Source organism: Salmo salar, chromosome ssa01 (assembly GCF_905237065.1).
Source record: "Salmo salar chromosome ssa01, Ssal_v3.1, whole genome shotgun sequence".
Classification (NCBI taxonomy): Eukaryota; Metazoa; Chordata; class Actinopteri; order Salmoniformes; family Salmonidae; genus Salmo; species Salmo salar.
The window spans coordinates 73,908,244-74,484,959 of NC_059442.1; the positions used below are offsets into that span (position 1 = coordinate 73,908,244).

At 42.8% G+C, this 576,716-nt stretch overlaps 12 protein-coding genes, 1 long non-coding RNA gene and 1 pseudogene across 17 annotated transcripts; 6 read left to right on the forward strand and 8 right to left on the reverse strand.

Annotated features, from left to right (window-relative positions):
* Positions 1–2,667: 2,667 nt before the first annotated feature.
* On the forward strand, positions 2,668–10,321 carry LOC106608511 (protein Wnt-8b). Its single transcript, XM_014206458.2, has 7 exons — positions 2,668–2,921; positions 3,576–3,609; positions 4,898–5,036; positions 5,849–5,974; positions 6,262–6,404; positions 8,798–8,938; positions 9,030–10,321. Exons 1-7 carry the CDS (start codon positions 2,848–2,850, stop codon positions 9,456–9,458), a joined length of 1,086 nt encoding a protein of 361 aa, XP_014061933.1. The 5' UTR covers positions 2,668–2,847; the 3' UTR covers positions 9,459–10,321.
* A 16,021-nt stretch (positions 10,322–26,342) lies between these two features.
* On the forward strand, positions 26,343–67,948 carry LOC106608512 (hypoxia-inducible factor 1-alpha inhibitor). 2 transcript variants are annotated; one of them, XM_045722093.1, is made up of 9 exons: positions 26,343–26,693; positions 38,089–38,339; positions 47,885–48,033; positions 48,783–48,928; positions 49,201–49,307; positions 56,228–56,291; positions 57,594–57,704; positions 58,344–58,402; positions 66,799–67,948. In XM_045722093.1, the coding sequence occupies exons 1-8, from the start codon at positions 26,520–26,522 to the stop codon at positions 58,398–58,400; spliced, it is 1,059 nt and encodes a 352-aa protein (XP_045578049.1). In that variant the 5' UTR covers positions 26,343–26,519; the 3' UTR covers positions 58,401–58,402; positions 66,799–67,948. The 2 variants fall into 2 exon arrangements, with proteins under 2 accessions (XP_045578049.1, XP_014061934.2); XM_014206459.2 differs by lacking the exon at positions 66,799–67,948 and having other exon boundaries at positions 58,344–60,306.
* LOC106608514 (1-phosphatidylinositol 4,5-bisphosphate phosphodiesterase epsilon-1) lies at positions 67,921–110,387 on the reverse strand. Of its 3 annotated transcripts, none has more exons than XM_014206466.2 (33): positions 110,160–110,387; positions 108,111–109,542; positions 94,161–94,455; positions 93,493–93,812; positions 87,914–88,059; positions 87,572–87,827; positions 85,921–86,141; positions 84,857–85,583; positions 84,484–84,666; positions 84,091–84,344; positions 83,544–83,666; positions 83,156–83,292; positions 82,597–82,835; positions 82,379–82,440; positions 82,075–82,240; positions 81,674–81,781; positions 81,067–81,183; positions 80,140–80,298; positions 79,839–79,974; positions 79,642–79,683; positions 79,150–79,274; positions 78,804–78,921; positions 78,449–78,607; positions 77,922–78,221; positions 77,400–77,563; positions 74,221–74,482; positions 71,217–71,335; positions 70,903–71,031; positions 70,463–70,696; positions 69,769–69,924; positions 69,347–69,571; positions 68,859–69,094; positions 67,921–68,570 (listed from the first exon to the last, which is right to left on the reverse strand). In XM_014206466.2, exons 2-32 carry the CDS (start codon positions 109,302–109,304, stop codon positions 68,900–68,902), a joined length of 7,071 nt encoding a protein of 2,356 aa, XP_014061941.1. In that variant the 5' UTR covers positions 109,305–109,542; positions 110,160–110,387; the 3' UTR covers positions 67,921–68,570; positions 68,859–68,899. The 3 variants fall into 3 exon arrangements, with proteins under 3 accessions (XP_014061941.1, XP_014061948.1, XP_045578043.1); XM_014206473.2 differs by having other exon boundaries at positions 108,111–109,511; positions 110,160–110,370; XM_045722087.1 differs by lacking the exon at positions 79,642–79,683 and having other exon boundaries at positions 108,111–109,511; positions 110,160–110,370.
* LOC123743781 (uncharacterized) lies at positions 71,344–74,208 on the reverse strand. The gene is made up of 3 exons (XR_006770659.1): positions 72,709–74,208; positions 72,240–72,460; positions 71,344–72,102 (listed from the first exon to the last, which is right to left on the reverse strand). It is a non-coding gene; the product is annotated as an uncharacterized lncRNA (long non-coding RNA).
* An 8,695-nt stretch (positions 110,388–119,082) lies between the features above and the next one.
* LOC106608536 (ribosomal protein 63, mitochondrial) lies at positions 119,083–119,549 on the forward strand. The gene has a single exon (XM_014206496.2). It carries the CDS (start codon positions 119,083–119,085, stop codon positions 119,392–119,394), a length of 312 nt encoding a protein of 103 aa, XP_014061971.1. The 3' UTR covers positions 119,395–119,549.
* A 258-nt stretch (positions 119,550–119,807) lies between these two features.
* LOC106608528 (potassium voltage-gated channel subfamily H member 1) lies at positions 119,808–198,127 on the forward strand. The gene is made up of 14 exons (XM_014206488.2): positions 119,808–120,140; positions 123,527–123,650; positions 132,156–132,262; positions 132,689–132,817; positions 133,123–133,241; positions 133,693–133,860; positions 134,715–134,939; positions 145,001–145,158; positions 146,255–146,526; positions 157,557–157,756; positions 159,096–159,348; positions 167,797–167,993; positions 194,961–195,371; positions 195,476–198,127. The coding sequence occupies exons 1-14, from the start codon at positions 120,068–120,070 to the stop codon at positions 195,923–195,925; spliced, it is 2,886 nt and encodes a 961-aa protein (XP_014061963.1). The 5' UTR covers positions 119,808–120,067; the 3' UTR covers positions 195,926–198,127.
* Positions 198,128–204,821: 6,694 nt separating this feature from the next.
* hhat (hedgehog acyltransferase) lies at positions 204,822–317,890 on the reverse strand. Its single transcript, XM_045722118.1, has 12 exons — positions 317,785–317,890; positions 316,628–316,756; positions 315,612–315,679; positions 315,314–315,427; positions 314,991–315,185; positions 301,411–301,626; positions 299,122–299,296; positions 283,789–283,939; positions 258,320–258,355; positions 239,181–239,382; positions 234,699–234,843; positions 204,822–206,743 (listed from the first exon to the last, which is right to left on the reverse strand). Exons 2-12 carry the CDS (start codon positions 316,743–316,745, stop codon positions 206,658–206,660), a joined length of 1,506 nt encoding a protein of 501 aa, XP_045578074.1. The 5' UTR covers positions 316,746–316,756; positions 317,785–317,890; the 3' UTR covers positions 204,822–206,657.
* A 3,367-nt stretch (positions 317,891–321,257) lies between these two features.
* Positions 321,258–350,280, forward strand: LOC106608565 (cysteine-rich protein 2). The gene is made up of 7 exons (XM_014206549.2): positions 321,258–321,390; positions 322,865–322,959; positions 339,166–339,223; positions 342,433–342,558; positions 347,654–347,728; positions 348,061–348,155; positions 349,648–350,280. Exons 1-7 carry the CDS (start codon positions 321,348–321,350, stop codon positions 349,783–349,785), a joined length of 630 nt encoding a protein of 209 aa, XP_014062024.1. The 5' UTR covers positions 321,258–321,347; the 3' UTR covers positions 349,786–350,280.
* On the reverse strand, positions 349,942–361,224 carry LOC106608559 (solute carrier family 22 member 7). Its single transcript, XM_014206528.2, has 10 exons — positions 360,692–361,224; positions 360,278–360,381; positions 355,637–355,791; positions 355,260–355,428; positions 355,027–355,150; positions 352,122–352,231; positions 351,633–351,847; positions 351,133–351,241; positions 350,833–351,045; positions 349,942–350,526 (listed from the first exon to the last, which is right to left on the reverse strand). The coding sequence occupies exons 1-10, from the start codon at positions 361,067–361,069 to the stop codon at positions 350,445–350,447; spliced, it is 1,659 nt and encodes a 552-aa protein (XP_014062003.1). The 5' UTR covers positions 361,070–361,224; the 3' UTR covers positions 349,942–350,444.
* A 356-nt stretch (positions 361,225–361,580) lies between these two features.
* LOC106608550 (solute carrier family 22 member 7) lies at positions 361,581–378,009 on the reverse strand. Its single transcript, XM_014206518.2, has 10 exons — positions 377,523–378,009; positions 377,297–377,400; positions 366,734–366,888; positions 365,946–366,114; positions 365,538–365,661; positions 365,133–365,242; positions 364,188–364,402; positions 363,860–363,968; positions 363,334–363,540; positions 361,581–362,195 (listed from the first exon to the last, which is right to left on the reverse strand). Exons 1-10 carry the CDS (start codon positions 377,931–377,933, stop codon positions 362,111–362,113), a joined length of 1,689 nt encoding a protein of 562 aa, XP_014061993.1. The 5' UTR covers positions 377,934–378,009; the 3' UTR covers positions 361,581–362,110.
* Positions 378,010–396,850: 18,841 nt separating this feature from the next.
* Positions 396,851–409,343, forward strand: vdac2 (voltage-dependent anion channel 2). Its single transcript, XM_014206563.2, has 9 exons — positions 396,851–397,035; positions 398,694–398,765; positions 399,180–399,229; positions 399,483–399,635; positions 399,848–399,900; positions 400,985–401,212; positions 401,621–401,771; positions 402,079–402,136; positions 408,309–409,343. The coding sequence occupies exons 2-9, from the start codon at positions 398,699–398,701 to the stop codon at positions 408,398–408,400; spliced, it is 852 nt and encodes a 283-aa protein (XP_014062038.1). The 5' UTR covers positions 396,851–397,035; positions 398,694–398,698; the 3' UTR covers positions 408,401–409,343.
* A 1,747-nt stretch (positions 409,344–411,090) lies between these two features.
* LOC106608577 (neurofilament heavy polypeptide) lies at positions 411,091–417,253 on the reverse strand. Its single transcript, XM_014206577.2, has 3 exons — positions 416,052–417,253; positions 415,792–415,916; positions 411,091–415,083 (listed from the first exon to the last, which is right to left on the reverse strand). Exons 1-3 carry the CDS (start codon positions 417,081–417,083, stop codon positions 411,459–411,461), a joined length of 4,782 nt encoding a protein of 1,593 aa, XP_014062052.2. The 5' UTR covers positions 417,084–417,253; the 3' UTR covers positions 411,091–411,458.
* A 656-nt stretch (positions 417,254–417,909) lies between these two features.
* Positions 417,910–426,966, reverse strand: ifit8 (interferon-induced protein with tetratricopeptide repeats 8). 2 transcript variants are annotated; one of them, XM_014206592.2, is made up of 6 exons: positions 426,930–426,966; positions 426,560–426,670; positions 425,428–425,925; positions 424,919–425,222; positions 423,936–424,163; positions 417,910–419,115 (listed from the first exon to the last, which is right to left on the reverse strand). In XM_014206592.2, exons 2-6 carry the CDS (start codon positions 426,562–426,564, stop codon positions 418,729–418,731), a joined length of 1,422 nt encoding a protein of 473 aa, XP_014062067.1. In that variant the 5' UTR covers positions 426,565–426,670; positions 426,930–426,966; the 3' UTR covers positions 417,910–418,728. The 2 variants fall into 2 exon arrangements, with proteins under 2 accessions (XP_014062067.1, XP_045578126.1); XM_045722170.1 differs by lacking the exon at positions 423,936–424,163 and having other exon boundaries at positions 426,930–426,945.
* Positions 426,967–437,779: 10,813 nt separating this feature from the next.
* Positions 437,780–489,455, reverse strand: LOC106605742 (catechol O-methyltransferase domain-containing protein 1-like; annotated as a pseudogene).
* Positions 489,456–576,716: the final 87,261 nt, after the last annotated feature.

Consider the following 576,716-nt stretch of genomic DNA (forward strand, 5'->3'; position numbering starts at 1 on the left):
ATATACAGTGAGTGCAATTTAGGTCAAATAAGGGAATTAAGGCAATAAATAGGCCATGGTGGCAAAGTAATACAGTATGGCAATTAGACACTGGAATGGTAGATGTGCAAAAGATGAAAGTGCAAGTAGAGATACTGGGGTGCAAAAGAAGCAGAATAAATAAATACAGTATGGGGATGAGGTAGATAAATGGGCTGTATACAGATGGGCTCATCACACATTGGAAAGCAATTGGGGTGTGATATGAGGTCATAGTCACAATGAAATCAACTGCTTTAGAGTTTGTTTTAAATCTTATATGCTACATGACCGTGAAATACTGCATTCAAATAGAATAGGCATCATACATTTAATCATTTCACATAATGCTTATTTTCTGAAATAAAATTAGGGTACCTTACTTTAGATTGTAACATTATCACATCTCAAGATGTTCCGTTTGATGCGTGGGTCTGGCTCATGGACTAGGCTTACATAGGCCACACACAGATAATCAGTCAGCAAAATGACGTTCAACTGAAAAGGCACTTGCTCAACTATTTGAAGACGGCCCAGGCGCTTGTAGCTGCACCGCCTGTATAGGCCTAAAACAATCGTGCATTTTATGTTTTAAGTGTTGGCCAATAGACTAGTCCTATAGGCTTACATTTAAATATAACTTTTTTGATTTGATTTAAATAATAGAAAATAAATACATTAAAAATAAATAAATAAACTCAAATAGCCTGTAGTAATCATAACCAAAGCCTATGAAACAATTAAATGATTATGATGGCCTATACGAATAAATTACTCAACTGAACAGAAAAATATATATCCGCATATAGGCCTAAATTTAGTAAAATATGCCTACCTAAATAAATCCGAAATTTGATATTTTTGTTGATTGATCAGTGAACCCGCTTAAAAACTTAATCCAAAAACATCCCACGAATGAACTTTTCCAAATCACTTTCCCCTAATCCTAATTTGCATATAAGAAAATGCGCGGACGTCAAAGGAGCAGGGATCTGTATGGTTTTAAAGGGTCAGACGAGGGGTTAGTTGGTGACAATAACCCCACATGAGAAGTTAGATAGCGACCGTCTGGATTAGTGATGCAAATGACAATTTTATCAATGGCTAGAGTCCTTAATCTTTGGATCCTCTCACCTTTTTTATTTTCTGGTATCTCAAAATGTAATCGCATTCAATGGAAAAGCGCTTGGTTTTGTTAGGTAAAACGTGTATCCGATTCTCACAAGCTAGAGCAGCACTTCGGTGAAATGTTAACTTGAAATTGGCATGAAGTTTTCACGTCATATTAGGCCTATATATTACAACAGTAGACGATTCAATGACATTTTCAAAGGCCTGAATTAAGTTACCGATTAATTCGCTGACTTCAGTAGGCTACAATGCAACTGTTGGCATTCTTATGTAGGGCTAATGTCATCAATAATGCACAACGGCTTTAATTTGCAACTTCATTCTGCAAACGTTTAGGCTACATGATGAGAGTGCAGTTACTAGATTTTGCTCTAAACCTATTCTTATCTGTTGATCAATGCATCAAAGGTTTCAAAAATCTAAATGTATTAACATGTCTTTACACTACCTTAATATTTCTTGAAATTCTATAAATGTTCACTGGGCAAAAAAATATATAAAAAAATAAACAATTGCGTTTTAGGTAAGCTATAGTCATTCATGCACATAAATTCAAACTTTTACCTCGATTTGTATTAGTCAAATTAATGGCATCTTTTCAAAAACTCATTTTCGAATAAAATGTCTTCATTGTTAAAGGGATGTTTTTTAACAGGCCTAACCACTCCCAAAACAATCAACGTTAATACTTTCGATACCTAATTAATATGGATCTTATAGAGATGGAAATGTTAGTGAATTTGTTGTTTGGAAATGTGTTAGTAAATTGATTAGGTTAGCCTATTCGTATATTGAGCAGTGTTTAGCCTATCTGATGTTGTTTTGAAACAATTTTCCTCACTCGTAGGTCTATTTTTAATACTGTTCTCTCTTGTAAATTTAGTTTAGGTTAAGCCATTTAAAATTCGTTGTAGTAGGTTAATATTTTCTTTTAAATCAGAAGTTGGAAATTATCTTTGGGGAAACTGTGAGCATCTGGAAAATGTCAAATGATATACATACTTAAACACTGATTTTCAAACATTTGGATGTTAATTAGTCATAGCCTATGCGTCTTTTTAGAGGGACGAACGTTGATTAAATCGGACGTGGTATTTGTAAAACCAGGCTAACTTCCTAAAACACACCTCTCAAGAAATCCCACAGTATCCAAATAACATCTCGTGTTTGTTCTAAGAAGATAATACCAGTAGTGTTAGCCTATCAGTTACCGGCCGCTGTATCAAACTCTTTCAAGATGGTGAGTAAATTAACTTTTCAGGGTGCAAACTCCACCAGATGAGTCGATTTCAGCCGGTTTAATATTAATTCACTTGATCCTGAATCGTTCAGAAGGCCGCGGGCATGGAGAGAGAGTTCGGGCTGACTCTTCCCTGGTTGCTATTTGTCTGCGCGAGGCCCAGGGTGCCCTTTTGATCATTTCAATCTCTCCTCGGTGCGCTCCTTCTGATTGGTCGAGGGAGTAAGACGGGGAAAATCTTTAATTAAGTAGATAATCTCTTGTTGGGATGAGAGTGGGTCCATTTCAGAGCCCCCCTCTAGTGAGTCCCACATGAGTATCTTAGCATATACAGCCAGTGTGGATTGGGGTTGTGTATGTATGTAGGGTAGTAGCTCTCACTATATCATCTATCCTTATTTAGAGAGCTGCTGAATGTGCATGCCATCCCTCTATCCTCTCTCATCTCTTCTGTCAGGATGTTCATGCATTTGGAGGTCTGTTACTATATCTTCATTTTGATGACTCACATGACAAGGTCCTGCTTCAGCTGGTGAGTTTCAACTATTTTGGACTCTTTGTTATTGCCTCATCCATCCAAAGCAATGGATGTCATAGGAAGGTTGTTAATTAAGTATTGTACATAGGCTTATTGGAATAGAGAAATAATTCAATGATTTTGATGGTGAAAGCTTTTTCTATTTACTAATCAAATAAAAAAGTTAGTTTAAGTTTTTTACCTTTGAAAATGTTTTACCAATTAGGCTTTTTGATTTTCCTTTATGAGAATGTACGGATGGAAAAGTATTAAATCATGATAATTCAATATTCTCCTGTAATTCTTGTAATATTTATTACTCATTAATCTACTTTCATCTCAGTCTATTTTACTGAGGATTTTTTTTTTTTAGGTCTTTTGGATATAACCTACCCAGAAATGTCACTTTAGCACCATGGTTATTGACCAGCAGGCCAGGGTTTAACTCATTTGGGAGACAAGGATTTAGAGGAATGATATGGTTTAGAACCATTTTATTATATGTCTTAGTACTGCGTTATTTAAGATAGATAATGATGCTTTAGCACCATATTATTAAATGCTATTAAAGATACCTAATGAGAGATGTTAAGTGAGGGAGCTGTGGAATTCCTGCCCTTGCTGAAGGACACTTAATTCCCAGAGTTAATAAGCTGTCTCCTCTTCCAGGTCAGTGAATAATTTCCTGATGACTGGACCTAAGGTAAGCCAACATTCTTTTGATCTTCTGCCCAGATCCCCTTTTCCCTTCCCTCCTTCCCTCCCTAAAAAGAGAGCAAAAACCACCCTGTGAGGATCTCTTACAAAACCTCACTCCGAAGACATTATTGCGTTATGTTACTCTCTTTCTCCCTCTCTGTTTCTATCTATAGACAGCATCTCATTTTCTCCACAATGAGAGTTTATGGTTCATATACATATGCATTTTCATCATTTATTTGTTGTAAGAACAGCAAGAGTATAACTTAGCAGTGTTATGCTGGCCTTTTGGGTTCACTCCATATTTGTATCTAATGCACTTGACCCTACTGAGACTAAGAAGCTTTGAATGTCCATGGGTTGAGATAGTAGAGGTGGAGAGTTATTGGGTTCAGTGTGTATAGAGGCAGTGGCAGGATAGGACCTGGAAAGGGTTTTGGTCAATTGAATTTCTTTTTCAGTCAATTTAGGAAGTTAACTGAAATTCCAATTCCAATTTTACCCATGAGAGGCAACGGAGGCAGTAGAGGCACAAGAGGTCCCAGGATTGAGTGTGTATCGCACAGGAGACTGTTGGTGAAGGGATGAGAGCTCATAATAATGTCTGGAATGGAGTGACTGGAATGGTATACCGTTCCATTCATTTTCTTCCAGCCATTACTATAAGCCCTCCTCCCCAATTAAGGTGCCACCAGCCACCTGTGGTATAGAGACAATGGAGGCAGTAGAGGTCCCTCGGTTGATTGAGCTAGACTAGAGGCAGGAAAGGCAGTAGAGATCTCTCTGTGTTGAGTGGGAATAAACTAGAGGCAGTAGAGGCAGGAAAGGCAGTGCTGGCATGTGCTGTGCTGTGGTGGGTGGTCATCATTATCCCACCAGACCTCAGTGAGAAGCAGAGAGGTGGTGGCTCAGTCTCTCAACAGGCCACTTGAGACATATCATTCACACAGTCTCAACAAGGACCAGAGAGCTGGGCGAACAAGCCAAGTGGACATGGTGAACATGTAAAGAATAGGGCTTGGGATTCTTAACTCACTCAGGGGTTGTGAATCATGTTCAAAAAGTTGAATTAATATTGTATTAAGACTTTTTTGGTCCATTTCTGTTGCTAACCGAAGCTAATGTTTATTAGTATTGTTACAACAAAAACTCAGATAATACACTAGGAATTTTGGGGTTATAGAACTAAATGTCTCTAGAATTTGTTGCTTTTCATGATTGAACCTATTCAGTTTTTAGTATATTGTACCATCACATATGCCATGATGATATACTCCTCTGTGTTCCTCCAGGCTTACCTGATTTACTCCAGCAGCGTAGCGGCCGGGGCGCAGAGCGGCATCGAGGAGTGCAAGTACCAGTTTGCCTGGGACCGATGGAACTGCCCTGAGAGAGCCCTGCAGCTGTCCACACACAGAAGCCTCCGCAGCGGTAAGAGCCAATGATCCAGGCTCCATTGGAATTCTGACTTCCACTTTGGAATTTCGATTAGAAATGCTGCCCAAATGACTCCCTCTTTTTCTGCCTAAATGACACTATTCTCCATATAGTGCACTATTGTTGACCAGACCAAATCTAGGGCACTATATGGTCAAAAGTAGTGCACTATATGCTGACTAGGGAATAATTTGATTTGCCCTTTATTAACAGACCAGCTTTAAGTCACAGATAGGCCCATCCAGATCAAGGAGGAAGGACTCTTTCTAGAAAGTGAGATGGCGTTTGTTTGTTTGTTTAGTCAGGAGATTCATCTGTCAAAAGGATCGTTACAGCAACCCCACGGCCGCTACGGTTCCCTCACCCAATACAACAGCAACCCCACGGTCACACTGGCCAAAACAAACACTACTAATCCAATTCACAACATCCTACTGAGCCTCCCATCGACGGGACCCTGCTCAGGGGCCTTGTGAAAACATGGCACCCCAATGGCAATTAGAGGCAATGTGTTAATTACCAGGAGAGATAGGAGATAAAGGATACTGTGGAGTGAGAGGCGTTGAAATAGAAGCCCCACTCTAAAGATAAGGGTTAGGGTCACAGGCTAGAGGAGAGGAATGACCTATTCAGAGGAAGGCATTCCTGAGTACAGAAGGCATTCCTGAGTACAGAAGGCAATCCTGAGTGCATTTTAAAATGTCTCTCTCACCCAAAGCAAACAGAGCGACAGCGATTGTCCTTGACATCAGTTCAGTAATCATTGCTACTATAATATAATAATATATCATCTGCTTTTTCCACAGCGAACAGGGAGACAGCGTTTGTCCATGCCATCAGTTCAGCAGGAGTCATGTACACTCTGACGAGGAACTGCAGTCTGGGGGACTTTGACAACTGTGGCTGTGATGACACCAGGAATGGACAGCGGGGTAAGAGAAGATAAATAAAATCCACGCACAGATCATTGCAAGACATGCATAGATGAAACAGCTGATGTACATACTGTGTTGTAGTTATGTGATGGGATTCAGTTGTAGGCAAAACAACATTTAAATTGTTTTTTCAAGTACTTTGGAAATAATTCCCTTCCACGTATTTCCGTCACAAATGGTGAGCCACCCTCTCGTACAGACAAACTCCTGCTTGTGTCCCCAGTGGGTAGGAGGGTGGGGGGATGGCTGCTGCAGTGACCTGATGGTTGTGGTTGTGTCCCCAGGGGGAACAGGCTGGCAGTGGGGGGGCTGCAGTGACAACGTGGGGTTCGGTGAGGCCATCTCCAAGCAGTTTGTTGACGCGCTGGAGACGGGCCAGGACGCACGGGCCGCCATGAACCTCCACAACAACGAGGCTGGACGCAAGGTACAGTATTTACTTTACTTTGTACTTTTACTCTTACCATTATTCACTATATTCTCTATGTTCCCTGACCTAGACACATACAGTAAGGCATCCATAAAAACAGTACCCATACGTCCCCTAAAACATCTGTGAGTAAGGACACACAAGGAAATACTGTACTCCTCAGCTTTCCAGATTGATAGTTGCTGTGTGGCGACCATTCAGGTGCAAATCGGCAGGCGAGTGCTAGGCAACACATTGGTGCTGCAAGGGGTGAGCTATCCCTCGGCACCATACAGAACTTTGATGATATAGTGAAATATTATCATAATTCCAGATAGATATAGAGCTTGGCTTTCAGGGTGTTCTGAACTCCAGATCATGTTGAGATTAAATCAGTGAGATTGCCATAGGGGGAGCTCTTGTAGTTCAAGCTGGAGGGCCAGATGGCCTGTCTGATATTTGCGTTTCCCACTCGGCCCCCCAACCGACCGACTGCTCAATGTAAAGTACCTTTTGAATAATTTTTTTATTTCTCAACCTGCCCAGTGAGAATTACAGCTTACAGCAAGCGTACCACCCAAGCGTCCCCTTTCACGTCCCCATAAGTGAGGTGCCACTCGTCCTCCAATAACCACAGTGTGTTCGCTGTACCAGAAGGGCCTATTTACCAGTTACTGAATGTCCTTTATTATGACAAGACTTGAGTTGCAAGATCTCAGGATCACTGGTGCTACTTCTTAATTAGAGTATCCCATGGTTCCACACACTGCAGACGGGGGCCAGTATTATGCCTGCCTGCTCTCTTTAAATACGTTTTTAGTTTCATTCTTGCAATAAGCATCCAACATTTATTCTGTTGGTCTTTGTGTGGCCCCTGAGGAGTCCATAGTCAGGGATGAAGGACCACAGGCGAGAGAATGGAGTGGTCTTTGTTTACCCCGCCTAGGAGCCCTCCTGTTGGGCCCTCGCTGCCCCTCCGAACCCCATGGCACCTGGAGCATCATTGTAACAAAAAAAATACCAGAGAAAAAAAGAAAAACTCACCCCTTCTTCATTTTGACACTCAATAGACTCCCCATAGGCTCTTCATTGGTTCTTCTCATGGCAGAAAACATGTTGACAATGGCCTTGCTAAATAAATACTCCTCTCACTCCAGGTGGGACACAGTCAGTGTCTCGATGTGAAACTTTGATTTGGCCCTCACCTCGCGAGAAAGCTCTTCCCCTCCCCGTAAAGAAACGTTCCTTTTGAACCGACATCTGTTAACATATGTGTCGGGGTGAAGTCAGGAAATATTGAGGGGGATCACAAAAGCTGACAAAAACTTGAGCATGAACCTTGAACCTATCCTTTCTCCCCTCAGTGAATTCATCCTCTTTTTGTCAAGTGGGAAGGCTTGAGCGTACAATGGGTTCATTTGACAACACATCAATCAAGAGCCAATGGTCTTCACATTACACAACTGATTCTTTGAAACAAAACCATGCTCAGCCACACACGCATACAAAACTGATTTCCTGAGACCAAATCAATGAACTTCTCATCTGCATGTTGTTGCTTTAAAGCGCAACTGAAGGCAATAAACAACTTCTCTGATAGAAAACGATATTAGTCAGAAGCAAAGTTTTGTAAATGAGTTCGTCATGACTCACTTGAGGGTTGGGCTTTCATTTCACAATGCTTACTTTCCCACTAACAAGGGATACGCAGCTGCAGTGATTGCACTCTATCCAATCCTACCGCAGAACACAGATACAGTGAGACAGACATGTTCACATAAGACAACAGGTTGCACATTTTTTTTACTTGAGAAATACTGCACCAAATACCTTAGCTAGATGTAAAATTGTGCAAGTTATCTTAGATTCATTCGGACTATTTTGAGAAAGTAATACTGACTTTGTTCCTATGGCGTCTCATGGGCAACAAAACATCAGTAACTGGCACATAGAACCACACCCCCAAGACTGAAATGTTGTTTCTTACAGTGATGAGCAACATAAAACATGCTGAATCAGTGTGTTCAGTTGTGCTTTAAAAATAAGTCTCTTTAATGATTTATTTTTCTATACTCCTGTTTCAGCTGGTATTTGCCTAGTGCTTACATTTATTGTATTTAACCTTTATTTAACTAGGCAAGTCAGTTAAAAACAAATTATATATAATAATGATATGGCAACAATAGGTTATTTCTGGAGTTTACAGAGTATTTAGTTTATGTAATGTTCAGGTTATTATAATTACCATTTTCCAGGTGAATCAGACTGTAGAATCAAGCTTAACCAAAGTCTCCTCTCCTCTCCTCTCCTCTCCTCTCCTCTCCTCTCCTCTCCTCTCCTCTCCTCTCCTCTCCTCTCCTCTCCTCTCCTCTCCTCTCCTCTCCTCTCCTCTCCTCTCCTCTCCCTCCCAGGCGGTGAAAGGAACCATGCAGAAGACATGTAAGTGCCATGGTGTCTCCGGGTCCTGCACCACACAGACCTGCTGGTTACAACTACCAGAGTTCCGGGAGGTGGGAAACTACTTGAAGGACAAGTACCACCGAGCCCTGAAGGTATATATTCTTTATTGTTTATATTAAACAATATTGTTTATAGGCACTTTAAAGGCACTTCACATAAAGTTCATTCATTTATTAATTCAAGGTGGACCTGCTCCGGGGGGCCGGGAACAGTGCAGCCAGTCGAGGGGCCATCGCAGAGACTTTCAGCTCCTTCTCTCGTAAAGAACTGGTCCACCTAGAGGACTCCCCAGATTACTGCTTGGAGAACCGTACTCTGGGTCTGCCTGGCACGGAGGGCAGAGAATGCCTGAAGAAGGGCAAGAACCTAAACAAGTGGGAGAAGCGGAGCTGCAAGAGGCTGTGTGGGGAGTGCGGTTTAGCCGTGGAGGAGAGGAAGGCGGAGTTGGTGTCGAGTTGCAATTGTAAGTTCCACTGGTGCTGTGCGGTGAAGTGTGAGCAGTGCCGTAAGACGGTGACCAAGTACTTCTGTGTGAAGAAGGGGGGGCAGAGGGGGAAGAACGAGAGTGCTGGGAGCCGTAAGAAGAACCTGAGGCTCAGGAAGAAGCACTGAGCTGCATCCATCTTCCTCACCATCATCATCACTGCCATACGTCTTGTCTTCTCACAAGCTGATTTTCACAGACCCTCTCAAACGATTTTACAACAAGCTTTCTGCTTGTATTCAAAAGACTTAATTGGAAAATAATTTATTGAATAAGTCAAGTATTGTTGTTATCCCAATCAAATGTTTAATAGTGGGGTAGAAAATGTGTGTAAAAAAAAAAAAACATGTTGATAAAACTACATGATAGAGAAAAAATAGAGGGAAACTATTAGTTGTGTAGAACTGATGGTATAAATGGTATACATATATTTAAAAGTATTTTTAAAACTTTTTTTCCGCAATTATATATATTATTATAAGTCATTGGGCATTTAAAGCATGTTACATACATGTTACGTACTCAATAATCTCCTTCATACCTGATATCTTGAACAACTCTTCCTTAACGGTCCGTCCACAGCATACCTCAACATCTTATTTATTGTCATAAGTACCACCAATGAGCTACGCCATTTCCCATTGGTCAGTTTATCAAACATTCCTTCCTGTCATGATGACCAAGCTCTGTGACAGTGCCTGAGATCAAAGCATCCCAGTAGTTTGTTCAAGCATGTATCACAACAGATATTCAGATTATAGGTTTGAAAAACAAGAAGAGACTTCGGGGTGCATTCCTCTCGTCCAATCCCTTGCCCTGCCCTCCCCAGCCCAGCCTTACCTTGAGGATGTATTTAATTGTAAATAAAATGAAGCACTTTGTTCGGTATATTGTTTATTTATTGCACAGTTTTTTTCCTTAGTTTTTGATTTATTCATAGTTGCTTTCATGGCTGTTATTATTTTCTATAAAATGTTTGTAATTAAAGAAGTATAATCTACAACTCCTCTATTATATGAATTTATTGAGCATGCCAACCACCCGTTTCACATTTCACATCCATTCATTTCAGAAGTGTTGAATTCATTTCAGAAGTGTTAAAATGGAATGCATGATTCTTTCCTATATTCCCGCTGTGTGACATATAAAACACCAATGTGCAGCAGCGGTACAACACAACCTGAGGCTCTTTTTATTGTTCACTTGGGGATCCGATAACCCTCGGGCCAAAGTAACAACAAGAGAAAACTTTTCATTATACTCTTCCTTCCTTCACGCCTTTCGCCTTGACAAATACCTCCCCTTTCTTTCTGCCCCTCGTCCGTCTAATCCTCTAAGAGCCTCTCCTAACGCCCTGGAACTCAGAACTTTCTTTACAGTTTAATACTAGTTTAATTAACTTTGTCCAGACAGAGTGCATGGTGGGGGGGAAACACGAAGAAGCAAAACAAGTCGCCCTTAAAAATCTTTAAAAATCAACCACCCCGCCTCTAATTTTGTATGCTAATCTCCTTTTTCACACTGCCCCTCCTTAGGAGTGAGTGGTGAGTTGGGACAAAAACTGTTGGGAAAACTTGGTGGTGTTGCCTTCCTTCGCTGGGGGCTCGCCAGTGGCTTCCTGCTGGCTGTTTCATTCCTGGGCCCCCTCGGCCTCCTCGGCTCACCTATTTGGATCCTTTCTCTCCTCTAGGGCCTTCCTTTGCTCGATTTAACAATGAGCGTCGAGCTAATCAGCCCTCTCGGAAATGCGCCACTGCCGAGCTGCTTAATCCCCTCTCCTCCTCCACCGACTCAATGGACCTCCGCCTTCAAAAGGGCTTTGGGAAAAGGCTTTGCACAGATTCACACTGTTCCCTCAATACAAGTTAGTTCAAGTATTGTGCCCACAACAAGTGGGTATGATAAACAAATGCTTGCCAGGGTGGATACCCACCCACCACCCCACCTGTGGTAGACTAAAGAGGGTGCCAGGGCCGGGGGCAGACAGTAGCGCATGGCAGGCAGACCCAGGGGCCTCCAGGGGCCCGACGGGGCCCTCCAGATGAGATGAGACCTGAAAGAGGAGATTAAAAGCCCTTATTGAGAGTAGAGGCAGTTCATTTCTGTACCCTCGTCTTTCTAGCCAATAAAGTGTCAAGGAAACACATTGTTGACATCTTATTTATGAAATAATGATCAGAAACTCAGCCTGTTGGCTGGATCAAACTAGGGGGTGACATGCTCAGCAGAGCAACTCTCTAATCTCTAAGGCATATAACGAGAATGTTTGTGCAAGTCTCCCATCAAATCAAATTGTATTTGTCACATACACATATTTAGCAGATGTTGTTGCGAGTGTAGAGAAATGCGTGTCCATTGACATCAATACATGATTTAAGGGAATGGCTCAGTTACACTCGCTGATCTGAAGTTAAGATTTGGCCCTCAGAGTCACCATCATTTTCATGGAGGTACAGTACAAGGTCTGAATTGTGTTCATTAGGGCACTCAGTGGAAAATGTTGTAAATGGGTTGTGTTGTTAGGGTATGCAGCGGACAATGTTTTCAAACATTTTGCAACCGAAAATGAAAATGATCCTTTCTTATTGGAAAAAAACAGGTAGTCCCTCTTTGTTTCAGTCTGCTTTCTTCCGTTTGGTGCTGACACAGCACACTGCCTGTAGAAGTGGAACTGTGGGAGGAATGAAAACCCCACACAGCAGCCGACCCAACCAAACACGTTTAGCAGTTTAACACCCCAACTGTCAGGTACACCTGTGACACCATCTACACAACATGTGTCAAACTCATTCCATTGAGGACTGAGTGTCTGCCGGTTTTCACTCCTCCCTTGTGCTTGATTGATCAATTAAGGTCACTGATTAGTTAGGAACTCCCCTCATGTGGTTGTCGAAGTCTTAATTGGACACAAGTAAATAAAAAACAGCAGACACTCGGCCCTCCATGGAATGAGTTTGACACCACTGTTCTACACCGTTCAGTCAGAAGCGATTACGCTCGGGAGGAAGAGATGAAAGAGGAGTGATTTAAAACAGTGGACTAATCCTGTTCTTCAAACAGGCTTGATCTGTTCAAAGATAATTCCATGCTTAATAAATCTGAACCTGGGGAGCCTTTAGTTTAGATCCTCTTGGTCTTCAGGTTCACACACACACACACACACACACACACACACATGCACACACACACACACGCACGCGCACACACACACACGCACAATACGCACGCTCACACGCAAGCACACACACAGACACACATGCACACACGCGCACACACACACACACGCACACGCACAGACACAATACGCACGCTCACACGCAAGCACACACACATGCACACATGCACACACGTACGTAGGCGCACACACACATGACTCTGGTGTACTTCTGGACTAGGACCACCTCAGAGACGTAAAGCCTACAGCTGTAAAGTAGCACTGCACTGGCTGACCCTCTCAACCTTGCCTCACGCTGTACCTAATCATGTGCAGTGTTAGAACATGAGTCTGCTTCTGTGGATGTCTATGGAAGAAATACTGTTCATACTGTATTACAGTTTTTAACAATCACTTTGGCACTAATTTCAGAACCTTGTGGTAATTTTTCAAAACTCTAGACACAAAACTCAAAACGGTCATCACTTGTAACAAAGGCTGTCCAATGTTCAAAACATTGAATTGTGCATTCATATCTTTAAAGAAACCTTGCACTTGCAGAATCATTGGTTCAAAGAACTAATTTATCATGAAATACCATAGGAACGTTCATTTAGATCACCCACGCACAAGATACCGATAGTTTCACTGTGTAGTTGTTTGTACAATCATTAAATATTGTAGTACAAAATATGTGGTAAATGTTTCATTATGCTACTACACGTAAATACGTCACTGTAAAAGGACTAGTAGAGAGAATACTACAGACACAGTGGAATCATTGAACAAAATATGAAATGTATTGATGAAATACAATAAAATCACAATATAGGTTTCTTTGAATCAAAGCAAAAATAATTAGTTACAAAAAAGAAAAAAAGAGTTAAAGGTGAACTGCAGTGTTCCTCACCTGGCTTACTGTTAAAATTAAAGCAAAAGATTGATTACTGTACTTCTACTGTACTTCCATCAACCCTGTCTTGTGGATTTGGCCACAGGTTCTCATCCACATCACAATTGATGTTTTAATTAGCCAAACATCTTGGGAAGAATCTTCGGGCATGGCGAATCCAGGCCTGACACTGGTCTGCCGTGATGTCATTGCATGCATCATCTATGGCCTGGAGAAGGGTGGCTTGTTCGTGAGGCCGCCTATCATATACCTTCCACCTCCATTTGGAGAAAAATGCCTCAATCGGGTTAAGGAAAGGAGAGTATGGGGGTAAGTACAGGGTGGTAAATTGTGGATGGGCCTGAAACCATGCTTGCACCATTTGAGCATGGTGGAACCTGACATTATCCCACACAATGACATAGGTCATGCCATCAACTCCACAGACCTGATTTAGCTCAAGGAAGGTTACATTCGAACAGCGGTTCATGTGGCTGCCTGCAACTCAATATATAGAGTATAGAGAGTAGAGAGCTTTAGATGTTGTTCGACCAAACATTACAATGGGCAAGATGCGTAATCTAAGCAACTTTGACCGTGGTATGATTGTTGATGCCACACATGGTGATTCCAGCATCTCAGAAACAGCTGCCTCCTGGGATTATTCCTCACTACAGTCTCTAGAGTTTACAGAGAATGGTGCGATAAACAAAACACATTCAGTGTGCGGCAGTTCTGTGGGCAAAACACCTTGTTAATGAGAGAGGTTAGAGGAGAATGTCCAGACTCATTCAAGCTAACAGAAAGGCCACAAATGCTCAAATAACAGCTGTTTAAAACAGTGGTGTGCAGAAGGGCATTTCTTAACGTACAACACCAGGAATAATTCAGGCTGTTGTGGAGGCAAAAGGGGGTCCTACCCAGTACTAGATATGTGTACCTAATAAAGTGTACAGTAATGTCAAATCTGAAAACATGGTCTGGAAAAGTGGTACATGGGACCATAGAAACAGTGTCTGATAAAGAATGATGATGAAATATTACATCCATAGATAATGTAGTCCAACTGGTTCATGTTCCACGGTAAATGGTGTCAATGGATCTCGTTATCCTGAAACTTTCATGATCTAAACATGGAATATTGTTTGTCAGTTTCCATAAAACTATGCATTAAGAGTAATGCAACAGTTACTTATCATTTTGATCAGTTGTATCAGTTGATAGTTAGATCATTGTAATGAAATGAATAGACAGTCATCTCAGATGTAATGTGTGAATTGCATTTTGAAATGGTAATACTTTGATGTTAAGTTGTGTCATTTTGAACAGGTGATTTTAGTTCAATGAACAAATGATCTTAGCTTTATGTGTATTGTATCCAAGTAATTGGAAAAAGTGTTAGAGTTTGGCAAAATTTGCATTTTGATCATTGGTTGTGAGTTTTGTGTCTAGAGTTTTGAAAAATGAGTGCCAATTAGTGCCAAAGTGATTGTAAAAAACTGTAAGAAATGAAGGAACTTCACGTGAAGCAATACATTATACATAAAAATGCTCAGGGAAACATTCTATTGTGTGGTGTAACTTAAGTTGGGATATCATACGGCCATGGTTGACTCTCTCACACACAGCTGTGTCTTATTATACTTGTGAGGACTTTTTGGGGACCAACAATTGATTCCCATCCAAAACCCTATTTTCCCTAACCCTTCTGGTACTCACAAGTATAGTACAACATGTACACACACACACACACACACACACACACACACACACACACACACACACACACACACACACACACACACACACACACACACACACACACACACACACACACACACACACACCAACATCTATGTTTCAAATGCAGAATGCAGTGTGAAACATGGTTCACACACACAACAGATCTCCCACTGGAAAGTGACGCGACCTCTAACCTTGGGGCCTGAACTTCCGTCTCCTCTCTGTCCAATGCTTCGAGGGTCAGGGTGGGGGGGCTGGTCCTGCCAGGTCCAGTTTGCTCTGGGGTATGAGTCCGAGGTGGCGGAGAGGTAGAGGTGACACTGCCAAGGAAGAGGGAGCGATTAAAGATCCACTCTCTCTCTGCCCGGAGGGTCAATCTATTCTGTAGTTCTGGTGTCACTGGAAGCAGAGGGACAGATAGAGAACAGAGACAGAGATGTCATGGGATCAGCAAACTGTCTTCCATGATGGTTTCAAATATTCCATGACAATAGCATTTTAATTGGGATTCATTCTAAAATGTATCTGTCTTGGAACTTTTGCTGGAAATCTGATTCCAACGTAACAGCAAACATTCGACAGTTTTGTTTAGTCAAACTATACCTAAAAAGATGAGTTAACAATCATTCAGTTTTACACTAAACGTTCCTTTAACATTGATCTGTAATCTCTTACGGCCGTTGTATCAGTCTCAATCGGACGAAGAATAACACACAGATAACAGGACAAGAATGACTCTAATTCACTCAAGTGATGATACAAGCATGGAAAATAGGAAAATTACATTTAATGCCTCCTGGAATCCCTAACTAATAGGATTGTAGGCTTAGTGGAGCTGGACACACAACACCTAGAGGGGCCAGGGTCACTATGGATGTGTGTGAGAGAGAGAGAGCAAAGACAAACAGAGGAGAAGAGGCCAGGAGACAAGAGAGAGACCATCGAGGGATCCCATGAGAACAATGGTTTAATAACTATTATTGCTGCTACATTTTTCAGTTTCTGTTCTACTATTGTTGAGTTGAATATACAGTAAATTAGCCTTGTAATAAACAGTATTGAAATAAAAGCGATCTCGTAATACATATAGTGCTCACCCCCCCACACCCCACACACACAGTAATGTTGCTGCTCCAGAGTGCATATCTATTCTAAATCAACTGATTTGCCCATCAGTTATCTACTGTCTGTCCGGCCGGGGAGTAGAGCGGAGCAGAATGCTGTGGGGTATCAGCAGGATAGAGATGTGAGCCCCTGTCTCAACACAGCAGGGATGCCAGTCAATCCATTTACTGTGGAGATCTGTGGGGAGAATAGGAAGAGAATATGCATCAGAGGGATCAGCTTAGCTCCCTGCTCGGAGCAGGAAACACTGAGCATGGGAACACACCAGGAGGCCGTCATCAGTCCCGGGGCTTGAATGATGCTGATAGACGGACAATGAAGGAGAAGGAAAAGGAGAGGGGAGGAGAGGAGAGGAGAGGAGAGAAAATGAGAGGAGAGGAGAAGAGAGGAGAGGGGATTATATAACCGAAAGTTTTACAGTATAAATGTTATAAATGTTATTTATGGCAAAATAATTATTAAACTCCCCAATCCCTAACTATAACAGAGTGGGCCTTTAAAGTGGTTGGTACAAACGGTACAGAAACTGGCCAAAGTCACAGAGTAAAGAAACATAGCCTTGATCAGCTGGTCAGAATACTGCACAAAGTCAATGGTGTTCAAAATAAGCACAATGCCATCTTCAAAGTGTGAGTTTACCAAGGGGTCAATGAAGTAAGGGGGTACTGTAACCAATGTTGAAATATTGACAGAGCATTTCTAAAGTATGTGTCTACCTCTTTTGCCTAACACACACATGCTGGTGCGCATGTGCACGCACACATGCACAGACAGATGAACACCGACACACACACATACACGCAGAGACGACACACAGACACACAGGTTTGGGTACTAACATATTACATGTAACAAGGATTACGTAATAAAATTACAAAAATGAAGTAGGCCTAACTGTAATCAAACAAGATTACTATTGAAAAATGTGTAATCAGATTAAAGTTACATTCAACATCTGATTACATATTGGATTACTCTTATATCAAGATGTGTGCTACAAGTGTTTGCCTTCAACACACAAAAATAGCATATTTTTTTAACATAGTTGATCTGTCCAACCTTGCACACACACATACACAGAGAGATGGGCATGGATACATAATTGATCTTATTTCTACATAATTTCATGGGTGTCTCTCATTTCAAGATTTCAAGCGAATGTAATTCACAATTTGTTGTATCCACTGTGACTGTCTGTCAGAAACCTGAGAAATATATTTTTTTCTGTGAATGGCCCTAGCCCTCCGAACCAACAGGTCCCAGACGTGCTCAATGGGATTGAGATCCGGGCTCTTCGCTGGCCATGGCAGAACACTGACATTCTTGTCTTGCAGGAAATCACGCACAGAATGAGCAGTATGGCTGGTGGCATTGTCATGCTGGAGGGTCATGTCAGGATGAGCCTGCAGGAAGGGTACCACATGAAGGAGGAGGATGTCTTCCCTGTAATGCACAGCGTTGAGATTGCCTGCAATCACAACAAACTCAGTTCGATGATGCTGTGACACACCGCCCCAGACCATGACGGACCCTCCACCTCCAAATCGATCTCGCTCCAGAGTACAGGCGTCGGTGTAACGCTCATTCCTTCGACGATAAATGCGAAACCGACCATCACCCCTGGTGAGAGAAAACCACGACTTGTCAGTGAAGAGCACTTTTTGCCAGTCCTGTCTGGTCCAGCGGGTTTGTGCCCATAGGCAACGTTGTTGCCGGTGATGTCTTGTGAGGACCTGCCTTACAACAGGCCTACAAGCCCTCAGTACAGCCTCTCTCAGCCTATTTACGGACAGTATGAGCACTGATGGAGGGATTGTGCGTTCCTGGTGTAACTCGGGCAGTTGTTGTTGCCATCCTGTACCTGTCCTGCAGGTGTGATGTTCGGATATAACGATCCTGTGCAGGTGTTGTTACATGTGGTCTGCCACTGCGAGGACGATCAGCTGTACGTCCTGTCTCCCTGTAGCGCTGTCTTAGGCGTCTCACAGTATGGACATTGCAATTTATTGCCAAACTGCCACATCTGCCGTCCTCATGCCTCCTTGCAGCATGCCTAAGGCACGTTCACCCAGATTAGCAGGGACCCTGGGCATCTTTCTTTTGGTGTTTTTCAGAGTCAGTACAAAGGCCTCTTTAGTGTCCTAAGTTTTCATAACTGTGACCTTAATTGCCTACCGTCTGTAAGCTGTTAGTGTCTTAACGACCGTTTCACAGGTGCATGTTCATTAATTGTTTATGGTTCATTGAACAAGCATGAGAAACAGTGTTTAAACCCTTTACAATGAAGATCTGTGAAGTTATTTGGATTTTTACGAATTATCTTTGAAAGACAGGGTCCTGAAAAAGGGACGTTACTTTTTTGCTGAGTTTAGTACTCTGACGCCATCTGATGGATGTGTGCAAAGTTGCTCAATAGCAGTTCGTCATTTAGTACGCTAGATGTCGCGGTCCTCACATTCCAGGTACTACACTTAGCTTTGTATTTCCCGTTGGGTTTTATGCAGCAACACTAGCTGGATCCTATCGACATTAAGACTTCCGGTTTTGGGATTTTGCATTCAAAATAAAAGTCCCTGTTAACCACTGTATTTATACGAAATCCAATCTTTTTTGCATCTTTGCATAGTGCATAATGCATAAAATTATGTAAAACCAAAAATATGTATAACTACATGGGGGAAAAAATCTAAACTAAAGAGAATCACTACTTTACATAAGATACATAACATTATAAGGTTGAGCACATTGATAAATGTTTGGAGCTTAAGTAGATAAATGTCAAGATCATAATAATAGCCTACTGGTAAAAGATATTCAGATGTTATGTTTAAGTAAAGTCTTACTGTATTTTTGTTGTATTGCAAAGAATTGCACGTTACAGGAAAAACTATTGACTGTGGGTCCATTAAACCAGGATCCAGTCTACTCATTAGAGTCCCTAAAATATGAATAAGAGGAGTTTAAAAGCTAGGTCATAGGAAGTGTTGCTGGACTTTTACTGTGGTCAAACAGTTTAAAGTGGGGTGCCTGGACTAGAGGTCGACCGATTATGATTTTTTTTCAACGCCGATACCGATTATTGGAGGGCCAAAACCCCGCTGCCGATTAATCGGCCGATTTTTTTGCCTGTATTTATTTATTTGTAATAATGACAATTACAACAATACTGAATGAACACTTATTTTAACTTAATATAATACATCAATAAAATCAATTTAGCCTCAAATAAATAATGAAACATGTTCAATTTGGTTTAAATAATGCAAAACAAAGTGTTGGAGAAGAAAGTAAAAGTGCAATATGTGCCATGTAAGAAAGCTAACGTTTAAGTACCAAAAAAATAAAAATAAAAATAAAAAAATACTATAAAAAATAAAACAATGCATGAAATGAAATGTATGCACTGGATAAGAGCGTCTGCTAAATGACTAAAATGTAAATGTAAGTTCCTTGTAACAGTATAGCTTCCGTCCCTCTCCTCGCCCCTACCTGGGCTCGAACCAGGAACACATCAACAACAGCCACCCTCGAAGCAGCGTTACCCATGCAGAGCAGGGGGAACAACTACTCCAAGTCTCAGAGCGAGTGACGTTTGAAACGCTATTAGCGGGTGGGTATAATTTGTGGAACGTTCCAACAGGAATCTGTTCCAAAAAACCTAAAGTAAAAGGTTGCCAACCAACAACGCATACAAAGTAGCAACGCATACAAACCAAGCTAACTAGCTGCCGAATAGGCATCAACTCACCACGTAGCTTATTCTTAATGTTTGTCTATAGGCAACCAGAGTGAGAACAGACATTTTTCGGAATAAACGTGATGAGTGAAAAACGCAATGAAATAGACCACTCCCTACCCGGTATCTTATTCTGCCGCTATACAACTTTGTATGCGTTGTTTTTTGGCAACCTTGTTATTTACGAAGTTTTTGGAATAGATTCTTGTTGGAACGTTCCACAAATTATACCCACCCGGGTTGAAGTCATAAACAGCGCAATGCTTGAAGCACAGCGAAGGGCTGCTGGCAAAACGCACGACAGTGCTGTTTGAATGAATGCTTACGAGCCTGCTGCTGCCAACCACCGCTCAGTCAGACTGCTCTGTCAAATCATAGACTTAATTATAATATAATAAACACACAGAAATACGAGCCTTAGGTCATTAATATGGTTGAATCCGGAAACTATTATCTCGAAAACAAACGTTTTTTCTTTCAGTGAAATACGGAACCGTTCCGTATTTTATCAAACGGGTGGCATCCCCAAGTCTAAATATTGCTGTTACATTGCACAACCTTCAATGTTATGTCATAATTACGTAGAATTCTGGCAAATTATTTTGCAACGAGCCAGGCGGCCCAAACTGTTGCATATACCCTGACTCTGCGTGCAATGAACGCTAGAGATGTGACACAATTTCATGTTAGCAGGCAATATTAACTAAATATGCAGGTTTAAAAATATATACTTGTGTATTGATTTTAAAGAAAGGCATTGATGTTTATGGTTAGGTACATTGGTGCAACGACAGTGCTTTTTTCGCAAATGCGCTTGTTAAATCAACACCCGTTTGTCGAAGTAGGCTGTGATTCAGTGAGAAATTAACAGGCACCGCATCGATTATATGCAACGCAGGACACGTTAGATAAACTAGTAATATCATCAACCATGTGTAGTTAAGTAGTGATTATGTTAAGATTGATAGTTTTTTATAAGATAAGTTTAATGCTAGCTAGCAACTTACCTTGGCTTCTTGCTGCCCTCGCGTAACAGGTAGTCAGCCTGCCATGCAGGCTCCTCGTGGAGTGCAATGTAAAGCAGGTGGTTAGAGAGTTGGACTAGTAACCGAAGGTTGCAAAATCCCCCCTGAACAAGGCAGTTAACCCCCGTTCCTAGGCCGTCATTGAAAATAAGAATGTGTTGTTAATCTGACTTGCCTAGTTAAATAAAGTTGTAAAAAGTATTCAAAATAAAAATAAATCTGCAAATCGGTGGCCAAAAATACAGATTACCGATTGTTATGAAAACTTGAAATCGGCCCTAATTAATCGGCCATTCCGATTAATCGGTCGACCTCTAGCCTGGACACTCCATGGTATATAAATAGCACTGTAAAGGAAAAACCAGGGTCCAGTCTGCTCACTTGAGTCCTTAGAATACAAAACCAGTGAGTTTGAACAAAAAGCTAAGTCATAGGAAGCTTTATGCTGACATTTGAACAATGAGACACATATCAGCGCCGTGGACAGCTACACTTTTAGAATGTTATGTTGTCACTGTCAGCCTATCTCCAAATATGTGGCAAATATATGGCCCAAAAGCATATTCATGTGATTTCATAGTTTTGTCATTTTAAGACCACAAACGGGTAAAGAGAAAACCTTTCTACCTGTCTCAAATAAACTGGGGTGGAAAATACTCAGCTGGTGTTCTACTAACCCCAATATGTTCTGTTTTTTCAGGATTCTACTAGCCCCAATATGTTTTGTTTTTCAGGGTTCTACTAACCCCAATATGTTATGTTTTCAGGGTTCTACTAACCTCAATATGTTACGTTTTTCAGGGTTCTACAAGCCCCAATATGTTTCGTTTTTTAGGGTTCTACTAACCCCAATATGTTATGTTTTTCAGGGTTCTACTAACCTCAATATGTTATGTTTTTCAGGGTTCTACAAGCCCCAATATGTTTCGTTTTTCAGGGTTCTACTAACCCCAATATGTTATGTTTTTCAGGGTTCTACTAACCTCAATATGTTACGTTTTTCAGGGTTCTACTAACCCCAATATGTCACGTTTTTCAGGGTTCTACTAACCCCAATATGTTACGTTTTTCAGGGTTCTACTAACCCCAATATGTCACGTTTTTCAGGGTTCTACTAACCCCAATATGTTACGTTTTTCAGGGGGGCTGTGTCAAACAGCCTCCTGGTTATTACTCTGTCTTTCTTGTAATGCCCACATTTAATTCTGCATGTTATATTAATTCCAATAAATTAATTGGCTGTTTTTGTGTGGAATATCAGTTGAAGAAGCAAATCAAGTTAACACTTTTTTTGTTGTTGCTTACCGTAGTGTGAAATAAAACTCCATTTCATACACTCTTGCTAATGGAGGTGCCAAATACCAATAAGGGGGTTACCTAGGCAGTTGTACAACTGAATGCATCTTCCACATTTAAAACCTCTCTTGGGTAGGTGGGACGTGACCGTTCCACCGGCGGGACACACTATTCAACAGCCAGTGAAATAGCAGGGCGCCAAATTCAAACGACAAAAATCTTATAATTCAAATTTCTCAAACATACAACTATTATATCCCATTTTAAAGATAAGATTCTCATTAATCCAACCACATTGTCCGATTTCAAAAAGGCTTTACGGCGAAAGCATAGCATTAGATTATGTTAGCACATCACCTTGACAAGAAAAACCACACAGCCATTTTCCAAGCAAGGAGAGGCATCACAAAAAAACAGAAATACAGCTAAAATTAATCACTAACCTTTGATGATCTTCATCAGATGGCACTCATAGGACTTCATGTTACACAATACATGTATGTTTTGCTCGATAAAGTTCATATTTATATCCAAAAACCCCATTTTACATTGACGCGTAATGTTCAGAAAATGTATTGCCTCCAAAATTTCCGGTGAATAAGCACATCAATTTACAAAAATACTCATCATAAACGTTGATAAACTTTACAACAGTTATTGAAAGAATTATAGATACACTTCTCCTTAATGCAACCGCTGTGTCAGATTTCAAAATAGCTTTATGGCGAAAGCACATTTTTCAAAATTCTGAGTACAGAGCTTAGCCATCAAAGCAAGCTATACAGTTACCCGCCAAGTTCTGGAGTCCAAAAAAGTCTGAAATAGTATTATAAATCTTCACTTACCTTTGCTGATCTTCGTCGGAATGCACTCCCAGGACTCCCACTTCCACAAGAAATGTTCGTTTTGTTCGATAAACTCCATATTTATGTCCAAATACCTCCGTTTTGTTCGCGCGTTCAGTCGAGTTATCCAAATGCGCCATGCTCGCGCATTTTGTTGAGACGAAAAGTCCAAAAGTTATACTACAAAAGTCCAAAAAGTTATACTATGTCAAACGATGTATAGCATCAATCTTTAGGATGTTTTTATCATACATCTTCGATAATATTCCAACCGGACAAATCCTTTGTCTTCAGAAAGGAAAATGAAATCACCTCCCGCCGACGGCCAAGTGCATGACTGATCTAATGGCACTCAGCCAGACACCTGGTTGAGATGACTGTCATTCCCTTCCAGGTCACAGTAGAAGCCTGTAACAAGGTTCTAAAGACTGTTGACATCTAGTGGAAGCCTTAGGAACTGCAAAATGACCCCTAAGTCACTGTAGTTTGAATAGGGAATCAATTAAAAAAACTACAAGCCTCAGATTTTCAACTTCCTGGTTGGATTTTTCTCAGGGTTTTGCCTGCCATATGAGTTCTGTTATACTCACAGACATCATTCAAACAGTTTTTGAAACTTCAGAGTGTTTTCTATCCAAATCTACTAATAATATGCATATCCTACCTTCTGAGTCTGAGTAGCAGGCAGTTTAATTTGGGCACGCCTTTCATCCGGACGTCAAAATACTGCCCCCTACCCTAGAGAAGTTAACCCAACCCCTCTAAATCAGTGATGTGCAGGGGGCTGCCTGAAATAACATCCATGTCATCAGCACCTGGGGAACAGTGGGTTAACTGCCTTACTCAGGGGTAGAACAACATATTCTTACCTTGTCAGCTGGGGGAGCCAAGAGTTCGTATAAGGAACTGTCAGTGGTGCAGCTCAATCAAATCTCAGACACCAAAGATATTGGGAATGAATACTACCACTGAGACAGAACATTGTGGTAGAGGTTTATCAGATGAGGAAATTGTAAGCTCTATGACAACTGACTCAGATGAGCACATGTAACTGGAGAGGTTGATGTCAAAATAAGCAAGGAAATGGGTTTTGTCAGATGAGGCATATTTTGGAGGGTTCAGGCATACCACTCCAAATAATGGTGTGTTTACATTGGCTCGTGATTAATGGGAGAGGGTCCATTCTGAGAGAAGTGGTAGGCATTTCAATAAGTTCTCATGGGTAGGCCTATTTGCAGGAAAGATGAACGAGTCCAATCCTTACTGTGTAGTACATTTTCAAAATCATAAGGATACAAAAAAAACATATATTAAAATAAGTGGATACTTGGCCATTGTTCATGTGAGATGACAGGAACGAACTACAAAAATCTCTGAAACTGGAAACACATCTCCCTCACTAGCTTTAAGCACCAGCTGTCACGCCCTGACCTGAGAGAGCCTTTTCTATGTCTCTATTTAGGTTGGTCAGGGTGTGATTTGGGTGGGCATTCTATGTCCTTTTTTCTATGCTTTGTATTTCTTTGTTTTGGCCTGGTATGGCTCTCAATCAGGGACAGCTGTACATCGTTGTCGCTGATTGGGAGTCATACTTAGGCAGCCTGTTTTCCTTTGGGGTTGGTGGGTAGTTAATTTCTGTTTAGTGTTTTGCACCTGACAGAACTGTTTGGCTGTCTGTTTTTTGTTTAAAGTGGTCTATCTTTAATAAATTCATGATGAGCACTAACCACGTTGCGCCTTGGTCTACTCTCTTCAATGACGGCCGTTACACCAGCTGTCAGAGCAGCTCACAGATCACTGCACCTGTACATAGCCCATCTATAATTTAGCCTAAACAACTACCTCTTCCCCTACTGTCTTTATTTATTTATTTTGCTCCTTTGCACCCCATTATTTCTATTTCTACCTTGCACTTTCTTCCACTACAAATCTACCATTCCAGTGTTTTACTTGCTATATTGTATTTACTTTGTCACCATGGCCTTTTTTGCCTTTACCTCCCTTATCTCATCTCAATTGCTCACATTGTATATAGACTCATTTTTCTACTATATTATTGACTGTATGTTTGTTTTACTCCATGTATAACTCCGTGTTGTTGTACATGTCGAACTGCTTTGCTTTATCTTGGCCAGGTCGCAATTGTAAATGAGAACTTGTTCTCAACTTGCCTACCTGGTTAAATAAAGGTGAAAAAGATAAAATTAGTTATTGTTCTGGACACTACAAATGCACTAGATTTCCAGGTCTCATATATCATACATTCAGATGAAGATGGTATAAAGGCCATTTTGAGCTCAGAGGAAGCAACTTGCATTGTCATAACATAATACTAGTGTGTGTGTGGTCCAAGTCCAATGTAGCTCAGTTGGTAGAGCATGGCACTTGCAACGCCAGGGTCCTGGGTTTGATTCCCATGGGGGACCAGTACAAATCCTTTTTTGACCACATAGGGCTAATAAAATACGTCAAATTGTAGGCTAACCGAGTCTCTCTCTCTCTCTCTCTCTCTCTCTCTCTGAGGTGACTTAAAAAAGAGTAAAGTTAAGGCCTCAACATCTTGCTGAATTTATCTGAACTAACATCTATCTGAATTTCTGTTGATGTCCATTTTGAAAGTGCTGACCGAGTAGGCCTACCTCATCACAACACGTTTGCTTGCACTTGCTTATACTTAGAGCTAAGTGTTAATGATATAAGAATAAACATTATGAATTTACTGAACATCAACGTAATGATGTTTGTGAATGGTTCAAAACTCAAAACTAATTTTGCAGTTTGTTATTATTGAAGGAGAATGCGGTTCTTATCAACTTTTCACAAATCCACAAGGAGTCAGTAGTAACCACATTTGTTTAAGCTAGTCATCAATATCAGCTGTGGTTTTTAAAAAGGCAGTAAATGAGGACATAATGAACTGTTTCGCTGATAGACAAGGCTCCACTGATAGCCAGGTGTAGCGATGGTAAGGATTCACTCCATGGTGCTGAAAGGATAGCTCTGCTGTTGGGACAGTTTTATGTAGGCCCTATTAGTCACTGTTATAGTGCAATCAATGTATTGTTTAGTATTGTGTTGTGGTATGGATCAAAACAATTTGGTGGGGGGGTCTGCCCCACCATGATTTACATGCTAATTACGTGGGGGACTTTTATTTTTAAATTTGTGAAATTCCGTGAACCGGAAGTACTTTTTTAGTGTTGCTGACGATACTTGTAGACTCGGCGTTTCTTGCATCAGAAACGAAACAGACTATTTTTGCATGGTAATGTTGTGAGCAAACAGGTAGTATACTGCATAGTTCTCGTATATCGAGTTAAGAGAACATATTTTGATAGTGGGCGAGGGGCAATCTTGGGTTCGGTGCACAGGCATGGCAACAGTCGAGAATGATCCGACGGCGAGCGAAGGCGGTGCCGCAGCATTCTCGGTGGTCCACAGTCCTATCTGGAGCGAATATCAACTTCGAAAGTATCCTTTCCAGACCAGACCGATACCCAGACTCTCTCACACGGATCCTAGAGCGGAGATGCTCATAAACAACGAGGTAAAGTGACAAGTCATGACAATTCATATGCACTGTCAGTTTCCTGTTCGAGTCTGACAGCTAACTCGAACTGGAACCTAAGTTAGTGTTCAGTGAGACAAAACGGTTAGCTAGTCAATACCTCCAACTTGTATCCTGTATGTTGTGGTAAGGTACCCAAATGACCTCCCAACTGAATCAGCTGGGCAAGCTAGCCCAACTAATTAACGTTAACTAGCTAAGCATATTTTAGCGATCCTCGCCAAATGAGGCATGTTACAATTCTCTATTATGGGTTATTGGCGCAGGGTGTCAGCCTTTCACACTGGAGACCTGAGTTTGCTTCCCACGCCCTCCGTTAGCTACACTGGTGTCCGAAGTGGGATGGTACCGTGAGGCCATCGGAATGCATGGGTGGACGTGTGAAGGGGCTTAAAAGAAAGTCGAAGCATGGAAAAGTTCCTTACCGTTTGGAGGGGCAGTGTAGCCAGCCTCACTATATGATCCACGTTACAATTCCACCAAGTTGGTTAATCCTATTGGCGCTATACCTTTCACGCCGGAGACCCGGGTTTGCTTCCAGATCCCTCCGTTTGCTACAATATGTTGACAGTCGCAGCACTTTTTTTTTTCTCTATTAACCCAGGTTTGTCCTGCATGGATTAAATACCATGCAAGAGAGACCCCACCTGGTCTGGGTAATAGTGGACAAGTCCAGTGTTTTTCAAACTTGGCCCTGGGGTCCTACACAGAATGTGCAGTTCCTGTACCGATTTATTAACAGGGCTTGATGATCAGTTGATTAGGTGAAACGTGTTTTTGATGCTGGACTGGAACACAAGCTTGGCTTTAGGCTACACCCTGTGGGTCCCCAGAACCAAGACCAGAGAACACTGGACTTTACATGGAAGTCTGCATAGCAATGACACTCTGAAGTGCAGATAATCAGTTTGACCTACCATAGCCTAGTTTATTTTCATAGGTAGCATATGAAGCAGACTTTTTCTCCTGTCCTTTACAGTTTTTCAACCAGGTAATCTGGACTATGACCTGTTCAATAATAAAACAGATCATACCTCCACCTGAATGCATCTCACCAAAAGTCAGTCTGCATTTCCTAGAGCTGATATGTCGTGGGTTCCCATGAAATTATATTGGCTAGTTGATTTATAATGTGGCCTACATTACAGAGAGATGCAACAGTTATTTTTCAATTAAAATGTATGCCAAACAAAAACAATTTACACTGAAAATGTTACAAAAACTCATTTACTGGACGAACTGTGCAGACGCAAAGTTTGAGTAACAGAATTTCGGTAAAATCTCCCTCAGGTAAATATCTGCTCCAAATTAAGATTCAAAGATGTTTGCAGAAAGAATGGGGGGTCAGCTATGTTTTGACACCTTGAGTTTGAAAAAATGTATTTTGGTCATTGAACTACAGTAAGTGAAGTGGATTTGCTCCCGTTAACAGCATTTCATCATGGGTCCCTGATCTGTACTACACAGAAATGCATCATTCTGGATATGAATCAGGGTAATGCATAATTATGGATATGAATCAGGGTTTCCGTTATGAAAATGTGGCGCCGGGCAATGTGATCGGTAAGATTTTAATTGACCGGCCATTTGAGAAATTTACCGGACGCACATGCATTGGGTGCATAACCAATTAGGGCGTCTACCCACGGTGATCAGAATGACAGAAATCACATTTAGATTATGGTAATGCCTCTTAACAGAACATGCAACTCATGTAATGAAGCAGCCAATAAAACATAATTTTCAAACATTTGTCAAAATGCAATTACAGCACACCTGATGGCAGTTCCATATGTGACAGAGATGAACATTTCTGTTTGAAACTTAGAAAGAGGGGGAATCTAAAGATGCAACAACTGGATCGGTTGCTAATATGACTAGGATTGTTCCCATGGCTTCTGCACAACAAAATAAAGTTTATATAGAATCCAAAAGAACAGGAGAGAAATGGCATATTATATAATTACTCCTGTCTATACAGAAGTAATTAAATCATTCAAAATACTTTGCCAAAAATCATCACAGCTACAGAGGATTTGAGAATAATTAGCTTGTTATTTTTTGTTGTTGCTATGGATTGTTTAAAATCGCAAGCTTGTAGACCTATGCCAATTTGGGAAGCATGCAATTTGCGCAGCGCGCATTGCAATTGGCCTAGCTGGATATTGAGCTGTCAGAGAAAAGCATCTAAAATATGTGTGAAGTGTCTTGAGTATAATTTTAAAATGTTGAGACAAGAAGAGTAGTGTGTGGCGACGGTATAGGCAAGTCTCTCTCCAGAATGGCTCAGCTGTCTTCCGCCAAATCTTGCACATTCATTGTTTCATTTTCATTACATTAAACAGTTCCTCTGGCTGCCACTAGTCTTGATCAACTACAAATGTCCCTTGTTTCATCAACATTTTTGAAGTCATTCCATCAAAATGATTTTGAGGTTAAGTTTATACATTTTTTGGTAATTTAGAAAAAATTGTAGATACAATCCAATGAAGTTAGATCCATATTTATTTATTTTTTGATATACATTTAGGGAAGGCTTAAGATAAATCATCCACTTGTTTAGATGTAAATTTAAAAAAAATGTTTTGTTAAATAAATACAAATATTTAAACAGGTAGGCCAGTTGATAACAAGTTCTCATTTACAACTGTGAACTGGCCAAGATAAAGCAAAGCAGTGCGACACAAACAACACAGTTACACATGGGATAAACAAACGTACAGTCAATAATACAATAGAAAAATCTATATACAGTGTGTGCAAATGTAGTAAGATTAGGGAGGTAAGGCAATAAATAGGCCATAGTGGCAAAATAATTACAATTTAGCATTAATACTGGAGTGATAGATGTGCAGAAGATGAATGTGCAAGTAGAGATACTGGGGTGCAAATGAGCAAAAAAAATAATAATATGGGGATGAGGTAGTTGGGTGGGCTATTTACAGATGGGCTGTGTACAGGTGCAATGATCGGTAAGCTGCTCTGACAGCTGATGCTTAATGTTAGTGAGGGAGATATAAGACTCCAGTTTCAGTGATTTAATTTTTTTTTTTTAAAGAATTGCAATTCGTTCCAGTCATTGGCAGCAGAGAACTGGAAGGAAAGGTGGCCAAAGCAGGAGTTGGCTTTGGGGATGACCAGTGCAATATACCTGCTGGAGCGCGTGCTACGTGTGGGTGCTGCTATGGTGACCAGTGAGCTGAGATAATGCAGGGCTTTACCTAGCAAAGCCTTATAGATGACCTGGAGCCAGTGGGTTTGGCGATGAATATGAAGCGAGGGCCAGTCAACGAGAGCATACAGGTCGCAGTGGTGGGTAGTATATGGGGCTTTGGTGACAAAACGGAAATCACTGTGACAGACTACATCCAATTTGCTGAGGGGTAGGTGTCCAGATTTTGCAGCTCTTTCAGAACATCAGCTATCTGGATTTGGGTGAAGGAGAAATGGGGGAGGCTTGGGCCAGTTGCTGTGGGGGGTGCAGCGCTGTTGACCAGGGTAGGGGTAGCCAGGTGGAAAGCATGGCCAGTCGTAGAAAAATTCTTATTGAAATTCTTGATTATCGTAGATTTATCAGTGGTGACAGTGTTTCCTAGCCTCAGTGCAATGGGCAGCCGGGAGGAGGTGCTCTTATTCTCCATGGACTTTACAGTGTCCCAGAACGTTTTTGGAGTTTGTGCTACAGGATGCAAATTTATGTTAGGAAAGCAAAGGCTAGCTTTTTCAAACTGCCCGTGTATATTGTTTCCTAACTTCCCTGAAAAGTTGCATATCGCGGGGGCTATTCGATGCTAATGCAGTACGCCACAGGATGTTTTTGTGCTGGTCAAGGGCAGTCAAGTCTGGAGTGAACCAAGGGCTATATCTGTTCTTAGTTCTACATTTTTTGAATGGGGCATGATCATTTAATATTTAACATTTTAGTCATTTAGCAGACGCTCTTATCCAGAGCGACTTACAGTAGTGAATGCACACATTTCATTAAAAAAAATTCCGTACTGGTCCCCCGTGGGAATATGGTGAGGACAACACTTTTAAAGAATAACCGTGCATCCTCTACTGATGGAATGAGGTCAGTATCCTTCCAGGATACCCGGGCCAGGTCTATTAGAAAGGCCTGCTCACTGAAGTGTTTTAGGGAGCGTTTGACAGTCGTCGTTTGACGCGGACCCATTAGACGCAGGCAATGAGGCAGTGATCACTGAGATCCTGGTTGAAGACAGCAGAGGTGTATTTAGAGGGCAGGTTGGTCAGGATGATATCTGTGAGGGTGCCGTGTTTACGGATTTAGGGTTGTACCTGGTAGGTTCCTTGATAATTTGTGTGAGATTGATGACATCTAGCTTAGATTGTAGAATGGCATGGGTGTTAAGCATATCCCAGTTTAGGTCACCTAACAGTACAAACTTTGAAGATAAATGGGGGGCAATTAATTCACATATGGTGTCCAGGGCACAGCTGGGGGCTGAGGGGGGTCTATAACAAGCAGCAACAGTGAGACTTATTTCTGGAAAGGTGGATTTTTAAAAGTAGAAGCTCGAACTGTTTGGGCACAGACCTGGATAGCCTGCTGAGTTCTGTCATGCTATCTCTGCAGTTGATTGCAACTCCACCCCCTTTGGCAGTTCTATCTTGGCCGGAAAATGTTGTAGTTGGGGATGGAAATTTCAGAATTTTTGGTGGCCTTCCTAAGTCAGGATTCAGACACGGCTAGGACATCCGGGTTGGCGGAGTGTGCTAAAGCAGTGAATAAAACAATCTTAGGGAGCAGGCTTCTGATAACATTAGAGGTCGACCGATTATGATTTTTTAACGGCGATACCGATTATTGGAGGACCAAAAAAAGCTGATACCGATTAATCGGACAATTTTTTTTTACATTTTTTTATACACTGCTCAAAAAAATAAAGGAAACACTTAAACAACACATCCTAGATCTGAATGAAAGAAATAATCTTATTAAATACTTTTTTCTTTACATAGTTGAATGTGCTGACAACAAAATCACACAAAAATAATCAATGGAAATCCAATTTATCAACCCATGGAGGTCTGGATTTGGAGTCACACTCAAAATTAAAGTGGAAAACCACACTACAGGCTGATCCAACTTTGATGTAATGTCCTTAAAACAAGTCAAAATGAGGCTCAGTAGTGTGTGTGGCCTCCACGTGCCTGTATGACCTCCCTACAACGCCTGGGCATGCTCCTGATGAGGTGGCGGATGGTCTCCTGAGGGATCTCCTCCCAGACCTGGACTAAAGCATCTGCCAACTCCTGGACAGTCTGTGGTGCAACGTGGCGTTGGTGGATGGAGAGAGACATGATGTCCCAGATGTGCTCAATTGGATTCAGGTCTGGGGAACGGGCGGGCCAGTCCATAGCATCAATGCCTTCCTCTTGCAGGAACTGCTGACACACTCCAGCCACATGAGGTCTAGCATTGTCTTGCATTAGGAGGAATCCAGGGCCAACCGCACCAGCATATGGTCTCACAAGGGGTCTGAGGATCTCATCTCGGTACCTAATGGCAGTCAGGCTACTTCTGGCGAGCACATGGAGGGCTGTGCGGCCCCCCAAAGAAATGCCACCCCACACCATGACTGACCCACCACCAAACCGGTCATGCTGGAGGATGTTGCAGGCAGCAGAACGTTCTCCACTGCGTCTCCAGACTCTGTCACGTCTGTCACATGTGCTCAGTGTGAACCTGCTTTCATCTTTGAAGAGCACAGTGCGCCAGTGGTGAATTTGCCAATCTTGGTGTTCTCTGGCAAATGCCAAACGTCCTGCACGGTGTTGGTCTGTAAGCACAACCCCCACCTGTGGACGTCGGGCCCTCATACCACCCTTATGGAGTCTGTTTCTGACCGTTTGAGCAGACACATGCAAATTTGTGGCCTGCTGGAGGTCATTTTGCAGGGCTCTGGCAGTGCTCCTCCTTGCACAAAGGTGGAGGTAGCGGTCCTACTGCTGGGTTGTTGCCCTCCTACGGCCTCCTCCATGTCTCCTGATGTACTGGCCTGTCTCCTGGTAGCGCCTCCATGCTCTGGACACTACGCTGACAGACACAGCAAACCTTCTTGCCACAGCTCGCATTGATGTGCCATCCTGGATGAGCTGCACTACCTGAGCCACTTGTGTGGGTTGTAGACTCCGTCTCATGCTACCACTAGAGTGAAAGCACCGCCAGCATTCAAAAGTGACCAAAACATCAGCCAGGAAGCATAGGAACTGAGAAGTGGTCTGTGGTCTCCACCTGCAGAACCACTCCTTTATTGGGGGTGTCTTGCTTATTGCCTATAATTTCCACCTGTTGTCTATTCCATTTGCACAACAGCATGTGAAATTTATTGTCAATCAGTGTTGCTTCCTAAGTGGACAGTTTGATTTCACAGAAGTGTGATTGACTTGGAGTTACATTGTGTTGTTTAAGTGTTCCCTTTATTTTTTTGAGCAGTATATATTTGTAATAATGACTATTACAACAATACTGAACACTTATTTTAAGTTATTATAATACATAAATAAAATCTATTTAGTCTCAAATAAATAATGAAACATGTTCAATTTGGTTTAAATAATGCAAAAACAAAGTGTTGGAGAAGAAAGTAAAAGTGCAAAATGTGCCATGTAAAAGAAGCTAATGTTTAAGTTCCTTGCTCAGAACATGAGAAGATATGAAAGCTGGTGGTTTGTTTTAACATAAATCTTCAATATTCCCAGTTAAGAAGTTTTAGGTTGTAGTTATAATAGGACTATTTCTCTCTACACGATTTGTATTTCATATACCTTTGACTATTGGATGTTCTTATAGGCACTTTAGTATTGCCAGTGTAACAGTATAGCTTCCGTCCCTCTCCTTGCCCCTACCTGCGCTCGAACCAGGAACACATCGACAACAGCCACCCTCGAAGCATCTTTACCCATCGCTCCACAAAAGGCTTGTAGAGCAAGGGGAACAACTACTTCAAGGTCTCAGAGCGAGTTACGTCACTGATTGAAATGCTATTAGCGCGCACCCGCTAACTAGCTAGCCATTTCACATCAGTTACACCAGCCTAATCTCGGGAGTTGATAGGCTTGAAGTCATAAATGGCTCAATGCTTGAAGCACAGGGAAGAGCTGCTGGCAAACGCACAAAAGTGCTGTTTGAATGAATGCTTACGAACCTGCTGCTGCCTACCACCGCTCAGTCAGACTGCTATATCAAATCATAGACTTAATTATAACATAATAACGCACAGAAATACGAGCCTTATGTCATTAATATGGTCAAATCCGGAAACTATAATTTCGAAAACAAATCGTTTATTCTTTCAGTGAAATACGGAACCATTCTGTATTTTATCTAACGGGTGGCATCCATAAGTCTAAATATTCCTGTTACATTGCACAACCTTCAATGTTATGTCATAATTACGTTAAATTCTGGCAAATTAGTTCGCAACGAGCCAGGCTGCCCAAGCTGTTGCATATACCCTGACTCTGCGTGCAATGAACGCAAGAGAAGTGACACAATTTCCCTAGTTAATATTGCCTGCTAACCTGGATTTCTTTTAACTAAATATTCAGGTTTAAAAAAATATACTTCTGTGTATTGATTTTAAGAAAGGCATTGATGTTTATGGTTAGGTACATTCGTGCAACGATTGTGCTTTTTTCGCAAATGCGCTTTTGTTAAGTCATCCCCCGTTTGGTGAAGTTGGTCTTCACACAGTTCGCAACGAGCCAGGCAGCCCAAACTGCTGCATATAGCCTGACTCTGTTGCACAGAACGCAAGAGAAGTGACACATTTTCCCTAGTTAAAAGAAATGCATGTTAGCAGGCAATATTAACTAAATATGCAGGTTTAAAAATATATACTTGTGTGTTGATGTTTATTGTTATGTACACATTGGTGCAACGACAGTGCTTTTTTTCGCGAATGCGCTTGTTAAATAACCGTTTGGCGAAGGAGGCTATGACTCAATGATAAATTAACAGGCACCGCATCGATTATATGCAACGCAGGACAAGCTAGATAAACTAGTAATATCATCAACCATGTGTAGTTAACTAGTGATTAAGTTAAGATTGATAGTTTTTTTTATAAGATACGTTTAATTCTAGCTAGCACCTTACCTTGGCTCCTTGCTGCACTCGCATAATAGGTAGTCAGCCTGCCACGCAGTCTCCTCGGAGTGCAATGTAATCGGCCATGATCGGTGCCCAAAAATGCCGATTACCGATTATGAAAACTTGAAATCGGCCCAAATTAATCAGCCATTCCGATTAATCGGTCGCCCTCTAGTCTGTGCGCTGTGTAGTACCTTCCACGAGAAGTTTTGCTCTACAAAAACGCACATAAGCATTCTACTGTACTGAACTATACTCAAGTTATTTTTTACTGTAAACTACTGTGCTTTGCTGTGCTATACTGTGCTTTCCAAACAGCATCTATGTTTCACTGTACTGTACTATAATCTCCTTTCTTTACTGAAATGTACTGTACTGATTGATCTATACTCCTTTCTTTACTATACTGAACTATACTCTACCTTTCTTTACCGTAATGTACTGTACTGATCTATACTCTACCTTTCTTTACTGCACTGTAATATACTGTACTGAACTGTACTCTACTTTTACTGTGCTGAACTATACTCTACTTTTCTTTGCTGTACTCTACTGTAAGGTACTGTATTTCTGATACCTTTTTCTGGGGAATGTGTTCATTTTTTTCAACTTTTTTTTTGTTATCCAGATACAAACTTATACGAACAACAACGTACAAATGCACACAAACCACGACCACATCTCATCTGCCCAGACCCGCATGCTCTCACCCCCATCCCAAGTGCCTGCATTATTGTTTGCCACTTAAACAAATTGGTACAATTAAGGCTTTCTCGGTAGCCCATACTATTTCAATATTTAAATAATCAATTATTCCATTTTTCTATTGTGTTAATGATGGGGGATTGATTTGATTTCCAAGTTTTTAGTATGTTTTTTCAAGATGAGTGAGAAGAGAATCATCCAGCCCATTGGGTATCTCACTACACCCCCATATGCCATGTGTTGAAATATGCAGACAGACGGATTAAAAGTACGTTCACGTTGTAATATTTCTTACAGCCAACTTTCTAGCTCCGCACACAACTTCCGGACTTCATAACATTCCCAGAAAGCATGGATTATTGAGTCATTATTAGTTTTATACTTAAGACATGACTCTGGCGTTGTGCTGTAGAATTTGTTAAATTTCTCTTGTATAATACATTCTATACATTAGTTTGTACTGGATGAAGCATACATTTTTATTAACTAATTTATTTATGCTCCAACTGGTAGATGTTTTGTAAACCACCTTTTCTAAGATCTCTTTTTTGCTTTGATTTCTTTTGACAAGAAATCAAAGCCTTTGCTTGTTCCTAATTTGCAGGATGGAAAATGGTTAAAAAATGTAGACTCTTGGTTTTCATTTGTCACCCAACTTGATATGCTGCTATGACCATCAAATGTTGATGATCATGGGTCCTTTTACATGGAAATGACCCCCTGTAATAACACTGGAATGCTTGTGCCACTATAGTAAATCATTATAGCAGACATCTTGACTATTACTTTGTAACTGTTCACAACAGTGGACTGTGGTGAACATCAGTTATGTCCCATATGCAGGGCTTGGTGCACAACACTATTGTGCATGGGACATCTAGGCCTAACTGTGTTGTGTACTGTGAGATTAATCTGCAAAGTAACGTTGTCTGCATGCAAATCACTGTCTTATTCCTTGGTCTTTATTCAGCTATTTTTATTAGAATCATGCTGACATGAGCAGTGTGAGGCCAGTTGCCTCTGTGATCCAAATATAGCTTTTTGAGAGGAAAGTGGGAAAGTACGAAAAGGATGGTGGTCCCACTTATGACCTGTGGTGAACTCAGATGACGGAGGAGGAGGGATTGAGTCTTGACCAGAAACGGAGCAATGATGGCTAGGAGGTGAATGACTTGTCGGGTCTGATAGCTTGTAAAGCACAATGTCCAAACTTCAAACGCCATGATGTCATGTCACAACAATATTGGAAAAGGCAACTGTTTTCGTCAGCTGTATGATTCAGATTTGGGCTATTGTGTCATGGCACAAATCTGGGGAAGGGTACCAAAAAAAGTCTTCAGCATTGAAAGTCCCCAAGAACACAGTGGCCTCCATCATTCTTAAATGGAAGAAGTTTGGAACCACCAAGACTCTTCATAGAGCTGGCCCAACTGAGCAATCGGGGAGAAGGGCCTTGGTCAGGGAGGTGACCAAGAACCCGATGGTCATTCTGACAGAGCTCCAGATTTCCTCTGTGGAGATGGGAGAACCTTCCAGAAGGACAACCATCTCTATAGCACTCCACCAATCAGACCTTTATGGTAGAGTGGCCAGACGGAAGCCACTCCTCAGTAAAAGGCACATGACCGCCTGCTTGGAGTTTGGCAAAAGGCACCTAAAGGACTCTGACCATGAGAAACAAGATTATCTGGTCTGATTAAAGCAACGTTATGTGGGAGGGACTGGGAGACTAGTCAGGATTGAGGCAAAGATGAATGGAGCAAAGTACAGAGAGATCCTTGATGAAAACCTGCTCAGGACCTCAGACTGGGGCGAAGGTTCACCTTCCAACAGGACAACGACCCTAAGCACACAGCCAAGACAACGCAGGAGTGGCTTTGAGACAAGTCTCTGAATGTCTTTGAGTGGCCCAGCCAGAGCCCGGACTTAAACCCGATTGAACATCTCTGGAGACACCTGAAAATAGCTGTGCAGCGATGCTCCCCATCCATCCTGACAGAGTTTGAGAGGATCTGCAGAGAAGAATGGAAGAAACTCCCCAAATACAGGTGTGCCAAGCTTGTAGCGTCATATCCAAGAAGACTTGAGCCTGTAATCGCTGCCAAAGGTGCTTCAACAAAGTACTGAGTAAAGGGTCTGAATACTTACATAAATGTCATATTTCAGTTTTTTTTTATTTATACATTTGAAAAAAAAAAAACCTGTTTTTGCTTTAGCATTATGGGGTATTATATGTAGATTAAAAATAAATTTAAAAAAAGCTGAAACTTAACAGAATTTGTAAAAAGTCAAGGTCTGAATACTTTTCAAATGCACTGTAGGTCTATTAGTAATACATGTATGTGTTCACAAATTATGCAAAAAAGGTTTAATACATTTTATTGAATTAAATACAATTTTTGCTTGCTTCAGTCCTATATTATAAGTAATGGGTAGATCAGAGTACATGCAGTCTTTGCGTGTATGTTGTTTTTGTTAATGTGATAGCTTAATTCCATCCATTTCTGTTATTCTAATTTTATCTAACATGTCCTACTTTTTTGTTTCCAGGAACCATTGGTTTTAACAGACACCAATCTAGTGTATCCAGCTCTGAAGTGGGACATCCCGTACCTGCAGGAGAACATTGGGAGCGGGGACTTCTCTGTGTACATCGCGGAAAACCACAAATTCCTCTACTATGACGAGAAGAAAATGGCCAACTTTGAGAATTTTTCACCCAAGTCTCGACGGATAGACATGAAATTCTCTGATTTTGTGGAAAAAATGGAGAAAACGCAGAAAGAGGGAGGAGACGAGAGGTAATGTTTTTGTCTAAATAGGTAGGTATATGTCCTGCTGCATTTGAGCTAGGTCCTTAGGGACAGTTGATTAGAAAGATTCTACATTTTCTCAATGCTGAATAAAAAAATTATTAAACGCTATCCAGTCTAGGTGTTTACATTGCTGGTGTGCTGGCAAGTGCTCAGCAGTGGAAAGTAAAGTGTGAATCCAGTGAAATCTAATGCAGGAACTGAAACGGATAGCTGTGGAAAATGACTTAGGCATTTTACGTCGTCACCTTGGGAACACTTTGTACCACTCTCACCTGACTGAGTTACTTGGCCTGGGACACACGCACTCACTCATCACTTACTGCACTGAGCACCTCCCTTAGAACTAATGATTGCTGCTTGTGTCCACGTTCTGTAGATTTATTCAGTCAAATTAAGTTTGCTGTCACATTTAAGTTTGTACTGTTGTGGTGGGTTTTGTGCAAAGATTCCTTGCAACATTTGTTGCATGGCAATACTGTTTTTTGATTCTGATTTAAATCATTCTTTGTGGTTTTGAAAGGAATGCTTTCTCCTGAGCTGAGAGAAAGGTTTATATTGGCAAAACAAGCTTTCATTTCCTCATGCATGTAATCTTCATGAGTACACTTGACTCCTGATGCAAACTCCTGTGGAAGTGCTTTTCAGTTCAACTGTCCCTATTCAATTACATTCCTCTTAATTTCTCTGGATATCGGTGTGTTTACAGCAGCACAAATATTTAAATGTTTTAAATTAAGGCATATTTTTTGGGGGCAACAATTTTCCATCCTTAACTTAGGAATAAGCAAAAGCTTTGATTTCTGGTCCAACAGATGGAAAAGGGGTCTTAGAAAACATCTACAAGAAAGTCTTAAATGTATTAGAAATACAAAAAACACAATATTGTTGAAGTTGAGACACTTGCCTACTAATATAAACTTCTATATTTAATTTTGCAAAAAATGATTTGCCTTGTGTAAGTTAAGGGCTAGGCGTCCCGCCAGCGGGAAACCTGCCGACAATTTCTGGTGAAATTGGAGGGTGCGCAATTCAAATAAATAATCATAAATATTATGGATATTAAACATTTAGGTACATACAAGTGTCTTATATCGGTTAAAAGCTTAAAGTCTTGTTCATCTAACTGCATTGTCCGATTTACAATAGGCTTTACAGCGAAAGCATGCCATGCGATTGTTTGAGGACGGAGCTCCACATCAAAATCATTTTCAACCAGCACAGGCTTCATAAAATCACAAATAGCGATTTAAATACTCACTTACTTTTTGAAAATCTTCCTCTGATTTGCAATCCAAAGGGTCCCAGCTACAACATGCATGGTCGTTTTGTTAGGTAAAATCCTTCTTTATATCCCAAAAACTCAGTTTAGCCATCGATTTTGAGTAATCCACTTGTTCAACCTGCAGAAAAAGGAATCCAAAAAGCTACCGCTAAACTTTAAAACAAGTCAAAATATGTGTCAATTTAATCCTCAGGTACCCTAAAATGTAATTAAACTATAATATTTCATACGGAAAGAAGTATGTTCAATAAAAAAGAAAAATTTGCAGGTGCGCCTCCTCTTCGTTTCCAATTCTTGACTCCCAGTACTAAAACTAAAAATTCTTCCTCGTTTGGGAAGAAACAAACAAGAAACCTTGGAATAGACTGTTGACATCTAGTGGAAGCCATAGGAATTGCAATCTGGGAGATGGATTTGGATATTACCTTGTATGTTCCATTGGAATAGCATGGGCTTTCAAAAAAAAAATTCTGGTTGGTTTTTCTTTGGATTGTCCCCAACCATATCAATTGTTATAGTCTCAGACATTATTTTAACATTTCTACAAACTTTGAAGTGTTTTCTATCCAATGGTACCAATTATATGCATATCCTGGCTTCTGGGCCTGAGTGACAGGCAGTTTACTTTGGGCACGTCAGTCAGACAGGAAGTGGAGAAAAATAGACCCTAGCCTGAAGTTTTAATCCAAAAAAATATTGCCTAGTGTCTAGTCATTCTCTTACAAAAACCCACGTCTTTAAGATAGTTTCAAATTTCTCTCCCTCATGAGGGAGGATAAAAAAAAAAGTTCACAGAAGTAACAAGTAAAGGTCGACCTACCTATTAGTTGGTGTTTTTTAAATTTTTTATAAATAACAATTTTGTTTATGATTTATTAAGTGATTAAAACGTGTCATTCTGTTACAAAATCCGGTAACAGAATGACCGGAAAATCTGTAAATAAATGATTGCAATAGAATTGGCTAAAATGGGAAATGACAGTCACAAACCACGTTGGGCCACCTGCTGCTGTCCTCCCTTCCACTGACATGCTGTTACAGTGCCTTCAGAAAGCATTCACACCCCTTGACTTTGTGAAAAAATTTTGTTACAGACTGAATTTAAAATGGGTTCAATCAATATTTTGTCACTAGCCCATAATGTCAAAGTGGAATTATGTTTTTAAACATTTATTTTTACTAATTAATTAAATGAAAAGCGTGTATGTCTTGAGTATTCAACTCCTTTTTGTTATGGCAAGCCTAAATAAATTGAGGAATTAACATTTGCTTAAAAAGTCGCATAATAAGTTGCATGGACTTTGTGCGCAATAATAGTGTTTAACATGATTTTTGAATGACTACCTCATCTCTGTAACCCACACATACAGATAATTGTAAGGTCCCTCTGTCGAGCAGTGAATTTCAAACCCAGATTCAATCACAAAGACCAGGGAGGTTTTCCAATGCCTCGCGAAAAAGGGAATCTATTGGTAGCTGGTTAAATGAAAACAAAAAAAACATTGAATATCCCTTTGAGCATGGTGAAGTTATTAATTCTTCTAGACTTTTCCTAGAAGTCTAAAACTTTTATGGAGAAATGGGCTAGGGACAAAAATGTTGTAACAACCTTGATAAAATAATTTTATGGCAGTCTTATGCTTTTAAAGACAATTATCAGGAAATCGCTCTATGTATTGTGATAAGTGACATTTACAGTACCATTAAACTCAACACAACACAACCCAATACAATTACAAAACTCTTTGGGACCTTTACCATTAAAGGCTATTAGAGACCATAACATTTAAACCATTAGAACTGCTGTAGCATAATGGTTTGCTTGTTCACCAGGAATGGTCTAACAGTAACTAATCCAGACATTTTCTGAAGGGAATAAACCACACACAAAGGGTCTGTTTCCTGGACACAGATTAAGTTTAAAAGAAGGACAAACTGATTTGCTTTCATGGAGGACTGGCTTGAGTTGTTAGGATGACCACAATTTATTTATCATGACTCAAATCTATTGGTTTTCTACCCAAAGATGCAAAGGAAAGGTTGTGATCTAGGCCTATTTAATAAACACAAGACCAGAAAAATGGATGAAAGTGTGGCGGTATAGCAGAAACGGCGCCATCTAGTAGGGATTGAATTAGCTTTCAGAAATCTGCATTTACAAAACGCAGACCATTAAAAATAATAATAATAATAATAGCATTTTAAACCATTTCACCTAAGTTTTATATTGAAAGTCAAGTGTTTTCTTTGCTTCAGTAGAGATGAGGGGCGTGCAACTATAGTTTTTCTTCACACACAATTCATTAGTGCAACACATTTGGCAGACATGTTTTTCATCAGATGTTAGCAGACAGAAGTGCAATGCTATTTGGCTAGCAGCCACACAAGTAAATTAGCTTACAATGAAAAAGCAAGGTATTTTTTGCAAAAACGATGCATGGCCATCATATTTATCATAGAAAGAATGTAGCCAGCTACATTTCCTAATGTTTTGTTTGAAGTTAATCTTGCATTTTAACTTTCAACTGGAGAAAAACTACACCGGAAAAATACTGGAGGAAAGTAGCCTATACATTAGTCAGTGCGCTGTCTGGTGGTGAGCCAATGAAGAGAGCAAATATATTTCATCCGAGTGCAACTGAAGCACAAAATTACACAAAATTACCTAATTTAATGCAAACCCTGACTGAAGCCAGGCAGAAATGACCATAAATAGCATTTTAGATCTGCAAGATATATTTTCGTTTTTCTTTCCTTTGTGTGAAAAACAGAATCCTGCGTTAACATGACCTCTGTCTAGTGGTCAAAACCTGGAACTTTCACACTACGTTATGGTAAATAATGCAAGCAACTAATTTCTCTGAACAGGAGAAGAAAAAAAATATCACCAGAGTCACAGGGAATACGTTACATAGTATAGAGAAGCAATACCCCAAGCCACATCTTCATACTACTTGTCAAACATAGATAACTAATAGTGTATTCTGGTGGGATTGTTATGGGGGGCTCTGTGGGTGGCTTTTGAATTTGTTTGGGGATTCCTCATGTCTTTTAATATTAATAAGCTTTAATATTGCAGATTGTGGCTTCCATCAATGTAATTGTCTGCATCACTTCCAATCTCCCATATTTTTTTTCTGTGAAAAAGTATTTGCCCCCTTCCTGATTTCTTATTTTTTTGCACATTTGTCACACTTAAATGTTTTCAGATCATCAAACACATTTGAATATTACACAAAGATAACCCAAGTAAACACAAAATGCAGTTTAAGTGATCATTGTATTTATTAAGGGAAAAAAGCTATCCAAACCTTCATGGCCCTATGTGCCAAAGTAATTGCCCCCCTTGTTAAATCATGAATTTACTGTGGTTAATCACATTTTTTGGAAAGCTAAGTTCAATTTCACTAGCCACACCCAGGCCTGATTACTGCCAGACCTGATGAATCAAGAAATCACTTAAATAGAACCTGTCTGACAAAGTGAAGTAGGCCAAAAGATCTCAAAAAGCAAGACTTCATGCCCTGATCCAAAGAAATTCAGGAACAGATGAGAAACAAAGTAATTGACATCTATCAGTCTGGAAAGGGTCACAAAGCCATTTCTAAAGCTTTGGGACTCCAGCGAACCATGGTGAGAGCCATTATCCACAAATGGAGAAAATTTGGAACAGTGGTGAACTTTCCCAGGAGTGGCCGGCCTACCAAAATTACCCCAAGAGTGCAGCGACGACTCATCCAAGAGGTCACAAAAGAACCCACAACAACATCTAAAGAACTGCAGGACACACTTGCTGCAGTTAAGGTCAGTGTTCTTGACTCAACCATAAGAAAGAGACTGGGCAAAAATGGCATCCATGGCAGAGTTCCAAGGCGAAAACCACTGCTGACCAAAAATAACATAAAGGCTTGTCTCACTTTTGGCAAAAAACATCTTGATGATCCCCAAGACTTTTGGGAAAATATTCTGTGGACTGACGAGACAAAAGTTGAACTTTTTGGAAGGTGTGCGTCCCGTTACATCTGGCGTAAAAGTAACACAGCATTTCAGAAAAAGAACATCATACCAACAGTCAAATGTGGTAGTGTGATGGTCTGGGGTTGCTTTGCTGCTTCAGGACCTGGACGACTTGCTGTGATTGATGGAACCATGAATTCTGCTCTCTACCAAAAAATCCTGAAGGAGAATGTCCGGCCATCAGTTCGTGACCTCAAGCTGAAGCGCACTTGGGTTCTGCAGCAGGACAATGATCCAAAATACACCAGCAAGTCCATCTCTGAATGGCTTAAAAAAATAATAATTAAGGTTTTGGAGTGGCCTAGTCAAAGTCCAGACTTGAATCTGATTGATATGCTGTGGCGTGACCTTAAAACGTTGGTTCATGCGTGATAACCCTCCAATGTGGCTGAATTAAAACTATTCAGCAAAGAAGAGTGGGCCAAAATTCCTCCACAGCGATGTGAAAGACTCATTGCCAGTTATCGCAAACCCTTGATTGCAGTTGTTGCTGCTGAGGGTGGCACAACCAGTTATTAGGTTTAGAGGGCAATTACATGTAGGTTCAGATAGCTTTTTTCCCTTAATAAAAAAAAAAAAGATCACTTAATCCAAGTAAACACAATGCAGTTATCTTTGTGTAATATAAAAAATTGTTTGATCTGAAACATTTAAGTGTGACGTGCAAAAAAAAAAAAAGAAATCAGGAAGGGGGAAAATACTTTTTCACAGCACTGTGTATGTATGTATGTATGTATGTATGTGTGTGTGTGTGTGTGTGTGTGTGTGTATATATACACTGCTCAAAAAAATAAAGGGAACACTTAAACAACACAATGTAACTCCAAGTCAATCACACTTCTGTGAAATCAAACTGTCCACTTAGGAAGCAACACTGATTGACAATAAATTTCACATGCTGTTGTGCAAATGGAATAGACAACAGGTGGAAATTTTAGGCATTTAGCAAGACACCCCCAATAAAGGAGTGGTTCTGCAGGTGGTGACCACAGACCACTTCTCAGTTCCTATGCTTCCTGGCTGATGTTTTGGTCACTCTTGAATGCTGGCGGTGCTTTCACTCTAGCGGTAGCATGAGACGGAGTCTGCAACCCACACAAGTGGCTCAGGTAGTGCAGCTCATCCAGGATGGCACATCAATGCGAGGTGTGGCAAGAAGGTTTGCTGTGTCTGTCAGCGTAGTGTCCAGAGCATGGAGACGCCGTGGAGAACGTTCTGCTGCCTGCAACATCCTCCAGCATGACCGGTTTGGCGGTGGGTCAGTCATGGTGTGGGGTGGCATTTCTTTGGGGGGCCGCACAGCCTTCCATGTGCTCGCCAGAGGTAGCCTGACTGCCATTAGGTACCGAGATGAGATCCTCAGACCCCTTGTGAGACCATATGCTGTTGCGGTTGGCCCTGGGTTCCTCCTAATGCAAGACAATGCTAGACCTCATGTGGCTGGAGTGTGTCAGCAGTTCCTGCAAGAGGAAGGCATTGATGCTATGGACTGGCCTTCCCGTTCCCCAGACCTGAATCCAATTGAGCACATCTGGGACATCATGTCTCGCTCCATCCACCAATGCCACGTTGCACCACAGACTATATAGGAGTTGGCGGATGCTTTAGTCCAGGTCTGGGAGGAGATCCCTCAGGAGACCATCTGCCACCTCATCAGGAGCATGCCCAGGCGTTGTAGGGAGGTCATACAGGCACGTGGAGGCCACACACACTACTGAGCCTCATTTTGACTTGACTTGTTTTAAGGACATTACATCAAAGTTGGATCAGCCTGTAGTGTGATTTTTCCACTTTAATTTTGAGTGTGACTCCAAATCCAGACCTCCATGGGATGATAAATTGGATTTCCATTGATTATTTTTGTGTGATTTTGTTGTCAGCACATTCAACTATGTAAAGAAAAAAGTATTTCATTCATTCAGATCTAGGATGTGTTATTTTAGTGTTCCCTTTATTTTTTTGAGCAGTGTACATTTGTAGAATCCGGAGTCGTTTTGCGTATCAGTTCATAAACCATGTGTCATGGAATCGGTACGTTAAAAATCTTTTCCCAACTATTTTTGCAATCTATATGGCACAGCTGTCCATTTTTGGTCCTTAAATGAAACTGGTATACTTTTTTATTTATCACAATTTTCTTTAACCAATTATGGTCTTTAATGCAGGGCCGACAGACAAGTTCCTTTTTCAACCTTCCACTTTCCTCTTCCATTTTTGCGGTAATGCTGCAATTAGTTGGTTGTAATTTTGGGTAGAACAGACATTTCCATATGTTTTTGTTAGCTGCATGTGTGACAACTCCACCAGTCCTATTTATGATATAATTTACAAAGATTATACCTTTTTTTTAAATGTATTTTTTTAATCAATTAGTATATTTGAGTTTAACCACCATAGTTGTTGTATTATTTGTTCTGTCTTTTCTGGTGGATTAAATTGAAATTGCAACCAACTTTCTATGGCTTGTTTTAAAAATAGCGATATTTGGGAGATTTCCTTTTCAAATAACTGAAAAGTGTGAGGTTGTAATCTGAATAAAGGCCATTCTCGAACATGGGGTGAGACCTGCTTACTAATTTGCTAGAGAACCAGTTCGGATTTAAGTATAACTTTTGTATGACTGAAGCCTTTAGTGAGAGGTCTAATGCTTTAATATTGAATAATTTCTGCCCTCCGAATTCATATTCATTATATAAATAGGCCTGTTTTTGTCTGGCTTGCCGTTCCAAATAAATATAATATTTTTTTCTCATATAATTTAAACTGTTCGCTAGGTGTAGGCAAGACCATAAGTAAATAGGTAAACTGGGATATGACTAAAGAGTTAATCAGGGTAATTTTTCCACAAATAGATAAGATCTTGCTACCATGGAAAGGTAAATACTTATCTAGTTTTGCTAACTTTCTATAAAAATGTATTGTAGTGAGATCATTTATTTATTTTGAGGATATGTATACCCAGTATATCCACATCACTGTCAGACCATTTTATTGGTAAACTACACTGCAATGTAAAAGTTGTATTTTTTTTGTGATCCAATATGTAATCTAGTACATTTTATCATAATTTGGTTGTAATCCAGAGAGGTTAGAAAAATTATCTAGATCCTCAGAGGCTGTGGAGGGATCCAAGTTGTTGATTTTAAAAGAAAACATGAATCATCAGCGTACAATGACACTGTTGTTTTTAAACTATGGATTTCTAATCCCGTGATATTATTGTTGGATCTGATTTTATTAGCTAATATTTTGATGGCCATAATAAATTGATATGCCCATAGTGGACAACCTTGTTTTAACGCTCTTGACACTTTTTAAAACTTTCTAAGAAGAAGCCATTATTTACTATTTTACACCTAGGGTTACTATACATGATTTTAACCCATTTTTATAAGAGATTCTCCAAAATTGAAATGTTCCAGGCATTTATATATAAACTCCAGTTGTACTTTATCAAACGCCTTTTCAAAGTCAGCTATGAATAGCTGACAATGGTGTTCTATTGTTTCCAGTACTTATATTATCTCCTATGTATCGTCCATGTAAAAAACCTGTCTGATTTATAATAAATAACGTCTGACAATACCATTTTAATTCTATGCGCTATACATTTTGCTAGAATTTTTTGCATCACAACACTGAAGTGTAAGGGGCCTCCTCATGTCTTACTCATTGGTAGGAAGAAGTTTGGTCCAAATCAAGCGATTTAGTGCTTTTGAAGGTTGGTTCAACGATAAATAAATTGGTTTCGATAATTATTTTAGACATTAAATGCGCTGTGGGTTGAATGCTGTAACAACACAGAATAAAGCAATTAAAAGTCCCATGATGGTAGTGACTGCCTATTACTGCTTATCACTTATTAACCATCATTTAGTAACATTACTTTACTTTCATAAAATATTTCAGTTGTGTATATTACATTTGTTTTGCACAGTTTGGGCTTGATCTGATTTTATCTCTAGATAAACTGCCCCTCGAGCTCACAGAAAAAAAACTGAACGAAATGTAATTCAAATAATTGAACTGACGTTGGTCAATTAGTTGCATGAAGGACAGTCTTATCCTATCTTTGTGTATCTATCCACACTCTGCTCCAAAACTAGCTCCAGGGGCACTGTACTGCAGCTCTCTCAGTGGCTGTGCTCTTTCGAAAATATGTGCAAAGCAGAAGATCCATTTCTGTCTCCGCAGATGGGCTTATTCTATTTTATTCTACTCATCCTCCCAGGGTGTATCTGCAGCAGACCCTGAACGACACCGTGGGCAGGAAGATCGTAGTGGACTTCTTGGGTTTCAACTGGAACTGGATCAACAAGCAGCAGAGCAAAAGGAACTGGGGCCAGCTCACCTCCAACCTGCTCCTCATAGGCATGGAGGGTAAGGAAGGGACGCAGGTTGACGTTTATTGGGATAAATCTTAAACTAAAATGACCATTATCATCTTCATTTAAGGTTAGGGTTGGGTATAAGGTTAGCATTGTGGTTCGGGTTATGTTTCAAATCCGATTTTATAACTTTTTGGCTGTGCCAGCTAGTGACCACCCTGTAGAGCTGCCTCCAGTACATGAGTCATCCCACTAAATGCCAACCTGTGGAGGGGACTGAGGAAGTGCTTCTAGGATAAGGGGCTATTAGAGACCCTGGCTAGCTGCGTCCCATAGATACAGGGGATAGCTGGATCACCAAGCAGCAGAGCAAGAAGAACTGGGGCCACCTCACCTCCAGCCTGCTGCTCATAGGCGTGGAGGGTAAGAGCCCTATAGCAGAGACCTATAGCAGAGACCTAACGGGCATACAGGCATTGCGGGTATGGACCTGTGCGTATAGAGGGTGAGGGAATGGAGGGTAAGGAAGGGACTCTGGGGCTTCGAGGCATGGGCACGATGACTAGCGGGTGATTTCCCTAGTCATGTCAGACAAGGAAATTATATACATAATATCTACCATGTGGGTGCCACATATTGCTGATGGAAAGGGTGAACTACTGTCTCAATATACAGTAAAAGGCCTTGTGGAAATGTCGTGATGAAAGAAATCCACTCACCGTAAATCAGCTGAAATTAGTTTAAGAGTATTGCACTTGCATAGACGGACAGATAATCTTGTGATCTGCTCAATGTTTGCAGGCAATGTAACGCCAGCCCATTACGACGAGCAGCAGAACTTCTTTGCACAAATCAAAGGTTACAAAAGGTGTATCCTCTTCCCTCCGGACCAGTTTGAGTGTCTCTACCCCTTCCCTGTTCACCACCCCTGTGACAGACAGAGCCAGGTAACCCCTACTTTTTGATAAAATGTATTTGACAATTTAAAAACATAATCAACCGCATGTGGACACAATGCATTAAAAAAATGATTGAGGATAATACAAAGTTGAACTTATTTCCATTGTAGTCCCAATTGAAACCGGTAAGCAGGTTTGTGGAATATGCCACACACAACACCGTGTTTTATTTGATATGCATGGAGTTTCTGTTTCTCAACTGTTTCTGTTTTGTTTTTAATTAATCCAACTAACAGCAATTTTGCTTTTGCCATTTTTAGGTTGACTTTGAGAACCCTGACTATGAGAGGTTTCCCAACTTCAAGAATGTAGTGGGCTATGAGACTGTGGTGGGCCCCGGAGATGTTCTTTACATCCCCATGTACTGGTAAGAGCTGTTTAATAACCACCTAGGGTCGATGTCCACGCCCCCCACAGAAATCAAATGGCATAATAAAAAAATCCACATCAAAATCCGTCTAAGCTAGAGATGGGTTGCGTCTCAATCTACCACATCTGCCAATGTCGGCCTTCCATATCTGCAGTGGAAGGTGGCCGAGCTACAGCAGTGTTTGTCAGACCAGGAGACATCCCGAAAATCTGTCTAATCACGAAAACGTCAATAGCGTCCCAGCGGTTTGGCCTAAAAAAGAATATTATGGAAAGGTGAGACTCTCACGAACACTTCTGTTTGTAGTGTCCTAACAGTTTGGGGTACACACGAATGTGACCCCTCTATGGACATCCACAAGCCTCACAAAACTCGTCTGTAGGTAGCCCAGTACCAGTTAAAAAAATGAATGGAAGTATACACGGAGTGTACAAAACATTAAGGACACCTGCTCTTTCCAATACATAGACTGACCAGGTGAATCCAGGTGAAAGCTATGATCCGTTATAAATGTCACTTGTTAAATCCACTTCAATCAATGTAGATGAAGGGGAGGAGACAGGTTAAAGAAGGATGTTCAAGCCTTGGGACAATTGAGACATGGATTGTGTATGAGTGACATTCAGAGGGTGAAGGGGCAAGACAAAAGATGTAAGTGCCTTTGAACTGGGTATGGAAGTAGGTGCCAGGTGCACCAGTTTGTGTCACGAACTGCAGTGCTGCCGGATTTTTCATTCTCAACAGTTTGGCGTGTGTATAAAGAATGGTCCACCACCCACAGGACATCCATCCAACTTGACTGTACTGTGGGATGCATTGGAGTCAACATGGGCCAGCATCCCTGTGGAACGCTTTCGACACCTTGTAGAGTCCATGCCTGACCGAATTGAAGCTATTCTGAGTGCAAAAGGGGCGGTAGCAACTCAATATTAGCCTGTTGGGGGTAGGGGGCAGTATTGACACGGCCGGATAAAAAAACGTACCCGATTTAATCTGGTTACTACTCCTGCCCAGTAACTAGAATATGCATATAATTATTGGCTTTGGATAGAAAACACCCTAAAGTTTCTAAAACTGTTTGAATGGTGTCTGTGAGTATAACAGAACTCATATGGCAGGCAAAAACCTGAGAAGATTCCTTACAGGAAGTGCCCTCTCTGACAAGATCTTGTTCTTCTTGTCTCTGTTTATTGAAGACTGAGGATCTTTGCTGTAACGTGACACTTCCTACGGCTCCCATAGGCTCTCAGAGCCCGGGAAAAAGCTGAATGATATCGAGGCAGCCCCAGGCTGAAACACATTTGCGCGTTTGGCAAGTGGCCGATCAGAGGACAATGGACTTAGGCGCGTGCACGAGTCGACCCCATGCTTTATTTTCTTTCGTCTTTTTACCTAAACGCAGATTCCCGGTCGGAATATTATCGCTTTTTTACGAGAAAAATGGCATAAAAATTGATTTTAAACAGCGGTTGACATGCTTCGAAGTACGGTAATGGAATATTTAGAATTGTTTTGTCACGAAATGCGTCGTGCTCGTCACCCTTCTTTACCCTTTCGGATAGTGACTTGAACGCACAAACAAAACGCCGCTGTTTGGATATAACTATGGATTATTTTGGACCAAACCAACATTTGTTATTGAAGTATAAGTCCTGGGAGTGCATTCTGACGAAGAACAGCAAAGGTAATAACATTTTTCTTATAGTAAATCTGACTTTGGTGAGTGCTAAACTTGCTGGGTGTCTAAATAGCCCGGCATCACAGGGCTAGCTATCTACTTAGTATATTGCAAAATGTGCTTTCACCGAAAAGCTATTTTAAAATCGGACATATCGAGTGCATAGAGGAGTTCTGTATCTATAATTCTTAAAATAATTGTTATGCTTTTTGTGAACGTTTATCGTGAGTAATTTAGTAAATTTTTAGTAAATTCACCAGAAGTTTGCGGCGGGTATGCTAGTTCTGAACTTCACATGCTAATGTAAAAAGCTGGTTTTTGATATAAATATGAACTTGATTGAACAAAACATGCATGTATTGTATAACATAATGTCCTAGGTGTGTCATCTGATGAAGATCATCAAAGGTTAGTGCTGCATTTAGCTGTCTTCTGGGTTTTTGTGACATTATATGCTAGCTTGAAAAATGGGTGTCTGATTATTTCTGTCTGGGTACTCTGCTGACATTAATCTAATGTTTTGCTTTCGTTGTAAAGCCTTTTTTGAAATCGGACAGTGTGGTTAGATTAACGAGAGTCTTGTCTTTAAAATGGTGTAAAATAGTCATATGTTTGAGAAATTGAAGTAATAGCATTTCTAAGGTATTTGAATAACGCGCCACAGGATTCCACTGGCTGTTACGTAGGTGGGACGATTTCGTCCCGCCGACCCTAGAGAGGTTAGGAATGTGTCCTTAATGTTTTCTACACTCAGTGTATATGGAGGTAGTTTTAGAGCCCCAAAAATGTTAGATATGGGGGATAATAGCTGCACAGCTATTTTCAGGTCTCTCCAGAGATGTTCAAGTCCAGGCTCTGGCTGGGCCACTCAAGCACATTGAGAAACTTGTCCCGAAGCCACTTCTGCATTGTCTTGGCTGTGTGCTTTGGGTCGTTGTACTGTTGGAAGGTGAGCATTCTGGAGCAGGTTTTTATCAAGGATCTCTCTGTACTTTGCTCTGTTCGTCTTTCCTTCGCCCTGACTAGTCTCCCAGTCCCTGCCGCTAAAAAAACATCCCCACAGCATGCTGCCACCACCATGCTTCACCGTAGATTTGGTGCCCGGTTTCTTCCAGACGTGACGCTTGGCATTCAGGCCAAAGAGTTCAATCTTGGTTTCATCAGACCAGAGAATCTTGTTTCTCAAGGTCTGAAAGTCCTTCAGATGCCTTTTGGCATACTCCAAGCGGGCTGTCATGTGCCTTTTACTGAGGAGTGGATCCATCTGGCCACTTTACTATAAAGGCCTGATTGGTAGAGTGCTGCAGAGGTGGTCGTCCTTCTGGAAGGTTCTCCCATCTCCACAGAGGAACTCCGGAGCTTTGTCAGATTGATCAGTTTAACCGGTTGGCCATCTCTAGGAAGAGTCTCGGTGACTCCAAACTTCTTCCATTTAAGAATGGAGGCCACTGTCAGGGATGCAAACTAGTCACCTTTCTGCGAAATTCGCCGTTTTGTGTCCAAGATAGGTGACTTATGTGATTTGTGTAGATCCGATGATTAAAGTTTTGGAGGGATGGGGCTTTGGATCAGACCACTGGCTGTAAGTGAACGAGTGATGCGCGTTTGGAGCAATACTGGCTGTATCCAAGGCTCAGCCAATCGTTCACATAACAACAGAATGCAGTACGTGACTGAAGAGAGAAGAGACAACCAATTTGCTAGTTACAACATCAGCACATGCTCTGGAAAGACAGCGGAGAGTAGAAAGGCAGTTTGCCATTTACAGCAGCGCGACCCTGAACGATAATGAAGAGGTAGGTGAGAAGCCTGACCATGGAGACGGGTGAAAAGGTGATGAAGCGTACTTCATGAGCTGTAACTGAAAAACAACTGGCATTTGGAAAGTTTGAGGTGAGGGAGAAAGTGTGGTGGAACAAGTATTGTTAGCATTGTTAAGTAACGTTATCTTGCTAGCTGGATCGAATTCTCCGTTAGCTAGCCTTAATTTAACTGATCAAATAATTGAGTTTATGGTGTGAAAATTAGCTGGCTAATAAAGTCAGACAGCTAACTTTTTAGCTAGTTAACGTTACAACATCAGATGAGCTAACATTTGTAACCTAACCAATTCACTATGGTAATAACTGGTATAACGTTACGACTCCATGCCATTCCTCAAGTTATAGTGCGTTAGTTGCTTACTGGACGCTGGCAGTCTGTGAAATGTTGACTAGTTAACTAGCTACTATCTGTGAACTAATGTTTTCCATCTACAATATGTGGTTAACAACAACTCAGTTACACATGGGATAAACAAACGTACAGCCAATAACACAATAGAAAAATCTATGTACAGTGTGTGCAAATGTAGAATATTAGGGAGGTAAGGCAAAACTAGGCCATAGAGGCGAAATAATTACAATTTAGCATTAACACTGGAGTGATAGATGTGCAAATGATGATGTGCAAGTAGAGATACTGGGGTGCAAAAAGATAAATAACAATATGGGGATGAGGTAGTTGGGTGTGCTATTTACAGATTGGCTGTGTACAGGTACAGTGATCGGTATGCTGCTCTGACAGCTGATGCTTAAAGTTAGTTAGGGAGATATAAGACTCCAGCATCAGTGATTTTTTTTTTTGCAATTCGTTCCACACATTGGCAGCAGAGAACTGGAAGGAAGGCGGCCAAAGGAAGTGTTGGCTTTGGGGATGACCAGTGAAATATACCTGCTGGAGTGTGCTATAGATGACCTGGAGCCAGTGGGTTAGGCGGCGACTATGTAGCGAGGGCCAGCCAACGAGAGCATACAGGTTGCAGTGGTGGGTAGTATATGGGGCTTTGGTGACAAAACGGATGGCACTGTGATAGACTATATCCAGTTTGCTGAGTAGAGTGTTGGAGGCTATTTTGTAAATGACATCGCCGAAGTCAAGTATCGGTAGGATAGTCAGTTTTACGAGGGCATGTTTGGCAGCATGAGTGAAGGAGGCTTTGTTGCGAAGTAGGAAGCCGATTCTAGATTTAATTTTGGATTGGAGATGCTTAATGTGAGTCTGGAAGGAGAGTTTACAGTCTAACCAGACACCTAGGTATTTGTAGTTGTCCACATATTCTAGGTCAGAACCGTCCAGAGTAGTGATGCCAGTCAGGCGGGTGCGGGCAGCGATTGGTTGAAGAGCATGCATTTAGTTTTACTAGCATTTAAAAGCAGTTGGTGGCCACGGAAGGATTGTTGTATGACATTGAAGCTCGTTTGGAGGTTTGTTAACACATTGTCCAAAGAAGGGCCAGGTGTATACAGAATGGTGTCGTCTGCGTAGAGGTGGATCAGAGAATCACCAGCAGCAAGAGCGAAATCATTGACATATACAGAGAAAAGAGTCGGCCCGAGAATTGACCCCTGTGCCACCCCCATAGACTGCCAGAGGTCCGGACAACAGGCCTTCCGATTTGACACACTGAACTCTATCTGAGAAGTAGTTGGTGAACCAGGCGAGGCAGTCATTTGTGAAAACAAGGCTATTGAGTCTGCCGATAAGAATGCTGTGATTGACAGAGTCGAAAGCCTTGGCCAGGTCGATGAAGACGGCTGCACAGTACTGTCTTTTATCGCTGGCGGTTATGATATCGTTTAGGACCTTGTATGGCTGAGGTGTACCCATGACCAGCTTGGAAACCAGATTGCATAGTGAAGGCACGGTGGGATTCAAAATGGTCGGTGATCTGTTCTGATATTGCTTTTGTTGTGTTGAACTTGACAGTACCACATCTGAATAAGTGGGGGATTATTTAATTTTTTACTTGGTGAATGTTATTTTTGCACACATGGAGCCTTGTGCACTTGATCAATGTATACTATTGTGGCCACTATAATAGAGCAAAAATATGTTTGTTTCATTCTATTTCTACTTTAAGATGTTTTTTCCCCAAGTGAAATATTTAGATGTGTGTGGTCACAAGCATTCTATTATAAAGGCTGTCATGGCTAACTGCAATATTAGTGTATTGTTTTTTTTTTCAAGACTTGAGTGTCATTTGCAGTAAAGTCTAGGTAAGTAATAACATCGGATTGCTTTCCTTGTATTTTTTTGTGGTGAGTTAAGTTCACATTAACTACTTCATTTTACACACACAGACTGAGCATGTAGATCATATTCTTTGTTGTTTAATTAGTTAAAACCTGCCTTTCCCCCTAGCAGGGATTTTTTTATTGTTTCTGTTCGGTGTCACCTTTTTGGGCCCTCACCAGTTTGCATCCCTGCACTGTGTTCTTGAGGACCTTCAATGCTGCAGAAATGTTTTGGTACCCTTCCCCATATCTGTTCCTCTACACAATCCTGTTTTGGAGTTCTACAGACATTTCCTTTGACCTCATGGCTTGGTTTTTGCTCTGACATGCACTGTCAACTTTGGGACCTTATATAGACAGGTGTGTACCTTTTTCCAAATCATGTCCAATCAATTGAATTTACCACAGGTGGACTCCAATCAGGTTGTAGAAACATTTTTAGGATCAGTGCAAACAAGATGCACCTGAGCTCAATTTTGAGTCTCATAGCAAAGGGTCTGAATACCTATGTAAATAAGGTATTTGTAATTTTTTTTATACATTTGCAAAAAATGTCTAAAAAAAACAATTTTCTCTGTCATTATGGGGTATTGTGTGTAGACTGATCAGGATTGTTTTTGTTGTTGTCCATTTTAGAATAAGGATGTAACGTAACAATGTGGAAAAGGGGAAGGGGTCTGAATACTTTCCAAATGCATTGTAGGACAGACACTTTAAATCAAACTGTCTTTTAATGTATTTTTTGACTGTTTTTCCATGAATTAATCTGTTATTCAATGTGTTTCTATGGGCTAGTTCTATGGGCTAGTAGCAGTATGGCCAAATTCAATGTTTCATCAAATCATTTTTCAATATTTATTTTTAACACCTAAAGGGGTACTACAATTCCAAATCAATTTGCTAAATGATCTTTGGTATGACCATCTTAAAACAATTATTTATGTTAGCTTAGCAGAACCCCCCCCATATCACAATGTGAGGGTATGTACAGTGTATCTGTAACTAAGCCCTGTATTTGTAAGAGTTGTTATGTAGTGTGTCTGAGGCTGTTTTCTCACTAAGGATGCTGTTGTTGAAATACCAACACTGTGGCATTGTGGAACCTGACTTGATAGTTTGACCTGTTGGTGACATTGTAAATGATTTGCTAATCCTGCTCTGTTTTCTTTTCACGGCTAACTCAGGTGGCACCACATTGAGTCCCTGCTGAGTGGTGGCGTGACCATCACTGTCAACTTCTGGTACAAGGTACAGTACATGACCAAAAGTATGTGTACACCTCCTCGTTGAACATCTCATTCCAAAATCAAAGTTGATCTCCCCTTTTGCTGCTATAACAGCCTCCACTCTTCTGGGAAGGCATTCCACTAGATGTTGGAACATTGCTGTGGGGACTTGCTTCCATTCAGCCACAAGAGCATTAGTGAGGTCGGGCACTGAATTTGGGCGATTAGGTCTGGCTCGCAGTCGTCGTTCCAATTCATCCCAAAGGTGTTCGATGGGGTTGAGGACAGTTCTCTATACAGGCCAGTCAAGTTCTTCCGCACTAGTCTCAACAAACCATTTCTGTATGGACCTCGCTTTGTGCATGGGGGCATTATCATGCTGAAACAGATAAGGATCTTCCCCAAACTGTTGCCCCAAAGTTGGAAGCGTAGAATCGTCTAGAATGTCATTGTATGCTGTAGCGTTAATATTTCCCTTCACTGGGCCTAAGGGGCCTAGGCCGAACCATGAAAAACAGCACCAGACCATTATTCCTCCTCCACCAAACTTTACAGTTGGCACTATGCATTGGGGCAGGTAGCGTTCTCCTGGCGTCCACAAAAACCCAGATTTGTCTCTCAGACTGCCAGATGGTGAAGCGTAATTCATCACTCCAGTTCTTGTGCTGATGTTACATCCAGAGGCCGTTTGGAACTCGGTAGTGAGTGTTGCAACCGAGGACAGACAATTTTTATGCGCTACGTGCCTCAGCACTTGGCGGTCCCATTCTGTGAGCTTGTGTAGCCTATCACGTTTCCACTTCACAATAACAGCACTTCCAGTTGACCGGGGAAGCTCTAGCAGCACAGAAATTTGACGAACTGACTTGTTGGAAAGGTGGCATCCTATGACGGTGCCACGTTGAAAGTCACTGAGCTCTTCAGTAAAGCCATTCTACTGCCAATGTTTGTCTATGGAGATTGCATGGCGGTGTGCTCGATTTTATACACATGACAGCAGCGGGTGTGGCTGTCCACGTACTTTTGTATATATTGTGTATGAACTCACTGAAATATGTCACCATGTCTCATATCACCGACAGTATCACCTTTATTACATTCATGTCAACAAATGTTGTGGCACCCCGAAGGAGGCAGCATTACAGTCAAAATATTGGTAGAATTAATCATTTTCCATTGAGGGATATATTTTGTCACTCAGCAGGATGCACTGTCTTCACTAGTCATGTTAAATCAACTTGGATCACCTCTATACGTCCTTACTCATAGAAATAGAATTTGAGCTCATGTTCTGTCCTTACTATATGATCTGTCTTTCCCCCAGGGTGCGCCAACGCCCAAGAGGATAGAAAACCCATTGAGGGCCCATCAGAAGGTGGCGATCATGAGAAACATAGAGAAGATGCTGGGGGAGGCACTGGGAGACCCACACGAGGTACTGGAACTGGACAGACGTGTGGAATATTATGATAGTATTTATGGGAGATCTAGCCTGGTATCTGTATGTGCTGCTGAAGCCAACATCTGACTGTTGTTGTTATATCTGGCATGACAGCCATAGTTGGGTAAACCTAAGAACAAACATATCTGGACCAGGCTACCGAAGATCCCATCGACCCAATGATTTCAGAACTAGAACATGACTACATCAGAGTCATTCTGAGTCACACCATTTCTAGAACATCAAATGAGATTTCACAGCTCTGAGCTACCAAGGTTCTCACTGCTTCCAGAACTAGAACATGACATCAAATGAATGACATTCCATCTGGCTGCTCTGTATTTAGTTGGTCCTGTAGGAATAGTGCAGAAGGAGGACCGGGGGGGGGTGTACGGTACAGAGTGAATGGGGGGGGGATGTGGTACGGTACAGAGTGAATGGAGGAGGGGGGGGGGTGTGGTACAGTACAGAGTGAATGGGGGGAGGGGTGCAGTACGAAGAGGACAGGACACACAATGAAACAATGCTATAGCTACAGTATACAGTATCTTACCTAATAGTAGGCCCTTATGTTTCCAACAACTGACTTTTTTTAATGCAAATGTTTTAATTTATGTGTTTTCTGTACTGTAGGTTGGTCCTTTACTGAATATGATGATCCAGGGCCGATATGACCAGGGATTCAGCTAGAGGTACTGCCGCAGAACTGTTGCCAAACTGCTGCTTGTGTGTGCGTTCAGTACACACACCTGATTTGTGTGTATGTAGGCGAGCTTGTGTGTACGTATACGTGTGTGCGCATTCGGACTGTTAAGCTAGCAGTGCACGGCAACACTGAGTCACCTTGAGAGGCGTGGCTTTCTGCTCTGCTTTGATTGACTGGGAACCATAGTCATCGCAACTTCCGCCACCAGTGGGAAGACAATAGTGGACGGACAGACTAGCCATGGACACCCACATGCAGTATGCTGTCAGTGATACTCAGTTGATGAACTGTGTAAACTACATAATGTAGAGTTGTGGTATTTGTGTGTGAGCTGTGTAGGTATCAAAGAATAACCCCCAAATACCCTCAAGGTGGAAGTTGCCCCTAATTAATCGCTGATGCAGGGTAAGATAATAGACATTTTATCATCGCACCCAATAGGATTGGGGTTGGGATAATTTGATCCTAGATCAATAGTTAATAGGGCAATAGATCAATAATCAGATAGTTGGAGGCAATTTCTACCTTGAGCACTTGAACCACTAAAGGGTGTGTAACCAACCAGAAACTCCCATCCTCTATTCAACCCCACCCCCTGTCATTACAGTTTGTAACCATAGCTACACAACTGTAGCTTGATTTATTAAATACGAATAGCTCCCCTCCGATATAACATACACTCACCGGACAGTTTATTAGGCACAATCTGAATTCTGGGCATTCTACAAGGTGTCGGAAACGTTCCACTGGGATGTTGGTCCCTGCTGACGCAATGGCATCACATAGTTGCTGTAGATTGGACGACGGTACATTGATGCTGTGAAACAGCAGCCCGTTCCATCTCATCCCATAGATGCTCTATAGAGTTGAGGTCTGTGCAGGTACCTCAAATAAACTGAACTCATTGTCATGTTCCAGGTGATGTTTTTCCACTCCTCAACTGTCCAGTGTTGGTTATCATGTGTCCGCTGGAGCCGCTTCTTCTTGTTTTTAGCTGATAGGAGTGGAACCTGGTCTGGTTGTCTGCTGCAATAGCCTATCCGTGACAAGGATCGAGTTGTGCGTTCCAAGATGCACTGCACCATTATTTGTCTGTCTGTGGCCCGCCTGTTAGCTTGCACGAATCTTGCCATTTCCTTCGACCTCTCAACGAGCTGTTTTCACTCACAGGACTGCTGCTGACTGGATGTTTTTTTGTTTGTTGCACCATTCTTGGTCAATTCTAGACACTGTTGTATGTGAAAAGCCCAGGAGGGCGGCCTTTCTGAGATGCTGAAACCGGCGCGCCTGGCACCAACAATCATGCCATGCTGAAAGTCACTGAGGTCACTTGTTTTGCCCATTCTAACATTCAATCAAACAGTAACTGAATACCTCGATGTCTGCCTGCTTTATAAAGCAAGCCATGGCCACGTGACTCACTGTCTGTAGGAGCGATCCATATTTGTGAACGGGGTGGTGTACCTAATAAACTGTCCGGTGAGTGTATCAACTGAATACATTTCTAGTACCTAAAGTAGGCCTATTTATTTTGTGACAAACTTCTAAATTAATTTGCTGCACGTTCACCCTGAAAGGGATGAGTCATATTTTGGTTATTCTGTTGATTTAATTGTTGACTGTTAGTCAGTAAGCTGACTTGTTTCTGTATGGTATTATAGTTTTTGGGAGCGATCAGCAAAAAACAAGTTATACTGTGTTTTATAAACACTGAAAGAGCTCTTGATTGTGTGATTGCCTGTACTTGATTTATTTAATTTAAATGATTGCTGAACATTTCTATGTTATAAGTGTGTGTTGTATGATGGTTTGTGTACGTTTAGGCATAACTGATTTTCTGTTGGTGTGTTTTGAAATGTTTGTTACAATACATGGTACATTTTAAGTCAAGATTGAGGATGGGCTAAAGTATTTTAACTTACCGTAATTTCCGGACTATTAAGCGCACCTGAATATAAACCGCACCCACTGAATTTAAAAATATATATTATTTTGAACATAAATAAGCTGCACATGTCTATAAGCCACAGGTGCCTACCGGTATATTGAAACAAATGAACTTTACACAGGCTTTAACGAAACACGGCTTGTAATAAAAAATTAGCAGTAAGCTTTAGTTGTCTTTTTGCACTGAGTCAATTCCTCACACTGCTGTTTCCAGCGTCTTATCATCGACTCATTAAGACCAAGCTCCCGTGCAGCAGCTCCATTTCCTTTTCCAACAGCCAGATCAATCGCCTTCAACTTGAATGCTGCATCATATGCATTTCTCCGTGTCTTTGCCATGATGAGGGTGACAAAATGACTACCGTAATCAGAATGATGAAGTTTGAGAGCGCTCGATTTAATCTAAACCGTAAACAAAAAAGTTGTTTGACCTTAACCCGTTCGGCAATTTCATTGGTCTAATGAAAGCTTCATGCCGCCAAAAAACTGAGCACGTCACAGAATGTTTTTTTTATTTTTTTTTATTTGAAAGCGGGAAAAAATCCATATATTAGCCGCGTCATTGTTTAAGCCGTGAGGTTCAAAGCCTGGGAAAAAAGTTGCGGCTTATAGTCCGGAATTTACGGTATTCAATTGCAATTGCAAAGTAAAATAAGAATGTAACAAGTGTGTGTGCATGCAACTGCACTCAGTGTGTGTCAGAGTTGAATGATGGTTGTTATTGTGCCATGGTCAAGTGTTTCCAGTGAACACTTCAACAGGTGCAGTTTAGAGCACAGGACTGATTTTTAAAACACATATTGGTGTTATCCCAAATCGTACTCTTTCCCCTGTGGGCCCTGGTCAAAAGAGGTGTACTTTAAAGGGAATAGTGTGCCATTTGGGACTTAGTCCTAGTGCTGTGTGCCAAACCAGGTGTGTCCTTCAGGGTTGGGGCTGTTTTCATTTCAATTCAGGACGTTAACAATTCTAATTTAAATTTTCCTCAATGATTTTCTATGAGGAAAATTTAGAGTTGGAATTTGAATTTTAGTTTGCTTCCTTCAAATTGACCCAACCCTGGTGTCATAGAACCGTTAAGGTGGTTTCAAGTTAATGGGAGTAAATAAGTAAATTACAAGTAAACGATGTTCAAAAAGGTGTATGTGTGGGTAGGGCTTTGGCAGTCATGACATTTTTTTTCAGCTGGTTATTGTCATGCAAAAGAATGTTAATTAACATTAACACTTTTAGCATCTCCGGGCCTCCATGCATACAAGCCGTTGATGCGCGCCTTTGGAACATCTACATGAAAAAAATTATAATGAATCAATTTAATATACACCATCACAATAAAGCCATTGTTTATTTTAGTCAGTTCTAAAGAAATGTATTTCCGAAGAACAGAATATGAGTTGGCCTACAGTATGTTATCTGGAAATGCTCCATGCCATAGGCTTGTTCATTTAGCTGAAAAGATATGCTTATAAGTGCCGTGCCATTATTTTATATAATTTTATAGTAAGAAGAATATAATTGATCTTAGCTGAATACAATAGAAAGGATATTTTTCCCATTCCGGAGCGAGTGCACATATGAAGTGGCTATGTTTAGTGTAAAAGTGATCATTTGAAACTTGTGCTATATGCTAGATTTAGAGTTATTTGCCAACTTTAGTTGTGAATGATGCAAACCGTATGAATTAAAACATATATGGCCTGCGTGATGCGACTATAGGCTATTGATGATTTGAGAGTCGCAAAAAAAGGTTTGCACGCTGTTCCTTGCCTCAGGCTGCACAGCTGTTCTTTCATCAAGTGATCATATTTTCACCCATCAGACTATTCTCAGTTTAATCTTTACTAATATGTAAAATGAGTTTAGATTTAGAATGGCCCATTGTCACATGGGCAGGGGGCAAAAGACACCATCTGTATGCAGTGGCGGTTCTAGACCATTTCAACTGGAAGGGGGACAAGCTGGGGCCAGTTGTACTGTTAGAGGGGCCAGTTACATTAGACGTTATTGTTGTCATATCGTTTTCTTCACTGTATTGCAGGCATTAGCAGGCAAAAGACCATGTTCATAATCATCATCGTTGCCACTGTCTAATAACGGATGTAAAAAAAGAACGATAGCAAAAATTTGTTATGTCAAAATTATTTCATACTCCACATTTAGGGGGGCCACAAGGGGGTCCAAAATTGTCACAGGGGCACTGCCCCCCCCTCCCCCCACAGAACCGCTAGTGTCTGTATGCACTCGAATGGAGGCCGGGCGCATTCTCGCCGGTCTGTTTTTCAATGATGCCTGGTATTCTACTTCGGTTTTATAGCAGAGCTTCGCTTAATATGAGCCGCTCCATGCATCAACCACAGTTTGTATTCCACCCAAAATGGCACTTTTTCAGGACCCTGTCTTTGAAAGATAATTCGTAAAAATCCAAATAACTTCACAGATCTTTATTGTAAAGGGTTTAAACACTGTTTCCCATGCTTGTTCAATGATCCATAAACAATTAATGAACATGCACCTGTGGAACCGGTCGTTAAGACACTAACAGCTTACAGACGGTAGGCAATTAAGGTCACTAAAGAGGCCTTTCTACTGACTGAAAAACACCAAAAGAAAGATGCCCAGGGTCCCTGCTCATCTGCGTGAACGTGCCTTAGGCATGCTGTAAGGAGGCATGAGGACTGCAGATGTGGCCAGGGCAATAAATTGCAATGTCCGTACTGTGAGACGCCTAAGACAGCGCTGCAAGGAGACAGGACGGACAGCTGATCGTCCTCGCAGTGGCAGACCACGTGTAACAACACCTGCACAGAATCGGTACATCCGAACATCACACCTGCGGGACAGGTACAGGATGGCAACAACAAATGCCCGCGTTACACCAGGAACGCCCAATCCCTCCATAAGTGCTCAGACTGTCCGCAATAGGCTGACAGAGGCCGGACTGAGGGCTTGTAGGCCTGTTGTAAGGCAGGTCACCAGCAACAACGTCGCCTATGGGCACAAACCCACCGTCGCTGGACCAGACAGGACTGGCAAAAAGTGCTCTTCATTGACGAGTTGTGGTTTTCTCTCAGCAGGGGTGATGGTTGGATTTGCGTTTATCGTAGAAGGAATAAGCGTTACACAGAGGCCTGTACTCTGGAGCGGGATCTAGGTGGAGGGTCACAGCATCATCGGACTGTGGTTGCAATGACAACAAGCTATCTCAACGCTGTGCGTTACAGGGAAGACATCCTCCTCCCTCATGTGATACCCTTCCTGCAGGCTCATCCTGACATGATCCTCCAGCATGACAATGCCACCAGCCATACTGCTCGTTCTGTGCGTGATTTCCTGCAAGACAGGAATGTCAGTGTTCTGCCATGGCCAGCGAAGAGCCCGGATCTCAATCCCATTGAGCACGTCTGGGACCTGTTGGATCGAAGAGTGAGGGCTTGGGCCATTCCCCCACAGAAATGTCTGAACTTGCAGGTGCCTTTTTGGAAGAGTGGGTTAACATCTCACAGCAAGAACTGGCAAATCTGGTGCAGTCCATGAGGAGGAGATGCACTGCAGTACTTAATGCAGCTGGTGGCCACACCAGATACTGACTGTTACTTTTGATTTTGACCCCCCCTTTGTTCACGGACATATTATTCCATTTCTGTTAGTCACATGTCTGTGGAACTTGTTCAGTTTATGTCTCAGTTGTTGAATCTTGTTATGTTCATACAAATAGTTACACATGTTAAGTTTGCTGAAAATAAACGCAGTTGACAGTGAGAGGACATTTCTTTTTTTGCTGCGTTTAGATCCACGGTAATTGTTGGAATGGAATGAAATTCTGCAGATAACTTGCTTAAATGTTTAAAGTCTTAGCAAAACAGACTTGGTGTTTAAACACACTAATGCACAGTTTTGTAATAGCCTACATCCGTGTCTGACTAATCAGACTCATCTTCAGAAACACAGTTCTGGCACACATACATTGCCTGGCCTGAAGTGCAAGCATCATGGGCCCATTTGTTGCATCTCACACACTTCGCCCAAGTCTCCTTTGGAAGGCTGTTTGAAAATGGCTCCACACAGACGAGGCAGAAGCACTCATCTGATGATGACTCTTCTACGATATTTCTTTTTTTAGCTGCCTTGTTCTTTGCAGATCCAGATTTTGAACTGGGCAGGTCTGTGTCTGAGCTCGTGCTAGGCTGGAATGGTGCTGGGGCCTGGCAGGTTGGTGCTGGGGCCTGGCAGGGCTGGAATAGTGCTGGAGCCTGACAGGTTGGTGCTGGGGCCTGGCAGGGCTGTAATGTTGCTGGGGCCTGGCAGGGTTGGTGCTGGGGCCTGGTAGGGCTGTAATGTTGATGGGGCCTGGCAGGGTTGGTGCTGGGGCCTGGCAGGGTTGGTGCTGGGGCCTGGTAGGGCTGTAACGTTGCTGGGGCCTGGCAGGGTTGGTGCTGGGGCCTGGTAGGGTTGGGTTCTGAATGGGGTGGTCTGTAACGTAGGATGCCGCAAACTCGTTCTCCAGAAATACATCCCTGTTGTAAGGTTGCACCCCAGCCAGCCTGAATGTTCAAGGGGGTTGCAACCAGAGGATAGACGATTGTAACAGTCCCAGGAATGTCATAAATTGACGTTGCCTTCCCAGGATTGTTCCTCATCCAGGCATCACACGTGGTGTTGATGTGCCTCTTTAGTTGCCTGTAGATAGATCTGTCTAAGGGTTGAAGCCGATGAGAGCAATGGGGTGGGAATGACAGCATATTTATGCCATTTTCTTTGGCATAATTGAGTCCATCAATGGACAGATGAGACTCCTGGTTGTCCAAAAGGAGTAAACAGGGCTTTTCCTTTGAGCACTTCGTATGCTCGACGAAATGTTTCAGGAAGTCAACGAAGTGCACATCTTTCATCCACCCAGAGGGATTTGCCCCTCCTTTGCTGCCAGGTGGCCCGTTTAGTTGACACAGGGAATATAAAATATGTAGGTATACTTTTCCCTGTGGCTGAGACAGCACAGGCCAGTGTGACAAGGGTTCCCCTTTCAGCGGAGGTCAGTGACCCTACTTGTTTGAATCCACGTCTGCCCACCACTTTGTCACGTTTATGTACAGTGGTCACCCCAGTTTCATCGACATTCCATATGTCTCTTGGTCCAAATTGTTATTTCTGTAGCACTTCTGCTACATTGTCTCAAAGCATTAACATTTTCTCTGTTGAAGCTACTTGCCCTGGCAAGGCTAGTTACCTCTGGCTTTCTTAGCGACAGCGTTGGGTGCCGCTTTAAGAAGGCTGTAAACCACTCCGAGCTGGCTTTTTTCTTTTCTGCCCACATTGGCGCGAACTTCAGCTGGTGTGCCACAGCAAACAGGTAGGCAAGTCTTCTGACCTCACTTGGCGACAGACCAAAATAAATGTCAGCTGACCTAGTACTATACTGAACAAGCTGCAGCTCCAAATCAGGTGAAAAAACCTGCCGTGGCTTTGTATATGCCACTGTTGTTGGCATGGCTGTCTGACTGACTTTCAACTTCTTCTCCGGTAAACTTTTACAATACCGAGTCAGAATACGGTAATTTATGGCAAAATCCTTCGCTGTAATCCTGATTGATTTGTTCTGTAACTTCACCTGCCTCACTGCCTTTAACATTATGCCAGGTGGTGTGCTGCCATTCTGTCTTTCTTTTATAATTTCTAACCTTCCTTCCTTCCTTCCTTCAAAAACACATTTCCTCATTGCAATTACATATTCAGTACAGGCTTATCACGCCCACCTTCCCATCTACTATCCTTGTTGCCACAATGCAATTCATAACACTGCTTCATACAGTGTCATACATTTAGAGTTGTGTGTGTGTGTGTGGATATACTGTCTCATACAGTAGGCATGTAGTGTGTCAGTAGACACACACACGCCAGAGCCTGTCTTGTGTAGTCCAGGGATATGTCTGCTGCTCTATAATAATCAATTTGCAGTAACATTTAAGACTTATCAGAGCTGATTACACAATATCAATGTTTTTTGAGCATGTTCTCTGTGTTTATGTATACTGGGGCAAGTTGTCACATGTGAAGACTTTCCTTAAGGTCATTGAGACAACTTGCCCCAAACTGACATGTGTGCTAATGTTGCTAAATCTCAAGTTTAGCTCAACATAGGACTGCAGCTAAAGTATCAAAAGACACGTTATTGTCTCCTCTACTCAGTGCAAAATTATAATTTTGAACATTCATACCTAAAAGTTTTATTGCATAAAATGTAAAGTGCCAATTTTTAAGGGGAAAAATAAGGAACTTATCCCCTCAGATTAGTGACCTTGACCACATGTGAACAGGAAGTTGACCATAGAACATGTAGTCAAACAAAGTAGCTATTTGAGATAGCGCCTCTAGTGTTGGCGGTATGAACAGTTTGACAACTTACCCATGTGACAACTTTCCTCGCTCTCCCCTACTAAGCTAATCAGAATCAAATACAAATTCACTATAATTGTAGGTTACCAGGAAGCTGCCCAGCACAATCAATGAACCAACAGCATCGCCTAGGGCTATACGTTCTCTCCCAGACTCGTGGATAGACATTTTGGAGTGTAGCTTTCAACTTGCTGTTGAACTTCTTTCTTCAAATTGATCGAGTACAGTGAGGTGAGTTTTAAAAGCATGACACTGTTTTGATGATGTGTTTGATGTGATTTTTCATTTGCATTGATATCAGAGTGGTTAGAAGGACAATAGAGCCCTGAGTACCAGGCTGTTAGGACCTGATGGTAGTTAGTGAGTTGGGTACTACCAAAGCATGTCCAGAGTGCATAATATGAGAATACCGTTACTCAATGGTCATGTGGAATTTTACTGCGGTCTTGACTGCTGGTGTGGCGTTAATACGTCACTGCAACAGCCCTATAGTATGGAGGCCCTTCTGTGATTGGTAATGTGGTGATTTTAAACTGCATCATATTAGTTAATTAACAGTAATTTACTAATAGTCTGGTTAAACCAGACTGACCATGGCTGTGCTCAACGGTGAACACAGCATTCACTAGGCTAATGTACTAATGCTGCGTGTTAAAATCCTACATCTTCAGTGACTGACTACAAGTGTTCTAGGGGTGTTCTAGCCATGTGTATTGTTATCTCCCCAACAGGCCGTATTGTACTCCTCTGGCAATCTAAAAACAAATATGGAATGTGCCAAGCGGAATGTTCATGTCTTGTTGTTTATATTTAGGCTAATATTCTAAGAGTGTGTAGCAAGGGAATTTGTGCTTGATTGTTTATAGTATCAATGTTGTTCATGAACAAGACAAGTTCAATGAAATGGTCTGTTAAGTAATTTTACAGTTAAGTCCCAGAGGTTAAATTGCCCTCACTGTGTCTTTGTTTCTCCTACCTGTACTTTGTGTGCCTAGCTCTGTTATGGCATGGCTCAAGAAACTGCAAGAACAATGGATATCTTTTTTTTTTTCTGTGTCTTTTCTAAAAACAGTTTCAAAAACCGAAATGTTGTTTTCTTGTATGATTTGAGTGTCTGCTGTATTGTGCACTGATTTCTAAATGACTGGAGTTCTATTGTTGTGCAAGTAGCTTTGAAATAAAATGTTCAACTTTATTGATCAAGCCCTTGTATCAGTCATCACAGCGATTTGGTGTCAAATTCAAGTCTGTCATTGCAGAGATTCATTCTGAGGAAATGGACCAAAGGATACAGCTAAAGCATTGGGAAAATGTTATATAGTAATACAATACAAATATCACAGTATTTTAAACCAACAGTAATGTAAAGTAGTGAAAGGATGAACAAAACCCATAGGCTTTAATGTATAAATTAGGTTTGAGGGATGACCGGTGAAATCGGCTCTGTCTGATGATTGATTCTTCAACCATTTCAAACTTGACAGGTTGATTGTTTCTGTATCCATAGGAAAGCACAATATCACCATCTGCTGGTCTGTATCTGTCCTACAGTCGGTGTGTTTGTCTCTTATGTCCGACTGGATTCAAACCTGGGTCTTTGCGTGCCAGAAGATTGTGTTAGGCGTTTAGTTTGGGGAACTAATGCAAGTCTTCAATAAATTCACATTCTGATAATATGCCATTTCCAGCTCCAGGTAGATTAAGATAAGGTTTATTGGATTGTGGACTGCCCCGATTGACAAAAGATACCCAGGAGTTGCACGGCTCCAATTCCACATCTGCCCTGTCATGCCAGCTTAGAAATTGTATTACACTGCCTGAAGGGAGATAAAGACACAGATTACAAGCATACAGTACATGTACAAATACTCTCCATTCAAAAATAGAGATTATAAGGGATTATATTTCACTGAGTTCTCAGATGCAAAATTGAATGTTTCCATCCCCCAAATTTCTAACAATAGCGAGGTAACTATAAGTAAGGCTTAATGGAGGTAGGCTTGGATTTGCTTGTCCAGAAATTACAGAGAGGGTTAGACATGGAGATCCTATAATTCACCATGAATCAAAGCAGGATCTCTATGATGCTAGAGTTCTCATAATACCTTGTGTGTAGTAGAACAGGTGTAGAGGAGAACCACTAACGTCACTCTCTGGTCTCACTCAGATGAAGACAGCACGCTGCCCTCTCATCCTTGCTGTGCACCACCTCAGAGCATGCATGAGCCCCGATCCATACGGCCCGGCTCCGGCCTGTCAGTCGTTTCAACTCGCTCGCCAACGATATTCCTTTTCGCCGATCCTCGCGAACTGGTCTGACACAGTCTTCACGCTGAGCTGTCTGAGGTTATTAAAATTATGACTAGTTACTCCGGAGAAATAATCCCAGTATCGGTCATTACGAAATAGTGGGATTTGTTAGATTGAGACATTTGCAAACTGTTCTTTTGGTTGGACTGGTTTTGCCATCCTAAACATATTTACAGTTACTGACAAAGGAAAAACACATGGCCCATGCAGGAAATCTAAAACATTTGGCAATCTACAACAACTGAAGCATCACACATACACACACAATCACTTATATCCTTACCTCCTTTCCCTGAGCCTGCTCCCGGAGTCTGAGAATGAATTTCCCCTGACCCCTCCACCTCCCCTGGGCCTGGAATACACACTCCTGGTCCAGGAGGGTCCTCTGGGTGGGTTTGGCAGGGAGCCTGCGACCCAGGGGCTCCTTGACCACCTCCTCTATCAGAATGTAGTCGTTGGCGTTGCCCGCAGACAGCAGGACGCTGGACTGTGTGGCTTTGCTCAGTGTCTGCGAGTGAAATGGAGATCAGGTAAAGGCATGATCTATCATTTCAACATCCTGCAACTCTGTTAAGCTAAGGGATGTAGTTATGGAAAGGTAACCACACCCAAATTCATAGACTGATGCAAGTACTGACAGTCTATTTGATTCTCTAATCACACAGAACATCTTAAACATTAAAAGTGTGCCTGACTCTCATATACCTGTTGGATGAGGTCATTGGCTGTGATGTGTCGGGGAGCTCTGAGGGTCATCTGTGATTGGTCAGGAGACACTCCATGTACTTCCACCAGGAAGGAATCATCCTCCAGTCCACAGCTTACCTCCATCTCTATATCTGTCTTCCCTTCATTCACAGGCTGAAACAAAGGTGAATAGTAAACTTATGGTTAAAGGTAGTGTTTTTTTTATAGACCTCAATAATAGTATAATTAATAATGACAAAGAATGGCATAACTGGTGAATTCCACACAGACATCGAAAGGAACAGGGTCAGCTGCAGTTCAGCAGCCCCAGAGCAGTTTTGCGGGTTGAACAGGTTGAGTAGAGAAAATACCAAAATTATTAGAATTCCAGACTCTGAAGCAACAAAATGGGAAAACTGTGCAATGACTTTCTTACCTACTGAAAGTCATACATGGGGCGGCAGCGTAGCCTAGTGGTTAGAGCGTTGGACTAGTAACCGAAATGTTGCAAGATTGAATCCCCGAGCTGACGAGGTACAAAATCTGTCGTTCTGCCCCTGAACAAGGCAGTTAACCCACTGTTCCTAGGCCGTCATTGAAAATAAGAATTTGTTCTTAACTGACTTGCCTAGTTAAATAAAGGTAAAATAAAATATATTTGATCATAAGAGAACGGAACAGTGATTTTGAGTAGGTTGGAATGCACCCAGACCTTTTCTCTCGTTTTGAGGCACACTCTGCCCAGGTAGCCTTCATCAGGGTTCCAGCTCTGAATGACCCTGAGTATCTCCTCCTCAGGCCTGATGGGCCTCTGCAGGAGAGGCTTTCGAGCCTCTCCCCTCTCACCCCTACTCTCCCCCCTCTCCCGGGGGAATGCCACCCTCTCTTCCATCAGGAAGCAAGAAGAGAGGGAGAAGCGAGTGGAGGAGGAGAGGGATGGATGGATCTAGGTGGGAGAGAGATGAAGCATTATATTGTTTCAGTCACTTTGCTGAAATGAATCTCAAAGATCCAGATCATCTTTACCTCGCCCCCCTCAAAAATACATTCCCATAAGAGTTTCAGATACAATGGAGTTGCCCAAATGTGTAGAATGTGGAGGTACAGCAGGTACAGTATATGGTGAAGTGAGAAGATGCAATGCTCACTCACATTGTGTAGGAGCTGTCTGGCAGTGGTCCTCTCACTCACACCCACCACTATGAAAGGCTCAGGCCCAGGGACTCCATGTACGGTGACCTTGTACTGCACAGAAGCCCTTCGCTCCTCTGTACTGAAAAGCTGGGACACACACACACACAGCATGAGTTTAGGGGTAATGCAGGGCCGAATCAAAATCCTGCAGACTGACCGAGTTGCTGTCCAGGACATTAGTAGGAAAGAATCTGCACTACACATTCACTCACTAGACACAGTCCCTACACACTTCACTCAATATTACTGTACACTACACACTATACACTCACCCGTGATGCAGGCTGTGAACCTGCTGCTCCACTGTCTTCAGTTCTATGGCTGTAGATGAACAGACTAGAGACTGGCAGGGCCTCGTTGTGCTGATTCCTCAGCTGCACATGTCTGTATCCTGCCACACACACACGTTTTGGAAATAATTGCCACTGTTAGTATTGGGAATATAATGCTCTCATTTGACAGCATTGTAGCTTTTTCTCCCTTCAAGTTTTCTTACCCTGCTCTCTCTTTTAAAACAAACTTTATATGGGCATAGCATTTCTACAGTTCTGTGTGAATTCAATTAGCTAATCACATTTTAAAAGTTTTATTTTCTTTTTTTCTGTAAAGTATAGGAATTATTTCAACACAGACCGTTTGATTGGATAGCGGGAAAAATATTTAGAGAATCCGTTAGCTGAGCCAAAGCTGCCAAGCATAGGCTTGATGTGACAGAGAGACTTCATGTCTGGTCTCAGAGTAATGTGGGAACCAATGGGACAGGACTGGAGTACCAAATGTTCCTGAATGGAAAAGCACAACAGTCTCCAAATGCGTTTTGTGCATCCCTCAAAAACGAATGAAACAAGCCGATGATTTACAATTAAATGTTTATTTACAAAAAGCCTGGTTTAACAAAAAAGTAATGCATCGAAAATAGTCAATAACAAAAAAGAAGGGCCTGCATTAAAAACACAATTAGACGAAGGGGCAAGAACATTTAGGCCACAATTTGGTAATGAGTAGTAGTCCCAAGGAGTCGCAAGGTGTCAATGAAGTTCCAGATCGTGGGTTGTCTGGTCTTCTCAAAAAAGAACCCAAGTGACCGATACCAGGTCTTCACTACGCTGTTGGTCTTCCAGATGTCTTGTAGGACAACATCGTGGTAGTTACACATTTCTAGAATAAAAATATATCAACTTGTTAGACATTTTATTATTTGTCCCATTGTCATCAATGCTATGGCCTAATAATTAATAACACAACAAATATCTTCTTGGCCTAATATACCTAGGCTACTGTTTGTAACGTCATACCCGTGTTATATTCCGGGGCTTTCTCTCCAGTGCCAATCCACGTCTTCTCAAAGTTCTCCAGAAAGGTGGACAGCTCCGGACCCAGTTTCCTTCAGCTCCTTGAAACACTTCACCACGTCAGCCGGCAGAACAAATGCGAGTGTGTAGAACATCTTGATGTGGTGGGTCGCTGGCTCTTCAGCACTTGGAACGCACAAGTATTTGTTGCAACAACAAGTTTGCTAAAAAATATAAATATAATATTAGATGGCATGTTCAATTCAAGGTGTTTTGCCCTATTTTGTAATAGGACACTTTATTAGACTAAAGCAATCATTTAAATTTAGTCCTAGTTTTATTTCATGTGTAGGCCTATGGCAGCACAAATCTGAATATAGACCTACAACAATAATAAAACACATTTAAACAGGCCTACAATATAATATAAAAAAACATTTATAATTAGGCTATATAAATTGTTGGTACATACCTCAGACTTATCCGTCATAACAATATAGGCTGCTGCATAAACCACTGACTCCATCATGCAGGTGGGGTGCATCCTTTCTGTGCATCCTTTGAATGGTGTGTACCTCCTGGCACAAAGATGGGATCTTCTTGAATGATCCATCTGCAAACAAATGCTTGCATGCCCGACCGAATTCTAAGTTGGGTTTGTTGTGAAGATAAGAAATCTGTCCTGGTCCACTGTCGTGCTGGAAGAAATGGTGTTCATGGCCTTGTTCACGCGTGGTGCTATGATAGATCTCAGGTAGGATTGACCAGGTTGGAGAGGGTTGCAGGTAGGTCGGAATCGGAGAGGGTTGCCGGTTCAGACGGCGTCGGGTCTCCCCCATCAGTGACTCCCGCCTCAAGGATGACAGGGTCGGGAAGAGTTCTAGGTTCAGCCACGTCTTTACCTGCTGCCATGCCATGGCTCTCAGGGATGGTTTCAGCCAGTACCGGCGGCGCCTGCTTCTTCTTTTGCCGGTGATTCTGTAGGTCTACACACTTTTTTACGTTGTGTACAGGGTTGTTTCTGACAGTCTCGGACAACTGATGACTCCAAAACGCTTTCCTCGGTCTCCAGATTCCTCTTCTTCAGATTATTCAACTCCCATTTACTGTCATGTTCCACACCTGTTGACCTGTCACCATTCTATCCGGGTCGTAGTTGGATATATTGGTCCCCCAGTCAGTGAAGACCATGGGACCTCGGAACTTGTGAGAATTATTTGATGCACATGCAGTATGAATTGTTTTTTGTAGGCTTTTGTTCCATTTTGTAGATGTAGGCATCATGTTCGATCCTGCTTCCCGGTATTGAGAGGGTCACTGCTTCAAGTGAATTGAAATTGAAAGCTCTACTTGTTTTGGGTGCCGGTACGGATGGATAGCTCAGAGTCTGCTCTTTTTCTATCGATTGGTTGAATGACAGTTGAGTAGTAGTAGTAGTAGCTTGGAAGGATAGCTGTTGAGGAAAGGAGTGGCCTATTTGTACAAAAAAAATATAACGTTTATATATATATTTTTTTTTACCAACTAGGTTATTTGCAAGTCTATTGTTGGACTATCAAGGTCCCTCCAAAACGATGTGTTAATAGCTCTGACAGTTCTTGCAGTTTCTGTGTCCTTGCACAAACAAAAAGGATAATTTCAAACAGAATAGTTTGTGCATGAATTAGGCTTATTATAGCAGCATATAGGCCGACATTTGCATTCAACAGTAAGGCCATAAGCCTAAAGTTTGGAATGTCTGGAGTTTTAATCATGACTGCATTTTTCTACGCTAATTTGGTAATTAGTCTTTTTTTCATCTGAAAGGACTGTAGCTGTACCAGGCTTGGGTCTTCTAGTCTTTTAATAAAAAACACAATCTTTGTGTGTGTGCCTGTGCTTAAAATGAGGTTAGTCCATGGAAGATAAGTCAGAGATAAAATTCTGTAGCATGTGTGTGTCTCTGTGTGTGTTTTTTCAGTGTCTGTGTGTGTGCCTACTGTACCTGTCCTGAGTGCTCTGAGTGGTATGATCCTATGAGCCGTGGTCTGGGAGCTGTTATGTTCCACCACAGTAAACCGTAGGAAGGCCAGGTCAGCCATGAGTATGGGGAAGTGGAAGCTCTGGTTCCATATGGGGTTCAGGGGGTTACGGTGGATGGGTTTGGTGCGGAAGTGGCACCCGTCTGCCTGCATGCCCATGATGTCTACCTCGATGTAGGGATTGCCTGCTGTGGTCCCTGGGCATACATTCTGACCAGAGATGATCTGGAAGGAATGGAAAGAGAGAGAGAGAAGGAGGGAGGGAGAGAGAGAGAAGGAGGGAGGGAGAGAGAGAGAAGGAGGGAGGGAGAGAGAGAGAAGGAGGGAGGGAGGGAGAGAGAGAGAAGGAGGGAGGGAGAGAGAGAAGGAGGGAGGGTGAGAGAGAGAAGGAGGGAGGGCGAGAGAGAGAAGGAGGGAGGGCGAGAGGAGAGAGAGAGAAGGAGGGAGGGAGAGAGGAGAGAGAGAGGAGGGAGGGCGAGAGGAGAGAGAGAGAAGGAGGGAGGGCGAGAGGCGAGAGAGAGATGGAGACCGAGAGAAAGACGTCAATAAAAAAACGTTGCATTAGATTAACTGAACAAAAAAGGAAACCAGTTGACACTGCTGCTTTTGTGGATCACTAGCTACTTGTTGTATACTACTGTTATCATGTGATTGTACACTGAGTGGACAAAATATTATGAACACCTGCTCTTTCCATGACATGGACCAGGTGAAAGCTATGATCCCTTATTGAAGTCACCTGTTAAATGCATTTCATTCAGTGTAGATGAAGGGGTGGCGATAGGTTAAAGAAGGATTTTTAAGCCTTGAGACAATTGAGACATGGATTGTGTATGTGTATGTGCCATTAAGAGCGTGAATGGGCAAAACAAAAGATTGATGTGCTTTAGAACGGCTTATGGTAGTAGATGCCAGACGCAGCGGTTTGAGTGTGTCAAGAACTGCAAAGCTGCTGGGTTTTTCACACTCAACAGTTTCCCATGTGTATCAAGAATGGTCCACCACCCAAAGGACATCCAGCCAACTTGACACAACTGTGGGAAGCACTGGAGTCAACGTGGGCCAGCATTCCTGTGAAAAGTTTTCGACACCTTGTAGAGTCCATGCCCCGAAAAATTGTGGCGGTTTTGACGGCAAAAGGGCTTGCAACTTAATATTAGGAAGGTGTTCCTCAGTATATGTACAGTGCATTCAGAAAGTATTCAGACCCCTTGACTTTTTCCACATTTTGTTGCATTACAGCCTTCTTCTAAAATGTATTAAATCGTATTTTTCCCCCTCTTCAATCTACACACAATAACCCATAACGACTAAGGAATAACTGAAATATCACATTTACATAAGTATTCAGACCCTTTACTCAGTACTTTGTTGAAGCACCTTTTACAGCCTCGAGTCTTCTTGGGTATGACACTACAAGCTTGGCACACCTGTATTTGGGGAGTTTCTCCCATTCTTCTCTGCAGATCCTCTCAAGCTCTGTCAGGTTGGATGGGGAGTGTTGCTGCACAGCTATTTTCAGGTTTCAAGTCCGGGCTCTGTCTGGGCAACTCAAGGATATTCAGAGACGTGTCCCGAAGCCACTCCTGCGTTGTGTTGGCTGTGTGCTTAGGGTCGTTGTCCTGTTGGAAGGTGAACCTTCACCCCAGTCTGAGGCCCTGAATGCTCTGGAGTAGGTTTTCATCAAGGATCTCTCTGTACTTTTCTCTGTTCATCTTTCCCTCGATCCTGACTAGTCTCCCAGTCCCTGCTGCTGAAAAACATCCCCACAGCCTGATGCTGCCACCACCATGCTTCACCGTAGGGATGGTGCCAGGTTTCCTCCAGACGTGACGCTTGGAATTCAGGCCAAAGAGTTCAATCTTGGTTTCATCAGACCAGAGAATCTTGTTTCTCATGGTCTGAGAGTCTTAAGGTGCCTTTTGGCAAACTCCAAGTTGTCATGTGCCTTTTACTGAGGAGTGGCTTCCATCTGGCCACTCTACCTTAAAGGCCTGATTGGTGGAGTGCTGCAGAGATGGTTGTCCTTCTGGATGGTTCTCCCATCTCCACAGAGGAACTCTGGAGCTCTGTCAGAGTGACCATCAGGTTCTTGGTGTCACGTCCTGACCATGGTAAGCTGTTATTTTCAATGGTAGAGTAGGTCAGGGCGTGACAGGGGGGTTTATTCTATGTGTTCTATTTCTATGTTCTTAGGTTCTAGTTTTTGTATTTCTATGTTGGTTTGTTTGGGATGATCTCCAATTAGAGGCAGCTGGTACTCGTTGTCTCTAATTGGAGATCATACTTAAGTATGGGTTTTTCTTCCTGGGTTTTGTGGGTGATTATTTTTGAGTAGTGTTTGTTTCTCCTCTGCGTCACGGTTTGTTGTTTTGTCTATTCAGTTATTTGATGTATTGCATAGTTCACAGAGTAAATCAAATGTGGAACTACACACACGCTGCACCTTGGTCCTCTCCTTTTGACATCCGTGACACTTGGTCACCTCCCTGACCAAGGCTCTTCTCCCCCGATTGCTCAGTTTGGCCGGGCAGCCAGCTCTAGGAATAGTTTTAGTGCTTCCAAACTTCTTCCATTTAAGAATGATGGAGGCCACTGTCTTCTTGGGAACCTTCAATGCTGCAGAAATGTTTTTGTACCCTTCCCCAGATCTGTGTCTCGACACAATCCTGTCTCGGAGCTTTACGGACAATTCCTTTGACCTCATGGCTTGGTTTTTGCTCTGACAAGCATTGTCAACTGTGGACCTTATATAGACAGGTGTATGCCTTTCCAAATCATGTCCAATCAATTGAATTTGACACAGGTGGACTCCAATCAAGTTGTAAAAACATCTCAAGGATGATCAATGGAAACAGGATGCACCTGAGCTCAATTTCAAGTCTCATAGCAAAGGGTCTGAATACTTATGTAAATAAGGAATTTCTGTTTTTTATTTTTAATACATTTGCAAAAATGTCTAAAAACCTGTTTTCGCTTTTTCATTATGGGGTATTGTGTGTAGATTGATAAGAGGGGGAAAAAACAATTCAGTCAATTTTAGAATAAGGCTGTAACGTAAACAAAATGTGGAAAAAGTCAAGGGGTCTGAACACTTTCTGAATGCACTTTATACATCCAACTATTACTGCTATTTACTCACAGTGAGAGAGAACAAGGCGGGGCTCATTCCCTCTGGGTCTCTATCCAGGGGGCAGAAGTTTCTGTAGAGTGGGCAGCTGGCGTCCCACAGGACCGGGGGCTTCAGTACGTACCCACAACCCCCGTTAGGCTCAAACATGGCCGCGTTCAGCTGCAGGGGCAGGTCTGTCAGAGAAGGAGAGAGAGAGAGAGAGAGAGAGAGAGAAATATGGTCACTTTCAGAAAGACTCAAAAAGAGGTTTGTGCTCCAACAACTAGAATTTCAGACAGCCAATGCCATTTTCAAGAAGGATGTTGTCGACTTGTGCTCCATTCAATTGACTTCCCTGATTCAACTTCTGAAATAATGAATTTGCCAAACCCCTTGTCCCTTTGTACTTTCAACTGAATGCAGACAGCGCCAACTCATTCTGCCAGTAGGTCTAACATGGTTTGCTTGAATGAAGCTAGCCAAATGAATTTCCCACTTTAGGCATAATAAAGCAAACATGACTTAGTTGACGACTCCTAGCGTCTAGCTCACCATCGGTCTGGTAGTTGAGAGCGACCAGCTGTATTCCATGCAGCCAGAAGAATAGGGGACTGGGGTTGGTGGAGTCGATACGTGTGGCTGCTGGGTAGGTCCGCAGGAGCTGGGCGCTGGTGTGTTGGATCAGCTTCCGGGAGTAGCGGCGACACAGGCGCTTGGCAGCGTTCTCATTGACTGAGGAGACGTGATAGCATTTTGGGGTGCGGATGAGGGAGCTGAGGGAGGCATTACAGGTGTACGGAGGGGAGGTGGGTGATTCTTCCCAGTTGGGGCGGGGGCCCTCTGATGCTGCTCCTTCAGATTTAGGGGAAAGGGTTATGAGAGATGTGTGTTAGAGGTATGTGTTTGTGTGTGTGTGAGACACACTGACCGCAAAGGGTTTAACTTTCAAGTATATCCAAAAGATGTCTAGTCTGTCTAGGAAGTAGTAGCAGACCCTTAGAATTGAGTTAGAACTCTGTGAGTATTGGGTCCATCTGGGTCACAGATAGATAGTCACAGGGCAGAGAAGAGTAGCCTACCTCGCCCTGGGGTGCGCATCACTGTCGATGGGTCCCCTGGAAAACCTTTCCCTGGGGGATTCCCAAAGATGGACCTCCTGCCCTTTCCTCTAGAAGAAATAACTTCTTTTCTCTCTTTTCTCTCCCTGGGAGTCTCAGATGGAGTAGGAGTGGATAGACCTGGGACACACACACAGAAGTCATCCAAATGTGAAAATAGTGAATACCTTTGCAAAGGGGTCTCACAAGTGAGACAAATGCTTCAGAGATATTATATAGGCCTATACCTACAATTATATCAAAAGACTGGAAACAAACCTATTTACAAAGAATTGTATAGTTTGTTTACAGAAGAGGATGTAATGTAAGGAAGTACCTGGGAATTTGACAGCTTGACAGTAGATCACCAGATCTGAGAGCTCCTGGGCTATCTGACGTCCTTCCTTCTTGCTTCGAGGCAGCTTGAATTCTTCCTCCAACTCCTTGCCAAATACCTGTGCGTATGTGTGTGTGTGTGTATAAAAATACAAAAGAGACAGAACTATTGCAGACAAATACCAATAATATACATCCATGTCAAATATGTATTTTTAATGTTTAACCCCATGTCTCATGCTGTGATTAATCAAACATTAAGGTACAAACTGGTTAATTAGCTTTTTTGTCTCTGTATTTACTGGATCCAACCAAATGTGACGAATGGAGATGGAGGACAAACTCACCTTTCCTTTGTTGTGAGTAGCACCCTCACATTTCTTCATCTTCTTGGGGACTTCGTCACTGTGTTCAGTCTGTAACTTCTCCCCTGATGAAGACTTTCCCTCCGGTCTATCCTCCAAGATATTATCTGTATCAGTGTAGACATTCCCAGCCAAATACATTATTATTGCAGTCTAAACAAAAACACGCACTCATTCAGTATAATCTAATTTGATGTTTTCGGTGACAAAGAACTATGTAACATTCAAACATTTGGCCAAAAACTATTGGCTTTCAAGCCATCTCTTGTCTTTGACCCAGTTGGTAATCAGATTGACTGTCAGTGGATACTCATTCAGTAGATAAGAATCTTTTGAATATCGCAACCCCCTTGTGCAACGGACACAGTCACAGCCAGTGGACTAGAGCACTGCACAAATCTATTCAACAACAGGACAACAAGCATGCGGTGGGTTTAGCTAATCTTAAGTGATTAATTTGATTACTTATATTACCTTCTGGGACATAAGAAGCAGGAGATAAAGTGGGGACGTCAGCTGCAGAGGAAGAGTGAGTAGGGGGTCACAGGATGAGTAGAAGAATTGGGATAATTAAAAGTATGCTGTCTGAGGGTATTATGAGGGTGTTACGACCCAAATGGCTTGACTATAAACTGGCAGACACTGGGATGCTATTGATGGTGTGATCATACCATCAGATAGTGATTCGTACTCATAGTCGTATTCATCCTCATACTCTTCTTCCTCTTCTTCCTCATTGTTGATGGTTGGGAAGGGAGGAGGCATCACACTACTGGCCTGAGCATGCATCTGTGCCAACTGGTGAGCCTGTATCAGGAAGAGTTATTTAGGACAATCTTAGTTCATTCTAATTACGTATCAGTGTACCATCATTTTAGGTACATACAGTCCAGCACATGATATAAAGGACTGGATCAGTAACTGTTAATTAAGACAACTTTTGTTTAGTGTGTTCATTATCAGTGGCCTTGCTTTCTGTTTGAGGATGTCCACCGGCGTCTGGTGAGCTTTCAGCTTCTTGTTCTTGAGGAGGATTTTCCCCCTCAGTTGCCATGGTGATGGCAACAGCGGGTCGTCCGAGAAATCACTCCCAAACAGGAACTTTGTCACCAGCTTATCCCCAAACACAGTCTGTTGAAGGACAAAACACAAACACACCATCAGAGTTCTAATCTGTTTTTCTAAGGGAGACGGATTATGATTGACTTATTAAAGGCAATGTATATGTTCCGGTTCACTAACTCTATACCTAACCTAAACTCTTACCCTAACCCCACCCCCACCCCACCCCTCTAACCATAACCCCACCCCTCTAACCCTAACCCCACCCCCTCTAACCATAACCCCACCCCATCTAACCCTAACCCCACCCCCTCTTAACATAACCCCACCCCCTCTAACCATAACCCCACCCCCTCTAACCATAACCCCACCCCTCTAACCATAACCCCACCCCTCTAACCCCACCCCTCTAACCCTAACCCCACCCCTCTAACCCTAACCCCATCCCCTCTAACCCCACCCCCTCTAACCTAACCCCACCCCTCTAACCATAACCCCACCCCCTCTAACCCTAACCCCACCCCCTCTAACCCCACCCCTCTAACCCTAACCCCACCCCCTCTAACCCTAACCCCACCCCTCTAACCCTAACCCCATCCCCTCTAACCCCACCCCTCTAACCCCACCCCCTCTAACCATAACCCCACCCCCTCTAACCCTAACCCCACCCCCTCTAACCCTAACCCCACCCCCTCTTACCCTAACCCCACATTTTGTTGTTGATCTGCCACCTGAATATCCACTTTCTTGAGTAAAACACCAACAAGCTTGAGTTCCCATTTAACATCTCAACATTTCAACAATGAACTGGACAGGATAGTAAGTAGGCCTACTCACCTTGAAGATGTTGGCCATCTTTCGTTGCTGCGGCAGGGAGCAGTGATTCTCTATGGACAGCATCACAGGCAGGTCAGAGGTCACGAAGGCTGATCGGTTCACTGCTTCCACCACATCCTGCAGGAATGGGAGGAGGAACTGGATTACATGTGCGGCAGGTAGCCTAGCGGTTAGAGAGGCGAGCCAACAACTGGTGGGTTGCCAGTCTGAATCCCGGTTTGACAGGAAAAATCTGGCGGGAAGTGAGCTGGCAACCCGAAATGTTGCTGCTATCAAATCCTAGATGCTGTTGTGCCCTTGAGCAAGGCACTTAACCCCCCCACAACAACAGCCTCCCGGGTGCCCAGTGTGGCACCCTGCACCTCTCCAAAACTGGTCTATGTATGTGTGTGTCTTTCGGAGGGGTTGGGTTATAAGCGAAAGTCAAATTTCGGTTGGACCTTGTGTGCAATTGACCAATAAAGTGATCTTATCTTTTTTTAGTTCAACTCAGCTCAAACCTGCTCAAACCAACTCAACTCTGTTTAATTCAACCCAACTGAATTCAACCCAGATCAACTCAACTTACCCAACCCAATTCAACTCAGCTCAATTCAACTCAACACACCTTGAAGGGTATGCGGGTAGTGAGGGTGTGTCCATGATAGATGATTGGCATGCCATCGTCTCCATCCCAACAGTCCAGTTCAACACTCCTGCATCCCTGCAGGAGCACCTGAGACAACAAGAAACCAAACAAACAATAATGTAGCGACCTTAGCACCACACCTGGAGACCTCTATGGCTTGGATCAAGAAGGTATGGATCTCTTGATGTAATTGGATTAGACGCAAGGACTCAGGTTCAAGCCCTGATAGGGCTTCCCTCCAAATCTGCTACAGGAAAGGCTTTTCACTGACAGTTTATTAGCACAACAGCTGTATTGCTGTAAACTCAATCGGTTTGAGTAAATAACATTACATGGAGTATTATCCCCATCATGGTAATACCGAGTGTTCTGATTCTCACCTGGCTGTACAGCTCCACAGATGACTCTCCCTTGAGTTGGTGGGCAGTCAGGTAGGTGTTGTGTGATGTAGCGATGTAGTAGTAAGACAGAGGGTACTGGAGCTCTAACACATTCAGCTGAGACTCCTCCAGTTTGGAAGCAGAGTTGTCCTTGTCCATCAGATACCTTATAGCAGGGGAAAGCAAAGTTTATTTCTGAATTGTGGTTCTTTTTGGCTCAGTTTGTAAGAGCATGGTGCTAGTAATGTCAGGGTCATGGGTTCAATTCCCGCAGGGATCACAAACGTACACTAAAAATACTGACCGTGCAAATCCCTCAAAGGACATCCAACCAATCTGACGCAAACTGGCAGACGGTTCAAATTTCTGAAATACACAACACATGTCTCTTACACTAATTCAGTGGAAGATTGTCTGACAAAAGACAAAGTAGAAAGTATACACACACACACACACACACACACCCATGCACAGACACCGACAATGACACACACACACACACACACACACACACACACACACCTGGATGATTCTTAGGACTTCATCATGCGAGTGGTTCTCTCCCTGACAGTTGACCAGGAAGTCATTGAGGTGCATGATGGTCATGCCCAGAGCTCCCAGCGAGACACTCTCCACGCCAGTACTGTTGGTCACGATGCTGGCTGCAGCTATGGCGTCTGAAATATGCTTCTGATTGTCTGACATGTGTCGCTTGATCCGGATGGAAAGGCCAAGATCCAGGCTGTTACGTGTCAGAAGGTCTAGTATGGGGGAAAATTCAAATAAATATTTATAGACTTGACTTCAAAGCAAATATGAGTAGCTGAGTATATGTTAGGGCACTTAAGAGCTTTTCACACTGCACATTTTCTGAGCTTCCTGTGAGTTTCTAGTTTGAAGACTTATTTCTAGCCTGCTGTTATTTCTAGCCCGATTCCAGATCTGTTGTTGCTTTTCTCACCAACGCCAGTGGTCCGTAGCAAGCCAAGCATTACTATACAACACATACAGATCTGGGACCAGGCTACATTACTCCTATAGAATCTAAATGGAATTGACGCCAACTGGGCAGGTAACTCACCCAGGTCTGGCTGCAGTTCTGTGACTGTGTCGTCGATGCTGAGGTGAGTGTAGAGAGGAGCAGGCTCAGAGGCAGACTGACCACAGGGCACAGCATGGGCATCAAACACATCTTTCAGGTCCTTACGACTCCGGATACTACACACCAACATGGGAACAAAATATGTAGGCCCCAATTCACTCAATTGTAGGTCATGCTAGTGAGCAAATCAAACACACTACTGAAAGCCCTATCTGGAAAGCCACAGTCTGCCATTGATTAAATACTGGCTATATTTTACACTGGCAAGTACACTGGGAAAATCATAAGGAATGTACCTTTTATCAACAGTTAATTTATTACACAATTTACAGCATAGATCGATACATGTTGAGTTAGAGCAGATTACCTGAAGGACTTAAAGAGCTCAATAAACTCAGTAAAGCTCATGGTGCCATCTGATACCATGAGGTTCTGGAAGCTCTTTGATTGGCTCTTACCCCGGCTAGGTAGTGTCTGATTAGACCTATTACTGAACCGAGAAGCCAATAAAAATACACATTAAAAGAGATGTTATGTGTACCGAATTCCAGCACAAACATCATCTCACACACAAATGACTGAAACATTAAGCATATACACACTCACACACTTAAGCAATAAGGCATGAGGGGGTGTGATATATGGCCAATATATCACGCCTAAGGGCTGTTCTTTTCCACGGCGCAACGTGGAGTGCCTGGATACAGCCCTTAGCCGTGGTATATTGGCCATATACCACAAACCCCAGAGGTGCCTTATTGCTATTATAAACTGGTTACAAACATAATTAGAGCAGTAAAAATAAATGCTTTGTCATACCCGTGGTATATACCACGGCTGTCAGCCAATCAGCATTCAGGGCTCGAACCACCCAGTTTATAATGAAGAATATACCCCACTTTGTAGCATATTACCCCGGTTGAGCCTTCTGATTGGAGGCTGAGGATGAGGAGGAGATGGAGGAGGAAGATGTGCTAATGACCATGGATCTACTGCTGGAGGGGGAGAGAGGCCCTGGAAAACCATAGGAGCTGTTGTCATCTTGGTCCTGGTCTTGGTCTTGGTCCATGTTGTCTGTTGGGTCCGGTGCACTCCGCACTAAGATATCCCAACCACTCTTCACCTTATGTGACACCATCTCATCATCTGTGGCATCCCCACTGTCCCCCTATCACCACACGCACAAACACATACACACACAAACAATTTAGTTATTTTATTGAAACTGACTCAACATGCTCTTCCAACCCAGCACCAGGAATTTGTGCAGGAGTTCTCTAATCTCTACGGAAAATATGTTTTCTCACCCTAGTCACAGCCTTCTTTTTCTTTTTATTAGAGCTACCAGTCTTCTGATTGGAGGTCACAGTGAGATGGCTGCTCTTCTGAGATCCAAACTTCTCCATGCTACCAGCACCCACACTCCATCTCCTGCCTCCAAACAGCTCGATGGCCTGGGCTAGTGTCGGACCCTCGTACCTGCCATCCTCCTAGAAGACAGAGGAACACTGTTGAAGTGCCCGAGTCCAGGACTCACTCGTGTCACGATTTTCATGACTGGTGACACCATTAGTGTCACCTGTAGTGACTCTGACTCAGACTGGAACACTATGGAATTGGGACTTAACTCTGACCTGAGGTTTAGTAACTTGACTCCATCACTACATCACAGTCCCTCACCTGATAGAGGTTGATGTACTTCCTACGGAGCCACTGCAGCCTTTGATCAGGGAACCTCCTCATCCTCCTGTGAGCAGCTAACAGGGCCTGCAGCCCAGAATACACCATCCTAGCTGTGTTTCTGGGGGCCACAAAGTGTAATAACCTGTTGTCTGTTGTATGGAGCCCATAGAGCAGAGTCACCCCACACTCCTCCAGGCTCAACCCACATGAGAGCTTGTTCTGCAGGCATACCGCCTGAATGTCAGCCCCTGGATGGCCCATGAAGACAGCTTTAGCCACGGAGAGATCCAGGAATCCATCCGCCAGGCCTTTCAGTATGGACTGCCCGCAGTACTGAGGCCTGCAGTGGGGGAGGGTCTGACCACCAGCCCCTGACCCGGTGGGGCTCCGAAGCTTGGATGAGTCAGGGACAGGGCTAGAACCAGGGAGGCCCCCACCACCACTATGGAGCTTGGCCCAGGTGAGGACACAATTGTCAGGTTGGAGTCTGAGCAGGCAGTGGGCGGTGAGGTGGGAGTCCTGATCGTAATGGATCACAGTAGCACCCTGCTGGAGGAAGTGCTGCACGTGGGGGTGGAGGGTAAGGATGTACCAGGGGATGAGCTCCGTACCATGGGCAAAGGCCTTCTGAGTCCTCTCACCACTACCCTGGAGGTCTGGGTCTTTGCCCTGTGATAGGTCAGATGGGTCACCCGCAGAGTCGGAGAGATCGCCCACGGTGAACCTGACCAATTGCGGAGAAGATGGTTTTCAGGAGAGGAAAATGACCCCCAAAAACATTCAAATTAATGCAGATTATATACAATTAGACACCAACACAAATATTTCTAAAGAAGCAAAATGCAAAACAAATGATAATGCATTGACAATTATATTTAACACAATTAAATATTGAAATGAGGAGCCAACTTCACCTAGCTTGTATCAGATAGCAGATTAACATATCGTATGGGGTTGTGGTACCAGTGTTTCCAAATTTTATTGACACTCTCTAGCACAATCACAGCCAAAATCCAGCACAATCCACTAAAAAGTTAGGTGCTTCCATTGTGAACGCTTACTGGTTGCGGTAGCCGTCAATGAAGGAGTTTTTACGTGAACCAGGGATGCTCCCATCACCAGCCCCTCCGGACTCCTCCCCATCCTCAGACTCCATACTGCGGTTGCAGCTACGGATGGTCTGTAGGATGTTATTGACGGTTCCTTCCTTCTCTGGTTGGTTGAGCCCATCTGGCCCCGCCCGTTGCAGGAAGTTGTCCTGTCCGTTGTAGTCAGAGAGAAACTATGGAAAGAAGACATGGTGGTGTTTAAGATGGGAACAGTTACTAAAGTATATTCATGATGAGTCGGGTTGTGTGGAGATTCACTTTTGGCCTAAAGGGATGGACTTTGATAAGAAAAAGGTCTAATGCACTTGATACTTGGATAGAACTCACTAAGGACTTAATTGGTCCACACACACGCAAACAGTTGTGAAGAAGGCATGACAGCGCCTCTTCCCCTCAGGAGGTTGAAAAGATTTGGCATGGGCCCTCAAATGCTCAAAAAGTTCTACAGCTGCACCATCGAGAGTATCTTGACTGGCTGCATCACTGCTTGGTATGGAAACTGCACAGCCCTTGATTACATGGTGCTACAGCGAGTGGTGTGGACAGCCCAGTACATCTCTGGGGCCCAGCTCCCTGGACCTCTATATCAGACGGTTTGAAAGGAAATTGTTAAAGACTCCAGCCACCAAAGCCATAGACCGTTCTCTCTGCTTCTGCACGGCAAGCGGTACCGGAGCAACAAGTCTGACATCAACTGTCTCCTGAACAGCTTCTATTCCCAAGCCATAACACTGCTAAATAGCTAACAAAATGGCTACACAGACTAGCTGCATTGAGCCTTCCATTTTGTTTTTATTTTCCCACTGACTATGCACACTCGCACACTCACTCTATCCACCCTCTACACACTCACTCACACATACACATACTGACACTCCAACACACATACACCACACACACACATTTCATTTGCTCACACACACATGACAAGCACACACGTTCATACTGACTCCACAGACAAGCGCACACACTCACATACAACCATCACACACTCACATACAACCATCACACACTCACATACAACCATCACACACTCACATACAACCATCACACACTCACATACAACCATCACACACTCACATACAACCATCACACACTCACATACAACCATCACACACGCTGCTGCTACTCTGTTTATAATATATCGTGATGCCTAGTCACCTTAGCGCTACACATATCTACCCTATACCACTCCAGTATCCCTGCACATTGTAAATATGGTATTGGGACTGAGCCTATATATAGCTTCTTACTTTCTCATGCTCTTCTTATTTCTATTTCTTGTGTTTCTGTTCTATTTTACTTTTTTTGATAGAACGAAAAATATTGATTACTGCATTGTTGGGGAAGAGTTTGCAAGAAAGGCATTTCACTATACTTGGGCATGTGACAATACAATTTGAAACGTTAAACTTGTTATTTAAATGTCTTGTAAGGAATATCACAGAAGGAAGTATGGGAAACAACAGGTGGAAACAGGTGCAGTGATGTCAATGCTCTAACTTGATCCTAGATATGTTTTTACTGTCTTGACAACTCCTATGGCCATTGTCACACCCCCCAAACAGATCTGAGACCAGGCAAAAAATGTATCATTCCTCACCTCCACAGAGTCCTGTGAGCTGAGGCGTGGTCTGAGGCTGATCAGGCTAGCTGCTCCATCCAGGGCCTCCCCTAGCTCTCTCAGAAAGACCCCACAGAAGGGCACTACCCTGCAGCCCGGGATGTGGAGGGCACGCGAAACCACCTTCCTGTACTCTGCAGACGTCTCGTGGTGCGCCATGGCATCCTTCAGGGCACGCATGGTCTCGATGTTTGACTGATCCATGAACTGCCACATCTTAAGCACCTTGCGAGACCTGAAGGGTAGGATGGGGAGATGCTGAGTGTGAATAGAGAGATGCTGAGTGTTCCCTTGAATAATTGGTTCTATCCTTGTTTCTACCTGAGTCCAGCCAGGAACTCCATGACGGTGTTATAGTTTCCCATGTTCCAACAGCACCTGGCCACATGGACCAGACATGAGAACACCTCTCTCTTCTCCTCCATAGAACCGGCTGTCATAATCATCCACGTCACCCAGGAGCTCACCTGGAAAATACAGTAACTGTAAGTGTAACAAACTGGGTGCGAATCCTGGGTTACCTTTGTGTAACAGGACTGCGTTAGCCTATTGAGCTAAAGCCAAGGCATTAGCTCTGGAAGCCAACACAAGTCTTCAGGGGCCTCATTTAAAACCGTTGCATAAATTTCACACTCAAGTCTGTGCACATACTATACATACAGTTGAAGTGGGAAGTTTACATACACTTAGATTGGAGTCATTAAAACTTGTTTTTCAACCACTCCACAAATGTCTTCTTAACAAACTATAGTTTTGGCAAGTCGGTCAGGACATCTACTTTGTGTATGACACAAGTAATTTTTCCAACAATTGTTTACAGACAGATTATTTCACTTATAATTCACTGTATCACAATTCCAGTGGGTCAGAAGTTTACATACATTAAATTGACTGTGCCTTAAAACAGCTTGGAAAATTCCAGAAAATGATGTCATGGCTTTAGAAGCTTCTGATAGGCTAATTGACATAATTTGAGTCAATTGGAGGTGTACCTGTGGATGTATTTCAAGGCCTACCTTCAAACTCAGTGCCTCTTTGCTTGACATCATGGGAAAATCAAAAGAAATCAGCCAAGACCTAAGAAAAAAATTGTAGACCTCCACAAGTCTGGTTCATCCTTGGGAGCAATTTCCAAATGCCTGAAGGTACCATGTTCAACTGTACAAACAATAGTATGCAAGTATAAACACCATGGGACCATGCAACCGTCATACCGCTCAGGAAGGAGACGCGTTCTGTCTACTAGAGATGAACGTACTTTGGTGCGAAAAGTGCAAATCAATCCCAGAACAACAGCAAAGGACCTTGTGGAGATGCTGGAGGAAACGGGTACAAAAGTATCTATATCCACAGTAAAGCGAGTCCTATATCGACATAACCTGAAAGGCCGCTCAGCAAGGAAGAAGCCACTGCTCCAAAACCATCATAAAAAGCCAGACTACGGTTTGCAACTGCACATGGGGACAAAGATCATACTTTTTGGAGAAATGTCCTCAGGTCTGATGGAACAAAAATAGAACTGTTTGGCCATAATGATCATTGTTATGTTTGGAGGAAAAAGGGGGAAGCTTGCAAGCTGAAGAACACCATCCCAACCGTGAAGCACGGGGGTGGCAGCATCATGTTGTGGGGGTGCTTTGCTGCAGGAGGGACTGGTGCATTTCACAAAATAAATGACATCATGAGGGAGGAAAATTATGTGGATGTATTGAAGCAACATCTCAAGACATCAGTCAGGAAGTTACAGCTTGGTCGCAAATGGGTCTTCCAAATGGACAATGACCCCAAGCATACTTCCAAAGTTGTGGCAAAATGGCTTAAGGACAACAAAGTCAAGGTATTGGAGTGGCCATCACAAAGCCCTGACCTCAATCCAATAGAAAATGTGTGGGCAGAACTGAAAAAGCATATGTGAGCAAGGAGGCCTACAAACCTGACTCAGTTACACCAGCTCTGTCAGGAGGAATGGGCCAAAATTCACCCAACTTATTGTGGGAAGCTTGTGGAAGGCTACCTGAAACGTTTGACCCAAGTTAAACAATTTAAAGGCAATGCTACCAAATACCAATTGAGTGTATGTAAACTTCTGACCCACTGGGAATGTGATGAAAGAAATAAAAGCTGAAATTAATCATTGTCTCTACTATTATTCTGACATGTCCCATTCTTAAAATAAGGTGGTGATCCTAACTGACCTAAAACAGGGAATTTTTACCAGGATTAAATGTCAGGAATTGTGAAAAACTGAGTTTAAACGTATTTGGCTAAGGTGTATGTAAACTTCTGACTTCAACTGTACATAAGCCTACTTCAATGTAAAATATCAGCTACTAATTTCAACTGTATACCGGTATTATAAACAGCACTGCCTATGATATTGCAAAACTTGAAATACATATAGACTATCTATTTACTAGGCTATTAGGTCCAAGTAGTGTCGATCATTGTCACGGATGGGCTATTGCACCAGATGACAACACCAGGTTCCACTACTATCAGCTAAAACCAGAAGAAGTGGCTCCAGTGGGCACGCGATCACCAACACTGGCCAATTAAGGAGTGGGAAAACATTGCCTGGTCCGACAAATCCCGGTTCCTGTTGAGTCATGCTGATGGCAGAGTCAGGATTTGACATAAGCAGCATGAGTACATGGACCCATCCTGCCTGCTGTAAACGGTACAGGCTGGTAGTGATGTACCGCCGTCCAATATGCAGAAACTGCGTGATACCATTGCGTCAGCATGGACCAACATCCCTGTGGAATATTTCCGACTTGTGGAATCCATGCCCTGAAGAATTCAGGCTGTTCTGGAGGCAAAGCGCTGTCCGACCCGGTACTAGATGGGTGTACCTACTGGCCGGTGAGTGTGTTCTGCAATGATTATGAAAATAAAATAAGTAGGAAAAGATTCTTATGTCTAATTATAAGTTTTATTTTATACCCCTTCTTTCTCCCCAAATTTAATTTTGTCTCATCGCTGCAACTCCCCAACGGGCTCGGGAGTCATGTCATGCATCCCCCGAAGCACGACCCGCCAAACCACGCTTCTTAACACTCGCCCGCTTAACCCAGAAGCCAGCTGCACCAATGTGTTGGAGGAAATACCATTCAACTGAAATCCGAGGTCAGCCTGCAGGCACCCGGCCCACCACAAGGAGTTGCTAGAGCACGATGAGCCAAGTAAAGCCCCCCCCAGCCAAACCCTCCCCTAACCTGGACAACACTGGGCCAAGTGCCTTAAACCACTGCCCCCTAATTATAAGATTTCTATGTCTAATTATTTTAGATTCTAAAAATAAAACAGATTTTCGCTCTTCTCAATAATGGTTGCATTGTTAATATGTTTTCCTGTTTTTAGTTTTTTATGAATAAGCTTTTCATCCTATTCTCCATTTCCACAAATATTACTTACCAGCTTGCAATACAATATTTCAACATCTAACAGATGTGAGCACATCTGTATGCATGGTCTAAAGTTTGCGAGGAGGTGAGCACATTCTCACTTCAAGTTAAATTTGTACAAATGCCCACTTTTGCGTGAAAACTTGCTCATGCACATTTTAGGGGACATTTTGTACGTGTGCACGGTTTATAAATGAGGCTCCTGGTCTCAGGCACAGTTACTCTGGAGGTGGTCCAACGATGCCCCATGCTGAGACACATAGCAGGTTAGTTCCTAGCTAGCACATTTGGTTCCTTTGAAGTTGTGGGAACGTACGTTTTTGGTTTCCCATTGGTTCTGGGAATGAAGCTATAAGTTTCCTGACCTGTAAAATGTAGCCATTTTTTTTTTACATTCTTAAAATGGAAGTAAAAATGTAGTTTGTTCTGGGAACGTCAGTGTTTAAGGTGAAGGGAGGTTCTGAGAACATTTTACTATGGTTCCCTGAAATTCTTCCTGGGAGGTTTTATTAATATTCTGAGAACGGTTTATGATTTTTTTTTTTTAACATGTTCTGCTATAAATTACACTGCTAGCTTAGGTTAATGGTTTTGAACTCCAAGCACAGATATTTTTTTTTTACGTTTTATTTAACCTTTATTTAACTAGGCAAGTCAGTTAATAACAAATTATTGTTTACAATGATGGCCTACCAAAAGGCAAAAGGCCTCCTGCGGGGACGGGGGCTGGGATTAAAAATAAAATAAATAAAATAAAAATATAGGACAAAGCACACATCACGACAAGAGAGACAACACAGCATTACATAAAGAGAGACCTAAGACGATAACATAGCATGGCAGCAACACATGACAACATGGTAGGAACACAACATGGCAACATTATTGGGCACAGACAACAGCACAAAGGGCAAGAAAGTAGAGACAACAATACATCACACACAATAATACATCATGACACATGGATATTAATTTGCTTAGGCCAACAAACCTGAACACACTTAGCAAGATAGAGGATAGAGAGAGTGTATATGGTGAGAACGGAATGTATATGTTTGTAAATAATATTCTTAGAAAGTTCTTTGAACATTTATTGTGTTTTTTATTGAATTTATTGAATAAGTTGTCCTCGATAGGCCTGAGCTCTAACGCCTGTGTCACGGATCCCTCTGGAACTTTCATTGTGCACACCTGGCCCATATTCCCACTGATTGTATTTGTATATATGTGCCCTTTGTTCACCATGGTGCTGTCGATTATTGTTACAATGTCCGTTGGTGCGTGTGAGTACTTGTGCTGTGTGTTTTGGGCTTTCTTGCCCTTGTGGATTGTGCAGATGATTACGGGTCTCGTCCCGTGTGTTAAACATTGTGCGCGTGTGTTATTTATTCGAGGTACTCCTCGATCTTTTGTTTGGGTTACAACCCTGTGTTTTGTTACGTGTTTGTTTAGTCTTCGTCCCCGTGCTTTTACATGGCACGCCGTAATTTGGGTGAAATAAAAAAAACTATTACACATTCCTGTGCCTGTCTCCTGATTCTTCATACCAACGTGACAGCCTGTTCATGGTTTCACGATTATCTTAGTGACAGAACTCAGGCCATCGTGATTGATAGGGTTACGTCTGAATTTCTTGAATTACCACAGGGGTCATACCACATCGGTCAATTTTGGGACCTGTTCTCTTCACTACTTATATAAAATCCAATGGTCAATCTGTAAAAAAGTAAACTCCATCTATTTACGGATTATATTATTATGTATGTTATTGCCCCGACTGTTGATCTGGCAGTGTCAAAACTACAGTCAGATTTTATAGCTATGCAGAAATCCCTTGATAATTAAAAACTTGTGCTTAATTCAGGCAAAACTAAATACATGTAATGTTTACACTCTCGTAACAATGTTTCAGATGAACTACAAGTTCACTCATTAGATGGTTCTCCAATCAAACATGTTCCTGCATATAAATACTTAGGCATTTGGATTGATATGGATTTGACGTTTAAAAACATATAAATGAGCTGGTTAAGAAGCTTAGGTTTAAAGTTGGCTTTTTCTACAGAAACAGATCGTGCCTTTCTCTAAGCAGTGGGAAGCAGATTATTCAGTCAACCTTTTTATCTGTTCTTGATTATAGTTATATCATTTATCAATGTGGCGCTGCTACTACTCTTAAACCTTTGTATGTAATCTACCATAATGCCCTTGGTTTTGTTACAGATGACAGTTTTGATACTCATCACTGCATCCTGTATCAGAAGGTCGGCTGGACTTCGCTAAAGACCATAGACTTCTACATTACTCGCTTTTTTTGCCCTTCTTCATAAACTTCCGTGTTATCTAACTTTGCTGATGGAGTATAGACACCTGAGTTGCCTAACCCATTCACAGGATTGGTTAACTCTTGAGGTTCCTACAGTAGGGTCTCCAGCGAGCTAGGTAAATATGCTTTAAGTTTTAATGCACCGTGTTGCTGAGTTATGTCTCTCTCACCTCATTGAATCTTGTGACCAGGTCCTCTACAGCATTGTGGGGCCGTCTGCAGCCAGCCATAAGATGGGGTTGTACAGGTTGGTGTGCCTGCCCCTGGGGCTGTGGCTGATCAGGGCCCCCCAGGTCGAGGGTGAGGAAACAGAGGTAGTCCAGGGGTAAGATCCGGCTGTATAGATGCAACTCCTGCTCCATGAGGACGTAGGCCATCTCCTCCGGGAAACTGACCAGGGGACAGAGGTCAGACAGCTCCTTGTTGACCTCCGTCAGCGGAGCTGCCGGCACCACACTGGACCCCGCCATGGGGGAGTGCAGCTGGCGCTCTGAGGGGGAGGGAGGAAATAGGAAATAGGGAGGGAGAAGGGTGAAGGAGGAAGGAGGAGGGAGGGGAGGGTGAGTCAAGAGGGAGTTAAGACAGGAGGAACATACTGTAGATTGTTTCTGAATTCCAATGTGTCCCCTAGCCCCTACTCATAGACACTTCCTGTAGAACTGAATGGATCAGATAAGTGTAAGCAAAATGGCTAAAGCTCTATCCTACTCTCTGATAAGTCAGGTAGTATTTTATCCACATTTGATTAATATACATGTCATTTAATTTATTATGTAAGCTGACTTGATTCAATGCTTTATCAACTTGAATTTCATAAGATTCATATTGGTTATGGGACCTTTCAGGACAGCCCAGCCCAATGGACTTGTGGTGATACAGGGAGGAGAGTCGTTGTCTCCCCTGTTGCCGATGGACAGAACCACTTCCAGGAGGGTCCCTGAAATGTAGGCAGAAACGTCAGTCCTCTGTAGGGTTGCTCGGTAGCTACACGCCCCTCCCCCTCCTGGCCATGGCAATGTGGCCCTCCTATGACACAGATCCCTCCTCTCGGCAGACGTCAGCAGCTTCCTGGAAGAAAGGAGTAGCTCTCCGGATATGGCCACCCTTACTTCAGCACTCAGAGCATGGCATGCCTGGGAAGACAGAGGAAGATAGTCGTGTTCAGCAAGGCAAAACGTTTTGCTACTGAAAACAATTATCTTTGTTGTCATTGGACAAGTTCAGATAGTAGTCCCTAAATGTTAAAAACTTTTCTCCCTACTGAACACAACCCAGGCATGTCAACACCTAATTACACCCATAAAAGACATGCAGTAGCCTTTCTCATAAAATGTGCTATTATAACACTGTGTGTGTGCGCCAATTCCCCCTCAGGAGACTGAAAAAATGTGGAATGGGTCCTCAGATCCTCAAAACGTTCTACAGCTGCACCATCGAGAGCATCCTGACTGGCTGCATCATCACCTGGTATGGCAACTGCTCAGCATCCGACCCCAAGGCGCTACAGAGGGTAGTGCGTACGGCCCAGTTCATCACTGCGGCCAAACTTCCTGCCATCCTGGACCTCTATACCAGGCGGTGTCAGATGAAGGCCCTAAAAATGGTCAAAGTCGCCAGCCACCCTAGTCATAGAATGTTCTCTCTGCGACTGCACTGCAAGCGATACCTGAGTGCCAAATCTAGGTCCAAAAGGCTACTTAACAGCTTCTAACCCCAAACCACAAAACTGCTGAACAGTTAATAAAATGGCTACCCGGACTATTTGCATTGGACCCCCCTTTTTTTACTCTGCTGCTACTTGCTGTTTATTATCTATGCATAGTCACCCCTACCAACATATACATATTAAATTATTTGTACTCCATTTTAGCCTGACAAAAATCTATATGAAGTGTCTGTCTGCTTCTGAAATGCAACTTGGCAGTTAGTCTAATATCAATACACTGTTGTTTGTCTAATGCATTTGTTTGAGCATTAAAATAGTGTGAAAATGAGGGTTGTGATATTAACAACGATTCTCAGTCAACAAAGTAGTCCCATTATGAGGAAGAGGTTCTTCTGTTGCTAGGTGACACATCTAAAGACAGTGCACCAAAAGCCCCATAACAATTGTGTCACAAACACCTTTAAACCCCCACCCCCCTCTCTGGACCTACAGTACTAAGCTCTTTAGCTACATGGGAAAACCTGATGGATGTGAACCAACCTAATCAAGCAACAGGAATTTTGGTCAGACCACATGGAGAGACAGTAGTAGAAATGTATTGCTTTCGTTTCTGATCTGTGTATCTGACATGTAAGTATTTCAATTCTCACATTGTAGCATTGTTGCATGTTAGCTGTAGGCAGATGGTGGAAATAGTACCCAATTGTCATACTTCAGTAAAAGTAAAGATACCTTAATAGAAAATGACTCAAGTATACGTGAATACTATTTTAGTAATAGTCTAAAATTCATTAAAAAAAAAAATATGCTTAAGTATCAAAAGTAAAAGTATAAATAATTTCAAATTTCTTACATTAAGCATCGTTACATTAAACCAACCAGACGGCACAATTTTTATATTTATTTACGGATAGCTAGGGGCACACTCCAACACTCAGACATAATTTACTAAAGAAGCATTTGTATTTAGTGAGTCTGCCAGAGGCAATAGGGATGACCAGGGATGTTCTCTTGATAAATGTTCGAATTGGACCATTTTCCAGTCCTGCTAAGCATTCAAAATGTAACAAGTACTTTTGGGTGTCAGGGAAAATTTATGGAGTAAAAAGTACATTATTTCTTTAGGAATGTAGTGAAGAAAACGTTGTCAAAAATGTAAATAGTAAAGTAAAGTACAGATTAAGTAGTACTTTAAAGTATTTTTACTTAAGTACTTTACACCACTGGCTGTAGGTAAACCCTCTGATCCTGTAAAAATAATACATAAAGTAAAAAATGAAGTAAGCTTTATGAGACATCTTTTTGAGTGCGGACCCACACCTTTTTGCTTATCTAAACCCTCTGAACCCAGGGAGATGGTTGTTAGCCAGTATGTGGAAAGATGAGATTGAAGGTCAGGAGCAGCACCCTTGGAGGGTGCCCACCACCATAGCCCCTCCCCAACTGTGTATTTTACCCAGTGTTGGGAGAGAGAGAGGAGACAGGAAGTAACCCCCTACCACCACCATCACCACCCCTCCTGAGGACCTCTAGCCCCAAACCTCCACCAACCCTCCGTAGGACTCAGGACATCCAGCCCACACCCCACCACCACCCCTCTCCTGTCCCCTTTGGTTGTTAGTCAGTATGGGGAGAGAGGAGAGAGAGAAGTCAGGGAAGCGGATCCAGCTGGCAGAGCCTAACAGACATTGTGCTTTAGCTAAACCAAATATTTACTCCCTGGAGTCGAATATTCAGAAATTATATTCACATCATCCTCACAGCACTTTATCCTCCTTCGGTTCCTTTAAAGGGTATGGAACTCATAGTCATAAATTATGTTATTCTCTCCAACACATGAATGAACGCACTAATAAACAGACGCATGCATGCACCAGACACACACACACGCGCACACACACACACACACACACACACACACACACACACACACACACACACACACACACACACACACACACACGTTCATTCTTATAGAATGTCTTCCATACTTCTATATCTATGTGCAGATATCATACACAACAGGTTGTCTTCTTGCTTAGAGACATAAAAGCCTTGAGACATGGCTACGTAACCCGACGGTTGCCCCAATCATATTGTATGATGACAGTGTTTCCCCTAGGATTTCTTTCAGCAGTGGTGACAAGGGTGGGGTGCATTGCTACTAGCATTAGCGCAATGACATGCTAGCTCCTCCAATAGACGTCCAGTCTTTGAGCAAACGACTATTCATTTAAAAGCGCGTATCGACAGCAATATACACTGCTCAAAAAAATAAAGGGAACACTTAAACAACACAATGTAACTCCAAGTCAATCACACCTCTGTGCAATCAAACTGTCCACTTAGGAAGCAACACTGATTGACAATAAATTTCACATGCTGTTGTGCAAATGGAATAGACAACAGGTGGAAATCATAGGCAATAAGCAAGACACCCCCAATAAAGGAGTGTTTCTGCAGGTGGAGACCACAGACCACTTCTCAGTTCCTATGCTTCCTGGCTGATGTTTTGGTCACTTTTGAATGCTGGCGGTGCTTTCACTCTAGTGGTAGCATGAGACGGAGTCTACAACCCACACAAGTGACTCAGGTAGTGCAGCTCATCCAGGATGGCACATCAATGCGAGCTGTGGCAAGAAGGTTTGCTGTGTCTGTCAGCATAGTGTCCAGAGCATGGAGGCGCTACCAGGAGACAGGCCAGTACATCAGGAGACGTGGAGGAGGCCGTAGGAGGGCAACAACCCAGCAGCAGGACCGCTACCTCCGCATTTCTGCAAGGAGGAGCAGGCGGAGCACTGCCAGAGCCCTGCAAAATGACCTCCAGCAGGCCACAAATGTGCATGTGTCTGCTCAAACGGTCAGAAACAGACTCCATGAGGGTGGTATGAGGGCCTGACGTCCACAGGTGGGGGTTGTGCTTACAGCCCACCACCGTGCAGGACGTTTGGCATTTGCCAGAGAACACCAAGATTGGCAAATTCGAGAGCGCTGTGCTCTTCACAGATAAAAGCAGGTTCACACTGAGCACATGTGACAGACGTGACAGAGTCTGGAGACGCAGTGGAGAACGTTCTGCTGCCTGCAACATCCTCCAGCATGACCGGTTTGGCGGTGGGTCAGTCATGGTGTGGGGTGGCATTTCTTTGGGGGGCCGCACAGCCCTCCATGTGCTTGCCAGAGGTAGCCTGACTGCCATTAGGTACCGAGATGAGGTCCTCAGACCCCTTGTGAGACCATATGCTGGTGCGGTTGGCCCTGGGTTCCTCCTAATGCAAGACAATGCTAGACCTCATGTGGCTGGAGTGTGTTTCGGCAGTTCCTGCAAGAGGAAGGCATTGATGCTATGGACTGGCCCGCCTGTTCTGGCGGATGCTTTAGTCCAGGTCTAGGAGGAGATCCCTCAGGAGACCATCCGCCACCTCATCAGGAGCATGCCCAGGCGTTGTAGGGAGGTCATACAGGCACGTGGAGGCCACACACACTACTGCGCCTCATTTTGACTTGTTTTAAGGACATTACATCAAAGTTGGATCAGCCTGTAGTGTGGTTTTCCACTTTAATTTTGAGTGTGACTCCAAATCCAGACCTCCATGGGTTGATAAATTGGATTTCCATTGATTCTTTTTGTGTGATTTTGTTGTCAGCACATTCAACTATGTAAAGAAAAAAGTATTTAATAAGATTATTTCTTTCATTCAGATCTAGAAATTGTTGTTTAAGTGTTCCCTTTATTTTTTTGAGCAGTGTATATATTTTTTTAAATTACATGATATTTTTTGCAGCGGTGGCAACAATTTAGCAGCAGTCTACCTTTTACAAAGTTAGCATATATTTGCTAGCCTCGTCCCAGACTCCCAGTTGTGTCTGTGCTGTCTTGCCAATGACCAATGACCATAGGAGTTGGCAAGACAGCACAAACAGATCTGAGACCATGCTGTGCATCATTTAGTTTAGCATACCGAATGTATCATCTGAATGCTCAAGTGACTTACTCTTTCCTCCAGCACTCTCTATGGCATGCATCTCAGGTCTGGAGAGCGTCAGGACTGAGTAAATATTTTGTTTTCCAGGACGTGTACGTCCCCTTGCCCGGACTGGCCCGGACTGGCCTCCATCCTTATCAAGGATCAATCAGCCATGTTTAGACAGTCTGATACCTGCACAGCTCCACAGGCTCCACGGCCACATGCTTTATCAAACTCTGGGTCATGTTCATTAGGCACCAAACGTAAGAAAACGGACTTAAACAGGGAGGGACTATACCTGAGGGGTATACTACAAAGTGGGATCAATAACTTAGCCAACACATTTGCATAAATATTCTGAAATAACCATTCTTTTTTTTTTAAAGATAAGCTTGAAATGGCCATGGTCTAATAGACTCGACAACCAAAAACACATATCTAAGTTTAGCTTTGAACCAGAAAATCAATTGTTATTTCTGGTTGTTTATCAGCTCCCTGGATTTGTCTAATAAGAACAGCTTATTTTTGTTTTCCGTAAGACATTTTTTTCCGAAAAACATTTTGCCATAATGAATATGACCCAGCATGAGCTGGGCTGGACCAGAGGCCTCCACAGACATTGGGAGAATGGCCGTCAATGGACCTCATTTGTCAAATGGTTGTATGGTCAAATCTCGTCATTCTCACTCAAAGCTCAGGATTTTGGTCGATTTCAACATGATCATAGGGTGCATCACAGTTGTCTATAGTGGTGTCCTCTCCTCATCCACTCTCCCTTCATTATGTACTGATCACGAGGAAGGTGAGAGCTGTCTGTTAGAAGAAGCCTTAGTATTTGCATATACCAGTCCATTTCTTTCATATCAGAGCAGGTGAAGAAAGCCTTGGTTATTGAGATGCACAGTGTTGTTATATTTGGTTTTGTCAATTTTGTAAAGTTTCAATATTTAAAAGAAGAAAGTGAGTTGTAGTCCTACTTTCCATTCAGCTTGTTGCTAGTACTTGTACAATGATTTGTAGGTCTAAACCAATAACATTCTCTCTCAAATAGTAATAACTGTTTATTACCATCGGTCTTTAAACTACTGATAAACTCTTTACAACCCCTTTACAAATGTTACATTAATGTTAAGTGTTAGTCAAATACCGTTCATATATTAAAAGTTAAACTCATGTAGTCAGTTTATACATTTCTGTCTGTTTAAATTAAACAGAACACATGCTGTATGTTTAGTCTAGAGGGATGAGAGAGAACACCCTACTACATTTGACAAATGCTTCATGGAGACCACCATCATCCCAGTCCCCAAGAAAGACAAGGTGACATGCCCAAATGACAATCGCCCCGTCGCACTCACCCTGGTCATAATGAAGTGCTTCAAGATGCGGGTCATGGCCCACATCAAGGCCAGCATGCCAGGCACACTGGACCCAATCAAATTTGCCTACCACTCCATGGATGATGCCATTTCCTTCATTATTCACACAGCCTTAATGCACCTGGACAAGAGGAACATCTATGTGAGAATGCTGTTCATTGACTACAGTTAAGCATTCAACACTATTGTTCCCTCCAAGCTCGACAACAAGTTCAGAGCCCTGGGTCTGGACACCACCCTCTGCAACTGGATCCTGTACTTCCTGACAGGCAGACCACAGGCTGTCAGGACTAGCAACAACACCTCCTCCACAATGACTCTTAACACAGAGGGCCCCCAGGGGTGTCCCTTTGCTAAGTGGCTTTGCATGACACTAACTCCATCATCAAGTTTGCTGACGACACCACGGTTGTAGGCCTGATAAGAAAACAATGCCAAGTCAACCTATAGGGAGGAGGTATGTGAACTGGCATTGTGGTGCCAGGACAACAACCTCTCCCTTAACATCAGCAAAACAAAGGAGTTGATTGTTGACTTGAGGAAGCAGCAGGGAACATGCCCTGATCCACGTCAATGGGACTGCAGTAGAGAGAGCAGTTTTAAGTTCCTTAGCGTTCACATCACCCAGGACTTGATTTGGACCAACAACACCACCACCACTCTTATCAACAGGGCACAACAGCATCTTTACTTCCAGCTGAAGAATTACTGCATGCCACCCTGGATCCTCTCCGAATACTACCGCTCCACCATCGAGAGCATCCTGACCGTAACCGCAAGGCCCTTCAGCGGGTGCCCCCACCCATCCAGGACATTTACTCAAAACGGTGCCTGAAGAAGGCCTGCAGCATCCTCAAGGACACCACACACCCCAGCCATGAGCTGTTCAAAGACTCCAGCCACCCTAGTCATAGACTGTTCTCTCTGCTACCACATTGCAAACGGTACCGGCTTCTACCCCCAAGCCATAAGACTCCCGAATACCTAATCAAATGGCTACCCAGACTATTTGCAATCCTCCCCCCCTCTTCTTCTCTTTTACACCGCTGCTACTCTCTGTTGTTATCACTTTAATAACTCTACCTACATGTACATATTACCTCAACCAACCGGTGCCCCCGGACATTGACTCTGTATTAGTCACATACCTGTTGTATTCGGCGCATGTGATTTTGATTTGATTCACTACCTTGCCATTGGGCAGACGGTATCAGAACATTAGGTCTGATACCAACAGGCTCAGAGAATGTTTCTATCTACAAGCCATCAGACTGCTGAACACTTGAACTGGACTGACCACCTGCTCTGACTCTCTGCACCTCAGCACACATGCACTCACTCACTCACGCACACACCCACACAGATCTATATTCATCAACACACTCATCCCCCCCCCCACACACACACACACACACACACACCTTCCCCAAAACACATGTAAATATTTGACTATAAATTGTGCCTTCCTGTATTATACTGATGCTAAAATGTTTATTTTATTCTATTGAGCCATTAACTTTATGTTCGTAATCTTATCTTTTATTATTCCTTATTGTTGTTGCATTGTCCAGAAGGAACCTGCAAGTGAGCATTTCGTTGGACAGTGTATACCATGTGTATCCTGTACATACAACTAATACAACTTGAAACTTCAGCCATCCATAGAGCCTTCAATAGACTATAATACTGCAGCTCTTGTCACAAGGATGCATGTAGTGTATGTTTTCTATTGAAACCCTGTGAAATGACAGTTGAGAAGAACATGTATGGAACCCTTGCAGCGCTGTCATGAGCAACTGTCATAAGCAACACTATGCCTATGTCTGGTAGGGTTTTACAAAACAGTTGATCAGTATCAAGGTTCTCGGATTACGTTCCAGTCGTCTGAAGACCGACAAATTGGACCCACATTTACCATCAGAAAGACAATCATACTCTAATTCGAGCGATCCCCACTGATATGAATAGCAAAGATTATAGTATGCATGGTTTGGTAGAAATGTTAGTCAAGTACTAGTGCTTTCTTTGAATTAACCATTTGAAAGAAAGAGAAAATATATTCTGACTTACATTAGAAGATCATGCCTAATGTGATACAGCCTCCAAAATTGGTGAAAGTCAGTAAATCCACAATAGTCGTGTCATGTCTGTATGTTCCAGTTTGTAGTGGAAGAGAGGAGGGAGATATGTTTGAGACAGAAGAGAGAGAGCATGTCTGAAACCTGAGAGAGAGAGGGAGAGGGAGAGAGAGAGAGAGAGAGAGAGAGAGAGAGAGAGAGAGAGAGAGAGAGAGAGAGAGAGAGAGAGAGAGAGAGAGAGAGAGAGAGAGAGAGAGAGAGAGAGAGAGAGAGAGAGAGAGAGAGAGAGAGAGTGTGCGTGTGTGTGTTTTGGGACAGCTCCCCTTATATGGTTAGGGAGACTGGGCATTAGTAAGAGGTATTAGGAAAATAACATTACCTTTATATATAAAACACACATCACCGTCTCTCATCTCCTACTGTAAACCTCTACAGTGACTACATAGCCAGTATTAGCCACTGTGATGTAATTCACCAATGACTCTACTGTGGGTTCATTCAATAGCTCTCTCTCTCTCTCTCTCTCTCTCTCTCATAATGGCAAAATGGTAAGCGTTGCAGATAGATATGAAATATGAAGCATAGACTTATTACAGTTCTCAGTTCTGCATTAAAAACAGTCAGGTCTTTTCAAAACAATGTTTCTTTTTCTTGCAATGATTTGGTGTCAGAACTCCCTGATGACAGGAGTTGATACAAGATGCCTTGGGCTTCAACTAAAATATACAGGGAGAAAATTATCACAGCTCATCAGATCTGGGAAGAAAATAGTTGTCTTTTTTTGTTTATTTGAAAATGCTAACTTTTCAATACTCAAGGTAGTCAAATATAGTTTATATAGAGTTTCAACTAAAAGGCAACTATTTTCTTTGATATTCCAATAAAGGTCTCAGAAAATGTTGAATACCTCTCAGAAAACCGAATAATATTTGAAGGTATTTGAATATATGCAAGTTGTTTGAAAACAAAAACAAAAATGTATTTGATAGCTGACAAATATTTGATGAAGAACCAAAAACTACAACACTTAGTTTGATTAGTTTAAATATATGATCATAAGCACATGGTTTGGAGGGCTCTTAGATATTAATCTTAATATAGCCTATTTTCTAGAATGAAATACATAAGGGATGGAATCCCCTCAACATTATAGTAGACCACTTCTGTAGCATCAAAATTACTAACAAATATATTTTCACAATGAGTAAGACATAAGGTAATACAGTAACACTAAACATCAAGTTTTTATACATGTGTATGTAGTAATTTTGTAATTATTACAATAGCAGCATTGTTGTTACATAGGACTTTGGAAATTGCTTTATAATTGCATAAATAATGAAATTATTACATAAGTGGAATAAAGCACAGTCACTTCCTCTTGTGTACAGTAGTTACAAAACCTCTCAGCTCATTTTTATGCAATAAAATGCAATTACCAAAGTATTATGTAACAACATGCTAATAAAATGTTGCTCCAAAAGTAATTACAGCTTTATTACACAGGCACAAGAACAGTTTAATGTTAAGTGATATTGAGAATGCTAACAGTAACAACATGTCCCCTCCCACATTTTGAAATTACATTTTTGTCCCCCCCCAGTTTTATCAGTGGAATGTGATACACAACGAGGCAACTGTGTGCAGTAGGACCATGCGGACACCTCCGAGAAGTCGGGTAGACTGGTTGGAATGTTTATCCTACAGGATTAAATATATATATATATATATATATATATATATATATATATATATATATATATACTGCTCAGAAAAATAAAGGGAGCACTAAAATAACACATCCTAGATCTGAATGAAAGAAATAATCTTATGAAATACTTTTTTCTTTACATAGTTGAATGTGCTGACAACAAAATCACACAAAAAGAATCAATGGAAATCCAATTTATCAACCCATGGAGGTCTGGATTTGGAGTCACACTCAAAATTAAAGTGGAAAACCACACTACAGGCTGATCCAACTTTGATGTAATGTCCTTAAAACAAGTCAAAATGAGGCGCAGTAGTGTGTGTGGCCTCCACGTGCCTGTATGACCTCCCTACAACGCCTGGGCATGCTCCTGATGAGGTGGCGGATGGTCTCCTGAGGGATCTCCTCCCAGACCTGGACTAAAGCATCCGCCAACTCCTGGACAGTCTGTGGTGCAACGTGGCGTTGGTGGATGGAGCGAGACATGATGTCCCAGATGTGCTCAATTGGATTCAGGTCTGGGGAACGGGCGGGCCAGTCCATAGCATCAATGCCTTCCTCTTGCAGGAACTGCTGACACACTCCAGCCACATGAGGTCTAGCATTGTCTTGCATTAGGAGGAACCCAGGGCCAACCGCACCAGCATATGGTCTCACAAGGGGTCTGAGGATCTTATCTCGGTACCTAATGGCAGTCAGGCTACCTCTGGCGAGCACATGGAGGGCTGTGCGGCCCCCCAAAGAAATGCCACCCCACACCATGACTGACCCACCGCCAAACCGGTCATGCTGGAGGATGTTGCAGGCAGCAGAACGTTCTCCACGGCGTCTCCAGACTGTCACATGTGCTCAGTGTGAATCTGCTTTCATCTGTGAAGGGCACAGGGCGCCAGTGGCGAATTTGCCAATCTTGGTGTTCTCTGGCAAATGCCAAACGTCCTGCACGGTGTTGGGCTGTAAGCACAACCCCCACCTGTGGACGTCGGGCCCTCATACCACCCTCATGGAGTCTGTTTCTGACCGTTTGAGCAGACACATGCACATTTGTGGCCTGCTGGAGGTCATTTTGCAGGGCCCTGGCAGTGCTCCTCCTGCTCCTCCTTGCACAAAGGTGGAGGTAGCGGTCCTGCTGCTGGGTTGTTGCCCTCCTACGGCCTCCTCCACGTCTCCTGATGTACTGGCCTGTCTCCTGGTAGCGCCTCCATGCTCTGGACACTACGCTGACAGACACAGCAAACCTTCTTGCCACAGCTCGCATTGATGTGCCATCCTGGATGAGCTGCACTACCTGAGCCACTTGTGTGGGTTGTAGACTCCGTCTCATGCTACCACTAGAGTGAAAGCACCGCCAGCATTCAAAAGTGACCAAAACATCAGCCAGGAAGCATAGGAACTGAGAAGTGGTCTGTGGTCACCACCTGCAGAACCACTCCTTTATTGGGGGTGTCTTGCTAATTGCCTATAATTTCCACCTGTTGTCTATTCCATTTGCACAACAGCATGTGAAATATATTGTCAATCAGTGTTGCTTCCTAAGTGTACAGTTTGATTGCACAGAAGTGTGATTGACTTGGAGTTACATTGTGTTGTTTAAGTGTTCCCTTTATTTTTTTGAGCAGTATATATATATATACTGCTCAAAAAAATTAAGGGAACACTATAGTTATCCCAGGTCTGCACTCATAGACATATGCCTACATCTTTCATATCATATTGAAAATACATTTGATCCCAATGTAAATACATTTGATCCCAATGTATTTCAGAACCAAGACAGAAATGTTTTTTGCCACACAGCCATCCTACGAAAGGCTGCAGTTTGGGTGATGGGTGAAAATCTCTTTACTATATAAACAAAGCCATATTTTAACGCATTGGTCGGCAGTGAGTGCACTCAAGACACACACAGGACATGCACACATGCACACACAGTTACCAATCACAATTGTCTATTCAATTGCCTAGCTGTTATTTTCAATGGCAATGTTTTCTTTCACAGAATTTCCCCTAAAAATTCTCTGAATTGTCCTTAACCCTGACCCACAGTTAAAAGTTGTATGTAACAAGTGTTGTGTATTCTATGAGTTCAGCCAACCCTAAAATGACCTATTTTAACCTTGATCACCTGATTACTGACACAGATTCTTGCATTATTTTGTACAGAAACGACTTAACCAGGATCATGAAGTCTTATTTTCTGCTGAGACCATGGTGGTTCAGTACAAATCAGTAGAGGCTGGTGGGAGGAGCTTTAGGAAGGCAGGGTCATTGTAATGGATGGAATGGAATGAATGGAACCGTACCAAACACATCAAACATATGGAAACCACACGCTTGACTCCGTTCCATTCATTCCATTCCAGCCATTATAATGAGCCTGTCCTCCTATAGCTCCCCCCACCAGCCTCCTCTGGTACAAATACCTCTTGTACAACAAGAGTTGGAGTTAATTCAATTTCCATGGCTGCCAGTTAAATCAAAATTCAAAAGGCACTCACACATCTGAGCTATCTTTGTTGCAGGTTCATGGTAACAATTGAATAAGAAGAAACCAGTTAAATCAGCCATATCATTTATTTTCAAAGAAGTGCAATTCATTTACTGGAATTAGATTAAAATGTTATGGCCCAAATTCAACTAATAAAGTATTGAAGTTGAATCAGGAGTGTTATTGCTTTGACTGGAGCAAACAGCAGTGTTTTCCAGATTGGACACTTCTCTGTTCCAAGGATTCAAGTGAGCAGTGCCAATATGTAGTTTACCACTAGGTGGCAGTCTAATCCACTGTATTGTTACCGGCAGGGTAGAGTCTATTGCCACTGCAGAATTGGTACTGAATGAGGTCTGCAGTTAGTTTCTATCCCAGATTGACACTTTAAAGCACCATAATCACTCTGAGTTTATGCCACTCGCCCCCTCTTTATGAATGTACTCATAAACTATTTATTGTGTGGGACCACTGAACACACATCCTGTTTTATTAACTTTACATACACACAAAATGATTGAGGGTAAAAACAAAATATAGCCCGAAGGCTTATTTCCATTATGGTAAAATATATTTATTCTAAGTCAACACAAACATCACCATCACCGGTTGTCTCTAATCATCCTAATCTCAGAGGTTGTTCTTTCCATACAGGCTAGGAATATTTTGACCTGCTCTGGGTCTATTCGCCAAACCATTAACAAATTATGGACCAATAAGTAGGCTAAGTATGTAAGTTATTCCTTTCATTTCCCCTGAAGCTTGTTGTTTTTGACTCGGCAACACCTTAAAAACAAACTCTGGAGTGTGTGTGCTTTGTTTTCCACTGACTGTATTTGTTTCTCATGGTTGAGACTGTAACCATCTGCCAAGTGATTGTGATGTAATGGTGTAGCCTAACTTTTCCATTGGGTGTGTACCCACTGGAGCAGAGAAGCAATCCCAGACCCTCTTTCTACATCTCAAATGGCACCCTATTCCCTATATAGTGCACTACCTTTGACCATAAGGCTTTGTTGAAAAGTAGTGCACTTTATGGAATAAGGTGCTATTTGAGACGCACCTTCTATAATACAGGCCTCTAGTGTTCTACTTAACTTTTAACCACCCCTCCCCTCTGCTCTCCTACCCGGCTACTCCAACCCCCATTTCCCCTGCAGCTCCGTGAGTTTTGTCTCACACTGCACTGTGTGTAGTAACTATTACATACTGCAGCAGGGGATTTCACACACATTTTTCCTTTTTGTGCCCCGCCGTGTGTGTGTGTGTGTGTGTGTGTGTGTGTGTGTGTGTGTGTGTGTGTGTGTGTGTGTGTGTGTGTGTGTGTGTGTGTGTGTGTGTGTGTGTGTGTGTGTGTGTGTGTGTGTGTGTGTGTGTGTGTGTGTGTGAGTGAGTGAGTCCAGTGCAGTCTAGGGCTTTTCCAGAGTAGATTTTAAACTAAAAGTGACACAGTTTTGCTCAATGGAACCACGAAAGCTAACTGTGTGTATGTTCTTACCTCAAAAAACATGTCAACTTTTTTTCCAAGGTGAGGTTTACATGCTTGCAGATGTAGACTCTGAGAGGTTGAACTGTGTCCACTGTATCCACTCAAGCGACTGTATTCACTAGGCCCAGAGAAACGGTCCCTTCTGCAGACAGCGTCCCACGCCTCCTCACTGATCCTCCACGAGGGTAATGTCCTGATGATTGCCCTAGTCCCTGTACACACAGACTTCTTCACCCTCTGGTTATCCCTCAAGAACCTACGGACCAGGACCGTCGAACGCTCCCTCTTATTATACACAAAGCTATCCTCAGTCTCGCAGTCAAATCCTAACCCATTGTCTGAGGTCATCTTCAAAGCTGTGGGGCTTTTGGAAGGGCTGGTGGGAAGGAGTGCCAGTGTAGAGCACCTTTGCATTTTGGCTTTGCCCCCTGGGCTGATGTGCCCATCTCTGAGTCCGTGGGCACAGCTGGTGTCAGCGACTGTTGATGATGTCATCTCCTCTACGAGACAGAAGGCGAAGCTGCCCGTAGTGACTCTTATGGGGGAAGATGGGACTGAGGATACTGAGCCTGACACTTTGCCCCCTACAGCCTCCTTGCCTCTATCATCTAATGAGGTACCAGAGTAGAGCAAGCCCTGAAAGCAGTTCTTGCCCCCACCTGGTAGTGTCCTTGCATTACACAGAGGAGACAACTGCTGCGACTCTAACTCCTTGACACTCCTACGTACATCTGTACCATGATGTACTACAGTACCCACAATGCTCTGTGTAACATATCCTGTTTTATCCACTGTGTACGTCTGAGGTGAGATCCCTGCTCTCTGGACTGGAGTGTTACTGTCAGAGTCATTGCAGGCGTCTGAGATCGGTTTACTTTGGCTGCAGCACAGTACACAAGGCCCAAGGCCCTTCCTGCGGCTTACGCCACAGCAGCAGCCTGAAGGTTTACTGGCAGGCCGCACAGTCACACACACTCTTTGCTTCGATCCAGCATCCAGAGACTCCACTGAACGGCAGCCATTGCTGGAGTGTTTATCCGGTTGGAATGGCGCTGGCGGTGCATCTGTGTCATCAGAGTGTAGTTGAACTTTAACTCTCCGCTGGGTTTCATGTGGGCTCCTGGGCCTCACAATCCCATGATCTATCTTTTCGGCACGCGTCTCTGTCCCGTCTGTGTTGCTGGTAGAGAATTCCTCCAACATAATGCCGGCCTGCCTGCCTTTCTGTGTCTTCCTCCTTGTTGGTATTCAGAGACGTCAGAGCGAGAGGTGGGTGCAGGTGGAGTCCACAACAGCTGTGAACACCAGGAGAGTCAACGCTGCGTGTTGTCCGGGAGATGCGTCCCTCTGTGCACACTCAGAAATGGACTTTGCTGCCGTGCCGACCAGGATGACACATCCCTCGTCAATCTGCAGGGGACAGCAGGAGAACCCAAGTTAGCTGAAAAATAGAACACACAAAAACTGTTTTGTGCTGAAGACTATCCCAAGCCAACAAATTAGATTGTGTCCTAATGATATCTATTGAACTCGGAATACAAACAAAATCACAACAAGATCATTATTATTAGCTGTAGTGAGAGGGTTGAAGTTGCAGTGCCAAGTTGTCACCGGATACTGGACAATGCACCATAACCTGTGAAAGGGAAGTGACTATGATGTGATGATTAAAGGCAGATGAACCATACAATCAGTCTTCCCCTCACTTTCCCTGCCTATGGCCAAACACTTTCCCTGCTTATGGCCAAACACTTTCCCTGCTTATGGCCAAACAATGTAAGAAAACATTAAGACCGGATTATGTGGTAACTGTAATAGAGCTCTGTGCAGTGACCTACATGCATTAAAGCTCCTAAAGTGGTGAATGAAAAATAGTTAAGAAAGTATTGTACCCCATTCTCTTCTGCTACAGTATAACAATGTAAAACCCTGCATTATCAAGGGTCTACTCGCCGACATATCACATGAAAACCTTATTAGAATAATCGAAAGTCAAACGACTGAAACTTCTCAACCTTTTCAGCCTGTGATCTTGTTGAAAGGTTAGGTTTTCCTTACCTTTGTGTGAAAGGTTGGTGTTTCTCTCTCCAGATTCATTTCCAGCAGACCAGATGTGTCCCTGTTCCCTCTCTATCCACAGTAGGCTATAAGAAAAGAGGGGGATTGGGAGGAGAGGAAAAGAGTGATCAGGGGAGAGGGAGAGGGAGAGAGGAAAAGAGAGGGATCTGGGAAGAGGGGAAAAGGGGGGAGCCACAGAAACAGGGATCTCACCGGGAAGGGCTCCCTTTACAGAACTTGGCAGGACAACAAGCTGAAGCTTTTTTCAGTTTTTCCCCTTTTTTTACTCACAGCTCACTGGATTATTTTGCAATCACACTGGACAGAACCTAATGCTAATACCTTCACAGCTTTTAAAGTGGCAGTCGCTTAAATAGCCTTGCTTTTTTACGGCCATTTATTCAATCAGAAATGTGTACCATCACCCTCACGTCAATATGAGTTTACAATCAATCATATGAGTTGCCCATTCAGAAATGAAACAAATAGATGTTTCAAGTTTTAATGTCACGTGCACAAGTACAGTGAAATGCCTGTCTTGCTAGAGCCAAACCCAACAATGCAGTAATCAATAAAGCATTACACAGTAGAACAAAAACAAAATAAATAAATAAGAAGAACACGAGAAAGTAAGTAAGCTATATATAGGGTCAGTTCCATATTTACAATGTGCAGGGATACTGGAGTGATAGAGGTAGATTTGTATAGGGGTAAGGTGACTAGGCATCAGAATATATGATACACAGAGTAGCAGCAGAGTAAATTATGATTGTGTGTGTGTGTGTGTGTGTGTGTGTGTGTGTGTGTGTGTGTGTGTGTGTGTGTGTGTGTGTGTGTGTGTGTGTGTGTGTGTGTGTGTGTGTGTGTGTGTGTGTGTGTGTGTGTGTGTATTTATTAGTCACTATTAATGTGTGTGCATGTTATGTGTGTGTTGGAGTGTTCTTATCTGCTTATGCATTCTCATTTCAACACCAAATCCACCACTGGTGTGTATGGCCAAAGAGCTCTATTTTCATGTCATCCAACAAATGTAAGTGCCTGGAGTTTGCTAAACGGCATTCGAACTTGGATTAGAACTGGTGCTTTGGTCAGATGACATGAAAATAGAGCTCTTTGGCCATGCACACCAGTGGTGGGTTTGGTGTTGAAATGAGAGTGCATGAGCAGAAAAGAACCCCATAACTACTGTAAAATATGGTGATGAATCTTTGATGTTATGGCGCTATTTTGATTCCATTGGTCCTGGAGCCCTTGTCAAGATCAACGGCATCATGAACTTTACCCAGTGCCATGATATTTTAGTCAAAAACTTGGTTGCTTCTGTCAGGAAGCTAAAACTTGGCCGCAAATAGAACTTTAGCACACATCAAAATCCACAAAGAATGGTTCATTGCCACAAGATCAACATTTTGCAATGGCCATATCAGTCTCCGGACTTAAAACCCATTGAAAACCTCTGGTTTGAATTGAAGAGGACAGTCCATAAGCGCACATGAAGGATATCAAGGATCTGGAAGAATTCTGTAAGGAGGAATGGTCTAATATCCCTCTCAATGTGTTCTCCAACTCAAATCTCTTTCTCTGAGCAAAGTTATTAGTATAAAAGAAATATAACCTCCCAGTTTTTTGGCCTACAATATAGCTCAGTATTTTTATGATTTATTTTAAACTGTCATTTTTGCCCATAATTTCAGACCCCACTGTAGTTATTACATATCTGGCGTAAAAACTGCAGCAGATTTTAAAACCCATTAAATAAAAGTACCTAAACTTTGTATACAAAAGTATACACCCCTTCAAATTAGTGGATTATGCTATTTCAGCCACACCCATAGCAGACAGGTGTATAAAATTGAGCACATAAACATGCAATCTCCATAGACAAACATTGTCAATAGAATGGCCTTACTGAAGTGCTCAGTGACTTTCAATGTGCCACCATCATAGGATGCCACCATTCCAACGAGTCAGTTCGTGAGATTTCTGCCCTGCTAGAGCTGCCCTGGTCAACAGTGCTGTTATTGTGAAGTGGAAACGTCTAGAATCAACAACGGCTCAGCCACGAAGTGGTAGGCCACACAAGCTCGCTGAAGCGTGTAGAGCGTAAAAATTGTCTGTCCTCGGTTGCAACACTCACTACTGAGTTCCAAACTGCCTCTGGAAGCAACGTCAGCACACAAACTGTTCATCGGGAGCTTCATTAAATGGGTTTCCATTACCGAGCAGCCGCACACAAGCCTAATATCGCCATACATAATGCCAAGCGTCAGCTTGCCGCCATTGGACTCTAGAACCATGGAAACGCGTTCTCTGAAGTGATGAATCACACTTCCTCATCTGGCAGTCCGACGGATGAATCTGGGTTTGGCGGATGCCAGGTGAATGCTACCTGCCCCAATGCACAGTACCAACTGTAAAGTTTGGTGGAGGAGGAATAATGGTCTGGGGCTGTTTTTCATGGTTCGGGCATGGCCCCTTAGTTCCAGTGAAGGGCAATCTTAACTCTACAGCATACAATGACATTCTAGATGATTCTGTGCTTCAGACTTTCCTGTTTCAGCATGACAATGCACAAAGCGAGGTCCATACAGAAATGGTTTGTTGAAATCGGTGTGGAAGAACTTGACTAGCCTGCACAGAGACATGACCTCAACCCCAGCAAACACCATTGGGATGAATTGGAACACAGACTGCGAGCCAGGCCTAATCACTCAACATCAGTGCCCGGCCTCACTAATGCTCTTGTGGCTGAATGGAAGCAAGTCCCCGCAACAATGTTACAACATCTAGTGGAAAGCCTTCCCAGAAGAGTGGAGCAGCAAAGGGGGGACCAACTCCATGGTAATGCTCATGATGTTGGAATGAGATGTTCGATGAGTAGGTGTCCACATACTTTTGGTCATGTAATGTATTTCATTTTGAAGCACATTACTTATCTCTGTATGAAATTCATTGGTATAAATGTCTTAACTTATCAAACCAAAAAAAGCATGAAACCAGAGAAGTCTGAAACCTTTTCCGTCACTTTGATGAAACAACTGGATTATTGTTTTCTTGCAGCAAACTCTGTGTAATGGCATCTCCAGCTGAGATAGAATAGTCATTACATGTCAAATGGTTGATTCCTCTTGCTTACTGTAGAATTCGGAGAAGAAGGAAATGTCTTGATGTTCTATGGACCTTCAGTTATCCGATTGAGAATTATTAGTTGCAGGCAGGGAGAGGCCGCGAGGAGGCAGCAGTTGCTCCGCGTCACACGTTTCGGGGCTCAGCCTGCATCGTGCTTTGCTCCCCGCTCAAATGAATGATCAGTGTAGAGGTGGATACGTGTAGAGGTGAATGAGAAAGAATATTCCTGGTGTTTTTGACGCCCGCCATTTGGTGAGATGCAGACTGGTGAAAATGGTGAGACTGAGGATACCCTGTTTGTCTTGTTGAGCTTTGATATGGAGTTTCTACCTGATAAGGTCATGCTAGGGTACAGTCTATTATCTATTTGGTGAGGGTGTTTGTTCTGAAACCGCTACAGTGCTTTAGGTGCCAAGGATTCGGACATGTGGCAGCAGTATTTAGAAGGGAGATCCCACGATGTGGAAAGTGTGCATGAGGGCCTAATCAGAGGGAGTGTGAAGTTTGGTTTGAGAAAGCACTGTGTGTAAACTGTGGGGGCACCCATGCAGCTGGGTATCTGAAGTGTCCTGTACGAGAGAGACAAGTTGTGATTGCCAGAGGTCGAGTAGGGAAGATTTCATATGCTGAGGCAGTAAGGAGAGTAGAGGATAGCCCAAGGGTGAGGGATTTGACTGGGAGCCCCCCAGTGAGTAGGCCCAAAGAGAGAGATCCAGAGAGGGTGAGTTTTAGTAGTATATAGGTGCAGGGTTGGTATATAGGTGCAGGGTTAGATGATTGTGTAATAAACATTTGACACCTTCCCCCTTTTTTGTGACCAAAATGTGCAATCCGCACTCTGACCGGCGAAAGGCAGCAATATGCAACACAGCGTCTAGTATGCCATAAATTCACACGAAGAAGAAGCAGAAGAAGAAGAAGCAGAAGAAAAAGGAAATAAATGTCTTAATGGGTACAGGGCGAGGGATCCTGAGAGCATCCCTGTGAGGAGGACAAGACCAATACAGAGTGATAGAAATAACATGTGCTTCAGTAAGGTTGGTTTCTTAGCGTTCATATCCATGGTTATCAACTGTACTGCAGAAATGGAACGTGTCACAGAAAATAGAGGTTGTGGTGGCAGCTGCAGAGAAGTACTTGGGTGTACGAGATTTTACTACAGAAGAGTTACGAGGTGTGTTGAACAACAGTGTCCCATCCTCCAAGGATGTCTGCCTGGTGTAGGATCAGAAAAGGCCAAGTAGCGGAATAGTGTATGTAGGGTTAGTTGGTAGGGCAATTTTCTTGCCTTTTCCCCGTTGTTATCCCTTCCCTTTTTGTGTCACAAAGTGTAATTTATTCACAGTCCAGAATGGTAGGTGGAAACCAGGTAAGGCTGCTGAGGGGAGGACAGTTCATAATAATGTCTGGAACGGAGCGAATGGAATGGCATCAAACACATGGAACCATGTGTTTGATGTATTTGATACCATTCCACCGATTCCGCTCCAGCCATTACCCCGAACCTGTCCTCCACAATTAAGGTGCCACCAACCTCCTGCGGTTGAATCACAGGGCTGGATAAAAGAAATAGCTAAATGAATATGGAGGCCGTTCTACATCCTGAGGGGTTCGTGCTGATTGTACGGATATTGTGACAGCCGGTTAAATGGGGTCCCTTGAGAAGACAAGAACAAGATGTATGTCAGGAGAAGTGCAGTATTATCATAAGGAGATGTATACTTGGAATACGGAGTAGGAATGGAGGGAAAAGAGAGGCAGAGGAGGTCTAAGAGAGAGAGGGAGGAAGAGGGTGAGATTGAGATGGTTTGTTAAAGAAGAATGGTAGAAAGTGTAAGCAGAGTGAGCTGAGGACAGGAGGAGAAATGGAAGTGAATGAGGGCTTAGTGTCGGAGGTGGTAGGTGTGGTGAAGTTCTCGGAGCCCGAGGCTTGCACCGAGGGTCAGGATAAAGATGAGTCTTTGACAGTAGGAGTAAAGTATTTGGAAGAAGTGGACCCTTGCCTTTTGGCTGATCCATTTGTGGTTTCAGGGTGGGTGAAAACAGAGTTGGGTGCTGTGGAATCGGTGTGGATAAGCAGAAGTGGTCTTGTGATAATTGTTTGTGTTTCTGCTGGTCAGAGGGAGCAGGCGCTCCGCGTTAAACGAATGGGGGCAAGAGATGTGAATTGTTTGCTCTCAAGAAAAGGGTGCCATTGAAAGGAGTGATTACTGGGGTAGCGGTAAATGTGAAAGTTGACCAACTGAAGGGAAGATTCCTGGTGTTTGTGATGCTCGTTGTTTGGTGCGACGCAGACAGGGTCAAGATTTTGTGCCGAATACATTACGTTGTTACAGGTGTCAAGCTTCTGGGCATGTGGCAGCAGTGTGTAGGAGGGAGGTTCCTAGGTGTGAGAAGTGTGCAGAAGGGCATGAGACAAAGGAATGTGTAGTATTGGGAAAGTAGTGATATTTGTTAATTGTAGGGGTACCCATGTGGCTGGAAATCAGAAATGTCCAGTGTGAGAGAGGCAGATTGAGGTTTCCAGGGTTAGAGTAGTGAAGAAGTTGTCATATGCTGAGTCAATGAAGAAAGTAGAGGAAGATGGGTCAAGGGGAGGGATCCTGAGAGGAGTGGTGTGAGTAGTAGATTTGTACCAATACAGAGGGATAGGCCAACAAGTGATATACAGTACCAGTCAAAAGTTTGGACACACCTACTCATTCAAGGGCTTTTCTTTATTTTTACTATTTTCTACATTATAGAATAATATCATCAAAACTATGACATAACATGTATGGAATCATGTTGTAACCAAAAAAGTGTTAAACAAATCAAAATATATTTTACATTTTAAATTTTTCAAAGTAGCGACCCTTTGCCTTGATGACAGCTTTACATACTCTTGGCATTCTCTCAACCAGCTTCACCTGGAATGCTTTTCAACAGTCTTGAAGGAGTTCACACAGTCTCCTCTGAACAGTTGATGTTGAGATGTGTCTGTTATTTGAACTCTGTGAAGCATTTATTTGGGCTGCAATTTCTGAGGCTGGTAACTAATGAACTTATCCTCTGCAGCAAAGGTACCTCTGGGTCTTCCTTTCCTATGGCGGTCCTCATGAGAGCCAGTTTCATCATAGTGCTTGATAGTTTTTGCGACTGCACTTGAAGAAACTTTGAAAGTTCTTGAACTGTTCCGTATTGACTGACGTTCATGTCTTAAAGTAATGATGGACTGTCATTTCTCTTTGCTCATTTGAGCTGTTCTTGCCATAATATGGACTTTGTCTTTTACCAAATAGGGCTATCTTCCGTATACCACCCCTAACTTGTCACAACACAACTGATTGTCTCAAAAGCATTAAGAAGGAAATTCCACAAATTAACTTTTAACAAGGCACACCTATTAACTGAAATGCATTCCAGGTGACAACCTCATGAATCTGCTGGTCATCTATGAACGTTTGAACATCTTGAAGAAAAATCTGGCCTTAAATGGCCATGCACTCTTATAATCTCCACCCAGCACAGCCAGAAGAGGACTGGCCACCCCTCAGAGCCTGGTTCCTCTCTAGGTTTCTTTCTAGGTTCCTGCCTTTCTAGGGAGTTTTTCCTAGCCACCATGCTTCTACATCTGCATTGCTGCCTGTTTGGGGTTTTAGGCTAGGTTTCTGTATTGCACTTTGTGACATTTGCTGATGTAAAAAGAGCTTTATAAATACATTTCATTGATTGATTGATTGGTTGAGAGAATACCAAGAGTGTGCAAAATTGTCATCAAGGCAACGGGTGGCTACTTTTAAGAATCTCAAATATAAAATATATTTGTTTAACACTTTTTTGGTTACTACATGATTCCAAATGTTTTATTTCATAGTTTTGATGTCTTCACTACTATTCCACAATGTAGAAAATAGTAAACATTAAGAAAGCCCCTTGAATGAGTAGGTGTGTCCAAACTTTTGCCTGGTACTGTATGTTTCAGTAAGATTGGATTTTTTGCATTTATAGCAATGGTTATCAACTGTACTGCAGGGATGGATCGTAAATCGCAGAAAATTGAGGTTGTGGTGGCAGCTGCAGAGAGGTATTTGGGTGTGAGAGACTTGACGTCAGAATAGTTACAGGGTGTGTTAAGTGGTGGTGTCCCATCCTTTCAGGCTGTTGCCCTGAAGTAGGACTAAATAGATTGAAATAGAGGAGTTGTGATTTTATCATTTTTTTATAATTTTTTTTAAATGTATTATTATATTTTTTTGAATTGTATAATTATTTATTTATTTTATTTAGTGAGACGCTCTGGATAAGAGCGTCTGCTAAATGACTTAAATGTAAATGTAAATGTAGTTTAAATGGTAGGGTATTTTTAATTTTTTTCAAGTAACGTATAATGGAGTTATACTTCAGTCTAGTAGGTGGCGGTAATGCAACATTTATTGGATGCCAACCACCGTTAAACATCATCAAGGAAGAAGATAGAACCCGTGACCGGCCTCACACTCCAGTACTCTAGGTGGCGGTGTACGCTCCTTTCAGTTGTGTGCGATCCGCCGATACAAATTTAAAGAAGAAGAAGATGTCTTTGCGACTCACATGCAAGAATTAGCTAGGTACAAGAAAATAACATCAATAAAGCTGGATTTGGACAACAAGTTATCTCGTAACTGACAGGTAATCCAAATGAGATGGAGCGAGGACCAATTTTCCAGTCAATTCATGCATAACGCGTTTGTAACGTTAGCTAGCTACCAAATAGCTAGTAGTATATACTACAGCAGTAGCTACTACTACTAGCTACTTCTCCAAAGAGTTAAACTATGTGCTAGTAGCAGTGGCTCTGGCTAGTACTAACATGTATCCACCATGCCCACTTTGATAAACATAGGTAGTTAACGTTACATACGTTTGTAGTTTTAATGATTTAATAGGCCTACATTATTGGTGTTGCTCATGTTATATTCCCGCCCTGATGACTTGGATTAGTCTGAAAATGGAATAGACAATATGTCCATGAAATGTGGTGTTTTCCAGAATTTTCGTTCATACTCCTTTTGAGGGACAACTTCTGTGCATGATCCTCTAACGTTAGATGAAATGTCTTTTGACATTTTGTTTGACATTTTGTATTTTTATTAGTTATATACCTAGCTATCTATATTCCATGGTCTTTGAATGCCATGAATATACCCATATCTCTCAATAATAATGTTATTACATAAAAAATGTTTCATTACATAAAAAATATATATATATATATATATATATATATATATATATATATATATATACCTCCAGCAGGGATTTTAGTTTAATGCAATGATGAAATGACCTCCATTGTTATGTTTTACCACTAACACCAAAGATTGTCTATTATATTGACAATGGAATTGGCAGAAGATACATGACGTTAAGCATGTTTATGCTGAGCTGCACTAGGGTCACGCGAGATATGGGTCGGAAATTGTACCTCAATGCAGGGATGAGATATGCCACTCGAACTACTCCAAATTGTACCAAATTGTACCTTTATCCACTTCATTGAGACAATTGACGTAGCACATTAGCAACTACATTGTTTTGTTGACCAAATTTGACACTCATTATCCTCCAAACAAAAATTCTTCACTTCGTGGGCTTATTTTTTATGGACAGATTTTTTGGGGGGGCAGTAAAACCTCTTGCTTTGCCTCTTCCTCTCTGATAACACCAATGTTCCTCTCCTGTTCGATGGAGCCAATACCCTAACGGTTTTTCTTTCTGTCATGTTGAAACCTATAAATCCAGGACTTGCTGAGAAGGAGCCACATCCTTCACCATGTTCCTCACCGTGGCCCTGCTGAGGAAAGGCATCTCTGGCAAGCAGTGGATCGGGAAGTACCGCAGGCCGCGTGCCATCACCTGGCAGATGAAACGCAACATGCTGGTGCACCTGGAGCGCGAGGCGGAGAACGAGTACTGGATCTCCCGACCGTACATGACCACAGAGCAGGAGAGAGGACACGCCGCTGAGCGCCGAGCACAGAACTGGCTCACAATTAAGGAGACCAAGTTTCAAAAGTTTCCAGAACATAAGTATGTTGCAGATCATCTAAGTCACCTCAACACGACCAGGACATGGTCAAGTTAATGAGGAGGGAGTATTGACTTTGTGTGGGGCGATGGAGAGGGGGCATGCATGTTGACTGCCATTTGACTCCTGTGTGTCTTAATGTATGTAATGTATATGAACTATGGAGTGTTGGTAATTATATCTTTATAAAGCAAGCTCATATTTGAAAACAACCAGTGATTTGCTTTATAATACATGTCAAACGGTATTGTGCATACATTAGTGAGTTTCATAGACTCTAACCCCTCTGGGACCCCCAGATGTAGGCCCGGACCTCTGCCTCTCAAACACATGTCCGCCCTCCTGAAGCGTCTCATTGCCGAGTTGTCCCACCGCAAAGCTATACCGTATATCACCGGCAGATGGCGCTAGAAGTTTGAATGAGTATCCATCAGTTTTGGGGTACCACCAGTCAGGCGCGCTCTAGCAAGCGCAGAGGAGAGTTCCCCAGATGCGAGTCGCGACGAGCTGTAAGCGCTTCATTCGACTTCGCACACACTTGCTCATCGGGTTGCGCAGCCATCGACTGCGAGAAGTCTTTGTAGCAGCTAGACGATCCCTTTACCTAAATCTCACTTTCTCAGTACAGATAAAGGGGACCATGAAGACAGCCATCTGGAGTTATCGTTTTGCGGATAGTACCAGCCCCACCGATCGCTCCCACACACGGACGACTGAATGACGAGCGAGGATGGCCGGAGGAAGGAGAGGACTTGTAGCCCCTCAAAACACTTTTTTAGAAAATATTGTCAGACGATCTAACGGTAAGGATCTTGCTCACATGAGATGCGCTATGCCTATGATAATTCACTTGAAGATTGAGTAGCCCACCAAAAAAAAAATATGTTAGGGTGTTAAATAATCGATGAAGCCTACCCTTTGGCATGTTAAAACGCATAATGGCGAGGGTCGAGAAACTGGGAGATCTTTCTCCATTAACATCGTCTTGACTTCAGAATATTCATAAAGCAGAATAAAACAATTTCCATCTCCTTCGAATCATTTGTTGCCTATTTTCAAACGTCAATGTTTAGTAAAGTTTGTATGGTATTCTGAACTTATTAATTGAACGACATGGATGGGTTACCACTAGGCTATTTGTCTGGCACATCTCTCTTGTTTACAGTCAGGCTTGGGCACATCCCATTCACAGAAAGACGCATCCTATTTTATCGCATGTGCACATGGAATCAGCAGTGGCACACAATTTGGGAAATTATGCAGTTTAAAAATAGCCTCGGCTGTTTCTCGCTAGTCGCCCCATAATGAAGTAAAGCTAAAATACCTCGAATACATTTTATTTCATATACTTCATAAATTAGAATAATGGATTACTACATTGCACTTTAAAGTTGTTTGGCCTGTCGGTTCATTGTGATTTTGCAAAGTTACACAAAACTACTTTTAGTTAAAAAGCTCAAAGAACGTGTGTAAGGCAATATGTCCAGGTGAAATGTTGGTTGTGAAATAGTATTAAAAAATCACTAAAATAAAACATAACAGTTTGTATGAAATACGTTTGTCATTGTCACTTTTAACATTTTTTCTTTTTAACTTTTCAGTATGGACATTATCACATAGACAGACAGGTATAAACAACCCATGTTTTGGAGTGCTGCTCATGTTTTTTCCCCTAATCTCACTCTCTATTAACTTTTTGTACTATGTTTGTTGTTCTGTACCAATTGCTGTTAATTTACAAAGTAAATTAATTCAAGTCTATGACATAAGTCTAAAATCCTGGCCTGGGGGTAGATGCCTATAACCCCCCCCCCCACCTGTTCTCTTTTCATTTAAAATCATTAACTTCTATTAATTTGGGTTGACAGACACTACCCAGCTAACGTTTAGGAAAATGTTCTGTGTTAGCTGGGTAGTAACTGTTTGTTACTGGTAATTCAATTCCTAGGACACTTGTTCTTCGTTGGGGAATAGACGAATGATGCTTAGCTACCCATCAGTAATGGCATCCTACTGTTGTTTTGAAAACCATTGTAAAATAACAAATGTTGGCATGGAACGTTCTACTTCATAGTACTGTGTTTGTGTCAGTAATGTTACTGGTTGTCTTCATTTAGCTTGGTGAATGTAGTTTGGTAGGATAGTGTGTGTAGTTAGTATTTCTTATTGTTGGGTAGCACATGTAGTTTGTGTTTTGTTCCCATTCCATGTTGATGACGAGTGACATTTTCACACCACAGATGGAACATACTTTATTATTTAGTATGCTACTGCTAATGCCAGGTTGACTTTATGTACTGGCAGATTCAATCATGCTTTTCTTCTGACAACAATGTGATCAACATATTGTGTGTGCAAAAGTGGGGGCTGGAACCAACCACTAGTGGGAGGAACCAATTTATAAAAAATAAATTAAATCTATATTCTGTGTGTGAGAGAGACAGTCAGTCCCCTAATGTCATAGCCAACAGGCCAGAAGCCTCCAGAGAGTTAGAGACGAGGAAACAGAATTGAAGCATGTAGCATGTCTTTTAAATATTTTATGGTATGAAATATTTATGTCAGTGTAACTCTTGAGGCTCCACATAAACAGCTACAATATTCTTCTCCTATTCCCACTTTCCCTGGATTCTAAGTGTGTGTGTGTCTGTGTGTGTGTCTGTGTGAGAGATAGTGTGTGTGTGTGTTACTTCAGAGGATTGGAGTGAAGCTAAGAGTGCAGTGGTGTGAATGTGTAGCTTGGACTTTGATGTTTTTCTTTCTTTGTGTGCTGAAGTCAGCAATAGGTTAAATCAGGATTTTGTCCCTAAGATTTGGGAGTTTTCTATAATCCTTTGTCATAAATATCCTTGGAATTTCCACTGTATCTTCTCTTCCATAAACAATTGTTGGAACACTGCAATTAAACCACATGTCTGTGGAGTGTAGCCATTTCATTTAAGTTGACTCATTATTTATTTAATACAGTCTATGATTGAACCTATAGGTTCTTTCCTCGCTCCGTAGCCGCCTGACTTCTATGTCAATCATTTGTGAACGGATCAAAAACCAATTTGATCCTCATCACATTGAGTCATGTATTGTTGTATTTTGACAGAGCTTGCTTTTCCTCCCTTCCCAAAAGCAATAATTCATACAAATGTGATATAATACATGTGCTATGTAGCTGCATAGAAACACTATCGTCAGCATAGCAGCGCGCTGTAGTAAGCTTCAGTGAGTCTGTGGCTGGGACAGACAGATGTTTCTATGCCGTTCTGTATACGAACTAATAGCTGTAGTCCTATATCTGAAGGGGTATTACATTACATAAGGGAAAGAAACAACAATCAATTATATTTTATAATCAGCTGGTAGTATTTGTCAACCTTTAATGTCTACGTTTAGGTTCTTACAGACGGTTAAAGGAATGTTCGCTGTGAGAAATCATCAATTGTAGATGTATAACCAGGAATACGTGAAGTGAGATTTTGACAGTGCTAAAAATGATATCACTTTAAATACTCAGCATGATAGTTATCTATTTAAAACCAAATCAACACTGTTTGATTTAAACCCTGCGTGGATTATCTCTACTTTCTCATAGGTACAATGAGTGGTTTTGAAATAAATGCTATTGTCCCCAGTGTTGGGAGTGACACATCTCTTTTAACACAAGCTTCACATTTTGGTGCTGTCAAAATAAAGCCAGAGGTGTCATGCAATGCTTACGTAGGCATTATGTCCAGCTTACGTAGGCATTATGACTTATGTATACCCCTTCAAGCCTAACTGACACTAACCCTCCCCACATGCAGTGCTTACTTACTCAGCATTAATGGTAAGGATGGTCTGAGACTGAGTACAGTACCCATATGTGAAGGATTATTCTGCTGCTCTGTTTTCACACTGTACTGCAGTGGCTTCCATCGTGCGATATGACTGTGCTGTCGCCTGTCGATGTCGACCCTGGGTTGGTGTCAACACCATTTCACTTCAGTTTTTTTATTTAATTCATGTATTTGGTTTTCTTTCCAAATTGTTTATTTAAATTTTAATTCAGTTCCTTATCATGACGGTACTGAAATGCAATTTATCCCAATCCTGCTCCACTGTTCTCCCTACCCCGCGTAATGTGTTGTAGATAACTGTGACCAATCACCAACGAGTGAGCCTTACCTCCTTCTCTGTTCCCCATCATCTTTGACAGATACCAATTTTGTCCTTGGGAATGCTCAGATCGTGGACTGGCCCATCGTCTACAGCAACGATGGCTTCTGCAAGCTGTCGGGGTACCACAGGGCGGAAGTCATGCAGAAGAGCAGCACATGCAGGTACAGTACACTGCCTTCCATCTCTTTTTATTGAACAGCAACAATGAACACTGAGGTGTTATTGTGGTTCTTGGTCGTCTTCTTCAGCTCATTTTACTCCATAGTTCCTATTAACATACTTATTTCAGATACTGTAGATGAAAAGAAAAATGGAGGAAAACAAAAGAATCACCTTTCCCTGCCAACCAAAGGCCATACTTTACAGCTAATCCCACTGTGTTTATCCCAGCCAGCAAACAAGAAGAAATAAACCCCTAGTATCAAACAGACTGAAACCACTCTTCAGACTCTCCAAAAGTCACTTTGTTCAATGTTGGCGAGCTCTGCGTGCTCAGCTGGATTAGTTGTTGTCGTGTGAAAGATTCTGGGTGTTTTCGAGCTCTTTTTACACATTTGATCATCGCTGGGAGGTAGTTATTGTTTTCCTTTCCACATTTAAGGTACCATGCTCCCTTCTTTAAGTTCAAACTAAAGTTCTGAGAACATTAAGCACATCTTGCATACAAAAACAACTGATAACTTGCCACCAATACCCTTTTCACACTATTGACCCAAGCCGGACCAAACCAAGGTGTACTGGGCTGGCCTAGTTACAGAGTTTGTAAGTAGTTGCTGGAACTGCATTGGAAAGGACAACGCAAAAATAAATCATCTGAGTCAGCACAGTGTGGTCTGGGTCGGCCCTATAGTGTGAATCAGACACAACAATTCTGGAACCTTACGGTAACCACTTTTTGTTTACTGTCTGGCTATTCCAGCTGGGAACCTCAGTCTGAAGCTAAATCTGTCCATGCTGGCGCGTGATGTGTCGACATGTTCCTGTCAGAATGAAGCCAACAGTCTTAAGGAGATGTCGCATCCTAGCAGCTATTGTCCAATAAGAAACGCTTTTGTTCATTTTCTGTTGCATAAACGTTATGCTACTGTGTGCCCTAATGAAGACAACCCAGTCTGCAGGCGCATGGTGTGTCGAGATATGTTCCTGTCAGGAGTGATGTCAGATGAAGCCAATGGTCTTTGGGAGCCGGTGCGCCTTGATCCTTGCCGAGCAGGCCCCAAAATGCAGTCTCATTAGAATTACCCTGTGGTTCAAAGCTAACAACTCCACAGAGCTATTTTTGAAATGTCTGCAATGGCTGCAATCAGTGGTGTGAGACCAGAGTGTGTTAAACCAGAGGGTGTGTGTGTGCTACGTGCTTACTGTATCTTGAAGATGGATATTTTGACTATCAGATAATTAAAATGGATCTTTGTGCAAACAAAATCAAATCAAATTGTATTTGTCACATTCGCTGAATACAACACGTGTAGTACATTTACATTTAAGTCATTTAGCAGACACTCTTATCCAGAGCGACTTACAAAATGGTGCATTCACCTTATGATATCCAGTGGAACAACCACTTTACAATAGTGCATCTAAATCTTTTAAGGGGGTTAGAAGGATTACTTTATCCTATCCTAGGTATTCCTTAAAGAGGTGGGGTTTCAGGTGTCTCCGGAAGGTGGTGATTGACTCCGCTGTCCTGGCGTCGTGAGGGAGCTTGTTCCACCATTGGGGTGCCAGAGCAGCGAACAGTTTTGACTGGGCTGAGCGGGAACTGTGCTTCCTCAGAGGTAGGGGGGCCAGCAGGCCAGTGGTGGATGAACGCAGTGCCCTTGTTTGGGTGTAGGGCCTGATCAGAGCCTGAAGGTATGGAGGTGCCGTTCCCTTCACAGCTCCGTAGGCAATCACCATGGTCTTGTAGCGGATGCGAGCTTCAACTGGAAGCCAGTGGAGAGAGCGGAGGAGCGGGGTGACGTGAGAGAACTTGGGAAGGTTGAACACCTGACGGGCTGCGGCGTTCTGGATGAGTTGTAGGGGTTTAATGGCACAGGCAGGGAGCCCAGCCAACAGCGAGTTGCAGTAATCCAGACGGGAGATGACAAGTGCCTGGATTAGGACCTGCGCCGCTTCCTGTGTGAGGCAGGGTCGTACTCTGCGAATGTTGTAGAGCATGAACCTACAGGATCGGGTCACCGCCTTGATGTTAGTGGAGAACGACAGGGTGTTGTCCAGGATCACGCCAAGGTTCTTAGCACTCTGGGAGGAGGACACAAGGGAGTTGTCAACCGTGATGGCGAGATCATGGAACGGGCAGTCCTTCCCCGGGAGGAAGAGCAGCTCCGTCTTGCCGAGGTTCAGCTTGAGCTGGTGATCCGTCATCCACACTGATATGTCTGACAGACATGCAGAGATGCGATTCGCCGCCTTGTTATCAGAAGGGGGAAAGGAGAAGATTAATTGTGTGTCGTCTGCATAGCAATGATAGGAGAGACCATGTGAGGATATGACAGAGCCAAGTGACTTGGTGTATAGCGAGAATAGGAGAGGGCCTAGAACAGAGCCCTGGGGGACACCAGTGGTGAGAGCGCATGGTGCGGAGACAGATTCTCGCCACGCCACCTGGTAGGAGCGACCTGTCAGGTAGGACGCAATCCAAGCGTGGGCCGCGCCGGAGATGCCCAACTCGGAGAGGGTGGAGAGGAGGATCTGATAGACCTTACCATGAAATGCTTACTAACAAGCCCTTAACCAACAATGCAGTTTTAAGAAAAATATTTACTAAATAAAATAAAATAAAAAATAAAAGAGCAACAATAAAAGAACAATAACGAGGTTATATACAGGAGGTACCGGTACCGAGTCAGTGTGTACAGGTTAGTCAAGTTAAATAAAGGTTAAATAAAATAAAAACAGGTTACTCAAGGTAATTGAGGTGATATGTACATGTATGTATGTGTAAAATGACTATACATAGACAATAAACAGTGAGTAGCAGCAGCGTAAATGGCTTGGGGATAGAAGCTGTTAAGAAGCCTTTTGGACCTAGACTTGGCGCTCCGGTACCGCTTGCCGTGCGGTAGCAGAGAGAACAGTCTATGACTAGGGTGGCTGGAGTCTTTGGCAATTTTTAGGGCTTTCCTCTGACACCGCCTGGTATAGAGTTCATTGATGGCATAAAGCTTGGCCCTACTGATGAACTGGGCCGTACACTCCTGAGGGGGAATAGGCGTTGTCGTGGCCTCTTCACGACTGTCTTGGTGTGTTTGGACCATGATAGTTTGTTGGTGATGTGGACAACAAGGAAATTGAAGCTCTCAACCTGCTCCTCTACAGACCTGTCGGGGGGGTGTGCTCGGCCCTCCTTTTCCTGTAGTCCACGATCATCTCCTTTGTCTTGATCACATTGAAGGAGAGGTTGTTATCCTGGCACCACACTGTCAGGTCTCTGACCTCCTCCCTATAGGCTGTCTCATCGTTGTCGGTGATCAGGCCGACCACAGTTGTGTCGTCTGCAAACTTAATGATGGTGTTGGAGTCAAGCTTGGCCACACAGTCGTGGGTGAACAGGGAGTACAGGAGGAGACTAAGCACTCACCCCTGAGGGGCCCCTGTGTTGAGGATCATCGTGGCAGATGTGTTGTTGCCTACCCTTTCCACCTGGGGGCGGCCCGTCAGGAAGTCCAGGATCCAGTTGCAGAGGGAGTTGTTTAGTTCCAGGGTCCTTAGCTTAGTGATGAGCTTTGAGGGCACTATGGTGTTGAATGTTGAGCTGTAGTCAATGACCAGCATTCTCACATAGGTGTTCCTTTTGTCCAGGTGGGAAATTGCAGTGTTGAGTGCAATAGAGAGTGTGTCATCTGTGGATCTGTTAGAGCAGTATGCAAATTGGAGTGGGTCTAGGGTTTCTGGAATGATGTTGTTGATGTGAGCCATGACCAGCCTTCCAAAGCACTTCATGGCTACAGATGTGAGTGCTACGGGTCAGTAGTCATTTAGGTAGGTTACCTTGGTGTTCTTGGGCACAGGGACTATGGTAGTCTGCTTGAAACATGTACAGTACCAGTCAAAAGTTTGGACACACCTACTCATTCCAGGGTTTTTCTTTATTTGTACTATTTTCTACATTGTAGAATAATAGTGAAGACGTCAACACTATGAAGTATACACACTCTTGGCATTCTCTCAACCAGCTTCATGAGGTAGTCACCTGGAATGCGTTGTGACAAGGTAAGCATTTGAAGCAATCCGTTGTGTTGTGACAAGGTAAGGGTGGTATACAGAAGATAGCCCATATGGTAAAATACCAAGTCCATATTATGGCAAGAACAGCTCAAATAAGCAAAGAGAAACGACAGTCCATCATTACTTTAAGATATTTATTATTTATTTATTTATTTATTTTTATTTCACCTTTATTTAACCAGGTAGGCAAGTTGAGAACAAGTTCTCATTTACAATTGCGACCTGGCCAAGATAAAGCAAGCTTTTTGACACATACAGCAACACAGAGTTACACATGGAGTAAAACAAACATACAGTCAATAATATAGTAGAAAAATAAGTCTATATACAAAGCGAGCAAATGAGGTGAGATAAGGGAGGTAAAGGCAAAAAAGGCCATGGTGGCGAAGTAAATACAATATAGCAAGTAAAACACTGGAATGGTAGATTTGCAGTGGAAGAAAGTGCAAAGTAGAAATAGAAATAATGGGGTGCAAAGGAGCAAAATAAATAAATAAATAAATACAGTAGGGGAAGAGGTAGTTGTTTAGACTAAATTATAGATGGGCTATGTACAGGTGCAGTGATCTGTGAGCTGCTCTGACAGCTGGGGCTTAAAGCTAGTGAGGGAGATAAGTGTTTCCAGTTTTAGAGATTTTTGTAGTTCGTTCCAGTCATTGGCAACAGAGAACTGGAAGGAGAGGCGGCCGAAGGAGGAATTGGCTTTGGGGGTGACCAGAGAGATATACCTGCTGGAGCGCGTGCTACAGGTGGGTGCTGCTATGGTGACCAGCGAGCTGAGATAAGGGGGAACTTTACCTAGCAGGGTCTTGTAGATGACCTGGACGGATGGCACTGTGATAGACTGCATCCAATTTATTGAGTAGGGTATTGGAGGCTATTTTGTAAATGACATCGCCGAAGTCGAGGATCGGTAGGATGGTCAGTTTTACGAGGGTATGTTTGGCAGCATGAGTGAAAGATGCTTTGTTGCGAAATAGGAAGCCAATTCTAGATTTAACTTTGGATTGGAGATGTTTGATGTGAGTCTGGAAGGAGAGTTTACAGTCTAACCAGACCCCAAGGTATTTGTAGTTGTCCACATATTCTAAGTCAGAACCATCCAGAGTAGTGATGCTGGACGGGCGGGCAGGTGCAGGCAGCGATCGGTTGAAGAGCATGCATTTGGTTTTACTTGTATTTAAGAGCAGTTGGAGGCCACGGAAGGATAGTTGTATGGCATTGAAGCTCGTCTGGAGGGTAGTTAACACAGTGTCCAAAGAAGGGCCAGAAGTATACAGAATGGTGTCGTCTGCGTCGAGGTGGATCAGAGACTCACCAGCAGCAAGAGCGACATCATTGATGTATACAGAGAAAAGAGTCGGCCCAAGAATTTAACCCTGTGGCACCCCCATAGAGACTGCCAGAGGCCCGGACCACAGGCCCTCCGATTTGACACACTGAACTCTATCAGAGAAGTAGTTGGTGAACCAGGCAAGGCAATCATTTGAGAAATCAAGGCTGTTTAGTCTGCCGATGAGGATGTGGTGATTGACAGAGTCGAAAGCCTTGGCCAGGTCAATGAATACGGCTGCACAGTATTGTTTCTTATCGATGGCGGTTAAGATATCATTTAGGACCTTGAGCGTGGCTGAGGTGCACCCATGACCAGCTCTGAAACCAGATTGCATAGCGGAGAAGGTGCGGTGGGATTCAAAATGGTCGGTAATCTGTTTGTTGACTTGGCTTTCGAAGACTTTAGAGAGGCAGGGTAGGATAGATATAGGTCTGTAGCAGTTTGGGTCAAGAGTGTCCCCCCCTTTGAAGAGGGGGATGACCGCAGCTGCTTTCCAATCTTTGGGAATCTCAGACGACACGAAAGAGAGGTTGAACAGGCTAGTAATAGGGGTTGCAACAATTTCGGCAGATAATTTTAGAAAGAAAGGGTCCAGATTGTCTAGCCCGGCTGATTTGTAGGGGTCCAGATTTTGCAGTTCTTTCAGAACATCAGCTGACTGGATTTGGGAGAAGGAGAAATGTGGAAGGCTTGGGTGAGTTGCTGTGGGGGGTGCAGTGCTGTTGACCGGGGTAGGGGTAGCCAGGTGGAAAGCATGGCCAGCCGTAGAAAAATGCTTATTGAAATTCTAAATTATAGTGGAATTAGGATGTTTTTGTGTTGGTTAAGGGCAGTCAGGTCTGGAGAGAACCAAGGTTCCTAGTTCTAAATTTCTTGAATGGGGCATGCTTATTTAAGATGGTGAGGAAGGCATTTAAAAAAAATAACCAGGCATCCTCTACTGAAGGGATGAGGTCAATATCCTTCCAGGATACCCGGGCCAGGTCGATTAGAAAGGCCTGCTCGCTGAAGTGTTTCAGGGAGCGTTTGACAGTGATGAGGGGAGGTCGTTTGACCGCTGACCCATTACGGATGCAGGCAATGAGGCAGTGATCGCTGAGATCTTGGTTGAAAACAGCAGAGGTGTATTTAGAGGGCAAGTTGGTTAGGATGATATCTATGAGGGTGCCCGTGTTTACGGTTTTGGGGTGGTACCTGGTAGGTTCATTGATAATTTGTGTGAGATTGAGGGCATCAAGCTTAGATTGTAGGATGGCTGGGGTGTTAAGCATGTCCCAGTTTAGGTCACCTAGCAGCACGAGCTCTGAAGATAGATGGGGGGCAATCAGGTCACATATGGTGTCCAGAGCACAGCTAGGGGCAGAGGGTGGTCTATAGCAGGCGGCAATGGTGAGAGACTTGTTTTTAGAGAGGGGGATTTTTAAAGAAGAAGTTCAAATTGTTTGGGTACAGACCTGGATAGTAGGACAGAACTCTGCAGGCTATCTCTGCAGTAGATTGCAACACCGCCCCCTTTGGCCGTTCTATCTTGTCTGAAAATGTTGTAGTTAGGGATGGAGATTTCAGAATTTTTGGTGGTCTTTCTAACCCAGGATTCAGACACGGCTAGGACATCCGGGTTGGCAGAGTGTGCTAAAGCAGTGAATAAAACAAACTTAGGGAGGAGGCTTCTAATGTTAACATGCATGAAACCAAGGCTATTACGGTTACGGGAGTCATCAAAAGAGAGCGCCTGGGGAATAGGAGTGGAGCTAGGCACTGCAGGGCCTGGATTCACCTCTACATATGAATGTCAGTCAATCTGGAAAATTTCAAGAACTTTGAAAGTTTCTTCAAGTGCAGTCGCAAAAACCATCAAGCGCTATGATGAAACTGGCTCTCATGAGGACCGCCACAGGAAAGGAAGACCCAGAGTTACCTCTGTTGCTGAGGATACGTTCATTAGAGATAACTGCACCTCAGATTACAGCCCAAATAAATGTTTCACAGAGTTCAAGTAATGGACACATGTCAACATCAACTGTTCAGAGGAGACTGCGTGAATCAGGTCTTCATTGCTGCAAGAAACCACTACTAAAGGACACCAATAAGGAGAAGAGACTTGCTTGGGCCAAGAAACACGAGCAATGAACATTAGACCGGTGGAAATCTGTCCTTTGGTCTGATGAGTCCAAATTTGAGATTTTTGGTTCCAGCCGCCGTGTCTTTGTGAGACGCAGAGTAGGTGAACGGATGATCTCCACATGTGTGGTTCCCACCGTGAAGCATGGAGGAGGACATGTGATGGTGTGGGGGTGCTTTGCTGGTGACAATGTCTGTGATTTATTTCGAATTCAGGGCACACTTAACCAGCATGGCTACCACAGCATTCTGCAGCGATACGCCATCCCATCTGGTTTGCGTTTAGTGAGACTATCATTTGTTTTTCAACAGGACAGTGACCCATAACACACCTCCAGGCTGTGTAAGGGCTATTTGACCAAGGAGAGTGATGTAGTGCTGCATCAGATGACCTGGCCTCCACAGTCACCCGACCTCAACCCAATTGAGATGGTTTGGGATGAGTTGGACCACAGAGTGAAGGAAAAGCAGCCAACAAGTGCTCAGCATATGTGGGAACTCCTTCAAGACTGTTGGGAAAGCATTCCTCATGAAGCTGGTTGAGAGAATTCCATGAGTGTGCAAAGTTGTCATCAAAGGAAGGAGTGGCTACTTTGAAGAATCTAAAATATTTTTTAATTTGATTAACACTTTTTTGGTTACTACATGATTACCTATGTGTGATTTCATAGTTTTGATATCTTCACTATTATTCTACAAAATAGTAAAAATAAATAAAAACCCTTGAATGAGTAGGTGTATCCAAACTTTTGACTGGTACTGTAAGTGAAACAGATAAAGATTGCGCAAACAATGCAGTAATCTGAAATCATAAAAAACATTGATAAACACTTCACACACACACTGCTGTCCTCAATAAGGCATTTCAAGAGACTAATTTTACTTCGTTGCAGCACTCTAACATGTCTACGCTCTTGTTTTTGAGTGCTTCTGGGTGACATTAAAAATGAATACTGTTGTTTTCCATTTGTGTTTCTAGCTTCATGTACGGGGAGCTCACAGACAAGGATACTAGCGAGAAAGTACGGCTAACGTTTGAAAACTACGAGATGAACTCATTTGAAATACTAATGTATAAAAAAAACAGTAAGTACCAAGTTAACATAAAAAACAGCCTTTTGTCACGCTAATGTATTCTGCCATTTTTTATGAATATGTACAATGCTGTTCCATCGCCAATTGGAACAGTACTAACCCTGTAGATCATGGGCCGTAGCCATAAAGCGTCTCATAGTAGGAGTGCTGATCTAGGATCAGTGTTGCCTTATAGGTCATAATGAATCAGTGGAGACCTGATCCTAGTTTAGCACTCCTACTCTGACATGCTTAATGAATACGGGCCCAGTCATAACTCCCCGTCCAGCCAGCAGGGAACTGGGTCTTTGAGTCCAGTTTTAACCATGTGCTTTTTTAATAAATACGTTTCTGTTGACGGCTGTATTCCCCATTTGACCGTTTGTATCAAAGACTATTATAGATAAAGCTATAATAATGTGTGTTCTCTCATCTCAGGAACGCCGGTATGGTTCTTTGTCAAGATAGCCCCTATACGAAACGAACAGGAAAAAGTGGTGCTGTTTCTGTGCACCTTCAGTGACATCACAGCCTTTAAACAACCAATAGAAGATGAAACTTCAAAAGGTGAGTGACAGAGTTTGTAAGTGGCAACAAAGGATGTGGTCACATTTACTTGGATAGTCCCCTACAGATGAGACGATGTGCAAGTCCTAACTACTTTGTACAATAAAGTATTATAATAACGTGATGTATTTAGTCTAAAGCCCTCATCAGGGTGCTGCTTTTAATCTAAACATGTCATTATTAATAATAACACTCTGGTTAGTTAATATGTTCAATCTTGGTCTTCCTTTAGTACATCCGTATCCGTACATTATTTTCACACAGACTACCAATCCCAAAACCCTTTTTTTGCCTCGCGCTCTCAGGTTGGGGGAAGTTTGCCCGGCTAACTCGTGCTCTGACCAGCAGTAGAGGGGTGTTACAGCAGCTACAGCCTACTGTACACAAGGGAGAGAACGTTCACAAGCACTCACGCCTAGCTGAGGTACGCTAATATTTATGTCTATTGTACCTATTTATAACTACACTGATAAAGCTAGGGTGTGTGTGTGTGTGTGTGGGTGTGTGTGTGTGTGTGTGTGTGTGACACCATTGTCATTCCATTTGGTTATGGTGGAGGCATGTGCCCCAGTGCTGTGAATCTATTTGTCTCTGTCCTTATTTGTGATTATAGAGATGCACGAAATGATAACACACACACACCCATGTACAAACACACAGATGCACACACACACCATATATGGATGTAGCAATATCTAAGCAACCTTTAAGATACTGTGTGCCTTGCATCTTCGCTCATCTCAATATCTGCAGTGCTGCTGGTGGCAATGTCATTTCACTGTGTGTACCTTTCAGTGAACTGTAACCTCTTGGTTTACCCCAAACCCTTCTTTGATTTTATTCCATCAAACTCATCAAAGATATACAATCTGCAGGTCCTCCAGCTGGGCTCAGACATCCTCCCCCAGTACAAGCAGGAGACGCCCAAGACGCCGCCCCACATCATCCTCCACTACTGCGCCTTCAAGACCACCTGGGACTGGGTCATCCTCATCCTCACCTTCTACACGGCCATTATGGTTCCTTACAACGTCTCCTTCAAGGTCTGAACCATATAATGACATATACTTTATCCCTGACCAAGATGGCTGCCATTATCAGCAAATTCTGTCTAGAGCTATGCAGGTGTGTGACATTAATCACTCTATTTTGTATTATATATCTCGGTCCCACTTTAAACAAAGTACAACTTGTAAAGGCTTTATTTAGCATACATAAATTATTCATAGTCACTACGTAAAGGCTTCACAAATCATCTATAAGCATATGTCATGACTCTATAAATGGTGTATAAACATACAAAGTGTGTTATGTCACATTTGATTATTCACCCTTCAGTGGGAATGGTTATGTCACCCTTTTATACACAGTTTTTCAAGTATGACATACTCTTATAGATGATTTGTGAAGCATTTATGTAGTGATTATGAAGGTTTTATGTATTCTTTATAAAGCCTTTATAAGTTGTACTTTGTTTAAAGTAGGACCTATATCTCTATGGTCTAACAAAGATTCTCTAATCAACTATAATAAAGATCCTCTCCTGTCCTCAAGGATGCATAAAAAATAAATGTACGCTAATAATCTTGGGGAGGTAATATAGATTCTCTACTCTAAAGCAAATTGCCAATCGGGAATATCACAGATTCTCTACTATACTGCGCTACAAAGATTCTCTCCTCTACTATAACACAGATCCTCTACTATACTGCTCTACAAAGATTCTCTCCTCTACTATAACACAGATGCTCTACTATACTGCTCTACAAAGATTCTCTCCTCTACTATAACACAGATGCTTTGCTATACTGCTCTACTAAGATTCTCTCCTTTTCTATAACACAGATTCTCTCCTCTACTATAACAAAGATTCTCTACTCTACCTCTGTACTATCAGACCAAGCAGAACAACGTGACGTGGCTGGTGGTGGACAGCATCGTAGACGTAATCTTTCTGGTGGACATCGTGCTCAACTTCCACACTACCTTTGTGGGCCCGGCTGGAGAGGTCATCTCTGACCCCAAGCTCATCAGGATGAACTACCTGAAGACCTGGTTCGTCATCGACCTGCTCTCCTGCCTGCCTTACGACGTCATCAACGCCTTCGAGAATGTGGACGAGGTCAGTACTGTGTGTGTGTGTGTGTGTGTGTGTGTGTGTGTGTGTGTGTGTGTGTGTGTGTGTGTGTGTGTGTGTGTGTGTGTGTGTGTGTGTGTGTGTGTGTGTGTGTGTGTGTGTGTGTGTGTGTGTGTGCGTGTGTGTGGTGGGTGTTCTTCATCAACCTGCTCTCCTGCCTGGCCTATGACCTCGTTAGCGCCTTTGAGAATGTGGACGAAGTCAATCGGGTCTGACAATATATTGGTAATTTAGCTTTTACAGCTTTAATAGTTGAGTTAGAGTTTTTGATATGTAGAAATTTGCAACTTAAAGCTGAATTGCAGTACGGTCTCGGGTTCTGTGTAGAATTTCTCCTGTTCCGGAGGATGCTTGAACAGCGACACATACTAAACATTCAGTGTGACCCCAGTGGGGATCTAACCCACAACCCTGGTGTTGCCACTACCAGCCCATTGATCTAACCCACAACCCTGGTGTTACCACTACCAGCCCATTGATCTAACCCACAACCCTGGTGTTACCACTACCAGCTCATTGATCTAACCCACAACCCTGGTGTTACCACTACCAGCCCATTGATCTAACCCACAACCCTGGTGTTGCCACTACCAGCCCATTGATCTAACCCACAACCCTGGTGTTGCCACTACCAGCCCATTGATCTAACCCACAACCCTGGTGTTGCCACTACCAGCCCCATGATCTAACCCACAACCCTGGTGTTACCACTACCAGCCCATTGATCTAACCCACAACCCTGGTGTTGCCACTACCAGCCCCATGATCTAACCCACAACCCTGGTGTTGCCACTACCAGTCCCATGTTCTACATTAGTAGTCTCTAGATGTCTAAACCCAGTGAGCTATATTGATTCGCTGCCATTGAGCTTTTCCTTTTCTGTCTGACTTTATAATTTATGTTTGGCTAATGACAGCAGCTAATGTCCTTACCCGCCCTTCTGAAACACCCAACACAGCCTTTTCTCAGTCTCTCCCACAGAACCAATGAGCCCAGCCTGTTATATTAGCTTATATTACTGGACGTCAGGCTGTGTGTGTGTGTCTATAGACGAGTTCAGCCTGTTAACCAGCGTATGTTACTGGACGTCAGGCTCCATTTGAAGGGTCACAAACCTGGCAGCGTTCATCTGTCTTATGGCAGCCGTATAGAGTTATTATGGTGGTCGTTGGTTTTGATTTGTGATTCCGTCTTCAGTGTGCGTGTGTGTGAGTGACTTTGTTTTCAGGTGTGTGTGTGTGTGTGTGTGTGTGTGTGTGTGTGTGTGTGTGTGTGTGTGTGTGTGTGTGGCTGTGTTTTCACACAGTACTAAAGGCCTCTCTGGGTTTTGCGGTTCTCTGAGTGCCTCTTCTCCACATTTACGACCAGAAGCTGCTCACCAAGAGATAGTAAGGGAATTCAAGGAAAAGGAAGATTCTCTTTGAACGGAAAGAAAATATTCTCCAAAGAGCAGCATATTTGTGCCGTCCCTCCTACCTTCCACACACATTCATTAAATGATGGAATTAAACCCGTTTATCCATGAGTGTTAAAGCGTTGAGGCTCAGGCACACATTAATGTATGACTCAGACTGCTGCAGCAATAGGAAATATAGAATTGCTGTCATTTTCACTATGTGAAGTGCCTTACAAAGGGGTCAGTCTCCTTACCAGAGAATTCAGTAGTGTGTCAGTAGTCACACAACCCCATGGTGATGAGGTGTAAATACACTACATTATCAAAAGTATGTGGACACCTGCTTGTCGAACATCTCATTCCAAAATCATATGCATTATTATGGATTTGGTCCCCCTTTTTGCTCGATTTTATACACCTGTCAGCAACGGCTGTGGCTGAAGAGCCGAATCCACTCATTTGAAGGGGTGTCCACATACTTTTGTATATACTGTATAGTGTAGATTTGGAAAGACTTGTTTCAGATCTGGAAGTCTCAGGTAAACATGTCTCAGAGATAAACAGAGTTGGGTTCCATTTCAATTCAGTCAATTCATGAAGTAAAATTAAATTGCTTTATAATGAGGAAAATGGGAATTGGACTTTAATTTTTTATATGAATTGAAGTAGAATTGATACCAACCGTGTAGATACATACTTGAAGATATATTTTAAGTCCCAGAGTGTATTGGGTGTGAGTTCCAGATATTTATGAGTTCATAGTCTCATACAGCCAGAACTAAAGCCTTGCATAATTATGTCAGATGCTCGATTCATTTCTGGGGGGAGACGTGTTAGAAAAGATACTAGAACGAGAAGCGAAAGCAGGGAAGTAACAAAATTCCTCATTAGTCGTCATATCCCACACAGTCTGTTGACAGACGCTACGATACCAGTTAATGTTACATGCATCTGTCCACGAGAGATTCATGACCTGCTGCTGTTGTGTTGAGGTTTGACCTGGCTGCCCGCAGACGTTAACTTTCTATAGCTTTCTATGCCATCTCTTCACAATGTCTCTGTCTGTGGCCTTTGAAGAAAGTCTTGGATTTGAGTTTCCCGACTTCCTGTTGAATGTGTTTTGACCTGGCTGCCTGCAGAGAGAGGCTTTCACACAGCTCTCTCTGGGTGCTCAAGTGTGGTGTGGGTAACCTCACTGTCTTTCGCCCAGCGCGCTCTATCTCTGTCGGTCTGTCACTCTCTTCTCGTCTCTTAGTGAGCTGGCTGACTTTCATTTTTCTTTTCAATGGAAGTGTTAGAGAACAGCGGGGTAATTAGTCCCATTTCCCCCACCAGAACCTCCAGTGCTACCTTGTGAAGAAGTTCTCATTAAATGGATCTGGGAGAAAATAATCCAGACTGATTCACATTTCACTAGTGGAGTGAAACAGAGCTTAATTCAGTCTGGATTTTCAGGCTAGGAGTCTGCAGTCCAATGCTAATCCACTGGAAGAGTCGGTCACTGCTTCTAATGCTTTCATGTGTTTTACATGTGAAGGCTACCCCTAGCAGTCAGTACAGCATATGGTTTGGAGACTGACGTCTCACTGATGTGCAGTGAAATGGATTGCTCGTTTCCTAACGGGCAAGGTGAAAGCAGGAGACTAAACAAAGCAATACATTTTCTTTCTCTTTCCTCCTGTTTCTATCGTTTTTCTCTCTTCTAAAATTAGCTTTTTGACATCTGCTGTAATTTTGTATCAGGGGATATGGGATTTCTTCTGTCATGATGTAAATGAGCTCTCTGGTGGAGGGGATAGAGGCTAGCCTTGCATCTGCCGCAATAGAACTAGAATTAACGTAGCCTTCGAAGTGTAGCTGTAGTGTTAGCAGTGCAGCTAGCCAGGCGTGCAGCTACAGTACTGGATTAAATGAGCTTCAGTGTAGTGGTTAGCATTAGCAGTACAGCTGTACAGGTGTGCAGGTATCGGACTGGATTAAATGAGATATTAGCATAACACAGCTAGGCAGGCATTACAAGACTGGCTCAATGAGCTCTGTGTAGACATTAGCCAGTGAAGCCATAAGCATTAGACAGGAAGAAGATGTATGGCCATTGGCTAACTAATGTGTGATTGTCTGTTTGGCTATGCAGATGAAAATGTACATAGGCCTACACATAAACAAATACTACATCTCGGATATGTGTGTGTTGTCTAATCTTACGTAGTTGGACAAATATTGGTCAAATGGAGCTCCCACCGAACAGGAAGCTGCACCCTCACCCCTAGGTAATTTAAGATGCTATAGATCGCTCTATAATCAATACACTCCATTTACCTTTCCCCAAATCAAGCCAAATAGGCACCTCGGAAGTTTCTCACAGAGAATCAATCAATCCCACAGACAATTATGGTTGAAACAGTGCCATTTCTCTCTAATGCCATGTCTCTCTAATGCCATGTCTCTCTAATGAGTCACTGAGTCCAAGGTGCTAAAGGAGCTCCTTAAACTTGACCCCCAAAAAACATCTGGGTCAGATAGTTTAGACCCTTTCTTCTTTAACTTCTCTGGGAAATGTGGGACGCTAGCGTCCCACCTTGACCACAGCCAGTGAAATTGCAGGGCACCAAATTCAAAACAACAGAAATCTCATAATTAAAATTCCTCAAACATACAAGTATTATACACCATTTTAAAGATAAACTTCTTGTTAATCCAGCCACAGTGTCTGATTTCCAAAAGGCTTTATGGCGAAAGCATACCATACGATTATGTTAGGTCAGCGCCTAGTCACAAAAAAACATACAGCCATTTTCCAGCCAAAGAGAGGAGTCACAAAAAGCAGAAATAGAGATAAAATGAATAACTAACCTTTGATGATCTTCATCAGATGGCACTCATAGGACTTCATGTTACACAACACATGTATGTTTTGTTCGATAAAGTTCATATTTATATCCAAAAATCTCAGTTTACATTGGCGCATTATGTTCAGTAATGTTTTGCCTACAAAACATCTGGTGATTTTGCAGAGAGCCACATCAATTTACAGAAATACTCATCATAAACTTTGATGTAAGATACAAGTGTTATGCATAGGATTATAGATAAACTTATCCTTAATGCAACCGCTGTGTCAGATTTCAAAAAAGCTTTACGGTGAAAGCACACCGTGCGATAATCTCAGTACAGTGCTCAGCCACCAAAACAAGCCATACAGATACCCGCCATGTTGTGGAGTCAACAAAAGTCAGAAATAGTGTTATAAATATTCACTTACCTTTGATGATCTTCATCGGAATTCACTCCCAGGAATCCCAGTTCCACAATAAATGTTAGTTTTGTTCGATAAAGTTCATCTTTATGTCCAAATACCTCCTTTTTGTTCGCACATTTAGTCCAGTAATCGAAATGCACAAAGCGCGCTCACAAAGTCCAGACGAAAAGTCAAAAAAGTTCCATTATAGTTCATAGAAACATGTCAAACAATGTATATAATCAATCTTTAGGATGTTTTTATCATAAATCTTCAATAATATTCCAACCAGACAATTCCTTTGTCATTAGAAAGGAAAGGGAACGGAGCTCATGCTCACGGCCGCATGCGATCAACAACTCAAGGCTTTCAACCAGACCCCTGGTTCAAACAGCTCTTATTCGCTCCCCTTTCACAGTAGAAGCCTGAAACAACGTTCTAAAGACAGTTGACATCTAGTGGAAGCCTTAGGAAGTGCAATCTGACCCCATTTACACTGATAGGAAATCACTTGAAAAACTACAAACCTCAGATTTCCCACTTCCTGGTTGGATTTTTCTCAGGTTTTGCCTGCCATATGAGTTCTGTTATACTCACAGACATTATTTTAACAGTTTTGGAAACTTTAGAGTGTTTTCTATCCAAATCTACTAATGCATATTCTAGCTTCTGGGCCTGAGTAGCAGGCAGTTTACTCTGGGAACCTTATTCATCCAAGCTACTCAATACTGCCCCCCGTTCCCAAAGAAGTTAATGTTGCTGCCCCTATAATCGCCAAGCCCATCTCTGACCTTTTTAACCTGTCTCTCCTCTCTGGGGAGGGTCCCATTGCTTGGAAGGGACCCACGGTTAGTCCTTTATTTAAAGGGGAGCATTTAGCTGATCCTAAATGTTATAGGACTATTTCTATTTTGCCCTGTTTAACAAAAGTGTTGGAAAAACTTGTCCAATAATCAACTGACTGGCTTTCTTGATGTCTATAGTATTCTCTCTGGTATGCAATCTGGTTTCTGCTCAGGTTATGGATATGTCACTGCAACCTTAAAGGTTCTCAATGATATCACCATTGCCCTTGATTCTAAGCAATGTTGTGCTGCTATTTTTATTGACTTGGCCAAAGCTTTTGCTACAGTAGACCACTCCATTCTTGTGGGCCGGCTAAGGAGTATTGGTGTCTCTGAGGGGTCTTTGGCCTGGTTTGCTAACTACCTCTCTCAAAGAGTGCAGTGTATAAGTCAGAACATCCGCTGTCTCAGCCACTGCCCGTCACCAAGGGAGTACCCCAAGGCTCGATCCTAGGCCCCACGCTCTTCTCAATTTACATCAACAACATAGCTCAGGCAGTATGAAGCTCTCTTATCCATTTATATGCAGATGATACAGTCTTATACTCAACTGGCCCCTCCCCGGATTTTGTGTTAAACGCTCTACAACAAAGCTTTCTTAGTGTCCAACAAGCTTTCTCTGCCCTTAATCTTGTTCCGAATACCTCCAAAACAAAGGTCATGTGGTTTGGTAAGAAGAATGCCCCTCTCCCCACAGGTGTGACTACTACCTCTGAGGGTTTAGAGCTTGAGGTAGTCACCTGATACAAGTACTTGGGAGTATGGCTAGACGGTACACTGTCCTTCTCTCAGCACATATCAAAGCTGCAGGCTAAAGTTAAATCTAGACTTGTTTTCCTCTATCGTTATCACTCCTCTTTCACCCCAGCTGACAAACTAACCCTGATTCAGTTGACCATCCTACACATGCTAGATTATGGAGATTGGCAGGTAAGGGTGCTCTCGAGCACCTAGATGTTCTTTACCGTTCGGCCATTAGATTTGCACCAATGCTCTTTATAAAACACATCACTGCACTCTTCTGTAAACTGGTCATCTCTGTATACACGTCGCATGACCCACTGGTTGTTGTTTATTTATAAAACCCTCTTAGGCCTCACTCCCTCCTATCTGAGATGTAAACTGCAGCCCTCATCCTCCACATACAACACTGTTCTGCCAGTCACATTCTGTTAAAGGTCCCCAAAGCACACACATCCCTGGGTCGCTCGTCTTTTCAGTTCGCTGCAGCTCGAGACAGGAACGAGCTGCAACAAACACTCAAACTGGACAGTTTTATCTCAATCTCTTCATTCGAAGACTCAATCTTGGACACTCTTACTGATAGTTGTGGCTGCTTTGTGTGATGTATTGTTGTCTCTACCTTCTTGCCCTTTGTGCTGTTGTTTGTGCCCAACAATGTTTGTACCCTGTTTTGTGCTGCTACCATGTTGTGCTGCTGCCATGTTGTGTTGCTACCATGTTGTTTTTGTCATGTTGTGTTGCTACCATGCTGTGTTGTCATGTGCTGCTGCCATGCTATGTTGTCTTAGGTATCTCTTTAAGTAGTGTTTTGTTGTCTCTCTTGTCGTGATGTGTGTTTTGTCCTATATTTTTATTTAATTTATTTGTATTTTTAATCCCAGCCCCCGTCCCTGCGGGAGGTCTTTTGGCTTTTGGTAGGCCGTCATTGTAAAGAAGAATTTGGTCTTAACTGACTTGCCTAGTTAAATAAAGGTTAAATAAAAAAAATAAATAATGGATAGTCGAATAAAAGACATGCGCTGGCACACACACAGAGAAAATTATTTTATGTAGAGGTGCTGACTAACGGCGAATAAACTATAAGCTATTAAAATAGAGTCGCACACTCTATATATAAACTCCCCGTAATTTATTGGGTAAATTACCTCTTTTTTTATGTAGCTTATCTCTAATGGATAGTAACATCGAATGAAACACATCAGACTTTGAAATTGATTAAATATTCTTATTCTGAGACGCTTAGTGAATACGGCCCTAACGGATTTGGATATGTGAAAGCACGGGTTGTAATAGAGGGTAAAGGCACTTAAATGCTATTTAAGCACCATTTTATTTGGTGAATTATAACGTTTAGTGCATCTCTGGGTCACTGTACCATGGAGGGGTCAAGGGTCATTAAACGGATTGAGATGGATAACGTTACAATTCTAGTCCTATAGATTACTCAGGTCACCTTCATTATTAGCATGCACTGCACAATGTGCACACCCTTCACACACACGTGCATGCACATGAACACTATAGGCCCTATAGGGCTAGAGCTTGTTGCTGCTGTTAGCTGTCATTTAGGCAAACCAAACTGGAGAGTTTAGTGTCCTGATGTGTCGCTCAAACGCATCCATTTAGTGAGTTGTTAGTTGATGAAGGCCGTGGCTGTGTCAGTGGTGTAAAGTGCTGCAGTGGTACTTAACAAGCTGATCCTAAGAAAGCTGTGAGCGGCACCAAGTCTGTTGTATCTGCAGGTACAGCACTTTGTCAGCCTCTAGTCTTTCAGCTTCTCAGCGCTTGGTTAATGCTGACAGCTGACAGACACCAGGACATTTTCTGTTAGCCTGACTAGGTTCTGTCCAGCCAGCTGCTATGGACAGTGAAAACAACATTTTCGTTTCTGTATGACTGGGAATTCATGTCATTTATTTGAAATTGATCATCAAGCCATGTTTGTACTTTTGGTTGTACATTTGCTTATGAACGATTTGTGAAGAATCTGTATAGGCTTGGTAAAGGATTTGTGAAGCATCTGTATAGGCTTGATAAAATATATGTGAAGTTTTCATTAAGCCATACGAGTTATTATAACATTATAAAGTACTCTGCATTATACCGGCAGGCAATAAGTATAGTGTTACTAAGTTATGTTTCCTCTGAAGTGGGGACAGCTACTTGTAGTTATCCTGATATGCATTCAGTAAGGTAAATAGTAGCAGAAGTTAGCTAACACATTTCCTTTGTTTTGTGTTAGCCGTGAACATTTGCTAACGCTAGCTAACAGTCTGAGGTAGTGTGCGACGAATGGAAATGTCTGTTTCAGGTCTAAACTGTCAGTACAAATATTCAAGTGGCCATGTAGGCTTTTTCTACATGTAGTAGGAATAGCAAAGGTTTTTTCAGTTTATAGCTAAAACGCCACAGTAATAATTACAAAAAGGAGGTACGTATTTGCCGCTTCACTGTAACATTTTGGAATGTTCATTCAAATCTTTCAACTGAAATTGTTACTAAGCAACATGTTTGCCGCAAACAATGGTCTAACTGATACACTGATCCAGTGTGGCCCACATGTACTGAATCTGCAACGCTCTGAACATTCCACCATGCTTAATAAACCCCAGTAGTCATTCAAAAAAGTCTGTGAGGAGATTTGGTTTGGTGTCTTTTAACTGTTGTCTTTTTTTTCCCATCACATTATCCTTTTCACATGAATATGATTTACCTATTAATTTGCATGAATGTTTGAAGTCATCATGGTTTTATCTTCTTATATGTCTACTTTTCTTCTGCTTGATCATGCTCACGTCTTTCTTTATTTTCTTCCTCATCCCCCTGTTTTGTTCTGTTTGCATGGTCCCTCCCCCTCCTCTGCCTGTGTTTATTTGTGGAACGTGAAGAACTGGAACCGTCGAGCTGTCACTCAAGTAGGCCTTTCGTTATAAAACCCACTTTGATTGAGTTGGTTTGGGTCAAAATATGATTATAATGATATGATAAAACATTATTTACACATTTGCAATTGATAGTCTACAGTATGTGCTGTATCATCCAGGATAAGTTCAAACTTACACACACACACACACACACACACACACACACGCTCCACTCAAATTGATTTGCATACATTTACATAAACAATATGGTCTTTCATATAAATACATGTTGTGTGATGTATCACCCTGTTTTTGCAAATGCAGGTTTTTTTCTGTACTCTGTTCATGATTCAGATAGAAATCACAGATGGTGAGTTGAATGGAATACATGTTGATTTCTGTCACATCTCTAACGTGTTACATCATATTTTCTTGTGTTGAGTATATGACTCCAAATGAAGTTTTTCTTTCCTTCAAATTTACCCCTGAAACTTGGCAATGGTGTTTTGATTGAATTAATGAATAAAGACCTTAGCTAGTTGTCTTACAGTAAATTAATGCTACAAGTTCAGTGTTATATCGACTGGGTGCAAGTCTATGGCTTGTATCACAGCTGCTTGAGTACACCCTCATTTTATAGTCATAACATCCTATCAATATTATTAACGTCTAGGAAAGACTTCTTGATGCCAGCACACACATTCAATATCCAAGGACTCCCTGGGAAACAGGGACAAATGTTAGAGTGGACTATCCTGTTTAAAAGAATAGTACATGCATACCGACACATACATTTTGTCAACATGCTGAGGTATATTGTTTCAGTCTCACGAGAATGCAGTTCTATGTTTGTTCATACTTTGAGTAATGGCTCTTAAGCTACAGGTCCACCCTTCAGTTTCCATAGAACGTAAACATTGTCAACCTCTCTCTCTCTCTCTCTCTCTCTCTCTCTCAGGGGATCAGCAGTCTGTTCAGTTCTCTAAAGGTTGTCCGGTTGCTGCGCTTGGGCAGAGTAGCCCGTAAACTGGACCACTACATTGAGTATGGAGCCGCCGTCCTCGTCCTGTTGGTGTGTGTCTTCGGCCTGGCTGCCCACTGGTTGGCCTGCATCTGGTACTGTTCTGTTAAGACTGATTTACTGTATATTAAAGGCAGACTCAGTGAAATGACGTTGACACGAGCAGCACCGCAGCTATTGCGATAGCACAGCTCTCACACAGTCACACAAAGTATCTGCGCATGTGCAGGGGTTTACCTCACGCTGCTACAACGTGGTAGGTACGGGACCAAAATAGCAGAGAAGTTTAGCCTTGTGCTTCAACACTCTTAGTTGTTGCGGAAATTGACTAACTATGCTGTTAACTTTATGCATCTTCGTCATATCGCTGAATCTACCTTTAATGTGTTATGACAGTACTTCCCAACTCTCTTATCCGGGAACTGGCACACCTGATTTAACTAGTCAAGAGCTTGACGATTAGACAACAAAGATGTTAACCGTCTGCTGGTCCCCGAGGAGAGAGTTGGCAAAACCTGTTATAGGAGTTAATAATGTGATATGAAGTCATTATGTTGGTAACATGCAAATAAACTGTTATCCTATTATTAATATGTTATCACAGTGGCCAAAACAATCTGGCTACTGTATTTGTTAATTGCATATTCCTTCAGTGTTTCTCAATCCGTTCCTCTCTGATCCCCAACTGTGGCATGCTTTTTTTCTACTACACCTGATTTAATTCATCAACAAGATTAGTTGTGGATTAGTTTACAACTTGCTAGTGGTGGATTACAACAAAAATGCTAAGTGAAATGACTGGGGAGTTACTGAGTAACGGATTGAGAAACACTGCCTTTAAAAACGGTCATGCTCTGTAGTGCTGACAGTGTCATGAAGGAGAAGTATGTTTCTGTTTCTCACCTGCATTGTCATTCATTGTTTTGTAACTTTTGTCTTACTCCCTTAAGCAAAGTCAACAAACCTCTAACCTGTGTTGTAGAGGCAACCCTAACGCTGTACTTTCCCTTACCCCTAAACCTAAACCTGAACATGAACTCTTTCTCATCTCAACCTAACAGGTACAGCACCTACCTGGTTTTGGTTCTTGTCGAACTGGGCTTTAACAATAAAGGATGCAATTTTGTAGCAGACCTCCATTTTCCTACCAAGTGTTGCTGAATATCTTTTAATCTTGACTAACTATAACAGGTACAGCATCGGTGACTATGAGGTGATAGACGAGGAGACGGGCATCCTGCGGACAGACAGCTGGCTGTACATGCTGGGGGAGACAGCGGGCTCGCCATACCGCTTCAACGCCAGCGGCACAGGGAAGTGGGAGGGCGGCCCCAACAAAGACTCGGTCTACATCACATCTCTATACTTCACCATGACCTCTCTGACCAGTATAGGGTTCGGAAACATTGCCCCCACCACCGACGGAGAGAAGATCTTCGCTGTCGCCATGATGATGATTGGATGTAAGTATATGGGACTCCATGTTTTTCTGTCATGATCTAAGGTGGTGTTTCCCAATCCTCTCCTGGAGTACCCCCAGCCAGTCCACATTTGATGCATTCCAGAACTAGCACAGTTGATCTAGGTAATGAGGGGTTTGATGATTAGGTGTGAAACAGCTGTGCTAGTTCTGGAATACATTGAACTGCATTGTTGGTTAAGGGCTTGTAAATAAGCATTTCACGGTAAGGTTGTATTCCTGTTGTATTCAGCGCATGTGACAAATAAAATGTTATTTGATAAAATATGTGGACTGGCTGTGGGTACTCGAGGAGGGGTTTAGGAAACACTGATTTAAGTGCCCTCTGTGGCCTTATTGGCATTTTCCCCATGGGGTAGCATTATGAATTAATTAATTAATTAGCCCCTCTCATGTCTCATGATGGAATGTTGTTGTTAGAATTGAATTCATTGGTTATAGATAAGTGAAACACTGGAGTAGCGCTGCTTTGGTAATATGAATTGATTAGACCATCCCATCAGCTCATAGCCCCTTAAACTGTCTGCATCGATGACCCTGCACTCTATCCAGACAGGAAACAGGGAGCACATCAAACCCTCTATCGTCTTCAAAACCATGCTCTAACAATTTCACGTCATTATATTTGCATCACAAAGGCATGAGCATTTGAAGAGTTTCATTCCAAAGTGCTATATATCCATTTTCAGACATTTTGGTAAATTTTTATATATTTTTTTTATAACTTTTGAAAGAGATGGGTGTGTTTTTTCCCATCTAATCATGGCATGAGCTTCTTGAACGATATACATGTATTTGTTTGAAATCTATCACTTGATGGTTTCATTTCAGAGAGAAAAATAATCATGTTTTGTTGCAAAACGCTATGTATCCGCCTCACTCTCAGAGAATGAAGTTGTACTATAGGTTTTACACAGCAAAATGTTACATAACTACATTTTTAATAAAGAACTGTACAAATGATACATTTGTGACATCAATATTTAAAAATCATTTTTTTAAAGAATCAATACAGTAATATGAAATCTGTATGTAAAATATTTGCATTTGAAATTTTTGTCATTTAACAGATGATCTTATCTAGAGTGACTTACAGTTAGTTCATTCATCTTCAGATAGCTAGGTGAGAAAACAACATATCACATTCAAATATACAGGATAAGAACATTCCATTCCAGCTAAACAATGGATATAGCGTTTTGCAACGAAACCCATTTTAATACACAAAAATCTAAAATCTATGAATAAAAAAATCTGAGAATAGCAATATTTTTCCACAAACATGAAGGTACCCATTCCCCAATCATTTTGGATGAAAAAACACAAATGTGAAAAATTGATGGATATAGTGTTTTGGAACGAAACTCTTCAATTTGTATAGAGCAAGTAATGTGTCTGCCACTCATGAGCTGTTTGAAAGGTTAATTCAGGGTTGATGAGATTCAAGTTGTCTTTCATCTGTCTCATCCTTACTGTATCTCTCAATCTCTTCTACAAAATGGCTGTTGTTACAATAACTCACATAATCATGAATATCATGTCTGTCAAAGTGGTTATGGCAAAATGTAGGGAATGATCGTACCTCATCCATCCTTTTGTATTCCATCCATCCATTTAATTTCATCCATCCTATTCAAGTAAAGTTACATCTAAAGACAGCCAGAGACACACGCAGACAGAAGCATGCAATATAGAGCAGACACGTTATTTTTTACCATAAGGCTCATTGGCTCTCAGTTGTGGTAGTAGCAGTGGGGGAGTAGCAGCAGCAGGAGAAAATGGGGCAATATACTAGGCAGTCAGTGGTGGTTGGTGCCTTTCAAGATTAGGGAGGGCAAATGTTTTTTATGAGCATGGCCTTATTTCTATTACAGCATATTGGATGACTGTCATTCATATTCCATTCACCCAGCTCAAACTAACATCGATAGGTGTAGTCTACTACATGATACTCAAATTTGCCCTATACCCATCATGAGGTTGCCACAACCTAGCCTAGGAATTAAAGTTTATAATGTACACTACCATTAAAAGTTTGGGGTCACTTAGAAATATCCTTGTTTTTGAGAGAAAAGCAAATTTTTTTGTCCATTAAAATAACATAAAATTGAACAGAACTACAGTGTAGACATTGTTAATGTTGTAAATGACTATTGTAGCTGGAAACGGCTGATTTTTTTAAATGGAATATCTACATTGGCGTACAGAGGCCCATTATCAGCAACCATCACTCCTGTGTTCCAATGGCACGTTGTGTTGGCTAATCCAAGTTTATAATTTTAAAAGGCTAATTGATCATTAGAAAATTATTTTGCAATTATGTTAGCACAACTGAAAACTTGTGCTGATTATAGAAGCAATAAAACTGGCCTTCTTTAAACTAGTTGAGTATCTGGAGCATCAGCACGTGTGGGTTCGATTATAGGCTCAAAATGTCCAGAAACAAAGACCTTTCTTCTGAAACTCGTCAGTCTATTCTTGTTCTGAGAAATGAAGGCTCTTCCATGCGAGAAATTGCCAAGAAATAGTACCCACAAATAGTACACCTCTAATTACCAGCACACACAGTTCATTTTCATAGCAGCCACAAACAGCATCATCACTTTGTTCGTTCTATAAATTTCCTTCACTCTATGCGCTCTCCTCCTCTCACCATTTCCCTTCACTTGTGGACTTCAGTGCACAACACAACAGCTGTCTGTGTCCAGGCACAAAAACCTCTCTAAGCCAAACCTTCATATCATAACCATTAACCCCTACACAGCCTACATCATTGTCACCATATTAAAGTTATAGTCAACAAACTAGAACTAACGCGTTAGTAACCCACAATCAAATCCATGTGTACAATCACACAGTACAGTGTACAGCAAGCAGTTTAGCAGTTACACCGGTGGCAATAAATTAATAAAGCCAAAAGCTTGACTTGGAAGAGTTACAGTGTTAGATAGCCTTAGCCAGATAGCTAACATAAATAGCATTCCTCTCTGTTTGAGCCTCCTAGGTTTTGTAATGAAGTCAATGTACCTAGAGGAGGATGGAAAATAGCTGTCCTCTGGCTACACCATGGTGCTACCCTAGAGGGTGCTGTTGAGGCTACTGTAGACCTTAATTGAAAAACGGTGTTTTAATCAGTTATTTGGTGACATATTTAGTATAGTTTTATCTAAAAAGGATAACTTACAAAAAAAGATATATATATATATATATATATATATATATATATATATATATATATATTAATGAAATTCACTGAGTAGGATGTTCCTCTTCTGATAATATCCACTATATGCATTGCAGGATCAATTGAACCGAGCACTCCCTTACAATCACTCACTGTCTCAGCTGGTCAGACCATATAACCTACGTAGTGCACTACTTTTGACCAGAGCCCTATGGAACGTTGTCAAAAGTAGTGCACTACATAGGGAACAGGGTGCCATTTGGGATGTGGATCCTGTTTCACTCACTACTTTACAACACCTACAGAACAGCGGGTTCAGATGCACTTGCTGCACCTCCTGCATCCGTTTCCAGTGAGAGGTACAACGGTTGTAGACATGAAATGATTGATACACACTCCAAGATTTAGGGTTGTGTATTGCAGGGGTACTCCGATACTATTTAGAATGGCAGCTCACACAAATTTCCTAGGTGGCAAAGGTCCGGATGAATATTATAATTTATTTGCGTAATAACAAATCTCTACCTCGGAACCCATGTGACTTCAAACTGTTCACACCCCTCTTGTTGCCAGAGAGATAAAAAAAATAAAGCTTTTTTTAAAGCTAATTTCTTGCAATTCTACTCATTTTGCCATGGGAAGGAGAGAAAATGTTGCAGTTTTAAAACATATTTCCTGCAATTCTACACATTTTGCCATGTCTTATGTGTGTTGATATGATACCAGGAGTCGAGGCCCCTGGGCATGCAATCTGACCATGATAACTACAAGATTTACACAAATAGAATTCTATTCTATAGGTTTTGATCTGAATCGAAAGAAGCTGAGAAAAGTAACAGAAGATACAAGTGGAATGACTACTGTATGATTCCATCCAGTTTAAACCGTGACTGACTATTCCATTATTCTCACAATTCTATTTTTACCATCTGCGGTGGATTGGTGTTGGCAGCAGCCGAAGATCAGATCAGTGACAAGAGGATTATACAGCTGTCTTGTCACCATGGCAACAGTTGGCCTGGGACCTTTTTGGGTTTGTGACAACTGTCTGTAAACTGTCTTCAAAGGAAGACAGCTGTTGGTGGATTCCATTTAAATCACTCTCACCGATAGAGCTGTGGTGCTACACCAAGATCTGATGGGTAGGTGGAGAGATTCGGGTGAAAGAGGGATATGCGGTACTAACATATATACTGAGTATACCAAATACTAGATACCCCCACCCCCCCTTAACCGGTCTTGTCACCTTCATCTACACTGATTGAAGTGGATTTAACAAGTGACATAAATAAGGGCTCATAGCTTTCACCTGGATTCACCTGGTCAGTCTATGTCATGGAAAGAGCACGTGTTCATAATGTTTTGTGTTTTGTGCGCTCAGTGTATACTGTACCTCAGAATATTAGGACTATAGGATGCCTAGGAAAAGGATGTTTGGTAACTCTTTACTCTAGGTGTCCTGTCTTTGTTATGTGTTATGTAGCTGTTATAAAGGCTTTATAAATGCATTCATAAGGACACCTACAGTAAAGTGTTACCGGATGTTTAATGCATAGTACGGGTACAGTATATTCTGTAGGCTATATTTAATGTTTACCGTATACTGTATGTTAATTTTTTGTGGCTGGTTGCAGTTTCTGAGTATGAACATTTGCATAATTGTCACATCATATGAAATATTGATTTGCTGATGCATACATATCCCCAGAGGGACAATGACATAGCTGTTGACGAGCCAGCAGCATTGCATTGACAACATACACACACTTATCCAGCAGTACTAATTCGTTTCTCACTGCCTTTGATCCCATGCCATACATGCTCAAGGTGTTACCTTCCATCAGTCCAAGCTCCAGTTGTTACCTTTTAATATAGTCCAAGCTCCAGTTGTTACCGTTTAATATAGTCCAAGCTCCAGTTGTTACCTTTTAATATAGTCCAAGCTCCAGTTGTTACCTTTAATATAGTCCAAGCTCCAGTTGTTACCTTTTAATATAGTCCAAGCTCCAGTTGTTACCGTTTAATATAGTCCAAGCTCCAGTTGTTACCGTTTAATATAGTCCAAGCTCCAGTTGTTACCTTTTAATATAGTCCAAGCTCCAGTTGTTACCTTTTAATATAGTCCAAGCTCCAGTTGTTACCGTTTAATATAGTCCAAGCTCCAGTTGTTACCTTTTAATATAGTCCTAGCTCCAGGTGTTACCTTTAATATAGTCCAAGCTCCAGTTGTTACCTTTTAATATAGTCCAAGCTCCAGTTGTTACCTTTTAATATAGTCCAAGCTCCAGTTGTTACCTTTTAATATAGTCCAAGCTCCAGGTGTTACCTTTAATATAGTCCAAGCTCCAGGTGTTACCTTTAATATAGTCCAAGCTCCAGTTGTTACCTTTAATATAGTCCAAGCTCCAGGTGTTACCTTTAATATAGTCCAAGCTCCAGGTGTTACCTTTAATATAGTCCAAGCTCCAGGTGTTACCTTTAATATAGTCCAAGCTCCAGGTGTTACCTTTAATATAGTCCAAGCTCCAGGTGTTACCTTTAATATAGTCCAAGCTCCAGGTGTTACCTTTAATATAGTCCAAGCTCCAGGTGTTACCTTTTAATATAGTCCAAGCTCCAGGTGTTACCTTTAATATAGTCCAAGCTCCAGGTGTTACCTTTAATATAGGCCAAGCTCCAGTTGTTACCTTTAATATAGTCCAAGCTCCAGGTGTTACCTTTAATATAGTCCAAGCTCCAGGTGTTACCTTTAATATAGCCCAAGCTCCAGTTGTTACCTTTAATATAGCCCAAGCTCCAGGTGTTACCTTTAATATAGCCCAAGCTCCAGTTGTTACCTTTAATATAGTCCAAGCTCCAGGTGTTACCTTTAATATAGTCCAAGGTCCAGGTGTTACCTTTAATATAGCCCAAGCTCCAGTTGTTACCTTTTAATATAGTCCAAGCTCCAGGTGTTACCTTTAATATAGTCCAAGCTCCAGGTGTTACCTTCAATCAGTCCAAGCTCCAGGTGTTACCTTTAATATAGTCCAAGCTCCAGGTGTTACCTTTAATATAGTCCAAGCTCCAGGTGTTACCTTTAATATAGTCCAAGCTCCAGGTGTTACCTTTAATATAGTCCAAGCTCCAGGTGTTTCCTTTAATATAGTCCAAGCTCCAGGTGTTTCCTTTAATATAGTCCAAGCTCCAGGTGTTACCTTTAATATAGTCCAAGCTCCAGGTGTTACCTTTAATATAGTCCAAGCTCCAGGTGTTACATTTAATATAGTCCAAGCTCCAGGTGTTACCTTTAATATAGTCCAAGCTCCAGGTGTTACCTTTAATATAGTCCAAGCTCCAGGTGTTACCTTTAATATAGTCCAAGCTCCAGGTGTTACCTTTAATATAGTCCAAGCTCCAGGTGTTACCTTCAATCAGTCCAAGCTCCAGGTGTTACCTTTAATATAGTCCAAGCTCCAGGTGTTACCTTTAATATAGTCCAAGCTCCAGGTGTTACCTTTAATATAGGCCAAGCTCCAGGTGTTACCTTTCATCCAGGCCAAGCTCCAGGTGTTACCTTCCATCCAGGCCAAGCTCCAGGTGTTACCTTCCATCCAGGCCAAGCTCCAGGTGTTACCTTCCATCCAGTCCAAGCACCCCTAGTAACATGGCTTACTCTGCATTTACGTTTTTCATTTAGCAGACAATTATCCAGAGCAACTTATGCAGGCTTTATGATTATGAAACTAAATGTGGATATTGACTGGATATTATAGAGTCTAACCCAGTGGGTAGAGTCTAAAACTGGTTGCAGTTACAGTATATCAGGCTAATGTCTTTGGTCAGGTTGTGTATTGAGAGGGATTTTGATATTGTAATTGTTAGGATAGAGAGCTCTAGTCTACAGTAGAGAGGATATATAGAAAGCTCTAGTCTACAGTAGAGAGGATAGAGAGAGCTCTAGTCTACAGTAGAGAGGATAGAGAGAGCTCTAGTCTACAGTAGAGAGGATATATAGAGAGCTCTAGTCTACAGTAGAGAGGATAGAGAGAGCTCTAGTCTACAGTAGAGAGGATATATAGAGAGCTCTAGTCTACAGTAGAGAGGATAGAGAGAGCTCTAGTCTACAGTAGAGAGGATATATAGAGAGCTCTAGTCTACAGTAGAGAGGATAGAGAGAGAGCTCTAGTCTACAGTAGAGAGGATATATAGAGAGCTCTAGTCTACAGTAGAGAGGATAGAGAGCTCTAGTCTACAGTAGAGAGGATATATAGAGAGCTCTAGTCTACAGTAAAGAGGATAGAGAGAGCTCTAGTCTACAGTAGAGAGGATAGAGAGAGCTCTAGTCTACAGTAGAGAGGATAGAGAGAGCTCTAGTCTACAGTAGAGAGGATAGAGAGAGCTCTAGTCTACAGTAGAGAGGATAGAGAGAGCTCTAGTCTACAGTAGAGAGGATAGAGAGAGCTCTAGTCTACAGTAGAGAGGATAGAGAGAGCTCTAGTCTACAGTAGAGAGGATAGAGAGAGCTTTAGTCTACAGTAGAGAGGATAGAGAGAGCTCTAGTCTACAGTAGAGAGGATAGAGAGAGAGCTCTAGTCTACAGTAGAGAGGATAGAGAGAGAGCTCTAGTCTACAGTAGAGAGGATAGAGAGAGAGCTCTAGTCTACAGTAGAGAGGATAGAGAGAGCTCTAGTCTACAGTAGAGAGGATAGAGAGAGCTCTAGTCTACAGTAGAGAGGATAGAGAGAGAGCTCTAGTCTACAGTAGAGAGGATAGAGAGAGCTCTAGTCTACAGTAGAGAGGATAGAGAGAGAGCTCTAGTCTACAGTAGAGAGGATAGAGAGAGAGCTCTAGTCTACAGTAGAGAGGATAGAGAGAGCTCTAGTCTACAGTAGAGAGGATAGAGAGAGCTCTAGTCTACAGTAGAGAGGATATATAGAGAGCTCTAGTCTACAGTAGAGAGGATAGAGAGAGCTCTAGTCTACAGTAGAGAGGATATATAGAGAGCTCTAGTCTACAGTAGAGAGGATAGAGAGAGCTCTAGTCTACAGTAGAGAGGAGTACTGGAGTCAGATGGACTTTGTAGTATCTGATCTTCATCTTCAAACGCAGCAGTGACAACGTGATGATATAATATTCTGTCACATATGCGCATTGTAGACAGCACACAGCATGCAGGAAAAATGTAACCTTTATTTATGCAGAGAAGTCCCATTCAGCCCTGCTTCAAATCTGCTGTCAGAATTACTCTTTTGTAGCAAACGGAAAGAGAGAAAGGATTTTGCAGGTTGCTGTAGGGCTCTTTCGATAAGAACAGCTCCAAACTTAGTTTTGTATGACAATAAGGGATATCGCACCAATGTGAGACAATTTTGTATTTTCATAATGAATGGTAGGGACACCATTTTACAATAACAGTTTTGTTTTGGAAAGCTACAAAAAATGAAGTGTGAGTGTTAGTTCACGAAGGAAGGGGGTGGAGGGGATTATTTCAAGTACTCTTTGAAGCGGTAGGGTTTCAGATGTTTTGGGAAGATGGGCAGGGGCTCTGCTCTCCTAGCTTCTGGGGGAAGCTGGCTCCACCATTGGGGTGCCAGGGCAGAGAATAACTTGGACTGGGATGAGCGGGAGCTGCCTTCCCGTAGGGTGAGAGGGCCAAGAGACCAGAAGTGGCAGAACGGAGTGTTAGGGTTGGAATGTAGGGTTTGAGCCTGAGATGCCCAGCCCTGAGAGGGTGAAGGTGGATCTGATGGTTCACGGTGTCGAAGCCAGCAGATAGATCTAGGAGGATGAGAACAGAGGATAGAGATTTAGCGGCTTAGACTAACAGTGAAATGCTTGTTTACAGCTTTTCCCAACAATGCAGAGAGAAAAATAGTAGGAATAAATCTACAATGAGTAACTATAACCTGGCTATATACATGGGGTACCAGTACCGTGTCAATGTGCAGGGTTATGAGGTAATTGAGGTAGATAAAATGCATTCGTAAAGTATTCTGACCCCTTCACTTTTTCCACATTTTGTTACATCACAGCCTTATTCTAAACTGTATTAAATAGTTTTTTTTCTTCATCAATCTACACACAATACCCCAAAATGACAAAGCAAATGTATTAAAAATAAAAAACAGAAAAATTACATTTACATAAGTAATCAGACCCTTTACTCAGAGCTTTGTTGAAGCACCTTTGGCAGCTATTACAGACTCGGGTCTTCTTGGGTATGACGATACAAGCTTGGCACACCTGTATTTGCGGAGTTTCTCCCATTCTCTGCAGATCCTCTCAAGCTCTGTCAGGTTGGATGGGGAGCGTTGCTTCACAGCTATGTTCAGGTCTCTCCAGAGATGTTCGATCAGGTTCAAGTCCGGGCTCTGGCTGGGCTACTCCAGGACATTCAGAGACTTGTCCTGATGCCACTCCTGCTTGGCTGTGTGTTTAGGGTTGTTGTCCTGTTGGAAGGTGAACCTCCCCCCCAGTCTTGCTTCCTCAGCACTGTGGAGCAGGTTTTCATCAAAGATCTCTCTTTACTTTGCTCCGTTCACCTTTCCATCGATCCTGACTAGTCTCCCAGTCCCTGCAGCTGAAAACTATCCCCACAGCTTGATGCTGCCACCACCATGCTTCACCGTAGGGATGGTGCCAGGTTTCCTACAGACATGATGCTTGGCATTCAGGTCGAAGAGTTCGATCTTGGTTTCATCAGACCAGAGTATCTTGTTTCTCATGGTCTGAGAGTCCTTTAGGTGTCTTTTAGCAAAAAAAGGGAATTATGTTTTGTATGGCCCCAAAAAGCACATCTATCTTGTTCCGTGTGCATAATGGGCACTGTGTTTCATGAGTCATGGCTGGAAGGCTGTGCTTTAGCGGAGACCTGTATTCATGTAGAATCTCTGATTCCAGAAATGTGATTGGAAACCTATACTTCAAGGTTTCTCAAACTTCGGTCCTTAGATTGGCGCTAGTACCTCATAGTTAGCTGATTTAGTTTAAAAGTAAAAGCTCCTCAAAGAAGGTACTTGGCTGTTCCTGGTACACAAAAGGTTAAAAAAATTCAAGCTTGACCTACTGAGTAGTTTATCTAAGTAATGACCTAAAGGCTTATCACGCAACATAGACAATGTGTGTGATGCTGATGGACAGGCACTGTCAGAAGAGCTCTGTGTCTCTGTCACCTCCTCTTCAGCCCGGTTTCCTCTAAACACGCACACGCAAGCACACACAACCAGAGAGGCTGTCTTTTTTGCTTTCTGTGGCACATACACACTTCCTCACACACTGCTTGTTTGTCACTTTGGTTCTTGAATCTTCTTTTCTATGTTTGTCCTCAAAGATTAAGGATACATCTTTCTGAACCTTAGTGGATATTTGACGCATTCTTATTGTTATATTACAAATAGGAGCAGCTTTTACCGATCAACAAGCTTTGATGACTTGACTTACTGTATGTATTTCAAGTACTGACACATTTCAACACATTGATGTTGTAATAGTGGATCAATTCCTGAAGTCTCCCGTCTGTTAACTTGTGTTCCTAAATGCATATTATCCTTCTCTGCGAAACTAACTTTCTCGGATTCTTCCATAGCCGCGTGAAGTAGTTTTTTTCGCCATTGCGATATATCCGCTAATACAGGACTATTAAAGGCCCAGTGCTGACCTAGTTAAATAAAATAACATAACAAAAGGCTCAGTGCACTACTTTTTCAATTATTTTAAAATTAAATTTTTCAGGGGCCGCTGCAGCACCCTCACCACCTCTACTTCCCGTGGTTATGGACTCTTCTCTAAATGTTCTAAACATCCGCCCCCTTGTCTTTCCTTCTCTTCTCTTTTCTTTCTTTTCCCAGCCCTGCTTTACGCCACCATCTTCGGTAACGTCACCACCATCTTCCAGCAGATGTACGCCAACACCAACCGCTACCACGAGATGCTGAACAGCGTCCGTGACTTCCTCAAACTCTACCAGGTGCCCAAGGGGCTGAGCGAGAGGGTCATGGATTACATCGCCTCCACCTGGTCCATGTCCCGGGGCATAGATACTGAAAAGGTATCTCAAACTGTAAGCCAGACATTCATTACCTTGACATTCATTACCCCCCCCCTGTGTTGGTTTGTTTGTTTGTTTTTCCTGCATGGTAGCTTCCTCAGCAAGCTGGCCCATTTGTGTTGTGGTGGTGCTCGTGTCTCTGTGTTTTGTGGTGCTGGACCAGTCCACTTGGGGTGGGATGTGGGGTAGGGGAGGGTGTTGAGTTAATGGATAATGCTCTGTAGCACTGCTATATTAACAGATTATCATATATTTACATCATTTAGCAGACACTCTTATCCAGAGTCATGACAGCTGGTGTTAGTTTAGGACAACTGACTTTATCCTGTTTGCTAATCAGACAAACGTTGTCTGATTACCAAACTGCTTCAGCTAAGTAATGTTGTAATATGAGATAATCAGATTAGTTAATTTGATGTGACATGGTTTGAAACCAATTTTAAGCATAGCATATAGAAAAACCAGTGAAGAAATTAAATGTAAGAAATGTGTCCAATAAGTAAAACATCTTGTAAATACTGTACAGCAGTTTGTCTTTTGGGGCTGCCTCAACACTGATAGCTGGGGTAAGTAGGTGTAGTTCAGTACTGATTTTGGCCCATTCCAATGCTGTATGCGTGTCAGCAGAAAGCAACACTATGCAAGTTTCCAGGCACATTTCTCTCACAGCGCAGAGAGAATGGATGAGGGAAGGAGGGTAAAATCCTTTAAGGATTCTCTGCTATCGCAGACTGACTCACCTTCGCCTCTCAGGAGTGTAACTGTGGCTGCTATAACGACAAGAGCATCCCAGCCAGGCCTGTAGAGGGAGGCTGGTTTGATCGGCAGCTTTGGGGGATTCTTTGTATGATCTGCTCTCACATACTCAACTAACTGTAACCAATACCACTAACCTTAAGACACCATTGTGGTTGCGCTATACTCTTATACTTCCTGGTTTTTAAAACAGAAAAATCTGATTTACAGAACAGGATTATAACATTGATTTACTGTTGTATTTTCTATGCTCTCTAAGTGCTCCTCTAACTTGTTCTTTTACCCAATGAGCACCATAACTGGATGATGATGATCATATTATTATAAATAACAGCCTGTTTTTGGTTGGTTGCCATGATGCGACACCCTTTAGAATATTTCAAGATAAAGATGGAAGGGAAAGTCACAAGAGAGAAGAGGATTTTAAAGTAATGTATCAACATGCTATCATGGCTGCCAGTCAGAAATTTCTGGTTCACCAAAGGCAATGAGTGTGGAAGGTGGCACAATTTGGTTATTTAACTCAACCCTCTCGCTCTCTCCCGCTCTCTTTCCCTCTCTCCTTCTCCTCTCCCCCTCCCAGGTATTGCAGATATGTCCTAAGGACATGAGGGCAGATATCTGCGTCCACCTGAACAGGAAAGTCTTCAAAGAACACCCTGCATTCAGGTTGGCCAGTGACGGGTGCCTGCGTGCCCTGGCCATGGAGTTCCAGACTATCCACTGTGCCCCTGGTGACCTCATCTACCATGCCGGAGAGAGCGTGGACAGCCTCTGTTTCGTGGTGTCAGGATCCCTGGAGGTCATCCAAGATGACGAGGTGGTGGCCATCTTAGGTGAGTACTTGTTCATTGTAAAGTATGATGAAGTAGGCTTACATGGTAGCCATTTTGGGTGAGTTGGCTGTCCATTGCACAGTATGAGGTGGTGGCCATTTTGGGCGAGTTGCTGTTGAGCCGGTGCACATTGGTACCGTGGTGGTCATTTTTGCTTGGATTTCTCTAGTTGGCTTTAGCTCAGGACAGGACTGCTCGCTATTAAAATTAGATTTTTTTGGAGGGGATAACTAGCTTGCAAATCTTTTGACAAGTGGATGGAAACCGCTACTCAAATTGCAATGGGAAAAAGCGATATATTGAGCAGAAATAGCCTCAATATTAGATCTGAGAGACTCATCAGTGCCTCCATTGACACCAGCACTTCCATCTCAAAGCAAACAGGTCTATGTAGATTAGAAAATTGCTAACTTGGCGATAATAATACGCTGGAGGTACCTACCAAAATGCTTGTTTTTGACATTACCGTAACGTTGCTTTGAGGCAAGTGGAAAATGGAGCCCCAGGACTTTTCTCATCAGAGATAAGGTCTTGACGGGAGGTCACTATGGGACAGAGACTAGGGATTCCTCTGAGAATATCATCAGTGTGTACATATCTACCTCAATTACCTCGTACCCCTGCACATCAACACGGTACTGGTACCCCGTGTATATAGCCAGGTTATAGTTACTCATTGTAGATTTATTCCTTGTGTTATTATATTTCTATTATTTATATTTTTTCCCTATCTGCATTGTTGGGAAGGGCCTGTAAGTAAACATTTCACTGTTAGTCTACACCTGTTGTTTATGAAGCATGTGACAAATAACATGTTATTTTATTTCACCCCAACAACAGTCCCTGTTGAGACATTAACAAGGTGTTAATGTGGGATTGGAGGGTGAAGGCTACACAGCTAAATGTTGAGTGTCTGTAGATCACGCCTTGTTATACAGTATGTCTGAGTAATGCATTCTTTGTCCTTTCTCGCATCCTGGTTTTGGTTGGCCTCAACGGTGTGTGTGTGTATATGCAGACTGTTGTATGTATCCAACCCTGTTTACATGGCCCTGAAATATCAGAAATTCGTTATTGCTACATAGACAAACATTGACGGTGCTGGGCAAATAGCAAACATTGCCGTGAAAATATACAAACAACATAATTTTAAAAACTGAACAGTAAAAATGCAACACATCAAAACATCAATACACACAAGATGGATGTTCCTCCCTGGGCCTGCTGGGTAACATACAGTGAGGGGAAAAAAGTATTTGATCCCCTGCTGATTTTTTACGTTTGCCCACCGACAAAGAAATGATCAGTCTATCATTTTAATGGTAGGTTTATTTGAACAGTGAGAGACAGAATAACAACAAAAAAATCCAGAAAAACGCATGTCAAAAATGTTATAAAATGATTTGCATTTTAATGAGGGAAATAAGTATTTGACCCCCCCTCAATCAGAAAGATTTCTGGCTCCCAGGTGTCTTTTATACAGGTAACGAGCTGAGATTAGGAGCACACTCTTAAAGGGAGTGCTCCTAATCTCAGTTTGTTACCTGTATAAAAGACACCTGTCCACAGAAGCAATCAATCAATCAGATTCCAAACTCTCCACCATGGCCAAGACCAAAGAGCTCTCCAAGGATGTCAGGGACAAGATTGTAGACCTACACAAGGCTGGAATGGGCTACAAGACCATCACCAAGCAGCTTGGTGAGAAGGTGACAACAGTTGGTGCGATTATTCGCAAATGGAAGAAACACAAAAGAACTGTCAATCTCCCTCGGCCTGGGGCTCCATGCAAGATCTCACCTCGTGGAGTTGCAATGATCATGAGAACGGTGAGGAATCAGCCCAGAACTACACGGGAGGATCTTGTCAATGATCTCAAGGCAGCTGGGACCATAGTCACGAAGAAAACAATTGGTAACACACTACGCCGTGAAGGACTGAAATCCTGCAGCGCCCACAAGGTCCCCCTGCTCAAGAAAGCACATATACATGCCCGTCTGAAGTTTGCCAATGAACATCTGAATGATTCAGAGGACAACTAGGTGAAAGTGTTGTGGTCAGATGAGACCAAAATGGAGCTCTTTGGCATCAACTCAACTCGCCGTGTTTGGAGGAGGAGGAATGCTGCCTATGACCCCAAGAACACCATCCCCACCGTCAAACATGGAGGTGGAAACATTATGCTTTGGGGGTGGTTTTCTGCTAAGGGGACAGGACAACTTCACCGCATGAAAGGGACGATGGACGGGGCCATGTACCGTCAAATCTTGGGTGAGAACCTCCTCCCCTCAGCCAGGGCATTGAAAATGGTTCGTGGATGGGTATTCCAGCATGACAATGACCCAAAACACACAGCCAAGGCAACAAAGGAGTGGCTCAAGAAGAAGCACATTAAGGTCCTGGAGTGGCCTAGCCAGTCTCCAGACCTTAATCCCATAGAAAATCTGTGGAGGGAGCTGAAGGTTTGAGTTGCCAAACGTCAGCCTCGAAACCTTAATGACTTGGAGAAGATCTGCAAAGAGGAGTGGGACAAAATCCCTCCTGAGATGTGTGCAAACCTGGTGGCCAACTACAAGAAACGTCTGACCTCTGATTGCCAACAAGGGTTTTGTCACCAAATACTAAGTCATGTTTTGTAGAGGGGTCAAATACTTATTTCCCTCATTAAAATGCAAATCATTTTATAAAATTTTTTACATGTGTTTTTCTGGATTTCTTTGTTATTATTCTGTCTCTCACTGTTCAAATAAACCTGCCATTAAAATTATAAGACTGATCATTTCTTTGTCAGTGGGCAAATGTACAAAATCAGCTGGGGATCAAATACTTTTTTCCCCTCACTGTAGCTGTGGTTGTTTTCTCTCAGTTGTTGACCTGTAATTGGTGGGTTGGCTCGTTGGGAGGATTGATATCATGTTATGTTGTTATACTTGTCCTGGCTAGTTCATGGCAATGGAACCCTGGGTGATGAACTAGCTACCGCTGTCAATCACTTTCTCACTAATCTAATGGTAGCTGCTATAGCCTACAGTATCACTGCTGCACCAGCACCGTGATCGTTCTTCTTTCTCTCTTGGTTTTTCACGAACTGCAGGACATGAAAGCGTTTGTTTAAGAGTTTCCAAGATTTAACCAAATCTGAAGAACAGCATTCTAACTGTAGCTGTCTTGCTGTGCCTTTTTTTCCTCTCTGTCACTGCCTTGGTTTCTTTCAGGCTGTAAGACATGAAAGCCTTGTTTTTTTATCAATCCAATCTGATTATGCTGACAAACTCATCAAAACTATCCGTTGTATCACAACCGATGTGTCAAACGTGTTTTACAATTTGAGTGTAAATTAGGCCATTGTTTAGTTGATTTACATAGTTAGGAGTGACTACCACCGACCCAGAAACTACCACTATAAGTAAGTGTGTAAATAGCCTTGAGTTGTGTTAGCTGGAAGGGCTCATAGGAGCTGGAGCCTATCTTCTGTTTCTGTAGTTTGAGGCAGCTTGATGTACAAGTACACCCCCTGGACAGGATACAAGTCTATCCCAGGGCTTTACCCCCAATCTATCTCCTTAAACTGAGTGCCAAGCAGTGATGCATTGGGTCCCATTTTTATAGTCTTTGGTATGACTCGGATGAGGATCAAACTCCCAACCTTCTAATCTCGGGGAATGAAGACGGGCCCACACCCACCCACTTACGCGCTGTAATTCAATGTTGGCTGTGTATTTGATGGGTGTTGGCAGCTTTTCAACAACGTACCGTAATGCTGAGGCACATGTCAGTTTCAATTAGGAAGAGACTGATATAAACCGCTCGCTTTTCTGGATGTAAACACAGTGTGTGTGTGTGAGCATGCGTCTGGGTGTGCATGCCTGCATGTGTGTGTGTGTGCTGGTGTTAGATGAAAGGTAGGCTCAGCTAAATTACTTTGCCACGAGCAGCACCGCAGATGAGCGAGATGCACGACTTTGCTCTCACACAGACACCACAGTCTCTGCGCATGTGCACGGGTTTGCTTTACGCTGTAAGTGCATGGTAGGTACGGGACCAAAACAGCTGAGAAGTTTAGCCTCGCACTTCAACGCTCTTAGTTGTTGTGGAAATTAACCCACTATGCTGTTTACTTTGTGCACCTACGTTAAATTGCTGAGCTTACCATCTAAAGGAGTAGATAAACTGAAATATAGCAGGTTGGTATTCTGTGTTAAGCTGTGTTGTTCTGTTATGTTGTGCTGTACTATACTGTGTTGCACTATACTGTGCTGTTCTATACTGTGCTGTACTGTTCTATTCTATACTGTGCTGTGCTGTTCTATTCTATTCTATACTGTGCTGTACTGTTCTATGCTGTGCTGTACTGTGTTATGTTGTTTTGTTCTGTGCTACATTCTTACTTTGTGCTGTGATGAGTGCTAGTCAGAGCTTCTCTGGGGAGAGGTGTAGGTAGAATAGGAAATTATCCTGACTTTGATGTTTCTCCAGCAAGCTACAAATAACTCCCTCACCGTAGATCCTCAGCCTATGCCATTAGGATTTGTTTTTCCTTGAGCTAAATTCGGTGTCTTTCTACGAAAGTAAATTCAATTCTTTGGGATTTCTTTCCAGTATGGTGATTAGCAAAGTGACTGATGGGAGTGATTTCCTGTTTATGATGTTTAATGTTTGGATTCCTTTTTTTATTTGATTGGTAGATTCAAATAAAGTATTTAAAATGTATGTGTTTGTGTGTGGGGGTTGGTTCTTCTATCCTTGTGCAAACCTAAAATCCCACAAAGTCTGCACAAGAATAGTAAAACGAAGATTCTTCCTCGTGGGGACATTTCCCACGTCCCAATGAGGACAAAGGCTATTTTAAGCTTAGGGGTTAGGTTTAGGGTTACAATTAGGGTAAGGGGTTAGTGGTTTGGGTTAAGGTTAGGTTTTGGGTTAGGAGTTAGGGTTAACACTAACCCTATTTTCCCTAACCCTAAAATTAAATTCTGAATGGAAATTAATTGTATTGTCCCCATGAGGATAAAAGAACAAAACGTGTGTGCGTGCCAGACCTGGGTTCAAATACAAGTGTATTTGTTATTTAAATATTTTTTCTTTGTATTTGAGGCTTTTCAAATACACAGCCCAAAACACGTACTTTTATTTGAGTATTTAAATGGTTATTTGTAAAACCCAAATAGTCAACCAAATTGTGGGTTAAATTCATGGGAGTGTATTTGAGTCAATGTATTTAAGTACTTTCCGAGTGCATTTCAAAATACATTCCAATATTCAACTACTAGTTTTTTTTCCAAATAAAGGTTATCTGAATACTTCTTTTAAAATGTATTGAAAAGTAATTGAAATTCCTGAAATAGCATTTGATCCCAGTTCTGGTGTTTGTGTGTGCACATGCATTTGTAAATGAATGCATGTCTTGTGCAATTGCATGAGTTCTAAGTAGGAATAAAACATTAGGTAATATAAAAGGTTATCTTATCTTTTGCAGTCACCGCGACAAACATTGTCCCATTCACTCTCAATCATTCAACAAAGATATGAAAGTTAATATTATACAGTTGACGTCGGAAGTTTACATGCAGTGTTTCTCAGTTTTTCACAATTCCTGACATTTAATCCTAGTAAAAGTTCCCTGTCGTACGTCAACTAAGTTCACCACTTTATTTTAAGAATGTGAAATGTCAGAAAAATAGTAGAGAGAATTATTCATTTCAGCTTTTATTTCTTTCATCACATTCCCAGTGGGTCAGAAGTTTACATACACTCAATTAGTATTTGGTAGCATTGCCTTTAAATTGTTTAACTTGGGTTAAACGTTTCAGGTAGCCTTCCACAAGCTTCCCACAGTAAGTTGGCTGAATTTTGGCCCATTCCTTCTGACAGAGCTGGTGTAACTGAGTCAGGTTTGTAGGCCTCCTTGCTCACACACACTTTTTCAGTTCTGCCCACAAATATTCTATGGGATTGAGGTCAGGGCTTTGTGATGGCCTCTCCAATACCTTGACTTTGTTGTCCTTAAGCCATTTTGCCACAACTTTGGAAGTATGCTTGGGGTCATTGTCCACTTGGAAGACCCATTTGTGACCAAGCTGTAACTTCCTGACTGATGTCTTGAGATGTTGCTTCAATATATCCACATCATTTTCCTTCCATACGATGCCATCTATTTTGTGAAGTGCACCAGTCCCTCCTGCAGCAAAGCACCCCCACAACATGATGCTGCCACCCCCGTGCTTCACGTTTGGGATGATGTTCGTTGGCTTGCAAGCCTCTCCCTTTTTCCTCCAAACATAATGATGGTCATTATGGCCAAACAGTTCTATTTTTGTTTCATCAGACCTGAGGACATTTCTCCAAAAAGTATGATCTTTGTCCCCATGTGCAGTTGCAAACCATAGTCTGTTTTTTTTATGGCGGTTTTGGAGCAGTGTCTTCTTCCTTGCTAAGCGGCCTTTCAGGTTATGTCGATATAGGACTCGTTTTACTGTGGATATAGATACTTTTGTACCCGTTTCCTCCAGCATCTTCACAAGGTTCCTTTGCTGTTGTTCTGGGATTGATTTGCACTTTTCGATCTCTAGGAGACAGAACGCGTCTCCTTTCGGTATGACTACGGTATGGCTGCGTGGTCCCATGGTGTTTATACTTGCGTACTATTGTTTGTACAGATGAATGTGGTACCTTCAGGTCTCAATTTTTTTTTCTGAGGTCTTGGCTGATTTCTTTTGATTTTCCCATGATGTCAAGCAAACAGGCACTGAGTTTGAAGGTAGGCCTTGAAATACATCCACAGGTACACCTCCAATTGACTCAAATTATGTCAATTAGCCTATCAGAAGCTTCTAAAGCCATGACATAATTTTGGGGAATTTTCCAAGCTGTTTAAAGGCCCAGTCAACTTAGTGTATGTAAACTTCTGACCCACTGGAATTGTGATACAGTGAGTTATAAGTGAAATAATCTGTCTGTAAACAATTGTTGGAAAAATTACTTGTTATGCACAAACCGACTTGCCAAAACTATAGTTTGTTAACAAGAAATTTGTGGAGTGGTTGAAAAACAAGTTTTAATGACTCCAACCTAAGTTTATGTAAACTTCCGACTTCAACTGTAGTTAATTTAAAATGGTCAGTACTTGGACAGCTTTACATTTAGGTATTGTGTCGTGAATGTCTGCGCTTTTTTTATATGCTCATCCATTTAAGTTCAATTTCATAGAATCACAAATAGGATCCTCTCAGAAACCAGACGCAGTGATCAGAACAAATGTACATAGTGTCTCTGTCAGTGGCGATTGATGCCATTTAAGAGGGAGGACAAAAAAATATATACGCACTAAAGTGTTGGTTCCATGTTTCATGAGCTGAAATAAAAGATCCCAGAAATGTTCCATACTCACAAAAAACTATCAACTTTTGTGCACAAATTTTTTACATCCCTGTTCGTGAGCATTTCTCCTTTGCCAAGATAATCCATCCACCTTACAGGTATGGCATATCAAGAAGCTGATTAAACAGCATGATCATTACACAGGTGCACCTTGTCCTGGGGACAATAAAAAGCCCCTCTAAAATGTGCAGTTTTTTCACACAACACAATGCCACAGCTGTAGCTTATGCTTTCAGTACTAGATTCATTCTTTGATCCTTTGATTGGGTGGACATGTCAGTTCATGCTGCAAAAGCTCTGGGAGGATGTCATCTGGAAGTTGTCATAATTACTGTGTAAGTCTATGGAAGGGGGTGAGAACCATGCGCCTCCTAGGTTTTGTGTTGAAGTCAATGTACCCAGAGTAGGATGGAAACTAGCTGTTCTCCGGCTACACCATGTAGATCATTGCAAAACAGTGTGTTTTAATCAATTATTTGGTGACGTGAACATATTTTGTATAGTTTCCTCCTCCGAGGAGCCTCCACTGGTCTGGTTATGGTTTGTCATTGTTAATTCACTCTCATCAACAAGTTTTGGGTTTTGGCCAGGAAGGTTATTGGGTTCAAACAGGCTTTTGTTGGTGTGATTGACAGGTCTGAACCAGGGTTTCCTGCGTGCCATGTGACTTTGTTTTTCTGCTGACTCAAAGTCTAGGCATTAGCTAAGGGCGCAAACATCAAATCAAATGTATTTATATAGCCCTTCTTACATCAGCTGATATCTCAAAGTGCTGTACAGAAACCCAGCCTAAAACCCCAAACAGCAAGCAATGCAGGTGTAGAAGAAGCACGGTGGCTAGGAAAAACTCCCAAACGCAAGTCTTCACATCTCAGGCAAAGTCACACTGGGATAAACTAATCATTGTTAGGTTTCCATTATAAAGAGTCCATCTTAGCTGCTTTTCTCTCTCTGGAGGTAAAAAATATTTCTGAAATATTTAAAATAATAATTCAGAAGTAAATCTCAGATGGAAAATCTCTTAGATCTAAGAAGTAATATCTTAAATCGGTGCTCTCTCTCTCTTTGCAGGTAAGGGGGACGTGTTTGGGGATGTGTTCTGGAAGGAGGTGACCCTGACCCAGGCTTGTGCCAACGTGCGTGCCCTGACCTACTGTGATCTCCATGTCATCAAACGGGACGCCCTGCAGAAGGTTCTGGAGTTCTACACGGCCTTCTCTAACCACTTTTCACGGAACCTGCTGCTCACTTACAACCTGCGGAAGAGGGTCAGTGTAATCTTTGAGCACCCACTTTTCTTTTAGCCTCGTAGAACCAGCCTGATATTTATTTTCACCAGTCTGTTTCGTCTAAGTGATAAGGCTGGTTCACAAGACCACCCTTCTTCCTCCCTACCGATCAAACTCTTTCTTTTCTCATTTCTGTTCTTGCCCTTTTATCTTCCTTGTCTCCTCTGCTTATCTTTCATGTATAAATCTTTCTCTTACCCTCTTATCCCTTTTTTCTGTTCTCCCTTCTCATCTTCCGCCCAGAGCATCTTTGATCAGGATTTAAATCAGATCAGTGGTAACCCGCTGTGTTACCATCATTGGTGTTACTACTTCTTCTGGTGGCACAATGTCAAAATGGTAAAAATAATTTTAAATCATTAAATTGCCATATTGGTTGATTTAGAATGCAATGACGTACATGAATACATTGAAATAAAAAATATATTTGAGAAAAGTTTGTTTTTTCCAAAATGCCACCACAATTCAAAAATGACCCAGCTGCAACCAAACATGTAACATGTTTAATTTAATCAAGGACAAGTTTGTAAGCTACAGTCACAATGCAAACACGTAATACTGAAATGCATGCGGGTGTTGTACATATAATGTATAATATATACAGTATAATGTACTGAAATAACAGGATAAGGGATTTTTTTTTTTTTTTTTTTACAAAGGCAGGGAGCAAGTCAATGTAGACATACCCATAGGAAAGGCTGTACAGACTATCAAGTATTAATAACAATAGTTATGATCAATTTAAGCAATAAAACAGGGTAGGCCACGTGTTATGACATTTTTATCATTGCTGTGACGTGGTCATAGCCATGAGGTGAAGTAACGATGTGTGCTGAGAGTCGGGAAGCAAGTTCAGGGAGTGAGTGTTTTAATAAATAAATGAAACATAATACAAAAACACTCACTCCCTGAACTTGCTTCCCGACTCTCAACGTACATCGTTACAGAATGACACCTCACCAAAGGGAAGCATCAGGGAGTGTTTTTTTGTTGTTTTTGTTTTGGAGGCGATGTCGGGTCCGGGTGTCAGAATCGGAGCTACCTGGGAGACCTTAGCCGGTTCGATGGGTTCCCCTGCCTCAGCTGGCTCGACGGGCTCCCATGCCTCAGCGGGCTCGACGGGCTCCCATGCCTCAGCGGGCTCGACGGGCTCCCATGCCTCAGCGGGCTCGACGGGCTCCCATGCCTCAGCGGGCTCGACGGGCTCCCATGCCTCATCGGGCTCGACGGGCTCCCATGCCTCAGCGGGCTCGACGGGCTCCCATGCCGCAGCGGGCTCGACGGGCTCCCATGCGTCAGTGGGCTCGACGGGCTCCCATGCCTCAGCTGGGTGAACGGGTTCCCGTGCCTCAACCGAGGCAACCGGGGAGGTCTCAGCCGGGTCATCAGGCTCTCACGCCTCAGCCGGTTCATCAGGTTTCTGAGCCTCCCTGTGGTTGGTGTCCTGCGGCTGGAGCCGAACGCGCCAGGGAGGGGGTACTGTCACGTATGCTCTCTCTCCGGTGCTCTAGGTCGTCATGCTCCTGCGCCTCAGCCGGATTGACCAGTCCGCTCCTGATCCCCAGGATGGTCATCTTGGTTGGCGTCCTGCGGCTGGAGCCGAACGCGCCAGGGAGGGGGTACTGTCACGTATGCTTTCTCTCTGGCGCTATAGGTCGTCATGCTCCCATGCCTCAGCTGGATCGACAGGTTCCCGCGCCTTAGCAGAGGTGTCCGCTCCTGATCCCCGGGATCGTCATTTTGTTTGGCGTCCTGCGGCTGTAGCCGCGCGTCGGGGAAGGAGTACTGTTATGTGTGCTCCCTCTCCGGCCTCTAGGTCACCAGGCTGCTCGTTATGGCGCACACCTGTCACCATTGGTACGTGCACCAGCGCATTATGACACCCACCTGGACTCCATCACCTCCTTGAGATATATATATATATAATATATATATCACTCCCTTTGGTTCCTTCCCCAGGCGTCATTGTTTTTGTTTCAGTTTCCTGTCTGTGCGTTGTTCGTGTTTCTTGTTTTGTTCATTTGTTTATTAAATTATTCACTCCCTGAACTTACTTCCCGACTCCCAGCGCACACGTTACAGGCGCAGACCACCACAGGCATAATAAAAATGTCATAACACATGGACTTGAGTGTATTATTGCTTTTATACAACTGGTTACCAGCATTAAAAATCACGATTCTTTCCCAAACCATACATTTTTCAATAAAATGTGATGCTACATTCAGTAAGACTGGTTGTCAAGTGCAATTTTAGGTGTTCTTTGGTTGTTAGTTCTATTCGTATTGACTGTCATGTAAAGCAAAACTACCCAAGCGCTGGTTGATAGTTCCAGAACTTTGCAGTTTTCTATGGCAAAAATGGTTGCTATGGAGGCTCTTCCCCCCCCCCCCCCCCCCGTTAGCGAACCAACTACACAGCTAACACTTCCGAGGAAAGCTGGTAAGTCAGCAAACTAGCTGCATTTCATTTGACCTGTTTTTCTATTGACATTTTTGTAAATATCAATAAACATTATGCTGATTCATGATTTCAACTGGCTGAGAAAAGCTGTGTGTCTCGCCCCCGACTTCCGACACGTTCATTACTATGGGACACATGGAGATTGAATTTCAATATTGCAAATGTCGGAGAAAATGTCTAGATGCTTTTTACAGAATGGCTTGGCAGTGGATCTGTAAAAGTAGTATTAGTAGTGCGACGCGGTCTAAGGCACTGCGTCTCAGTGCTAGAGGCGTCACTACAGGCCCTGGTTCGATTCCAGGCTGTATCACAACCGGCCTTGATTGGGAGTCCCGTAGGGCGGCGCACAATTGGCCTAGCGCCGTTCGGGCTGGGGTAGGCCGTCATTGTAAATGAGATTTGTTCTTAACTGACTTGCCTAGTTAAATAAAGGTCAAATTAATATATTTAAAAAGAAAACTTGATGTAAACAATTGCACTTTTATGAATGTACTGGCCATGTGTATGTTGTCTAGTATATCATGGACAGGATAGGCTCTAACAATGGGAATTCCAAACCATTGTATAAATAGCGTTTTTTTCCCCCTCTTCTCCCATATGTTCGAAACACATTACATTGTGTGCCATCTACTACCACACCACATCAGTTGGGTCAACAACACATACACTACCGGTCAAAAGATTTAGAACACCTACTCAGTCAGGGGTTTTTCTTTATTTGTAATGATTTCTACATTGTAGAATAATAGTAAATACATCAAAACTATGAAATAAAACATGGAATCATGTAGTAATCAAAATATTTTATATTTGAGATTCTTCAAATAGCCACCCTTTGCCTTGATGACAGCTTTGCACACTCGTGGCATTCTCTCACCCAGCTTCACCTGGAATGCTTTCTCAACATTCCTGAATGAGTTTCCACATATGCTGAGCACTTGTTGGCTACTTTTCCTTCACTCTGCGGTCCGACTCATCCCAAACCATCTCAATTTGGTTGAGGTTGGGGGATTGTGGAGGCCAGGTCATCTGATGCAGTACTCCATCCCTCTCCTTCTTGGTAAAATAGCCCTTGCACAGCCTGGAGGTGTGTTGGGTCATTGTTCTGTTGAAAAACAAATGATAGTCCCAGTAAGCCCAAACCAGATGGGATGCGTATCGCAGCAGAATGCTGTGGTAGCCATGCTGGTTAAGTGTGCCTTGAATTCTAAATAATTGACAAGACAGTGTCACCAGCAAAGCACCCCCACACCATAACACCTCCTCCATGCTTTATGGTGGGAAATACACATGCGGAGATCATCCGTTCACCCACACCGCGTCTCACAAAGACACAGTTGTTGGAACCAAAAAGCTCCAATTTTGTGTTAATGCCAGTGTAGTGAAGTGCTTTTGGTTCGGACAGTGCAGTAATATCTAACAAGTAATCTAACAGTTCCCCAACAACTACCTAATACACACACACACATCTAAAAGGGGTGAATGAGAATATGTACATATAAATATATGGATGAGCGATGGCCGAGCGGCATAGGCAAGGTGCAATAGATGGTATAAAATGCAGTATATACATATGATATGAGTAATGTAAGATATGTAAACATTATTAAAAAGTGGCATTATTTAAAGTGACTAGTGATCCATTTGTTAAAGTGGCCAGTGATTGGGTCTCCATGTAGGCAGCAGCCTCTCTGAGTCAGTGATTGCTGTTTAGCAGTCTGATGGCCTTGACATAGAAGCTGTTCTTCAGTCTCTGTACTGGCTCGCCTTCTGGATGGTAGCGGTGTGAACAGGTAGTGGCTCGGGTGGTTGTTGTCTTTGAACTTTTTTGCCTTCATGTGACATCGGGTGCTATAGGTGTCTTGGAGGGAAGGTAGTTTACCCCCGGTGATGTGTTGTGCAGACCGCACTACCCTCTGGAGTGCCTTGTGGTTGTGGGCGAAGCAGTTGCCGTACCAGGCTCTGATACAGCCCGACAGGATGCTCTCGATTGTGGATCTGTAAAAGTTCAGCCTCCTGAGGTTGAAGAGGCGCTGTTGTGCCGCCTTCGCCACACTGTCTGTGTGGGTGGACCATTTCAGTTTGTCGTTGATGTGTACGCCGAGGAACTTTCCACTTTCTCCACTACTGTCCCTTCGGTGTGGATAGGGGGGTGCTTCCTGAAGTCCACGACCATCTCCTTTGTTTTGTTGACGTTGAGTGAGAGGTTGTTTTCCTGGCACCACACTCCGAGAGCCCTCACCTCTTCCCTGTAGGCTGTCTCGTCGTTGTTGGTAATCAAGCCCACTACTGTTGTGTCGTCTGCAAACTTGATGATGGAGTTGGAGGCGTGTATGGCAACGCAGTCATGGGTGAACAGGGAGTACAGGAGGGGGCTGAGCACGCACCCTTGTGGTGCCCCAGTGTTGAGGGTCAGCGAGGTGGAGATGTTCCTTCCTACCTTCACCACCTGGGGGCTGCCCGTCAAAGTCCAGGACCCAATTGCACAGGACGGGGTTGAGGCCCCAGGGCCTCCAGCTTGATGATGAGCTTGGAGGGTACTATGGTGTTGAATGCTGAGCTGTAGTCAATGAACAGCATTCTTACATAGGTATTCCTCTTGCCCAGATGGGATAGGGCAGTGTGGAGTGTGATGGTGATTGTATCGTCTGTGGACCTGTTAGGACGGTATGCAAACTGAAGTGGGTCTAGGGTGGCCGGTAAGGTGGAGGTGATATGATGCTTGAATAGTCTCTCAAAGTACTTCATGATGACAGAAGTGAGTGCTACGGGGCTGTAGTCATTTAGTTCAGTTATCTTTTCCTTCTTGGGTACAGGAACAATGGTGGCCATCTTGAAGCATGTGGGGACAGCAGACTGGGATAGGGAGTGATTGAATATGTCCGTAAACACACCAGCCAGCTGGTCTGTGCATGTTGAGGGGGGGGGTGGTATGTTCCGTTCAGCCTCAGAGAATAACATCATAGCGCTTGATGGTTTTTGCGACTGCAAAGGTCTTGAAATGTTCCATATTGACTTACCTTCATGTCTTAACCTGTTGAGGACAGACGTTCCGCTAGCGGAACCCCTAGCTAACAGCCAATGGCATCGCACGGCGCGAAATACAAAACCAACTAAAATACCACAATTCAATTTTCTCAAAACAATCAACTATTTTACACCATTTTAAAGATAAGACTCTCGTTAATCTAACCACATTGTCCGATTTCAAAAAGGCTTTACAGCGAAAGCTAAACATTAGATTATGTTAGGAGAGTACATAGACACAAATAATCACACAGCCATTTTCCAAGCAAGCATATATGTCACATAAACCCAAACCACAGCTAAATGCAGCACTAACCTTTGATGATCTTCATCAGATGACACTCCTAGGACATTATGTTATACAATACATGCATGTTTTGTTCAATCAAGTTCATATTTATATCAAAAAACTGCTTTTTACATTAGTATGTGATGTTCAGAACTAGCATACCCACCGAAAACTTCCGGTGAATTTACTAAATTACTCATGATAAACGTTGACAAAATGCATTACAATTATTTTAAGAATTATAGATACAGAACTCCTTTATGCAATCGCTATGTCCGATTTTAAAATAGCTTTTCGGCGAAAGCACATTTTGCAATATTCTGAGTACATAGCTCGGCCATCACGGCTAGCTATTTTGACATCCGCCAACTTCGGGGTCACCTCAACTCAGAATTACTATTAGAAAGATTGGATTACCTTTGCTGTTCTTCATCAGAATGCACTCCCAGGACTTCTACTTCAACAACAAATGTTGTTTTGGTTACAAATAATCCATAGTTATATCCAAATACCTCCATTTTGTTTGTGCGTTCAGGTCACTATCCGAAGGGTAACGCGCATTTCGTGACAAAAAAATTCAAAATATTCCATTACTGTACTTAGAAGCATGTCATACGCTGTTTAAAATCAATTTTTATGCTATTTTTCTCGTAAAATAGCGATAATATTCCAACCAGGCAACGTTGTATTCATCTCCAGTCTCACTGTCCCCAGGCTGACCACTTACAAACTCTGCTCCTATACTTTGCCCAGAGACCGCAGACACCCCATTCCACTTTCTGGCAGCTTTAGAGAGCCAATGGAAGCCTTAGAAAGTGTCACGTTATAGCACAGATGCTGTAATTTTTGATAGAGATGTGACAGAAGGACAACAAATTGTCAGACAGGGCACTTCCTGCATGGAATCTTCTCAGGTTTTGGCCTGCCGTATCAGTTCTGTTATACTCAGACACCATTCAAACAGTTTTAGAAACTTTAGCGTGTTTTCTATCCAAATCTACTAATTATATGCATATTCTAGTTTCTGGGCAGGAGTAGTAACCAGATTAAATCGGGTACGTTTTTTTATCCGGCCGTGAAAATACTGCCCCCCCTTGGTTTAAATAATGCAAAAACAAAGTGTTGGAGAAGAAAGTAAAAGTGCAATATGTGCCATGTAAAAAAGCTAACGTTTAAGTTCCTTTCTCAGAACATGAGAACATATGAAAGCTGGTGGTTCCTTTTAACATGAGTCTTCAATATTCCCAGGTAAGAAGTTTTAGGTTGTAGTTATTATAGGACTATTTCTCTCTACACGATTTGTATTTCATATACCTTTGACTATTGGATGTTCTTATAGGCACTTTAGTATTGCCAGTGTAACAGTATAGCTTCCGTCCCTCTCCTCGCTCCTACCTGGGCTCGAAGCAGGAACACATCGACAACAGCCACCCTCGAAGCAGCGTTACCCACGTAGAGCAAGGGGGAAAACTACTCCCAAGTCTCAGAGCGAGTGACGTTTGAAACGCTATTAGCGCGCACCCGGCTAACTAGCTAGCCATTTCACATTGGTTACACCAGCCTAATCTTGGGAGTTGACAGGCTTGAAGTCATAAACAGCCGAATGCATTGCGAAGGACTGCTGGCAAAACGCACGAAAGTGCTGTTTGAATGAATGCTTACGGGCCTGCTGCTGCCTACCATCGCTCAGTCAGACTGCTCTATCAAATCATAGACTTAATTATAACATAACACACAGAAATACGAGCCTTTGGTCATTAATATGGTCGAATCCGGAAACTATCATCTCGAAAACAAAACATTTTCCTGTCAGTGAAATAAGGAACCGTTCTGTATTTTATCTAACCGGTGGCATCCCTAAGTCTAAATATTCCTGTTACATTGCACAACCTTCAATGTTATGTCATAATTACGTAAAATTCTGCCAAATTAGTTCACAACGAGCCAGGCGGCCCCCAAACTGTTGCATATACCCTGACTCTGCGTGCAATTTGTAAGTCGCTCTGGATAAGAGCGTCTGCTAAATGACTTAAATGTAAATGCAAAATGACACAATTTCACCTGGTTAATATTGCCTGCTAACCTGGATTTCTTTTAGCTAAATATTCAGGTTTAAAAATATATACTTCTGTGTATTGATTTTAAGAAAGGCATTGATGTTTATGGTTAGGTACAGTCGTGCAACGATTGTGCTTTTTTCGCAAATGCGCTTTTGTTAAATCATCCCCCGTTTGGCGAAGTCGGCTGTCGTTGTTAGGAAGAAATAGTCTTCACAGTTCGCAATGAGCCAGGCGGCCCAAACTGCTGCATATACCCTGACTCTGTTTGCAAGAGAAGTGACACATTTTCCCTAGTTAAAAGAAATTCATGTTAGCAGGCAATATTAACTAAATATGCAGGTTTAAAAATACATACTTGTGTATTGATTTTAAGAAAGGCATTGACAGGCTAAGCAGGACAGGCTAGATAAACTAGTAATATCATCAACCATGTGTAGTTAACTAGTGATTATGATTGATTGAACTGTTTTTTATAAAATAAGTTTAATACTAGCTAGCAACTTACCTTGGCTTCTTACTGCATTCGTGTAACAGGCAGGCTCCTCGTGGAGTGCAATGTAAAGCAGGTGGTTAGAGCGTTGGACTAGTTAACCGTAAGGTTGCAAGATTGAATCCCCGAGCTGACAAGGTAAAAATCTGTCGTTCTGCCCCTGAACAAGGCAGTTAACCCACCGTTCCTAGGCCGACACTGAAAATAAGAATGTGTTCTTAACTGACTTGCCTAGTTAAATAAAGGTCTAAAAAAAATAATTATATATAAAAAAATAAAAAATAATGGCAATCGCCGTCCAAAAATACCGATTTGCGATTTATGAAAACTTGAAATCCGCCCTAATTAATCGGCCATTCCGATTAATCGGTCGACCTCTAGCAAGAACAGCTCAAATAAGCAAAGTGAAATAACAGTCCATCATTATTTTAAGACATGAAGGTCAGTTAATGCAGAACATTTCAAGAAATGTCAAAGTTTCTTCAAGTGCAGCTGCAAAAACCATCAAGCGCTATGATGAAACTGGCTCTCATGAGGAGCACCACAGGAAAGGAAGACCCAGAGTTACTTCTGCTGCAGAGGATAAGTTCATTAGAGTTACCAGCCTCAGAAATTGCAGCCCAAATAAATGCTTCACAGAGTTCAAGTAACAGACATCTCAACATCAACTGTTCAGAGGAGACTGTGTGAATCAGGTCTTCATGGTCGAATTGCTGCAAAGAAACCACCACAAAAGGATACCAATAATAAGAAGAGACTTGCTTGGGCCAAGAAACACGAGCAATGGACATTAGACCGGTGGAAATCTGTCCTTTGGTCTGATGAGTCCAAATTTGAGATTTTTGGTTCCAACCACCGTGTCTTTGTGAGCATGGAGGAGGAGGGGTGATTTTGTGGGGGTGCTTTGCTGGTGACACTGTCGGTGACTTATTTAGAATTCAAGGCAAACTTAACCAGCATGGCTACCACAGCATTCTGCAGCGATACGCCATCCCATCTGGTTGGCGCTTAGTGGGACTATCATTTGTTTTTCAACAGGACAATGACCCAACACACCTCCGGCTATTTAAGGGCTATTTTACCAAGAAGGAGAGTGATGGTGTGCTGCATCAGATGACTTGGCCTCCACAATCACCTGACCTCAACCCAATTGAGATGGTTTGGGATGAGTTGGACCGCAGAGTGAAGGAAAAGCAGCCAACAAGTGCTCAGTATTTGTGGGAACTGTTGGAAAAGCATTCCAGGTGAAGCTGGTTGAGTTAATGCCAATTTTGTGCAAAGCAAAGGGTGGCTACTTTGAATAATCTAAAATGTATTTGTTTAACACTTTTTGGTTATTAAATGTTTCCATATGTGTTATTTAATAGTTTTGATGTCTTCACTATTATTCTACAATGTAGAAAATAGTAAAAATAAAAACCCTTGAATGAGTAGGTTTGTCCAAACTTTTGACTGGTACTATATACATTTACAAAAGAATATATGGGGGATTGGAAATGATGCAAACAATTACATTGATGGAAGCTACAATCTATCTGCAATATTAAAGCTGAACTACATGTGCCAAGTTTACGCAATAGTAGACTTCTGGTCTCCAGAAGTATAGTTAAACACACACACACACACACACACACACACACACACACACACACACACACACACACACACACACACACACACACACACACACACACACACACACACACACACACATAGTAGACTTCTGGTCTCCAGAAGTATAGTTAAACATGTCCACACACACACAATAGTAAAATAACAACGTTTTGAACAATTGGGGACATTTTGTTAGTCCCCACAAGGTCAAATGCTATCTCTAGGGGGTTTATGGTTAAGGTTTGAATTAGTGTTAAGTTTAGGGGCTAGGGTTAGTTTTTGGGTTAAGGTTAGGTTTTTGGGTTAGGATTAGGTTTAGGGGTTAGAGAAAAAAGGATTTTGAATGGGACTGAACTGTGTCCCCACAAGCTTAGTTATAGAAGACTGTGTGTGTGTGGGCTTATAACTCCTATCCTGACAGCTAAACTGCATGCAGATTTGGCATTTCAATATATTGTTATCCGGTATAGTAGACTTTTGGGAATGTATGTGATCTGCAAATACTTCAAAACAAAGCAGTAAACTGGATGATTTAAGAGGAGGAAATTTGCATCAGTAGGCTTAGTCTGATGTTTTTGGAAATGTATTGAAATGTGGACCATTAAGGTAGCTAGCTTTAGTTTGGTTCCCTGGTGGTGCTCTTTGCTGCTATACACACACAACTCAACAGTCTTGCTATAAATTCAAAAGCCAGTGTGTAGCCACTACAGAAAATGGATAGCATAGCCTATAAATTAGTCAGATCAAAAGCATTTAAAAAAAGGAAAAGAATAAAGTTAAAGATTTAAAGATAGTCATTTGTAAATGTAATGATTTGAGTGCAGACAGACATTTAGTAGATCAGTTGTCTCCAAAGAAGTAAAACAATTGTTTTGTTCTCTCTCTATGGTTGTCTTTATTTCAATATATGAATACTATTATTCTGGGGGCTGAAGCTCAATGTTGAATTAAAATCTCCCTATTACTTTAATTGTTTTATTTAACTAGGTAAGACCCATTTGAGGTTAAAAACCTATTTTGCCAGGGTGACCTGGCAAGAAGGCAAAACAGGGAAATAGCAAGGTGTACAAAAAAAAAAAAAAGGCACACACACACAAGACAGTGTCACAAGTTACAGATACATTTGAAGATTAAAAACAACTGCAGCTATCAAAAACAGTGTTGTCGATCAGTCTTAAAAACAGGCAAGGACACTAACTCTCCTAACTGTAATATCTTTTGAGCTTGATCCAGGATGAAGGGGCATTATGGGAGAAAGATTGTTTCCCCATCTCAGTTCTAGTTTTAGGAATGGACAAGGAGAGCAGAGACTGTGAACGAAGATTATGTTGACTGATCTGGTCAGTAAAGAACAGAGTTACCCTATCAATGTTTATACACAAAAGTTTACCAGTGCACTAGCCTCCTGGTGTAGACTGCGGTCCATTGCCCCATGGCATACAAATCACAGTGATGGGTTCGTGATCTAGCATTTGTGATAAATCTTAAAGCACCGTGATACTGTGTCCAGAGTTTAAATTACTTGCTGAGGTCTGCATATAGACAATATTACCATAATCCAGCACCGATAAAATAAGTGCCTTGAACAAGATCCTTTCTGACTGACATTGAAAAGCAAGATTTATTATCATATCTAAGACAGTATGACACCAATTGCAAATCAACTTGGAAGTACACAGCACACTCCCCGCCTCTCATCATGAGCCGCCCGGCCATTACCGAGAACCAAAAACCAGGTTTTTAACATGGTCGTTAGCAATTTAGTTTTCAGAGTATTTTCTGCGCCGACCTAGCTGAAATTCTAGATGTTTCGGAGGACGCATGTCTCGACCTTTGCTTCTCCCGAGCCCGTTGGGGAGTTGCAGCGATGAGACAAGATCGTAAGTAGCAATTAGATGTCACGAAACTGGGGAGAAAAATGGGTTAAAATTCACATGTAAAAAAAGTGACCATTGAACTTAACAATTTTAGGATTGACAGTTTTTATGAAATGTATAATTTATAGCTCTCCTGTGCTCTTTTCTATCCATTAAGAACCTATGATGTGCTACCTTTTTGGAGCATTTCGGACAATGCTTACATCTTTTCAGCCGAATCTCAGAGTTCTAAAACTGGACCAAAGTACTTGGGTTGCGCAGCAACAGCGCTAGTAGCTAGCTAACATGGCTAACAGCGCTAGTAGCTAGGTTTTTCACATGGCTGAAATCATCTAAACGGTTGGCCTTGACACTTGTGTGTAATCAGAGCACAAACAAATAAGCGCAAATAAGATAGCGAAAATCCTTGGCTGCTATATTGCCAGTTAGTTAGCCAACTAACATTCGCCAGTAACGCTAGCTAGTTAGCTACAAGCCAACAAGGCTGTAACATTAGCTTTATGGACAGATCGTGCACCAGTACAGCACACTGTTGACAATATATCCCATATTCTTCCTCAAAGCACAGCTGGCTAGCTAGCTAAGTAAAGTTCATAGTCAACACCAAAGTTTGGGAAACTTCCACACTGCTAATGTATAATACATGCAATGGGCATTGCTCAACTTTAGCTAATGTTAATTCATACATTAATCAGTCATGCTTGCTTGGCAAGGTAGCAAGCTAACGTTACAGCCCTTACCTTATGCATTGATTCAGTAGGTTCCCCCTGTCAATGCGATTTTCTTCTTGTCATTTTAATCCACATTTCTACTGACTGATTAACACAGTGTGAAGTTACTTTTCAATGTAAACCCGAAAACCTGAAGTCGCCATCCAAGTAAAATGTAGCCGTGGGATGCGGGTGCACCCAGGTTAAATAACACTAACATTACTTGCTTGCGTGACCTTTGCACAATCAAAAGACAATGCCATGCTTGCTAACTTGGTTAGCTATGATATATATATATATTTTTTACTCAGCAATAGAAATAAACGTTCAATCAGTACTGAGTGAATGAACAACAAAAACATAGTGCAACAAAAACTTCCTGTCATCACCAGACTGTCCATTTAAATAGTCTCGAGATATGCGTACATGACAGGGTTCGTAGCGTAACGGTTAATGTAACTGATCATTTTGTTTTATGTATAGTTTTGAGTCCCCCCCTCCCCTCCCAATCGTGACATACACACTGGCATGCTCACGCAGGCATGGTGTGTGCTTATTTTCAATTATTTGGTGGCTCTTGAAAGAGCGTCGTTGAGTGGCAATAAGGAGTGTGGTGTGTGTACTACTGCATGCTTCTTGCTACTATGGAGGAGAGAACAGTGGAGACTGGAGAGACCAAATCTCAATGAATACGTTGTTGCCCACATCCGCCAGATGTACCCAACCCCTACGCTACATCCCAGGGACACACTGCTTAAAGGCAGGGTGGCGGATTGTGTTCCCTGAAATGTATACACAAGCTGATTGACGGAGCTCCGGGCCCCCTCTATGCACGTGTTTATCTTCTGGTCCCACTGGAACATCCAGCTCCTCCGCTGCGCGATATCAGAGAAGACCACTGTTGTCCCAGGAAACATTTGGATGACCACCTCTAAATCCTCGCATCTGACGCACCAGTGCCGTCCCCTTGGCGTATCCCAAGTTGTATTCACCGAGGTGGATGACTAGGATGTCAGGGGGAGAAGTAGCACAGGCCCTCTGCTGGTTTAAAACTCCGAGCCACCAAATGTGACCGACAGTAATGTATGTAAATAGTTAATGGGTAGGCTACATGTTGATTATTTGTGTATTTTCCAGGAGGTTGCTCAATTGTCTTGTTAAAAGAGATCAGGGAAATGTGTTCTAGTTTACTCCATATTGGCTTAAATAGGTTTCTGGATGTTCACTTCCCTGTGGAAAATCAGCTGATGATATAAAGAAAATACTAATAACTATATTATTTCTGTTGCCATTTGTCATTATTGAGTAGTTTTACTTTATTTGTATTGCTGTGTTAGGCTGTATTAAAGTTGGCACAGTTGGTGTAATTGGTGAGTCAAAAACCCTATTGCAGCTGAAATAGACATTATTTAACATTAATCTTTAAGCAAAAGGGAAGCCATTTATATCAGGGAATAATCAAAAACCATAGAAAATAAAAACAAAAAACTACATTTTATGTGAGATATAGGCATTGGTCTGAAGCCAGAAAGAAAGGAAATTTACAGGAGCAGCACCACTACCTACTCCACCCATGCTCTAGCAAGGTTTTCCAGCACACAGCTTTGACCTACTAAAGTAGCTATGTTGGTTTATTGTACTTAAAATGTGTAGGCAGGTTGCTTAGGATTCAAACCTTCTCAAACAGCCTAATTCATACTCTTCAGAGGGATAATGGACTTTAGAGTGTCCTGCTATTAAAATAATGTATATACAGTGCGTTCAGAAAGTATTCAGACCCCTTCCCTTTTTCCACATTTTGTTTGCCGTTAGACTTATTCTAAAATTTATTAAATTACTTTTTTCCTCACAAAGCGAAAACCGTTTTTTAGAAATTTTTGCAAATTTATTACAAATAAAAAAACACACCTTATTTACATAAGTATACAGATCCTTTGCTATGAGACTCGAAATTGAGCTCAGGTGCATCCTGTTTCCATTGATCATCCTTGAGATGTTTCTACAACTTGATTGGATTCCACCTGTGGTAAATTAAATTGATTGGACATGATTTGGAAAGGCACACACCTGTCTATATAAGCTACCACAGTTGACTGTGCATGTCAGAGCAAAAACCAAGCCATGAGGTTGAAGGAATTGTCCGTAGACCTCTGAGAAAGGATTGTGTCGAGGCATAGATCTTGGAAAGGGTACCAAAAAAATTCTGCAGCATTGAAGGTCCCCAAGAACACAGTGGCCTCCATCATTCTTAAATTGAAGAAGTTTAGAAGAACCAAGACTCTTCCTAGAGCTGGCCACCCGGCCAAACTGAGCATTCGGGGTAGAAGGGCCTTGGTCAGGGAGGTGACCAAGAACCCAATGGTCACTCTGACAGAGCTCCAGAGTTCCTCTGTGGAGATGGGAGAACCTTCCAGAAGGACAACCATCTCTGCAGCACAACACCAATCAGGCCTCTATGGTAGAGTGGCCAGATGGAAGCCACAGCCCGCTTGGAGTTTGCCAAAAGGCACCTAAAGGACTCAGACCATGAGATTCTCTGGTCTGATGAAACCAAGATTTAACTCTTTGGCCTGAATGCCAAGTGTCACGTCTGGAGGAAACCAGTCACCATCCCTACGGTGAAGCATTGTGGTGGCAGCATCATGCTGTGGGGATGTTTTTTAGCAGCAGGGACTGGGAGACTAATCAGGATAGAGGCAAAGATGAACGGAGCAAAGTACAGAGAGATCCTTGATGAAAACCTGCCCCAGGGAGAGACTACCCAAATACAGGTGTGCAAAGCTTGTAGTCTTACCCAAGAAGACACAAGGCTGTAATCACTGCCAAAGGTGCTTCAACAAAGTACTGTGTATTTCAAACACAGATTTAATCACGAAGACCAGCGAGGTTTTCCAATGCCTCGCAAAGAAGGGCACCTATTGGTAGATGGGTTTTAAATAAATAAAAGCATACATTGAACAGCCCTTTGAGCATGGTAAAGTTCTTATTTCAATATCAATACACCCAGTCACTACAAAGATAGTCACCCTTCCTAACTCACTTGCTAGCCCTTACACAGCCTGGAGGTGTGTTTTTGGTCATTGTCCTGTTGAAAAACAAATGATAGTCCCACTAAGCCCACTTTAGTAGTAGTTTCTTTGCAGCAATTCGACCATGAAGGCCTGATTCACGCAGTCTCCTCTGAACAGTTGATGTTGAGATGCGTCTGTTACCTGAACTCTGTGAAGCATTTATTTGGGCTGCAATTTCTGAGGCTGGTAAATCTGATGAACTTATCCTCTGCAGCAGAGGTAACTCTGTGTCTTCCTTTCCTGTGGCGGTCCTCATGAGACCCAGTTTCATCATTGTGCTTGATGGGTTTTGCTACTGCGCTTGAAGAAACTTTAAAAGTTCTTAATGTTTCGCATTGACTGACCTTCATGTCTTTAAGTAATGGACTGTTGTTTGTCTTTGCTTATTTGAGCTGTTCATCCCATAATATGGACTTAGCCCTATTTGGTAAAAGACCATCTTCTGTATACCACCCCTACCTTGTCACAACACAACTGATTGGCTCAAACGCATTAAGAAGGAAAGACATTCCACAAATTAACAAGGCACACCTGTTAATTGAAATGCAGTCCAGGTGACTACCTCATGAAGCTGGTTGAGAGAATGCCAAGAGTGTGCAAATCTGTCATCAATGCAAAGGGTGGCTACTTTTTTGATTACTACATGATTCCATATGTGTTATTTCATAGTTTTGATGTCTTCACTAATAGAACAGGAGAGGGGAAAAGGGGAAAACTGTATTAGTTGCTGTAGATGGGAGAGAAGGGGAATGATTTGACTTGAGAGAAGATGTTGAGTCAGAGTTGTAGTGAAAGTCTCCCTCTCCCCGCAGCAGTGTGTTTAATGGCTGGTCACTGGGCAGATTTATAGACCTTAAATAAACTGGGGATTTATTAAGATAGACCTCCTCCCTCCCAACAACATCAATCTCGACTAGGAGCTAGGCCTGTACAGACGTATCAGAAACATGTCTCTTTCTACCAGACCATTTTCTGTCCATGGGCGTGGCACGGACAGATAAGCATTGACAGAATGATGCATGCTGAGTAATGTGAGGTAGAGAGGATATCACGCCTACATTTAATATACTCTCACCAGCTAGTTAATTAGGTACACCCATCTACTATAATACCGTGTCGGACCCCTCTTTGATTCCAGAACAGTCTGCATTCTTCGGGGCGTGGATTCTACAAGTCAGAAACATTCCACTGGGATGTTGGTCCATGCTGACGCAATGGCACCACCATCCAGCCTGTACCGTTGACACCAGGTAGGATGGGTCCAAGGACTCATGCTGCTTACGCCATATCGTGACTCTGCCATCGGCATGACACAACAGGAACTCCTCAATTGTCCAGTGTTGGTGATCGTGTGCCCACTGGAGACACTTCTTCTTAGCTGGTAGGAGTGGAACCCGGTGTGGTTGTCTGCTGCGATAAGTTGTGCGTTCCGAGATGCCGTTCTGTACACCACTGTTGTACTGCACCGTTATTTACATTTTAGTCATTTAGCAGACGCTCTTATTCAGAGCTACTTACAGTAGTGAGAGCATACATTTCCATACTGGACCCCTTGGGAATCGAACCCACAACCCTGGCATTGCAAGTGCCATGCACTACCAACTGAGCCACACGGGACTGTCTGTTTGTGGCCTGCCTGTTAGCTTGCACAATTCTTGTCATTCTCTTTCGACCTCTCTCATCAACGAGTTGTTTTCATCCACAGGACTGCCGCTGATTGGATGTTTTTTGTTTGTCGCTCCATTCTGGGGAAACCCTAGACACTGTCGTGCGTGAAAAGCTCAGGAGGGTGGCCGTTTCTATAATACTGGATCTGGCGTGTCTGGCACCGACGATCATGCCACGCTCCAAGTTAGGTCACTTGTTCTGCCCATTCTAACGTTCAACCAAACAGTAACTGGATGCCTTTCTGCCTGCTTTATATAGCAAGCCATGGTCATGTGACTCACTGTCTGAAGGAGCAATCCATTTTCGTCAACTGGGTGATGTACATAATAAACTGTCCGGTATAATAATACACTAATAATATAGTAGTATGTATATCCATGGGATATCACTTTAATAAAGTAGAATTTCTGACTTTTTTAGAGTACGAAAAAGTTATATCTTAGATTGCTCCACTAGAATTTGGCAAGGATCAGCAAAGGAATAATGTTTTTCCAGGGCTGTGCAATCTAATGGAAAGACCAATACCATTGAAAGTGTCACGAAAAGAGCCGTGTTGAATAGACCAAACTGCAGCGGGAATATGGATACTCATATTTTAATTTTTAAAAAAGGAGTAAAGCATCCACTGGGGAGAAAAAAACAATACACACGACAGGAACAGGCATACAAAAACGCAGTGCAAGAACAATCCCCCCCAAATGACAAACACACCCTAATATATGGGACTCTCAATCAAAGGCAAATAGACCACACCTGCCTTCAATTGAGAGTCCCCACCCTAATTAACTAAACATAGAACCAGACTACCTAGACTAAACATAGAATACATGAATCTCAAACAGTGCCCAAAAAACCCTGGAATACTTAAATCAAATGCCCTTACTACAAAAACACCACCCGAACCACATAAACCAAATACCCTCTGCCACGTCCTGACCAAACTACAATGACAATTAACCCTTATACTGGCCAGGACGTGACAGAAAGACTATAGTTGTGACAATTATAATTCCATGAGCCACACCAGTGTTTCTTATGCAACCCAGGTTTGTGGGCCGACCATGAAATCCAAGAAGGGTGATTCATTTCAATTAAAGTGGATGATGATGAATCATCTGTCATTATGTTATGTAACAGTGCATCCACAGTGTTTATGGATGTGTGTGTGACCTGTATGAGCGATGATGTTGATGAGCATATATTGCATGCTCAGAGTTGTCCTCTAGCATAAGGATATTCATCACCAGCCTGTTGTGTGTTCTTTACTGGAGAGACAACCACCAGCAGCATCCAACTCCTCATAGAGATGTATCTTATTATGATTCATAACTGTTGTTATAAGTCCAAATTAATTGGAAGACGGTAACTTCCGATATGCACACACATTTCAGTGGGTTTTTTTATTTAGATTTTTTACAATGTATCAGGACATTATCTCTGTGATCATTACAACCTGGCCACGAACTGAAATGCCATCACCAGAGCTGATGTGATTCCTTACTCTACATGTCAGAGAGCCATGTTTGTTGTGTGTAGCATATTTTTATCTGAACGTTCCAAAATGTTGTGTCCTGCTGAACGCGCCTCAGCTTTGCCTGCTGGGTGGGGTCTGATAAAATCAGTGTGCGAAACAAGAACATGCATAATAGGATAACATTGACCCCCATTATATATTCAGTTGAAATCACTTAAATGTCAGACTTTTAGACTTCTATTTATAATGATAAAGATAATGTTATTGATGAATTCCAAATCGCAGATCGGAAGGCTTTTAGGCTGACAAATAAAACACACTTTAACAATCAGAGAGAGAATCTTTTGCGTTTTACATAATATTACAAAGTACATTACAGTTAGTTCCGTGAGAGGATTTTGCATTTCCACATATTATAATTTAAGAGAGGGTTTTTGCTCAGAGATCAATAATACATGTTTTTTATAGTGCTTTTATCAGACCCAAAGTGACAAGCAAGAATGCATTTAAAGGAGAGAAAATAGAAATCTTTCTGGGATTCAGGAACTTGGAATATAAATATTATTTGATGCTTTTGATTAAGAATCAAAGTCCCTTAATGGGACGAAATCCTTACTGCACATTTCAAATGTTTCTCCTCCAACACTAGAGATGAGAAACACAATATCTATATAGAAAGAGATATGCTAGGCTGTCACGTAGAGTAGGCCAGAAGGCTCAACTGGAAAACCTAACCTCTATCAAAATAAAAAGATGGCGGAGCCGAAAAAGTTATTCTGTGCAAGGGTGTTTATTTACGTAGTGATTCCAGAACAAAAACAACAGTACTGCCATCAAACATATACCTTATGGGACAGCTAAAAACAATGCTGCCCCATCCACAGCTCAATCCAAAATGCCTCTCCATGAACTGAAAGAGAGGCTCCTTTTGTAGGGGTAGCCCCTCCCCTCAGAACAATTAACACTAATTAATTAAGCAATTACCTATTCAAACCTACATTTTCAAATTTAACTAAACATACTAAAGTATATACATTGCAACACGTTTTTTATGAAACAATATAACATTTACAAAATTACATCATTACTGACAGTGTCTTTCAATATGCCCATTTACATTAATTAGCCATTCGGGACAGGCACTACAAAGTCAACCCAATTCCCTTAGCTCGCGTCCTTATCCAGCATACCCGTAAACTACAGAGATGGAGAGAGGAACAGAACAAACAAACAACGCGCTCATCCATAACATCTAAGTATAATAAATATTGCTTATATTAAATATGAACACTTGTCTGTTTATTTCTTTATACCATAACTGGTTACTGACGTAAGTGTGAAATGTATGTACTAAGATAGAGAAGTTAACTTGTCTGTCGACCCACATTGTTAACTTATCTGATAATGGAGCAGGGAGGAGTGATGAATGTTTGCGTGCGTTAAAGTACCAAATTCTGCCCGCGGCGGACTTCTACATCACATAGGCCTTATATTTTTCATTTAGGTTTGCTCATGCCTGAGTGAGTAGAAGATTTGTTTGTTTCAAGAACCACTCAGTCATCCTGACCTGGTAAAACAATTCAACTAAGATGGAAATTCAAATAATAGAAATCTATGATTTCTCAATGACATTCAAGTTGGCCAAGGAACAGGAAAGCAATAATGTTTTGCACAAAAAAAAGACAACATTCTGAGAAATGTATTAAATTCTAGAGAGCTGGGAAGGAGCTGCAGGAGGTAAACAACCAGGCTGGCAGAATGAGGAGATATGAGTTTAATAAGACAAATCCAGTGTGTGTGCTTGTGTGTGCATGTGAGGCTGTGGAGGAGAGCATCAATAAAGCTTCAATGCAAGAAGCAATTACAATCAGCAGCAGTGTTTGGGTAAAAGCGAACCGAAGCAAAATGCCCAATTCTGAGGAGACCGAGGAGGATGACAATTTGTGACCATCAATCTTGGTCCACCGTCACAGTTATAGGGAAAATGAATGAACCGAAGTAATGAAAATTACATCCTTCCACAATTAGGTTGGTGGATAAAATTTATGGTTGCAATATTGTCACCTAGCTATCTTCCCCAGGGGAAAAACTGGTTGCTATTATGCCATTGCAACCCGATTTCAACCTATAAATGGGTTGCCATGATATACAACCAGATTTAAACTAATTCTGGTAACTGGTTGTAATGATGTCATTTCAAATGAAAAAGAAAGTCTCACACTCATCTCTCCTTGTTGTGGATGTCATTCAACAAGCTTTGCCCGCTGGGTTCCTTCTTTTATTTAACCCTAGTTTGGACTTCTGCTCTTGTGAATGGCAGATCTCTGTTCAGCTCTGCCTTGGGGGAAATCAAAGGACCACATTTTAAATTACATAGACAACATGTCAGTTTAAAGACAGCTTTATGACGAAGGGTTGGTGTGGAATGTCACAGCAGCAGAGTAGCTTAACCAGTAGGGAAGAGTATTAACTTCTGTGTGAGTGGATACATGAGCAATATCAGGCCTGTGATTGCATCCCAAATGGCACACTATTCCCTATATAGTGCACTGCATTTGACCAGGACCCACAGATCTATAGAGTATATGGTGCCATTTGGGACACGACCTGTGTAAGATACAGAGGACATTTGAGAGGATCAGTTTGAGGAAGGTGTGGCGCAGAATCACTAATCTTGATCATATAATGAGTAGTTGTTTGTGATGCAACATGATTTGTAGATCAGTAAATCTGCACAGTCTAACTGCAGGGTAGTCGATTGCAAAGACTCACACACTCTGCCACTGCCTTCTCTTGCCCTTGCCTGTACATCTTCAGGCCAGGATGACCCGACTCATGCTAATGCTAGTGCTTATCCCATGCTGGTCCAGGCAGGAACACTCAACATCTTCACTCTCGCCTCAGCGTCTTTGAACCCGGGCTTGGAGCACTAGCATATGCAGCGGGTAGGGTTTTTAGCGAGAGGAGTGGGCATTCAGATCTCAGGGTGGATGGTATTCGGGATATACAGTATGAGGGGTAGGGGGTGTTAGATTGAGTTGAGAGGGGCTTAGTGGTTTATTCTGTGTGTGTGTGTGTGCGTGCGCACGCGCTCCCACAGAGCTTCAGATGGTGTTTGTCAGGCAGTGATATATGGGCAGTGGGCGTGCTGGGTGGGAGGTGGTTGATAGGTACTGTGGTCTGGGTAGGGGGTGGTGGGTGGTAGAGGGGTATTGTGGTGTTTCACCCTGCTCTCTCTATACTGCTGTCAGCATGAATGAGAGAGAGCCAAAGGCCATGCTAGACAACAAAGCCACACAAACTGTACACAGGCAGAGAGAGAGAGAGAGAGAGAGAGAGAGAGTCCACTCCCAATGGCTCTGTTAGGCCAAATGAGGGAGGAGAGAGAAAGGAACTCCATTGTTGGGATCAAGCTCAGCTATCACACTGACGTTGTCATACAAAATACTCTATGTCTCATTTGGTTTTAGTCCAACAGATTGATATGGTGTAAGTTAAACCTCCCAGCGAATGCAGTCCTCATTTGTATCTCCCGTTGCTTTGTAACAGCATTCAGGGCAAAGACATGGAGACATTACTAGTGTCACACATCAAAGCATATAATATGGCTAATGAGCCTCTGAAGACATCATGAATACTCGACAGCATCAAACTACTCTGTGGTATGTTATGTATGAGTGGACCCATCTGTGGATGGCAAGTTTTAGAAGATGGAATACACTGTTGTCATTGCCATGGATACAAGGAAGTCGTGTGTCGTCCATGCCCATTAATCTATCAAAGAGAATCAAAATTATACTGCTTGATTTGCCTTTAGGGTTCTTCTACACATTCGAATGAGTTGGGTTTGGGTGCAGTATTACTAGTGTGGCTGCATTTTATATTATGATATACATAAACTGTACTTAAATGACCATGGCAGTTGTTTTGTCTAAGTTTTTCAGAGATCACTGAGCACACTGGATTTGGTCGGTGTTAGCTTGAGTGACTTATGAGGCAGGAGAAGGCTTTGTTAGCATAGCGTTCCCATGAGAAAGTAAGGCTTGAGCCAGAGGCGAGTTATGAACTTTCAGACAGCGTCATAGGAGTTCCTTCTTAGCCTGGCATATACTGACTGAGCAAGCATCTGTTCAAAAACACACAAGCACACACACTAACACAAACAGACCCCCTCTCTCAAACACCCACACACGCAAGCACACAGACACTTCTGCTGCTATGGTTTTAGCACACCCTCACTTGCAGACCTGGTTCTGACAACCTCTGGGAATATAGCAGGAGGTGATGTGTGTGTGTTACTCTGTCTGTGTACAGTGCAAGCTAAAGATAAAAGTGCAACACTAACTCCTTAATACCTCAGGCCACAATGTTTCATTGTCCACAACACTGTTGTCCTGACTCTTCTGCACACAGCAAGGCATGTCTTGACTTTTCTGTACACAGCCTTGCACCGGTTCCTCCCTTGAGGTGATATGAAATAATAAAGCAAACCAACAAAGCAGAAAGCAACAACAAAGAGTTAGATGCAATATGTTTTCTTGCATACTGTACGTCCAGTGTTGTTGTCTATATTTGTATCTAATTAATAAATCAGGTCGTGAGTGTGTGCGTGTGTGTGTGTGTGTGTGTGTGTGTGTGTGTGTGTGTGTGTGTGTGTGTGTGTGTGTGTGTGTGTGTGTGTAAATGTACTTCTTTGAGTAAGAACGAGGCCTGGGCAATACTTTCCATGTATCTTGCTCAACGTTTAAGGACTTCGGGGCCCAGCGGGGCATCAGCTAGCAGGGTCAATTAGAGCTGCCAAAGCATGGTACACGCTGAGGCAGGTCGTGTTGATGGGAGTCAGACTGGGATATGTACAGGTCGCAGTTGCCAGGGCAAGCTTCGCTAGGCTTGTGCTGCTTTCGCTCTCCCTTGGTCGGTACACTTGATGACATCGTTTTGACCGGATGGATGAAAGTGGATGGAATTACCGGGGGGAAGGCTAGCTAGCTAGCTACTCCATGCACTGCTAACTTGAAGGAGTAGTCAGGCGAGACACATGGCAATGATAGCTGGTAGCCAGGTATGCAGAAACAGAAAGCTTTATTTACCAGGGGACTGGGAAATAAAGGCAGTCTCTATTTTCAGGATAGTGAAAGTAGTGCAAACAGGGATGCTAGCTAATTAGCTGGCTATCACCACCTGAGTGACGATAACTAGCTAGCCAAGTGCTTGTTAATACCAAGTGCTGACTCGTGTGTAAACAAAGCAACTCGAGGTGAAAAGCACTGCTAGGTGTATCTTTTACATGGGAATGTAAAGGATGATGCTTCAATGGTGGGGTAACAGACTTGAAGAAACAGCACGAGTTTGCCAAGCAAACCAAATGGGGCTTAGCTCAGAGGTTGCTCGCGAAAAACCATGTGTGCCACTGATAAACAACTAGCTAAGATACTCAACCGTTCAGCTAGTTGACTTTAAATGGTAGGGACCGACGGAGAGGTAGTGACTACGATTAGAATTAGCTAAAACTAGTGGTAACCTGCTCTTAGCTTGATGCTAAAGCAGTGGAGCTAGCAAGCCAACAGCACTAAGTGCGTGCAGGGTACGCTACAGGTACTGTAGCTAGCTGATGACAAACAGGGTTGCTAACTGAGGTAACTTCACTCTGTAAAATAAAGCCAAAGTTAGCAGAATTAGGAGAAATACAGGTGTGCCAAACTTGTAGCGGTCTTACCCAAGAAGACTCAAGGCTGTAATCGCTGCCAAAGGTGCTTCAACAAGGTACTGAGTAAAGGGTCTGAATAATTAAGTAAATATGATTATTTTATTTAAAAAAAAAAAATTTACCCCCTTTTTCGTGGTATCCAATTGGTAGTTACAGTCTTGTCTCATCTCTACAACTCCCATACGGACTCGAGAGAGGCGAAGGTCGAGAGCCGCGCGTCCTCCGAAACACAACCCAGCCAAGCCGCACTGCTTCTTGACACAATGCCCACTTAAACCAGAGGCCAGCCGCAACGTGTCGGAGGAAACACAGTAGACCTGGCGACCGTGTCAGGGTGCACTGCACCCGGCCCGCCATAGGAATCGTTAGTGCGCAATGGGACAAGGACATCCCTGCCGGCCAAACCCTCCCCTAACCCAGACAATTGTGCGCTGCCCCATGGGTCTCCCGGCTGCGACAGAGTCTGGACTTGAACCCAGAATATCTAGTGGCACAGCTAGCACTGCGATTTTGTTTTTTTAATAAATTGTTTTTATTTAACTAGGCAAGTCAGTTAAAAACAAATTCTTATTTACAATGATGGGGAACAGTGGGTTAACTGCCTTGTTCAGGGGCAGATTTTTACCTTGTCAGCTCGGGGATTCGATCCAGAAACCTTTCGGTGGCCCAACGCTCTAACCACTAGGCTACCTGCCGCCCCAAAGCAATGCAGTGCCTTAGACCACTCTGCCACTCGGGAGGCGTAAATGTGATATTTCATAAATGTTATTACTTTTTAAAAAATGTCTAAAGACCTGTTTTTGCTTTGTCATTATGGGGTATTGTGTGTAGATTGATGAGAAAATATTTTATCAATTTTAAACTAAGGCTGTAACAAAATGTGGAAAAAGTCAAGGGGTCTGAATACTTTCCCGAATATACTGTATATGCCATTTCATCTCTCTCTCCTTCCCTCGTTCACACACACACACACACACACACACACACACACACACACAAAACAATCAGCCTGCTCCCTCTTCACTCCATCCATAGTTTCCCTAATACAAAGCTATGTGTACTCTTACTCTTCTCAGGCACAGTTATAACCCTCATACTTGATACTCAATCTGAGCCAAGCGTGCCGTGCAGCTGGGCAGGGTATGACAGGGGTCAGAACATTAATAGAATATCGGTCAGGGTGACTAGGATTTGAAGTGGTGGGAGGACAATTTGTCTGCGTCCCATATGTGATCATATTTCCTATTTAGTGCACTATTTTGGAACATGGCCCATAGGACTCTGGTCAAAACTAGTGCACTATGTAGGGAATGGGGTGCTAAATGGGACTTAGCTTACATCACCAGTAATGTGACTACTATGTCATGAAGATTTGGTTGAATTATCCTATCTGTAAATACACCAGTGATCTTGATGAAACAGTTCCTCATCTCTCAAGAGACTATGTCACACCTCGGAAACAAATTCAATTAAGCCTTTACTGTGGTAATCTTATGCCGCTTGAAATGTGTCGTGCAATCATGGTTTAAATCAGTGGTGTGATACCGACCTGCGAGGGGGGTCCAATCCGGCCTGCGAATGGCTTGAGTAAAACATTATTTGTATTTATTTATGGGGGAGCTTTCTTGACTGTGTCCAGCTTGTTAATAATCACTGAAATGAAAACTAGACAGTCAAGGAGCATAGAACATTCCAGAAACAATTATTTGCTAATTTTGAGGGTGAGGAAATATAAGACATTTTCAGTGCTGCTCTCCGGACTTAGAGTGAAGACCGAATGCGGCTCCCAGGGAAAAATGTGTTTGATACCCCTGGTTTAAATAACACAATCTGTGGGACAACATTTTCTTTGTGAGGTACTCTATCAACATAAATACACCTAAATATTTCTCTCTCATCAAAATGTCACCCAGAATAAGCTAAAATGTCTGCTTTGTGTTTTGGTTAATGGTCTACTAAAGAATGAATGAGTTTCAGTAGAGAAAAATTCACTGGCGCTAGAAACGAGAGAAGCCATTTATATTTCATGATTTCCTTTGAGGGACTCAGCAAAAGGCATTATTTGCTGTGTTTTCTGTAAAATGGGTTTAAATTAGTGATGAGGGGGGTGTGCAGCACTGTACCTCCACTTTCATGCCTTAAGCGCCATTGCTGTATGCTTACCTACTTTAGGTACTTACCTGCGTGATAGTCGTACCTGTCAGAGAGGCTCATCGAACAAAGCTGAATTTGGTGCAGAACGTAGTTCACTATACACACATTTACATGGTTTTTCACTTACCTAGACAGACTGTTTTAAAGTGCATATTCAGGTTATTTGGTTCATTTCAGCAACCTCTGGTTAGGTTAGACGACCCAGCCAACTCACAGCATAGGCTACATAACACAGGATTGAGTTCATGGTATCAGAGTTCTGTCCTCAGGCAAGTTATCGTAGAGTACGTGCAAACAAAAACAAGTTTAATTTAACTAATCAAGAGTCTTGTCTCTCTACAGATTGTGTTCAGAAAAATCAGCGATGTGAAACGGGAGGAAGAGGAGCGCCTGAGACGAAAGAATGAAGCACCCCTCAATCTCCCGCCGGACCACCCCGTGCGTCGGCTCTTCCAGCGGTTCCGTCAGCAGAAGGAGGCCCGTATACATCAGGAGCGGGCCAACCCATCCGATGACATGGAGAGAGGTCAAACCGTGAATGTCGAGCCCACTCCCATCCATGAAATCATCGCCACCACCAGCATTGTCACTGTTACCGAAAGCCCAGCCACACCCATTTTGGCCTCCACAATCTCCAGCCCGTCAGACAAAGCCAAGCTCCAGGCCCCGTCTCTCCGAGTGTTCGAGCCGGCCAAGGTCAAAGGCTGGGGACGCTTCAAGGACTCCATGACCAAGGAGTCCAACTGGAACAAGGTATGAAACCTAAAATATTTAGGCCAGGATTCACAGTTTGTCGAGAACGTGCCTCGGTTGAATCCAGCCATCTTCATTAATACATTCTGTTCTTAATTTCCAAGGTGTCCAAAGCAGAGTCCATGGAGACGCTACCTGAGCGGACTAAGGCAGGGGCAGCCCACGAGTCCCAGACCTCGCTGAAGAAAACCGACTCGTGGGACAGCGGCATCACCAAGAGCGATCTGCGTCTAGACAACGTGGGGGACAGCTCCCGCACCACAGGCACCACGCCACAGGACCGCAGCCCTGTTGCACCCCCTGAAGTGGCCAAGCAGCACGCATTCTACCCCATCCCAGAGCAGACTCTCCAGGCTTCTGTTCTAGAGCTCAAGCTGGAGCTCAAAGAGGACTTGAAGGCCTTAAACACCCGTATGGCTGGCCTGGAGGCCCAGCTAGCAGAGGCTCTGAAGCTCCTCAAGGTCCAAAGGAGAGCTCCCAGCTCCCCGAAGCCTCTTTTTGAGATCTCTAGACCCACCACACCAGACTCGGACAAGGAGGACATATTTTCGTAGAAGCAAAAAGGGACTGACGTTGAGCGTGTGAAGACAGGCAACAGATTCAGAAAATCTTTATTGTCCCAATGCTGGGCAATTTGGTCACAGGGCCACAGATTCTGGGAGTTGTTGGTGTATCTCAGCTGAGGCCATTTATTGGCCCTCACCTTGCCAATGCCTGTGAAAGCAGCAGATGATGGAGCTACGATGCTGTTAATTTAAAGAGGATCTGGTGGTTTTACCCGTGGGCTATGGAACCTTGGAGTTGAACCCGTCGGTCATTTTGGAGAATCTGGGGTGTGAGCAGTGAAAGGGGTCTAGGTGCACTGAAGTGACCTTTAGACCACCATGGGTTTGGCTACCCTCTCTGTGACCCACAGACACAGGTTCACAGCTGTACTCTTGTGTTCTCCTGGTCTGCATATTTAAGTTGCTACTTTTTTCCACCAGTCCATGGAGTTCAAGAGCAGAGCAGCAACGAATTCATTAATATTCACCGTCATTATCCTTGTAGATCTCCAATGGGACCACTATCTTTAGTGGTTCTCAGAGTAAGGTATCTATAAGGGGTGAATCCATCTTTTGCTTTTCCACTATCTTTGAACCACCAGTGCACAATGCATTCTGTATGCATTCACAATGTCATTCTATCACCGTGTAATACTTTACAAGACTTTATGTATACCTTGGTGTTGCCTTTATAAATACAAAAAGGCTATAGGAGCATTCAGCACAGGTGATACTGTATATTGAGCTTTGCACTTGCTATAAGCATTCAATATAGATCTTGCTCCTGACAATGCATTACACACAGATGGTTCACAGAACATATTACAGTAGGTTGTTTTTACTACTGTACTCTGTCATCATTGGATCACCTTGTAGCCATCTTCTTTAAGCCAGACGGAGGCTGTGTTGACCAATCAGAGCTCAGGACCATTAGGTTTCAACCAATCAATCTTTTGGTCTGTGTGCAGAGAACCCTGACTGGCCAATCAAAGACCAGCATGGTCTTTTGAAAGAACTCCGACCCCCTTTTAGACTGACTGACCATCACCGTATGTCTTATCAGATCGAACAGAGAACTGCTATCTATAGCCAAGAAACCAACAAACAACCACCTTTGTTGACTGGTTCGTCTTTATTCTTGGCCGATGGTTACAGTGCTGGGAATTACTCTTAAGGAACTGCGTCAGTTGCACTAACAACGCTCCATCATGGCGACATGTTGTGTTGTTTGCATGTGGAGGTTGTATTATTTAACTGATTCTTAGTTTATGTTTGTCAAACGTGGCTCTCTGACACTGTACATGTGAAACGAATAGAAAAAGTATTTCAACATTTACTGTGTAACTGGGTCTTCCAAAAAAATACTTTTTCAAGACACTTCACTGCAAAGTATGACTTGCGTTGATCGACATACATTACTGTTTGGCATTGCAGTTTTCCGTAGGCTAGCCTACTGAATGCTCATGCTTGGAACTCCATTACTGAATATCAAAGGCAAACAGAACTTTGAGGCCTAGTAATCGATGTACATTTTTTAAATCCAATTTATATCCAGGACATGTAGATCTCCTTCTGTCCGGAACTTTCATTAATTGGAACCTAGCTGTGCCAAAGTTCTCTCATCTTCAGTGATGTGGGCACTGTCAATGGGTTTCATTCATTTGAGACCTAAGCCTAATCACACCCTAGCAGTATCATGTTAATATTTGAAAATATTATGATCTTAATGTTAACTGCTGCCAAAGTTCCTCCCATCACTATATGGGACCAACTGGCGTTTGGTTTGCCACAAGACAGTGTTAGCCTGAGCATAAGCCTAGGCATTAGTTCGGTAAGCCAACGCGAGTCTTCAGGTCTCAGGCAAGGTTACTCATCCCGTGAGTGGGGTTTACTAAACCAGCTTCATTACATATACATGTAGTTCATTATTAGTCAGGTGAGGTCTCCACTAATGGTTGTGTTTTCATTGGGCTACATAACAGCTGAAATGTGCTACATAGCCCGCAAATGGCTAGAAACAGACAGCTGCAACACCGCACTCCATTAAGTTTTCACTTTCAATTCATGCAATTTATTAGTGACAAATTGTCTTAATAAAGTATGTAGAGTTGAAGTCGGAAGTTTACATACACTTAGGTTGGAGTCATTAAAACTCGTTTTTCAACCATTCCACAAATTTCTTGTTAACAAATTATAGTTTTGGCAAGTCGGTTAGGACATCTATTTTGTGCATGGCACAAGTAATTTTCCCAACAATTGTTTACAGACAGATTAATTCACTGTATCACAATTCCAGTGGGTCAGAAGTTTACATACACTAAGTTGACTGTGCCTTTAAACAGCTTGGAAAATTCCAGAAAATGATGTTATGGCTTTGGAAGCTTCTTATAGGCTAATTGACATCATTTGAGTTAATTGGAGGTGTACCTCCAATTGACTGGATGTATTTCATGGCCTACCTTCAAACTCAGCGCCTCTTTGCTTGACATCATGGGAAAATCAAAAGAAATTAGCCAAGACCTCAGAAAAAAAATTGTAGACATCCACAAGTCTGGTTCATCCTTGGGAGCAATTTCCAAATGCCTGAAGGTACCACGTTCATCTGTACAAACAATAGTACGCAAGTATAAACACCATGGGACCACGCAGCCGTCATACCGCTCAGGAAGGAGACACATTCTGTCTCCTAGAGATGAACGTACTTTGGTGTGAAAAGTGCAAATCAATCCCAGAACAATAGCAAAGGACCTTGTGAAGATTCTGGAGGAAACAGGTACAAAAGTATCTATATCCACAGTGAAACGAGTCCTATATCGACATAACCTGAAAGGCCGCTCAGCAAGGAAGAAGCCACTGCTCCAAAACCGCCTTAAAAGCCTGACTATGGTTTGCAACTGCACATGGGGACAAAGATGTCCTCTGGTCTGATGAAACAAAAATAGAACTGTTTGACCATAATGATAATATGTTTGGAGGAAAAAGGGGGAGGCTTGCAAGCTGAGGAACACTACACCATCCCAACCGTGAAGCACGGGGGTGGCAGCATCATGTTGTGGGGGTGCTTTGCTGCAAGAGGGACTGGTGCACTTCACAAAATAGATGGCATCATGAGGAAGGAAAATGATGTGGATATATTGAAGCAACATCTCAAGACATCAGTCAGGAAGTTAAAACTTGGTCACAAATGGGTCTTCCAAATGGACAATGACCCCAAGCATACTTCCAAAGTTGTGGCAAAATGGCTTAAGGACAACAAAGTCAAGGTATTGGAGTGGCCATCACAAAGCCCTGACCTCAATCCTATAGAAAATGTGTGGGCAGAACTGAAAGAAATGTGTGTGAGCAAGGAGGCCTACAAACCTGACTCAGTTACATCAGCTCTGTCAGGAGGAATGGGCCAAAATTCACCCAACTTATTGTGGGAAGCTTGTGGAAGGCTGCCCGAAATGTTTGACCCTATTTAAACAATTTAAAGGCAATGCTACCAAATACTAATTGAGTGTATGTAAACTTCTGACCCACTGGGAATGTGATGAAAGAAATAAAAGCTGAAATAAATAAAAAATTCTGCTATTATTCTGACATTTCACATTTTTGAAATAAAGTGGTGATCCTAACTGACCTAAGACAGGGAATTTGTACTAGGATTAAATGTCAGGAATTGTGAAAAACGGAGTTAAGGTGTATGTAAACTTCCGACTTCAACTGTATTTTACAAAATAAGAGGGCAAAAACAAAACAGGTCTCTCTCTGTAGTAACAATGCATTAACTAAATCAAACCCATATTGTGATCGTGTTACATTAGGCTATTAGCCTGTTACCTTATTTCGCCTTAAATTATTTCAAATACAGTGGCAAGAAAAATAGTGTGAACCCTTTGAAATTACCTGAATTTCTGCATACATTTGACGTAAAGTTTGATCTGATGTTGATCTAATTCACAACAATGGACAAACAGTGTGCTTAAACTAATAACACACAAATGATTGTATTTTTCTTGTCTATATTGAATACATCATTCATAGTGTAGGTTGGAAAAAGTATGTGAACCCCTAGGCTAATGACTTCTCCAAAAGCTAATTGGAGGCAGGAGTCATCTAACCTGGAGTCTAATCAATGAGACGAGATTGGATATGTTGGTTAGAGATGCCCTGCCCTATAAAAAACAGTTTGCTATTCACAAGAAGCCTTTCCTGATGTGAATCATGCCTCGAACAAAAGAGATCTCAGAAGACCTAAGATTAAGATTTGGGTTACAAAAGTATTTCTTAAAGTCTTGATGTTGATCAGTCTACAGTAAGACAAATTGTCTATAAATGGAGAAAGTTCAGCACTGTTGCTACTCTCCCTAAGAGTGGCCGTCCTGCAAAGATAACCTCATTGAGCATTCTGCGCTGTGCTCTTGCAGTTAAGAATCCTAGAGTGTCAGCTAAAGACTTACAGAAATCTCTGTAACATGCTAACATCTCTGTTGACGAGTCTATGATATGTGAAACACTAAACAAGAATGGTGTTCATTGGAGGACATCACCGGAGAATCCATTGCTGTCCAAAAAAAACATTGCTACACGTCTGAAGTTCGCAAAAGAGCACCTGTATGTTCTGTGGATAGATGAAACAACTAAAGTTGAGTTGTTTGGAAGGAACACGCAACACTATGTGTGGAGAAAAAAAGGCACAGAACACAAACATCAAAACCTCATCCCAGCTGTAAAGTATGGTGAAAGGGGCATCATGGTTTGGGACTGCTTTACTGCCCCAGGGCCTGGACAGCTTGCCATCAGACAGAAAAATGAATTCCCAAGTTTATCAAGACATTTTGCACGAGAATGTAAGGCTATCTGTCTGCCAATTGAAGCTCAACAGAAGTTGGGTGATGCAACAGGACAACGACCAAAAACACAGAAGTAAATCAACAACAGAATGGCTTCAACAGAAGAAAATACTCCTTCTGGAGTGGCCCAGTCAGAGTCCTGACATCAACCCGATTGAGATGCTGTGGCATGACCTCAAGAGTGCGGTTCACACCAGACATCACAAGAATATTACTTAACTGAAACAGTTTTGCAAAGACAATGATCCAAAATTCCTCCTGACTGTTGTGAAGGTCTGATCTACAACTACAGAAAACATTTGGTTGAGTTTATTGCTGCCAAAGGAGGGTCAACCAGTTATTAAATCCAAGGGTTCACATACTTTTTCCACCCTGCACTGTCAATGTTTACACGGTGTATTTCAATAAAGACATGAAAACATATAATTGTTTGTGTGTTATTAGGTTAGTAGACTGTGTTTGTCTATTGTTGTGACTTAGATGAAGATCTGATAAAATGTTATGACCAATTAATGCAGAAGTCCAGGCAATTCCAAAGGGTTCACATACCTTTTCTTGTCACTGTATATATTTTGAACAAAACCATTACGATAACAGTATACAATGTTTACAGAACCTGGGTTTTAGAAAATGTGCATCGCTAGGTGTTTATATTTATATTTTATCTTTGAACTTTCTTCAAACTACAAATCTACCATTCCAGTGTTTTTCTTGCTATACTTTATTTACTTTGCCACCATGGCATTTTTTTTGCCTTTACCTCCCTTATCTCACATCATTTGCTCACATTGTATATAGTCTTATTTTTTTTAATTTTTTTTATTTTTTGTTTATTTTTTTACTGCATCTTTGATTGTATGTTGTTTTACTCCATGTGTAACTCTGTGTTTTTGTATGTTGTCGAACTGCTTTGCTTTATCTTGGCCAGGTCGCAATTGTAAATGAGAACTTGTTCTCAACTTGCCTACCTGGTTAAATAAAGGTGAAATAAAATAAATAAATAAATATATAGAGATTAAAGGGGCACGAATGGGTTTTCTTTCACTTACGAGTGAATAAGTCTCGTACAGTGTTTTTATTTTGGACTGTCCTGTACTCCACTAAGAGCTTGCTTACATAACTAGCGTTCTGAGATCAGCTCCTGTACGCAAGCAGCAGCTCTTCATGTTAGTTCTTTCAAAAGTCCTGATTTTTATCATTTGTCCATGCTGGAATCTTATGGAAACTACGACTTATGAATGTTACCATATTTATCTTTTGACCGTACACAACATGGAATGTGGAGGGTCTTCACTTAGACAATAGTATAATTGCGATCCTGGACAGATATTATTTGTAGTTAACAGAAACACTTTACGTAAAGCCAACATGTCAAGTGCTTTGTGACTTGTTTTATAAGCTATTTTATGCATGTATATTAAGCATTTTTGGGGAAAATAGCAGTTATGCATTTAGGATAATTATGAGGTAAGACATAAGGGGATCGTTCATAAGCTTATTGCAAGTATTATATTACATTATAACAATATCATGCATTATACGTGTTGGAGTTAAATGAATCATCCACTCAACAACTCTTTTGGTATTTCCAATGTTGATACAGTCCCAAAATGGGTTTACATGTCATCAGTCAACATAAGATCAGTTAAGTTAAGATTGGACTTTCAAGAAGCAAAGTGTAACTTGCCACATCATCATCACTTGCCACATAATCATGAGTCTGTATCAAGTGGACTAATGAAAAAACTAAAGATTTGGAGTGGATTATTCCTTTAAGTTAAGTGTTACCCTGTAACCAGGGGTGTGAAACTCATTCCATGAAGGGCCTAGTGTCTGCACGTTTTTGTTTTTTCCTTTCAATTAAGACCTAGAAAACCAGGTGAGCGGACACTGCCCTCTGTGGAATGAGTTTGACACGTGCTGTAAACAATACAGTTATGATTGTTTACTGCTGGCCCAAATGACCCCTACTAATGTAAATGTGTTACTATTATCAAGCAAGTTGGAAAGAAATGCACACACACTTTACTTAAGCCTAGACTAAATCCGTATTGTGGAAGATCCGTGCTATAGCGTGATTAAAATTTAAAGGCAATGTTCCCATGTTCGTGGAGACTGCTTTCACAGTAGACGCTGCATATGTTGGCTCAATCGGAAATTCTTTCAATTTCAATTGCGCTATAACACATATCTTCCACAATAAGGGTTGAATCCAGCCCTTAAACATACTTTGATTTAACATACTTAAGAATGAAGTTAAGTATGCACTACATTACTCACCAATGAAATTAGGTGATTGCACGTGTTGCCGTCATTGGTAAACAATAATTGTGTATTGCCGTTGATGTGTTAACAGAATGTACGCGTTCAGGTCTCCATGATATGGAGAAGTCAACAGCTTGTTTATTATTTTAACACGTATAGCTTCACATGCAGTATAGTATAATAATGTTTAAGGGGCCAGTGCCTGAGTAAGGGGATGTTGTGTTATTATTGAGAAGAATGACACTGTACTCTATGCACTGCAATGCTCAAATGTTTCAAAATATTATAGCATGATTTTGTTAATTGATACTCTCCCAAAATGGGTAACAACAATGATGTCATTTGGTTGGTGCATATTGTTAATGTACATTTATTCTTCATGATGTTTACCTAAAATCACATGCTTATTCAAATGTACATGCATTTACCACACTTTTATGGAAACTTGATGTACATCCTTGTGCCAGCTGCATTGATGCATGTGTACAATATTTGATACATTTGAGGGTAAAAATTTATTTATTCTTGGCTTAGTTCATCTGTTTTTTTCTCTTTTGGAAAATAATTGGTGGAACATGTACCATGGCATTAATGGATAACCCTCTGTGTTGGTCTTTCTTGTGGTGATATCACAGAGGAGAAGTTTCGTTTAGAACAATTGAGAGCCCTGATGAATAGCATCACAATTCGAGACCGAGTCATCTGGGGCTCTATCTTGATTGCACACAACAACAACAAAAAATCACTTTATCTACACTGATTGGAAAAGACTTGAAAGATGAAAATAATATGGCGGAAGCTCTTAACGTGGTCAGTTCTTTCAGATCAGTGCGATAAAGGAGAGGCCGGACATTTTAGACAATTGAGAAAGATCCTACCAGCTATTCAGCTAGTCCTCGAGTGCATCCCAAATGGCACTCTATTCCCTATAGGTCACCTGGTCAACATTAGTACACTATATAGGGAATAGGGTGCCATTTGGGATGAAACCTTTCCATGCATGAGCCTGGTCAGTAAAACCTAATCATGTACCAACACCTTGTTTTTAAAGTCCTAGGCCCAGACTCCCAGCCACACACACCCAAGTCCCATAATGCACCAAAAAAACCTTAAGCTGATTGATTCTCTGTTGCATAGCCGCAAAAAGTAATTCACCCCCTGAAAAAAAAATTGAACTCGCACAAAAGTAGTGCACTGGGCCTTCACTAGTCCTGTATTAGCAGACCGAAATAGCTGTCTGTAGCGCAGACAAAACTAAATGTTCAGCACCCCCACCCCATTCATCTTCCCGCGGCTATGCTCTGTTGATTTCTTTAAAACATGAGCATGATTACTTCAGACATGTTTAAACAACGTGAAACTATTTTTGTGGTCAGTTCAGGGGAGCTGCCTAGTACCACTGTGTATGTACATACTACTTTAATGTCATGTGAAGAGAGAGAGAGACTATTGGTTACACTTGAAGGGTACATGCATAAGGACTTGTTGACAGTTGACAAGCATTTAGTAAAGGTACTGCTTATGAATGCAGTATATGGGTAATGAAGTACTTATGTAATTACCCTTCAAGTAAAGTGTTACTAAAAGATCAACCATTAATATAAATATATAATGAGGACAGTAATGTGATTTATGCACATGTCACGATATTCATATGATACTGTAAATGTAATTGCAAGCACAAATGAGAGTATTTGTAAAATACTATTTATAATAAATATTTTATACATAGCCGTCGGCTGTTTGGTTTAGAAGTTTTTTTTGTTAATTTCGTTTAAATGAGACCATGGTCATTTCAAACACAATTGTGTTGTTGAAGAAATAACTTTATTCGATGGGGAAAAAATGTAAGTAGACAAAGTTCCATGTCAATAGGTGAAGCCACCATTATAACAATGATAAGATACAGGACAGTCTCCTATCATCATCAACAGTAGAAGAACAAACCCTTGCACATGCATCATCTCACACTTATAGTACAGTGATAGCAGAGGAGGCTGGTGGGAGGAGCTATAGAGGACAGGCTCATTGTAATGGCCAGAATGGATTAATGGAACGGAGTTAAACATGTGGTTTACATGTTTGATACCGTTCCATTTATTCCATTCCAGCCAATCATGTTAGGTAAGACACAGACAAGCTAGATAACACCTGCATAGCCTGGCTGCCTCCTGAAGGAGCAGCATATTTACTGAACGCTAGAGCGCCTGATTAAAAACGTCACATTAACATCCAATTAACACCACACCGGGCCCTCATTCCTGACAGAGATGGAGAGAGAAAGATATCCACATAGAGAGACTCAGTCGGACACAGAGAGAAAGAGAAACAAAGTGAAAGAGAAAAAAAGGGAGTGAGGGATCCAGTGACAGAGGAACAGACAATGGCCCATGTAGAACCAAGGTCAGTCACTGCCAACCTAAAGATTAGGGCCGGCTCACTGGGTGACGAACTGCCTCTATACAAGCACATTATTAGTAAGAACAGCCTACATGACTAACACTAACATGGGGCACCCTTTGAAGCAACCTTTACGTGTGATGAAATTATTGCTATACTTGTAATCCGTCACAAAGAGTTGTGTGGCGGGTTTCTTATCATAAACTGTTTAAGATTTAACGCTGCAGATCGTATTCTCTTCTTGACTGGATTATTGGATTCTCGGGATGTCATAAGACCCATTTAAGCTTGTGTCTCAAATAGATCCCTATATAGTGCACTACATTTGACCTGAGTCCTATTGCCCCTGGTCAAAAGTAGTGCACTAGCTAGGGAATAGGATGCCATCTTTGGATGTGACCTAAAACCCTTTCAGAGTAGTGATAGGCTAGTCTAATTAGCAGGGTTTTCTCCCCCGACCCTACATGTTAGTTAAACTGACACAGATCTGCTGATCCCTTTAGTGCTATGAGACAGATACAGGATTAGCGCAGTCAAAGGAATATACTGAGGTGCTTTCAGCCATTCCATTCCAGGAGATGTATAATGCTGATTTTGGGGTTAAACAGATCCAAAACATCCAAGGTTGGATACTGCAAGCCTCACTGTCTGGTTATCAACAAATTACCACTGAACAGCATCCATTGGTTTTTCATATATGTGTTTTACTCTATGCACCCAAATATTAAGCAGCAGTTCTCATAGGTACAGGTAGTTTGACGGACAGGTTTCTTATACTGTAGTCACTTTCTTATAGTCACATACGTACATGGGTCCAGTGTCTTCCTCAGCAGGTCTCATTGGTAGTCCCCACTGTGGGTGGGTAGTAAAGGACAGGTTTGCTCTCCCCACATAGCAGAGTGCACTGTGGGGTGGTTACAGTGGGTTTTTCTCCCCACATGGCAGAGTCCACTTACATTTAAGTCATTTAGCAGAGGCTCTTATCCAGAGCGACTTACAGGGTCAATTTGGGTTTAAGTGCCTTACTCAAGGGCACAGAGATTTGTCACCTAGTCAGCTCAGGATTCGAACCTGCAACATTTTGGTTACTGGCCTAACGCTCTTAAACACTAGGCTACCTGAGTCCACTGTGGGGTGGTTTAAGGTGGGTTGTTCTCCCCACATAGCAGAGTCAGCACTGTGTGTTGGTGCATTAGGGTGAGTTCTGCCTCCCTTCCAACAGTCTCTGTGTGGTTGGTGATTTAGGGTGGGTTGTGTTCCCACTCCAGTCCGATCTGGGCAAAGCAATAGAGGAAGGCTAACATGGGTGGAGCCACTGTACACCAACCTGGAGAGAGACAGAGAGAGACACCCTTAGAGGCCAGCAACACATACACATTCACTTGTTTACAGTAAACCCATAATTTCACAGTGAATACACTACCGTTCAAAAGTCTGGGGTCACTTAGAAATGTCCTTGTTTTTGAAAGAAAAGCTATTTTTTTGTACATAAAAAAACATGAAATTGATCAGAAATGCAGTGTAGACATTGTTAATGTTGTAAATGATGGGATTGAGATACGGACTCTTCGCTGGCCATGGCAGAACACTGACATTCATGTCTTGCAGGAAATCAGCAATACTGCTCGTTCTGTGCGTGGTGGCATTCTCATGCTGGAGGGTCATGTCAGGATGAGCCTGCAGGAAGGGTACCACATGAGGGAGGAGGATGTCTTCCCTGTAATGACAACAGGCTCAGTCCGATGATACTGTGACATACCGTCCCAGACCATGATGGACCCTCCACCTCGATCCCGCTCCAGAGTACAGGCTCATTCCTTCGACGATAAACGCGAATCCGACAAAACCGTGACTCATCAGTGAAGAGCACTTTTTGCCAGTCCTGTCTGGTTCAGCGACGGTGGGTTTGTGCCCATAGGCGACGTTATTGCCGGTGATGTCTGGTGAGGTGATGTCTGGTGAGGATCTGCCTTACAACAGGCCTACAAGCCCTCAATCCAGCCTCACTCAGCCTATTGCGGACAGTCTGAGCACTGATGTAGGGATTGTGCGTTCCTGGTGTAACTTGGGCAGTTGTTGTTGCCATCCTGGACCTGTCCCGCAGGTGTGATGTTCGGATGTACCAATCCTGTGCAGTTGTTGTTACATGTTGTCTGCCACTGCGAGGATGGTCAGCTGCCCGTCCTGTCTCTCTGTAGCACTGTCTTAGGCGTCTCACAGTACGGACATTGCAATTTATTGCCCTCGCCACATCTGCAGTCCTCATGCCTCCTTGCAGCACGCCTAAGGCACGTTCACACAGATGAGCAGGGACCCTGGGCATCTTTCTCTTGGTGTTCTTCAGAGTCAGTAGAAAGGCCTCTTTAGTGTCCTCGGTTTTCATAACTGTGACCTTAATTGCCTACCGTCTGTAAGCTGTTAGTGTCTTAACGACCGTTCCACAGGTGCATGTTCATTAATTGTTTTGTGGATCATTGAACAAGCATGGGAAACAGTGTTTAAACCCTTTACAATGAAGATCTGTGAAGTTATTTGGATTTTTACGAATTATCTTTGAAAGACAGGGTCCTGAAAAAGGGACGTTTAGCCCTTACACAGCCTGGAGGTGTGTCGGGTCATTGTCCTGTTGAAAATCAAAATAATAGTTCCACTAAGCACAAACTGGATGGTGTATCGCTGCAGAATGCTGTGGTAGCTATGCTGGTTAAGTGTGCCTTGAATTCTAAATAAATCACAGACAGTGTCACCAGCAAAGAACCCCCACACCACCTCCTCCATGCTTCACAGTGGGAACCACACATGCAGAGATCATCCGTTCACCTACTCTGCGTCTCACAAAGACACAGTGGTTGGAACCAAACATCTCAAATTTGGACTCATCAGACCAAAGGACAGATTTCCACCGGTCTAATGTCCATTGCTCGTGTTTCTTGGCCCAAGCAAGTCTCTTTTTCTTATTGGTGTCCTTTAGTAGTTGTTCTTTGCAGAAATTCAACCATGAAGGCCTGATTCACGCAGTCTCCTCCGAACAGTTGATGTTGAGATGTGTCTGTTCCTTGAACTTTGAGCATTTATTTGGGCTGCAGTTAACTCTAATTAACTTATCCTCTGCAGCAGAGGTAACTCTGGGTCTTCCTTTGATGTGGCGGTCCTCATGAGAGCCAGTTTCATCATAACGCTTGATGGTTTTTGCAACTGCACTTGAAGAAACTTTCAAAGTTCTTGACATTTTCCGAATTGACTGACCTTCACGTCTTAAAGTAATGATAGGCTGTCATTTGTCTTTGGTTATTTGAGCTGTTCTTGCCATAATACGGACTTGGTCTTTTACCAAGTCTTCTCTATATCTTCTCTATATCACCCCTACCTTGTCACAACACAACTGATTGGCTCAAACACATTAAGGAAAGAAATTCCACAAGGCACATCTGTTAATTGAAATGCATTCCAGGTGACTACCTCATGAAGCTGGTTGAGAGAATGCCAAAAGTGTAGAAGAATATTTTGAAGATAAATACACAATGCAGAGATGAGGGATGAGAGATCTAAAAATGAAGTAGTTGGGTCTCAGTTCAACAGCTGTTTAGAATCTGTGGAATGTCAGTCCTGAACTCAAAGCGACATTTTCATTGGCCTGTACATTGAGTCTGGAGCAGGATACTGTTTCTTTGGCCATTGGACCAGTTGTACTGCAAGGATTTCTGATTGGTCAACCCCAGGCTAGGGTGGGGGGTTATACGTGGCATCCTGTTTCTTTGTTCTGTGGAGAAAAGCTGAGGACAAGGGAGACTGAACATCTACCTCCCAGCATAACATCTATGATTTGTCCTTCTCAAATAAATCAATTTTTCTCCCCCTGATTTGCTTTGGGGTTTGTGTTATTGAAGAATAACATCAACTGATAACAAGTGTGCAAAGTTGCCATCAGGGCAAAGGGTGGCTACTTTGAAAAATCTAAATTTGAAGAATATAAATATAAAATATATTTTGATTTGTTTAACACTTTTTTGCTTACTGCATGATTCCATATGAGTTATTTCATAGTTTGTCTTCACTATTATTGCACAATGTAAAAAAAGAAAGAAAGAAAGAAAGAAAACCCCCGGAATGAGTAGGTGTGTCCAAACTTTTGACTGGAACTGTTTGCCATCTTTTGGAAGAAAAACTATTGAACTCATATTGTAATTAATTATAGGTCATATTTCATAGAAATCTGGAAACACTTTAAACAGGACCTAGAGTCAAGGTTGTGTTCAGTCTGCATAAACGGAGGTTGTTTTGAAAAAGTCTTAGTCTGTTCACCTCAGTTTCACCCAGTTCTGAATACAGATGCCCAAAATGTCTGTCCTTGCTCACAGACACCTCCTTCCACTCTCCACCTCCTTCTCTGGCTTATCTCCAGCCTCTCACCTTGCTGCTCCAGCCCATACGTCCCCTCTACTCCTCCTCTTCCTTTCCCTCCCCCAGACCTGGCTTGTCTCCAGCCTCTCACCTTGGTGCTCCGGCCCAAACCTGCGCCCATACCGCTGCAACACAGTGTAAGACACAGTGTAGCTCCCTTGATTCTCTCTGTCCTGATCAGACTCTCATTATCATCTCATCTCTAAGACAGACCAGCCAGCCACAATGGGAGCTACACTGTCTTAGCCAGAAGAGATTCAGCAGAGGTGAGAGAGATAGAAAGTGAGAGGTAGAGAGACAAAAAGAGAGAGCGAATACAGAATGTCAGCTTTTATTGTAGGGTATTTTCATTCATATCTGTTTTATGTATCTAGTGCCCCCATTCAGTTACTATTGGGCAAAACATAACCCAAAACACACCCAAAACAAATTGCAAATGCATTTAAGGTGTTTGTAGTCACAAGCTTGATGTGGTCACTGTGTGCAAGGAATATAGGACCAGAAATACAAAACTTTTGACTACTTTAATACCATATTAGTGTGGGGGGGTACACCCTGTCACGTTTGAAAACTGCTCCCCTTACAGACAAGACTGAATCTGATACATGTACCTTCCCTAGAGAGTTCAGACCTTTACACCTTGTCTAAATGTAGCATGTACAGTTGAAGTTGGAAGTTTACATACACCTTAGCCAAATACATTTAAACTCAGTTCACAATTCCTGACACTTAATCCTAGTAAAAATTCCCTGTCTTAGGTCAGTTAGGATCACCACTTTATTTTAAGAATGCGAAATGTCAGAATAATGGTAGAGATAATTATTTTTCAGCTTTTGTTTCTTTCATCACATTCCCAGTGGGTCAGAAGTTTACATACACACAATTAGTATTTGGCAGTATTTTTGGACTTCACACCCTTAAAAAATGTATTGAAAAAAGTATATATATATAAATAATATCACCTGACATGTCTGTGTCCAATGAAATGAGGGGCTAAAGTGGGTGTAGCCTTTTGTCTTGGGGTGGAGCAGTCCTTTCAGGAAGCAAAGTCGCATTGGGGACAGTACCACCAATTGGTGAGATAAAATCACTTTAACATGTTTAAATTGAAATAACTTTATATAAAAAAATATATGCATGTTCATGAGTATGTAAAGAACTAATGTTTGATTGTTTAAAGACTCATTTTGTTTTTATTTATATACTAAAACTGTGTTTTTTGGTCAGTTGCCCCAGGGCAACATTGTGCAGTTAGACCACTTTTGTTCGGGCAATATCATGCTAAACTGTGGAGATGTGCATTATGACCATAGTCAATGTTTTTACTTTACTATCTACTGATACTTACCGGAAATGGACACAAGAACATTTTAAGGGCGGAAGGAAAATTAGCACGCAGTTAGGGTCATTCCCTCTGACAGTGAGCTTGAGGAGAGTGACAATGACAGTGAGCTTGAAGAGAGTCAGGAAGAGTGGATCACCGAATCAGGTTTGAGAGACATTTATGATGTCAGGAGTCATTTAGGGGTCAGTCAGCAAAGTAACGTGTGTGTGTGGTGTTTGTGCATGTTTGTTTGCATGCGTGTCAGTGGATGAAGAAGGGTATATGACACATTCAAATGTGTGCTACCTGCTTTCTTTTTTAAAGAAGAATGCCTGTCTGTTGACAATGAGACTGAGGATGAAGATGATGCAGAGGTTGATATTCCACGCCTACCCCGATGGAGCACACCCCACAATGCTTACCCAGAATGCCGGGCCTGCTTTCAAGATCTGATGATATCATGTCCCCCCTCCAGTACTTCAAGCAGGTTCACCGAAGACATTCTGGAAGTTATTGTAGGGCTGTCAAATCTATACAATGTAATGCAAACAAGCCCCTTAACCTTGGCAACAGATTACCAGGCGTCAACTTGATGTGCGATGCTGAGCTGAAGACCGCAGGACTTGGATCTTTTGAACAGAAGATGGCCATGGTTGGAGAAACCACCTTGCACGTTGTGAATTTGTACGATAACTTCTCAGTGACCCTTCTGAGTGATTACACTGGAGCCCACCCAGTCATCGAGGTTGACAGGTGGGATCGCAAGCAAAAGATGATCACCAAAGTATACAACAAGAATATGGGTGGGGTGGGTCTGCTTGACTCACTGATTGCACTGTACCGGAACAAAATCAGATCAAAGAAGTGGTACCCCCGGCTGGTGTTCCGCTTCCTGGATATGATAATCTTGACCACCTGGCTGCTCTACCGAAGAGATAGTGAAGGCACTGGCATGAGAAAGAAGGAACAAATTAAGCTGTATATCTTCAAGTCATACATCGCTGAAGGCCTATGCAAAAATGGAAAGGGTCTGGAGCGCAAGAAAGGTCGTCCCAGTTCCACAATTGCTGGTGAGTATGAGGAGAAGAGGAGAAAAGGACCCCTGCTCCAATTCCAGTCCTGATGTGCGCCTGGATGCCACAGCCCACTGGATGATTATGGCTGAAAAGAAGGGGAGATGCAAGGTACCAGGGTGCAAAGGTACATCAAAAGCCAAGTGCCAGAAATGTGATGTCCACCCGTTTCACATCCACCAGCAACTGCTTTCTGAGGTTCCACACAGAATAGGAAATCAGAGTGTGCTTTGTAAAAAAGAGAAACACTGATTCAAACAATAACCCACACAAACACACATTCAGACACACTGAAACACACACATACTCGCACATATACCTGCACACACAGGCTAACCCCTCTACACACACTCTCTTACACACCGAGCAAGGCAACCCTTGTTCGGATTTCGCCCTAACCCAACTGGACAAGAGGAATACCTATGTAAGAATGCTGTTCATCGACTACAGCTCAGCATTTGACACCATAGTACCATCCAAACTCGTCATTAAGCTCGAGACCCTGGGTCTCGACCCAGCCCTGTGCAACTGGGTCCTGGACTTCCAGATGGGCTGCCCCCAGGTGGTGAGGGTAGGAAACAAGATCTCCACCCCGCTGATCCTCAACACTGGGGCCCCACAAGGGTGCGTTCTCAGCCCTCTCCTGTACTCTCTGTTCACCCACGCCTCCAACTCAATCATCAAGTTTGCAGACGACACTACAGTGGTAGGCTTGATTACCAACAACGATGAGACGGCCTACAGGGAGGAGGTGAGGGCCCTCGGAGTGTGGTGTCAGGAAAATAACATCACACTCGATGTCAGCAAAACAAAGGAGATGATCGCGGACTTCAGGAAACAGCAGAGGGAGCAGCCCCCTATCCACATCAACGGGACAGTAGTGGAGAAGGTGGAAAGTTTTAAGTTCCTCGGCGTACACATAACGGACAAACTGAAATGGTCCAGCTACACAGACAGTGTGGTGAAGAAGGCGCAGCAGCGCCTCGTCAACCTCAGGAGGCTGAAGAAATTCGGCTTGTCACCAAAAACACACAAACTTTTACAGATGCACAATCGAGAGCATCCTGTCGGGCTGTATCACCGCCTGGTACAGCAACTGCTCCGCCCACAACCGTAAGGCTCTCCAGAGGGAGCCGTAAGGCTCTCCGTAAGGCTCTCCAGAGGGTAGTGAGGTCTGCACAACGCATCACCGGGGGCAAACTACCTTCACTCCAGGACACCTACACCACCCGATGTCACAGGAAGGCCAAAAAGATCATCAAGGACAACATCACCCGAGCCACTGCCTGTTCACCCCGCTATCATCCAGAAGGCGAGGTCAGTAAAGGTGCATCAAAGCTGGGACCGAGAGACTGAAAAACAGCTTCCATCTCAAGCCCATCAGACTGTTAAACAGCCATCACTAACATTGAGTGGCTGCTGCCAACATACTGACTCAAATCTCTAGCCACTTTAATAATTACAAATTGGATGTAATAAATGTATCACTAGTCACTTTATATAATGTTTACATACCCTACATTACTCATCTCATATGTTTATACAGTACTCTATACCATCTACTGCATCTTGCCTATGCCGTTCGGCCATCGCTCATCCATATATTTTTATGTACATATTCTTATTCGTTCCTTTACATTTGTGTGTATAAGGTAGTTGTTGTGAAATTGTTAGATTACTTGTTAGATATTACTGCATGGTCGGAACTAGAAGCACAAGCATTTCGCTACACTCGCATTAACATCTGCTAATCATGTGTATGTGACCAATAACATTTGATTTGACCCAGACAGTCATTTGGATGTTGGTTTATATGAAATGTGAGAAACATTTATACATGAGGTGTTAGTTGTAATTAGCAGTAGTTTGTTTATTTGATTGTTTGATGTTTTGACTTTAACGCTTATAATTGTTATTGGTTGGAACTATTTGTGTTTGATCTTTGACTAAATAAAACATTTAGTAATGCATATATTGCTTGTTTTCCTTATTCCACTTATCATATGTACTATAGAAAACCTTGGCGTTTCAGTACCCTCGTAGCACAACCAAATTCACATTTTATGATAAACTCAGCAAAAAAAGAAATGTCCCTTTTTCAGGACCCTGTCTTTCAAAGATAATTCATAAAAATCCAAATAACTTCACAGATCTTCATTGTAAAGGGTTTAAACACTGTTTCCCATGCTTGTGCAATGATCCATAAACAATTAATGAACATGCACTTATGGAACGGTCGTTAAGACACTAACAGCTTACAGACGGTAGGCAATTAAGGTCACAGTTATGAAAACTTAGGACACTAAAGAGGCCTTTGTACCGACTCTGAAAAACACCAAAAGAAAGATGCCCAGGGTCCCTGCTCATCTGCGTGAACATGCCTTAGGCATGCTGCAAGGAGGCATGAGGACTGAAGATGTGGACAGGGCAATAAATTGCAATGTCTGTACTGTGAGACGCCTAAGACATAGCTACAGGGAGACAGGACGGACAGCTGATCGTCCTCACAGTGGCAGACCATGAGTAACAACACCTGCACACGATCGGTACATCTGAACATCACACCTGCGGGACAGGTACAGGATGGCAACGATAACTGCCCGAGTTACACCAGGAACGCACAATCCCTCCATCAGTGCTCAGACTGTCCGCAATAGGCTGAGAGAGGCTGGACTGAGGGCTTGTAGGCCTGTTGTAAGGCAGATCCTCACCAGACATCACCGGCAACAACGTCGCCTATGCGCTCAAACCCACTGTCGCTGGACCAGACAGGTCTGGCAAAAAGTGCTCTTCACTGACGAGTCGCGGTTTTGTCTCACCAGGGGTGATGGTTGGATTCACGTTTATCGTCGAAGGAATGAGCGTTACACCGAGGCCTATACTCTGGAGCGGGATCGATTTGGAGGTGGAGGGTCCGTCATGGTCTGGGGCGGTGTGTCACAGCATCATCGGACTGAGCTTGTTGTCATTGCAGGCAATCTCAACACTGTGCATTACAGGGAAGACATCCTCCTCCCTCATGTGGTACCCTTCCTGCAGGCTCATCCTGACATGACCCTCCAGCATGACAATGCCACCAGCCATACTGCTCGTTCTCAGTGTTATTTCCTGCAAGACGGGAATGTCAGGTTTCTGCCATGGCCAGCAAAGAGCCCGGATCTCAATCCCATTGAACACGTCTTGGGACCTGTTGGATCGGAGGGTGAGGGCTAGGGCCATTCCCCCCAGAAATTTCTGGGAACTTGCAGGTGCCTTGGTGGAAGAGTGGGGTAACATCTCACAGCAAGAACTGGCAAATCTGGTGCAGTCCATGAGGAGGAGATACACTGCAGTACTTAATGCAGCTGGTGGCCACACCAGATACTGACCCCCCCCTTTCTTCAGGGACACATTATTCAATTTCTGTTAGTCATGTCTGGAATTTGTTCAGTTTATGTCTCAGTTGTTGAATCTGGTTATGTTCATACAAATATTGACATGTTAAGTTTGCTGAAAATAAACGCAGTTGACAGTGAGAGGACGTTTCTTTTTTTGCTGAGTTTAGTATCAGGGACCCCCAAGCTCCCAAAAAATGAAATATCCACCCCCCCCCACCCCCCCAAATAAAAATTCATGCCATAGAGGATTAAGGAAATTGCTTGGCACATAAGGCAGACAGTCCAGGAAAGGCATTCACCCGCCAATACAAGACACTGTCATGCTAGTTTCTTTCTCTCTTCCAAATCGAGAACAGCCCTAACAATGCAGCAGAGCACAGAGGGATCAAACTATGTTCAGGAGCCGCGGTTTTAGTTTCACTTCTTAAAGAGAGAGAGAAATAAAGCAGCCCATAGGGATGAGTGCTGTGCTCTGTGAATGCGTGTTAGTGAAGCAGCTTACTCAAGCCAGCCAAAATGAGGCCATTCCGTTCAGGTAGAAAACTCACATGCTTATTTAGTATACCAGGAACATCATTTTCCAGGAAAGGCCATGTAGATCTGAGAGGATTAGATAGGTGGAAGAAATATAGTATGATGACGCAGACAATATAGGATTTCCACTAAGTCAGAAGCCAAGATAAAGCCATTACCATTTTGTTTAGATATATATACACACACTCCTAGGTGTTGAGCTAGGGGAGTTGATTTGAAATTCAGAAGGCATGTACTGTAGGTGAGGGTGAAAGTTGCTCCAAGATCTAAGCTCTCCTCCATGTCGGTCTTTGGAGAGGGAGAAAACTACTTGACAAAGAAATTATTGAGGACAGACACTCAATCTAAATTGGAACCTTCAGTGCAAAATGTGTGTTATTTTATCTAATGAGGTAAGAGGATAAAGTTTTTTTGTTTGCTCTCAGAGTCAGGGGGAGGTTAGACTTTAATTAAAAAGATAGTAGCTGGAATCTCAAATTGAGACTGCTGATATGATGGATTTAAAAAATAAATAACATCTAGAATTTAAGGTGTAAATTGGTTTTAGCGGCCTTTCACACCTTTTCTCTCTTGTCCAAGTGCACTACATGATAAAATCCGGTGTATAGAAAAAAAAAACTGTGACAAATGTGTTATAGCCTATATCCGTTGTTCAAACGGACTGTGTATGTGGCTATTCATCTTCCTGAAAAAAAATGTAATCAAATTTTATTGGTCACATACACATATTTAGCAGATGTTATTGCGGGTGTAGTGAAATGCTTGTGTTCCTAGCTCCAACAGCACAGTAGTATCTAACAATTCACAACACACAAATCTAAAAGTAAAAGAATGGAATTAGGAAGTACAGCTGAAGTCGGAAGTTCACATACACTTAGGTTGGAGTCATTAAAAATAGTTTTTCAACCACTCCACAAATTTCTTGTTAACAAACTATAGTTTTGGCAAGTCGGTTAGGACATCTACTTTGTGCATGACACAAGTAATTTTTATAACAATTGTTTACAGACAGATTATTTCACTTATAATTCACTGTATCACAATTCCAGTGGGTCAGAGGTTTACATACACTAAGTTGACTGTGCCTTTAAACAGCTTGGAAAATTCCAGAAAATGATGTCATGGCTTTAGAAGCTTCTGATAGGCTAATTGACATAATTTGAGTAAATTGGAGGAGTACCTGTGGATGTATTTCAAGGTCTACCTTCAAACTCAGTGCCTCTTTGCTTGACATCATGGGAAAATCAAAAGAAATCAGCCAAGACCTCAGAAAAAAAATTGTAGACCTCCACAAGTCTGGTTCATCCTTGGGAGCAATGTCCAAATGCCTGAAGGTACCACGTTCATCTGTACAAACAAAAGTACGCAAGAATAAACACCATGGGACCACGCAGCCATCATAACGCTCAAGAAGGAGACGTGTTCTGTCTCCTAGAGATGAACGTACTCTGATTTGAAAAGTGCAAATCAATCCCAGAACAGCAGCAAAGGACCTTGTGAAGATGCTGGAGGAAACAGGTACAAACGTATCTATATCCACATGAGTCCTATATCGACACAACCTGAAAGGCCGCTCAGCAAGGAAGAAGCCACTGCTCCAAAACCGCCATAAAAAAGCCAGACTACGGTTTGCAACTGCAAATGGGAACAAAGATCGTACTTTTTGGAAAAATGTCCTCATCTGATAAAACAAAAATAGAACTGTTTGGCCATAATGACCATGGTTATGTTTGGAGGAAAAAGGGGGAGGCTTGCAAGCCGAAGAACACCATCCCAACCGTGAAGCACGGGGGTGGCAGCATCATGTTGTGGGGGTGCTTTGCTGCAGGAGGGACTGGTGCACTTCACAAAATAGATGGCATCATAAGGAAAGACAATTACGTGGATATATTGACGCAACATCTCAAGACATCAGTCAGGAAGTTAAAGCTTGGTCGCAAATGGGTCTTCCAAGCGGACAATGACCCCAAGCATACTTCCAAAGCTGTGGCAAAATGGCTTAAGGACAACAAAGTCAAGGTATTAGAGTGGCCATGACAAAGCCTTGACCTCAATCCTATAGAAAATTTGTGGGCAGAACTGAAAAAGCGTGTGCAAGCAAGGAAGCCTACAAACCTGACTCAGTTACACCAGCTCTGTCAGGAGGAATGGGCCAAAATTCACCCATCTTATTGTGGGAAGGTTGTGGATGGCTGCCCGAAACATTTGACCTAAGTTAAAAAATGTAAAGGCAATGCTACCAAATACTAATTGAGTGTATGTAAACTTCTGACCCACTGGGAATGTGATGAAAGAAATAAAAGCTGAAAGAAATAATTGTCTCTACTATTATTCTGACATTTCACATTCTTACAATAAAGTGGTGATCCTAACTGACCTAAGACAGGGAATTTTTACTAGGATTAAATGTCAGGAATTGTGAAACACTGAGTTTAAATGTATTTGGCTAAGATGTATGTAAACATCTGACTTCAACTGTATATAAATATTAGGATGGGCAATGTCAGAGTGACTTTCGAATAGAAAACAATATATACATATGAGATGAGTAAAACAGTATGTTAACATTATTAAAGTGACCAGCGATTCCATGTCTATGTATATATGGCGGCAACCTCTAAAGTGCAGGGTTGAGTAGCTGGGTGGTGGCCGGCTAGTGATGGCTATTTAACAGTTTGATGGCCTTGAGAAAGAAGCTGTTTTTCAGTCTCTCGGTCCCAGTTTTAATGCACTGGTACTGACCTCGCCTTCTGGATGGTAGCGGGGTGAACAGGCCGTGGCTCGGGTGGTTGATGTCCTTGATTATCTTCTTGGCATTCCTGTGACATAGGATGCTGTAGGTGTCATGGAGGGTAGGCAGTGTGCACCCGGTGATGCGTTGGGCAGACCGTACCACCCTCTGGAGAGCCGTGTAGGTTGCGGGCGGTGCAGTTGCTATACCAGGCAGTGATACAGCCCAACAGGATGCTCTCAATTGTGCAACTAATGGTTTCTGAGGGCCAAATTTCTTCAGCCTCCTGAGGTTGAAGAGGCGCTATTGCGCCTTCTTCACCACATTGTCTGTGTGGGTGGACCAATTCAGATTGTCAATGTGTACACCGAGGAACTTGCTTTCCACCTTCTCCACTGCGGTCCCGCCAATGTGGATAGGGGGCGTGCTCCCTCTGCTGTTTCCTGAAGTCCACGATCAGCTCCTTTGTTTTGTTGACGTTGAGGGAGAGGTTATTTTCCTGGCACCACTCCGCGAGGGCTCTCACCTCCTCCCTCTAGGCTGTCTCGTTATTGTTGGTAATCAGGCCTACTACTGTTGTGTTGTCTGCAAAGTTGATGATTGAATTGGATGCGTGCGTGGCCACGCAGTCATGGGTGAACAGGGAGTACACGGGAGGGGGCTGTGCATGCACCCTTGTGGGGCTCCTGTGTTGAGGATCAGCGAAGTGGAGGTGTTGTTTCCTACCTTCACCAGCTGGGGTCGGCCCTTCAGGAAGTCCAGGACCCAGTTGCACAGGGCGAGGTGCAGACCCAGGGCCCCGAACTTAATGAGCTTGGAGGGTACTATGACAATATGCTGCCATATCATAGCGAGAGTCTCTGAAAAAGGAGCTAGCCAACATTTGCAATGATAATCAGAAAAAAATTGCCTTTTTGACCGCCTGTTTAGGTCTTGCTTGTGTTTGATATGCTTGTACGAACATGTCTTTTGTGTGGGCTACAACATGAAAAAAATATAATAAATTGCACTCAAATTTTAACATGTCGATCATATCTTTAGCAGCTACGTAAAAAAAAAGTCAGGTTCCAGAGAATCTGAAATCGCAGCCACTCCGTTCAAGAAAATGCAACACACTTGTACAGATAAAATCAGGGCTATATACTAACCAAGACACGACAGGACGGTGTAAACACACTTCTATAGAGCAAATGGTCCTGACAGCACTAAATATCAGGAATGACTGGACATTCTTACTCAGCCTCACCACTGCTTTTAACAGCAGGCTGGGAAACTGTTTAGATCTTTGCTTTAATAAGCGTTTGTGGTGGGGAGAGTTCTACTAAGCTAAAATATGGAATTGCTGTAATATGTTTAAAAAAATGATGGAGCCCTGTAGGTATTTTATAAAATACTGAATTTGGCCTTTACAACTATAGCCCATAGAAACGTATTGAATAACATTCATAAATGCAAAACAGAAAGTAAAAAAAAGATATAAAAAAAGAATAATGTTTTTGCCCTACATCTAGGAGAACTAAGAAAGCTCTGGAAATATATATATATTTTTTAACACATATTTAACCCCTTTTTTGTTGGCGCAAAACTACATTAATACTTCCATTCCTTTTTCAAACCAGTAACCGAGTTACCTTCAGACGAGTCCTGTGACTTGTGTGAGAGAACACCATCGTGTTTGTGAGAGTTTCCCTTTTCCACAGTGAGGTCATATTAGTTTGTAGCCCAAACGGTTCGGACGATACAGACAGCGCTGGCACATCAGCGTTACAGACTTCAGACGAGTCCCATGAGGCTTGTGGGGAATGAGAGCAAAACGGTCTCATCTTTCCATATTAGTTAGTAAACCAAACCGTTCGGATGTTACAGGCGTTTTCGTGAGAAGACTGATTTTCAGGAAGGGGAACATAGGCGGATGCGGTGCAAAAAAAACATCTCTAGCTTGAACTGACGGATTTTGATGGGAATTCTTTTGTTATGTTCATTAGATTGACGCATGGTTGTATCAATAGACTCTTAATGGTTAAAGTCTGGCAGAAGAAGTTCATGCACTCAAGAATGTCCACATTTGGTTTCCGCAGAGGCGAGACGAAGGACGAAGAGAGACGAGGAGTAATACAGAAAGATACCTTTTACTCTCTTCATCATAGAAATGAAGAGAAGGAGGGAAAACAGATTTCAAAAGAGAGGGTTAGACAGAGAAAAGAGAGAGGGATGTGTGGTGTGTGTCTTAATTTCAGTTCATTACATCATGTGAACAGACATAAGCCTTAGCACTGAGAGGGGGCTCACCTCCCCTGCAGTGCCCCTGAGGGTGCCACGGGTGTCTTGCTGTGATACTGTAATTCCAGCCCACTGCCAGCCAAAGGGTCATGGAGAAGATTAGAATGGGATTAAGACCAAGGACAGACCCAGGATTAACATAAGAATGTAAGGCCAATTTTGAGAAGAGACACGCCTCTATGTTACATTACACATCAGGTCGTATCCAAACCTATGGGGTTATCTTTGTAAACAAAAATCTAGATAATGTAGACAGTTTAAGAGTCCTTGGATGTCGTTTGTACCTATGATCGCAGTACAGCCGTGCTAAAACCACAATCAATCGTGCCCCCTTGTGATTTATTGCTTTAATATTTGCATCAATGCAGGAGCAATCCAAATACATGTACACTACCGTTCAAAAGTTTGGGGTCAAAGAGGAGTGGGAGGCCCCGGTACACAACTGAGCAAGACGACAAGTACATTAGTGTGTCTAGTTTGAGAAACAGACGCCTCACAAGTCCTCAACTGGCAGCTTCATTAAATAGTACCCACAAAACACCAGTCTCAACGTCAACAGTGAAGAGGCGACTACAGGAAGCTATATCCGTAAACACGACGGTAGCAAGTTTTTGCCAAAGGCTACGTGAGGTAACCCATTCTTCCGGTTAGACGGCACCAGAGCAGTGTTCAATATCATTATGGCACGTAAAAAGCTTCCAAACCTTTTTCTACAAATAACAAAAATAACATTTCTCATTGGTCAAGTCCAGGTAGTTCCTGCTCTGTTTCATAAAACTTTCTTCAGTTTAGTGTCTAACGAACATGACCCAGAGTGGAGTGTTTGGGTTTGTGATTAGACTAAAAATGGCAGTTTGATTACTGTTATTAAGGATTCAATCAGAAACCTGTAATTAGCCAAAATGGCTGCCTTTGTGTGCTGATTAGCACCATAGAGGTCTGTAATAAGTACAAACGGGGAGAAAAGGCCACTCTGGTGTTCTGTCCCAAATGGCACCATATTCCCTACATAGTGCCTATAGGTTCTGGTCAAAAGTAGTGCACTATGTAGGGAATAGAGTGCAATTTGTGATGCACAAAATGGGCAATGTCATTAAGGTATATTATTCTAGGGATTTCCGCAATGCAGCTTTCGACTGCAATACAATTATTTAGTAGGTAGAGAATGAAGAGGTGTGGCTTGTGGAGTCGTGAGTCATTTACAGCCCAAATCAAATCAAAGTTAATTTGTCGTGTGCACAGGATACAACAGTTGTAAACAGCGAATGCTTACTTACAAGCTCTTCCTCAACAATGCAGTGTTCAATATCAAATGTAAGAAAATAGAAAAAAACTGAATATGATCTTAAGAGCATGGAATCAGTACTAGGTCAGATATATTGTACCCACTTCAGCACAATTCAATTTAAGCGTGTTCACAGAGCAAAAGGAGGATTATCAAATCAATGTTGTAGCTGCCGCTGACCCGCGAAATATGGAATAATCGGTAACACTATTTGGATAGTTTATAGAGCTTCTACAGATGGACTATCTACAGACTAACTGCATGTCCGTTGATTTTCAACAAGAAAGTGGCTGTATTCTACAAGATACACAGTAAGTGTACAAAATATGCTCTTTCCATGATAGACTGACCAGGTGAATCCAGGGGAAATCTATGACCGCTTATTGATGTCACTTGATAAATCCACTTCAATCAGTGTAGATGAAGGGAAGTAGACAGGTTAAATAAGCATTTTTAAGCCTTGAGACATGGATTGTGTATGTGTGCCATTCAGAGGGTGAATGGGCAAGACAAAAGATTTAAGTGCCTTTGAACGTGGTATGGTAGTAGGTGCCAGGCGCACCGGTTTGAGTGTGTCAAGAAGTGCAACGCTTTTGAGTTTCACGCTCAACAGTTTCCTGTGTGTTTAAAGAATGGTCCATCACCCAAAGGACATCCAGCCAACGGCAGGCCAGTGGTCGAAAACGGGTCAATGATAAGAGGACAAAGGAGGCTGAAAAATTGTGCAGAGCAACAGACGGGCTACACGGACAGTCCAGTACAACATTGGTGCCCAAAAACCCATAAAGGAATGCACAACTCATCATACCTTGACACGAATGGGGTATGGCAGCCGACGACCTTACAGAGTTCCACTTCTTTCAGAAAAAAAACAAGAAACTCCGGTTGCTGTGGGCTAAGGAACAAAAACACTGGACACTGGAGAAACATTGCCTAGTCTGATGAATCCCGGTTCCTGCCATTTCTTGCTGATGGGAGGACTAGGGTATGGAGAAAACCACTAGTGCATGCAGCCATCATGCTACGTGTCAACATTGCAGGCTGGTGGTGGTATGATGGTGTGGGGTGTGTTTTCATGGCACACATTGGGTCCCTTGATAAAAGTGGAGAAAGGTTTGAATGTCACAGGATATCTGAACATCATTGCCAATCAGTTGCATCCCTTCAAGGCAGCAGTGTATCCATCTGTGAATGGATTTTTGCCACAAGGCTAGCAATGTCCAGGAATGATTCCACGAACATGACAGTGAATTCAGCTTACTGCAGGGGCCTGCCCAGTCAACAGATCTCAATCCAATTGAGCATCTGTGGGATGAGATGGAATGAGCTATTTGGAGTAGAGATCTACTACCAGCCAACTTAACACAACTGTGAGAAGCATTGGAGTCAACATGGGCCAGCATCCCTGTGGAACGCTTTCAACACCTTTAGAGTCCATGCACCAATGAATTGAGGCTGTTCTGAGGGCAAAAGAGGGTGCATCTCAATATTAGGAAGGTGTAGCTAATGTTTTGTACATTCTGTATATTCGTAGAAACAGGTCTGCAACTTTTTATTTTAAGCCTCTCGCGAACCCAATTTTGGTGCTCACCCATGACTTAAGAATTGCTGCCTCAGACTAATGCATCATCAGCACTTTGGTACAACACTGGTATTAAGAAGAAGCACCCTTTCCCCTAGCACTGACTCTAAATTAAACATTTTCATTGGTAGCACTGGTGCTCCCAACTAGAGAGCTGCATTCCCGCGGGCATGCCGTAGGATCTGCGGGCCCCGACAGAGAGCATTGCAGCGCGGTCTGCATTTTTCATGCTACGGGTAGGAGCGGGCATGCGGTAAGAAAGACAATTTTGCAATGAAAATATTACTTGATCCCCGCAGATTATTTAGAATGGTAGTCTTTCTATTTTAAATGTGTTATCAATTGTATTAAAAGCACCCCTGTTGCACTATTCACAAACTCTCATAGGATCATTCTGCTTTAAGTTCAGCAGCCTACCTCTCCTCTTGGATGTGCGAGATCAAATGTGCCTATGCGTGGTCTCAATGAAATACCCTGTTAGCTATACACTGTATACATTGGCAGAGAAGCACGGAGCAATAGTCTTTCTATGGAAATTAACTTCCTAAATATGATGGACCCTAAACTATAGCCTAACAGTAACTGGAAATAAATATTGATAACACATTTATTTTTCTGCCTGCAAATTGTCCAGCTTCTATCAAAGTTATGCAAGATTATTTAGAAATGATTGTCTTCCTGTTTTGTAAGCTATTGCTTATCAATGGTATTAAAAGCACCTCTGTCGCAATATCCACAAACTCTAATAGCCTAATTCTTACTGATTTTCATTGTTTTGTAATGTGGGTAGGTTACTTAGTATTACAGTAATACGTGTGTGTGGAGTGTAAGTCTCCCTTCTCCAGTTGCACTGGCAGTAACCTATTGCCATATGCCATATAATGTTCTGCCACACGGCTGGTGGTCCCCATGCAGCAGAAGGGGGATGGGAAGTGTGTGTGTGGGAGGGGGGGGTTCTTAATATAATGCCACACTCCAACCCTAATGAGGTCAGGATGACTGTGGGTAGGACTGATAGCTCTGCATGTCTCTGTGATGTCTCCCATCTCTCACACACATGCATCTGTGTTGATGACACTCCTTTGAGTCTTCATATCAGACATAATGATAGGTAAGTAAGGCGGGCTACAGTACAATCCAATTTCATAGAAACCATCAGGTCTTTATCCTCCTCAACTATAATGGTTTTGACCCTGAAACACTGAGGAGATATCGCCATCAATGCGTTTAGCTTTAACCAGGCTAGAGAGGATGGATGGATGGATGGATGAACATCAGTAGGAGGACATCACCCTATGATGATATCACATAACCATCACCATCAAAGCAGAAGATAACTTAACAGCATTATACTGTATCACCATCAGCAAATACCACCATGGGTACTGAATGATGTGATAGTATTACAGTAATCACATCACCCATACAGTATATCACATCACCATCCATACTGTAAGTACAGCCAGGGGGACTTGATGACATACAGCTCCATCAGTATCTGTAACTAAAACTAATTAGGCAATAAGATATTTCACAAAACGAGGATTGTAGTACAGTAAAGACAAGCTAAGTATGTCCCAAATGGCACCTTATTGCATACATAGTGCACTATGCCATGGTCAAAAGTAGTACACTATAGAGATTAAGGTGCAATTTGGGACGCACTCTGAAAAATACATTAATTTGAGATGGGAATCTGTGTGAAGTGTAGCCTCTGAATAAGCTGTACTATACGACACATCACGTCGTGTGCCGTATGTTCACTGTGGACTTAATTATTAAACAGCACAATGATATCTGGGCGTTTATATAAATCTGGAACCGTAGTGAAATGGAGTGAGTGAAGAGAAAGAGGAAAGGGAAAGATGGAAATAGAGAAAGAAAGATTGAGATAGAGAGGTAAGGGAGAGAGAGGAGAGAAAGAGGAGAGAGAGAGAGAAAAGGAGTGCAAGGGTGGGTTGAAAAGGGGATTGTTCTATCTCTTCATCACTACCAGACACTGATTGTTTAAGAACAAATTCTTATTTACAATGACGGCCTACCCAGGCCAAACCCTCACCCAGACGACGCTGGACCAATTGTGCGCCGCCCTATGGGACTACCAATCACGGCCGGTTGTGACACAGCCTGGAATCGAACCAGGGTCTGCATTGATGCCTCTAGCACTGAGATGCAGTTCCTTAGACCGCTGTGCCACTCGGGAGCCCATAAATGTATGAAAGCCCCAGTTATTATTATTTTGTATTATTCAGGGACAGACCAACATTATTCATGAAAATAGTGAACAGTAAAGGGACTAGTATTGAGCCTTGAGGGACTCTTTTAGTTATGTTAAGAAAATTAGACTGAACTCCATCAGCAGATATACATTGACTTCTGTCGTGCAGGTCATTTTTTAACCAGCCGCACACCACTTGGGCAAGACAAATTTCGGGTGGCCTGCGTAGCAGCAGTGCATGATAAACTGTATCGAATGCTTTCGACAGATACATTTTAAAAAGGGCAGAGCAGTGCTGTTTCCGGTCTAGTTAACTATGTAATTTATGACTAGAGAAGCAGGGGAGATGGCGCGGTGTCCTGGTCTAAAGCCTGACTGGTGAGCATTCAGAATACATTTTCCATCTAAAAAGGAGAATTTACCAATAAGTTCCAATAAGTTCCGCTTCCGGAGTGTCATTAAAACTAAGTAAGCCTAAATGGTAAAGGTCACATAAGAACCCTTGCTCATTGAACTGTTTAAAGTTTCTCTCAGTAATCAGGCGTGGTTTAGGCAACTTTGTGTTTCTGACACAGACAATAGGACAGTGATAACTGACGTCCATAGCAAAGACACCACTAGTTGAGTATTTATGAGGGTTATTTGTAAGTATGAGATCAATCAGAGTTGATTTAGCAGGACTCTTTACATTCAAACGAGTGGGCTCTGAAATCAGTTGGACTAAGTTCAGATCAATACATACTGATTTTAAGACAATCAGCCGAGAGAGTAAGCCAATCAAGATTCAGATACCCAATATCGTTTATTTAGAGGCTATGAATGGGGCTAGTAGATCAGAGACCTTGTAGTGGCGATTTCCAATAAAAAGACACTGTCACAGGAGAGACAAGTAAAAATAACTCTTGACAGACAACATATACAGAACTCATAAACAGGCCAAAATGGCTCTTACAGACAGGATTGATTGCGCACGCTGTGAGGGAGGGAGGATGATAGATCCCTGCAACATACACTACAGTGCATTTTGGAAAGTATTCAGACCCCTTGACATTTTCCACATTTTGTTAGGTTACAGCCTTATTCTAAAATTGATTAAATAAATAATTTGCCTCATCAATCTGCACACAATACCCCCTAATGACAAAAAAACAGAAATACGTTATTTACATAAGTATTGCGATGAGACTCGAAATTGAGCTCAGGTGCATCCTGTTACCATTGATCATCCTTGAGATGTTTCAACAACGTGATTGGAGTCCAACTGTGGTAAATTCATTTGATTGGACATTTGAAAAGGCACAACTGTCTCCATAAGGTCCCACAGTTGACAGTGCACGTCAGAGCAAAAACCAAGCCATAAGGTTGAAGGAATTGTCCGTAGACCTCCGAGACAGGATTGTGTCGAAGCACAGATATGGGGAAGGGTACCAAAACATTTCTGCAGCATTGAAGGTCCCCAAGAACACAGTGGCCTCCATCATTCTTAAATGGAAGAAGTTTGGAACCACCAAGAGTTCCTAGAGCTGGCTGCCCGGCCAAACTGAGCAATCGGGGGAGAAGGGCCTTGGTCAGGGAGGTGACCAAGAACCCGATGATCACTCTGACAGAGCTTCAGAGTTCCTCTGTGGAGATGGGAGAACCTTCCAGAAGGAAAACAATCTCTGCAGCACTCCACCAATCAGACCTTTATGGTAGAGTGGCCAGACGGAAGCCACTCCTCAGTAAAAGGCACATGACAGCCCGCTTGGAGTTAACCTGTTGGGGCTAGGGGGCAGTATTTGCACGGCCGGATAAAAAAACGTACCCGATTTAAACTGGTTACTACTCTCCAGAAACGAGAATATGCATATTAGTAGATTTGGATAGAAAACACTAAAGTTTCTAAAACTGATTGAATGGTGTCTGTGAGTATAACAGAACTCATATGGCAGGCCAAAACCTGAGAAGATTCCATACAGGAAGTACCCTGTCTGACAATTTGTTCTCCTTCTGCGGCATCTCTATCGAATATACAGCATCTCTGCTGTAACGTGACATTTTCTAAGGCTTCCATTGGCTCTCAGAAGGCGCCAGAAAGTGGAATGACGTCTCTCCAGTCTCTGGGCGAAAAACAGCAGGAGATTTTGTGAGTGGTCAGGCTGAGAACAGTTTTTCTTTCTCTCTTTGAATGAATACAACGTCGCCCGGTTGGAATATTATCGCTATTTTACGAGAAAAATTGCATAATAATCGATTTAAAACAGCGTTTGACATGCTTCTAAGTACGGTAATGGAATATTTTGAATTTCTTTTGTCACGAAATGCGCTCGCGCGTCACCCTTCGGATACTGACCTGAACGCACAAACAACACGGAGCTATTTGGATATAACTATGGATTATTTCGAACCAAAACAACATTTGTTGTTGAAGTAGAAGTCCTGGGAGTGCATTCTGACGAAGAACAGCAAAGGTAATCCAATTTTTCTTATAGTAAATCTGAGTTTGGTGAGGGCCAAACTTGGTGGGTGTCAAATTAGCTAGCCGTGATGGCCGGGCTATCTACTCAGAATATTGCAAAATGTGCTTTCGCCGAAAAGCTATTTTAAAATCTGACACAGCGATTGCATAAAGGAGTTCTGTATCTATAATTCTTAAAATAATTTATGTATTTTGTGAACGTTAATCGTGAGTAATTAAGTAAATTGTATGCTAGTTCTGAACATCACATGCTAATGTAAAAAGCTGTTTTTTTTTATATAAATATGAACTTGATTGAACAAAACATTGAGCTCCTCTCAATTTTGAAACAAATTGATATTTATCTTAACCTCTCACAACCTATAACTTCAAACATTGTCTGGCAATATGACAAAGGGAAAAGGCACCAAAAAAGGGGCACTAAACAAGATAATTTGAATGAGGTAGACAACGAACCAATTTCAACATCGCCGACCCACGAGGAGTTAGCTGAAGATGCTAGCTCCCAAGAGTTCCCCACAGAACCTACTCAAAGTGACCTTCTGGCTGCTATAAACTCACTAAGCGAGAATGTGGACACAAGGTTGGCTGATATCTCAAAGAGTATTTGGACTTTGACTGAAACTGTGAAGGCAACTAAGGGCTAGGTGCATGAGGTTGAGCAGACGAAAGTCGATCACGAGGCCAGGCTACAGGACATAGAGAAACAGTGCACAACGTTCAAAAATGACAACAAAACCCTGATCACAATAATTGAATAACATAGATTCCTAAATTTATTTTACGGCGCGAGCAGTGTAGTCAGGGTATTAGACGCATACTTGTTGAAAGATGAGACTTTTTGTCAGTATTTGAAGGAGCAGGTTGCCTTTTTCCTCATAGCTAACGACACCGGGGATGTTTACAACTCCACCCTTTGGGAATCTCTAAAGGCTGTGACTAGAGGTTACATTATTTCTTATACATCAGAGGAAGAAACGCGCCAACACTAGGCTGAGAGAAATTGAAAGAGTTAGGGGAACAGGAGAGCGTTTTTAGAATGAATTCCTCGAATGCAGTCCTTGAGAAGATCAATGTTGAATTATGAATACAATACCATCCTTTCGAAACGGATCGGCTCTTTACTTGCTAGAATGCAACAAAGTTATTTTGAACTGGGTGACAAACCACAAATTATTAGCAAGACAGCTAAGGCATGTACAGGCATCTAGAGCTATTCCCCAAATAAAAGACAAGAAGGGTAAAATAGTAACAGATCAGCAGGATATTAATAAATGCTTTGCGCAGTTTTACTCAGAGCTATATCAATCAAAATGCGATGCTACTGATCCACAAACTATGGAACACTTTCTTACAATGTTTCCTTTTTTTCCCAAACGGCAAGGCCCCTGGGCCCGATGGATATGTAATAGAATTCTAAGTACTGCGCCAGTCAAGCTCCACTTATGTTGCGAATGTTTAAACATTCCAAAGAAAATGCCGAACTCCCGCAAACATTGTATGAGGCTACAATACCACTGATCTTGAAAAAAGATAGAGTTTCCATGGAGATGCTGTCTTATCGCCCCGTGTCGTTACTCCCCATAGAAAATAAGGTGTTGACAAAGATATTGGCAAACCGATAAAAAAAATATATTTCTGACATCATGCACCCTGACCAGACAGGTTTTATCCCGAGCTGACATATATACTACAATTAGAGACGCCTTTTCAACGTAATGTATCATGATCATAAAGTTGAGGAGGTGGTAATTGCTCTTGAAGGCATTTGGCATTTGATCAGATTGAGTGGAAGTATAATGATATCGGTTCTGGACCACAATGTGGTTAGATTAACGAGAAGTTTATCTTTAAAATGGTGTAAAATAGTTGATTGTTTGAGAAAATGAAATTATGAGATTTTTGCTGTTTTGTATTTCGCGCCCTGATATTTCACTGGCTGTTGATAGTGTGTACCGCGGGTGGGACGCTAGTGTCCCAAGTAGCCCATAGAAGTTAAGAAACTGGATTCAATAGTAATTCCATTTTTATGGGATAGATAAAAAGGCAGCCAGAATTTCAAAGAAGCATTTATGCAAGTACAAGATAAAGGAGGGCTTTGGCCTTCCTCACCTTAAACTGTATTATTGGGCTGCTAATCTGAACATTGTGTCTTTCTGGAGGGAAAGTTTACCTGGGATGCGACATATGCCTTCATGACTTTTGATTGAGCAGGCCTCTTGTCAACGTTCCTCACTCCCTGCACTTATTAATAGTCCAGCATATGTGAAAAAAGCCACTTATGACTCTAATCCAGTCATTTGTCATACTCTTAGGATCTGGAAACAGATTAGGTATTTTCTTAACATACCCACTTTATACATTGACTGGCCGATTTGCCTGAATCATGCTTTCCACCCTGCATTGGATGATATGGTGTTTTCACAGTGGAGGGAGAAGGGGCTCACAACAATTGATAACTTATACATTGATGGTCAGTTAGCTTCATTTCAACAATTACAGGGTAAGTTTAACATGTCAACAAAACATTTTTTCAGATACATCCGAATCAGGAATTTCTTTAGGACACATATCCCACAGTATGGCATTAAGACAAATAATCCTACATTAGACAGCCTGATCCTTGTCAAACCCCATTCAAAAGGGTCGGTCTCTAGACTGTATGATGTGCTACAGGCCCACATAGAGGTATCCACAGACACTATTAAAAGAGCTTGGGAACAAGAACTTGGTTCAGAAATCTCAGATGAGGACTGGGTAGAAGCTCTCAGGAATATAAACCACAGTTCAGTGAATGCCAGACACAACCTTGTTCAGTTTAAGGTGATACACAGGTTACATTACTCAAAAGTAAAACTGCATAAAATATTCCCGGACACCTCACCACTGTGTGAGAGGTGCAAGCAGGATGAGGGGACGTTGACCCACTTATTTATGTCCTAAGTTACATGCTTACTGGGCTCTCATTTTTGATTACTTATCTAAGGCCTTCGATAGAGTTCTAGCCCCAGACCCATTGATCGCTCTGTTTGGTACAGTTGATGGGAATAACCAGGAAGGGAAGGCTGTCTCTCTTTGTACTCTATTAGCCAAAAGGCTCATCTTGCAATTTTGGAAATTGGAGACCGTACCTACCTTTGAAATGTGGTTACGGGATGTAATACATATGGAAAAGATTCGATACAATACCTCCAATAAAAGTCCAATGTTTTACAAAATATTGCAGCCGATACTGGATAAATGGTCTAGTCCTGCTTCATAACTGGGTTGAAGATCTGCTGCTACTCTGTGCTGTACTCCACTCAATATTTCTTTTTGGCTTAACTACACTGCTTGTAATAACTATATGCGGTCTTATACATGTACCACCTAATAGGATTTTGTTTTATTTTGTGTATGTGTGAGTTAAGTTTTGTTTTGTCCTCTAAATTGTCCATCCCCTTCAACAGTACAATGAATGTCAATGTTTGTATCGCTGTCTTTTTTTATTTATTTTTTATTGGAACATAATAAACATATTTAGAAGAAGAAAAAAAAGATAGGACAGGATAAACCTAGTAATAAAGGGAATTAACTGAAGGGCTTGGGCTATCAGAGAGTCACTGGCAGGAGGGAAGCACAGGAGAGCTGAGAAAGGTCCACTCATGCATTGTGACGAATGATTACACTTCATCTGTCCAACAAGGCTCTTTGGAACTGAACTCGACGTGATAGAAACGAATAATGAGCGCAAGGATGTGAGACAGTTTAACGTTATGACCTTTACACCCCCCCCCCCCATTAATGCATGGCCCTTGTGTGAAGAGTTAAAAACTAATTCTCACTTGTTTCACATATACAGTAATTGCCATAGGATGGTGTTACTGAAGCAGAGAGAGAGAGAGAGCGTGCGAGAGCGAGACAAAAAGGTAAAAGAGAGAAATCTAGATTGAAAAGGACTGAGTGAAAGAGAAAGCAACAGGTGGATCAAGAGAGGGAGGTGGAGGGAAGAACCAGAGTCTTGCTTTAGGCATTAATTAATTGAGCAGAAGAAAGTGCCCCAGGGAGATTGGAAAGGGACAGGAGCTGGCAGTGCAACAGATGTCTTCCGGGGAAGACATACCAGAAAGTAGTTTAGGTAGGACTGCAGTAAAAGTACAAAAAAGGTACAGAAAGCTGTTTGGACCAAAAAATATTGTTGGAGGAAGGGTCCGTTTGAGAAATGACACCTGAATAGTTGTGTGAAGGAACAGGGTTCTGGAAAGTGTAGTTTAGACAATGTGAATGGAAAGAGGACAAAGGTATGTGTACTTTGTGTTAGAATGTTCAGAGCACCATAGTACCATTACCTCACTGACACAATGAAGTCAGTTCAGAGTTTATTTAAAGTGCATTTAGGGCTTACACACTTTACAAGATAAAAAAAAAGAGGAACAAAATAATGAATGGGACAATCACTTCTTACATATATAGAGGTGTGATCACACCTATGATGATGGCTCTTATGATACTGTATCTAAGCCCCCTACCGCACCCAGTAATCACATCCACTAGAAATAGATAGGTTCATACTGAGACCAGGGCCCATATCCACAAAGCATCTTAGAGTAGGAGTGTTGATCTAGGATCAGTTTCGCCTTTTATGTCATAATGAATAAGATTATATGGACAGGTTGGGATCTGATCCAGCACTCCTACTCTGAGATGACTCTGACTCTGTCCTAAATGACAGCTTATTCCCTTTATAGTGCACTACTTTTGACCTGGGCCTATAGAATGGTTCCTTTGCTCTGCCGGTGAGAGACAATGTTATTGTCTGCATGGTATAATTACCTGCTTGTGATGCACTTTGTGACACAGGAAGAGTGGAAGAGGGAGAGTGAGGGGAGGTAGGGATGCAGGTAGAGTCCTAGGGAAGGGGCTACTGCTGGAGAATAGGGTAAACTCTAATATCATGATGTGGCAAGATCAGACCCACACTACAAGGTTAGAGCCATGCATTTATGATAGTCATTGGAATACAAACTCCAAAAAGAGGGGTGTGTGAAGGGGAGAGCGCAACTTTTCCGTTGAACACTACTGGGCTATCATCTCCATGTCAGCAGCTGGGCTACACTCTTTGAGAAAGGGTCGAGTTACGGTGAGAATACGCTTGACTCCCAAGCAATTCTACCACCTCAGTTGGCAGAGAATGGATGTTATGGATGTTGTGGAAGCTTGGATTGGAAAATGAAGAACATCTGGGAATATGGAGCTTCTGCCAGAAGTGAATTGGTGGTGTGTGTAGGTGTCGGGTGTGTGTTTGCGTGCTTCTGTTCGTATCTGTGTCTGTGTGTGGTGGTAGGCCAGACCAACTGTCTCAAGTCCATCTCAACAAGTGGAAGCAGTGGAAGCAGCAGCAGGGTGGGCAACTGTCCTGCAGTACTGTATGTTGCTGCCAGACCAATTGCGTGTCCCAAATTACACCCTATTTCCTATATAGTGCACTACTTATGACCAGAGCTCTATGGACCCTGGTCAAAAGTTGTGCACTATATAGGAAATAGGGTGTAATTTGGGCCACAAACCAGAGGTGGTGGTGGTAAGACAGACCATCTGGTTAGAGAACTATGTATGCTGCAGTGTTTCCAAAGGATTATTCTCTAGGTGGAGCACAAAGCAACATCCAGGTCAATAGTAACCAACAGAAGCCAAACTATTTTAGGCAGGAGGGAACACAGCTACATGGCTCCGTGTGTTGTGTGTGTGAACGCATCTAATCGTCATTAGTTTTCATGCTTCGTTAAGGGACTGTGACATCACATTTTTGGGGAACACATTCAACACAACCTTGTCTGATCTAAAACCCTTATCTTTACATGTAATACTATAAACAAATAAGAACAGTGAGGAATTTTGACATCTTTGTCTTCACTGATTTGTAGGGACTGAATCAGCCAATCTACTGGGAACTCGAAAGAAAGCCAGTGGTCAATCCAGAGTACGACAGAATGTCAGGGAAGAGGGGGATATTCTTGGGTTGATATAGTAGATAACTCACCTTGTATAAAGACCCTCTTCCACATGATCCTGCCGACATGGTTTCCCCCAAGGAAGATGAGGTTGGACAGAATGAGCATGGCTGTGGAGAAGGCTGAGATGAGAGCCAAACATCGCCTCCTCATGGCTGGGGAGATACAGCGCTCCTAGAGATGGGAGGAGCAATGCAGTCACTATCATAACAGTTACAGTAGCACACAGAGGAAAGAGCAACATAAGTTACAGTGACATACAGAGGGAGGGGCAACATAAACACAGTGGAGAAGGCCTCCGGGGAGAGACAGCGCTCCTAGAGCGGGAGGAGCAACATGCTGTCACTACAAGGTAAGTGACAACTGGACAATTTTCCTTCACGTTTAAACAACTATTTTCCTTATCGGTTTTCCGTTTACACGATAAGAACGTACATGTAGAATTCCAAGTGAATTCACAATGCAGATGGTCTACATCACACTTTGCTCTTTTCACGAGAGTGGCGCGTGTAACTTGTTGTTTTCATCCAATTAGAAGTCATCAAACCGTCACTAGGCAAGTTAATAGGAGATATAGCATCTAGACTAATCAATGGAAGATGGAATTAAAATGACTAAAAGTTCAAATGAGAAGGACAGGCTACAACACCAATAGCCAACAGGTAGGCTGATCGGAGTTGTTGTTAACTAGCTTCTCTTGGTTTGATGCAGTCAAGACCAAGACAGGTACTATGTAATCAGATGAGATGATAAATAACTAGCAATAAGTTAGAAACCAAGTCGACTCGTTCTGGTAGGCTCTCTCCCTCCTCCCTGCTTCCCTCGTCACTCAGACGCACACTGCATGGTCCCTTTCTCACTCTGAGTTGCTGCGCATTACAGCTCCAGTTAATAAACTCGTTTTTTTCCCTCCTACTAACGTTAAAGCATTGTTGCGTTAAGTACTTGCAATTTTTCCCCTTTATGATGATGATTGGGAGCTGTTAGTAGTAGTTTGTGATAACAACATTGTGTTTTTTTACGATCCCAATTCACACCCCTAGTCACTACCATAACAGTTACAGAGGGAGGAGCAACAAGATGTCACTACCATACCAGTTACAGAGGAAGCAACAACCTGCTATCATATCTGAACTAGAGTTTTCAATTAAAAAGCATTAGGTCCTTCTGTACGAGCCTAAAAATAAAGTCTCATTCACACATGCTGAGAAAGGGAACGGAAATGTTTACGGTTCATGACACATTTTTCAGTACTACTGTAGCTATCTGAGATGATTTCCTTCATTTCTGGTGACAGAAGTGAGGGAGCTAAACAAATAGCTGTTTGGGGAGAGAAATAGGAACAGGGCGGAGAGGAGGGAGGTGGGGCAGTGGAAGAGGGAGAATAGGAGACTTGGGGAAATCAGCAGAAGCATCCTATCACTGTCATAAAGCACACAGTCAGGCAGACACACATTCTGTTGGTTTCAATTGACCTGGATGTGGCTTTGCGCTCCACCTAGAAGAGACTAATCTAGCGGAAACACTGCAGCATACTGCAGGAGACACACACACAGGCAGCCTGGTCAGATGAGTGGGCTGGGAGGCTCGAGGGCAGGAGTAGAGGGGTGTAGACTGAAACTACATCTCTCAGTGGAGAATGACAATCATGTGGAATGTGTGCAGTGAGAATTGTAATAGAAAGATATGGGCGTTGGACCCCGTTTCCCTCCTTCAGGGAACAGTAGTTATAGTCATAACATTATGTTCCCTTTCAGTCAGTCAACTTTGGTGCATCATACTATGGGGAAATATAGTCATGCCCCAAGCCGACACCAACGGATACTAAAAGAAAACGGCCCATGGCAGACCACCCAGACCTGACCCTGCCAGATGCAGAAGTCTGGGTATTATGTACACAGTGTGCTGCCTGGAGACTTTCCAATGTCCCAGCAGTAAACACACTGTGGGCTACACTGGGAGCAGTGACATCCAAGCAATAAAACCTTCTAAACCATGTGTGCTTCCCGAGTGGGGCAGCGGTCTAAGGCACTACATCACAGTGCTAGCTGCGTCACTACAGATCCTGGTTTGATCCCAGGTTGTGTCGCAGCCGGCCACGACCGGGAGATCCATGAGGCGGGGCACAATTGGCCCAGTGTTGTCCGGGTTAGGTGAGGGTTTGGCCAGTTGTCCTTGTCCCATTGCGCTCTAGTGACTCCTGTGGCGGGCCGGGCGCAGTGCACGCTGACATGGTCGCCAGGCGTACGGTGTTTCCTCCAACATATTGGTGTGGTTGGCTTCTGGGTTAAGCAAGCATTGTGTCAAGAAGCAGTGCGGCTAAGCGGGGTCGTGTTTCGGAGGACACACAGCTTTCGACCTTTGCCTCTCCCGAGTCCATATCCCATATGGAAAAGCGGTGAGCTGGAGAAAGACAGCTCATTTCAGAGTTCATATGAACCACAGAGACTGTGTGTTGGATAATAGCATGGTCATGTCCAACCCTGCTTGACTCCGCTACCAACAACCACATTATAACCATGGAATGCATGGTTCCAGAGGGGCATTAAACATGGACAAGATTCCAACACATTGCACTTCCGCGAGACTGTATAGCCTGCATGAAGCCCAGCCCCCTTATGGGCACAGAAGGCTCCACCAATGGCTGACATAGTACCCCATTTTCCGTAACAAAACGCAGGGGCACCGTCGTCACAGCAATGTTTTTGTGGAGTTGGGCAGCTGCTCAGGGGAGGAGCACACAATCCTCACCCTCTCTATTCCCTCCAACTCCAGGAATTGAAGAGAGGCAAGCAGGGCCTAACCAAGGCAGACAAGCAGTGGGGGGATACCTCTCTCAGAGTAGTCTACCGTAACCGTTGACAGAGCACAACACAGGAACTGAGGGACATTAGACCAGACCAACGACCTAAACCATCTCCTTGTCCCGCAACACACTCAGACGAGGTACTGGCACCCGGGAGAGGAAGTCACTATCGGAAACACCAAGCCCCCTAAAGAACAGTGCCAGTCGTCCCCTAGTCTCCCAAACTAAACAGATTTGAGAGAGCAGCCTGAACACGCACTGAGCAGAGACATACAAGACATCCAACGTGAGTATCTTTTAATTCATTGGGGAATGGTTGCAAACCCAAACCTGGCTTATTAGCTTTCATTGTTTCGGTCACGTTAGTCATTTTACCTATTGCTATAGGCAGGCCAAGCAATTTGAAGAATAACTAATTTTTTGTGATTAGGAGACTTATAACAACCACACAAACTTCAGCCCACAACGTCCAGGGGGTGGGCATGCTCTACCACTAAGGGACAGTTTATGTAGCGCAACGTAAGACAGTCTTGTGTTCCAATTGTTTGTTTTAGTAGCGTGAATAGTTTTGGTTCACACAGGGGTGAAGGGAATAATTTAACGAATGAATCCGAGCCTCACCCCTATCACCTGTGTAAGGCAGGGCTTCCAGAGAGGTGTGGATTTCATTGGCTTTGTCAGGCGTGATTGTAGATCCTTCAACTGAAGTCGCTAGAGTGCGACTCCCCCATAGTATGTTGTACTGAAGTTGACTGACTGAAAGAGAACCGATAAGTGGTTGCCATATGTAAGAGTGTCAATTTGTTAATAAGTGAACAGAGGAGTTTGTTCCTCTCCTAAATTGCCTTCTCCAGTGTAGGATGCTCAGATGTATCCTACCATAGAAGAGTTTTGAAATCCACCACACCCCCTTTGAAAGAGCCGTTTGGGATGATAAAAGCTACTTATCCTTTTATCTATAAATTGTCTAGCAAAACTAGCCAATTTCTTTTTACCACTTTACACATGTATTTCGGGATTCAAACTCTGTAAACCTCATTTGCCTGAGGACATGCTAGAGGAGTCTCATTTCATACAAGCGTATTTGTTTCCACGTTTTCTCTCATCGATTACCTTGAACCTTTTTCAAAAGAGGATACGAGGATTCAAGATTCTCCCAGAGCGAAAGTAAAAGAGAGAGAGAGGCAGAGATGGAGCAAAAGAAAGAAGGGAGAGGGTCCAGGCTTCAGCTTCCCTGCCCTTCCAGTGTGATGGAGAGTCAGCCAACAGACCCAGGCTCCACTAAGCACTTTGTGTGTGTGTGTGTGTGTGTGTGGGTTGAGCTGATAAGTCCTCCCACATCGTTTTTATGGCTTTGCTGTAAATCAGTCAACTTAGAGCAGTGCGTTTAAACATACTGTATACAGACAGACACCAACACAAACAGACACCAACACACACACACAGACACTATCAACCCTACCCACATGGAAAGACCAGATGCATTTCAAAAGAGCCTTTGAAGAACAGTTAGTAATTCAGAAATAAACTGTTGGGACTGTTCTACAGACACGAGTTAAGGCAATGTCCAGCAAATCAATTCGGTTCAGTTCCATTTTCGCACACGTTTGCAAAACCTGTGACATTCATTCAATCAATCATGTGTTCTCACAAACAATAGAAGGGTAGATGAGGGCTAAGGTGAGTAAAGACTTCAGTGACTTACAATAGATGGATAGACGAGGGGAGAAGAGATGAGGATCGTCACTCCATTCTCCACCAGCACCCCGACCCAGTTCACCAGAGCCCAGTACTGTAGGTAGTCATGTCCTCCATGCCAGAAACACACAAAGCCAAATGCCAGAGCCGTGGACAGCATCTTCCACAGCAGCCCGTGGTGAGAGCCTCCTAATGGGATGTAAATGTACCTGGGACAGGGAGGGCGACAAAGTCAGCAACCACGGGTAGCATGGACTTCAGAAAGACATTATACACAAACCACATGGCTACCAGGTAACAGAGTATGTGAGTGCAGTTGAGCAGGTTGGAAAGCCCGCTCATTGCTCATAGAGCTCCAGTGCTCCACATCCTTTCCAACCGCTCCGCTAAAAACTGCTACTCACTCAAAAAATAAATACCGCTGCAAATTTACATTTACGTAATTTAGCAGATGCTCTTATCCAGAGCGATTTACAAATTGGTGCATTCACCTTAAGATACCCAGTGGAACAACCACTTTACAACAGTACATCTATATCTTTTTTTGGGGGGGGGGTGCCAGAGCAGCGAACAGTTTTGACTGGGCTGAGCAGGAACTGTGCTTCCGCAGAGGTAGGGGGGCCAGCAGGCCAGAGGTGGATGAACGCAGTGCCCTTGTTTGGGTGCTCGCTCCATTCATTAAAATCAATTTAACCAACACCCATCTACCCTGAACAAAAGTACACAACATGTAAAGTGTTGGTCCCAATAAAATCTAAGAAATGTTCCAATCGCACAAAAAGCTTTTCTTTAAAATGTGTTTACATCCCTGTTAATGAGCATTTCTCCTTTTTCAAGATAATCCATTCACCTGCCAGGTGTGGCATATCAAGAAGCTAATTAAACAGCATGATCATTACACAGGTGCACCTTGTACTGGGGACCATAAAAGGCCTTTCGAAAATGTGCAGCTTCGTCACTCAACGCCACAGATGTCTCAAGTTGAGGGAGCGTGCAATTGGCATGCAGACTGCAGGAATGTCCACCAGAGCTGTTGCCAGATAATTGAATGTTAATTTCTCAAAGAGAAATTTGGCAGGACGTTCAACTGGCCTCACAACCGCAGTCCATGTGTATGGCGTTGTGTGGGCGAGCGGTTTGCTGATGTCAAAGTTGTGAACTGAGTTCCCCATGGTGGCGGTGGGGTTATGGTATGGGCAGGCATAAACTACGGACAACAACCACAATTGCATTTTATCAATGGCAATTTGAATGTACAGAAATACATACTGTGACGAGATCCTGAGGCCCATTGTGAGGCCAATTTCTTTTAAGGTATCTGACCATCAGATACCATCCCAGTCATGTGAAATCCATAGATTAGGGCCTAATTTATTTCAATTTACTAAAATCTTTGACATTGTTTCATGTTGCGTTTATATACTGCTCAAAAAAATAAAGGGAACACTTAAACAACACATCCTAGATCTGAATGAAAGAAAGAATCTTATTAAATACTTTTTTCTTTACATAGTTGAATGTGCCGACAACAAAATCACATAAAAATAATCAATGGAAATCCAATTTATCAACCCATGGAGGTCTGGATTTGGAGTCACACTCAAAATTAAAGTGGAAAACCACACTACAGGCTGATCCAACTTTGATGTAATGTCCTTAAAACAAGTCAAAATGATGCTCAGTAGTGTGTGTGGCCTCCACGTGCCTGTATGACCTCCCTACAACGCCTGGGCATGCTCCTGATGAGGTGGAGGATGGTCTCCTGAGGGATCTCCTCCCAGACCTGGACTAAAGCATCCGCCAACTCCTGGACAGTCTGTGGTGCAACGTGGCGTTGGTGGATGGAGCGAGACATGATGTCCCAGATGTGCTCAATTGGATTCAGGTCTGGGGAACGGGTGGGCCAGTCCATAGCATCAATGCCTTCCTCTTGCAGGAACTGCTGACACACTCCAGCCACATGAGGTCTAGCATTGTCTTGCATTAGGAGGAACCCAGGGCCAACCGCACCAGCATATGGTCTCACAAGGGGTCTGAGGATCTCATCTCAGTACCTAATGGCAGTCAGGCTACCTCTGGCGAGCACATGGAGGGCTGTGTGGCCCCCCAAAGAAATGCCACCCCACACCATGACTGACCCACCACCAAACCGGTCATGCTGGAGGATGTTGCAGGCAGCAGAACGTTCTCCACTGCGTCTCCAGACTCTGTCACGTCTGTCACGTGCTCAGTGTGAACCTGCTTTCATCTGTGAAGAGCACAGGGCGCCAGTGGCGAATTTGCCAGTCTTGGTGTTCCCTGGCAAATGCCAAACGTCCTGCACGGTGTTGGGCTGTAAGCACAACCCCCACCTATGGACGTCGGGCCCTCATACCACCCTCATGGAGTCTGTTTCTGACCGTTTGAGCAGACACATGCACATTTGTGGCCTGCTGGAAGTCATTTTGCAGGGCTCTGGCAGTGCTTCTCCTGCTCCTCCTTGCACAAAGGCGGAGGTAGCGGTCCTGCTGCTGGGTTGTTGCCCTCCTACAGCCTCCTCCACGTCTCCTGATGTACTGGCCTGTCTCCTGGTAGCGCCTCCATGCTCTGGACACTACGCTGACAGACACAGCAAACCTTCTTGCCACAGCTCGCATTGATGTGCCATCCTGGATGAGCTGCACTACCTGAGCCACTTGTGTGGGTTGTAGACTCCGTCTCATGCTACCACTAGAGTGAAAGCACCGCCAGCATTCAAAAGTGACCAAAACATCAGCCAGGAAGCATAGGAACTGAGAAGTGGTCTGTGGTCCCCACCTGCAGAACCACTCCTTTATTGGGGGTGTCTTGCTAATTGCCTATAATTTCCACCTGTTGTCTATTCTATTTGCACAACAGCATGTTAAATTTATTGTCAATCAGTGTTGCTTCCTAAGTGGACAGTTTGATTTCACAGAAGTGTGATTGACTTGGAGTTACATTGTGTTGTTTAAGTGTTCCCTTTATTTTTTTGAGCAGTGTATATTTTTTCAGTATATTTTTGTTACCTCCTGGACCTACCATTTGGTTTTGAAGTATTGCAACCAAACCATAAGATTTGCATGAAAATGATTTTAATAAACAGAAAAAGGTGACTGTAAGAAGCGCTCATCATTTCAAATAGGCTACATGTCATATTAAACAGCATATAAACACTCTAAATAGGTCAGGAGCCAGACAGGTAGCCAAGAAGGAACACAAATGAATTATTTAGACTATATTATTTAAATTACAGAGGCAAGAAAGAGTACAGTTGAAGTCGGAAGTTTACCAACACTTAGGTTGGAGTCATTAAAACTTGTTTTTCAACCACTCTACAAATTTGTTGTTAACAAACTATAGTTTTGGCAAGTCGGTTAGGACATCTACTTTGTGCATGACAGGTAATTTTGCCAACAATTGTTTACAGACAGATTATTTCACTCATAATTCACTGCATCATAATTCCAGTGGGTCAGAAGTTTACATACACGTTGACTGTGCCTTTAAACAGCTTTGAAAATTCCAGAAAATGATGTCATGTATTTAGAAGCTTCTGATAGGCTAATTGACATAGACAATTTGTGGGTAGAACTGAAAAAGCGTGTGCGAGCAAGGAGGCCTACAAACCTGACTCAGTTACACCAGCACTGTCAGGAGGAATGGGCCAAAATTCACCCAACTTATTGTGGGAAGCTTGTGAAAGGCTACCCGAAACGTTTGACCCAGGTTAAACAATTTATAGGCAATGCTACCAAATATTTATTGAGTGTATGTAAACTTCTGACCCACTGAGAATGTGATGAAAGAAATAAAATCTGAAATAAATCATTCTCTACTATTATTCTGACATTTCACATTCTTAAAATAAAGTGGTGATCGTAACTGACCTAAGACAGGGAATTTTTACTAGGATTTAATGTCAAGGATTGTGAAAAACTGAGTTTAAATGTATTTGGCTAAGGTGTATGTAAACTTCCGACTTCAACAGTATGTGAACCCTTTGGAAATACCTGGATTTCTGCTAAATTTGATCTGATCATCTAGGTCACAACAATAGACAAACACAGTCTGCTTAAACTAATAACACACAAACAATTACACGTTTTCATGTCTTTATTGAACACACCATGTAAACATTCACAGTGCAGGGTGGGAAAAGTATGTGAACCCTTGGATTTAATAACTGGTTGACCCTCCTTTGGCAGCAATAACCTCAACCAAATGTTTTCTGTAGTTGCGAATCAGACCTGCACAACAGTCAGGAGGAATTTTGGACCATTCCTCTTTACAAAACTGTTTCAGTTCAGCAATATTCTTGGGATGTCTGGTGTGAACTGCTCTCGAGGTCATGCCACAGCATCTCAATCGGGTTGAGGTCAGGACACTGACTGGGCCACTCCAGAAGGCGCATTTTCTTTTGTTGAAGCCATTCCGTTGATTTACTTCTGTGATTTTGGTCGTTGTCCTGTTGCATCACCCAACTTCTGTTGAGCTTCAATTGGCGGACAGATAGCCTAACACTCTCCTGCAAAATGTCTTGATAAACTTGGGAATTCATTTTTCCGTCGATGATAGCAAGCTGTCCAGATCCTGAGGCAGCAAAGCAGCCCCAAACAACGATGCTCCCTCCATCATACTTTCCTGTTGGGATGAGGTTTTGATGTTGGTGTGCTGTGCCTTTTTCTTTTATCTCCATACATAATGTTGTGTGTTCCTTCCAAACAACTCAACTCACTTTTGCAAACTTCAGACGTGCAGCAAGGTTTTTTTTTGGACAGCAGTGGCTTCTTCTGTGGTGTCCTCCCATGAACACCATTCTTGTTTAGTGTTTTACGTATCGTAGACTCGTCAACAGAGATGTGAGCATGTTCCAGAGATTTCTGTAAGTCTTTAGCTGACACTCTAGGATTCTTCAGGCTCTGATCAGGCCCTACACCCAAACAAGGGCACTCCGTTCATCCACCTCTGGCCTGCTCGCCTCCCTACCTCTGAGGAAGCACAGTTCCCGCTCAGCCCAGTCAAAACTGTTCGCTGCTCTGGCACCCCAATGGTGGAACAAGCTCCCTCACGACGCCAGGACAGCGGAGTCAATCACCACCTTCCGGAGACACCTGAAACCCCACCTCTTCAAGGAATACCTGGGATAGGATAAAGTAATCCTTCTAACCCCCCCTTAAAAGATTTAGATGCACTATTGTAAAGTGGTTGTTCCACTGGATATTATAGGTGAATGCACCAATTTGTAAGTCGCTCTGGATAAGAGCGTCTGCTAAATGACTAAAATGTAAAAAATGTAAAAATGTTCTTAACCTCATTGAGCATTCTGCTCTGTACTCTTGCAGTCTTCTTTGAAGGACAGCCACTCCTAGGGAGAGTAGCAACAGTGCTGAACTTTCTCCATTTATAGACAATTTGTCTTATCGTGGACTGATGAACATCAAGGCTTTTAGAGATACTTTCGTAATCCTTTCCAGCTTTATGCAAGTCAACAATTCTTAATCTTAGGTCCTCTGAGATCTCTTTTGTTTGAGGCATGGTTCACATCAGGCAATGCTTCTCATGAATAGCAAACTCAAATTTTGTGAGTGTTTTTTATAGGGCAACGCAGCTCTAATCAACACCTCCAATCTCATCTCATTGATTGGACTCCAAGTCATTAGCCTACGGGTTCACATACTTTTCACAGCCTACACTGTGAATGTTTAAATTATGTATTCAATATAGACAACAAAATAACAATAATTGGTGTTTTATTAGTTTAAGCATATTTGTCTAATGTTGTGACTTAGATGAAGATCAGATCAAATTTGATGACCAATTTATGTAGAAATCCAGGTAATTCCAAAGGGTTCACATACTTTTTCTTGCCACTGTATGTCAAGGCTATAGCCTCCAAATCAAATACATTGTGACGCATTTGCGAGTGCGACACACTAAGCTGGCAGGGACATCAAGCGCTCAGCAGTTAAACAACATTTCGTTGAATTAAATAATTAGTCAAAAAATTGCACATAGGCTGTGACTTACTAAGAATTCATTACAAATTTAAAAAAGAAACGCCTTATTACGCTCCATCTACATTTTTTGAAACACGAGTTTGGCCAGAGTCTATGGCTGGAGAGCAGGCCAGCTGCGGAGAATACCCTCTCAGAGCTTGCAGAGGCACTGGGGATGCTAAACACCCTTCGGGCTGGGCAAGGATGCGTAGTTGTTTTTTATTTTCTGTCGGAAGGCCTAAAGGATTTTGGGTAAAATAACCTAATCAAAACGGAAAGCTCCTTGAAAGAGGTTATATGCCAGGCCTATCGGGCCAAAATCAATGATAGTATGATATCGTATAGATGAACAAAACTTTTAAGATATCTGATTTTTAGTTTATAAATACTTTGCTACAATGACAGACTTAGCTAGCTACCCACCTTGTTTGTTTCTTTTAGCATGTGGACATACTAAGTAACGTTACACCATCATGCTTTCGGGATACCTGTCTTTTCAGATTCCACAATGATTCTTTAGTTGTGGACACGACATCTTGCTCTTGGTCCTACTCATCTTTGTAAGTCACCTTGATTTTTCACCTGTGTTTTATCAGTTTCTGTATGAAAATATTTAGGGAACTTCATGACAGTAGCTAAAGCAAGTGGCTATAGCAGCACACAAGTAGACTACAAATGCATGCTGGGTCGGGCATGCCCTGAGCTCGTGAAGTGAGCGCTACTGGAATGCTAAAATTGGAGCGGGTGAGAAGGCCAAAGCTCCAGCCTTTGGGAAACTCACTCAAGTCAAATTGGGCACGCTCCACTCCTTGCTTCGCTCCAGCTCTGCTCACATACTCTGCCGGGTAATAAAATCTAAAAAAGTTATTTGCGGTTATTGGGCAGGAAAAAAATAAACACAAAAACATGTGGTTGTTTCGTGGTTCCTAATGATGGACTAGATTTAGGGCCACATATCTGGACATCTAATTTCAAATAGTACAGTACATTGAAATCTGCCATTTCAATGTAAATGCAACATCCACACAAGGGACAACGCCAACATACAATCTACACTCATCAGCCAAACAGTAAGAACATCTTGTGCATAACGAGATCAGGGATGCAGAGACAATTACACTATGATGAATGTGTTTCATAAAAACAATGCCCTACCTCTTTGCCTGCAGAGAGACACCCACTATAATGAATGCTAAACCTCTAAATTGGGAAGGAGGGATTTGTCAGATGTTCTACGGCTATACACAGTCTCTGGGGTACGACGATGGGTAACCGACTGGTTGTGTAAGTATGACGAGTGGTAACACAGAGCAGAGATTCTTGTTCTCCCACACAAATTCCTCTGTTTTTCTACGTATGTATTTCATTGCCAGTCTGAACCGGACTAGCGGAGCTTGACATGCAGCATGGTTCTATTTCTTCTTTGTAGAAACAGTACTAGGTAGCCTTCATGAAAAAGTAATTATTGGAAATTCAAGGCCACACAACAGAGACAGGATAACAAGATTCGCAGGTGTTTGAATCAAACAAGAGAACAGGCGGGTGCCTGGATTGGCAAAAATGTAACAGCATTTTCTTTGTATGTGTTTGTTTTGCAATCTGCTGATGCAGACCTAACCATAGGGTGAGGGATGCAGACCTAACCATAGGGTGAGGGATGCAGACCTAACCATAGGGTGAGGGATGCAGACCTAACCATAGGGTGAGGGATGCAGACCTAACCATAGGGTGAGGGAAACAGACGTAAAGCTACCGAGAGCCTCTTAAAGAAAGAAAGAAAAATAGGGAAAGAGAGCGAAAGAGGTTGAGAAAACGGTTTGAGATTAGAATAGCATAACAAAATCTAGCCTATAAGCATAGAAACATATCACCAACGCAGACTAGCGAGTGTGCTTTTCTTTTCTCAAGCATGTGTGGGGGTGGATTTGTCATCTCTGTGTCCCTTAAACAATTAAAATGACTGTGTTTGGGAGGCTGCCTGTTGTCATCCGCTCTGCTCCTGCGGCGTCTCACTAATCCCTAAGGGAGACAGCGGTCGACCAGGCACCAAATCTTACAACACGCCATCCTATCGTGAACACAGATTATACCATAGCTTTCACACATACACTCAATGTAACACAGCAACACCTGAAGGCACCCAATCTGCCAACCCAGCCCTAAGAAAGATTAGACCTCCCACTTTCAGACAGACACTCACTGTATTGTTAGATCTATACTCTCTGTCATAATCATCCTGTTTGTTCATTGTGCCCCAGACACATTGTTTGCTATTGTTGCTATGCATATTGTTATGGAATAGTTTGGTAGTTGAGTTCTTAAGAGCACAATTAGACACTACACTATCACTTCCAAAACTCCAGCCCCAGGTGGCAGCAGCAACCGGATCAGGTGCTGTGCTCTGCCAGGAAGTCTTGTTAAGTGTTGATTGTGCACAGTGGTGGGCAATTAGAGTAACAGCAGGTGATGGCAGCATGAGAACTTCTAGGCCAGACAGGCCTGCCCACGTTTCTTGGATTATGTGTGTTTGGGATGCAAGCCCTTTTTGTACATGTTATTATTCTTGGTCACCATCAGCTTGAACAACAGTAATTCGCTTGTGCTCGTCAACCAATGGGGTCAAGACAGAGCTAGTTCTGGACCCAAAGTGTATTGTTGCGTACATAGTTTAGCAGATGTTATAGAGGGTGCAGCGAAATGCTTGCTACTAGCTCCAAACAACGCAGTAAAATGTCAAACCTATAGACAAATAACCAAAAATGAACACATTATTTTAAAAACCCAAATAATCTAATTAACAACCCAAATAGCACTGTAACAGTAATCCAAATACAATCTATATGCATCTATACCAGATAAACTTAGACAAGGAATACTAAGAATGATATGTACAGCAGTAGATGCACTACATGACCAAAAGTATGTGGACACTTGCTCATCGAACAGCTCATTCCAAAATCATGGGCATTAATATGGAGTTGGTCCCCTCTTTGCTGTTATAACAGCCTCCACTCTTCTGGGAAGGCTTTCCACTAGATGTTGTAACATTGCTGCAGAGACTTACTTCCATTCAGCAACAAGAGCATTAGTGAAGTCAGGCACTGATGTTGGGCGATTAGGCCTGGCTCGCAGTCGGTGTTCCAATTCATCCCAAAGGTGTTCAATGGAGTTGAGATAAGGGCTCTATGCAGGCCAGTCAAGTTCTTCCACACAGATCGACAAATAATTTGTGTATGGACCTCCCTTTGTGCATGGGGTATTGTCATGCTGAAAAAGGAAAGGGCCTTTCCCAAACTATTGCCACAAAGTTTGAAGCACAGAATCGTCTAGAATGTCATTGTATGCTGTAGCATTAAGATTTCCCTTCACTGGAACTAAGGGGCCTAGACCGAACATTCAGTCAGGTAGCGTTCTCCTGGCATCTGCCAAAATCAGATTTGTCTGTCGGACTGCCAGATGGTGAAGCGTGATTCATCACTCCACAAAACGTGTTTCCAATCCCCCAAAGTCCAATGGCGGCGAGCTTTACACCACTCCAGCCGACGCTTGGCATTGTTCATGGTGAGCTTAGGCTTGTGTGCGGCTGCTCGGCCATGGAAACCCATTTCATAAATCCCGATGAACAGTTATTGTGCTGATGTTGCGTCCAGAGGCAGTTTGGAACCGAGAACAGACAATTTTTACGCGCTTCAGTACTTGGCGGTCCCATTCTGTGAGCTTAATTGTCCTATCACTTTGCAGCTGAGCAGTTGTCACTCCTACACATTTCCACAATAACAGCACTTACAGTTGACCAGGGAAGGTTTAGCAGGGCAAGGTGGCATCCTATGGAAAGGTGGCATCCTATGACGGTGCCACGTTGAAAGTCACTGAGCTCTTCAGTAAGGCCATTCTACTGCCAATGTTTTCTATGGAGATTGCATGGCTGTGTGCTCAATTGTATACACCTGTCAGCAACTGGTGTGGCTGAAATAGCCGAATCCACAAATTTGAAGGGCTATCCACATACTTTTTTTATATATAGTGTATACATTGCATTCAGAAAGTATTCCGCCCCCTTGACTTAATTTAATTGACTTAAAACAATTTTAGGATAAGGCTGTAACATAACAAAATGTATAAAAAGTTAAGGGGGCTGAATACTTCCTAAGTGCACTGTATACACTATATATACAAAAGTATGTGGACAGCCCTGCTAAATACACAAAAGCAGTAATAAACAGATAGGGGGAAAAACGCTGAATGTAGTAACCCCTTCAGTAACGTATTGCCCCTTCATCTTAACGTTAAACGTAAATTGAAATGTCACATCTCTAGACACATCCCTGGTTAAGGAGACTGGTTCCTACAAGGTCCTATGGGCCCTGGTCAAGAGTAGTGCACTAAATAGGGAATAGGATGCCATTTGGTACGCAACCAGTGTGAATAATGACCACTATTTCAGATGGGGAGAGATTTGTCCTGTTATTATTACTAGAGCTCTGTATGGTCTGTGTATGTGTCCCCTGGGGCCCTCGCTAGTATCTCCCCGTGCTGCTGCTTAGACCTGGGTTAAAATAAACAATTTCAAATGCTTTTGCTGAGCTTGACTAAGCTTATCCGTTGCAATGGAATCAACAGCAAAGTCTCAAGTGGAAAGCCTTGCCTGTCTGGCACTCCAGGCAATCTAGGTCATTTTGAAATGATTTCAAATAGTATTTGAACTCAGGTCCGCTACTATCTCACTGTGCTGCTATATCAGAAAGTTAGCTAGCATCCTGCAGCTTAACTGACAGCCTGCTGGGGTGTGTGTGTGTGTGTGTGTGTGTGTGTGTGTGTGTGTGTGCGCGCTGGAGAGCTGCAGTGGAAACATCTGCATCTGAATGATGAGCCTGCATTTTGGGAGCCTTCCTTCAATACAAACGGCAGCGTTTTCCTTTGAAATGCACCGCAAAAAATACATCACAAAAAGAGAGTACATTTACCTGACTAGCTTTGTCACCAAGGTTAACATGTTCCCGAAATGTGTAATAAAACTTAATCAATCACCTTTAATAGAGCAATGAGATCTATAAAGGGTACTGTCCCTTCCTTTTATTTAGTCTTGTTTAACAGCTGTGCACTGGTTGAAACACCCCATCACTTGTTCTAAGCTTTTACATGCTTTCCAAGATCCCTCAGGTGGGCTGAGGCTATTTGCATGGCGACAACGTTAAAAGCTACCGTCTGTGATTGGTACATACAATTTTGGTCTTTAAAATGTATGATATCCAGTATACCCACTGATAATCGAATCCCAGATTGTAGCATTAAGAGAGCTGATGAAGCCTTATAGTGGTGTATGAGTGGAGACGATGGCGACAATGCAACAGGCAGCCTACGTGGGAGAGAAGACAGCCATTTGAATGCCTTAAGAGAGCTGAGGAACAGGACCTTTAACACATGCAGGGATGCTACAGACAATTAAAGCGGATTTAAAACTGCATTAGAACTACTTCAGCACCACTTTGGCGAGCTGGGGACGTGGGCATTGTGCATATAATTTGGTGTTGACAACGGTGAGCCGAGCATCACAATCAGAAAACATTTCATCAGAAGAAACCTTTAAGAGTGCTTTAAAAAAGGTGGGGAATATAAAGGAAGAGGGAAACCGCTACAGATGGACATTGTATCAGTGTTCAGAGCTGGAGGGTACCTAACTTCCATTCTAAAATGGATATGGATAATAATGATGGTCATGGATAACTTTTATATAGTGTTATTACAAGTGTTCAAAGCATTTTACCTATACAGTTTAAGTCGGAAGTTTACATACACTTAGGTTGGAGTCATTAAAACTAGTTTTTCAACCACTCCACAAATTTCTTGTTAACAAACTATAGTTTTGGCAAGTCGGTTAGGACATCTTCTTTGTGCGTCACACAAGTACTTTTTCCAACAATTGTTTACAGACAAATTATTTAATTTAAAATTAATTGTATCACAATTCCAGTGGGTCAGAAGTTTACATACACGAAGTTGACTGTGCCTTTAAACAGCTTGTAAAATTCCAGAAAATGATGCCATGGCTCAAGGAAGAAGCCACTGCTCCAAAACCGCCATAAAAAAGCCAGACTATGGTTTGTAACTGCACATGGGGACAAAGATCGTACTTTTTGGAGAAATGTCCTCTGGTCTGATGAAACAAAAACCGTTTGGCCATAATGACCATCGTTATGTTTGGAGGAAAAAGGGGGAGGGTTGCAAGCTGAAGAACACCATCACCAACCGTGAAGCACGGGGGTGGAAGCATCATGCTGTGGGGGTGCTTCGCTGCAGGAGGGACTGGTGCACTTCACAAAATAGATGGCATCGTGAGGGAGGACTATTGTGTGGATATATTGAAGCAACATCTCAAGACATCAGTCAGGAAGTTAAAGCTTGGTCGCAAATGGGTCTTCCAAATGGACAATGACCCCAAGCATACTTCCAAAGTTGTGGCAAAATGGCTTAAGGACATCAAAGTCAAGGTATTGGAGTGGCCATCACAAAGCCCTGACCTCAATCCTATAGAACATTTGTAGGCAGAACTGAAAAAGCATGTGCGAGGAAGCAGGCCTACAAACATGACTCAGTTACACCAGCTCTGTCAGGAGGAATGGGCCAAAATTCACCCAACTTATTGTGGGAAGCTTGTGGAAGGCTACCCGAAACGTTTGACCCAAGTTAAGCAATTTAAAGGCAATGCTACCAATTACTAATTGAGTGTATGTAAACTTCTGACCCACTGGGAATGTGATGAAAGAAATAAAAGCTGAAATAAATCTCTACTATTATTCTGACATTTCACATTCTTAAAATAAAGTGGTGATCCTAACTGACCTAAAATAGGGACTTTTTACTAGGATTAAATGTCAGGAATTGTGAAAAACGGAGTGTATGTAAGGTGTATGTAAACTTCCAACTTTAGGAATTATACGTTGAACAAAAATATAAACATGAAACAATTTCAAAAATGTTACAAGTTCATATAAGGAAATCAGTCAATTGAAATAAATTCATTAGGCCCTAATCTAGGGATTTTACATGACTGGGAATAGAGATATGCATCTGTTCGTCACAGATTTAAAAAAACAATTAGGGGCGTAGATCAGAAAACCAGTCAGTATCTGGTGTGACCACCATTTGTCTCATGCAGCACGACACATCTCCTTCGCATAGAGTTGATCAGGCTGTTGATTGTGGCCTGTGGAATGTTGTTCTACTCTTCAATGGTTGTGCGTAGTTTCTGGATATTGGCGAGAACTGGAACACGCTGCTGTACATGTCAATCCAGAGAATTCCAAAAATGAGTTTGCAGGCCGTGGAAAAACTGGTACATTTTCAGCTTCCAGGAATTATGTACAGATCCTTGCGACATGGTGCTGTGCATTATCATACTGAAACATGATGTATTGCATGACAATGGGCCTCAGGATCTCATCACGGTATCTCTGTGCATTCAAATTGAAATAGATAAAATGCAATTGTTTGTTGTCCGTAGTTTATGCTTGCCCATACGATAACCCCACCACCACCACGGGGCACTCTGTTTACAACGTTGACATCAGCAAACCGCTCGTCCACACAACACCATGCCATACACGCTTTCTGCCATCTGCCCGGTTGAGTTGAAACCGGGATACATCCGTTAAGATCACACTTCTCCAGCGTGTCGGTTACAACGCCGAACTGCAGTCAGGTCAAGACCCAGGTGAGGAAGACGAGCACGCAGATGAGCTTGCCTTAGACGGTTTCTGACAATTTGTGCAGAAATTCTTTGGTTGGTAAACCCAGTTTCATCAGCTGTCCAGGTGGCTGGTCTCAGACAATCCCGCAGGTGAATAAGCCCGATGTGGAGGTCCAAGGCTGGCATGGTAAGACGTCGTCTGCGGTTGTGAGGCCAGTTGGACATACTGCCAAATTCTCTAAAACGACGTTTGAGGCGGCTTATGGTAGAGAAATTAACATTCAATTCTCTGTCAACAGCTCTAGTGGACATTCCTGCAGTCAGCATGCCAATTGCACGCTCCCTCAAAACTTGAGACATATGTGGCATTGTGTTTTAGAGTGGCCTTTTATTGTCCCCAGCACAAGGTGCACCTGCGTAATGATCATGCTGTTTAATCAGCTTCTTGATATACCACACCTGTCAGGATGGATGGATTATCTTGGTAAAGGAGAAACGATCACTAACAGGGATGTAAACAAATTTGTGCACAAAATCAGAGAAATAAGCTTTTTCTGTGAATTAAACATTTCTGGGATCATTTATTTCAGCTCATGAAACATTGGACCAACACTTTACATGTTGCATTTATATTTTTGTTCAGTATATAATTCAAAGCATTGTATGTAATGGCAGAGACCATGACTGCATTCTTAGAGCACAATAATGCTTTATCTCTAGTCACTGGTTTTGATTGAATTGGGCAGGAAAACACAGAACAGGTCTATTCCTGCAGAAAAAAATAAATTTTCAATCGAGACCTCCGATTGAAAATATATAGGTTAGTCCAGGACTAGCCTTAATCTTGGTCCAGGAACCTGGCCCTTCAAGTTCAGGTTGATGGATCTCTTCACTGGGGACATTATGGCAGGTGACGGACCTGATAATGATGGTGTGGTAACCCAAGGTGAAGAACCTTTTTCCAAATGCAATCACCAAATCCGAGCATGGAGCCCAAACTAACACATTCAGAGCTTATTGTCCATCATTAAAAACACAGAAAAACTAAAAGTAGAAATTAACACAGATTCATTATGCATGTGTTTTATATGCGCATATTCAAAGAGATGAGCATTTTTCGAACAAAGCAAAAAATACAAAAAAATATGCCACACAAGTGGTTCACCTGTGATGGCAATACACAGCGTAATAATGAATACATGCAAATACAGCAGTGGATCAAACATCTTTTGTTTGCTGGAGATCCACATTGGCACAAGCCTATGTAGGTAGTAATGACGTGTGTTTTTGTACAGGGAATTTTACTGAGCTCTTGAATATTCAACAATGAATGTGCTCACAGGAGTACAAACAGCGCTTCCCAGATGTACACGGACACATATTTAATAGAGGAACTCAAAGACCATATTTCTATGATGCTTTCGTTGTGTGGGGGGGGGGGAATCTTCCTACTGATTCAGCACAATGATTGTGAAAATGAATCTCATGTAAGTAAGGTATGTGTTTGAATCTTTTCGAACCAAGCTGAGCACCCACAAACTGCAGTTTAAAGTAACAAAATAAAAGAATTGTACAGTATCTGAGGTAGTTAATTAAAAATATATATATGCCTCCAAGGTACACTTTGTTAACTTCACTTGGTTATGTACCGCTTCCTCTCTGAACATTAGGGACAAGTAGGAAAGGACAATCCACAAAGACAAAAACCGCCAACATTGTTTTTGAACAGAGATACTAATTGAACACAGGTTGGTTATTATTGTTTTACAGGTTCTACCCTGAGCCCCGCAGTCGCTGTTCACACATACAATGCAAACACAATATTTTACAATACTTTGTTTTGCCCAACAGCGCCACCATGCGGCCAAACTGAACCATACTCTACAGGTTAGCTACACTCATCCCGAGCAAGTGTGACAACCATAATCACTCAGTCAAACAGATCAAAAGATAGTAGGATCATGTGCCCGGTATAGCGCCACCACATGGTTGATCAGAATGTGCTTGCATATGTTGTCTTGACAACGTTTGGAACATGTGTATTACGTTTTGTTACAATACAAATATCTGTGTGTGATTTATGTGTGTTTATGTGCCAGACCACGCCCAAGTGAATGTTTATTGGTTAGTAGCAGCCATGTTATTTGAGATGCTAGCCTAGAAAATATTGTGTTGAGAGACCTTGATCTATAGATGCTATCTATATACACTGCTCAAAAAAATAAAGGGAACACTTAAACAACACAATGTAACGCCAAGTCAATCACACTTCTGTGAAATCAAACTGTCCACTTAGGAAGCAACACTGATTGACAATAAATTTCACATGCTGTTGTGCAAATGGAATAGACAACAGGTGGAAATTATAGGCAATTAGCAAGACACCCCCAATAAAGGAGTGGTTCTGCAGGTGGGGACCACAGACCACTTCTCAGTTCCTATGCTTCCTGGCTGATGTTTTGGTCACTTTTGAATGCTGGCGGTGCTTTCACTCTAGTGGAAGCATGAGACGGAGTCTACAACCCACACAAGTGGCTCAGGTAGTGCAGCTCATCCAGGATGGCACATCAATGCGAGCTGTGGCAAGAAGGTTTGCTGTGCCTGTCAGCGTAGTGTCCAGAGCATGGAGGCGCTACCAGGAGACAGGCCAGTACATCAGGAGACGTGGAGGAGGCCATAGGAGGGCAACAACCCAGCAGCAGGACCGCTACCTCCGCCTTTGTGCAAGGAGGAGCAGGAGGAGCACTGCCAGAGCCCTGCAAAATGACCTCCAGCAGGCCACAAATGGGCATGTGTCTGCTCAAACGGTCAGAAACAGACTCCATGAGGGTGGTATGAGGGCCCGACGTCCACAGGTGGGGGTTGTGCTTACAGCCCAACACCGTGCAGGACGTTTGGCATTTGCCAGAGAACACCAAGATTGGCAAATTCGCCACTGGCGCCCTGTGCCCTTCACAGATGAAAGCAGGTTCACACTGAGCACATGTGACAGACGTGACAGAGTCTGGAGACGCCGTGGAGAACGTTCTGCTGCCTGCAACATCCTCCAGCATGACCGGTTTGGCGGTGGGTCAGTCATGGTATGGGGTGGCATTTCTTTGGGGGGCCGCACAGCCCTCCATGTGCTCGCCAGAGGTAGCCTGACTGCCATTAGGTACCGAGATGAGATCCTCAGACCCCTTGTGAGACCATATGCTGGTGTGGTTGGCCCTGGGTTCCTCATAATGCAAGACAATGCTAGACCTCATGTGGCTGGAGTGTGTCAGCAGTTCCTGCAAGAGGAAGGCATTGATGCTATGGACTGGCCCGCCCGTTCCCCAGACCTGAAGCCAATTGAGCACATCTGGGACATCATGTCTCGCTCCATCCACCAACGCCACGTTGCACCACAGACTGTCCAGGAGTTGGCAGATGCTTTAGTCCAGGTCTGGGAGGAGATCCCTCAGGAGACCATCCGCCACCTCATCAGGAGCATGCCCGGGCGTTGTAGGGAGGTCATACAGGCACGTGGAGGCCACACACACTACTGAGCCTCATTTTGACTTGTTTTAAGGACATTACATCAAAGTTGGATCAGCCTGTAGTGTGGTTTTCCACTTTAATTTTGAGTGTGACTCCAAATCTAGACTGCCATGGGTTGATAAAATGGATTTCCATTGATTATTTTTGTGTGATTTTGTTGTCAGCACATTCAATTATGTAAAGAAAAAAGTATTTAATAAGATTATTTCATTCATTCAGATCTAGGATGTGTTATTTTAGTGTTATTTTAGGGCCTATGTATCGAATTCCATGACGGTCAAACAGGGTGAACGGTGTGACCTTTCAAAGACTGCACTTTCAATTGCTTGTTATAGTGCTACCATCTGGCCAATTAGCATGGCATTGCATGAGAGGGTGTAGCCCATGGGCCTTTACCATCATGCCAAGTTGCACCCTCCTAGGCCTTATGGGAATTTTCATTTTTCACCACATCCACGGAGAACCGAAATAATTAAGGCCAACAAATACAATAGGGTTTCACCCAGTTTCGCTGCTTGAACCCCTAATAAATTTAAAAGGCTTGAAGGAAAAACACTTTCATTTCATACCACAGTTTTTCAAATTCACTTTCCCACCTATGTTAATTTGAAACATACTGATGTTGCAGGAAGGCATCAAAACCATATATTCCAATTGTGTTGCATTTTTCCAATCCTGTGGTAACAAATTTCTACACATACAGTTGAAGTCGGAAGTTTACATACACCTTAGCCAAATACATTTAAACTCCGTTTTTCACAATTCCTGACATTTAATCCTAGTAAAAATTTCCTGGCTCAGGTCAGTTAGGATCACCACTTTATTTTAAGAATGTGAAATGTCCGAATATTGGTTGAGAGAATGATTCATTTCAGCTTTTATTTATTTCATCACATTCCCAGTGAGTCAGAAGTTTACATACACTCAATTAGTATTTGGTAGCATTGCCTTTAAATTGCTTAACTTGGGTCAAACGTTTCGGGTAGCCTTCCACAATAAGTTGGGTGAATTTTGGCCCATTCCTCCTGACAGAGCTTGTGTAACTGAGTCAGGTTTGTACGCACACACTTTTTCAGTTCTGCCCACACATTTTGCCACAACTTTGGAAGTATGCTTGGGATCATTGTCCATTTGGAAGACCCATTTGCGACCAAGCTTTAACTTCCTGACTGATGTCTTGAGATGTTGCTTCAATATATCAACAAAATTGTCCTTCCTCATGACGCCATCTATTTTGTGAAGTGCACCAGTCCCTCCTGCAGTAAAGCACCCCCACAACATGATGCTGCCACCTCCGTGCTTCACGGTTGGGATGGTGTTCTTCGGCTTGCAAGCGTCCCCCTTTTTCCACAACACATAAACATAGCAAACATAACGATGGTCATTATGGCTAAACAGTTCTATTTTTGTTCCACCAGAGGACATTTCTCCAAAAAGTATGATCTTTGTCCCCATGTGCAGTTGCAAACCGTAGTCTGGCGTTTCTATGGCGGTTTTGGAGCAGTGGCTTCTTCCATGCTGAGCGGCCTTTCAGGTTATGTCGATATAGGACTCATTTACTGTGGATATAGATACTTTTGTACCTGCTTCCTCCAGCATCTTCACAAGGTCCTTTGCTGTTGTTCTGGGATTGACTTGCACTTTTCACACCAAAGTACAAAGAATGCGTCTGTTTCTTAGTGAGTTATAAGTGAAATAATCTGTTTGTAAACAATTGTTGGAAAAATTACTTGTGTCATGAACAAAGTAGATGTCCTAACCGACTTGCCAAAACTATAGTTTGTTAACAAGAAATTTGTGGAGCGGTTGAAAAACGTCTACGCAATTGTCAATCCTTTGGTATAGCATTTCTAACACAATTGCTCTTAATTTGTCTATATAGGTTTTTCCTATTTAAAATTATCATACACATTTTTAGGAAATGTTGAAAATGAGTCTCACCTGATTAGCCAGTGATACAGCCCGACGTCAAAGTGTCTGGAAAACAAGATATATTCACATTAAGGAGGGTGGTGAATTCTTTGATATACACATTTTACCAATTTGGTTACCATGTCTGTCAGTTTATTGAAATGAAAGTACACAACTACCAATGAAATAAAACATCTGTTTTATTATTACTTTTAACTGTTTCTCGTGATCTGTCATCCCGTCTCCACAGTCCTACATGTTTCTGTTTCAACAGGTGCACAGTGAGAGAAGAGAAAAGAAAGTTGGGATCATGGCAGTATTTTGCCCCAGCATTTCATATTTCTGTAGATTTAGTCCAAAGCCAAAATTTCAAGAACAATATGAAAGGAGGATTTCTTGGTGTTTAATATGATTTCTCTCCTTTTTTATCTGCTGAAAATGAAAATAGGGACGAATGAAGGCTCAACTTTCCATATTATTTGGTTTTTCACGTTACACTGAGTATACAAAACATTAAGAACACCTGCTCTTTCCATGACAGACTGGCCAGGTGAATCCAGGTGAAAGCTATGATCCCTTATTGATGTCACTTGTTAAATCAACTTCAAATCAGTTTAGATGAAGGGGAGGAGACAGGTTAAAGAAGGATTTTTAAGTCTTGATTCATGGATTGTGTATGTGTGCCTAGGACCGTACCTGTCATGAAATTTTGTCAGCCCGTTATTGTCATGCAAAAGACTGCCGGTCTCACGGTAATTGATCATTAACTAACATAAACATGTTTGGCATCTCCAGGCCTCCACACATACAAGCCTCTGATGCTCACCTTTGGAACAACTACATAAAAAAAAGTATAATAAATAATTTAATATACACCATCACAATAAATCCATTATTTATTTTAGTCAGGTCTAAAGAAGTATTATGATATGAATTAAATGTATTTCAGAGGAACAAAATATGAGTTGGCCTAATGTAGGCCTATGCTATCTGGCTATGCTGTGTGCCATAGGTTGTAGGCTTGTTCTTGCTTCTGAGTCCCGTGTCATTTTATTTTATATGATTTTATAGCAAGAAGAAAATAACTGAACTTGGCTGAATAAAATAGAAAGGATAATTTTTCCATTATGGAGCGAACGTGCATATGAAGTGGCAGGTTGAGCTTAAAAGTGATCATTTGAAACAGGTGCAATATGCTAGATTTAGAGTTATTTAGCAACTTTAGTTGTGAATGATACAAACCTTAGTATGTCTTACAAATCAAAATATATATGGCTGCATGATGTGACTATAGGCTATGGATGATTTGAGAAAGTACCAGAAAAAGCTTGTGCTCTGTTCCTTGCCTCAGGCTGCACAGCTGTTCTCGAATCAAGAGATCATATTTTCACCCATCAGACTATTCTCAATTTAATATTGTCTTCACTAATATGTAACATTTGTTTCAATTTAGACTGGCCCATTATCAAATATGCAGGAACGGTGAAAAAAGACGTAATCTTTATGCACTCGAATAGTGAATGGAGGCTGCGTGATTTCCCGCCGATCAGTTTTGAAGGCTAATTCAAACATCTCAGTTGATGAGACAGGTCCTACAGGCCTTAGTTTTGTCGCACCTAGACTACTGCTCAGCGGTGTGGTCATGTGCAGCAAAGAATTACATGGGTAAATTGCAGTTGGTCCAGAACAAAGCAGCTCATATTGCACTTAGATGTACACAGAAGAAAAGTGTCAGTAAAATGCATGTCAGTCTCTCTTGGCTCAAAGTTGAGGAGAGATCGACTGCATCACTATTGGTCTTTCTGCGTGGTATTGACGTGTTGAAGGTACCGAACTGTCTGTTCAAGCAGTTGACAAACAGTTCAGACACACAACACATGCAACCAGAGGTCTCTTCACAGTCCCCAGGTCCAGAACAGAGGCTGGGAAAGGCACAGTATTAAATAGAGCCACGACTACATGGAACTCTGCCATCCCAGGTAACTCAAGCTAGCGATAGACAGTTAAAAAAACAGATAAAAGAACACTGCACAAAGGGGACTGTGAAGAGACGCAGCCATTTTATATACTGTATCTTGTATTGTAATTTGCACTGTACTAAGTATTAGACCTAGATAGTATATATATGTACTGATATGTAGGCTGTGACATTTAAAATGTATTCCAGTCCTTGACTAATGTTCTGTACTATGTATTAGACCTAGATAGTGTGCATGTACTGATATGTAGGCTGTGTGTGACGTTTTAAATGTATTCCAGTCCTTGACTAATAATGGTCTGTACTATGTATTATGTCATGTTACATGTGGACCCAAGGAAAAGTAGCTGCTGCTTTTGAAGCAGTGAATGGGGATTCTAATAACTACCAAATACTGTTTTGATGATAAGTGCTTGATGTGATTTTCAATTTCATTTGCATTGATGTCAAAGTGGTTAGAGGGACAATAGAGTCCTGAGTACCAGGCCATTAGGACCGGATGTTCAGATGGAGAGGGTACAACTCAATAGGATTGTATCTAGTGTCAGTCTGACACATATCAAACATTCATAGATATGTGAGGCGTGCTTGACTCGTGACTCACACTGGCCCAGCCCAGTCACAAGCACACTCACACGCACACAGTTGGAGCCAGTTGAAAGTGAATCCAGTAGTCTGTTTGATGTTAGTGTGACTGACCCGAGGCCCTCTAGATAATCCTTGCCTCTCGGTTACGGACTCAATATTACTACTGTTATCTCACAGTGAACAACCAATAGCAGTCTTCTGGTCCCACTGGCATAAAAACTATTTTATGTCATTAAACAGGCACTCTTTAAAGCCCACTTTAAACGAATTCTCACACTTTATTTGGATAGTCCAGATTTGTAGATGCTATACAGATAGTCATACTATCAACAAACTGTCTGTTAATAAGCAAATGCTTGCTAAGGTTAAGGTTAGATTTACAGTCGTGGCCAAAAGTTTTGAGAATGACACAAATATAAATTTTCACAAAGTTTGCTGCTTCAGTGTCTTTAGATATTTTTGTCAGATGTCACTATGGAATACTGAAGTATAATTACAAGCATTTCATCCACTATGGAACACTGAAGTATAATTACAAGCATTTCATAAGTGTCAAAGGCTTTTATTGACAATTACAGGAAGTTGATGCAAAGAGTCAATATTTGCGGTGTTGACCCTTCTTTTTCAAGACCTCTGCAATCCGCCCTGTCAATTAACTTCTGGGCCACATTCTGACTGATGGCAGCCCATTCTTGCATAATCAATGCTTGGAGTTTGTCAGAATTTGTGGGTTTTTGTTTGTCCACCCGCCTCTTGAGGATTGACCACAAGTTCTCAATGGGATTAAGGTCTGGGGAGTTTCCTGGCCATGGACCCAAAATATCGGTGTTTTGTTCCCCAAGCCACTTAGTTATCACTTTTACCTTATGGCAAGGTGCTCCATCATGCTGGAAAAGGCATTGTTCGTCACCAAACTGTTCCTGGATGGTTGGGAGAAGTTGCTCTCGGAGGATGTGTTGGTACCATTCTTTATTCATGGCTGTGTTCTTACGTAAAATTGTGAGTGAGCCCACTACCAGAAGCAACCCCACACATGAATGGTCTCAGGATGCTTTACTGTTGGCATGACACAGGACTGATGGTAGCGCTCACCTTGTCTTCTCCGGAGCTTTTCCGGATGCTCCAAACAATTGGAAAGGGGATTCATCAGAGAAAATGACTTTACCCCAGTCCTCAGCAGTCCAGTCCCTGTACCTTCTGCAGAATATCAGTCTGTTTCTGATGTTTTTCCTGGAGAGAAGTGGCTTCTTTGCTGCCCTTCTTGACACCAGGCCATCCTCCAAAAGTCTTCGCCTCACTGTGCGTGCAGATGAACTCACACCTGCCTGCTGCCATTCCTGAGCAAGCTCTGTGCTGGTGGTGCCCCGATCCCGCAGCTGAATCAACTTTTGGAGACGGTCCTGGCGCTTGCTGGACTTTCTTGGGCGGCCTGAAGCCTTCTTCCCAACAATTGAACCGCTCTCCTTGAAGTTCTTGATGATCCAATAAATGGTTGATTTAGGTGCAATCTTACTGGCAGCAATATCCTTGCCTGTGAAGCACTTTTTGTGCAAAGCAATGATGACGGCACGTGTTTCCTTGCAGTTAACCATGATTGACAGAGGAAGAACAATGATTCCAAGCACCACCCTCCTTTTGAAGCTTCCAGTCTGTTATTCAAACTCAATCAGCATGACAGAGTGATCTACAGCCTTGTCCTCGTCAACACTCACACCTGTGTTAACGAGAATCACTGACATGATGTCAGCTGGTCCTTTTGTGGCAGGGCTGAAATGCAGTGGAAATGTTTTTGGGGATTCAGTTCATTTGCATGGCAAAGGGGGACTTTGCAATTAATTGCAATTCATCTGGTCACTCATCATAACATTCTGGAGTATCTGCAAATTGCCATTATACAAACTGAGGCAGCAGACTTTGTGAAAATTTATATTTGTGTCATTCTCAAAACTTTTGTCCATAACTGTAGAGTAAGGGTTAGTAGATGGACTATGAGTAACATTTCAACTATAGTCTGAAGAGCATCTACAAATGGACTATCCAAATAGTATTACCAAACAAACAACTTAAGGCCATTTATAACCCTTAATAGCCTTCATAAAGCCTTTATATGGTCTATATCTATGTATTTTTAAGCCTTGAGACAATTGAGACATGGATTGTGTGTGTGTCAATTTGTGTCTTTGAACGGGGTATGGTAGTAGGTGCGAGGTGCACAGGTTTGAGTGTGTCAAGAACTCCAATGCTCAATTGTTTCCCGTGGGTAACAACAATGGTCCACCACCCAAAGGACATCCAGCCAACTTGACACAACTGTTTTTTTGTTTTTTTAACCTTTATTTAGCTATGCAAGTCAGTTAAGAACAAATTCTTATTTTCAACACACTATGCCGTGAAGGACTGAAATCCTGCAGCGCCCGCAAGGTCCCCCTGCTCAAGAAAGCACATATACATGCCCGTCTGAAGTTTGCCAATTAACATCTGAATGATTCAGAGGACAACTGGGTGAAAGTGTTGTGGTCAGATGAGACCAAAATGGAGCTCTTTGGCATCAACTCAACTCGCCGTGTTTGGAGGAGGAGGAATGCTGCCTATGACCCCACGAACACCATCCCCACCGTCAAACATGGAGGTGGAAACATTATGCTTTGGGGGTGTTTTTCTGCTAAGGGGACAGGACAACTTCACCGCATCAAAGGGACGATCGACAGGGCCATGTACCGTCAAATCTTGGGTGAGAACCTCCTTCCCTCAGCCAGGGGATTGAAAATGGGTCGTGGATGGGTATTCCAGTATGACAATGATCCAAAACACACGGCCAAGGCAACAAAGGAGTGGCTCAAGAAGAAGCACATTAAGGTCTTGGAGTGGCCTAGCCAGTCTCCAGACCTTAATCCCATAGAAAATCTGTGGAGGGAGCTGAAGGGTCGAGTTGCCATACGTCAGCCTCGAAACCTTAATGACTTGGAGAAGATCTGCAAAGAGGAGTGGGACAAAATCCCTCCTGAGATGTGTGCAAACCTGGTGGCCAACTACAAGAAACATCTGACCTCTGATTGCCACCAAGGGTTTTGCCACCAAGTACTAAGTCATGTTTTGCAGAGGGGTCAAATACTTATTTCCCTCATTAAAATGCAAATCATTTTATAACATTTTTGACATTTGTTTTTCAGGATTTTTTTCTCACTGTTCAAATAAACCTACCATTAAAATTATAGACTGATCATTTCTTTGTCAGTGGGCAAACGTACAAAATCAGCAGGGGATCAAATACTTTTTTTGCTCACTGTAGGAAGGTGTTCCTAATGTTTTGTACACTTTGTGTGTAGAGTACACACACACACCCTTACTCACACACACACCATTGCATTGAGTTTTCAAATCAATCGAGCCACAGCTGGCTCCACAGATTTGGCCTTTACAGTAGCCTACAATCAACATAACCCCAACGCAAAAGATAGACAGACCCAAGTCTATCAGTATACGAGTCTGTCTCTGTCTTTCACCTTAAAGTCTTCATTAAACATCTGACAAAAGGGCTCACTTGGACCAATCTGACCCTAATGAACATTAAACATACAGTATTCCCAGATCTCAGACTGTGGCTTTAATTGATGTGAGAAGCTCCGTCTCTGTAAAATCACTACCCGACAACACAGTAACCCACTTAACCTAGTTGCTGAGGAGGAGTTCTTCTTAATTTCTTTCGTTGTTTTATTGCTAGTTGGATGCTGAATGTATTGGATTCTTCTTTTAGAAACCATAATGGCTGCATAGAGCGCAGGCTGGACTGGTGGCAGTCATTAAACTATGTTTGTCTCCGTGGGGTGATCAGAGGCTTTCAGAACAGGGCAGATGGCAACAATTAACTTAGGAAAACAAAGTGGAAAACATAATTATACTTAAAAAGAAGACTATATTTTAGTTTGACGTTTTATTTTTGAACTGCACATAGCCAATTTGATTACAGTTTCTGTATGGAATGTTTTGGAATATAGTTTTCCTTGTATCAGGGCTAGTTAAAATATACAGTATGTCACCATATGCCAATATATCACTATGTGGTTATTTAAGTGATAATGCACGAGAAGCGGTGTTTGGAGGATATATTGGCTAGGGCCAATATATCCTCCAATCCGGCTAAGAGGGCGTGATCACTTTTATACAATGGGTTACCAACACATTCAAATAATTATTGGCATATTTTCATAAATGTTATTTTGATTAATTTATTTCTATTTCATCCTTCCACAAGATATAGTCCTGACACAAATCTAGGGTTGCTACCCAAGCCGACTTGTCATTCTATCGGTTCGGTTCAGAGACGCAACCCAGTCGTTCTGTCTTTTTGTTATGCATCTATGGACGTGACCCAGTCATTCGTTCTAAATGTTCCATTGCTATACTGGCTGGCAACGTTCTTATCCCTTGCTTGCTAACTACGGCTAATTTACAAAAAGTGCAGCCGGAATAAAAGCAAAGTAGCTGCATCTGCATTTGTTTAAGCTGTTTTCTAGGGACATTTATTTTTATACATCAATATCAATGAGCTAACGAGGTGCGATTTTGCCTGGCATAGAAAATGTGCTCACTCGCCAGGACGACGCAGTTGTTCAGAGGAGCTAGCCAACAACACAGCTAACAACACAATAACTTCAAACTGAAGCTGGAAAGACTGCAAACTAGCTGCACTTCGTTTCGTTTTACCTTTTTTCAATTTACATTTCTTTGTATATATCCATAAAAATGATGCCAGCTGATTCATGACTTCGACTGGCTGAGAAACACTCCCGACACGTTACTATGGGACAGCTGGAGATCCAATTTGAATATTGAAACAATGTTGCAAATGTCGGAGAGACAGACAGCAAGGTTTATACAAATATCTGCTGTTGAAAGCTAAATGTTAGTCAAAAATAAATGTCTAAAGGCTTTTTATATTGGAGATCAAGTTTATAAATTGGTTGGCTGGGCTGATGAGACAGTGGATTGTGCAGTCAGATGGAACAGATTAAATGGGCATTTTAAGGTCATATATTTAGCCGGTGGTAACTTGTGGAATAGACACCGGCTGGAATGCGGTTTTAACCAATCAGCATTCAGGATTAGACCCACCCATTGTATAATGTGTTAATTATGCATTTACTACCTGACCTGTGCATTGTCTCGTCACACCAGAGTGGGTTTTATGACCAATTCTGTTCCGTTTGGAAAAGAACAATATAAGGTGCCAAAGAGAATGTAAAATGTGATATACAAATAAGCTTTTACCCAAATTAGACTATAGTGTGTTGAATAGTTTTTACCCTGATTAGCCCAATCCCAAATCGACCCCTAGGCCCTATGCACTTGTGGATATCTGAGAAGATTGGATAGGTGTAAGCAATATGGAGGAACTACCTAGCCTATCCATTACTATATTTGTTTTAGTTATACTTTCAGATATCAACGGGTGAGTAGGGAGTATAGAGCTAGGCGGGCGATTTAGGATTTGTCAAATTTTCAATCCCACTGTTGCTTGTAGCTTCACACCTTTTGTAATGTATAGAATATTACCCACCTCCCCATCCATCTCCATGGCCCTTGAAGTGGAGTGCTTCTGAATGTGTGCAATTGATGTATTATACAGAAGACTATCCTGCCAAGGAACGTAGCCACACACACCGAGCGAGAGAGACACTCATTACCTCCTCTCTTTAGCCCTCACAGGAGGGTGCTTCTGATCTGACTTTCCTCACAGCTAATACAGTGTACATTCCAGGGAATTTAGTTATCCTGCTGCCTCTCGTCTCTTACATCTGACTCTCCGACACTTACCAATCAGAGAGAAGCTAAGCAGCCTCCAGTCCCCTCACATCTCCCTTCCAGGTGTCTACCCTTAATGTAGGCTGCTGGAAGGAGCATGGACCATTAATTAGATTACAGTGGGCAGAGAGGGCACTGGGTGCAGTCTGGACCAGGTGGTGATTGGTCATGCGTCCCAATGGTACCATATTTCCTATATAAGGCCTATGTATCCTCGTCAAAAGTAGTGCACTACAGTATATAGGGAATATGGTGACATTTGGAACGCACACTTGGTGTGCCTCCAACCCTCTGTTCTGCCAACAATATATATGAACGTTCTCGTGGACACTTTGTCCTACTGGGCTTGGGTGGTTTCTAATAAAGGACTTATTTAGACATGGGACACCAGGTGAGTTTAACTACCAGGTAGAAACAAAAAACACAAGTGTTTCGGGCCTCCAGGTCTGGAATTGAACAGCCCTGCACTAAGGTGACTCGATGCCTTGTCTGGGATGAGACAATCACTGTCTGTGTCCCAGATGGACTACAGATTAAAATTAGCCATCCAGCTAAAACTGGTGCAATGGCATGCTTTTTTACTAATAGTGAAGACATCAAAACTATGAAATAACACATGGAATCATTTTTTTATTTAACCTTTATTTCACTAGACAAGTCAGTTAAGAACAAATTCTTATTTACAATGACAGCCTACCCCGGATGATGCTGGGCCGATTGTGCGGCGCCCTATGGGACTCTCAATCACGGCCGAATGTGATGCAGCCTTGATTCGAACCAATGACTGCAGTGACGCCTCTTGCACTGAGATGCAGTGCCTTAGACCGCTGTGCCACTCAAATATATTTTATATTTGAGATTCTTCAAAGTAGCCACCCTTTGCCTTCATGACAGCTTTGCACACTCTTGGCATTCTCTCAACCAGCTTCACCTGGAATGCTTATCCAACAGTCTTGAAGGAGTTCCCACATATGCTGAGCACTTGTTGGCTGCTTTTCCTTCACTCTGCAGTCCAACTCATCCCAAACCATCTCAATTGCGTTGAGCTCAGGTAATTGTGGAGGCCAGGTCATCTGATGCAGCACTCCATCACTCTCATCCTTGGTCAAATAGCCCTTACACAGCCTGGAGGTGTGTTGTGTCATTGTCCTGTTGAAAAACAAATAAGCCCAGACCAGATGGGATGGCGTATCGCTGCAGAATGTTGTGGTTTCCATGCTAGTTAAGGGTGCATTGAATTCAAAATAAATCACAGAATGAGTCACCAGATAAGCAACCCCATACCAGCTCTTCCATGCTTCACGGTGGGAACCACACATGCCGAGATCATCCGTTCACCTACTCTACGTCTCACAAAGACATGGCAGTTGGAACCAAATATTTCAAATTTGGACTCTAAAAAGGACAGACTTCCACCAGTCTAATGTGCATTGCTTGTGTTCTTGGCCCAAGTAAGTCTCTTCTCATTATTGTTGTCCTTTAGTAGTGGTTTCTGTGCAGGAATTTGACCATGAAGGCCTGAGTCACGCAGTCTCCTCTGAACAGTTGATGTTGAGATGTCTGTTACTTGAACTCTGAAGCATTTAATTTGGGCTGCAATTTCTGAGGCTGGTAACTCTAATGAACTTCTCCTCTGCAGCAGAGGTAACTCTGGGTCTTCCTTTCCTGTGGCGGTCCTCATGAGAGCCAGTTTCATCATAGCGCTTGATGTTTTTTGCAACTGCACTTGAAATGACTTTCAAAGTTCTTGAAACGTTCCAGATTGACTGACCTTCATTTCTTAAAGTAATGATGGACTGTCGTTTCTCTTTGCTTATTTGAGCTGTTTTTGCCATAATATGGACATAGGGCTATCTTCTGTATTCCAACCCTACCTTGTCACAACAACTGATTTGCTCAAATGCATTAAGGAAAGAAAATCCACAAATTAACTTTTAACAAAGCACACCTGTTAATTGAAATGCATGAAGCTGGTTGAGAGAATGTCAAGAGTGTGCAAACCTGTCATTAAGGCTACTTTGAAGAATCTCATAAAATATTTGTTTAACAGTTTTTTGGTTACTACATGATTCCATATGTGTTATTGTCTTCAGTATTATTTTACAATGTAGAAAATAGTAAAAAGAAAGAAAAACCCTGGAATGAGTAGGTGTGTCCAAAGAGGTGAGTGCGTGTGTGTTTGTTCTCTCTCCATGTGCCCTCTGCTGTCAATTTCTCTATGTCTTGTCTGTTGCGCTCTCAGGTACTTTTTCCTTACTGTCTCCTTTGTCTATCTTCTTCTGTTATGGCCTGTTCTGTTTTCATGGTGTCTCTCTCCATCATATCCTATTCTTCTGTTGCCGTCTATGTGCCTTGTCTGGTGTCTCTACCCATCATCTACTCCCCTTTAGCTGTCTCTGTGTCTTGTCTGGTGTGTCTCTTCAGTTTTTCCAAATCAGTCAAGGGGATACTGGGGTAGATTAACTTGTTTGTTTTGGGCCTGTGTCTGGGTCACCTAAATCATCATCTTCCCTACCAGCTGCCCCTGGCTGCTGCTGTTCTAAGTGCTCCACTGGCCTGCTGTTCTCATCTGTCCTTCTCAGCTCATCTGAAAGGTACCAAGGCAGAGGAGTGACATGTAATTAGTTAGTTTTAAAGGGCAACTGCACTTCCTGATTTGGCGTTGTTTTAGATTTGGTTAATTAAGAAATGCTAGTGGTCATGACTGAATTCAAATGTGAGTTGGTTTTCGAGGTGTGGTTTGATGTGGGTGTCTCGTGTGTGTTCGCATGTGGGTGAGTTAGACAAATTATTTAGCTTCAGCCGGCAGATGTGCGACCCGACTTTGGATAGCCTATTTCTGGGGCTAGTTAGGGACTGACACCTTTCAACATTTGTATATGAATTTCTACAATTAATAGTTGGTTTGAGGTTTTGAAATCATTTAAATTTGGAGCTATTGAAATGAACATATTGTCCCATGTACATTGAGTAATTTACCGATGGTCCTTAACTAGCCCCATAAGGATATCCAAAGTCAACCCAAATTTACCACAGGCATTACGACCGGGTCACATGCAGCTGCACTACGAATTAATGATTACTCGTGTGCTGCCAGCTGTGGGTAGGATTGAAACAAACCCAACCTTCATTTACACTCACATTAAGCATCTCCAATCCAAAATTAAATCTAGAATCGGCTTCCTATATCGCAACAAAGCATCCTTCATTCATGCTGCCAAACATACCCTCGTAAAACTGACCACCCTACCGATCCTCGACTTCGGTGATGTCATCTATAAAATAGCCTCCAACACTCTACTCAACAAACTGGATGCAGTCTATCACAGTGCCATCTGTTTTGTCACCAAAGCCCCATACACTACCCACCATTGCGACCTGTACGCTCTCGTTGGTTGGCCCTCGCTTCATACTCGTTGCCAAACCCACTGGCTACAGGTTATCTACAAGTCTCTGCTAGGTAATGCCCCGCCTTATCTCAGCTCACTGGTCACCATAGCAGCACCCACTTGTAGCATGCGCTCCAGCAGGTATATCTCACTGGTCACCCCCAAAGCCAATTCCTCCTTTGGTCATCTTTCCTTCCAGTTCTCTGCTGCCAATGACTGGAACGAACTGCAAAAATCTCTGAAGTTGGAGACTCATATCTCCCTCGCTAGCTTTAAGCACCAGCTGACAGAGCAGCTCACAGTCACTGCACCTGTACATAGCCCATCTGTAAACAGCCCATCTATCTACCTACCTCATCTCCATACTGTATTTATTTATCTTGCTCCTTTGCACCCCAGTATCTCTACTTGCACATTCATCTTCTGCACATCTACCATTCCAGTGTTTAATTGCTATATTGTAACTACTTCGCCACCATGGCCTATTTATTGCCTTAACTTACCTCATTTGCACTCACTGTATATAGACTTTTTGTTTTCTTTTGTTCTACTGTATTATTGACTGTATGTTTTGTTTATTCCATGTGTAACTCTGTGTTGTTGTATGTATCGAATTACTATGCTTTATCTTGGCCAGGTCGCAGTTGTAAATGAGAACTTGTTCTCAACTAGCCTACCTGGTTAAATAAAGGTGAAATATATATATATATTTTTTAAACATTATGATGCAGTCACGAACAACAAGTCTCACAAAACTTTTGGATGAGAGTGACTTTGTGACCAAAATTATTCTATTTACACTTTGTAGTATATTATGACAGAATAAATGTTTCGGACTCATATCAACGCCACATAGGCTGTTTCTAAATGAGAAGTTGTTTTTTTAGGGGCAGTTGCGCTTTAAAGGTACTGTATACTGACACGAGCAGGGCAACTCAACTGTAAAGAAAAATTCAAGTGACTGCATAAGAGCGCAACATGAGAGATAAGAAGCTACATAGCCTCTAGGGTTTATGAATATAAAGAGACAAGCAAAAAATACCTGTACAATGGAATACGTTATTAGACCTCTACGATTAATTTCATTAGTTCTACCAGCTAATGTGAGCGTTGTACATTACATAACATTTGAGGACACATAACTTAAGACCCTATGTATTTTCAATGTTTTGTCGAGCTACAAATCTAAAAACAAAGCTGGCCATCTTTTCCCCTTTCGTTCAAGTTTGTTTGTCATTAGTGCTGAGCGATTAACCAAAATGTTGGTTATTTTTCCATTTTTAAACAACTAATTGACCGACATGGTTGAATTATTTGAATTCCATTTTGTTAGTTTTTTTTCCTGTGAGCTCAATGTGCACAATCAAAGTTTCTCTATAGATAAATCCGATCCAGCCTGAACTGTACGATGTAGTTTCAACATGCCAATCTTCTACGAAGTTCAGCTAAGACTTGGTAATTAACTACAATGACCATAATCCCAATGTGCATCTACTTGCCCAGTCGGTTTCTTTTACGCTTGCTACAGAAGAGAAGAATGATGAATCATGATGTGACAGAGAGCAGATGTTGCTTCGTGAGGTAGAGTATCTCTCTACCTGAAAATACATCTCTCAGCACTGTCATTTACACGATATACATGGAGTACACATTGCAATGAGATACTTACTTTCAGGTTAACCTCTCGACAATTTTACAATAAAAAAAAGTAAGTAGCTAAGTGAAAAAGAGTAATAAAAATAAAAGCTCAATGAAATAATTTCACCAATTTAATAATGGGCAGTTTTTTACAAATAGTTACATAGCCTATATGGAAATAACAGACATGAGCCAAGCATGTTTACTAGTAGAATGGAATAGGTTATAAGACCTCTCTGATTCATTTAGTCAGTTCTACCACCTCAACATTGCTAATTTTAAAACAGGGTTAAATATATTGAGTGTAGAAAACATTAAGAACATCTGTGGGGGAGGGGTCACGTGATGTGAGCGGTCCACTGCGTTGTGAAATCTTGACCAGCAGGCACTGTGTCACTCCAGGCGCTTCTTGCAGTGCCTGCTACTGCTTAGCACATTATATTGTATTGTTTATCTTTGTCATAAAAATGTGTCAGTAAAACAAAAATATACTGCATAGCGCAAGTGATGTGTGGTTATGGAAACTCACATAGGTGCTGGATCAAGCCCAGGCCAAATTACGCCACTGGCGTGTGCAAGCAAGTGTGTGTGTGTGTGTGTGTGTGTGTGTGTGTGTGTGTGTGTGTGTGTGTGTGTGTGTGTGTACGAGCACAACAAAGGTAAGAGTCAGCACAACCGGTCTTCAGTGTCAGTGAATTAATAGGCAATCAGGGGACTGGCATACTGTAGGGAGGCTGCATTGCTCTCTCTCTCTCATCAAATCCCCATCATTACCTCCATCTGTTTAGCAAACAGAAAGAGAGGCTTGCCAGATAAACCTGTCCAAGGTAATTCATGGCTCAGATTCAGCAGCTTGCTCAACTAAATGCAGACATATTAGACAAATCATTCACTTAAGTTAACACCACACTTGGTGCCTGTGGCAGACAGCAGAGTATCTTGGAGCCTGGTCAGCTATTACACATTGGAACGTGCACAAGCATGCATGCACATGCACCGACTCTAGTATCCTATGACATTTCGAAAATCCCTTCTGACTCAAATATTCCCTTTCTATTTCAGGAGACCGGGGCTCAGTAGTGAACAGTTGGATAGATGTTGTTGGGATGGGAGTCCGTGCCAAGACTGGGGGCAGGACAGCGTCAGTGTCAACACCAGCAGCCAAAACCATGTTAGACACCACAGAACCCGAGCCGAGCCACCGGCCAAATCTTACATTTCCTGTAGCCATCAGTGTCCTTTAAGGGCTAATTTTTCACAGAGGAGCATCGCAACTCCCTCCCTCCTCTCCCCCAGCCCCTCATCTTCACCCACTATCCCCTCCTTAAGGGTCTACTATACGTGCATTTAATTTGCCGGTGTTTACCTGAAGTGGAAGTGCCAATAAATCTGTCAGTTCTGAATCAGAAAAACACACGGCAGGATCTGAGGAGGGGCAAGAATAAAGTAAATCAAACTTCCATTAGGACTTGAGGACTGTAACACCATATAACAGGGTCTGGTAGCTGTGAGGCACCAGACTCGGACAGAGGCTCGCCACTCCATGATGCCAACCCTTCATTAGCATGGATGGAGCGGGAGATGAGGGACAAGGTGCTCATGATGCCCATAAAGCCACGCTGCCCAGCAGGAGTTGGGACGGTTTGTGTCCTTATTAATACTGGTGGAGGTAGTTCTCCCACTGAGGCAGGCCAGGCATCTCTAGAGCTGAGTCAGTTCATCATCTCGCCATAGTATAGTTCCTTATCCGGCTTGCAGGACCATGGAAATAGCGCCACCAATTAGTGTTGGTCTCCGAAAGAGGTGCCGGTTAAATATAGGTACAAACGTCCCTGCGCCTCAATTAGAAGGCGTGGTAATGACCAGTAGACGACAGATGTACAGAACACACTTTATTGCGCACACACACCAACATAGCAAGAACGGACTAGTAGAAGTGGTTTCTGTAATGGAACGAAAGGGTAATGTATTTAATAAAATGTTATTGGTCACATACACATGGATAGCAGATGTTATTGCGAGTGTAGCGAAATGATTGTGCTTCTAGTTCGGACAGTGCAACAATATCTAACAAGTAATATCTAACAATTCCACAACAAATACATAATACACACAAATGTAAGTAAAGGAATGGAATAAGAATATATAAATATATGGATGAGCAATGTCAGAGCGGCATAGACTAAGATGCAATAGTATAGAATACACTATATACACATATGAGAAGAGTAACGCAAGATATGTAAATATTATTAAAAAGTGGCATTATTATAGTGGCTAGTGTTCCATTTATTAAAGTGGCCAATGATTTCAAGTCTGTATGTAGGCAGCAGCCTCTCTATGCTAGTGATGGCTGTATAACCTCCCTGGGCAAGGTGGGACGTTTGCTTCCCATCTAGTCAACAGCCAGTGGAATCGTGTGGTGTGAAATACAAATACCTCATAAATGCTATAACTTCAATTTCTCAAACATATGACTATTTTACACCATTTTAAAGACAAGACTCTCGTTAATCTAACCACACTGTCCGATTTCAAAAAGGCGAAAGCAAAACATTAGATTATGTCAGGAGAGTACCCTGCCAAAAATAATCACACAGCCATTTTCAAAGCATGCATATGTCACAAAAACCAAAACCACAGCTAAATGCAGCACTAACCTTTGATGATCTTCATCAGATGACACTCCTAGGACATTATGTTATACAATACATGCATGTTTTGTTCAATCAAGTTCATATTTATATAAAAAAAACAGCTTTTTACATTAGCATGTGATGTTCAGAACTAGCATACAATTTACTTAATTACTCACGATTAACGTTCACAAAATACATAAATTATTTTAAGAATTATAGATACAGAACTCCTTTATGCAATCGCTGTGTCAGATTTTAAAAAAGCTTTTCGTCGAAAGCACATTTTGCAATATTCTGAGTAGATAGCCCGGCCATCACAGCTAGCTAATTTGACACCCACCAAGTTTGGCCCTCACCAAACTCAGATTTACTATTAGAAAAATTGGATTACCTTTGCTGTTCTTCGTCAGAATGCACTCCCAGGACTTCTACCACAAATGTTGTTTTGGTTCGAAATAATCCATAGTTATATTGAAATAGCTCCATTTTGTTCGTGCGTTGAGGTCAGTATCCGAAGCATGACGCGCAGGCGCATTTCGTGACAAAAAAATTCTAAATATTCCATTACCGTACTTCGAAGCATGTCAAACGCTGTTTAACCTGTTGGGGCTAGGGGGCAGTATTTTCACGGCTGGATAAAAAACGTACCCGATTTAATCTGGTTACTAATCCTACCCAGTAACTAGAATATGTATATACTTATTATATATGGATAGAAAACACCCTAAAGTTTCTAAAACTGTTTGAATGGTGTCTGTGAGTATAACAGAACTCAAATGGCAGGTCAAAACCTGAGAGATTCCTTTACAGGAAGTGGCCTGTCTGACCATTTCTGGAACTTCTTTGCCATCTCTATCTTTTACAAAGGATCTCTGCTCTAACGTGACACTTCCTACGTCGTCCATAGGCTCTCAGAGCCCGGGAAAAAACAGAATGTCGTCATTCCAGCCCCAGGCTGAAACACATTATCGCCTTTCTCAAGTGGCCAATCAAGGGACTGTGGGCTTAGGCGCGTGACCTGGCCGCCCCCGTCTTTGTGATTTTTTCCTCTGTTTGCCGAAAAGGAGATTCCCGGTCGGAATATTATCGCTTTTCTACGAGAAAAATGGCATAAAAATTGATTTTAAACAGCGGTTGACATGCCTCGAAGTACGGTAAAGGAATATTTAGAATTTTTTTGTCACGAAATGCGCCATGCGCGCGACCGTTATTTACCATTTCGGATAGTTTCTGGAACGCACGGACAAAACGACGCTATTCGAATATAACGATGGATTATTTGGGACCAAACCAACATTTGTTATTGAAGTAGAAGTCCTGGGAGTGCATTCTGACGAAGAACAGGAAAGGTAAGACCATTTTTTTATAGTAAATCTGATTATGGTGAATGCTAAACTTGCTGGGTGTCTAAATAGCTAGCCCTGTGATGCCGGGCTATGTACTTAGAATATTGCAAAATGTGCTTTCACCGAAAAGCTATTTTAAAATCGGACATATCGAGTGCATAGAGGAGTTCTGTATCTATAATTCTTAAAATAATTGTTATGCTTTTTGTGAACATTTATTGTGAGTAATTTAGTAAATTGTTAGCGAATTCCCCGGAAGTTTGCGGGGGGTATGCTAGTTCTGAACGTCACATGCTAATGTAAAAAGCTGTTTTTTGATATAAATATGAACTTGATTGAACAAAACATGCATGTATTGTATAACATAATGTCCTAGGGTTGTCATCTGATGAAGATCATCAAAGGTTAGTGCTGCATTTAGCTGTCTTCTGGGTTTTTGTGACATTATATGCTAGCTTGAAAAATGGGTGTCTGATAATTTCTGGCTGGGTAGTCTGCTGACATAATCTAATGTTTTGCTTTCGTTGTAAAGCCTTTTTGAAATCGGACAGTGTGGTTAGATTAACGAGAGTATTGTCTTTAAATAGCTGTAAAATAGTCATATGTTTGAGAAATTGAAGTAATAGCATTTCAAACGTTTTGATAATCGCGCCACAGGATTCAACTGGCTGTTACGTAGGTGGGACGAATTCGTCCCACCTAGCCCAGAGAGGTTAAAATCAATTTTTATGCGATTTTTCTCATAAAATAGCGATAATATTCCAACCGGGCGACGTTGTATTCGTTCAATGAGAGAAAGAAAAAAATGGAGTCCTCTCGTGCACGCGGGCTCCAGTGTCAGTGTTCCCTGCCTGACCACTCACAAAAACTCCTGCCGTTTTTCGCCCAGAGACTGCAGAGCTCTCATTCCACTTTCTGGCGCCTTCTGAGAGCCAATGGAAGCCTTAGAAAATGTCACGTTACAGCAGAGATGCTGTATTTTTGATAGAGATGCCCCAGAAGGACAACAAATTGTCAGACAGGGCACTTCCTGCATGGAATCTTCTCAGGTTTTGGCCTGCCATATGAGTTCTGTTATACTCACAGACACCATTCAATCAGTTTTAGAAACTTTAGAGTGTTTTCTATCCAAATCTACTAATTATATGCATATTCTCGTTTCTGGGTAAGAGTAGTAACCAGTTTAAATCGGGTACGTTTTTTTATCCGGCCGTGAAAATACTGCCCCCTAGCCCCAACAGGTTTAACAGTCTGATGGCCTTGTGATAGAAGCTGTTTTTCAGTCTCTCGGTCCCAGCTTTAATGCACCTGTACTGACCTCGCCTCATGATGATAGCAGGGTGAACAGGAAGTGGCTCGGTTGGTTGATGTCCTTGATGATTTCTTTGGCCTTCCTGTGACATCGGGTTCTGTAGGTATCCTGGAGGGCAGGTAGTTTGCAACCCGGTGATGCGTTGTGCAGACCGCACCACCCTCTGGAGAGCCCTGCGGTTCTGGGGGTTGCAGTTGCCATACCAGGCAGTGATACAGCCCAACAGGATGCTATCAATTGTGCATGATTGTGAGGGTTTTAGGTGACAAGCCATATTTCTTCAGCCTCCTGAGGTTGAAGAGGTGCTGTTGCACATTCTTCACCACACCATCTGTGTGGGTGGACCATTTCAGTTTGTCAGTGATATGTGCGCCAAGGAATTGAAAACTTTCCACCTTCACTACTGCTGTCCCATGGATGTGAATAGGGGGGTGCTCCCTATGCTGTTTCCTGAAGTCCACGATCATCTCCTTTGTTTTGTTGACGTTGAGCGAGAGGTTGTTTTCCTGACACCACACTCCGAGAGCCCTCACCTCCTCCCTGTAGGCTGTCTCGTCGTTGTTGGTAATCAAGCCTACTACTGTTGTGTCGTCTGCAAACTTGATGATTGAGTTGGAGGCGTGCATGGCCACACAGTCGTGGGGGAACAGGGAGTACAGGAGGGGGCTGAGCACGCACCCTTGTGGGGCCCCGGTGTTGAGGATCAGCTTAGTGGAGATGTTGTTTCCTAACTTCACCACCTGGGGAAAGCCAGTCAGGAAGTCCAGGACCCAATTGCACGGGGCGGGGTTGAGACGTAGGGCCTCAAGCTTAATGATGAGCTTGGAAGGTACTATGCTGAGCTATAATCAATTAACAGCATTCTTACATAGGTATTCCTCATGTCCAGATGGGATAGGGCAGTGTGCAGGCGATTGCATCGTCTGTGGACCTATTGGGGCAGTAAGCAAATTGAAGTGGGTCTAGGGTGACAGGTAAGGTGGAGGTGATATGATTCTTGACTAGTTTCTCAAAGCACTTCATGATGACAGAAGTGAGTGCTATGGGGCGACTGTCATTTAGTTCAGTTGCCTTTGCATTCTTGGGTACAGGAACAATGGTGGCCATCGTGAAGCATTTGGAGACAGCAGACTTGGATAGGGAGAGATTGAATATGTCTGTAAACACACCAGCCAGCTGGTCTGAGCATGCTCTGAGGACGCGGATTGGTCTGGACTGTGCTTTTCTACTTGTCCGGGCCCACCTGCCTATTGGACAGGCGCCCTCAGGAGATGCAGGTAGGCAGAGTCAAAGGTGGTGATGGGCAGTCAAGTGTCTGCTGGGGCTGGAGAGTTGTTAAGTTCGTGTCTATGCCCCAGGGTAAGAAAGAGGGTTTGAGAGGTGGTTTTCCACCGAGGGGTATTTGAATAAGTTGTAACCCAGCTGTCTTCTAAGGCTGGGAATTGCCAGGGACCTTATGATATAACATTATCACGACACTTAGGCGCGGATATGATATGTATTGCAATTTTCACGATTCTATATGTATTGTGATTCGATACTGTGATTTTATTGCGATTCAATGTTCCAAACATATTGCTCACCATATGTCTGCAAGAGAGCAATGAGAAAACGAGTTTTGATCAGGCATGGAAATAAAACTGCTTAAAATAAATTGGCTACCTATTTAAAAAGATGGAGAACAAGCTATGAAGGAAAAATGCTGGAGTTTTGGTGCAGGTACAGCCAACTAGTGCAAAAATAATATAGAGATTGTCAAACGATACAATATATCATCAGAAATAATATCCGGATACGTAACTATTGATTTTTCCCCCATCACTACTGTGTTCCATCGCTGTGAGGTGTATTGTAGTATGATATTAACACTGCTGCTTATAACAAAGTTGAAGGAAACACTTACTTTGTTTTATAACCTTGCTCTCAGATAAGAAAACTGTAATAAAGAAATGGACCTTGTAATCCAAAACACATTACATTAGAAACCCTAAGCATCATACAGTGAGAGTGATCTTGTTGCAGCGAGTTGATCAAATGTGAGGTCTTGGTGTGCCCTATATGTGTAGAGACAGTTTGTTCTTACCATGTGGCCTGGCCTGGAAAAAGTACAGAACCTAATGATGACATCACCAGTATTAGCTGTTGTAATACTACACATGCTTGGGGTTCACATGGTGCTTAGGGTAAGGTGATTTAGGTCCCAATCAACAGTCTTTTGAGTAACGACAAAACTGCTCATATACACTACCGGTCAAAAGCTTAAACACCTACTCATTTAATGTTTAAAAAAATATATATATTTGTACTATTTTCTACATTGTAGAATAATAGTGAAGACATCAAAACTATGAAATAACACATATGGAATCATGTAGTAACCAAAAAAGTCTTAAACAAATAAAAATACATTTTATATTTGAGACTGTTCAAAATAGCCACCCTTTGCCTTGATGACAGCTTTGCAAACTCTCGGCATTCTCACAACCAGCTTCATAAGGTAGTCACCTGGAATGCATTGCAATTAACAGGTGTGCCTTGTTAAATGTTAATTTGTGGAATTTCTTTCCTTCTTAACGTGTTTGAGCCAATCATTTGTGTTGTGACAAGTTGGTGGGTGGGGTATAAAGAAGATAGCCCTATTTGGTAAAAGACCAAGTCCATATTATGGCATGAACAGCTAAAATAAGCAAAGAGAAACAACAGTCCATCATTACTTAAAGACATGAAGGTCAGTCAATACGGAACATTTCAAGAACTTTGAAAGTTTCTTCAAGTGCAGTCACAAAAACCATCAAACGATATGATGAAACTGGTTCTCATGAGGCCCGCCACAGGAATGGAAGACCCAGAGTTAGCTTTGCTGCAGAGGACGTTCATTAGAGTTACCAGCCTCAGAAATTGCAGACCAAATAAATCCTTCACAGAGTTAAAGTAATAGACATATCTCAACATCAACTGTTTAGAGGAGACGGTGTGAAATAAGGCCTTCGTGGTCGAATTGCTGCAAAGAAACCACTACTAAACGACACCAATAAGAAGAGACTTGCTTGGGCCAAGAAATACGAGCAATGGACATTAGACAGGTGGAAATGTGTCCTTTGGTCTGGAGTCCAAATTGGAGATTTTTTGGTTCCAACCGCCGTGCCTTTGTGAGACGTGGCGTGAGTGAACGGATGGCCACTCTGTCTGGCCACTCTACCACAAAGGCCTGATTGGTGGAGTGCTGCAGAGATGATTGTCCTTCCGGAAGGTTCTTCCATCTCCACAGAGACACACTGGAGCTCTCTGAGCGACCATCGTGTTCTTGGTCACCTCCCTGACCAAGGCCCTTTTCCCCAGATTGCTGTTTTGCGGGCCACCAGCTCTAGGAAGTCTTGGTGGTTCCAAACTTCTTCCATTTAAGAATGATGGAGGCCACTGTGTTCTTGGGGACCTTCAATGCTGCAGAAAGTTTTTGGTACCCTTCCCCAAGTCCGGGGCGTCAGGTAGTCTAGTGGTTAGAGCGTTGGACTAGTAACCGAAAGGTTGCAAGATCGGATCCCCAAGCTGACAAGGTAAAAATCTGTCGTTCTGCCCCTGAACAAGGCAGTTAACCCACTATTCCTAGGCCATCATTGAAAATAAGAATTTGTTCTTAACTGACTTGCCTAGTTACATAAAGGTAAAATAAAATAAATACAAATAAATTCTGTGCCTTGACACAATTGTGTCTCGGAGCTTTAAGGACAATTCCTTCGACCTCATGGCGTGAGTTTTGCTATGACATGGACTATCAATGTGGGACCTTATATAGACAGGTGTGTGCCTTTCCAAATCATGTCCAATCAATAAAATGTACAACAGGCAGGCTCCAATCTAGTTGTAGAATCATCAAGGATGATCAAAGGAAACAGGATGCACCTGTGCCCAAGAAAGTGAAGGTAACCTGTGTAAATGACTACTGCCAGTAGCACTCACGTCATTGGCCATGAAGTGCTTTGAAAGGCTGGTCATGGCTCACCAACATCACGGAAACCCTAGACCCACTCCAATTCACATACCGCCTAACAGATCCACAGATGACGCAATCGCACTCCACACTACCCTTTCCCACCCGGACAAAAGGAACACCAATGTGAGAATGCTGTTCATTGACTACAGCTCAGCGTTCAACACCATAGCGCCATAGCGCCCACAAAGCTCATCACTAAGCTCTAAACACCTCCCTCTGCAACTGGATCCTCGACTTCCTGACGGGCCGCGCGCAGGTGGTAAGGGTAGGCAACAACACGTCTGCCACGCTGATCCTCAACACTGGAGCCCCTCAGAGGTGAATGCTTAGTCCCCTCATGTACTCCCTGTTCACCCACGCTGATCCTCAACAAGGGGGCCCATCAGGGGTGCGTGCTTAATCCACTCTTGTACTCCCTGTTCATCCACAACTGCGTAGCCAAGCACGACCAATAAAATCATTAAGTTTGCTGATGACAACAGTGGTAGGCCTGATCACTGACTACGATGAGACAGCCTATAGGGAGGTCAGAGACTTCGCAGTGTGGTGCCGGGACAAAAACGATCCCTCAATGTGAGCAAGACAAAGGAGCTGAATGCAGACTATAGGAAAAAGAGGGCCAAACACTCCCCTATTCACATCGACGGGGCTGTACTGGAGCGGGTCGAGAACTTCAAGTTCCTTGGTGTCCACATCAACAAACAGTTATGGTCCAAACACACCAAGACAGTTGTGAAGAGGGCATGACAACACCTTTTCCCCCTCAGGAGACTCAAAAGATTTGACATGGGTCCTCAGATCCTCAAAAAGTTCTGCAGTTGCACCATCGAGAGCATCCTGACTGGTTGCATCACTGACTGGTATTGCAACTGCTCAGCATCCGACCGCAAGGTACTACAGAGGGTACTTTACTGGGGCCAAGCTTCCTGCCACCCAGGCCCTACAGTTGAAGTCGGAAGTTTACATACACCTTAACCAAATACATTTAAACTCAGTTTTTCACAATTCCTGACATTTAATCCTAGTAAAAATCCCTGTCTTAGGACAGTTAGGATCACCACTTTATTTTAAGAATGTGAAATGTCACAATAATAGTAGAGAGAATGATTTATTTCAGCTTTTATTTCTTTCATCACATTCCCAGTGGGTCAGAAGTTTACATACACTCAATTAGTATTTGGTAGCATTGCCTTCAAATTGTTTAACTTGGGACAAACATTTTGGGCAGCCCTCCACAAGCTTCCCTCAGTAAGTTGGGTGAATTTTGGCCCATTCCTCCTGACAGAGCTGGTGTAACTGAGTCAGGTTTGTAGGCCTCCTTGCTCGCACACGCTTTTTCAGTTCTGCCCACAAATTTTCTATAGGATTGAGGTCAGGGCTTTGTGATGGCCACTCCAATACCTTGACTTTGTTCTCCCTAAGCCATTTTGCCACAACTTTGGAAGTATGCTTGGGGTCATTGTCCATTTGGAAGACCCATTTGCGACCAAGCTTTAACTTCCTGACTGATGTCTTGAGATGTTGCTTCCTTGTATATAGTTATTTTGTGTTACTTTTTATTTTAGTAAATATTTTCTTAACTATTTCTTGAACTGTATTGTTGGTAAGGGCTTGTAAATAAGCATTTCACGTTAAGGTCTACACCCGTTGTATTCGGCGCATGTGACAAATTAAATTTTATTTGACTTTAACCTGAGGTCAATTTCGAGTGTTATAGCAAAGGCTCTGAATACTTATGCAAATAAGTTTTTATTTTTAATACATTTGCAAAACCTGTTTTCGGGCTTTGTCATTATGGGGTATTTTTACAGCTTTCTCACCTGAGACCAAGTTAATAAAAGAACAGAAGCATTTCCCCATTACTTCTCGAACAAGAACTCCCGCCAGTGTAAGAGATCACTGAATCTAAGAGAACACCCATGGTTTTGACATGAAAGCCAACATAAGACCTGCTACATGCTTCCCATTAAAGCCTTTTAGCGACAACCCAAGATCAGCCACTCAGCCTACACGGTCTTTGTCAGCCTAAAGTAAAAACAGGACATTAACCAGGCCATCATGACCCAGCCATCAAATATGGCATTTTTACACATTATTAAAGACTTATGTAATATGTCAAATGGCATTGATAAGCATTGTGTGTTCTATTCAGATGAAATTCCCAAGACTTTCAATTGGTTGACATACTTAGGCTACTCTGCCACCTGTAGTAAAGGTTTGGCACAGCACTTACATCAGCTTTGTAATCAAATGAGACGGATTGGCTTGTTTGATGCCTACAATGGATTTAGCAAGCCGTATCAAGCTTACCTGCTGATGCAGTAGAAACTGCATCTCAAAACACACACGCAGGCATGCGCACACAGACAGAGACACACAGACAGACCCTTAAAAACTGACAATCTTGCCTCGTTCTGTTGCAGGCCAAGATAAAAAGGCACTGGTTGTATACAAATGTAGGATCTTAATTTGATCACTTGGTTGCTGGAGAACTTTCTTGCAATGCAGGACATTTTAAACTTATAGTGTATTTGAGGTTTTAAAAGCCTTCTGAAGTTTGTAATTTCCACTGAAATTAAAAGTTATTTAAAAATCAACCCCTACAAAAATGTCCATTAATTATAAAATCAACAAAATAATTCACATTTCCTATTGCAGATTATTTTCCTGCTGTAGCAAACAGTCTCAAATGAAGATCCTACTACAGCCTCATCTCAAGAGCAGCAGTGATCTGACTTAAAATAGATTGTGTGCGACAGTGTGCCTGTGTGTGCCCTGTGTGCCTGTGTGTGTGTGTGTGTGTGTTCCAGCCTCACCTCCACATTCCTGTGAAACTGTGCATAATGCTGACACAGCGTGGTAGCTTCGGGGGGGCCAGCCCATCCATTCCAGCTAGCAGAGACGGAACACCAAACAGAACCAGGTACTTCACATAGAAGAACTGGACTAATGCCAGGGCCAGCCCACCTGAGGGAGGTAAAGCAAGAGAGAGAAATGGGTAGGAGAGTGATGAAGCCTTAGCACAGCGTTTGCCAAACTCGGCCCTTGGGACCTCATGTTTTGTTTTTTGCCCTAATACTACACTGGTGATTTAAATGATCAAAGCTTGATGATTAGTTGATTATTTGAATCAGATGTGTAGTACTGGGGCAAAAAACAAAACGTACACCCCTTGGGGTCCCCAGGACCGAGTTTGGGAAACCCTGCTTTAGCACATACTGTATAGTGACAGCACTATGTACTTAGTATATACAGTACATAGAACAACTGGATTAATGCCAGGGCCAGCCTGCCTGAGGGAGGTAGAGACAGATATGTAGGTAAGGAGGGAGAGAGATGAAGCCTTGTTTATAGTATCTACTGCCCCAAGGTGGTATTCTGACTACTTGCAATCTGCCTTTCCAATCGCCCACTCTGAATTGTGCACACGTCTTATTCTGCCTTTTTTCCTAGTCCACTGGAAGAAAGGTCATGTTTATATTCTACTGTGTAAAAACTGCAATGTAGGTTTGATTGAAATAAACCAAAATACACATTAACTGCCAGGATCAGCTTATATGACATATTGTACTGTACATTAAGTTAACACCTGAAGTATCATAAATCAAGTAAATCATGATGAATTGGTATTCAATAAGGGCAATATTTGAGAGTCAAATTTAAATGCAAGTCTCTTACTGACATCAATTAATGATTTATGCAAAAGTAATTTGTGCCCAGAATAAAAAAGAAATTCATCAATTGAAATACATTATCCTAAATAACATTTAGTTGAAATGGAATCAACCCAAACCCTGTGAAATATGACTATTGGAACGCAGCCAAAGAGATGTGGGTGGAATGTTACAGTACAGGTCTACATATTATGGCAAGATGAGTTACAGTTTCAGTACAGAGATCCTACAACTGATGATGGTGACGAGAAAGAGATCTGTGCATATTCATATTTCATAAGGCTGTCTATAAAGTTGGATGAATTGGTGCCTCTAGGGCAGTGGTTCACAAACTGCAATATATACAGTGCCTTAAAACTTCTTTGGGATAGGGGGCAGTATTTTCACGTCCGGATGAAAAGCATGCCCAAATTAAACTGCCTGTTTCTCAGGCCCAGAAGGTAGGATATTCATATAATTGGTAGATTTGGATGGAAAACACTCTGAAGTTTCTAAAACTGTTTGAATGGTGTCTATGAGTATAACAGAACTTATTTGGCAGGCAAAACCCCGAGGTCAAATCAACCAGGAAATGTGTTTTTTGAGGTCACACTCTTTTCAATGGGTTTTCTTTGGGAACCTAGATTTCTAAGGCAGTTGCTTGCAATTCATATCGCTTCCACTGGATGTCAACAGTCTTTAGAAATTGGTTGATGTTTTTCCTTTGTGTAATGAAGAAGTATGGCTGTTCAGAACGAGGCTCGAGGGAAGTGTTCTGTTTGATAGAGGCGCGTGACCAGAAGGCACGCTCCACATTGTTTTTTCCCGGTATTGAACGCTGTTTATCCCGTCTTAAATTTTAGCGATTATTTACATAAAAAAATACCTAAAGTTGTTTTAGGAAAGTTGTTTGAAATGTTTGGACAAAGATTACAGGTAACTTATGACATATTTTGTAGTCATGTGGCGTGAGTTGGAACCAGTGTTTTTCTGGATCAAACGCGCCAAATAAATGGACATTTTGGATATATAACGATGGAATTAATCGAACAAAAGGACCATTTGTGATGGTTATGGGACATATTGGAGTGCCAACAGAAGAAGATCTTCAAAGGTAAGGCATGCATTATATGTTATTTATGACTTTTGTGTTGTGCCTGTCGGGTTGAATTGTGATTGTCTGTATTTGTTTGATGGGGTGCTGTCCTCAGATAATTGCATGGTTTGCTTTTGCCGTAAAGCCTTATTGAAATCGGACACTGTGGTTGGATTAACAAGAAGTTTATCTTTAAAATGGTGTATAATACTTGTATGTTTGAGGAATTTTAATTATGAGATTTCTGTTGTTTGAGTTTGGCGCCCTGCAATTTCACTGGCTGTTGTCGAGGTGGGACGCTAGCGTCCCACATATCCCAGAGAAAGTAGTCACACCCCTTGTCTTTTTCCACATTTTGTTGTGTTACAAAGTGGGATTCAAATAGATTTGTCATTTTTTTGTCAACGATAAACAAAATACTCTGTCAAAGTGGAAGTAAAATTCTAACATTTGTAAAACATTAATGAACAATAAAACACTAATATATCTTGATTAGATCAGTATTCAACCCCCTGAGTAAATACATGCCAGAATCACTTTTGGCAGCGATTACAGCTGTGTCTTTCTGGGTAAGTCTCTAAGAGCTTTCCACACCTGGATTGTGCAACATTTGCCCATTATTCTTTTCAAAATTCTTCAAGCTCTGTATAATTGGTTGATCATCATTGCTAGACAACCATTTTCAGATCTTTCCATAGACTTTCTAGCAGATTTAAGTGAAAACAATAACTCAGCCACTCAGAAACATTCACGGTCTTCTTGGTAAGCTACTCCAATGTAGATTTGGCATAGTGTTTTAGGTTATTGTCCTGCTGAAAGGTGAATTTTATCTCCCAGTGCCTGAACCAAGCTTTCCTCTAGGATTTTGCATGTGCTTAGCTTCATTCAGTTTATTTTTTATCCTGAAAAACTCCCCAGTCCTTAACGAATACAAGCATACCCATAACATGATGCAGCCACAACTATGCATGAAATTATGGAGTGGTACTCAGTAATGCGTTGTATTGGATTTGCCCCAAACATAACACTTTGTATTCAGGACAAAAAGTTAATTGCTTGGACACTTTAGCTTCCTTCTTTTCTCTCTGTCATTTATGTTTGTATTGTGGAGTAACTACAATGTTTTCTCCTATCACAGCCATTACACAGTTTGTAGTGGCCTCATGGTGAAATCTCTGAGAGGTTTCCTTCTCTCCGGCAACTGACTTAGGAAGGACGCCTGTATTTATGTAGTGACTGTTTGAATTGATAAACCATCCAAAGTGTAATTAATAACTTCACCATCCTCAAAGGAATTTTCAACGTCTGCTTTTTTTACCCATCTATCAATAGCTACCTTTTTTTGTGAGGCATTGGAAAACCTCCCTGGTCTTTGTGGTTGAATCTGTGTTTGAAATTCACTGCTCGACTGATGGACCTTGAATGTGGTGTCATGACGTTGGCCTGTGGGTAAGGTTTATGACCCCCCCCCCATAAATACCTTTCTCCCTTCCCCTCTCTGAATCTACTGAAGGACTTGAATAGCCTGTGTTAAATATAAGAGTCTGGGAACATCAAACAAATGGGGAAAGGTACCACATATTTTGTTAATAAAACCAGTTGGAAATATGCTTGATAACGTAATGAGTATGGATTTCATTTCAGTTGTCATCTGAGACATTATGATTGATGACAGGACGACATAAACTGTACCTGAGAAAGTATACGCCCTCTAGTTATCAGAGTCACATGGAATTGCTATGCAAATGTTTGATATTGAAAATGTTTGTTAGGAGATGAAATGTAATTTTAGCTTCCAAATGAGAGAATTGGGTTTTCATAAGGAAAGTGCCCTGCTCGATCAGTGGCCCAACCCTGTGAAGAGACAGGGGTTATAAACGATGAAACACCTCCCTCCCCTCTCCACTATATAAGCCTTTGACGAAAAGATAACCAGTAGTTCCAGTACGTAAGGTCTGCAGCCTCTACGTTAGAAGGACACACATGCCAAGGACAGAACTAAGCCAACCTCGGCGTGAGCTTTGGTGGCGAATGGTATGAACTTTGAGCTTATTCACTACAGAAGTGCTACTTCCTAGCCGTTGAGTTAGCAGCGGCCGCTGTTGACGTGGGCTAGGAAAGGACGGACGACGGATCCAGTCTAACAGACGGATGAAGATACCACCACGTATCCAATTTACCACCATTGACATTCTTTCACTACAGGAAGATCTGTTGGCCAACCTGGCCAGCATCTACGACCAATCTACCGAAGCGCAGCTCAGAGTAAATATTTATTGCATTTTCCTTTTCCAAATGGGCGGTAATTTAGAATGCATAAGATAATGTATTTACGATAGCATAGCTGCTGTTTCTTTGTTCCTAAATCTTCCCGCTCTTTCATTCAAGCCCAACCCCCTTTCCTTTGTGTAACCAGGTTCCGTCCACCGGGACGTTTTCTGTATGACATCATTGGTGTTCTGTGTATTTGTAATTCTGTGTGATTAGTTAGGTATTTAGTAAATAAATAATTAAACCAATTTTGTATTGCTGATTCAACTTGTTAGCCAGGGTTCGTGAAGATAACCAAGAATTTACAACTTTCATTATGAGACTGAAAATAAGATAAGGGTTAATATTGACTGCTATCGATGTAAAATATTACTAAGTATTTTAAGAGTTTATTCGGAAGATAACGGCTTTATAAACGTTCTTCCGTGGTGCCCCGACTTTCTAGTTAATTACATTTACATGATTAGCTTAATCAGGTAATAATAATTACAGAGAAATCATTTTATAAGTTAGCATGTCATATCACTTAATCCGGCATAGCCAAAGACACGACAGTGGTGTGTCCAAACTTATGACTGGTACTGTATGTGAAAGAGAGGGTGTTTGGGTACTGTGTGATTCTTTAATCAGTTTGGCTCATTAGACAGGTCAGAGTTTGTTTGAAGTATGTGTGGGGTAGAGAGATCAGGTAGTCATTCAAAAATCATGTTCAACACTATTATTGCACACAGAGTGAATCCATGCAGCTTATTATGTGACTTGTATGCATGTGGAAAACATTTCATCACAGTTAAGACATTTCACTTGTTTAGTATAGTTTGTTTGTAACTCCACTCACTACTTGTAGCTGTATAGTATAGTTTGTTTGTGTTGTTGGCTAGCTTCATGTTCTGGTCGGTAGCTAGCTTACAATCACGTGGCTGCTAGCACCGTCATGAAAAGGGGCATGAGGGAATCCCTACAATTTTACATTTTTCTAAGTAGTGAGAATGCCCAGGAGCAGGCAATGTTAAAAAGTAATCTTTAGGAATATAATATATATTTTTTTACAGGAAACTCATTCAACAATTGGGGGGGGGGGAATACTTCTCCCATTGGCAAAGAAACTCAAAAGGGGTGATATTAGTTAACAGTAACTTTGATCCGAATGTGCAAATTGTCCAAACAGATCCGCAAGGAAATGGGTGATTTTAAATATGTTATTGGACCATAAACAGATAGGGCTCATTAACCTTACGGACCAAATAATGATGATCCACGCTTCTTTGAAAGTATATATAATAAATGATCAACCCTACAACCAATAAAATACACTATTATTATGGTGGGAGATTATAATACTGTTTTAAATACCTCAGTATACCGTAAAGGAAATCACACTACAAACTATCACCATCATGCTGTTTAGGAAAATTGGAAGCCCCTTACACTTCAGTGTTGTGATGCAAAAATTAGATCAAAATATATAGCGCATAGAATGAAAAAAGGTATTGTTGGTCATTATTAATTATAAATCAGATAGGCTTTTTTTTTTACATGGACGATACATTGGAGATAATATAAGGCAAGAACTGAAAACAATAGAACACTATGAAAAATCTTGGAAACCAGGCCTGCTATTTATAGGTTACTTTGAAAAGGCTTTTGGTGAAGTATGACTGGAGTTCATATATAAATGCCAGGAAAATTTAAATTTAGGAGAATCTCTTATAAAAATGGGTTAAAATCATGTATAGTAATCCTAGGTGAAAAATGGCTACTTCTCAGAAAGTTTTAAGTCTGTCAAGAGAAGTAAAACAAGGTTGTCCACTATCGGCATATCTATTTAGTATGGCCATCGAAATGTTAGCTATTAAAATCAGATCCAACAATAATATAAAGGGATTAGAAATACAGGGCTTAAAAACAAAGGTGTCATTGTACGCTGATGATTCATGTTCTTTTAAATCCACAACTTGGATCCCTCCACAGCCTCAGAGGATCTATACTTTTCTAACCTCTCTGGATCACAAAAAAATACAACTTTCTAATAATCAATTAGCCTTTTAAAATGATCAACTTGGATTAACTAACACAACATGCCATTGGAACACAGGAGTGATGGTTGCTGATAATGGGCCTCTGTACGCCTATGTAGATATTCCATTAAAAATCTGCCGTTTCCAGCTACAATAATCATTTACAACATTAACAAAGTCTACACTGTATTTCTGATCAATTTGATGTTATATTAATGGACAAAGAAATAAAACGAGGACATTTCTAAGTGACCCCAAACTTTTGAACGGTAGTGATATATATGGGGGATCGGAAGTGATGCAGACAATTATATTGATGGAAGATACAATCTAAGTGCAATATTAAAAAAATATATATAATAATAAAAAAGTCATCTTTAGCCATGTTGTACTTTTCTTACATTTTCTTAAGTTTGTAATTAACTAAAACAAGTGGACAAGAAAATTACATTTGATAAAGGTTAAGTCTTTACTGTGAGCCAATGGGATAGCCTAGGTAACCACAGGTTGTTTTCCCCACAGGCAGGCAGGGCAGCAACGTTTCATTTAATATCGACTGGGACGATAGGCCTACATAATTCATGAACAGTGGAGACATAATTTCCGTGTTATAGTGGATTGGCATTGGGGTTAACATGTCAGGAAAAATAACATTTTGCCCTATTTGAAACTTACAGTTTTGCTGACTGGTTCCATTGGTTATTTCAATTGAACATGGAGCATGTATAATTTATTTATATGGGACAGTATTTAGATTTGAGAACCACCTGTTAATTCAATTTCCAGCAAGTGTCCCATTCACATCAATAAACAATTTACAAGGAATTCCGCTCTTATCTCAACCCTAAATCTGCTTGAAAATGCCTGTCACAAAGGTTTTATAAATAATAAATAGCCTCACAATGAGAACATAAATTGCATACTTATAAACGCTTTGTAGCTTGAGACTTCCATGATTGAAACGAAAAATGGTCGCTCATGGGAGGGACAGGAGAAAGAACAGGGAAAATAGAGGAAGAGAATGAGCATTCACAAAAGAGAAAGGGAATGTAAAATATATAGTACCAATCAAAAGTTTGGACACCTACTTATTCCAGGGGTTTACTTTATTTTTAACTATTTTCTACATTGTAGAATAATAGTGACGATATCAAATAACTCATATGGAATCATGTAGTAACCAAAAAAGTCTTAAATCAAAAAATATTTTATATTTGAGATTCTTCAAAGTAGCCAACACTTGGCCGTGATGACAGCTTTGCACACTCCTGGTATTCTCTCAACCAGCTTCATGAGGTAGTCACCTGGAATGCATTTCAATTAACAGGTGTGCCTTGTTAAAAGTGAATTTGTGGAATTTCTTTCTTTCTTAATGCGTTTGAGTCAATCAGTTGTGTCGTGACAATGTAGGGGTGGTATATAGAAGATAACCCTATTTGGTAAAAGACCAAGACCGTATTATGGCAAAAACAGCTAAAATAAGCAAAGAAAAACAACAGTCCATCATTACTATAAGATATGAAGGTCAGTCAATCTGTAAAATGTCAAGAAGTTTGAAGTTTCTTCAAGTGCAGCCGCAAAAACCCATCAAGCGCTATGATGAAACTGGCTCTCATGAGGACCACCACAGCAAAGGAAGACCCAGAGTTACCTCTGCTGCAGATGATAAGTTCAATAGAGTTACCAGCCTCAGAACTTTAAGCCTAAATAAATTCTTCACAGAGTTCAAGTAACAGACATGTCAACATCAATAATAATGGCACCAAAGGAGATGGGCATTTTACGATCCCGTAACCTATTGTGCATGTTTCTTTTGCGTTATTTTGTACATAATGTTTCTGCCACCATGTCTTATGACCGAAAAGAGCTTCTTGACATCAGGGCAGCGATTACTCAACCCGTACTGGAGGAATTCTTCTTCTTCAACGAGTCGGACTGGAATGGCCGATTAATTAGGGCTGATTTCAAGTTTTCATAACAATTGGTAATCAGCATTTTTGGACGCCGATTACATTGCATTCCACGAGGAAACTGCGTGGCAGGCTGACCACCTGTTACGTGAGTGCAGCAAGGAGCCAAGGTAAGTTGCTATCTAGCATTAAACTTATCTTATAAAAAACAATCTTCACATAATCACTAGTTAACTACACATGGTTGTTGATATTACTAGATTAACTAGCTTGTCCTGCATTGCATATAATCAATGCGGTGCCTGTTAATTTATCATCGAATAACAGCCTACTTCGCCAAATGGGTAATGATTTAACAAAAGCACAATTGTTGCACAAATGTACCCAACCATAAACATCAATGCTTTTCTTAAAATCAATACACAGAAGTATATATTTTTAAACCTGCTTATTTAGTTAAAAGAAATTCATGTTTGCAGGCAATTTTAACTCGGGGAAATTGTGTCACTTCTCTTGCGTTCATTGCATGCAGAGTCAGGGTATATGCAACAGTTTGGGCCGCCTGGCTCATTGCGAACTAATTTGCCAGAATTTTACATAATTATGACTTAACATTGAAGGTTGTGCAATGTAACAATAGTATTTAGACTTAGGGTTGCCACCCGTTCGATAAAATACGCAACAATTCCGTATTTCACTGAAATAATAAACGTTTTGTTTTCGAAATGATAGTTTCCGGATTTGACCATATTAATGACCAAAGTCTCGTATTTCTGTGCTTATTATATTATAATTAAGTCTATGATTTGATATTTGATAGAGCAGTCTGACTGAGCAGTGGTAGGCAGCAGCAGGCTCGTAAGCATTCATTCAAACTTTACTGCGTTTGCCAGCAGCTCTTAGCAATGCTTGAGGCACAGCGCTGTTTATGACTTCAAGCCTATCAACTCCTGAGATTAGGCTGGCAATACTAAAGTGCCTATTAGAACATCCAATAGTCAAAGGTATATGAAATACAAATGGTATAGAGAGAAATAGTTGACGCATCATAATTCCTATAATAACTACAACCTAAAACTTCTTAACTGGGAATATTGAAGAACTGGGAATATTGAACCACCAGCTTTCATATGTTCTGAGCAAGGAACTTAAACATTAGCTTTTTTACATGGCACATATTGCACTTTTACTTTCTTCTCCAACACTTTGTTTTTGCATTATTTAAACCAAATTGAACATGTTTCATTATTTATTTCAGACTGAATAGATTTTATTTATGTATTATATTAAGTTAAAATAAAAGTGTTCATTCAGTATTGTTGTAATTGTCATTACACACACACACACACACACATATAAAATCTGATTAATCGGTATCAGCTTTTTTTGGTCCTCCAATAATCAGTATCGGCACTGAAAAATCCTAATCGGTCGACCTCTATAATCTACCTTTACCATCGGTCCTAGTAGCCAACATACAATCAATCAATAAGAAAACAGATGAACTACGAGCACATATATCCTACCAACGGGACATTAAAAACTAATATCTTATGTTTCACCCAGTCGTGGCTGAACGACGACATGATTAACGTACAGCTGGCTGATTTTAAGCTTTTTCGGCAGGATAGAACAGCGGCCTCTGGTAAGACAAGGGGCGGTGGCCTACGTATATTTGTAAACAACAGCTGGTGCATGAAATCTAAAGAAGTCTCGCGGTTTTGCTTGCCTGAGGTAGTATCTCATGATAAACTGTAGACCACACCATTTACCAAGACGGATCATATCTTTATTTTTCGTAGCTGTCTTATATACCACCGCAGACCGATGCTGGCACTAAGACCGCACTCAATGAGCTGTATATGGCCATAAGCAAACAGGAAAACGCTCATCCAGAGGCGGCGCTCCTAGTGGCCGGGGGACTTTAATGCAGGGAAACTTAAATCCGTTTGACCTAATTTCTACCAGCATGTTACATGTGCAACCAGAGGGGGGGGAAAAAAACTCTAGACCACCTTTACTCCACACACAGAGATGCGTACAAAGCTCTCCCTCACCCTCCAATTGGCAAATCTGACCATAATTCTATCCTCCTGATTGCTGCTTACAAGCAAAAACTAAAGTAGGACACACCAGTGACTAGGTCAATAAGAAAGTGGTCAGATGAAGCAGATGCTAACCTACAGGACTGTTTTGTTAGCACAGACAGGAATATGTCCTGGGATTCTTCCAATGGCATTGAGGAGTACACCACATCAGTCACTGGCTTCATCAATAAGTGCATTGATGACGTTGTCCCCACAGCGACCATACGTACATACCCCAACCAGAAGCCATGGAATACAGGCAACATCCGCACTGAGCTAAAGGCTAGAGCTGCCGTTTTCAAGGAGCGGGACTTTAACCCGGAAGCTTATAAGAAATCCCGCTATGCCCTCCAATGAACCATCAAACAGGCAAAGCATCAATACAGGACTAAGACTGAATCGTACTACACTGGCTCCGGCGCTCGTCAGATGTGGCAGGGCTTGCAAACTATTAGACTACAAAAGGGAAGCACAGCCACGAGCTGCCCAGTGAAACGAACCTAACAGACAAGCTAAATTACTTCAATGCTCGCTTCGAGGCAAGTAACGCTGAAACATGCATGAGAGCACCAGCTGTTCCAAGACGACTGTGTGCTCACGCTCTCCATAGCTGATGTGAGTAAGACCTTTAAACAGGTCAACATTCACAAGGCCGCAGGACCAAGCGGATTACCAGGATGTGTACCCCGAGCACGCGCTGTGTCTTCACTGACATTTTTGACATGTCCCTGACTGAATCTGTAATACCAACATGTTGCAAGCAGACCACCATTGTCCCTGTGCCCAAGAACACTAAGGTAACCTGCCTAAATGACTACCGACCCGTAGCACTCACGTCTGTAGCCATGAAGTGCTTTGAAAGGCTGGTCATGGCTCACATCAACACCATTATCCCAGACACCCTAGACCCACCCCAACTTGCATACCGCCCAACAGATCCACAGATGATGCAATCTCTACTGCACTCAATTATCCGCTGCCATTGTTGCAACCCCTATTACAAGTCTAACCTCTCTTTCGTATTGTCTGAGATTACTAAAGATTGGAAAGGGGCCGCGGTCATCCCCCTCTTCAAAAGGGGAGACACTCTAGACCCAAACTGCTACAGACCTATATCCATCCTGCCCTGCCTTTCTAAAGTCTTCGAAAGCCAAGTGAACAAACAGATCACCGACCATTTTGAATCCCACCGTACCTTCTCCACTATGTAATCTGGTTTCCGAGCTGGTCACAGGTGCACCTCAGCCATGCTCAAGGTCTTCGACCTGGCCAAGGCTTTCAAATCTGGCAATCACCGTATTCTTATCGGCAGACTCAATAGCCTTGGTTTCTCTAATGACTGCCTCGCCTGGTTCACTAACTACTTCTCAGATAGAGTTCAGTGTGTCAAATCGGAGGGCCTGTTGTCTGGACCTCTGGCAGTCTATGGTGGTGCCACAGGGTTCAATTATTGGGCCGACTCTTTGCTCTGTATATATCAATGATGTCGCTCTTCCTGCGGGTGATTCTTTGATCCACCTCTACGCAGACGAAACCATTCTGTATACATCTGGCCCTTCTTTGGACACTGTTAACAAACCTCCAAACGAGCTTCAACGCCATATAACACTCCTTCCGTGGCCTCCAACTGCTCTTAAATGCTAGTAAAACTAAATGCATGCTCTTCAACCGATCGCTGCCCGCATCCGCCCGCCCGACTAGCATCACTATTCTGGACAATTCTGACTTAGAATATGTGGACAACTATAAATACCTAGGTGTCTGTCTAGACTGTAAACTCTCCTTCCAGACTCATACTAAACATCTCCAATCCAAAATTAAATCTAGAATCGGCTTCCTATTTTGCAACAAAGCCTCCTTCACTCATGGTGCCAGACATACCCTCATAAAACTGACTATCCTACCGATCCTTGACTTCGGCGATGTCATTTACAAAATAGCCTCCAACACTCTACTCAGCAAATTGGATGCAGTCTATCACAGTGCCATCAGTTTTGTCACCAAAGCCCCATATACTACCCACCACTGCTACCTGTATGCTCTCGTTGGGTGGTCTTCGCTACATATTCGTCGCCAAACCCACTGGCTCCAGGTCATCTATAAGTCTTCGCTAGCTAAAGCTCCCCCTTATCTCAGCTCACTGGTCACCAAAGCTACACCCACCCGTAGCACACGCTCCAGCAGGTATATTTCACTGGTCATCCCCAAAGCCAACACCTCCTTTGGCCGCCTTTCCTTCCAGTTCTCTACTGCCTATGACTGGAACGAATTGCAAAAATCACTGAAGTTGGAGACTTATATGTCCCTCACTAACTTTAAGCGTCAGCTGTCAGAGCAGCTTACCGATCGCTGCAGCTGAACACAGCCCATCCAACCAACTACCTACCTCATCCCCATATTTGTTTTTGTTTTTCTGCACACCAGTATTTCTACTTGCACATCCTCATCTGCACATATTACTCCAGTGTAAATTGCTAAATTGTAATTACTTCCCCACTATTGGCCTATTTATTGCCTTACCTCCTTACTTCATTTGCACACACTGTAAACAGATTTTTCTATTGTGTTATTGACTGTACGTTTGTTTATCCCATGTGTAACTATGTTGTTTTTGTCACACTGCTTTGCTTTATCTTGACCTGGTCGCAGTTGTAAATGAGAATTTGTTCTCGACTGGCCTACCTGGTGAAATAAAGGTGAAATATATATATATTTTTAAAACACTGCCCTTTCCCACCTGGACAAAAGGAACACCTATGTGAGAATGCTATTCATTGACTACAGCTCAGCGTTCAACACCATAGTGCCCTCAAAGGTCATCACTAAGCTAAAGATGCTGGGACTAAACACCTCAGGTTGAGAACTTCACGTTCCTTGGTGTCCACATCACCAACAAACTATCATGGTCCAAACACACCAAGACAGTCGTGAAGACAGCACGAGAAAACCTATTCCCCCTCAGGAGACTTGAAAAGATTTGGCATGGGTCCTCAGATCCTCAAAAGGTTCTACGGCTGCACCATCGAGAGCATCCTGACTTGTTGCATCACTGCCTGGTATGGCAACTGCTCTGCCTCTGACCGCAAGATACTACAGAGGGTAGTGTGTACGGCCAAGTACATTACTGGGGCCAAGCTTCTTGCCACCCAGGACCTATATACTAGGCGGTGTCAGAGGAAGGCCCTAGTAATTGTCAGACTCCAGCCACCCTAGTCATAGACTGTTCTCTCTGCTACCGCACGGCAAGCGGTACCAAACGCCAAGTCGAGGTCCAAAAGGCTTCTTAACAACTTCTACCCCAAAGCCATGACTCCTGAACAGCTAATCCAAGGGCTACCTTAGTGTTTAATAGTTTACTAGCAGATGGACTGCATAGAGAGAAACCCTGAATCAAAACAATAAAACCCACAGCCTCTACCACTTGGTACTTGTGTATATTTGAGAGGACTGGATCCGTGTTCGTAATATGGTGGTAGCTCCATCTTGACGTCTGATGGGCCAGGTGGAGAATGGCTGCCATATTGCTTACTGCAGACAGCAGACAGGTTGGTTTGTCACCGAACAATTTCATTACCTCCATGATTAACAATTCAGAGAATTTAAAAGCATCTGTCAATTTGTGTCCTACTTCAGAACTAACTACTACTACACTTAGTAGCCTTCTCTCCAGTATGCTTTACTATAACTGTTGGGTAAAAGCAGGCTGTGCAGCCCAGGCAACCCTTGTTCCTCTCAATTTGTGTTCTACTTCATAACTACTACTACACTTAGCTTTCCATCTCAAAAACCATTAGGTTGACTGTGAACTTGTATTGGGTCGATTCCACACCAGCATGGCCAAAAATATTTTTGGCATCTCCAATTGTTCTGGTAATTCTCACGTAGAAACTTTATTGGGAGGAATGGATGTTCATCATGGTTTTTACATTAGTATCACAAACCATTTTTTTTTATTTTTATCATGATGAAAGTGGCCATTTAGGCCCTTTTTAGACCTATAAAATGCCTCCTATAAGACCTTATGATCCATGAACCGTACATGGTTTCAAAAGTACCCCTTTTGATTTAACTTATTTTTAGACATATTGTTTTGAATAATATACTCTTCAAACACATTCCATTTCGAGTGGGCTCTCTGCTACTGTTGAAGAAATGATCAATTGTATACATATAAATCACAATCACAGGCCACATTGCACATACAGCAAGATTTTCACTGTACCCTGCAATCATTGCTGCAACCCTGTACATGTGACGATTAAACAATCTGAATATTAAAAATCACCAGCAAAGGGAGTTCCTTTGAATCCATTTTGCAATTCCCCATGTTGGTGGGGCACATAAAATGTATCATAACTTTAAAGAGTAGCTGAAAGCCCCTGTGGAAATGTGATGTAGTGACACCTCTAGCAGTGCAATGCAGTGCCTTAGACCGCTGCACCACTCGGGAGGCCTAAAATATTATATTGATAGTTTTAATGTTCAATAAATGAATGTGTAAAATTGTATTTCAGAATGTAGTGATAGTCCTTTAGAGTACAGTATTTGGAGTACACTGACATGAAGGTGCTGTCTGTATCATGTACGGTTCACAAATCTTTGGTTCTTACAATGGGCATGTATAGGTCTAAAAAGGGCCTAAAATGGCAAATTTCATCATAAATGTATAATAATTGTGTTACAAATGTACTGTAAAAAGCATATGAAACACTCTTCCTCCCAAGTAAGTTTCTATGTGAGGATTGCCAGTAAAATCTGAGACACAAAAAATATTTTTGTGCTAAGCTGGCATGAAATCACCCAATTTCCCTACTGACAAAACAAAAAGGTTCAGTCATAACTTCACTGCTGTACTTTACAAGCTTGCTGTTACCTACAGAGTGTCGCTCTCTCTCAGGCAAAATGCTTACCGTGTGAAATACAGTGGTGGGTCCCAAAAGTTTTGCTTTCAGGCAACTGAACAGATGGCTTTATCATTGAACTCAAGTTTGAGGCGGTTTCCTTAGCTAAATAAAGAGTATAGCAGTTTTGAACTATACAAAAACAGACATGCATGTACATACTGCATGCATGCACGCATAAACACATGCAAGCACACACACAGAAACACTTACCCAAGGCCCAAGGTGGCAGGATCTCCAGATATGTTTCGTTGGCCTGTATAGTGTGCATGTACATCAGGTGTATCATGTACTCCGCTATAAGCCACCACACACAGATTCTGCCAGCGTTGGCCAGCAGCGAGAGGAACGTAATCCTAGCACCACGATCCTTCACATGTACCTGCATCTACAATAATCACACAAAGGTAATACTTTATTTTACAGCCCTATTACCAATAAGACAAGTATTTGGTGTGGTGGATAATACAGAAAAACATTACATTAAGGTACACTTAAGGGTTTATAAACTTAATCATTTATATATTTATTATATGACTTTGGGGTGCTTGTCAAATAGAATGGAACGTACAGTATGGAAGGTTTATTGAACAACCAGTACAGGTAGAGTGTTGTGGGGAGCTTTCATACAGGCCCCTCAGAGGAGGAAGGGGAGGACCATCCTACTCAGTGAGTAAAAATGCAATTAAAATAAAAACTAATATATTCATGTCACCAAATGCCTGATTAAAACCCCCTTTTTTCCAATAAAGATGTACAGTAGTCTCAACGGCACCCTCTGGGGTAGCATCATGGTTTAGCCAGAGGACAGACATTTCCCATCCTCCTCTGGCTACATGGACTTCAATACAAAACCTAGGAGGCTCGTGGCTCCACACCCCCTTCCAGGCGCATTGAATGTTTCCTCTCTAAGCCCTGTCAATTTTCTCTCATTACTGTATTTAGTCAATCACATATACAAACACAAACACATTATTACACATCAATGTGATTTTAATCCTTGCTTGGACAAACACATTCTTAGCTCTTTTGTCTAACTGTGTTATTGTTTTTCCATCTTCCCAGTCAAATCTTGTCCTGCTCAGTGGAAAAGTTGAGCTATTCAATACCATCCATCCATGATGAGCATGTCCTACACTGAAGCCTCTGAACACCACAACCTCTGTCCTGCTCTGAAGTCAAGCCTCTGAACATCTCAACTCATGCCCTCATTCAATCACTGCTGTGATCCCTTCCCAACACTTTGTAAGTAGCCTTCCCATTCCACATAATATTTTAAAATAAAATGTCTATGTTAAATGTTATAAGTTAAAATAATGTCGTTCACGATTTTTTAAACATGATTTGTTGTCTCCGTGCCTATACCATGTGTTTCCCATCCTCCTCAATATTTCAAGTCACCAGCCTCCACTGCTCCTCTGATGGTCTGTATGGAGATGGGACCGGTGAGGACATGATGATAAATAATGGAAGGGATTCTTTCCATACAAGCACTCCCCACATTTCCTAATAACTTTAGCCCAATTAGCTTCTCGTGTTTGTGGGCTTTACCTATTCAATATGACGTCTCTCTCAGACCTGGATTCAAATACCATTTGAAATCTTTCAAAACACTTTGTGTGGTTGCTTTAGCCTCCCTGATGGGCGGGGGTTCTCATTGTGTGCGACTATTCTATTGGTTGCATCGTGCCAGATAAACTCAATCAAGCCCTGATTGGCTATATGCAATTATTTAAAATTGTATTTGAACCCCGGTCTGATCTCTCTCCTCCCTATCGAACTAGCAGCATTTTTTTCCTTGCCATTCACCACCCACTACTTTCTCATCTCTAGCAGCATCACCTACTGCACAGTATTTGAGGGAATGGGTTTTTCCTGCAGTAGAAAAACAGAAAAGGCATGGAGGGCACTGTGATAGCCCAACAGGAGCTGCTCAGCTGTGCTTTGCAGACCTGGATTCAAATAGTATTTCAAATGCTTGCAAGTACTTTAGCTGTGCTTGATTGAGCTTGCCTGTTGAGATGGAACCAATAGAAAAGTCGCAAAAGTGCAAACCCCCTCCTACCTGCCCTCAGTAAACCTACAGCAACGGATCATTGCAGCACATTTTCCACCAGAGTTTCATTTAGCTCTTATAAAACTCGCTCAGTCAGAACCTAACCCCAAGGCGCTGAGAAATCCCTGAGCCTTCACACTCAGAGTCTAAAACTACACCAGAGAGAGAGGAATCACAGATAAATCTTGCAACACTGACTTGTCTTTTTCAATCTGTGATGAGAAATTGGAGAGTGATGTTTCATTTTGGGAAGCAAGAGTTTGGAACCAAGGGGATACCTCTTGATCTTGCTATGTTACTCATTTGCTCCCAGAAAAACTTTTGCATCAATTGCTCTCAAATGAAAATTGAATGTTCCCAGCGAGGACAATTGCTTGAAAATGTGCGCCTTTCATGTCAGATCAGTGGCCGATTCCTCCCTGGCAGCTGATTGACTGATATCTCACCTGTTGGAGGAAGTCCTTGAAGGTGAGGATGGGTCCGTTGAAGAACAAAGGATGGTAGAAGGAGTAAGCGGTCAGCCAGTAGACCTGCTGCTGCAGTCCTCCAGCCTCCAGGGGGCGCCAGCAGTGCTCCAGGCTGAAGCTGATGAAGCGCAGGCCACACACTGCCACACTGAAAAGTAAGAGGTAGTACTCCTCTTCTGTCTGGTACCAGCTTCTCTGTGGGTGAAGAACAACACGCCTGGTGAGGAGGCGGCGGCAGCCGAATACACCACACTGAAGAGTAAACGGTAGCATCCTGACTGGTTGCATCACTGCCTGGTATGGCAACTGCTCGGCCTCCGACCACAAGGCACTGCAGAGGGTAGTGCGAATGGCCAGTACATCACTGGGGCAAAGCTTCCTGCCATCCAGGACCTCTATACCAGGCGGTGTCAGAGGAAGGCCCTAAAAATTGTCAGACTCCAGCTACCCTAGTCATAGACTGTTTTCTCTGCCACCACACGGCACACGGTACCGGAGCGCCAAGTCTAGATCCAAGAGGCTTCTAAACAGCTTCTACCCCCAAACCATAAGACTCCTGAACATCTAGTCAAATGGCTTCTCAGACTATTTACAGTGCCTCCACCCCCTCTTTACACTGCTACTCTCTGTTGTCATCTATGCAGACACTTAAATAACTCTACCTACATGTACATACTACCTCAAATAACCGGTGCCCCCGCACATTGACTCCGTTTCGGTACCCCCTGTATATAGTCTCGCTATTGTCATTTCACTCTTGCTCTTTAATTACTTGTATCTCTTATTCGTATCTGTATTTTTTGAAACTGCATTGTTGGTTAGGGGCTCGTAAGCATTTCACTGTAAGGTCTACACCTGTTGTTTTCGGTGCATGTGACTAATACAATTTGATTAGTACTCCTCTGCCTGGTGCCAGCTTCTCTGTGGAAGACAACATACCAGAAACCACAAAATTGTCAAAAACAGAGTACCTTTTTGTTTCTATCTGAACTTGTTCAATAAGAAACACAAATGAACATGACCCAGGGCTGTGTTCAGCAGAGCACAACCTCGTAAACTGTTCAAATATTGTGTATGACTGACATGTAGAATAAGGAATCATGTCAACTCTATTCATGACATTCTATCTGCAATGTTCAGTGCCAAGAATGTTGCACCCTGCTGAATGTGACCCAAGTTTTCTAGTGCATTTTGCCTAAGCCTACGGTATGAGAGTTCACATGTTTTGAGCAAGAGCGAGACATAGCAGTAGTTGTTCCTCTAGGAATCTGTGACAACACTCATTCTCATGGATTTGGTTGGTTTCCATTTGAAGAGGCAGAAACAACTCAAGTCTCATCACCCTTACTGTACTAACATCACTACCAGATCTGGTCCTTTGTGTGTGATGAAGGCAGGAGGCTAAATATATGTCTATTACAAAACAAAATGAATCAACAATGACAGTTAAATAATGAAACACATCATGCAATAAACCATGTGCAGGCTTCTTCTTTTATCTGCAGAGCAAAATATATAGCCATACAATGCCTTCAGAAGGTATCCACACCACTTGACTTACTCCACATTTTGTTGTGTTACAGCCTTAATTCAAAATTGATTCAATAGATTTTTCCTCACCCATAAACACACTGTACCCCATAATGACAAAGGGAAATCATGTTTTTAGACAATTGAAAATGAAAAAGACAGAAATCTCTCATTAACATTAGTATTCACACCTGACTCAATACTTTGTAGAAGCACCTTCGGTGGCGATTAAAGCTTTGAGTCGTCTTGGGTATGTCTGTATCAGCTTTGCATATCTGGATTTGGGGATTCTTTTCACCATTCTTCCTTACAGATTTTCTCAAGCTCTGTTAAATTAGATGGAGAGCGGTAGTGAATCTTCAAGTCTTCCCACAGATTTTAAATGGGATTCAAGTCTGGGCCACTCAAGGACTTTCAAATTCTTGTTCTGAAGCCATTCCAGCGTTGCTTTGGCTGTATGCTTGGTGTTATTGTCCTGTTAGAATGTAAATCTTCGCCCCAGTCTAAGGTTGTTTGCACTCCAAAGCAGGTTCTAATCAAGGATTTGCCTGTATTTGGCTCCCCTCATTGTTCCCTCTATCCTTAGCAGTCTCCCAGTCCCTGCCGCTGAAAAACATCCCGATAGCATGCTGCTGCCACCACGCTTCATAGTATAGATGGTGTTAGACGGGTGATGAGCTGTGCCTGGTTTTTTCCAGACAGCACTTTGGAGCCAGACCAAAGAGTTCCATTTTTGTCTCATCAGACCACAGAATGGAAACTCTAGGGGTGCTGTCATTTGCCTTTTTCTTAGGAGTAGCTCCCGTCTGGCCATTCTCCCGTAAAGCCCAGATTGGTGAAGTGCTGTAGAGAGTTCTCCTTCTGGCAGGTTCTTCCATCTCAGCCAGGACACACTGTAGTTCTGCCAGAGTGGTCATTGGATTCTTGGTCACCTCCCTGACCAAGGTCCTTCATGCCCGGTTGCTCAGTTTGGTCGGACAGCCAGCTCTAGGCAGAGTCTGGGTAGTTGCAGGTTTTTCCATTTCCCAATGATGGAGATCCCCGTGTTCTTGGAAACTTTCAACACTCTAGAAATGGTTTATACTCTTCCCCAGATACAGTATATGCCCCATCACAATTCTATCTTGGAGACCTATGGACAGTTCCTTGGACTTCATTGTGTAGTTTCTGCTCTAACATGCACTGTCAACTGTGGGACCTTATATAGCACATGTGTTTCTTTCCAAATTATCTCCAAACAATTGAATGAGCCACAGGTGGACTCCAATCAAGTTGTAGTGACATCTCAAGGACAATCAAAGGAAATTGGATGCACCTGAGCTCAATTTGGAGCGTTATAGCAAAGGGGCTTGAATACTTACATAAATTGATATCTGTATTTAATTTGGAATACATTTGCATACATTTCTAAAAACATGTTTTCACTGTAATTATGGGGTATTGTCTGTAGATGGGTGAATAAAAAAATACATTTAACACAACAAAATGTGAAATAAGTCAAGGGGTATGGATGATGATCATCAGGATATTAGAATTGCAGTAAGAGCCATTGTTGATATCTATTGCATATTAAGCTCATCATAAGGTAATTAAGGGGGCGGGAGAGTGATAGTGCAATCACTGTGTAACATGGTTAACTGCATAAGGAGAAAGGAGAGCAAGTTTCCTTCTCTCCATGTGAAGAAACGACAGATGAATCAACACATACTCTAAAGAAACAAAGAGAAAAAAATGTAACATAGTAATCATCTAATCGTCCACTGTATAATGATGTCTTTCTTAAGGCCAGGCTGAAATAACCATTTTGCATCTACTTAGCAATTTTGAGATTTCTTGGTCCTTCAATGGGAGTACTTTCAAAAAGTAAACATAAAAATGTCAAAAACGTAATGTAAATGTATATTTTCTTAAGTTGATCAATTTACATTACATGAATTTTAACCACATTTAAAATGGACATACACTGAGTATACCAAACATCAGAAACACATGTCTGAGTTAGTCCAGGCCTGGCTGTCTTACAAAATGAAACCAAAATATTTGGCTCACTTCATCCAGTGTGCAAATATGCAGTTCTTTGTATTTCATATGGATCCCCATTAGCTGAAAGCCGTAGCTACTCTTCCTGGGGTCCACACAGAACATGAAACATTACATAATAGAGAAGATTATTAGACAAGAACAGAACCACATACATATAAAAACAAAATATACAAAAAAATGGCAGACAGCCTACATATCAATACATACACAAAATATATCTAGATCAAATAGGGGAGAGGCGTTGTGCCGTGAGGTCTTGCTTCATCTGTTTATGAAACCAGGTTTGCTGTTCCTTTGAGCAACATGAGATGGGAGTTCCATGCAATAATGACTCTATATAATACTGTACGCTCTCTTGAATTTGTTCTGGATTTGGGGACAATGAAAAGACCCCTGGTGGCATGTCTGGTGGGGTAAGTGTAAGTGTGTGTGTCAGAGCTGTGCATAAGTTGACTATGCAAACAATTTGGATTTTTCAACACACTGTTCCTTATAAACAGCAGAAGTGATGCAGTCAGTGTCTCAGAGACTGGAATGGAATAGTATTGTTATTAGCCCTCTGATTACAATTAAGAGTAAGACGTGCCGCTCTGTTCTGGGCCAGCTGCAGCTTAACTAGGTTTTCGTAGCAGCACTTGACCACATGGCTGGACAATAATCAAGATAAGCCAAAACTAGAGCCTGCAGGACTTGCTTTGTGGAGTGTGGTGTCAAAAAAGCTGAACATCTCTTTATTAAAGACGGACCTCTCACCATCTTCACAGCCATTGAATATACGTTTTGACAATAACAGTTTACAATCTAAGGTAACACCAAGTCATTCAGTCCTCCTTGTTCAACAGCCACACCATTCATCACCAAATTCCGCTGAGGTCTACAGCTTAGTGAATGATATGTACCAAATACAGTGCTCTTAGTTTTAGAGATGTTCAGGACCAGTTTATTACTGACCACCCATTCAACAACTGACTGCAACTCCTTGTTAATGGTTTCAGTGACTTCATTAAATGTGATTGAATCCTCAGCATACATGGACACACAGGCTTTGTTTAATGCCAGTGGCATGGCATTGGTCAAAATAGAAAAAAAGAGGGCCTAGAGAACTGCCCTGCGGTACACTACACCCTACATGTTTAACATTAGAGAAGCTTTCATTAAAGAAAACCCTCTGAGTTATATTAGATAGATACCACTGAATCCACAATATGGCAGAGGTTGAAAAGCCATAAAACATAAGTTCTCAAAAACAGGTTATGGTCAATAATAGCAAAGGCATTGAAATCTAACAGTACAGCTCCCACAATCTTCTAATTATAAATGTATTTCAACCAATCATCAGTTGTTTGTGTCAGTGCATGTTGAGTGCCCTTCTCTATAAGCATGCTGAACGTATGTTATGAATTTGTTTACAGAGAAGTAGCATTGTATTTGGTCAAACCATTTTTTCCAACAGTTTGCTAAGCGCTGGCAGCAAGCTGATAGGTCTGCTGTTAGAACCAGTAAAGGCCTCTTTACCACTCTTGGGTAGTGGAATGACTTTGGCTTTCCTCCAGGCCTGAGGGGACACCTTCCTCTAGACTCAGATTAAAGATATGACAGAGCGAGTCAGCTACCATCATCAGTAGCCATCCATTTAAGTTGTCAATGCCAGGTTTATTATTGTTATCGATCATTAAATAGTAGCCGCAAAACACCAGTCTCAACGTCAACAGTGAAGAGGCGACTCCGGGATGCGTGCCTTCTAGGCAGAGCTCCTCTGTCCAGTGTGTGTTCTTTTGCCCATCTTACTCTTTTCTTTTTATTGACCAGTCTGAGATATGGCTTTTTCTTTGCAACTCTGCCTAGAAGGCCAGCATCCCGGGGTCGCCTCTTCTCTGTTGACGTTGAGACTGGTGTTTTGCGGGTAATTTCTCACATGGAATAGCCTTCATTTCTCAGAACAAGAATAGACTGACGAGTTTCAGAAGAAAGTCTTTGTTTCTGGCCATTTGTAACCTGTAATTGAACCCACAAATGCTGATGCTCCAGATACTCAACTAGTCTAAAGAAGGCCAGTTTTATTGCTTCTTTAAATCAGCACAACAGTTTTCAGCTGTGCTAACATAATTGCAAAAGGGTTTTCTAATGATTAGCCAGCCTTTTAAAATGATAAACTTGGATTAGCTAGCACAACGTGCCATTGGAACACAAGAGTGATGGTTGCTAATAATGGGCCTCTGTACACCTATGTAGATATTCAAAAAAAAATGTAACTGCCGTTTCCAGCTACAATAGTCGTTTACAACATTAACAAATGTCTACACTGTATTTCTGATCAATTTGATGTTATTTTTTTAAAAAATGGACAAAAAAAAAACATTTATTTTCTTTCAAAAACAAGGACATTTCTAAGTGACCCCAAACTTTTGAATGGTAGTGTGTGTATAGCAACACCTCCCCCATAAGCATTACCGTCTCTTCTATAGATGTTATATCTGTGCTTCTACATCAGCATTGAATGCTGTTTGGGGTTTACGGCTGGGTTTCTGTATAGCACTTTGTGACCTCTGCTGATGTTAAAAGGGCTTCATAAATACATGTAATTGATTATTGCTACTGCAGTATGAAAGGAATGATCTAAGTCTCAGAAAGGGCTAATATATTAATGTGATATGATGTTAGCAAGTTATTGATTACATGAACCTTATTTTGGATGCTACATATATTAATATGGCCTTTTTTCAGCCCTTTCCTGGGTAGCTTCTCAAAGATATACATAACATGGAAAAGAACAAACAAAGCAAGAGAAAGAAACCATACATTTAGCAGTACATTAATCAGTTGATGTGTGTGTGTGCGCTGCAGGGTTAAAGCTACAAACCCAAAGGCTTAGCTCTCTCATCCCTTCCAGGCACATATTTAACAAGATAACCTAATTCGCATATTTTATACAATTTTGAGAGCAAAAATATATACAAAAAATTATATTGCGTCTACATTCAACTGGTAAAAGTTGATTGTGATATGATTAAGAGAAAAATTATGGTGTGGTGCCTGGTCTTACAGCATATACAGTACCAGTCAAAAGTTTGGACACACCTACACATTCAAGGGTTTTTATTTATTTTTACTATTTTGTAGAATAATAGTGTAGACATCAAAACTGAAATAACACATGTAATCATGTAGTAACCAAAAAAAGTGTTAAATCAAAATATGGTAGATTCTTCAAAGTAGCCACCCTTTGCCTTGATGACAGCTTTGCACACTCTTGGCATTCCCTCAACCAGCTTCATGAGGAATGCTTTTCCAACAGTCTTGAAGGAGTTCCGACATATGCTGAGTACTTGTTGGCTGCTTGTCCAACTCATCACAAACCATCTCAATTGGGTTGAGGTCAAGTGATTAGGCCAGGTCATCTGATGCAGCACTCCATCACTTTCCTTCTTGGTCAAATAGCCCTTACACAGCCTGGAGGTGTGTTTTTGGTCATAGTCCCACTAAGCGCAAACCAGATGGGATGGCGTATCGCTGCAGAATGCTGTGGTAGCCATGCTGGGTAAGTGTGCCTTGAATTCGAAGTAAATCACAGACAATGTCACCAGCAAAGCACCCCACACCTCCATGTTTCACAGTGGGAACCACACATGCAGAGATCATCCGTTCACCTACTTTGCGTACCAAAAATCTCAAATTTGGACTCATCAGACCAAAGGACAGATTTCCACCGGTCTAAATGTCCAATGCTTGTGTTTCTTGGCCCAAGCAAGTCTCTTCTTATTGGTGTCCTTTAGTAGTGGTTTCTTTGCAGCAACTCAACCATGAAGGATTGATTCACACAGTCTCCTCTGAAAAGTTGATGTTGAGATGTCTTAAAAAAAAAATAAAAAAAATAAAGTCACCTTCATTTAACTAGGCAAGTCTGTTAAGAACAAGATCTTATTTACAATGACGGCCTACCCCGGCCAAACCCTAACGTGGACGACGCTGTGCGTCACCCTATGGGACTCCCAACCATGGCCAGTTGTGATACAGCCTGGAATCTAACCAGGGTCTGTAGTGAAGCCTCTAGCACTGAGATGCAGTGCCTTAGACCGCTGCGCCACTCGGGAGCTCAGCAACGTAAAAAAATAGCACAAGAAATGTTCAAATAACCTTTGAGAAAAATAAACTTTGCTTAACTTTCTTCTTAAGTCTATAGTTAAGGGGAAAAAAATGGCAGTTACGAAGAAATTTCTTCTTAAGGTTCTGTGAATCCGGCCCCCAGGTGACTACCTCATGAAGCTGGTTGAGAGAATGCCAAGAGTGTGCAAAGCAGTCAAAGGCAAAAAATCTCAAATATATTTTCATTTGTTTAACACGTTTTTGGCTACTACATGATTCCAGGTGTGTTATTTCATAGTTTTGATGTCTTCACTATTATTCTATAATGTAGAAAACAGTAAAATAAAGAAAAATCCTGGAATGAGTGTGTCCAAACTTTTTGCTGGTGCTGTAACAGCTAGGTTAAGGCCACAAAAGTTTCCCCCAAAAAATGCACAAAAACGGTCTGCTTTCAGCTGAACAATTGTACTAGACACAAGTTCATTTTGTGTTAAATCATGTCGACGCAACTTGAACAGTACAAGAGCACTACACAAACCACACCCATGCCTGACATTACTGAACTATTATTTTCCAAAGAGACTGGCAGACATTTAAGTACATCAATCTAGACAGATCCATCAGAGGTACTGCAGAGGCTTTAGATGTGGATCTCTGTCGTCACAGAGAGGAAGCGATTCTCCCTCAGTGTGAATTGTGAGTGGCAGGTCGACATGCAAGATGAGACAGCACAGTGGGTGAGAGAGCAGGGACCTTAAAGTCCTTCTACAACATGTATTTGTACCCTTAAGTGTGTGTACATTACTTTATTTATACGTGGTATATCGCTTTTCAACAGGAAAAGTTTAAACACACAAAAAAAAGAAGAAAGTTTTTAAATCAGTGGACAACTTCTTCGATGTTTAAACACACCAAATCACTGAGGTCATTTCAGCACTGGACACTGAGGAGGAGGATGAAAAGGAAGAGGTGGAGGAGACATAAGGAGCAGGAGGAGGATCACAACGGACAGAATTAACAACATCAGTCAGTCTGGACTGCCAATAGTCAGATAACAGACACAGTGAAAAAGTGCTGATACAGGCATCTACTCTGCTCTGGGCTCAGCTAATCGATAACACAGGCTGCGTCCCAAATGGCACCCCATTTCCAATATAGTACACTACTTTTAGGCAGTAGTGGGAAAAGTACTCAAATGTCAAACTCAGCATAAAAAGATAGTCCCTTTTTCAGGACCCGGTCTTTCAAAGATAATTGGATTTTTACAAATTAACTTCACAGATCTTCATTGTAAAGGGTTTAAACACTGTTTCCCATGCTTGTTCAATGAACCATAAACAATTAATGAACATGCACCTGTGGAACGGTCGTTAAGGCACTAACAGCTTACAGACGGTAGGCAATTAAGGTCACAGTTATGAAAACTTAAGACACTAATGAGGCCTTTGTACCGACTCTGAAAAACACCAAAAGAAAGATGCCCAGGATCTGCACAGGATCGGTACATCTGAACATCACACCTGCGGTACAGGATGGCAACAAGGTACAGGATGGCAACAACAACTGCCCGACTGTCCGCAATAGGCTGAGAGAGGCTGGACTGAGGGCTTGTAGGCCTGTTGTAAGGCAGGTCCTCACCAGACATCACCGGCAACAACGTCGTCTATAGGCTCAAACCCACCGTCGCTGGACCAGACAGGACTGGCAAAAAGTGCTCTTCACTGACGACTTGCGGTTTTGTCTCACCAGAGGTGATGGTCGGATTTGCGTTTATTGTTGAAGGAATGAGCGTTACACCGAGGCCTATACTCTGGAGCGGGATCGATTTGGAGGTGGAGGGTCCGTCATGGTCTGGGGCGGTGTGTCACAGCATCATCGGACTGAGCTTGTTGTCATTGCAGGCAGTCTCAACACTGTGCGTTACAGGGAAGACATCCTCCTCCCTCATGTGGTACCCTTCCTGCAGGCTCATCCTGACATGACCCTCCAGCATGACAATGCCACCAGCCATACTGCTCGTTCTCAGCGTGATTTCCTGCAAGACAGGAATATCAGTGTTCTGCCATGGCCAGCGAAGAGCCCGGATCTCAATCCCATTGAGCACGTCTGGGACCTGTTGGATCGGAGGGAGAGGGCTAGGACCATTCCCCCAAGAAATGTCCGGGAACTTGCAGGTGCCTTGGTGGAAGAGTGGGGTAACATCTCACAGCAAGAACTGGCAAATCTGGTGCCGTCCATGAGGAGGAGATGCACTGCAGTACTTAATGCAGCTGGTGGCCACACCAGATAGTGACTGTTCCTTTTGATTTTGAGCCCCCCCCCCCCTTTGTTCAGGGACACACTATTCCATTCTGTTAGTCACATGTCTGTGGAACTTGTTCAGTTTATGTCTCAGTTGTTGAATCTTATGTTTTAAGTTTGCTGAAAATAAACACAGTTGACAGTGAGAGGACATTTCTTTTTTTGCTGAGTTTACTTGAGTAAAAGTAAAGATACTTTAGTAGAAAATGACTCAAGTAAAAGTGAAAGTCACCAAGTACAATACTACTTGAGTAAAAGCCTCAAAGTATTTGGTTTTAAATATACTTCAAAAGTACAAGTATTAATCATTTAAAATTCCTTATATGCAAACAAGACGGCACAATTTATACTTTTTTTTTTATTGGAGTGTGCCAGAGGCACACTCAGACATTCATTTACAAATGAAGCATTTGTGTTTCGGTAGTCCGCCAGATCAGAGATAGTAGGGATGACAAGGGATGTTCTCTTGATAAGTATGTGAATTGGACTATTTTCCTGTTAAAATGTACTCTTGGGTATCAGCGGAAATATATGGAGTAAAAAGTACATAATTTTCTTTAGGAATGTAGTGAAGTAAAATATAAACAGTTAAGAAAAGTACAGATACCCTAAAAAACTACCGAAGAAGTACTTTCAAGTATTTTTACACCACTGCTTTTAGGGGCCTGGTCAAAAGTACTGTAGGAAATAGGGTGCCATTTGGGACCCACATTCAGGCTACACAAAATAAGTGCCTTTAGCGTCCTTTTGATATTTCTTTGTAGAATTTGCACCCATACATACATGTGCGTAATATATATAACATACATGTGCGTAATATATATACACACACACACACAGTTTAAGTCAGAAGTTTACACACACTTAGGTTGGAGTCATTAAAACTTGTTTTTCAACCACTCCACAAATTTCTTGTTAACAAATTATAGGTTTGGCGGTTAGAACATCTACTTTGTGCATGACAAGTAATTTTTCCAACAATTGATTAGAGACAGATTATTTCACTTATAATTCATTGTATCACAATTCCAGTGGGTCAAAAGTTTACATACAGGAAATTGACTGTGCCTTTAAACAGGTTAGAAAATTCCAGAAAATGATGTCATGGCTTTAGAAGCTTCTGATAGGCTAATTGACATAATTTGAGTCAATTGGAGGTGTACCTGTGGATGTATTTCAAGGCCTACCTTCAAACTCAGTGCCTCTTTGCTTGACATCATGGGAAAATAAATTGTTGACCTCCACAAGTCTGGTTCATCCTTGGGAGCAATTTCCAAACGCCTGAAGGTACCACGTTCATCTGTACAAACAATAGTACGCAAGTATAAACACCATGGGACCACGCAGCCTTCATACCGCTCAGGAAGGAGACACGTTCTGTCTCCTAGAGATGAACGTACTTTGGTGCGGAAAGTGCAAATCAATCCCAGAACTACAGCAAAGGACCTTCTGAAGATGCTGGAGGAAACAGGTACAAAAGTATCTATATCCACAGTAAAATGAGTCATATATCCACATAACCTGAAAGGCCGCTCAGCAAGGAAGAAGCCACTGCTCCAAAACAACTATAAAAAAAGCCAGACTACGGTTTGCAACTGCACATGGGGATAAAGATTGTACTTTTTGGAGAAATGTCCTCTGGTCTGATGAAACAAAAATAGAACTGTTTGGCCATAATGACCATCGTTATGTTTGGAGGAAAAAGGGGGAGGCTTGCAGGCCAAAGTACACCATTCCAACCGTGAAGCACGGTGGTGGCAGCATCATGTTGTGGAGGTGCTTTGCTGCAGGAGGGACTGGTGCACTTCAAAAAATAGATGTCATCATGAGGGAGGAAAATAATGTGGATATATTGAAGCAACATCTCAAGACATCAGTCAGGAAGTTAAAGCTTGGTCGCAAATGGGTCATCCAAATGGACAATAATCCCAAGCATACTTCCAAAGTTGTGGCAAAATGGCTTAAGGACAACGAAGTCAAGGTATTAGAGTGGCCATCACAAAGCCCTGACCTCAATCCAACAGATAATTTGTGGGCAGAACTGAAAAAGCGTGTGCGAGCATGGAGGCCTACAAACCTGACTCAGTTACACCAGGAGGAATGGGTCAAAATTCACCCAAATTATTGTTGGAAGCTTGTGGAAAGCTACCCAAAACGTTTGACCCAAGTTAAACAATTTAAAAGGCAATGCTACCAAATATTAATTGAGTGTATGTAAACTTCTGACCCACGTGGAATGTGATGAAAAAAATAAAAGCTGAAATAAATCATTCTCTCTACAATTATTTTGACATTTCACATTCTTAAAATAAAGTGTTGATACTAACTGACTTAAGACAGGGGATTTTTACTAGGATTAAATGTCAGGAATTGTGAAAAACTGAGTTTAAATATATTTGGCTAAGGTGCATGTAAACTTCCGACTTCAACTGTGTATGTACACACACGCACATATATTCACTTGCCCCTCCCTGTTGCACACAAGCTTTCCATTCCCCCAGTAAAAAGGGGATTTATGTTTGATTTAAGATGAATTCGTCTTCCCCGTTACTTTATTTGGCACTTATAGTATTTTTTTTTAATTTAACATCTTGAGATGGGAAGATTTTTTGTATTTTTATTAAATTAAATCAAATTGTATTTGTCACATGCACCGAAAACAGCAGGTGTACCTTACCGTGAAATGCTTAGTTACAAGCCCTTAACTATTTCTTGAACTGCGTTGTTGGTTAAGAAAATATTTATTAAATAAACTACAGTGAAGAAATAAAATAACAATAACGAGGCTATATACAGGGGGTATCGGTACCGAGTCAATGTGCGGGGGTACAGGTTAGTCGAGGTAATTTGTACATGTAGGTAGGGGTAAAGTGACTATGCATCGATAATAAACAGCAAGTAGCAGCAGTGTGTCAATGTAAATAGTTAAGGTGAACATGTGCTCTTTATAGAACAATGTTAAAATTAGGTGAAATTAAAAAAATCCACCAAGATACACTATTCAAAAGGCACTTAATTGGTGGAATGACCCAGTTTAATCATCCATGAAGAAATGCAGTCAGTCAGGTATCCAATAACAGGGGGCTGGGAGTGGTGTGAGGGGCTGGGCACCCCAATAACATAAAGCAATATTAAAATGTGCCAACCACACACAGCACAGACAACGACACTCTCACACACACACACAAATATGTCAAAGATATGGACATTTGGCACCTCAAAGAGTCAATATGTAATTTGAACATTATTCAACAAGATGACAAAGTATAGAAAGGCGTGACTCCCTACTTACAGATACCAACAAGGGAATGGGGACGGCAACAGGCTATGGTCAGACTGACACACCTGGTTAAAATAACTAGGCTTCTAAATGGTTTTAAAATTCTCTGTCCTGTGACAATAGACATTAAGTAATCTTGATGCCAGAGGGCCTGGATATTACTTTGGGGGCCTTTGTCTTCGTATCTGTAAAATCAAACTAGGGAACAACTGCTTCGGTCTGTGTGACTCTGCTGCAGTAGGGAGGTGTGTATCTCTTGCAGTGGGTGGATGAAAGAAAGAGAGAGCACGCAAGAGATTGAGTAAAAAGAGGTGCGACTCACCTGTATCTCCTGCAGTGGGGGGATGTGGAGGGTGGAAAGTAGCAGCAGGGCACAGCTCCAAGACAGGGCAGGGTTACACAGCTGGGCAACAGCCAATGACAGGCCCAGATGGCCAAGGACCACGCCCACTCCTTTAATCCCCACTGCACAGCAAGCCGCAAGGAGACCATAGGCCAACAGAGCTGTCACTCTGAACTGATGGGAAGTTGAAAAGCAAAAAAGCATCAAAGCTATAGTATTTTGGTACTAATTTGTCTGGAATCAAAATTGGGGTAAAAATGTTATGGTCCCACTTCAGCTGATGTTTTCCTTGTATATTATACCTTAGGAATGAAGAAGCTGGCAAGTCTGGAGACCACAGCATGGCCCAACAAAGTCCACAGCAAAGACTTTTTAGCCCAGTGACTCCAGAAACTCCACTCAAAGTCTGTAGGGTCCTGTCACAGACAACTAATTTTACCATGGGCCCAGTCTGAAAATGTCATGCCATATGACACACCCTAGGAATACATTCAACAAAAAAAAAATGACAGGCCTCTGGATTTTTTTAAAGTAATAATTGACTCACTTCTGGAAGTCGTACAATGTTTGTAGACCCCAACAGCCATAAATTATACTCACCTTTTTATGCCCCCATATTAGAAAGCCTTTCTCCAGTTGGAACTGTCTCTCCAATCCTGCTTCATGCTCTAGGAAAAGAGAGCATATTTTAGTGACATCTTCTCACATTGTCTGTACAGTTTCAATCATTCAGTTTGTATTCCGGAGTTTTGCCAGGAGGCTTAAAGAACTCTACTATGAAGTATGACAAGCTCTGTGGGGAACTATGTTCGGTGTCCTATGGTTTTAATTTAAACATACGCCGGGGCTACGTTTCCGAAGGTAAGCGCCCCGTTCCGCCCAACTGGAAGCCTCTTCCCCAGAGCAAAAACAAATCTCTGTCACGTTCTGCATATGTTAGTTTACCTCTACTATACGCACACATTTTTGTGGTCACACTCCCTTCACATTTCCTACTGTCAATCGTGACTGATAATTCTTCAAGTTTTACAGGTGAAACGTCAGAGTATGTGAATGCATTGTCAATTTTTAGCTAAACAGTAAGACGCTTCCAGAGAATTCGGAAACGCAGCCACTCCCTCAACCAGCATTTCTCAAGCTCGGTCCGGCAATCCCAAGAGGTGAACATTTGTGTTTTTGCCCTAGCACTACACAGCAGATTCAAATAATCAACTCATCATCAAGCTTTGATTATTTGAATCAGCTGTGTAGTGCTAGGGCAAAATCCAAAACGTGCACCTCTTGGAATACCCAGGATAGAGTTTGGGAACCTTTCAGATCTCTGAGAGGGAGTCCATGGTAAGAACGGAAAGGGAGTGAGTTGTAATCATCACAGATTTCCCTGACAGCTCACTTTTCTGCAAGGGGTATGAAACAGTGTCACAGTCCCACCTAGTGGCAAAATCTGCACATCACAGCCAAGGTCTCCACTTACAGTAAGTAGCCTAATACAAGGCCACAAAGGGTGGTAAGTCAGCTATCTTGCATACAGCAGACTTAGCAAATTCAGTGTGGAACATTTTTTAAACAATGACCCAATTGATAAGACCTTTTTATCTTAAGACAGGTACATTTACCTTTGGAGAATATGTGCAGTTGATAGAATGAGTAGAGATGGGAGCCAAAAGAGAGCACCCAGTAGGCACAGACCTCTGCTCTCGGCAACGCCGCAAGGGTTGAGCTCTGTTTGGCCATCAGTGCCAAGACTGGAGCAACCATGGGGAAGAGTGAGTGAGAGACATTAGATGTTTCAGCCACTTTATAGGTCACATTTCTCCCTCACTAACAACAAATAGAAGACCATTCTGATTCCATGAGAGCAACATTACATTCCCTACTTTTCTCTCCAGCATGTTAAACCTATAGGGTAGCCTATTTGTTATATTAATTTGATGCATACTTTTTACAGTCTCCTATGAGGAAAAAAACAAACAATGGTGTACGCTAATTATAGGACCGTAGGTTTCTGGTTATAAGGTAATATAGGCTATTTATAAGTACTTTATAGGTCAGTTGTATTTAGGCTGTCATAATTTTCAAAACAGGAGATATATATATATATATACACACTTGAAATTAGTAGACACCTAACAGATTGTGCCTTTAAATCTAGTCCTTAATTGAAACTAAGCTTGACACCGACTGTTTTGATTGAGCTATGGATGCAAAGACTAACTAATATCAAAATGTTTAACCAAATTTTGAGGCTATACAGTGTTTGCTTCCATTTACAAACATTGGGGTAGAGCAAGCTTATATTTGAGGTTCTGATGGCGTACAAGAGTTGAACTAAGCTCATGAGGCATAAATAAGTTATATTCTTCAAGAATCAATGGGTAGCCAAAAAATGGATGTAGCAACTAGGGATTCTAGCTTTAATAGTCTAACGAAACATCCACCTCGTTTTGTGCCAGAGGTGAGTGAGGGACCACGTTTATATTCGCTGCATACCACAATCGTCGTTGGAAACAATAGGCTAGTGTGTCAAAGACGAGAACCTACTAATGACTGTATTCCAGGAACAGGGTATAACGAGCCAACATCAGTGTTCGCGTGTGCAGTGCACGGCGATGTATTCGAAATGAACCGATTTCAGAACTTCCCACCGTTTTACACTGTTTACGCTGTAGCAATGCCTATATTAGCGAGCCCGACTAAGGCACAAATTAGGCTGATTACTGAGCATAATACTCACTCATTGGCTAAAACAGAGAGCAACAACCGTGTTACTCACATGCATTGTGAAACAAAGAAATGCCTCGGGCTATATCTTCCGCCTTGCCTGTAGACCGACAGTGAACATCGCTACCTTGGAATATTGTCGAACGCTCAGGATTCAGGAAATCTCCGCCCACATTTTCCTTTGTTACTGATTGGACATGATTGGATGAATTCAGTGCCAATCAAATAAAATGCTGACCCGTTTGACGTACTTTTCATATTTCTATATCGATATGCCTAAATATGTTTCATAAGAGAGGAAAGCCACAGTCTGTAAGAGAACTAGTAATGTCAACGAATAAACCTCAGGAGGCTGAAGAAATTCGGCTTGTCACCAAAAACACTCACAAACTTTTACAGATGCACAATCGAGAGCATCCTGTCGGGCTGTATCACCACCCGCCCTCAACCGTAAGGCTCTCCAGAGGGTAGTGAGGTCTGCACAACGCATCACCAGGGGCAAACTTACCTTCCCTCTAGGACAGCTACACCACCCGATGTACAGGAAGGCCAAAAAGATCATCAAGGACAACAACCACCCGAGCCACTGCCTGTTCACCCCGCTATCATCCAGAAGGCGAGGTCAGTACAGGTGCATCAAAGCTGGGACCGAGAGACTGAAAAACAGCTTCTATCTCAAGCCCATCAGACTGTTAAACAGCCATCACTAACATTGAGTGGCTGCTGCCAACATACTGACTTAAATCTCTAGCCACTTTAATAATAAAAAATTGGATGTTATAAATGTATCACTAGTCACTTTAAACAATGCCACTTTATATAATGTTTACATACCCTACACTACTCATCTCATATGTATATACTGTACTCCATACCATCTACTGCATCTTGCGTATGCCATTCGGCCATCGCTCATCCATATATTTGTATGTACATATTCTTATTCATTCAATTACACTTGTGTGTATTAGGTAGTTGTTGTGAAATTGTTTGATTACTTGTTAGATATTACTGCATGGTCGGAACTAGAAGCACAAGCATTTCGCTACACTCGCATTAACATCTGCTAACCATTTGTATGTGACAAATAAAATTTGATTTGATTTGATTTAAACGATCTACCCCATTAAATGCCATAGGCTCAGTGGTCTTCAACTTTTTCTTTCCCAGGCATGTCTAGATGGAATCCAGCTTTTGTTCAATTTATGTAAAATGTAGATTTGTATTATTATTTTTATTTTAGCTAACCCTAATTATTTTCCTAACTTTAACATAATTATAATAACCTGCCACGTTAATTATCCTAAACTGCTGCGTAAGTTATCCTAAACCTGCTACATATTGACATGTTTATTTATATATATTTTTTTTTCTTGAATCCCAGCCCCCGTATTTTGCCTTTTGGTAGGCCGTCATTGTAAATAAGAATTTGTTCTTAACTGACTTGCCTAGTTAAATAAAGGTTAAATAAAACATTAATAAATAAAATACGAAAAGTCAATTCTGACAAAAGCTGGATCCCTTCTAGCCCTGACCCTTGCCCACCGACCCCATCAGGTTAACGATAATGTCAAGGAAAAGTAATCAACATTTTAAAATGAATGCATTTTGTAGATAGTTTTTTATTATTTTGACCTCCCCACATTATAATTGGAAGAGGAAGTGTAAACACTAACATAGCCTATTAGCTAGAAAGGTACTGCAACTCCAAACGCTGTTTAGCTGGTTAAACAAAGGTTAGCCATGAGTTACCAAGAAAGCTTACCAGCAGCCAGCGGCACTTGCCACAATGGTAGTTTATTCACGAATGACAGATTCTACAGTGAGTGTAATTGGCTCCAGTAAGTCTAATTTGCTTAATATTGAGAGTTGACAAAAAAGTTGACATCATTAGAAAGAAGGTATTCTATTATTTTTTTTTACTGTAGGTGTGTACGTGATTTTGTTGCTAGAGATATTCATATTATTATTTGTTTTAATATATAAAAATATATAAACTTTTTTTTTGCAGACCACTGCAGTACCTCCGACTTCTTCCAGTTGAATACCCCAGGTCTATATAATCATTAGGCTACCCTTATAAACATGATTTGATGCCAATCATTTCTTTACAAAGTATTCAATGATCTTATCAATTCTACACAGCCTGTGGGGTGTTGTGATAGCTTTGTCCACTGAGCGGGGATAGAGAGCCACATAAGAAGTAGGGAGTGTAGGTCTGCTTGGAGTAAAATTTCCATTACAGTAGTCTATCTTGAATTGTGTTCCTCTGTGAGAGATTATGCTGATAGGATGTCTTCTCTACTCTAGGCAAAGTGGATAGCAACATGTTTTGTCTCACCTGACACCTTTAGCTTATTCTTAGTTTCTGATTGTTGTTATAAAAAGGATATGACTTTACACGTTCCCTGGTGGAAACATGTTTCTCATGTAGGCCAAAATGCATTGTTTATGGACACAACCGGTCTGGGCCCTTTCCCAAAAGCATCTTAATCCGGACGATGAATTTAGCCTTAAGATGCTTTTGGGAAACCGGACCCTAGTGAGGGCTGCCTCAGGCCAAGGTTCAAGAGATAGTTCACCCAAATGACAAAATGACACATTGGTTTCTTTACCCTGTAAGCAGTCTGTGGACAAGGAATGAATGACAGCAATCCATGCTTTGGTTTAGTTTCCCCGGCACTGTTTCCACATGCTTAGGTTTTAGCATTTGTGGCACAAATCCCACTCAAGTTATGGGACGGATATTAGCATTTTCCGTGCATCATATCCAAATCATCTGAAAGTATCTACAATTGGTTGTGAAACTCAATTAAGTGACTTATAGGCTCCCGAGTGGCGCAGCGGTCTAAGGCACTGCATCTCAGTGCAAGAGGCGTCACTACAGCCCCTGGTTTGAATCCAGGTTGTATCACATCTGGCCGTGATTGGGAGTCCCATAGGGCGACTCACAATTGGCCCAGAGTCATCCAGGTTTGGCCTGGGCAGGACGTCATTGTAAATAATAATTTGTTCATAACTGACTTGCCTAGTTAAATAAAGGTTCAATAACAAAATAAAAATAGATGTTTGAACATGATGCGCTAATATTGATTCTGTGGAATGAATGGAATTTGAACCAGAAATGCTCAAATGTTTCCATCTGGTAATACTGCCAGGGAAACTAAACCAAGGCATGGATTGCTGTCATACATTGTCCGTAGACTGCTTACAAGGTAAGGAAACCAATGTTCCATTTTGTAATTTGGGTGAACAATCCCTTTCATATTGCAGGGTATCATAGCTTTCCTAAATAACGAGTGGGTGTGTTCAATGAGATGGCACGATAGGCTATAGCTTCCATTGCTCGGGGGTGAAGTTTCCCCTATGTACAGAACTTGGATCAGCTCCCCCGCAATCTGAACCTTAACAATCATTTGGGAAAATTCAAAACCGACCCAAGATCAGCGTCTAGGAGCAACTTCACTCAACTCCATACTCCCATTCGGAGGCGGAGCGCTGACGTCACAGTTGAATGCGCGATCGGCACTGCATCGTTCTGTCAGCGCCGCAGATAGAATTTGAAGGCATTTGAAGTTAGGGTTGATCGTCAGCTGGACAAAGAATTGCTGAAGAATGACGTCGAGGTGCCCCAGATGCACAAATGATGTGTTTTTTGGTAAGGAATAATTTATACTTATAGCCCCCGCCAATGCCAAGGAATGTAAATATTGAAGATGATCAAAGAACTTGGATTGTTTATTTTGATTAATAATTATAATGATTTAGCATAGGCCTAACTAAAGGAACATTTACTGACACTGAAAATTAAAATGGTTATTGTAGTGACAATTGTGTGCAGATATAACATAAAATAATAAAATACAATACAATAGAATACAATATAATAATTAAAATATTAATTTGGTGGACGCTGAAAATTAAAATGGTTATTGTAGTGACAATTGTGTGCACATATGAATAGAACAGAAAATAATACAATACAATATAATACAATATAATATAAAATAATAAGTTGGTGGATGCTTATATTTGCCCTATTTCACACATGTACACGTGTGTATTAATACGCATTTGTGAAATTGAAAAGTATTTATTGCATATCCCATCTCTCCCCGAGACGCCCCTCGGAGAGTGGGTTCAAGGCCAGGGTAGAATCCAAACTCTGTAAGTCTTGCAAATGCCTTTTTAAGAGGTGACCTGGGGAGTGATGGGGGACTGCCGTTGCATGAACGCCATGTTGTCCCTGCTGGTGACATCGTATTCGTTTAGCCTACTGACAAGGAGCTTTTCGTCCAGAACCGGGAAGTCTTTATTATCATTATAAGATAATTTATTAGAATTATGCTTAATGTTACCTTTTTAAATGCAGTCTATGGGTCTTTCAGCATCTTCGCTGCCGGGACTGTTTTCACATGGGAAAGATGAAGTTTGGTGAAAGTTGCATATACCTTCTTTCCCAGACGTCTCTGGAATGTTGGCTGATTATCCCTAAACATTTAACGAGGATGAATTAATACTTGACATGTTCATTTACTTTAACGTAGCATACGGGCAAGGTTACTTTGATTACATCTGTTAAACCACTTGTTGGAACTTGATAATTAGGAAGGAGGCTTCAGCTCTTGGTTGTTATCGCTCTTGTCTCTTCCAGACATTTGTTTGATGGCAAAATATAGAGAATATTGTAAGATAGGGTTTTGAACTTGAAGTCAAACTGAGCTGAAATGCACTTTTTACTATAGATTTATTGGCTGCCCTTATCCTGCAGTGTGGTGACCCATAATAGTCGAAATCTTCAATAACATTTCAGGGAGAGGGGAGAGTACAAAGTCTGTGTTGGTAGTAGCCTATCTTGTGAAACAGCATAGAGGAGATCCTCTGTATAATGACCCAAAAATGAGATATAATTACAGCTAACAGCAATAGACAAATCATTTGCAAACTATTTTTTTCAAGCATAAAACCTAGAAATGCTTTATGAGCTTAGTTCAGCTGTCCTACCCAAATAGTAAGGTATTCATAACCCAACTGATAACCCACATTCTAAGACTGTATTATGCCTACGCCATTGTTTATGTTTTGTTGTCATTTGAGTCTTTGTAAACAAACTCTCTCTCTCTGTCCTGCAGCTGAGAAGGTGAGCTCGCTGGGGAAAAACTGGCACCGGTTCTGCCTGAAATGCGAACGCTGTAACAAGACCCTGTCGGCTGGCAACCATGCTGAGGTAAAGGGAGGCCCTGTGGCCGTAATATCCTGTCTACAGAGAGAGAAAGAAGGAGGGAGAGAAAGATAATGAAAAAGAGAAAGAGTGAGGGAAGGAGTGTGCTATCTTACCCCAGAACAAAGGGAGGGAGAGAGACATCGAAGGGTTGTGCTATACTACCCAAGAGGATGGGAGTGAAAGGGAAGGGGTTGCATGGGGACAGAGGGAGTATGGCAGGCCACTGACCCCCATAAGGAGTAATATAATTTTGTAAAGAGAAAACAAATATATATATACTGTATAAAGTAATATATACACCCAATAAAAATATAAACACAACATGTAAAATGTTGGTCCCATATTTCATGACCTGAAATCAAAGTCCCCAGAAATTTTCCATATGCACAAAAAATTATTTATCTCAAATTTTTGCACAACTTTTGAATTGGTCATTTTGTGCACAAACTTCTGAATGGTACTCTATTTTTTTATTTTATTTATCAGGGGCTGCTGCAGCACCCTCAGCACCCCTACTTCCTGTGGCTATGTCTGCAAGATGGGGGTGCAGTCATATATACAAGCCCAAGATTCTGAACTTGAACGATTCAGCTCATAGAGCTAGAAAATTCCCTAAATCTTCCGAGCTATTTGAGCATAAACTGTATCACAACTACAGATGTAGGATCTTAATTTGATCACCCTGTTGCAGGAGAACTTTCGTGCAATGCAGAAAATGTAAAACTTGTAGTGTGTTTGAGGTTTTAACAGGCTTCTGGGGTGTGTAATTTCCCCTTAGAAATTTCAGACATGATTTTACCTTATGAAAAATGTATCAACCCCTACAAAAATGTTCATGAATTATAATCCACATAATAATTCACATTTCCTGTTGCTGCAAGATTCTTTTCCTGCTGTAGTCAAAATGGCTCAAATTAAGATCCTACATAAGGGGTGTTGTAAGTTAAGTGAGTTGCACTACTGGGTCATTGTTTATAGACCCATGTACTGTATCAACTCAAAATGAAATTGCTGTAGTGCTACTGCACTAGAAGCCAGATCACTAGTGCTATAGCAGTGGCTGTGAAATTCAGTGGCCCAGAAATTCCAATCATCTCAAGAATGAAACTGTTGAGCAGCTATGTCTTTGTGGGTCCCTTTGATTATAGCTGGTCCGTGAACCAAATCGTGGCTTTACAATAACCTGACACTCATCCTTTGTTCACTCCAACCCCTCACCAGGCATCGTGACCCTTATCCTTCCACTGTGGCTATGTCCCGAATGGCACACTATTCACTATATAGGGCACTACAAAAAAATAAGTGCACTATATAGGGAATAGGGTGACATTTGGAACGCAATGTCAATGTCATTTCACCTTTCATTGTCCTGCTCAGAAGACTTAGGGAGTTTTCAAGCTCCCTGAGCTGAATCGTTCAAGTTCAGAATCTAGGGCTTGTATATCTGACTGCACACTCATCTCGCAGACATTGCCGTGGGAGAAGGGATGCTAAGGGTGCTGCAGCGCCCCCTTATAAATTGAAAAAATATACAGTACTGTTCAAAAGTTTGGGGTCACTTAGAAATGTCCTTGTTTTTGAAAAAAAAAGCCAATTTTCTGTCCATTAAAATAATATCAAAATGATCAGAAATACAGTGTAGACATTGTTAATGTTGTAAATGACTATTGTAGCTGGAAACGGCTGATTTTTAATGGAATATCTACATAGGTGTGCAGATTCCCATTATCAGCAACCATCACTCCTGTGTTCCAATGGCACGTTGTGTTAGCTAATCCAAGTTTATCATTTTAAAAGGCTGATTGATCATTAGAAAACCCTTTTTCAATTATGTTAGCACAGCTGAAAACTGTTGTTCTAATTGAAGAAGCAATAAAACTGGCCTTATTTAGACTAGTTGAGTATCTGGAGCATCAACATTTGTGGGTTCAATTACAGGCTCAAAATGGCCTAGAAACAAAGCACTTTCTTCTGAAACTCGTCAGTCTATTGTTGTTCTGAGAAATGAAGGCTATTCCATGCAAGAAATTGCCAAGAAACTGAAGATCTCGTGCAACGCTGTGTACTACTCCCTTCACAGAACAGCGCAAACTGTCCCTAACCAGAATAGAAGGAGGAGTGGGAGGCCCCGGTGCACAACTGAGCAACTTCATTAAATAGTACTGGGTATGTCAGTCTAACCCAGGGGAGTCTAGCCAGCCAAGCAATGGAATGGAATGTTAGCTCAGGGGACATCACAAATTCAAGTGAATGTTTAATGAAACTCGGTCAGGAGGATTTGGGTCTCGTTTCACAAGGGTGTTTCTTCCTCAAGGCAAAGATGACACTGATGATGATGGATGGAAATAACAAAGGGTTGGGGAATGCAAGTATTAAGACGTCACTAAGGGTCAGGGCCAGCGTTCATAAAGCGTCTAAGCAATGCTGATCTAGGATCAGGTTCCCCCTGTCCATGTAATCTTTATTCATTATGATCTAAAAGGCTAAACTGATCCTACATCAGCACTCCTAATATGAGACTCTTTGTGAATATGGGCCCAGATGTTCGAAACGTAAAGGAATTCCATCGGTACATAGAAAGTGTAGGGTTATGTTCTTGCTATTATAGTATTATCAGCATAATCCTCTTGTATGATCCCCAGGACCCCACATTTCTGCCTAGTCATGCACAGTATATCCTGTAAATCAAAGAAAGCAGGCATACAGTCATACTAACAGCACTTGTTAAAGGATGTCTCATCCACACAGTCAAAATAATAAAAAGCAAATCCCAGAAATTATCACGTTTCAGGTAAGAGCCAGATGCAGACAATGTCGAAGTAACAACAGTTTATTAATCGAACAGGGGCAGGCAAAAGATGGGTCAAGGGCACGCAGAGGTCAGTAATCCAGATAGGTGGGGCAAAGGTACAGGATGGCAGGCAGACTCAGGGTCAGGGTCAGGGCAGGCAGAATGGTCAACACCAGGGAAACTAGGAAACCGGAACAATCGAGAGTCAGGAGCAGACCTACCTGGGTGCATACCTGGTTAACCGGGGTGTCGGCGTTGGAAATCCACGATGAGGCATGGGTCCAGGATGTCCCTGGCAGGGACCCAGCACTGGAAACAGGAGACAAAGGGCTGTGAGACATGGGTTTAACTCTGGACACATGAAAGGTAGGATATATACGAAGGGTACGGGGCAACAGAAGACGAACAGCAGAGGGGCTAATGATTTTGGAGATGGGGAAACGGGCCGATAAACCGGGGGGAAAGTTTGCGGGATTCCACCCGGAGGGACAGATCCCGGGTGGACAGCCATACCTTCTGCCCGAGATGATACCGGGGAGCCGGGGTCCGGTGGCGATCCGCTTGTCGTTGATACCTGGAGATGGTCTTGAGGGCCGACTGGGCTCTCCTCCAGGTACGACGACAGCGGCAAACAAACATCTGGGCAGAAGGTATGCCGACCTCTTCTTCCTGCTCAAGGAAGAGCGGGGGCTGATACCCCAGGGAACACTCAAAAGGTGATAGGCCCGTGGCAGAGCAGGGAAGGGTGTTGCGGGTGTATTTGACCCACACAATCTGCTGGTTCCAGGTGGTGGGGTTGGCGTGCTGCTCCATGAGAGGGGCCGTCTATTTGGCAGAGGGTTATTTGTGGAGAGGAATGAAGTGGGCGGCTTTGGAAAACCAATCCACCACAGTCAGGATGGCGGTGTTGCCATCAGATGGGGGAAGACCCGTGACAAAGTCCAGGGAGATGTGAGACAAGGGAGGGTGAGGGACAGGCAGAGGTTGGAGACCAGTCAGAGCTTGTCGAGGAGTCTTGTTTTGTGCACAAACCGTGCAAGCAGCGACAAATGCGGAGACGTCAGGGACCATGGTAGGCCACCAAACACGTTGTCGCACAAAACCCAGGGTCCGATGGGGGCCCCGGTGGCAGGCAAGTCTGGAGGAGTGGGCCCACTCCAGGACCGCGGAGCGGACCGCATCAGGCACAAACATCCGGTTATCTGGACCCCCCACCCCCCAGGGTTCGGCTGGGAATGCTGAGCCTCCCGGACCTGCTTCCCTATACCCCAGCTGAGTGCCATCGCCAGGCACGAGGTGGGACGGATGGTCTCGGGCTCCAGGGTAATAGCCGTGGGGCTATAGCGGCAAGACAGTGCATCTGGCTTGACATTCTTGGATCCCGGCCGGTATGAGAGGGAGAAGTTGAACAGTGTGAACAGCAGGGTCCATCTAGCTCGCCTGGAGTTGAGGCGCTTGGCGGTGTGGTGATACTCCAGGTTTTTGTGGTTGGTCTATACAATGAGCGGATGTTCCGCCCCCTCTAGCCAGTGACTCCATTCCTCCAACGCCATCTTCACCGCGAGAAGCTCCCAATTCCCCACATCATAGTTTTTCTCCATGGCATTGAGGCGGTGGGAGAAGAAGGCACAGGGATGTAGCTTTAGATCCAGGTCAGAACACTGGAACAGAACCACCCCCACTCCTACATCAGAAACATCGGCCTCCACCACAAACTGACGGGAAGAGTCAGGATGAACCAAGATGGGAGCAGTGGGGAAGCGGTGTTTGAGGTCCCAGAACGCCTGGTCAGCAGCAGGGGACCACATGAATGGAACCTTGGGAGAGGTGAGTACTGACAGTGGGGAAGCTAGGGTGCTGTTACCCCGGATAAAGCGGTGATAAAAGTTGGAGAACCCCAGGAAATGTTGCAGCTGCACCCTGGACGTAGGCTGGGGCCAATCCACCACCGCTCTCACCTTCCCGGGATCCATCCGGACACTCCCAGCAGAGATGATGTACCCCAGAAAGGGGATGGTGGAGCGATGGAACTCGCACTTCTCTGCCTTTACAAACAGCTGATTCTCCAGGAGGCATTGAAGAACCTGTCGGATGTGGAGTACATGCTCTTGGGGAGAGCGGGAGAAGACGAGGATGTCATCAATATAGACAAAGATGAGCCGGTTCAACATGTAGAGAAGCACATAATTTACCAGAGTATGGAACACAGCAGGGGCGTTGGTAAGGCCAAATGGCATGACCAAATACTCGTAGTGGCCGCTGGATGTGTTGAAGGCGATCTTCCACTCATCCCCCCTCCCGTATCCGCACCAGGTGGTAGGCGTTCCGTAGGTCCAGCTTGGAAAACACGGTGGCCCCCTGAAGGCTCTAAGACAGAGATGATGAGTGGTAGCGGGTAGCGGTTCTTCACCCTTATGTCATTGAGTCCCTGGTAGTCGATGCACGGGCGCAGGGTCTTGTCCTTCTTCTCCACAAAGTCGAACCCTGCGCCAGCTGGAAAGGAAGAAGGACGGATAAATCCAGCAGCTAGGGAGTCCCCAATGTAGGTCTCCATAGCCTTGGTCTCCGGTCCCAACAGCGAGTGCAGTCATCCCCGGGGCAGAGTGGTGCTAGGGAGAAGGTCAATCCCACAGTCATATGGTCGGTGCGGCGGAAGTGAAGTGGCCCGGGCCTTGTTGAACACCTCCCAAAGGTCCTGGTACTCCGCAGGAATGGCGGAGAGGTCCGGGGTAACTTCCGATCCCCCAGGAAGACGTCCCGGGGCAGGTTGCGCTGACTTCAGGCAATGGGCGTGGCAGAACGGGCTCCAGCCCATGATGGCACCAGTAGACCAGTTAATGAGAGGATTATGACGCTGGAGCCAGGAGAATCCCAATACCACGGGAATCTGAGGAGACTTAATGAGCAGAAATTGAATAGTCTCGCTGTGGTTCCCTGACACCTGTACGTTGATGGGAGTGGTATTGTGTGTGACCCGGCCTATAGAGTGCCCGTCCAGCGCTCTAACGTCAATGGGAATGGAGAGGGGCTGAGTGAGGATATCCAGCTCGGAAGCCAGGGTAGCGTCCAAAAAAACTCTCATCGGCCCCAGAGTCAATGAGGACCCGGAGAGATTTCGACTTGTTTCCCCACAGCAGAATGGCATGAAATGGAGTGCAAGTAAGGGAAGCAGAAAAGCCCACCAGCGTACTCGCTCCTACCGGTGAGCCTGGTCTTTTAGCGGACAAGAGGACACAAAATGACCACGAGTCCCGCAATACGGGCAACTCTTTGTGTTGAGCCTGTATAGCCATTCCGCTGGAGACAACCCAGCTCTGCCTATTTGCATAGGCTCGGGAAACGATAACTCCGCCATCTTCGGTGACTCTCGGGGAACATCGGGGAGCCTCGGGTTCTCTCGGCAACGGTGCCGTCGGGGACTTCCGGGATGCCTCAGAGGCGAGGTGGAATCCTTGGGAAGGGCGAACAAAATCGAATCTCCTCTCCCTCCGTCGTTCCCGTAGTCGCCCATCGATCCTGATGGTCAAGGCGATGAGAGAATCGAGATCTATCTGTAATTCCCAGGCTGCAAGCTCATCCTTGACCTCCTCCGAGACTCCGTGTAGGCACATGTCAAACAGCGCTTCCTGGTTCCAGGCACTCAGCTGCCAACGTGCGGAAATCCACCGCATAGTCTGCCACACTGCGGAAGTCCTGCCGAAGCTGGAGTAGCTTCCAGGCAGCCTCTCTCCCGGAGAATGGGGCGTCAAACATCGTCTTTACTTCTCCCACGAACTCACCCAGACTGACGCATATGGCCGGCTATTGCTCCCATACAGCTGTACCCCAGGCGATCTCTCTCCCGGACATCAGCGTGATTAGGTACCCTATTGTAGAGCAGTCCGAGGGGAAGGAGGAGGGCTGAAGCTCGAAGATGAGGGCACACTGAGCTAGAAACGTCCGAGAGGTGCCCGGCTCTCCATTAATGTGTTTCGGGGGAGGCTCACGCGAAGGCGGAGTGACCGGTGAGGCGGCGCTGCTAACAGCTGAGTTACTGAGGTGCTGTGAGGTTACCATCGTGGTAGGCTGCCTCTCAGCCAACCCATGGAATTGCTCCAGCAAGATGTCCAACACCTGGTCATGGAGTTAGGCCAAGGTGTGAACCCCCTCCATAAGGCCACGAAGCAATTCCTCGTGCCTACCAATGGTGGCTCTTTGGGAGGAGAGGGCGTTGCGCAGCTGGTCTGAGTCTGCTGGGTCAGTCATGGCCAGTTCGTACTATCTTGTTTCAGGTAAGACCCAGATGCAGACAACATCGAAGTAACAACAGTTTATTAATCGCACAGGGGCAGGCAAAAGACGGATCAAGGGCAGGCAGGGGGCAGTAATCCAGATACATGGGGCTAAGGTACAGGACGGCAGGCAGGCTAAGGGTCATGTCATGCAGAGGTCAGTAATCCAGAAAGGTGGGGCAAAGGTACAGGACGGCAGGCAGGCTCAGGGTCAGGGCAGGCAGAATGGTCAACACCGGGGAAACTAGGAAACAGGAACAATCGAGAGACAGGAGCAGAGGGGAAAACGCTGGTAGGCTTGACGAAACAAAACGAACTGGGAACAAACAAACAAAGAACACAGGTATAAATACACAGGGGATAATGGGGAAGATGGGCAACACCTGTGGGGGGTGGAGACAATCACAAAGTCAGGTGAAACAGATCAGGGTGTGACAGAAGTAGAATTGTCTAGGAGCAACAATGGCGGATATTAGAGTTGGAAAAGAAGCTAAAAATTAAGGTAGCACAGGTTGGCCTGGACAATGAAGACTCAACTTGTTGCATGGATCCTCCAGTGAGGGTTTGTTGTACTAAAACTAGTAAAATACATTATATAAAACAATCAATCAACAATGGATGTAAACTAGGCAGTGTCGAGCCAATGGGGGACCACAAATACCCACTGGCAAAGGGGTTTAAGTCCCGACTCGGCCACTGTCTGTGGCTGTCAAAAAATCTGTAAGAAATACAGAAGGGGATCGGCGCTATTCTAGCCAGTGTCTGGAAATACTTTATAACACAATCCAAACGTGAGGTCTAAATTATATTTTTCACTTATCACAGACTCCTGATAACTTAGTTTGATAGAATTATAGTTATAGGCCCCATAGTCAGGCCAGGTATGGTTGGTCACATGACTAGTCTTTACAAATCTCACAGGGTAGATAAATGTCAAAGGGCTATCATTGTTTTGGATGCCTGTTTGATAACCTAACCTGGGGGTAAGTCATTGTCCTGGCCCAAACACTGGAGTCTTTGAGTTGAGTGATACTAGGGCTACTGAGGCTAATTATTCAGGTCATCTCAGACCAGTAGGAGACAAAGTCCAGCGTTGTTTCAGTGTTGTTAGTTTGGAGTTGATTCAGTTGATTCAGTGGGCTAGGGAACAAACACAGTCTGTCTTTCTCAGAAACAGGCCGTTGTTTGAAACATTGTCCTGTTTTTTCATCTAAAAAAGATGGGTTCACAAGCCATGGCTGTATTCTCTAGAGTCTAGTAGTCTAACCCTCCGTGCTGTCTTTAACTTTTCATCTGAAGATAAAGATGACTAGTTGATTTTATGGTTTACTTGTGTATGGAAGGGTTTACATGCTTGACTTTTGAGAGGTAGTTGTTCTTACACAGGTTTGAATGGAGACACAGAGGACTTATCCTTCTTTATGAAATACACAATCCAACAGTATACATGGACTAATGGACAAACATTGCTAGTTCACTTTCACAAGCCCATATACAGTCCATCCACTTCTTTATCTTTGAAATGCTGTGGCATGAGAGAACGAATAGGCTTCTGTTATTTCTGGACAGGAGTGTTTTTGACAGGCTGTCAGGTGAAGGACTGACCTCCCTTTCTCTCTCTCTCTGTGTGTGTGTGGCCTTATACACGGCAGTGACTTATCTTCATTGTTCAGAACATTTTCTAAAACCTTTTAATGGTGAAGTCTCTCTCTCTCAATACTTTTTCATCAGGGAGGGACAGAGGGGGGAGAATGGCATCTGCATTCCTGAAAGGGTATCACACCTCAGGGAACTCTCAATAATTCTGTCTGTTGGGATCATTGAAATTACAGACATGCCAAAAGACATGGGTACCTGATCTAGGCATCTTCCACAAAAGACAGTAGCCCTTTCCTGCAGTAAAATGACCAAGTGGCCTCATGGGTGGAATGTTAAAACATAAATTAATACAAATTATTTTTTAAAAGCTGCCGAAAATCTGGTGTTTCTATGTCAAACAATTTAGTTATTTCAGTCTTCTGTGATGTAATATTGGGATGCAAACTCAAAATAGAATACATGTGAACTCTATATCTGACATGGTACAGGTGTCTTGTTTTTTAAGCCCATAACGTGTGTGAGGTGTATACTTTTGTTTCAAAGTAGATTTTTTTTAAACTACCAAGAAACACTCTGCGTGACCCTGATTTAGCCCACTGCAGTATCAGGTTAAATTACATTTACATGAGGTTAAGTAGACAATAAATGCATACGCGGCTGGTGGCATCCTTAACTGGGAAGAACGGCTCATAGTAATGGCTGAAACGGTGTTAATGGAATGGTATCAAACACAGTTTCCAAGTGCTTGATACTATTTCTTTCACTCGATTCCAGCCATTATTATGAGCCATCCTCCCCTCACCAGCCTCCTGTGGTTAAATGACAAGATTTATAATGACCTTGTCAGAAAGGCATGTCCTTAGTTCCTGGATTGTAGCCTAGAATGCCAGCCCATAGCTGATGCAATGTTTCCTTTGCATTTAACGCCAACTCATTCATCACACTGATTAACGGCTGCTCCATGATTTCATGACATCACGCCCACACCCTCAGTGACAACGTGACAATGAACAGGCAAAGTTTGACACTACACCAGATTGTCAGGTCTGTAACGGATGCTTGTGATAGGGGCTGCGTCCCAAATAGCCCCTGATTCCCAACACAGTGCACTACTTAAGAAGTGCACTACATAGGTAGTAGGGTGCCATTTGGGACAGACTTTACTGTCCAGAAAAAACATGAGCTCAGATTTGCTGGACTAGCTGAGTCACAGGCTGTCGTAGAGATTATGTCCCTGACCTCAGTGTCCATATATAGGCTCAAAGGTCTGAAATAGGTATGAAGGCAGTGATGATTGAACTTTAAAGTTAACAGTGTGTAAATGCGATGCATGCAGTGAGTCACCATCAAAATCCTGAAAGTGTGTATTTTGGAATTACGCTGTTTTGGCAAAATATATATATTTTTTGGCTTTCTAAATGCCACCCTACAGATGTGAGGATGATAGGGTAAAATGTGAGGTTCAAAACTTTCACAAGTCACTCAAATAGTTCTGCCGCATGTCTTGTTCATTTCAATGCAATTGACCCGCAAACAGTTGCACTGTAAATGCCAAGTATGTGTCTATACTGTAATAGCACTGTTTCTGATCAAAAGTTGTACTTTTTTTTTTGCTGTGAAGAACTTTGGTCCCAAGTAGTATTTTATAAGAGTGACTTAAGTGTTTTTGGAGAATCTTCTTCGGAGCTTAGGTTTGTCCTACATTGTTGTTCTTGTAGTGTGAATGAGGAGGGCAGTTTGTAGAGGTATAAAATACTCTTGTATTTGAGGAAACACAGAACATTCCTGTGTGGTCAGAGTGAGCTTTGTGCAACAGAGTGTGCGTGTGTGCATTCATTAATTTAGGAACCGGTTGAGCTGTGTCCCACACACAATAACCCAGTGTTGGTCCGAAAAGAGGTGTGTCACACATATGTTGCATGTCTCTAAAGATGAGTCCTAAAAGGCACCCTATTCACTACATAGTGCACTACTTTTGACCAGAGCCCTATGGGCCTGGCCCTTGGGATGCAGCCCAACTCTCTAAGGTTGGTTACAAATGCAGCCATTTAGAATGAAGAGCTTTAAGAGCCTGCTGAGGTCACAGCATCCTAAATCTCTTCTATCCTCCTCTCAGACGGGTGTTCGTTTTCTAAATATTGTTTTATTCCCAGTTCATGCACTGGAATGTGAAGGAGCTAGCTAGAGCATATGGAAGCAGTTTGCTAAAAATAAAGTCTGAATTGGGGAGATGTTTGACAGGAATTTGGGTCGAAAGGATCTCTCTGCTCTCTCTGTCTGTTCTGCTCAGTCCATTTTAAGACTGACAGATACAGCTCCTCCATAATTAACTTGAAGCGGTCAGGAGGAGAAGGCATTCATTTAAATTTGAAAGATAATGGCTGCTTCCCAAATGGCACCCTGTTTCCTATATGGGTGATTCTACAGAAGTGGTGCAAATTGCAGTCCCAAAAAAACAATTATAAAGTTTTTACATAAGCCTTAAGCAACGGAAGGGTAGTAACAGGATTATTATTAAGGGAGCTTAAGATAGCATATTATCCTGATTAAAAAACAAATACCATCCTTGGCTCTCGCAAACGTGCACGCGCACACTCACACACACAGACGTGAACACACAGACGCACACACACACAAACACACACACTGAGAATACAAAATATTAAGAACTCTTTCCATGACATACAGTGAATTCAGACCCTTTGACTTTGTCCACATTTTGTTAATTTACAGCCATATTCTAATATTGATTAAATTGTTTATTTTCCTCATCAATCTACACAGAATAACCCATAATGACAAAGGTAAAACTGATTTTTTTAAATGTTTGTAAATGTATTAAAAATACAAATCTGAAATATGACATTTACACAGTCTGAGGTCCTGAGCCCTCTGGAGCAGGTTTTCATCAAGGATCTCTCTGTACTTTGCTCCGTTCATCTTTCCCTCGATCCTGACTAGTCTCCCAGTCCATGCAGCTGAAAACTATCACTACAGCATGATGCTGCCTCCACCATGTTTCACCGTAGGGATGGTGCCAAGTTTCCTCCAGAAGTCACGCTTGCCATTCAGGCCAAAGAGTTCGATTTTGATTTCATCAGACCAGAGAATCTTGTTTTTCACGGTCTGAGAGTCCTTTAGGTGCCTTTTGGCAAACTCCAAGCAGGCTGTCATGTGCCTTTTACTGAGGAGAGGCTACTGTTGTCACGTCCTGGCCAGTATATAAGGTTAATTGTTTTTGTAGTTTGGTCAGGACGTGGCAGGGGGTATTTGTTTTATGTGGTTCGGGGTGGTGTGTTTGTGTAAAGGGTGTTTGATTTAGTATTTTCGGGTTTTGGTTTATGTCTAGGTAGTTCTATGTGGAGTCTAGTGAGTGTATGTCTATGTTTGGTTAATTGGGGTTGGGACTCTCAGTTGAAGGCAGGTGTTGTCTATCTGCCTTTGATTGAGAGTCCCATATATTAGGGTGTGTTTGTGTGTGTGATTTTTGGGTGATTGTTCTGTGTTTCGCCTTGTGCCTTACCAGACTGTTTTTGTTGATCGTTCGTGTTTTGTTATTTTGTACGTTCATTTTGAAGATAATTAAAAATCAAGATGAGCATTCACGTACCTGCTGCGTTTTGGTCCTCATTCACCGACGACAACCGTGACAGAATCACCCACCACTCAAGGACCAAGCAGCAGAAGAAGGAGCAGAGGGAATTCGAGTTGGACTGGCGGGAGAAATGGACCTGGGAGGAAGTTCTGGACGGGGCCGGACCTTGGCACCAGGCTGGGGATTATCGACGCCCGCAGTGGGAAATTGAGGCAGCCAAGGCAGAGAGGCGGTGGTACGAGGCCAAGTACGCGCTGAAGGAGAAGCACGAGAGGCACCCCCAAGAATTTTTTTGGGGGGGGCACACGGGTAGTTTGGCTAGGCGTAAGAAGAGCCGGAAGCCAGCTACCCGTGGTTATATGGAGGAGCGTATGGGGTGGAGAGCGCTATGTTTCGCTGAGGAGCGCACTATCTCACCCATACGCACGCACAGTCCGGTGCGCGTTATTCCAGCCCCTCGCAGGTGCCGTGCTAGAGCGGGCATCCAGCCTGGTAGGAGGATGCCTGCGCAGCGCATCTGGTCGCCGGTACGCCTCCGAGGACCAGGCTACCCAACTCCCGCTCTACGCACGGCTACCATCAGGCCCCTGCACAGCCCAGTCTGCCCTGTACCGGCACCCCGCTCGTACAGGGCTACTAGTTCCATCCAGCCAAGACGGGTTGTGCAGGAGGTAAGATCGAGACTGACTGTGCGCCTCCATAGCCCTGGGTTTCCAGCTCCTGTCTCTCGTGCGGACCCGGAAGTGCGTCAACCCAGTCCGACTCGTCCTGTTCCCGCTCCCCGCACTAGCCTGGAGGTGCGTGTACATAATCTGGTAAGCCCAGTACCAGCACCACGCACCAGGCTACAAGTGCGTCAACCCAGCCTCGCCAGTCAACAGTCATCATCAGAGCTGCCCGCCAGTCAACAGTCATCATCAGAGCTGCCCGCCAGTCAACAGTCATCATCAGAGCTGCCCGCCAGTCAACAGTCATCGTCAGAGCTGCCCGCCAGTCAACAGTCATCATCAGAGCTGCCCGCCAGTCAACAGTCATCGTCAGAGCTGCCCGCCAGTCAACAGTCATCGTCAGAGCTGCCCGCCAGTCAACAGTCATCGTCAGAGCTGCCCGCCAGTCAACAGTCATCGTCAGAGCTGCCCGCCAGTCAACAGTCATCAGAGCTGCCCGCCAGTCAACAGTCGTCAGAGCTGCCCGCCAGTCAACAGTCGCCAGAGAGGTCAGACTGCGCTGAACTGCCGGAGTGGCCAGACTGCGCTGAACTGCCGGAGTGGCCAGACTGCGCTGAACTGCCGGAGTGGCCAGACTGCGCTGAACTGCCGGAGTGGCCAGACTGCGCTGAACTGCCGGAGTGGCCAGACTGCGCTGAACTGCCGGAGTGGCCAGACTGCGCTGAACTGCCGGAGTGGCCAGACTGCGCTGAACTGCCGGAGTGGCCAGACTGCCCTGAACTGCCGGAGTGGCCAGACTGCCCTGAACTGCCGGAGTGGCCAGACTGCCCTGAACTGCCGGAGTGGCCCGAGTGGCCAGACTGCCCAGACTGTCCCGAATTGCCAGACTGCCCAGACTGTCCCGAATTGCCAGACTGCCAGACTGTCCCGAATTGCCAGACTGCCCAGACTGTCCCGAATTGCCAGACTGCCCAGACTGTCCCGAATTGCCAGACTGCCCCGACTGCCCCCCGGCGATGCCAGACTGGCCCGACTGCCCCTCGGCGATGCCAGAGTGGCCCGACAGCCTGGAACGGCCGGAACCAGAGCCACCTCCAGAAATAGGTGGGTTGGGGAGGGGGGGTGTAGCACAGTGCCGTCATTGACGGCAGCCACCCTCCCTTCCCTCCCTTTAGAAAAGGGGACTTTTTGTTGGTGTTGCTTGGGGTTATTTTTTGTTAAGGTGCTTCTGGGGTAGCACCTTTAAGGGGGGGGGGTACTGTCACGTCCTGGCCAGTATATAAGGTTAATTGTTTTTGTAGTTTGGTCAGGGCGTGGCAGGGGGTATTTGTTTTATGTGGTTCGGGGTGGTGTGTTTGTGTAAAGGGTGTTTGATTTAGTATTTTCGGGTTTTGGTTTATGTCTAGGTAGTTCTATGTGGAGTCTAGTGAGTGTATGTCTATGTTTGGTTAATTGGGGTTGGGACTCTCAGTTGAAGGCAGGTGTTGTCTATCTGCCTTTGATTGAGAGTCCCATATATTAGGGTGTGTTTGTGTGTGTGATTTGTGGGTGATTATTCTGTGTATAGCCTTGTGCCTTACCAGACTGTTTATTTGTCGAGTGTTCGTTTTTTCGTTATTTGGTATGTTCATTTTTGAGAGTAATTAAAAATCAAGATGAGCATTCACGTACCTGCTGCGTTTTGGTCCTCATTCACCGACAACAACCGTGACAACTGTCTGGCCACTCTACCATAAAGGCCTGATTGGTGGAGTGCCTCAGAGACGGTTGTCCTTCTGGATGGTTCTCCCATCTCCACAGAGAAACTCTGGAGCTCTGTCAGAGTGACCATTGGGTTCTTGGTCACCTCCCTGACCAAGGCCCTTCTCCCCCGATTGCTCAGTTTGGCTGGGCAGCCAGCTCTAAGAAGAGTGTTGGTGGTTCCAAATTTCTTCCATTTAAGAATGATGGAGGTCATTGTGTTCTTGGAGAACTTCAATGCTGCAGAAATGTTTTGTTACCCTTCCCCAGATATGTGCCTCGACACAATCCTGTCTCTGAGCTTTACGGACAATTCCTTCAACATCATGGCTTGGTTTTTGCTTTGACATGCGCTGTCAACTGTGGGACAAAGCATGTCCAATCAATTGAATGTACCACAGGTGGACTCCAATCAAGTTGTAGAAACATCTCAAGGAAGATCAATGGAAACAGGATGCACCTGGGTTTAATTTTGAGCCTCATAGTAAAAGGTCTGAATAGTTATTTACATATATTTTTTTTATACATTATGCATTTATACATACAGAAAATGCGGAAAAATAATTGCATTCGTTTTAGAATAAAGCTGTAACGTAACAAAATGTGGAAAAAGGAAGGGGTCTGAATACTTTCCGAATGCACTGTAGACTGATCAGGTGAATCCAGGGAAAGCTATGATCCCTTATTGATGTCACTTGTTACATCCACTTCAATCAGTGTAGGTGAAGGGGAGGAGACGGGTTAAATAATGATTTTTAATCCATGAGACATGGATTGTGTATGTGTGCCATTTAGAGGGTAAATGGGCAAGACAAAGTGCCTTTGAATGGGGTATGGTAGTACAGTAGGTGCCAGGTGCACCGTTTTTTGTCAAGAACGGCAACACTGCTGGGTTTTTCATGCTCAAAAGTTTCCCTTGTGTATCAAGAACGGTCTACCACCCAAAGGACATCCAGCCAACTGTGGGAAGCATTGAAGTCAACATAGGCCAGCATCTTTGTGGAACGCTTTCGACACCTTGTAGAGTCCATGTCCTGACGAATTGAGTCTGTTCTGAGGGCAAAAGGGGTTGCAACTCAATATTAGGAAGGTGTTCCTAATATTTTGTACACTCAGTGTATGTCTAGTTACTATGTTAAACCACTTTTGTAGAATGACCCTATGGGCACTGGTCAAAAGTAGTGCACTATAAAATGAGTATGGTGCCATTTGTGATGAAGCCAGTGACCAGTCAGCAGTCACACTCCTGAAATATAACCTCTGTCTGATTGGTTTAAACCCTAATGCTTTATACTGACACTGACTGACTGTAATGTTCCATTTCAGTGAATTGTGAAATGTTTCAGTAGTTTCAGTTTCAGTAAACAGTTTATTTCAGTAATAAGTAGAACTGTTTCAGTAAATAGTTATAACTGAAGTTGCACTAAACCTGCAGATTGTTTGGAGGGGACTTCCTGTGTTTTTAGTTTTTCTTAATTACCAATATTCAGCTATTTATTATGATAATAGATTATTTGTTAATATTAGACATTGTCTGTCTTCCAGCATGATGGGTTGCCCTACTGTCACAAACCGTGCTACGGAACTCTGTTCGGACCCAAAGGTAAGAGGTTACTGTTAAAAAAGCATAATCGCAGGTGTGTGGAAGAATGGCTATAGCTTGAATTCAGTAAGGCATTTATCCAATAATAGGATAGGATAAACTTAATTGGCTTTTTTTCACTTACGAAAAATGTATCAACCCATACGAAAATGCATTAATTATAATCCACCTAATATATAATTCAAATTTCCTGTTGCTGCAGAATTATTATCCTGCTGTAGCATACTTGTTCAAATTTTGATCCTACATCACTGTGCCATTACCATATATGTTAATTTATTTACTTATTTTTAACTGTTAGTTTGTTTTGCCAAAATCTTATTTGTTGTGTCAGGTTAAGGTTTATTTTATTTTCAAATTTCAGCACTCACACATGCACACAAACACACACACACACACAACACATTCAGTAGCACAAATGTACTAATTTCCTCACTCACACAAACAGCCATAAAAGTACTTGATTGATTAATAAAACAATGTTAAAAACATTATAACATTTCATCACCCCTATACTATACCGGATGCTATACGGTCATACAAGGCATTTCCTTTCCCATGAATCAAAGTGCAAGACGTCCTCAGTGTGCTGTGTGGGGACCAGATGGATATTAATATATCTATAATGACCTCCTGCCCTGGTGTTATACCGCCTGGCCAGTGGGGCCTCATTTCTTAAAGTTGCTTCAATTGAAAAGTTTGAAAGTTGTATAAAAAGTAGGCCTCGTTTCAAAGTTGCTTAAATCTGTGACAACATTTCGAAGCACACCAAAATCCAATGATTTGTGTGTGCCATTAAAAAACTGGATTCAGAATTTTGGTGTTCACGTCACATAGGCTTACACACTTAGCAATTATGGATTTTGAGTATTCACTAGTTTCACCTGGAAGAAATACATACACATTTGGGTTTGTGAGTGCATGAATGAACTCTGATATAATCTGAGGTGCTTCCCTTTTAAAAGTGAAAACAATTCTAAAAAAAGGGGATTTTATAAACTCATCATAACATTTTTGTCTGACTAAGCGGGGGTGCATTCAGACATTTGGGTATTATTCTGGGTAATTATGACATGCTCTGTATCCCAAATGGCACCCTATTCCTTATATAGTGCACAACTTTTGCCCAAAGCCCTATGGGTCCTTTCACTACTAAGACTTTAATTGGATTATTACCCAATGTGATGCTTTAATCGTTCTCAGGATGACTGGAATGGTGGTTTAGTAGTGTATGAACCCAGGGACAGATTTAATAACTGGAGGAAAGATAGATGTAGTCGCTAGTGAAAGTCTACACACCCTTTGCACAGTCTTCACATTTTACTGCCTTAAAATTAAATCGAAAAAAATATTTAATTTGATTTTGTTCCTACCAATCTACACAACCTACTTCACATTGTCAAAGTGAAAGAAAAATTCTAGAACATTTTCCTAATAAAAATAAATGAACATGTCTTCATTAGGTATGCTTTCACACCCAAGTTAGTATTCAATGGAAGCACCTTTGGCAGCAATTAGAGCTGTGAATATTTTTAAATAAGATTCTAGGGGAAATTTATGTTCATTGTTTTTGTCAAAATTGCTCGAGCTCAGTCAATTTGTTGGGAATCATTCATTAATGGACAGCAATATTCAAAGAAGGAAGCCCGTGTTAAAAAAAGTATCTGCAAATCATCAATTATTTTTGCAATAAGCCTGTTAAGTAATACTGCAAGACAACACAGCAAATAAATACACTTTTTGGCCTAAATAAAAAATTACAAGTTTGGATCAAATCCAACACAACACAGGAGCAACACTGTATTTTCAAGTATTGTGATGGCAGGATCATTTTATGGGTGTGCTTGTCACCAGTATGGACTCGGGAGTTTGTCAAGATAAAAATAAACATGAAAGAAGCAAAGCCCAGGTAAAAAGTTAGAGGAAAACCCACCTCAGTCTTCTGAAAACCTAACCCCTAACCCTTTCCAGAAGGACAATTACACAAATGTTAATGCCAAAGACACACCAGAATGGTTTTTAAGAGATGTTGCGTGTTCCTGAGTTGTCCAGTCTCAGTCCTGAATTAAATGTGTTTGAATATTGCTGTCCATCAATGATTCCCAACCAAATGTACAGAGCTTGAGCAATTTTGACAAAAACAATAGATATACAGTGTATGTTGCCCTAACCTAATTTGGTAGAAAGTTATTTTAAATTATTCACAGCTGTAATGGCTGCCAAAGCTGCTTCCACCAAGTATTTACTCTGGGGTGTGAAGATATATGTAATCAACACATCTGCGTTTAAAAAAAATAAAACTTTAATAATGGGGAGTAGGTTGTGTAAATCGATAGGAAAAATATCAAATTGAATCGCTTTTCAGAATTTTTTTTTAAGGCGGTAAAATGTATAGACTGTGCAAAGGGTGTGTAGACTTTCACTAGGCACTGTATCTGCAAACTGTTGAAAGTTCCCGCAGTTTATTGAGCATAATGTTTCAAACCAAAGGTCTAAGTCACTTTCGAAAAACTGACAAGAATTATCACCTTATATTATTATGCCTGCTTATCACATGATTGTTGTGGGGGTGCCACAAAACATGGATGGGAAATATAGGCGGCAACATCTAATTTCCTAGATGGCACCTGGGTTCTATCAGTTTTGGGCCAATACATAGGTGAGGGTCATTAGACTGGGGAAGCTAAACGTAAAGTAATGACGGTTACACATCTGACAAACTTCAGCTCATATCTATGAAAATTATTTTGACTATCTTTATAGATTATCTATAAAGAATGAGATGACCCTCTAATCATGTGCATTTCAGATGAGTTGACCCAGTACATACATACAGAAACAAGGAATTTGTCTGGAATGTGTGTGTCTCTGGTGGTTTGGGTAGGATGTGGGTGGGGTTTGATTCTGGTTGTTTGGATAAAGGAACCTCAAACCCAACTGAAAAACAGCAGGCATTTCCCCTTGGCTTCTCCCTCCTCTGCAATTCTGCCTATCGTCTAACGTGGGAGTTATGCAGTAGGACCTCTACTGGGGCTTAAAGCATTTCCTTTTTTAATATAACACACTGACAACCAAATTTCGGTACAGCAGAAGAGTAACCAATGGTTCCATGGCACTAGTTGTAAGACACTGGTACTTTGGCTAAGTTCAAACTCTAGCGCCTCATAATACCACATAATACTATGGCTGCCTAATAACCTCTCCTCCAGGTGTGAACATCGGAGGGGCAGGCTCCTACATCTACGACACTCCTCAACCCGCCTTTGACAGCCCCTCAGAAGGATCTCCTACCACACCATGGACCACCGTGCAGGTCACCCGGAACCAACCTAAAGGTAAGGGACGGTAGCCTGATCCCAGATCTGTTTGCACTGTTTTGCTATCTCCTATGGTCATTGTCACGCCAAACAATACCATAGGAAGACCGCACAAACAGATCTGGGGCCAGGCTACAGCGAAAGGGGTAGTAATAGTATTATTAAGGGAGTTTAGAGTTAACACATTGTCATGACGAAAAACAAAATCCCTCCTTAGCAGACGGGCACAGAGTCAGGACAGGCAAGGGTCAAAACCAGGAGGGCGAGAAAAAGAGCGACTGGGGAAAAGCAGGAGCTGAGACAAAACGCTGGTTGACTTGACAAACAAGATGAACTGGCAACAGACAAACAGAGAACACAGGCATAAATACACTGGGGATAATGGGGAAGATGAGCGACACCTGGAGTGGGGTGGAGACAATCACAAGGACACGTGAAACAGATCAGGGCGTGACAGAAGTGGAATTGTCTAGGAGCGACAATGGCTCAGCTGCGAAGTGGTAGGCCACACAAGCTCACAGAACAGGACTGCCGAGTGCTGAAGCATAGCAAGCAACACTCACTACTGAGTTCCAAACTACCTCTGGAAGCAATGTCAGCACAAGATCTGTTCGTCGGGACCTTCATGAAATGGGTTTCCATGGCCGATCAGCCGCAGACAAGCCTAAGATCACCATGCACAATGCCAAGCATCGGCTGGAGTGGTGTAAAGCCTGCCTCCATTGGACTCTGGAGCAGTTGAAACGCGTTCTCTGGAGTGATGAATCACACTTCACCACCTGGTAGTCCGAACGCTACCTGCCACAATGTGTAGTGCCAACTGTAAAGTTTGATGGAGGAGGAATAATGGTCTGGGGCTGTTTTTCATGGTTCGGGCTAGGCCCCTTAGTTCCAGTGAAGAGAAAACTTAACGCTACAGCATACAATGACATTCTAGACGATTCTGTGCTTCCAACTTTGTGGCAACAGTTTGGGAAAGCCCTTTCCTGTTTCAGCATGAAAATGCCCCAGTGTACAAAGCGAGGTCCATTCACAAATGGTTTGTCGAGATCGGTGTGGAAGAACTTGACTGGCCTGCACAGAGCCCTGAGCTCAACCTCATTGAACACCTTTGGGATGAATTGAAACGCCGACTGCGAGCCAGGCCTTATCGCTCAAAATCAGTGCCCCGGCCTCACTAATGCTTTTGCGGCTGAATGGAAGCAAGTCCCCGCAGCAATGTTCCAACATCTAGTGAAACCCTTACCATAAGAGTGGAGGCTATTATAGCAGCAAAGGGGGACCAACTCCATATTAATGCTCATAATTTTGGAATGAGATGTTTGACGAGCAGTTGACCACATACTTTGGCTATGTAGTGTATAGACACATACACACACAGGAACGAGTCCTTTTCATCAGGGCTGCTCAGATTAACTAACCTTACCAAGTGTTCCAAGTATGACCTTTAAGGGTTAAATATAGCAACATAAAGGGGTAGAGAGAGGGTTACACAGACACACACACACACTTGTAATGATCCTATCTCTGTTCATCACTGGGGAGGAATGAGGAATTTGACAAGGGACTTAGTGTTCTATCTAACATCGACACATTACTTTGAGTTATATAAAAGGCTGACATGTATCTGATCTTTTAAGATACATATAACCCCCTAAAACATGACCAACGATGAACTTTAAAGTAATTTGCAGTACAACATTCACTGAGTGTACAAAACATGCTCTTTCCATAACATAGACTGACCAGGTGAATCCAGATGAAAGCTATGATTCCTTATTGATACCACTTCAATCAGTGTCGATGAAAGCAAGGAGACAGGTTAAAGAAGGATTTTTAAGCCTTGAGACAATTGAGACATGGATTGTGTATGTGTGCCATTCAGAGGGTAAATGGGCAAGACAAAAGATTTAAGTGCCTTTGAACAGGGTATGGTAGTAGGTGCCAGGGGCACAGCTTTGAGTGTGTCTAGAACTGCAACGCTGCTGGGTTTTTCACGCTCAACAGTTTCCCATGTGTATCAAGAATGATCCACAACACAAAGGACATCCAGCCAACTTGACACAACTGTGAGAAGCATTGGAGTCAACATGGGCCAGTATCCCTGTAGAATGCTTTTGACACCTTGTAGAGTCCATGCCCTGACGAATTGAGCCTGTTCTGAGGGCAAATGGGGGTGCAACTCAATATTAAGAAGTTGTTCCTAATGTTTGTATACTCAGTGTATGTCTAACTTTGACTATGGGCTCTATTTTAACCAACCTAATGCAATGGTAAATCTAAGCGCAGGTGGTAGTGCTATAGGTTCACATGTGTGTGTCAGAAATATTTTAGCTAATTTCACTGTCACAATTATTGGTGTACTTGCTGGCGTTGCCACGAAAGAGCTGGGTTTTGATGAATAAACAAGTTATGGGTGAGTCGAGGCTTGGCCCATCACTGGCTAATCAGAAAGTACTCCATGGCGAAATATGTGGTTGCTTCAAGCTGTGTATTTACAGTCTTTTATGTATTTCCTTGGAATCAACTCCAAATCCAATGTTAGTCTGTCATTTAAGAGATAATGCCCGAGAAGCCGGTGTTTGGAGGATATATTGGCACGGGTGTTTTTAGGCCCAAAATGAAGTTACCAAAATATTCAAATAATCTTTGACATATTTTCATTAAAAATTGTATTTTAATTAATTTATTCATACTATTTCATCCTTCCACAAGATGTAGTCTTGACACAAATCTAGGGTTGCTACCCAAGCCAGCTAGTCGTTTGTTCTATCGGTTCGGTTGCTAGAGACGCGACCCAGTCGTTCAGTCTTTTTGTTCTGTATTTGTAGTTCGTTCTAAATGTTCCATTGCCGTACTGGCTGGCAATGTTCTTATCCCTTGCTTGCTAGCTAGCCAACTACGGCTAACTTACTGTCATGTCAAAAAGTACAGCCAGAATAACAGAAAAGTAGCCGCATTTGCATTTGTTTAAGCTGTTTTCTAGAGACATTTATTTGGATACATCCATAACAATGAGCTAATGAGGCGCGATTTCACCTTGTATAGAGAATGTGCTCACTCGTCAGGACACTGTTGTTCAGAGGAGCTAGCCAACAACATAGCTAACACAACCACTTCAAACTGAAGCTGGAAAGACTGCAAACTAGCTGCACTTCATTTCATTGTACCTTTTTTCAATTTACATTTCTTTGTATATATCCATAAAAAGGATGCCAGCTGATTTTTGATTTCGACTGGCTGAGATACACTGCCTACCTGTCTGTCTCCTCCCAACACGTTCATTACTATGGGACAGCTGGAGATCTAATTTCAATATTGAAACAATGTTGCACATTTTGGAGAGACAGACAGCAAGGTTTATACAAATCTCTGCTGTTGAAAATGAAATGTTCGTCTAAAAGAAATGTGAGATAATGTCTAAATGCTTTTTATAGTGCCGATCAAGTTTATAAATTGCTTGGCTGGGCTGACAGTGGTTTGACAGTCAGATGGAACAGAGTAAATAGGTATTTTAAGGTGGTAACTTGTGGAATAGACACCTGCAGGAATGCGGTTTTAACCAATCAGCATTCGGGATTAGACCCACCCGTTGTATAAAGTTTGTTAAGTGGCTTACAGAAATGAAATAACAAAATGTAGGCCTATCTTTGCTAAATATGTTAACATGAACCCATTTCCAGTCCACATTGTTCTAAGTAATTGCATGGCTTCAATAGCATTCACACTGATATATGGGCGAGGCATACTGTAAATTGCATTATGGCTGAGTATGGACATGCCAAACATTGTCAATAAGCAAGATTAAATTCATTATTGATCAAGCCTAAAAAGAGAACGGATAATTGCAATCAAATTTGAAACAAAATATCAACTTGTTTTAAATAGGCTATGTCACACTTACAGGCCGCATAATGCTTCCGCATAAAAGTTCCAAATACATTTTTAAAAGTAGCTACATTTGTTGCTAGGTGCTGTTTGAAAAAGAAGTTGCCAGGGTAGTCTGAAAAGTTGCTAAATCTAGCAACAAAATTGCTAAATCGGCATCACTGCCGTATTCACCGAGGTTCTCATCTCTGGTTTCATGATGGGCATGACCATGCAGCCTACATCATGGAGGAGGGTAGTTTATGCTTGGTTTTTTATCAAATAAAACGAAATGGGCAAGAAATTAGTTTTTTATGTTTCTAAATAGATAGTATACTGGCACCAAAAGCACATTACGCTACTCTTGTTCCATGCACATATGAGCAGTGTGTGTCACAGCTGGATAGGCTGCGTTTCCGCTGTTAAAATTCAAGCCATTACCAACTGCGTTACCTCTAAAACCAGATTTTGGTTGGTCTTAAATATCCCTATCAGCGCTGCCTGAAATTAGCACTTTGGATCAAATTTTTAAGGACATGCCTAAAATACCCCCGCCCATCTGAGCGCAAGAAGCTGATATAAAACAGGTAAATTACCGAACCTGGCTTTAGCGCTAGAAAATGCTACTGCGCCAGTTTTTACTTGACAAAATTGCTAAACGAACGTGCGTTTGACACTAGCGCCGCCTTAAACCAGCCAAAAATAGAGCCCTACGTCTTTAAACAACTATCTCTGATTACAAGATTCAAGATTGACCCATGTTAGAACTTTCAACAGATGTTTTTAACAAACCACTTGTTGGGTTAAACATTTCCTTTAGAGATTAAAAGGATTTTGAAGGAATGGGTGGGGTAGTTGCTGATCGCTCGATGTTACATTTATAATGATTTATAATCTGTTGAATTTAGCTTTTTGCAAAACGTTCTAAACCCAAACTTTCTGTTATGTATCATGTCACTGTTTAATCTGAAAACGAAGTTTATGTGTTTGGTTAACCTGAATAGATAAATTGTATATTTTGAATAATTATGTCAAGTAGGAGTTTCAATTTATTTTATCAGCTGGACTTGGTCACTGGTATGTTGAGTTTGTGTCTTTTGCACTGGTTTGTCCTTATGTTTGCTGTCTGGTAATTTGCAGAAAATGAAATATGTGAGTTTATGTAGGATTAATTTATGAGTTTAATTGAGGCTGACTTAATTGTTTCTGTCGGGTGAATAACCTCTAGCTATTGTTGTTTCGCCAGTACCTCCCCCTCAGACCAGGATGTTTGCTGGAGAGACCTCACTCTGTCCTGGCTGTGAAAAAGCAGTCTATTTTGGTAAGTTTTGGTCAGACTGTTCATGATTGATTTATGATATAAACATTGATCACCCAAATATGCGTTATGTGCTTTCTTATATTTATTTTTCTATGTTGTACTGATAGTTCAAGTGGTCACTTAGCGGACTCTTATATTTTCAAAGTGAAGTACAGTGAGTGCATACATTTTTGGTATGTGATCACTGTGGGAATTGAACCCAAGACCTCAGTGTGGCAATCACCACGTTTTTATCAACTGATCCATATAGTACCTTGTGCACTTTTTATGAATTATCCTGACATGCCAGTTGATTGAGGTTATCATAGTGAAGTGTTTGTCTGTCTCTGCAGCAGAGAAGGTGATGTCCCTGGGTAGGAACTGGCACCGACCCTGCCTGCGCTGTGAGAGGTGTAAGAAGACACTGACCTCTGGTGGACATGCTGAGGTATTACATCCACATTATTACTGTCTACTACAGTTACTGATGACCCGAAGCGAGGGCTGCTTTTAAGATCAACATCAGTGTTTCTGTGTCGAAATTCACAAGTAAGGTTGATTTGATTGATTTTATTATTAAAGTGTCTTGCATTTTCAGGATGCCTAGCCCACATGGACTTATAAGACAATCTGAAGATGCATTGATGTTGGTCAATTAAATCATACATAGAAGTGATTTAGCTCGTCTGGTAGGCTTGTGTCACTGGGCAGCTCACGGCTGTGCTTCCCTTTGTAGTCTGTAATAGTTTGCAAGCCCTGCCACATAAGATGAGCATCGGAGCCAGTGTACAGTAGTATGATTCAATCTTAGCCCTGTATTGACGCTTTGCCTGTTTGATGGTTCGTCACAGGGCATAGCAAGATTTCTTGTAAGCTTCCGGGTTAGAGTCCCACACCTTGAAAGTGGCAGCTCTACCCTTTAGCTCAGTGCGAATGTTGCTTGTAATCATGGCTTCTGGTTGGGGTATGTACGTTAAGTCACTGTGGGGACGACGTCCTCGATGTACTTATTCATAAAGCCAGTGACTGATGTGCTGTACTCCTCAATGCCATTGGAAGAATCCCGGAACATATTCCAGTCTGTGATAGCAAAACAGTCCTGTAGTTTAGCATCTGCTTCATCTGACCACTTTTTTAAAGACCGAGTCACTGGTGCTTCCTGCTTTAATTTGAGCTTTTAAGCAGGAATCAGGAGGAAAGAGTTGTGGTCGGATTTACCAAATGGAGGACGAGGGAGAGCTTTGTACGCGTCTCTGTGTGTGGAGTACAGGTGATCTGTAATTTTTTTCCTTCTGGTTGCACATTTAACATGTTGATAGAAATTTGGTTGAACTGATTTAAGTTTCCCTGCATTAACGTCTCCGGCCACTAGGAGCACCGCCTCTGGGTGAGTGGTTTCCTGTTCGCTTATTTCCTTATACAGCTGACTGAGTGCGGTCTTAGTGCCAGCATCTGTCTGTGGTGGTAAATAAACAGCCACGAAAAGTATAGCTGAAAACTCTCTAGGCAAGTAGTGTGGCCTGCAATTTATCACAATATACTCTTCTTCAGGTGAGCAAAATCTAGAGACTTCCTTAAATTTCGTGCACCAGCTGTTGTTTACAAATATGCACAGACCCCCCTCATCTTACCGGAGTGTGCTGTTCTATCCTGCCGGTGCAGCGTGTATCCCGCTAGATGAATATCCATGTCGTCATTCAGCCACGATTCCGTGAAACATAAGATGTTACAGTTTTTGATGTCCCGTTGGTAGGATATTCGTGATCGTACCTCGTCTAATTTATTGTCCAATGATTACACATTTTGTCTAATTCGAGGTGAGTGATCGCTGTCCTGATATCCAGAAGCACTTTTTTTGCCGTAAGATACCGTTGCAGAAACATTATGTACAAAATAAGTTAATTGTATACATTTTTTTTAAATTGTTTCCCTTTTTACAGCATGAAGGGATACCTTATTGCCACGTCCCTTGCTACGGCATCCTGTATGGACCAAAAGGAGTGAACATCGGCAAGGTGGGCTGTTACATCTATCAGAAGGAAGACATGGAGCAAACTGAAATACCCAGCCAGTCCTAACTACACACTAAAAGTGAGATGAATGGGGTTTCTGTTTGATTAGGGTAATTTCAGTGACTGATTTGAGTGACTGAAATTACTGAATTGAGTGACTGAAGTGATTCACTGACTGAATTGACAGGAATTGCAATGGAACCGACCACACGCTTGCTGATAAACATGAGGTATTTTTGTGTGTATTTTTACATATTGTTTGTATAACGTAATAATGTTTCACAATATTTAAATCACTTTTGCAACCTGCTAAGCACACAGATTTATAAAATATGTATTTAACAACAGGTTCATATCTAATATTAAAGATTGATTGCATACATTTGCCGATGGTTATGGTGAGGAAGAATGCATAAAGAGTTATGATACATTATCAAAGATAATATTTTGTTCCTCATTCATATGAAACAGAAAGGAGTCTTTACTAAATAAGAGAATGCAGTATTGCAATTGGGTGTACAATTAGAATTTGTATAGGAGGAATAAAATGAATTATGCATCTCTTGTGTCTTGTTTTATTAAATCAGTGCTAGGTTTGAATGTTGTTTTTGATGTGGAACAAACACACAATACAATGAGGTTACTTGAAAAGGTGTTTGAAAAAACTGTTGTTGGTGCACATTTGGGCATATAAAAATTTTATATACAGAAGGAATATCTTAGTATCAATTTCCCCCCTCATCGTTGGCCTTTGATTTTAGAGGGATTTCTGTTGTTTCCACAACTTGGGATCCAGCCAAACTTTTCCTAGAATTGTACATAAAAAGAATAAACACATAGTCATTGATAAAACACTATGATATTCATAATCATCGATAACCATATTTGCAAAGAATTTACAGATTGTACACTGGCAAAATGCTTGCTTGAGAAATTGTGGTTTGCTAGGTTTAGGCTAGCATTTTAGAATTGTAGAAACGAGGCAATGGCGGAGCGATTTCGGCATATTTAGCCTTTAATAGATGCATTGTGATCTGTCTAGTGCGCTGCTCTTTAACGCACCTTGGATTGAATCCCAACCTAAGTGTTTATATCACAGAGGCTATATCATACCCTGTCTGCCCGTCCTCAATGTCCTGAATGGTCTCTGGTAGACAGCGGTCACGTGTCTCAGGCAGCATCCTGGCCATCAGGCTAGCCAGCAGGGCTATGGAGCAGAGGAGGACCTGCGGAAGGTCCCTCCACACCTCGTCAAGCAGCAGGATGAGAGGGGCCAGAGACACTCCCAGGCGACCCATGGACGAGTTGTAGCCCATGCCGTTCTGCCTGAGAGACAGAGAGAGAAATATACAGAACACACATTTTGACCTGTCTTTAGCTACACTTTAAATCGGAGACACAGGTGTGATTTACCTGACCACAGTAGGGAACAGCTCAGAACTGTATAACACGACAGTTGTGAAGGATGCTGCTGAGCAACCCTTCCCCAGCACCGCCACCACCGTCCTTAAAACGGACATGTCTGAAGTGGAGGAGAGGAACAACATGACCTTTCCTTTAAGTCAAAGTTTCCCACCATATTTAAATATTTAGGATGAGTTCATAAATAACTGAAAAAGACTGGAACACACCCCAGCAGAACCCGATGATAACTTGTGTAGAGTTGTGATAACTCCTTTAGAGATGTGATAACTCGTGTAGAGATGTGATACTGCCCGGGTCTGTTCTAACCCAGCTCTAACACACCTGATTCATCTAAGCATGGTCTTCAATTTAGAAAACTATAGTTGAATCAGGTAGTATGTTAGTGCTGCACTAGAGGAAGGGCAGTATTGACAGCTTCAATAGATTATAAGATGTCTCCTGGACTTGAATTGCCCGCCTCCCTGATCCCCCACAAAAAAAGCACTCACCTCTGGGTAGGAAAATATTAACAGCGAGACAGATTCCAGCTCCTAGCAGAGATCCTACTTCTGTGTTTCTCCTGCCCACCTTATCCAGAAGGTAGTACACTGATAGTTTGGCTGGGAGCTCTATGGCACCATATACAAACTGGGTAAGATATATGTTGAGCCCAAATCCAGTGATGTTGAAGCTAATACCATAATATGTTGAAGCCACACCATACCTTTGGGATGAGAAATCAGGTTGCCATTGTTGGTGTTGTTAAACAGTGTAGAGCTATGCAATGTGTTTTGACACAGTTTGAGGTGAGCTAAAAGTCAAATTTAAAGTTGAATTTACATTTCAGGATATTCTCTTATGTGGATATTAGATCAAAACAGTCTTACCCAACTTGATACCATCAGTACATTCCTACATTATTGTGTGTAGCCAGACATGATGAACATGCGTTTACTAAAGCAACTTGTATCAGATATCATGAGACCGGGGATAGTCACCATACTATGCCTGTGAGTAGAGCCAGTCTCCTCATCTTTGGGGTCCTGACCAAGTCCAGGTAGGAGTAGGTTCTGTCTTTTCTCTCTGTCACAATGATACTGGACAGAGTCTGGTGACGAGAAGAACAGAGGCGGATCAGTTGCTTAATCCTAAATCAACCCCTAGACTTTATCTCCTCGACGCTCCTGTAGATATGAAAATATTGGATATACACTGCTCAAAAAAATAAAGGGAACACTAAAATAACACATCCTAGATCTGAATGAATGAAATAATCTTATTAAATACTTTTTACTTTACATAGTTGAATGTGCTGACAACAAAATCACACAAAAATAATCAATGGAAATCCAATTTATCAACCCATGGAGGTCTGGATTTGGAGTCACACTCAAAATTAAAGTGGAAAACCACACTACAGGCTGATCCAACTTTGATGTAATGTCCTTAAAACAAGTCAAAATTAGGCTCAGTAGTGTGTGGCCTCCACGTGCCTGTATGACCTCCCTACAACGCCTGGGCATGCTCCTGATGAGGTGGCGGATGGTCTCCTGAGGTATCTCCTCCCAGACCTGGACTAAAGCAGCCGCCAACTCCTGGACAGTCTGTGGTGCAACGTGGCGTTGGTGGATGGAGCAAGACATGATGTCCCAGATGTGCTCAATTGGATTCAGGTTTGGGGAACGGGCGGGCCAGTCCATAGCATCAATGCCTTCCTCTTGCAGGAACTGCTGACACACTCCAGCCACATGAGGTCTAGCATTGTCTTGCATTAGGAGGAACCCAGGGCCAACCGCACCAGCATATGGTCTCACAAGGGGTCTGAGGATCTCATCTCGGTACCTAATGGCAGTCAGGCTACCTCTGGCGAGCACATGGAGGGCTGTGCGTCCCCCCCAAAGAAATGCCACCCCACACCATGACTGACCCACCGCCAAACCGGTCATGCTGGAGGATGTTGCAGGCAGCAGAACGTTCTCCACGGCGTCTCCAGACTCTGTCACATCTGTCACATGTGCTCAGTGGGAACCTGCTTTCATCTGTGAAGAGCACAGGGCGCCAGTGGCGAATTTGCCAATCTTGGTGTTCTCTGGCAAATGCCAAACGTCCTGCACGGTGTTGGGCTGTAGGCACAACCCCACCTGTGGACGTCGGGCCCTCATACCACCGTCATGGAGTCTGTTTCTGACCGTTTGAGCAGACACATGCACATTTGTGGCCTGCTGGAGGTCATTTTGCAGGGCTCTGGCAGTGCTCCTCCTGCTCCTCCTTGCACAAAGGCGGAGGTAGCGGTCCTGCTGCTGGGTTGTTGCCCTCCTACGGCCTCCTCCACGTCTCCTGATGTACTGGCCTGTCTCCTGGTAGCGCCTCCATGCTCTGGACACTATGCTGACAGACACAGCAAACCTTCTTGCCACAGCTCACATTGATGTGCCATCCTGGATGAGCTGCACTACCTGAGCCACTTGTGTGGGTTGTAGACTCCGTCTCATGCTACCACTAGAGTGAAAGCACCGCCAGCATTCAAAAGTGACCAAAACATCAGCCATGAAGCATAGGAACTGAGAAGTGGTCTGTGGTCACTACCTGCAGAATCACTCCTTTATTGGGGTGTCTTGCTAATTGCCTATAATTTCCACCTGTTGTCTATTCCATTTGCACAACAGCATGTGAAATGTATTGTCAATCAGTGTTGCTTCCTAAGTGGACAGTTTGATTTCACAGAAGTGTGATTGACTTGGAGTTACATTGTGTTGTATAAGTGTTCCCTTAATTTTTTTGAGCAGTGTATATATAAGCAATATGGAAAAAATCCCACCCAGACTTTAAGAGGGAGAGTAAACAGGTCCTAGATCTATTTGTGCTGTCTTGCCAACTCTGACCATAGGAGTTAGCAAGACAGTCCCTGTGCACAAGAAGGCCAAAGTAACCTGTCTAAATAACTATCACTCCATAGCACTCACATCTGTAGCCATGAAATGCTTTGAAAGGAAGGTTATGGCTCACATCAACACCATCATCCCAGACATCCTAGACCCACTCCAATTCGCATAACGCCCAAACAGATCCACATATGACACAATCTCTATTGCGCTCCAAACTGCCCTTTCCCACCTGGACAAAAGGAACACCTACGTTAGAATTCTGTTCATTGACTACAGCTCAGCGTTCAACACCATAGTGCCCTCCAAGCTCATCACTAAGCCAAGGACCCTGGGACTAAACACCTCCCTCTGCAACTGGATCCTCGACTTCCTGACGGGCTGTCCCCTGGTGGTGAGGGTAGGCAACAACACATCCGCCACGCTGACCCTCAACACAGGGCCCACTGACACTCTTGCACTGGCTCTATGCACAATTACTGGAATCTACCCACTCATACTACACTGACACTCCAACGCACACATATACACACACACACTACATACGCTCACACACACACAAAACACATAAACACATCCATGTTGACTCCACACACACATACACTTTCACACTCTTTTATACTCTTCACATGCTGCTGCTACTCTGTTTATTATCTATCCTGATTGCCCCACCTACATCTGATTATCTGATCCTGATTACCCCACCTACATGTAAATGTTACCTCAATTACCTCAACTACCTCGTACCCCAAGCACATTGACTCGGTATCCTTGTATATACTGCAGCCTTGTTATTGTTTAATTGTGTTACTATTTTGTGTTACTATTTCCTTTTTATTTGTTAATTTCCGTTAAGTAAGCATTTCACTGTATAATCTACACCTGGTGTACTCAGCGCATGTGGCAAATACAATTTGATTCGATTTGTGCACAAACAGATCTGGAACCAGGCTAGAAGGAAGAGTGAAGGAATTTAAATAACCATATTGCTTAAACTTATCCTATCCTGGCAATTGCTTACCTCTGGTGTAATTTTGGATGCAAACTCCTGCTTCTGGTTCATCTGGGCACATTGTTGCAAATAAAAGTTTGCTTTCTCAAACTTCCCATTGGCTATGAGCCACCTGGCTGACTCAGGAATCCACCTATTGGAGGAGGTAAAGATGTTATTCACAATAACACAGCAACTGTTAACTGTCCATTCATTTGTTCGTTAGTCCCTCCCTCCCTCCCTCCCTCTGACCTCCCTCTGACCTCCATGTGAGTATGGCCAGGGCGAGAGGTGAGGTGACCACTATGGTCAGCTGTCTCCAGTCTTTCACACAATAGGCAATGGCTGGAATCATGGAGTTACCAAACGTCCAGGACAGGCTGTCAATCACTCCCACTAATTTTCTGTGCTCAATGTCCACCCACTCAACGCCTGAGGACAACACAACGCAACACCAGATGAGTCAAGGATAGTTTCTGGGACAGCATGTGGGTTGTCTGTATTCATCTAGTGGTGGGTGGGCTTTGTGTGTGTGTGTGTGTGTGTGTGTGTGTGTGTGTGTGTGTGTGTGTGTGTGTGTGTGTGTGTGTGTGTGTGTGTGTGTGTGTGTGTGTGTGTGTGTGTGTGTGTGTATAATCACTGAGTACTGATGAGACGATGACAATGCCAGTGATGCCGAACCCAGTGAAGAACCTGAGCACAGCAAACATGATGAAGGAGGTGGAGAAAGCACTGGCAATACCAAACAGCATGCCAGAGATATAGGACACCAGGAGCATGGTCTTCCTACCAAACCTAGAGAAAAAAGACAACATGTGAAGATAAAGTGAACAGAAAAATATCTAATTACATTAAGTAGCTTTCTCCGAGCTAGAATGGCCCATAGGACAGGGGCCTATTTCCTGTCTCTGTAGTGTGAGGCAACTCCCCTCTTTCAATTAGAAATATAATAAGATAAGCTTATGTAAAGAGAATACAAATACAAATGTCCCCTTAATTTGATCGATTTAAAAATATTAAAGACCAAATGTAGCTGTTTTTATATCAATGTCAAATTGTCAGTCTCTCTTGGATCAAAGTAGAGGAAAGATAAATGTTAATGTGAGAAATATTCATGTGTTGAAAAAGCTCTGACAGACAAACTTACCCCACCAGACATGCCACCAAATCCAGAATGAATTCAAGGAACTCCCTTCCATCTCAAATTACACAAGTAAACAGCAAAATGTCCTTTAATAAATAAATAAAAAGCTCACAGCACAATGCCTCTGCCCTTTTTTTCTTTTTTTAGGGGGTAGATCAGCTTTAATATTGCAGATAGATTGTAGCTTCCCTCAATGTAATTGTGTTCATCATTTCCAATCCCCCTATCTTACCTAAATAACTCATAGGCATATGTGTACTGATGTATGTATGCGTGTAACTGCTAGATGTTACTGAATGTAAATGTTCTATATGAAAATGAAAATGTAATATATGAATGTATTAGGATATAGGCATAGAGTAATGGGTCTCTGTTTCTCTCAGTGCTGTGTTAGTAGGACCTTTCTAGGTTCTATTGTTATTATTTTAAATGTGTGTAGTTCAGTCCTTGAGCTGTTCCTGTCTATTGATGTTCTGTAATATGTCATGTTTTATGTTTCGTGTGGACCCCAGGAAGAGTAGCTGCTGGTTCAGCAATCGCTAATGGGGACATAGCCGAGAGAAGATGTTTGCGGGTGGGGGTGCTGCAATTCTTTTTGCATACGGCTGTATCGGTCTGATAATACAGGAGTAGTAAACGCCCAATACAATACTTTTGCGAGAGAAAAAAATGTCATGTCTCCCGAGCTGCAGAGGGCTAAATGCGGAAGACACATTTCAGTTGAAGGCATTCAGTTGTATAACTGACTAGGTATCCCTCTTTCCCTTTCCTATATCAGTCCACTAATACCGGAAAGGCCGGCCCGCAGCCGTCTGGCAGATTGAAGAGGGCGGCATTTTCTGAGCTAAACTGACCAAGACACACCTCCAACAACAAATTAAACCTCACATAATTCTGCCCAAAAACAATGACAATTTCTCTCAACAGTGGCATATGGACTTTTTAGATGAGCGCTGATGCCTGTAATAAGTAGTGCCCACTTTGTCAATGGCAGGGATGCAAAATATTTCGCTTGTCCATTCCCAGTGTGCCTCTCCAGGGTGCTGTTGGAGAGACGCGTCGCTGCCACGCTCCACCAACATTCCGTCAAAATAATCTAACATAAATCATGTAGCAGATATAGGATATGGTAGAAAGAGTATGTGGCTTTTTCTGTAGCTTACAGGCTGGAGATAAAATGTATAAGTAATGGGACAGACACTTTTTACGTCATGCAGGTTTCTCTGATCAAATAGCCTAAACTAAATGGCGCCTAATCATATAAAGCAATGTGCTGACATGTTAACAAACCACATATACTAAAAACAGGAGAGGCCAAAGTAAAACGGACAATATGGAATGGATAATCAGGCTACTCAAAACTGCTGTCCAGAGGTTTCACCCCTTGGGCTAAATTGTCATGATCATTGGTTTCAAGTTTGTATCCAAAGCGAAAAATAAAATACTTATGCATTTCCCGCTGTGTAAACACATTGCAAATAGGCTCAGGATAACTCCTGATAAAGTTGGGTAGCTTAAACAGCCAAATTGATTAGTGTGGTGGAAATGTAATATTGATTAGTTACAGGAATCAGGACTAATAAAGCCAATGGAAAAGCTTGTTTTAGAAACAGTGGGACTAAGACATGGATGAGCATTCATAAAATTACATTGCAGGCAGACACTGTAGGATACACCCCAGTAAGCACAGACCGATGTCTTTTGGAAGTCTTTTTTTTGGTCCTGTCTGGACCAGCAATCTTTTTTTTGGTGCAGTCTAGACCGGTCTTGATTTCCACGCCCACAGACGTTGGTTTTTGGTCCAGTCTAGACCAGCCTTGATTTTGCTCAACGACGCCTATGTTTGGTTCGGATTTGGTGTGGTCACAACCGGCCTTGAATTCTGGAAAATACATATTGTCTTTTCACCTTTCATTCAGAACCTAAATCGAACCTAACTTCAACGTCTGGAAAATACGGATTTTAGACAACTTTTCAACATAATTTTGCTTACTCTGAGTATTATAGTTTTGCATTGGGCAATACAGTATTTTGGTCTCACCTAGGGTGACAGAATTGCGAGGACCAGCCCTGAATACAGGCGTAGTAAAGGCCCAGTGCACTACTTTTGTAAAAAAAAAGTTTCCTGCAGCTGAAGACGGACGAGTTGTAAAAGCCAAGTAATTTTTTTACAAATAATAAATAAATATTCCCATTTTCAGGGGGTGCTGCAGCACCCTCAGAACTCCTACCTCCAATGGCTATGAATGGGGATCCTAATAAAATATTAAATACTAATACAATTATGTACCATATAACAGTTTTCTATTAAAGTAAAAAATATATAAAAAATAATGCTTTTTAGAAGAATAATTCTTTCTCAAGCAATAATTTTGAGGGGAAAACTTTTATAGGTTTGGAATTGTCTTTGTTATTGGTAAATTAACACATTTTCCACCTGGTGTTGTCACAAGGCAAGCCACAACTCCACCCATGCAAAACCTGCTGATTAGAAGGTCCTGTGTATATTGTATTTTCAACCACTACACTATATATAAAAAAGTATGTGGACACCCCTTCAAATTACTAGATTCGGCTATTTCAGCCACACCCATTGCTGACAGGTGTATAAAATCAAGCACGCAGCCATGCTGTCGCCGTAGACAAACATTGGCAGTAGAATGGCCTTACTGAAGAGCTCAATGACTTTCATCGTGGCACCATCATAGGATGACACCTTTCCAAATCATTCGTCAAATTTCTGCCTGCTATAGCTGCCCTGTTTAACTGTCTAGGAGCACGAGCGGCTCAGCCACGAAGTGGTAGGCTACACAAGGTCACAGAACAGGACCACCGAGTGCTGAAGTGCAAAAATAGTCTGTCCTCAGTTGCAACAATCACTACCGAGTTCCAAATTGCCTCTGGAAGCAACGTCAGAACAAGAACTGTTCATCGAGAGCTTCATGAAATGGATTTCCATGGCCGAGCAGCCTCACACAAATCTAAGATCACCATGTGCAATGCAAAGCGTTGGTCGGAGTGGTGTAAAGCTCGCCACCATTGGACTCTGGAGCAGTGGAAACGTGTTCTCTGGAGTGATGAATCACGCTTCACCATCTGGCAGTCCGATGGACGAATCTGGGTTTGGCGGATGCCAGGAGAACGCTACCTGCCCCAATGCATAGTGCCAACTGTAAAGTTTGGTGGAGGAGGAATAATGGTCTGGGGCTGTTTTTCATGATTCGGGCTAGGCCCCTTAGTTCCAGTGAAGGGAAATCTTAACGTTACAGCATGCAATGACATTCTAGACGATTCTGTGCTTCCAACTTTGTGGTAACAGTTTGGGGAAGGGCCTTTTCTGTTTCAGCATGACAATGACCCCGTGCACAAAACTAGGTCCATACAGAAATGGTTTGCCGAGACCGGTGTTGAAGAACTTGACTGGCCTGGACAAAGTCCTGAGCTCAACCCCATTGAACAGCTTTGGGATGAATTGAAACGCTGATTGCGAGCCAGGCCTAATCACCCAAAATCAGCGCCCGACCTCACTAATGCTCTTGTGGCTGAAAGGAAGCAAGTCCCAGCAGCAATGTTCTGTGGAAAGGAAAGGCTTGTCAGTGGAAAGGCTTGTCAGAAGAGTGGAGGCTGTTATAGCAGCTAAGAGTGGACCAACTCTATATTAATGCCCATGATTTTGGAATACAATGTTAGACGAGCAGGTGTCCAAATACTTTTGGTCATGTAGTATATCAGGAAAAAACACAAATACCTATTTTTTTACACTTTTACAGTGTTAGTTTAATCAGCTGTACAAAATTATACAAAGAACAGGAAAAACTCATTTTGACTGCACTGGGCCTTTAACAACTTAACAACTTTTTTGTTTCCATTCAGAGACAGTCTACTTCATGGTTTTAGGTCATCTTGGAAATCCAGAACTAAAATTTAAAGTAATTGCATCAGATGCTCGATTAAGATCTGGGGAAAGACGTTAGAAAATATACTAGAAGTTGTTGCGATATTAGTCGTTGGATCCACACATTCTGTTGACAGACACTACCATGCCAGTTATGTTACGTACGTCTGTACACAAGAGATTCGTTTTAAGGTGACTCTAAAATCCACTGTCTGTGAATTAATAAATGATTGTTAACTTACCTGTCACTCAAACTACCATAGGTCATTGCTCCGAACATCACTCCCATGAAGAAGATGGTGGCTGTCGCCTTATTTTGCCCTTTCTGGTCACACACCAAGTCCCACTGATGTAAGAGGTAGAAATAAGAATAAACAGACAACTCATTCAAGGTACCGTATAAATGAGAACAGCCTCTCTACTTCCCTTTTGTGAAAGAATTTAATTGAGTAGCTAGCACTGCAACATTATTCAAGGATGCATTCAATGAGATTTGTACTTACAAATAATACTTAATTTCTATGCAACCATGTGTAGTGGTCGAAAAATGACATTCAATGAGTACAACATGGCCTTTCATTCAATGAGACATTCATTGACTACATCATAACCTTTCGACTTGTATAGTCTAGTGACAAAAAGACAGAAACGCTTACCTCTGTAGCCAGAGTGGATTTGAAGGTGCTGTTGTCATATACCCATCCATTCTGACAGGGGACTGTAGCTAGGTCACTGTCATTGGAGTTGGACAGGAGGTGGAACTGGGGTTCTGGGAACATCTTGCAGGAGCTTGGAGTCCCATCTTCCTGTACTGGAATACTGACAGTCAGTCTCTGCTCCTGGGTCAGATTCCCAAAGACACCCTCATCATCCAGAGCGCTGAGGTCACAGCGGTGAGAGGGCATGGCCGCTATAAAGTTACCCAGCATAAAGTGACAAGGCAGGGTGAATCGAGCAATGAAGCTGATAATAATGATCATAATCTGGAACCGTCCAAATCCATTGATATCCGAGAGTAGGTGTTCAAACTTCATCTTCCACTTGGCCCAGACAGACTTCTTCTAATAATGAAAGCACAGCAATCACACCCATTCACATTCGTACTTTGGATCCAAGAAAAGATATCATAATGTTTTACCAAGTCTAAAGGTTGTCTGTCTGTTGGTCCAACTGTCTCATTGTTAGTTAAATCTTGCGAAATAGATAAATCTTTTACTGTGCAAAAATGAAATAAACCACTTCTGCTTGTTAAAGAATGCCTTCATACACATTAATAGGTGATGCATTGACAGCAAGTAGTTGCTTGAGCAACTAAAGAATATTTCACCATTTCAAAGTTTCAGGAATTCAATAATATGTGAACAGTTCAAAAAGAGAATGGAACATGATGTCTGTGCTCTTCAAACTCCATTGCTCATTGTCAAGCCAAACATACCATGTCAATGAGTGACAAGTACTTGACAGCATGATGGCACCAACAGACTGGGACTCAGTCTTGTTCCCACCCGTTTGTAGAAAAATGGGAAATGAGACAAAGACTAGATATGCTGAAACACGTCACCATTTTTTAAATATTTTGTTCTATTGAATGTGCCACCACAATAAAGGTATTTAACTGCATGGAAATAAAAACAATACACAGTCGGAATTATCCAAAATACAAGTTACAACTCGTGATGGGAGTTTAAGGAACCCAGTTCTAACCCAGTTCTAACCCAGTTAGGATAACTCAGTACAGGAAACGTATGTGTAGAACACAGGTGTATTGCCAAGCCACATAGTAAGACACACAAACACCAGTATTTATGAAGAACAAAACAGTAGATTCAATAATGACCATGTAAGAAAAATGGGCTACAATTCATCTTACAATTATCTTTCACCAATTAATAAACAGGTAAGTAATGGTCCATCCATCCATTTTGGTCCATCCATTATATTTCTTCTAGGTAGATATTCTGCTCTGTCCATCTATCATGCACTTGCTTGAAAACTGCTGTCTCTCTGAGTGACATGGATTCACATATAACTACATATCTAATCCTTTCATATTCTAATAGGATCTCTGCGTGGATTCATGTAACCTCAACTGTTCCATTTTCATTCCTGTTTTCATCAGCTTGCTTCAGTGGATTGCCACTCTCTCCATCCAGTTCCGCTCTGCAAAGCATGAAAGGTGCAATTAGATGTTACATGGCCATTCGTCCAATTCTGAATACTGATTAAATAATGGGTAACCTTTGCTTAAAGCATATACGTATAATGCGGTATGACTTGTTATGAGCCTTTGTAAAGAATCGGTTTAAGACTTGGCATATGCATAATGCATTATAACTTGTTATAAGAATGTATGAGCCTTTATAAAAATTCAGTTTATGCATTGGCATGGGTATAATTAAGCAAAAATGTTCGAGGGGTGTTGTATATTGGCCAGTAACACCATGGCAAAGGGCTGTTCTTATGCACAACGCGAAGTGGAGTGCCTGGATACAGCCCTTAGTCGTGGTATATTGGCCATATACCACAAACCCCCGAGGTGCCTTATTGCTATTATAAACTGGTTACCAACATAAATAGAACAGTAAACAAGTATTTCTGTGTCATACCCGTGGTATGTTGTCTGATATACACATAGCTGAAATGCTGTTTCAGCCAATCAGCATCCAGGACTCAAACTAACTGGTTTATAGTATGCAATAAGGCCCCACGGCGGTGTGCTATATTGCCAATATACCATGGCTAAAGGGCTGTTCTTATGCACGACGCAACGCAAAGTGCCTGGATACAGCCCTTAACCGTGGTATATTGGCCATATACCACAAACCCCCAAGGTGCCTTATTTCTATTATAAACTGGTTACCAACGTAATTAGAGCAGTAAAAATACATTTTTGTTATACCTGTGGTAGGTCTGATATACCACGGCTTTTCAGCCAATCAGCATTCAGGGCTCGAACACCCAGTTTATAATGCTTTATAACTTGTTATAAGCATGTGTGAGCCTTTATAAGGAATTGGTTAAAGCATTGGCATAGGTATAATGTTTACAACTTGTTATAAGCACGTATGAGCCTTTATCATTTCTTATAATCAGGCCCATGGCAAGTCTTACAATGCATTATATTACTGCATTATTTTTGTAAACTGTATTTGTTTCCCCTTTTCTTCACAAGCACTTGATTGTATCTTATAAGGCACTAAATGGTGTCTGAAACTGAAATTAAATAAATAATCAATCCATCATATACAGTACCTAGATGCTTTAGATACAGTGTTACCAAATACAATTCCTGCTCTACCTTGGTCTGTCTATGTCCTCGATGAACTCTGGCAGGCGAACATTGAGTGTTTCTGGGAGGAGCAAAGCCACTAGTCCGGTACCAACAGCCACCAAGGCATATATCACAGCAGGGAGGAGCTCCCACACATCGTCCAATAGGGCGATGAGGGGAGCGATGGACACGCCTAGCCGACCCACAAACGAGGAGTAGCCAACGCCGTTCTGCCTGAGGGACCAAGCAAAAAAGTAATTTAGAGTGCAAAAGAGGACAGATCTGTGCAAAAAATTATGACAATCTGGCAGTATAATTAAATTGGAAACTTCACTTCAACAATGTGTGTTATAAGGAGGCAACAACATTACAGAACGTTTAGATATCATTTTTTGTGTAGAACAGAGTTGAGTAGGAGTCGTGTTTGCTCTATTTGTTACATTTCTATCTGTAACATTGTGAAAAACATTTCACCTCACTGAATACACACCAAGACTACAGGTGATTACATTAAGTGAACACTATGTGACATAGTAGTTTATTGGTCACTCACCGAACTACTGTTGGGTAGAGCTCAGTGGTATAAAGGAACATTATTGTGAAGGATGCTTCGGACAGGCCTTTCCCAAAAAGACCCACGATGGTACGAAACACCCACAAACCTAAGTGAAAATATGAAACCATGGATGACTGAATCTAAGGCTAACAACTGAAAAATACCTCCCAGGGCTCAAAATGCAAGTGCACAAAGAAAACAAACTGCGTCAATGGCCTACGTTCTACAAGCAACTCAAAGGTAAGTAAGTAGGTAAGTAAGTAAAACGTAAGTAATGTAAAAACCTATTATTTGCTAACAGTATCTTTCAGGAACCAACAAATACCTTGAGGAACAAATATGTTGATGAAGACACAGGCTCCAGTCAAAAGCAGTGTCCCAACCTGTCCAGGTTTTCGGCCAAACTTGTTCAAGAAATAATAGACCATAATCTTTCCAGGCAACTCGATGGCAGCGTATATGAACTGTGTGAAGTAGACATTCATGCCAAACCCAGTGATGTTCAAACTGATGCCGTAATATGTAAACGCAACTCCATACCTACAGGTCGAAGAAAATAAGGAACTTAAGATCAAAACTACTTCTAAAGGTTATACATGTAACATTTACACCTGCAACTAGAGCCAAATCAGTGGCGGCTGCTGATAGGAGAACGGCTCATAACAATGGCCTATGGTATCAAACACCTTGAACCCATTTGTTTGATGTATTTGATACCATTCCACCAATTCCGCTCCAGTCATTACCACGAGCCCGTTCACCCCAATTAAGGTGCCACCAACCTCCTGTGGATGGCCCAATGGATGGCCAAATGGATTATGATAAGATAAGAAGCAGTACTAAGCCATTTTAGGCGTTTCTATGCAGTGTCCTTTAAGAATCTTGAAGAAATGGAAATGATGGCTAAAATAGTACATGTTGCTCCTTTAAATTTGATTGCCAGACAAGTTGGAGAGAAAACATTAAAGGGAAACTCTACTCAAAAAAAATAAAAAATCATTATTCCACTGTTGATACAGTCCCAAAATGTTTTGTATGTCAGCAGTCAAGTTTTCAAGATATTGGACTTTCAAGAAGCAAAGTGTCACTGGCCACATTACCGTGATGATGTGTTTTGCATGTGGCCAATGATGTGGACTATATCAACGTGGACTAATGAAAAAAATACAAAAATATTGTTTTTAAGTGGAGTTTCCCTTTTAAGGGCATTTAAGATGAATTATATGGCATCAGACCTTGATAAGATCCAAAAGTGTTTTCCCCTACTTACCATAGTATTCCTGTGCAAATGGCAAGTTTCCTTATATTTGGAGTTCTCACAAGGTCCACAAAACCGTACTTCCTGTCCTCATCTTTAACTCTTACTGCATTCGTAAGGGTCTATGGGCAACCAAAAAAGGCATGCTTTTATGCTAACCTTTTTGTTCAACAACGCATTTCTAGGTTTATCTTATTTGCTTACCTAGATGGCTCAGAATAGTTTTTCACCTGCGGCTATTAGTCATTAGTTTCACCATTGTCATGAAGCCACGCATGCTAAAATGAGCAGCATTTTTCTGAGTATGGTGTCGATATTTGGACAGCCTCAGTCTCAGCAGGACTTGAGATTGAAAGAAGCCCTGTTGAGACTAAGACTATCCTAACATGATACCACATATGTGAGCATTAAATGTACCTGTGGTGTGATCTCAGCCATACAGTTGGATCTGTTGTTCATCTTGGCACATTTCTCCAGGTAGAAATGTGCTTTTTCTTTTTCTCCATTCGCTAAGAGCCACCTAGCAGACTCTGGAAGCCACCTGCAATGGCACAGATCCCTGTTGACACCAGGCAAGGCCACCAGATGGTCTCTAATAATAATGTTATGTTGTTAGAAACCTTTCCTTTTAGTAGATATGTATACCCTTATTTTCCCAGGAGAGGGAATTTGTATTGTACAAATAGTAAGGTCTGACTTCACCAGTACATCCACAAAGATTTAAACAAGTTTTACCTGTACATGTTTTACCACCGGACAAGTTTTAACATTGAACTCATCAAACCAAGTATAACACATAACATCAATGTAAAATGGGTTGCGTACCACCAGGTAATGACAGCCAAGACAAGAGGCGAGGTAACTGCTATGGTCAGCCACCTCCAGTCGTTCACAAAGTATGCAATGCTAGATAGCAGCATGTTTCCACCTGTCCAATCCAGGCTTACTATCACTCCAGCAAATGTCCTATATTGAATGTCAAACCATTCCACACCTGTAGAAATGTCCAAGAAAGAGAGTTTGGAATGAATTATATTTGAATGTTAAAGTAAATACCGATTTTTATGCTAACACTGACATCTAATGTAAAGCAACTGATGTTGATACCAAGCAACCATTTTTTAGCATTTACTTTCAGATTTGTCTCTACATAATTTGCAGAGTGCCTCTACAGTCAAAGTTCATGTTGAACAAGCTGAATATTCCTAGAAGCTACAGCAGGAACAGAAAATATCATTCAGTCATGCAATATATCACTAAATCAATCATCAACCTTTTAATATAAATAATTAATGAAATCCCAGTGTATTTAATTTAACCCAAAATTTAACCAAGATCAATTCCCTTGAGGTCTAAAACCTCTTATAGAAGGAGACTATAATAACATTATACATTTGACCAGACACTCTTGTCAAGATAAATTTACAGGAGCTATTAGGATTAAGTGCCTTGCTCAAGGGCACATTGACAGATTTTTCACTTAGTTGGCTCTGGGATTTTAACCAGTGACCTTTCAGTTACTGGCACAACACTTTTAATTGCTAGGCTACCTGTATAACACTTTAATATGTATAACACAATACAATACAAAGCGCAATCAGGGACTAACTCACTGAGTACAATGGAGATTATGCTTATTCCAGATAGTGTCACTCCGGTGAAAAATCTCATGATACAAAACATGACATAGGAGGTGGAGAAGGCACTGGTAAAAGCAAACACCATAGTTGACAGGTAAGCCACCATCAGCATTGCCCTCCGCCCGAATCTGTTCAGAGAAAAATAAAACATTATAAAGGCAAATTATCAGTATATCATAATGTAAAGTGTTGCCATATTTCTATACACAATGTAGCTAAGTGAAAAACAACAACATGGTATTAAACACTAGACACTATCAGAGCATTTCATTTCTGTAAAGGATTCAATTGAACACCAAAGTCTGGGCCTAAAATAGTTTATAAGAGGTCATACAAGAAGTTTTGTAATGATTCCTATGTTGTATGATATAAAGAAGATTTGTTGGTCTATGGTGTGTAATGAGGAATCAGACACTGCACTTGACATATTTATGAAATTTCTTATTCCAGTTACTAATAAGCATGCCTTGTTTAATTTTTTTTACTGTGAAAACAGTTAATTCCCTGTGGATTGATGAGGAATTGAAAAATTGTATGGTTGAGAGGGATGAGGCAAAAGGAATGGCAAGTAAGTCAGGCTGCACAACCGATTGGAAAACGTACTGCAAATTGAGAAATCATATGACGAAACTGAATAAAAAGAAGAAGAAACTATAGTATGAAACAAAGATGTAGAGCTTTGGAGCACCTTAATTGTCATTTTGGGCAAAAAGGCAAACTCAGCTCCATCATTCCTGATGGCACCCTGTGTAGGGTGCCGTCTTTCGGATGGGACGTTAAACGGGTGTCCTGACTCTCTGAGGTCATTAAAGATCCCATTGCACTTATCGTAAGAGTAGGGGTGTTAACCCCGGTGTCCTGGCTAAATTCCCAATTTGGCCCTCATACCATCATGGCCACCTAATCATCCCCAGCTTACAATTGGCTCATCCATCCCCCTCCTCTCCCCTGAAACTATTCCCCGGGTCGTTGCTGTAAATGAGAATGTGTTCTCAGTCAACTTACCTGGTAAAATAACGGTAAAATAAAAAATAAAATAAATAAATAAAGAAAAATTCATTGAATTAGATGGCTCATTCATCACAAAACCCACAGATTTTGCCACGTCCTTTAATAATTTTTCATTGGCAAGATTAGAAAACTTCAGCATGACGTGCCAGCAACAAACACTGACACTACAAATACAAGTATAACTGACCAAATTATGAAAGACAAGCATTCAATTCTGTAAAGTGAGTGTAGAAAAGGTGAAACAATTATTGTTGTCTATCAAAAATGACAAGCCACCGGGGTCTGACAACTCGGATGGAAAATTACTGAGGATAATAGCGAAAGATATTGCCTCTCCTATTTGTCAGAGGGCTCCCGAGTGGCGCAGCAGTATAAGGCACTGCATCTCAGTGCTAGAGGCGTCACTACAGACCCTGGTTTGATTCCAGGCTGTATCACAACCGGCTGTGATTGGGAGTCCCATAGGGCGGCACGCAATTGGCCCAGCGTCGTCCGGGTTAGGGTTTGGCTGGGGTAGGCAGTCATTGTAAATAAGACTTTGTTCTTAACTGACTTGTCTGGTTAAAAAATACAGTTGAAGTCGGAAGTTTACAGACACCTTAGCCAAATACATTTAAACCTAAGTGTATGTAAACTTCCGACTTCAACTGTATAGTTTACATACACTTAGGTTGGAGTCATTAAAACTCATTTTTCAACCACTCCACAAATTTCTTGTTAACAAACTATAGTTTTGACAAGTCGGTTAGGACATCTCCAATTGTTTGCAGGCAGATTTTTTCACTTATTATTCGCTGTATCACAATTCCAGTCGGTCAGAAGTTCAGCTCTGTCAGGAGGAATGGGCCAAAATTCACCCAACTTATTGTGGGAAGCTTGTGGAAGGCTACAGAAACGTTTGACCCAAGTTAAGCAATTTAAAGGCAATGCTACCAAATACTAATTGAGTGTATGTAAACTTCTGACCCACTGGGAATGTGATTAAATAAATAAAACCTGAAATAAATCATTCTCTCTACTATTATTCTGACATTTCACATTCTTAAAATGAAGTGGCGATTCTAACTGACCTAAGACAGGGAATTTTTACTAGGATTACATTTCAGGAATTGTGAAAAACTGAGTTTAAATGTATTTGGCTAAGATATATGTAAACTTCCGACTTTAACTATATATCTTCAATCTAAGCCGACTAGAAAGTGTGTTCTCTCAGGCCTGAAGGGAAGCAAAAGTAATACCACTACCCAAGAATAGTGGCTCAAATAGCTAACCAATCAGCCTGTTACCAACCCTTAGTAAACATTTGGAAGAAATTGTGTTTGACCAGATACAATGCTATTTTACTGTAAATAAATTGACAACAGACTTTCAGCACGCTTACAAGGAAGGACATTCAACAAGCACGGCACTTACACAAATAATTGGCTGAGAGATATTGCTGTTTTGTTAGACTTCAGTGCGGCTTTAACATTACCAATCATAGTCTGCTGCTGGGAAAATGTATGTGTTATGACTTTACACCATCTGCTATATTGTTGATAAAGAGTTACCTGTCTAACAGAAAACAGAGGGTGATCTTTAATGGAAGCATCTCCAACATAATCCAGCTAGAATCAGGAATTCCCCAGGGCAGCTGTCTAGGAACCTTACTTTTTTCAATCTTTACTGATGACATGCCTTGAGGCCTTGAGTAAAGCCAGTGTGTCTATGTATACGGATGACTCAACACTATACATGTCAGCTGCGACAGCGAGTGAAATCACTGCAACACTTAACAAAGAGCTGTAGTTAATTTCAGAAAGGTAGCAAAATAAGTTAGTCCTAAATATAAAAAACTAAAAACATTGTATTTGGGACAAATCATTCACTAAACCCTAAACCTCAACTACATCATGTTATAAATTATGTGGAAATTGAGCAAGATGAGGTGACTAAAATGCTTGGAGTAACCCTGGATTGTAAACTGTCATGGTCAAAACATGTTGATACAATAGTAGCTAAGATGGGGAGAAGTCTGTCCATAATGAAGAGCTGCTCTGCCTTTTTGCAACACTATCAACAAGGCAAGTCCTACAGGCTCTAGTTGTGTCGCACCTGGACTACTGTTCAGTAGTGTGGTCAGGTGCCACAAATAGGGACCTCTGAAAAGTACAATTGGCTCAGAACAGGGCAGCACGGCTGGCCCTTAAAATGTACACGGAGAGCTAACATTAATAATATGCATGTAAATCTCTCATGGCTCAAAGTGGAAGAGCGATTGACTTCATCGTAACTTGTTTTTGTAAGAAGTGTTGACATGCTGAATGCACCGAGGTCTCTGTTTAAAATACTAGCACACAGCTCGGACACCCATGCATACCCCACAAGACGTGCCACCAAAGATCTCTTCACAATCCCAAAGTCAAGAACAGACTATTGGAGGCGCACAGTACTACATAGAGCCATGGCTATATGGAACTCTATTCCACATCATGTAACTAATGCAAGCAGTAGAATCAGATTAAACAAATTATAAAAATACACCTTATGGAACAGCGAGGACTGGAGAGACACACACAGGCACAGACACACATACACATGATAAGACATGCACACTAAACACATGTACACATGGATTTTGTATTGTAGATATGTGATAGTAGAGTAGTGGTCTGAGGGAACACACTTAATGTCTTGTGAAAAGTGTTATGAAATGTAATGTCATGTAATATTTGAAATTGTATACAACTGCCTTAATGCTGCTGGACCCCTGATTATTTTAAGGTTTATAGGCTTAAAGTAAGGATTAGGGTTAGTGTTAGTGGATAGTTGGTTAAAATGGTGTTGAGAGTTAATTGAACATTGAACATCTGGGTTGCACAAGATGGCGACCGGCAAGTTTGGCATGGTGGCAGCACTTTTACTTTATGTGTTTGTTTTAAATGTTACTGGAAATAATTGCATCTGCTATTTAGATGAAAGAATAGTAAATTCTCAGCAACTTCTCAGTCATGCAAACACATTTGATGGCATTCAGCACTTCGGATTTGGAAGAAATGTTATATACCAAACTTTCATAGCACCTTGGCACAAACCAAAACGATCATCAAAATCCAGTCTGAAATCGCTAATTAATGGTGGAGATCTTATAATAACTCTATGCCTTTTCTTATCGGGTGATATCCATCAATGCCCTGGACTTTACTTTATCACAAATCCCATCAAACTGCCTATGCACCCATGCTCCTCTTGCGAACGGTGGATAAAGAGTAACAGCAAAGCTTTGGTATGTTTGGAATGCGCGCAGTGGATTCATCTAAAATGCAGCGATTCTAGCTTTGGACACGGGGTCAATGAATCTTACCGTTGCTGTCGGTGTGCTGTACCCGCGGGGTGTGTGAGCATTGAAGGTGGAGTGGGACCAGAGGACTTACTGAGATTGGAGAGTGCACCGGAGGGGGGGGGTCCACAGCGGAGCGGAGGCAACCAGAGGCGAGTGACGGGGGACACGGTGGTGAGGACGATGGACTGGCACCTGGGGAGGGGTGCTCCATGGCGAAAGAGAGGCCACCGGAGGCAGTGCAGTGGGAAGATGGCAGCTCAGTGGGAGGCGAGTTACAAGTGGATCGGGAATTCAATGAGGCCTTTGGGAAGAAGGGCTTACATTTTGTGCACTTAAATGTCCGAAGCCTACTACCGAAGATCGATGAGATACGCCTGTAGGTTTGCAAATCAGAGGTGGGTGTTTTATGTTTTACTGAGACATGGTTGGATTCATCTGTTTGTGACTCAGAAATTGAGATAGGTAATTACTCTGTTGTCAGGAAGGATCGGAATCGGAACGGTGGGGGAATATGTGCGTTTGTAAGATCTGACATTGCTTTTAACGTCAGATCGGATTTAAACGCTGATCTGGAGATTGTCATTTTGTTAGGGGATTTCAATACTGATGTCTGCAAAAAGAATAGCCCAACCCACAATGTATTTATGCACTTTTGTAGATCACTTGCTCTGGCCCAAATGATAAAGGATCCCACCAGGATATGTGAAACAGTGCAAAGTACAATTGACTTAATATTGGTGTGTCACGGCTGTCAAAAGGAGCAGACCAAAGTGCAGCGCGGTTGTAGTTCCACATTTTATTAAATCCGTGAAACTTTGCAATACATAAATAACTGAATTGACAAAGCAACAAACCGTGACGCAGGGAGAAACAAACACTACTCAAAATATAATAACCCACAAAACCCAGAAAGAAAAACCTACTTAAATATGATCTCCAATTAGGGACAATGAGGACCAGCTGCCTCCAATTTGAGATCAACCCAAAAAACAACAACATAGAAATCAAAAACTAGAACTTAAACATAGAAATACAAAACATAGAAAAACACAAAATACCCCCTGTCACACCCTGACCTACTCTACCATAGAAAATAACCTCTTACTATGGTCAGGATGTGACATGGTGTCTGATAAATCTAAAATATCGCAGAGTGGCGTAATAGTCTATGGAATCAGTGATCATTTTATTACATTTTGCACAAGGAGGATTTTTAAAGATATATTTGTGTCACAAAACTATTAGAATCAGAGGACTCAAAAAATACTGTGTAGAAAAGCTTAGGGAGGAAGTGGGTAAAATTGACTGGTCACCTGTGCTAGATAGTGTAGGGGTAGACAGTGCCTGGGAAGCCTTTAAATGTAGATTCCTTGATGTGATGAATGTGATGGCTCCCATTAGACGGGTCAGCGTAAAGCAGAGATCTAGCCCTTGGTTTAATCATGAGATTCTAGAATCTATACTAGCAAGGAATAAGGCCATTAAGAAATTTAAGAACTCTCAAGAGCAGCATGATTTTGTCCTATATAAACATCACAGAAATGAAGCACAGAACAGGATGGATGAAGCTAAGAGGGGTTACTTTGCTGAGAAAATAATTGAAAACAAAAATGACCCTAAAAAGCTTTGGAAATCATTTAAGGAACTAGGCTGTAGTAGTACTACCAAAAACAACCTAAACAGTATTGGACTGAACATCAGGGGGGAGATGGTATATGAAAAAGCAGAGGTTGCCAATAAATTCAACTCTTTTTTTACTTCTGTTGCCAGCAAGCTGGTTAGCAAGCTGCCCACCAGTTCTGGTTTGTATGGAAGCAACCAAGTCAAGAAGTATTATGTAGAGTTAGGGGTTCAGCCAAACTCTTTTTCTTTTGCAATGGTAGCAACAGCCAAAATAGTCAGTATGCTGGCAGAGCTTAAATGCTCCAAAGCCACAGGCCTGGATAATATTCCTGCAAGGTTTCTAATAGATTCTGCTGAGCAAATTAGCCCTTGTATTATGCATATTGTTAATCTCTCTCTTGAACAAGGTACCTTTCCCAGGGACATGAAACAAGCTAAAGTTATACCTCTGTATAAGAAGGGGATAAAGTCTGACCCTGGGAATTATAGGCCTGTATCTATCCTCTGTGTAACATCAAAGATCCTGGAGAGAATTGTACATGAGCAAATGTATGAATATGTTAACAAACAGGGTCTAATGTATGATTTTCAGTCGGGTTTTAGAAAAACATACTCCACTGATTCATGTCTACTTTACTTCATTGACTTCATCAGGAAAGAGATTGATAAGGGAAATCTGTGTGGAATGGTACTGCTTGACCTACAGAAGGCCTTTGATACAGTTAACCACTGTCTCCTAATCTCTAAACCGGAGGCACTGGGGTTAAGCAGTATCCCTCTAGGCTGGGTAGAGTCCTATTTATCAGGAAGTAGTAGAGTAGTAAGTAGAGGTTAATGGTTCACTGTCTCAGGCAAAACCAATGAGTTTTGGCGTTCCGCAGGGGAGCGTGCTTGGGCCTCTGCTGTTTTTATTGTATATTAATGATATGAAAGATGCTTGTTCTTGCCGTCTTTTTCTTTATGCGGATGACTCTACACTTCTGGTGTCTCACAAAAGTAAAACTATGTTAGAGAGCATACTTTGCACAGAGCTTACTAACATTAGCAAATGTCTTGGAGATAATAAGCTATCTCTGCACTTAGGGAAAACTGAAGCAATTATTTTTGGATCCAGACCTAAATTGTGTAGGTCGTCTGAAATCAGAGTGGAGTTAGGGAGTGAGGTGCTGACTACTAAAACCTCTGTTAGCTACTTGGGATGTATCCTTGATGGAAGCTTGGGAGGTGTGAGCATGGCCAATAAGGTGCTAGGGAAGGTTAATGCCAGGACTAAGTTTTTTGCTAGAAAGTCCAAGCTGCTTGATAAGGACTCGATGAAAGTGCTAGCTACTGCCCTCATTCAATGCCATTTTGACTATGCTAGTACTTCCTGGTTTGGGGGCTTATCTAAACTTATAAAGGGGAAGCTCCAGATAGCCCAGAATAAGTTGATCAGGGTAGTATTGAAGGTGAGTCCACGTACTCACATAGGTGGGAGCTGCTTTCAGGAATTAAACTGGCTGCCTGTTGAGGCTAGGGTGTCCCAGATTAGACTAGGTTTGGTTTACAGGAGTATTTATGGTCCTGCGCCCAGATATCTAAGTGATTACTTTCCTCGTGTTAGGGATGCACACAATAACAGCACCAGATCAGGTGTTGCTGATGTGTGCTTATACAGGTTCAGGAGTAATGCTGGGAAAGGTACTTTCTTGCATACTGGAGCCTCAGAATGGAATGAGTTGCCTCTGCCTATACAAACAACATCCTCTCTGGACAGCTTTAAAAATAAAGTAAAATTATGTTTGATGTCCTCTGTGCCCATATGAATAACCCCTATGATGTAACTGGAATGATGAGATAGAAGTTCTTCTTTTATGTTTTTGTTTTATTATTTCACTGCCATACTGTGTTCGATCTTGTCTAGCCATCTTGCCTCAAGAGAACCACAATGGAAATAAGTCCCAGACTTTATTGTGTGTTATCCTCCATGATTTTATTCATGTGTATGTATGGCTTTTAAGTTTTATGTGTGCTTGTTTTTTAAAATGGTCGAATTAATAAACTAAATTAAACTAAACTACAAACCAAACATCGATTTTGGATTTTCCAAATAAAGTGTTACCGATTTATCACTTCAGCACATCTAATGCGAAAGTTTATGGTACTTTCCTAAAAAAAAACTTTAGAATAACATCCCATTTATTGGGACCAAGCTTTCGCTTTATCAGCTGGTACTGTGTCTCTGCTTAGGATAATGAATGGTTAACATAATGCTGGTAAGTATGTCCTTATCCTTCTTTCTGACTTTTATATAACACACAGAATGAATTACCAACTGTAAGAAGAGCAGAGGACTAGAGAATTGGGATCATTAATAAATACAAATACAAATGGTTTTAACTATGCAGCTATTTTCCAGCCACAGGAAGGGACATTTTTTCATGTATTATCAGTAGAATGATGTGTTTGTATTTGTATTTATTATGGATCCCCATTAGCTGCTGCCAAGTCCCCTACTGTACTACCGTATATCTACAACACAAAATCCATGTGTACGTGTGGGTATAGTGCATATGTTATCGTGTGTTTGTATGCTTCAAGGTTATTATAGTTTTGTGATTTAATATTTCCGTTTACATTTTAGTAATTTAGCAGATGCTCTTATCCAGAGCGACTTACAGTAGTGAATGCATACATTTTCATTTATGTGTTGTAGGCCTATAGTTTGTTTTCTTTGGCAAGTCACTTCTTGCCACTGGGGGGCAGTAATACATAAGGTGAGGGGCCAGGACCATAGACTTGGATAGACATAACATATCTGTATCTGTGTCATGATTGAGTCTGTGAGACCATGGGCAGCGCCATTGAGGCCATCTCTATCTTGAAATATTCCATTTTCTTCTTCAGAAGTAAAATTCATTGGCTGATTATTTCTGATGATCCGGCTGTCACGACTCCAACCGGGTCATCAGGTCATGCCAACCGGATCATCAGGAGAGATCAGCCAATAAAGTTGGAAGTCCCACCCAGTTGACTAAATCAAAATGGCAAAAGTCCTCAATGGCGCTGCCCATGCTAATACAGGCTTTTGGCTACTAGAACAGTGATTCCCAAACTTTTTCACTTAGGCCCCCCTTCCAGCATTGGGGAACATCCCGCGCCCACCCTGTGCGCGTGAGCACGCCATGTTCATTTCTATGGGCACAAGCACTGTTCGTGACACAAACTGTTCACTCCCCTCTTGTTGGCAGAGACAACATTTGTACAGGTTTAAAGCTGCAATTCTACACTTTATCATGGGGTGCAGTTAAAATGTAGCAGTTTTAAAGCATTTTTTATACATTTTGCCCTGTCTAATGTGCATTCATGTCATATTTGAGTGACTTAAACATTACTACAAAATCTATGGGATAAAAACCACTGCACTAGAGGACTCCAGGACATAGGTTTGGTAAGGTAAGGTTTAAATTATAAATCAATCTGAATGTGACTTGGATTGAAAGGATAAGCGCCTAGACTGGTGCAAGAAATAAGGTGGAAGTAAACTTTCTTGCCCATGTTTACACCAATCCAGTGCTTTTTTAATGTTTACACCAATCCAAATCTTTTTTAACTTTAGTAGTAGACGTGAGGAGAATCAAGTACCTTTACCTATATCTGTCAGATAGAGGAAGGAAAAAACAACTAATGAATGAAGACATGGCACATTTGACATGTTATTCTTTATGTAATATTAAACATGTGTTTATGTAATATTAAACATGAAGCACTGAGGTCGACATGCTTGCTGGACTCATCGTGCTGGCATCTTCCTGCGGACCTGCTGCTCCACAGCTGTACTCTCTGATTTGATGGAGGATAAAAGACTCTGCTTCCCTCATCAGTGTCTCTGTCTCTGTTGAGCATAGTGCCACAGACACACTTGGGCCCATCATACAAGCTGCTGCAGAGGTTGGCTCGAAGTGCCAGAGGATTCAGTATACATGCGAAGCGCTCACGCAATGACTTCAGGAGGACCTGTGCCAACTGTTTTGAAACCGTAGTTGACTGCAAGTATGCCTCAAGGTTAAGAAAACACTGCACTGGCTGTCAGTATGGAGTTGGTTAATGTGGATTGAGAACGGCTCAAGCAACTTCACAAGCTGCTCTAGCTTGGCCCAGTCACTGGTCAGCAAGTTGGTCGGTGTGGATTGTGAACGGCTCCAGCAACCTCACAAGATGTTCTAGCTTGCCCCAGTCATGCTCCGTGCACGCCATCGGATTTCTTCCCTGTTAGCTATTGATAGCTAGTACAAGCTAGGTCTATTTGAAATGTCAGCATTTGATTTTTGCTCAAAGTTTAGAAGAAAAAACTTAAACTTAACATCACTTATGATGGTTTTTATTTTATTTTAGTTATTTTCTGCATCATAGATAATAGTTTCCGTATAGTTTAGTTTTTCAAATGTTTTTTCGTTTGACATTTTTTTTCAGTTTACTAAATTGTTTTTCCAATTTTAGTTTTTATTTATTTTCAGCTTTCGTTTACTATAATAACCTTGGTGTGTATACGCAAGTTTGTGTGAAGTAGTAAGGGTTCTTTCTGTATAATGCATACATACCTGTCACTGAGGAAACCGAATAAAGGAGCCCCACACATTACTCCAATGAAGAAAATGGTGGCTGTCGCTTTGTTCATCCCTTTTCTATCGCATACAAGGTCCCACTTAAAAGAGATCATAACAATAACCCTGGTGTCATGAGTACAACAGAACAGTTACAAAGTGATCAACATGTTCAATGCTTTCCATCTAGAAAGCAAAATAGCTGGAAAAGGAAGAGACTTACCTCTGTAGCCAGAGTGGATTTGAAGGTGCTGTTGTCATATACCCATCCATTCTGACAGGGGACTGTAGCTAGGTCACTGTCATTGGAGTTGGACAGGAGGTGGAACTGGGGTTCTGGGAACATCTTGCAGGAGCTTGGAGTCCCATCTTCCTGTACTGGAATACTGACAGTCAGTCTCTGCTCCTGGGTCAGATTCCCAAAGACACCCTCATCATCCAGAGCGCTGAGGTCACAGCGGTGAGAGGGCACAGCAGCTATGAAGTTATTCAGTAAGAAGTGACATGGCAGGGTCATGCGAGAGAGGCTCTGAATCAGGACGATCATTACTTGGAATTTACCAAATCCATTGATTTCTGAGAGGACATTGTCAAATTTCATTTTGAAAAGCACTTTGGAGTCGCCAGAACTCATCTCAATAAAGTAGCAGCAACCACCTCTAATGCTGTCTGCAGAGACAATCCTCTAGTCCTCTGCTCTTCTTACAGTTGGTAATTCATTCTGTGTGTTATATAAAAGTTGGAAAGTAGGATAAGGACATATTTACCAGAATTGTGTTAACCATTCATTATCCTAAGCAGAGATACAGTACCAGCTGATAAAGCGAAAGCTTGGTCCCAATAAATGGGATGTTATTCCAAATTTTCTTTTTAGGAAAGTACCATAAACTTTCGCATTAGATGTGCTGAAGTGATAAATCGGTAACACTTTATTTGGAAAATCCACTAACACGAACCCTAACCCTTACTTTAAGCCCATAAACCTGTATCCACAAAGCATCTCAGAAAAGGTCCTATATCCTGTTAAAACCTGTTTTAAGACATTGTCTGGACAAAGTCTGAGCCAAGAGTAAATCAACTGATAAAAATGTATCTCAGCTGGCAATAAAGACAGTTTGAGGTACTGCAAAGGAAAGATAGTGATGACGCTCGTTAACATTATTGCAAATAATGGGCATAACCAATCGAAATGAAATGTTGCAATGGTAAAACATTTGATACCATTTTCGCCTGACACGATCACTTGATCGCTTCCTGTTTCAGCAATGTCATACTGAAACAGGAAAGGGCCTTCCCCAAACTGTTGCCACAAAGTTGGAAGCAAAGAATCGTGTAGAATGTCAATGTCATTGAGTCCAATAGCATTAAGATTTCCCTTCACTGGAACTAAGGGGCCTAGCCCGAACCATGAAAAACAGCCCCAGACCATTATTCCTCCTCCACCAAACTTTACAGTTGCCACTATGCATTGGGGCAGGTAGCGTTCTCCTGGCATCTGCCAAACCCAGATTCGTCCATCGGACTGCCAGATGCTGAAGCGTGATTCATCACTCCAGAGAACGTTTCCACTGCTCCAGAGTCCAATGGCGGCAAGCTTTACACCACTCCAGCCGACGCTTGGCATTGCACATGGTGATCTTAGGTTTGTGCGCGGCCACTCGGCTATGGAAACCCCTTACATGAAACTCCCGACGAACAGATCTTGTTCTGACGTTGCATGAGAGTGCCTTGATTACTTCTGGAAGTTCTTTTTAGACAAAGGCTTTTTAGGCATTGTTCATTGTCCAGCATCAACTTCTATTTTTTCTATAATAAGAGCACATTTTATTAAATAATATATGATGGATTAATAGCCGAAATAGCTAAAAGAAAACAAAAAAATCCATACACTGCTGTGCTCCCAAAGAGCTTGTCTTATGTTTAAGATAATGTTGCAGATAATGCAGTAAATTTAATTCCCATTTATGGTGAAACTCCTCTCAATCATCAGTAGCATATAGGCCTTCCCTCACACTCCTTTTTATGACGTCACTGGGAATAAACTGCATCTACAGGTGTAGGAGTTTAATTTGACCACCCTGTTGCAAGAGAACTTTCCTGCAATGCAGGAAATTTTAAACATGTCGTGTATTTGAGGTTTAAAAAGTCTTCTGAAGTTTGTAATTTACACTTTGACATTTTCCTGCTGTAGCGAAAAATACTCAAAATGTCGGCTTACTCTATTTCCCCTTATTGGCAATTATATTAATTAATAATTCTATATTAATTATTCTGGAGGGGCATAAAATCTGTAGAGAAAAAAACTGGAGGATCTAAGTATTGGACAGAAAGACAAGAGTAATCATTAGTCTATTTTACAGTACCTCTGTTGTTTTAATGTAGAAGACTGACCATTTCAAGTTAAAGTGGAATGGATGGATCAACGAATGATAATCTTAATCTTTCTTTAATGAATGAAATAACAAATCTGTGTAGGTCTATTAGAGATGGTACATAAACCAAACAGGAATTCAGAAAGACAGTTTAGAAGCTGTCACACCACCTAATTTGATAGATAGGACCTTTATTGGAATCTAGGTTTCTCTGGAGACATAATAACAGGTACTCCATACCACCAAAGGGTGGAGGGGGACCTGTATCAGTGATTTTGACCAGATAGACAGATCTTCTGCAGAGAAATAGCTTCCAATGACTGCATACAAAACCAAAATTACTGTATTTTTTGCATGTAAAAATCTGCCAATTGTATAAATAATTGATAGAACTGCAATACAGATATGCTCTGAATCTTCACCGAGTGCTGTATTGGTGTGTATTCTCCAAAAATGTGTTATTCTAGAGTGAATAAAAAAAGTGTTTACATACTAATAACACTGATGCTTACACCATGCTGCCAGTCATAAGAAGTGTATGGAAACAAACCTAGCCTCCTGTATATAGCTAGCTATATGGTGGTATTCAAGCTGAGGTTAATCAATAAATCAAATCAAATCAAATGTTATTTGTCACATGCACCGAATACAACAGGTGTAGACCTTACAGTGAAATGCTTACTTACAAACCTTTAATCAACAATGCAGTTTATAAAAAATGAATAAAAAGTGTGTTAAGAAAGTATTTACTAAAATAAACTGAAGTAAAGAAAATGTTAATTAAGGAGCAACAATAAAATAACAGTAGCAAGGCTATATACAGGGGGTACCAGTACAGAGTCAATGTGCGGGGGCACCGGTTAGTCGAGGTAATTGAGGTAATATGTAAATGTAGGTAGAGGTAAAGTGACTATGCATGGATAGTAAACAGAGAATAGCAGCAGCGTACAAAATCTAGCAGCTAGCCTCTGTAGCTAGCTAACAAATCAAATCAAACACCAGTCAGCTGGAAGCTAGCTAGCTAACGAACAGGCAAATAAAAGAAGCTAGACAATAAACATGCTTTAGTTTTGATTAGCCAGGTAGCTAGACCAAGCTACGATAAGAAAAGGTAGCCAGATTTCAGACAGGATTTCTGAGAACTAAGAACAACCAAGACCACAACACAAACCATAGCTGAGAAAACAAATTGCTTTGTTAAGAAACAGTTAGCTAGTTATGAACCGCATATATGTCACGTCCTGACCAGTAAAAGGGGTTATTTGTTATTATAGTTTGGTCAGGGCGTGGCAGGGGGTGTTTGTTTTGTGTGTTTGGGGTTTTGATGTATGTTCTATATTTAATATTTCTATGTTCCCTATCTATGTGTTGTATTTCTTTGTTTTGGCCTGGTATGGCTCTCAATCAGGGACAGCTGTACATCGTTGTCACTGATTGGGAGCCATACTTAGGTAGCCCTTTTTCCACCTGTCTTTTGTGGGAAGGTGATTTTGCATTGCTGTGTGTTAGCCTGCAAAACTGTCTAGCTGTCGTTCGTTTTCTTGTTTTTGTGTAAGTGTTCAATAAAAGTAAAAAATGAGCACTCAACCCGCTGCGCCTTGGTCCATTCACTACGACGGTCATTACAATATAGTTATAGTCAATGGTTTAACCCCCAACGCATTTGTTTAAGCAAGTCAGCCATATCAGCTATGTTTTTTTAAAGGCAGTAAATGAGGCTGAATGAACTGTTTCACTGCCAGACAAGGCTCCGCTGATAGCCAGGTGTAGCAGTGGTAAGATGTGCATTTAATGTATTGTTTAGTGTTATGCTGTGTAGTGGCTTTGCTGGCGTGTAGTGGCTTTGCTGGCATGCATCCCATTTTAATTTTTTGCCCCACCAGGATTTACATACTAAAATCGCCACTGCCTCTGCATAGGGGACCTTATGGACAGCCTGGATTCATGCTAATTCAACCTCCTTCACCCTTACAGTGCATTCTTGGAACATGGTTCCCACCACAATTGCAGCACCGTTTATCCACCACCGGTGGCACCTTAGTTGGTGAGAACAGGCTCGTGGTAATGACGGGAGCGAAGTAGGTGGATGTATTTGATACTATTCCACCTATTCCGCTCCAGATGCCATTCCAAGCAGCATCCTGTGGTATCCACTGACTCTTCCACAACATACTTATTCCGTATGCACACACTTACCACGTGGCCAAACCTTTTACATTTAAGACACTGCAACAGCCTGTTCACATAAGCTCTCACCGCGTATCTAATATAGGGGTCAATTAGGACGAAAGTAAAATGTTAGTTTTTTCCCCTTTTTTAAAATATATTTTTTATTTAAACTTTATTTAACAAGGCAAGTCAGTTAAGAACAATGACGGCCTAGCAAAAGGCGCAAGGCCTCTTGCGGAGACAGGGGCTGGGATTAAACATAAAAAATTAAATATAAATATCGGACAAAACACACATCACGACAAGAGAGACAACACAACACTACATAAAGAGAGACCCCAGCTAGCAATGAGGAATCGGCCCAGAAGCGGCCTTCTTCCGGGAGGCTGGAACTTATTGAATCGGCCCGGAAACGGGTGTCAGACTCGGCCCGGAATCAAAATGAATGACTGCCCAGAATTGGCCCAAGTATATCGGGCCGTTTCCGTCTACCGAAATTTAGCCTACTTTGCCGGCATCTTACCAGAATCTCCCCAGAAGCGACCCGATGCAAATTTAAATAAATGTATACAAAATTACCCGATTTAGTCATTTTTAATATGACTATAATACATTTTATGCATACAAATTCTACCCATCCACAAAAAGCAGTTTGTGTCAGAGGACACACCATACACCTGGTGACCTGGTAAGCGTGCACGCGTCTAGCCCACCACAGGAGTCATTACAACACGATAGAACAAGGACATCCCGGCTGGCCAAACCCTCCCTTAACTTGGGCATTGCCTCATGGGTCTCCCAGTTGCAGCCGACACGGGTCTCGAACCAGTATCTGTGGAAATGCAGTTTGCACTGTGATGCAGTGTCATAGACCACTGCGCCACTCAGGAGGTTCCAGCCACAAAGTTTTTCATGCTTATCAATTGCCTTGTACAAAGTATGAAAATATTAAAGTACTACACAGGACTCTTAAAGAATGTCATTTCAATGTTAGTTGTATTTTTTGATCACAGAAACAATGAGGAAAATATGGATAAAATAAATAATGTTGTTAATTATATAAAGCAGCCTGTGTAATTATCTGCCAGAGAGTAGACCCAATCGACCCAAGCCCAAAGTAATACATTTGGGCCAGATAACTCACACCGGAATTGGCCCATGCCCCAAGTGATACATTTGGGCCAGATAACTCACACCGGAATTGGCCCGAGCCCCAAGTGATACATTTGGGCCAGATAACTAACATTGGAATTGGCCCGAGCTCAATCCCCGCATCCAAGCCATAAGTAATACTGCCGAAGGCGGCCCAGACTCAGGCCACATAATGTTGGCCGAGTGTGACTCTCAGCCGAGTGCCCCGATTCTCAGCCGGAATCGGCCCAGATCCACTGCGCTAGACAACAACATAGCAAGGCAGCAACACATGACAACACAGCACGGTAGCAACACAATATAACAACAACATGGTAGTATAACAGTATAGCTTCTGTCCCTCCCCTCACCTGGGCTTGAACCAGGGACCCTCTGCACACATCAACAACTGACACCCACGAAGCATCGTTACCCATCACGCCACAAAAGCCGGGGCCCTTGACGAGCAAGGGGAACAACTACTTCACGGTCTCAGAGCGAGTGACGTCACCGATTGAAACACTATTAGCGCGCACCACCGCTAACTAGCTAGCAATTTCACATCGGTTACATTAGCAACACAACATGGGAGCAGCACAACATGGTAGCAGCACAAAACATGGTACAAACATTATTGGGCACAGACAACAGTACAAAGGGCAAGAAGGTATGCGAAGCAGTCACAACTGTCAGTGAGTGTCCATGATTGAGTCTTTGAGTGTCCATGATTGAGTCTTTGAATTAAGAGATAAAACAGTCCAGTTTGAGTGTTTTTGCAGCTTGTTCCAGTCGCTAGCTGCAGCGAACTGAAAAGATGAGCAACCCAGGGATGTGTGTGCTTTAGGAACCTTTAACAGAATGTGACTGGCAGAATGGGTGTTGTATGTGGAGGATGAGGGCCGCAGTAGTGAAACTGAATGCATCTTCAGCATTTAACCCAACCTCTGAATCAGAGAGGTGCAGGGGGCTGCCATAATTGACATCCACATCACCTGAGGAACAGTGGGTTAACTGCCTTGCTCAGAACAACAATTGACTTTGGCATTTTTCAAGGTTGAGCATAAGAAGGGAAGAAGACCATGTGGAGAAGTGCAGCTATAGTGAGGGGCAACTTATCGGTTTGGTCAGGGCCAGAATCAGGGATAAAGTTTATCCTGTGTCGGTAATGACCCTATGTACTAAAGCTCTCTTCCTTTGGAAATCAAGTAGATTCTCAGGAGTCATATTCCTAATCCTACGCAACACTCTGTAAACCCTGTTTCTTTCTTGAATACCCACAGTGCACTCTTCAGTCCACCAAGAAACCACACCTTCCTTTTCTCACCCACTTCACTCACTGGCACATATAAATTCACAGCACTAAAAATCAGAGGTCACAGAGGCTTATAGGGTTGCCATCTGTCCCATATTAGCCGGGATGTCCCTTATATTGGGCTAAATTGACCTCCCTTCTCCCGTATATTCATCCAATCACAGTATAACGTAAACGCGCCAATTCCTGCAAAGTAATTTCTGCTGTTGTTTGGTCGGTTTGACATATCAAGGAAATATGGATAAACCTGCAAAAAAGAAAAGACTGTGCAGCTACAACAAACAATGGGAAGCAAAAAAGACGTGTGTTAAGGCTGTCAGTGGTGACTCGACGAAAGCTTTCTGTACTTTATGCCGGAGGGGAGAATAACCTAACTCAGCATGAATCCACAGAAATGCACAAGAAGGCCACGCTAGCTAAAGGTGCTAGCAATATCGGTGTGTTCTACAACAGCACCGACTGTCTTGTTAAGCTCAACTGTGCTTTGTTTCATGACTCAAATGTTGTGAAGAAGATGCACTTGGGAAGAACGAAAGCTGAGATGATTACAATGAATGTTTTAGGACCAAAGACTGTGCAGGATATTTTGGATGATCTGTCCCCGACCGAAGGTGAGACAGTGTATTTCTCAATTGCCAGTGATGCCTCAAACAAGGGAAATAGATAAATGTTTCCAGTGTGCGTGAGATATTTCTCTGTGTCTGATGGAGTGCAGTGCAAGTTACTTGACTTTTATGAAGACAGTGATGAAACTGCAAATGGCATACATCAAGCTCTGATGAACTGTCTGGAAAAGCATGAACTGGATATTAGACACATCACAGCCTATGCAGCAGATAATGCCAATGTCAACTTTGGAAAACACCACTCCGTTTACCAGTTGTTGAACAGTGCCAACAATCGCATTCTGAAAGCTAATTGCCTGCAAGCACGCCTGCGATCAGCTCTCAGCGGATATTGAGACAATTGTTTTAAAGATCCACAGCCACTTCTCAGTATCTGCTTCCCGAAGAGAGGAACTGTGTGCATTTTTGCCTTTGTTGACATTGATTGGTGTAAAATTCTGCAACATGTTTGCACATGGTGGCTCTCTCTTCATCCAGCTGTCGATCGTCTCCTGCCAAGCTGGGCCAGCTCTTACTTCATACTTCAGATCCCTTGGGGAGACCTGTGCTGTGGCACTGAAGAGTATTTTGTGAGCATGAAGAAAAAACGGAAGCTGCTGAGATTTATCTGTGCTTTTTCTACAACGTGGTGTGTGTTTTTGACAAACTTGTAAAAAAGCTGGAGGAAACAACGCTCTGCATCACAGATGTTTACGAGGAAGTCCAAAAGTTCAAAATGAAGATGCTTCAGTGGAAACAGGACAGCTTTTTTGGATACCAGACCAAGCAGCTGATGGACAAACAATTGCCAGCACAAAGGTCCAAGCAGCAACAGGACTTTGTGAAGTTCTATGACACTGTCATTACATACATTGACAAGTGGTTTGATTTCTCACCAGAAAATGTAATGATGAAACTGAAAGCAATCGGTCTCTATGAGGAGCTCTCCTTCACTGACCTGGAGCAGGTGGTGGTTGCCCTCAAACTGACAGAGACAGTCAGTATGGACCAACTCTATAAAGAGTTTGGGCTAGCCGGGAGGAAATACAGAAAGCCAGACAGGATACCACAAAATCCACCAGTGAGAAGTGGGTGGCAGTTTTCCAAAACCTAGGGAAAGCCAACTTGATCAACATGTTCAGGATTGTCTCATTTGTCCTCAGTGTGCCAGGCTCAAATGCCTTCGTAGAGAGGATTTTCTCTCTGCTGACCATTAAATGGCCAGACTCAAGAAACAGATGCAGCACAGAGCTGATCATTAATGAACTTCAAATATCTGTGAACTGTGACTTGTCATGTAAGGACTTCTCTCTGGCTATGCAAAAGGACAAAGGACAGCTTGAATCTGTCAAGAGCAGCAAAAAAATATGCCCCTCTTTTCCTCTTTTGCATTTGAAAAGTGTATATATTTTTTGCTGTAAAGGTTCAAATTGTGATTTATTTGATAATTTATTTTGAGGTTTATTCACATAAGATTACATAATTATACAGTTTTATTAAAGCTATAGACTAAATGGAATATAAAAATGTTTTGCCTTTCCAATTGAATAAGAATATGAATATACACTGTATATTCATTCACACAACACCATACCCACACCGCCGTGGCACCGTGCACTGGCACGCCACCTTTGTCCCTTATTTGGTAGTGAGAAAGTTGGCAACCCTACAGAGGCAGCACATACATCAATCGTTCTCTCTAAAGACAACTCTCCAACAGACTTGAATCAATGATCACCAAACTTTTCCCAGTCTGCTTCATAAAAGCACCATCTTCAGAATGGTACTCCATCTGGAATAGTAACATCAAAGTTTGTTACATTCCCCAGTTTCTGTGTTTTGGGTTTGTTTGTGTATATGTACAGTGAGGGAAAAAAGTATTTGATCCCCTGCTGATTTTGTACGTTTGCCCACTGACAAAGAAATGATCAGTCTATAATTTTAATGGTAGGTTTATTTGAACAGTGAGAGACAGAATAACAACAAAAAAATCCAGAAAAACACATGTCAAAAATGTTATAAATTGATTTGCATTTTAATGAGGGAAATAAGTCAGCGCGCCAGATGGCGTTAAGGTTAGGTAAGTAGTGGGTAGGTAAGTAAGGTAGGAGAGGGGACTCTTTAACCTTTACTTTCTTTGCCAGCCCATTTTCCCCACATTACCGTGTTACGGAAATAAATTCCCAGTAAACGATAATATTCTCTGCCTCTGTCATCCTTACCCGCACCTACAATCACATACCTCTTTCACTCCACGGGGAGTTGAGTGTAGCAGGGTGTTGCGTTCCCTCCAAGAGGCGTGCGTAACCAAGTTCATGGTACACGAAATCAGGAAATGGTCCCTTCCAACAGTAGAATCAGTCATTACATTGCGTTCACACATAAATGCAATAGAGTTGGAAGCCAGTCTGTGGTCCAGGCAGCATGTAACCCCTCTAACAACATCAGCTATTGTACCACATCCATCGTTAAAACATACTAATGCTCTTGTTTCCATCATGTCTTCCACAATAGTACCATTAGTATCTGTATGTGTGCTTCCCCATAAACTACTATGTGCGTTAAATTCACTGCTCCATTTCTCTCTAGAGCCCAATTTTGCCACTTCGGTCTTGATCCTTCCATTTCCTAAACCCATTGTTCCCTATCCTCCCACTTCTCTCGACACACCCATTATAGAAGAGTCACTCAAGCGATGCTACCATAGAACAATGAGAGATATTTCACCGGATGCATAAATGTGAAGCATCCTCTTGGTGTGTCCACTCACTACCAAATATGGTAGAGAGAGGAAGCCGACTGGGGGAGAAGATGGAACAAGATGGAATTTGTCTGACATTCTGCAAATGTTCTCATCGATGAAACATTTGGTTTCAGTACAGTTTTCTCTTCCCAAAACTAGAATATGTTAATAACAGAGTGGACTACGTTTTGTAGACTTTACCCTTTCCAAAAGTTTTTAAATGTCGCATTGTTTAGGAGTGCAAAGGTGAATTTTAGTAATTGCACACACGCACTTCAGAGTAGGCGTCCCCTAACGGAAATATGCAGATGACCCTAGAACGCACCAATAGGATCTCGCTAGCTCGTGCTTGGCTCTGCCCACCTCCTTGCTTGTTCTGCCCACTATGATTCATTTGTTTCTAGTGGAAACGACAGGCTTTGGTCTATCTTGGTTGAGTTGTAAAAGATATTTGATGCTACTGTACCGACAACAATTTAAATGTTTTATTGCAGAAACCAGTATACATTTATTTTATTTAACATTTATTTAACTAGGCAAGTCAGTTATTTATTATTTACAATGACAGCCTACCAAAAGGCAAAAGGCCTCCTGCGGGGACGGGGGCTGGGATTAAAAATATAGGACAAAACATACACCATGACAAGAGAGACACCAAAACACTACATAAAGAGAAACCTAAGGTAACAACATAGCATGGCAGCAACACATGACAACACAGCATAGTAGCAACACCACATGACAAAGTACATACAATAAGTATACAAACTGATAATGATAACATATGCTAGGGGAACCAAACAAATGACAGATTATACAAAGACCTTAAAAGATACACACATATTGATTGTTTTAACAGCTTTCTTCTTGGAAGAATGTAGATTGGTCTTAATGTACTGCTCAACTCCTTATAGAAAACATGGAAGAGTGTTTTTTTATTAGTGCATTTACATTTATGAATATGACATTTTGCTATGAGCACAATTAGATTTTAAGAGGTAAAATTGTTTTTGTTTGTCCTTATTATAGTTAAGGAAACCAAGCAGCACATTCTCCCATAATAAACAAAAGTCATGAAGAATATTAACAATTATAAAATTATAAATATCTTGCCATAATTTATTTACATGTATACAATACCAAAATAAATGCTAAACTGTTTCTGGATGCTCAACACAAAAAGTACAGTTAATGTTAATGTTAAGTTTCTTCACGTAATGACTCGCAGAGTAATACTTATGGATAATTCTGAAAGAGACCTTTTTGATTTTGTTAATAAGCAGGTATTTGTGTGGTAATAGCCAAACCTTTTTCCAACAGATATTATTGACAAATGTATTCCAGTAAATTGTGACATAAGAAAATTATACAATATCCCTTTGAAATAAAGCATGTATAGATCTGTTGTTCTTGTAGGGGGTGCGTACTGGTGGCAGAGAAGTCAGACGCAGGAGAGCAAAAACTGCGTTTCCAACGGCGCAGTTTAATAATAAAAACCACCGGAAAACAGAACAATCAATGAATGGGTACAAACCCGATGCACACCAGACATCACGTGCACAAGCACTTACAATAAACAATACCGGACAAGGACATGGGAGGAACAGAGGGTTAAATACACAAAATGTAATTGATGGAATTGAAACCAGGTGTGTGGGAAGACAAGACAAAACAAATGGAAAATGAAAGGTGGATCGGCGATGGCTAGAAGACCGGTGACGTCGACCGCCGAACGTCGCCTGAACAAAGAGAGGGACCGACTGACAGTACCCTCCGTGACAGTACCCCCCCTTGACGCGCGGCTCCAGCAGTGCGTCGACACTGGCCTTGGGGACGAACCGGAGGGCGAGGCGCAGGGCGATCCGGATGAAGACGGTGGAACTCCTGCAACATTAAAGGGTCCAACACGTCCTCGACCGGAACCCAGCACCTTTCCTCCGGACCGTACCCCTCCCACTCCACGAGATACTGAAGGCCCCTCGCCCAACGCCTCGAATCCAGTATGGGGCGAACGGAGTACGCCGGGGCCCCCTCGATGGCCAGAGGGGGAGGAGGAACCTCCCGCACCTCAGACTCCTGGAGCGGGCCAGCCATCACCGGCCTGAGGAGAGACACATGGAACGAGGGGTTAATATGGTAATCAGGGGGAAGCTGTAACCTATAACAAACCTCGTTCACTCTCCTCAGGACTTTACATTTTCGGGTCGAGAGCCAGACCCGGTTCCCCGGAGCGAACACCGGGGCCTCACTGCGGTGGCGGTCTGCATTTTCCTTTTGGCGCAGCACGGCCCGCTGAAGGTGAACACGGACAGCTTCCCATGTCTCCTCCACGCGCCTGAACCAGTCGTCCACCGCAGGAGCCTCAGTCTGACTCTGATGCCAAGGTGCCAGAACCGGCTGGTACCCCATGTACGCACTGGAAGGGAGAGAGCTTAGAGGAGGAGTGGCGAAGCGAGTTCTGTGCCATCTCGGCCCAGGGCATGAACGCTGCCCACTCCCCCAGCCGGTCCTGGCAATAGGACCGCAGAAACCTGTCCACATCCTGGTTTACTCTCTCCACCTGCCCATTACTCTCGGGGTGAAACCCTGAAGTAAGGCTGATCGAGAGCCCCAGACATTCCATGAACGCCTTCCAGACTCTAGACGTGAATTGGGGACCTCAATCAGACACTATATCCTCAGGCAACCTGTAGTGCCGGAAGACGTGCGTAAACAAGGCCTCCGCAGTCTGTAGGGTCGTAGGGAGACCGGGCAGAGGGAGGAGATGACAGGACTTCGAGAACTGATCCACAACGACCAGGATCGCGGTGTTACCCTGTGAGGGGGGAGATTGGTTAGAAAATCCACCAACAGGTGCGACCAAGGCCGTTGTGGAACGGGTAAGGGGTGTAGATTCCCTCTGGGCAGGTGCCTAGGAGCCTTACACTGGGCGCACACCGAGCAGGAGGAAACATAAACCCTCACGTCCTTAGCCAAGGTAGGCCACCAGTACCTTCCGTTCAAACAGCGCACTGTCCGACCGATCCCAGGATGACCAGAGGAGGGTAACGTGTGGGCCCAATAGCTCAACCGGTCACGAACAGCAGATGGGACGTACAGACGCCCAGCGGGACACTGGATGGGAATGGGCTCTGCACGTAACGCCTGCTCAATGTCCGCGTCCAGCTCCCACACTACAAGGCGCCACCAGGCAGGAGGCGGGGAGTATGGGAGTGGGATCCATGGGCAGCTCCTCTGTGTCATACAGCCGGGACAATGCATCTGCCTTCACATTCTGGGAGCCTGGTCTGTAGGAAAGGGTAAACACAAAACGGGTGAAAAACACGGCCCACCTTGCCTAGCGAGGGTTCAATCTCCTCGCTGCCCGGATGTACTCCAGATTGCGGTGGTCAGTCCAGATGAGGAAAGGGTGTTTAGCACAGCTCCTATGTCAGCCTCGGACATGTCCACCTCAACTATGAACGCCAAAGAGGCATCTGGATGGGCCAGCACGGGAGCCGAGGTAAACAGAGCCCCCAGGTGACCAAAAGCCCTGTCCGCTTCAGCCGACCACTGCAAACGCACCGGGCCCCCCTTCAGCAGTGAGGTAATGGGAGCCGCTACCTGACCAAAACTCCAGATAAACCTCCAGTAGTAGTTGGCAAACCCTAAGAACCGCTGCACCTCCTTTACCGTGGTGGGAGTTGACCAATTACGCACGGCTGAAATGCGGTCACTCTCCATCTCCACCCCTGAGGTGGAAATGCGGTACCATAGGAAGGAGACGGACTGCTGGAAGAACAGGCACTTCTCAGCCTTGACGTACAGGTCATGCCCCAACAGGCGACCAAGCACCCTGCGCACCAGGGACACATGCTCGACGCGTGTAGCGGAGTATATCAGAATGTCATCAATATACACCACTACACCCTGGCCGTGCAGGTCCCTGAAAGTCTCGTCTACAAAGGCCTGGAAGACTGATGGCGCATTCATCAACCCGTACAGCTTGATGAGGTACTCATAGTGCCCTTGATGAGGTACTCATAGAAACTCGATGAGGCGGGTGAAGTGGATGACCGAATGTACCCCTGGTGCAGGGATTCGGAGACACATGTTTCCATAGCCTCCGTCTCCACCTGTGAGAGGGGATACACGTGACTCCTGGGAAGTGCAGCATCTACCAGGAGATTTATTGCGCAATCGCCCCGTTGATGGGGTGGTAATTGAGTCGCCTTCTTTTTGGAGAAGGCGAGAGCCAAATCGGCATACTCAGGGGGAATGCGCACGGTGGAGACATGGTCTGGACTCTCCACCGTAGTAGCACCAACGGAAACTCCTAAACACCTCTCCGAGCACTCTCGCGACCACCCTGTGAGAGCCCTCTGTGGCCAAGAAACGGTGGGGTCATGACACACTAATCAGGGTAGGCCTAGCACCACGGGAAACGCAGCAGAGTCAATCAGGAAGAGACTAATTCTCTCCTTGTGACCCCCCTGCGTCACCATGCCCAGAGGAGCGGTGACCTCCCTGATCAACCCTGACCCTAATGGTTGATTATCTAAGGTGTGAACGGGGAAAGGCACAGCCACGGGAACAATGGGGATCCCTAAACTATGGGCGAACGATCTATCTATAAAATTCCCAGCTGCGCCTGAATCGACGAGTGCCTTATGCTGGGAATGCGGGGAAAACTCAGAAAAAGTGACATACACAAACATATGTGCGACAGAGGGCTCTGGGTGAGAATGGTGCCAGCTCACCTGGGGTGACGCCAGAGCGCACTGCCTGCTGCCTCAATGCCCAGAGGAACCAACCCGGCACCGACCGGCAGTGTGACCTCTGCGGCCACAGATGGTGCACGAGCTGGAACCCCCTCCGGTCTCCCTGCGCACCACCCCTCCCAGCTCCATGGGTATTGGAGAGGGGGTGCAGGGGGATGGAACCAACAGACCCCAATCTGAACGTCCGCGGGCAGCCAGCAGGTTATCCAGCCGGATGGACAGGTCCACCAGCTGGTCGAACGTGAGGGTGGTGTCTCTACAGGCCAACTCCCGACGGACATCCTCGCGCAGACTGCTGCAATAATGGTCAATCAGGGCCCTGTCGTTCCATCCCGCACCGGCAGCCAGGGTTCAAAACTTCAGGGCGCTCCTCGTCCCCTGCCTCAGATGGAATAGGCGTTCACCTGCCACTCTACCCTCGGGCGGGTGGTCGAAGACTTTCCGGAAGCGGCGGGTGAACTCCTCAAACTGGTCCAACACCGCATCTCCCTCTCTCCACACGGCGTTGGCCCACTCCAGGGCTTTCCCGGTGAGGCACGAGACGAGGCCAGACACCCTCTCACGGCCCGAAGGAGCCGGGTGGACGGTTGCCAGGTATAAGTCCAGCTGCAAGAGGAACCCCTGGCAGTTCGCAGCCGTCCCATTGTATTCCTGGGGAAGGGAGAGACGAATCCCACTGGGACCAGGAGAAGGAGGGGTGCGTAGTGGAGACCCCGGGTGTGCTGGTGGAGGCGCTGGGAGAATTCCCTGTCTCTCCCAGCGGTCCATTGTCTGGACAACACGGTCCATGGCGGTGCCAAGATGGTGGAGCATTGCTGCGTGCTCCCGGACGCGCTCCTCCACCCCTATACCCGGGGTACCTGCTCCTGCTGACTCCATTAGTTTGGTCCGGTATTCTGTAAGGGGTGCGTACTGGCGGCAGAGAAGTCAGACACAGGAGAGCAAAAACTGTTTCCAAAGGCGCAGTTTAATAATAAAAACCACCAGAAAACAGAACAATCAATGAATGGGTACAAAACCCGATGCACACCAGACATCACGTGCACAAGCACTTTACAATAAACAATACTGGACAAGGACATGGGGGGAACAGAGGGTTAAATACACAACATGTAATTGATGGAATTGAAACCAGGTGTGTGGGAAGACAAGACAAAACAAATGGAAAATGAAAGGTGGATCGGCGATGGCTAGAAGACCGGTGACGTCAACCGCCGAACGTCGCCCGAACAAGGAGAGGGACCGACTTCGGAGGAAGTCGTGACAGTTCTGAGGGAGCAAGGAGAAACACATTTCTCCTATTGGAGAGTCAACTGGATTAAGCAAGGGTAGCTCAAGAAGGTGTCTGTTTACACCTCTAAACAACATGAGAGTTCCAGATGGAATAAGCTATGTAAGCAGGGTAGGGAGAAACAAAGAGGCTTTTAGAGAGTGAAGAAATATGATAACTATGTATGGGTGTAGTGGGAAAATACTGCCTGCCTAAGCAGGGAGTAGCCTATGATAAGAACTTGTGTGTGTGTGTGTGTGTGTGTGTGTGTGTGTGTGTGTGTGTGTGTGTGTGTGTGTGTGTGTGTGTGTGTGTGTGTGTATATAAAAAAAGACTGGCTCTACACTAGGGGGGCAGAGCGCTCTCTGAATAAAGAACTGATCATTTGTATTCTGGGACTCTGTCTGTTTCTTAAAACTTAGAGCCTTACAACCTCTAGGATACAGATGGAGTTATAAAATAGTTCAGTTAGAACACTGAGATAGAAATTATCTTCAACTTGTTTATGAAAAGCAGATAATTTATGTTATCAATGTAATAATTACAAAGTAACATAAAATTGAAGCCACCAAAACCGGAGAAGATATAATGGGGATGAAATTCCAAATTGAAGTTGGATTCTTTAAGAAATGTTTGGCCCAATTTACCTTTAAAGTATTTTTCAAAACAGAAAAATCTAAAAAATTGAAACCACCATATTCATATGTGATCATAATGACAGAATTCCGAATTTAACGTGTACGATTTTTCCAGATAAAAAGCATCTGGTCAAGCGCTTTACCTATTTTGTTGTCAAGATGTAGGGACTGGACTACGTACGTAAATCTGGAGATACCTTTTGTTCTAGAAAACAATACTCAACCTTTCAAGGATAAATCCCTCTGCAACCAATGGTTCAACTACTTTTTGTTTTTTTCAATAATATGTATGCAATTTAATGAGCATCTTTCCTGTTGATCGTTAGATATGGTAATCTCAAGGTATGTTACTTTCCTTGACTGGAATATTGCAGAAAGAGGGTATCACACAGTCTTTTACAGCAAACAATTCACACTTAAGGTTTAGGCAAAGACCAGATGCTTTGGAAAAAATATTTACCACATCGACTGCTTTAGGAATCTGGTCAGCATCTTTCAAAAAGAGGGTGGTGTCATCTGCAAGATGATTTATGATAATATCTGTCAGCAATAGAGATCCCTTGTACAGTTGAAGTCGGAAGTTTACATACACCTTAGCCAAATACATTTAAACTCAGTTTTTCACAATTCCTGACATTTAATCCTAGTAAAAATTCCCTTTCTTAGGTCAGTTAGGATCACCACTTTATTTTAAGAATGTGACATGTCAGAATAATAGTAGAGAATGATTTATTTCAGCTTTTATTTATATTATCACAGTCCCAGTGGGTCAGAAGTTTACGTACACTCATTTAGTATTTGGTAGCATTGCCTTTAAATTGTTTAACTTGGGTCAAACATGTCGGGTAGCCTTCCACAAGCTTCCCACAATAAGTTAGGTGAATTTTGGCACATTCCTCCTGACAGAGCTGGAGTAAATGAGTCAGGTTTGTTGGCCTCCTTGCTGGCACACGCTTTTTCAGTTCTGCCCACAAATTTTCTATAGTGATGGCCACTCCAATACCTTGACTTTGTTGTCCTTAAGCCATTTTAACACAATTTTGGAAGTATGCTTGGGGTCATTGTCCATTTGGAAGACCCATTTGTGACTAAGCTGTAACTTCCTGACTGATGTCTTGAGATGTTGCTTCAATATATCCACATAATATTCCTGCCTCATGATGCCATCTATTTTGTGAAGTGCACCAGTCCCTCCTGCAGCAAAGCACCCCCACAACATGATGCTGCTACCCCCCGTGCTTCACGGTTGGGATGGTGTTCTTCGGCTTGCAAGCATCCCCTTTTTTCCTCCAAACATAACGATGGTCTATGGCCAAACAGTTCTATTTTTGTTTCATCAGACCAGAGGATATTTCTCCAAAAAGTACGATCTTTGTCCCCATGTGCAGTTGCAAACCATAGTCTGGCTTTTTTATGGCGGGTTTGGAGCAGTGGCTTCTTCCTTGCTGAGCGGCCTTTCAGGTTATGTCGATATAGGACTCGTTTTACTGTGGATATAGATACTTTTGTACCTGTTTCCTCCAGCATCTTCACAAGTTCCTTTGCTGTTGTTCTAGGATTGATTTGCACTTTTCGCACCAAAGTACATTCATCTCTAGGAGACAGAACGTGTCTCCTTCCTGAGCGGTATGATGGCTGCGTGATCCCATGGTGTTTATACTTGCGTACTATTGTTTGTACAGATGAACGTGGTGCCTTCAGGCATTCGGAAATTGCTCCCAAGGATGAACCAGACTTGAGGAGGTCTACAAGTTTTTTGGATTTTCCCGTGATGTCAAGCAAAGAGGTACTGAGTTTGAAGGTAGTCCTTGAAATACATCCACAGGTGCACCTCCAATTGACTCAGATTGTCATTTAGCCTATCAGAAGCTTCATGACATAATTTTCTGGAATTTTCCAAGCTGTTTAAAGGCACAGTCAATTTAGTGTATGTAAACTTCTGACCCACTGGAATTGTGATACAGTGAATTATAAGTGAACTTATCTGTCTGTAAACAATTGTTGTGTCATGCACAAAGTAGATGTCCTAACCGACTTGCAAAAACTATTGTTTGTTAACAAGAAATTTGTAGAGTGGTAGAAAAATGAGTTTTAATGACTCCAACATAAGTGTATGTAAACTTCCGACTTCAACTGTATATCGTTGGATATAATACAACTTGTAAAAAGTTGGGTTGCAAGCAGGAAGAGATAAGGCAAAATTGGCAACCATGCATAAGAAATAGAAACTCATGTTCCACTGTATCGAAGACTTTATACAAGTCTTAGAAGACAATAATAATAGATTCGAAGATTAGATCAGAATAGTCAATAATGTCTAACACCAGTCAGATATGTACGGACGACTCCCTCGGTGCCTTTCTCATCCTAGTGATCGTACTCCACATGACCCATGACCTACTCCACAGGATCAAATATAGTTGTCAATGAGAAGTTACACCCGGAAATTGATGAATCTATAATAAAGAAAATGTAAGTTACAACTAAAAATAAGCATTTTACCTTTGTTAATTTTCTAATTATTTTGTAATGAATCTGCAAGTATGTTTAGGCAGGCGCACATGTGACAAGGAGGGGTCCTTCGCTTCGGATGTAGATGTTTGATATGCTGTGGACGTCATTCCTTACAGTCTCCTTCAATTCGTCCTCCACTAGTCCAACCGGTGAAGTCTACAGCGGCGCCATAAACATCTGAATAAAGTCACTTTAGTTGACCTCTAGTCCCATATTTTACCGGTAAGTGAAGCAACTAAACTGGATTTTACTGTAGATGAACCAGTCAAACTATATATTTGTCGCAGTTTATGACCACGCTTGCCCGAGTACTGCCTGACACGCAATCGCTAAATGTTTCTAGCTAGCCGGTTAGCATAAGCTAGCTATTGAGTTATGCTACAAGTATTGTAGCGGACAACTCATGTCCAGTGCACATGTGTGTGAAATTAAGACCACAAATTCAACTGGGTTACTTTGTTACTTGGAGCAGCTAACTGTGAGTTAGTTAGATAACTTCAATGTTGTAACGCTAGCTAGCCAACTTAATCTGCTAACTATACTGCTAAATTAGCTGTAGCTAGTTAGCTTCCTTGGCATGCAATGCATGCCTGGCAATGCGGATGTCCAGCAGGTTACATAGCTAGTTGTGCATGGCGGACTATTTTTAAGCTGTTGAAACAACTTAAACATTTATGTACAGAAAATGCACAAGGAATATGTACATTGTTTTATTGTCCAGCATAAAGAAAATATCTCAGAACTTTGTTGACACGCGCTTCTACGCCAGCTAGCTCGCCACAGCAACAGTAGATAGCAATAGGATAGGTTGAATATATCAATGGCTTCCCTCAGTTAACCTTGCCCACCTTTGCTCAGTATGACGTTTGTCATTACAGTTGCCATAATTGGCATACCAGTATCTTTCCATATCATTAGCTTGCTAGCTAGCCAGCCACCTTAGCTAACGTTAGATACAGAACTGAAACTTGAAAGTACAGCCTCTCACTATCTGCTAACCTTAGCTGGCTAACTAGCTACCAGTCAGTCTAGCATCTGCTGAATGGCATATGTCGTACAGAATTGCTTTATTTAAGCATAAATTGTAGAGGTTTTATGGTTGTCACTTCTGAAAAGTGTGTACTGACAGGTAAATATCTGACACTGTTAGTGTGGAACACCTGCCGTTCCTGAACCATATTGTAACAGTGTGTGGTGGCCATGGACAATGTCAACTTGTCATCCAGACGGATGTACTCAGCTGTTATGACAACCACAGGATGTCAAAAATAGATTCACTACACAAACACCCCCGTTCTTACAGTATACCGTATGCTATACCCTCACTCAAAGATGAGGCCTCATATGAACTAGAAATGACTGCGTGGTCTTGTAATGGAAAGACCCACCTACCACGGTCTGTCCTAGAGACTGTTCTAGGAGATTAGTAATGGAGTCTCTGAATTGCACCATACCCAGTTATTGATTGATTAATGGGACAGACTGGGTAGGAGACAGTACTTGGCTGGAGAGTGGAGCCCTTCCCAGACCCACCCCTACTAGAATTGTTTTATTTTCCTCCACCCGGCCTTGACTGAGTGAGTCATGGAGTTGTGGCCTAGCGTCATTTTAATAAGTTGGCTATACAGATGCAGACACAGGCCACTTATCATACCCACTCATGCTCTGGGCTGATAGAGCTGGCTGTTATACAGACAGGCAACCACGCCCTTCAGTTGGGGGAAAATAGACATTATCCCAAAGGATGACTAGCTGTTTTGGATGAGTAGCTATGTTTATAGACTCAAAAGAAACATTGTTTTCTGAAGTAGGCACCCTTGCACAGGCATTTTGTAAACTAAAATATACTCTGACTGTGTAATATATTCTTCCTGCTGCAGGTGTAATGGCAGTGCCTCCATCATATGGTGACCTTGGCAAATCTGCCAAGGATATCTTCAACAAAGGCTATGGTACTGTACCTTTTACTCTGGAACAAATAGGCTATACTGGTCATTGATTTGGTTGTAATGAACACCTTGTGTAAGAACAAGATTAGCCAATAGGGTGGCTTTGTTTGAGGCATGCTAAACCAATGGGAAGGATGGGCAGGTGCTCCTTCTATATGTAAGCAGTTGACCCTTTTTTGTGTCCAAGGAAAATATTTTGTATATTAAAAGAATATGCTAAAATCTTCTTACAGCACATTTCTACATGTTCTCCCCTATTTGGCACCGGATCAATTATCACACGGCATGATATGTTTACAGTTTTGGCATATCAAAGGGTGAAAATGTCATATGGTGTAACTGTCCAAGGATGAATTTGAACAACGAAAGGGTTGTGAAATAGGTTTTAATTCATAAGACTTTGCTTTTTCCCTAAAGGGTTTGGCCTGGTGAAGCTTGATGTGAAGACCAAGTCTGACAGCGGAGTGGTAAGTTTACTTATTTTCTTTCTAATCATTTGTGTACTTTGAAAATTAATTGTGTCTACCAAATGTAAAAGTTTAGACATGTTTATGATTGCAGTAATTGTGTAATAGAAGGTAATTTGAATTTACAACCCTGGGAGCTTGACAGCAGTATAGGTCAATACACTCCTTGATGATAAGAACCCAGGAGCTTTCAGATAATTGTACAAGTTTTTGTTCATATCCTGATTAAAATCTTTTTACAAATGTTATACAGGAGTTCAAAACGGCTGGCTCCTCAAACACGGACACCAGCAAGGTGGCAGGTAGCCTTGAAACCAAATACAAGAGGTCAGAGTATGGCCTGACCTTCACAGAGAAGTGGAACACTGACAACACCCTGGGAACAGAGATCACCGTCGAAGACCAGGTTCGGATTCAACAAAACATTTTTTTTGGAACACAATCGGTTAGATTTTGTTGTGTAAGGTTGTCTATGGAGCGTCATGATAGCCTTGACACACAATAAAAGGTGATTCAAACAAATAATTAATATCCAGTATGTATTGATCAAATTAACTGCAGGTAGGTCAACCTCGTGCTGCCAGTCTTTTTCCAACTTTCTGTTCTTGTTCCTTCTAGATTGCCAAGGGTCTGAAGCTGACATTCGACACAACCTTCTCACCAAACACTGGGTATGATTAGTAATGTACAATTTCAATGCAGAGGACTAGTTCTAGTACTTATAGGATCTATGGGTGCTGATGATATGAACATGTAGCTAGTCCAGAAGAGTCAGTCCAGCACGTAGTGTCCTTACATGAAGGTAACATGATCTGGGGTGCGCAGTCCTCAGAGGCTCGTGGGGGGATCTGAGGTGACGGGTCAGTCAAATAAACTTTAGCCTGAAATGGCACTCATCTGTGTAGTATTATTTTAATCACATCCAAGCCATGGATTGTGTTACTGTTTTTGTGCTTGTATTTGAATGGAGTTGTTTATTCTCCTAGCAGGTCCTCCAGACTGTGACCATTAAGTCACATTTAGCAATCCTTTGACTTTGCTATCCAACTTGCATGTTTTATTGGTCGCATCAATGCGCGCTGCCATCTCTCAGGCCATTGTACTAAACTAGATATTTTTTTTTTGTGCCACTGAAACCATGATTTGGTCCAACTTTAGCCTGAAGTGCCCATTAATATCCTTATTCCTCCATGAGTCACTGCATGTCCACTGAGCTCCGGGGGACGAGTTTCCCCTAGGTACAGATCTAAGATCCGCTTCCTTTATCCTAACCTTAACCATTAGTACAGACAATGCAAAACTGATTCAAGATCAGCGTCTGGGGGCAACTTCAACCCACAGAAGGCTACAGTTTCTCAGCTAGCTTCATGCTGGCAAGGCTATTAGTTTAGAACTGGGCTTGGTGTCATGTAACATTAGCACAAGAGGCTCATAAAGTCTGGTTTGTTGTGGTGTGTGTTGGTGCACCTACTGTAAGCCTTGTTGGCTGGTGTAATGATCCAGAAAGACGTGGCTCAGGATTGTTATTGCTTGTGGACTATTGATTATGAACATAAAAGTGTGTGGGTGAATTACTACTGGAGTGATGTTTTTCATCTCTTGGTTTGTCCCAATTGCATTCATATTCTGTTACGGTTGCTACATTTCCCTGAGACTGGCTATATTAAGCCTGAGCTGTTTAGCTGTTCATTCAAAATGTTATGGTTCAGACTGTAGGCTATGGCTAACCAAAACTGTTTTCCTTTCCAACAACAGCAAGAAGAGCGGCAAAGTCAAGACCGCCTACAAGCGCGAGTTTGTCAATCTGGGCTGTGATGTCGACTTTGACTTTGCTGGCCCCACTATCCACGGGGCGGCTGTCGTGGGTTACGAGGGCTGGCTTGCTGGCTACCAGATGACTTTTGACACGGCCAAGTCTAAGATGACCCAGAACAACTTCGCTGTGGGATACAAGACCGGGGACTTCCAGCTGCACACCAACGTGTAATTGAGGGCATACATGAGTTTATTATGCCTTTCTATTTAGAATGTTATGAATTTCCAGTGTTCTGCTGTGTACATACATTACCAATTACATTCAAAGTCAATACATTGTATATTAAATTGTCAACAAAAAAAAATGCTGACATGGGTGAATGGACATAGCTGTAGGCAATATGGTGATGGTTCAACTTGGAAATGATAATCATTGAATATCCAACAATTGAACCAAAGCCCCTATACAGGGGCTCAAAATGTCAGGCCCAACAAACTGCATATGAGGGTAGAGGAAAGGGCTTTATTTCAAACTGGTCTACAGAGAAATACCCTCATCACTCATCTCCCTGGTTATTGTTTCTGTGAATACTGCGCAGTTCTCTCCCTAATCTTCTCCCCTTTCTTGTGTTACAGTAATGACGGTGCACAGTTTGGCGGCTCCATCTACCAGAAGGTGAGCCCCGTGCTGGAGACAGCGGTCAACCTTGCCTGGACTGCTGGCAGCAACAGCACAAACTTTGGCATCGCAGCCAAATACCAGCTGGACAAGAGCGCCTCCATCAGTGTAAGTACCGAGCACGAGTTACTCTTTGTGTCAGTTTCACAGACACATGTAGCCTAGTCCAGGACTGAAAAGCATCGTCAATGGAGATTATCCATCAAATTTTTGTTGTTGCTTAATCTGTGTCTGAGAAACAACCCTTTTTGTTTTTTTAGACTGCCTCCTATATATCCTAAGAACACATGCAAGAACTTCTACACCTTCTACATTGTCTGGTTCTGAAATATCAGAGTTGCTAAGTACATTTCTGACTCTGCAATCGTTATCTGCCTTTGGATTTTAAGTTAATCAATTCATTCGGTCTTTTCAGGCTAAAGTGAACAACAACAGCCTTGTCGGTGTTGGCTATACCCAGACGCTGAGACCAGGTAAGACCTCTCGTTTTAAGGATAATTATAATACTTATCTTATTGGTGTTTCTAAAGGTTATTTTATCGGCTGTCACTAGAATAAAGTTCACAGCACAGGTTGTTCCTTTAGTTGTGATGTTAGGACTTTAACCCCCTAAAGTTGGTGTCTGCGCCCTGCGGAAATCTAAGTGCATAATAAAATAAAAAGTCCCCATCAAAATCCATCTGTTTAAACTAGAGATTTTTTTTGTTACATATTATATTCTTATTTACAATAAAAGTGACTCCAAAGTGAGACACTACATTATTTACTATTCATTTATATTGGGCACAAACTGTGTATTGGGGTAATATTTGATATGTGCATAATATTATATATTCCTCATGTGACCCATGGTAAGACTGCAATTAGCTTATTTACATTTTTATCTGACTACAAGATGATTTAGCAATATGCAAGAGACTACAGTTGAGTTACAGCAATCAAATGTCTAAGAATGGAATTCTAAATACAGGTGTCTTTAATTACTTTTATTTGATTTCAATCATTTTACAAAGGCAGAAACTTCAGTTACAAAGCATTATTCTAAGCATGATCAGAGAGGGAGTGTGACAAAGAAACAATAGCTTGTGCCATGGCCCATAGCTCATGGGAGAGTGTATATCTCACCAGTGTAGGTCAGGAACAAAAAAGAGAAGGCACAATGAATCCAATACCTTTAAATAACTTCTGAGTTGTTGACCAATAGCATTACTGTAAGGTTAAACTCCAATCAGACCTGTAAAGACAACCTCCGCTATCCAGAAATGTGACGAGGGGTTTGGCAAGATATCAGAATGCTGAATTCCTGAGGAGACCTCAATAATATGCAAGAGGGTTTATTAAGTCACTTCGGGGATGGGTCACCCTGCAAATGCATCCAAGTTTGGAGTGTCATAAGCTTTGTCATTGCGTGCTAGGAATATGGGTCCAAATACTAAACTTATGAATAAATTGAATATACTATGCAAATTTCTCCAAATACTTATGACTACTTTAAATGGGGGGGGGACTAGATACATAAAGTGCTTTAATTTCTAACCGGTAAAACATATGTAATAAAAAGTGACATTCTGTACTGTCACCTCACATAAAACATTTGATTTCAAGTCCCAAATGTTGGCGTATAGAGCCAAATTAAAAGTTTTAGCTTCGCTGTTCAAGTACATGCATAGGGATAGCACTTAAGTATTAATTAAAAGTGGTCCTCTTGTGTGTTAAACCATTCTTCTCTGTAGCTCACTGCTTTTATAAGCTGAGGGCTAACCCACACTTCATAAGACACTACACGACCAAAAGTATGTGGACACTCATCAAACATCTCATTCCAAAATCATGGGCATTAATATGGAGTTGATTCCCCCCCCCCTTTGCTGCGATAACAGCCTCCACTCTTCTGGGAAGGCTTTCCACTAGATGTTGGAACATTGCTCTGGGGACTTGCTTCCATTCAGCATTAGTTAGGTCAGGCACTGATCTTAGGCCTGACCTTGCAGTCGGCGTTCCAATTCATCCCAAAGGTGTTTGCTGGGGTTGAGGTCAGGGCTCTGTGCAGGCCAGTCAAGTTCTTCCACACCGATCTCAACAAACCATTTCTGTATGGACCTCGCTTTGTGCACGGGGGCATTGTCATGCTGAAACCGGAAAGGGCCTTCCCCAAATTGTTGCTACAAAGTTGGAAGCACAGAATTGTCTAGAATGCCATTGTATAGTGTAGCATCAAGATCTCCCTTCACTGGAACTAAGGGCCCTAGCACAAACCATGAAAAACAGCCCCAGACCATTAATCCTCCAAACTTTACAGTTTGCTCTATGCATTGTGGCAGGTAGCGTTCTTCTGGCATCCGCGAAACCCAGATTCATCCGTCGGACTGCCAGATGGTGAAGCGTGATTCATCACTCCAGAGAACGTGTTTCCACTGCTCCAGAGTCCAATGGTGCTGAGCTTTACACCACCTCAGCCGACGATTGCCATTGCGCATGGTGATCTTAGGCTTGTGTGCGACTGCTCGGCCATGGAAATACATTTCATGAAGTTCCCGACAAACAGTTCTTGTGACGATAATGCTTCCAAAGGCAGTTTGGAACTCTGTAGGGAGTGTTCTGACTGACGATTTGTACGCACTTCAGCACTCGGCTGCCCTGTTCTGAGCTTCTGTGTCCTACCACTTCGGCTAAGCCGTTGTTTCTAGACGTTTCGACTTCACAATAACAGCACTTGCAGTTGACTGGGGCGGCTCGAGCAGGGCAATCATTTGACGAACTGACTTGTTGGAAAGGGGGTTTCCTATGATGGTGCCACGTTGAAAGTCACAGGTCTTCAGTAAGGTCATTCTACTGCCAATGTTTGTCTATGGAGATCGCATGGGTGTGCTCAATTTGTATACACTTGTCAGCAATGGGTGTAGCTGAAATACAGTGATGGGAATAAAGTATTTGATCCCCTGCTTATTTTGTACGTTTGCCCACTGACAAAGAAATGATCAGTCTATAATTTTAATGGTAGGTTTATTTGAACAGTGAGAGACAGAATAACAACAAAAAAATCCAGAAAAATGCATGTCAAAAATGTTATAAATTCATTTGCATTTTAATGAGGGAAATGAGTATTGACCCCCTCTCAAAGATTCTGGCTCCCAGGTGTCTTTTATACAGGTAACGAGCTGAGATTAGGAGCACTCCCTTTAAGAGTGTGCTCCTAATCTCAGTTTGTTACCTGTATAAAAGACACCTGTCCACAGAAGCAATCAATCAATCAGATTCCAAACTCTCCACCATGGCCAAGACCAAAGAGCTCTCCAAGGATGTCAGGGACAAGATTGTAGACCTACACAAGGCTGGAATGGGCTACAAGACCATCACCAAGCAGCTTGGTGAGAAGGTGACAACAGTTGGTGCGATTATTCGCAAATGGAAGAAACACAAAAGAACTGTCAATCTCCCTCGGCCTGGGGCTCCATGCAAGATCTCACCTGTGGAGTTGCAATGATCATGAGAACGGTGAGGAATCAGCCCAGAACTACACGGGAGGATCTTGTCAATGATCTCAAGGCAGCTGGGACCATAGTCACCAAGAAAACAATTGGTAACACACTACGCCGTGAAGGACTGAAATCCTGCAGCGCCTGCAAGGTCCCCCTGCTCAAGAAAGAAAATGTACATTCCCGTCTGAAGTTTGCCAATGAACATCTGAACGATTCAGAGGACAACTGGGTGAAAGTGTTGTGGTCAGATGAGACCAAAATGGAGCTCTTTGGCATCAACTCAACTCGCCTTGTTTGGAGGAGGAATGCTGCCTATGACCCCCAAGAACACCATCCCCACCGTCAAACATGAAGGTGGAAACATTATGCTTTGGGGGTGGTTTTCTGCTAAGGGGACAGGACAACTTCACCGCATCAAAGGGATGATGAACGGGGCCATGTACCGTCAAATCTTGGGGGAGAACTTCCTTCCCTCAGCCAGGGCACTAAAAATGGGTCGTGGGTGGGTATTTCAGCATGACAATGACCCAAAACATACGGACAAGGCAGCAAAGGAGTGGCTCAAGAAGAAGCACATTAAGGTCCTGGAGTGGCCTAGCCAGTCTCCAGACCTTAATCCCATAGAAAATCTGTGGAGGGAGCTGAAGGTTTGAGTTGCCAAACATCAGCCTCGAAACCTTAACTTGGAGAAGATCCCTCCTGAGATGTGTGCAAACCTGGTGGCCAACGACAAGAAACATCTGACCTCTGATTGCCAACAAGGGTTTTGCCACCAAGTACTAAGTCATGTTTTGCAGCGGGGTCAAATACTTATTTCCCTCATTAAAATGCAAATCAATTTATAACATTTTTGACGTGTTTTTCTGGAATATTTTGTTATTCGGTCTCTCACTCTTCAAATAAACCTACCATTTTAAAATTATAGACTGATCATTTCTTTTTCAGTGGGCGAATGTACAAAATCAGCAGGGGATCAAATACTTTTTCCCCTCACTGTAGCCAAATCTGTGATTTTTGAAGGGGTGTTCACATGCATACACAAAGAAAAGTATCTGCTTCTCTTCCTCAACCTAAGCGCTTAATGACTCTCATACAGTACTGTCTCTGCAATATAAATTCATTGGATAATGCTGTACATTATATGGGGGGGAGGGAAGTAGGAATGTTTCTATAAGTGCATGTATACACTGTACTGCACAAATTGATTTTAAAGATGTTAATATTTTACTGGGGACTCGCACATGGTGAGATAATCCACAAATGAGCTACCGGCACCAGTCATTTTCAATGAAAGGAGTGACAGTCGGCCAATAGAGGGAGAGAGAGCTAGCGACCAGATATTCCCAGCGACTGCCATCATGCATGCTGTTTTAAAGGGGAGATTCCAACGACTTGATCGCAGATTATCTCAGCGAGTGAGTCCCTAGTAATGCGACATCCTATTCACTTGCTATCAATGTGTCTCAGAGTATTGTTATAGATACACTCATGCAGTGCTACAGAAGGCTTCAATAGAAGTTTGTCAGACTTGTTTCTCTCTCATTTTAAAAATAGGAAATCATGTGTGCTCTATAGGAGATTTATATCTGCAATGTTGACACCAGGGATGAAATGTAAGGATTTTCAGTAGTTCTGCACATCTGTCTGAAAGTACTACCCTCTGGCTTGCTTAAAACCTCTCTGGGACGCTAGCGTCCCACCCGCGGTACACACTATCAACAGCCAGAGAAATAGCAGGGCGGCAAATTCAAAACAACAATCTCATAATTCAAATTTCTCAAACATACAAGTATTATACACCATTTTTTTAAAGATAAGATTCTCCTTAATCCAACCAGTGTCTGATTTCAAAAAGGCTTTACGGCGAAAGCATAACATTAGATTATGTTAGGAGAGCGCCTAAACAAGAAAAACCACACAGCCATTTTCCAAGCAAGGAGAGGCGTCACAAAAACCAGAAATGCAGCTAAAATGAATCATTAACCTTTGATCTTCATCAGATGACACTCCCAGGACTCAATGTTATACAATACATGTATGTTTTGCTTGATAAAGTTCATATTTATATCCATAAACCCCATTTTACATTGGCGCGTGTTCAGAAAATGTATTCCCTCCAACTTCCAGTGACTGAGCACATCATTTACAAAAATACTCATCATAAACGTTGATCAAATGTACAAGTTATTGAAAGAATTATAGATACAGCGGTTGCATTAAGGAGAAGTGTGTCAGATTTTAAAATGGCTTTATGGCGAAAGCACATTTCTCAATAGTCTGAGTACAGAGCTCAGCCATCAAAGCAAGCAATACAGTTACCCGCCAAGTTCTGGAGTCAACTAAACTCAGAATTAGTATTGTAAATCTTCACTTACCTTTGCTGATCTTTGTCGGAATGCACTCCCAGGACTCCCACTTCCACAAGAAATGTTCGTCTTGTTCGATAAACTCCATATTTATGTCCAAATACCTCCTTTTTGTTCGCGTTCAGATCACTAATCTAAAGGCATAACGCAAGAGCGCAAAACCAGAGACGAAAAGTCAAATAGTTCCATTACCACTCGTAGAAACATGTCAAACGATGTTTACAACAATCCTTAGGGTCTTTTTAACATAAATCTTCGATAATATTCCAACCGGTCAAAAGCGTATTCATTACAGAGGAAAAAGGAAGGGCGCACTTGCGTGCCTGCGCAGTAAACAACTCGTTGGTCCCAGGCTTGAGTCGGTTCCTATTCTCTGTCCAGCAACAGTAGAAGCATAAAACAAGGTTCTAAAGACTGTTGACATCTAGTGGAAGCCTTAGGAAGTGCAAAATGACCCCACAGACACTGTAGTTTGAATAGGGATTAGATAGAAAAACTACAAGTCACTTCCGGGTTGGATTTTTTTTCTCAGGTTTTTGCCTGCCATATGAGTTCTGTTATACACAGACATCATTCAAACAGTTTTAGAAACTTCAGTGTTTTCTATCCAAATCTACTAATAATATGCATATCCTACCTTCTGGGCCCGAGTAGCAGGCAGATTAATTTGGGCATGTTATTCATCTGAATTTCTGAATACTGCCCCCTGTCACCAAGAAGTTAATTTCCATCCCTAGTTGACACCTATTTTCTTCACTGTCATCCTGAATGTGACCCTGACCACCTCTCTCCTGTTGCAGGTGTGAAACTCACCCTCTCTGCCCTGGTAGATGGTAAGGGCATCAACACTGGAGGCCACAAGCTGGGCCTGGGGTTGGAACTGGAGGCCTAAACTCTCCTTGCGGTGAAGGAAACGAGAGGATATCAGCAGTATCTGCCCTTAAAATGCATTTCCAACTCAAACCAGCAAGGGGGTATATCATGAATGGAAGGGATTTGTTCAGAGGTTACAACGAGAAAAAAAACTACCCCGTCATTCTTTGTTGTAAATGTTTTCTTTGCAGGTTCCATCGAAGACACTTTCATTGGGGCAATAATGTATACACCATCTCATTGCCTCTATCCAACACTGCCATGAAAATGAAATACACTATATTGTTCTCCTCCCATCTGGCCAGTTGGTCACCTGTGGCTTCTATGTACATCTCTGAAGTGTTTTTATTTGGTGAGACATCAGATTGGTTAAACACAGCGGTTGGGTTTGGTCATACCTTCCTGATTTGACCATTTCTAACCAATCATCTAATATTGTCTGAACACATCTCATTTGTAACTGCGTTATTCACTGCACTAGGCTCCCCTACTATTTAAATATCATCATACGCCTTTTTGTTTTTCGTTCCACGCACATGAGGACGGGGTTAAAGCTGTGTTGTACTGTTATGATCTGTCAGTCAGCCATCAGGATTTGAGATGTTATATCAACACTACATGATGAAGCCCTCGCTTAAACTGAGCAGATTTTGGGTGGCTTGAAACAGATTCTATGTTGGGGTTAAACCTTTAATTCTTGGCTGACCGGGCAGGCTTTCTTTTGTTTTCTACTTTGCTGCAGAAGACTATGGGAGGGTTTAATAAGGTTCACAGTAAAGCCGAATTGCCTGGATACTGTCCGGCTTTGGTGTGTGTGTGTGTGGTGTACACTAAGTCAAGTTCAGTGTGAATGCTATCCCAGTAGCTTCTTCTGGTCACTTGGCTGACTGAGAACGAGATCACCGGAAACCTGGAAGGTGTTACGTGTATGTTTAACTTTTCAATAAAGTCTTTGAACTCCAGAAACCAACTCCTGGCTTTTTTTGAGAGCTGAACTTCTCTGGCCTTGGGAGGTCTTGCATATACACCGAGTATACCAAACATTAGGAACACCTTCCTAATATTGAGTGGCACCCCCTTTTGCCCTCAGAACAGCCTGTATTCGTTGAGGCATGGACTTGACAAGGTGTCAAAGGCTTCCACAGGGAAGCTGGCCCAAGGTGACTCCCACAGTTGTGTCAAGTTGGCTGGATGTCCTTTGGGTGGTTGTCCATTCTTGATACTCATGGGACACTGATAAGCTTGAAATACCCAGCAGCGTTGCAGTTCTTGGCACTTAAATCTTGTCTTGCCCATTCACCCTCTGAATGGCACACCATTTCTCAAGGGTTAAAAATCCTTTAACCTGGCTCCTCCCCTTCACCTGCACTGATTTGAAGTGGATTTAACAAGTGACATCAACGGATCATAGCTTTCACCTGGTAAGTCTGTCATGGAAAGATCGGGTGTCCATAATGTTTTGTGCTCTGTATATTTCATATGTATAAATGCCATCAACCAACGATTGCTTGCCTCGTCATTGACTGCAGTCTGGTATGTTAAACCACTATCAAGGCGTGCAAATATAAACGTAACAATTTCAAAGATGTTCGTGACTTATAGGAAATGTCAATTGAAATGGGGCCTTAATCTATGGATTTCACATGACTAGGAATACAGATATGCATCTGTTGGCCACATTGGTCAGAAATGCAGTATCTGGTGTGAACACCATTTGCCTCATGCAGCACAACACATCTTCACAGAGTTGATCAGGCTGTTGATTGTGGCCTTGGGAATGTTGTCCCACTCTTCCATGGTTGTGCGAAGTTTCTGGATATTGGCGGGAACTAGAACACACTGTCGATCCAGAGAGTCCCAAACATGCTCAAAGGGTGACATGTCTGAGTGTGCAGGCCACGGAAGAACTGGGACATATTTTGCCATGCACGCTGTCTGCCATCTGCCTGTACAGTTGAAACCAGGATTCATCCTTGAAGAGCACACTTCTCCAGCGTGCCAGTGGCCATCGAAGGTGAGCATTTACCCGCTGAAGTCGGTTACGACGCTGAACTGTAGTCAAGACCCTGGTGAGGACGATGAGCATGCAGATGAGCTTCCCTGAGACGGTTTCTGACTCTTCGGTTGTGCAAAACCACAGTTTCATCAGCTGTCTGGGTGGCTGGTCTCAGACAATCCCGCAGGTGAAGAAGCTGGATGTGGAGCCCCTGGGCTGGCGTGGTCATACGTGGTCTGCCGTTGTGTATGGATTTTCTTGGCAAAGTAGAAATGCTCCCTAACAGGTATGTAAACAAATGTATGCACAACATTTGAGAGAAATAAGCATTTTGTGCTTATGTAAAATGTATGGGATATTTTATTTCAGCTCATGAAAACTTTACATGTTGCATTTATTTTTGTTCAGTATAGTTGGCCTGGAAGCTGGCCTATAGACTACCTCACATGGGTAAAAGATTGTGAGGGTCAGGGAACAAGGTCAGTTCAACAATGTGTGTCAGCAGCACGCTTTCAAAGCTGATGAATTGAGGGTCATTTTATCCAGATACTTTGGTCTATATAAAGACCTGACTATAAGGCACATTTATGAGCAACTGGGTGACCCTAAAGTACCTCTGTTTCATCATGGGGACACTGATGTAAAGACAAAAGCCATTTTTTTACTCTTAAGTTGACTGGTATGTGGTGCATCTTATCAGGTGGAATACAGCACAGCAAGTTAGAATAGCTGGAAACAGAATTGCTCTTCCAATAGCATTTATTTCTTGGCTCGTTCAGGCATTATCAAATCACATTATCAACCATGAACATTATCATCCCAATTCACATTAATCATCACTTGGGCAGAAGAAAATAGGTACAGCAAACTACAGCTTTTGATTTGTTACATTCCATATTACAGTACATCTCTCGCAGGAGCTCATTAATGGTCTCATAATTGACAGTTATGAATTGTGATACTGTACATATTAAGCGTCAGTTAATCTTTCAAGGTGGAGCAGATCTCCTATTGCTTTGAAGGCTTGCACTAATCATGCAGGTTTACAGAAAACCTCTACTGACCTCTAAATCTGGTCATTCTAAAAAGAGGTTAAGTCCCAGGTTTTAGGTTTAGCTTGCTTTTCTGCAATTGGGTGAGCAGCTTGCCCTGTTGATGTCTTCGCAGTTTTGTCATCTTTGCTCTCTTCATCACCTCCTGTAAAGCCTGTCTCGTCTATTTTAGATTGTGCCCCTTCTGTTGTTTTCCCGTCAACAGTTTTCTCTTTCAAACCCACGGCTGATACATCCTGTTCTTTCACTGGCGATGTCTTTGTAATAGATATCTCCACATGTTCAGGTTTTTCCTCAGACGCCTTAGTCTTCACGTTCTCTGTCTTTAGGGTTTCATCGTTGGGATCCGTAACCTCAGGCTCTTTAGCCGTACTTTCCTCTGGTTTCGCCTGAGTTGTGCTGCTCTCTGGCGCCTCTCTGTGTGAGTCCTTGCTCTTTGCAACGGCAGGCACCTGTTTCTCTGGTGGTGTGGCAGTCTCAGCTTTGTCACCACCGTTGATCGTTTCACTCTCTGTAGGGGTGGTCGTTGATTCTGGGGTAATGATTAAGTTAGATATAGGGGATATTTCATCTTTAGGGGTGATCTCGGTAGGTTTGATGGTTGGGGCTGGTTTTGATGTTTCTTCTTTAGGGGTGACGGTTGGGGCTGGTTTAGGGGATATTTCATATTTTGGGGTGATGGTTGATTCTGGTTTAGGGGAGGTCTCCTCTTTAGTGGTGATGTTTGAGGCTGGTTTTGGGGGAGTTCCTTCTTTAGGGGTGACTGCTGGTTCAGATTTTGGTGAAGTTTCTTCTTTAGGGGTGATGTTTGGGGTTGGTTTTGGGGAAGTTTCTTCTTTAGGGGTGATGTTTGGGGTTGGTTTTGGGGAAGTTTCTTCTTTAGGGGTGACTTCTGGTTTTGGGGAAGTTTCTTCTTTAGGGGTGACTTCTGGTTTTGGGGAAGTTTCTTCTTTAGGGGTGACTGCTGGTTCTGGTTTTTGGGAAGTTTTTTCTATAGGGGTGATGTTTGAGGCTGGTTTTGGGGAAGTTTCTTCTTTAGGTGTCATTTCTGGTTTTGGTGAAGTTTCTTCTTTAGGGGTGACTGCTGGTTCTGGTTTAGGGGATGGTTCTTCTTTAGGGGTGACTGCTGGTTCTGGTTTAGGGGATGGTTCTTCTTTAGGGGTGACTGCTGGTTCTGGTTTAGGGGATTGTTCTTCTTTAGGGGTGACTGCTGGTTCTGGTTTAGGGGATGGTTCTTCTTTAGGGGTGACTGCTGGTTCTGGTTTAGGGGATGGTTCTTCTTTAGGGGTGACTGCTGGTTCTGGTTTAGGGGATTGTTCTTCTTTAGGGGTGACTGCTGGTTCTGGTTTAGGGGATGGTTCTTCTTTAGGGGTGACTGCTGGTTCTGGTTTAGGGGATTGTTCTTCTTTAGGGGTGACTGCTGGTTCTGGTTTAGGGGATGGTTCTTCTTTAGGGGTGACTGTTGGTTCTGGTGTAGGGGATTGTTCTTCTTTAGGGGTGACTGCTGGTTCTGGTTTAGGGGATTGTTCTTCTTTAGGGGTGACTGCTGGTTCTGGTTTAGGGGATGGTTCTTCTTTAGGGGTGACTGCTGGTTCTGGTTTAGGGGATTGTTCTTCTTTAGGGGTGACTGCTGGTTCTGGTTTAGGGGATGGTTCTTCTTTAGGGGTGACTGCTGGTTCTGGTTTAGGGGATGGTTCTTCTTTAGGGGTGACTGTTGGTTCTGGTTTAGGGGATGGTTCTTCTTTAGGGGTGACTGCTGGTTCTGGTTTAGGGGATGGTTCTTCTTTAGGGGTGACTGCTGGTTCTGGTGTAGGGGATTGTTCTTCTTTAGGGGTGACTGCTGGTTCTGGTTTAGGGGATGGTTCTTCTTTAGGGGTGACTGCTGGTTCTGGTTTAGGGGATGGTTCTTCTTTAGGGGTGACTGCTGGTTCTGGTTTAGGGGATTGTTCTTCTTTAGGGGTGACTGCTGGTTCTGGTTTAGGGGATTGTTCTTCTTTAGGGGTGACTGCTGGTTCTGGTTTAGGGGATTGTTCTTCTTTAGGGGTGACTGCTGGTTCTGGTTTAGGGGATGGTTCTTCTTTAGGGGTGACTGCTGGTTCTGGTTTAGGGGATGGTTCTTCTTTAGGGGTGACTGCTGGTTCTGGTTTAGGGGATGGTTCTTCTTTAGGGGTAATTGTTGGGTCTGATTGTAATGTTTCTTCTTTAGGGGTGAATGTGGGGTCTGGTTTAGGTGATGTCTCGTCCTTGGGGGTGACCATTGGGTCCATTTTTGGGGATGTTTCTTCTTTGGGGGTGACGGTTGGCTCTGGTTGTGGGGTTGTTTCCTCTTTAGGGGAGATAGTTGTGTCTAGTTTAGAGGATGTATCAGATTCTTTCACTTTTTCCTCAGCTGTTGAGATATCGTTTGTGAAATTTTCACTGCCATTAGATTCATTCTGCTCAACAGTTTTTACATTATCATCCTTGCTGCTCATTTTTGGCTCTGTCAGACCAACCTCTTTTTCAGGGGTCTTTGGCACAGGCTCTTCCTCACACTCAGTTGTTGTGCTGGGAAGTCCAGCTGAAATCTTACCTCCTACCGTTTTGTCATCCTGTGTAGTTTTTACACCAGAATCATCTGGTGACGTCACCTGTCCCCACGTCTCCTTGGTGGAGCTGTTTTTCAGCTCAGCAGTGATATCAGGGGATTTCATGTCCTTCTCTGTGGGCTCAGGGAGATCCTCTTGTGTTGTCACAGCACTCTCTGCCTCTTGAAGTTGGTCTGATTCTCTGTGCGCCTTCTGATCAGGCTTCTTCTCCAGTGCTAGGGCGCTCTGCTCTTTCAGATCTACCTCTTTTTTCTCTTTTGATGGGCTTTCTTTTTTGCTTTCCTCTGACACCTTTTTGGGCTCTTTGGAGATGTCCTCTGTGGGGACCTGTGGTTCACCCTTTATTGAACTTTCTGTTTGAATATCCTCTGACTTTGACGTTTTGGGTTCTATGGAGATGTCACCCTTCATGGGAACCTCTGGCAGGGACTTGTCATGTTTTGTGGTGTTATCTTTTTCTAATGGCTCCCCCGCATCTTTTATCTCACCGTCTATCTCCTCTGTTGTGTCCAGTTTTTCCTTCTCTTCCTCACTGGTGGCCTTAGCTGATTTGACTTCACTTTGTGTATTGTCACCTGTGTCAATGTCCTTCTCTCCTTTGTCATCTCCTTCCTCTCCATTTTCTCCCTTGCTAGGGCTAACTCCATCTCCATTTACCTCGACCTCTGCTGATGTTTCTATCTGCTGGCCCTTAGACTCTTCCTCCTGTTCCCCCTCTTCCTCTGGGGCATCCACTTTAAGATCCACTTTACCTACATCTTGCTCTTTTTCCTCATCCTCCTCTTCCTTACCCCTCCTCTCAGCTTTGTCACTCTCCTCTCCCTCCTTCTCTCCCTCTCCTGTCTCCTCAGAGCCTGTCTCCTCAAACTCTGACTCCACCTCTCTGGTGGTCTCAGTGATGATCTCCTCTACAAACTTGTACTGGGGCTCAGACCTGCGTGTGGGCCCTCCCTGCCGGGCCAGGGAAGACAGGGTATAGACAGGGGACTGGCGGTAGATGTAGGGCATGGAGATGTGGGTGTCAGAGATGGTGGAAAGATGGAACTCTTCACCCTCCAGGAGTTTCCTATAGGGAGACAGAGACTTATTAGGCGTGATTAACATCATGACAATAATATGATATGTCCCAATTTGTGTAGATGTGTCTCAATATCCATATTATGACTAAAGTGTCATTGTGATATGAGCCATGGTCTGTTCATTTGATGTGTTAAATATGAACTCAAACTACCTCTATTTCTATAAAATGTCTACTGTTTCTTTTTTTCTTTTTTATCCATTATTAACTGTGTCTGTAGTGGTCCCTCACTAACACTATGACAGATTTGCACATTTTCAAATGTGTTAGTGCTGGGGTAGAATAAAATGTGCACCCCTGGTTATCCCCAGAAATAGATCCAGGAACACACTATAATTCCGGGAGTGGTGCAGTGGTCTAAGGCACTGCATCTCAGTGCTAGAGGCATCACTACAGACCCTGGTTTGATTCCAGGCTGTTTCACAAACAGCCATGATTGAGAGTCCCATAGGGCGGCGCACAATTTGCCCAGCATCGTCCAGGTTAGGGTTTGGCAGGGGTAGGCCGTCATTGTAAATAAGAATTTGTTCTTAACTGATTTGCCTAATTAAATAAAGGTTAAATAAAAAATAACATATATGGTATTTTCCTTTGTCAAGGATATTGTATGGCTAGACTTTGATATTCAAAATGACCAAAACAAGCTCCACACAAGTTTCCTTATCTTGTGAGAGAGACAGAGTTTATGTCTCTTACCTGTAAGAGAGAATCTCCACATCCAAAGCCATTTTGACATTCAGCAGGTCCTGGTACTCTCTCAGGTGGCCAGACATGTCTAGTTTAGCATCAGTCAGCTCATTCTCCAGCTGCCTGACAGTGTCCTGGACAGAAAAGCACACAAATAGTCAATCATTTACATCAGCCACTTTGGTTGGGATGATGTCAGGGGTCATCATTCAAATGCATATGTTTATTTATAATTAATTATTAGCGGTACAAGATAAACCATAGCCTACCTGGTAATTAATCATTTCCGAATAGTGACGCTCCTCCAGCTCATGTAGTTGTTTTTCCAGGGCCTCTCTCTTTCCTTTCGCGCAGTCCAGTTCAATGTTCTTACCTTGGAAGCGCCTTCTGTTCTCCTGGATCTCCTGCTGTGTTGCCTTCAGCGCCTCTCTGTTGCTCTCTGCCGCTTTTGTCAACTTTGTGAACTGGACACGGAAGCCCTCCTCGGCCTCAAGGATGTCGGAGGCGGCGTGACCTTCCAACTGTGCACGGATGTCCCGGAGAGCCGCAGTGATATCGGGTTTTGCAAAGGCGTGCCCCTCGACCGTCACCTGAGACTCGTGGATCTGGGCCACCATCTCCAACACCTCGTCCTCATGGTTTTTCTTCAGGAAGTGAATCTCGTCCACCAGAGACTGCGCTTTCTTGTCCAGCTGAAGTTTTGCCAGATATGCGTCGTTGGCGTCCTTTTTCAGCACCAGGATGACTTTCTCTGCGTCCGAGCGTTCACGAGCCTCCCGGTCGTACTTGTCTCTCAAGGTGAGGAAGTCTTCCTCCAGGTTGCGATGTTCTATCACGATCTGACGCTTCTGAAGGGTGATGTCATGCACTAGTTTCCTCAGATCCATAAGCTCCGACTCGTGCTCCTGTGCCAGAGATGCGGGGGACTGTGCCTTCTGTTTGATACCCTCGATTTCCCTCTCGAGCAATTCATTTTGGTGCTCCAAATGACGCACCTTCTCGATGAACCCGGTGAAACGGCCGTTCAGCCCATGGAGTAGTTCTTTCTCATTCATTTTCGTCAACACCCCGGTAAACGTGTTTGATAAATCTAAAAAGATATCCGATGATCTCGGAACCGATCCGAATTCGCTCTTCGTCGTCGTCGCATATCCTCTGTTCATAAATGCGGTAGCCGACTCAAAGCCTATAACGGTCCTGGACGCCGAGGGGGATCCGGACAGTTTGTGTTGATAGCGGGAATATTCATCTTGAGCTCTCCTATGTGGAGAACCCGACCGAAACTCAGTTTGGTGGCTCATGTTGCCTCAGTTGTCTCAGCGGTGTTAGGAGCAGCGCTACTTAGCCTACCATCTTTTATACCACCTCTGTCCGCTCGCGCTGCAGAATGGAACTGTCCATAGTGCTGAAAATGTATTGAATCAGCTGTAGGCTTGACTGCCTGCCAATGCGCGCTTCCTCTCTCTCTATCGCGTTCTCTCTCTCTCTCTCATTGTTTTGTCGCAGACAGCAGTGACGTAGACCATAGGAGAGCATTTCCTTTAAAAACGTCTGTCTACAATGACACCTCAAAATCACAAGTTTAATACATTTTAAGTGTTCAGACGATTGTTTTATTCAAGGGGCTAAAGCTTTCCTTGTTTTGATGATTTTCTTAATATTATGGAAAGTGGTTGTACATTCTGGTTTGGCTGAATTTGCTTTGCTTGTAATATTACTGTATTGGCCTACAAGAGACAACTGTAATGCAAGAATCACCCTAGGCCTAGACATAACCACTCCCATTTCTCAGTCAAGCAGCACTTTTAACCTTGCACCTTTTTATAAATGTCTATATGAGGAAAAATGTACAAGTCTTGGCACAGACAGGCTGGCTGAATTGCCAGAAATCAGGCAAATGACTTGGATGTGTTCCAGTGATGCAGCCATCCTTCACACCTCACTACAAGCAATGTTTTACTTTATGTAGGTTGCCCCATAGAAATCTGTGATATATTTGAGTGAATAATATATGATATCAGATGAAGGATAACCTTTTACACTATTGATGAGATATGAAACCCTCATAGAGAGAGAGAATAGTAAATATGTGTTTACGGTCACTGGCTGCAATAAGAGAAACCAATGTATCAGCAAACATATTTTTTATTATGAAATAGTATAACTTTACAAAAATAAGCACTTAACTCCATGTCACTTCTCAGCTGTATGTTAGAATAGCATGCACAGTGATTCACTTATTTTAAACAATGTCATAGGCAAAATGTTTATATTTAATTCAATTTGAGGGGCAATGTAGTATTTTATTCGTCACCCCTAATTCCCTTCACCCCACCCGCTATACAAAAAGAAGTGTATGTAAAGTGCTTTTTAGACCAGGTGAATGTCAGTCAGTATATACACATGACAAGGACTGACCAGGTGAATCCAGGTGAAAGCTATGATCCCTTATTGATGTCACTTGTTAAATCCACTTCAATCAGTGTAGATGAAGGGGAGGAGACAGGTTAAAGTTGGATTTTTAAGCCTTGAGACAATTGAGACATGGATTGTGTATGTATGCCATTCAGAGGGTGTATGGGCAAGACAAAATATTGAATTGCCTTTGAACAGGGTATTGTAGTCGGTGCCAGGCACACCGGTTTGTGTCAAGAACTGCAACGCTGCTGGGTTTTTCCACGCTCAAGAGTTTCTCGTGTGAATCAAGAATGGTCCACCACCCAAAGGCATTGGAGTCAACATGGGACAGGATCGACACCTTGTAGAGTCCATGCCCCGCCGAATTGAGGTTGTTCTGAGGCCAAAAAGGGAGGGGGCAATTCAAAATTAGGAAGGTGTTCCTAATGTTTGGTGTACTCAGTGTATATTAAATACATTATCAACAAATTGCTATTATGAATGATCAAACATGTAAAGAGCTGTTGATGGTAAAGCCACAGTGGAAGGCTACTCATGATGAACTGGGCTATGGGTGGCCAGTGTCGACACCCCAGCGTCCTCCACATTAAAAACCCCTCTCTTGAATGAGTCAACAAACTCTCTGATATCATAGGGGTCATCTCCTCTCCTCTCCTTGTTAAACCTCAGCACTTTGAGCAGCCTTCTTCTACACTGACTCCATTCAGATGATATGTTATAGAGCCTCATGCCCTCCTTGTAGTGGTTGACAGCGGTTCTCTCAGAGCCCAGGTGGTAGAGCTGGACGTCACCATACATGCGGTGCCAGGCCTGGCGGTTGGAGGGCTTCAGATCTGACCGGGACCACAGCTCCTGGAACTTCTCCATGGCCTTACTGGTGTCCTTCAGCTCTGAGTACCTCACAGCCAGCTCCACCTGGGGGAGAGGAGGAGATTGTCTTGTTTACGTATTATTACCATAACTCAGTGATAAAGGATTTGAATATCACCTGGGTCAGTCGAGAGGAGAATGGATGTGGTAAATCAGTGATAATAGTGTATGCCCCCAACCGATTGTGTTTTTTTTGTTTGTTTATTTGCGTTGTTTGTAACGTATTTTTTAAAACTTATTTTGTACATAATGTTGCCGCTACCGTCTCTTATGACCAAAAATAACTTCTGGGCATCAGGACTGCGATTACTCACCACGGACTGGCAGAATCCTTTTTTTCCTTTGACGAGCCCGACGCGAACAATATACTGTTTTCTCGGGAACAGGCCCAGATCCCCTTGATTTGCGTGAAGAGGAGGCGGAGAAAAAGGGTCCGGAGGGCGGGCTGCCTTCTGAGAATTCGTAGGCGATCGAATAAACCCACACTTCCTTCCATTCTGCTAGCAAACGTGCAATCTTTGGACAATAAAATAGATGACCTACACAGAAGATTAAACTACTAACGGGACATTCAAAACTGTAATATCTTATGCTTCACGGAGTCGTGGCTTAACCTGTTAGGGCTAGGGGGCAGTATTTACACGGCCGGATAAAAAATGTACCCGATTTAATCTGGTTATTACTACTGCCCAGAAACTAGAATATGCATATAATTATTGGCTTTGGATAGAAAACACCCTAAAGTTTCTAAAACTGTTTGAATGGTGTCTGTGAGTATAACAGAACTCATATGGCAGGCAAAAACCTGGGAAGATTCTGTACAGGAAGTACCCTCTCTGACCATTCCTTGGGCTTCTTGGCTCTGTTTATTGAAAACTTAGGATCTTTGCTGTAACGTGACACTTCCTACGGCTCCCATAGGCTCTCAGAACCCGGGAAAAAGCTGAATGATGTAATTCCAGCCCCTGGCTGAAAAACATTAGCGCCTTTGGTAAGTGGTCTATCAGAGGACCATCAGACTGATGCGCGTGCACGGGGCGACACCATGTTTTTATTTTCTCTCTCTTTGTACTAAAACACGATTTCCCGGTCGGAATATTATCGCTTTTTTACGAGAAAAATGGCATAAAAATTTATTTTAAACAGCGGTTGACATGCTTCGAAGTACGGTAATGGAATAGTTCGAATTTTTTTGTCATGAAACGCGTCGGGCGCGTCACCCTTCTTTACCCTTTCGGATAGTGTCTTGAACGCACGAACAAAACGCCGCTATTTGGATATAACTATGGATTATTTTGAACCAAACCAACATTTGTTATTGAAGTAGAAGTCCTGGGAGTGCATTCTGACGAATAACAGCAAAGGTGATAACATTTTTCTTATAGTAAATCTGACTTTGGTGAGGGCTAAACTTGTTGGGTGTCTAAATAGCCCGGCATCACAGGGCTAGCTATCTACTTAGAATATTGCAAAATGTGCTTTCACCAAAAAGCTATTTTAAAATCGGACATAGCGAGTGCATAGAGGAGTTCTGTATCTATAATTCTTAAAATAATTGTTATGTTTTTTGTGAACGTTTATCGTGAGTAATTTAGTAAATTCACCGATAGTTTGCTAGTTCTGAACGTCACATGCTAATGTAAAAAGCTGGTTTTTGATATAAATATGAACTTGATTGAACAAAACATGCATGTATTGTATAACAATGTCCTAAGATTGTCATCTGATGATGATCATCAAAGGTTAGTGCTGCATTTAGCTGTGATTTGGGTTTATGTGACATTATATGCTAGCTTGAAAAATGGGTGTCTGATTATTTCTGGCTGGGTACCCTGCTGACATAATCTAATGTTTTGCTTTCGTTGTAAAGCCTTTTTGAAATCGGACAGTGTGGTTAGATTAACGAGAGTCTTGTCTTTAAAATGGTGTAAAATAGTCATATGTTTGAGAAATTGAAGTAATAGCATTTCTAAGGTATTTGAATAACGCGCCACGGGATTCCACTGGCTGTTACGTAGGTGGGACGAAATCGTCCCACTGGCCCTAGAGAAGTTAACGACGACACTATCAACGCACAGCTGGCTGGTTATACGCTGCACCGGCAGGATAGAACAGAAGTGTCTGGTAAGACAAGGGGCCGTGGACTATGTATTTTTGTAAATAACAGCTGGTGCACGATATCTAAGGAGGTCTCGAGCTATTGCTCGCCTGAGGTAGAGTGTCTCATGATAAGCTGTAGACCACACTATCTACCTAGAGAATTTATCTGTATTTTTTTTCGTAGCTGTTTATATACCACCACAGTCGGAGGCTGGCACTAAGACAGCATTGAATGAGCTGTATTCTGCCATAAGCAAACAAGAAAACGCTCACCCAGAGGCGGCGCTCCAAGTAGCCGGGGACTTTAATGCAGGGAAACTTAAATCCGTTTTACCAAATTTCTAGCAGCATGTTAAATGTGCAACCAGAGGGAAAACAATTCTGGACCACCTTTACTCCACACACAGAGATGCATACAAACCTCTCCCTCGCCCTCCATTTGGCAAATCTGACCATAATTCTATCCTCATGATTCCTGCTTAAATGGGGGGAAGCACAAGTGACTAGATCAATAAAAAAGTGGTCAGATGAAGCAGATGCTAAGCTACAGGACTGTTTTGCTAGCACAGACTGGAATATGTTCTGGGATTCCTCCGATGGCATTGAGGAGTATTCAGTCACTGGCTTCATCAATAAGTACCTCGATGACATTGTCCCCACAGTGACCGTATGTACACACCCCAACCAGAAGCCATGGATTACAGGCAACATCCGCACTGTGCTAAAGGCTAGAGCTGCCACTTTCAAGGAGCGGGACTCTAACCCGGAAGCTTATAAGAAATCCCGCTATGCCCTCAGATGAACCATCAAACAGGCAAAGCGTCAATACAGGACTAAGATCGAATTGTACTAGATCAGCTCTGACACTCGTCGGATGTGGCAGGGCTTGCAAACCATTACAGACTACAAAACGTAAGCACAGCCGAGAGCTGCCCAGTGACACATGACTACCAGATGAGCTAAACTACTTCTATGCTCACTTCGAGGCAAATAACACTGGAACACGCATGAGAGCACCAGCTGTTCTGGAAGACTGCGTGATCACGCTCGTTGCAGCTGACGTGAGTAAGACCTTTAAACAGGTCAACATTCGCAAGGCCGCGGGGCCAGACGGATTACCAGGACGTGTACTGCGAGCATGCGCTGACCAACTGGCAAGTGTCTACACTGACATTTTGAATCTCTCCCTGTCCGAGCCTGTAATACCAACATGTTTTAAGCAGACCACCACAGTGCCTGTGCCCAAGAACACTAGGGTAACCTGCCTAAATGACTACTGACCCGTAGCACTCATGTCTGTAGCCATGAAGTGCTTTGAATGGCTGGTCATGGCCCACATCAACACCATTATCTTAGAAACCCTAGACCCACTCCAATTTGCATACCGCCCCAACAGATCCACAGATGATGCCATCTCTATTGCACTCCACACTGCCCTTTCCCACCTGGACAAAAGGAACACTTATGTGAGAATGCTATTCATTGACTACAGCTCAGCGTTCAACACCATAGTGCCCTCAAAGCTCATCACTAAGCTAAGGACCCAGGGACTAAACACCTCCCTCTGTAACTGGATCCTGGACTTCCTGACGGGCCGCCCCAGATGTTAACACAGGGGACCCTAGGGGTGCGTGCTCAGTCTCCTCCTGTACTCCCTGTTTACTCATGACTGCACAACCAGGCATGACTCCAACACCATCATTAAGTTTGCCGATGACACAACAGTGGTAGGCCTGATCACCAACAACAACGAGACAGCCTATAGGGAGGAGGTCAGAGACCTGGCCGTGTGGTGCCAGGACAACAACCTCTCCCTCAACATGATCAAGACAAAGGAGATGATTGTGGACTACAGGAAAAAGATGACTGAGCATGCCCCCATTCTCATCGACAGGGATGCAGTGCAGCAGGTTGAGAGCTTCAAGTTCCTTGGTGTCCACATCACCAACAAACTATCATGGTCCAAACACACCAAGACAGTCATGAAGAGAGCATGACAAAACCTATTCCCCCTCAGGAGACTGAAAAGATTTGGCCTGGGTCCTCAGATCCTCAAAAGGTTTTACAGCTGCACCATTGAGAGCATCCTGACCGGTTGCATCACTGTCTGGTATGGCAACTGCTCGACCTCCGACTGCAAGGCACTATAGAGGGTAGTGCGTACGGCCCAGTACATCACTGGGTCCAAGCTTCCTGCCATCCAGGACCTCTATACCAGGCGGTGTCAGAGGAAGGCCCAAAAAATTGTCAAAGACTCCAGCCACCCTAGTCATAGACTGTTCTCTCTGCTACCGCGCGGCAAGCAATAACGGAGTGCAATGTCAAGGTCCGAGAGGCTTGTAAACAGCTTCTACCCCCAAGCAATAAGACTCCTGAACATCTAATCAAATGGCTATCCAGACTATTTGCATTGCCCGTACCCCCTTTCACACCGCTGCTACTCTCTGTTGTTATCATCTATGCATAGTCACTTTAATAACTCTACCTACATGTACACATTACCTCAAATAACCGATGTCTCCCCACATTGACTCTGTACCGGTACCCCCCTGTATATAGTCTCGCTATTGTTATTTTATTGCTGCTCTTTAATTACTTGTTACTTAATTTTTTTTAACTGCATTGTTGGTTAGGGGCTCGTGAGTAAGCATTTCACTGTAATACCTGTTGTATTCGGCGCATGTGACTAATACAATTTGATTTGATGTAGCTTCCTTGTCCTGCGTGTGTTTATCACTGTGTGTGTGCATGCATGTATCTCTAACCTGAGGGTAGATGTGTGTGGGGTTGAGGCGTGCCCCCTCCTCCAGATGGAACACACAGCGTTTGAGCAGTGTTTGGTCGTGGGGGTCTCCACTCTGCTTAGCCCTCCAGCGGTAGTTGTTGGCTATCTCGTGGTGCAGGCGGGAAGAGTTTGGCGCCCTCTGCAGCATCCTATGCAGCACTGCCAGGGCTTCATCATAACTCTGCTCCTTTTTCATGAACCTCCCCACCTCAAATCAAAGTTATTAGTCACATGCATTGAATGCAACAGGTGTAGACCTTAGAGTGAAATGCTTACTTACAAGCCCCTAACCAACAATGCAGTTTAAAAAATATGAATAAGAATAAGAAATTAAAGGAACAAGTAATTAAAGAGCAGCAGTAAAATAACGATAGCGAGACTTTACAAAGGGCATACCGGTACAGAGTCAATGTGCGGGGGCACCGGTTAGTCGAGGTAATTGAGGTAATATGTACATGTAGGTAGTAATTAAAGTGACTATGCATAGATAATAACAGAGTAGCAGCGGCATAAAAGAAGGGGTGGGGGGGTGGGCAATACAAATAGTCTGGGTAGCCATTTGATTAGATGTTCAGGAGTCTTATGGCTTGGGGGTAGAAGCTGTTTAGAAGCCTCTTGGACCTAGACTTGGCGCTCCGATACCGCTTGCAGAGCGGTAGCAGAGAGAACAGTCTATGACTAGGGTGGCTGGAGTTTGACAATTCTTTGGGCCTTCCTCTGACACCGCCTGGTATAGAGGCCCTGGATGGCAGGAAGCTTGGTCCCAGTGATGTACTGGGCCGTACGCACTACCCTCTGTTATGCCTTGCGGTTGGAGGCCGAGCAGTTGCCATACCAAGCAGTGATGCCTGTTCATTCTGTTCATTCTAAATCCAAAATACCTATAGGTCCAACACATCACAGAATTATGTGACGTAATCTTAGAGCATTAGAATGCTTTTTAGCCTAAACATCTCTCCCCACCTGTAGTACCACACTGAGGTCGTAGGGTGCCAGACTCAAAGCCTTCCTCATGTAGCCCCAGGCCTCTGCGTTCCTCCGGTTCTTGTAGCACTTCAGGCCCAGGTAGACCCTGGTCATTGCGCTGTCTGGGTTGAGCTCCAGGACATAATTCAGCTGTTTAACAGCAAGGGAATCCTCATAGGAGAGCCTCTGGTCCTTCCTAGTCACCAGGCCCTCCTGGCGGAACAAAGAGAAGGCAAAACCCGAGTTCCACTCCTTATCATCAGGCTCCATCTGCAGAGCCTCTTGAAAGCACTCCTTGGCTCTAAGGAGAGGAGAAGGGAAGAAAAGAGACGAGAGGAGTGAGGGGAGAGAAGAGGGGAGGAGGGGAGGGTAGATGAGGAAAAAGGACTGAAAGGAGAGGTGTTATTGATTTCCAAAAGAGAAATCAGACTAAACAGTACATAAAGCCAACAGTCATCAGTCAGCCTTTTATTAAAATATACATGATAAATAATTAATCTAGATACCTTGTGTAGTGGTGCTTTGAGAACTTGAGGAGAGACCAGGCCTTCTCACTGTGGACCTCTCTGGGCACAAGCAGGACAGAGGTTGAGGCTGTGGTACTGGCCTGCAGTACAGAGGTGGATGCTGTGGCAGAGGCCTTGTGTAACTCCTCCAGCTTCTGAATATACCCGTCTGCTCTTATGTCATCTCCAATGTGATGGCAGACCCAGGCCAGGTTTCCATACGTCACTACACACAGCCTCTCGCCATGAGCATTTTCCCTCTCTGCCTTCTCTAAGCATTCCAGTGCTCTCTTATCTTCACCTTTCAGGTGTTTAATATAAGCCAGCAGGTTTAAACTGTGTCTTTTCAGATTGCCTTCAATGCCCTCCTGAACTACTTCCAGGGTTTCACGTAGTTTTATCTCCAGGAGGTTGAGGTCAGCCTGTTCCTTGTTTAGCTCCCAGGTGAAGTGACATTGCAGTTTCTTTAGGTTATTTTCAAGGGTGTTCTCACTGTCACTGAGAATGATGTTGAGAAAATTTAAACAGTAATTTAGCTGTTTTTATATCAATATCAAATCATTTATGGGTAACAATTAAGTACCTTACTGTAATAGATTTCCATTAACATGGACAACTAAAACATTTTTTTCAACAAAAAAAACATAATTCTCAAGTAATAATTTTGCTAGGGCACCAAATTTAGAGCATGGTGATGTAATGGAAAGCCGAAACTCCTGCCATTGCGAACCTTCTAATTAGAAGGTCCTGTATAGATTGTATTTTTCTATCAGCAACTATCAGGAAATAACACTGATCAAATGTTTTCACACTTTTACAGTTTTTGTTTCATCAGCTGTTGTACAATATGAAATAAAACACAAGAAAAAATACATTTTGACTGCACTGGGCCTTTAAAGTTCATAGCAAATTAATGTATTACACAATGAGAAGAAAGCATTTTCAATATAGCAAATTATTCATAAATGCCACTCAAAATTATTTCCTCAAGATGATAATGCACTAAAGAATGAAAAGATTGCTTATCTTGGTAAGGGTAATTTCATAACATATCATATCACATATCATATTCAAAAATACTAAAATGAAATTGTAACAAAAAAAGAATAACTTCAAACCCCCCATTGCTTACCTCATAATTCAAGTCAGGACTTGTTTTTTCAAATGCCAGCTGTCCCTGTTCAGATGAAGTGTGTTGACTGATAGTGATTGTCTTTTATTGCTCTCCGTTAAGTTTCAGTTTCTATTACAGGGATCACAGTAAAATGAAAGTTTATGGCAGCCAATGTTAACCACACCCATCTCTTGAAATAGAATCTACAATGCATTTGGAAAGTATTCAGACACCTTGGCTTTTTCCACATTTTGTTACCTTAGTCTTAATATAAAATTGATTAAATTGTTTTTTTATCTTTTCAATCTACACTCACTACCCTATAATGATAAGAAAAACAGGTTTTTAGAAATGTTAGCACATTTATGACGCTACTAGCTTGGCACACCTTTATGTGGGGAGTTTCTCCCATTCTTCTCTGCAGATCCTCTCAAGCTCTGTCAGTTTGGATGGGGAGCGTTGCTGCACAGCTATTTTCAGGTCTCTCCAAAGATGTTTGATCAGGTTCAAGTCTGGGGTCTGGCTGGGCCACTCAAGGACATTCAGAGATGTCTGTCACGAAGCCACTCCTTTATTGTCTTGACTGTGTTCTTAGGGTCATTGTCCTGTTGGAAAGTGAACTATCGCCCTAGTCTGAGGCCCAGAGCGCTCTAGAGCAGGTTTTAATCAAGGAGCTCTCTGTACTTTGCTCCATTTATCTTTGCCTCGATCCTGACTAGTCGCCCAGTCCCTACCACTGAAAAACATCCCCACAGCATGATGCTGCCACTACCATGCTTCACCGTAGGGATGGTGCCTGGTTTCCTCTAGACATGACGCTTGGCATTCAGGCCAAAGAGTTCAATCAGACCAGAGAATCTTGTTTCTCATGGTCTGTGAGTCTTTAGGTGCCTTTTGGCAAACTCCAAGTGGCCTTTTACTGAGGAGTGGCTTCCATCTGGCCACGCTACCATAAAGGCCTGATTGGTGGAGTGCTGCAGAGATGGTTGCCCTTCTGGAAGGTTCTCCCATCGCCACAGAGGAACTCTAGAACTCTGTCAGAGAGACCATCGGGTTCTTGGTCACCTCCCTGACCAAGGCCCTTCTCCCCTGATGGCTCAGTTTGGCTGGGCAACCAGCTCTAGGATGAGACATGGTGGTTCCAAACTTCTTCCATTTAAGAATGATGGAGGCCACTGCGTTCTTGGGGACCTTCAATGCTGAAGACATTTTTTGGTACCCTTCCCCAGATCTGTACCTTGACACAATCCTGTCTCTGCGCTCTATGGACAATTCCTTCAACCTCATAGCTTGGTTTTTGCTCTGATATACACTGTCAACAGTGGGACCTTATATAGACAGGTGTCTGCCTTTCCAAATCATGTCCAATCAATTGAATTTACCACAGGTGGACTCCAATCAAGTTGTAGAAACATCTCATGGATGATCAATGGAAACAGGATGCACCTGACCTCAATATTGTGTCTCATAGCAAAGGGTCTGAATACGTATGTAAATAAGGTATTTCTGTTTTTTTATTGTTAATACATTTGCAAATATTTCTAAAAAACTGTTTTTGCATTGTCAATATGGGGTATTGTATGTAGATTGCTGAGGATTTTTATTTTGTAACAGTATTTTTATTGAAATTTCACAATTAAGAGATACAAAGACAAAGCAAAAAAAACAGCAAACACGTATACATACATACATACATACATACATACATACATACATACATACATACATACATACATACATACATACATATATATATATATAGTTGAAGTCGGAAGTTTACATACACTTAGGTTGGAGTCATTAAAACTTGTTTTTCTGTATCACAATTCCAGTGGGTCAGAAGTATACATACACTAAGTGCCTTTAAACAGCTTGGAAAATTCCAGAAAATGATGTCATGGCTTTAGAAGCTTCTGATAGGCTAATTCGCATCATTTGAGTCAATTGGAGGTGTACCTGTGGATGTATTTCAAGGCCTACCTTCAAACTCAGTGCCTCTTTGCTTGACATCATGGGAAAATCAAAAGAAATCAGCCAAGACCTCAGACAAAAAATTGTTTGACCTCCACAAGTCTGGTTCATCCTTGGGACCAATTTCCAAACGCTTGAAGGTGCCACGTTCATCTGTACAAACAATATTACGCAAGTATAAACACCATGGGATCAGGCAGCCGTCATGCCGCTCAGGAAGGAGACGCGTTCTGTCTCCTAGAGATTAACGTACTTTGGTGCGAAAAGTGCGAATCAATCCCAGAACAACAGCAAAGGACCTTGTGAAGATGCTGGAGGAAACAGGCACAAAAGTATCTATATCCAGAGTAAAACAAGTCCTATATTGACATAACCTGAAAGGCCGCTCAGCAAGGAAGAAGCCACTGCTCCAAAACCGCCATTAAAAAAGCCAGACTACGGTTTGCAACTGCACATGGGGACAAAGATCGTACTTTTTGGAGAAATGTCCTTTGGTCTGATGAAACAAAAATAGAACTGTTTGGCCATAATGACCATCGTTATGTTTGGAGGAAAAAGGGGGAGGCTTGCAAGCCGAAGAACACCATCCCAACCGTGAAGCACAGGGGTGGCAGCATCATGTTGTGGGGGTGCTTTACTGCAGGAGGGACTGGTGCACTTCACAAAATAGATGGCATCATGAGGCAGGAAAATTACGTGGATATATTAAAGCAACATCTCAAGACATCAGTCAGGAAGTTACAGCTTGCTCGCAAATGGGTCTTCCAAATGGATAATGACCCCAAGCATACTTCCAAAGTGGTGGCAAAATGGCTTATGGACAACAAAGTCAAGGTATTGGAGTGGCCATCACAAAGCCCTGACCTCAATCCTATAGAAAATTTGTGGGCAGAACTGAAAAAGCATGTGCGAGCAAGGAGGCCTTCAAATCTGACTCAGTTACACCAGCTCTGTCAGCAGGAATGGGCCAAAATTCACCCAACTTATTGTGGGAAGCTTGTGGAAGGCTACCCAAAACGTTTGACCTAAGTTAAACAATTTAAAGGCAATGCTACCAAATTTTAATTGAGTGTATGTAAACTTCTGACCCACTGGGAATGTGATGAAATAAATAAAAGCTGAAATCAATCTCTCTCTCTACTATTATTCTATTATTTCACATTCTTAAAATAAAGTGGTGATCCTAACTGACTGAGTGACTGACTGGCTCACTCAGTCTGACTGGCTGAGTGGCTGAGTCACTGACTGGCTGAGTCACTGGCTTACTGGTGTTCTTCCATGCCGTCCATGGGAGGGGTGCTTCACTTGAGTGGGTTGAGTCACTGACGTGGTCTTCCTGTCTGGGTTGCCCCCCCCCCCTTGGGTTGTGCCGTGGCGGAGATCTTTGTGGGCTATACTCGGCCTTGTCTTAGGACGGTAAGTTGGTGGTTGGAGACATCCCTCTAGTGGTGTGGGGGCTGTGCTTTGGCAAAGTGGGTGGGGTTATATCCTGCCTGTTTGGCCCTGTCCGGTTGTATCATCGGATGGGGCCACAGTGTCTTCTGATCCCTCCTGTCTCAGCCTCCAGTATTTATGCTGCAGTAGTTTATGTGTCGGGGGGCTAGGGTCAGTCTGTTACATCTGGAGTATTTCTCTTGTCTTATCCGGTGTCGTGTGTGAATTTAAATATGCTCTCTCTAATTCTCTCTTTCTTTCTTTCTCTCGGAGGACCTGAGCCCTAGGACCATGCCTCAGGACTACCTGGCATGATGACTCCTTGCTGTTCCCAGTCCACCTGGCCATGCTGCTGCTCCAGTTTCAACTGTTCTGCCTGCGGCTATGGAACCCTGACCTGTTCACCGGACGTGCTTGTTGCACCCTCGACAACTACTATGATTATTATTATTTGACCATGCTGGTCATTTATGAACATTTTAACATCTTGACCATGTTCTGTTATAATATCCACCCAGCACAGCCAGAAGAGGACTGGCCACCCCTCATAGCCTGGTTCCTCTCTAGGTTTCTTCCTAGGTTTTTGGCCTTTTGGCAAAAACAATATCTAAATGTCCTCCCACATCTCTTCGTCAATAGTAACAGACAATTCTTTCTCCCACACTCGTTTCACCCTCTGAGTGTCAACAGTAGAAAAGAACCTCAAAGTATCATAAAACAAACAGACATTTCCTTTGCGAAAAAAAAACATTATTTCAATAACAGACACATCAGGGTTGCCAATCAAGGTGGTGCTCTTGAAAATATGTCTTACTTGTAAAAAGCGGAAAAGTCCTGCTTTGGGAGTCGATATTTCTTAACCATCTGCTCAAATGACAATACAATCTTATCAGCAAATAAATCACTTAGTCTGCCTATGCCCTTATTAAGCCAAAAGTTAAAGCCAGCATCCAGCAATCCTGGACCAAAATCTGGGCTGTTAAGAATTGGGGTAAGAGCAGAGGTTAGTTTGGACCTTCCCAAAAAAACATGCTTTGAGTGTGTTAAGCATAATGGGGTTATTGCAGTGATCCTTTACAGACTTGAAACTTCTGAAAAATAAAATATCCTGTAAAGGGTATTTTGAAAAATAAGTGTTAATGTCTAACCAAATAGAGTCATCATTTGTGATCCAGTCAGAAACATAACATAGGTGGGCACACCACTGATAAAGCCTAATATTGGACAAATCCAAGCCCCTCTAGAGCCTGGCAGCTGCAATACTGCCATCTTAAGTCTTGGCTTGCGTTTACTCCATATGAAAGAACTTAGCCAGCCATTTACATCTTTTATTACCATATTGGAGAGTAAGGTAATATAGGGAGCATCTAGGGAGAGCATCTAGGGAGCATCTAGGGAGCGTCTAGAGAGAGCACAAGACCATCCATAGCACTTCGCTGATAGGCTTGAATAACATTAAGAAGCCGCCTGATATTGTTAAATGACTTACGGCCCTTAATGAAGCCAGTTTGGTCTCCATTCACAATTAGTGGCAATAAGTCCTCTAATCGTGTGGCTAGAATTTTAGAAAGCAATTTTCTATCCACAGTTTCTATTACAGGGATAACAGTAAAATGAATGTTTATGGCAGCCAATGTTAACCACACCCATATCTCGGACAAGAAAATGCTCATCCAGATGCTCCTACTGGCCGGGGACTTTAATGCAGGGAAACTTAAATCAGTTTTACCTCATTTTTACCAGCATGTTGCATCCGAGGGAAAAAAAACACAGCCTTGGAAAAAAAGGGAAGCACAGCCTTGAGCTGCCCAGTGACACAAGCCTACCAGACAATGCTAAATGACTTCTATACGCGCTTCAAAGACAAGCAACACTGAAGCATGCATGATAACACCAGCTGTTCCGGACAACTATGCGATCACACTCTCCGAAGCCGATGTGAGTAAGACATTCACAAGGCAGTAGGGCCAGACGGATTACGAGGACGTATACTCAAAGCATGCGCTAACCAACTGGCAGGTGTCTTCACTGACATTTTTAACCTGTCACTGACCGAGTCTGTAATACCAACATGTTTCAAGCAGACCACCATAGTGCCTGTGCCCAAGAACACCAAGATAACGTGCCTAAATGACTACTGACCTGTAGCGTTCACATCTGTAGTCATGAAGTGCTTTGAAAGGCTGGTCATGGCTCACATCAACACCATTATTCCAGAAACACTAGACCCACTGCAATTTGCATACTTCCCCAACAGATCCACAGATGACGCAATCTCGATTGCACTCCACACTGCCCTTTCCCACCTGGACAAAAGGAACACCTATGTGAGAATGCTATTTATTGACTACAGCACACACTGTATACTGATTTTTCTATTGTGTTATTGACTGTACGTTTGTTTATCCATTGTGTAACTCTGTGTTGTTGTTTTTGTCGCACTGCTTTGCTTTATCTTGGCCAGGTCGCAGTTTTAAATGAGAACTTGTTCTCAACTGGCCTACCTGGTTAACTAAAGGTTAAATAAATAAAATAAAAAACAGAGGGTACAGCCCAGTACATCACTGGGGCAAAGCTTTCTGCCATCTAGGACCTCTATACCAGGCGGTGTCAGAGGAAGGCACTAACAATTGCTAAAGACTCCAGCCACACTAGTCATAGACTGTTCTCTCTGCTACCATACGGCAAGCGGTACCGGAGTGCCAAGTCTAGGTCCAAAAGATTTCTTAACAGCTTCTACTCCCACTTCTGCACAGCTAACCAAATGGCTACCTGGACTACTTGCATTGACCCCCCCCCCCTTTCTACTCTGCTGCTACTCTCTGTTTATTATCTATGCAGTCACTTTACCTCTACCTACATGCACAAATTACCTCAATTACCTTGACTAACCTGTGCCCCCGCACATTGACTTTGTACCGGTACCCCCTGTATATAGCCTCCTTACTGTTATTTTATGGTTGCTCTTTAATAAAAAAAATCTATTTCCTTTTTTATTTTATTTTATTTATTTATTTATTGTTTACTTCAGTTTATTTAGTAAATACTTTCTTAACACTTATTTTTTCTTAACTGCATTGTTGGTTAAGGGCTTGTAAGTAAGCATTTCACTGTAAGGTCTACACCTGTTGTATTTGTCGCATGTGACAAATAACATTTAATTTGATTTGAAGTAGAATCTATGTAAAGAGGCTCACACATTGGATACACTGTATGTGTTGATGCAATTGATTAGTTTATTTGATGAGTTACTTTAATTGCTCAAACTATCATAGCATTTTACTTTACTTGTAAGGGCCGACGCCGGACAGGAGAAGCAGGTACGGGGAGTCAGACATTTATTCAGGAACAGACATAGAACAAGACAGGAACAGCGAAATCACACGGGTAACACGGACATATGACAAACAATGCAACAGCGGGGAACAGAGCTGGGGAACTGACAAATATAGGGGAGGTAATAAACAGGTGATTGAGTGAGTCCAGGTGAGTCCAATATTGCTGAAGCGCATGACGAGGGAAGGCAGGTGTGCATAAATGATGGTGGCAGGAGTGCGTAAGCCTGCATTACGGGAAGAGCGGGAGCAGGCGTGACATTACTTTTGGAAGTTCTAACTATAACATTAAAGAAGTACTAGAACACAGGGATTGATACAAGAACGCATAGGTTGGTGGATTAGAAATTCAAATCAAGTTGTTTTTAGACACATAAACACATACTTTTAAAATGTTTTAGTGATACAGACATCAAGACACTCACTACTTAGAAGCAATAGACCTATGTATGGAAAGACATTGAACATTATCAGAAATCATCACAACATGCTATACATTTAATCCATTTATGCAACTTCTTTAGGCAGCAATTCAGTGGAGAATCATATCTAATAAAATAATTGAACCTGAACCACATTAAATCTCAGGGGGTAGAGGGTACTGATTTAGCTCTTTCTCAGACTGAGGCTGACATGCTTTTGAATTTCAAGTAAAAAGTGAATCTTACACTCAAAAATGTACAGTAAGTTTTGAAAAATAACGTTTATTTATTCCAGCCCTTTCATGTTCAGGGCATCCCCAATAAATCACAGTGGGTTTGGAGTAAGCGTGAGTTAGCATAGGTTAGCATAAGTTACAATGAGCTAGCATGAGTCAGCATGGGTTTAGCATGAGTTAGCATGGGTTTAGCGTGAGTTAGAATGGGTTTAGCATGAGTTAGCATGGGGTTAGCATGAGTTAGCATGGGTTATCATAATGTTCAATGTCCTTTCTTGTATACAAATAAAAAATAAACATTTTAAAAGATGGTCCCCGAAAGAGATGGTCGCCTCACTTCGAGTCCTTAGGAAACTATGCAGTATTTAGTTTTTGTTAATATGTATTGCTTCTTACATTGTTACCCCAGGAAATCTTAAGTCTTATTACATACAGCCAGGAAGAACAATTGGATATAAGAGCGACGTCAACTTACCAACATTACGACCAGGAATACGATTTTCCCGAAGTGGATCCTCTGCTTGGACCACCACACAGGACACTGGATCTAATTCCAGTAGCCGACCCAAGACAACAGCGCCACAGAAGGGGCAGACGGAGCGGCCTCCTGGTCAGGCTCTGTAGACGTGCACATCGCCCACTGCTCCCTAGCATACTACTCGCCAATGTCCAGTCTCTTGATAACAAGGTAGACAAAATTTGAGAAAGGGTTGCCTTTCAGAAAGACATCAGAGTTTGTAACATTCTCTGTTTCACTGAAACATGGCTCTCTCGGGATATGTTGTCAGAATCGGTTCAGCCACCGGGCTTCTCCATGGGCTTCTCTTTATCTCTCTTCTCCGACAGAGATAAACACCTCTGGGAGGAAGAAGGGCGGGGGTGTATGCTTCTTGATTAACGACTCATGGTGTAATCATAATAACGTACAGGAACTCGAGTCCTTCTGCTCACCCGACCAAGAATTCCTCACACTCAAATGCCTGCCATATTACCTTCCAAGAGAATTCTCGTCAGCTATCGTCACAGCTGTGTACATTTCCCCTCAAGCAGACCCCAAGATGGCCCTAAAGGAACTTCACTGGACTCTATGTAAACTGGAAACCATATATCCTGAGGCTGCATTTATTGTAGCTGGGGATTTTAACAAAGCAACTTTGAGAACAAGGCTACCTAAATTCTATCAGCATATTGATTGCACTACGTGCGGGGGTTTTACACTAGACCACTACTACTCTAACTTCGGCAATGCATACAAAGCCCTCCCCCGCCCTCCCTTCGGCAAATCTGACCACGACACCATCTTGCTCCTACTGTCTTATAGGCAGAAACTCAAACCGAATGTAGCAGTGACTAGAACCATTCAACGCTGGTCTGACCAATCAGAATCCACGCTTCAAGATTGTTTTAATCATGCAGACTGGGATATGTTCCGGTCAGCCTCAGAAAATAACATCGACCTATACGCTGATGAGTGAATTGATAAGGAAGTGCATTGGAGATGTTGTACCTACTGTGACTATTAAAATCTACTCTAACCAGAAACCATGGATGGGTGGCGGCATTCGCGCAAAACTGAAAGCGTGAACCACATAAACAGTGTAATTATTCCCTCCGCAAGGCAATCAAACAAGCGAAATGCCAGTACAGGGACAAAGTGGAGTCGCAATTCAACAGCTCAGACACGAGACGTATGTGGCAGGGTCTACAGGAAATCACAGACTACAAAAAGAGAACCAGCCACGTCACGGACACCGACGTCACGCTTCCAGACAAACTAAACACCTTCTTTGCCCACTTTAAGGATAATACAGTGCCACTGTCACGGCCCGCTAACAGGGAACTGCGCCCCCCCCTCTACTTCTCTGGGGCCGACGTGAGTAAAACATTTAAACGTGTTAACCCTCGCAAGGCTGCTGGCCCAGACGGCATCCCTAGCCACGTCCACAGAACATGCGCAGACCAGCTGGCTGGTGTGTTTAAGGACATATTCAATCGCTCCCTATCCCAGTCTGCTGTCCCCACATGCTTCAGGATAACTACCATTGTTCCTGTACCCAAGAAGGCAAAGGTAACTGAACTAAATGACTACCGCCCTGTAGCACTCACTTCTGTCATCATGAAGTGCTTTGAGAGACTAGTCAAGGATGGTATCACCTCCACCTTACCAGCCACCCTAGACCCACTTCAGTTTGCATACCGCCCTAACAGGTCCACAGACGATGCAAACGCCATCACACTGCACACTGCCCTATTCCATCTGGACAAGAGGAATACCTATGTAAGAATGCGGCAGGTAGCCTAGTGGTTAGAGTGTTGGACTAGAAACCGAAAGATTGCAAGATCGAATCCCTGAGCTGACAAGGTAAAAATCTGTCGTTCTGCCCCTGAACAAGGCAGTTAACCCACTGTTCCTAGGCCGTCATTGAAAATAAGCATTTCTTCTTAACTGACCTGCCTAGTTAAATAAAGGTAAAAAAATATATTTAAAAAAATTAAATTAAATTGCTGTTCATTGACTACAGCTCAGCATTCAATACCATAGTACCCTCCAAGCTCATCATCAAGCTGGAGGCCCTGGGCCTCAACCCCGCTCTGTGCAATTGGGTCCTGAACTTTCTGACGGGCCGCCCCCAGGTGGTAATGGTAGGAAACAACATCTCCACCTCGCTGAATCTCAACACTGGGGCCCCACAAGTGTGCGTGCTCAGCCCCCTCCTGTACTACCTGTTCACCCATGACAGCATGGCCATGCACGCCTCCAACTCAATCATCAAGTTTGCAGACGACACAACAGTAGTGGGCTTGATTACCAACAATAACGAGTCAGCCTACAGGGAGGAGGTGAGGGCAATCGGAGTGTGGTGTCAGGAAAACAACCTCTCACTCAACGTCAACAAAACAAAGGAGATGATTGTGGACTTCAGGAAACAGCAGCGGGAGTACCCTCCTATCCACATTGAAGGGACAGCAGTGGAGAAAGTGGAAAGTATTAAGTTCCTCGGTGTACACATTAACGTCAAACTGAAATGGTCCACCCACACAGACAGTGTGGTGAAGAAAGCCCAACAGCGCATCTTCAACCTCAGGAGGCTGAAGAAATTTGGCTTGTCACATAAAACCCTGACTAACTTCTACAGATTCACAATCGAGAGCATCCTGTTGGGCTATATCACAGCCTGGTATGGCAACTGCACCGCCCTCAACCACAAGGCTCTCCAGAGGGTGGTGCGGTCTGCACAACGCATCACCAGGGGCAAACTACCTGCCCTCCATGACACCTATAGCACCCGATGTCACAGGAAGGCAAAAAATATCATCAAAGACAACAACCATCTGAGCCACTGCCTGTTCACACCGCTACCATCCAGAAGGCGAGGTCAGTACTAGTGCATCAAAGCTGGGACCGAGAGACTGATGAGTAGCTTGTATCTCAAGCCCATTAGACTGCTAAACAGCAATCACTGAGTCAGAGAGGCTGCTGCCTACATGGAGACCCAATCACTGGCCACTTTAACAAATGGATCACTAGTCACTTTATACAATGCCACTTTAATAATGTTTACATATCTTACATTACTCATATATGTATATACTGTATTTTATACCTTCTAGTTGCTCCTTGCCTATGCCCCTCGGCCATCGCTCATCCATATTTTTATATGTACATTTTCTCATTCACCCCTTTTAGATGTATTAAGTAGTTGTTGGGGAATTGTTAGATTACTTGTTAGATATTACTGCACTGTCAGAACCAGAAGCACAAGCATTTCGCTACACTCGCATTAACATCTGCTAACCATGTGTATGTGACCAATAAAATTTGATTTGATTTGATTTTGATTAGCGTTTGATGGCCAGGGTGAGTCCATCGCCCACTGTGAGCATGCTCAGATCGATCCCCTGGTCAGTGTGGAGTTTATTGTTGAGCTTGTCCACTGCCTGGGAGGTCAGGTCTCAGGAGCAGGGTCATCCACTTTACCACTCCACAGTGCCTGGGGGGAGGGAGGAGGTAGTCAGATAGACAGGTGAGAGGAGTAAGGTGGTTGGATAGACAGATAAGAGGAGTGAGGAGATCAGATAGACAGGTGAGAGAATGAGGTAGTCAGACAACTAGCTCTTACAGTCTCGCGTCAAAATGAGATGTTTATCCATGTTTCTCAAATGTCAAATTTCGAAGTTGTAGCAAACGTCACATTTCGAAGTGCTTAAGGTTTAGACATTAACTAAAAAAAAAGTAAGGTTACGGTTAAGTTTAGACATTAACTCTGAAATCTAAAGGTTGGGCATGAACTCCGAATGGTTAAGGTTTGGGATAGACTCAAAACTAAAATCTCAAAAACAACTTTATATCGCTGGATTCGAACTTGCAACCATAGGACCATTTCCAATGCATTGTCAATGGGGTATCTAAACCAACCCGGGTGTATGGCCGGTCTAGTCTGATTTCCCATAGGGAATACTGTAAACAGGAAGAGGTGCACACTGAGCTAGAAAGCTAAAGTTAGCTAGTGAGTCACAGAAATGTACATTCAGCCTGTTTATTATTTCAGTCCGACTGGACTTATTTTACTGAATCAGCATGGCTTAAAATAGTTCATTTCATTTTTGACCTCGACATTCTTGCTGGATAGATAATTTGAAAGCTAGGCCGTTATTGTAAATAAGAATTTGTTCTTTACTGACTTGCCTAGTTAAATAAAGGTAACATTTTTTATAATAAACAAATAATAATAATACAACATTTAAAAATAGTTAACATGCTACAGCTGCTAGCTAGCTAATGCTAACGATGCTCCCAAGAGTAGCGGACCGGTAAGGCAATTTTGCTTTCGAACTTTGTAATCATCTGTAAAGTTGTTTTTACATGCATCATACTAGCTAGCTAGACATTTTGTTTAAAACCCTGTTGATGTCGTTGGTTATTTCTTTCGAGCTAGCTAAGCTATCACTAGCTAGCTAGGTGGTTAATGTGGTGTAGGCTACAGTATTACTGAATGACAACATTATAGCCTTGTCACTAGTTAGTAGTTGGTTGATATGGGGTACAGTTGGCTACAGTACAACATTACTAAATGATAACAACGTAGCCTTGTCACTAGTTAGTAGTTGGTTGATGGGGTGGGGTACCGTAGGCTACAGTACAACAACAATAGCCTTCCTACTGTTCTGTTATTTGTTGTCTGGAAATTGTTAAATTAGCTAATATTATAGAGAGCTCACACATGCAGTTGTGGTGGTGTCACATTGTCTTTAGCCGTACCATAGCTGCTGCTATGGATATGCATTTTACTTGAGAGCTCTGCCCTCTTTGCCAAGTCTCCCTTGAAAAAAATGCAGTTATTTTCGACCTGGTAAAATAAGCAATAATGGTTGTGTGCACTCACTAGATATAATTGGTTGGTTCAGTGGCACATTTTCAAAATGAAAATATACTGCTCAAAAAAATAAAGGGAACACTTAAACAACACATCCTAGATCTGAATGAAAGAAATAATCTTATTAAATACTTTTTTCTTTACATAGTTGAATGTGCTGACAACAAAATCACACAAAAATAATCAATGGAAATCCAATTTATCAACCCATGGAGGTCTGGATTTGGAGTCACACTCAAAATTAAAGTGGAAAACCACACTACAGGCTGATCCAACTTTGATGTAATGTCCTTAAAACAAGTGAAAATTAGGCTCAGTAGTGTGTGTGGCCTCCACGTGCCTGTATGACCTCCCTACAACGCCTGGGCATGCTCCTGATGAGGTGGCGGATGGTCTCCTGAGGGATCTCCTCCCAGACCTGGACTAAAGCAGCCGCCAACTCCTGGACAGTCTGTGGTGCAACGTGGCGTTGGTGGATGGAGCGAGACATGATGTCCCAGATGTGCTCAATTGGATTCAGGTCTGGGGAACGGGCGGGCCAGTCCATAGCATCAATGCCTTCCTTTTGCAGGAACTGCTGACACACTCCAGCCACATGAGGTCTCGCATTGTCTTGCATTAGGAGGAACCCAGGGCCAACCGCACCAGCATATAGTCTCACAAGGGGTCTGAGGATCTCATCTCGGTACCTAATGGCAGTCAGGCTACCTCTGGTTAGCACATGGAGGGCTGTGCGGCCCTCCAAAGAAATGCCACCCCACACCATGACTGACCCACCGCCAAACCGGTCATGCTGGAGGATGTTGCAGGCAGCAGAATGTTCTCCACGCCGTCTCCAGACTCTGTCACGTCTGTCACGTGCTCAGTGGGAACCTGCTTTCATCTGTGAAGAGCACAGGGCGCCAGTGGCGAATTTGCCAATCTTGGTGTTCTCTGGCAAATGCCAAACGTCCTGCACGGTGTTGGGCTGTAAGCACAACCCCCACCTGTGGACGTCGGGCCCTCATACCACCCTCATGGAGTCTGTTTCTGACCGTTTGAGCAGACACATGCACATTTGTGGCCTGCTGGAGGTCATTTTGCAGGGCTCTGGCAGTGCTTCTCCTGCTCCTCCTTGCACAAAGGCGGAGGTAGCGGTCCTGCTGCTGGGTTGTTGCCCTCCTACGGCCTCCTCCACGTCTCCTGATGTATTGGCCTGTCTCCTGGTAGCGCCTCCATGCTCTGGACACTACGCTGACAGACACAGCAAACCTTCTTGCCACAGGTCGCATTGATGTGCCATCCTGGATGAGCTGCACTACCTGAGCCACTTGTGTGGGTTGTAGACTCCGTCTCATGCTACCACTAGAGTGAAAGCACCGCCAGCATTCAAAAGTGACCAAAACATCAGCCAGAAAGCATAGGAACTGAGAAGTGGTCTGTGGTCCCCACCTGCAGAACCACTCCTTTATTGGGGGTGTCTTGCTAATTGCCTATAATTTCCACCTGTTGTCTATTCCATTTGCAAAACAGCATGTGAAATGTATTGTCAATCAGTGTTGCTTCCTAAGTGGACAGTTTGATTTCACAGAAGTGTGATTGACTTAGAGTTACATTGTGTTGTTTGTGTTCCCTTTATTTTTTTGAGCAGTGTATATCATCAGCAATCCTCAATCAGATGCGATACACAACTAACCCAAATTGAATTTCATTCATCAATGTGGGTACTAATTATTGTTAATATTCCAATTATCTAGGCCCTCAATTCCCAAACCTGAAGCCCCATGTCCCTAGCAGGAAATACCAGGAAACAGTGTTAAGGTACAACTTTCTATTGAGGAAATGTAAGATAACTCAATGTCATGTTTAGAGTTACTGGCATATACAAGCAATCAATCAACTTTATTTTATAAAGCCCCTTTTACATCAGTAGTTGTCACAAAGTGGTTATACAGAGACCCAGCCTAAAACCCCAAAGAGCAAGCAATGCAGATGTAGAAGCACAGTGGCTAGGAAAAAACTCCCTAGAAAGGCAGAAATGTAGAGAGGAGCCAGGCTCCGAGGGGTGGCCAGTCTTCTTCTGGCTGTGCTGGTGGAGATTATAGAAGAGTCCAGCCATTTAGGCCAGATTGTTCTTCAAGACGCTTAAATGTTCGTAGATGACCAGCAGTGTCAAGTAATAATCACAGTGGTTATATATGGTGCAATAGTTCAGCACCTCAGGAGAGTAAATGCCAGTGGGCTCTTCATAGCTGAGCATTTAGAGGTTGAGACAGTAGGTCCGGTAGAGAGACCGGATCAAACAGCAAGTCTGGGACGAGGTAACACTTCCGGTGAGCCCTGAGCAGGTCAGGGTTCCATAGCCAAAGACAGAAACGGCAGACACTGGATCAGCAGCATCACCAGGTGGACTGGGGACAGGGACAGCCAGGAGTCATCAGGCCAGGTTGTCCTGAGGCATGGGCCTAGAGCTCAGGTCCTGTATCCTTTATTTAATTTAAGTGTAGACTAAGCTCTAGAGGTTTTGTAACTTCACATGATTTAGCCTACTTGTCAATCCAGATCTGAATAGTTGATATCCTTTTTACTGTACACTGTTGAAAGTATTTTTTTTTCAAAGCTAATCACTGAATGTCCTACTACAAGGATGTGGTCAGGTTGACACTTTTAAGTCACAATAACATAGAACACACACACACCACAGATTGTGAGGGGAAAATACAATGAGCAGTTGTGAAAATGAAGTCTGCTGTGTGGTTGCCTGATACACACACAAGCTTCATTTGTTGCATTGTATTTATTATGGATCCACATGAGCTGCTGCCTGGGGTCCAGCAAATTAAGGCAGTTATACAATTTTAAAAACATAATACATTCACAACAGATTTCACAACACATTAAGTGTGTGCCCTCAGGCCACTACTCTACTACCACATATCTACCACACAAAATCCATGTGTACGTGTGTGTGTGTATGTTATTGTGTGTGTGTATGCATCTGTCTGTGCCTGTGTTTGTGTCTCTTCACAGTCCCCACTGTTCCATAAGGTGTATTTTATCTGTTTTTTAAATCTAATTTGACTGCTTGCATGAGTTACTTGATGTGTAATAGAGTTCCATGTAGTCGTGGCTTTATGTAGTACTGTGCGCCTCCCATAGTCTGTACTGTTTAGGTTAGTGTGTAGTCAAGGCTTTGTCATTAAAATAATATTGTGCCTATCTTTCAGATCTGCCAACCAGGCTCGGTGGGTGACAACTAACCATGTTTCCACCAGGCTGTTCCAGGCCTGGAGTGACGCGCTGGAACTTCAAGAGGCTTGTAGACCTGAAGCAGTGTGATGTGGTCCAGGTAAATATCACACAAACGTATACACACTCACTCAATCACTCACTCTATTTTGTTGTGTAATTATTTTCACCAAAGAAAATAGTTTGTCTCTCTTTAACATCAGACACCCCTATTAGCTCAACCACAGCCCCCACAGCTGCAGTCATCTGCCCCTGCTACACCGGCCGCGACAGGTGATACAGGTAATTATCACCTACATGTAAACACGCATGCATACTCTCTCTCACTTGGGGCTCTATTCAATCACATCCGCTTTAGCCGACATCCGCATAGTGGTGTCTGAGGTGGAACTGTGTTAGGGCTGTCAAATCCGCAAGCGGCTCCTGGCATTATATCTAAAGCAGACATTGCCATTGGCTACACGGAGTCACATTAACTTCCCTGGGCTAGGTGGGACGCTTGCTTCCCACCCTAGTCAACAGCCAGTGGAATCAAATACAAATACCTAAAAAATGCTATAACTTCAATTTCTCAAACAAATGACTATTTTACACCATTTTAAAGACAAGACTCTCGTTAATCTAACCACATTGTCCGATTTCAAAAAGGCTTTACAGCGAAAGCAAAACATTAGATTATGTCAGGAGAGTACCCTGCCAAAAATAATCACACAGCCATTTTCAAAGCAAGCAATATGTCACAAAAACCAAAACCACAGCTAAATGCAGCACTAACCTTTGATGATCTTCATCAGATGACACTCCTAGGACATTATGTTATACAATACATGCATGTTTTGTTCAATCAAGTTCATATTTATATCAAAACCAGCTTTTTACATTAGCATGTGATGTTCAGAACTAGCATACCCACCGCAAACTTCCGGTGAATTTACTAAATTACTCATGATTAACGTTCACAAAATACATAACAATTATTTAAAAAATTATAGATACAGAACTCCTTTATGCAATCGCGGTGTCAGATTTTAAAATAGCTTTTCGGTGAAAGCACATTTTGCAATATTCTGAGTACATAGCCGGGCCATCACGGCTAGCTAATTTGACACCCACCAAGTTTGGCCCTCATCAAACTCAGATTTACTATAAGAAAAATTGGATTACCTTTGCTGTTCTTTGTCAGAATGCACTCCCAGGACTTCTACTTCAACAACAAATGTTGTTTTGGTTCCAAATAATCCATAGTTATATTCAAATACCGCCGTTTTGTTCGTGCGTTTAAGTCACTATCCGAAGGGTGACGCGCGAGCTCATTTCGTGACAAAAAAATTCAAAATATTCCATTACCGTACTTCGAAGCATGTCAAACGCTGTTTAAAATCAATTTTTATGCTATTTTTCTCGTAAAATAGCGATAATATTCCAACCGGGCGACGTTGTATTCATTCAAAGGCTGAAAAAAAAAAATTTTAATTCTCATGAACGTGCTTCTCAGTCTCACTGTTCCCAGGCTGACCACTCACAAACAGAGCTGCTGTACTTCGCCCAGAGACTGCAGACACCCCATTTCACTTTCTGGCGACTTCTGAGAGCCAATGGAAGCCTTAGAAAATGTCACGTTACAGCAGAGATGCTGTATTTTCGATAGAGATGCAACTGAAAGACAACAAATTGTCAGACAGGGCACTTCCTGTATGGAATCTTCTCAGGTTTTGGCCTGCCATGAGTTCTGTTATACTCACAGACACCATTCAAACAGTTTTAGAAACTTTTTAGAGTGTTTTCTATCCAAATCTACTAATTATATGCATATTCTCGTTTCTGGGCAAGAGTAGTAACCAGTTTAAATCGGGTACGTTTTTTATCCGGCCGTGCAAATACTGCCCCCTAGCCCCAACAGGTTAACAGAAATCTCATGGAGCCCTGTTTACAAGTTTGAACACTGGAATGTGAGGTGTAATCTACACCTTGATTAGGCTGATAGAAATCGTCATTATTTCATTTAATGATTTTGAATTTGAGCGTAATATTTTTCTATACACTTTGTGTAGTTTCGCGACAATGATCGAGAGCAGCTGCTTACCGATTTGACAGATCCAACGCAGTTTCACCTCAGACACCTCCAAAACATCAGCTATGCGGTGTCGGCTATTGCCGGTTAACACTTGATCTGATTGAATCTAGGCCTTACACTCATTCGTTCTGTTTAGTTGTATGATTGTCTTTTACATTTTATTTAACAGAGAATTTTTTTACCCCTTTTTCATCCCCATTTTGTGATATCCAATTGGTAGTTCCAGTCTAGTCCCATCGCTGCAACTCCCGTACGGACGGGAGAGCCATGCCTCCGCCGAAACACGACCCTGCCAAGCCGCACTGCTTCTTGACACACTACTCACTTAACCCGGAAGCCAGCCGCACCAATGTGTCGGAGGAAACACTGTACAACTGGCGACCGTGTCAACATGCATGCACCCGGCCCGTCACACAAGTGTCGCTAGAGCGCGATGGGACAAGGACATCCCAGCTGGCCAAACCCTCCCCTAACCCAGACGACGCTGGGCCAATTGTACGTCATCTCTGGTCTCCCAAATGTGACTGGCTGCAACACAGCCCGGGATCGAACCCGGATCTGTAGTGACGCCTCATGCACTACAGTGCCTTAGACCACTGTGCCACTCGGGAGGCCAGTTGTATGATTGTCAGTTAACAAAATTGTGCCTCTTTTTTAGATCTCCCACCCCCAGCAGTTCAGCTGCAGTCACAGTAGTCCTCTGCTGTGGTATTTCATTTACCGGCTGCACCAGAAACTTGAGGATTCCCAGATTGATACAGGTAATTAACATACACATACGCTCACTCACACCAACAGATGTTGTTGAACTGTATACTTACTGTCACTTACTCCACCACTGCCCGACAGCCTCAACCAGAACTCCACCACTGCCTGACAGCCTCAACCAGAACTCCACCACTGCCTGACAGCCTCAACCAGAACTCCACCACTGCCCGACAGCCTCAACCACTGCCCGACAGCCTCAACCAGAACTCCACCACTGCCCGACAGCCTCAACCAGAACTCCACCACTGCCCGACAGCCTCAACCAGAACTCCACCACTGCCCGACAGCCTCAACCAGAACTCAACCACTGCCTGACAGCCTCAACCAGAACTCCACCACTGCCCGACAGCCTCAACCAGAACTCCACCACTGCCCGATAGCCTCAACCAGAAGTGAATACACTGGGCCTATCAAGACTGACAAAGCAGAGATGGGTGGCTGACAAGGAAAAATAAAACAATATGCACACACATTCTCTCTCTCTGTCACACACACACACATTATCCCCAATGTAAATAAATTGTAATTACTTGTTTATTTTATGCATGCTCCATTTTATTTGAGGATTGTGCGAAGTTAAAGCAACCTTTTGATTCGTTGGATATTTCTCTGATTTAAAATGAATGACCAAAAGGAAGTCTTCAGACCTGCAACCCTCTGGGAGTGTGCAGGTTTTGACATCTGGAGCTGAAACAGGGCCCCATCAGCCCTCATATGTACAGGGTTCCCAGGACTGTCAGGCAAATATGTATATTGTCCTGCAAAAGTATTTTTATGGTACCAAGGCCATTCCCTGGCTATCCATCCACATCGCTCAGGCCAAACTGACATTTGTTCTCCACAATGAATGTATGTAGCGATTCAAATTCAGGGTGAGTCATCAGGCAACCAAGGCCAAGGAATGGAGAGAGAGATGACCTGGAGGGAGTTCCAAACCTCAGCTTTTTACAAGCAAAAAAGCAGAGATGGGTGGCTAACAAGAAAAAAAATCAAACATACACACACACTCTTCCTCTCACACACATTAGTATGTAAATACATTGAAATTACTTGTTTATTTTAAATGTATGCTCCATTAAATTGTAGGATTGCCGACATTTAGGCCTACAGATTTATCCATTTCCCACAACGGACATGGGCAGTTGTGCTTACTCACAGTTGATGGTGGCTGACAAGGAAAAATTAAATACAACATGCACACAATATTGTATGTATGCTCCATTTCATATGTTTATAGGTTTTGGGGAAATTTTGTGTGCTTTAGCCTGAATTACAAAATATGAATCTCTCTCACAAGCCAGACGTGTATAGCGTAATGGAAATTTTGGTGACCTTATTTGACCTTTTCTGCAGCTTGAGACACTGGGGCACTACTTGTTGAGTAATTAAAACACTAAACAATCACAATACAGTAACTATTGGTCACTCTATTATGTATTCATTATAGAATTGTGTCAGTTATAAATTATAAACCTTTGAACTGCACTCTTCCTCCCCTCCCTCCGCATGTTTCAGCTCCAGATGACAAAACCTGCACACACTCGAGGCTTGCAGAGACGCGAGCAGATGCTAAACAGCGTCCGCCTGCTTCCCAACCGAAACAGAAGAATTTCGCATTTTATTTTCGGTTGTTCGGGCAAACCATTTTTTTTCTTGAGGCAGGCCGAAGTTCAGACCCCTTCGTCAGTGATTGGTCAGCAGTAGGGATTCTTCAGTAAAGTCTTTGTTGTCATTCAACGAGGGAGGACTCGTTTTCATGCACATTATTCCATTGAGAAATACTGCACCAAACATCTTAGGTGTAAAATTGCCCGACTAAGATCTCCTCGGCAAAGAACTTCAAAATGAATGACTGATTTCTTGAGTTGTCTTCGATTAATTCTGACTGTTTTGAGGAAGTGTGGCTACGGCATCTAAAAATTGACAAACTGTACGAAATGGACAAACTACTTTTTTTCAAATTTTCAAGCGAAGGTCTTTTAAGGGGGTATGCGTGCACACTCCTAGCCGACTTCAACTAGCCACCAGCCGAACTGAAGCATGCTGACGCCTTAAGTCACTGGATAAGAGCGTCTGCTAAATGACTAAAATGTAAAAAAATCAATAAAAAAAAAGAGGTTAATTGCTTCCAACAGTAGGCCTAAATAATAGTTTCATATATAATCCTTAGAGTCAGCATGCTTTAATTTAGCTTAATCTAAGATAACTCAAGAAATCTGTCATTCAATTTGACGTTTTTGCCGAGGAGATCTTTTTCACATATAACTAAGATTTTTGGTGCAGTATTTCTCAATGAAAAAATGTGTATGAAAACAAGTAATCTCTCGTTAAATGACAACAAAGACTTTACTGAAGAATCCCTCCTGTTGAACAATCACAGACGAAGGGGCGTAAACTTCGGCTTGCCTAAACAAAAATGTTTGTGTGCCCGAACAACTGGAAAAAAAGTCCAAAGCGAACAAAAACGTCACAAAATGTGGTCATAATACATTATATACAAAAGTTTGTGGACACCCCTTCAAATGACTGGATTTGGTTATTTCAGCCACACCGTTGCTGACAGGTGTATAAAATCAAGCACACAGCCATGCAATCTTCATAGACAAACATTGTCAGTAGAATGACCTTACTGACGAGCTCAGTGACTTTCAACGTGGCACCGTCATAGGATACCACCTTTCCAACAAATCAGTTTGTTAAAGTTCTGCCTTGCAGAACTGTAAGTGCTGTTATTGTGAAGTGGAAACGTCTAGGAGCAACAACAGCTCAGCGGCGAAGTGGTAGGCCACAACAGCTCACAGAATGGGACAGCCGAGTGCTGAAGCACGTAGTGTGTAAAAATTAACACTCACTATTGATTTCCAAACTGCCTCTGGAAGCAACGTCAACAAGACAACTGTTCGTTGGGAGCTTCATGAAATGGGTTTTAATGGCCGAGCAGCCGCACACAAGCCTAAGATAACCATATGCAATGTGTATAGCTCACCACCATTGGACTCTGGAGCAGTGGAAACGCGTTCACTAGAGTGATGAATCACCATTGGATGAATCTGGGTTTGGCAGATGCCAGGAGAATGCAACCTGCCCGAATGCATAATGGCAACTGTAATGTTTGGTGGAGGAGGAATAATGGTTTGGGGCTGTTTTCTTAGTTCGGGCTAGGCCACTTAGTTCCAGTGAAGGGAAATCTTAACGCTACAGCATACTGTGGCATTCTAGACAATTCTGTGCTTCTAACTTTGTGGCAACAGTTTGGAGAAGGCCCTTTCCTGTTTCAGCATGGTTTGTCAAGATTGGTGTGGAAGAACTTGACTGGCCTGCACAGAGCCCTGACCTCAACCCCATCGAACACCTTTGGGATGAATTAAAACACTGACTGCAATAATTTAATAACCTAATGTCCAACGTTTCAACAGCTGTCTTCATCAGGGTATAATGACAAACACTGTGGGGTGACTAGTTTATATAGTGTCAAAGGACACACAGAGGTGTCTGTAATCATGGCCGGGTGTGGCCTGATATCATTGGTTAATTCTCAGATATAAAAATAACATACTAAAAACATGAATGGATAGCATCCGATCATAGATACAATTTGGCAACATAGGCCTACAAACATTTACACTGAATAGCAAAATCACAATCACAATAATGCACAAACTCTTCTGAATTGTTTCGGCTGGGAAGCATGCGGGCGCCTTTACTCCCATCCGCCATCCTCGTCAACAGCGCCCTAGCAAAATCGAAACCTACTTGAAGGAAACAGCGCTCACTGTTGCCCCTATTGACCAGTTTCCACGTCATCTTCCGACATCCTCAGACATGGATAGACGTCGATAGTGACTTGTATCACGGGTGACCTGGCTGAGTCAGATAGACAGGTCAAGGAAGGGTGATCGGGTAGACAGGTAGGAGAATGAGGTAGTCAGATACATTTGACATTTTAGTAATTTAGCAGACGCTCTTATCCAGAGCGACTTAGTGAGTGCATACATTTTGAGACTTTTTTCTGACAGGTACAGGTGAAGGAAGGGTGATCAGACAGACATGTAAGTGGAGTGAGGTGAAGGGGTGAGATAGGTGAGGAGGAAGGCTCAGACTGAGGACAAAGATGACACGGAGGTTGCCATCTTTTCTATGTAGGCCTATCTTTTCATGCAACTTTACATCACTTAGCTCACTAGATCAAATCGATTGCATGCTGGCATTATTCCAATCGTATTCGAAAACACATCTTTCTAGTAGGAATAAAGGTTTTGTCATTGTCTACTCACATTATCAATGGCAATGATGCCCCCTTGTCTCACAAGCTCAAGAGACTTCTTGTAAAAACTGTCGTAGTTCCGTTTATCCGCATTGCCGAACACCACGTCAGGTGCCAGCTATAAGCTCATCTTGGACAAAAAAAGATAATGTTGAAAAGGATTAACCCATTTCATAATGGAATTGTGTTTGGGTTCTTTAAAGTCACCTACCCAGTGTTTTTATACACGTTTGAAGATCGACATGAATTTTATCCTCGACTCCGGCCTAGAAAAGTGAGAGGATGACAAGGGTGGTTAGTTCCACGTCTTTCATTATTTAATTTTCTTTACTGTAAAGTCCATTGAGCAGTTTCAATGTGCTTCAAATAAAATGTTGATTTGGTTCGAGTTTAGATAGTTTGAAGCAGACAATACCAAGCATTTTTTGTCACAATGGTTGACCTGCGTTGTGTCCAGTAGCATTTCTACTGCTGGGGTTTGGAGGGGAGCATTAAGTTCATTGTGGAGAGAGGGATTCCCGGCTGCTTGGCTTTGCACCTTTGGTAGACACTTTCTCCTGAGCAGACGGCCTCACCACTCCACCCACAGCACTTTGTGAAGTCTGAATGACAGATGTTAGAAACAGCATATGCTGTATGGAAGCTTTTGGGGAGACAATCAATGTTTGTGAATTCCAATGGGTTGAATGGGTTGAGATGTTGTATTGGGGTTGAATACTGGACGAACAGATATAATTCCTGTCTAGAGGAATGATGGAGGAAGTGAACTAGCTGAATATCAATGTTGCAATGACTAGTGGAATGTTGATCTGACCTCTTTAAAGAAAGGTTTAGCAATCTTCACATATTTGTTGTCTATTTCACATGCTACCACATGACCACTCTCTGGTACTACCAACACAATGTTCAGGGTGTTGTACATCCCTGGACAGAGAAAAAACAATATATATATATAGTTGAAGTCGAAAGTTTACGTGCACTTAGGTTGGAGTCATTAAAACTCGTTTTTCAACCACTCCACAAATTTCTTGTTAACAAACTTTAGTTTTGGCAAGTCGGTTAGGACATATACTTTGTGCATGACACAAGTCATTTTTCCAACAATTGTTTACAGACAGATAAGTTCACTTATAATTCACTGTATCACAATTCCAGTGGGTCAGAAGTTTACATACACTAAGTTAACTGTGCCTTTAAACAGCTTGGAAAATTCCAGAAAATGATGTCATGGCTTTAGAAGCTTCTGATAGTGTAATTGACATAATTTGAGCCAATTGGAGGTGCACCTGTGGATGTATTTCAAGGCCTACCTTCAAACTCACTGCCTCTTTGCTTGACATCATGGGAAAATAAAAAATCAGCCAAGACCTCAGAATTTTTTGTTGTTGACCTCCACAAGTCTGGTTCATCCTTGGGAGCCATTTCCAAATGCCTGAAGGTACCACGTTCATCTGTACAAACAATAGTACGCAAGTATAAACACCATGGGATCACGCAGCCGTCATACCGCTCAGGAAGGAGACGCATTCTGTCTCTTGGAGATTAATGTACTTTGGTGCAAAAAGTGCAAATCAATCCCAGAACAACAGGAAAGGACCTTGTGACAATGCTTGAGGAAACAGGTATAAAAGTATCAATATCCACAGTGAAATTAGTTCTATATCGACATAACCTGGAAGGCCGCTCAGCAAGGAAGAAGCCACTGCTCCAAAACTGCCATAAAAAAAAAGCCAGAATACGGTTTGCAACTGCACATGGGGACAAAGATCATACTTTTTGGAGAAATGTCCTCTGGTCTGATGAAACTGTTAGGCCATAATGACCATCATTATGTTTGGAGGAAAAAGGGGGAGACTTGCAAGCCGAAGAACACCATCCCAACCGTGAAGCACGGGGGTGGCAGCATCATGTTGTGGGGGTGCTTTGCTGCAGGAGGGACTGGTGAACTTCACAAAATAGATGGCATCATGGGGCAGGAAAATTAGGTGGATATACTGAAGCAACATCTCAAGACATCAGTCAGGAAGTTAAAGCTTGGTCGCAAATGTGTCTTCCAAATGGACAATGACCCCAAGCATACTTCCAAAGTTGTGGCAAAATGGCTTAAGGACAACAAAGTCAAGGTATTGGAGTGGCCATCACAAAGTCCTGACCTCAATCCTATAGAAAATTTGTGGGCAGAACTGAAAAAGTTTGTGCGAGCAAGAAGGGCTACAAACCTGACTCAGCTACACCAGCTCTGTTAGGAGGAATGGGCCAAAATTCACCCAACTTGTTGTGGAAGGCTACCCTAAACATTTGACCCAAGTTAAACAATTTAAAGGCAACGCTACCAAATACTAATTGAGTGTATGTAAACTTCTGACCCACTGGGAATGTGATGAAAGAAATAAAAGCTGAAATAAATCATTCTCTCTACTATTTTTCTGACATTTCACATTCTTAAAATAAAGTGGTGATCCTAACTGACCTAAGACTGATCTGATCATGGACTTTTAAACCTAGCCCTCAGCTACTCTCAGCCCATTCCACCTAGCATGTATATCTGTCAACCACCCTCTTATGATTTCCATGTGCCGATAGTCACCACATTAACATTAGTCTATTCTCACAGCCTCTGAGTGCCTAGCAAGCGAGTCTACACTGATTATGAGGGGCATTTCACTCACAATTCCAAATTAGTGTTAAAACATTGAAAATATTGCCAGAAAGTAATGTGTCTTCCAAATATTATACTATAGTAATATTCAATGTTTTCAGGAACAAGCTTGTTTTATCATTACATACCAATTTCAATGGTTTTGCTGGTATTGATCAGTTTGGCCAGATTTGCCATCAGTTGTGCTTGTTCACTAGCAACCAGCATGATGCTCCATGGGTCCTCAAGGGTTTTCTGCAACATATAGGAAGGATATTGAAGTTATTTCACTGAGAAGATGTTTGACAAAATACCAAAAAGTAATTTTCTATGACATAATCTAACCAAACATTCATACCCCAGACTGCTGACCGCTGATTATTAGCTTCTCTGCAGTGATTGTATGGTACTATGCTGACCTCTAGTGGTTATAGTAGCCTATTGTTGGGTTTTATTTCACTTATTAGATGTGATGCATTACCATTTACAGTAGATGTAGGCCTAAGTATGAACGGACTGTAATGCACTAAGAGGTTTATATTGTATTAACATAGATTGAGCAACATATAATAGACATGACTAACTGGAGGGTTGCTGGCTAGTAGGAGTGTAGGCTGAGTAGACTCTTGACACACACACACACACACACACAATGCCTGGTTGTGGGGCCGCTCAAGGACAGGTGTACGGGAGGGGCTGGTAAAATGGAAGATGGCTGTAGCACAAAAGCAGAAACTGTCCTAACTGTAGCATAAAAACAGGCACTGTCCTTGGGTGTCTGACTCTCGGGTACACACATGAAGATAAGCTAGAAGACAACTATGCTTGGCAACAAAGATGCGTCTAGAGGCTGGGACCAGCCTGCACGCCAACGATAGGATGAGTAAGTTTAAACCACGCTCATCCTCCCTCTGACAGGCCAGCAGTGAGCGGGAACTATCTCTGTCAGAGTATTTAATGAAGAACTTATGATGTCATTTTCAGTTCTCTGTTTGCCCTGCGAGGTGTTACAGTGAACCCGTATATACGAAGATTGCATTTACCATTTATTCTGCTTGACTAATTCTATTAATAAACAGCTGAAAATATATTCAGTAGCCTAGTGTTACATTTTGTTCTGATACCAGAATTGAATTGATGCAGCCTTTACAATATGTAACTCTCATGATACTATAGTGAACCATCCCTGCTTTTGATCCCCACCATAAATAGCCTGGTTCTCCCCAGTCCAGTCTTACCAGTCTATCTTTAACCCAAGCTTAATGTCCACATCCCGGTTCAACCCTAACCCTCAACCACAACCCTAACCCTGGCTCTAACCCAGTCCAGTCTTACCAGTCTGAGTTTGGTCAGGACAGGATGTTCCCTCAGTTTGTTGTTCACCACATACCGCAGCACAGGGTTGTTCTTTCCTTGACTTACCTGGATGTGCAGACCTTATTCCTGTCCCAGACCAACAAAACAACCGTTACAACAACATTGTTTTTGCATTGTAACCCATCTAAAGGTAATTTTGATTGTCACCCCTAAAGCCATGTTTGGAACATTGTGTACAGTGAGTTCAGGATTTTGCAAGTTAACCTTTGTCTAAAATGCATTACTGTCAACATCAGGATAAGAAATCTGTGCTTAAGGATGTTAAAAAGCAGCTTGTGACTTTCTTGGACTGTAAGGAAAAAACAGAATAGTGTGGGCTTTACCAGTCAAAAACAGCTGATTTGCCAGCTCAGCCAATGAGACCTGCATGCACTAATATTTGAATTAGCTACCAACTCCGAGTTCCACATGGGGGCAGGCTGCCCGGCTGCACCTACCGCCAGGCAGACTTGTAAACCAAGTTGTGTGGAGGCTCTGCTTTGACATGCTTTCTTGTTGGCTAGCCAGCTAGCTTAGTTAGCTGTGATTGCTCGCATGCTTGCTAACTGCTCCTTAACAGCCAACTCTTACAAACCACAAAAATTGACTGGTGAGATAGTTTTTGTATAGGCTTTGTCCTTTTTGCTAACACCATCTATGGATTGCTTGGCTGGCTAGCTAGCTATCCACTAGGCACACACTGAATCAACGTTGTTTCAATGAAATTACGTTGAACCAACATGGAATAGACATTAAATGAATGTCTGTGCCCAGTGGATATGCTTGTGTGAAGTGTGCACTCCTGAGCCTTTCTCCCGAAGTCTCCTTCTCCCCACCGGAGAATAAAATAAAATAAAAATAACTGCTTGTCATTTGCATAATATGGTTTTAAGCAAATCCCAGAAGGGCCTGTCTCGCCCAACGAATGTGAGGTCACATCACAAGAAAATCACAAGCATTTTTTAAACAGTTTCTAAAACAAGTTTGAGATGGGTTTTACTGAGTGGTCTTATGAGTCAACAACATTATTTGGGTATGTTAATGTGAGCTTTTAAAATTTCAATTTTCATTGAACAGTTACATTAAAATATGATTCCAATATGACAAGCTATTCTACTAGCAACAGATTCAAATAGTGTTGCATCTCATACGCACATTGCACATCTTAGATTATTTGTGACAGCTATAAAGCAGAACTTTACTGTACTTCTAAACAATCAATTATTATATCTGTTTGGTATGAACTACATCATTCTATAGCTAGATATTTACCTGTTAGTGCAAGAACAAGCCCAATGCAGAAATACAGTGCCTTCGGAAAGTATTCAGACCTCTTGACTTTTTCCACATTTTGGTAGGTTAGCCTTATTCTAAAATGTATTCAATATTTTTTCCCCCCTTATCAATTTACACACAATACCCCATAATGACAAAGAAAAAACAGGATTTTAGTTTGCTAATTTATTAAAATAAAAAATTGAAATATCACATTTATATAAGTTTTCAGACCCTTTACTCAGTACTTTGTTGAAGCACCTTTGGCAGCGATTACAGCCTTGAGTCTTCTTGGGTTTAACGCTACAAACTTGGCACACCTGCATATGGGGAGTTTCTCCCGTTCTTCTCTGCAGATCCTCTCAAGCTCTGTCTGGTTGGATGGGGAGCGTTGCTGCACAGCTATTTTCAGGTCTCTCTAGAGATGTACGATCGGGTTCAAGTCCGGCTGGGCCACTCAAGGACATTCAGAGACTTGTCCCGAAGCCACTCCTGCATTGTCTTGGCTGTGTGCTTAGGGTTGTTGTGACCTTCACCCCAGTCTGAGATCCTGAGCGCTATGGAGCAAGTTTTCATCAAGGATCTCTCTGTACTTTGCTCCGTTAAACTTTGCCTCGATCCTGACTAGTCTCCCAGTCTCTGCTGCTGAAAAACATCCCCACAGCATGATGCTGCCACTACCATGCTTCACCGTAGGGATGGTGCCAGGTTTCCTCCGGAAGTGACGCTTGGCATTCAGGCCAAAAAGTTCATTCTTGGTTTCATCAGACCGGAGAATTTTGTTTCTCATGGTCTGAGAGTCTTTTGGTGCCTTTTGGCAAACTATAAGCGGGCTGTCATGTGCCTTTTACTGAAGTGTGGCTTCCATCTGGCCGCTCTACCATAAAGGCCTGATTGATGGAGTGCTGCAGAGATGGTTGTCCTTCTGGAAGGTTCTCCCATCTCCACAGAGGAACTCTAGAGCTCTGTCAGAGTGACCATCAGGTTCTAGGTCACCTCCCTGACCAAGGTCCTTCTCCACCTGATTGCTCAGTTTGGCCGGGCGACCAGCTCTAGGAAGAGTCTTGCTGGTTCCAAACTTCTTCCAATTAAGAATGATGGAGGCCACTGTTCTTTAGGACCGTCAATGCTGCAGAATTGATTAGGTACCCTTCCCCAGATCTGTGCCTTGACACAATCCTGTCTCGGATCTCTACGGACAATTCCTTCGAGCTTCTGGCTTGGTTTTTCTCTGACATGCACTGTCAACTGTGGACCTTATATAGAAAGGTGTGTACCTTTCCAAATCATGTCCAATCAATTGAATTTACCGCAGGTGGACTCCAATCAAGTTGTAGAAACATCTCACGGATGATCAATGGAAACAGGATGCACCGGATTTCAATTGCGAGTCTCATAGCAAACGGTATGAATACTTATGTAAATAAGGTATTTCAGTTTTTCCTTTTTAATACATTTGCAAAAATTCCTAAAAACCTGTTTTCGCTTGTGTGTATATTGCTGAGGATTAAAAAAAAAAATTTTGAATTAGGCTGTAACAAAATGTGGAAAAAGTCAAGGGGTCTGAATACTTTCCAAAGGCATTGTACATCTTGATATCTGGAGACCTTTTGGAAGTGTGTCTATTCAGCTGTATAGAGAGAACACCAAAGAGAGTGTATTGAGTGAATGTGGGTCTCTTATTTATACAAAGTGTATGGGAAAATTCACTGACCTCCTTGTGTGTTTGTTTGGAACTACCATTTTAGGGCGAGGGACAATATATCGGCCGCTCTGTATGTACATGTTTCACAAGAACACTTTCCTCACAATGGGTTTTCCAGACACCACCCCATGATGTAACAGAAGAGTTTTCAAGGTTTCATCCATAGGGAACCTCTGTTTGAAGCCCACTGTATACAGTACAGAGAGTCAAATAATAAAAAACAAATACTAAAAATAAATTGCCATTTGTTGCCCCCTAGTGGCATAACATTGGGGTTGAGTATGAGAAATACTGTTCAATCAAATTGATGTTAAAGTGTATGTTCAACGTAAGATAAAAGAATAGACCTTAGTTCAGCTGAATCTATACTACGCAACACATATTTTCTGTAGATGTCATTATGTGTTAGGAGAGATCTGCAGGCTTCAATCCCAAGTGAATAGGAAAGATTAGCACCATCAAATTACAGCTAATGTTACAGCGTACTGTACTTTGCATAATCTTTTGAAACAACTTGTTTTCTATTTAGCCGGTTAAGAGATCCCAGCCCAACAGAATTTTTGGTATTCAAGTCAGTCACACAGTTTGGCTGCTGCCTGTCCGTGTGTTTCCTTTAACTCGCTCACAACTAGGCCTGCTGCTGAAATTGTGTCATGAAGAAACAACACTAGTTTAACTTTTCATTTCAGCTTTTCATAGGTTTGTGATGGGGGAGAGAAACAGGCTTGTTTAAAACAGATTTTGGAGGATGTGAGTGGGAAGGGAGTTCTCTCCAAGGACAGCATGCTTCCTCTGTCAATTCCCTAATTAGGGATGCACGGATGCAAACAAAACCTCCTTGCCCACAAGTACACATCAATTAAATGAGCCATGACTTGAGCTGTCTTTGGGGGGGAAAAAACTTGCCCGAAATCTCTGAGTGGTGACGGGTAAAGGAAGGGAAAAGTAAGGGATGTCTTGGAGTGAGCTTGCAGCTCTGCTCAGCTCAGCTCATCTCAGGTCTTCCCAGTGAAAATTAGATGCTTTGTTGTTTCCCACATCCTCTCTCTGGTTCCCCCGCTGCTCCAGGCCTATGCTTATGTGACGCTAATTGTTCCTGCTACATGTGCCAAGTACCTACTGGTCCCTGGCACATTTTACAGACACAAGCGGGTCCCTCAGCTGCTCTTTGTGTCTGTTTAAGGAACGTGGAGATGTGTTGCCATCTGCAGTGGGCTTCCCCGCTCCTTGCTCCTCTTCCTCCTCACCAGTGATGTAGTGGTAAGAGTAAGGTGGGACTTGTTCAATTGTTTTAATATGAAACAAAATAATTCAGGAGGATCCTGTTTTCATGTCTTTTGAAGAAGGTAGTGAATACAGTGCAGGAAACATGTACATATGCATGAAGGCACAACGAGCAGTAGGAGGGTATAGGCCTAGTTTGTGGTAGGGTAGGCACAAACTCAATCCCAGAACTTTTGAGATTGATGTTCATGATTCCTTAAAGGCCCAGTGCAGTCAAAAACATGATTTTGCTGTGTTTTATATATATATTTCCACACTATGAGGTTAGAATAATACTGTGAAACTGTGAAAATTATGAGAATGCTCTTTTAGTGTGAGAGCTGTTTGAAAAGACCGCCTGAAATTTCAGCCTGTTTTGATGGGACAGAGTTTTATCCTGCCTGGTGACATTTTTGGTTTTCCCCTCCACTCAGACCACTCCAAGACAGTCCTATCCAAATTCTTGCTTGAGAAGTTGCTCTTTGCTAAGAAACTATTGTTGTTTATTTTTGACCATTTTGATAGGAAACAATCACAGTAAAATACTTAATTGTTACCGTGCTTAGGCTACCGTGCCAGGGGTATCCAACTCTTACCGAACGAGGTCTGGAGCCTGCTGGTTTTCTGTTCTACCTGATAATTCATTACACACACCTGGTGTCCCAGGTCTAAATCAGTCCCTGATTAGAGGGTAACAATTAAAACATGCAGTGGAAGTGGCTTTGAGGTCCAGAGTTGAGTTTGGATACACTATCAGCGTTATACTAATCCCAATGTAGGCCTATATGTCTCTTTATAGGAACTGTAGTGTAATACCAGCATTTCACCAGAAAGTGGCAATGCTGTCTAGCAAATCTGCAGTCCTAGCCCTGTCTAATAATGGGAAGAGGGCTGACTACAACTGCTGTTTTGCTTAATCAGGAAACTTGTCGTGTCTTATGGGCCTTGATGAATTTAGTGACATCACCAGTTCAAGTATTGACATGCTTGTAATGCCAGACTTGTATTATGGGATGCCTGTGATGTATTGCTTAGTTACCGAAGTAAGTTTAGCATTTAACAGACCAACATTCTCTTACCAGTCAGAAAGGTCTGCATGCATGAATGCTAAGTGATGTTAATCGTAGCAGAGCAGAACGTCAAGACAATTGACAGACATTTTCTTTCTGATGGGGGTTTCAATTGACATCTTTAGATTTGGCCTCCATTTGACAGCTGATGTCTCCTAACATGACAGGGTTGCTTCAAGATTCCTCTACAGTCTACACCAAACACTATAGAAGACAGGCTGGCTGACGTTGATTTGCTCCAACTAACTTGGTGACTGTGTCTGTGTTGGACCTGGGCTGAGGCCTGTGGTTGTTTGGAGCCCACAAAATTCAATTGGAGAGCAATAAGGGTACATAACGTGCACACCACAGGAGGTTGGTGGCACCTTAATTGGGAAGGACAGGCTCGTGGTAATGACTGGAGCGGAATCAGTGGAATGGTATCAAATACATCAAGGACATGGTTTCCAGGTGTTTGATGCCATTCCATTTGCTCCGTTCTGGCCATTATTATGAGCCATTCTCCCTTCAGCAGGCTCCTGTGCTGCACATACACACACAGACACACTCACAAAGGACCTCTGTTTTGCATCTAGGTCACTCCTCAAGAGTTAGCTGAATTTAGATTGAAATGTAATAAAATATCTTCAAAAACATTCATTTCCAATCATGGAAAATCTGGAAAATAGCTTGCTCTAGAAAAATAGTGTTGTGGGAAAATGTAGAGGGATTTACCAGTTCAATTTACAGCACTATCATCCCTCTTTTCTATCTCTAAACCCATTGGAACGTAGGGAATCTGCCACCGCATAAAACCAGGTTTGAGTGGCAGGTGGGGTTGTTTGACTTTTAAATCACTGAGGCATCTTTTCTATTACCTGGCATGTAAATAAATACCGATTTCAATTACCATGGAGTCACGCGACGAGGTGACAGTCCTCAGAAACATCAAACGGTGTGCTGGGGGGCACCGGAGGCCCTGTGAAACCTCAGGTATGAGCGAGAGGCGCTGAGGTGCTGACACCTTAAGCAAGGAACCGAGGAAGACAAAATGTCATTTCTTCAGAAACAATTAGCGGTTGAGTCTCTCGGATTTGAAGGCAGCAACTCTCGCGGCTGTCTATTCTAACCCCCTGGCTGACTGGCAGTGCCATCGGTGTGTGCGTACGTGATTGTGTGTGGTGTGGTGTGTGCCAGAGTCTGTCAGTCACACTTGGAGTTTCTACAAGGTAGAGATATATCTACTATTTCTGGAGATGCTGACAGTTGTCTGAATATTAGGTGACGCAGGAATATCTCATAATAATAACTATTGTTTTTTTTTTAGGGGAAAGGAACATATTCTCCTTCTGCCAGTTTGCAAGTCCGCAAATCTTTTGTGCGGCTTGTGATATGTCAATACTCATATTAGGAATATATAAAGTAACTCAAATTGCCCCTCCCATTGCCCCTCCCATCCTCTCCAGTCAGGCTCTTTCTCTCCCACATTAGAACTGCTAATGATAATGTTATAAATCAGATCAATTTGCCATGGCCATTGAACCCTCTTAATTGACTCGATTATAAGGTCTCTCAGAGAGATGGACCCTCTGGACTGACTGAAGGGATGGAGAGAGAGATGGAGGGGACAGAGACAGAGAGTGAGAAAGATGGAAAGAGTTTCTCCAGGCTACTCATCATGGAGGAAGAGGGACACGGGATATGATTATTAGGAGCCCTGAGTATGTGTGATAGGGGTGTGTCATGTGGGTGTGTGTGTGTGTGTGTGTTTGTGTATGCAATGTTTTCTATGTGTGCATGCAAATGTGTGTGACAGATGGACCTCAGAGTGGGTTGTAGAGGAGTGGAGATAGTGGGACATATAGGGTAGCTGGAGGGTGTGTGTGTGTATGCCTGCGTGTGTGTGTGTGTGTGCGTGCGTGCGTGTGTGTGTGGATATCAGAGTGTCCAGTGTAATAGAGCAAGACACACAGCACATCTGAAGTTAATCCAATCATGGTGCGACGCCACGGTTTCATCTGAACCAAGACACACAGCCGTAAGGTCAAGAGCAGCTCGTATTAGCACCATGATGTCAGGAACAAGTGGTGGAGATAATTGACTTTTAACATATTTTAAAAGGAGAGGGAAAGAGGAGAGAAAGGGATATAGAGGGAAGAGAGATAGTTAGAGAGAAAACAAGAAAGAGGGTGTGAGAAAGCGAAAGTAAGAAAAAAAGAGAGACAGAGAGGAGGCCCTAAGCGAGCCCAGCCAAGCAGATGTTGCTAGCCAGACCCTTTTGTTTCACACAGAGATCACTGTATTAACTCCTGGAAGAGGCCAATCGCTCTCAGGAGCAACGTGTGTCTGTATCCTTCCATTGTTTTGATCTCAGGCTGGGCTATGTTCAGTAAAGGAGGGAGTGGTGACATGATTTGTTTGCAGTTGATTCCTCCCAGCCAAGGGATGATGGAACTCAGAGAGAGAACACTGGTTGGATACCAAAGCAAAGTTTTGTACGATGTCAGAGCCGCTATACTTCCAGACAATAAATGTAAACTTTAGATTACAATTTTTAGTTTACATTTCTGCCTTAAATGTATTTTATTTTTTTAAATGCCTTGTAAGTGGAGGCAGGAGAGATGCCTTTGGACAGGCTGATCATCCCACTGTTGGAGAGCACAAAGGGTGTATAAGGTGCACACCACAGGAGGTTGGTGGCACCTTAATTGGGAAGGACGGGATTGTGGTAATGACCGGAGCGGAATCAGTGGATTGGTATCAAGTACATGAAACACATGATGAATGTTGGGAATATAGTAGACAAGGCAGTGGCTTTGGATGGACAGTTGGAAAGCGTGCTGGGGAGGGTTTGGCCCTCCTGTGGTGATGGGGGATGTTCTTCCTTGGTTACTACCGGCTCCTGTTGTTGATTTAATCTTGGTGGAAAAAATAAAAGATCGGTCAAAGGTCAGTGATAGGGAAACTGGTTGACAATTACATTTGTAGAAGCTTTTATGCATTTTTACCACTTTTCACAGATGGCTCCAAGGACCCAGATAGTGGTTGCACAGGAGCAGGTGTTTACATTCCTGAATTTGATGTGCAGATATGTAGAAGACTAACAGATTATCTGTCTCTATACTCTGTTGAAATGTTGGCAATAGTAGTTGCCGTCCAGTGGGTGGAGGATGTTCAACCTGTTAGAATTGTATTATGCTCAGATTCTCTGTCTGTATTGAGGAGTTTATCCTCTAGCAAATCTAATAGGAGTGATCTACTATTGGAAGCCTTAATGCTATTATGGAGAATCGAGATAGACTGGGTGTAGCAGTGAGATTCTGCTGGATCCCAGCCCTCTCGGGCGTGGAAGGGAATGAAATTGTAGACCAGATAGCCAAAAGGTCTTTAAAACAAGGTATAATTTGTATTCATGCTCCACTGGGTAGAGGTGAGGCCAAATGTAAGATCAGAGCCATTTTGATAGATGTGTGGCAGAAGAGATGGGACTCTGAGCCAAGGGCCGGCATTTATAGGCCCTCCAAAGAAAGGTCGGTGGACCAATATTCAAAGGTCAGATTAGGAAGGAAGAGGTGGTGTTTGCTCGGTTGAGCTTAGTACATTGTACATTGAACTCATCATTACATATGGTTGGCAAGCAGGTGAATCGTTTGTGTCTGGAGTGTATGGTCGATGAAACGGTGGAGCGTGTGTTGAGAGGGAAAGATTGAAGTGTAGGGTCATTGAGGTTGGACAGGGTTGGGGGGTGTTGGAAGGGATTTTGGGGGATGGGGAGGATCTTTTAGAAGTTAATAGGGCTCTTTTTTATTTTCTCTTTTTATTTTCTTAGTAGTAGAGAGTCAGGTAGGAGGATTTAGATATATGTTTTTACATATACTGAACAAAAATATAAACGCAACATGCAAAAATGTCAACAGTTTTACTGAGTTACAGTTCATATAAGGAAATCAGTCAATTGAAATGAATTCATTTGGCCTTAATGTATAGATTGCCACATGACTGGGCAGGGGCGCAGCCATGTGTGGGCCTGCGAGGGCATAGGCCCACCCACTTCGTAGCCAGGTCCACCTACTGGGGAGCCAGGCCCAGCCAATCAGACTGAGTTTTCCAGCAAATAAAGGGCTTTATTACAGACATAAATACTCCTCAGTTTCATCAGCTGTCCAGGTGGCTGGTCTCAGACGATCCCACTGGTGAAGAAGCCGCATGTGGAGCTCCTGGGCTGGCGTGGTTACACGTGGTCTACGGTTGTGAGGCCGGTTAGACGTACTGGCAAATTCTCTAAAACGATGTTGGAAGTAGCTTATGGTAGAGAAATGAACATTCAGTTCTCTGGCAACAGCTATGATGAACATTCCTGCATTCAGCATGCCAGATGCACGCTCCCTCAAAACTTGAGACAGCTGTGACATTGTGTTGTGTGACAAAACTACACATTTTAGAGTGTCCTTTTATTGTCCCCAGCACAAGGTGCACCTGTGTAATAATCATGCTGTTTAATTAACTTCTTGAAATGCCACACCTGTCAGGTGGATGGATTCTCTTGGCAAAGGAGAAATTCTCACTAACAGGATGTAAACAAATTTGTGCATGGAACATTTCTTGGATCTTCTATTTCAGGTCATGAAGCATTTTTGTTCAGTGTGTGTATATATATGTATATGTATATATTAATATAGTGCATTCGGAAAGTATTCAGACCCCTTGTTTTTTTCCCCACATTTTGTTATATTACAGCTTTATTCTAAAATGGATTAAAAAAAACAATTCTCATCACACAATACCCCACAATGACAAAGCCAAAACAGGTTTATAATTTTTTGCAAATGTATTACAAATAAAAAACTGAAATACCTTATTTACATAAGTATTCAGACCCTTTGCTATGAGACTCGAAAATGAGCTCCTGTGTATCCTGTTTCCATTGATCATACTTGAGATGTTTCTACAACTTAATTGGCATCCACCTGTGGTAAATTCAATTGATTGGACTTGCTTTGGAAAGGCACAGACCTGTCTATATAAGCTCCCACTGTTGACAATGCATGTCAGAGCAAAAACCAAGCTATGCGGTCAAAGGAATTGTCCGTAGAGCTCAGAGACAGGATTGTGTCGAGGCACAGATCTGGGGAAGGGTACCAAAACATTTCTGCAGCATTGAAGGTCCCCAAGAACACAGTGGCCTCCATCATTCTTAAATGGAAGAAGTTTGGAACCACCATGTCTCATCCTAGAGCTGTCCACCCGGCCAAACTGAGCCATCAGGGGAGAAGGGCCTTGGTCAGGGAGGTGACCAAGAACCCGATGGTCACTGACAGAGCTCCAGAGTTCCTCTGTGGAGATGGGAGAACCATCCAGAAGGACAACCATCTCTGTAGCACTCCACCAATCAGGCCTTTATGGTAGCGTGGCCAGACGGAAGCCACTCCTCACTAAAAGGCACATGACAGCCCGCTTGGAGTTTGCAAAAAATCACCTAGAGGACTCTGACCATGAGAAACAAGATTCTCTAGTCTGATGAAACCAAGATTGAACTCTTGGGCCTGAATGCCAAGCGTCATGTCTGGAGGAAACCTGGCACCATCCCTACGGTGAAGCATGGTGGTGGCAGCATCATGCTGTGGGGATGTTTTTCAGCGGCAAGGTCTGAGAGACCAGTCAGGATAGAGGGAAAAATGAACGGAGCAAAGTACAGAGAGATCCTTGATGAAAACCTTCTCCAGAGTGCTCAGGACTTCAGACTGGGGGCGAAGGTTCACCTTCCAACAGGACAACAACCCTAAGCACACAGCAAAGACAATGCAGGAGTGGCTTCGGGACAAGTCTCTTAATGTCCTTGAGTAACCCAGCCAGAGCCCGGACTTGAACCCGATCGAACATTTCTGGAGAGAACTATAAACAGCTTGGCAGCGACGCTCCCCATCCAACCTGACAGAGCTTGAGAGGATCTGCAGAGAAGAATGGGAGAAACTCCCCAAATACAGGTGTGCCAAGCTTGTAATATCCTACCCAAGAATACTTGAGGCTGTAATCACTGCCAAAGGTGCTTCAACAAAGAACTAAGTCAAGTTTCTTAATACTTATCTCAATGGAATATTTCATTTTTTATTTTTTATAAATTAGCAAACATTTCTAAAATTCTGTTTTTGCTTTGTCATTATGGGGTATTGTGTGTAGATTTATGATTCAAAAAACGATTTAATACATTTTAGAATAAGGCTGTAACATAACAAAATGTGGAAAAAGTCAAGGGGCACACTGAGTGTACAAAACATTAGAAACATGACATAGACTGACCAGGTGAAGGCTTTGATCACTTATTGATGTCACCTGTTAAATCCACTTCAATTAGTGTAGATGAAGGGGAGGAGACAGGTTAAATAATGATTTTTAAGCCTTGAGACAATTGTGACATGGATTGTTTATGTCAGCCATTCAGAGGGAGAATGGGCAAGACAAAAGATTAAAGTGCCTTTGAACGGTGTATGGTAGCAGGTGCCAGGCGCACCAGTTTGAGTGTATCGAGAATTGCAACACTGCTGGGATTTTAATGCTTAACAGTTTCCCGTGTGTATCAATAATGGTCCACCACCCAAAGGGCATCCAGCCAATTTGTCACAACTGTGGGAAGTATTGGAGTCAACAAGAGCCAACGTCCCTGTGGAACGCTTTCGAGACCTTGTAGTCCAGGCCCCGACAAATTGAGGCTGTTCTGAGGCCAAAAGGGAGTGCAACTCAATATTAGGAAGATGTCCCTAATTATTTGTTATATTTAGTTGCACTCCCTGGATGTTCTTTGGGTGGTGGACAATTCTTGATACAAACGGGAAACGGTTGAGCATGAAAAACCCAACACATTCAAACCAGTGCACCTGGCACCTACTACCATACCCCGTTCAAAGGCACTTAAGTCTTCAGTTTCACCCATTCACCCTCTGAATGGCACACATACACAATCACAATTAAAATACTTAACCTGTCTTCTCCCCTTCACTTATACCCTATACCCTGTCATAACTCCTATCTGGCTTTTTAATTTGTTGTCATGCCAAACACAAACCGCAGAATTAGAATAATCATTCTATTTCTATGATTCTAACAGTTCACCCAAGTGTTTTTCATCTATATCGCAAATCAAATTCCAAATTGCAATCGGATTTCACGCCTCAAGATTGCTTCGATCACGTTGACTGGGATATGTTCCGGGTAGCCTCAGATAAAAACATTGATGTATATGCTGACTCAGTGAGTGAGTTTATAAGGAAGTGTATAGGAGATGTTGTACCCACTGTGACTATTAAAACCTTCCCTAACCAGAAACTGTGGATTGATGGCAACATTTGCGCTAAACTGAAAGCACGTACCCTCTCATTTAATCATGGCTAGGCAACTGGAAATATGGCTGAATACGAACAGTGTAGTTATTCCCTCCGCAAGGCAATCAAACAAGCTAAGCATCAGCATAGAGACAAAGTAGAGTCGCAATTCAACGGCTCAGACACGAGACGTATGTGGCAGGGTCTACAGTCAATCACTGATTACAAAAAGAAAACCAATCCCGTCGCGGACACCGACGTCTTGCTCCCAGACAAACTAAACAACTTCTTTGCTCGCTTTGAGGACAATACAGTGCTACCAACGCGGCCTGCTACCAAAGACTGCGGGCTCTCCTCCTCCGTGGCCGACGTGAGTAAAACGTGTTAACCCTCGCAAGGCTTCCGGCCTTGTTTACGGATGTATTCAATCAATCCCTATCCCAGTCTGCTGTCCTCACATGCTTCAAGATGGCCACCATTGTTCCTGTTCCCAAGAAAGCTAAGGTAACTGAACTAAATGACTATCGCCCCGTGGCATTCACTTCTGTCATCATGAAGTGCTTTGAGAGACAAGTCAAGGATCATATCACCTCCACCCTACCTGTCACCCTAGACCCACTTCAATTTGCTTACCGCCCAAATAGGTCCACAGACGATGCAATCGCCATCACACTGCACACTGCCCTATCCCATCTGGACAAGAGGGATACCTATGTAAGAATGCTGTTCATTGACTACAGCTCAGCATTAAATACCATAGTACCCTCCAAACTCATCATTAAGCTTGAGAGCCTGGGTCTTGACCCCGCCCTGTGCAACTGGGTCCTGGACTTCCTGACGATCCGCCCCTAGGTGGTGAAGGTAGGAAACAATATCTCCACTCCGCTGATCCTCAACACTGGGGCCTCACAAGGTTGCGTTCTCAGCCCCCTCCTGTACTCCCTGTTCACCCACGACTGTGTGGCCATGCACGTCTCCAACTAAATCATCAAGTTTGCAGACGACACAACAGTGGTAGTCTTGATTACCAACAACAACGAGACAGCCTACAGGGAGGAGGTGAGGGCACTCGCAGTGTGGTGTCAGGAAAACAACCTCTCACTCAACATCAACAAAACAAAGGAGATGATCGTGGACTTCAGGAAACAGCAAAGGGAGCACCCCCTATCCACATCTACGGGACAGCAGTGGAGAAGGTGTAAAGTTTTAAGTTCCTTGATGTACACCGACAAACTGAAATGGTCCACGCACACCGACAGTGTGGTGAAGAAGGTGCAACAGCTCCTCTTCAACCTCAGGCGGCTGAAAAATGTGGCTTGTCACCGAAAACCCTCACTAACTTTTACAGGTGCACAATTGAGAGCATCCTGTCAGGCTGTATCACCGCCTGGTACGGCAACTGCACTGCCCACAACAGCAAGGCTCTCCAAAGGGTGGTGCGGTCTGCACAACGCATCACCGGGGGCAAACTACCTGCCCTCCAGGACACCTACAACACCCGATGTCACAGGAAGGCAAAAAAGATCAAGAAGGACAATAACCACCCGAGCCACTGCCTGTTCACCCTGCTTCCATCCAGAAGGCGAGGTCAGTACAGGTGCATCAAAGCTTGGACAGAGATTGAAAAACAGCTTCTATCTCAAGGCCATCAGACTGTTAAACAGTCACCACTAACACAGAGAGGTGGCTGCCTACCTACAGACTTGATATATTTGGCCACTTTAATAAATAGAACATTACTCATGTTAATAATGCCACTTTTAGGATGTTTACATATCTCGCATTACTCATCTCACATGTATATCTCCCTCTCTGCGGATGACTTCGTCAACCATTTTGAAAAGAAGGTTGACGATATCCGATCCTCGTTTGCTAAGTCAAACGACACCGCTGGTCCTGCTCACACTGCCCTACCCTGTGCTTTGACCTCTTTCTCCCCTCTCTCTCCAGATGAAATCTCGCGTCTTGTGACGGCCGGCCGCCCAACAACCTGCCCACTTGACCCTATCCCCTCCTCTCTTCTCCAGACCATTTCCGGAGACCTTCTCCCCTTCCTCACCTCGCTCATCAACTCATCCTTGACCGCTGGCTACGTCCCTTCCGTCTTCAAGAGAGCGAGAGTTGCACCCCTTCTGAAAAAACCTACACTCGATCCCTCCGATGTCAACAACTACAGACCAGTATCCCTTCTTTCTTTTCTCTCCAAAACTCTTGAACGTGCCGTCCTTGGCCAGCTCTCCTGCTATCTCTCTCAGAATGACCTTCTTGATCCTAATCAGTCAGGTTTCAAGACTGGGCATTCAACTGAGACTGCTCTTCTCTGTGTCACGGAGGCTCTCCGCACTGCTAAAGCTAACTCTCTCTCCTCTGCTCTCATCCTTCTAGACCTATCTGCTGCCTTTGATACTGTGAACCATCAGATCCTCCTCTCCACCCTCTCAGAGTTGGGCATCTCCGGCGCGGCCCACGCTTGGATTGCGTCCTACCTGACAGGTCGCTCCTACCAGGTGGCGTGGCGAGAATCTGTCTCCGCACCATGCGCTCTCACCACTGGTGTCCCCCAGGGCTCTGTTCTAGGCCCTCTCCTATTCTCGCTATACACCAAGTCACTTGGCTCTGTCATATCCTCACATGCTCTCTCCTATCATTGCTATGCAGACGACACACAATTAATCTTCTCCTTTCCCCCTTCTGATAACCAGGCGGCGAATCGCATCTCTGCATGTCTGTCAGACATATCAGTGTGGATGACGGATCACCAGCTCAAGCTGAACCTCGGCAAGACGGAGCTGCTCTTCCTCCCGGGGAAGGACTGCCCCTTCCATGATCTCGCCATCACGGTTGACAACTCCCTTGTGTCCTCCTCCCAGAGTGCTAAGAACCTTGGCGTGATCCTGGACAACACCCTGTCGTTCTCCACTAACATCAAGGCGGTGACCCGATCCTGTAGGTTCATGCTCTACAACATTCGCAGAGTACGACCCTGCCTCACACAGGAAGCGGCGCAGGTCCTAATCCAGGCACTTGTCATCTCCCGTCTGGATTACTGCAACTCGCTGTTGGCTGGGCTCCCTGCCTGTGCCATTAAACCCCTACAACTCATCCAGAACGCCGCAGCCCGTCTGGTGTTCAACCTTCCCAAGTTCTCTCACGTCACCCCGCTCCTCCGCTCTCTCCACTGGCTTCCAGTTGAAGTTCGCATCCGCTACAAGACCATGGTGATTGCCTACGGAGCTGTGAAGGGAACGGCACCTCCATACCTTCAGGCTCTGATCAGGCCCTACACCCAAACAAGGGCACTGCGTTCATCCACCACTGGCCTGCTGGCCCCCCTACCTCTGAGGAAGCACAGTTCCCGCTCAGCCCAGTCAAAACTGTTCGCTGCTCTGGCACCCCAATGGTGGAACAAGCTCCCTCACGACGCCAGGACAGCGGAGTCAATCACCACCTTCCGGAGACACCTGAAACCCCACCTCTTTAAGGAATACCTAGGATAGGATAAAGTAATCCTTCTACCCCCCCCTTAAAAGATTTAGATGCACTATTGTAAAGTGGTTGTTCCACTGGATATCATAAGGTGAATGCACCATTTTGTAAGTCGCTCTGGATAAGAGCGTCTGCTAAATGACTTAAATTTAATGTAAATGTAATGTAATGTATATACTGTATCCTTCACCATCTATTCTTTACTATCTATTGCATCTTAGCCGCTCTGTCACTGCTCATCCATATATTTTATACTTATATATTCTTATCCCATTCCTTTACTAGATTGTGTGTATTATGTTTTGTTGTGAAATTGTTAGATATTACCTGTTAGATACTGCTGCACTGTCGGATCTAGAAGCATAAGCATTTTGCTACACTCGCAATAACATCTGCTAACCATGTGTATGTGACCAATACAATTTTATTTTAATATTTTGTTGAAATATTGCAATTAGACCTTTTTCCAATATCGTGCAGCCCTACTAACAACCTGGTAATTTTAACAGTATACTGTATGCAAACATTTGGTGGCAGAGAAAGAAAGGAAAAGGGATATCTTCTTCTGGAGATTTGCTTCAAAAGAAAGTAAGATTCATATAGGCCCAATGTAGGCTATAAAATGTATTTTTCTGGTGCTCCTACATTTTATGTGGTGCTCCTAACTTTAGAGCTCTGAGCCAAGGGATGACGACGGATCTGCTAATGATAACAATAATATTGTATAGCATATTAGATCTAGATGGGTGTGTTGTGCTTTAAATATTTTTATTTGAACTCTTCATTGTTTCAGGTGTTAGTTGATGTATTGCCATCATGCAAAAGTTGACCTAAATGATGAAATAATATTTAGCTAACATTGTACAGACGTCTGGGGGATGTCTATACCATGCTCTGTCCCCTGTGTGTCATGCAAACTGCACCGCTGTGTATTCTGCCGCAGCAACTAGGATAGAAACAAACCAGGTGAATCTAACTGTTCCTCTACAGGATGAACTATGTGCTACAGTATTATAACATTGTTGGAGGGGGGGTGAAGGGTGGGGGGGGGGGGGGACGTGCGGCATTTTATATTGTTTATCTTACACTAAAACTAATAGGCCTCATATAATACTTGGAGATGCTGCCTACCAGAGCGGTGTGCTTTTCACAAAACATATCAAATAAAAATGTTGATGCTCACACAGGCGCTTAAGCTCCAGTGCTCCACACATGAGCGGATGTAACATTTTAAAGGACTATTTACTCTCTTCATTTCCTGGGTGTATCTGCGAGGCAGAGGGAGCGGAGCGGGCGGGAGGGGAGCGGCGGGGCTCTTTGTATGAGAACAGGGCTTGGGCTAATGTTCCATGAAGACCATAGTGAATTCATATTGATGGGAAAGCAGCCTCTGAGGCCAGGCGGCCATGACTTTTTCATAAGCCGCCAGGAACAAGAAGTCAGTCAGCTGACAGGTGTTAACGGCGCCATCACCGAACAGAACAGAGCCGTGGAGAAAAGATGGGACACGATGGAGAGAGAAAGAAGGAGAGCGAGAGCAAGTAGAAGAGAGAGAGAGAGATAGCAGAGGGAAGAAGAGAGAATAGAGAGAAAGAAATAGACAGGGAGAGAGAGAAAAAGAACCAGAGAAAGAGGTTTCTCTTTTCAAAACACTTTTCACAATCTGTTGTGCGCTACAGTGTGCGTTATAATGTGTGTGTTTGCTTACTGCACCCTGAATATAGCTGGAGAGGATTTCACGGCAGAGAGACTGTGCAAACACCAGAATGCATGTCAAATATGATGAGTCTTGATAGCTGTAAAACATATCCAAGGACTGCTCCTCACTTATTATCTGCAGCAACGAGAGCCCTGGAGCTACGTCTACTGCATCTTCCTCCCCTGCTTCTCTCCTCTCCGCTCTGCCTTCTCTGCTCACACGTCAGGGCCACAAGTCCCTCTCTGGAAAGCATTGATTATTTTGGCATGAGACAGGGAGGAGGCGAGGTGTGATTTCTTTTGTGTTGGCGCAGAAAAAATATCAGTAAAAATACATATTTTTTGCGAGTGGTGTGGTGTGCAGTCACAAGAAAAATAGGAGCACGTCAGGGAGAAATAAAGTTGATGGATTTGATGTTGGTGTGCGTGTGTGTGTGTGTGTGTGTGTGTGTGTGTGTGTGTGTGTGTGTGTGTGTGTGTGTGTATGCATGTGTGTGTGTATGCGTGTGTGTGTGTATCTGTGTGTGTGTGTGTGTGTGTGCGTGCCTGTGTGTGCACACGCATGTGTGTGTGTGTGTGTATGTATGAAAGTGTGAGTGTGTGTGTGTTAGTCACAGCTCTTCTCAGACAGCCTAGCTGCATTTCTGCCAACCTGAGGCCATGGCTGGGCTCCTCCAGTCAACTTTACTGCCTTCATCTGGGCTGACGAATGGCTGGCTGCCTTATCAGCACCTCTCCCTGCAGGCCCCGGGGGCTCCCAGGAGCACAACACTGCCCGCAGCTTCCAGAGCTCCTACACATACACAAGCTGGAGAGAGAGGGAGGGATGAGGGGAGGGAGGGAGGGATGAGGGGAGGGAGGGAGGGCGGTTGGAAGGTAGGGAAGGAGGGAGGGAGGGAGGGAGGGAGGGAGGGAGGGCGGTTGGAAGGTAGGGAAGGAGGGAGGGAGGGTGGGTGGTTGGATGGTAGGGAAGGAGGGAGGGAGGGCGGTTGGAAGGTAGGGAAGGAGGGTGGTTGGAAGGTAGGGAGGGAAGGAGGGTGGTTGGAAGGTAGGGAGGGAAGGAGGGTGGTTGGAAGGGAGGGAGGGAGGGAGGGAGGAGGGAGGGAGGGAGGGAGGGAGGGAGGGAGGGAGGAGGGAGGGAGGGAGGGAGGGAGGGAGGGAGGAGGAGGGAGGGAGAGGATACACTTAGAAAAAAAGGTTCCAAAAGGGTTCTTCGGCTGTCACCATAGGAGAAGCCTTTTTGGTTCCATGTAGAACCCTTTTTGGTTCCAGGTAGAACTATTTTGGGTTCCATGTAGAACCCTCTGTGGAAAGGGTCCTACATGGAATACAAAAGGGTTCTACCTGGAACTAAAAAGGGTTCTTCAAAGGGTTCTCCTATGGGGACAGCCGAAGAACCCTTTTAGGTTCTTAATAGCACCTTTTTTCTAAGAGTGTAAAGGAGGAAAGGAAGGAGGGAGGGAGGGAGTGGGATATGAAGGTAGGGAAGGAGTAAGTGAAGGGAGTGAAGGAGAGGAGATGATTGAAGGAGGAAGAAGGACGTATGAAAGTAGGGAGAGGAAGAGTTATCAAGGTAAGAAAGGATCTAGGTATAAAGGTAGGTAAGAAAGGAGAGGTCAGAGTTATGAAGGGTGGGAATAAAGAAACGAGGAAGGAACAGTAGCCTGGGGAACAGATTGGAGCTAGCATAGGTACAGCATGGACCGCCAAGGCCCGGGGCCAATTCTCCACAAAGCTACCCAGCCACAGAGGCTCCTGTCTAGGGCATACACACACCAAGCCTAGCCCAGCACACATCCATCAGACAGATATTACAGTAATTCAGAGGTGATACATTAGACATGGTGCCGGGGGGACAGTGGGTGTTTGTGATGAATACCTCCCTCCATCGCTCCACCCGCTGACTTTGTCACAGCGGCCTCTCCTCCACATCAACATTCTACTACCGCTAACCATTTTCTGCTTATGCCATTATTTGAATTTATTCGAAGGTAATACAAGCTGTACATTATTCTTAATCACACTGCCCAAAGGATTGAGACGTATTTCTGCCAAATAGAGTGCTGCAAAGTTGCAACGCTCTTATGAAAGCAATACATTGCTGAGGCACTTAGGCGAGCCAAGGAGGAGAGATGGAGGTACTCTCGCAGTGCGTTTATAAGACCGTATTAGTTTCTTGGTGGTGCCTCAACGCGCCTAACGCCATCAGTTATGACAAAGACTATCTTATCTTACATAAATCCCACCTTAGGGTTATTATGAATCCCATTTATTTGCCCCAGTTATGGTTATTATATTGTTTTATGCTTTATATTCCGTGTTGAAATAGCGTCATTGATTTCACAGTGCATGTGTATCTTGTTCTTCTGAGAAAGATGGAAACTGTGTGTAGTGTCAGTTGTGCAGAGGTGAGGACGGAGTCAGGCGCAGGACACAGAACTGAGTAAAATAACGTACTTTACTCGGAAAAATAAACAGCCAATAAATCCACGCAGGGATAACAAACCCTAACACAAAAAAAGACTAACACAAAAACCAGGAAACAATCACGCACAAAACATAATGAGAACCAGAGGGTTAAATAGGGAAATAATAATAACGTAATGGGAACCAGGTGTGAACAATCAAGACATAACAAATGGAAAAAGAAACGTGGATCGGTGGCAGCTAGAAAGCCGGCGACGACGACCGCCGCCCGAACAAGGAGAGGCACCAACTTCGGCGGAAGTTGTGACACTGTGCATGGAGTTGTGTCAATAAACAGAAAACCACAGAGATCTTTCAGGTACATGTTGAATGTTTAATGTGTGATGAATTCAATAGTTTAGCAGGAGGTGCAAGGCCAAACACTGAGTGTTAACAGCAGTACTTATTGTCGAATACCCATCCAGCCCAGATAGAGAGAGAAAGAGAAACAGAGGGAATGTTGGCTATCAAATGGCTGAATACAGATCCCATATGGGAACCTGTGCTGTCTGCATTGTGTGTTAACCTGAAAGACAGGCTAGGGCAGAGGGAATGGAAAGAAATGATTTGGAACATCTCTCCTCTCCATGGCACAAAGGGGAAGAACAGAGCAATGATCTGGTCTTCTGGATAGAGTCAGAACATTTTGTGATAGATATCTTTTTTTTATTCTGTATTGCAGTTTTACAATATCTTTCATTAAAGATTCCAAACGCTACTCTTTCAGACTATGTGAGAGGAAACTATTACTGTTGATTACGTTTGAATAATAGCACTTAGGTTAATTAAATACTTTTACTGTTGTCTAAAAAATGTATTGTAAGAGTCTGCTTTGATGCTTGCTGAGGAGAGGCGTGTGTAGCATAGAGAGACTCGTCATTTAATGTCATTGATTTGCACTGCATTCATTCACTGCAGTTATTTCATCTCATCCAGTAATAAAAGACCAGAATTATCAGCAGTGTGCCCCGTTTCCAGTCAATCTACTGTACATGCACCGCAACACAACGCAGAACCGAAGCCAGAGCGCAGTAGCCAGCGCATTCACACATGGGCCCAGAGAGGCTACACTAACAATAAATGAAATTCCATTAATGAACATAGTACCTTAATTACTTGTGATTGTGTTAATCTGTCAGGGGAGAAATTGCATGTAGTTAAGTTGGATATACAGTACATAAAAGTAAAGTTATAAAAAAGCAATAGCGGTGTGTGGGTAAAATCACTGTGGAAGCCAGAAAAAAAGCCATATTACAACCTATGTGTTGTGATATTTGCGTTGTTTGCTTTATAATCTTTTAGTTCATATGCCTTGCGACCGTGATATATAGGCTTAAAGGCTGTGGCAGAATACATTCAACCACAAATCCGGAGAGCAACCTCTGTCCGGTGAAGTCCACAAAGCATATTGCATGTAGGGTAACAAACAGTTACATGACCTACAGCCTGGTCAAGCAAGTTAATGTTTGTCATTTTTGGAACACTAAACAACTACTGATTTAGAACCACAGAGAGATACCGCAAGTCGCAAAGAAAACAAGAGCTGCCTCCACTATTCCAGCACCATTTCAACTTCAACATTTCAACATCATCAAATCACCTAGTCTATTACAGTGACAACTAAAAGATACCAAAAAGGATTTAGTCCAATCCACCTAAGTTAAATAGGATGTGGCTGTCCATGGTTCTGATTTCTGTGTGTGCGTGTGTGTGTGTGTGTGTGTGTGTGAGTGTGTGTGTGTGTGTGCACGTTTGTGGAAGTAGAAAAACGTTGACTCACCCTACTTGTAGAGAAACGCCAATGCCATCCTCCTGTAACGATCGTCGTATATACTGGACCAAGGCGCAGCGGGTTGAGTGCTCATTTGAACTTTATTTGAACACATACGAAACAAAACAAGAAAACGTATGAACGAACAGTATTGCAGGCTAACACAGCAGTGCAACAACAACTTCCCACAAATACCATGACAAAAACACCCCTCTTAAATAAGACCTTCAATTAGAAGCAATGAAGAGCAGCTGCTTCCAATTGAAGGTCAACCCCATCAACTAAACATAGAAATAGAAAGACTAAACTAGAACATAGAAATATACGAACAGAACATTAACCAAAACCCCGGAACACTCTAAACAAACACCCCTCTACATAAACACATATCCCAACAAACCCCGAACCACATAAAACAAACACCCCCTGCCACGTCCTGACCAAACTACAATAACAAATAACCCCTTTACTGGTCAGAACGTGACAGTACCCCCCCAAAGGTGCAGACCCCGGATGCACCTCACACAAAAATTAAACACAGAAATAAACCCCCCAAACTAAAGGGAGGGAAGGGAGGGTGGCTACCGTCACCGACGGTTCCCGTGCTACACCCCCCCTCCCCAAACCTCCTACTGTGGAGGTGGCTCAGGCTCTGGTCTTAGTCTCCCACCTAACCTGTCCACCCCCGCTGAATACCTCAGGCTGAAGCGCGTCGCTGTAGACCTTGGGCAGAAGGGCGACTCTGGGAGCTCCGGACTGTAGGGGGCGACTCTGGGAGCTCCGGACTGTAGGGCGACTCTGGCTGCGCCGGTTCCGGACTGTAGGGCGACTCTGGCTGCGCCGGTTCCGGACTGTAGGCCGACTCTGGCTGCGCCGGTTCCGGACTGTAGGCCGACTCTGGCTGCGCCGGTTCCGGACTGTAGGCCGACTCTGGCTGCGCCGGTTCCGGACTGTAGGCCGACTCTGGCTGCGCCGGTTCCGGACTGTAGGCCGACTCACTCGGTTCCGGACTGTGGGCTATCTCTCTCTGTTCCGGACTGTGGGCCATCTCTCTCGGTTCCGGACTGTGGGCCATCTCTAGACGGGGCACTGTCGCCGGACACTCTGGACGGGGCACTGTTGCCAGAAGCTCTGGACGGGGCACTGTCGCCGGAAGCTCTGGACGGGGACTGCGCGCTGAAAGCCTGATGCGTGGGGCTGGTAGTGGAGGTACCAGACTGGAGACACGCACCCCAAGGCAAGTGCGAGGTGCAGGAACAGGACGAGTTGGACTGGGCTGACGCACTGGAAGCCTGGTGCATGGGGCTGGTAGTGGAGGTACCAGACTGGATACACGCACCCCAAGGATAGTGTGAGGAGTAGGAACAGGACGAGTAGGACTGGGCTGATGCACTGGAGGCCTGGTGCGTGGGGCTGGCTTTGGACACGCCAGACTGGAGACACGCACCTCAGGGCTAGTGCGAGGAGTGGGAACTGGATACACCGGGCCATGAGTAGGCACTGGAGGTCTGGAGCGTACCTCCTGCACAACCCGTCCTGGCTGGATGGTAATAGCAGCCCTGCACGAGCGGAGTGCTGGCACAGGGCGAACTGGGCTGTGCAGAGGCCTGATGGTTGCCGTGCGTAGAGCAGGCGTAGGGTAGCCTGGCCCTAGGAGGCGCACTGGTGGTCAGATGCGCTGCGCAGGCATCCTCCTTTCAGGCTGGATGCCCACTCTAGCACGGCACTTGCGAGGGGCTGGGATCGCTCGCACCGGACTGTGCGTGCGCATGGGCGAGATCGTGCACACTTCCGCATACTCCGGCGCTCTCCACTCCATACACTCCCCATAATAAGCACGGGGAGTTTGCTTAGGGCTCACCCTTGGCCCAGCCAAACTACCCGTGTGTCCCCCCCAAAACATTTCTTGGGGGTGCCTCTCATGCTTCCTTCGTTGGGCCCGCTCTTCGCTCCACTTTCGACGTTCCTCCCTCGCTGTCTCCACCTGTTTCCATGGCAGGGTCTTGTCCCCTGCCATTACCTCCTCCCATGTCCAAGATGTCCTCCACTCCCTTCTCTCCCTGGCCCAGGATCCTTGCTCCTCCTGGGCCCGCTGCTTGGTCCGTTGGTGGTGGGAAGTTCTGTAACGATCGCCGTATATACTGGACCAAGGCGCAGCGGGTTGAGTGCTCATTTGAACTTTATTTGAACACATACGAAACAAAACAAGAAAACGTATGAACGAACAGTATTGCAGGCTAACACAGCAGTGCAACAACAACTTCCCACAATACCATGACAAAAACACCCCTAAGACCTTCAATTAGAAGCAATGAAGAGCAGCTGCTTCCAATTGAAGGTCAACCCCATCAACTAAACATAGAAATAGAAAGACTAGACTAGAACATAGAAATATACGAACAGAACATTAACCAAAACCCCGGAACACTCTAAACAAACACCCCTCTACATAAACACATATCCCAACAAACCCCGAACCACATAAAACAAACACCCCCTGCCACGTCTTGACCAAACTACAATAACAAATAACCCCTTCACTGGTCAGAACGTGATACCTCCTCTCTTTCATGTTGACGAAACAATCTATCACTCTGTCATACAGTAAACGCTTTTATTTTTTGTTGTCCTAAGCTACCTGGCTAAAATTCTCACTCGCTAGCCTAACTTCCTTTCATGGGAAACATTAGCTAGTTAACATTAGCCTTCTACATCTAGCTATACTGAAAAAAGATATAAACACAACATGTAAAGTCCTGGTCACATGTTTCTTGACCTGAAATAAAAGATCCCCATTTTTTTTCTATAAGCACAAAAATCTTATTTCTCAAAAATTGTTTGCACAATTTGTTTACATCCCTGTTTTTGAGCATTTCTCCTTTTCCAATATTATCCATCCACCAGCTGTTGCTGAGAAGAGGTAAAATGGCCTCAAATTCTTACTAGATAACTTCTGCTTATTGATAGTTATTCAGTAATGAATAATTGTTTCTACATAACAACTTGGAAAATTCATCACACTATATCAGTATTTAGCAGTGACATACTAACTATTAACGGGTTATTACCACGTTCTTACCTGGCTGTTGCCGTTTCCCTGTTGTTTCCTGTTACTTTCCGGTCGTTACCCTGTTATATCAGTCATCCTGCCGAGTCATCCTGCTGATGACTAACCGAGAGCAGTGTGGTGTGGGAACTGGGAACCCATAATCCTGTTCTGGTCAGGATGAAAGGCAGACATAGAGTCAAATAGAATAAAATAAAGAGATATGCTGTCACTATGCATTATGTACAGAAGGCTACAGCCAATGTTAATGTTTGCAATAGTTGAAATGTATGTATCAAGGTAAAACATACTGTATTTGTTACAGGAGAGAATCATGCAATTATAAAAAAGAATAGGCTGAGTGCGATGGAATTGTTTAGAATGCACAGGGACCCAGATTTCAGACATGTCTGAATTGAGAGAATTTTTATTTTATTTTGCCAGGTGTTAATGCCGTTCTCTCTCCTCCTCTCCTTCCTTCCTGCCTGCCTGTCTGTCTGAGCTGTGTGCAGGTCTTTGCTTCCATACTGTGAGAAAGACAGGCCTGTGCCAAGATGATGGCATCAAAAAGACCAGACTGACAGCAGCTGTCTGACAGACGTCTCCTGCCTAAATACACTCCTGGTCCTCAGCAGCAGAGCTCTCTGTCTTTCTGTGTTTCTCTGTCTTTCTGTGTGTGTGTGTGTGTGTGTGTCTCTCTCTCTTTTTCCCTATCTGTCTCTTACTTTCACTCTCTCTCTCGACACCCCTTGTCTGTCTCTCTTCCCATTCTCTCACGCTTGATATCCATCTCGCTTTCTCTTTCTCTCTCTCCCTCGATCTTTCTTACTCTGTTCATTTGTCTCTATTTGTTTCTCCCCTCCTTCCTCTCTCTAACTCTTGTCAGGTGAAAGTGAGAAACTCAAGTATAAAAACAATGAATGTTTTAAACCAGCACCTGTCATTGTGAGGCATTGTTTTGGTCAGTTCACTGGGGAACATGGATCCTATGAGAATCTACTTATGCTAACTTAGAACTCTTTGTTTACATACATGTCCAAACCCTGACATTTCATCTAGTTACACATCGTCTGTGTTGCATGTTAATGAATTGTGGTATCTGAATATCTACAGCTTGATTATTCTCTCAGTGCTGTCCTGCTACATTATATGAAGACAGCTAGCCTAGTTAGCTGTGTTGGACAGGGCTTGTCCTCTCAATGTGAAACGGTGTCACTTAGATAGAGATACCAGACACAAACACAGAGGGAGATCTGGCGTGGGCACACACACACACAAACACACACACAAGCAAAAAAACACACAAACACAAACACATACACACACCTGCCTTGTGCTCTAGATTTCTCTATTTGTCACTGTGTTCCGTCAGCCTGTCTGTCTTCTGAGCAACATTTCCCACCTGAACTAACAATGTCAGATGGCACACTTAGATTATCAGTGTAAATATATTGAAAGAGAAGTTGAAAGAGAAGAGCTTTGTATGTCTCATCCGTCGGTCTAACCACACTTCTTTCAACGTATGGAACAAAAATATAAACACAACATGTGAAGTGAAATAAAAGATACCATAAAATGTCCACATGCACAAAAAAAATATTTTCGGAAATGTTGTTCACAAATTTGTTTTCATCCCTGTTAGTGAGCATTTCTCCTATGCCAAGATAATCCATCCACCTGACAAGTGTGGCATATCAAGAAGCTGATTAAACAGCATGATCATTACACAGGTGCACCTTGTGCTGGGGACAATAAAAGGCTACTCTAAGATGTGTAGTTTTGTCACACAACACAATGCCACAGATGTCTCAAGTTTTGAGGGAGCACGCAATTGGCATGCTTTCTGCAGGAATGTGCATCAGAGCTGTTGCCAGACAATTGAATGTTAATTTCTGTACCATAAGCCGCCTCCAACATCATTTCAGAGAACTTGGCAGTACGTCCAACCGACCTCACAACCGCAGACCACATGTAACCAAGCCAGCACCGGACTTCCACATCCGGCTTCTTCCCCTGCGGGCTCGTCTGAGACCAGCCACACGGACAGCCGATGAAACATTGGGTTTGCACAACTGAAGAATTGATGTCAGAAACCGTCTCAGGGAAGCTCAACTACCTGCTCGTCATCCTCACCAGGGTTTTGACCTGACTGCAGTTCAGCATCGTAACCGACTTCTGTGGACAAATGCTCACCTTCGATGACCACTGGCACGCTGGAGAAGTGTGCGCTTAATGGATAAATCCCTGTTTCATCCGTACTGGGCAGATAGCAGACTGTGTATATGGCGTCGTGTGGGTGAGCTGTTTGCTGATGTCAACGTTGTAAACAGAGTGATACCGTGACGAGATCCTGAGGCCCATTGTAGTGCCATTCATCCGCCACCATCACCTCATATTTCAGCATGATAATGCACAGCTCCATGTTGCAAGGATCTGTACACAATTACTGGAAGCTGAACATTTCCCAGTTCTTCCATGGTCTGCATACTCACCGGACATGTCACCCATTGAGCATGTTTGGGATGCTCTGGATCAACGTGTACGACAGCGTGTTCCAGTACCCGCCAATATCCAGCAACTTTGCAAAGCCAATGAAGAAGAGTGGGACGACAATAAACAGCCTGATCAACTCTATGGGTCGGAAGATGTGTCGCACCAGATACTGACTGGTTTTCTGATCCACGCCCTTACCTTTTTTCAAAGGTACCTATGACCAACAGATGCATATCTGTATACCCAGTCATGTGAAATCCATAGATTAGGGCCAAATGAATTTATTTCAATTGACTGATTTCCTTATATGAACTGTAACTCAGTAAAATCTTTGAAATTGTTGCATGTTGCATTTATGTTTTTGTTCAGTGTACATTCCCTCCTATAAGATAATCCTTCCCCTAGTACATCATTATAGTGATACTTTATATAAGTAATATGTTACTATGTGTGAAATATAACTAATATGACAAATATGTCAGCTTGGGTAACAAATAACAACAATTGCATTTTGAATAATGAGACCATGTTGGAACGGAAGCAGCTAAGACCTCTGATATACAGTACCTTCAATCTCTAACCAGGTGTCACCTAATGTGTCTTAATCTGTCTCCTGCCCTTTCAGGGCCCTGATTGCTTACTCAAATAACCCCATTTAGTCTCTACGTCTCTGCTTTAGCACTGAGCCCAGGCTGCACAGGACCATTAGGGTGTGTTGAAGAGAGAGGAGACACAAGGGACATATTAAGTTTCTACCTTAAACAAGCCCCAGCCCAGAACTCTTAATATAGATAATGAGGGAAGGCCAGGCTCCATGGATCCTCATAAGGCTGTAATTGTCACTTTTCCCAGAGAGAGAGAAGAGGGAAGAAGGAGAAAGAAAGAGAGAGGTGTGTGCGTGTGTGTGGTTTATTGATCTATCACTGTAGATTCTAGAGAAATGCATGCACACACATAGACACGCACACACATAGACACACACATAGACACGCACACACACATACCCATACACACACCAGCACACACACTTCTACCCTATGGGTTCAGGGGTTACACTCGATCATGGTGGAGTACTGTTCTAAATTCCCATCTAGAACAGGGAGTCCTATATTAAAACTCCCTCAGAGATGTCTGGCACAACACCCACAGACCGACCTCACATGTGCATGGACTGCTGTTTCAGCCTTAAACATGCATGTTTTGTCTTTGTTTAAAATGAGCTTTGTGAGGAAATGTGAGTGAGTTGTAACCACATTCAAATATCAGCAGTTTGTTTTGGTTACATTTGTGAATAGAAACACTACCGTACCACTTCATTTATATTAACATGCTGAGTATTTTCACACAGAGAGTGTGGACGCACACAATATTTGCTTTGTTATTGTGGACAAGTAGTGAAAGCTAATAGCTATGGTAAGCAGGTATGCTTCGTACAATATGTCCTGATATAGAAAATAAAGGCTCCCAGATGTGGCTTTGTGAAGACAGAATGATATCTCCATATCCGTGTTTATCTGGGGCCGGGTGTTTGATGTGTTTGGTTAAATTTTATGTATGTTTACCGACAACATAATGACCTCTTTTGGATGCGCAGCTGTTTGAAAAACAGTTTTTACGGCTCAGAAAGTCATTGCCAAAAAACATTTAGAGAGAAAAAAATTCTAAAGCTCCCTCGGCCTAATTTGTCAATTAAAAAAAAATCCTGATTACTTTTTATTTTATCGCCATTAGCAACTAGGGGCTCACAATCACTTTGTGTTAGGTCACTAACTCTTCCTCGCCATACACTATCCAGAATTACAACAAAAAAAGTATTCATTTAAATCACCATGATATGACTGGATTCTAGCCTCCTCCAATTTAGCTAATAAAGTGCACAGATGATTCATGGCAGACGTATCCATAATTCATAATTAAATTACTGCTTCATGGAGTGGAATGTATTAATTGTGAGGACACATGTGCTGCCGTTAATACTCTAATCTATCTCCAGCGTTGTTTTTGTCTATTTTTTTTTTATTGGAACATTGCTCACTGGGCTGTAGTCAGCTCAGCTGCTGTAGGGTCCAGTTACCAAGTTGTGGCTAACGCATTGTTACAACAAATTATCTGTACACACGGAGAGGGCAGACGCTAAGTGATGGTTACAATATGCATTTGCCTTTAAAACTTAAGGGGGAATTTAATTTATCGCAAGTGTCACAAGGACCTAGTCTAGTGAGTAATTATTTCAGAGTAGAAACATTAATGTATTCTAAGACTGCAGGGGGAGCTACCGGGCACAGACGTCCCTTCCTCTCTCTGTCTCTTTCTCTTCACTAATGGCCAGGGCTGAGCTAGGCTTAAGCCTCTTCATATGCTTGTGTTAACTGGAAGTAGCTTTGGGTGCTTCCGAAGCGTCAGATAAATGATTTGCAACCAGAGGGCAGTGGCTCAATAGCCCAAAAATAGTCCATCTTCCTTAATATCTAGGGCCCAGTTTTTTCTGGTCAGGTTATGTGGGATGAAGAACCTCCTGGTCCTACTAGCCTCCTCTCCGTCACAACTACTGTGTCTCTCAGCTATGTTAGGTGATACTGTATCAGTGAAGCGTTTTGTATACTGTGTAATGCAGTGGCCTAAAAGGAAAAGTAGCTTTAAAATGTATTGATACTGTGGCTCTCTGGAAAAAACAGGTATAAGTCAGTACAGGTTATGTGGAGTATGATCCATAGCCTGACTGTTCCGTATGGTGTGTGGCGGCAACCCTGGTTGAGAGACACGGCAGTAACCCACAGACGTCCTTAAGATGCTATTGTTTTCTGTTCTTCCTGTCCTGTCCACTCCAGAGCGCAGTCAGATTCTGGCCAGCATCCACACACTCTGGCCCAACAGCTGCTGGCCATAACTCATCAAACTAACGTTACAGGATACATACAGTGTTCTTTTGGTCTCAACATTGTTTATTCAGTCAACTGAGAACAACAAGAAGCCGTCTAGCTATGTTGTCACAAATCATTTTGTGGTATTGTGCAGTCACGAAAAACAAGAAGCATACTTTCTATGTTTTTTCCCTGAGTATCAACTACTGCAAAGTCCTCGTTCTAGTTTGTGACTTTGTGACTCGTGTCTGTGCCTAGTAATTTTACATCTTGACACACACAGTGTAGAGTCAAGCAGCTGTCATAAGCTGTTGATATTATTTCACAACATCTGTTGTGTAATTGTTATGACAGTGTTGTGTAGTCCTTATAAGCGAGGGTTGAACTTAAGTGTAAGTGATTATTCCCGGTCCTCACCCTGTCCGGGGCAGCAGGTAGCCTAGCAGTTAGAGCGGTGGGCCAATAACCAAAAGGTAGTTTGAATCCCTTGGTTGACTAGGTCAAAAAGCTGCCAATCTGCCCTTTAATAAGGCACTTAAGTCTCCAGGGTCGCCGTCACAAATGGCTGATCCCTGTGCATGACCCCACTCTCCGAGGGTGTCTCAGGGGGAGTGGGATATGCAAAAAAAACACATTTTCATCTCATACCACACTCTTGTACAGGTTACACACTTGTGTGAAACAGGACAAATATAAGCACCCCCTATTTGACCTTTTGTCCATGCAGCCACGAGTGTTCCCTGTGGACAAACACGCTCTTTTTAACCGGCCTAGATAATAACACTGCCTTTAGAATTCAAAATAAATCTCTCCCATTATCTATTGATTCAGCCTGGCCCTGCGTCTCTGTGACTTACGCCTCCTTCTAATAGCCAGGAACACTGTAGAACACTGTAGCCTTATCAACAGAAACAATAAGATGCTTGTCAGAGCATGGGCCAAAAATATGAGGAAACATTTTCCCTGTTCAGAAGAACTCATGACTCTGTCTGGGAGGGGGGGATTGGGGGGGGGGGGGGGAATAGGGGGGAGAAGAGGACTCTGACTATGAAAGGGGGATAGGGGGAGAGGAGATTGTGAATGCTGAGGTAAATGTGATGGCCGCAAAGTAAAATTCAAAACTTTCACAAGAGGCCAGATTTTAGTGGGTGGGGGTGTGTGTGGCAACCCCCCCACAAAAAAAAAACAATAGAAGCCTGACTCCTGGACTATAAACCTGTCATAGAGATATGTCTCTGGTGATGACGACATCTCATTCTTTCTATCCCTCCTCTCTCTCTTTCTGTCTTTCGCTCTCTCTCTTTCTCTTGCTCTCTCGCGCTCTCTCTCCTTCTCTCTCACTCCCTCCTCCGTCTCTCTGTCTTTCTCTCTCCTTCTCCCTGTTTTTCTCTCTCCTTCTCCCTGTTTTTCTCTCTCTCCCCCTCCTCTCTCTCTTCCCCTCTCCCTGTTATCTTCTTCCTCCCTGGTATGTCTCTCTGCTCTTTAAGACAAAGGCTAATAAAGCTATAAATCGTGTGTCCTGTAGAAGGTATGGACATTCTGTCTCCTAGACGCTGTTAGAGCTGCCATAAAGCACCCTCAAAGTCATAGATAAAGATTTACAGTTCTTTAACTTCCTCCTCTTCCCCTAAATCACAGTGATATGAGAATTAAATGATGGGCTATAGGTTCTTTGTCCTTACTCTATTGATTTTTTTCGCCACTCCGAAGGATACAGAACATTATAATTATTGAGCCCTGCCTGTTTGATTAAGGTTTACTAGACAATGGGGAAGGCGCACCTCTCTTCGATTCCAACATGGTTAAAACAGAATGCACCCATTTTTCTATTTGCTAATGGGATCCAATTAGGCTCGGTTTACCTCGTTTGGCTGACACATGGTTTATCTGAGGCCTGTGTGCTATAAACAGCCTGTTTGTTTGGTGGTTGGTTGGTGACAAACCCCTCCAGAACACTTTTCTTTCTCTTCAGCACAAAGCTAAAACTCAAGTCCATAATTTTGCAATTTATTTTGGTGAGGAAGTTGTTGTTGTTTTACAGCTAGCTAAAGATTTGTGGGCTTCAAGATTGACAATAGGCACTAAACCTACCATAAATGTATCCAACATTAGCAGCCTGCAAGCTAAGCCAGTCACTTGAAACGATGCTGCTAACCAACCTATCTGCTTAGTGCTGCTCACACAATGTTGAATGCTTTAAAACAAAGCTAGCTAGCTAGCAGCCTACTGTAGTAGTGCTAATTCTAACATTATTATGAGTTTTCATGAGGCAGCTCTCCTGCCACGAGTCATTGAGTAGCCACCTCCCGAGTCAGCTGCTGTGCTCAGCTGACCTTACGATACACCTTTGTAATCACAGAGAAACATGATCAACGGACTGATTTCTGTCCCTCCTAATTGTGTCTACATTATCAGTGTAATTTAAACAGGCTAAGCAAGATTTTTGTGCCGGCAAAGCAAGGTAAAGCTAACGAGCTATGTCAGTGAACTAGCTAGCTAACGTTTACAACAGTAAGCTAAGTAGCTGACCAAGTTGAAGTCACTGCACTGGAGACCAATGTCCTTGTACATAATGTTTGCAGGAGATAGCCACCGCTTTGTTTTCTCACAATGGCAAACTATTAAATCACTGTCACAATGTTTTTAATAATTTAGCTAGTGATTCTGCCTATTTCATGGAGAGTCATTCAAGAGCGCAGTGGTATAAAAAATTAGGAACTATGTTTAAAAAGAAATTAATGGCGGATGCTCAATATTCAAATTGTAATAGAAGTTCCACATCCTACAAGACAGACTGGTTGAGGGACAAGTGTCACATAGGAGTGGCAGAGTCTGAATCTGACTAAAGACAATGAGTCTGTGTTAGTTAGAACGTTGCAGCCCGCCCACGGGGAAAACAACTTGTGGTTACTTAGGTTGCCATAATGGTTCACAGCAAAAACGTCACCTTTTTCAAAATACATTTTCTTGTTGTCTGCTTGTTTTAGTCGATTACAAAACTACATTTAAGAAAAGTATGTCTAAAGATTACTTCTCAACATTGCCTGCTACCGAGCATTCTTACTACTTAGAAAAACATAATATTGTAGGGATTCCCTCATGCCCCTTTTTGTGACAGTGCTAGCAGCCACGTGAGTAAGTGGTAGCTAGCTACCGACCCGGAACATTAAGCTAGCCAAGACCAACAACACAAACAAAAGGACCATACAGCTTCAAGTAGTGAGTGGAGTTACAAGCGGGCTATACCAGACTATAGGTCGGGATTTATATTGAACAACACAGCAGTTTTTTGTCATGTTTTATTGTTTCTGTATACCAATAAATCTACAATGAAGTTGGCGCTAATCCAGTGATTTATGTTAGCGTGAAAAGACATTGGGGGTCAATGGGACAGAATATTTGTTTTCCCCAATTTGTGGGCATGGTCGAGGGGAACTCCTTCCAATGACATCAATATCGACTCAGAGTATAGGGCCATACTAAACCATACTTTTCCAATTATGTTGTTGAATAGAAACAGTTAGAATGCCTAAGGGAAGGGAAGAATATACTGCCTGTGTTCCAGAAGGGGTTAAAATACTTTCTGTATGTGTGTGATCAAAACATTAGTAGTTTTGCTGGAGTGAATGTGTTTGTGTCTGTAGCATAGCTTTGTTTTCCCCAGGATGTTAACTGAAGCTAACAGCAGTAGCTACCGGGGACAATGCTCTTGTTCACTGGGACTGTGGAGCTGTCAGAGAGATGCCAGTCATCCTGCTGGGCTCACCAGGGAGACCTGGAGATCTCTCCATCTCCATGTACCTGTTAATTCATGTTTCTCCCACTTGACTGAGCACGGTTCACGCACGCACGTACGCACACGCACACACACACACACACACACACACACACACACACACACACACACACACACACACACACACACACACACGCGTGCACACACAAACACACACACACACACACACACACACACACACACACACACACACACACACACACACACACACACACACACACACACACACACACACACACACACACACAAACACACACACACACACACACACACACACACACACACACACACACACACACACACACACACACACACACACCTGGGGCGCCACAGAGAGCCACAGCCCACTTACCACTGCCTGACAGTTGGCTTCTTAACAAAGACACAGGGAATATAATTAAATCATATTTACCTTTGATATCCAGCCAGCTATGTAATTAATTAATTCACTCAGGGTGTGCTGGAATTACACCACTCAGAGAGAGAGAGAGAATTGGAGATAGTAATAACTGAAGACAGAGAGATCTAATACTGGGCCAAACCCAACATTGTGCCCACCTTTCGTTCCCACGCTTCATAGCTTCAGAGGAAGGGAAGTAGAGAAGTCAAAATCGTTGTGCACACATACTGTACACTTGAAATAATGACCCTGGTCAAATGATACCATTCTGTACTGCCTCATCATGTGAAGTGCTCTAGGCCTGAAGTCTAATTCTTGAGGACTGGGCTTTCTTACACATCCCTCTAATTTGCTCTGACCTCTGCTGTGACTCTGATTGGGAGGTGAGGAAGAGGATAGCAGCTGACGTTGTCAACGACAAGCAGAGTAAGAAATAGCACACTCGTACACGGCACACACAGACACACACGCACAGGCACACACACATCGCATGAATCCATGCACGCACACGCTCACACAGACAGACACACACACACACGCACACACCTATTATGATTTCATGTAATCAAATCTTGTACGATTTTATTTTGTACAAAACTCTCACTAAAGTCAACTGTCACAAATAGTTTAGCAGAAAATATCGCAACCTCCCTAACAGCATGCCCAAGGCAACTACAGTGGCTAGAAAACATTATAGCACTACCTAAATGACTTTACTTCTGTAAATCTGTCTTTGTTAAATGATAAACCTGTCTTTTGTCTATAAGCACCCTAACGTATGCTCTAAGGCTGACAGAAGTTGTTAAAAAGAAAAGATAAACAAACACATTTAACTGTTATGTTCCTCCAAGAATGTCTCAATATATTTTATTTTAGTTTTGTTGAAATATTTTATTGGTATGTTTCTACCTCTGTGGCATTCTGTGTCTGGTACATTCTGTATGTTTCTACCTCTGTGGCATTCTGTGTCTGGTACATTCTGTATGTTTCTACCTCTGTGGCATTCTGTGTCTGGTACTTTCTGTATGTTTCTACCTCTGTGGCATTCTGTGTCTGGTACTTTCTGTATGTTTCTACCTCTGTGGCATTCTGTGTCTGGTACATTCTGTATGTTTCTACCTCTGTGGCATTCTGTGTCTGGTACATTCTGTATGTTTCTACCTCTGTGGCATTCTGTGTCTGGTACATTCTGTATGTTTCTACCTCTGTGGCATTCTGTGTCTGGTACTTTCTGTATGTTTCTACCTCTGTGGCATTCTGTGTCTGGTACTTTCTGTATGTTTCTACCTATGTGGCATTCTGTGTCTGGTACATTCTGTATGTTTCTACCTCTGTGGCATTCTGTGTCTGGTACATTCTGTATGTTTCTACCTCTGTGGCATTCTGTGTCTGGTACATTCTGTATGTTTCTAAAGAAGCGACGTTGTGTTACCAGGACCATCAAGTATCTAAATCGATGATCCTTCAGCAGCTATCTAATTCATCCTCCAGATTGCTTACCGCATTGCAGCCAGTCAAGGACCGACTCTCTGAGAGAGTGATGATTTATAATTGGGCTGCTGCATATGCATGTATCACCCCACACTCAAACCTGTGCTACTGTGCCTGAAACTATTACGTAATGTTCCGTTACGAGTCCCAAAAACCAAGCCATTCCCTATGTAGTGCAATATTTTTGACCAGGGCCAGGACTCTGGTCAAAAATAGTGCACTATATATGGAATAGGGTCCCATTTTGGTTGCATCCCTAGACTCTTACAGCTTTCCTGGCGGCTGACCCTATAGTATGTTCTAATCCAAGGCTTTTTATCATTATCTAACCACGAATACAGTTTTTAACCACTAACCCTAACCTTGACATTTACCCTATCCTTACCCCTTCACCAAGACCACCTGGCTCACATACCTGTTAATCAAATCTTTATAAGACTAGAGAGATTTATCTTAAGAGTAATTTTAGGAGGCATTGACTGATTGTGCTGGATAAGAGAAAAAAATATCTTTCATAGAACTGAGTGCCGGTCAATGAAAAGATCTTGTCTGTTCTCAGCTATAGGGACTTGGCTTTCGGTAAGCACAGTTATTTTGGGGTTCCATTTGATATGTTGCTGATTAGTTCCAACAAGGAAAATATATTTTCATCAGCTCATCAACGTGTTAAAAGATAGTCAAAGGTAAGTAGTGATAATGTTTTCTCTACAAACATCTGGTATTAAAACCAAATTGAATAACCAACCATATCACCAGACATACTACTGCCATTGATAGATTACACACATGTTCAGAGGTCATTACTCTAGCAGTGTCAATTACAGCAAACACTATAATTGGAGATTGGCTGGACTCAGACACACACATACACACACAGACACAAAGACACACACACACACACACAGACACAAAGACACACACACACACACACACACACACACACACACACACACACACACACACACACACACACACACACACACACACACACACACACACACACACACACACACACACACACACACACACACAAACTATTATTGATATTGATTATTGTACTGCAACATTGAGGGAGCTAGCACATAAGCATTTCACTGCACCTTTTATACCTGTTATAAACTGTGTATGTGACGAATACAATTTGATTTGATTTGACACAAACACATACACATGCCCAAACGCACCAGACCAAGGGATAGTTAGTTACGGTTTGTTTGCTCACATACTGTGTGTCTTAGTGAGAGGAAAATGTCATCCCTTGTCAATGAGTTGTATCCATCAGCAGGGTTGGCGTACCCTGTGGCCATATTTTGGTCACATTATTTAGGTCCCCCTGAAATATAAAGAGCATTTACCCTGACCATATGCTGCCTTCATAATGGTTAGTGATATTTGTTTCAAACGCATCCAACAATTAACAAGGAGGTCTGGATTGGTTGGCCTTAACCCCAGGGTACTCTCTCTCTCTCACACTCCTCATATTCCAGTGGCAGTCAGTCAGTCCAATCCAGTGATTTATGTTAGCGTGAAAAGACTTGTGATGATGCCGAGGCGGCAGGCAGCAGGATGAGAGAGGCTGGGGGCCCCGGGCCATTCGGGGCCCTTGGTATTGAATGCTTCAGTTGCGTTTGCATGAAGTTCACGGCCCTCGCAGCCATGATAAATGTCAAGAGCAACAAACGTCCTGTAAATAAGACAGAGGGCTACCAAAGACATCACCATCACTCTCATATTGACTACCAGAACACAGCTCTATAATACCTCTCTTTCTATCCCACTTTCTTGCTCTCTTTTTCCTTCCCTCTCTTTCTCTTTCTCTTTCTCATTCTCTTTCTCTTTCTCTCTCTCCTCTCCCTCTCTCTTTATCTCTCACTCTGACTTGCACTCTGTGTGTGTGTGTGTGTGTGTGTGTGTGTGTGTGTGTGTGTGTGTGTGTGTGTGTGTGTGTGTGTGTGTGTGTGTGTGTGTGTGTGTGTGTGTGTGTGTGTGTGTGTGTGTGTGTGTGTATCCAGATGCCAACCTAATCCTCTCCAGGAAAAAGGAGGAAATCTCTTGGTTTCATAGACAGAGAAAAGCTAGTTACACACTCCCAACAGTTTTTTTTGTTGCTCTGTGGGTGTTTCATCAATACTCCACATGAATGAAGGAGAGAGTGTGAAGACGATTAATAGTTTGTGTGTGTTCTCCACTTCTCCCTTCTTAGAATGCTAACCCAGGGAATGTTCCCTTTCTGTCGGTAGAACATACTATGGGGAGTCAACCACCAATCATATTCACCTAAGGAAAACTGAAATCACACGCAACTGGGCAAATGGATGTCGAGCCCACCCTCGGAAGCACCTCCTTTAATACCGGGGCTTACATTAAATTCCTCAATTCTTCACTCTTCAGCTCGCCTGAAGGAAGAACGTGTCACGCAATTTACAAACTTTTCAAGCACACCAAGACTACTGGATTCGGCTCCGACTTAGATGTCTGTTAGTGGGGAGAGAGTACTCGTCCCCCTAGATGTTTTGGGTCATGGCATCGGTTTTTGTGTTTACTAAAAGCTAACTACTTTCAGTTGTGCTTGTGTAGCCAGTGCTTCCTTGCTTGGGTAGGATTTGTGTTGGCTAAAAACAGACTACTTTCTGCTCTGTTTGTGTAGCCAGTGCTTCCTTGCTTGGGTAGGATTTGTGTTTGCTAAAAACGGACTACTTTCTGCTCTGTTTGTGTAGCCAGTGCTTCCTTGCTTGGGTAGGATTTGTATTGGCTAAAAACGGACTACTTTCTGCTCTGTTTGTGTAGCCAGTGCTTCCTTGCTTGGGTAGGATTTGTGTTTGCTAAAAACGGACTACTTTCTGCTCTGTTTGTGTAGCCAGTGCTTCCTTGCTTGGGTAGGATTTGTATTGGCTAAAAACGGACTACTTTCTGCTCTGTTTGTGTAGCCAGTGCTTCCTTAATTGAGTAAGATGGACAGTGGTAAGAGTAAGTTCAAAAAGGCTAGAGGCCAAGCTTGAACATCCGATCGTGCCCTAGAGCATGTGGTTTCACAATGAAAATTGAAGATACTCATGAGTGATGTCCTGTTTGCCTGTGGTGGAAACACATTCAGAAGGCTTTGGCTCGGACCAGTTCGTGTGACCATTGTCTCCAGCTGGGTTCAACTTCTATTGGGTGTCGGGCTGACTTTGAGAGAAATATTGGGGCTACTGGCGAAGGGTCTTCCAGTGAAGCGACCTCGGGAATGGGGTTGTCTGAGGCCGAGAGAGAGCAGCAGCACTGGTCGGTGTTAATAGGGGTGTCATCCCAGCCGAGTGAGACTCATTACGGTTTCTCTGTCAGTGTTCAGAATCCGGAATCCGGGGATGATATACTATCCCTGGTTGGCTCTGGAGGGTTTTCAGAGTGTGAATCGGATGACATCGGTCCAGGGCCATCTAAAGCCCCGGCTTTGAATTCGGCGGGGTAGAGTGGACCATTGGTGGTTAATGCGCCTTTGATGGAGCTGTGTCACATGGTGGTAGAGAGCACCTGGGGATGGATTGGCCGTCTTCTCCTCCGCAGAGGAGTTCCTCCAGGTTTGGGGAAAGTATTCCCCTCCTGTCCTTGCAGCGGTGATGCGTCAGTTTCAGATCATCTCAACGAAATCCGTGCTATGGCTGATTTTGTGCTGCGTCTGTTCCGCTGTACTATCCTGGCTGTGGGGTAAAGTATGGGAGTGACGGTGGTGGCTCAGCGCCACCTCTGGGCTACGCTGTCACAGATTCCTGAGAGGGACAGGCAGATGTCTTTGGATGAGCCAGTTTCGCAAACAAGATTGTTTGGCTCGGCTATGGAGTCCTTACATGCCCGTTTCAAGGAGAAAAAAAACAGGAAGCAGCTTTACGGGTCCTTATCCCATGAAAAAATCGTTTGCGGGTGCGGGGGAAGAAGCAGACCTCGCGACCCTAGCTGGAGGCCAGGGGAGGGGTTGTGTTCTCGGGCCCTCCTCCCCAAGCATTTACTGTGGCAACAGTGCTCCCAAGTGGCTTGGTCAATGGGGGCAAGATACTGGTTGCCAAAGTCCCCGAACCCGGTGTGGGCCAGGTATCAGAACAGCGGTTCAACGAAAGAACATTGTTTCTACCCAAGATTCCTCAATGTTCAGAGGTATTGAGAGTACGGTATCATCCAGGTGTGGGCATAATAAACACAGTTTCTTTCCCCACCTTCAGACACACGGTTGTCAAGAGTGATGGATATTGAAACAAGCATGACAGAAAAACCAAATTATCCCAGTCCTCAGGGTGGCGCTCCGCCCCTTCAGGAGATAATATATAGGAGACTGGCAGCGTGCTTCGTTCCAGTGGCGGGCATGGGCAGTTTCACCATGGGTGATGAGGACGTCGACTAGGGGTACGGTCTGCAGTTCGCTGTGCGTCCTCCTCCTTTTTGTGGCGTCATTACGTCAATGGTCCCCGACGTCCTAGCGCCTGTCTTGAGAGAGGATATTTCCTCTCTCCTTCAAAAGCAGGCTGTTTCGGGTGGTCCCCGTGTCAGAAGTGCATAGCTGTTGGTACTGCCTGTACTTCTTAGTTAATAAGAGCGATGGAACATTGCTCCCCATCCTGGACGTATTTTAAACAAGCACCTCAAGGTTTACAAGTTCAAAATGCTCACACTTCGCCGGCTATTGCAGTCGGTGCATCCCAGCGATTGGTTCACGTCCATAGATATGAAGGATGCATGTTTTCATGTGCCTATACATCCTCCCCACAGACATTTTGAGGGAATGGCCTACAAGTTTCTGGTCCTGCCTTTCGGGCTCTCCCCATCACTCTGCACCTTTTCTATGGTGGTGGAGGCAGCTTTGGCAGCAGTGCGGTGCCAGGGGATCAAAGTATTGGCCTATCTGGATGATAGACTGGTCATAGCGAAGTCGAGGGAACAGATGGAGCTCCACACTGTCACGCTGGTTTCCCATATTCAGCTTCTGGGGTTCATAGTGAATATGTTGACTCAAGCTTAGCACAATCAGTTTCTGGATCTCGTTCTGGACTCGGATCTGAATCATGCGTTTTTGTCCCAACAAAGGAGCACTCTGTCTGGAACGGTTTCAGCTGAGGCACTCTGTGCCTTTTTGCTTGTGCCTGCGGTTATTGGGTCTGATGGCCTTTATGATAGCTGTGGTGCTTCTGGGACTTCTGTTGATGCATCTGTTTCAGCGCTAGGTGATTGCTATGCGTCTGGAGGCATCTCGCCACTGCCATTGGTTGCTCAAGATATCCCTGTTGTGTCTAAGGGTGTTGATTCCTTGGAAGGACCTGTGATGGCTTTTGGAGGGGGTTTTCATGGGCCGGGTAGTGTCCCACAGGGTGATCACGACATACACAGGTCTGTCCTAAATCTGGCCCATTATCTGCTCATATGGAGCAGTGCGTATTTCCTGTTGCTCAAGCCAACGTATCTTCTCGGATCTCTCAACGTGGGTGTGGATCTACTTTGGAACTGATTCAGGCCATCGTGGAGAGGGTTCGTCAGGAGGGTCTGTGGTTGATGCTGGTGGCTCCCTGTTGGCCCAGACAACCCTGGTTCCTGGAAATCATCCGCCTGTTGGGCACACAGGAGAGTTTGGCAAATATGGGATCTATGGGTTTGGCCCCTGAAAGGTTGAATTTGAGGGCTAGGGGTTTACCCTCAAACATGATTACAACTATACAGTCGGCATGTGTGCCCTCTATGAGAGGGTTTTATACATATAAGTGGTGTGCGTTTGAGGGTTGGTGTCAGGTTAAAGGAGTTTCTCCTTTTCAGAGCTCTTTGGTGGACATTTTGATGTTCTTGCAAGAGGTTTTTGAGCAGGGCCTTTACTTTTTCCACATTGTAGGTTTATATGGCAGCCATCTCGACGTGTCATGTTATGATTGACAGCTCTACCCCAGGGTCTCATCCTCTGGTGGTGTGGTTCCTGAAATGTGTGCGTCAGCTCAGACCAGTGTCTAAGCCTATGGCACCGACCTGGGACCTGGCTTTGATCCTGAATACTCTGTGTGAGCCTCTGTTTGAACCATTGGAGTCTGTGGACCTGAAGGGCCTTTCCTACAAGACTGCCCTGCTGATGGTCTTGGTGTCGGCCAAGCACGTTTGGGATCTCCACGCTCTATCAGCACGCCCTTCCTGTTTGGAGTTTGCGCCAGGCGACTCAAAAGTGATGTTACGTCTTAATGCAGCTTTTGCTCCCAAGGTTATGCCTATGTCTTAAAGATCCCTGGCTTTCGAGCTGTTCCCTTTCTCACCTCCTCCGTTTGCTTGGATGAAAGTTCTCCCAGTGTGGCTCATAGCGTTCTTATGGCTGGGTCAGGGAGTGGGTGTTAGGCAGCGTGCATGTTGCGCATTTATTCGGATTATCAGTGTGAATTAAAAGGGTTACTGCAATTTCCTGTGGGTTTAAGCCTTGGGCTGCTGTGGCATCGTGTGAGTACACAGTTTCCAGGTCACTGCAGGTTTCCTGTGGGTTTGAGCCTCGGGTTTCAATATGCAGCGAGCATGTGTGCTTTACCAAGTCACAACAGGTGTTCTGTTGTTTTGGACGAGTGGTTCTTTGTATGGGTTCTGACATGTCAGGCTCTCAAGGTAAGTATTGTTCTTAGAACCGTGGGGTCAATGGACGGGCTACAGTGGCAGTGTATCAGTGCGCATAGCCAAGTTGCCATGGGCTTCTTAGTTTAGTACCCTCTGACCCGGCTTGGGGCGTGATTGTAAGGTATGTTCTCATAGTATGATATACCGAGTGACAGACTGAAAGGGAGCATGCATTTATGAATATAACTGCTGTTTCCCGAAGGAGGGAATTAAGTATAACATACAGTATTTTCAGTGGGTTTGGGCTCGCTGAAGAGCGGTACTGAATTGAGAAAATTAATGCAAACCTCATTATAGCCCTGGAAGGTGGGCTTGGCATCCATTGGCCTGCTGGGCCTGATTTCAGTAGTTTGGAACTCTTTCTTAATGGTCTTGTAACTCATTTACTGCCTTAGGTACAGTACGGAACTCCATCGCACCAATACAGGCTGAAATTTCAGGCTGTCTTCTCAAGCAGTTCTTACACTAAAAGGGCATTATCATAATCTTGTGGAATTATAAAACATAGGAAAATCATGTTTTCGACTGCAGTGGCCCTTTAATGTTCCACTTGTTAATTCTATAATAATGGGAACTTTTTCCTATAATCCACAGGTTAGACCCAGTTGTCATGTCAACAACACAGCTGTCAGTGCTAACCCTAACCTTAACTACACTGCTAACCCTATGCCTAACCCTAACCTTAAATACAATTTTTTCATGAATCTTTATGATATAGACAATTTTGACTTTGTGGTTGTGGCAACCAATGAAAACCGTTGTGCTTGTTGTTCACAAGAGTATCTGCCCTCTCATTGGCTAGAATGGTCCCACCTGATCTTGCCTCCTCCGGACTGACTTCCATTTTTAAAGACATTTATTTTAATTGTTAGAGTGGCCACTAAAGTTTCTGGTCAATATAATGGATAATCTGTGGTGAAAGTTGTTTCATGTAACTCCAGCCTAACACAATTGATTCAACCAAGCATCTCGTCTTCAAGATAAGCCGAATCAAGTCTGTTAAAGCTGCAATATGTAACTTTTTGGGCGACCCGACTAAATTCATATAGAAATGTTATAGATCTGTAATTCTCATTTTAAGCAAGTCTAAAAAGCTGTTCTATGTGCATTATTTCTATGCTTCCCGATCTTAAGTTTCCATTTTTTTTGTACACAACCTTCAAACAGATGAAAATACAATATGTTTGGTTATGGAAAAGATATTTCACAGCGATTTAGATGGTACAATGATTCTCTACACTATACTTGCTTGTTTTGTCACATAAACTGAAATTAGGCAAACTATTAGGATTTTAGCAACTAGGAAATGGAGAGGGGATCTTTAATGTAGGGTTGGGAGGGACAAAAGCCTGCATACCCTATTGCTCAACAGGAAATGTACTATTTTTTGTAAATTATGCCTTTTCTACTACAGTACATAAGCAGCACAAAAGCTGATGATAGCTATTAGGAATGTGATGTGATGAGAATACAAATACTATCAGTGTTATATCCTGTAGATGGAAGACAACACAGTGTGTGTGTCCCTGTTGGTATGGACAACACATACCTACTTTAGTCATGTGCTGCTCAATCCCTCTTACACAAGCCCTGCTTGCCTGGGGCCAAAATACACGTTGGGTTAGTCTTACTCACGCACGCACACACACACACACACAAACACACACACACGCACAGACACACACACACACATGCACACAAACATACACACACACACACGTACACATACCTGCACGCACGCACACACGCACGCACACATGCACGCACAAACACACACACACATGAAGTCAAACACATGCACGGGCACATACATGCACACACACACGCACGCACACAAAACCCACATACATGCACGTGCACAAACACACACACATATGAACTCAAACACACGCACGCACAGGCACGCACACACACACACACACACACACACAAACCCCAAAATCCCTCCATAAAGGAAATAAAATACCCAGATACCCAAGAAGATAGAGTCAGGTTGAGTTTTTCCTTATTTTATTGTGACTAGGAGCCTTTATCTAATTCTGAGAAGTCATCCTGGGATTCAACACTCACTTCAAAGTATCATTTGATTTGATCAACCCCCTCTCCTCCTTCTGGGGTTTCCCTTAATGGTTTTGAAAGAAGGAATAGGGCTGGAAAGAAACAGGCCTCACTGCTATCACAGTTATCTTGCTGCCTGGGGAAGTACAGTCCTCTCCTGTCCTGTCCTGTATATATCACCTTTTTTGGCTGGTGTCATCCTCCACTTGATAAACTGCATTTGCCGTCAACGCAGAGGAGGAGTTAGGTTAGGAGCCTGATATTATACTGAACAAAAATATAAACACAACTGCAACAATTTAAAAGATTTTACTGAGTTTTACAGTTCACGTAAGTAAATCAGAATTGAAATAAATTCATTAGGCCCTTATCTATGGATTTCACATGACTGGAAATACAGATATGCATCTGTTGGTCACAGATACCTTAAAAAGTAAGTTGGGGCATGGATCAGAAAACCAGTCAGTATCTGGTCTGACTGCCATTTGCCTCATGCAGTGCAACACATCTCTCATAGAGTTGATCAGGCTGTTGATTGTGGCCTGTGAAATGTTGGCCCACTAGCCAATGGCTGTGCAAAGATGCTGTATATTGGCAGGAACTGGAAAACACTGTCAAACACGTCGATCCAGAGCATTCCAAACATACTCAATGGGTGACATGTCTGGTGAGTATGCAGGCCATGGAAGAACTGGGACATTTTCAGCTTCCAGGAATTGTGTACAGATCCTTGCGACATGGGGCCATGCATTATCATACTGAAACATGAGGTAATGGCGGTTGATGAATGGTACAATAATGGACCTCAGGATTTTGTTTACATTGTATCACTGTGCATTCAAATTGCCATTGATAAAATGCAATTGTGTTCATTGTCGGTAGCTTATGCCTACCCATTCCATAGCCCCACCGCTACCATTGGCACTCTGTTCACAACATTAATATCAGCAAACTGCTCACCCACACGATGCCATACACGTGGTCTGCGCTTGTGAGGCCAGTTGGACGTACTGCCAAATTCTGAATAACAACATTGGAGGTGGCTTATGGTAGAGAAATTAACATAAAATTCTCTGGCAACAGCTCTGCTGGATATTTCTGCAGTCAGCATGCCAACTGCATGCTCCCTTAACTTGAGACATCTGTGGCATTGTGTTGTGTGATAAAACTGCACATTTTAGAGTGTCCTTTTATTGTCCCCAGCTCAAGGTGCACCTGTATAATGATCATGCTGTTTAATCAGCTTATTGATATGCCACACCTGTCAGGTGGGTGGATTTTCTTGCCAAAGCAAATTTGAGAGGTCTACCTAAATTTTTCCAGCATATTGATTGCGCTACGTGCATGCACAATTCCCTTGACCACTGATACTCTAAACTCTGCGATGCATACAAAGCCCTCACCCGCCCTCCCTTTGGAAAATCCGACCACGACGCCATCTTGCTCCTTCCTTCTTATGGGCAGAAACTCAAACAGGATGTACCAGCGACGAGAACCATTCAACGCTGGTCCGACCAATCGGAAGTCACGCTTCAAGATTGTTTTGATCACACGGACTAGAATATGTTCCAGTCATCCTCAGAGAACAACATCGACCTATAAGCTGACTCGGTGAGTGCGTTTATAAAGAAGTGCATTGGAGATGTTGTACCCACTGTGACTATTAAAACCTACCCTAACCAGAAACCGTGGATGGATGTCGCCATTCGCGCAAAACTGAAAGCGCGAACCATCGCATTTAACCATGGAAAGAGGTCTGGGAATATATCTGAATATAAACAGTGTAGCTATTCTCTCCCAAGGCAATCAAACAAGTGAAATGCCAGTACATGAACAAGGTGGAGTCGCAATTCAACAACTCAGACACAAGACGTATGTGGCAGGGTCTACAGGAAATCACAGACTACAAAAATAAATCTAGCCACGTCACGGACATCAACGTCACGCTTCCAGTCAAACTAAACACCTTCTTTGCCCACTTTAAGGATAATACAGTGCCACTGTCACGGCCCGCTAACAGGGAACTGCGCCCCCCCCTCTCCTTCTCTGGGGCCGACGTGAGTAAAACATTTAAACGTGTTAACCCTCGCAAGGCGGCTGGCCCAGACGGCATCGATAGCCGCGTCCTCAAAGTATGCGCAGACCAGCTGGCTGGTGTGTTTACGGACATATTCAATCTCTCCCTATCCAAGTCTGTTGTCCCCACATGCTTCAAGATGGCTACCATTGTTCCTGTACCGAAGAAGGCAAAGATAACTGAACTAAATGAGAATCGCCCCGTAGCACTCACTTCTGTCATCATGAAGTGCTTTGAGAGAATAATCAAGGATCATATCACCTCCACCTTACCGGTCACCCTAGACCCACTTCAGTTTGCATACCACCCCAACAGGTCCACAGACGATGCATTTGCCATCACACTGCACACTGCCCTATCCCAGCTGGACAAAAGGAATACCTATGTAAGAAAGCTGTTCATTGATTATAGCTCAGCATTCAACACCATAGTATACTCCAAGCTCATCATCAAGCTGGAGGCCCTGGGTCTCAACCCCGCTCTGTGCAATTGGATCCTGGACTTTCTGATGGGCCGCCCCCAGGTGGTGAAGGTAGGAAACAACAGCTCCACTCTGCTGACCCTCAACACTGGGGCCCCACAAGGGTGCATGCTCAGCCCCTTCCTGTACTCCCTGTTCACCCACGACTGCGTGGCCATGCACGTCTCCAACTCAATCATCAAGTTTGCAGACGACACAACTGTAGTGGGCTTGATTACCAACAACGACGAGATAGCCTACAGGGAGGAGGTGAGGGCACTCAGAGTGTGGTGTCAGGAAAACAACCTCTCACTCAACGTCAACAAAACAAAGGAGATGATCGTGGACTTCAGGGAACAGCAGAGGGAGCACCCCCTATCCACATCTACGGGACAGCAGTGGAGAAGGTGGAAAGTTTTAAGTTCCTCAGGATACACATTACAGACAAACTGAAATGGTCCACTCACACAGACAGTGTGGTGAAGAAGGCGCAACAGTGCCTCTTCAACCTCAGGAGGCTGAAGAAATTTGGCTTGTCACCCAAAGCCCTGACTAACTTCTACAGATTCACAATCGAGAGCATCCTGTCAGGCTATATCACAGCCTGGTACGGCAACTGCACCGCCCTCAACCGCAAGGCTCTCCAGAGGGTAGTGAGGTCTGCACAACATATCACCAGGGGCAAACTACCTGCCCTCCATGACACCTACAGCACCTGATGTCACAGGAAGGCCAAAAAGATCATCAAGGACATCAACCACCTAAGCCACTGCCTGTTCACACTGCTACCATCCAGAAGGCAAGGTCAGTACTGGTGCATCAAAGCTGGGACCAAGAGACTGAAAAACAGCTGCTACAGTATCTCAAGGACATCAGACTGCTAAACAGCAATCACTAACTCAGAGAGGCTGCTGCCTGCATTGAGACCCAATCACTGGCCACTTTAATAAATGGATTACTAGTCACTTTATACAACACACTCTAAATAATGCCACTTTAATAATGTTTACATATCTTACATTACTCATATCACATGTATATACTGTATTTTATTCTATTGGACCTTGCCTATGCCACTCGGCCATCGCTCATCCATATACTTACATGTACATATTCTCATTCACCTCTTTAGATTTGTGTATTAGGTAGTTGTTGGGGAATTTATAAATTACTTGTTAGATATTACTGCACTGTCGGAACTAGAAGCGCAAGCATTTCTCTACACTCGCATTAACATCTGCTAATCATGTGTATGTGACAAATACAGTTTGATTTGATTTGATGGAGAAATGCTCACTAACTAACAGAGAAGTAAACTAATTTGTGTACAACATTCGAGAGAAATAAGCTTTTTGTGCGTATGGAACTTTTCAGGGATATTTTATTTCAGCTCATGAAACATGGGACCAACACTTTACATGTTGCGTTTATATTTTTGTTAAGTGTAAAAATAACAAAACAAACTCTGAACGCCGCTGATAAATTCAGGTCACAACGGCCCAGAACATACCAAATAATTTGGATAATTCACAACAGCAGGAGTATGTCTAAACTCCTAGCTAGCCGGTATTCTCAGATGATTATAAACGTTGATGTAATGACAGTGTTCTGTGAATTTGACACTAGCCACGCAATCCAAGTATCTGAGCATCCGAGCAAGGAGACATGTACATCACTGTGACGTAAAACATGCGCCATGATGACAGTATGCAAACATTTGCCTCCATGCACTCAGTAGGATTATACGTCCGCGTAAATTATCGCTTCTCATAATTTTTTGACAGTCCGTTGTTTCACTCAACGATCCCCTTGTCTCGCAGACATCACTGGCACCACTCAGGGTAAGGCCCAGCCCAGAGTGTGCCCTGCTATATATTCTCTCTGCCTGGCTATGACCTTCAACTCTCTCTCTCTCTCTCTCTCTCTCTCTCTCTCTCTCTCTCTCTCTCTCTCTCTCTCTCTCTCCCTCTCCAACCCTCTCTCTCTTTCATTCACCCCTCTCTCTCTCTATCTTTCTCTTTCTCTCTCTCTCTTCTGCCCCCCCCTCTCTCCCCCCAACCCCCCTCCCCGTCTCAACCCCCTCCCTCTACTTCTCCAGACAGAGAGAGTGAGAGATATTTATTGTGCTCCGGCTGGATGCTGATTAGAGCCCTGCTTGTAAAACGTATTTTTGCATGTACACCAGTGTTACTGGAGCACCTCCTGTCACACAGCACCCATATATCACTAACAGAGGGGAAAGGTGCAGACATGACTCTGCCTCCCAACTCACCCTGCATTGTTTCGTCCCCAAGGGCCTCCATTTTGGAGAGAGGCTCCCAAACATGCAACACCTGATAAACATATTTGGCTTTGTCAGTGTGATGTTTGATGTCAACCAGTCTTCTCTTTAACCGTCTCTCAAATAGTTAGATGGATGCCAAGTGCTTGCCATTGGAGGCCATGAAGATATGCTAGAGGTATGCCTACCTACAATAACCTCTCTGTATTCAACATGTCTGAAAATCATTCCCCCAGTTGTCCTCATGTAGCCTACCTGATCTATACAGGTTTATCTACAAACTAACTGTGTCAATCTTCCTACAACTTACGACCTCCAGGTTTTCCATGCAAAATGAGACCAAGACCCCTGTCTCTCTTACCCCCTCATCGCTTCCCCACTCATCTCCTACATCCTTATCTCTTAACTTAGGAGATAAGGGAGTAGTCCTAACTTCTCTCTCGCTCACTACCCCATTAACAAAGCCACCATAGCCATAGCTTCTCTCACTCTCGCTCTCTCTCTCGCTCTCTCTCTCTGTCTCCCACTCTGCTGTCTTTCCGTCTGGCTAAGCAACACAACAGCTCATCCAGCAGCCATTTCCTGGCCTGCTTCCAAGTCTCCTCCGCCTCCCTCCTCTAAACCTTGCAGGAAGTATCGGAGAGGTCTGCTACCTGTCACCTAACTTCCAGTGTGATTTGTGACGGAGCCGTCTGACCAGAACAATTGCATTAACAAGCCGCCTGATGGCCTTGGAGGTCAGGGAACCCGCTGATCCCATGTGATATCTTTATTAAATTACAATTATGAGACGACAAGTCCTCTCCTTGTTCCACCTCGCTTGCCGACGGACCGGAGGGACGGCATAGCGGCTTGGACACGTGCCGTTGTCGCATGAAGGCTGGGTGAGTCACGTCTCCGAAGCTGGCTGGCTGGTCTGTGTGAGTGCCTCCTCCTGCAGGACTCGCTCTCTCCTACAATACCATGTTCAAAAAGCTTCTTAGAGTAGGAGTGCTGATCTAGGATCAGGTCCCCTCTGTCCATATAATCTTATTCATTGTGATCTGAAAGGCGAAACTTCCTCAGGCAGAATTGATGAAGGAGATTGATGTAACGGCTAGGCTTGGTGTCACAACACCAATACTGCGGCCTGGGGAAACGCAAACCAGCAATCTGCCTGGGTGCATTACAGTTATTTATGAGCCACATGTAAATACGTAAATTGGGGCAGAACAGAAAATCAAGTCCTCTCCAGGGTGCCATGCAAGTCACGGCGGCTGGAACGTACTAACTCACTGATGCAGATAACAATAGCAGAGTGTGCATATTAGAATATGCTATAGGCTCTCTATTTCCTGGTACTTAGGCTGTGTGTGGGCTGGGGAAGTGACATATGCAGAGAGGCAGCGAGCGAGCTAGTGTGCCGTGAGGATCAATAAAATGCCACCAGGTTGGAGATTTACGAGGACACGCCATCGATCAATTTGGAGCTGACTGCTCAGAGTGCTCAGAAATGCCAATGGGTATTATAACTAAATCAGACATACAGCAGAATTACTGTACTGTACCAAAGACAAACCTGAGTGTTTAGGCTGGGAGAATAACTGGACAAGGTTTTCACATGCTGATGAGTGTAGACAGAGTTGGACTACGTGTCTACATGGCTGCCGATGGAGAAGTTATGGTCACTTTATGTGCCGGTAGGCACTTAGAGTTTTTGCTGTTACATGAAAAATGAGACACAGGAGTGATAAAATACATTATTATTAATATTTGTTAAATATAAGAGTAGTGGAAGGAAGACAGCAGACCTATGTGCCCCTGTAGTTAGTAGTGAACTGGAAGTTCAACTTTAACTGTGATACTGATGGCTGAGACAGAACGAGACAGAGAGAGAGAGAGAGAGAGAGAGAGAGAGATGACTTAGAAAAATAGACAGAGAGAGAGGGGAAATGGAAAGCAAGAAAGGGAGAAATATAGAAAGAGAGAGAGAGAGACTCTAGAGAGTTAGAAAGAGACCCTCCCCTGTACAGTACCTTCTCAGGGGGGATGGAGTAATTTAGTATATCTTTCTCCCTGCAGCCTATCACTCAGAAATAGCAGCTATTTCAGCTTGGTGCGGCTGATAATCATACATACAGTATTCTATGTGCCGGCTGCCCATAAATCTCTGTCCCGGTTTCATAGGGCCGTCATTCATCTATCACCCGGCAGAGAGCAGGATGGAACACCGCAGTCTGCTCCACAATATATCACATTAGTACCTGGGATGTTTACCAAGATAATGGGAGACATCAGCAGAGGGTGAAATATAGCACCGCTGCATTCCTCAAATTAAAACCACTCCCCATCCTCTGCCCTCCTTTCCTCCTCCTCCTCCTCCGGCCCCTCCCTCCATCATTTTTCTTCCCTCCGGTTACAGGCCTGCCTGGGCTGGGCTGGACTGGGCTGGGTTGTACTGAGAGTGTTCCTGTCTCTGTGAACTGTGAGGTGATGGCCAATAGACTCCAATAATGTCCTTTCCGTATCCCAATACTTTTTTTTATGATGTCCTCTTCTCGTCACATTCCTTCATCCCTTGCCTCGTCCCAATACTTTGACAATGTCCTTTCCTTGTCACCTTTCCTTTATCCCTTTGAAGTGCACATCATGAGTTTAAAAAGTAGACAACGATATTCTTTCAATGCGTTAGCGTTTTTGTGAACCTGCGTGGGTTCTGAATAAAGAAGTAGCATAATCAGGCCAATGGACAGTATATATTATAAGAGGGATTTTTCAAGCTGCGGACATTCTTCGTCGGCGACCTTATATCAACTGAAATGACCAGAGAAAATGCTTGCTCAGAGGAAGTCCCTGCCAATGACATTTAGCATAGAAGACAGGCTGTTTTAAGTGAAGAATGGACCATAAAATCAATGAAGAAAAATCCAATAGCTCATTTAAGTGTAACCTCTAATGTCTTTGTGGAGAAATGTAATACCAGAGATTAGGATCTAAAAATCCTACCCATAATATTACCTCGTAATATGAAGACAATTAAAATTCTATCACATACCAACTCAAAAGACCATTTTCCTTATGCAACTTAATATAACACATATTAATGAATATAACTCCTACATAGGGTTGCCTCAGCCAGCCCCAGACAGTGGTGATTAGTTGTAGAGAAGCTGTCTATGTGGTACAATCAGTAATTACAACGCGGTAGAGATGAATTAGCATGGCTGCTAATTAAAACAGGTTAATTATGTTAGCTTTGATTTGGCACTTAATTGAAAAATTCCTCCTCTTTTTCATGCTGCCATTAACTACAGCAGTGACACGGTGGCCATCTTGGGGAGTGTGTGTTTGCTCGTGCTTGCATGCGTGCTGAACTGTAGTCCTAGAAAAGTACATTTTACCCACATACAACTAGCTAGGAGTAATGTGCACTAACACCTTATTTGTCCGTATTTGTAATGTATTGTTCTGTTTTGTATTGTGTGGTAAAATATATATTCCTTGGCCAGGCAAGGCTGTGAGAGAGACAGACATCAGCAGTAATTTTCTGCCTGCCTGGGTCTGTCTGATGGAGGAGTCAATGAAAGGCACATTACACTGGAACTTGTCTCACATTAACGACACTTACACTATTGGATTCCTATTGACACATCCTCAGGGCAGGTATTATTCTGAAAATCATTAGCAACGATTATCTAAGCCTGAAGTCTGCTACATATTCACCATCCAGAATAAGGAGAGATACTGGCCTCCAACTCAGCTGTGGTCCATGGTATTATATAGAACTCTTAGAGCTAACAAAGAGGTTGAGTCTCTTAAGAATTACAAAAGAGTTTGGTGTTTGCTGTACTGTAATTTCAACCTGAAAACACATGGTCCCCATACTGTAGTCATAATTGAATAAATTATGCATTGCATTTTTATGCATTTCTGATCAGCTCAACCAAATCACAGCAGCACATGTTCATGATTGGATTATTTAGTCCAGTGTTGAGAGGTGCGTGGAGTTTTCCTGTTCTGTAGTGATTTCAACAAAGCATCCAGTAAACACCATGGGCCCAGCCTTCCCCTCCCGTATACAGCCTGTATCCCCTTTTAGATGCGAATGTAATTTGGGGAGATGAATGTATTCTATTCCATTTTGCAGCGATCAGGGACCGAGCTGCTGCTGCTGTAGCGAAAGCACCATCGCCTCCTGATTATTGAATTTTTATGGCCAAGTAATTAATGGCAGATTCCCTGTTTTGTTCTATTTCTTCCTCTCTGACATTTTAATTTCGACAAAAAGCTGCGGTCTCGGCGCGGCCCTTCTCTGGAGATCGTAATGGCCAATAAAACATGATGACTTATAGATATGGCGGGGACTTCACTTCGCCAATGATTGTTTGAAACCTTGCTGATCACACAGAATTTCTTTCCTCCCTCGCTTCTCCTCCCTTCCTCCCCTGCCTCCCTTCCCTTCGACACCTCCTGAATTCATTTCTTGTCAATTAAATTGCGGCTATACGGCGCTCCCTTCTGAAGAATGGGAATCTATCAATGTGTCATCGACTGGGAATTTATTATTGGAAGCGGCCTGGTAACTTTTCAAAAAGCGGGCGATCACATGAGGCCATTAGTCCTTAAAGACGATTGTCATTACTTGACCGGGAAGGGGGTGGCAGAGTGAGCAGGTGGAGCAGGGGGTGCGTTCTTGGCTTGCATCGCCACACGCTGCATTTAAGGGCAATAAGGGAATCAATCGTAGCGGAGGGTGACGGATGCCATATCTCACGCCGGACAGGTTTGAATGCTTATATCAAATCAAAATCCTTAGGCGCCGCGCCGACCATTAGTTACCTTGGTGTCAGAGGCACAGAGGCCCGTGTAGGGTGTAGGCCAGAGACACAGACAGGGACAGAGACAGCGTGTGTGTCTCAAATGACACCCTATTCCCTATACAGTGCACTACTTTTGACCAGGGCCCATAGGGCCCATAGGGCTCATAGGGCTCTGGTCAAAAGTAGTGAACTATGTAGTGAATTGGGTGCCATATAGGGACAGGAAGGCAGGGCCGGGATGTTATTGTCACACACGCCGTTGTATGTAGACCAAAACGCAGCGGGTATGTGAATGCTCATCTTCCTTTTATTGAAGAAAAACGAAAAAAAACACTTACACAAAACAAACAATGAAAAAACAGTCCCGTAAGGTGCTCAGGCTCCGGCTTTAGTCTCCATCCTAACCTGCCCACCCCCCTTGAAGGCTCATGGCTGAAGACCACTGCTAAAGGCTCTGGGCTGAGGTGCGTCACTGGAGACCTCGGGCTGAGGCGCGTCGCTGGAGACCTCGGGCTGAGGCGCGTCGCTGGAGACCTCGGGCTGAGGCGCGTCGCTGGAGACCTCGGGCTGAGGCGCGTCGCTGGAGACCTCTGGCTGAGGCGCGTCGCTGGAGACCTCGGGCTGAGGTGCGTCTCTGGAGACTCAGGGCTGAGGAGCGTCTCTGGAGACTCAGGGCTGAGGAGCGTCTCTGGAGACTCAGGGCTGAGGAGCGTCTCTGCAGGCTCCAGACTGTGGGCCATCTCCTGACTCTGGGCCGTCTCTGCAGGCTCCTGACTGTGGGCCGTCTCTGCAGGCTCCAGACTGTGGGCCATCTCCTGACTGTGGGCCATCTCTGCAGGCTCCTGACTGTGGGCCGTCTCTGCAGGCTCCGGACTGTGGGCCGTCTCTGCAGGCTCCGGACTGTGGGCTGTCTCTGCAGGCTCCGGACTGTGGGCCGTCTCTGCAGGCTCCGGACTGTGGGCCGTCTCTGCAGGCTCCGGACTGTGGGCCGTCTCTGCAGGCTCCGGACTGTGGGCCGTCTCTGCAGGCTCCGGACTGTGGGCCGTCTATGCAGGCTCCGGACTGTGGGCCGTCTCTGACGGCTCCGGACTGTGGGACGTCGCCGGAAGCACTGGACGGGGAACTGTCGCCGGAAGCTCTAGACGGGGCACTGTCGCCGGAAGCTCTAGACGGGGCACTGTCGCCGGAAGCTCTGGACGGGGCACTGTCACCGGAAGCTCTGGACGGGGAACTGTCGCCGGAAGCTCTGGACGGGGAACTGTCGCCGGAAGCTCTGGACGTGGAACTGTCGCCGGAAGCTCTGGACGGGGACTGCGCACTGAAGGCCTGATGCGTGGGGCTGGCTTTGGAGGCGCCAGACTAGTGACACACACCACAGGGCTAGTGCGAGGAGCAGGAGCAGGACGTACTGGACTGGGCAGGCGCACTAAAGGCCTGATGCGTGGGGCTGGCTTTGGAGGCGCCAGAACAGTAACACGCACCACAGGGCTAGTGCACAGAGCAGGAACTGGATACACTGGGCCTTGACTACGCACTGGAGGTCTGGAGCGCACAGCATGCACAACCCGTCCTCCCTGGATTGTTACTGTAGCCCGGCACGGGCGGAGTGCTGGCACAGGGCGAACTCGGCTGTGCTGAGGAATGATGGCTGCCGTGCATAGAGCAGGCGCAGGGTAGCCTGGGCCTAGGAGATGCACGGGTGGCCAGATGTATTGAGCAGGCATACTTCTCCCTGGCTGGATGCCCACTCTAGCACGGCACTTGCGGGGGGCTGGTATCGCTCGTACCGGACTGTGCGTGCGGATGGGCGAGACCGTGCGCACTTCCACATAGCACGGTGCTCTCACCGCCAAATGCTCCCCATAATAAGCACGAGGAGTTGGTTCAGGCCTATTGCCTGACTTACTCCAACTCCCCGTGTGCCCCCCCCCTGTCCTTCGGGCGCCGGTACTCCCAAACCTGGTACCATGGTCCTGCCCCATCCAGGATCTCCTCCCAGGTCCATGACTCCCTATACTTTTCCTGCTGCTCCTTCTTCCGCTGCTTGGTCCTTCGTTGGTGGGTGGTTCTGTCACGCCGTTGTATGTAGACCAAAACGCAGCGGGTATGTGAATGCTCATCATCCTTTTATTGAAGAAAAACCAAAAAAACACTTACACAAAACAAACAATGAAAAAACAGTCCCGTAAGGTGCTCAGACTATACAGTGAAACAACCACCCACAAACACAAGAGAAAATAAACCCACTTAAATATGGCCTCCAATTAGAAGCAACAACAACCAGTTGCCTCTAATTGGAGGTCGTTCCCAAAACCAACATAGATATAGAAAAACTAGATAACCCACATAGAAATAGAAAACATAGAACATAAACCAAAACCCCGAAACACACTAAACAAACACCCCCTGCCACGCTCTGACCACACTACAATAACAAACAACCCCTTTTACTGGTCAGGACGTGACAGTTCTTCCCTGCCTGCAAAGCTGTGCTGAGTTATTATTATTATTTTATATAAATTCTTTTACCTTTATTTAACTAGGCAAGTCAGTTAAAAACAAATTCTTATTTTACAATGACGGCCTACCCCGGCCAAACCCTCCCCTAATCCGGATGATGCTGGGCCAATTGTGCGCCACCCTACGGGACTCCCAATCACGGCCAGTTGTGATACAGCCCGGGATCGAACCAGGGTCGGTAGTGACGCCTCTAGCACTGAGATGCAGTGCCTTAGACCGCTGCGCCACTCAGGAAAAAAAGGCTATTGTCTTCCCAATATAAGGGACATATTATGTGGCTCCACCATCATTCATTGAGTCTGCTGCGGGGGAAAAAATATTTTTGCACCGATAGAAATATCTATGTGCTTGATTTCCAGGTATTTTAATGATGAGGGTATAAAACAGGAAATCAGCAATCAAGTCATTTCCTGCACTTAATGAGTTAGCACCGGTCTATGGCAATGAATGAAACATTCCTTATTTAATTTTTTTTTTTACAAAAACAACCTGTTGAAAATTGTTATTTTTCCTTTCTAATCAACATTATCGTTGGTCCACTTACTGAGCAGAGGTGCATTGATTTGAATGAGTGCAATGCAGTGCAGTCACACACGTTCAGGCTATAACAGTGATCCCTCTTGTTGCTTCCTGCCTGTCTCTGTAATATATGTCCTAAGGAGAGGAAGATCTATCCAAGAGTGTTTATTTATCATCTCTCCCTCCCTTCCTCCTTCCCTCCTTCTCTCTTCCCTCCCTCCCTCTGCTGTCCCCTCGTCATGGCACTGTTTTCTGCTGTGTAAGCAAGAGTCTACACATCACATATCACTCCTGAAGTGTACTCCCCCTAACCTAACCTTCAAGAGTTCTCCCTGCACCATTTCCACAGTGCTTTAATGGTTGATGCAGTTACCATATTTCAGATCTAATTGGGCCGAGACTACACAGCCAATTTGGGTCAGGTAGTTTGGAAGAGAAAGTTCCTCTGTGACATTGTTAAGGCGTCGGAGTGTTGTCTATGCTGTCGTGTGTTTGCATGAGTGCGTGCTCCTTTGTGTACTCCTGTCTCTGCTTAGGTAAAAATCTGCAGACTAAATTGGCCAATTTGTCCTTGTTTACCTCATGTTGGTTTTGAGCTCTCTGTTCAATATCACTTACCCTTTCATTTCTTGACCAGTTGTCTGGGACAGGGATGTTGTTTCGACTTGCCAATTTGGATGCAACTTCTCTGTATTAGAGGCTACAAAAGCCTCTACGAGATTCTTGATATGTTTAGCAAACTCAGACTCCATGTCATCAGATAAGACCTTATGTGCCCCTGCTTCTCTATCATAGCCTCTCTTTCACACAGGTACATGTTCGTTTTCACAGGTACATATTCGTTTGAGTGTGTGTGTGTGTTTGCCAGTGTGCGTGTGTGTGTGCTTCTGTGTATACTCCTGTCTCTCCTTAGGTAAAATCTGCAGACTATATTGGCCGATTTGTTCTTGTTTACATCCTGTTGGTTTGGGTGTCATTATGGAGCTCTGGTACCCACTGAGTAATGGGGAGAAGAGTTGTCCTTAATAGGCAAAACATGTCACCTTAACATCCAAAAACAAATAACCACTTATCAACCAATGCTAAACCTGACGGACATGCATAACCTATTATATTTTTCCCGCACATTTCTTTCCTCTGATTTGTGAATGTGCTATAATGTGTATACAATGTAATGCAGGAAATGTGTCTTTATGTTTCTCTCACTCCTCTTCAAATCTGAGATCTATGGAGCCATTTTCTCTCCAGCCATGCAATCAGGGAGAAGCTAGAGATGTAAACGTCAGATTGTGTCTCTTTAACATTCCATAAAAGCCTGGGATTGGGCTCTTCTCTCTCCCTCAGTCAATTGGCCATCTAATGAGGAGAGGCCTTACCATAACTCTACAAGATTCACTGCTGTTTGTGTTTCTCCAGGGGCCCTCACGCTAGCACTCTCATAACTCCAAATGGGTAAATGTTTTCCCGATAACAAGCTGAAATAACCTGTCGGCCTGAGGTTGATGCAGACAAGAAGAATCACACAATTAGGAATCAGCCAGGATTTATCCTGGAAAACATAAGAAGTTAGAAGACAAAGTATCTCACCCTCTCCTCTCTTCTTTCTGACACGTAATATTTGCCTCACTAAAAGGTGGGATTTATTTTGTATTTCCTCAGCATGTTTGTCATCAGTCTGCATCGTTCCTTTCTTTCCCTGGGACCCATCGTTCCCTCTCTAACTCTCCCGTCACACCAACATTCAGCTTGTTAATGTAATTGATGTCACAGGGAAGCGAAGTGTAATAAAGGAAGTGTAACGATATCGGTAATCTCTGTTTATCTTATAGAGTATTTTCTCTTCGCCCTGACTGAGGTGACTTGGTGGCGGCCATTTTAAAATCTGGTCAGCAGATAGTGATGCGATGGATTCAGTAGGGAGGACAACCAATCAAAACAAAGAATGTAAAAGGCCCCATTGCCACCAACCTATCAAAGTCTTTAGTGTTACGATCATCTTAAACATGAACTCTGTTCTAGGGGATTCCGGCTCATTTCCACCCCTGATTCCATACCTCATAACCATACGAGGCTATAAGCTGTACTGACTTTAATATAACCTGATTATTAACCACCACTTTAGTTATTGTATAAATAGGTGGGATTGCCCACTGGTCTATCCAAGGGCTCCCAGAATCCTCAGAGATGCTGACTGTGTCCGATGACATCACATACCCGTGGGACTGTGAATTATCCAGTTCTCACCAGATCTCCCCAACATGTTCTCTCCCTCTACCTTTCTCTCTCTCTCTCTCTCTCTCTCTCTCTCTCTCTCTCTCTCTCACAAATGTATAACTTAAACCATTACCCACCCCCAGCTCTTTCATTAGAATTAACTATATCATCCTCTCCCAAGAGGCCTGTGTGAGAGAGAGAGAGAGAGAGAGAGAGAGAGAGAGAGAGAGAGAGAGAGAGAGAGAGAGAGAGAGAGAGAGAGAGAGAGAGAGAGAGAGAGAGAGAGAGAGAGAAAGCACACTGGAATGGGGGAGAATACATCTCACTAAGGGAGAATATCAAAGGTGGCAACACACTGGTAAAATATGACTTAATTTATACAGCTAATGTAGTACATTGATTCTCTGTGGGGAAAATAAAGGGCAACATATTTTCGGAGCTCCATATCATTAAGGTTTAATAATGTAGACCCAGTTAGCGGATAATAAATACTAAGAGAACTTAAGTGGGGGTTTCTGTGATGAATGCAATTAGAAAACCACTGGCACATAAAATACTTCTATGAATGGGTTTCTGAATGAATTGGAGCTATGGTATACCCTGCAGTGCTTTATAGTGAAGGATTAGGAAAAAAATGTCCAAGTCTATACCTTATAGAGTTGTAACCAGAATACTAACAACCCTGGCTAGCTTAACTTTCACGTCAATCTTCTCGCTCCGAACCAACGACTCTGTTAAAAAAAGGATTCCTGTTTAGCCATTACAATTAGCCATTACCCTCTCCCTCCTTCAGATGTAGAATTACGTTTTTGAATTAACAGACATTCCATGCTGATAATTCGCATTCTGAATCCTTGTGAACCGTTTCTTTTTATTGGTCATTTGGAGGCATGGCTCCATACATTACCCATAGTGCTCCCTGCCAGTCGTTAGCAGGGAATAATGTGCTAACTGGAACCACTACTTTATATAGAAGGGCTCTGAGCCATATGCTATGCTGCATTAGGTTGGTTGGATGCTGTAAGATGCTATAGCATTTCGCTACACTCGCATTAACATCTGCTAACCATGTGTATGTGACCAATAAAATTTGATTTGATTTGATTCGCTACTGCTGGCCTCCTTAAAAGCCATTTTATTGCTGTACAGATGTTATAATGTTTAGCAATGTTGGGCATGGTCATTCATAATACAAATGCTCAGGACAATCTGTTCATGGCAATGGAAGTTTTGTTTACTGTTGAGCTCATTTGTTTCAGAGGTGAACTTGGACAGAACAGATTCTAAACTGGGAGGTTAACCTCGTGAAATAGACTAACTACTTGGGGACAGTTTTTTGATTGCCTTATATTATCACAGAAACCCAATGCAATGTTACTCAATATCTTCAGGGTTTGCTGTTGGTACTAGGAAAATATAAGTTCATTACTTATACAGTATCATGCCTTCAAAAACATAAATTCTCATTTGAGGCTGGGAAAGACATGTCCTTCATGATAGTTCCACAGGGATATCCTCTGGAAAGGTTTTAACAAATAGGTCAGTAAACAGTTCATTGCAGGTTTCCTATACATTATGAATGAGGTAGTGTTTTTTCTCAGCTTTGCATATAATAAGTAACTTTGAAATGCATGTGAGCATGAAGCCCGCACACAAACACAGCCTTCTAAAGAGAGAGAGAGAGAGAGCGAGAGAGAGAGAGAGAGAGAGTTGAAGGTTATCTGTGAAAATAAATACCGCTTAAACTGGTCATCTCAAAGCTAAACATTATAACATACGGTATTCACATACGTCTGTACAGCCTGTATCAACTGATAAGCTGTACTCTGTGTTGGTGTAACATTACTGTCTCTGGGGTTATTTTACCACAGTAAACAAGCTCTTCCAGTGCTCGGCGTGCGCTGAGTAGGCCTAGTAAGTATACACTTTGTAACATTGATAACCTTCAAGTTAAAGACATTGTAACTTATACAAAGGTGGTGGGGTTGCAGCTTTTTAAAGGCCTTCTCATAGCTAGCTTTTTACAACCCTCTACCAAAAGATTAATACGACTCTGGCCCTGAAAAATTAAAATCAAAGGTATCAAAAACCTCCAGAGGATTAGGGCAGAGGCCTCTAATACCATCCCGCGTCTCCACTTTATGATGTCATTTTCTTTTTATGTGAGGGGAGCGAGACGGGGTGGGGTTGAGAGGAGAGGAACACAGCATTGAAGATATGGGATCCAGGTTTGAGAGGTTTGAGGGGTATAATCTCCTCCATACAGAACCGTTCGTAACAGCAGTACTACAATAAATCTGCTTCATTGATTTCCAGAAACCCACCTCCCATTGACACATAGAGGCTTTTTTTTTTTTTAAGTGATAACTACAACATGGCTCTTAGCGTTTATTGCTGCATGTCGTTGCTGGCTCGGTGTCGGCTGTGTTGGCCCATGGCGGGCCCCCGGCTCTCATCTCTCTCTCTAATACCTCTTAGCATCATATAACATTTCTACGTGTGAATGAATGCACAAATGTGTCTGTGATCCCGCTGTGTAAGTTTACACTGGTTGTTAATCATCCTTAGGACCAGCTGGCCATGTGTATGGGGGACAGATGGGGGTAGGGGCTGGGGCCCGGGAAGGTGGGTAGTGTCCCACACACATACACTGGGGGTGGGCAGGTGGGCAGGTGGGCCTGTCAGGATGGCCACCCCAGTCATGCAGCCCCGTAACCGGACCCTCCCCGGGACACGTACGCCCCTGCTGTCTCTCAACTCCCACGTCAACTTGTGCTTACCATGTGCTATTTTGACTGATACTTTAGATAAGGGGTCGGTGTGTTCAACCTATGCTGGTTAGAAGCTGGTCAAATAAATCCCAATGAACCAAAAAATGAAAACAGGAAAAGACCTTAAGGTGTGTTTTCGTCTCTGCTTACATTACATGGAGAATGTGTTCTGATTTCGCACACATGCTGATGTAAGTTCATCTGTTTGTTTTGTTCTTGTTCTTGGACTGATATTTCATTCCTGGCAATTTTATGGTAGCTATAACTAACACCCCTACTTAGAATTCGGCTAGAGCAGGTGTTAGCAACGGGTGTGAATTGAAACCATTAACTAACAATGAGGTTCTATTGTTTTAGTTTGATTTGATGCTTTGCCATCTTATTTTATGAGTGTGATTGATTGTTGAGAGCTACCAATGCCCCTAACCATACCTCCCCATTCCTCAGCCAAGGCATTTCCCTTCAGCCTGACACCCTCTGACCCTCTGACCCCTAACCTCTGACCCCCTCCATGATAGACAGATCTGGAAGACAAACAGAAACGTAAGGAGAGGATGACACTTGAAGGCTCATCCATCCCCATGAAGTGGCTCTGACATTCAAGCATTCGCCTGCAGCACCCGGGAGCGCATGCATGCATGCACGCACTCACACACACACGTGCATACACACACACACTTTGACAGTCAGTCATCTGGCAATGGCCCCAGGAGCTGACAAGTTGCCTGTGAACCAAGGAGGAATGCTGGGACCCTGGATTAGCACCCCTGAAAGGTTTGTCTCGGCTGAAGATGTTCCTGGGGTGTGTATGTTTGTGTGCGTGTGTGCGTGTGTGCGTGTGTGTGTGTGTGTGTGTGTGTGTGTTCGTGTTTCTGACTATGTCTCCTCCCCCCATCACTTCTTCACAACACGGTTTTCCATTGAAGGCAGAGGGCGACAGATTCAGATTCAGTGAGGAGGTTCTGTCAGCGACACCAAACCTCAAACTAGCCAATGAGTCCTGTTACTATGTGATGAGGACTGATTTTGACAAGCTTTCCTCGTATGTGGTGTGGTGTGGTGTGTCAGTTGGGCTAGTAACTAAAAGGTTGCTGATTAGAATCCCCGAGCCGGCAAGGTGGAAAAATCTGCCGTTCTGCCCTTGAGCAAGGCAGCTAACCCCCAACAAAAACTGCTCCCCAGGTGCCGATGACGTGGACGTCGAGTAATGCAGCTCCCCGCACCTCTCTGATTCAGAGGGTTAAATGCGGAAGACACATTTCAGTTGAATGCATTCAGTTGTGCAACTGACCTTTCCCTGTGAGTGTGTGCGTGCAAGCGTGCATGATATTGACATGCTTTACCCACGGCCCCGCTGAGCCCCATCACCAACCTCATAGTCCAATGTTTTGTTCTATGCCAGGGCCTTGCCTGGGCCTGGTGAGGCACGATGATGCCCGTAAGCATCTCTTATTCTCCAAGACTTATAAACTGTCACACATGGACTCACTAAATGATGACGTTTCTACAAATGACCAATTGTGGTATGGGTGTATAAAACCTTCAGAGTTATCAGAAATTAATGCAAGATGGACTAGGTTTATTGTGCTATCACTATTTTACTTATGAGATCTCATAGAAATATCTGAAGACTAATAACCAGAGGTGAAGACAAATAAAAAAAGTTACTAATTACAAATACTCTTGTTACTATAATTGAGTAGCTTTTCCGAGTACTTGGTCAGTAATTGTACTTCTACTTGAGTAAAATGTAATTGAAGTAATAGTACTACTACTTGAGTAGGATATTTTAGTACTCTTTCCACCCCTGGTGAGTGAGTGAAAGAGGGTTTGTGAGTTAGGCAGGAGTTAGTGAAGGAGGGAAAGAGGAAGAGTGTGAATGGGTGAGTGAGTGAATGTCCGCCGGTATGAAAGAGGGTAAAACATTTTGAAATGTTTATTTCGGGAGTCTGAAGTATATTGAAGTCTGCCAACTTTTTTTTCTTTTTTTTATCAAAATATTTGAATTGCTTCCAATGTTTAATTTATTTTCAAACATTTCAAACGTAATTAGCTACTTTTTCTTTTACTTTAGTATTTTTTTTACACCAGTAATTTTACGTCTACCTGAGTACAATTTCATTAAAGCCCCATGCAGTCTTTTTAGTTTAATTTTAAAATCATCACTGTAAATCTAATAAATCACTGTGTGTGTTTATTTCAAGAAAATAACTCATAACGTATTTTTTATAATTTCTTTCCTGAAACTCCTTTTGCCATTGAAATGCTCAGTCTGATCATGTGGGCTTGGGGATACAAATGTAAATATAGTTACAGTACATACACAGCCCTGAATGGCAGATAGGACCATCTAGACTCTAGAGCCTACCTCGCTTACCCCTTCAAAGTAGGAGGATACATATGCACATAAAAGATCAAGGTCATTGGTTAGAATAATCAGATCAGATTGTGATGTCATGCTGTGGGTCAAAAAACCCATCCCACCTGAAATTCCAGGTATTCATTTTCAAAAAGTTCTTACTCTGAAAGGACATTATCATAATTTTCACAATTTCAGAGTTTTATTTCGATCTCATAGTGTGGAAATATCATTTTTAAAAACAGGAAATCAACTTTTTGACGGCACTGCCCCTTTAAAGTAACAGTACTTCTACTTTAGTACGATATTTCAGTACTTTTTCCACCCCTGCAAATACTAAAATGTCACTGAATGAACTGATAACACCTCTCTCACGCTCTGTCTACTATTCCTGTCTGTTAGATTTCCAGAATTGTCTGGATGGTTTAAGTTTATTAGACCCATAGGCTACCGAGCGTTTGATATAAAGTTGGCCATAAGGTCTGTGTGTTCTCACGCCAGCCGGCCTATAGCAGCCAAGGGAGTGAGGGGGGCAGACGGAGCGTTGGGCCAGGGCTGGATTAAGTATCAACTCCCATCGCCAGGGTCTGTCTGAGTGTGTCCCAAATGGCACCCTTTTCCCTATGTAGTGCACTATGGACCCTGGTGAGAAGTAGTTCACTATAGAGGGAATAGGGTGCCATTTGGGATACAGCCTGTCTGATGAATTATTTCTTCCTGCTGATCCTCACATCACAATGGAGCTAGATGAGTTTAGACATAACAATAGCAGGGCTGGGGACAGAGAGGAAACGTGAGATCCTGGCATGAGGAACGTAACGTATTCTCACTTTATCATTGTGTTTCTCTCTCTCTCTAGCTCTCTCTTTATCTATATCTCTCACCCCAGGTCTCACTCTTAAAGACACAGACACAATAGCACACAGACAAACCCCCACCCCCCAAAAAAAGATGTGTTTGTGGTTGATTCATGCTTCGAAACAGACAGAGATATTTCTCATGAATTAACAGGTCAGGTCTTACGGACTCAGCTTGAAAGCAAACCAGCTTGGCCTTTCTTGAGTTTCACTTCGGCCATCAACCTGTCAGGTCCAGACTCAGCCCTCAGCTTTACTACACCCCCCTGCATGCTGCATGGTGGACTTGGTGGATCCAGCTCTGGGTTTGATGTGTTCTGGCTCTGGTTAAAAACACCTGCACCTCTCTCTCTCTCTCTCTTTCTCTCTCTCTTTTTCTCCCTTTCTTTCTCTCTCTATATATATCTCGCTCTCATCCCTCCTGCCCGGGCCAGTAAATTCTCCAAAGAGCAAAGACTCCTTTACGGGCTACCTTTCAGTATTACATTGACAGCTATCGCAGCCCTGATCCCACGCTCAGCTTATATATCAGCTGCCCTTATTAAACTTAAAGAGACGTATTCATTAAAAGTCAAGTGCGATGTGACACATTTATTTTGGGACCTCCTCGCTGTATATTTGCAGCTCGGTACATTCTCAGTAGAAGAGCCCTAGCTTGTTGGACAGTTGCGCAAAGGGTAAAGAGAACGAGAGGGCTACGACATCTATATATCACTCTGCATGAGGCGTGTCTCTTATCCTGAGTTTGAACTTGGCTTCTATGTGGCTGCTTAGCTGGGCTGACTCACAGAGCAGGTGAGACATTGATGGCATTGTTAGCTGAGTCGTGTTTGACATGTCTATGGTATAATATGTGGTCCCCACATTGCAGGAGTTATGGTGGCACAGGAAATGACAATCATGTGTAGCTAAACTATACACTATTGATAGCACACACATATGCATGTGTGCACGTACAAGGGGCACACACACATCTCTGTTTCCAGCTTTATGTTTAGTGCTGCATTCCTCAGGGCAGGATTTATGAAAAATGCCAATGACAACATGTCCTGCTCGGCCTTTAAGACCCACATAACTGGCACTGCACTGAGGCCGCGTGGGTATTAATAGTTGGCTTGGGAAAACGTAAATTATTGCTCTTTTACCGGAAATGTAATTCAATCCCCCCGCACTTGTCAAGCTTGTCCTCTCAAACAGCTCTGGGTAGTGGAACGGCTATAAATCAATTTATGTGTTCTTTCTACCCCCTCGAATCATTCTGTCTATCGAGTGTGTAGGCCTTCAAACTCAACAGTCACAAAATCAACGTAGAAATACAAAATCTGATCCATACTGTTAACTCTTTTACAACTGTCTGTCTGTGAACTTGACTAAGTTGTTTTCACACCGAGAGGCATTGGCTAGCAGTCAGATCCTGTTGTCCTGTCTGTCACGACACATGTCAGAGAGATGGGAGAGAGAGATAGAGATAGAGATTTTGATTTGATTTGATTTTTATTTGGCTCTTTTTTACTCCTCATTTGGACTAATCTTCCAAGAGTCCTTAAACATTAAAATACAATTTATAATACAAACACATTTTCACATATAACACACTGTTACAAACAGACATAATACACTGACATATTGACCCGATAAATACTCAGTATTAAAAGATATTGATTCTTCATCTACTATAGTCCAAAATAACATTTATATTTATTATTTTTAAATGGTTTTAAAGTATTGTTTAAATGTATATATTGAGAGGTTTCTGGTTCGCTCAGTTAAATTATTCCATTTCTTTATTGCTCTAAATCAAAATGTTATTTTGCCTATTTCTCTTTTCTGTCAGGAGAACACATAGATGGTGGACAATCTATTCCTAGTATTTACTGAATGTCTGTCTCTTACCAACTGAATACCGTTGTGAATAGAGTTTGGCCATTTTAAAAGATGTATATTATGAAATAAAATAAGAGATAGAGAAAGAGATAGAGAAAGAGAGATAGAGAGAAAGAGAGCGATCCATGTCCTATTTTGATCAGAGATGACCTGAGGACAGACAGACAGACAGACGCTGTGTGAAATTGAGAGTGACTTATGTTCAGGGTTTAAGGCACATTTCACACCTTAGGAATGTGTTGATTACATTGACAAGCTAAGCTCAAGCGCAGAGCATCAGGCAACAACTGAATTGCAGTTTTTTTACAATCACTTTGGCACTAATTTCAGAACCTTGATGTCATTTTTCACAACTCTAGACACAAAACTCACAACCAATGATCAAAATGCACAATTTTCAAAACGAACACTTTTTACAATTGCTTGGATACAATACACATACAGATAAGATAATTTGTTCATTGAACTAAAATCATCTGTTCAAAATGATACAACTTAACATCAAAGTATTACCATTTCAAAACGCAATTCACACATTACGTCTGAGATGACTGTCTATTCATTTCATTACAATGATCTAACTATCAACTGATACAACTGCTCAAAATGATAAGTAACTGTTGCATTACTCTTAATGCATAGTTTTATGGAAACTGACAAACAATATTCCATGTTTAGATCATGAAAGTTTCAGGATAACGAGATCCATTGACACCAATTACCGTTGAACAAATTGGACTACATTATCTATGGATGTAATATTTCATCATCATTCTTTATCAGACACTGTTTCTATGGTCCCATGTACCACTTTTCCAGACCATGTTTTCAGATTTGACATTACTGTACACTTTATTAGGTACACATATCTAGTACTGGGTACGACCCCCTTTTGCCTCCACAACAACCTGAATTATTCCTGGTGTTGTACGTTAAGAGATGCCCTTCTGCACACCACTGTTTTAAACAGCTGTTATTTGAGTATTTGTGGCCTTTCTGTTAGCTTGAATGAGTCTGGACGTTCTCCTCCGAACTATCTCATTAACAAGGTGTTTTGCCCACAGAACTGTTGCTCACTGAATGTGTTTTGTTTATCGCACCATTCTCTGTAAACTCTAGAGACTGTAGTGAGGAATAATCCCAGGAGGACAGCTGTTTCTGAGATGCTGGAATCACCATGTGTGGCACCAACAATCATACCACGGTCAAAGTTGCTTAGATTACGCATCTCGCCCGTTGTAATGTTTGGTCGAACAACATCTAAAGCTCTCTACTCTCTATACTCTATATATTGAGTTGCAGGCAGCCACTTGAACCGCTGTTCGAAGAAGCAGGATATTTGCGTTATCATGCAGGTGTACCTAATAAAGTGTATGTATGCAGGCCCTTGTAATTGCTTTTCCAATACTGCCAACTCATTACTGATGATTGATATCACATTGTGGTACGAGTATATAGTGAAATGAGAGGTATCCACCTACAACAACATAATGATAACATGGAGCCAGCAGGTGATCCAGGTCACAATAGAGGTCAAGCAGTGGGAGGAGGAAGACGAGGAAGACGTGGTGGTCAAAGGAATGGCAGGGGACAAGCACCCCTTCTGAGAGGTGGTCATGGGCCTCGTTTGAGAGGTGTGGGGGAACGTGGTAGAGGACAAGGCCACGGACCAAGACAGCGACAGCACCAGCACCAGCAAAGAGTGTCCAATGAAATCTGAGCAATAGTTGTACACCATGTCGTAAATCATGGCATGACAATGACTGAGGCAGCTACAATGATTCAACCAAACCTCAGAAGATCAACCGTGGCCTCAATCATCAGAACTTTCCACAATGAGAACTGGTAAGTCTTCAGCATGCACTAAACATTAGGCTACTCTCAATTGTCAAATGACTGTATACTGCATGCCAATGTGTACCACAGAGTAGGTGATGTGACTAAATGTGTTCTTACTGTAATTTTCCCTGCAGAATTGAGACTTGGCCAAATAGGGAAGGCAGAGGCAAAATTCTGACTGACCAACAAGAGTGGGCTGTGGTCAATTTGATTCGGGCCAGAAATGATATTCGCCTTACAGAAATTCGGCAGCACATCTTGGACAATGACGACATGTTCAACAATGTGGAAGCCATAAGTTTGCCGACTATTGCACGCATGCTGAAAAGGCACCAGGTGTCTCTAAAACAGCTATACCATGTACCTTTGGAAAGAAATACAGACAGAGTGAAGCAACTGAGGACTGAGTATGTTCAGGTATGTTCACTTTCAAGATGCCTGTTGTGAAAAATTCCCCCAAAATCATTGTAATCAGTAATTTTCTTTCCAAAATGTCTTTTTAGAGGGTGATGGAGCTGGATGCTGACGAAAACCTTTTTGGATGAGGAGGCTTCAACCTGGCCAAGACAAGGAGGAGAGGTCGGAATTTCATTGGCCAGCGGGCAACCATCCAAGTACCTGGACAACGTGGGGCAAACATCACCATGTGTGCGGCTATATCAGAAGATGGTGTGGTGAGACGCAGACCTCGTATTGGATCATATAATGCAGCTCTCCTTGTAACCATCCTTGATGAGCTAAATCAGGTCTGTAGAGTTGATGGCATGACCTATGTCATTGTGTGGGATAATGTCAGTTTCCACCATGCTCAAATGGTGCAAGCATGGTTTCAGGCCCATCCACAATTTACCACCCTGTACTTACCCCCATACTCTCCTTTCCTTAACCCGATTGAGGCATTTTTCTCCAAATGGAGGTGGAAGGTATATGATAGGCGGCCTCACGAACAAGCCACCCTTCTCCAGGCCATAGATGATGCATGCAATGACATCACGGCAGACCAGTGTCAGGCCTGGATTCGCCATGCCCGAAGATTCTTCCCAAGATGTTTGGCTAATTAAAACATCAATTGTGATGTGGATGAGAACCTGTGGCCAAATCCACAAGACAGGGTTGATGGAAGTACAGTAGAAGTACAGTAATCAAGCCTTTAATTTTAACAGTAAGCCAGGTGAGGAACACTGCAGTTGACCTTTAACTGTTTTTTCTTTTTTTGTAGCGAATCATTTTTGCTTTGATTCAAAGAAACCTATATTGTGATTTTATTGTATTTCATCAATACATTTAATATTTTGTTCAATTATTCCACTGTGTCTGTAGTATTCTCTCTACTAGTCCTTTTACAGTGACGTATTTACGTGTAGTAGCATAATGAAACATTTACCACATATTTTGTACTACAATATTTAATGATTGTACAAACAACTACACAGTGAAACTATCGGTATCTTGTGCGTGGGTGATCTAAATGAATGTTCCTATGGTATTTCATGATAAATTAGTTCTTTGAACCAATGAGTCTGCAAGTGCAAGGTTTCTTTAAAGACATGAATGCACAATTCAATGTTTTGAACATTGGACAGCCTTTGTTACAAGTGATGACTGTTTTGAGTTTTGTGTCTAGAGTTTTGAAAAATGACCACAAGGTTCTGAAATTAGTGCCAAAGTGATTGTAAAAAAACTGTAACACAGATTTAATACAGATCCAAATCCAAAGTCCAAAAATCTATTTGTTTAGAGGTGGATCTATTTCTTAGTTATCACTTGCCAAATCACTTGTTTTCTTTTTTTTGACAGACATATTTACCTTAGTGATGTAAATATAATGTAAATATAGAGGGGTAATGCCTGTATCGAATACTGAAAACACCAGTATCTGTACAATCAGAATCAGCCAGGCTAAACCAGCCAATGCCAGATCTGGTCTAGTCTGGTCTGTGGGAAAATAAGTGGTCTTTTTCAGCCAACTAACACAGATGACACCCTGGGGATTGTTTACCCAAATATTTTTTTGTGATGAATTAACCCAAACACATCGCTGTCCTCTGATCCCTGGTTATAGTCCCACAGGCCTTGCCAGCCAAGCAGTCATATAGGACGGCCCTGGATTCCCCCGTTGGCCTGCGAACATCTGCTGGGCCATTTAAACAGCTAATAGATCAGGCTGGGGAGATGGGGGGGAGATGGGGGGAGAGGGTGGACAGAGAGGGGGGGGAGAGAGAGAGAGAGAGAGAGAGAGAGCGAAAGGGAGACGTTCAAAGTCCATCATACAGCACACACACACAGCACAGCCATTGAGCCAGGGCCCCTCACAGATAATAAAACAAGCACAAAGTTTGCTTAAGGTACAAGTCGGGGTATTTGGCTCTGAGCTCACCAGAGACCCTGTTCAGGGAGAGATGTAATTGGATGCAGATGGGAGGAGGTAAATGAAAGAATTTGGCAAATATCTCAGTGGAATACCTAATGGGAACGGGACAGAAATTGAAATTAAAAATAATTTGAAGCAGATGGACTGCTCTTTGAGTTTTTCAGGGAAATTTATTAGCGTCGGTGAAAAGAAATGTGTCTGTTTATTTTGTGCTGGCATGAAATGAAGGGGCTGCTGAGTAGTGGGTTGTTAGTTTATGACTGCTAGGCCATTAGTCATCCTTTACACTGTATTTGTTATCGATTCATGATTTAGCGTGATTTTTTAGTTTCTGTCAACTTTGATTCTCCAGTTCACATGTTTTATTTCAGTACCAGGGCCTCAAGTTTATGAAAAATGTGAACAACAAAGTTTGACGAGAGAAAGGTGGATACAGTTTCACCTTGTAATGTAACAGCTTTGGCTCGATTAACGGTGAATTTCCACTGTAATTCATTTGTTACGGATCTTTCTTGTTTTTGCCAACAACAATAAAACAAAATGTTGCTGAATACAATTGATATTATTCAAGAAACACATTACTTATTATAGGACGATAAAAAATGAATCTGACATAAATACTGTTTCAAATGTTGAAACTTGGTCAAGTACATTGAGAATATTCACAAATGAATAAAACCAGCTGTTGTGTATTAGTGGTGAAACCCCTAAGAGGTGTTGTTATAATGTTATTCAGATGCAGTTTTGTTTCTCTGCATGAGCTAAAACAATTAAAACCAGAGTTAGGATCATTAAAAGTTACTGGCTCTGAGGTGCTGTGGGCATAAGGTTAGGTTTGTATATTAATGTTACAGTAACATATGGATCATATTACACAGAAATATCTTATGATTACATGCTTTATCACATTTGGGCACTTATCTCCAAAAGGACCACAATGGAAATAAGCTTTTAAGCTTTATTATGTTACCTTAATGATTTTCTTATATTGTATGTGAAGGCGTCACTGGCTGGAGTGCCCTTATGTATGTATTTTTTTTAAAATGGTCTAATAAATCCAATCAATCTATCATGCTAAACTTATTTTAGCAAAGAATTTAACAAATTATTTCTGGATGAGGAATACATCACAAGCCTGGTGCTGCATTGGGTTCATCTCAATATTCTAACATGGCTTCCTCTCCTTATTTATTTTCCTTGCACTGATCTTAAAACGCAGGGTAAATAAAAACAGCATGGTTGATACCTCACATACTCAGAAAAGATTGGAAAGGTGAAAGAAATACTACATTCTAAATGGCCTCTGACGTATTGCTTTCACCCATCCAGTTCTGTCAGATCAGTGAAGACCTAATCGTTGAGACACAATTCCAGGGAAATGGACCCTGGTTAGGACTTAATAATACTCTGCAGGGACTTGTTCTGAGTGCATAGCCTCCTCCTCTGTTAAAATGCTGCATTGCTTCCTATAGCCTCAGATCACCAACACAAATCTGTGTGTGTGTGTGTGTGCATGCCTGCATCCGTGCATTCATGTGTGCGTGTGTGAGGAGTGTCACCAAGGCTCTCACCCCTGGAAGGACCAGATGTAGAGTTTGAAACATCCTCCGAGACTTCTCTTTGTTCAAAGCAAATACACACACACACACACACACACACACACACACACACACACACACACACACACACACACACACACACACACACACACACACACACACACACACACACACACACACACGCACACCAGACATATGCACACACACACACATAAGCATACACACACATAAGCACACACGCATGCATGAACACACGCAGGCACACACCCACCTGCGCACACACAAACACCTCCGTTCTTGCCTCAGTCTGCAATCTGAAGCTATGTTAATACGTCAGCCCTCAGAGCTGCAAGGCGAAGGAAGGAGGAGGAGGAGGAGATGTTGTGAGAATTGCGAGAACAAAAACAATTCTCACCTTGAGAAACAAACAGGAGGCATCGCAGAGGCAACGCTGAGGCCTGTTCCGTTCCATGGTGTGCCTGACAAACCGTTCTATCTCCTGCAACAAGGGATTCCACTGTGACGGTTTGTTCACTGCCTACTGTCATGTATAAGCAATACAACTCCATGAGTTTAGGATGAATACAACTGGAACATGGGGAATTAGAGCCAGAGTCTGCATTTTGAAAAACAGGAAAACTCATGAGGTATTAATAAGCTATATGATTATTGTAATTATTTGTATCATCACAAAGAGGAACTTTAAAAACTTCAGTGAACATGATTTTTACACTATCTTTATTTTAGTGACCTTGATTGATTTAGCTTTGAGCCTTTTTGCAGATGTCTTCAATACTATTGTGGTTAATCATGCTCCCTTCTAAAAATTAAGGGTTAAAGGTAGATCAAATGCCTGGTACACTCCGGAATTATCAGAAGTCATTCATAAAAGAGATGATGCTTGGGTCAAGGCCAGGAACATAGTCTTAGGCATGGACTGGCAAGCTTTTAAGCAACTGAGGAATCATTGTGTAAGACAAATCAGAAAGGCTAAATCTGATTATTATGTAACCACTCTGTCAGAATGAAATGGGAACCTGGCAAAATTTGGGAAAATGGTCAAATCCCTGAAGGGTTCTACTTCCTCCTCTCTGCCACAACAAATTAATTCAGACACTGGCCTCATTATGGGGGAAATGCCATCATTGATGTATTTGATCACCATTTTATTTCAGCGGGCTATCTATTTGAAATAACTTCTAAGCCTATTCACAATGATATTGGTCTGGATGCTGAAAGGGAAAACTTGCTGAATGATCAGAAAATTATAGTCCAAGCTTTTATTTTTAGGTTATTTACAGATAAATAAGTCCTGGATGCTTTGCTAGCAATAGACAACAAAAATTCCACAGGGGCCGACCTATTGGATCCCGGTCCGCAATCATTATCAGGAAATATTCCAAACGTATGGAAATCAGCTCTGGTGCTGCCACTCCATAAGGGCAGGGATAGTAGTGATCTTAATAATTATCGCCCCATTTCAAGGCTTCCTTGTCTAGCTTCCTTGTCTAGATAAGAGTTTTGAAACCTTGGTAAATGTACAACTTTGCTATTTTTTAACTGAGAAATGTATTTTGAATGTTAATCAATCAGAGTTTAGGCCTGGGCATAGCACTATTACAGCAACCACTTTAGTTGTTAATTATCCTGTCAATGCTTTAGAGACTAAAATGAAATGTGCTGCTTTGTTTGTGGACCTGTCAAAAGCTTTTGATACTATTGATAATGCTATTTTATTGAATAAGTTGTCCTCGATAGGCTTGAGCTCTGACACATGTTCATGGTTTCACGATTATCTTAGTGACAGAACTCAGGCCATCACAATTGATGGGTTAAGTCTGAATTTCTTGAAGTACATAAAGGTGTACCACAGGGATACATTTTGGGACCTATTCTCTTCACTATTTACAGTAGTGAAGTTGGAAGTTTACATACACTTAGGGTGGAGTCATTAAAACTCGTTTTTCAACCACTCCACAAATTTCTTGTTAACAACTATAGTTTTGGCTAGTCGGTTAGGACATCTACTTTGTGCATGACACAAGTCATTTTTCCAAGAATTATTTACAGACAGATTATTTCACTTATAATTCACTGTATCACAATTTCAGTGGGTCAGAAGTTTACATACACTAAATTGACTGTGCCTTTAAACAGCTTGGAAAATTCCAGACAATGATGTCATGGCTTTAGAAACTTTCTGTCCAAAAATGACGCAGAAAAATGAATCCATGCCTTTGTTACTTCTAGGTTGGACTACTGCAATGCTCTACTTTCCGGCTACCTGGATGAAGCACTAAATAAACTTCAGTTAGTGCTAAATACGGCTGCTAGAATCCTGACTAGAACCAAAAAAATGGATCATATTACTCCAGTGCTAGCCTCCCTACACTGGCTTCCTGTTAAGGCAAGGGCTGATTTCAAGGTTTTACTGCTAACCTACAAAGCATTACATGGGCTTGCTCCTACCTATCTTTCCGATTTGGTCCTGCCGTACATACCTACACGTACGCTACGGTCACAAGACGTGGGCCTCCTAATTGTTCCTAGAATTACTAAGCAAACAGCTGGAGGCAGGGCTTTCTCCTATAGAGCTCAATTTTTATGGAAGAGACGTGAGAGACGCAGACTCAGTCTCAACCTTTAAGTCTTTACTGAAGACACATCTCTTCAGTAGGTCCTATGATTAAGTGTAGTCTGGCCCAGGGGTGTGAAGGTGAACGGAAAGGCTGGAGCAACGAACCGCCCTTGCTGTCTCTGCCTGGCCGGTTTCCAATCTTTCCACTGGGATTCTCTGCCTCTACCCCTATTACGGGGGCTGAGTCACTGGCTTACTGGTGTTCTTCCATGCGGTCCCTGGGAGGGGTGCGTCACTTGAGTGGGTTGAGTCACTGACGTGGTCTTCCTGTCTGGGTTGGCGCCCCCCCTTGGGCTGTGTCGTGGCAGAGATCTTTGTGGGCTATACTCGGCCTTGTCCCGGGATGGTATGTTGGTGGTTGGAGATATCCCTCCAGTGGTGTGGAGGCTGTGCTTTGGCAAAGTGGGTGGGGTTATATCCTACCTGTTTGGCCCTGTCCGGGGGTTTCATCGGATGGGGCCACAGTGTCTCCTGACCCCTCCTGTCTCAGCCTCCAGTATTTATGCTGCAGTAGTTTATGTGTCGGGGGGCTAGGGCCAGTCTGTCACATCTGGAGTATTTCTCTTGTCTTTTCCGGTGTCCTGTGTGAATTTAAATATGCTCTCTCTAATTCTCTCTTTCTCTTTTCTCTCTTTCTCGGGGGACCTGAGCCCTATGACCATGCCTCAGGACTACCTGGCTTGATGACTCCTTGCTGTCCCCAGTTCACCTGGCCGTGCTGCTGCTCCAGTTCCAACTGTTCTGTCTGCAGCTATGGAACCCTGACCTGTTCACCGGACGTGCTACCTATCCCAGACCTGTTGTCCCAGACCTGCTGGAACCCTGACCTATTCACCGGACATGCTACCTGTCCCAGACCTGCTGTTTTCAACTCTCTAGAAACAGCAGGAGCGGTAGAGATACTCTCAAAGATCGGCTATGAAAAAGCCAACTGACACTTACTCTTGTGTTACTGACTTGTTGCACCCTCGACAACTACTATGATTATTATTATTTGACAATGCTGGTCATTTATGAACATTTGAACATCTAGGCCATGTGCTGTTATAATCTCCACCCGGCACAGCCAGAAGAGGACTGGCCACCCCTCATAGCCTGGTTCCTCTCTAGGTTTCTTCCTAGGTTTTGGCCTTTCTAGGGAGTTTTTCCTAGCCACCGTGATTCTACACCTGCATTGCTTGCTGTTTGGGGTTTTAGGCTGGGTTTCTGTACAGCACTTTGAGATATCAGCTGATGTAAGAAGGGCTATATAAATACATTTGATTTGATTTAAAAGCTTCTGTTAGGCTAATTGACATCATTTGAGTCAATTGGAGGTGTACCTGTGGATGTATTTCAAGGCCTACCTTCAAACACAGCGCCTCTTTGCTTGACATCATGGGAAAATCAAAAGAAATCAGCCAAGACCTCAGACAAAACATTGTAGACCTCCAAAAGTCTGGTTCATCCTTGGGAGAAATTCCCAAATGCCTGAAGGTACCACATTCATCTGTACAAACAATAGTGCGCAAGTATAAGCACCATGGGACCACGCAGCCGTCATACTGCTCAGAAAGGAGACGCGTTCTGTCTTCTAGAGATGAACGTACTTTGGTGTGAAAAGTGCAAATCAATCCCAGAACAACAGCAAAGGACCTTGTGAAGACACTGGAGGAAACAGGTACAAAAGTATCTATATCCACAGTAAAACGAACGAGTCTTATATCGAAATAACCTGAAAGGCCACTCAGCAAGGAAGAAGCCACTGCTCCAAAACCACCATAAAAAAGCCAGAATACGGTTTGCAACTGCACATGGGGACAAAGATCATACTTTTTGGAGAAATGTCCTCTGGTCTGATGAAACAAAAATAGAACTGTTCGGCCATAATGACCATTGTTCTGTTTGGAGGAAAAAGGTGGTGTCTTGCAAGCCGAAGAACACCATCACAACCGTGAAGCACGGGGGTGGCAGCATCATGTTGTGGCGGTGCTTTGCTGCAAGAGGGACTGGTGCACTTCACAAAATAGATGGCATCATGAGGCAGGAAATTTATGTGGATATATTGAAGCAACATCTCAAGACATCAGTCAGGAAGTTAAAGCTTGGTTGCAAATGGGTCTTCCAAATTGTTAATGACCCCAAGCATACTTCCAAAGTTGTGGCAAAATGGCATAAGGACAACAAAGTCAAGGTATTGGAGTGGCCATCACAAAGCCCTGACCTCAATCCTATAGAAAATTTGTGGGCAGAACTGAAAAAGCGTGTGCGAGCAAGGAGGCCTACAAACCTGATTCAGTTACACCAGCTCTGTCAGGAGCAATGGGCCAAAATTCAACCAACTTATTGTGGGAAGCTTGTGGAAGGCTACCTGAAACGTTTGACCCAAGTTAAACAATTGAAAGGCAATTCCACCAAATACGAATTGAGTGTATGTAAACGTCTGACCCACTGGGAATGTGATGAAAGAAATAACAGCTGAAATAAATAATTCTCTCCACTATTATTCTGACATTTCACATTCTTAAAATAAAGTGGTGATCCTAACTGACCTAAGACAAGGAATTTTTACTAGGATTACATGTCAGGAATTGTGAAAAACTGAGTTTAAATGTATTTGGCTAAGGTGTATGGAAACTTCCGACTTCAACTGTATATAAACACCATTGGTTAATCTGTTAAAAATTGTAAACTTTCTCTATATGCGGCAAATACTATTATGCATGGTGTTGCTTTGACTGACGATCTGGCTTTGTCAAACCTACAGTCATATCTTATAGCTATGCAGGAATCCCTTGCTGATTTAAAAATTGTGCTTAATACAGGCACAATGAAATATATGTCGTTTTCAAACTCTCGTAAGAATGTTTCAGATAAACTACATGTTCACTCATTAGATGGTTCTCCAATCAAACATGTTCCCGCATATAAATACTTAGGCATTTGGATTGATATGGATTTGATGTTTAAAAAACATATAAATGAGCTGGTTAAGAAGCTAAGATTTAAAGTTGGCTTTTTCTACAGAAACAGATTGCGCCTTTCTCTAAGCAGTGGGGAGCAGATTATTCAGTCAACCTTTTTATCTATTCTTGATTATTGTGATACTATTTATCAAAGTGCAGCTGCTACTATTATTCAACCTTGGATGCAATCTACCATTATGCCCTTCGTTTTGTTACAGATGACTGTTTTGATACTCATCACTGCATCCTGTATCAAAAGCTTGGCTGGTCTTCGCTAAAGACCCGTAGATCTCTACGTGACTCCCTTTTTGTTTACAAGGCCCTACTTCATAAACTTCCGTCTTATCTAACTTTGCTGTTGAAGTATAGACACCTAAGTTGCCTAACCCATTCACAGGATTGGGTAACTCTTGAGGTTCTTAGGGTCACCACCATGCTAGGTAAATTGGCTTTTAGTTTGTATGCACCGTATTGATGGAACAAAACTCTAAATACATTTCATCTTGATTTTCTGGTGCCGTTTTGGGCAATTTAAAGTATTGATTGGGGACTTAATTGTGGAGGAATGTAACTGTTTTCCTGGGTGATTTGGGATGTTTTGTTTGTGCTTCCCGTGACTGTGTTTTTGTATATATATATATATATATATATATATATACAAAAACATATATATATAATAATGTGTATATTTATGTTGTATATGTTGTATATACATGGCACATTTCTAAACGAGACCTAGATCTCAATATGTCTTCCCTGTTAAAATAAGGGTTACAAAAAAAATGATGTACCAATCCCAGACTGTAGATTTAAATAATAGAAATTGTTGATATCCCACTGGGCACACCACTTCATTTCAACATAGAAATGTGGGTAATATTTGGTAGAGACGTTATTCAATGAGATTTCAATTCACCCACTCAAAAAGTCAGCCAGAAGTTTGTTGAAAGCTTGTGCAGTTGAGATTACATTAAAAGTACATAGAGTATTCAACCTCTTTGTTATTCTAAGCCTAAATAAGTTCAGGAGTAAAAATGTACTTAACAAGTCACATACAGTATTAAGTTGCATCGACTCAATCTGTGTGCATTAACAGTGTTTAACATGATTTTGTAATGACTACCTCATATCTGTACCCCACACATACAATTATCTGTAAGATCTGTCACTCAAGCAGTGAATTTCAAACACAGATTCAACCACAAAGACCAGGGAGGTTTCCAATGCTTCTCAAAGAAGGGCACCTATTGGTAGATGCGTTGATTTTTTTTTTTAAAGCAGACATTGAATATTCCTTTGAGATTTGTGAAGTTATTAATTACACTTTGGATGGTATATCAATACACCCAGTCACTACAAAGACACAGGCATCCTTCCTAACTCAGTTGCCGGAGAGGAAGGAAACCGCTCAGGGATTTCACCATTTACCAATGGTGACTTTAAAATTGTTACGGAGTTTAATGGCTGTGATAGGGGAAAAGTGAGGATGGATCACCAACATTGTAGTTACGTCACAATACTAGCCTAACTGACAGAGTGAAAAGAAGGAAGCCTGTACAGAATAAAAATATTCCAAAACATGCATCCTGTTTGCAACAAGGCACTAAAGTTAAACTGCAAAAAATGTGGCAAAGCAATTCACTTTTTGTCCTGAATACAAAGTCTTATTTTTGGGGCAAATCCAATACAACACATTACTGAGTACCCCTCTCCATATATTCAAGCATAGTGGCGGCTACAACATGTTATGGGTATGCTTGTAATCGTTAAGGACTGGGGAGTTTTTCAGGATGATAAAGAAACGGAATGGAGCTAAGCACAGGCAAAATCCTGCCAAGCTAGCCGCCACTGGACTCTGGAGCAGTGGAAACACGTTCTCTTGAGTAATTAATCATGCTTCACCGTCTGGCTGTCCGAAGGACGCATATGGGTTTCTTGGATGCCAGGAGAACACTACCTGCCCCAATGTATAGTGCCAACTGTAAAGTTTGGGGGAGGAGGAATAATGGTCTGGATCTGTTTTTCATGGTTCGGGCTAGGCCCCTTAGTTCCAGTGAAGGAAAATGTAATGCTACAGCATCAATGACATTCTGGACGATTCTGTGCTTCCAACTTTGTGGCAACGGTTTGGGGAAGGCCCTTTCCTCTTTCAGCATGACATTGCCCGCGTGCACAAAGCGAGGTCCATACAGAAATGGTTTGTCGAGATCGGTGGGGAAGAACTTGACTGGCCTCCACAGAGCCCTGACCTCAACCCCATCGAACACCTTTGGGATGAATTGGAATGTAGACTGTGAGCCAGGCCTAATCGTCCAACATCAGTGCTTGACCTTACATATGCTCTTGTGGCTGAATGGAAGCAAGTCCCCGCAGCAATGATCCAACATCTACGGGAAAGCCTTCCTGGACAAATTGGAGGCTATTATAGCAGCAAAGGTGGAGCCAACTCCATTTTAATGCCCATTATTTTGGAATGAGATGTTCGACTTTTGGTCATGTAGTGTGTCATGACGTTGGACTGTGGGTAAGGTTTATGACCCCCCCCCATAAATACCTTTCTCCCTTCCCCTCTCTGACCCTACTGAAGGACTGCTGTCCTGAAGGACTGCTGTCCTGTTAAATATAGAGAGTCTGGGAACATCAAACAAATGGGGAAAGGAACCATATTTTGGTAATAAAACCAGTTGGAAATATGCTTTGGAACGTAATGAGTATGGATGTCCTTTCGGTTGTCATCTGAGACATTATGACTGATGACAGGACGACATAAACTGTACCTGAGAAAGTATACACCCTCTAGTTATCAGAGTAACATGGAATTGTTATGCAATTGAAATGTTTGATATTGAAATTGTTTGTTAGGAGATTAAATGTAATTTTAGCTTCCAAATGAGAGAATTGGGTTTTCATAAGGAAAGTGCCCTGCTTGATCAGTGGCCCACCCCTGTGAAGAGGAGGGGTTATAAACGATGAAACACATCCTTCCCCCTCTCCACTATATAAGCCTTTGATGAAAAGATAACCACGTTGTTCCAGTACGTGAGGTCTGCAGCCTCTACGTTAGAAGGACACACGTCAAGTACAGAACTAAGCCAACCTCAGCGTGAGCTTTGGTGGCGAATGGTATGAACTTTGAGCTTAATCACTACAGAAGTGATACTTCCTAGCCGTTGAGTTAGCAGCGGCCGCTGAAGACCTATGCTAGGAAAGGACGGACGACGGATCCAGTCTAACAACCAGACGAAGATACCACCACGCATCCACTTTACCACCATTGACATTCTTCCGAGGACAGGAAGATCTGTTGGCCAACCCGGCCAGCATCTACGACCAATCTACCGAAGCGCAGCTCAGAGTAAATATTTATTGCATTTTCCTTTTCCAAATGGGCGGAATGCATAAGATAATGTATTTATGATAGCATATCTGCTGTTTCTTTATTCCTAAGTCTTCCCGCTCTTTCATTCAAGCCCAACCCCCTTTCCTTTGTGTAACCAGCCATCATACAGGTTCCGTCCACCGGGACATTTTCTGTATGACATCATTTGTATTCTGTGTATTTGTAATTCTGTGTGATTTGTTTATTTAGTAAATAAATAATTAAACCCAATTTTGTATTGCTGATTCAACTTGTTAGCCAGGGTTCATGAAGATAGCCAAGAATTTACAACTTTCATTATGAGACTGAAAATAAGATAAGGGTTAATATTGACTGTTATCGATGTAAAATATTACTAAGTATTTTAAGAGTTTATTCGGAAGATAACGGCTCTATAAACGTCCTTCCGTGGTGCCCCGACTTTCTAGTTAATTACATTTACATGATTAGCTTAATCAGGTAATTATAATTACAGAGAAAGAATTTTATAGGTTAGCATGTCATATCACTTAATCCGGCATGGCCAAAGACACGACAAGTGTATCTCTTGTGCAACTAAGTCTGGCTTTAATTCCAGTTTGTCGACAAATTAATAATTGATATATTGGATTAACATCTCCATCTCAACCAAGAATCAAAGTTAAAGAGTAGTACTAAATCAAACCAAAGTTTGATTTGATTTAGTTCTATTCTTTAACTTTGATTATTGATTGAGATGGAGACTTGAATCCAACATATCAACTATTAATTTGTAGACACCTGGAATTAAAGCCAGACTAGGTCAATGGCACAGATGGAACTATCCAAGCAGAAGATACATCTCCTGTGTTGACAACCACACTTAATTCAATATCCAGTTTGTCTACAAATTAATAATTGATAAATGGGATTCAAGTCTCAATCGCAACCAAAATTCTACTGTAAAACTTCAATTAAATGCAGTCTCAAATAGCCCCCTGTGCATTTTAGTAGCCGGGCAAGTGCACACATTTCAGCAAATAAATGCCTGTTTCAAATAAATACTGCGTCTAAATGAATTCTTTACGAGGTTACTAGGAATTACCATGAATTGTTTTTGAGGTTTAATGTTTGATTTGTTACATAAATAATTCAGTAATGACTCAGAAAAATGTTGGCAATCATCAATTTTTATCCCAGAAAGAAACTGCTAGCCATTGGCTGCTTACAGCTGAGAACTGCTAGCTGACTGGTAAGCACAAAAACAGACCCCTAGAAATCGGTAAGAAGTAAGAACTGCCGAAAATGCACAGTCAAAGAGGAGAATAATTAGTCAAAATAGAGTCATACTAAGACAAAAGAAATGTGACGCAGTGTGTAAAATATAATACATTAGTGCAGGAAATTAAGAAATTGATTAAAATGCTGGAAGTAAATGCTGGAATTAAACAATTAGCTGTGCAAAATGCAAAAGCTGTGTGCATTAAGGAAATAGATGCATGTCTCAAATAGAAGCCTGTCTCTAATAAGAGCCTGTTGTGCTCAGTGATTTAAGCAAGTAAATGCCTGGACTATTAATTTAAGTTTTACAGTAAGTTAAAGGATAGGACTAGATCTAATCTATTCAAACTTGAAATGCACTTTAAATAAAGTTTGATTTGATTTAGACCTATTGTTTAACTTTGGTTTTGGTTGAGATGGAGACCTGAATCCAACATATTAATGATTAACTTGAAGATTAAATATGAAATCAAAGCTTGAAACCGTAGGCCTACAGTACAAGCATTGTCTATTTTTTGTTGAACCATGGGTTGAATTGAAACAATAGCTGTTGATGACTTTGCAAATGCTATACACGGTGCATTCGGAAAGTATTCAAACCCCTTGACTTGTTCCACATTTTATTACGTTACAGCCTTATTGTAAAATGTATTAAATAAAACATTTTCCTCATCAATCTACACACAATACCCCATAATGACAAAGCAAAAACAGGTTTTTAAGGCATTTTTGCAAATGTATAAAAAATAAACAACAGAAATACCTTATTTACATAAGTATTCAGACCCTTTACTATGAGACTTGAAATTGAGCTCAGGTGCATCCTGTTTCCATTGATCATCGCTGAGATGTTCCTACCTGTGGTAAATTCAATTGATTGGACATGATTTGGAAAGGCATCTTTAAGGTCCCACAGTTGACAGCGCATGTCAGAGAAAAAACCAAGCCATGAGGTTGAAGGAATTGTCCGTAGAGCTCCGAGACAAGATTGTGTCGAGGCACAGATCAGGAGAATGCTACCAAAACATTTCTGAAGCATTGAAGGTCCCCAAGAACAAAGTGGCCTCCATCATACTTAAATGGAAGAAGTTTGGAACCACCAAAACTCTTCCTAGAGCTGGCTGCCCGGCTAAACTGATCAATCGGGGGAGAAGGGCGTTGGTCAGGGAGGTGACCAAGAACCCGATGGTCACTCTGACAGAGCTCCAGAGTTCCTCTGTGGAGATAGGAGGAACATCCAGAAGGACAACCATCTCTGCAGCACTCCACCAATTAGGGCTTTATGGTAGAGTGGCCAGATGGAAGCCATTCTTCAGTAAAAGGCACAACAGCCCTCTTGGAGTTTTCCAAAATGCACCTAAAGGATTCTCAGATCATGAGTAACAAGATTCTCTGGTCTGATGAAACCAATGCCAAGCTCAGGAACCGCTTATCATCTCACCAATACCGTCCCTACGATGAAACATGGTGGTGGCAGCATCGTGCTGTGGCAATGTTTTTCAGCAGCAGGGACTGGGAGACTAGTCAAGATCGAAGGAAAAATGAATGGAGCAAAATACAGAGAGATCCTTGATGAAAACCATCTCCAGAGCGCCCAGGACCTCAGACCTGGGCGAAGGTTCACCTTCCAACAGGACAATGACCCTAAGCACACAGCCATGGCAACACAGGAGTGGACAAGTCTCTGAATGTCCTTGAGTGGCCCAGCCAGAGCCCGGACTTGAACCCGATCGAACATCCCTGGAGAGACCTGAAAATTGCTGTGCAGCAACTCTCCCCATCCAACCTGACCGAGCTTAAGAGGATCATCAGAGAAGAATGAGAGAAACTCCCCAAATACAGTTGTGCCAAGCTTGTAGCGTCATACCCAAGAAGACTCAAGGCTGTAATCGCTGCCAAAGGTGCTTCAAAAAAGTACTAAGTAAAGTGTCTGAATACTTATGTAAATGTGATATTTAAGTTTGTTGTTTTTAATACATTTGCAAAAAATTACTTTAAATCTGTTTTTGCTTTGTCATTATGGGGTATTGCGTGTAGATTGATGAGGGGAAAAAAACAATTTCATCCATTTTAGAATAATGCTATAATGTAACAAAATGGGGAAAAAGTCAAGGGGTCTGAATACTTTCCGAATGCACTGTAGGGCTAAGTAGTATAATTGATGATATATTACTTGGTTATATTTCATTTGGTATTTTAAACATACCCTTTGGAATGATTTCAATAGCAGTAGTGAATATATTTGGTTATTAAGAGATGTCTCAGTAATCATTCTCAAAATAGCACATTGATAGTAGTCAGTGATAAATATCAAAGCTGGGTTAAATTCTGGATGGGAGATGAAATGAATAGCTGTAGCTAGATCAACTCTCCAGTAGGTGTTGCTGGCCAGCTGATCATTTATATTCTGATAGTGGATATAATGTTGAATATCTACAAAAGTGTAGAGAGAACATATGAATTTAAAAAAATCCCTTGTTATGTCAAGATCACAACATATTTATCTCACTACATAAACTTTTTTGTTTTGTCGCGATCATGAGATCAACTTTATAAATAGGAGTGGACGTATTGATGATAGATGGCTGAGGAGGCAGAGCCCAAGGTGGATCAGCGCATATGTTTTTATTGATTGCTACACTAAGGGATGGTACATTTGTTGCTAACATCATTCTTTCATTTTTGTTTGGAGCTCATTATCGGTTTATAAGTAAGAAAATGTTTGCCAGTCCCTTACCTTGAGCTAAGAGCTCATGGCGGAGCTAAGCCCTCGTGGGGCATTTAAGCCCTGAATGATGCCTGACAGGCAGCTCTGTCTCCCAGTCTGTGTGCCACCCCCAAGGCCACAGCCAATTGCATGCAAGCAACAACACAGCTAACTTGGCTAGTCTTGTGAATGAGCAACCTGGCTAGCTACTAGCTAGTTAGCTAGGTAGTCTTGTTAGCTAGATAGCTAGCTTGTTATCTATGCGGGTTGTTAGCTTGCATAACTGATATGTGTATAATTGTAAGGGACACTTAATGTTTTATGGATAATATTTAAATGTACAGAGTGGGTGATCTCCATTCCTGACAGGCTGATCAGATTACATTTCAGCCTCAGAGCTTAATCAGATTCAATAGCAGCCTCAGAGGCTGATAAGTCAGGAATCTGCCTTGGCTATTTCATAGGTAAAGCTCATTGCAGGCAGATTAGCAGTCAATGCATTATGCATATGATCAAGACTGGGTGAGCTCTATTCCTGGCAGGCTGATCAGATTCAATAGAAGCCTCAGAGGCTGATAAATCAGGATGCTGCCTTGAGGGCTGTCTGCAAGGAGCATTACATATGAAACCACTTACAAGGCAGCATGGCTGAATCTGATCAGCCTGCCAGCAATAGAGCTCACCCACTCTGGATTATATGCATCAGCCTATAAAGCGCTGTCAGCTAATCTGCCTGCAAGGAGCTTAACCTATGAACAATCCTACAAGGCAGCATCCTGACATCAGCCTCTGAGGCTGCTACTGAATCTGATCAGCCTGCCATGATTAGAGCTCACCCCCTGGATCAGATATGCATCTTCCTAAAAAGCACTTTGACAGCTAATCTGCCTGCAAGGAGCCTTACCTATAAAACAGCCTACAAGGCAGCATATCAGTTATGCAAGCTAACAACCAGCATAGATAACAACCTAGCTAGCTAACAAGACTACCTAGCTAAATAGCTAGCTCACAAGACTAGCTAAATTAGCTGTGTTGTTCCTTGCATAGGTGGTTATCGTACATCTGAACAAATGAATGGATGATGAGTGGTACTTTCTCGACAAAACAGCTTTTGTTATGTCGCGATCATGAGACAATGATCTTGTGATGTGAACAAAACAACTTTTCTTATGTAGTGATCATGAGATAAATAAGTCGTGAACTCGATATAACAAGGGAATTATTTGTTTTATTCATTATGTCCTCTCTGGACTCCCGTAAAGATCTGATGTTTTTTCAAATCTACAAATTCAACATATTTTATACAATGCTTGTCTATGTCACGTCCTGACCATAGTAAGATGTTATTTTCTATGGTAGTGTCACGTCCTGACCAGTATAAGGGTTATTTGTTATTGTAGTTTGGTCAGGACGTGGCAGAGGGTATTTTGTTTATGTGGTTCAGGGTGGTGTTTTATGTAATAGGGTGTTTGATTTATTATTTCCAGGGTTTTGGGGTTATGTTCTAGTTTTGTATTTCTATGTGGTCTCTAGTCTTTTGTATTTCTATGTCTAGTTTATTGCGGTTGGACTCTCAATTGGAGGCAGGTGTTTTCTAGTCCTATATATGGGTATGTGTTTGGTTAAGTGTTTGTGGGAGATTGTTTCTTGTTTTGCCTGTGTGAGCATGACAAGACTGTTTTGTTGTTCGTGAGTTCTTCGTTTTTGTTATTTTGGTGTTCTCTTTATTTAAAAATAAATATCAACATGAGCATCCACATTCCTGCTGCGTTTTGGTCCTCTATTCCCGATGACAGCCGTTACAGGTAGAGTAGGTCAGGGCGTGACAGGGGGTGTTTTGTGTTTTTCTATGTTTTCTATTTCTATGTTCTTAGGTTCTAGTTTTGGTATTTCTATGTTGGTTTGTTTGGGATGATCTCCAATTAGAGGCAGCTGGTCCTCGTTGTCTCTAATTGGAGATCATACTTAAGTAGGGGTGTTTCTACCTGAGTTTTGTGGGTGATTATTTTTGAGTAGTGTTTGTTTCTCCTCTGCGTCACGGTTTGTTGTTTTGTCAATTCAGTTTATTTATGTATTGCAAAGTTTCACAGATTAAATAAAATGTGGAACTACACACACTGCACCTTGGTCCTCTCCTTTTGAATGCCGTGACAGTCTATGTAAAAAAATTGGTACAATATTGACATAATCCTGTGGTTAAAATTCCAAAACAACAGTTCTTTAATGAATAATTACTTTTTTATTACTTTTTTCAAATCCAATGTATTTTCCACGTAGATCCCATCACAATACGTTGACGAATTATGTTAAAACAACGTTGATTCAACCAATTTGTGCCCAGTGGGATGTCCGTACTACGCCACCTTTTTATATCATGAGGTGAGGTCCTCAGAGCTAACTAATAAAAGCAAAGGTTTGTCTCCATCTCTGATGTTGAGAACCTGTTTGGTTCTTATTTATTGATAAGCTTGGTGAAAGAGCAGCTCATACTTACTGTACATAGCTCATATAGTAGGTCATACTTACAGTAGTTTAGCATGACAATGGAGTTATGATATCAAACAGACCCTCATACTACACGATGAGTAGATCATGGTTTATATGAGTTATAGTAAGTTGGAGAGAAAGACATCTGAGAGAGCCCTGGGATACAGACGAAGGATGTAGAACCTGTAATCGATAGAACACGTTCTATGACGGAAGAGCATAGGGAAAAAGCCTCAATCAAAGGAGAGAACGTTCTATGATATGGAACAAAGTAAAGGAAATACCTTGTTCTCCATAACACTACAAAAGGATCTTCAACGTTTCGGACTGTAGAAGTAGCTCCTCTGTGTGTATATACTGCAGACACCCTTGGGCCACATCATCATTTTCTGAACCTCCTTCCTGTATTCAAACTTTACATGTATCATCTCAGCCTATGCTACCCTCCAGTCCCTCGACTTCTTGGCACTGACAGAAACATGGATTACCACAGAAAACACTGCTACTCCTACTGCTCTCTCCTCGTCTGACCACGTGTTCTCGCATACCCCGAGAGCATCTGGTCAGCGGGGTGGTGGCACTGGAATCCTCATCTCTCCCAAGTGGACATTCCATCTCTCTCCCCTGACCCATCTGTCTATCTCCTCCTTTGAATTCCATGCTGTCACAATCACTAGCCCATTCAAGCTTAACATCCTTACCATTTATCGCCCTCCAGGTTCCCTTGGAGAGTTCATCAATGAGCTTGACGCCTTGATAAGTTCCTTTCCTGAGGATGGCTCACCCCTCACAGTTCTGGGTGACTTTAACCTCCCTACGTCTACCTTTGACTCATTTCTCTCTGCCTCCTTCTTTCCACTCCTCTCCTCTTTTGACCTCACCCTCTCACCGTCCCCCCCTACTCACAAGGCAGGCAATACGCTTGACCTCATCGTTACTAGATGCTGTTCTTCTACTAATCTCACTGCAACTCTCCTCCAAGTCTCTGACCACTACCTTGTATCCTTGTATCCTCCCGGCCGGCTCGGTCCTCCCCTCCTGCTCCGTGGCTTGACGACTCATTGCGAGCTCACAGAACAGGGCTCCAGGCAGCCGAGTGGAAATGGAGGAAAACTAGCCTCCCTGCGGACCAGGCATCTTTTCACTCCCTCCTCTCTACATTTTCTTCCTCTGTTTCTGCTGCTAAAGCCACTTTCTACCACTCTAAATTCCAAGCATCTGCCTCTAACCCTAGGAAGCTCTTTGCCACCTTCTCCTCCCTCCTGAATCCTCCTCCCCCCCCTCCTCCCTCTCTGCGGATGACTTTGTCAACCATTTTGAAAAGAAGGTTGATGACATTCGATCCTCGTTTGTGAAGTCAAACGACACCGCTGGTCCTGCTCATGTTGCCCTACCCTATGCTTTGACCTCTTTCTCCCCTCTCTCTCCAGATGAAATCTTGCGAATTGTGACGGCCGGCCGCCCAACAACCTGCCCGCTTGACCCTATCCCCTCCTCTCTTCTCCAGACCCTTTCCGGAGACCTTCTCCCTTACCTCTGTCACGTCCTGGCCAGTATAAGGTTAATTGGTATTGTAGTTTGGTCAGGACGTGGCAGAGGGTATTTGTTTTATGTGGTTCGGGGTGGTGTTTTGGAAAATAGGGTGTTTGATTTAGTATTTCCGGGTTTTTGGTTTATGGTCTGTGTTTATGTATTTCTATGTGTTATCTAGTTAGTTGTATGTCTATGTTTGGTTAATTGGGGTGGACTTACAATTGAAGGCAGCTGTGTGGTGTTGCCTTTGATTGGAAGTCCTATATTAGTTGGGTGTGTTTGTTTGTCTAATTGTGGGAGATTGTCTTTGGATTGCTGTGTTGCCTTCAAGGCTGTCATTTTGTCGTTCATCGTTTTGTTTATTTTTTGTATACGTGTTTGTTTGGTTTTTCCTTCTTTTCCGTTAAATAAAGAAGATGAGTATACACATACCTGCTGCGTTTTGGTCCGCCATTTCTAACGACGAGCGTGACACCCTCACCTCGCTCATCAACTCATCCTTGACCGCTGGCTACGTCCCTTCCGTCTTCAAGAGAGCGAGAGTTGCACCCCTTCTCAAAAAACCTACACTCGATCCCTCCGATGTCAACAACTACAGACCAGTATCCCTTCTTTCTTTCCTCTCCAAAACTCTTGAGCGTGCCGTCCTTGGCCAGCTCTCTTGCTATCTCTCTCAGAATGACCTTCTTGATCCAAATCAGTCAGGTTTCAAGACAGGTCATTCAACTGAGACTGTTCTTCTCTGTGTCACGGAGGCTCTCCGCACTGCTAAAGCTAACTCTCTCTCCTCTGCTCTCATCCTTCTAGACCTATCTGCCTTTGATACTGTGAACCATCAGATCCTCCTCTCCACCCTCTCCGAGTTGGGCATCTCCGGCACAGCTCACTCTTGGATTGCGTCCTACCTGACAGGTCGCTCCTACCAGGTGGCGTGGTGAGAGCACGTGGTGCGGAGACGGATTCTCGCCATTCCACCTGGTAGGAGCGACCTGTCAGGTAGGACGCAATCCAAGAGTGAGCCGCGCCGGAGATGCCCAACTCGGAGAGGGTGGAGAGGAGGATCTGATGGTTCACAGTATCAGTATCACCACTGGTGTCCCCCAGAGCTCAGTTCTAGGCCCTCTCCTATTCTCGCTATACACCAAGTCACTTGGCTCTGTCATATCCTCCTCACATGGTCTCTCCTATCATTGCTATGCAGACGACACACAATTAATCTTCTCCTTTCCCCCTTCTGATAACCAGGTGGCGAATCGCATCTCTGCATGTCTGGCAGACATATCAGTGTGGATGACGGATCACCACCTCAAGCTGAACCTCGGCAAGACGGAGCTGCTCTTCCTCCCGGGGAAGGACTGCCCGTTCCATGATCTCGCCATCACGGTTGACAACTCCTTTGTGTCCTCCTCCCAGAGTGCTAAGAGCCTTGGCGTGACCCTGGACAACACCCTGTCGTTCTCCGCTAACATCAAGGCGGTGACCCGATCCTGTAGGTTCATGCTCTACAACATTCGCAGAGTACGACCCTGCTTTACACAGGAAGCGGCGCAGGTCCAGTCGCTCTGCTAAATGACGTAAATGTAAAATCATGGTGTTACAATAATGAAGATCCTCAAGAATACCTTTATGTCTATTACAGATAACTGCAATTACTCCCACATTCATTTCTGACTATGGAAGGTTTTTGTTTTAGAAGTTTCAATTTAAATGTATGTACTTATGAACTATTTGTGATTGTTTGATTGATCTCTATATAAAAAGTATATAAATTATACAGTACCAGTCAAATGTTTGGACACACCTACTCATTCAAGGGTTTTTATTTTTACTATTTTCTACATTGTAGAAAAATAGTGAAGACATCACAACTATGAAATTACACATATGGAATCATATAGTAACCAAAAAAGTGTTAAACAAATAAAAATGCATTTCATTTAACAGGTGTGTCTTGTGTCTTGTTTAAAGTTAAATTGTGGAATTTCTTTCCTTCTTAATGTGTTTGAGCCAATCAGATGTGTAGTTACAAGGGAGGGGGTATATACAGAACATAGCCCTATTTGGTAAAAGACCAAGTCCATATTATGGCAAGAACAGCTCAAATAAGCAAAGAGAAATTACAGTCCATCGTTACTTTAACCCTCCTATTGTGTTCATTTCATGTTAATTAATTCTGTGTTCCCATTCCAAAATGACCACCCCATTATAGCTGATTATAAATCCAGAATAATACATATATTATCACCTAATGTTGTATTAGATCTTTTTATCAACTTAAGTTCTTGTGAACATTACAAGTTTTGAACTTCTATTTGCTATTTATGGTCTGTAGGCCTCATTGACCTGAGCTCATACAAATCGTTTTTGAGTTAAAAAAAGCATATTGTATGGATTATTTTGATTAAAACAAATACTCAGGTGAAACATATTGTGCGATTTATCCCAGACTACTTTGTGTCAAAGTTTAACAAGGACTCTCTCCTCCTCACCAGTGTTATTATCAAAAATATGATCAAGAACCTCACATACAGTATATCGTTTGGTCATTGTGCTGCCACAGAATGAATTGTGAGCAAGGCCTCAAAATAGCTTTACCAGAGCTGCGAGAAAAGTTCTATATATTATTGAAACAATGTTGCGACTGTTTGTGAGAATTCCAACAGGTGTGGTTCCTGTGGGGGAAAGATTCTATTGGGGAAAGGTTCCCGTGTGGGTTGCCATGGAAGCAAAGAAGGGGGTGTGTGTGTGTGTGTGTGTGTGTGTGTGTGTGTGTGTGTGTGTGTGTGTGTGTGTGTGTGTGTGTGTGTGTGTGTGTGTGTGTGTGTGTGTGTGTGTGTGTGTGTGTGTGTGTGTGTGTGTGTGTGTGTGTGTGTGTGTGTGTGTGCTCAAACACATGTGCATGTGGGGGTCTGGGAGAGGAAGTGTTAAATAAAACACCAAAAATGTTATGGAAATCATCAAAATGTATTTTGTGTGTTCAGATGCCCTGTGTGGACAAAGTCATAGAACCTTATGACAATCAGATTAAATGAACTACATTTTTCAGATAGAAAACTTGTAAATCGGTTCAATTCGACCGGAACACAGCAGGAGGGTTAAGACATGAAGGTCAGTCAATCTTGAACATTTCAAGAACTTTCAAAGTTTCTTCAAGTGCAGTTGCAAAAATCATCAAGCGCTATGATGAAACTGGCTCTCATGAGGACCGCCACAGGAAAGGAAGACCCAGAGTTACCTCTGCTACAGAGAATAAGTTCAATAGAGTTAAGTTAACTGCACCTCAGATTGCAGCCCAAATAAATGCTTCACTGAGTTCAAGTAAGAGACACATGTCAACATCAACTGTTCAGAGGAGACGTGAATCAGGCCTTCATGGTCAAATTGCTGCAAAGAAACCTACTAAAGGACACCAATAAGAAGAAGAGTCTTACTTGGGCCAAGAAACTGAGCAATGGACTGAGCAGTGGAAATCTGTCCTTTGGGCTGATGAGTCCAAATTTGAGATTTTTGGTTCCAACTGCCAGCGGAGGTGAACGGATGATCCCTGCATGTGTGGTTCCCACCGTGAAGCATAGAGGAGGGATGGTGCTTTGCTAGTGACACTGTCTGTGATTTATTTAGAATTCAAGGCACACTTAACCAGCATGGCTACCACAGCATTCTGCAGCGATACACCATCCATCTGGTTTTTATTAATCTTTATTTAGCTAGGGAAGTCAATTAAGAACAATGACAGTCTTATTTACAATGACAGCCTACCCCGGCTAAACCCTAACCTGGATGACGCTAGGCCAATTGTGCTCCACCCTATGGGACTCCCAATCACGGCCAGTTGTGATACAGCCTGGAGTCAAACCAGGGTCTGTAGTGACGCCTCTAGCACTGAGATGCAGTGCCTTAGACCACTGCGCCACTCAGGAGCCTGCAGCTTGTACCAGAATCACCAGACACTTACCAGCTTGTTTATCTCCTATGATTTCACCGTGGGTCTCAGTCTGGTCTTTCTTTGAGAGGAACCGCACCCCTCCCATGCCCCGACATGGCACAGTGTACGACTTCCTCTCAGATTCTGATTACAGTAGTTTTAAGCTGCATCCCAAATGGCACCATATTCCCTTAGTGGGACTATCATTTGTTTTTCAACAGGACAATGTCCCAACACAACTCCAGGCTGTGTAAGGGTTATTTGACCAAGAAGGAAAGTGATGGAGTGCTGCATCAGATGACCTGGCCTCCACAATCACCTGACATCAACGCAATTGAGATTGTTAGGGATCAGTTGGACCGCAGAATGAAGGAAAAACAGCCAACAAGTGCTCAGCATATGTGGGAACTCCATCAAGACTGTTGGAAAAGCACTCAATGACTACCTAATGAAGCTGGTTGAGAGAATGCCAAGAGTGTGCATAGCTGTCATCAAGGCAAAGGTGGCTACTTTGAAGAATCTCAAATATAAAATATATTTTGATTTGTTTAACACTTTGTTGGTTACTACATGATTCCAAATTTGTTTTTTCATAGTATTGATCTTTTCACTATTATTCTACAATGTAGAAAATTGTAAAAAATATATATAAAAACCCTTGAATGAGTAGGTGTGTCCAAACTTTTGACTAGTACTGTATATAATTATATATATAAAATTGATTGACCTCTATATAAAAATCTTACCCATGTTGGTTGGTGCCGCTGTGTGCTTTATCATGCCTCATCGGGATCAAAAACTGGCTATACCTTTCCAGTCTCTGATCCTCACACCCTCCAGAAACAAACACACGCACACAGGCACGTATGTACGCACACACACATTGATCCCAAAAATCCTGTCTGTCCAAGGGCGGTTCGATGGGCTGTGAGGCACAGGGATCTGACATATGGTGAAGGAAACAATTGCTTAATTAGTAAGAGGTGAGATCATTTCTGAAACAGCCCCGTACACTGAGAGGGAATTCATTTGCTTCAGATTGCTGCTTGACCTGAACTAAATGAACTAAATGAAGTTCATAGATGATAGAATGTTGGTAGAACTGAATGTCTGTGGTTTATGGTTCTCTGGCAACACTGAGGATAAGGGCAGTGAGGTGACCAATGCATGGGTTGACCTCTATTAGAAGATGAATTGATGGGTCTGTGCCAAATGGCACCCTATTTAATTTTTTTGTGCACTACAACCCATAGGATTCTGGTGAAATGTAGAGCACTATAGAGTACTTTTCTTACCCACCCTCCTCTCTCTCTCTCTCTCTCTCTCACACACACACACACATACTCTTATTCCCAACACTTTTCTTACCCAACACTCAAGTGTTTTCACTCAAGTGCAAGATGTTAGGAGACGGGAAAGATATTTTTTTATTGACCCTTATTTTAGCAGGTAAGATGACTGAGAACACATTTTATTTTACAGCAACAACCTGGGGAAGAGAAGGAATGATTGAGCCAATTTAGAAGCTGGGGATGATTAAGTGGCCATGATGGTATGAGGGCCAGATTGGGAATTTAGCCAGGACACCGGGGTTAACACCCCTAATGTTACAATAAATGCCATAGGATCTTTACTGACCACAGAAAGTCAGGATCCTCATTTTAACGTCCCATCCGAAAGACAGAACCCTGTGCAGGGCAATGTCCCCTTAAACTAGAGGAAGAGTGCACCCTACTGGACCTCCAACACATCTTCCATCAGCATCTGGTCTCCCATCCAGCGACCGACCCTGCTTAGTTTCAGAGGCAAGCCAGCAGTGGGATGCCGGGTGGTATGCTGTAGGCAAGGTGGGGGCAGGAAAGAGAAAACGAGAGATGTGGTGTCAAAGAAAAGAGAAATAACCTAAAAATGAAAGAGAGAAAACAAGTGTGTTTGAACTGGGAGGCCTAATGTAGTCAGGATGGAATCTGTCACTCAGCTCATTGCATGTTGATGACTCAGGGCAGTTTGAGCTGTAAGCAGTAGGTGATTTATGTACATTCACTGAACTGCTGCAGGCTGGTGCAGAGGAGTGGGAGAGAGAGGGGGAGAGCACAGCCTCACAGCCGCCTCGCAGACCGGCGCAACAGGCCCATTTTTGGGCTGGGGCAGAGAGGGAGAGAGAGAGGGCTGGGGTAGAGAGAGAGAGGGGGCTGGGGCTGGGGCAGAGAGAGAGAGAGTGGGCTGGGGCAGAGAGAGAGAGAGGGCTGGGGCAGAGAGAGAAAGAGAGAGAGAGAGACAGAGAGACAGAGGGGTGAGATAAAGCGGGTGAGATACAAGGTGCAGGAAGGTGGAGGAAGGGAGAGTGTGGGCAGAGAGTGAGAGAGAGTGAGTGAGAGAGAGAGAGAGAGAGAGAGAGAGAGAGAGAGAGAGAGAAGAGAGAGAGAGAGAGAGACCGGGTCTGGGCAGGCCCTGCATTCTTTCTCTCTCTCTCTCTCTCTCTTTCTCTTTCTTTCTCTCTCTCTCTCTCTCTCTCTCTCTCTCTCTCTCTCTCTCTCCCTCTCTCTCTCATGCCAAACTGCTTTGCACGGCAATTAGCTCTGTCCTCATTTAGTCTCCACGGTCCATCCCAGAGGGTAATGAAAGTCGTACATCATCTTCAGGCCCCTGCTAATTATCCAGCTCAGCTGCAGGTAGGCTTTGTAACCATGAGAAGGCCCTGTCGCCCTGATATTTATTGCTCTTCCAATAAGCGGGTAAAAAAATACTCTCTTGAAAGGTTGCCCGTACCCCTTCACTTCACATCCTTGACATACCTTTTGGCAAATGTGCTAGTCAAAGGGGAAATGTCTTCATTCCACATAAATCATTCGTCCTCAAGAAGTTGCTGTAACGAAATGTTCGGCCAAAACAGCAGCACTACCGGGTGAGTAGTACTGAGTGTTGGAAACTTGAGAACATCAACATTTCGGGGGTCAGCTTGTCTGTGATAATTTACATGTTGATGGCTAATGGGGGGAGCACAAGGGAAATACTGTACCAGGAAAGAGCAGAGTCAGGAGAAAAGTACTCTCCTGCTGATCCTAGGTCTGTCATTAGAATATATCTACATGCTTGGTGGTCTGACTCAATTATTTCTATCAGGCTTTCATTGTGTAGAGTTAGATGGAACATATAGTTTCTCCTCCCTATTATTATTGTGCTTGAGAGTTTGGTGGGACCAGTGAATTCACAATTTATTCTCAGTATAGCCATACATAACAGCAGGCCTATGAGCTTGCTGCCAACTCTTAGCAAATTGTTGGAAAAAATAGTGTTTGACTAAATACATTGCTATTTTTCTGTAAACAAATTAATAACATATGTTCAGCCATGGAGCATGTTTGGGACGCTCTGGATCGATGTGTACGACAGCATTTTCCAGTTCCCACTAATATCCAACAACTTTGCACAGCCGTTGAAGAGGAGTGGGACAACATTCCACAGGCCACAATCAACAGCCTGATCTCTTTTGTGCAAAGGAGATGTATCGCGCTGCATGAGGCAAATGGTAGTCACACCAGATACTGACTGGTTTTCTGATCCACACCCCTACCTTTTTTTTAAGGTATCTGTGATGCATATCTGTATTCCCAGTCATGTGAAATCCATAAATTAGGGTGCAATGTACGTATGTATTTCAATTGAATGATTTCCTTATATGAACTGTTGCATTTTGCGTTTATATTCTTGTTCAGCATGTAAATTGTAAAGTCTTTTGTCTGAAATGTTTTTTTCGTTATATGTCAGACCCCAGTAAGATTAGCTGTCACCATTGGCGTCGGCTAATGGGGATCCTAATAAATCTAATCAAATCAAATCAAACCTTTGTGATAACTAACTTAAATCCTCCAAGGATAAATATTATGTGTATTATGCATTCTGACATGAGGCACACTCAATAAAAAACGATGACATTTCTTCCTCAGCCTCTCACGATATTGAAAAGATGATACTTAGTGTCAAATTAGGACTATTTAGCTAATTCTGCAATACTTGCGGGCTTGTTAGCCCTCGTGTTATTGGAACCCCTTGATGTGAACTGTGTTATACAGCCTAGCCCGCTCCCTCACAGAGTCATGCACTCTCAAAGGCGAGGGGCTCGTCTCAAATGGAGATGTATCCACAACGTCTGAAGGGTGGCATTACTGCCCAAGCTCAGAGATGTAGATTATACAAATATATGCAAGGCACCTCTCTGGAATTCAGAGCACAGAAATCCACTAACATACTTTCACAGGCTAATTACATTGCTTTTTCCTACAAGACACATATCCCCCTCCTTCTGCAAAGGGAAAAGAAAATATAAAGCAGAAAGAAAGAAGGAAAAGGAGAAAAAGATACAAAAATAACACGAAGAAAGGGGTGGATTAAAAGCATATGGATAACAGGTGTCTGAATACACCCTGGGCAATGATGGCAATATAGACCCAGTGTGATCTCCCCACGTGTTTAGATTTTCAATATATGTTTAGACACACATCAACTCTACTGTCAAATATTTTACTTCACATGGTGCCTCAATAGAGTACAAACAGAGGGAGATGGAATCTCTTTTGGACGACCTACTGCCTCACCCTTCCTTCCCTTCCTCTCTCTCCACTATCATCCTCACTCCATCCTACCCTCTCTACCCTTTCCATTACCATCTGCACCCCCTCACTCCCTCACTTCTTGCTCTCTTTCCTCTCTTTCTGCTGTGCATCATGGGTATTGCAGTCAGAACAGGAGAGGAGCGGGGACAGGTGAGAGCAAAGAGAGTGAGTATGGCAGCCAGAGAGCAGAGAGAGGACACTAATTGTCAAGGTTATGGCTGTGAAGATGATTGATGGCAGGCTGGGCTGTTCTGTCAGCCTGTCAGGAGGCAGGAATGCTTAATGTTCTCATTATTGGTAACGCTGTTGTGTATATTTCTCTGTCAGCGCCACTGAGCCATCTGAACTGCCAAAGCACTTCAAAGGCCTACAGGTCATTCATCTCCCCTGACGCTCCCCTCTCGTGCTCAGCCTCAGCAGAGTGCCAGTGATTTGTTATGACTTGAGAGCCGGCTGACAGACAGACAGGTCCTCTGTAACGGTGGAGGAGGAGGGGTGGTGGGGGAGAGAAGAGGATTCCTTTTTGTCACTCTGTGAAAACATCAATGTTCCGGTAATAGGCTACAACTGTCAGCCAGGGCCGGCTGCACCCAGCACCTGACAGTTGTGTGGCCCTCGCTAATTTGCGGCCCCAGTGACTTGCACTCTCTCTCCGTCTATCGCTCTCTCTTTTTCTCTCTCCCCACTGTCTCTCTCTCTGTCCCTCTTGTGGTGGTGGTAGATTGTGGTTATGGTGGTGTCACGTACAAATAGACCACCATCTGTTGTTTGGTGCTGGAGGGCGGCGGAGGAGAAGAGAGATGGCTATGCTAATTGAATATGTGTCGTCATCTCGTATTAATCATCCCAAAAGAAGCCCACATATCTTATCTTTTGAAGTCAGGGCTGAGTGGGAGAGAAAAACAATTGCGAGGAAGAGAAGGATGGTGCTGGAACACCGTCCAGAACAGAGAGAAAGAGAGCGAGAGAGGAAGGAATGAGGGAGGGAAGAAAATAGAGAGAGAGAGAGAGAGAGAGAGAGAGAGAGAGAGAGAGAGAGAGAGAGAGAGAGAGAGAGAGAGAGAGAGAGATGGGGGTGAGGGATGGAGAAAAAGAAAGGGGTGGGGTTTGTGGATAAGGAGGGAGAAGAAGAGAGAAGGAGAAAGGCAGAGGGAGGGAGGGAAATCAGATCTTTGTTTCCTTTCCCAGGCCATGACATGATTAATCGTTTTCTTCTGATCTAATTTTGGAACATTAAAAACAGCACATTTGTCTTGAAGAAAAATGATGTGCTGCACAGTGCAGATGGAAATTTCGAGCCCTGAAAAAGATTAAAGTGAAATTCCACTCCTTAGACCTAATCATGAGTTGTAGATTATACTGTCGTTTTAACCAGATGGTGGGTTTGATTCCCCCAGCCCCCTTTACCTTATATTAATGAATACTAGACTGTTATATTTGACTTTGGTAAGTGAAATGTCTATCACGCCTAATGGACTGCCACCCAGCCAGCCAGGCAGCCAACCAGCCAGGCTAACGTTAGTACGCTGCAACCCTCTCCTCTCTGTCCTTCCTTTTGTACTTCTGTAGAACACTGTTTCCTTGTTCTATTTCTCACACAGTTGTCGCCCCACTTGGTAAATATTTTCACATGGATAAAAGGAGGAGATGGAGAACCAACTTGTGTCCATGGCTTATTTCCTCTTATAGGTCAGGACCATAACTCTGGACCTAAACACATGACCTGGGGCTGTGAAAGAACAGCAACTCAATAGTAGCATGATTAAAGCCCTGGTCAACATGACTCCATACACGGCAGTATACACACAAACAGCAGTAAGCCTGTGTTAACCAACCTAATTATAGGAGGGGGTGAGAGGAGGAGCAGGGTGTGTGGCTCATCACACCCCTCACGGCAAGGGATGGACACACAGTGTCAACCACACACGCACACAGTCTCACATGCACACACACACACACACACACACAGTCTCACATACACACACACACAGTCTCACATACACACACACAGTCTCACATACACACACACAGTCTCACATACACGCACACAGTCTCACATACACGCACACAGTCTCACATACACGCACACAGTCTCACATACACACACACAGTCTCACATACACACACACAGTCTCACATACACACACACAGTCTCACATACACACACACAGTCTCACATACACACACACAGTCTCACATACACACACACAGTCTCACATACACACACACAGTCTCACATACACACACACACAGTCTCACATACACACACACAGTCTCACATACACACACACAGTCTCACATACACACACACAGTCTCACATACACACACACACACGCAGGGAGTCTCATCTCTGGCGCATTTTTCACTTAGCCCACATTAGGTTGCAATACATGATTAAATCCACATCGCTAACTTCTACCACCTACACACATTGGAACATTTGACTCTTGTTTGCCCAAGAATGTCCTTGCATTCATTATTAGGAGTAGAACAGCTCGTCCCGTGTGGCTCAGTTGGTAGAGCATGGTGTTCGCAATTCCAGGGTTGTGGGTTTGATTCCCACGGGGGACCAGTATGGGGGGGAAAAAAGTATGAAATGTATGCGTTCACTACTGTAAGTTGCTCTGGATAAGAGCATCTGCTAAATGACTACAATGTAAACAACTGTATATTCTTAAAACACAGAGTAAAGAAAATGAAGAAATATTTTATTATTTTCCAGGAGGGGGGCATATCTAATAAATCCATCCAATATTAGTAATGATAGTTCCTCTTTATCACCAACGGTTTTTCTCATCAGGAATTTCAACATCCTCTGTACCATTGTAAAAAATCTGACACTGACAATCCTTCATTCTCTGCTCCATCAGTTTTAGTTAGTCGAGTTCTATCCCATCTGTGAAAACACAGAGACAAGGGTTTGGATGGCTGTGTGGCTCGTCTTGGCCATCCGGGCCTCTGTAAGAGAGATAGGGAGGAGACGTTGTCATGCCTTGGCTAACTCTCGTATATTTTACAGCTTAAGGTAAATCCAGAGTAATGCTGTCCATCCCTGGCCAAGACTCCAAGAGACTTAGTCCTCCTGTCTAAGAGTTGGAAAGCGCAAACTCTGTCATTCGGAAGTTGACAAATTCTGGTGGCGCTCTGCCAGCTGCCTCCTTTCGTTAACATCTAAAATGCAAACGCTTGGAACATAAACAATCAGAAAAAAAATGTAAAAGACCAAGAGGGAGCAGAAAATTGCTCGCCAACGGGACAAAACTTTATTCACCAATTTGCCAAGCAATTCACCAATTTGCCGTTTCAAAACAACAGCCCCCTTGAAAACTCTTGGACGGCGGTGCCAAAGCACAGAACATGAACAGAGGGAGACAAAGAGAGCACAATGCCAAGATGTCACATGCTAAATAGTTTTAAATTAGGCCCTGTATGCGCCTGTTGGAGACTACATTCATCATACTCAATGCTGGTCTGTTTTTTGCAACGCTGGCAGTAAGAGCTTCCACATGCCAGGGGTAGCTGGGGAGAAACAGAGAAACAGAGCCGGGTTATCACCACTGGTTTACTTGTCTTTAAATCAGCCCGCAGCTAATTACAAGGCTTCCACACAGCCTGGCCACATGTCATTAATCATACAGGGGGACTGGGAAGGACTGGGAGAACTCAGCTACTAAGGCCCAGTAGGCCAGTTTACAAAACAGAAGTAGGGGTTTCCATGATGAGTCTCTCTCTCTCCCTTCCCACTCCTTCTCTCTCTCTCTCTCTCTCTCTCTCTCTCTCTCTCTCTTCCCAATCTTTCTCGCTCTCTCCCTCCTCTCTATCTCTCTCTCTCTCTCTCTCCCTCCTCTCTCTCAATTCAATTCAATTTCAATTTAAGGGCTTTATTGCCATGGAAAACATATGTTAACATTGCCAAAGCAAGTGAAGTAGATAATAAAGACAAATGAAATAAACAATCAAAATTAACAGTAAACAGTACACTCATAGAAGTTCCAAAAGAATAAAGACATTTCAAATGTCATATTATGTCAATATTCAGTGTTGTAACGATGTGCAAATAGTTAAAGTACAAAAGGGAAAATAAAATAAATATGGGTTGTATTTAAAATGGTATTTGTTCTGGTATTTGTTCTTCACTGGTTGCCCTTTTCTTGTGGAAAAAGGTCACATATCTTGCTGCTGTGATGGCACACTGTGGTATTTCACCCAATAGATATGGGAGTTTATCAAAATTGGGTTTGTTTACAAATTCTTTGTGGATCTGTGCAATCTGAGGGAAATATGTGTCTCTAATATGGTCATACATTTGGCAGAAGGTTAGGAAGTGCAGCTCAGTTTCCACCTCATTTTGTGGGCCGTGAGCACATAGCCAGACTTCTCTTGAGAGCCAGGTCTGGCTACAGCGGCCTTTCTAAATAGCAAGGCTATGCTCACTGAGTCCGTACATAGTCAAAGTGCTCCTTAAGTTTGGGTCAGTCACAGTGGTCATGAATTCTGGGCTCCTGAGTGGCAGAGTGGTCTAAGGCACTGCATCACAGTGCAAAAGGAATCACTACAGGCCCTGGTTCAATTCCAGGCTGCATCACAACCGGCTGTGATTGGGAGTCCCATAGGGCAGTGCACAATTGGCCCAGTGTCATTAAGGTTTGGCAGGGTAGGCTGTTGTTGTAAATAAGAATTTGTTCTTAACTGACTTGCCTAGTTAAATAAAACATTTAGTGTACTCTCTGTTTAGGTCCAAATAGCATTCTAGTTTGCTCAGTTTTTCTGTTAATTCTTTCCAGTGTGTCAAGTAATTATCTTTTTGTTTTCTCATGATTTGGTTGGGTCTAATTGTGTTGCGATCCTGGGGCTATGTGGGATCCATTTGTGTTTGTGAACAGAGCCAGCTTGTTTAGGGGATTCTTCTCTAGGTTCATTTATCTGTAGGTGATGGCTTTATTATGGAACGTTGGCAAATCGCTTCCTTTTAGGTGGTTGTAGAATTTAACGGCTCTTTTCTGGATTTTGGTATTTAGCGGGTATCGGCCTAATTCTGCTCTGCATGCATTATTTGGTGTTTGTCCCATATTGGGAAATCTTGGATGGTGAGCGGACCCCAGACCTCACAACCATAAAGGGCAATGGGTTCTATAACTGATTCAAATATTTTTAGCCAGATCCTAATTGGTATGCCAAATTTTATGTTCCTTTTGATGGCATAGAAGCCCTACTTGCCTTGTCTTTCAGCTCGTTCACAGTTTTGTGGAAGTTACCTCTGGTGCTGATGTTTATGCCAAGGTAAAACCAAGGTATAGTTTTTTGTGAGCTCTAGGGCAACGGTGTCTAGATGGAATTTCTATTTGTGGTCCTGGTGACTGGACCTTTTTTGGAACACCATTATTTTTGTCTTACTGAGATTTACTATCAGGGCCCAGGTCTGACAGAATCTGTGCAGAAGATCTAGGTGCTGCTGTAGGCATTCCTTGGTTGGTGACAGAAGCACCAGATCATCAGCAATCAGTAGACATTTGACTTCAGATTCTAGTAGGGTGAGGCCCGGTGCTGCAGACTGTTCTAGTGCCCTCACCAATTCGTTGATATATATGTTGAGGAGGGTGGGGCTTAAGCTGCATCCCTGTCTCACCCCACAGCCCTGTGGAAAGAAATGTGTGTTTTTTGCCAATTTTAACCGCACACTTTTTGTTTGTGTACATGTTTTATAATGCCGTATGTTTTTCCACCAACACCACTTCCCATAAATTTGTATAGCAGACCCTAATGCCAAATTGAGTCAAAAGCTTTTTTGAAATCAACAAAGCATGAGAAGACTTTGCCTTTGTTTTGGTTTGTTTGTTTGTCAATTAGGGTGTGCAGGGTGAATACGTGGCCTGTTGTACGGTAATTTGGTAAAAAGCCCATTTGACATTTGCCCAGAACATTGTTTTCCCTGAGGAAATGAACTAGTCTGCTGTTAATGATAATGCAGAGGATTTTCCAAGGTTGCTGTTGACGCATATCCCACGGTAGTTATTGGGGTCAAATTTGGGGTGATCAGTCCTTGGTTCCAATTATTGGGGAAGATGCCAGAGCTAAGGATGATGTTAAAGAGTGTAAGTATAGCCAATTGGAATTTGTGGTCTGTATATTTGATCCTTTCATTGAGGATACCATCAACAGCACAGGCCTTTTTGGGTTGGAGGGTTTGTATTTTGTCCTGTAGTTCATTCAATGTAATTGGGGAATCCAGTGGGTTCTGGTAGTCTTTAATAGTTGATTCTAAGATTTGTATTTGATCATGTATATTTTTTGCTGTTTGTTCTTTGTTATAGGGACAAAAAGATTGGAGAAGTGGTTTACCCACACATCTCCGTTTTGGGCAGATAACTCTTCGTGTTGTGGTTTGTTTAGTGTTTTCCAATTTTCCCAGAAGTGGTCAGAGTCTATGGATTCTTCAATTACATTGAGCTGATTTCTGATGTGCTGTTCCTTCTTTTTCCATTGTGTATTTCTGTATTGATTTAATGATCTGCCATAGTGAAGGCATAGGCTCAGGTTTTCTGGGTCTCTATGTTTTTGGTTAGATAGGTTTCTCCATTTCTTTCTTGGGTTTTTGCATTCTTCATCAAACCATTTGTAATTGTTGTTCATTTTCTTCGGTTTTCTGATTGACATTTTTAGATTTTATAGGGAAGCTGAGAGTTCAAATATACTGTTTAGGTTTTCTACTACCATGTTCACACCTTCACTATTACAGTGGAACGTTTTGTACAGGAAGTTATCTAAAAGGGATTGAATTTGTTGTTGCCTAATAGTTTTTTGGTAGGTTTCCACACTACTTTCCGTCCATCTATAGCATTTCTTAGTATTATTCAGTTCCTTTGGCTTTGGTGCCTCATGATTGAGTATTGCTCTGTTCAAGTAGACTGTGATTTTGCTGTGATCTGATAGGGGTGTCAGTGAGCTGACTGTGAACGCTCTGAGAGACTCTGGGTGGAGGTCAGTGATAAAGTAGTCTACAGTACTACTGCCAAGAGATGAGCTACAGGTGTACCTACCATAGGAGTCCCTTCGAAGCCTACCATTGACTATGTACATACACAGCGTGGTTATGTTGTCGTAGTTGTGCCTAGGGGGGTATATGGGGGAGGGAATGCTGTTACCTCTATGTAGGTGTTTGTCCCCATGTGTGCTGAGGATGTCAGGTTCTTGTCCAGTTCTGGCATTTAGGTCATCCTTGGGCCTGGAAATGATTGATTTCCCCCTCCAGAATGGAGAAGCTGTCTTCATTAAAGTATGGGGATTCTAGTGGGGGGATATAGGTAGCACACAGAGGAAATGTTTCTCTGTTGAGATAATTTCCATTTGAATTTCTAGACAAATGTAAAATATACCTGTTTTGATTAATTTAATAGAGTGACTTAGGTCTACTCTATACCAAATTAGCATACCTTCTGAGTCACTTCCCTGTTTCACACCTGGTAGTTTGGTGGATGGGACTACCAGCTCTCTGTAACCTAGGGGGCAACCATCTCCTCTATACCATGTTTCTTGTAGGATGACAATGTCTGTATTTCCAATTTCTTTAATGAAGTCCAGGTTCCTGCTCTTTAGACCAAAGGCAGATGACCTCAAGCTTTGGATATTCCAGGATGAGATATTGAAGGCTTTGTGTTCCATAAAGTGTCCAATGTTGTTAGTCGTGTGGTTTGGACTCAGACCAGTAAGTGTGAGCAGAGCCTGCTGAGCATGTGGTACATGCCATTGGCTTGGGCTAGTGTAAGAGTGGGGGTTGGGCCTTTTTGCCTGCTCACGTCCTGGGTGTATGTGTGACTTTCATGTTGAGGCCCTCTTTGCGGGAGTGGGGGGCATGTTGTGGGCAGGAGGGGCATAGGTATGATCTGACGGGGCCTAAATGGGGTGTGGGCATGGTTGACTTGGGGGATGTTGATTGGTTGGGGTGTGGGTGGGGGGCTGTGGTCTTGATGTAGGGCCTCTCGGCATGGGTCCTCTATGTGTGTGTGTGTGTGTGTGTGTGTGGGGGGGGGGGGGGGTCTGGGAAAGTGTCTCGCTGGTCTGGACGGGGTGTCTATTGATCTGTTGCTCCTGTGTAAGGTGTTGGAGCTGCGGTTGAGGGTGATGTCCTTTAGGGTCCAGGCGAAGGTGAGCACTTCTGCCTTTTATAGGTGGACCTGGTTGTAAAGGCTGTTCAAGTCCAGGGTGGAGTGGTGGGCCAGGTAAACATTTGGTTTTGAGGCTCAGTCACTACTTGCATTTACCCGCTGTATGGTAGCAAGGTGGAAGTATTTTCATGGTAGCAGGGTGGAGATAACCACTTGTGCGGGGAAAGTAGAAGAAGCTTTTTCAGTCACTCTCTTGAGTGCTGTGGCTACACTTTTGTGCTGTGTTCTCAGGTCGTTTGTGCCTGTGTGTATTATTATGTGGCATTTAAAAAAAAGTGTAACCTTTATTTAACCTGGCAAGTCAGTTAAGAACAAATTCTTATTTACAATGACCGCCTACCCCAGCCAAACCCAGACAATGCTGGAACAATTGTGCGCCGCCCTATGTGACTCCCAATCACAGCCTGGATTCAAACCAAGGACTGTAGTGACACCTGAGATGTGGTGCTGAGATGTGGTGCCTTAGACTGCTGCGTCACTCAGGAGCCCTAGTTGGTCCTCAGACAGAAGATCTAGGGCGCGCTGGGTGTTAGTACACCAGAGGTTAGACACTGTGTGTTTTGGAAAAAGTTTATTTTCTTGTATATATTTCCCGTTTGAGTTCATAAGGAGTACAATCTGTGGCTTGCGTATGTCCTCAGTGAGTGTGGGGGGGGTTGTCAGGAGGGCTATCAGGGTGGCTGATAGGGGGGGTGCTCAGAGGGGGTGGGATCCCCTGGGCTTGGGGTTCTTCATTTGTCTGTCCTGCTGTCATATCGAGGCTATGGTCAGGGTCTGGGGTGGACTGTTCTGCTGTGTTGTCAAGACTTTGGTTGGGGGCTGAGGTGGGCTGTTCTGCTGGCTTCTCTCTCTCCCTCACTCCCTCTCTCTCTCTCTCCCTGCCTTTAATCTCCCGTCTGGAGGCGGGCATTCGGGTGTTAATTACAGGCCTCATCCTGGACACCTAAACAATGGCCCTCTGTTCTACTTCCTGTTTTCCCCCCCTGCCTCACCCCCCGCAACTCTCGGACACCTGATAAAAAAGATGACTTCATCGCTTCTTAAACAAAGCTCACAAACACACAAACATTGGTAACAGGGACGTAGGTATGGGCAACCAATGCTCTAGTTGTCAGTGATCCAAACGGGACATTATTTGTCTTTTTACCTAAGCACAGTACTTGACTACCAGCACCTCAAATGTCCTTCTGCTTGCGTTCCTGCACCTACTAAATATTATTAACAGTACAGGCAGTCAAAATGATTTCCTGCACCTACAGTATTTCAGTCCAACTCAAGCACCGGCCTAAACATGCAAACACCATCAGATGGAATTCATAGCAAGCAGTAGGGAGGGGGTGGTATAATTAAACTGCTATATTGACAATAATAAATAATAATAGTAATAATACATTTTATTTGGCAGATGCCTTTCAGGACACTCAAGGACATCTTACATCAAATCTAGTGCTGTACTTAGGCTTAGGTAATAAACTGGAATTATGCTTGATTATTTACCTGAAAAACAAACAATAATATAATATATATAATAACATATGCCATTTAGCAGACGCTTTTATCCAAAGCGACTCGCAGTCATACGTAAATACTTTTTATGGATGGATGGTCCTGGGAATCACACCCACTACACTGGCGTTATTTGATATCAGTGATTTGCCATGAAGGGCATCCAGCCCCCTCTATATCATTCACTGATTGCATTGATCTAATTGAGGGCCTTAAAGACAGTTTCAGTACATTCAGAGACAATGATCAGTACTACAACACTGTTTTTATTCAACACTTTCAGAAATCATGAAACACGCTTCTTCCACTCGCACTCTGTCCCTCCAATATGTTCTAGTCTCATAGTCTATTAATGATATGTCAATTGTGATTATTACTTATATCAGGGCAATATGTTCTAGTCTCATAGTCTATTAATGATATGCCTATTGTGATTATTACTGTTATATCAGGGCAATATGTTCTAGTCTCATAGTCTATTAATGATATGCCTATTGTGATTATTACTGTTATATCAGGGCAATATGTTCTAGTCTCATAGTCTATTAATGATATGCCTATTGTGATTATTACTGTTATATCAGGGCAATATGTTGTTATATAGGGCAATATGTTCTAGTCTATAGTCTATTAATGATATGCCTATTGTGATTATTACTGTTATATCAGGGCAATATGTTCTAGTCTCAAGTCTTTAATGATATGCCTATTTGATATTACTGTTATATCAGGGCAATATGTTCTAGTCTCATAGTCTAATAATGATATGCCTATTGTGATTATTACTGTTATATCAGGGCAATATGTTCTAGTCTCATATTCTATTAATTAGATGCATATTGTTTATTATGTGTAGGTCTATGTGAGTCACATATTAAATGCAAGTGTCATGGAGTTACCGTACATAGGCCTGCAAGACTACTTGGTCTGTAATGCGAAATTCCATGTTAGATATTGTGTGAGATAGAAACACAGCTAATTAATTTAACTAGGCAAGTCAGTTAAAATTAAGAACAATTTCTTATTTACAATGACTGCCTAAACCGGACGACGCTCGGCCAATTGTGCGCCGCCCTATGGGACTCCCAATCACGGGCGGTTGTGATACAGCCTGGATTCGAACCAGGGTGTGTGTAGTGACGCCTCTAGCACTGAGATGCAGTGCCTCGGACCGCTGCTCCACTTGGGAGGGTATAGGGTTGGCTATGCTTTTATGATCATTTAAAGCTTATTTGAGTGCCCAAATTGGCCCTGCCATCAATGGATTTCTGTCTACGCAACTGGTGGGTAATGTTTTTGTCTGACTGCATGGGTCGTTGCTAAACCATTGAGTCAATCATCTAACTAACCACAGCCCAGTTAGGCCCATTAAACAGACTGATGCCAGGATGGGGTCATTCTAGAGGTACCCTCTCCTGCAGGTCGACTCATGTTCAGCAGTTCAATCAAAAGTTGCAAATATTTCACCTGTAAAAGTGGAGTGGGCCGTATAATAAAATAGTAATTTACCTTGAACAGGTAATACATAATTCGAAGTGTTTAACGCCCCTGTTACCAAATGGGCCAAGGCCATTGGTAAATTACTACTGAGGCCTGCAGGAGTATCCATCCACTCAGTCCTGACGTGCACACTGACGTGCACACTGACGTGCACACTGACGTGCACACTGACGTGCATATTTTTAAACTGCGGTCTAGCTGGGTAAAAGTGTCTGTCCACCTGACTGTCTGTCAGACACTGATTAATCTGTTCTAATTTTCCCGTCGTTACAGCCAACCAACACAAGTTGTAAATCTATCGAGAGAGAGAGGGAGAGAGAGGAGAGGGAGGAAGACAGAGAAAGAGAGAGAGAGAAAGAGAGAGAGAGAGAGACGTCTTCCTCCATCACTCCAATCCTTCAGACAGCTCCATCCACCCTCCTCCATCACTATAACCAAGGATTTCTTCCTGCGACCCAGCTTAGTTTCTTCCTTGCTGGAAAGCCGCTCCAAAATGTACACATACATGTATCATTCTCCAGAAATCCTTGAAGGGAACTGGCAACTGCAAAGTGAAGCTTTCAGCTGCCTTTCAGGCTACTGCCTCACCAGCTAACATCACATCACAACATTACAGCTAAATGTCTTTCTGTGCTAGGTAGAGAACAAAACATGTCTGTGCACTTTGCATGTTGAGTAAGGGCTCTATTCAATCTATATCGCTGAAGCCCTGAAGCCCAAGAAAGAAAATAAGACAAAAAATTGGACTTGGAATTATCTTGTTTGAATGACTTAGTATCTTGTTTGAACAATTTAGTATTTTGTTCGACGGCGTAATTTTTGTCTAATTTGTTATGCAGCTTGTCAGACCGTGTAATGGTTGCTGCCGCCATTCATTCACTGATTCCATCCATTTCTATAATTATTCATTGACAGTTCTTTAATAGCCTTAAAGCAGGGCTACTTTTGAATGCCAGAGCATGCAAGTGGGCGAGCATGCAGCAAGGAGCAGAGCATAATTTGAGGAGATTAATACAATTGTCTGCCTTCTCTCCAGTTCCAATTTCGCTCTGATACTGCTCAACCACAAGCTCTGATACTGCTCAACCACAAGCTCTGATACTGCTCAACCACAAGCTCTGGTACTGCTCAACCACAAGCTCTGGTACTGCTCAACCACAAGCTCTGATACTGCTCAACCACAAGCTCTGATACTGCTCAACCACAAGCTCTGATACTGCTCAACCACAAGCTCTGATACTGCTCAACCACAAGCTCTGGTACTGCTCAACCACAAGCTCTGGTACTGCTCAACCACAAGCTCTGGTACTGCTCAACCACAAGCTCTGGTACTGCTCAACCACAAGCTCTGGTACTGCTCAACCACAAGCTCTGGTACTGCCCAACCACAAGCTCTGGTACTGCTCAACCACAAGCTCTGGTACTGCTCAACCACAAGCTCTGGTACTGCTCAACCACAAGCTCTGATACTGCTCAACCACAAGCTCTGGTACTGCTCAACCACAAGCTCTGGTACTGCTCAACCACAAGCTCTGGGCTCTGAATATAATTTTTTGTTTCCTTTAACACATTCTCGATCACTATTATTCTAATTACTGTGACCCCACCCAGAGTAGCCTACAGTATTTCTATACTGAACAAAAATATAAATGCAATGTAACAATTTCAAAGATTTTACTGAGTTACTTTTCATATAATGAAATCAGTCAATTGAAATAAATAAATTAGGCCCTAATCTATGGATTCCAATACAGATATGCATCTGTTGGTCACAGATACCTTAAAAAAAATGGTAGTGGCAGTATCTAGTGTGACCACCATTTTCCTCATGCAGTGTGACACATCTCCTTCACATAGAGTTGATCTGACCTGTGGCCTGTGTCATGTGTCCCACTCCTCTGAAAATTGCTGTGAGAAGTTGCTGGATATTAGCGGGAACTTGAACACACTGTTGTACACTTTGATTCAGAGACATGTGACATGGAATTTTCAGCTTCCAGGAATTGTGTAAAGATCCTTGCGACATGGGGCCGTGCATTATCATGCTGAAACATGAGGTGATAGCGGCGGATGAATGGCACGACATTGGCCTCAGGATCTCGTTACGGTATCTCTGTGCATTCAAATTGCCATTGATAAAATGTATTTGTGTTCGTTGTCCGTTGCTTATGCCCGCCCATACCATAACCACAACGCCACCATGGTGTACTCTGTTCACAACGTTGACATCAGCAAACCACTCGCCCACATGACACCATACACATGGACTGCGGATGGGAGGCGGGTTGGACGTACTGCCAAATTGTCTAAAACAACGTTGGAGACGGCTTATGGTAGATAAATTAACATTACATTCTGTGGCAACAGCTCTGGTGACCATTCCTGAAATCAGCATGCCAATGGCACACTCCCTCAAAACGTGAGAAATCTGTGGCATTGTGTTGTGTGACAAAACTGCACATTTTATTGTCCTCAGCACAAAGTGTTCCTGTGTAATGATCATGCTGTTTAATCAGCTTCTTGATATACCACACCTGTCAGGTGGATGGATTATCTTGTCAAATGAGATATTCTCACTAACAGGGATGTAAACAAATTTGTGCACAAAATTTGAGAGAAATAAGCTTTTTGTGCGTATGGAACATTTCTGAGATCTTTTATTTCAGCTCATGAAACATGGGAGCAACACTTTACATGTTGCCTTTATGTTTTTATTCAGCGTAGTGTCTATTCTACTTCAGGATATGTAGTTTCTACACTGAACAAAAATATAAACGTAACATGCAACAATTTCAAAGATTTTACTGAGTTACAGTTCATACAAGAAAATCTGTCAATTTAAATTCATTATGTCCTAATCTATGGATTTCCATGACTGGGAATACAGATATGCATTTGTTGGTCACAGATACCTTGTCTGCCATCAAACCAGGATTCATTTATGATGAGCACATTTCTCCAGCGTGCCAGTGGCTATTGAATGTGAGCATTTGCCTACTGAAGTCTGTTACAATGCCGAACATTGTGTCATTCATTGCGTTGTGTGACAAAACTGCACATTTTAGAGTGGCCTTTTATTATCCCCAGCAGAAGGTGCACTTGTGTAAAGATCATGCTGTTTAATCAGCTTCTTGAAATGCCACACCTGTCAGGTGGGTGGATTATCTTGACAAAGGAGAAATTCTCACTAACAGGGACGTAAACAAATTTGTGCATAGAATTTGAGTGAAATAAGCTTTTTGTGCATATGGAACATTTCTGTGATCTTTATGTTGTGTTTATACTTCTGTTCAGTATATTTTGAAGGACTTCAAATGTATTAACAGATGTTTTAGGTAAGCAATACATACAGTAGGCTACTGTAAAATGCATTTTCGTTTTTTCTTGGAATAAAAATGCCATAATGTAAAATATACTTAACTAAGATTAAAAAAAATAAAGGAAATAAATTGTAGATAATAATGTCCAGTATCAGCTTATTTTCATAGATGAAAGGGAATGAATTAAGCAGTGAAAGCAGTCTCTTCTAACGCAGAAACGTTGCCTTTAATTTCAGGGGAAATGGAAAGAGAGCCTGACTCTACTTCCGCTTTTCCACATTAACAAGATGACACTCCATCTTAACCCCTCCTCCAGATGTGTGTCTTCTCATCAAGACCAGTATGTAGGGGATCTAGTTTCAGGCCTTTCTTTTACGCCCGCTACGTTAGGTTAATCATGTTTGTAACGCTGAATTTCCGCAATGCGGATTGAGTAGAGCCCTGAAGCTGTATCCCATCACACACACACACGTGTTATGTGAAATATGTGAAATTCTTTGTGGTAATCGTAAAGGGTCTAGTCGGGTATTGAGTGATGCCGCCACACACAAACCAAATACCTATGTTCTTCTCCACCTGAAAGGGGGGCTCCCTGTCATGTGTGTGTGTTGTGTATGTCTGTGCTTCGTACGTACCTGCGTGCATGTGTGCGTCCGAGCGTGTGTGTGCATACTTTTAAATGTTTAAGTTCCAGACAGACAGACAGACAGACAGACAGACAGACAGACAGACAGACAGACAGACAGACAGACAGACAGACAGACAGACAGACAGACAGACAGACAGACAGACAGACAGTGTGTCATTGTAAAAGTAAAAGAGAGTGGCATCCAATGAAAGATTGTTTAAAGTCAGAGCTGCCAAGGCTTTATGCCCGTCATTTATCTTGTTAGTGATACATCAAGTTCTCTTCATGGCCCAGTCATAAAAATGTATGAGAATGTAAATGGCTGCCTGACCCATTCGTCTTGTTTAAAGTGGCAAATGTAACATGCTCCTCATGCAGAGCATTAAAGTTACACTTCAGTCTTTGATGAAGGATTCATTGTTGATGGTAAAGTGTGCATCATACTATGATATATGCTAAAGTAGATAGAGTGAAGTGGGGGACTGTATGTGCAAGGTGCTTATCACTCACAAATCTTGTTGATGCGGGACAGCTAGGATATTTGTGCATAAAGACTTAGCAAAACTCAGGTGTCAAATCATTACCTTTTGTCACACTATTTTGACATTCAAACCCATTTATTTGAGGATACAGTACAAAAGCACACATAGGCTATCGTCATTTACAGAGAAACTGTCTTGAATGTAATGGAATCTTTGTTGTGACATTTATACTTTTCCTGTTTATTCTTGTCTTTGTTTCCTTTTAAAAATATAAATCTTTTATTTTCCTTTTTGAAAGTCAAGGTCCATGTGAGTGAGTTATATTGTGCCTCTCCTTAGAGGAAAGTCTATTTTACAACCCCTCAGGCCCTCAGAGCAGAAAAATGCAATCTGTGTCACTATAACTCAATATTTCTACTGGACAGAGTGAGGGGTGAGTGAATCCAAGTCCAGATTTTTCCCTACCTACTTTAGTAGCACACTTACACACACACACACACACACACACACACACACACACACACACACACACACACACACACACACACACACACACACACACACACACACACACACACACACACACACACACACACACACACACACGATCCACAGGGCGGTAGTACAGGACAGTGAGGTGGTTTATGCAGCCTGTCAGTCGGTGGGCCTGAGTGATGAAGTCATGATTAATACAGGGGATGTTTGGTAATGTAAATCCTTGCTGCCGCACAAATAAACCAGGGGGGGTTTTACCGATGATTAAATGGACATTTCACAGTTGATTGAGCATGCAAAAAGTCATCAATTTCCCTCTAACTCTGTAAACAGCGGGGGCACCCTTTCCACCGTGAAGTATATGCTGGTCGTTGTGGGTTTATATGCACACACAGGCCCTTGAAGACGAATGAGTGCTTCAATTCATATAACCGCTGGGATCTCCTGATTAGGTCATTTATATAGGGGACAGGTTTATAACGGCTAACTTACCATCATGTCCCGCAACAATTATTCCTGAAATCCGCCAGTAAAAGCAGACAGTAAATTCTAGATTTTTCTGTCGCTGTCAACCAGGGCCCATAACCTGAGATCTGATTTTCAATAAATCCTTTTAATCCCTTTTTTGAAACGGAGGGCAATTACATGAGGAGAGACTCCGCCAAATGGATCCACTCTGTGTTACAGCCACACGTTGTTTCCGCCTGCAGACAGCTTCACAGGGCTCTATGGAGATAAAGGTCTTCGAAGTAACGTGTTCATAACGTATGAGTGAGTAAGTGGACAGACAGGCAACTCAGGAAAGGGGTCAAGGACAGCTGTGGTATTGTACAGAAGGGTATCACAAACACACTCACACACACACACAGGCACACAGGCACACACACATTCACATGTACACACACTCACCGAGAAGTTAATGATAACAGTGGCAATGCAATATTTGATTCGCGACAACATACAGTATGTGAATGAGCCTGAGGTTAAACAGAAAAAGTAAAATGTCAAACCTCTCTGTGATATCTTATTCTCTGACATACTCACATGGTGGAACGAACTTCTATTGCATTACCTTGGTTTGCATACCATTAACCCTGTATTACAGCCGTTGGCTACAGCCACTAATACGACGACACAGGGAAATGTAATCATGGGAGGCATAGTTTAGCTGTCAGAGGTTGTGTTTTTTATGGTGACCTGTCGGTGACAGAGGAGAGATGGGATTGTCTTCAGATAACAGCAGAGAGGGTTTTACATATTACAAAGTAGAGAAAATAGCAGCAGCGTTTTGTACCACTTAGATTTGCATTTGATTAAGGTCATACATCAACTGGCTCTGTCACTTTATACAAGCAGAACCATAACTATGCAGACTGTAGGTAATTTCTTACCATGTAGGATGTTTTACATTAGGTAAACAATAAAGCAAGCTTTATTGGGATGGTTTCAAGCCAATGGCTTCAACTCCAAAGGTGTTGGTTGAAGTTTCAAGTTTGAGTTTAGTGGTATTTTTCATGTGTATAGGTAATAGGTATAAATGAACACAAATGAACACAAAGACATGTAAATTATATTGCTTGTATTTTAAGTGCTCGCCTCAGCCTCCTGAACATAAAAGAAACAATTTCTCAACCTACTGGTGAATAGATGGAGAAAGAACACGAATCCCAAATGGCACCCTATTACATTGATAGTCACTACCTTTGACAAGGGCCCATAGACTACATAGGGAATATGGTGCTAATTGGGATGCAGACAAGGTATCAGAAAAAGCAATAAAGGAGATGAGGTTTTGTATGTTTCTGTAAACAGGGTGTTGGGTGGAGCAGCTGAAATGGGATATGAGCGATAGGAGCTCTTTAAAATCATGGCTGAGGGCTGAACCAGTTTGGCTGGTTAGGTGAACACTGTTTACTGTAGGTAGGCTACAGACTGAGTTTCATACAGGAGACATTATCAAATCAAATCAAATGTATTTACAAAGCACTTCTTACATCAGCTGATGTCACAAAGTGCTGTACAGAAACCCAGCCTAAAACCCCAAACAGCAAGCAATGCAGGTGTAGAAGCACGGTGGCTAGGAAAAACTCCCTAGAAAGGCCAGAACCTCGGAAGAAACCTAGAGAGGAACCAGGCTATGAGGGGTGGCCAGTCCTCTTCTGGCTGTGCCGGGTGGAGATTATAATAGAACATGGCCAAGATGTTCAAATGTTCATAGATGACCAGCAGGGTCAAATAATAATAATCACAGTGGTTGTAGAGGGTGCTACAGGTCAGCACCTCAGGAGTAAATGTCAGCTGGCTTTTCATAGCCGATCATTCAGAGTATCTCTACTGCTCCTGCTGTCTCTAGAGAGTTGAAAACAGCAGGTCTGGGACAGGTTGCAAGTCCGGTGAACAGGTCAGGGCTCCATAGCCGCAGGCTGAACAGTTGAAACTGGAGCAGCAGCACGACCAGGTGGACTGGGGACAGCAAGGAGTCATCAGGCCAGGTAGTCCTGAGTCATGGTCCTAGGGCTCAGGTCCTCCGAGAGAGAGAAAGAAAGAAAATTAGAGAGAGCATACTTAAATTCACACAGGACACCGGATAAGACAGGAGAAATACTCAAGATATAACAGACTGACCCTAGCCCCCGACACATAAACTATTGCAGCATAAATACTGGAGACTGAGACAGGAGGGTTCGGGAGACACTGTGGCCCCGTCCGACGATACCCCCGGACAGGGCCAAACAGGCAGGATATAACCCCACCCACTTTACCAAAGCACAGCCCCCACACCACTAGAGGGATATCTCGAACCACCAACTTACCATTCTGAGACAGGACAGCTCAGTGTAGAACCCACTGTCAACAACTGTCTAAAATATCAAGGCTATACCTGTTTTTCCTTTTCCTCCTCTCCACATCTCACACAAGTATATTACCTATATAGGGTTGAGTATTTCTATTTTACCTTTCCAGGCATACAAATCAAATCAAACTTTATTTGTCACATGCGCCGAATACAACAAGTGTAGACTTTACCATGAAATACTTACAAGCCCTTAACCAACAGTGCAGTTCAAGAAGAAGAACATATTTACCTAGTAGACTATAATAAAAAGTAGCACAATAAGAATAACAATAACGAGGCTATATACAGGGGGCACTGGTACCGAGTCAGTGTGCGGGGGTACAGGCTAGTTGAAGTAATCTGTACATGTATGTGGAGGTGAAGTGACTATGCATAGTTAACAAACAAACAGCAAGAAGCAGCAGTGTACAAAAGGGAGGGGTGGGGGGAGGTCAATGTAAATTGTCCGGTGGTGATTTTATGAATTGTTCAGCAGTCTAATGGCTTGGGGGTAGAAGCTGTTGAAGAGCCTTTTGGTCCTAGACTTGGTGCTCCAGTACCGCTTTCCGTGAGGTAGCAGAGAAAACAGTCTATAACTTGGGTGACTGGAGTCTCTGACAATTTTATGGGCTTTCCTCTGACACCGCCTATTATATAGGTCCTGGATGGCAGGGAGCTTGGCCCCAGTGATATACTGGGTCATTCGCACTACCTTCTGTAGTGCCTTACGGTCAGATGCTGAGCAGTTGTCATACCAGGTGGTGATGCAACCGGTCAGGATGGTCTCAATGGTGCAGCTGTAGAACCTTTTGATGATCTGGAGAGCCATGCCAACTCTTTTCAGTCTCCTGAGGGGAAAAGGTTTTGTTGTGCCCTCTTCACTACTGTCTTGGTATGTTTGGACGATGATAGTTCGTTGGTGATGTGGACCCCAAGGAACTTGTAACTCTCGACCCACTCCACTACAGCCCCGCCAACGTTAATGGGGGCAAATTCGGCCCGCCTTTTCCTGTAGTGCACGATCAGCTCCTTTGTCTTGCTCACATTGAGGGAGAGGTTGTTGTCCTGGCACCACACGGACAGTTCTCTGACCTCCTCCCTACAGGCCGTCTCATCGTTGTCGGTGATCAGGCCTACCACTGTTGTGTTGTCATCAAACTTAATGATAGTGTTGGAGTCGTGTTTGGCCACGCAGTCGTGGGTGAACAGGGAATACAGGAGGGGACTAAGTACACACCCCTGAGGGGCCCCATTGTTAAGGATCAGCGTGGCAGACGTGTTATTGCCTACTCTTACCACCTTTAGGCGGCCCGTCAGGAAGTCCAGGATCCAGTTGCAGAGAGAGATGTTTAGTCCCAGAGTCCTTAGCTTAGTGATGAGCTTCGTGGCCACTGCGGTGTTGAAGGCTGAGCTGTAGTCAATGAACAGAATTCTCACATAGGTGTTCCTTTTGTCCAGGTGAGAAAGGGCAGTGTGGAGTTCGATTGAGATTGCGTCATCTGTGGATCTGTTGGGGCGGTATGTGAATTGGAGAGGGTCTAGGGTGTCCGGGAGGATGCTGTTGATGTGAGCCATGACCAGCCTTTCAAAGCACTTCATGGCTACCGATGTGAGTGCCACGGGGCAGTAATCATTTAGGCAGGTTTCCTTTCACTTTCTTGGGCACAGGGACTATGGTGGTCTGCTTGAAACATGTAGGTATTACAGACTCGGTCAGGGAGAGGTTGAAAATGTCAGTGAAGACACTTGACAGTTGGTCCGCACATGCTTTGAGTACACTTCCTGGTAATCCATCTAGCTCAGCGGCTTTGTGAATGTTGACCTGTTTAAAGGTATTGTTCACATTGGCTACTGAGAGTGTTATCACACAGTCATTCAGAACAGCTGGTGCTCTTGTGCATGCTTCAGTGTGGCTTGCCTTGAAGCGAGCATAAAAGGCATTTAGCTCGTCTGGTAGGCTCGCATCACTGGGCAGCTTGCGTCTGGGTTTCCCTTTGTAGTCCATAACAGTTTTCAAGCCCTGCCACATCCGACGAGCATCAGAGCCGGTGTAGTAGGATTCAATCTTAATCCTGTATTGACGCTTTGCTTGTTTGATGGTTCGTCTGAGGGCATAGCGGGATTTCCTATAAGCGTCCGGATTAGTCTTCCGCTCCTTGAAAGCAGCAGCTCTAGCCTTTAGCTCGATGCGGATGTTGCCTGTAATCCATGGCTTTTTGTTGGGATATGAACGTACAGTCACTGTGGGGACGACATAATCGATGCACTTATTGATGGAGCTGATGACTGAGGTGGTGTATTCTTCAATGTCATTGGATGAATCCCGGGACATATTCCAGTCTGTGCTAGCAAAACAGTCCTGTAGTGTAGCATCCACGTCATCTGACCAATTCCATATTGAGCGAGTCACTGGTACTTCCTGCTTTAGTTTTTGCTTGTAAGCAGGAATCAGGAGGATAGAATTATGGTCAGATTTGCCAAATGGAGGGCGGGGGAGAACTTTGTATGTATCTGTGTGTGTGGAGTAAATGTTGTGTAGGATTTTCTTGTCCCTGGTTGCACATGTGACATGCTGGTAAAAATGTGGTAAAACTGATTTACAACAGCCACATGAAAAAATACTATAGTAGATTATGGTCTAAATACTGTATTATTACTATATTTATATAGTATAGTATTCACTGTAGTGTTTTTGTGGTTGACTGTAGTATACTATAATTTTCACTGTAGTGTTTTTGCAGACTTTACTGTAGTATTCACTGGTGTTTTTGTGGACATGAATGCAGTAAAACCTTAAGACTAGGGTTAGCTAAAATGCCACACCTTACAAACTACACCATTTATGGTTTAACGAGGATAACACTTGAAAACATAAGACGCAGGTTTGTGACAGGCCACCTATTGTGTTGGGTCAACAGTTCTGAGCAATGCAGCCCACAAGACCTTAGCAAAAATATGCACTTTTTCCTTACAATTGTAACATCTAAACATTAGAGACATAAACCATCAAAGTTTATTAAAGCTTAGAAGATTAGGTTGTTTTGTGACACAGATAACACATTAACAAAAGTACACCAAAATGACCTCTTTGATCTTTTACTTTCGCTAGATAGCTTTCTGAAATATAACAGTGCTTACAAAGATTCAGCTGACCAATTTCACAAGATCACCAAAAGCAGTAACAAATACTGTATTTCTGATGGTAGAAATGGATGAACAGTTAACCACTGCATTTATATAAACAATACATATTTTAGAAATACAAATTACTTTACTTAAATACAGTCACCTTATTGGAGGGCGCTGCCAATAAACTGCCTGGACCGCAAACCAGCAAAGCCTCTCCAAACAAACCAAATGAAAACAAAAGGACATTATTGCAATGGCTTTACACAATCAACATCTTGAATACTGGCACACATGAATAAACTCACTGATGGTCAAACTCACCACATACCATTCAGAACAATCAACCACACCCAAAACATTTCTTCAAGACAGGATGGTCACAAAATGGTTGCTCACAGAAATAAACCAGACACACCAATGCCGTACAGCCCACACCCAAGGTGCAACACTCACCTGAACATGACCAATGGGTGATTTTATAAAGATTGTAACTGATTGAAGTTTAGGTTATGCCCATCTACTGTGGGACTCCAGTTAAAGTGCAGTTCAGTTTAAGTCTTTATAGATTCAGGTAATGAGATACATGGCAGAGAACGATTGACAGTTGTTGATGAGACATGTTTTGAATTTAAACCTGTTTGGCTTTGTATGGAGTATGGATTATCTAAAAGACAAAGGTGCAAATAACAGGCAATAACAGCATAGAGCATACAGTACTGTTCAAAGGTTTGGGGTCACTTAGAAATTTCCTTGTGCACAACTGAGCAAGAGGACAAGTACATTAGAGTGTCTAGTTTGAGAAGCAGACACCTCACAAGTCCTCAACTGGTAGCTTTATTAAATCGTACCCACAAAACACCAGTCTCAACGTCAACAGTGAAGAGGTGACTCCGGGATGCTGGCCTTCTAGGCAGAGTTGCAAAGAAAAAACCAAATCTCAGACTAGCCAATAAAAATAAAAGATTAAGATGGGCAAAAGAACACAGACACTGGACAGAGGAACTCTGCCTAGAAGGCCAGCATCCCGGAGTTGCCTCTTCACTGTTGAGACTGGTGTTTTGCGGGTACTATTTAATGAAGCTACCAGTTGAGGACTTGTGAGGCGTCTGCTTCTCAAACTAGACACTCTAATGTACTTGTCCTCTTGCTCAGTTGTGCACCGGGGCCTACGACTCCTCTTTCTAGTCTGGTTAGAGCCTGTTTGCGCTATTCTGTGAAGGGAGTAGTACACAACATTGTAGGAGATCTTCAGGTTCTTGGCAATTTCTCGCATGGAATAGCATACATTTCTCAGAAGAAGAATAGACTGACGAGTTTCAGAAGAAAGTCTGTTTCTGGCCATTTTGACCCTGTAATCAAACCCACAAATGCTGATGCTCCAACTTCTCAACTAGTCTAAAGAAGGCCAGTTTTATTGCTTCTTTAATCAGAACAACAGTTTTCATCTCTGCTAACATAATTGGAAAAGGGTTTTCTAATGATCAATTAGCCTTTTAAAATGATAAACTTGGATTAGCTAACACAACGTGCCATTGAAACACAGGAGTGATGGTTGCTGATAATGGGACTCTGTACGCCTATGTAGATATTCCATAAAAAATCTGGTGTTTCCAACTACAATAGTCATTCACAACATTAACATTGTCTACACTGTATTTATGATCAATTTGATGTTATTTTAATGGACAAAAAGTGTGCTTTTCTTTCAAAAACAATGACATTTCTTAGTGACCCCAAACTTTTGAACAGTAGTGTACATACATAATTGGCTGTTAATGGCAGTAATCCATGGCAATATACAAATGCAATAAGCAGAAATTGGTGAAGCTATGCATAAATATAGCAGCAGTTATCAATGAATGGCCAGAAAGGGGGTGAAATAGCATGCGGCATGGTAGGCCAAATCAGGCTAATTTATCGATGGCTACACAGCATAACATGGCAAACAAACAAACAATAAAGTTAACAAAAGTAGCAAGCATAGCCATAGAGCAGGCCTAGTTAGCATAAAACAATGCACAAAAAGTGCTAAAATTATTAACGTGCCCATTAACACTACAAGTACCAAAGACAACAGATAAACAGCTATTTTGAGTCTATTTGACTGAGCCGTTAGCATTTCACAGCCATTAGCAGCCGATATAAACTATTCAAAACAATGGTGAGGGAGTTCTCTTATCCTCTTTTCTAAGATAATTATGCATACTGGTTGTTGTTTGTTGCTCTCAACTACTCAGCTCTGTCTGGGTGAAGGATCCATAT

What these genes read in the sequence shown, in the direction of transcription:
- LOC106608511 (XM_014206458.2), top strand. Translation starts at nt 2,848, where the DNA reads ATGTTCATGCATTTGGAGGTCTGTTACTATATCTTCATTTTGATGACT. An exon ending in ACAAGGTCCTGCTTCAGCTG is followed by an intron (nt 2,922 to 3,575) that starts GTGAGTTTCAAC and finishes CTCCTCTTCCAG; the next exon opens with GTCAGTGAATAATTTCCTGA. An exon ending in CACCAGGAATGGACAGCGGG is followed by an intron (nt 5,975 to 6,261) that starts GTAAGAGAAGAT and finishes TTGTGTCCCCAG; the next exon opens with GGGGAACAGGCTGGCAGTGG.
- LOC106608512 (XM_045722093.1), top strand. Translation starts at nt 26,520, where the DNA reads ATGGCAACAGTCGAGAATGATCCGACGGCGAGCGAAGGCGGTGCCGCA. An exon ending in AAAGAGGGAGGAGACGAGAG is followed by an intron (nt 38,340 to 47,884) that starts GTAATGTTTTTG and finishes TCATCCTCCCAG; the next exon opens with GGTGTATCTGCAGCAGACCC. An exon ending in CCTGTGACAGACAGAGCCAG is followed by an intron (nt 48,929 to 49,200) that starts GTAACCCCTACT and finishes TGCCATTTTTAG; the next exon opens with GTTGACTTTGAGAACCCTGA.
- LOC106608514 (XM_014206466.2), bottom strand. Translation starts at nt 109,304, where the DNA reads ATGTTGGAGGAATTCTCTACCAGCAACACAGACGGGACAGAGACGCGT. An exon ending in AAGTCCTAAGAATCATCCAG is followed by an intron (nt 82,441 to 82,596) that starts GTGTGTGTGTGT and finishes TGTGTATTTCAG; the next exon opens with AAATTTGAACCGTCTGCCAG. An exon ending in TGGACATCCTCAAACAGAAA is followed by an intron (nt 79,975 to 80,139) that starts GCAAGGCCACTG and finishes TTCCTGATACAG; the next exon opens with GCTCACCAGTTGGCACAGAT.
- LOC106608536 (XM_014206496.2), top strand. Translation starts at nt 119,083, where the DNA reads ATGTTCCTCACCGTGGCCCTGCTGAGGAAAGGCATCTCTGGCAAGCAG.
- LOC106608528 (XM_014206488.2), top strand. Translation starts at nt 120,068, where the DNA reads ATGGCCGGAGGAAGGAGAGGACTTGTAGCCCCTCAAAACACTTTTTTA. An exon ending in AGCACTCACGCCTAGCTGAG is followed by an intron (nt 133,242 to 133,692) that starts GTACGCTAATAT and finishes TACAATCTGCAG; the next exon opens with GTCCTCCAGCTGGGCTCAGA. An exon ending in CGAGGTGGTGGCCATCTTAG is followed by an intron (nt 159,349 to 167,796) that starts GTGAGTACTTGT and finishes CTCTCTTTGCAG; the next exon opens with GTAAGGGGGACGTGTTTGGG.
- hhat (XM_045722118.1), bottom strand. Translation starts at nt 316,745, where the DNA reads ATGGCCAAACAGAGCTCAACCCTTGCGGCGTTGCCGAGAGCAGAGGTC. An exon ending in CCAGCTTCTTCATTCCTAAG is followed by an intron (nt 315,186 to 315,313) that starts GTATAATATACA and finishes ACTTCCCATCAG; the next exon opens with TTCAGAGTGACAGCTCTGTT. An exon ending in CCTGCCACCTTGGGCCTTGG is followed by an intron (nt 283,940 to 299,121) that starts GTAAGTGTTTCT and finishes TACCTCCCTCAG; the next exon opens with GTGGGCTGGCCCTGGCATTA.
- LOC106608565 (XM_014206549.2), top strand. Translation starts at nt 321,348, where the DNA reads ATGACGTCGAGGTGCCCCAGATGCACAAATGATGTGTTTTTTG. An exon ending in CGGCTGGCAACCATGCTGAG is followed by an intron (nt 322,960 to 339,165) that starts GTAAAGGGAGGC and finishes TCTGTCTTCCAG; the next exon opens with CATGATGGGTTGCCCTACTG. An exon ending in AACTCTGTTCGGACCCAAAG is followed by an intron (nt 339,224 to 342,432) that starts GTAAGAGGTTAC and finishes CCTCTCCTCCAG; the next exon opens with GTGTGAACATCGGAGGGGCA.
- LOC106608559 (XM_014206528.2), bottom strand. Translation starts at nt 361,069, where the DNA reads ATGAAGTTTGAACACCTACTCTCGGATATCAATGGATTTGGACGGTTC. An exon ending in CATCGTCTCATCAGTACTCA is followed by an intron (nt 355,429 to 355,636) that starts GTGATTATACAC and finishes TGTTGTCCTCAG; the next exon opens with GCGTTGAGTGGGTGGACATT. An exon ending in CATCCAAAATTACACCAGAG is followed by an intron (nt 352,232 to 355,026) that starts GTAAGCAATTGC and finishes TCTCGTCACCAG; the next exon opens with ACTCTGTCCAGTATCATTGT.
- LOC106608550 (XM_014206518.2), bottom strand. Translation starts at nt 377,933, where the DNA reads ATGAGTTCTGGCGACTCCAAAGTGCTTTTCAAAATGAAATTTGACAAT. An exon ending in AATCCACTCTGGCTACAGAG is followed by an intron (nt 377,401 to 377,522) that starts GTAAGTCTCTTC and finishes ATCTCTTTTAAG; the next exon opens with TGGGACCTTGTATGCGATAG. An exon ending in TTCGGTTTCCTCAGTGACAG is followed by an intron (nt 366,889 to 377,296) that starts GTATGTATGCAT and finishes TTCTCTGAACAG; the next exon opens with ATTCGGGCGGAGGGCAATGC.
- vdac2 (XM_014206563.2), top strand. Translation starts at nt 398,699, where the DNA reads ATGGCAGTGCCTCCATCATATGGTGACCTTGGCAAATCTGCCAAGGAT. An exon ending in ACCTTCTCACCAAACACTGG is followed by an intron (nt 399,901 to 400,984) that starts GTATGATTAGTA and finishes TTCCAACAACAG; the next exon opens with CAAGAAGAGCGGCAAAGTCA. An exon ending in ACAAGAGCGCCTCCATCAGT is followed by an intron (nt 401,772 to 402,078) that starts GTAAGTACCGAG and finishes CGGTCTTTTCAG; the next exon opens with GCTAAAGTGAACAACAACAG.
- LOC106608577 (XM_014206577.2), bottom strand. Translation starts at nt 417,083, where the DNA reads ATGAGCCACCAAACTGAGTTTCGGTCGGGTTCTCCACATAGGAGAGCT. An exon ending in CGGAAATGATTAATTACCAG is followed by an intron (nt 415,917 to 416,051) that starts GTAGGCTATGGT and finishes TTTTCTGTCCAG; the next exon opens with GACACTGTCAGGCAGCTGGA. An exon ending in GTGGAGATTCTCTCTTACAG is followed by an intron (nt 415,084 to 415,791) that starts GTAAGAGACATA and finishes GTCTCCCTATAG; the next exon opens with GAAACTCCTGGAGGGTGAAG.
- ifit8 (XM_014206592.2), bottom strand. An exon ending in ACCTCAGTGTGGTACTACAG is followed by an intron (nt 424,164 to 424,918) that starts GTGGGGAGAGAT and finishes CTTTGATTTGAG; the next exon opens with GTGGGGAGGTTCATGAAAAA. An exon ending in CCACACACATCTACCCTCAG is followed by an intron (nt 419,116 to 423,935) that starts GTTAGAGATACA and finishes CCTCTCCCCCAG; the next exon opens with GTGGAGCTGGCTGTGAGGTA.